Below are 576,716 nucleotides of genomic sequence, written 5' to 3' on the forward strand. Positions count from 1 at the left end.
AATGTAAAGGCCACACAAGTTCTAAGAAATGGCAAGATGGATGATAGAAATAACAGGTATAATTTTCTGGAAATAACCAAAGTCATTCTGGAGTCCCATGCTGCATATAAATTTTATAGTCATCTTAAACATACTGGAGGCTCAGAGCTACTAATTTTAACCTCAACTTACTTACTAACCTTAACCAAATAACCTCCAAATATAAAAATTTTCATTATACATACAGAGAAAAAATATTAGCTTGAGAATAACAATGACAAATAGTGATGAGGGTCGTATGAGAGGAGTGAAATGGAGAAGTGCTGCCAGCCTCAAGGAGAGAAGAGAAAAGAAACGTCACTACTGGACCAAATAGGACGACGTTTACCCCCAACTGTCCTCTGAGATTAAGCATGGGCTGGATACCAGTTGCCTACTGCAGGGAAATCAAGTGAGCATTAAGAACCCAAAAGAAGAGGCCCAGAGTAACTCTCTGGGAGGTGACTGAGAGAAAGACATTCAGCTGAGCTGGCAAGGTTGAGAGCAAGTGTATGAACATATTTGAACTCTGCAAGCAGCTCTCGGCTAAAGCCCTGGATGGATTGCCAAGACAGGAAGACCCCTTAGCTCTCCTTTCTCCTTCTTCTCTTGGCCTAAAGGCTTCAACATTGATTGGAGTTTAAAAACTGAGAGTTCCTGAAAGGGTTCTTAGTTTCCATATTCAGGGTTCAGGGATGGAGATTAGATATAGATATAGATATAGATATAGATATACACACACATAACACATATAAATAAATGTATATAAGTATGTATATTATGTATACATATATAAATAAATTTGTGATTTAAGAATATGTATATATATATTATTATATATATATATAATACACATACATACACCACACACACACACATACCACATATATAGCTATTTATGGGTCAGTTGATGGCTTTGATTTGCATTGAGGTAAAACCTACCGGGTAATGGATCAAATTACTATAGCTGATCAGCCAAAAATAGCCTGCCCTAGGCCTTGTTCCACATCCCCCAGAAATGCTCTACTGAGCAAAAAATGACCCCCAAGCAAACACCAGAAGGATCCTCAGTGTGAAGTCCAACTCCCCAAAATGTGACGCCACAAATGCATATATGTGGAACCTAGAAAAATGGTACAGATGAACCTGTTTGCAGGGCGGAAATAGAGACGCAGATGTAGAGAATGGATGTGTGGACACGGGGTGGGGAAGGGGAGGGTGGGATGAATTGGGAGATTGGGATTGACATATATACACTACCATGTGTAAAATAGATAGCTAGTGGGAACCTGCTGTATAGCACAGGGAGCTCAGCTCCATGCTCTGTGGTGGCCTAGATGGGTGGGATGGGGTAGGGAGGGAGGTCCAAGAGGGAAGGGATATATGTATACATAAAGCTGATTCACTTCGTTGTACAGCAGAAACTAACACAACATTGTAAAGCAACTATACCCCAATTTAAAAAAAAAGTGGCATTAGATTAACTAGTGGCATATATATATATATGTATAAATTTTTACTTATTAGTCTTGAGTATGTATAAGACTAAACACTTGCCACTAAATGGAACCAGGGCATCATGGAGTGATGGTTGGTTGATTATATTTCTGTAGCATGGAAATTTCAAGTTCTAGAATATCTTGTACCAGAAAGCAAGGAATTGCTCAAAAACTATGGGAATGTGTTAAAAGTACAGAGGAGGAGATTTGAAGTAGGTCACAATGCCCAAAACTTGGTAAAATTCAGGCATTCAAAAGAATAATAATAGTGATGGATTATAATAATATACTCAATAAAACAAAGAATCCCTGGGTCCAAAATATTGCTACAAAAAGGGGAGGTGGTTCTTCTAATAGAAGAATGCCAGCTGATAGATATAGGAGGAATGATAAAGTTATAGTATAGCCACTTTACAATCACCAAAATAAGTTAGGTCAGTATCATCAATGGATGATAAAACCACTGGAGGAATGTTATTGGAAAAGGATATTCACACAGTCTCAAAGTATCACCCCACCGATTATATATTAACTACAAATGAAAACATGTGACACTTCGCAATGGAGAAATCCAGAAGGCACCTCCTCAACCAACTGAAATACTTAGCATCACCGATAAAGGGACAGACTGACATTCCATGTCTCCCAATTTGATGTACTAAGAAGTCACAACATCACCTATGTATATTCTTGGCATAAATGTTTAATATAATCATGAGAAAACGATCACATAAATCTAAATTGTGGGACAATCTACAAAATAAATGACCTGAACTCTTTAAGATGTCAGTGTTATGAAAGATTTTTAACAAGGCAGGGGAATGTTCTTGATTAAAAGAGGTTATAGAGATAGATCAACTAAATACAACACGTGGTCTTTGATGGATTCTGGATCAAATGATGGAAAAAAGCCATGGGAGAATGGGAGAATTGACCAATTTAAGATGAGCTATAGATTAGAAAGCGTTCTTGTATCAGTGTTAACTTTTTTTCAGAATTAACGTAGTGCTCTTAGGAGGCATTTGTTAAAGTATTTGGGGGTAAATTTTAATTGTGATGTCTATGATTTACTTTCAGATGTTTTTCTGTTGGGGGACAGAGAGGGAGGATGGCAACATAGAGAAAGCAAACACACGTGGCAAAATGTTATTAACAACTGGTGACTCAGTGAAACGTAAGTGAACCTTCACTGTGATATTCTTTCAGTTATTTTGTAGGTTTGGAATTTTTCAGAAGAAAAAGTTGGGGGAAATTTGCTTGCGAGGCTATAGAGGAAATATGAGGACATACCATTTCAATATATTTTATGTTCTCTGCTGTACTGAATAAAATATGCTAGCAAAGAGATCGAACATGACTGTGTTGCCAAAAGGAAATGATTCCTTCTTAATATTCCTAAAATAATAATAGCTCACCCTGGGATATTTACACATGTGCCAACCATGGTGCTAAGTGCTTCAGCTGCTTTAGTCTTGAAGTCAAAAACCTTATGACATAGGCACTATACTGCAGATGAGGAAACCAGGACTCAGAGACGTTAAGTAACGCACCAATGTTAAACAGTAAGTAGACGAGAACCATCTGCCTGACTACAAAGCTTGGCTTTCCACCTCTCCTTCACACCGACTCTGTGGCCAGTCCTGAGGGCCCTGACCCTCTGTAGAAAATCAGGTGACATGAGTCTTATATGTATATTTGTATATAAATATTCTTAAAAATATACACAAACTTGTTAGAAATTGGGAAGAAGGTCACATAATTTTATGAAATTGTATTCTGAATACTGTTAATCTGGTAGCCATCAATTATGAAAGAAACTCTTAAGTTATTTAAAACTATCTGTTATTCAGGATGACCACTTAAATTTATTATGTTAATTCAATATTCTGGTCAACAGAGTTACCATATATACCATGGGTTGCCAGTTTTGAAACAAAAAAGATCAGTTTGAAGTTGCTTCTGTAAAACTCTACCAACTGTACAAAGTCGTTTATAATAGTAGCAGTATAAATAACAAGACCACCATTTACTGTTATGTCCCTTTTATCTTTTCAAAAAATGCCTTAATAATTATTATCCATTTTTCATCAGCTCAGGAATGTCCTTATTAACATGGACAGAGGCAGGTGTTGGTGCCGTAGAGATGGAGCTCTCTCGAAACTGTGTGATACCTCTCGAGATTTCCTCTAGAAAATACATCACTTGACTCGTGCCTTGTTTGCATAAATGTAGAGGAGAGAACGTGTGTCTCTGGCTTTGCTGGTGAGTAGAGAATTTCGTTTCCTTGAGTCCCTTCCCACCCCACAGGCTGGGCTGAAGGATCTCTCTGCTTGGTCAGCCCTGATAATGAAGGCTGAGGGCACTGTGACCGTACTTCTATCTGTTGATGTTCTAGAAAGCTAAGCATGGGTTCCTAATAGCTTGGCATTTTTCTCAGCTGTGGCCCGATGCACTTGGACTCCATTTGTGATGGGCCCCTCATTGAGCATGAAAGCCGGTTTCCTTTTTCCTGCCAGAAAACCTGGCTCTCTCATTTGCTATATTTTCTGGGTCTGTTGGACTCAGCTCAAAAACGCCCCAGCAGAGTCTGTCTCTAGGGAAAAGCAGCCCCCGAGAAAGGGTGATTAAAGGCAGTGTTTGTCTCTGATTCTTCCTGGCATCTGTGTGCAGGTGAAGATGTAGAAAAGGCCAAGGCCCACAGCCTACACACAACACAGTTGTGCAACTTAGCAACTTTCCACAAGCAGTCGCATTGGCAATAGGATCACTTAAAGGAGACTTCCTCATGGCACCAACTGGGGGAGGAGAATGTAGGCCATTTACCTACACAATGAGGCAAATGTCCTACTTGCTAAGTCTGGAAAGGTGGGTGGCAAGGATGGTGGCACGCATTTTTCTGAGAACACAGTTTGTCTCTTTGGCTCCATTTTCCCCCAGTATCATCCCTAGACAGGACTGTCCTGGAATTCAAGGTCATGGCTGAAGCCCTGTGCATCAAAGAGCATTCAACGGAAGGTAACCTGCAACACATTTGGTGCAGTTTTCCCAGAAAACAGCATCATTGACTTTTGTATAGCCTGGAAATTCTGATTTAGTTCAGAAATCTCAGGAAAACAAAAGGAATAGACATCAATCTCATAGCGTCATCTACTCTTGACTGTTCACTAAGCGTTAGATAGGGGTCATCATAGAAAATATTGCCTAGATGGCTTATGAACAGAATGGGTTTTGACATCTTTTCATTGCTGTTGTTTACCAGATGCTAAATAAGAGAGATTTGAACACCGCTCAGATTTCATATTTAATTTAGAAAAGACATTTAAAAAACCCCAACACCTCAAAATGTACGAGTCATTTATCCTGGGCTGACATAAACATTAATTGTAGGAGTGACATGATCTCCAGTATGAAGTGTAAAACCAAAATAAAGGTATCAGTGAACTTTCCAGCACTTCTTGAATTGGTCCCTCATGATTACTTTTATCAAGGTTACCCAGTCCCTAAAATATCAGATACTATTTATTAATTTAAACATAAATTTAAGAATATTAAATCCATATCATAATTATTGCATCCTTTCATTGAAGGTAATCAGGAGCTAAAGGTAGACGATTATTTCTGGGAAGGGTAATCTTTTTTTTCCCTTTGTAAGCCTATTTTTGATTATGACCTTCAGCACCCCAATTTATATTGTTCAGCTCCCCAGTGAAATTATGGAAAGAATATACAAAATAAATACTTTTCCAAGGGGGAGGGTCTCATGCTCTTGGTGCTATTGAGAAATACAGGGTATCTCAGGGCAGTTTTCATATATTCCTGTACTTAGTCCACAACTCTGCAACCAACACGTTCAAAAGCTTAACTCCAGCTGCCAGTACTCTTCCTCTTTAGTTCTACTAATATCCAACTGCTGTTGACCCCCTCTAGTGTTCCACAAATTCTTTCCTTCCTTTCCATGTTCTTTGCCACTAGTCTAGTCCGGGTCCTTATCACTCCCATCCTGGACGGTGGTGTCAGTCTCCTGACTTACGTCTCCTCTCCAAGGGGGCTAGACATCACTACTGCTCATCAGATTCATGTTCCTCTGGACTCGATGTCTCCTGGAAGTAATATGTAGATTCGCTGAAATCGGAGCAGAAATCAGAGCAGAAGTGGAGTGTCTTGTGCCCTCTCTCTTCTAGGATGGAGAGTTAGAGCATTCCAGAAAGTAAAGCCTGTGCCAGCAGGGTACCTGATGAGGAGGTGGTGGAGCAGAGCCCCTGCCAATGTGATGTAGACATGCATAGGGATGAGAAAGTGTGCTGTTTCAAGCCACTGAGATTTGAGTTTTGTTTGTTCGTTGTTGTTTAGCTTAACCTAATACACTTCTCCAAATCTCCTTGTACGCTCTTGCCAGGGTAGTCTTCTGAAAGCACAGGCCAGATTGTTCCTTAATTGGAAGCCATCAGAAGTTCACCACTATCCACAAATATAAAATCCCCCTTTCTGGCTTTCAGGAAACCACAAGCTCTGCCTTCAGTTTCCTTTTCCATCTTTCTGACCACATCCATGTTTCCAGCCCAATGGTTAAGACTCGCTGTGACCTTCGAATACTCTTCTCTTGACTTGGGATGTTACTTTCATCTGGGGGGGCCTTTGCCCTGATTACATCATGTTGAAATTCTACCATCCTTCAAGCACAGGTTCAAATGGTAAGACTTTCCTGACTCCCAGAAATGGATAATTACTCCTTTCTTCTGGGATTTCCTAGCAAATTGTATCTTGTCTACAGTATGTATCCCTTTCTATTGTGTAGTACAGTTATTTGAGTCAATATCTCACCCCTCCTATTAGACTATAAACCACATTAAGGCATATACCAGTATTGTTTATTTTTGCAATTCCCAACAACACCAAGCTGTGCCGTTGCTCAGTAAATAAATTATGAATTAAATATTAATCTTCAGGGGAGGACCATGGAGTCCTATTTTAAATCCCAAGTGATCATAGTTTAGTAAGTGACTAGGAATGCCACCTGTAGAATAGAAATGCATTTTCCTGGTGAGTCTCCTTCTTTGGTGGGAGATTCTGCAAGGCCACCTCTGTATGAGGCATCAAAGAGAGCCTGTTTCCCAGGACGCCTGATTAAACTTTAGCCCCACAGTAACATCTATCCTGCAAATAAGCTAAAAACTAGAGGAAATCCTAAGGCAATAAAAGAGAAGCATATTGAAAGAACCAAAAAAAGGTCATTGAGAAAAGAATTGGTAATTCTTGGATTCAGAGGAACCAGCTGTATTGAAGAAAGTTTCCCAAGGTAAGATAGCACTGGCCATTGAAGCCTTGCAGCTACTTTTTGGGATGAAGAGAAAGGAGCAAAGGGGAACAAGAGACTAAGTGGGGAAGGCGAGCTTGGAGCAACTGATGTTACTGAAGGAGAACAGCCCAAATAATCAGCTGGGGGAATTCTTCAGTCTAATGGCATAGGGTAGGGAATATACATCAAAAGCTAGCCTAGAGAGTTACAGGTAGGGAAGGGCGGGGCCTGTAAGGAGACATTTGTAACTTTGGTGCCATTGGGATGGAATTTTTGTAGTTATGGCTTGAATCGGGAAGGGCCTTCCCCAGCTAGAAGATCAGACACCAGCTCAAGACCCAAGAGGAGCAGGCAACTGTGGAGTAAAAATAAAGCCCTGAAACGGTGCAGAGAGAGAGGCAGAGAAACACAAGGGGCTTACTTGGTCTGGAAGCTGTGCAGTCCAAATCTACCTTGAGTTTGATTATTTTTACCATCTGGCCCAAACAAACCCCATAACACCAAGAAGCCCACAGGCTGTGCCAACGCAGCTCATGTGTTTTTAGATATTAGTTGAAACGAAAAAGTACCACACAATTATAGAAATTAAGAAATTTATATTAATTTACAAAGTTGGTGTTGCTTTGCAAGACAATAAAGAATTGTGGTCACTCTTCCAATATCAAACACTTACTCTCATATGTACGCCAGCCAGTGTATGTGCCCCTGTTCTATTTCTGTACCTCTCTGTGTATACAAAGTAAGTTTTTGTTTCAAAGCCAAAGCACAGAGAGTGTTCTGCTTATGTTTTTCCTGTAAGAGTTTTATAGTGTCGGGTCTCACATTTAGGTCTTTAATCAATTTGAGTTTACTTTTGTATATGGTGTTAAAGAATGTTCTAATTTCATTTTTTCAGGGGTGAAGTGGGGGAGGGATAGTTAGGGAGTTTGGGATTGACACAGTACACACTGCTGTATTTAAAATGGATAACCACCAAGGACCTCCTGTATTGCACAAGGAACTCTGCTGAATATTATGTAACAACTTAAATGGGAAAAGAATTTGAAAAAGAATAGATACATGTATATGAATAACTGAAAAAAAAGTATTACAATCCTAGGGGGAAAAAGTCACTGAATTGTGTACTTTAAAATGGGGGAATTTTATGATATGTGAATTATATCTCAGTAAAGCTGTTATTAAAACAACACCAACAAAGCCAAATCACAGTGTACTTTGTTCACAAAAAGTAACAACCTATCAAAGTAGCAATACAAATAGCTAAGAGGACTCTGTAAATGCACAGAGAATGATGTTTCATACGGGCTGCTAGCCCCCTACCCCCTGAGTTTGCAAGATACTTTGTTGGTGAGATGCAACCTGGTTTCAGATATCGTAAAATATGAAAAAAAAAAAATTGTTTTAGAGGGTCAACAAAATCCTCTCCTTGCCGTGCTTCAGAAGAGCCTGACACTTCCAGCTCAGACTGCCTTGAGGCCATGAGGTTGCACGTTTCGGGAGGTCTACCCAGGCATGTCCCTCACTGGCCTGCCTCATGCCTCCTGCAACCCGGCCTGAGCCCTGCAGGCCTGTGCTGGGTAGAAGCTTCTTCTATGTGGGCTGTGTGCAGTGAAGAGGGCAGGCTTCCCAGACCCTTTGCTGGACTCAGAACAGGATGGTCCCTGGTCCTCCGAGAAGAGCCAAGTTTTCTAGGTAGAGTTTTGAGCCCAATCTGAAATTGGACCTAAAAGTATTCTTCGAATTAATTGAAGAAGCTTAGAGTTTAATCTCTCCCTTTCTTGAATTCCCATTTCATCAAAGTAAGGATAGGGTTCCTGCAGGCACTAGACCATGGTCCTGGGGTTTCAGAAGTACTAGAAAGGAAACCAAGCTTTTAGCTTATATGGTCTTCCCACCCTAGTTTTACCCGGAATTACCAGAGGCTAAACGTAAAACTGGAAACCTAGTGGTGCATGGCCCCCGAGGGAACAGGCTTCCCTGGGGCATCTGGGCTGGAATTCAGGGCTCCAGGTTCAGAACCCCCTCTGCTAGCAGCGCACCATCGGCTGCTTCTCTTGGAAGGCAGGGTGCTGAGAGCGGCTGTGGGCCCAGGAATCTCAGCTGTGCAGTCACAGACAGCCTCAGGAGTTGGGTTGGGCCAGCAGCCCTCCACAAGCTCTCCACTCAGTGGCTGGGCTGTGATGAGCTTTCTCCAAGCCCACACAGCTTCAGCCGTGCTCTGCTTAGACACAGAATGCCTTGTGGGGAGGCGAGAAGCAGGGCGCTGAGCATGACAGGGAAAAGAGACAGAGGGATCCAGTAGCTCAGTGTCTTTCAGAAAGGAAAAAGGAGAGGCTAATGAGCCAAGGTTTAGAAGAACAGGGAGACAGTTCCTTCTCGCCTGCTCCCCCAACACGGAGGGCATGGCCTTTCTGTGTGGATGAGAGATGCTGGTACCCGTGGCTTTTGTGTCACCACTTAGGCGTTTGTGGTGATAGGGGTTATGGTTCTCTAGGGACCGTGTGTGTGCTTGCCAGGATCTTCAAGCAAGAAGACATGTGGGAAGATCTAAGATAGAGGCATCTGGAAAATTACAATATCAGTTTTGATAATATTAATCTGTTGAAGAGTAAGAAGAAGCAAATACTGAATGATTTTATTGCCAGTTTCTTCAATAATCCTGCGGCATTAGAGCCAAGGGACTATGTGTACCTAATACACTGCTAATCCGTAGCAGATGTAGATGCCCGATACCTGGCCGGCTGGTAGATGGAAAAACTCACACCATAGCAACAGATTCTGAACAGGATCCTTAATCTCCTTAATTCCTGACCAGAGCTATGTCAGCTGGCCACTCTGCAGTTAGAAGAGATGGGTAGAAGAGATGGGGCAGAGGGAGTTTGGGAGAGAAGTTAAGCAGAGGTCAAGGAAATGGAAGCTATGTGTGTGACAGGGGTCCAGCATGACTTCCACACCTGACCAGTGTTGCCCGGAATAGATGGCAAGGAAGAGATACTTAACAACAGGATCACACCTGATCTACTGTGCTGAATAGTGTCCCTCACAATTCACGTCCACATAAAACCCATCAGTGTGATCTTATTTGGCAATAGGGTCTTTGCAGATGTTACTGAATTAAGACAGGGTGGACCCTAAATACTATACGACAGGTGTCTTCATAAGAACAGGGATATTTGGACGGATGGACACAGAGACACAGACACAGGGGAGAATGCCATGCGAAGACAGCAGCAGAGACTGGATTGTAGGGATGCGTCCACAAGCCAAGGAGTGCCAAGGATTGCCAGCAACCACCAGAAGCTAGAAGAGTCAAGCAGGGGTTCTTCCCTAGAGCCTTTGCAGGGAGTATGGCCCTGCCAACTCCTTGATTTTGGACTTCTGGCCTCCAGAACTGTGCGAATACATTTCTGTTGTCTTAAGACACCTGGTGTGTGGTACTTTGTTACGGCAGCCCTAAGAAGAGACTACACCTGGATCAGGGCTGCATTTCAGACCCCAGGTCAGGGCTCTCTGCAAGGGTGCCAGTTTTTACTAAACTCTTCCTCTGGGTAGACTGAGCTCTGGGTGATCTTGATTGATCTTGACCGATTTCTCTGATTATGGCCCAGAAACCTTGCATCTGCTCCTGATGTCCTGATGCTTCAGCTTTGACTGAGGGACTCTGAAAGCCTTTCTCTAGATATCACAGAGGCCTCCCTTATCAAAGCTGGGCTATTCCTGAGACCCGCAGAGCTTCATGCCTCAATACCGAGCATTTTGCCAATAAGGGAAAACTGAGAGGCACCTGTAAAACTCACATGCCTTGGAGAGCTCGCCACCTCGCTCCCACCAGGCACATTTTATCTCACGCTTTCTCATAAATATTGATTTGCATACAACACACCAGCCCACCTTCATTCTTGATTGCAGGCTCACACAGACAAAAACTTCTAAGTGGTGAAAGCACACTTCTGCAATCAAATGCTTCTTTGCTTACTCAGATCATAGTGTCCCCCTTTTTTCCTCGAGTCTGTGTATTCCTATCCACTAGCCTCTGACACACACATGCTAATGTAGTCTTGTTCTTCACATCTTATGTATTAGTTATCCATTGCTGTGTAACAAATGATCCCAGAATTTAACAGTTTACAACAATAAATATTTATTATCTTACACAGTTTCTAAGGGTCAAGAATCTGGGAGTGGCTTAGCTGGGTTGTTCTGGTTAATCAAGCTGTCAGCCAGGCTGCAATGCTTTCAGGACTTGAATGGGGCTGGAGAATCTGCCTCCAAGCTCACTCATGTGGTTGTTGGCCTCTCTGACTATTGGCTAGAGAGTTCAGTTCCTTGCCACCATGCCAACCCCTCAGTCTCTTCTGAATGCCCTCATGAGGGGCTCTTCCCCCACAGAGTCCACGATCTGAGAGAGCACATACAACCAAGACAGAAGCCACATGCCTTTATAACCTACCTTGGAAGTACCATACCATGACTTCTGCCCTTTGCTATTGGTCACAGAGACCAACCCCAGCACGAGATGGCAGAGACTACACAGGATCTTTGGGGGTCACCTTAGAGGCTGGCGACCACACCCATGTGGAAATATTTCCTATATTTTCTGAGCCTGCAGCAGGAGACAGATTACTTATGGCCCCCAGAGTCTGGGAATATGTAGCCCCTCCTAGAGGATCCAAATGTCTCTATTTTTCAATCTGTCTTGATCTTTCCATAGGGCTAGAAAAACTGTGGTATTTTGTTCATTTCTCTTTGGTCAAACTGCCTGGATTCAAGTCTTGCCTCCTTCACTTGTTAGCTGTGTGATCGTGGGCAAGTTACTCAACTTCTCTGTGCCTTAGTTTCCTTGTATGTAAAATAGGGGCTAAAATAGTATATACTCCACAGATTACTGTATGGCTTTAATGCTGTAATACACAGAGCATGAGTAGCACAATCCTAAGTGCTCCTAACATTGTAACTATTATGATCGTTGTTGTAATATATCCTGTTTTAGGAATCAGAAAGGAAGGAGAAGGGTTTAAAGGGGGTGCTAAAACAATAAAACGTCAAGAATTCCCCCTCGAATGTTCTGCTGTGCTCTATGTAGCGTTGGACTTTTTGAGATAACTGTTATTCCGAGCAAAGTCTCTCATCCTCCCCTGCCCCTTCCTCTCATAAACACATTGCCATCAATTCCTGTACATTATATTGGCCGACTGAGAAGTCCTTCCCAGTTGCAGCCTGACCTATGTGTGTGTGTTTGGTGAGGGTGATCTGCCCCAACACAGAAAACCTTAACTCGGGCCTTTCAACTCAATGGAATTAACTTTAAAAGGAAACAAATTAAAAACCAATTAAGTTAATAAAAAATTAAATTAAATCTCCTTTATTAAATCCATTATTTTTTAAATTTCCCTTTGCTGAGTTCGGGGCAGTCCCATCTGCCAAATTTCAATGAGGTCAGCCCAAATGTTTTTATTTGTAACATAGTCATTAGTAAAACTACCTAGACCCCATGGTTCAGAAATGCTTGCCAAGTGAATCGGGCGCTGTCGGTTTAAGCTCCTTGTCATCAACATCGAGAGAGACTCTCGTTATTCGGATCAATGGCTTATAAACCAGACAGCATTAAAAGCTTGGTAGGACACTTCCTCATTCATATTTGTAAATAGAGAATTAGGAAGTGAGACCAACACAAATAAAAAGAGTAATAGGACTCTAGGCTTCACATTAGAAAACCAACCAAGGTTAATTTTAAAGGGGCCAAAAGAACAATGGTCAAGAGCCATTCATCTATTCTTCCCCCTATTGGTTGAGTATATTCACCAGGCTCCAACTAACGGTTTTCCTGGAAGAGCACCTGAGAAAAGCTTTGCCTACTGGTAAAGCGGGCCGCCATATTGCACCTTGAGTTGATATGTTTCCATCAACCTTTTAAGGCCAGCAACCACAGCCATTCCTTATTAAGCTGTTAGAACAAAGAACCCAGAGCTTCCCTTTATGTCTGATGCTTATTGATCAAGGCAGTTCCTACTGGTAAGAATCCTTAGGTTTCTTAACTTGTTAGTCTCTCAACATCTGACAACCTAGTGCAGAAAATAGTGGCTATTTCTCAGAAATGGAAGGTATGGGACAGGCGCCTCAGACTATTAATGGCCCAAAGATTCAGCAGTCAGGCCAGAGAAGCTCTGATAATAAACAGGATTCTTTTCCAACCTGTTGCCTGCATTCCTTACCCTTCTCCCGTCCAGAAGCCCTGCTGCCTGCCATAGAAAAATTCATAATGATGGTGAAAAATTGCCAAACCCAGGAAATTTCTCCAAGCAAATAACGATTGCAATTAAGAGTGTTCATGTTTGCAATAATCGTAATAATGAAAATGATCCTATTTTATACACCTAAAGCACTTCTCATCCCCTAGTCTACTATTTAATATGTGAGGTTTATGCATTTGCATATGCCTGTAGGAAGATGTGCACAGTGTACACTGAGTCCATAAAATGATTCAATGAAACATTGCCCTTTGATTAATTTCCAACGTTTATTCATCTTGCCTATTTCAAAATTTTAATACCAAATATTACATTAGCCTCCTCCCACTCTCATCAATTTCACCCATTTACATTTTTAGCATCAAAGTTGTTATCTATTAACATCCAATAGATGGCTAAGAAGTTGGGGGCCTCTTCCTGGGAGGATGTCATTTCATGCTCAGAAAACTGAAGCAGAAAGAACTTGAGAGACAGGAGCAAAAGAACCATTTTGACATCGGGGATTGTGCCTGATTTCTGTTATCCTTACTCATGCTCTCTGAGGTCAGAAACTCATGAACCAGAACACTCCAGCCTGGCTTTATTCAAGTTTAGAAATGAAACACTAGAAATACCAAATTCTGCAGAGCTGGAGAGTCTTGCAGCCACGGTGACTCATAAACACGGCAAAAGAAAGGTATTTAATTTGGGTTTTGGCCTCTCAAGGTGCCACATTCATCTCCTTTTGGCCTCTGCTCCCCTGGTGGGATTCCACTTAGGATGGCAGAGCCAGAGCTGTAGAACTCCCCAAGCTCTTTGAAGAGAAAGGCTCATTTTGTGCAAAGCGAATCCGTATTCTTATTAAGGATACACGAGAAAGTATCACTCGGCTTCCCAGACTGACTGGGAGAGGCCACTGTGCTGGGAAACGTAGCCATTATTGGCCCTTTCAGGATCTTTGATCTCTTCTGTGATGATCAAGGAGAAGAGGAGGACAGGGGCCATGAGAAGGAGAAGGGGAGAAGGAACTATAGGGAGGAAGTCAGTTCAGCACACATTCACTGACCTACGGGCTGGAGAAAAAACCCCATAAATAACCTCATCAGTTATTTGCTGGATGGGAAAAAAAAAAAGGGAAAAGGAGAATAAGGAGGCTTCTGGAACCATGGTCTTCAAAGTGTGACAGCCAGACCAGCAGCATCAGCATCACCCAGGATCTTGTAAGAAAGTGCAAATTTTGTGGCACGGGAGGGAGCACAAACGGAACATTTCAGTATCAGGTCCTACGGAACAGTGTGGAGATGTGCTAGGGAATGCTGGGAAAACAGCATGGGGTCACTGAGGCCACCTTGTGGGAGGTTGAAGAAGGGTTTCCTGAACAACTGAAGGCTGAGCTCAGAGCCCAATGCACAGGTGGAGGAGTGGTCTAGGAAACGTGCCAGCGTCCAAGAGGACACGGAAACGCAGAGTATGTGCTGGGGATTCCTAGCCCTTCAGTATCACAGGGAGTGATGGAAAAGGAGTGTGGCGAGGTAGACAGGTCCCTTGGGGCATTGCCAGCCATGCTAAAAAGCTAAACATTGTTCTGCTGGTAGAGTGGGAGCCACTGAAGATTTTTAACCTGAGACAAATGGGGTCTGACGGCTTTTAGATGGATCATTTCACTGGCCATACATATCGAAGGAGCAACATTGGAGGTGGAGGGCCCAGCTTGCAGGTCATTGGAATTGTTCACGAAAGAATGGCAGAAGTCCCAACTAGGACAGAGGTACCAGGGAGGAGACAGACTAATTTGTAGACAGAAACCAATGGAACCTGATCAGTTATTTGCTGGATGGGATCTTGTAAGAAAGTGCAAATTTTGTGGCCGGTCCCAGACCTTCAAATCACTGCATTTGAAGTTACTGCATCACTGACACTGAGGCTGGGGCCCCATAAATCTTCATGTTAACAAACCCTGCAGGGGATTCTGAGGCAAGTTCAAGTGTGAGAGCCAAACTCAATAGAATAACCTCCAGAATTTTGCCTTGGGTCCTTGGGTAAATGAAGTTGCTATATGCTGAGATAGGGAATACTCTAAAAGGAGCAGAGTGATTTGTTTCTGTTTTGTTTTCTTTTGTTTGAGGATGAGAAGAAGACCAGAAGTTAAAGAAAGGAAAAGAAGTAGGGTGACACACAGCAAAGAGAAACAGAAAAAGAATTAGAAAGAAAGGCAGGAAGAGAGGAAAGGTAGGAAGTAGTAACTTTCAGACGCCACTTGAGATTAGCAGTTGGCAGAGGGAAAATTCTGAAAGCTGATTTGCTGCTCCTGGAGTAGCGATGGAACGGAGAATGCAGCCTGAATGGTGAGTTAGCAATTTTTTCCCCCTGAATCATTAAAGAAATCTGAGTTGCCCACACTATTGATGGTAACATATCCTGCTTCTTATTCCAATGCACAGTAGCCATAATTTGGCAGGATTTGATTGAGGTCTTCCTCCTTTTGTTTGGCTGAAGAACTGGAAGGAATTTGCGAAAACACAGGACCCAGGTTCACAAGTACTTGGGCCCAGGTCTTTCTTGTGTCACGGGTGTGATTAACACCATGTTCAGGCAGCAGTGTAGACCATGGCAAGGCTTGGCCAACAGGTTGGAAGAGCCCTTCTCATGGGGACAAGACCTCAAGCAATTTGCCTCTGAAGTTGTCTGTCACTGTGCCAGGGTCAGAGCTCAATGTACAGCCCACTGTGACCCCAGTGCATGCTTCCGTTGACCTGGGGAAGATGGCGGGCATAGTGGAGGTTGATGTGCAGGGAGAGAAAGGGTGGTTCTGCTCTATGGAGCGCCCTGGATGGGGTCAGAGATGGATAAAGTGACTAAGGAGAGGCAAGGGCCAGCACAGGGGGAGGTGGTAAAAGAGAAGAGTTCTGCCTGGATCCAACCCTGCATAATATAAAGAGAGATGAAATAGCATCCTCATCCCTTTGAAATGGAGTGACTTGCTCGGGACTTTCAAGTCTGAAAATAGAAGATTTAAGGCAACGAGGAGGCCACTAGCTCAGTTATGACAGATGTATGGAAGCTTTCTCCTAATATGGTATCTGAAGATAAAAGCAGCTCAGGAGAGACATATATTTTAAGTGCCGTCCTCCTAATACAAATCCATCATCAGTTAGCTGTGCTTTTGACCGCGGTTCTAGCGGTGAAAATGGTTTGTGCTGATGAATCCATGTGTTCAGTGCCAACATTTCCAAGCCCTTGGCTTTGCGACATCATGCTCCAACCAACTGTTCCTTTGCCTGCTCCAATTTCTTCTACGTATCACTGCCAGATTGATTTTCAAAAGTAGGTCCCATGTTACTCTTCTGTTCAAAAACCTGCAAAAGCTCCCGCTTGCCAACACAATTGAATTCAAACTTTCCAACTTGGCCAAGGTACCTGAAATTCCCAACGTTCATGTCTGTCTTGCCTCCAAAGGCCACAGTCGTAATGGAAGTATGATGACACAGGGAAGGAGAGCACTTTCACTCATTAGCACCAGATGGAAAATTCAACAATGGGTACATTTAACAGACGGAAAGAAAGCGGGCTCCTTGTAGACACAGTATGGGCAATTTCCAGTGAAGTTTCCTTCATACATTTAGGGAATTTTTATAATAGAAGTTTCAGATGGTACATATTGATAGGGGGGTTGGAAGGAGGAAGGTCTAGCCTAGAGCATGGTGCACTGCTGGGGTTGAGGAGATTTGATGTGTATTATGAACAGCCTACTCTAAAGGCGTACGTGGACTCTCTACCCAGGATGGGGATGAACCCGGAAACAACGGGAGGGGCCTCACAAGAGCCTGGAATCTTTTGCAGTAAATTATGTGCAGCCCAGCTCCTCGGAGAGAGGTCAAGTTCAGAATTTCCCATTACAGAAATGCTTCTGCAAGGAGATGAGGGGACCCTGCCTCCGCCTCAACTGCACTCATACCGCTAGTCCACTGTCCGCTGTGGGCTCCCCATCGCCTTCATAAACAGGTTTCCAGGTTCTTCTTAAATAATGTGTGGTGTTGCCAAGAGGTTGTCAAGCATTTTCTTGGGACTAGCAAAACTATGGGTGCAGGTGCCTTATCTCCAGGAGGATAGCTGAAGTTGGGACCCCAAGAAGGCACACAGGATGCTCCAATGCCCCCCTCCCGGTAGAGAGCCCAGAGATCTTGGTGGAGTCCCTTAACCTGCTTGTGCTTCAGGGTCCTCACCTGTAACATGCACATGATGTAATACCCGTGCCCACACCACGAGATTGTTCTGATGATTAAGTGAGATTATATGTAAGATGCTTAGAACAGGGCCTTGTACTCAGTAACGCCCATGTAAGTGCTTGTTGCAGCTGCTGCTATTAGCGGTGGATAAGCCTGGGCTCTGGAGCCACATTTTCTGGGTTCAGATCCTGCCTTCACCTTGCTGACCTTGGGCAATTACTTTACCTTCTCTCTGTGTGTCTGATTCTTCATCTGTAAAATGGAGATGATAATATTTTTCTCATAGGACTGCAGGGAAGATAGTGCACTTTGAGCAGTGCCTCCTTGGCTAATACCTATTAGCTCTTATATATTTTAGCTATTAGTTTAATCATCCTAGTTTTCCTTCTCTCCCCATTATTTTTCTTTGCCACCCTCACCCCACACTCGTGTAGTTTCTTAAACTTTGGTACTTGATGTTCTAGGAAGGGTCAGGATTCTCTGAAGTCTTCCTTCCTGTAAGTCCATTCTGCTTCATTTCTTTATCACTGGGTCGTAGACTTACAAACCTGATGCTTGGGTTCCACCCCAGAGACTCTGATTCAGTCAACTGCACTGGGGCTCAGGCATTGCTAAGGTTTTTTGTTAAATATATTTATTTTATTTTATTTATTTATTATTTTTGGCTGCGTTGGGTCTTCGTTGATGCACGCGGGCTTTCTCTGGTTGCCGTGAGCGGGGTCTACTCTTCATTGTGGTGCGCGGGCTTCTCACTGTGGTGGCTTCTCTTGTTGCAGAGCATGGGCTCTAGGTGCACAGGCTTCAGTAGTTGTGCGGCACGCAGGCTTAGTTGCTCCGTGGCATGTGGGATCTTCCCAGACCAGGGCTCGAACCCATGTCCCCTGCATTGGCAGGCGGATTCTTAACCACTGCACCACCAGGGAAGCTCCTTGCTACGTTTTTTTAAAGTGTCCCATTTTATTCTAATGTGCAGTTAGCATAGACCTGCTGGTCCAGGCTGATTGGAATCAAAAGAATGGAAGGAGGAGAAGAAGCATGCTGGACCACTAGACAAATCCACCAATCCTTTTCTAAAGGAAGTGATCATGGAGCCTTGGTAAATACTCCAGGTGGACTTCGTGCTTTTGGAACACTTACATCATCTTGAAGTACTCTTGCCTTCAGCTCAGGTACCTGTGGTGAGACTACTGCAGAGCCCTGCTCAGATGTCCTGGGTTGGTGGGCAGAAGACGCTACTCGAGGGATATGTGGCATTGAATTTTCAGCCACACTGTTTGAGAAATCACTTGAGCTACAAAGGGGGAAATAATTCATCTCAGAGTGTTCCAGCTGCTGGACCGGAAACATTTAGCATTTCTTTCTATATCCAGAGGCAGCTTTCATAGTCACTGCAAAAGTTTCTTTGCCTCAGGTGAAGGATTTTGGACTTTCTTCTGTAAACCGTGGGAAACCTATGAAGATTTGGGGCAGGAAAGCAATATGGTGACAGCAGCATTGTAAGAGGATGGATGGTGGCATGTAGAATGGATTGGATCAGGGACTGTCAGAAGGCAGTTGAAACCACGTAGGTGAGGAGTATTGGGAGAGAAGAAAGGCTGTGTGATGGGATGAAAGGACTGGGGTTCTGTGACCATGGTCTGTCAGAGATCAGCCTGGGGTTTTGAAGAAGGAGAATGAGACCCCTTTCACCACATCACTGCCCCCCCATAGCCTAAATTATGAAGCCCCAAAGCCATTTTCTCATCTCTCATGCAGCAAGAAGTGTACTTAATCCCTAGACTATGGCCGTTGTAGGTCGTACAGTGAGTAGTGAATGGACAGCAGAGCGTGTATAGAGCCCACTGCCCAGTGGGGAGGAGAGGGAAGGGTAGACATTAAAAAATAAATACATTAGTGGGCATCACATGAAGGGAAATACGCCAGACAGAGAAAGGCAAATACTGATATCATTTATACATGGCACTTTTTTAAAAAAAAGCCAAACCCATAGAAACAGAGGGTAAAAAAGTGGTTGCCAGGGCTGGGGGTGGGGAAGTAGGGAGAGATTGGTAAAAGGGAACAAACTTTCAGCTCTAAAATGCATAAGGTCTGAGGAGCTAATGTAAAACATGGTGACAATAGTCGATAGCATTGTAGTATTGTAGACTTGAAATTTGCAAAAGAGAGTAGAATGTAAATGTTCTTACCCTCCACCCCCAAAGGCAAGCATGTGAGGTGATGGGTATTTTAATTAACTAGATGGGGGGGGCCCCTTTCACAATGTATACATCTATCAAATCATCATGATGTACACTTTTAACATCTTACAACTTGTCAATCATACCTCAATAAAACTTGAGTGAATGAATGAATGAATGAATGAGATAAATGCCATGCAGAGGCCTAAAATAAAATGAATGATAGAGTGACTAATGACTCTTTTAGGTGGTGGTCACCAGTGACCTCACTGAGGACGTGGCCTTTAAGCTGAGGTCTGAAGGACCAGGAGGAGCCCTGTGATACCTGCTGGAAAAACATTGCAGGCAGAGGGAACAGCAAGAAGGTGGCCATGAGCTTGAAAAATCTGAGGAACAAAAAGAAAGCTAGTGCCACTAGAGTATATGATCCAGGGGAAGAGTGGTCTCAGATGAGGCCATAGGGAAAGGCAGGGGCCGGGTCAGTTTGGGAATTGAAAGTCAGGCAAAGGAGTTAGTTTCTGTGTTATTCCAAGTATGATAAGAATGGGAAAAACAACTGGAGGAGTTTTGAAAAGGAGTGTAACGTGGTCTGATGTGTTTAGTTGCAAATTGTTTTGGCTGCTCTGTGAGAATAAAGTGTAGGCAGGGCAAAAATGGTAGGAATGAATTGCCCTACCAGGGTGGGAGTAGTAGAGATGGAGGGGGGGTGAATTGATCTGGAATATATTTTGATGATGGAACTGACAGGACTTGATGACTTAGGTGTGGTGGTGAAGGATAGGGTGCAATCAAGGACACTTTATAGATTTTGGGGTTGAACAACTAAATGCTATTTACTGAGATTGGGGGGAGTTTCAAGGAGTAGCAGGGTGACAGGGGTAGGTAATCTGAAGTTCTCTTTCTACCATCTTAGGTTTTAGGTAACTATTCGACTTTCCAGCAAAGAGGTGAAATAAATAAATATCAATATTTGACATGGGTATCTAGGTTTGGAAAGAGTAAAAGACTGAAATAATGTTTAGGATGAAGGGGGTACTCAATGTAGTAACACCATGAGGCTGGGTGAAGTTGCCAGGAAGAGTGTATGGATAGAACAGAGAAGGGGGCCTGGCGCCAGCTTTTCGGCATGTTAATAGTTGGAACTGAGCACAAGAGGAAGAGCTGATAAAGTTATCTGTGAAGGACGGACAGGCCAGTGAGGGAGGAGGAATAGCAGGAGAGTGAGGTATCATGGAAACCAAGAAAAGAAAGTGTCTGCAAATGGAGGGAGTGATCAGCTGTGTGGAGCGCTGAGAAGGAGAGTAAGGTGAAAACAAAGGCAACACGTGGTCTCAATGGAGTGGGAGGATTAGAAGGGTTAGGCTGAAGAAAGAACACGAGAACCGGAAATGGAACGATGGAAGTCCTTGAAGGTGAGAGCAGACGTTTCCAGAGCCCAGAAGAAGGCTTGATTCTGGATAAGAGCCAGGAGGGAGGGTGAAAGGCACGGATACTGATGCCAGAAGGATGGTGGACTTGGTGAAAGGGAGATAGAATCGCTGTCCAATTGCTTGTATGCCCAAATAAAGTCTGAGGTAAGGTCGTTAATTAAGAGTGAATAGGAAAGAGTATAAGGTCTTTAATGAGTGAGAAGAACAATAGTCATAGCAAATATTTCTACTGAGGTTACTACGTGCCAGACAGTATGTAAATGCTTTACATCTATTAACTCATTGAATTCTCATAACAATCCTCTATGGGGAATTCCATATTAACCCCATTTTACAGATGAGGACACTGAGGCATGCTGCGATTAAATCCGTACAACTAATAAGTGACAAAACAATTGTCTGCACTGGCTCTATGGATTAAGTGTGAAATAGTAGTTTGGGGGATTGCAAGAGTAGACATGCTGTGGAAGTGCTATAAGTTTGCCCATCATGGTGAGCGCCATTGGAAATTCACGCTCATGAATTTAAGGTGGGACAGCACAGTGTGTATTTTTTCTTCAGAGTTCATCAGTTAGGGAGCAGGCACAGAGTAGGTAGACAATTTGGTTTAACCAGCCTCGGGCTCTGCCTGGCAAGCTCCCTGGAGAGGGAAGAGGGCAAAGGAGTTAATGATGTCGGGGAGGGAATGAGTGTGATGATGAGATGCTCGGCCATAGATAGGACTGAGAAGACGCGTGGGAGTAATGAAGAGTGGGAGAAGTGGCAGGGTCAGTGGATTGCAGAAAACTCTAGGTCAAAGTCTTGCTGCAGGGGTTAGTAGAAGAAAAGAAGTTGAGCTGGGAGGATGGGAAGAGGTGCTTGGATGCTGGAAATGAAATCCGGAGAAGATGAAATTATCGGTGACAACAAAGTCAAAGGCATCAACCCAGTTCTCCCTCTGCTTCCATTCTTACCTCTTACCGTCCTCATGACAGATGCTGTGCTCCTTTAAATAAGCAACACAATCGCTCGTCTCCATACTTCTGAGTGTGTCCTTTCCTGGCTCAGGATAATTTTTCTTCTGTCTTCTCTCATTTAAATAGCAGTCATTCTTCCAGTCCTTTCTCAAAGTGATCCTCCTCTGTTCCTCCCCTTTTCCCACATGCTGATGCCTTTAGCCAGAAGTTATTTTCATTGCTCTCTTGTGGCACAATTTATACCATTAATATAGTATTTATTACATAGTGCCTTTTACTGAGACATTTGTTCTTGGGTCTCAGCTACTCCACTAGGCTTAAGGGCAAGGACCATCATTCCACAACTTGGTATTCTGGTCCAGGCTTGGCTTAGTGGTTTCCTGCCAGTAGAAGCAGTACAAATAAAGACTCCAATCTCCTAAGCACAGGGGCTGGGTAGTAGATGCTCAGTAAATGTCTGTCGAATTGAATTAACGACTCAACACAACGGGAGCATTGTTTTCTATTTCTCACACGGATTTGTACTCATAGACAACTATGAACCAGCGTTCCTGCATATCTATCCTCTCTTCTTTATGAGGTTAAATAGTTCAAGTCCAGTCCAGTTCTTCATGAGAGACGATAATAATAATAATAATAATGTTAAAAACCATATAATTCTTACTCTATGGCAAGCACTATTCTAAGTAGTTTCTTTACCTGTTTAACGCATTCAATCCTCATAATCACATCAGGAAGTGAGTGTTATTATTCTCATTTCATAGACGAGAAAACCATGATTTAGAGAAGTTAAACAATTGTCCAAGGTCACTCAGGGTGCTGGCAGCAGAGCTAATCAGCAACAATATTTAATTAAGCTCATGCTTTTGACCAGTGTTTTCTAGCTTTTGGACAACGGTCCAGAATAAGAAATATTACACTACCACCTAGGACAAACACACTCAACTCTGAAATGAAAGTTTTGTAAACGAATGCTTCTCTTTGCTACAAGCAACGTTCTTTGGTATTTTTGGTTACATTTTATCCTATTTTATTGCATTACAAATGTTAGAACTCCCTACATTGATTTCGCAACTTCCTAATAAGTTGAGACTCACAGGCTGAAAAACACCACTCTAACCAATGTGCTTTACGGCCTCCCTTGGCTGGAATAGTTGAATGACTCTCAGTCCTTCCCTGCTTCTCCCAAGTCACCGGTCCAAGCTTTATATCTCTAAAAAACAAGTGTCCTAACTGGAATGTGTGGGAAATAAGACACACCCAAGCTGCTGTTTAATTACACAGTGTCGAGCGTAAGTTAAATGACATATTCCCTTCTGAGTTACAAGTAACCCAGCTACAGGATTGCTGGAGGATTAGGTAAGACAATTCTAATTGAAAAAGAAATTTAATTACGTTCAGAGAGGTCAACTGCTCTGAGCCAAACTGCTCACCCATCCTGGGGTCTTTTCTCTTCCATATCACGCTGACTAAGCAACCTTCTGTAGATAGATCCCTGAATGCAGTTTTTCTCTTCATTCCTTCATTTAGTTACTAACGTACCAACTCTTTTATTTGGAAAAGAGTCGTTAAAAGTGGAAGCTAAGCGCCGTGATTTGTTTTCATGACGGCCCCTGGTAATACAAAGATGTCCAGTCCCTGCCTTCAGTTTAAAATTTAGTGTCATTGTGCGCCAAAGGAAAAATGTCCCTGCCACTGTGGGAGGACAGAGTGAGGTGGCCCTTAGTTGTGCGTGAGGCAAAGGGGGACAGGAAAGACATCCACAGAAAGGATGACATTGGGACCTTGGCCCCGAGGCCTGCTGAGTGATTTTCTGCGGAGGGAGGAGCTGGAGAAGATGGGGGTGGGGAGAAAGGGGAGAATGTCACACATGGAAGAAATCATGTGTGAAGGCAAGAGCATCGTACATTTAAGAAAATGCAACCACCGTAGAGTGTCTAGGGCTTGGGGGAGGTTGACGGGACATGGGGCAGGGAGAGTGGACAGGCCTTGATTATGAAGATTTGTGACATACAAGGAGTTTGTTCTTTATTCTGCAGGTGACGGGGGCTATTAAAGAGTGTTTGGCCATTGAATGGCACAGATGGTGTAATGTTTCAGGAAAGCAGCGATGGTGTGTGGAGTGGGGATGAAACAGGGGGAGCAGCACAGGAAGTGGGGTGAAGGCAGGGGTAGGAAGGCAGGGGTAGGTTGGAGAGCCATTTAGCAGGAGAGTGGACAGAGTGAGTGACAGTGCGGAGGGAGTGGGCAGAGGCTCCCAGATTCTGCTTTGGGTAGCCCAGGCAATAATAGTGCCATCTGCCGAGATAGGGGGTGCAGGAGAAGGAACAGGCATGGAGGACACATTAACAAGTTCTATTTTAGAGAGGATGAACTTGAAGCCAGCAAGAACCCCCCAGGTATGCATGTAACAGGCAGGCAGAAATGTTATTCTGGAGCTTGGACATAGGCCTGCTTACAGGTATAGATTTGGAAACTATAGGTTCTGGTTCCAGCCGAAGCCTTAGATGTAAATGAACGTGTGTGTGTGTGTGTGTGTTTGTGTGTGCACACGCACGTGCAGTAAAATTAAGAGGGCTAAAGGCAATATTTAAGAGGTGGGCTGGAGAGGAGGAAAATTAAAAAAAAAAAAAAAAATTCCTGAAAGTATCAGCCAGAAAGATGGGAAGAAGATTGCCAGGGATTATCATTATGGACACCACAAAGGAAAAAGACTTTCAATAAGAAATTTTCAACAGTGTCAAATAACGTAGAGGAGCCCAGAAAGCGGTCACTGGTTTGCTCAGGGCAAGTTCAAGGGTGAGGCCAAGGGTAGGGGGCTAGGGAGGGAGAGAGTCAGGTTGCAAGAAGGGGCAGCCCAGCATTGCAGTGGTGGGAAAGGCAGCAGTGGACAGCACACCATTGCCATTAAGGAGGAGACTCTGGTAACAGATTTGTTTATTCAACTGATATTGATCGAATGTCCACTCTGGGGCATTTACCTGAGACCTACGTGTGTTTCAGTGAACAACAGAATAAATATGAAAATCCCTTCTCTTCCAAAACTTACATCCTCAGATAACCTGAGTTTGACTCCTGACTCTGACACTTCTTCCTTGTGTGGCCTTGATAAGTTATTTTAACTGAGATTAGTCTTAGTTTACCAGTCCATGAAATGGGTATGAGAACAGTACTGTTAGGGAGAAAAAATTTTCCTCTACCTTTCTAGGTTTTTCTTAGGGCAGGGTGGGCTGGAATCTATGAATGAGATTGACATGAGACAGATTAACAAGAGAAAATCAGACAGAAGTTCAATAACGTATATACATGGGAGACCCAGGAAAACTAAGTAACTCACCAAAATGGCTAAAACCCTCACTTTAAATACCACCTCTGGCCAAAGACAGAAGAGGATGCTGGGGGTAGTGGTCTGGGACCTCAGAGGGGAGGAAGGCGATTCACATGAAGATGGAAAAGCAAATGTTTGGTAGACCACTGTGTGCCGGAGGCTGCAGAGACAATGGGGCACAGCTGGGACACAGCGTGACTCTGATCTCGAGGCCCTGCCGAGTTTCCCCACCTCATCCAGCCCATATTCTTTGCAGATGCCTCTGATGACAGCTTTCTTGGAGGAACAGGCCTTCTATCGAAATTCTTTTAGGCAGTTAGTGGGAAGGTCAAAGTTTCTTCTTGGGTCTTTTGGGCCTTGATTCTTTCCAGCTTGAAATAACCCGCACACTAAAGAGGCATTTTGGGACGGCAAATTTTGCTCCCCTACAGTTCCTGTCTCACTGGGTAGTTGCGAGAAACTGAGAAAAAAGGAAACGCAAGTCACTGGGCTCCATGAACGGAACCTCATCACCTGTCAATACCTGTGAGCCACGTTCCGCAGACACTTTTCCCGGGGACTTGTCTGGAAATAAGAGATCCGATTACAGCTGAGCGTGGACCTAGCCCCAGGGGCGCGCATTTCTCCACAAAGGAGAGGCCTGGCTGGTTTGTGTACCGGGAAGACTGAGTCAGGCTGAGGGGAAACGGAACGTGCAGGAGATCAGAGGTGGGGCTGTGGTTGCCTCTGGGAGAGCAGCTGCCCGTCAGGGCCACCTGAGCCTCAGTGAGATGAAACAGAATGACCCTGAGTTTTTGAGCGAATGACCTTGCCCCTGAACTCCCATGCTCCTTTGTCTTTCACTCTTATAATCTGTTTCTGGACCCAGAGCTGCCTTGCCCACCCCTGGAGTAACCCCCAGTAACCTCCAGGCTGGCACAGTCCACGGAAGCAGCCCGGTTGCCAGGGTGACCATTCACTCCAAAGTCCCAGCAGGATGTTTTTCATATAGACTTGGAATTTCAATGCTCCTCCACTGGGAGGTGTCTTCCTTCTCCAGATTCAGGAAGGGTAGGTGTTGCAGGAGCACATGAGCTGAGAAGTCAGACAGACCTGACCTCCATCTCTCTCATGCACTAGCTGTGTAGCTGTGGAAAAGCTCCTTAACCTCTCTGAGCTTTTGTTTCCTCCATGGCGAACATGAGAATAAGAATACCTACCTCATAGCGTTACTCTGTGATTCAACCTGAAAATGGAAAGTACCTAACCCTCAGCCTGGTACTCAGTAAGTGCTGAATAATTATATTTTTTTCTCATCTCAAAGAACCCCGAAGCATACAATCATTTAATAATAATGGAAATGATAAACACAAAGAACCGCAGAGTATTACATGGTCATTTACGTAGCAATTTCTCATCTATAAAATGGGAATAACAATAGCGACACCCTGCCCCCAGCACTTTGAGGATTATGCGTCACAAGGATGCGGTGTCACATCTTTATGGATAGTTTGACTATTGCTATTATGAAGGCAAACATGAAAATGCTCAAGGCTACTTTCCGTCAGGTGAGAAACCTTGGTGCTGCAATGAGGTGGAAAACTCAGGTGTGGGTCTCTGTTGAGGGCCAGATAGGAATCCTTAAACCTAAGAGACAGTGCGCACCATAAACTTCAAGCAGGGCTGTCCGCAGTCCAGCCAGCATTGCCAGGAGTGCCGACGTAGAGACCCTGCACAGACTGACCCAGTGACACGGAGCTCTGGGCCACCAGACCTTCCTAGACAGTGATGGTTTTGCACCAGAACCGTTGGTGTGAAAGAGGTTGGAAGTAAAGATACATCCAGGCAAGTCAAAGGTCAGGAGAAACATGGGGAGGGCAGGCCGCCAGTGAGATCTTCCCTTATAACGTAAAGAGGGAACCCAAGATTTGGCCCCCGGCAGATGTCAACATGGGAATCCAGCAGCAGCCTGTGTCCAAACAGCTGGTGTGGTCATCCCACCTCAGTCAGACACAACCACTGCATGTTCTCTGGAGTTTATGAATGTGCTCACTGCCCTTCACTAGCTGCAGGGCTTTCTGCCATTCCCTTTAATTTCTCTGTTCCCATCTGATTTCTCGTTGCATCCAGATACTCTGCACCTGGGAACTGGTCACAGGGATGGGCTGCGGAATTCCATAGCTAGAGAAAGCTAGGCAACCATCCAAATGCTACGTGAGCAATACAATTACCTGGTAAATGAGGACTTCTCAGAGAAAATAGGCCCTTTATCATATCACATAGCCAGGGCTGGCATGCCTTAGACTGACTGGGACGCAGGGAAAGGGTGCTAGGGTTCGACCAGTCTAAGTCATTGGCACTGATAATATTGATAATAATACTGCCATGACGGTGAACCTCTCTTAGAAGACAGTGAAGGTAGAAGGGAAAAAGAGAGACTATTACACAAACTCTTTCTCCTTGCCGTTCTTTTCACCCAGCCATTTCCCCAACACGCCACGCATATCCCATCCACTGAGCCTTTTCACTGGCCATTCCTTCTGCACGGAGTTGTGAAAACTCACAAAGGGAAAACTCACTAAAATGGAGTCGAGAGGTCAGAAGGGGGAGCGCTCACGTGCATGCCATAGGAAATCGATACAGATCCCAACGCATCTCTGGCAGGAAATGACTCTACTACTGCCAGCAGGAGGAAGAAAGATTTTCTCCTCCCCTGGCAACAGCACAGCCAATGAAAAGCCACACTACTTCAAACTCCCAGTTTACTCCAATGGAGTTTTTGTTTATAACAGCCCCTCCCAAATTCCCCTCCTCCTCTATAAAAGAGTTTCCTCTCCTTAGCTTTACCAGACTTGCCTGTGGGTCGCCATAGCTGCATGTCCTGAATTGCAATTCTTTGTTGCTCCTGAATAAACCCATTTTGCTGGTAAAATAACTGGCTGTTTTATTGTTTTAGGTTAACAGAATGCTCTTCCCTAAGATGCTTCATGCCTCACTTTCTCTCTGCTCATGTGGAACCATCTCTGGGAGGTCTTCCTGGCCACTCTCCCTGGACGCTCTCCCCCGTTTCCTGTTCTACTTTTCTTCACAGCACTAATTACCATTCAGCGAACTAAATATCTCACATGTTTGTTTATCTTTTGCCTCCCCTCATTAGAGCTTAAGCTCCGGCAGAGAAAGGATTTTTGTCAAGTCTAATCGTTGCTATAGCTTTAGCAACAAGCATTTACCTGGCATATAGTAGATGCTCAGATGTCTGTTGGAAGGAAGGAAAAGAGGAGATGAAACGGAAGATAAAGATATAAAAAAAAGGCAAAGTTGCATTTTTTGCCCCCAAACTTTCCATTCAATTTAACAAGCCGTGTTTCCACCTATACTTTGTGCTGAGCCCCTGCTCACACCCTGGAGTAGTGAGTGGTGGTCTCTCTCACTCAGGACCTTCCAAGCCAGCTGTGATTTTGAGAGCAGGTAGGAAACAAGTGGCGTTAAGTTGTGGGCATCTCAGGAAAGAGAGACTACATGGTCGGGGTGACTGGCAAAGGCTTTAAGAAAGAGGAGACATTTGAGGTGGCATGTTATGAGATAGAGGAAGTAGGATATTGTGATTTATAATAAGAAACATACTTGGTCTTCATCCCCATACCTGGCACAGAGCTTCTAAAATCCTTGGAATTTCCTAAGTGATAAGAGAGATAAAGGTGTCTTTCGTTATTCATAACAAGCCCCTTTCCACCACACCTGAGTTTATGTTAATGAGGTGCTTTTTGCAAAGCCCCTTGATAACCGCAGGATGGGAACCAGCTCTGTGACTAGAGGGTTGGAACTTTCAGACCAACCCCATCCTCACCTCCACCTCTGGGACGAGGAGAGGGGCTGGAGACTGACTTAATCAGCAATGGCCAATGAGTTTATCAGTCATGCGGACATAAAGCAGCCTCCATAAAAACCCTAAACGACGGTGCTTGGTGAACATGTGGAGGTGCTAGGAGAGTGGCCTCTTGCCCTGTGTATCTTTCCATCTGGCTATTCCTGAGTTGTATCCTTTTATAATAAGCTGGTAACCTGGTAAGTAAACTGTTCCTGAATTCTGTGAGCCACTCTAGCAAATTAACTGAATCAGAGGAGGGAACCTCTGATTTATAGCTGGTCAGTTAGAAGCATAAGTGACAACCTGGACTTAAAATTGGCATTTGAAGTGGAGGGAGGAGACAGTCTTCTGGGACTGAGCCCTTAGCCTGTGGGAGCCGATGCTGTCCCCAGGTCATAGCATCAGAACTGAGTGGAACTGTAGAGCACTCAGCTGGTATCACAAGATGGCTTGATGAATGGAGAAGCCACACGTCCGCTCACGGAAGTGTTCAGTGACAGAGTAGAGGAGAGGTGACACACAAGAAGGCTTTTTCCTAAACGGGGGTATACATAGGAATATCTGCACGAAAGCAGGCAGTACCGGGCGTGACTGACGAACAGTAAATAACCCACTGGGCTTCAGCTCGGACTGTGTACTGGAACGCTAGACAGGAGGCAAGAGAGGGAGGCCAGGCCATGATGTCAGGGGAGCGGTCCCACTTCACTGGCAGGCAGTGGGGAGCCGGGGTGGCTTCGGCTGGGAAGCGGCCTGGGTCGCACAGTTCTGGAAGGCAAGCCAGCAGGTTTGAAGCGGGGGTTGTCAGGAGGGGCTCTGAGTGGGGGGAGGAGCCCTCAGGACACCACTGCCATTGTCCCGGGGAGATCCGGAGGGCCAGACCCGGACGACAGAGGGCAGAGGAGGCTTTTAGGCACATTCCAGAAGCAGATTTGACAGAACATGGCAATTGACTCACGTCGGGGTGCGGACACAGGGAGAGTCAAAGATGACCCAGGCTTTAAGCCCGAATGCACAGGAGAATGGAAATGGAACACAAGGAGGGAGAACTCCCAGAAGTAGAGGGGGACTTTGTTCCCAAAGTTCCGGGCCGTTCAACCTTATTTTGAGTAGGAAGCCTTAGGACTGGGATACTCAGCCACGGGTCAGGTTCAGCCATCCGTCCCCTCCGCCATCACGAGGAGACCCTGAGATGTAGTTGCATAGAGCGGCCTGCCCCACAACGTACTGGGAAGAGAACATCTATTGTGAAGCGTAAGGACCGGATCACTGCTGCTGAGCCGAGCCACCTCGGCATGTCCCTGAACCAAGGATGCTTCCGTTTCTCCTTCTGTTGGAACTGGGTGATGCTGATTTGCACCAACTCACACTGCAGCATGAACGTCTAAAGACAACGTTTTGTGGTGTGCAATGAACTCCCGGCCTAACAGGGGCTGTGGTGGAAACACCGTTGGTCGATCCACACAAAGGGCTTGTCCTGTTGAAGGCGCTATTTATTGCGCGGGCGGGGGCGGAGGGATGTCAGGATCAGGCTTGATTCCAGCTCCCGTGGCCGCTGCTTCCGCTGTCCTGATTTCTTTGTGCCCAGCTCCTGGGCCCTCAGCTGCGGCTCTGTTCTGTTCCCATGCAGATGGTTCAGCCCCGCCAGGCTCCCCCCGGGGAAGGGGTTGCATTTGTGAGAGGAGAGAAAGGGCACTAAATATGTCTGAGAGACACAGGCTATTAAGCCCCAGGACACTGGAACACCCACCGCAGCGGCTAGGAGCAAAACAAGGTTGTTATTTTCCTTTCTCAACCATCCAAACAGGAAGCTACCTGTGGCATCTAAATTGCAAAGGCTAAGCGTGGAGTCTGCGTTGGGCCTACTGGTTTGGGGTAATTGGGAAAAGACCAGGGAGTTATTATAGGTTGAACGCCGTCTGCCGGGACCCAGTGATGCTGTAGTTGCTGTGATGAGAGCTCAGGACGCCTATTACTTTCCCACGTGATGGCAGGGAATAAGCTTCCGCCCTCTGTGATGGAGACGGCAGAAGACGGAAAGCATTGTATGAACTGGAGCCTGAAAACCAGGGCTCTCCTCCAACTGGCAGAGCCAATGAAGAAGGTAATGCAGATCGAAGGGAGCAGGGGTCCAGGATGCACAGGGAGAAGCCAGCGTGGGAGGCGCCCGGGGTCCTTGGTGGAGCATCGCAGCGGTCTATGCGCCTCCAGGCTCATGCTGCGGCTTCCTCTGCTTTTCGGAGACAAGACGCCAAGGGCGAGCAGTCGGAGGGGAGAGCTGCGTTGACCTCCTCGCGGGCAGGCAGGGTGACAGCCTGCGCTAACATGGAAAGCATTCCTTTCAGGTCTTGGGTCCGTCTGACCCTGCCACTGTGGAGAACGCCTGTCAACTTCCTTCCCGGGGATTCTCACTCCAGGGATGGAGTGAAGCCTAAGGCATGTTAGAGAAAAGAACTCAGAAGGAAGAGAGAGGTCGAAATCAAAAACAGCGGCCTGACCCACGTCTGCCATTCACCTTTGTGTGGAAAAGGAGAGGGGGATTTGGCTTTCCATGTTTCTGTTTTGCTCAGTTCTGCTCTGTTACTGGGAAGGGCACCTTAATCACAGGGAAGGGTGTTCGTCTGTGTCTACATGTGGTTTCCTTCTATCCTCCCTCTGCCACGACTCACATAATTGTGTAGTGAAGCATTCAGTCCTTTCCCCAAACTCTCTTGAGAGGGTCTCTCTCCCAAGTGAGTTGTTACCTTTGCTGTTCCCCTCCTGTCAATCATTTTTGCAAACCCTCCTTTGAATCCTGCTTCTCCGGTGTTTACCCTGGAAGGTCAAAGCCGCCATGGCTCAGAGCCTATGGAAGGCACAGCAGGGTGCAAGAGCAATGATGCTAGACAAAGCCCGGAGCTTCACCTTCTGATAATTAGAGCCCGTGTATGTTCTCGGTCCCCTTGGCCATCTGTGTGCCTTGAGAGCATCTCAGTGGCTGACATGAGTGGCTGCAGGCAGCCTAGAGGCCCCCTCGTTCATCTTTCTTTCCCACTTAGATAAGAGTGGCAGTGGGTTGCAGAACGATGTAGGAGAGAGGGGATCATCGCCCTACAGACACTACAGGATGCGGCGGAGATAGCTTAGAGCCTGACAGACCAGGAGGATATAGCGAGACAGTGCCTGAGCAGGAATCTGGCACATGTTTTTGCCCCTAGGACAACGTCTGTACTTGTTGACTCAGCAGGATGGTGGGGGAGTGACACTGGGCAACCAGGGGCTCTAGGACAGGCTCAGCTCTGGGGGCAATCAGGTTGTAGATAAGCAGAAACCTGGCTAAAATGCAGCCCTCACACTGGTATTTCCTCAGCGGCCTCTGTGCCGTTAGATGCCAGCACCACGATGCCATGCTGGCAAGTAAGAGCCAACGCAATTTCTGTGGGTTCATATGATTCTGTTCTTGCTGGTAAATGTTTAGAAAGGATCTGCCAAGTTGTTGTCTTCACGTGAAGGTTTTGCAACAGTGACTTAATCAAAGCCATAAGGAAGGGTGTGCATCTATCTCTATATTTGGTTCCATTTTACTTTCACTTCTGCCTCATCATCCTTCATCACCTTATGTTACACTAAAAAAAAAAATTCCTGCAATTATCCATGTCAATCATGAAAGTAGCCTGGTGCAATGGAGAGAACACTGGGCTTAGAAAACCTGGGACCCACTTTTTACTCACTGCATTACCTTGGAAAAGTCCCTTTCCCCCCAGTTTTCTCATCTATAGCATAATAATACTCTCTGCCTGTTTACCCCTCAGGGATGTTGTGAGACTCAGAAAGACAGCTGGATGGAAGCAATTTGTCTTCCTAAGTCGTTCGCCTCTTTCTATCTCTCCCCCACTCCACCCCTACCTCTGGTTCTAGAGTTCATTATACTCTTATTTATGACCGTGTCTATTTTTCACTTCAATTCAGGTATGGCTTTCATCATCTGTTGTGGAGGCATTCTGCAAAATGAGTCTGTGTGGAAGAGAACCCCTTCTCTGAAGAGGAGTTAAGGCATCCGTTCCAGACACAAAGGCTCTTGCATTGGAGCTGGTACCCCAGGCGCAGCGAGCACTTCCTGGGACCACTGACTGAATCTACCTCCTGAGTATGTGCTGGGCCAGATGCAGTGGGCACAAGTGTTGTCCTGCCTGGAAGTCAACCCCGAGGTTCGTTGGGGCCATGAATGATTTTCCAAGGCTCTGCCCAATTAAGTACTAGCATGGGAGTTCCTTGAGAGCAGAACTTTTTTCTGTTTTACAAGCTGCTGGATCTTTAACTTCCAGAACAACGTCTGGTGTAGAGTAGACAATAAATGGAGGAATGAATAAAATTAAGTGGAAGCAGTGGAAACCCTGCTCTTCCCCTAGAATCTTCACATAAGCCTTGCCTGGGAGTCCCCAGCCAAGTTTTGTGATCACTGTTGATTTGGAGCACACCAGCTTTATCAAAATTTTTCAATAAGTTTACCCTAATAAAAAGAGACACAGGGCTTCCCTGGTGGCGCAGTGGTTGAGAATCTGCTTGCTAATGTAGGGGACACGGGTTCGAGCCCTGGTCTGGGAAGATCCCACATGCCGCGGAGCAACTGGGCCCGTGAGCCACAATTACTGAGCCTGCGCATCTGGAGCCTGTGCTCCGCAACAAGAGAGGCCACGATAGTGAGAGGCCCGCACACGGCGAGGAAGAGTGGCCCCCGCTTGCCGCAACTAGAGAAAGCCCTCGTACAGAAACGAAGACCCAACACAGCCAAAAATAAATAAATAAATAAATAAAATTAAAAAACAAAAAAAGAAGAGACACAGAGAAAATGATTGACTTCCTTATCTCTCCCCTACTGCCACCAACAATCACCAGAATCAATATAAAACATAAACGCATAAGCATTTACTTATATAAATTATTATTAAGTCACATAGAAAATTAATTATAAATTATATATTAGGTAACTCATCTTATGTAAATATCATCTGTATGAAGTTGTCAGGAAATCATGTCTCCTAATTATGTGTAGCTTGCAAATTAATTCACTTGAATTCTCCTACCATTGTGATAAAGCAGTGGAAGCAAAGCAAAAATCCAGTGTTAACTGTCACAAAGAAGTCTGCAGCTCATGGAGTCTTTTGTTAACCAAAATCATCAATTGAGATAGATCCCCATAGTCCTACAACACCCATGAGATCTGTTTCCAGAAATACAACATCTGTCATTTGTATGAAAGGGACATGCTTATCCAGGCTTCACAGGGAAGCCTGTGCAAAGCTTTTCCTCCATCCCCGCTTTGTGATCTGGCAGCAGGGTTATAAAGAGAGCGATGGGTGCTGCACACAAGTTTTTGACGTAACCCAGTGCAGCCGTCAGGGTTCAGTAAGGAAAGAGAAACCACAGCCGTCATCTAAATGGGGAAAATTTAGCTTGAAGAATTGTTTCCTGGGTAATCGTTTACTGGAAGGGTGGAAGAGAACCCTGCAGAGAAAGGCTTCCATCCCTGGGACTGAGGGGAGGGTGAAAAGACAAGGGACTTTACTCTTAAAGGAGAACCTGCGAGGCTGAGACTTAACCACGGTGGCAAGAGGGAGCAGTGCCCTGGCCGCACGATGAGGAAACGGGCTGGAGGCTGTTCTGGAACCTTGGGAACTGCCCACCCCACCGGTGTGGTGTAGCCTTGGGGGCCAGCTGTGCAAGGATGTGCTGGCTCGCTGACTGAACAAAAGAACTCTTCTTCCTCCACCAGCCCTCCAGTGCCCCTCCGGCGCCCTCTACTGGCAAAGCCTAGCATGGCGTGGCTGGCAAAGGAGAAAGGAACGTCGCAGAGACCAGCTCCAGAATCACAAAGCAGCAAAGAAGGGTGTGCGTGGAACTTGGAGGCCAAACTTAATAACTGACACATCCCCGAGGACATATGGGGTAAAAAGTATTTCTGGGTTTTATATATTCTGGCCATGAACCCTCTTTGCATTCACTGGGCTGAAGAAGTTTGTTCCAGCCTCTCCCCCATCTTGTGACCCTGATTTATTTGCTGGCATTAAGTGAAACCACTCGTTCCCAACCCTTGCTACATGTCAGCATCATCCCATGAACTTTTACAAACTACTGAGTATTTAGCATCTGTATTTTCAAAATCTGGTGGGGTAACTCTAATATGCAGCCAGAGCTGAAAACCTCTGGCGAGAAGAAAGTGGCAAAAAGTAAGGTTGCCACCAAAATAATGTGCTTTAGGGGCACTGTAAACCTTCAAAGGCTCTGTAGTGGAAAGGTTCTGGGGTTAGATGAATCTGTTCCACCTGTGAAATTCCAGGCACACTAAGTAACCTCGCTGAGCTTCTGTTTCCTTCTCTGTAAAATGAGAGATGGAAAGAAAAATATGATTTGTCCCAACATTATTAGGAAGAGCAAATGAGATGATACATGTGAAATATTTAGCACAGTGCTGGTAAGAATTAAGTATTCAATAGATGGTATTTATAATGACAGAAGTAGTGGCTATTTTCACTTGCAAAGACCACTTCTGCATGACTTTCTCAGAATGGCTACCAAACGTGACACTTTGGACAAAGCAGAGTGTTACAGCGTCCAAAGGGACAAGATTTGCCAAGATTGGTGCCTAAGTGAGCAAAAGTAACTAATGGTTGAGTATCAGAAAGAGGCGAGCGAATACCAAGCCATGACTAGACAGGTTAACATGACCTTCCATTTATCTGGAGTACGCTTCTGTTCCCAGAATGGCTGCATGCGTAATGTGTACTCCTTTTAATAGATCGGTAAGACTTTCTGACTGAATGGTGAGAGTGGGGTGTTTGGGATCAGCTTTGCTGGTTTTGAACTGCTGATCTTTCACTCAATAGTGTGGATATACATTTCTAAGCTCAAGATGGAGTTGCTTCTGCCCAGGGTGCCATGTCAGCAAACCAGAACTTAGATAACGTTAGTGTCCCTGTAAATGCTCTGCTTGATAGCATATCCAGCCAGCCAATGTCCAAACACCAAGGCAACTCTGGGCTCTACACTTACTTCCTATTCTTTATTCTTTATCCCATAAAAATCTCCCTGCCTTCCGCCCCACTTTACAGTTCTCTGGACCCCTGGGGATAGAGACTGCCCATTTCGTGAAGTGTTAAGAAAGTTTGCTTGTATCATCTAAATTGTCTTCTTTACCCACAACAGCTGTGTGGCTTTGGGCAAGTTGATGAATCTCTCTGAACCTCAATAAGAATGTTTGTGAAATGGGAGTTATTAAGAGGATTATATAAGATGATGAATAAAGGGCCTGGAATATAATAGGAGCACATTAAATGACAGTTTCTTTTAGGTATCACTAAAAGGAAAAAAATATCCTCTCCTCTGATGTCTGGGAGGTTTCTTGGATAGGATAAAACTCACACTGCCATGTGCGCTGGGAATAAAGAAGGATCTATCCAAATATTAACTTTAATCTCAAAAAGAAGCAAAAGAGAGAGGAAAAAAAAAACTTGACATTTAAAGCTTTTGTGGGGGTGTGTACTTAAATGTTGTAGACGGTTGTGTAGTGGGTCATTTTATTAGTCATTGGTGGGACCTCAGTACACAGACTGAGGACGTGAGGAAAAACAAAACACTGTCACCGCTTTGCCCCGAAAGAAGAAATGCTATTTTCATGGCGTAATTACAACTTTGTTGAGTACCTTGCAGCAGTTAGGAGATTAGACTTGTATGTGTGTGTGTGTTGAGGGCAGGTGGCAGGGGAGGAGAGTGCTGCAGACTTAATTACCTGCTAAGATGAGACAGGTAATGGAAACTGAGAGGGGTTGTGCAAAACTCAAGAGCAGGTACTATCTAGAGGCGTTCAATCATTAGAAGATCATAGATCATTGCAAATTTCTGAATAAATCCAGGAATAATGGTATATCCATAAACCAACCTCTTGTAATAGGTTTAACTTTTTGACTTTCCTCCCGTGATCATGGGCATAGTCATATTTAACGTGCATCCCGAATTTAAAATGTATGTGTTGAATTTCCTTTAGGTAGAGTAACTTTTCAGTATATCTCTATCTGGCCATGGATTGTGGTGGTAGGCAAAATCAAAGAACTGGATTGTAACAGTAAATTGAGCCTGCCCTATGTTTATTCTGCAGCTCCAATAGAGGAGAAAAGAGGTCTAGGAGTTCCAGAGAGTGACCATCCATGACATGTGACACGAGTGGTGGTCCATAGTGAGGCTGAGAATGGGAACAGGCAACGGCTGCAGCACAGAGTTGAATTAGAAGCAAATATGAGACCTCCTTTGCCCCCAATACACTGCTGCATATTAAAATCACCTGGAGAGCTTCTAAAGTGCCCTATGCCCAAGCTGCACCCCAGAATAATTGAACAAGAATCTTTGGAAGATGAGACCAAGGCATCGGTGTTTTAAAAGCACCCCAGATGACACCACTATGCAACCAGAATAGAGAACCACTGATCCAGGTAACCTGTGTTGGAGGAGGGCAGAGAGGTGGATATCTGGGCTTAGAGGTAAGAAAACTGAAGTCCGCTGAAGTTCAGTGATTTGTTGAAGACCGCAAATGACAGCTTTGGCATAATTTTTTTGACAGGCTTCCAGACTCTGTATCAGAACCATCTTTCTGGTGGGCTTTCCCATTCTTTGATCATTCTAGAATTCTACAAGAAGTTGCTTCCTGAGAATAATTTATTTCAAAAGGATTATTTTGGGTTTGTGAAAGGACAAGGGAATAGAAATATTCAAGCCAAATGATCAGGGCAGGTGTTTGAGTGAAAAATGCAGAGAAAGGATGTCAGTCTGGGAAGCCCATCTTTCTGGGACAGTGGGCTGGTGGTGACATGACTGGCTGCCCTTCAGCCCATCATTAGACGGCTACTGCTGACAGCCCCTTACAGTGGAATGCAGGGTGGCACAGAGACGTGAAGAACACAGGTGCTCGGAGCTAATTAATTCAGGAGGTCCCAGGTGGTGGGTGAGGCAGGTGGTGTGAAGAATAGGCATCTGCCACAGTCTCGAGAATTCCTACAGGGTGACCTGGTCAGTTGAGTCTTTGGTTTTTTAAGGTGCTCTGGTCACGGTCAAAGCTTTAAGTATGTCCTTACCTGGGGCTCCCACCAGAATTCTGATACCTACTCTTAAGCTTTCATTATTTAAAACCACTTTAAAATGGGGTGGAAATCTTATCTCCCCCAACTTTTATTTAAATGAATGTCATATTTTCAAATCAAGCCTACTGTATAACTTTCAGATTATTTTTAAAGCAAGTTTATGGCCCAAGAACAATTTGGGCTTCAATGAAATACCTCCAGAAGTGAAGAGAGTAACTATATCTGGGAAGAACTCTGGCTTTATGTTAGAGCTCATCTACTTTCAGGAGTGATCAGGGAGGTAGGAGACCTTTTTGTTTCAGTACAGAGGAAAATACAGGAGAAACCCTCACAGAGAATCCCTCTGAGACAAAGAAACAATACATCACCCTGGAAGATGCTCAGAACCAAGGATCAGAAGTGCTGGTTTCTAGCCAGGACTTTGCCACCTATGTTAGCTCTCTGAGACTCCTGAGTCATAAGGTGGGTTTCTACTAACTATTCTCTCTATAGTATAATACTTTCTAGCACTAGGATTCTAGGAGAAGCACATGGCTCTTAATAAAGTGATGTTGGAATGTGCTTTATGATTTCCATCTGAAAAGCTAAATATATCTATGCTATTTTCTTTTATTATCAGAAATATCATTTCACTTGAATAATTTAGAAATTAAAGTATAGTAAGAGAAATCATCCAGTGTGTGTGTGTGTGTGTGTGTGTGTGTGTGTGTGTATACATATATATATATAAAATCAATGACAGAACTGGGGCTAGAGGAGAAAAAAGAAGACCTTTCAGGCAAATGTAATAGCTCAAAAGGACAGGTTGAAGAGCCAGACCAAGTACTGTTTCTTGTCTTGGCTGTGAGAGGAGCTTGGTCACCTTGTGACTAGACCCACATTACTGTTGACCACCTGGATGTATGTGAGTAGCTAATTCTTTTCAATGCACCACACATTGGTTAAAATGAGGTTTAGTTTGCTTTCCTGATAACTCTACACAACGGAAGAAAAATGCATTAAAGAGTAAGAAAGACAGTTAACAATTTAAAGAACACACAGAGGATAGAGGAATATGTTAATTGCGACCATGGGGAGGCCACCAGCAAAATCTAACTGTGGGAACATTTACAGGATAAAAGACTCCATGTCTTTAACAAACACATTTCAAAAAATAAGTTGAGAGGTGAAACTGTAGGTTCAAAAGAAATTTGAGAAATAGCCACCAATTGTGTGGACTTTATTTGGCTTGTGATAAAAAAAAAAACAACCCCAACTGTAAAACAGTATTATATTTGAGGCAAGAAATTTGAACAGTAACTAGATATTTGTTATCAAGGAATATTGGGAAATTTTGATGTCATAACGGTATTGTGGTTACTCTAAAGGAGAGTCCTTAATTATTAGAGATACGTTAGTGAAATATTTACAGATTAAATTATACCATTATGGACTTGGCTTCAAAATAATAGAGAAGAGGGAAATGGACAGTGATATGATTGAAACCAGACTGGCATCAGTTGATAATTATTGAAGCTGGATGATGGATAGGCGGAGGTTCATTATACCATTCTGTTTACTTTTGAATATGTTTAAAATTTTCCATGCTGAAATGAAAAGCAAAGCAGATGACAGGTATCGTGTAGTAAGAAAGAATGTTATGGACACTAAAAAGTTGCTTTAAGATCATAGTTATTTAGTCTCCTCCCAACCCCTTACCAACATCATTTTCAGTATTACCAACATTTTCAGTATCAGCTAGCAGAAAGTCTCCTAACTTAACTGGATTCACCAGTCCAGACTACCACTGACGGTTAGAAACCGATTGGGAAAGGAATTTTTTCCAAATAGCATCTTGTTATAACAAGCTTTTCCAAGCCACAGTAAACAGTAAAGAAAGCACAAAGACCAAAAAAAAAAAAAAAAAACCACACACACACACACAAAAAACCACTCTGATTTTGGATTTTTTACCCTGATAATTTATGGTAGGTTTCTTTATTTTTTGAATATAAAGTGACAGAAATAATTTGCCATTAGAAAAGAGAAAGAATCTTTGACTATTTACAGCTTTTATACATCACAAAGTTTTTCTTGTTTTTATGTTGTGTCTTTTTTTTTTTTTAATTCATTTTAATTTTTGTTCCTGCATCATTTGAACAAGTCCAAACTGGAAATCTATACAGCTCACAAAAAAGCCCTCCACCCAAAAGAACCCCCCCACCCAACCCCCATGAGAAACAAGATAAATCAAAAGAATATCAACTTATTTCTTTTTTTTAAAGGTAAGTCATTTGCTTATATATATACTTGTAATTATTTTTTTTTCAAGTTCAAACACCAAAATCCAAGAGAGAAATGAAAAAAATAAGAAGACCCGGTCATCCGCCCTCTCCCCCCACTCCAGAATCTCAGTTGATCCCTGCACGCCCAGAATAAGAAATATATATTTACAGAAAACAAAAACAAAACAAACAAACAAAAAAAGAACTTGGAGGTGGATGGGCTGGGGATCTGAGAGTCAAGAGGAAGGAGAGCCGGCCCCAGGGACGGGAATGGGATCTGGGCCTCATAGAGTCAAGGTGAGCCTGAGTCCTCTGTGTTTTCCCTGGGGAGGGTACCACACTGGGAAAGCTAGAAACGTGTCCCCTCTGCCATGGTGCCTCGGGAGAGGTGCGGCTCTGAGTTTGCAACCCAACCCTGCGGTGGATTTGTATTTTGTGGTTTCCACCATCACCCCCTCACGCTCACACACATATGCGTGCACACACACACTCACAGGCACACACACACATGCGCCAGTCATTGTGGCACAGTGTAATGATGACAGTGCTGGAGCTTTGGCTTCTGTCAAGTGGACGAAAGAGATTGGCCCTTCGGGACGAGAGCGCATTGCCCTATCTTGTCCCTTTTCTGATCTCCACTGTAACATGCCGTCTAGGGCCTTCAAATGTTTCCAGCTACACTGAAAGATTAATGCTGGGATGGTCATTGGGTAACAAAGCTCCTACGGAGATTTGCCCCCTGCCCCCTCTCCTGCAAATTCCCTTAACAAACAGGTACACCCACTTCACCAGGTGTGGGAAGCAACCTGAACTGGGAAAAAACCTGAGACTGAGGCAATGGAAGCCATATTGTTTCCTGCTCACCTTTGAAAGGTTCCGTTCCCAGGCATCAGAAAGCGAACAGAGGGCATGACAAACCCATCCCTGGCTTGCTTCCCTTGCTTCCTTCTTCCTTCCTAAGTGGGGTCCCTTAGTCTTTGGTGCAGAAAGCCCAGTATACCCCCTTGGGTTGGTCGCAATGTCCCTCCAATACAAGAACTCAGGACGTGGCATTAGACAAGCCAGGGTGAACACAAGAGAATCTTTTGGGGAAAATGCCAGGCAGGACGTGACTAAGCTCAGGGGTCCCTTTACTGGGGGACAGAGAAGCTGAACCAGTGGTAGCCGTGGTGTGATGAAATGCATGCCTCGTTCAAGATTCTGCAGCGGCTTGGAGAACTAGTGCACCAGAAATGGTTGAACAGCTTCTATCTCTTTTCAAATTATGAGAGTTTTTTTTTTTTTTTTTTTTTAAGGGCACAGGATATAAAATAGAATGAGCACGCCATCTGTGTCAGAAGCATGTGGACTATTCCTGGGGGCAGACTCTAGGTTGCTCTTGCTAAATCTCTAAATGTCGATGCAAGTGGATTTTTTTCCCCTGCCTCCCTTGGTCAAATTTCTGATTTTTTTCAGCCCTCCCTAAAAGCCCTCACTTGTCCCTTTTCCATGCAGCCCCACTCAAAGTCCTTTTCTTCCTAACCCTCTCCTGATCTTCCAAACCTCTCACCCAGGGCTTTTAAAGACTTCCGATCATTTCCTTACGTTCCTCTCTGTCACAAAAGAAAATACTAAATAAAAACGATCAGTCAGAGAAAACTTTCATATAGCAGAACTGGGCAGAAGCAAAGCTGCTTTCCAATCCTTTTACTTTGATTTTTTTTTAAAGATAAATGAGGAGAAAGGTGAACAAAGAGTTATGATTCCCCCAAGGAAACTGACTTCGTTGGGAGCCTTGAAAATAGAAAGGACAAGATTTACTGGGAAAATGTGTTCTTTCCAGGGCAACAGACAAAGTGTGGCCTCAAGCCACGATCACATTTGCTGACATCTATAAAAATAGGCTGTGGCCTACCACAGATGGCAATGGAGTTTCTAGCGAACATCAGAAAAACCCAAACATCAAGACTGAAGAAGAGGCACCAGAGTTCCGCTCAGTTCCTTGGCCTCCGCTCCATCAATAACCTTTTCCTCCACCTAACGGCAGTCCCACCCCACCCCAGACCCCAGATCAGTAACTCCAACCTCTGTGTAATCGAAGCCTCAAGCATCACACTCTCTGACCCAGCTCCTACTTCCCAGATTGCTCTTTCTGGCAACTGACTCAGTAATTCAGGGACCCCAGCCTGCATCTCAATCCCCTCCCCCTACCACACTTCATTATTCCTGATTCCCTAAAAAAGCCTTACTTTCCTCCTCACCCAGCTTAGATTCCAGGGCCAATCATAATCACCAGTTTGCAGTTGCCCTTGACTCTGTTTCTCGTGCTGCCCTCATTGCATTTACCTGGCTAACCCCCAACTCTGTTTAAATCTGACGCTCTGCTCTAGCTAAGCAGCTGAATGCAGCTGAAGAAGATTCTTAAATTACTTTTAAACTCACGCCTGGAAGCAACTCAAGTAGGTCCTTCGTGCCACCTAGGATGCCTCTTACATTTACTTTGTCTCCTGGCTCTTCTGCTGCACGACAGTATGAGTAATTCATGCCTTCTTTTCCTTCCAAACCTCCAGTACCCATTCCCCAATACTCACTATTGGCTGATGAACTCCCTTTGTAATTCACTAAAAAATGATCAGTCAGAAAAGACATACTCCCAGCATCACATCTACCAATCCCCTTGCATCTGTGCCCCACTCTCTCCCTTCTGTTACCATAACAACCTGCTTAGGCTCCTAAAGCCAGTCCCTCCACTTGTGCCCTGGATCCTATTGCGTCTCACTTCGTCGAAGACATCACTCCAGCAATTACCCCCTCTCCTTAAGAATCAGCAATTTCCCCTCTTTACTGGATCATTCTGGTCAGCATGAAACAGGCTGTTATTTCTTCCACCTTTGAAAAAAATAACCTCCTTGGGCCTCACATCCTTTACCATCTAACATTATTCTATGTTCCCTTTACTGCAAAAGAGTTGCCTTTTCATATTGTTTCCACTTCCTCTTCTCCAACTCTTTCTTGAACCCACCCTGACCATGCTATTGGCCCTCTCAGTTCACTGAATCAGCTGTTTTCCAGGTCATGAAAAGAATGACCTCCCTGTTGCCATGGAGGCCACTCCTGGCCCAGTGCTAGTTGCTCCTCATCTCCTGGGGTTTTGAACATCCCCCCCCAGGGCCGAGGGACTCTCTTCTGTCTGTACTCACTCCTAGATCTAGTCTCATGGCTTCAGATACCACCCAAATGCCTCTGAATTCCAAATTTATATCTTCAGGCTCTACCTCTTGCCTAAACTCCAGGTTCATATAGCCAACAGCCTAATCAGCATTTCCACTTGGATGTCTGAGGGACATCTTAGCCTTACGAGAAGGATATCTTTCCCAGTCTCCTTCACCTCCAGGATTCCCATCTTATTAATGGTGACTCCAAACTTACAGTAGCCAAGGCCAAAAATTCTAGGATCATTCTTGACTCTTCTCTTTCTCTGACTCAATATCTAATTCCTCAGCAAACCCTTCAGAGTATTTCCGGAATCCAACCACTTCTTACCACCTTCACTAACACCATGGCCCAAGCCGCTGCACCTCTTACCTGGATGGAGGCAACAGGCTCCTAAGTAGTCTTGCTGCTTCTTCCCTTGCCCACCCTCTCACAGTGTATTCCCGACACAGTGGCCACAGTGCTGCTTTTGAAATGAAAGTCGGCTCCTATCACTCTCTACTCAGACCCTTCTAGTGACTTCTCATCTTGCTCTTGGTAAGAAGGCCTTACAATGGCCTATAAGGCCCGTGGGCCAATGCCACCTCTCTGACCTCATCTGCCACACTCACCTCCTCACTCACTGGCCTCCTGGCTCTTCCTCAAGTACGTCCAACATGTAGTTTGACCTCAGGGCCTTTGTGATTGCTTTCTCTTCGCCCGAAAAACCCTTCACATAGACAACTCCTAGTCTCACTCCCTTGTTTCCTTTTAAGCCTTTGCTCAACTGCCACCTTTTCATAGAAACTTTTCCTGTCCACCCTATAAAAAGTAGCAGGCCCATGTCCACCGCATCACCCCCTACCCCCCTCAATCTGCCTCATTTTTCTCCACTGCACTTTGAAGTGTCTGACATGAAATATATTTATTGATTTTTTGCCGATTTCCTCTCATCAATATGTAAGCTTCACAAGGGCATGGATGTCGCATTCTTCTCTTTTGTATCCCTGGCCTGGGGGTTCCAGTCAATAAATATCAATGCATGAATAAACAATCACTCCAAAACATGCTCCTACACTGCAGGCCAAATATCCCCCAAAGAAGAGTAAATGACATCTTGTCATTTGTAAATGACAAGAGTAGAGCTTTCCTTTCTGATTTAAGAATTGTCCTTGGGTTTATTATGTTTTTTAATAATTAAGAAAAAAATTTCCTTGAGTCTCAAAGGCTCTCTTGCTGTTGCCTAACTCTTAAATCCCTTGTGGGTCCAGTAGAATTTATAGAGACTCAATATTTGGAAGGATAGTTAACATTTTTCTGCCTTTCTGGTTTGCTTAGAACATACGATCTACTGCCTTTCAATAATATTATAGCTTGAAAAATCATGTCTGAGTCAGTTAATTCCATGTTAATATGTGTAAGACTCGGGATTAAATCAATCTGTAAAAAATGCCTATTTGTAATCAAATCTACCAATTTCCTTCCTGAAGTAAATAGTAATCAGATTAGAAACCTGGTGGTTTTCTCAGGGGATGGGCAGATATAATTTTATTTAAAAGATTTTCTCTCTCAGAGGTGACTTAACTTTGTGATCCAAAATCATTCCAAAGTTGAAAAAAGCTCCAGCTAATTCTATTCCCCTGATATAATTTTTTCTCCACAGCACGCTTTGCCTTCCCAATTTAAGTAAATGTAATCATAACGGGGCTACAGTTCTACTCAGAACATTTTTGACTGGAGAATGGAAATCGTTTGAGAGGAGCTTCCCTAAAGATTTGTAGACACATTTTGGAAGAGTTAAGGTGCAGTGCTTACCAATGTCTACCTGGAAGCAAGCCTATGCCTCTTTCTCAAGTCAGCGTCACTGTTTTTCCTGAACAATCAATACCTGCCCAGTTTCCCCTGCTGCCCAAATCCCTTATGGAATAAACCAGAGCGTCTGGGTGTCGGTGTCACTGCCTCCTCACCCCCAAACCGTTCTACCCTGATTTCTCCTTTCCTTGCTTTTGAATTTTTCTCAGCTCAGTAAAGAGCATTTTTCAGAAGAAAGCTGTTTGTCCACTTGTCACCACGTCTGTCTCCTAGTTCACCTTCTCTCTCTCATCCCAATAGAGAGACAATGTTAACGATTAATAAAATCACGTACAACAGCTCATTGGGTGAGATATTTAGGAAGTCTGTGGCCGCCGGGCCGAGGAGAGCTAAGGAGAGGGTCATATCCCCAGCACGTTCAGACTGGAACGCAAGCATCCCCCGTCTCACAGGGCTTGTGCTTTGAGACAATAAAAAAGAGAGAAGATGATGACAAACACAAAATACCTCTGTGCACACAACAGGCACCTCAACCAAAGCCCTGGCGCACGCTCTCAAGGCGGTTGCCTGGTGTTCAGAGCACACCCCCTCTCCACTAGGTGAACCACAGGTTATCACCGCAACAGGCACACACTTTCCCAGCATTTGACCTTGAGTTGAAACATCTGGTAGTAGGCCCTTCTTGTTTGCTTATCATTCTCCTTTTAAAACTTCTCCATCTTCCCAAGTTAAAAAACAAACAAACAAGAAAACCCATGAGAAATTACCAGTGGTTTCTTTTAACGATCTAAGAGTTTAGATAATAACACGGCCTAAGGAATACATCCCTCCTTGAGGCGGGGGGGGGGAACCAAATCCATGAAGAGGAACCAGGAGAGACACCAAGAAGGCTAGGAGGTGAGGAAGAGTTTCCACGTAAGAACACTGGAAGGTTCAATGAGAAAAGCCACCTCACAACAGCTAAAAACATAGGTATTTTGGTCTATTTCCTATCATAGCCATCATTCTTCTTGTTCAGCGCCAACCACTGAAATTGGTTTGGGAATCATGGCTGCCAGGCAAGGAGCGAGAACAAGTGCCCCAAAGAAGAGATGACTCTGGAAGAGAGAACAAGATCCCCAAAACGATTGGGATTAAAGGAAATAACGCCGATTCTGTTCGTTCTTTGTGAATTTCCATACCAAACTCTGCCTGTAGGATGTTTGATGGGTGATGACCAAGTAGATTTCCCCACAATGTGGCAAAGAAAATGAAAACGAAACAAAGGAAACCGAAAAGTGATGACGACAGCCCAAGAAGATCACAGTTTTGTTCTTGGTCTCATTCATCTTTCCACTCACCGGACTTTACCCACTTACCTGAATTATCATGCGGGTAATTCTTTCATGTTGGCTACAGAAAGCAAGAGGCCAAGGAAAAGTGTGAGCTGCCCAGGTGCCGATGACCAAATGGACAAGCCTGGCTTGAGAAGAAATCAAAATCACGCTACCAGAGGAAATTACATCCTGTCCCCAGCCTCAGTGAGAAGGAGCTTAAACTCATGAGGAAGTTGCTGCCCAGCAGAGCCCTTGGCTCCGAAATGGACTCTCCGCTCCGCTGCTTTTCCACGGGACGCCTAGCACCCAGGCCCACTAAAATCTACTCCAAATGGGAAGCTACCCGCATTTTACCTGTGCTCTCGGCTTAGAACTCCAGTCTCGTGCACACGTGGATTTTCTTTGGACAACTTTGCCCCTGTAACGCTTCCTATCTTTCTCTAGGAGCTATCTTTTTGGCAGCTGTACTGAAGGGTTGGCTTTTTCATTTCTACCATAATCTTTAATACTAAGCACAAAAGCTCTGTAGTTTTGATTAAATAATTCTCTGGTATTTCTTGCCCTTAGGGTCCCCATGAATCCTTGTATTCCTCTCCCCGCTTCAATGAACAGAGCTGCAGTAGAGCACGGAATGGCCATCCCAGGCACTAAGATGTTCCAAATGCTCATCAGCTGTTGGCCCTGTTACTCCTCATGAAGCAGCATCAGGACCAAGTATCTGTAGTGACACTCCTGTGAAGGATGAAGTTCCCATGGACTCAAGATGGAATAGCCCCCATCCCTCTCTCTTAGCTTCTTGTTAATACCATCATGATTTCAGGTGGTGTATGGGGAACAGAAAGGAATGGATATTTGTCATTGGCTTGATTCTAAACTTTGAGCTTAGGGAGGGCTCTAGTACCTTCTTCTACACCAGCCCCGTACATGAGAATAAAACTCACCTCCTTCCTCTGCCCCTATTCTCTCTACGAGTGAGGGTCCTGAACCAGGCTCTGGGAATGACCACACTATGCGATCGATGATACAGAAGACCACCACCTTCCACTGCCCCAAGCAGCTATTACTTTTCCAACTTCCTATTTCTTCTCCTATCTTTCCCCTGGGGTAGGAGGGACCAATGAAATGAAAAAAAAAATTTCTACATTGACCTAGGACACTTAGAGCTCTTTCACTGCTCTTGGTATAAGCAGCGTGCTCTGTACGTGAACCAAAATCTGTTCTGTGACAGAAACTAAAGACTATCTTCTTTGGAAAGACTGATGGTTACTTCCTGATCTTAAATCATTCATCAGTGAACAGGTGGATTGCAAAAGAAGATGGTTGCAGGATTCCCTGGCCCTTGGGTGCTTAATGATTTTACCGTTATCATCTTGGGGCGAAATTAAGGTTTCGTAAGAATTCTCAGGAGACCTTTATTAGTCTTTGCAACGTCCATGCTGCCCTGGCTCTGGGCTTTAGGCAGCAATAATTATTACAGGGGATAATTCCTTCCTCCTGGAATTCCTTGCATACGTGAACTTCCTTATATTTCTACATAGGCTTCCAGAACTAACTCACGCCTTAAAACTGGCATCAAGCTTGCTGTGTTTGAACTTGACTAAGTTACCTAGAAGAAACTAAAAGTCTCTGTCTTGAGGTTGCCCGCTTCGCTGTGAGCTGATTAAAAGCACTGATACCTTCAGAGTATCATGACTTTCTCGCAGATTCTTAAGTCTCCCTTCCCCATGGAACACTCTGGAAGAGATCCTCTGTCTCAGTTTTCCTTGAGCTTTTTATTTGAGTGGGTTACATGCTACATACAAATTTTTTAATGATAAAAAATTATTCACAATGTGTCACCCCACAAAATTCAAAACCATTTTTTTAATTTAGCCTTCAACTCTTCTTCATTATAGAAACTCTTCTATACCTTTCTCGTTTTTAAGTTTTTTGTTCTTACCCCTTTGACTGGTCTCTGTAGACTCATGTGGACTGTGTGTGTGTGTGTGTGTGTGTGTGTGTGTGTGTGTGTGTGTGTCTGTGTATGGCTCTGTGAAGAAGACAGGTTCTCATGGGAAAGATTTGGGTAAACCATAAACTAGCTGCCTGGCTTTAAGGACTTTTATCCTCCATCAGATGCTGAACACAGGGTGGGGTGGACAATTCAGGCGGCACTGTTTTGTGAGCTAGGCTGACAGTTGGAAATTCAGACAAGTTTTGGTTCCGCCAAGAATCTCCTGTATAACCTTAGTTCTGACTGCTCATCTAATTTTGCTGTGCTTCAACATTTTCATCTTTAAAATTAAAAGACGATCGTATTTACATGCCAAAGGAAGCCATTCAGAGGGATGGTTGTGGCGGAGGTCTAAGTGGGCTGCTGGTGATCCTGGAAACTATCCTTCTCCAAGCACGGGTAGCAGAGTCAGGCTGAGAAACTGCCATAGCTCAGGGCCATTTTCCATGGGAATTAAGCTACGACTGCTCAAGAGTGACTCCTCAAATTTCTATGCACCCCATTTCTTGTGCCTGCTACCAAGACACAACCAACGTACTTGCCCTGATCACTGAAAGTGCCCAGGAGTCCCAGGAGGAATAACAGTAACAAGGTTGTTCTCTTTTCTGGGATCCTAAGTACACAGTTATGTGCAGCAGGATCTATCCTCCATCATTAAAATGCAGCGGGGCTGACTGTACGAGGCTTGTTGGGCTCTGGTTTGAAAACATTAAATACCACGCACATGTGCAAGCTCTGTGCTCTCTCAGCTTCTCATTCTAACAATGTGTGTGTGCATGGGTGCGGGTGTTTGGAGGGTGGGCTGCTCGGAGCTGACAGAACACAGAACACTTCGAGACCCTTCACCTGAGGATGGGAATGTAAGATGATAAGTGAAAGAGGGAAAACACGGCTGTAAGTGCCCTGGTTGTCTTCCAGTTGCGTTCGCATGAAAGAAAGGGTATTTTTGCTATTTTATGTCTGTCTCAATAAGAGTTCTGTCTGGATGCCTCTCTAGCCTCTTTGCTTCCTGCTGACGTGAAGTCTTGCTATTTTCCCTGCTCTTGACCCTGGGAGAAGAAAAATTATTGAATCTCCCAAGGTATGTTTGCTATTTCCGTCCCACTGAGGACAGACCTCTCCACCCCCGCTCACGGTGTTGTCAAGAGGAGACGTGGGTACCCATGGAGACGTAGTTATCTAAGCAGCAGGCCTGTCTATCCTTGGCGAGGCTGGCTTCTACGTCTCCATCCTCTTAGCACTGATCCACTAATGGGACATCAGAGGACCACGTGGATTCCACAGGGCTCAGTAGGGACGGGCAGTAGGACAACCACGTGGTTGTCCCATTACAAAGAAAAAACGCTCCCTTCATATAAAGCCTGGATGGTCTGTCAGACCTGGAGGTGTCAGCGATCCACAGGCTAGGAAGGGCAAAGCGAAAACACTGGCTTGAAAAACTGTAATTATGTCCATCCAGTTCCCAATGAACACTTCCATCTACCAAGAATGCACCCCTGCTCCTCCATAACATGACTGACAGTGGCACTGTGGGATCTGGTTGTTAGGAGTGTGAGTGTGTGTGTGAGTGTGTGTGTGTGTGTGTGTGTGTGAGATGTGTGTTGGGGAGGTGCACAAGCATGACAGACAGGCCAGATTAGGTGTAGTCACGCTGTTCGGGTGCATCTGTGGAAGCGTTAAGAGCACACCTCAGGCAGAGGCAGCGTCATGGTCTAGTCTCCGATTTTCAGAGGGTCCTACGTCACAGCCAAAGGGAACATGAAAATAGCCCTTGATTTCAAAAGAAAATGATCAATGACAATTAAAATGTGACAATGACATTGGGCGTTAACTACAAAGACTGTTCTGTATAAGACTGAGATTTCAGGCAGGCATGTTTTGGTTTTTCAAAAAAAAAAAAAATGTCCCCTCTGGAAACAGGTAACATCCTTACCTAAGAGCAGCCGGTAGCCAAGCAAACTCACATTCCTGGGGCTGCTTCCCCTGAAGCCTTGCTCCTGGCAGACCTCTGAGACTATGCACCTCTTAACACAAGGAGGGAGATGGAGCCACAGCCTGGGGGCTTAGAGCTCCTGTCACTCCCTCTCTGCCCGGGTGATGACCAGGGGCTCTCTGGGTGCTGTGGTCTGAAGGACACAGCCTGAGGATGGGCTCAGGGCTGACCTGTGGCCTGACTCCCTGAGGACATTCGGGACGTCACAGGTATGGTGGCCTCCAGGCTCCTCCCTCATCCTGGGGCGGGCACAGTTACCACTGAAGGCAGCCGTGATGTGGCTCTGGCTTTCCTGGCACTGCCCTGGACGGCTGTTACCTTCCCTGGTATTTCTGGCATTGCATCAAACAACTCCCAGTACACACGAGGGCAGGAAGGTGGCCCTCAGAAAGTGCTTTTGAACCTGCTGCATCTCAGGTTACAAGTGGAAATGGAAAATGAGAAGTGTAATTCTATCTTCAGTCCAATCATGCCCAGAAAACAAGCTCCAAGTTTGAGTGAATTTTCACGCCCTGCAAAGGACTAAAGGAACAGACACTTGAAAGGTCATCAGCTTTGGGTCCTGCTCTTTTCCAAAGCTACCATCAACACCAGTAGCCAGTGGGGGTCCCAGAGACGCAGGTGCAGCTCCTGGCTTTGTGACATGAAGGGCTGCTCTCCTCTAGACCCCCTGTACTTTCCCTTCCTCCTATGCTACCCTTCCTCTGCTTTTGTAAGTATTTATAGGCCAAAAATTGACATGAACACCTCATGGGTAAAGCTGCCTTCTGGATATATTCTGAGTTCCCTGGAAACTTCTTCATTCCACTCGTCCAAGAGGGATCCATGAATGTCCTTCTTCATGAGGATGGCACCTCTACACCCTTCCACCAGCTATTATCAGACTATTTGTTTCAACTGGTTAAAAAAAAAAGTGTCATAACATAATGAGCTGGATTTTGCTCGAAAACATTAACTATCCCTATTCCTTGGAGCAGGACTATCTAGATTTAATGGGATTTTTGAGAAGAACAATTCTCCCCCAGACTTACATTTTAATTTTCATTAGGGTGCTTCCCAAGTTGTCACAGTTTGCCCCATCTTGCCCTTAATAATTCCTCTACCCGCTCCTGTCTCAATGAAGAATGGACTTTGTTCACTTTTTTTGAAGAAGAGACTTGCCACTTCCTGTAACTTATTTGAGTTTGGTTCTCTATAGGATGCTTTAAATTAGCACACAGTGGCAGAAGATGCCTCCCACGGGAGAATAATTCACGTTCGATGACAAAATGAAAGTTATACAGAAGGCTGGCCAGGAGAAGGGAACATGATGGGTTACCAGAGCAGCGTAAGTGAAAGGACAGTACCAGCTCTAAGAGTGTGTTCAGGGGGACAAACAGCAACTGCCATTGACCAGAAGGAATAGGGCAGATTGCTTAGTAGACCACCAAGGAGGTGGGGGAAGGTGAACGCGGCTCAGAGACTACAGTGACAGGAGGGCCATGAGGTCAGAGGTGATGTTGTCTCTTCCAATGCTATGAATCCCTTCGCATTTAGAGAGAAAGGAGTCCTTCAGAAACTAGAATTGTCTCTGAGCCAGCTCATTCAAATCCTAAGCTACTTTCGTTTGTGATATCAAGATCAGAAATAAAGCACTTGATTACTTCAACTCCTGTCTACCCTTTGGGAGAAGTTGTCCTGTAGTCCAAGCCTCAGAAAGGGTGAGAATCACACAGAGTCCAGGAAATAAATATCATCAAGACACAGGTCGTGAGCTGCACAAACAGTTCCCCCAAGTCTGATCTAGCATAGATACAGAGGTGGAAAATACCAGGCGTGCAGCATAATACATTGGTCCTAGTGCACCACTGTTCGGGGCCCATAAGACTGTGTGATTAATGAGCCTGAACTGGGACAAGTTCTTTCTGGTATTGCAAGTGCTTAAAAAAGGGCTAGAGGTTACATCAAAGCCAGATGAATCCCAGCGTAGGTCAGGTTGTTAGAGACTCAGTCTGGACAGTGCAGTGTCTGGAGACAGGCTCCACTCAGAGCACCTGGAAAGCTCCTGATACCTAACATTTGATCAATATCCTCCACGGTCTCTCCCTCTGTGCCTTAACAATATGTATACATATTGTATGCCAAGGACACTCCACTAACCGTAAGATAGTCACAGCATAGCTTTGAAGGACAAAGCAAAACTTAGAAAAATCCAAATTCCCACCTGAAATGATAATTTACCTGGGAATGTACACATGTCCTGTGTTGCAGTGACTGTTGGTGGGTGCAGATGTACAGAGATAAATGGGAAGGGACTCGTCCTTAGGTTTTACTGCAGATTCAAGTATCCTGTGGGCAAAATAAAGTGACTCCTTTTCGATTACCATTTATAATAACATCAAATATTTTTCAGCACCTTCCATAAACAAGATGCACTGCTAGGTGCTACAGGAGATAAAAAGATGAATAAATGCATGACCCTTGACCTCAAGGAGTTTATAATTACCAGGGGAGATGGATGTATATTTAAATAACCATAAATAAGATGGTCCATGATGGCTGCATAATACCATGCATAATATATTATGCATAATATAATTCATAATATCTTTGACTCACACCCTGAAGCCAGAAAAAATTAAACCTGCAAGATCAGCTAAATAACCATAAATAAGATGGTCCATGATGGCTGCCACTAGACAGATTAAAGTGTTATGAGCATTCACAAAAGGCATATACATATATATGGGGTTTTTTGGGGGGGGGGGCGGGGGATGGCAGACAAAGACAGTGAACATGATGGACCAGATGTTCTGGTCTTTGAAGACTTGTATTGAGGAAGATGGCTATTATGCAAGAAGGGAATGAGATAAGAGATGGGGAGGAGAGAATTTGGGGCAAAGGGAGCAGTTTAAGGAAAGACAAAAGTGGGAGAACAAGTTGGTACAGGAAAGGAAAGGGACAAAAATGTGATCCCCCTGTTGTCTGGGCCCAGGTGCACACAGGCAAATAACAGGAAGTTATTCTTGCTGGTGGATTGTGGCAAATACAGCCCACTGAAGGGTCGTTTGTTTTGTTCCGAGTTGGAAAATGACATGATTTAACTTGTACTGAGCAAGTGATACTGATGAGAGTAGATTCAAATATAAATTCTTGGAACAGTGCTAAAAGACACAAATAATCCAGACTAGAGGGAAGGGCCTGAATGAAAAGACTTGGAAACTTTCAAGGTATGAATTAACGGCTTTCCAGATGACTAGACGTGCAGGATGAGGGAAATCAAGGAGGCAAAAGTGGCTGAAAATCTTTAGTTTGGTGACAGAAAGAATCGGGGTACCATTAGTCAAAGGGGGGGACTTGGTGATTATGTTGGTTTCCATTGGATATTTGACTCAGTATGAAGTTAGTTGTCCAGGAAGTGGCTGGAAATATGTGCATTAAGATGAAGTGAAAAGTTGGGTCTAGGAGTGAAGATTTGGAATTCATCCTCATGCAGAGAGTCGTTGAAGTTGTGGAAAATAGAAATATTGCTACAGAAGCACAGAGGAAAGAAGAAGAGCGTCAAGCTCAGAACATCATGGCAAGTCGATGCTGAGGGGGCAGGACGGACAGCAGGAACCTGTGAGGGAACACAGAGAGAGGACCAGATCAAAAACCAGAACGTGTTGCTACCCAGCGGTGAACTTAGGGTGGTATTCACGGTGCCGAAGAGCAGAATTTAAAAAAAAAATAAAAGATTACTGGATTTTGTAACAAGGAGTTCACTGGAATGTTGCCACTGAGTAGTTCAGTAGAGTGGCAGGATGTAGCCCAATTTTAAAGGGTAAGTCATGCGCATTAACTGAGGAAATGAAGAAAGAAAGACGACCCTTTTGAGAAATTTGGAAGTGAAAAGAAAAAAAATGGAGATAGGACAGGCATTCAAGAGTCTAACTGGACTGAGAGAAGACTGGGATTTAGGAGCTGTTGTAGGACTTGTTTTTGGAGATGGTGGAACACTGAGGACTGTTTTTAGAGATGGTTGTAGGCAGGTGTGTGGAAGGGATTAAAGATGCAACAGAATGAAGTGCTATTGGCTGGAGCGCCATAGAAGAGGTTGGTGGGGGTGGGTATCAGAGTACGGGGAAGAGGGGCACTGAGTTGGGAGGGAGGATGGCGAAGATGAGTGAAGGATGGGAGAAATTTAAAGGTAGAGAGGAGAGGTCATGTGAGAATTTGCAAAATCAGGTGTCTTTTCTTAGCAATTCAGTAGGAAAGAGATGAGATGAAATGAAAATAAAAAACAAATGAACAAACCTTTGGAGAATGTGACAGGGAGTCAACACTGGAGAATAAAAAAGATGTCTGAGCTGGGTAGGGTTTAGGTGAGATTAAATGGATCCATTCTGTGCTCTTTGGTATAGGTTTTGACCTTCTGTTCTTGGAGATGGAGTGGATGTTGGGAGAATGGGAGACAGAGTTAGAAAAGCAAGGTAGGTGGGGTGAGAAGGCAAGAGGAGGAAGAGATTGCTGGTGAGGGTGTAGTTGATATGGGTGATCACAGGGTGAGACCAAGGAGGGAAGTAAATGAAATCAGAGGGGTTTATGGACCAGAACAACAGAGGGACCCTGAAGGAAGGCACATGATAGGATATAGAAAATGCCAGGTTGTGGTCAGAGAGGGAATTTCAGTTTTAGCACTGGGAGGTGGAATAATTCCAAAAGAAGGATTCAGGCAAGGCCACGATGGGGAGAGGTGAATCTCTGTAGTGTTTTAAAAATAATATAATGCATAATATCTTTGACTCACACCCTGAAGCCAGAAAAAATTAAACCTGCATGTATAAATCTACCCATTTATGCACACCTATTTATACATACATAATACATCCATTTAAATATTGTATGCTTTTGCATTCGCATATTATATGTGAGTATAATATACTCCATTTTAAATTTTTTCATGTTCTTCACAGCACTAGCCCAGGGGCATGATATGTGTTCAGCAGACATTGGTTTAATTGAACTAACACATTTAACTAGAGCTTTTACTTTTTTCTCCTGCAGAGTACTGGAATCTGCTCTACCCCCTAAATCACAACGCTAAGGTAATTACGAAAAAGAGAGTTCAGGTTTAAACTGAGGAGACCAAACCTTTAAAATAACAGTTTTATAATGGGCTTAGTGTTGTGCTTTTTCATTGTACCCTGAATCCTTGCAGCGAGTTCCATTTCTCTCACCTTTGCCAAAACACGAATTCTACACACGAGTCCCGAGGCTATGGGGAATTCTACTCATCCGCTCTGCTTTCCACCCTTAGTTCTCATCAGGAGTCCTCACCCTCAGAATCACACCAGCAACTCTGCTGTAAAGCACAGAAGAGAGCCAGAAACTCACTGCGATGGGCTCGGAGATGGATGCAAATGGACACGTTGGCAGAGAAACATGGAAGATTTCTAACTCTGCCCACTTATTCCCAGTACTGCTATCCGAACCCATCACTCTCTGGGCAAAATTCCTTTTCCTTGCTTCAGCATTGTAAATTGGAAGCCCCAAACCTAATTAATCTCTCCAAGGCACAGAAAGAGCACTGATTTTCACTTAAGGTTTTTGGGGGCATTCTTTGTCATGAGAATAGATAGGTCTCTATGCTTTAAGTCAGAGGACCCATAGAACCCCTGCATGGTGATTGAGTCAATGTGGTTGGAATGGGATGGAGGGGGGATATATGAAGATATCTTGGGATTTTATATGATACTGGAACCCCCGAACTAGAATGGAATCCTAGATCTAAACTATGATTAGAAGTTCTCAGACTGCTGAATCTACATTTTAGCGTTGTCCCAAATACCTGGTAGGTCTAAAAAAGAACTGCCCACCAATTGTTGTACCCGGTAGTCCAGTAGCTTCCATTAGTGTGTGTTGGGATCACCCGAGACCCCCTATGGAGGTGGGGAAGTGGAGAACATAGAACGACCCAGCTACACTGGAAGATTAATTGAACTGGGACAGAGGCGAGACAATGACAGTAACTTTTTATTGTCATAATTTGATCTTTCCAGTTGTCTACTCAGTAACTTGTACCAGATGAGAAACATCAGTCTTCCATTTTCTACAGAAGGAGTCAAAGCCCTTAACCTGTCCTACAAGGTACAGATGTTAGAAATTCATAAACTACACATTCATGTGGCTGCTTATTGAAAATAATTCCCGGCTGGGAGTCCTATTGCTGTGTCACATGAGCCTTAAATAAAAGCAGGAGAAAGATGAGATGGTTTAAATGTCTTCATACTCTAGAACCTGTGTCTTTCCTCCCTACTCTGTGACTCTTAGCGTTCTTTGTGCTATGCCTCTTCTCTTATACCATTACTTTATTTCCAGGAAAAGAAATGAGAACCCTAATGCAAGCTAGGTGTTGCAATGTCTAAATTTCTAATATGGCTTAATACGGCACCCTTCCTGGGATGATTTTCATTTAAATGACAGATGAGCAGCTCAGGGCTAAAGGAATAATTCTGTGTGGGAAGCCAGTAGTTGGAGTGGGGTGGGGAATAAAAAGGAAAGGTCTTCTCAGGACCTCTGAAGCCACACCATGGACCATATGCCATTTGTAAGGCCAGACCCATTCCAGGGTAACTGTCTACCCTGAGCTGCTTCTCACCCATAAAGAGTTCCTTAGACAGGAAGGAGAATCTCTTGACACTCGAGTGAAGAATGAAACGCTCCACCAAAGTATCTGGCAGTCTACTGAGCACACATTCCTTATATGGCTTTGGGCTCAGACAGCACAGAAGGTATGGCCACAATACCTAGAAATGCCTAATGCGTTCATCCTATTAGCACTGCAGCTGCATCATTTATGCACACATCTGAATCATTCCTAACACACCAAACAGACACACACAGGGTGTCAAGCAGTGAGAGGGCTTTTTTAAAGAGATGGGAATTAAAAGAATAAAGTGAGTTCTGGAATAGCTTTTTCCAAAGGTTATTGCCCAAACAATCTGGTTATGCTGTCCCTAAATCTTGAACTAAGTAAAAACCAAACCAAAAAACAAACAACAAAAACAAACAAACAAAAACCCCCAAGAAACCCTAGTCCTTAAATGAGATGTGCAGGTGACCAGCGCGCTGCGTTTTGGTAACACAGTTTCTTCACCTCCCATGCAGAGAATTCACCCTTGGGCAACTTCTGACGGCCATGGAAGACTGGGCGGGTGATATTCCCTTAATTTTCTAGACGACTCCTATTTTATCACATTACACATGCGTTTTGGCACTACTGACACCACCGACATTTAATGGAATCATTTGGGATTTTTTCTCCCTCCGTCACAATATGGCTGTGGCCAGTAGAGGGGAATCCAGATCAAGGACGTTTCCCACGTTCTGGCTGAAGAAACACAGTGACATACTTTGAAATTACAAGATCCACTGTACATGCGTCACTCTGAAGGGTGTGCACACTCTTGACTCAGGCAAATTCAAGGGTCAGACTACCTAAAGTTGGCAGAAATGCTGAGATTTAAGCATGGCCACCGAAAGGAGTGATATAGGACCACACCCACCGACTCACTTCCACAGTGGAAGGGAATGATAGAGGACACGGAAGATAGAAAGCACGGACTCTGAAGAAAGTCGGAACAATCAGCGCTCCCGAGGGTGTCTGTGGAATCTCACAGTTTGGACAGACTGGGTCTTTGTCCAGACCCATCTGTGGAAGAGATGGGGCTGATAGCTGAATTCATCCTCATGCATTTTTCCTGGCTTCTTATTTTGCAATGAAGTTAACATCTAGAACTTGGCATGGCTCAGCCTTCCTTCCTTTAAGCTTTCTTGAGCAGGCCACGAATATCTTATTTGGTCTCAATTCATACATTCAGTTGAAGAGAAGTGACCAACGGGGGCCAAAGAGGGGTTTAGAGAAATGGAATTACCCAGCTGACAGCTTTTGATGATGGCAGGATAGGACAAAAATGTAATGTAATATCTCAGCTAAATGGATTTGGAAATTTCATACGGTGGTAAAGAGAGAGAGGCTGCCACCCTTCACAAAGCCAAGGGTCCAGTGAAAGAAATTCTACTTGTCTGGTTAACCCAAGGGCAGGTTCTGAATACCTGGCTCGAGGCAAATAGCACCTTCCTGATGGCAGAAGCAAGGACAAGGCAAATATAAAGTCACTACTGGCACTGTCCCTCCTGTGCTCACCCTTCTACCTCTAAACCCAACTTCTGAGACCTTTCTAAGAGAATCCTCTGGCCACTGAGCTTTGAGTAGAGCCGGTAATCTTTCCTGGAAAAGCATGCACATTTGTCAGACATGTATCCAGGGCTACCTCCCTGTAACCAGATAGCACATGCTTCAAGAAAGGAGACCTCGTGGGAATTTTCTGGGTGTGCTTGCAGCACTGATCTCTAAGGAGGAATGGAGGGGGCCGGGGAGAGGGCTGGAGCCCAGGTAGTAGGAAGAAAAGAGTCAGAGTGACTGAGGTGCTTGTTAAACATTAGAGGGGGCTGCGGGGAGATTTCTTAGGACTGAGCTTCCTGAAACCTCTCAGCCACATCAAGGATGAGGGGTTGATTTGACCTCAATTCTGGTTTAAGCCCTTTGGGGAATCTTTCCCACCCTCGGTGCCGACAGGGAAGCTATGGCGCCACCAGCTTGACTTTGCACGGATGCTGGTGATCTATGGTCTACCTGGAAGATAGGAGCTGGGCCTGGGGTTTGCCTGGAGCCAAACTGGACCTGACGTCAAGCCCAGGCCGACAGGCATGACTACTTCTCACAGGCCAATGAGAAGACTGGTGAGGTGGGAGGTGGGACACACAGCCCCTTCCCTGGCTTAGTCACCACGGTGGCCTCCATTCCCGTGCACTGTTCTCCGGACACCCTGAAGCGAAAGCCATACAAAACAATTCCCCCGAAATGGAAAATGAAACCCCGAAACAAAACACTTCTTCCCCCTTCATTCCCATCCCGACCCCGCTCCCTCCGGCCAACACCCTGAATACTCACGAGAGAACACTTTATCTATACAAAATTAATTAGAAAACAAAATATTTACATATGAAATAAACACCATCTTGATTTCTGTCACCAGTGGAGACGACAGAGCCCCCTTTGTTCTAGATTGCTGTTCGCTAGGTTAGTCGGTTTGGTTCTTTTATTTGAAAGGGATGAGGTAAGAGGAAGAGTGAGGGAGGAGCCCCTGACCTGGGACAGAGTCGGGGCGAAGAATGTTTGATGGCCCTTCGCTTTCCTCCTCCTGGAGATGTCTCACGCCCTGTGTCCTCTCTCTCCAAGTCCTTCCTTGAATCTAAGGTAAAGCACTCCGTGCTCCTCTCTCCAAATCTGCGAGAGGTTCAGCCCCTTGCCCCCAGGTTCGTTTTAGAAAGAAAACAAAGCTTTACAAGGCCTTCGGTTGGCTTGAAAATGAAAGATACTGAGGTAAAAATCAAGGGGGAGAGTGGGGGCAGCAGTCAAGGGCTGGGGGGTGAGGAAGGGAGGTGAGTTGGGGCGGGTGGGACTTGAAGAGACATGGCCGCTTCCTTCCAGAGGAGGACGAGCACCTTTCTGGTTTGTGTGTCCTGTGTGCAACATGGAGATCCTGCAGCCAAGCTTCCAAACTGACCTGGCTCTTTGGCTGCCACCCTGGGTAAGGGGAGGATGGCAGGACAGTGGAACTGACCCACGGAACACGCCTACCCCAAGTGTCAGGACTGGCATTGACAAGTATTCGTTTCCCTTCTCAAATTTCCAACTTTGAGTGAAGGGGGTATCACATCTGCCAGTGCCCTCATCCCTGGAGTTTTATATGTGTATATATATATATATATATATATATTTTTTTTTATTCTTGACTGGTACAATCTGGGAGGGGAAGGAGGTGCTGCAGGAAGGTGGAGGGGTTTCTACAGAGAGTGTCCGCACTGGGTTCAGCGTCACATCCGCAGGGAGCCAGACCCAATGGGGTAGCGGGGGAGTCCCTTCTCGCCTCCCGTCCCCACTTCCGAACCTCTTCCCTTCCCTCCACTGTTTCCCGAGCTGTACTCGTGCAGCAAGCTCATGCCTCTTCACTGGTGGTTCCCTATCGGCTGTGGCCAGTTCAGGGGGGTAACAAGCCTGCTCTCCCGGCTCCAGGTTAAGCAAGAAGGGATCAAAGCGTTGAAAACATCCCCCTCTCTCACTTACCCGACCATAAACGACCCCCCTGTCCTTCAACACCTTACTTAGCTCCTCCCCACAAACTGGCCAGCTGAGGGTCTAAAAAGCTCAGACGAGCTTTGTACAATCTTCTGCCCTCAGGTACAGGCCAAAAGAATCCTGGCTGCTTCTATTTCCCTTTAGCCTTCCTGGAAAGTTCTTGGCCAAAACTGGTGGAATGTATTGGCAACCACGGAGGAATTATTTTTGTACGATTGCTCACCCACGTTTTTGTCTAGACCACAGGAACTTCTCCGTCAAGAACTTCCATTCTCCTCATTCGGGAAGGGTGAAGGGGAGAGACAGCCCAAATTCAGGTAACATAGGACCATCTCTGTTTGTATATAAGCCAAAACAAGCCCGGTGCTTAGGGATATTGAAAGAAACAACATTATGAGTCAGGTTGCCTTCTCCGCATGAAAAGGCCTGATGGCAGGCGTGTACAGACAACACGTGTGCAAGTGTATATAGACACACATGCACACGCAGTCCCTCCTTCCTTGCCTCTAATGCACCACGAAACAGTGCTCTGATGTACTTTCCATCAGACGCCAATGACCTTTCATTCCAGTTCACCACCAGTAAGTCTCATGGAACTGAAGCAAACTTTTTTTTTTTTTTTTTTGGCTTATATAGAAACACACATGGCTTCCCACCCTCTGCTTGGCGCACGATCCCCAAACACACGCCATCTAAGCAACAAGAATTTAGCAAAAGCCTCTTTTCATTCACAGGCAGTATGCTAAAGGAGCTTATTGGGGCGCTTCTGCTTCCTCACCTAAACATAAAGATCAGTTCGGGGAGAGCTATCCTGTGCTCCCGTGGCCTCCTCCTGCTTCTCCTTGCTTCACTCGAAGTGGGTGGCAAAGAGTCCTTCCACGCTAGGAGCAAGCTCGCGTGTGGCCACTTCCTCCAACCACTCCGCCCTCGCCGGCTGAGCGAGCCCACCGTATCCTCTCGCGGGAACTGGGAACTGGAAGGATGGACAGACCGGGAAGGAGGAGGGGACTGGAAAGGGAGCAGAGATGCTTCTGGTCACCAGGGTCGCCCTCAGAAGGAATCGGAGCTCCAGGATCCCATAAATAAATGAAAACGACAAGAAAGGAGCAAATGGGAACCAAGTTCACCCCCGTCACCCTCTGTGACATGCGCACCACACGTCCACAGCCCCGACCCTCCCGTACCCACCTTCGCCTCTCTCTTCCCTCACTCAGACATCAGACTCAATGCTAGACAGTTTCTCATACACATGCCCATTGCTGGAGCCATTGAAAGCCCTGGGGTTTTTGTTGTTAGGCACACAGGGGTTGGACTGGTTCCCTATACAGATGTCTTTCTGGAAACGGCCTGGTACGGCCCCGTGCAGGGCCGACACCACCGGCTTGTTGGTGACAAGGGCACGGAAGTCCGGCCTGGCCTTCGGCACCCCTGCCACCGTGGGCTGCCTGAAGAAGTAGGATTTGCTGCCGTGGAGCAAGCACTGGTCGTCCCCGAAAGTGGGGATGAAAGGGTTCTGCGTGACCCGGTCGGGGTAGAGCGACTTGCTGAGCATGTAGCTGCCGCCGCCGCCGCCGCCGGGGTTGCCGTGGTTGCCATGGTTGCCGTGGTGGTGGTGTCCCGCGGCCGGCGCCGCCGCCTTGCCGTTGCCGAAAGCGCTCTCGCCGGCCGGCATCTCAAACATGTGCGCGTAGGGACTGCCGTCCAGGAAGCGGCCCTTGTCTTTCAGGCTCACGCTGCGCGGGGCCAGGGCGGCCTCCTCCTTCTGCAGGTCCACGAAGGTGTCGTAGGAGTGCTGGCGCCGCAGCTTGTTCCGGGTCTTCTTCTGCGCCTTGGAGTTGGTCGGGCTCTGGGGGTACTTGGCGGCGGACGCGCTGGACGTCACGGCCGCCGGGGCGGCCGGCTGGTCCAGCTCCTGCAGGGAGTTGTCCTCGCTGATGTCGTACAGGTTGCCGGCCTTCTTGCACGCCTCGCAGCGGATGCACGCCTGCCGGCCCGAGTTCTGCCCGGCCACGCTCGTCGAGTAGTTGTGCAGCTTGGACGGGCAGCTGCGGCAGAAGTTGCCCCCGGAGCGCTCTTCCCAGTCCACGTTGGCCAGGTTCTTCTCCCAGGGGGCCGGGACCCCGCCGACTCCGCCGTGCTTGTCACCCGGCGCGTGCTTGAGGTGCGCGCGGTTGGTGCAGGGCCCTCCCCCGCCGACCGAGTCGCGCTTGAAGTCCTCGCCGCGCTCCTTGTAGATGTCGGTCAGGTCCACGTGCTCCCAGTGCGGCGAGGTCTCCTTGGCGCGGAACTGGTCCAGGTAGAAGTCCCGCAGCCCCTCCTTGTCCCTGAAGTAGCGCTTGTGGTCGGGGGAGCGGGGCGGCCGGCGGCGGTAGGCCAGCTCGATCTCGTCGAACTCGCGGCGGGACTTGGCCGAGGCCGGCCGCTTCTTCAGGCTGTCCTTGTACTGCTGCTTCCGCCTCTTGGCCGCGTTGCCCTCGATGTTGCCGTAGGTGACCGTATGCGTGGAGATGTCCGACACGTCGGAGCGGATCAGGTCGTCGTGGCCGCCGTAGCGGTCGCTCTTGAACGAGAACTTGCCGTACAGGTCGCTGAGCTGGCTGTGCTTGGCGGAGGGGAGGCCGATGTCCAGGGGCTTCTTGCCGAGGGACCTGGGCTGCGTGGTGAAGGGCGGGTTGTCGCAGTCGTAGAGCCCGTCGATGGAGCTGGCGCTGCCGATGCTGTGCGGCCGGTGGTGGGGGTCCTGGTACGCGTTGCTGTCCTTCAGCTGCAGGTTGCCGAAAGTCCTCTCCACCTCGCTGATGTAGTCGCTGAAGAGGTTCTCCTCGCAGGGCGGGTTGTTGTAGGATTTGCAGTCAGAGTGTGTGAAGCTGCGGCGGTGCTCGGAGATGTCGTAGACGGACGACTCGCGGCGGATGAAGTCCAGGGCGCTCTGTGGGGAGCCGTTCACGCCGGACAGGTTGGCCATGTTCTTGGCCGTGCGGAGCAGACGCAGGATGTTGGAGTGTGTGTTGTTCATGGTCGCGGTGGGGGAATTCATCACGGATTGGCGCTCCTCGATGGCCACCCCGTGGATGCAGCTGTAGATACCCTGGAGGGAGGATGGGACCGGTTAGGTCTCCAGCGAGGCAGGAGGTGACTAGAAAGACCAGCCCCCAACCAACCCACCACTGACTGCCTAAGTGGATGCGAAAAGTCAGAGAAGACATGAAAGAGATGGTCTTACACACTCACAGAAACATACGGCTAGAAGCTTGCCTGCCTCATCCCCCTGCACTTAGCAAGTCGCATCACGAGCTGGTGGCCTGGCGATCCAGAGGGGACATGGCTACACCGAGTCACTTGAGCAAATGGATTCGAATTGCAAGACAGGACATTCTTGCCTCAACTCCACTACTGACTCGAATTGATTTTCCTTTCTGTGCTGAGGTTTCTGTGTCTCAAAAATGAGGCCGTGATATCAACTGATAGCAAAAAATATTGTCAGCCTTCTGGAAATCAGTAGCAATGCTCTACAGATGCTGGGGCTTTTCGGCCCTGCTGGTCACCCTTGGCTGGCAGTAAAGCTCGGCGGAGCCCAGGCGCTCACAACTGCCACTCTTTCCCGGCTCTGACAAACTTTGAGCAGCTTTTAGGATTTTGGTCACCAAGTCACAGCTGAGCAATTCTCTTCTTGAGCCAAGCGTGAACCAAATTCACAGAGACAATCAGGCAGCCCTGGGGTCAAAGAGGGATTTTTCTCCTGCTGTGCCCTATACTGGGGCAGGAAGGACCTGGGACAGATATCCCAGTACTAAATAGGAATAAAGAATCCCCTTGTTGGGGAGAGGGAGGTGGGGGAGGGATGGATTGGGAGTTTGGGGTTAGCAGATGCAAACTATTATATATAGGATGGATAAACAACAAGGTCCTGCTGTAGAGCACAGGGAACTACATTCAGTAGCCTGTGATAAACCATAATGGAAAAAAACTATGAAAAAGAACGTATATATATGTATAACTGAATCACTTTGCTGTGTAGCAGAAATTAACACAACATTGTAAATTAACTGTACTTCAGTAAAATAAATAAATAAAAGAATCTCCTTGTAGAGTCCTCTCCTTTATCCTCTCTTTAGCTGCTGGTTTCCTCCTTATAGTTTCTCACCCAGTTACTCTGATCATAAATAATTAATATCTTAACAAATTAGTATTGACTGAGAACTCCCTGTGTGCAGCTCCTTGTGCAGAGCCCTGAAGAGCACCGTCCAGGAGAGGGAAAGGCTCGGGCTCAAGTCTAAAGTCAGGCCGACCTCCTGCCAATCTCTTGTTCCCTGCCTTGAAAGGTGGACACATTTGGAACTTTTCTGCCTGGCAAGGGAAGGTCTTTGCAGAGGAGGTTGTTTGAACTGTATCTTTAAAACTAGGGGGATAAATTTGGAAAGGGGCTGTCCCGATGGAGGGGGATGAGAGGAGAGAAGATTATAAAGGAGAACCGCAGCTAAATGGGAAAGAAGGAAGATTTGCATATGATAAGCCTCAGTTTCCCCGAGGCGGCCGTGAGGTAAGAGATCTTTAAGAGAAGGTTCCTCTACTTTCCTTCTCAGGCCTCCTTTCTAACCCTTCTTGATTATGGCCAGGAGAAAATGCATTTTTCCTCTACAGAGCCATTGATTATGTCGAGGGGCTACGAATAGGATTTCTATTACAGGTTCCCCCCGCTGCCACCATCCCCCTCTCTGGAGAGGTCTTGGGAAGTGCCACGCAGTGCAACGACATGGCTCAGGGACCACAAGTCCCGACCGACCTCCAGCTCCCAGGTAACTGAATAGCCTGCAGCAACTCACAGCCGGAGAGGACACTTTCTGTATCAACTAAAATACTACAGGAAAATGATCAAAAGATGGAACAATTTAATGAGTACTCCATTTTCTTATATAATTCCATTAGAGACAAAGTTGGTAATTTATGTCTGAAGCCTAGACCTCTATTCGAAGAGGACATTTGAGTTCACCTCTCATGAATGAATCCCATAACTTTATTAACAAATTCAAAAGAAGTCTGTTTTGTTTTGTTTTGTTTTAGCTTTTCCCTGTGACCCTCTGTTCATATTCAAAACTGTGTTCAAAATCTCACTTTGGACTAGACACATAGAAGAGAACTAAATAAAGAACGACTTGAGTTATACTCTTGCTCCAATTAAGGAAGTTTCTGGAATGCAAATTTCTTACAGGTCAGGACTTATTTCTGAAGGTTCTGTTAAGCTCTTTAACTCCCCAAACTCACACATGGTTAAAACATAGAGTAGGACGGTGAAATTACCAACAATATACCTTTGGATGTCAGAATAAGAGAGATCTATTTCACGATTTAAATAGAAATGGGATTTTTTAAAAGGATTAAATGATTAATCCCACCTCTGCAGAATTAACTAACGGTGATGAAAGGCATCTGGGAAAAGGCCAAATGTTTCATTTTGATAGATCTGCCAGTTCTTATTGAGAACCAAATGCCCAAACTCCAGACAGAAATCTGTTTCTTGAAGGAAAAGCTGCATCACCTGTTTTTTGAGCCACTTGAAATTATGTCACCCCACCCCCCTGGGGAAATGTACATGATGCGGTTTCTCGCTTTAGCAGCCTCAGGCTGGAGTTAGTGCCCTCCTGGGTCTCTGTGCTCTGCACAGTGAGCTGTCTTTCCCAAGCTCCAAGCACCTAAATCAAAACACTTACTCTGCTGATGGAGAAGACCATGCCAGGCTTGCCAGAACACACACCCATAAAGCAGTGCCTGAACTGCCAATAGAAGAGGTGTTCGCAAATGAAGGTGATGAGGCTGAGAGCCATGGCGGCCCCCAGCATGTAGAAGACGCCCGCCATGTTGTCAATGTCCAGCTGGCTGCTCATGACCTCATTCTTCTCATTGTGGCAGATGCCCGTGAGCCACAGAGCTTCCAGCTCCTCCATCTCCCCTGGGGACGGGATGGGAAAGAGAACAGGCAGAGAGAGGAGAGAGGGGGTGAGAGGGGTGTTGGGGAAAGGAGAGGAAAACATGAGAGAGAAAGAGAGAAGGAGACATAAAGAAAGAAAACCAACAGAGAAAGTTAGTGATTTTATTAAATACCGTTATGTATTAACGTATCAATGTATTCAGGTATTCAATGAAAACATAACGTGGGTACCACCGGTGACACAAAGATAGGAGACGTTACCTCTGTGCCCCATTACCTACCCAGTGTAAATTGGTATATAAACAATCAGTATGACAAGCTATATGCAGGTCACAAGAGCTGCCTGAATTAGTGAGAGTAATTTTGCAGATGGGTGGCCAGTGGGTTTTCATGAGGAATGTAGGACTTGGAGGTGGGCATGGTGAATGGGTGACTTTTAATTTATATTGTACAAAAAGGCACTCCAGGCAGCAGAAATAGCATGATCAAGGGGAGGAAGGTAGAAAATCACAAGGCGTATTTGGGAAAGGCAGGCAGAACGAGTCAAACAGAGTAACAGTAGGCAAAGGAAGCTGAATACAAAAGGTTGATGCAAGATCGCTGAGGGCCTGAGTATCAGACTAAAGCACTTTGAGCTTTTCGTTGTTGTTGCTGTAGACAGTGAGGAACAACATAACCGAACAAGCGATTCAGAAAATTGCTCTCAAAAAATGTGCAAAGCAGATTGGGTGGGGGGGAGGAAAGACAGAGACATATCGGCAGAGAGATTGATTGACTCCCTAGAGGCCCTCAGGCTTCCTGATCTCTTGTTGAAAATATAAGTATTCACAGTAAAAGGGAGGAAGCTGCAGTAAAATGAGACCACCAAATTCGGACCTGCCTCCTTTTAACGCTGCTTAAGGCAGTTTTGATTAATTCAAGTCATGCCAGGTTACAATAACCTTGATCCACTTCAGTGGATACTAGGAATTAGAAAGGTAGAAGAAATCATAGACAAAAGGAAAATGACGGAAACCATATGCCCGAGAATGCATCTAATTCTAGAGAAGCGAAAATCTGAAAATCTCATGAAGAAAATTGCCTGTTCCAATAGTTCCAGTTTGGTTCAAAATGTGAACCTTGTCTGAATAATCTGACCGAAGCTCTGGCAACTTCTGCAAATCATCTCTACAGCTGCTCTTCCTCGTGCATAGAGGCCCCGTTATTGCCTTTAAGTGACAGCTGCATTACAATGACAGAAGCTCTTAGACCAAAATGGCTTGTAACACTCCACCTAGAACCCCCCTCCTCTTTCCAATGTTAATCAAATCACTTTTTACTCATTTCTTGGCTCAAACTATGATTTTCCTAACTAGGGAACAACTGACTTCACCCAGAGTCTGACAATCCCCCTATGCTCTTCTGCTTCTTCCCGTATCCCTAACAGCAAAGATTCTGCAGACGGAACTTAGGGAACCGCTTGGTTGATGGCCTGTGAGGCCAGGTAGAGTCGGGCTGCTCATCCGTAACTGGATTAGCTTCTGTGAGATGAACAGGAGGAGTAGGTGCCTTAGACAATAAAGCGAAGAGGGGTGCGGAAGGCGTGAGTGTAATGAAACAGGAGATGAGATTTTCTCAACGCAAGCTGTCTGCTCAGTCTGCCACGAGAGTCATGCTGGGGAGTGAGTGCCTTCCGGTGTCTGCCTCTGAGGGCCCTGGCCCTGCTTCCTACCTCTTCCAGAGGGAAAAGCAAGATGGGAGAGGGAAGGACGAGCAGATGGCCACGTGTGGATTGCTCTGGGTCCAGAGAGAGCAGAGACCTTTCCGAAACTCCATCCACTGCTCTGGCCACATGCGAGAAGGCTGTTTGGGGAACTTCTAATCCCAGCCCCTCTTACTTTATCCCTGAGGGTTGGATCATACCCTGCAATCCTGAAACACACCTCCTTGACTGACTAATCCTCTCCCCCAAATTTCACCCTGGGTTGGACTGTATAACCACGCCTCGCTGCCCCCCGCAGTTCCCTTTGTTGAAGTCCTAACTCCCAGTACCTTGAAATGTGACTTTATTTGGAAGTAGGGTAATTGCAGATGTAACTGGTTAAGATGAGGTCACCTGGATACGGTGGGCTCCTAATCCAATATAACTGGTATCCTCAAAAAGGGAGGGAATCAGACACAGACATGTACAGAGGGAAAACATGCACACAGGGAGAAAGCCATGTGAACATGAAGGCAGAGCAGGGGTGATGCGTCTACAAGCCAAGGAACGCTGTAGATTGCCAGCAAACCACCATGAGCTTAGGGGAGAGGCATGGAGCGGATTCTCCCTCGAGTCCCTCATTAGGAACCAAAGCCGACACTTTGATCTTAGGGTTCTGGCCTCCAGAACCTTGAGCCAAATGTCTGTTGTTTAAGTCACTCAGTTGGTGGTACTTTGTTACAAAGCGTTAGGAAACTAATAATATATACCCTCCAAATCTCCTAGTATACTGTGAAATGCTTTTCTGGAAATGCAGAGGTTAGAGGGATGGGGAAGGAAGAAGGGTTGATGTTTCGGACTGGCCATCGGAAGAGGCCAAATAGGCACTGTCCCTTTCTTTAACTCACCATCTCCGAAGAGCTGCAGGATAGCAAGGTCCACCTGGCGCTTCCATCCAGAATCCTTCTGGATGGCAATGCCATAACCAGTGGAAGCAAAGACCTTCCCGCTGCCAATGGTCACCAGCTTGCAGCCTTCGTCTCTGCCTGCCATGTAGTTCAGCACTGCTGCATCGTAGATGAAGGCATCCAGTTTCCTGCGGGAGAAAGAAACAAACAAAGCAAGTCCAGTGGAGGAATTTTAGTACAAAACTACCCATGGGGTCATTAATAGGAAGCGGTAGGGCTCCAGCAGACTGTGGGGAGAAGTGGTTCAAAGTAAGGCTCAAGGTGGAACTCAGCCAGAAACTAAAGCCTAAGTCCCAGGCTGTTCTTTGTGTGATTTCAGGTTGAAAGGAGGAGTTCTCTCCCTCCCACTGGGAATGATGAGAATGTAAGCTGGGCCTGAAGCCAACTCATAAGCTGTGTCTGAAAGGAGATGGAGTAAAAAGGAATCAATAAAAATAATAACAGAAATAATGAAAAGGAACCATCACAATGATAACAACAAATAGCATGGGTTAGACTTATATACCATTTTTCATTTCTCAGTTCATTACAGTCTGGAGTGGGGTAAGTGTAGGTAGACGTGCAGCAGTAGATGGGCAATGCTTTTTTTGCAGTCAGAAGGGTTTCAATATTCTGTTTTGCAGCGCAAGGAGAGAAGTGAGTCATTGGGGTGGTGGCAGCACAAGCTTGTGTCAAGAGCAAATGTGTGAAACCACAAGCCAGTGCAGCATACAGGAGAATTCAGAGGATTCAAATTCCAAAACGTATGAGAATCTCATTGTACATACTGTGCTTTTCAAGGAAAGAATATATAGGGAAGGGGGTAAAGCTAGGGGCAAGGTCAGGAAGGTACAGGTCAGTATTTAAACACATCAAAGGGAGAAGAAGAAATTGATATATTCATATAGGTAATAGGTCTGCAAGAAAGAAAGGCAGGCATCTTCCTCTTCACTTTTACAAGTTAAGTTAGCTTTACTCCTCCTTAAGAAAAAAGAAACCCTTTCTGGCGTGATAAGACACAGAACATTTTTTCAAAAGGCCTGTGAGTATCCTTTAGGAGGGTGTCCTTCTAAAAGCCAAAACTGTGATTGTACCAGGGACCAGATTGCCCAGAGTGGTCCATCCCAAACTCAAATCCCATCTTCTGAAATCTGCTGTGACTTCATAATGATAAGACAGAGTCTAACAGTATTTAAGTAAACATGCATCTGGCTGGTTCTTCCAGAACCAGAGCCACCAGGAGGTCTAAGTGTTGCTAGTTAACCTACAACACAGGAAATCAGCTATGAGGACCCAGGACCCTCAAATTCCAACAACTCTCATGATCAACTGTCTGTCTTATTCTGCAGCTGTGGCTTCTGAAGGCCAAATGAATGAAGGAACCCATGTGGCTGAGATTATGCAAGCAAACGTATTTGCAGTTCATGAGCTCCTTTTAGTGAACGAACTGAGATTATAGAGCTGGAGCAAAGAATGCCAATTTTGTTGGAATTGGAGATTGATTAACACATTCTTACTGTGTGTTATCTAAAAACGTTTACCCTTTCATTGTTTATTTCTCCCTGTCCATAAGACACCAAAATCATCATTTTCACCTTTTGGTCAACAGGTCTTTATTTCGTGTGTAATGCGTGAACTTTAGCCTTGACTCTCCCCTTCGACTTTTACCATCGATTACATTCTTGTTTCATGTTTACATTAATGCAAGTAGAATACAGTTTATTAAAAATACATAGAGGTGAATAATAGCATAGGAATCTCTGTGCACTGGCCTGAATTACACTGTCACTTTAGCTTGGAGATCCATAAGGAGCAAATGCTGCCTTCTTTGCTTTAACATGGTGTGGCACCAAGCATGGCACATCTGATTCCACGTATGTTTAATAAACGTGAGCAACATATCAAAGATTCTGAGCTTGGAAGCAGTTCTTACCCTGTTTTCAGGGAGAGCAATGCATCGTCCACACCCCTCTGGTTGAACTTCCCCATGTAGGCGTGCATTTCCGCATAGTTATTGCGAATATTCCTCTCCGTGCTGCCGTTGGGTACAGTACCAAAGCGGAAAGGGGGTGAGAAGTCATTAGGTCTCTGGAACTGGAGACAGAGAGAGAGAGAGAGACAGAGAGAGAGAGAGAGAGAGAGAGAATATGAGTGCTTCAGAAAATGTGAAGAGGTATTATGTTAGCATTAGTGGATTTATCATGGAAGGGACAAACAAGAGTTCACCAAATACATTAGCCCTCACTCAGGAGCAGCAATTGCTATCTGAAAGTGAACTTCAATTCAACTCAATTTATTCCACATTGTTGAGAGCTTTCTATCTGCCCACCCTTGACTTGAATCTGTAACACTTGTGTGCCTCATTTATGCACACCGCACAAAACCAGGGATGATGGAAATGTGCTATTAGCGTAACTGCAGTGGGCTGGTTACCTTTATTTCTGAAAATTGTGTGAAATCTGCTTCCAGGCCCCTTCATTGCACTATCAAGGCTACAGGACCTTAGTGAGGTAAGCTACATCATACTCCTGAAAATCACTTGTTGGATAGCAAATACGTTTTGCTAAGAAGTTTTCTCTTGACCTTGCTTGATGCTTTAAAAGCCCATATTTATCCTACATGAGTTGTAGGATAAATTGTAAAAGCAAATGCAATTTTAATTATGTTCCCTCTCGTGTTTAAGAACTGAGTGTGTATTATCAGGGCTTAGCATCACAAAGTGAAATCTCTTGGATTTTCACCCCTATGACATCAACTTTATTTCTGGCTATTGCCCTGCAATGAGCAAGTCTTTATGTTGCTTCCTGAACACACAATTCATTCATTTGTATCTTCACGGCCTCACAGAGTCTGTTCCCTCAGCCTGAACTCACCTTTCTCCCCGGGCCAATTCATGTCCTTCACCTCAACATGTAACTCAAAGCAATTTCTTCAGGACACTTTCTATGAGTTCTTCCTTCCATCAAGTCTACCCAACAGTGACCTATCAGTACTTTGTGTTCTTGGTTTAGATCATAATTAATACTAGAAATTCATTTACTTTCTAAATGAGCTGGCTAAGTTCTGAGAGCTAGTCTCTGACGTAGTCATGAAGCTCTAGATTGAGACAGATATGGACGGAAGAGGAGCTCTGCCACTTATTACTGTGTGACGTGGGGCAAGTAATAGGAGCTCTCTGTGCATAATTTCCTCATATGTAATAAGGAGACAATAATGTCTACTTTTCAAGACTGTTGTGTGTATTAAATGATACAACGTACAAGAAGTGCATGGCACAGCATCTTGCACACAGTAAGTGCTCAAGGAAGACTCCTTATATTATTTTAAATTCATGTCTATATTCTGCATTCCCTAGCAAACTTCATACTTTCTAAGTTTCTCACTCTATTAGAACAGCAATGATCAGATAGAATGTGACCAGAGTGTGTGGTCATATGTGCTGTGCCTTGGTATAGGAAAGACAATCTAGATATCTGAAGTCTACTTGGTTTCAATACTATACCATTTACTGTGGAGGTACATTTGAAAATCTAACTCAGGAGTACTCTGAAGCTTTGGAGCTGTCTGGGCTTCAAGCCATCCTCCTTTCTCCTTCCCTTGACCTGAGACACTCAAGAGCTTCTCAGAATATGGGGATTTCATGGACCACAAAATGTCACAGCACCAGGAACCGCAAATGCCATCTTCATTGCTTAAAGTTGGCCATAGTTAAAAGTAAGGTCACGCAGTGGTGTTTGTTAGGTAATCTGAAATGCATCAAAAGACCACTACTCTCTGACTTACCAAGGTGCTTTTTGCCATTAAGAGTTTCTGTTTAATTATTTTAAAACAGGTTGTGATTTTTAAGTGAATAAAGACACTATAAAAGAGTCAAAGAATTTTAGAGTTGGATGAGCCACTCAAGGTTAACTAGTCCAAACCTTTCATTTTACAGATGAAGACAGAGGCCCACAGAGGACAAGTAATTTGCTCAATGTCCCATAGTAGCAGTGATGGCTAACATTATCAGGAATCATGTTGGCTTAATTAATAGTATTCCTCATGGTCCCCAGCAGATAACAAGTTTAAAGTAAATAGGGATATGTTTTGTTGGAAGAGACAGAATGCTGTGCATAGAACTGTCAATTACAACACTTTAGATGTTTGAAAAAAGGTATCCCCCAATCAAAAGTAGAGTAGATACCATGGCAGGCAGCAGTATAACCAAATAAGCTCTCTTTAATCAGTAATTCCCCACTTTGCTAGGACAATGACAACTGATGCTCACAGTGTCCAAATACTAGGGCCCAAAGTATTTTCTGAAACATCAATGAATGTTGAAATCATGTCCAGTACAATTCTGGTATAAATTTTTATGTTCTAGTTTTTTTGAAAATCGGCAATCCATGTAAGGTAGATACAATAATTTTTTTTAAATTAAAAATTTTTTATTGAAGTATAATTGATTTATAGTGTTGTGTTAATTTCTGCTGTACAGCAAAGTGATTCAGTTATACAAATATATATTATTTTTCATATTCTTTTCCATTATGGTTTATAACAGGCCATTGAATATAGTTCCCTGCGCCATATAGTAGGACCTTGTTGTTTATCCATTCTATATATATAATAGTTTTCATCTGCTAATCCCAAACTCCCAATCCTTCCCCCTCCCACCGCCTCCGCCTTCCCCTTGGCAACCACAAATCTGTTCTCTATAGATACAACAATTTTTGATTAACCAAATGGAATGTGATACCCAGAGTGCCTCACGTCCTGATGAAGCTAGATTATGGGAAGTTTCCACTTTACTCTTAATTAACTTTAATTTCTAAGTTATCTTTAGATTTCTAGATGCTGTTTTATAACTATATCTTTGAATACATAAAAACTAAAGAAATAATAAAGGACCTAGAATAGCCAAGATGACCTTGAAGAAGAAGAACAAAGTTGAAAGACTTATACTACCTGACTTCAAGACTTATAAAGCTGTAGTAATCATGACAGTGGGATATTAGCATAGAGAGAGTAAAGACATCATAGGAACAGAATGGAGTGCCCCCAATAGACCAACACATGTATGGTGCAAAGGTGATTCAGGACAGATAGGACAGTCTTCAACCAGTGGTGTCAGAACAGCTAGCTATTCATATGCAAAAAACCTTCATTCCATACCTCTCAAGATATATAGAAATTAACACAAAGTAGATCATATATCTAAATACAAATCCTAAAATTATAACATTTCCAGGAGAAAATATAGGAGAAAGGTTTTGTCACCTTGAGTTAGACAAAGGTTTCTTAGATATGACACCAAAGTACAATCCACCACAAAAAAAAAAAGATAAATTGGACTTTGTTAAAATTAAGAACTCTTTGAAAGACACCGCTAAAATCATGGAAAGACAAGCCACTGGCAAGATAAAAATATTTGAAAACAATTTAAAGCTATTAAAGAGCTAAAGGAATTAAATAAGAAGATAGCAAGACTCTTGAATAGTTAAAGCATCTTCCATCAGAAAACAATCAGAGAAATCAGCCAACACTAGAAGAATGGAAGGCGTGGTCCTGTGGAAAGCATTGGTCTTGGAGGCAGACAATTTGGATTTGAATTCCAGATCTTTCTCTGACCGACTGCATGAACATGGGCAAGTTATTTAAATTCCTGGAGCTCCATTTTTCTGGAAGTATTATTTTTAATTAATATTGAGATAATATCTGGGATTACTTAACACAATATCTGGCACATGGTGGATTCTCAAAACTATTAACTGCTTCCATGAGGATGAAGTTCTAATATCTACAATTGTCTTATGTTAGATAATGTTCCCTAAGATGGAAAACTCTTGTTCCCTAATTTGTTCCTTAAACTCAGCCAGTCTGGGGACCAAAAGGGTGAGTGTATCACCCCACAATTAGCCGAAGCAGAAGCAGAAGTGAGCCTGCCTCTTCCTTTGAAGATTCTTGTCCCAGCTTGGTGAAATTTAAATAAAAACCTAGATTTTTTTAAAAACTGTCATTGGAACTTGAATTTTACTAAAATTCATGGCCATGGAGAACTGTATTTTTAGTGAGGAAGAAGGAAAAAAAGAATCCTCCAAATACCACCTTGATGCTTCCAATAAATGCCCTGTAATAAAACTTACCCCAAGCTGTGAGGCATTATATGGCACTTATTTAACCTGAATGGCAATCTGTGCTCTCTGGGGTTTGGGGAAGGAGTAAAATTTAGTACCGTCCAGAACCGGAAGTCTTAAAAATCCATAGAACAAGAAGGACTCTAAGAAACACATTTTTAAAACATTAAAAAACCCAATACACCAAGGAGACCAGCATTGAATTAAAAAGCTCAGTCTGATTTTCAAATAGGGAATTTTATATAGTATTCCTTATTAGTCGCCTTGGGCCATTATAGAGCTTTCTTGAACTTGGAATCTTTTCCCAGAGCTACCCAGGTCGGGATTCTAAAAACATAGAGAGGAAAATAACAACGCAGAAAGGAAGGAACCTGGGGGATGGATCCCATTTCACAGATGAGGAAACTGAAGCTCTGAAGAGACCAAGGAAGTTGTCCCAGGCCACGTGGTGAAACAGGAGGACCAGCTGATAGGGCTTGACCCCCGAGCTGAGCCGTCCCGCTGCGGCTCAACCAGCAGCCGCCTGGCTCTACTGCTCACGGGGGGGTGAAGCCACGCACTGTGGTGCCGCCCGGTGAGGGCGTCCTTCCCTTCCTGTCACATCAGATGCCAACACCTCCTTGGGATTCAACGCAGGGTGCCCAGCCATCACTGCAAGCACGCTCTCGCACAAGGGCAGAACAGTGCCAGCATGTTAAGAGACCTGTAATCTCACTTGATCCTCCTGGAGAGCTGCCGGCAATCAGAATTCAGCCCTCTGAGCTCCTCAGACCATCATCTCAGCCCCCATCTTAATGACCTCAGAGTGAGTTAGTCTTGGCAGTCAGGCAAGGAGAGAGGTGCGGAGGCCAGGAGCAAAGGCCCTTTCCCCACCCAGAGATGGTGGGATTAGGGGGCCCTGGGGCTGCCCCTTCCCAACAGAGAGGCTCTCCCGCAGCCTGCTGCAGAGGGAGAGGGAAAGGGAAAGGGGAAGAAGTCAAGGAAGTGGAGATCTGGTCCATTTTGTTTATTTATTAAATACATACATAAACCGATTTTACTACGTATAAGGCATTACTAGTTTGTTAATAGCAGCTACTCATATTCAACACCTATATATGTACTGGGAACACCTCACGTTGTCTCCTTTAATGATCATTAAAATGCGTCCATTCATTTGACAAATATATCCTGAGCATCTAATAGTGCAGAGGACTGTATTTATGAGGAAGCAAGAAGTTTACATACCAGAGAGTCAGAGATGTAAACATTCATTCAGTTTTTCATTCCTTTACTTTTTCATTCATTCATTTGTTCATTCACACAGACATTCAGCACATAGTTATAGCATCTGTCACGATCTTCTGGGTGCTGGGGATACAGTATGACAGGAGAGTAAGAACCTGCCTTCAAGGAGTTCACATTGTAAAGAAGTAGGGCAGATAATAAGTCGTTTGTTTTCTAACGTAATGGACTAATATAGAGCCACAGATTCTTTGCTAGTCCTTGTACGAGAGAGGAAGTATGTCCCCTGTCCTTGATTCTGGCCTGGCCTTGTGACTTGCTTGACCAATAGAATGTGCAGAAGTAACATTCTGGGACTTCTGAGGCTAGGTCCTAAAAGCCTTGCAGTTTCCTCCTGGGCCTCTTGGAACCTGGCTCCGAGGGGAGCGGTCACCTCTGTAAGAAGCCCTATGACCCTGCGGGCTCCACGCCGGAGCTGTCGTATCTAGGCGCTTCTGTCTGCAGGCCCGGCTGAGCCCAGCCTTCCAACCACTCCAGCGAGGGCAGCAGGCAGCCGCGCCCACACGTCTGACCCACACACTGGGGAAATGCACTGAAACGGCCCTTGCTTTAAGCCACCAGGTGCTGGGGTAAGGCGCCGTGCAGCCACAGGTAACGGGCACGCAGGTGACCTCCAATGGCGAGAACCAAGTGCTGGGAAGAAATGGACACAGCTATGATACAGGATAAAGAGCGACCGGCAGAGACTAAGTTTAGGCTGGCTGTCCTAAGAAGCCCCCTCTGGGAAGGTGGCTTCTGAACAAAGCGCTGGATGACGAGGAGGATCCAGGCACGTGGGGATCGGGGGAAGTGCAGCGGGTGTGGCTGGGGGACTGGGAGTGACACGCTGGGCGCCACGGAGCAGCGTGCCCGTGCCAGTGGAGGCCAGAGCAAACGGCGCTGTCCTGAACAGCCTTAAGGAGGCCGCAGAGCCGGGGCAAAGAGCTGAAGGGAGAGTTATCTAGTAGGACAAGAGGAGAGAAGGGGTTTTTAGATCGACACAGCAGTCTGTGCAGACGCAGGGCCCTGGGAGAGACCGGGCATGACTGGAGATCATGAGCGGTTTGTCATTGCCGGAGCCTAACAGATACGGCCCTGGTAACTGGAGGGCAACAGGGCTGAAGAGGCAGGGCCTGGCTCACAAGGGGAGTTGAATTCTGCACAAAGGAGTTCAGAGTCCATGCCCTAAGGGAAAAGAAACAGCAGAGCCTCTGGAGCCAGACTGCTTGAGTTCAAATCCCAGCTCTGCCGCTTAATAGCTGTGTGACCTGGAGCAACTCACTTAACTTCTCTGTGCCCCAGTTTCCCCATCTGTACAATGGGGCTAATAATGCTACCTACCTCATGAGGCTTCTTAGTGCTCAACAGGTTAATCTGGGCAACATGTTAGCACAGTGCCTGGCACGTGTTAAATACACTATATTAGCTATTATTACTGTCATCGTCATCATTATCAGAAGCAACTGAAGAATTCTGGCCGAGGGTCAAGACTGGGTTTTTGTGTTAGAAAGAGCCCGGAGGGTCAGCATGAAGAGCAGGTTGGAAGGAACAAAGCAGAGAGACAGGAGCTGAGGAGGATGTGCGCGCGGATGAGGGTCTGGGCCCCAGGGAGCACAAGGACGGTCAGATGCTTCCTGACCGTCCAAGAATGGGAAAGAGGCCGTACACACAGCTAGATGAAATCACGACCGCGGGCTGCGTGCCAGTGCCACCGAAATTCCACAGGAGAGAGGCTGCAAGCAGCCTGGTTTCCTGGATGGCTTCTTGGAAGAGGCTGCATTTAACTTGGTAGGGGGATGGGTTGGGCTTGGAAGGGTGGAGGTGGGGCGGGAATATCCCTTCACATTAGAAGAACCCTCTGCTGTAAGACACTCCTCGTCCAACTCTGTTCAGTTCCCACAGTGAGGAAGGAAACAGATCCTCGCGGAGTTTTTGAGGCCATGATGGCAGAAGAAAAGAAAACCAGAACCCTCCTCCATGTTGATGGCGCCCAGGCTTCTGTGCTGACGACCAGACACAGCCCAACAAGGTTCCTTAGTGTTAGATCTTGGGAATGACAGCAGGCGAAGGAAAGGGTCTCTACTCAAAGGAGGAGGGAGGCAAGGGGGAGCACCCCTTCTGGGGTGGCTGGCGACCCTGAAAAATGGCTCTTCTCCTTCAGTCGGGAGTCCGATTAGTATATGCAAATTAGGACAAACCAGCTCTGTGACCTTGCAGAGATGGATATTGTAATGTCCTGTTTGCAGGGTCCACCCGCGTGAGACACGGAATCTGGGGGCTTTTGTCTTCAAAGCTTGACAATCCCACACATCAATATTCATTCCATCACTCTGGCTTTTACATTTGAATCACACACAGAAAGTCAATGCCCAAATGCCACTCAGCCCTCTGAGGCACCCAGGAGAAAAGGTGGGAGTGCTTAGGTGACAAGGGCAGCTTTTGCCCGGGCTACTAATAATGAGGAGGTGGCAGAACAGCAGAATTCTTCGGGGACCACTTTACCTATGCAGCTCTCTCCTGTTTTCACTGCTATTAGCATCTGCACCCTCTGTTTTCACAGGGCTGTTTTATCATTGACTTTCATTATTTTTTATGTACAGTTCTAAGCATTTTGTTATTCTATTGATTCATTCATTCATTTAAATTGGGGTAAAATAGACATAAAATTGACCATTTTTTGTTATTGATATATCTTTTAATCCATTGTTTATAGTTTGGTTTTGCTTTGTGATCCAATCTGAGAACCCTTTGCCTTTAACACAGGAATTTGTGCTATTTTTATTTATTCATAGGAAAGGTATGTTTGGTACTCATTTTATCTTCTAAGAATGTCCTTCTGTTTTAGCAATAAAATTTACCATTTAACATATTTCTAAGTGTACAGTTCTGTGACCTTAAGTGCATTCACATTGCTGTGCGACCAGCACCACCATCCACCTCCAGAACTTTTTCATCTTCCCCAACTGCGATGCCATACCTGTTAAACAGTAACTCCCCGTTCATTCAATTAATTTTAACCACATAGAGAATCTTGTAACCAGCAGCACGATCAGGGCACAAAACAATTCCATCGCCCCAAGAATTCCCTTATGTTCCTTGTCTACAGTCCTCCCTCCACCTTTAACCTCTGGCGACCACTGATATCTGTCCTCTGTTCCCATAGTTTTGTCTTTTCCAGAATGTCCTACAAATGGAATCACACAGCATGTAGCCTTTTGAGACGGGCTTTTCGCTTCTCATAATGCCTCTGAGATTCATCCATGCTGCTGCTGTGTATCCGCAGGTCATTCCTTTTTATTGCCGGGTAGGATTCCACTGTATGGCTGTATTGGTTTGTTTATCCATTCACCCATGGAAGGACATTTTGGTTACTTTCAGCTTGGGATAACTATGAATAGAGCAGCTATAACACTGACATACAAATTTCTGTGCGAGCATAAATTCTCATTTCTTTAAGGTAAATAGGCCATGAGAGCTACCACACTGCCTGGGACCCCGTCCCCCCAAGTGCGTCTCTTTTTGCATCTCTCCTCTCTTTTGATCCTCCCAATTTTCCCATGAACTATAAAGTAAGTACATCAACTGTTATTATCTTATTATTCTGCCTGATACTCATTCTTCCCATAATATTATCCTACAGCCAAAGTAGGATGATGTGTGTATGTGCGTGTGGCTTCAGACTCTGAACAACACCTGAAGGCGGGACGGGGTGGCTGGGGAAAGTGGTCCCCGTCCTCTCCCACGGTGACACCTTGTTCGCCCAAAGAGGAGAGAAGGTCAGATGACAACACAGACCAGACTCCCTGAAGGTATGATCTTCACTGTTCCATGGCCCGTAAGTACTTGGGACGGATGGGGAAAGCAGGCAGAATGCGCTTACACTGAAAGGGCCATGTAATGACAGAACAGTTAAGTAAGGACATGGGTTATGGGCTCAGAAGATCTAAATTCAAAACCGAGCTCCACCGTTTATTAACTGAGCAACTAATAAACAAAACATTTAGCTTTGAAACTGAATTTCAACAATGTTCAGGAGGAGAAATAAGGAATAGCATCTCATTACAAATCTTCCATTTCAAACATGGGGCCCAGCGTAGCCACCTAGGACCCCACCATGGAACGAGCTGGCTGTGGATATAGTGATGGGTTAGAAAGTCAGACTCTTCACCTTCATGAGAGTTATAATCTGGGATGGAAGTGGGGGGAAAAATAATTGTTTTTACATTTCATTATACATTATTCGTCGGAGAGAATATTGTTCAAATTCATTTGGAATAGGTGACTGACTTGCGATAACAGTAACACAGAACGTAGTTAGAAGATACAGGTATATAATGAATGTGCCCAAATTAACTCAGTTCTCTTCCTGGGCACCAGGAGAAACTGATCCCATTTTGCTACCAGGAAGTGAGTCAGCATTTAGGAAGCACTTGACACCTTAGTTGTTTCTGCTCTTTTTTCTCTTGTTATTAATATTAGTACTGTGGTTGTCTACAGTGGCAAAAACATCTAAGTTTGCATGTGAAGAAACCTCTACTTGGATGCAAGAAGCCTAGTAAGTATTTCTTCACAACTCTGGGTGCTGTGCTTCTGCGGAAGGAGCCCCTTGCCTCTCTGAGCTGGGGCTCCGGTGGGTGACAGGCTGTAGAGGGGAGGGAGTGATGGAGGGAACGGAACTCGCTCTCCTCCTGTCACTTCCCTCCTGCTGTGGCCCAAACGAGAGCTTGTAGAAAAGAAAATACAAGTTCTTTGGATTCCTGGAATTTATAGTCAATGATCAGTATTCCTCATTGTAAAGCAGTCACTTCTTTTGTATTTTCCTAAATTTGCATATATAAGCCTTAATAAATATTTCCTGAAATATTTCATAAGATTAGATAGTGGCATCATAGTTCATGTCAGCTCGTTGAGGTTTGGTCCCTGAGCTAGTAGAGCAGAGCAGATGGGCTTACTCCTGCATTATGACACTTCACCATGTCATACTTGTACCCTGAAGTCTTAGGTGGGTAACCCTAAAGTATCAACATCAGCACACATTTAACGTGGATAATCCATGCATAAGTCACTGAGCTCTGAAATGAGTATCTGAGATGAAATGGGGCAACAGATACAATTCTTACATTGCAGTTCAGTTGGAAATAATAGTGATAGTATAATACAGACACAGCTAACACGTCTATGTTAACGTACCACACAATTTACATATAGTAACTCACTAATCTTCCCATCCACCCTATGAGGGAGGTATTATTATCCCCATGTAACCGACATGGAAACTGTTGCCCAGAGAGATAAGTAACTTTGAAGAAAGCCACACACCTAGGCTTCCAATCCAGGGTTCTCACACTTATCTGTAAAACACATCACAGAGCTCTAGATACACAGAGTAGATGTTCAGCAAACATGTAGAGTAGAATAATCCGATGACTAAATGAACAGGCCAAGTTCCAAAAGGGACGTAAGGAAAGTAAAGGCAATGGAGGTTTACAGGGAGTCGAGATCATCATAAGAGAATGGGGATGAGGAGGGTACAGGGAGGAAGCAGAGCTGGAGCTGACTTCTACAGATGGGCCAGGATTTATACAGGAAGATGTGTGGGGAGGGCACTCAGGACAAGAGGAAGGGCACCAGCAAAGATGCAGAGGGACCCGGGCACAGTGTGTCAACAGAAGTTAGAAGGAATGTTCATATGTGTGAAGATGGACCACCGAGTTGGTGTCCAGGCAGGAGCCGAGCGGCCGAGCACGTGTCGTGGTCGGGCAGGGGAAGGACGCAGCATTTAGTTATCATTACACAGCTAAAGCAACCGAATGAAGAACTGAGAGGCTGGGGCGGGGATGCTCACCGGGGGTCTGGCCTATTCCCAGGAGAAAATAACGGGAGGAATATATGGAAAAGACACCAAAGCGTAAGCCTTGACAGAATCCAAGTCTGCTCATACGTTCAGAAGAAGGAAGGAGAGGACGTGGCAGGGGGGCCTCATCCACACCACCTCCTCTCCCACTGCTCTCCTCGCCCGCCCCTCATAGCCACCCTGGCCTCCTGGAAGATCCTAAGAACACCGAAATCCCCAGATACCCATCGCTCCCTCACGAACTTCAGGTCAGACCTGATAGTCTCACTGAGACCTTCCCTGACCGCCAGATTTAAAGATGCAACTTCTCTGCCAACAGTATCTCCCTTCTCTGCTTTATGTTTCTCTGTGCAGTAAACACCTTCTTAGATTGCATATAATTGCCTTTTACTTTTCTCCCCTCTGCCAACCCCGCCTTTAGAATACAAGTGACATGAAGGACAAGATTTTTGTCTGTTTTGATCACTGCTGTCTCTCGGGTACCTAGAATAGGAAGTGGCACTTTGTAGGCTCTCAGTATGAATGAATGACTAAATGAGTGAATGAACTGAATAGCACAAATGTAGATCTATTTATTATATTTTAAAAAATCACTCAAAGTGCCCTCCTTACTGGTGAATGCATTATCAGGCAACACAGTTGAGAATGACTTGTTCAGAGCTTGTGCTCTTCTGGCATCCCTGGTGAATAAGGAGTTAATACGTCCTCAGGTTGGCTGGGGACACCTTTCCTGGCCCCGTCTCCATTTTTGCCTTCAAAAAATATATCCGAGCTGAGATCCCACAAGAGCTCGTCAAATTTAGGACTTGACAATGCGTATGGATATTTCTTTGGCACCAGAAACGTGACAGAGCTGGAGATGATTATGGTAACATGGGGATGAAGGAAACAAGAGGCGTAAGGACTGAGGCATTTGAATTTTATCCTTACGTCATCCTGTGCCTGACGGGTGGCCTTGATCGTGCCTTCTCAACCTCCCCTTAGGCGAGACTGTTACAAAAAGCCGTTACTGCCTTCTGTCTGCTCACACCACTGCGCGGACAGACCTGTGAGAGCGCAGGGACCGTGTAGGTATTTTATGAAAGTTGTGGGCGCTGGCAAAGAGACATGGCCTTTAAAGAAGATTTTAAGTAAATGGTACAGATGGATTCACCGTGGAAACTGGGACTCTAGAGCTTCACTAGAAGCCCCGGCAGCTCATCTACAGTTTGGAGGACACCGCTGAGGGTTACTACCAGGATTTCCATACGCAGGATGCCCCAGGAATTTAGGGGCGCTCCAGTTGTTAGCATGATGACCTGAGGTTCTTATCACAGTGGAAACAGCTCAAGGGTTGCGAAGTTGGGGTCAGGGGCGGGCAGCCAAAGGTCTGTGCCAGGCAGGGCTGAGGATCCAGGGAGAGGCGTGGCAGGGGGACGGGCACACCTCTGCTTTCCTGGCCACCAATCAGATCAGTCACTTCCAAACCAAGAGATGGAAACTCCAGCATGAGCGCACACGCTCGCATTGTGCCACATTTACGCAGACCAGAACTCCTTGCCTTGGTCAATAAAGTCAGCCCCCAAGCAGGGGACATTGCAGCCTGCAGAGTGTCGGCCCAGGGAGGGGGTCAGTGATCCCGCTGTACACACTGCATCCCCTTCTGGGTTCACAAGGGACCCGCACAGCAGAGGGCTCCAACAAGTCCTTTGGTAAAGGAACTTATTTAACCTTGTTACAGCATTTTCCCGAACACGTTCTGCTGTGGATCTTTTAAAAGAATACCCATTATGTGTCCCAGGACACTCGTGGGCTGTGAAACAAAGTTTGAGAAATGCCGACTGAGCGACGTCCTCATTGTGGAGAGCAGGAAGCAGAGGCCTGGGCAGTTCATGACCTAGCCAGGGCCAAAGGGCCATCCCCGGCCCCTGTCCCCTCCATCCCCTCCATCATCCAGACACCACGCGCGTACTGAGCATCTACTCAGCACCAGGCGCTGCTCGAGCGTCAGCATCGAGGGAAGGCAGAGGCTTCCACTCCCCGGGGCCTTTAGGGATAATGAGAGTCCAGTTGTGCTTCCCTTGTCCTTAATGGGCCTCCAATTACAATGCGAGTGTCATTATTATAAGGCGACTGCTACAAAAGTAAAAGACCAATAACCACATCAGGAGAGGAATGGATTTAACTTCTCCAGTTGACTGAGGGTTAAGTCAAAAGCCCTTTCACTTTCAATCCTTTTGTCGTAGATCATCCTAAACTACGGTAATTCACGCTCTTCTTTAGGGTTACCCTTCATCAGACGTACTCAATGAGCTCCGCTATGCATCACGATACTGGGGTGTGAACGCTGTGTAGGAATTTAGACCCAAAAGATCAAAGATGGTTTAAGAGATTGTGTTTAATATGTGTTTATTCTAGGAAAATCTTAGAAACTGTTTTTACTTTTAATAATTCCTTTATATAAAGCTGGTTTTATCATCATTTATCTCTTTTCCCTCTAAAAGTGGAAAGTGGCACTGTTACAGTTATTTCAGGGCTGGCTACCTCTTGTTAAACGAGTGATGGGAGAGCAGAAGGCACTTGCTGGACACCTGGCTGATTGAGAAGCTGAGGTCTCGCACTCAGAGAACAATCCGGACTTCGTGAGCACATGCGTTCACAGAGGGCCCACCATACCCTGCTCACACATGAGATGAGGAGCCATCAGGGGCTTGGAGAAATCAAATATCTTGCCAAATAAATCCTGAAATCACTTTATAATTTAAGATATGACTAGCCACAATAGTAGTATTATTTGGTATTCTTCTTATACACCTGCTTGATTTAGATGATTTGACAGTAGAAATCACAAGACGAGCAAATTCTGAGACTATAAATGTCCAATATTTCTCTACATTACCCTCTCTTCCCCACCATTATTGATGAAACTATCTCCTCCTGTTCTGCACATTCAAAGGGCTAATAAAGAAAAGGAAGTATTGGCTTATGCTATGAACGCTATATGAATTATATAACTGTCTTATTCATTCATTCATTCAACTAAATAGTTCATTAACTCATTCTTCAACAAATATTTGAGCACCTATATTTGCCAGACTCTATTATAGTTACTGTGGATACATCAGTAAATAAGGACAAAAAGTCTTGCCCTCATGGAGGTTACGTCTAGCAGGGAGAGACAAAAGCTGTAAATATGTTAAATATGAATATGTCACACCATATAATATAATTTCCATTAGTGGGGAAAAAAGAGAAACACAGATAGGGAGGGATAAACCTATTTTAGAACCTCTTTGAGATTTTAGATCAGTTGCTTAACTGGGGGCCTGCCCTACAGGATGTCCTGAGCTTAGACTGCCTTTTAGGGTCACTGCTCCCTGGAAACTCTTGTCTCTAATAACATACCTCCTGTCAGTGCCTTTCTCCTTGAGTCTAGCCCCGCTAGCTTGGTCTGATGTGAATTCTCAGAAGAACAACTTCAAGTTCGCATCAGATAAACATATTAAGATTAATTTTTCCACTTAAAACCCAAGGCGTGTTTTGTCTCAGGCTTGGAGAGAGACTTTTTCTAGAATAAGCAAATGAAGAGAGAGAATTACTGGCAGGGTAGCTTGCTTATGAATTGCAATATATATTTGGGAGAATAATCTAGATGAGTCCATTTCACACTTATATTTTATTAAATCCTTATCTGGGTGGATTTACCTTATCTGGTAATTAGAGGTAAATGTGTGCACTAATTGGGTTATTGTCTCAGCTACCTAGCAGGAAGTTATTCAAGCTTCCTTATCAAGCTCCATGATGATTCTTTCAAGATACCAGCCCACTGGGTCCTTTTAATGGTTCCAGGTGCATGTGTCATGTTCCCTTTGTCAATGGTTTACAGAGAACCTAGTCTACTTTAAAATTATTCTATAAATTTCAAATCAGGAGCCAATTAACAGAATGGGAAAAAGTCTCTACCCAATGCCAGAGTAAACTGTAAAGAAAAAAGTTTCTCTGTATCAAAAGGTAGATGGGACCCTTGGTGAAAGGGTAGATGTGATTGCTTGAGTTGGGAGGGTGAGGGTAACATTAAATACACAGGGAAAGGTGCCATTTTCTGCCATCACTTAGATGGTAGGATGGAAAACTTGCTCCTTGAATCTGCTATGACATTAAATTGGATTGGATGGCTGGCCATTTGGAAATAGAAGTAAACATCAAAGTAATAAGTCTGGCATGAGTAAAGAGGATATTAAAAGGATGAAGTTCAATTAGGGATCATACAAAGTAACTCTCACAGGATGTAAAACCACACGGTCCTAGAGTAAGAAGGGGCAGGAACTGGCTTTGTCAAAGCACGGTCAGAAAGGATCATGGAGCCCTAGAGGACCACAAGCTACACGAGCTGATAATGCAGTGCTGCTATTTAAATAGGGAGCCTATAATGGGAAGCTAAAGAGAAATGTGGCAGGTGGGAAGGACATGGTCAGGTCCTGAGATGCGCCAGTGGGAGGGCTTTATGGTCACTGCTCTCTCCTATAACTCACAAGTGAAATTTGAGAAGGTTCAGAAAACCATTAAAGGTAAGGGGAGCAAGTCTCCTGCTGAAAGGTTAAAAGACTGGGTTTATTTAACCTTGAAAGGAACACCCAAGGACATTCCTCTATCATGGTACTTGATCTAATGTTTTGAGTGTCTGCCCCCGTCACCGGACTATGAGACCAGGACTGTTTAAGCCCATCTCCAGCACCTCACAGGTAGGGTTCCATGAAATCTGGGGACACATTTATACTAAAATCATATTTGCTGTTTATCAGAAATTCAAATTTAAGTAGGTGCCCTGTATTTCTATTTGCTAAGTCTGGCAACCCTACTCACAGTGTAACTGTGGTAACCATCCAATAAATAACCTGTTGAATTCATTGCTATTATGTACTAGGTGTTATGCTAAGTGCAGAGAACAGAAAAACTTAAAAAGCCAGGCAGATGATACAACAGAGGCCTTAGTTAATCCAAGGAACTGTGGAAAGTGGCAGGATTCTGCTAGGAGGTAGAATCCAGGTTGAATCGGGGGCTTACGGAAGGTGGGAGGGGTTTCAGGAGAGATTTTTTTGAGAGAAAGAAGCACAGCTATTGGTCTTTCTTATCCCCAGGCCTCTAGGCCTTAACCATGGACAGCGTGGCAGCCGCTGGGATAGACAGGGACAGATGTGTGGTCAGTGGTGACAGGAAGGTGAGAGAGAGAGAGCGTGCTTGCACAGAGCTCTTCTGATCTTCCCACACCATATTCCGGGCAGTGGTTTATGTAGATATTTAGAGTCTATCTGCTGAATGAATCAATGAAGAGTAGATAGTGAGACTGAAAAACAACGCAACTGATTGTCTAGAGAACACCATTACACTAGGTTTGCATCACAGAGATACGCAAGATAAGGGGCACTAACACAGCATGTCCAAAGTGTGAACTGGCCAGTGGAGACACCTCAATGGTATAGAACATGGGAAGAGAGCTCCCTGGCTTAGCTACTGAGAAGAGGAGCTTCAGACACTGAAACCATTGGGTCTCAGGGTCTTCTCCCAAACCCACATCTAACTTGACTTTCTGGGAATTTTCCAAATGGCGAGGGGTCATTGGGGAGCATCAATCTTTCCTTCATTCGCGGACAAATTACGATAGAGTAGCAACTCTTTACGACAATAAGAACATGATTTATATTGCTAAATAAACTAGTCGAAATGGAAATTAATAATAAACGTAGGGATGTTATAAATTCTCTGGTTTCATCAATAATTCGCAGTGTAGCTAAAGCTGTTTTCTACGTCTTAAAGAGACCTTGAGGTAGAAGCAGTTAGGTTTACTTTTTCTGGGAGTCTGAAAGGACAGACAACTCTTGGGCAATACAGTTAGGGAAGGCTTTAAGGGGAACCCAGGTTTATAGTCTGTCCACTCCTGTGAGAAACTGTTTGGGGTAGGGCCCACTTGCCCAAGGAAATAATATTTGAAGTAGTTGTTTTCTATCACAGCGATGGGTGACTGACATAGATTTAGAAACGACCACTGAGCTCTTACTGTCCACCTAGGAGGATGCTCCGTGTTTTCTCTCAAAAGCCCCACAGGATGGCTGTAAAGAGGGCCCGGGCGCCTGCTGCCCGTGGCAGACACCCTCTTTCCAGGCACCCCTGGATCCAGAGCTATTTTCAGGGAGTCTAAGCACTTCAGAGTGCCACCCCCATCCTCCCCTGCACACATTTCCAGCCCTGGTCCTCCCCACCCCATCTCTGAACCTCACTGAAATAGACAAGTGCAGGGATCCAGGAGGTTAGAGGAAGGGTGGGTCCTAGAGTGGATTAGGAGCAGTTTGTCTATGGCTTTCCAAGCACATGTTAATCATCTACTGGAAACAGCACGAGCTTTGTGAGATGGATTCCGACACAAACCCTGGGTCTGCCATAGGATCTGAACCCTAACATTTACTGAGGGCTTAGTAGGCATGCAACACTATTCTAAGCATTTCACAGTATTATAAGTAGATACAGTATTATACATCTTTAATCAGCACAACAGCTATAATGTAGGTGACATTTTTATCCCCATTCTATAATTAGGAAACTGAGGCACCAGAGGGGCTTAGGAACCCAGCCATATCACATACTTTCCAGTAGCTGAGTCTTAGTTTTCCCTTCTGGAAAGCAGACGTAGCATCTGCCTAAAAGGTCTGGGAGGAGAAGTAAAGAAGACCAAGAATGTAGAGCATCTAGCCCAGGAAGGCAACCCCTGGTCAGGGGTGACTGGTCCACTCTGAGACCGTAACTACGGATGTGGTTTCCATAGTGACTACCATGGATGATGGTCATGGTTGCTCACACTGCAGAGGAACGCACAATACAAAGACTGATTTATTTTTGGCTTTGGAAATGCAATTTTTAATAGGCAGGCTCCAACCTATGAACACGCTGTCCTCAATAGTTCATTTATAAGTCAGCTGTTCAGAAACAGAAATACATTTCCCCAGAGAAAGAAGACTGTAAATGCTTAGCTCATTAAAGGCAATTTAATCCATAAGAAAGCAGAACTTCAGTGTTAATATTATTAGTTTCTGTTCTGGGAACATTCATTCACTTAACACCCTTCTATAATGTACCAGGCACTATCCCAGGAGCTGAACAGACAGAGTTATTGAAAGCATGTCTGTTGCCTCAAGGAGCGCACAGTGCAGTGAAGGAAATGGGCATTGATCAGTGATTCTAGTGGAGGGTGACAGAGGTGGGGTCTGGTGGTGCTAGGAGGATGGGGGCGGGGTAGCTGGGCTGGGGGAGAGGCAGGAGACGGTGATGAAGCGCTGGAGGAAGGGGAAGGGCTTGCCTTTGCTTGGGGTCAGGGCTGGCCCTCACACTTCTCTTTCTGTACTCATACCCCACTTCCTGGGCCCTGCTGCTTTTCTAAGCTCCCCTCCAGGGCTTCCAAAAAGTCCCTATTTTCCTACATGATCCATGTCCACAAAATCAAAAGCCCCATTTTTTCAGTCCAAAGGAATCACATCTAGGCGTCAAAAGGGAGACAATCTTAAAAACAAAAAAGTCTCTGAGGACACAGGGTGGGGGAAGGGTAAGCTGGGACGAAGTGAGAGAGTGGCATGGACTTATATACACTACCAAACGTAAAATAGATAGCTAGTGGGAAGCAGCTGCATAGCACAGGGAGATCAGCTCGGTGCTTTGTGACCACCTAGAGGGGTGGGATAGGGAGGGTGGGAGGGAGGGAGATGCAAGAGGGAGGGGATATGGGGATATATGTATATGTGTAGCTGATTCACTTTGTTATACAGCAGAAACTAACACACCATTGTAAAGCAATTATACTCCAATAACGATGTTAAAAAAAAAAGTCTCACTAACTTGTGATTAAACTATTACTGAATGTCCCCAAGATCTCTTCATTTTAAGTAGCAGATAGTTTAAAATTTTTTAGTTCTTTATATAAACGTTTCAACTAGAAAGCACGTGAAAATGTTCCAAAACAGCAGCGGTCACGCAGACCAATAAGCCCCACTTGCGGACTGCCCTGGGCACCATTTTCTTGCAGGGATTCTTCCTTCCTCGCTGAGCCACGCGTCCTTCAGATCCTGCAAGGACGTCGAGGACGCCGCGCTGTTCTTTTTATGTGCGCGCAGTAGCCCGCATGGGGTGCTGGTTCCAGCGAGGGAGGGGGAGTGGAGGTAGGCTGGCCGCTTGGCTGGGTCATCTGTAACCCGGAGGGACGCGTCCTGGGTGTAGTGGATGGTGTGTGATTTCACGACCCTTCAAACCGCAAACTGCGGGCACATCGTGAAGACTCTTCAGGAGGGGCTGGAGAACTGCCCAGCTTCCCAACAAGTCCTCCCTGCAACTCCCAGCCCCGCTCCTGTCACCGAGACCACGCCGCCAGGCAGAGGGGCCCGCCCTGCTGTGAGCTGTGTCTGGCCCGTGCCACCCCCAGCAGAGACGACCAGGGCGACAATTACGTGATTCCGTTAAAAGCCTCTTTTTGATGACTCGGGACTGAGAGGAGAGACTGTAATTCTAACTCAAGAGGAGGCTCTGAAGTGCTGCGGTGAGGAGAAAGGGTGAGGCGGTCAAGAGAGCAGTCAGTCCTCCCAGCTGTGATTACCAGGAAGACTCCTGCTCTGTGTACAGCAGCTCCTGGATGAACCCTGCAGGCCTCTTCCAAAGAAATGAATCTCACGATGTGAGATCGTCGTGTTCATTGATTTCTCCGTGCGTGCGTGCGTGCATGCATGTGTGTGTGTGTGTGTGTGTGTGTGTGTTGATCGTTTTGTGCCCTTTCCATGGTGGCTCATGCTTGCCCTTGACTGTAGGTATTCTGAGTATGGATACATTTATGGTTACACCTGACCCCCCAGCTTACGGATGTCCACATGTCCCGTGAACTGTTATTTATAGTTGTCAGACCACCGGGGAATTTAAAGAATCAAGCTCTTCCGTCTACACTGTTTGGACCCCAAGTCAGCCCAAATCTTGTCAGACCTAGTGGTGACTTCCCACGCCAGGGCCCGATTCTCGCCAGGGCAGTGGATGCTCGGGGAGCTGGCGTCGACTTGACTCTGCCTCCGTTCCCACTTGAAACCCCTCGTCCCCCTTCGTCGGCATCAGAGGATTAAAACGACCACACTGGCCGCCACCTCTTCTCATCGCAACCTGCAATCACTGCTGTGCTGAAGGCTGCTTGGCTCTTCGGCGCTGGAATATCAGTTTGCATAATGAAGCAGGTGAGACAGCCTCTTGCCTGTTCAGGCGGCCCCGACTAGCAGAGAGAAAGGGATTTGGCCGTAACTGGCTGGAATTAATCTGACGTGCTTTTATAAGGAGAAAAGGAAAAAAGCAGAAATTGCTCAGCACGTCCAGTCAAAGCCGCATTTGCACCCTCTGGTGCGTGCGCGCGTTTGCAGTGATGGGTGGGCGTGTCCCGTAAAGACACGTAAGTGGATGACCTTGTGGTTCAGGTGCATTTTTTCACCTGGGAGCATCACTCCCCAGTGGCACTTCTGCCCGGGAGGTATGCAGCCGCAGCGTGCTTCCTAACGCGATGCTGTTTGCCATCTTGTCTAGTTTGTACTTGAGGCCACCAGGGGACATCACTAGACGTCACAGCGTGCTCTCTTCAGTACCAGGATGACACCCAGCTCAACGGCTCTTTTGTACTCGGTCCAAAAAAGGCCAAGTCCCAGCTGTCTCACGGTCTGCTGGCAATCAGTTCTTGCAAGAAACGGAACTGCCTTATCCTTAACTCAGAACCCGCTGCCCTGCAAATGATGAGCTGGGAGATGGGTGAGGAAGTTTGAAGGAATTAAGCATTTAGCACATTTACTATCGAGGTGGTTTCTAGACTTAAGCCATTGATGGTCTCCTAGCCACAGGCACTTCAGAAGCAGTGAGTAAACCCTGTTTTTGCTTTAGTTCCCTCCTAAGAGGAGGATGGAGGTGGGGAGAAGGATACATTTCCCTCCTCTCCAATTCTTTCCTCTTTCTTGAGAGTAGGATCTTTTCTCTTCTGGCCAGATTAAGTAAGTATGTATATTGGTTACTTCCTGGAAGGGAGAAAACATGGTGCCCGACAACATTCTGTGTCTCTTTGATTCATTCATCCAGTCAACACTCATTAAGTAAGTGGCTCTTAAAGGTGCGAGGGGCTATGAGTTCAGAAACAAAGACAATAGAGCCTTTGGCTATTCCTAGATTGGAGTGAACAGAAGTCTCTTCCAGGTTCCTGTGCAACCACAGCTGGGTAGAGGGTCTACCCACTCTCAGTGGGTTGGTGGGGTTCCATCATCACCTCCTTGAGAATCCGAGAAGCCAGGTCAGACAGGGTCCCGTGACAGGGGCTTGACTGGATTCTGCTGCCCCAGGCCCGTGTCTCTAGAAGCGTGTCCCTCCTCCCCGTGTCCACACAGAGAGGACATGGGGCTACGGCAGTGCAGTAAGACAGGACGGTCGCAGGCTCTGGAGTCAGCTCTCCCTGGATCAAATCCGATGCCCTCACTTGCTAGTTGTGTGACTTCAGCGAATTGGCTTATCCCTTAAATGACTCTCCTCATCTATAGAAAGATGTCGATAATCTCTACCGCAAAGGGTGGGCAGGAGGATTAAAGGAGTCACAGATGTGAAGAGTCTGACAACAGGTACATAGTGTGTGTTCACTAAATAGTTCAATCATTGTTCATTAATAAGGGCCGAGGCGGCCGAGTGTCTGCAGGAACCCCAGGTGCTACCACCGGGCCAAGTGAAGCCAGCTCTTACGGGACCTGCCCCTGAGCTGTTCTCCCCCGTTCCCTGGGGGGCCTGGGGTGGAAAGCAGAGAGTAGGAGGAGCCAGAGGCGGGCAGCGCCCACCTCGTGGTGCCGTAGTGAGCCGGCATGGATGCCCTCTTGACAAGGCCGCTGTGCAAAGCAGACTCTTCTCCTGGTCAGGCAAGTTCACGGGTTCCCCGAGAGCCTCTCGGTGAGCACCTTGGTCTCGCTCCCTAAAGGCAGCTGCCTGTCTACATCAACCCCTCCGGCTCCCCCATTGGCTGCCGCCCCCTCCCATGTATCTGTGGATGGGCAGCTGCCTCATCCTGAGCAGGAAGCCCAGTGGGCAGGGACCTTTAAAATCACCTCCCTCCACTCCCGGCCCAGACTGGCCCCCTCCGGCCCGAGTGGCCGGATGTGGACTTGAGGGATGCAGACCTGACCTGCCGTGGGTGGGAGCCTGGCCCACCCACCGGGCCACTGGCCAAGACCTGTCACCTGGGTCTTCTCAGGTTTGGGGCAAATGCCAGCCCCTCCCCCATTCTAACCACAGGGGTGAATCCCAAGCTCTCCCAGTGACCCCCTCAAAGCCCCTTCAGTAGGTCTGAGGGGTGGGAGAAAAGTGGAGGGGGGCACAGGCCTCCAATAACTTCCCCCCAGAGTAGTTTCCTCGCTCAACCCTTTTCAGATGTCTGGTTTCCTGGCTGCGTCCTGGCAGGTCCTGCTCAGGCGGCAGCTTTTGCCACCTGGACTTTTATTTCCAGCTGGATGGACAGAGTCCTGTTTCATTTGAAAGGGTTCCCTGAGTGACTTTGGTATCAAGACTCGGCCCTAACTCACCCCTTCCTGGGTGTCCCCAACACAGACAGGTCTACATGGACAGACTAATCCTATAACGATTACAGAGAGGATTCAGAACCCCGATTTTCCTCCTCCCGACTCTGCCTCCTGAAAGTCTAAGCTGCCTGCACCTCGGGGACCCTCCATGCGGGCAACTCTCAGGACCACATTGGCCTGGAGCCATTGCCCTTGACGCTCTGAATCTGATCTGCCCAAATAGGGCAGAAGAAATGTCTGAGGCTATGGTGCCTGTAGAGCATGAGCCGTCTCTCCTTGGCTCTCTGTGACCCTCGCTGGCAAGGAAACCTTGATATGACTTGTAGAAGAAATGGTTGGGCTTCCCCAGCCTCAGGCTCTCTCAGCCACCACCCTCCCCCCACTCCGAACCTCCCCTTCCCTACCTTCCTGGCCCTAGCACGTGCCCAGCTAGCCCGGCTATGCAGAAGGGTTCCCAAAATACAACAGACTGCACACGGCCCACTGAGGCCCTCGCCCACTTCTCTTGCCACCATTATGGGGTGGAGGTGTACTGGAGGCGCCAAAAGACCAAAACAAAGGCCCAGAGCCAGCCCGGGCCACAGTTTGCACTGTGAATACGATTCTGACATCTGTAAAACTTGATTCATTTTAGGTCTGATGCCTTTGGCCACATATAAATTTTCATGGCTGCATTAATTTGTCTCAAAGGACTTGAACTTAGTTGCCCAGAAGTGAAACACTAATTCTTAATAAATCCTCAAAACACAAGCCAAGATTTCATCAGCCTGTAAAAGCCCCCTTTACGGAAACATTTATTTCTAATTTTTGATTTTAACCAGAGAGAAAAGGATGTTGAGGAACCCTCTTATTTTTCTTGGACATCTATAAACTTCGGAATAAAAAAACTGCTTTCAACAGTTAGCTAAATGCAACGGCTCCCTTCTCTCGGAACCAGAGACTTGACCATAAGTAGATTCGAACTTCTATGGGATTCCCCAGGGCCGCTTGCTCTTCCCAACCTGGAAGAGATGGCCTGACCAGAGAGGTCCCATATGGAAGCCACATAGATAAATTCAAGGACCTGACCTGTTCAGAGATGCGCTCACTATTTTCTCCCAGTCTCAGCGCACCCAAAGCTTGAGTACTGCACTTGGTGGTACATGCTTTGAGTTTTGTTAATAAAATTGTTTGCTGTCTATTGCTGGCTTTCACTTGGGGTCAATTCAGGTGGGGAAATTGTGAATTCATCCTCATGCTAATTTGTGTAGTAGCAATTTAAAACAATATCATGGCTTCAGGAAGGCATCTATCTCTCCAATACCTTGCACAGGACCACCTTTCTAAGAAGAGATATACAGAGCAGATCTAGCTTACAATTGGGTTCTGATGGGTTTTTTTTCTTTTTTTCTTTCCTTCTTTCTCTTTCCTTCCTTTTCTTTCTTTTCTTCTTCCTTCCTTCATTTCATTTTTGTTTCATTTCACAAAATGATGGTTCCACTAATATCAGCAGAATGAGACAAAACTTTCTTTTTTTTCCCGGTAAAGACGTCCTTTCTCAGATCAACTCTGTAAAATGGAAGTTCCTATGGACATGGGAAACTTGCATTCCTTATGCAGCTTTGTTAAGTGTCAAGTTCCTAATTACCCAGTTATCCTGTTATCTTTATGTAGTTTTGGAGGATGGAGGTATACATATCTATACACACATATGCACACACATACATGCATATGTGAGTGTGTACTCCTATGTAACAGGGAAGATACATTCATCTACATGAAGAGAGAGGACACCTGTTTGCCTCTGATGAGCAAAACATCACCTGTGCCTGATGATCAAATAATGTCCCTTGCAGTCCCGTGATATGAACAGCACAGTGAAATCCAGAATATAAGAGGGCTGCATTAATAATATTTTCCCCAGAAGAGTTGTGAAAATGATACATCTTACAAAAACATGTCCTCAGTCCCCTTTGACAATGACCTCCCTGCTCAGAGGTCTAGTAGAAGGCTGCGCGGGGAGTGTACACGCAGATAACACGCTACATCCTGGGAGAAACTAACAGTAATCAGGCTCAAGGACAGAGCAAAAGGGAGCACACAGTGACACGCGGGATTTTCATTGTCTCCTTAAAATTAACCAGCAGGGAGAAGACTCCCTCTGGGTGTAAACCATGTCTCTGCAAATCTTCAGGGCGACGTAGATCTGTTCTTCCAAGCAGAGGAGATTAGTGGGAAGAGGAACTGAACTGGATTCTGCTGTAGGAAATACCCACTTTGGAAGGACGGGGCGGGGTAGTTGACAAGAGCAGGTGAGTGGGAGGAGCACCAGGGTTTAGTGGGGGCCAAGCCCCTGAGAGTGCAGGTTACCGGAGGGGCACTGAGGCCCCGTGTTTGTTTCCGGTGGCTGCCGTAGCAAACCACTGGTGGCTTAGAACAATACAAATTTATTCTCACATGTTCTGGAGGCCAGGAGTCCAAAATCAAGGTGTCAGTGGGGCTGCGCTCCCTCCAGAAGCTCTAGGGGAGAATCCACTCCTTGCCTCTCCTAACCTCCGGTGGCTCCAGGTGTTTCTGCGGCTGCCACACTCCTGTCTCTGCCTCACTTCTCCTGGTCTGCTCTTCTGCGTCAGCTCTCTCTCTGCCTTTCTCTCGTAAGGACACTTGTCATCGGATTTAGCAGCAATCCAGGACGGTCATAACCTGAGATGCTCAACTTAACTACATCTGCAAAGATCTTTTTTTTCCAAATAAGGTCACCACTCACAGGTTCCAGGGATTAGGATGTGGACGTTATCTTTTGGGGGACCACCATTCAACCCCTAGAAGCCCCAGCAGTATAGCAGAGGTGGGAGGTGAGGTATCCTGTGTGGGAAGTCACAGAAGGTCAGGAAGCAGGTGGTCATTCAAGGAGAGAAGGGCAGAGTGAGGCCTGATGCTATAAAGGGGACACAAGAAGGAGAGAAAGGGGACCCTGGGGCTCCCTCGAGCTCAGCAATCAACACGGGGACACCTGTATCCCTGGACCGGGAGGGTGACCACTGCTAAGCCCTACTGGATGCCTCAGTCAAGGCAGCCGGTCAAGAATGGACTCGGGAATTAGAGTTCAAGGGGGCCAGCTGGGGGCCATAAGTAGTCCCGTTCTCAAATAAACCTAGAGAAGTGGTGAGAGCTGACCCTGAGCGACAGAGCTGGGCTGCTTAAGCCCCAGGGCTTTGTTCTGGATGCATTTGGATGGAGGCCGCCCTGGCAGGAATGAGTGGGTTCAGTACTTGGGGTGGTGGTCCATGCATGGTGTCAGATTGGTTCAGCTAATTAGGAGACAAAGGGGCACGTGTCCCTTCTCCCACCCATGTGTGTCCTGTACCCCGTACAGTCCCAGGGTTTGGGGAGTTTTCTTCTCTTGTCACTTCCTCCAGAACTGCTCCTGACCAGCTGTAACAAAAGGACCAGACTCCCGACAGGTCCAAGGGACTCCATGTAATAAATCACCCCCTTTTTTTGCTCAGCTACCTGGAGGCCCAGCCCAGCCCTCATTTCTAGGTCCCCGGCTAGTTGGTCATTCCTGTTGCTTTCCCTGGTGAGCTACTTTTAGCTCACTATTCCATGACCTGACCAAGATGGTCTGGGCCAGGACCAGGGTGTGACAGATGAGGCTTGAGGTCAGCTGTCTCCCACTGGCTTCTGGCCTAAAGTTAATAGGGCAAGGAAATACCATTTGTACAGTGGCAAGCAAGGCCCATTTCCTCACGCATGCTCAAATGCCATCTACGCATCACACATCAGTGTAGTTGTGGTGTAAATATGCTTATCCCCAGGCTGGTTTTCTTCCAGGATGCACACTGACACATTTGTTTGCGTGCTGATTTAAAAAGCCATACACTGCCTATCTGCCAAAAGGACATGAGACAGCTTCCAGACTCTATGGAACTTCTCAGAAACTCAGAATAATCATTATCTAGAAAAGCCACGGGGTTCTTACTTAAGTTTTTAGAAGGCTATCCTGATTGCACCTTCAATGTTGCAGGCGAAGAGGTCTGCCCTCATTAACCAGATAAACACCTTTTGACATTTAAAGTTCATAAAGTTCCTGTAGTTCCTTGAGGAAAAGAACAGCAAAATACAATGCGGGCCTATGTCACACTGGAGGCAGGAATGTGTAAGGTGGGACGCAGCCTCGGGAGCCCCCTGGCCTGACGGCAGCCCCTAGTGACCTTGACAGCCTCTGCCTCCCCGCAGGCTTCCTTCACCCCCTGAACCTATCACTGACCCTTCTCTGTCCTGCTGCCACCCCTCTGCCACCCTCCAACAGTGGCTTAAAGCTCACGGTCACAATAGGCCCAGGCTGAAGTCCATTTGTGGGCCATTAGCCTGCCCAGGTCCAGGAAAGCACCACCATTCTCTGTTCAAAGGAACGCCTCTGAAAGACTTATTAAATAAAGGGCAAGTGTTAAAATACTATCTACTTATTTTGGATCAGTTAATCAGATAGCTCCTCTTTAGTAGAGGAAAAGGATCTCACTCGTTAAGCTTCGGGAAGGTAGATGGGAAGGTTAAGAAGAAAGGGGATTAACTGGAAAGAGCGCTGGCATCTGAACACGGGGGCACACTGTTGCGGGGCTGCTAGCCAGCCAGGAACAGCAGAAGGGCAAATGACTTAACCTCTCCAAGCTTCAATTTCCTCATCTACAAATGAAGGTATTATTATAGAAGCACCATTACATAAGATAATCTATGTAATGTATTTGGCGTTACGCCTGGCTCCCGAGAGCTGAAAAAAATGTTTGCAGAGATATCAGTGTTGAAGTCATATTAATAATAATGATAATTGCTATTATTATTGTCAGTACTAGTAGTAGAAGTAGTAATAGCAGACTTGGCAGTGGTAGTTTACGGTGACCTGAGAAGGGTTAGGTTAAGTGGAACCAAAACTGAAGGTCACTGAATGAGAGGGTAGGAGATTCAATGAGGAAGTGGGTGGGGTGTAGGGGTGTCAATACCAATCCTTAGCTCTGTCATAACTTTGTCTGGGATTCACTACAAGGGAGACATCCTGGCAAAGTGATTTTTAAAGCCAGACACACAGGAACTCAAACCCTGGCTCTGTCACTTGATAATGTGTGACTTTAGGGAATCACGAAACTTCCCAGAGTCTCAGTGTCCTTATTTGTAAAATGGGAATAATCATACCTGATGAAGATTATTCATATAACATATATGTAAATACTTAATGTATCCAGTGCCCGGAAAATATGTCTCCTGTTCGCCTGGCCAAACTCTCTCCCCTCCATACTGTGGTTGGCCTACTGCGAAATGAGAAATCCATCTGGATAGCTGAGAATATGAGAATGAGCATTGTGGGCTCTTCGTTAAGAGAAGAAGATGTCACCAGCTTCCTTATACCCTCCTCCCACTGGGAGAGCTGATGGAATGTACAGTAGAGCTGCTAAATGTTAGAACTTTCACCCATTCTTAGTTATAGCAGGTAGTGGAATAATTCTGAATTCAATGATGTAATGTGCTATTCCAAGATGGAAGCCATCCAATAAAAAAGGAGCCCCCAAATAGGATTTCATGGAAATTTAACTCTGAACATTCTGACTTTGTACCTTAACATAAATGAGATCTGGGAACATTTTCCTGCCATAAAGTTGAAGATAATTTCTTAAAATATCTAAATCTAATGACTACAAATATCTCCCCATCATCACTCCAAAATATGTATCATTTGGTCTGAGTTACATAGAAGATATGTCATCTGCGATCGTCAAAACAAGTTTAGAAACCCTTCTCCACTTTAAATGTTACCTTCCTTGATGAAAATTTAATTACACTGAAAAGAGAGTCTTCAAAATCACCTCATTTCTGTTCTCAATGTTATCATTTTGAAGACTTTACTATTTCCTTTTGCTAAATTCACAGAATATACTTCCTCTCATGTAAAGTCATTCTCAAGACTTAGTTTTCTTTAGGTGTTTTGAAGTAAAACTAATAAGAATTTTGACATTTTAAGTGCACTTTCAGAAAACTCTCTGACTTACAATACTGTTCCTGACACTGACCTGCAGTTGTATGTCATTGGTTACTTAAATGTTTTCTATACTTCTGTGAATTATGTTGACACTTTCTGGTCAGATGCTTACAATTCACTATTTTGTCATTTGCAGAGTTCTGAAATGGGTCAGATAATCATTTTCAAACTGAACAGCTGTTAAAGGGTTCTTGCTCTCTTGCTGCTTTCTTTGCCTGTAATGCTTAGTCCATTGCTCTGTGCGAGAGACTCTGAAATTAGTATACCATCTCTCCCTCTCTCCCTATAGGCTTTTTGTAAAAATGATAACCAAGTTATGGTCACTGACCTTGTGAAGCTCATGGTCAAATAAGGGGAGATATGGACAGGTACACGTCTGTAGATTACAATGTGGGAGACAAGTGCTATAATAAAGGTATGAATGATTGCCATGACAGAAGAGACAATGGCTAACTTCCCAGATGAGCCCAGATGGGAAGGCTTTGCAAATAAAGGGATCTCTGATCTGTGTCTTGCAATTTCAGTAGGAGTTTGGGGAGTGAAGAAGTAAGGAGAAGAACACCCCAGGCAGATGCAGAGAGGCGTCGCTGGGAAGGATAAGGAGGCAAGAATGTCTACAACATAGGATGCAAGAGTCTACGCACTGGCCGATGAGACGGAATCGCTGGTGCACACTGGGAATCATTTGTAAAAGCTCTGAGCGCCACGTCTGAAAAAAGTCGTCTTTATTCTGTAGGCAATGGAGCCACTCAAGTTCTTTAAGCAAAGATGGGATCCAACTTTTCAGAACATAACCAACGTGGTGTGGAGGACAGACAGAGGCAGAGCCTCTCTGTTCAAGCAGCCCAGAACAATATGTTCTTTTGAAACCACAGAAGGGAAAACAGTCTCCCTCCATCTCAATTATGCTTAGTTCAAGTAGAAAATCATCCAGCTGTTGCCGGATGGCCCTAGAGAGGATCAGAAACATAAATACAGTGTCCTAACCAATTCTCAGAGGAAACGGAAGAAAACACCATGATAATTGTGGTGGATCCCTCACTTAACAGCCCAGAGTCCCCGGAAGGGCTGTGGCCCACCACCCTTCGACCATTTTATTTACTGCATGGTGACACGGTCCCACCACACTCTGCACGGGGACATAATCTGCCACACCCCTGCCGTTCCCTGATGTGAGGATACGGTCCTCCGTACCCCTGACAGATCCACATGTGGGGACATGGTCTGTCACGTTTCTGCCACATTCGTGTCTCAGGGTGGCCGTGGCCCACCTCAGCTCCGCCACATCCAAGTACGGAGGCCTGAGGAATCAGCTGTTCTCAGCACCACGACTGCCCAGGTCACAGAAATAGGCACAAAAAGTAGTTGTAGAAAGGGATGAAGGGAGAGGTCTAGCTCAAAGTTTCTGAGAGGATCAAAATGGTAAAGGAAGGATGCTGACAAAGGAACAAGGAGAGAAAGGTTTAAAGTGAATTAAGTAATAGATGGATGAATATCTGAAGAAATGCATAATAAATCATGTGTTAGAAGAAAAGAAGTAAAAAAAAAAAAAAAAAGCTTAAAAATAAGGGAGAAAGGGGCTTCCCTGGTGGCGCAGTGGTTGAAAATAAGGGAGAAGGAAATAGAAGAGAGGGAATGTTTTTAAAAGTAAGGAAGAAAAATAAAGTGAAAAGGAAGACAAACCAGAGAAAGAGCCAACCTAAAGAGGTAAACATCGTGAGTGATCCATGTATGCGTGTGTGTGTATATATATATATATTTATTTTTCATTCCCTTAAGAAGCTGTTTATCTTCCCTATGCTTTTGAATGTCCTTGGTGAGTAATGATGAGTAGATGGAGAAATCATAACTTGAGTCCCCAAAGAGAATATCTCCTCCTTTTCGTTCTTCTCAAACCATTTGCTAAGTGTTTAAGGTTTTGTCTTGGGGAAAGCTGACCCATGTGATAAAGCATTAACTACATATGACCTGTGTGGTCTAAACACACATCTGTCTATATCACATAGTTTCGTCCTGGGGGAAGGGGTGGGAAATCACATTTTCTAAATCTTAAGGAAACAGAGAAGAGGAGACATTGTAAGTGAAAGCCTCCGGAGTGATCTGGGGTATCCAGGGGCTCTCCTGGGCACTCCAGGATGGTAGCCGCTAGTACTGGGGTTGGACCAGAGCTCCCACGGAACCTGTGTTGCTTCCAGCAGACCTAGAGAGTCACATGTACTGAGCCTGGGTTTTACACATCCTCACCCAGAAAACATGGCAACCAGCAGACACTTACTTCCCTTCCTCTCCTCACGGCACAGGCCAGCAGGGAGGCCTGTGGTTGGTACGGGGACAACCCATTCGTCGGCACCCCCCGACCCAGTTAAATAGCAGCTACTTTTCTTCAGGACACAATGAGAACAATCCTTCATTCTCAACCCTGGGAACCCACGAGTGGGCAGAGGAACAAAGGGGGAGCGCGCAGGCGAACAGCCCTGGGAGGGAAATGAAGGCCGTGACGGGCCGGCACCCTCAGCGTGGGTGCGTGGGGCGGTCCTCTAATAACAGCCCAAACGCACAGCCCTGTGCTACTGACAGGCCACCTGAGCGTCCCAGACAAGAGGAACCCTGTACTCAGAGAACCGCTAACACACCAAGCCCCTCATTTGCAGCCCAGGGCGTGCTGGTGACAACCTTTCACAAATGAGAAGGCGAACGTGAAGTAATATTATTTCGGTGGGGAAACTGAATTCTGCTCCCGTGTCCCCATTTCAGGAGCCATAAGGAAGAACGGTCGATTCTAAAGATTTAGGAAATTAACCGGTCCGTGAGAGCTCTGAGTGTGGCTCAGAATGGGACTGGGGGAAAGACGGGAGGTTTCAAATGGTGCTCCTACCTTTTTGTCACTCAGGCCGGAAACCTGGTCCACATACTCCTCTTGGATCATGAAGGCAGCTAAGTTGGCAGTGTAGCTGGCCAGGAAGATGACAGCAAAGAAGGCCCACACCGACACCATGATCTTGGAGGTGGTCCCCTTTGGGTTCTGCACGGGGACGGAGTTGTTAAACACCAGACCCCACAGTAACCAAATAGCTTTGCCGATGGTGAAAGATGGGCCACCCGGCTCTGGCAGGACAAAAAGACAAGGACAGAAGGTTAAGACAGAGTCACTGGTTCTATTTAAACCTACAAGTACATAGAGCCGGTAAGTTCCTGCTCAGAGCAGGAAACCCGCCAGCGACGCCCCAGCCCTAAAGCTACCCTTAGGTAGCTTTTTCAGTTGAGAGCTGTGTCTCTCTTCTCCTGGGACCCACAGGAAGGTGGAAGAGAAAAACCAGAGGCCTGGGGTGTGTGCGGGCTCTTACTCCAACCAACGATCATGACTCAGCCAGGGCACCGCAGGAGCCAGCTTCCTGCCCTGATGGATGTAAGACCCTTAAGGGCCCATCAAGACTGAGTAACGAAGGCAACCATCCCACTATGGTCACACTTGCATCCTCATTACCATGTTCCCCAAATTTATATTTGTATCTCCCGAGAAAGCATTTCAATTTCAAAGAAGGTCAGCGAGAACCTTGTGGGGTCTTTTTCTCCCACTAGTCGTAGATCTCCTCCAATTTTAGTCACGGATGCCGCCTTGAATGCACTTGATCCTGATTCTTCCGTGGCTTCCAGCTCTTAGCACTCAATGTTTTGAAGGCAGCCTTGACCTCACTCCAGGGCCAACACCTCCCACCTGGTCCCCTCCAGGAGTGCCTGCCTTCCGTGTAAAAGAATACCAGGCGGCCCAGAGAGTCTGCCAGAGATCCCTGGCTTGGCCACATGTGTCTGAGGGCGGAAAGGTAGGCTGTCTTTGTCCTCCACCCAACCTTCACACAGATCACGCCGGGCTTCTGCCCACATATTTATTGTGACCTCTCTGCTTTCTCTGCTTGGCGATGGTGAAATCTTGCCTGCTGTCTGGGTCTGCACGCAGCCCCTCCTCTGCAGAAACGAACATCTGCCTGCACAGTTTTACAGCACATTAGCACAGGTGTTTCGATGCTATCTGTGATCCTGAGAGCATCTGCTCAGTCACCCAAATCATCAGTGACTACACGTGTCGAGCCTAAGATCTAACTGTGCACACACATCCAGGCGAGTGGACCTTATTTCATGGAACAGATGCATAACTAAAAAATTGTTTATAAATCAAAGTTTTGTGCGTTGTAAAATGCCCCAAGGAGACTTGATAGTTAAAGTGGCCCCATGTTGAATTCTTTGGCGAAGTCAAGCATCCTTTGGTAAAGTGAGTAATCATAAGCCCTTGCTCTGATTTTTGTGTCTGAATTTTTGCCTCTTTGATTTTCTTTGCGGGGTCGGGGAGGGTGAACACTAGCTTTGGTTCTTGACATTGTCAACATATGTGTGTACTCTTGTGCTTCTCGGATGTTTCACTTGTTACTAATGCTCATTGGGATGGGGAGTAGTCATGGCTTTTGGATGACCCTTTGGCACAGGCAGGAAGCCCCTGACTATTCCGTATTGTGGAGACATCCAAGTGTCCACCCCAGAAGGCACACCCCAAATGAGAAGGTAGGTCTGCACCTGGAAATACTTCAGTGCAGGGGTGGTTCATAGCTTGGACTGTGAATTCAACAGAAGCACAAGGGGAGCTTTGACAAAATACTGACACACCATCCCCAGAGATTCTTATTAAATTGGGATGGGGTGGGGTGGTTATTCTAACATGCAACCAAGGTAGAGAACCACTAGTTTGAAACATACAATGGTTCAAGTCCCGCTCTGGACTTAGTGAATCAGAATATTAGAATATGAGGTCTATGCATCTTTGTCTTTTAAGTGCCCCATAGGTAATTCTTATGTGTAGCAAGGGTTAAGAATCTTTCCTCTTTGAGGCGTAATTCCAGGGTAAAGCTCACATGGTGGATGGGAGAAGACTCAGAGAAGGCATAATATTTCCTAATCCTGGCGTTCTCAGGAAGTTTTAGAAGAGATATCTATAAGGACCCCTTGGCCCCCTTCAGAAATCTAGTAAACTTTTTGTGAAGTCTCACAAATGCCTCAAACACATGGGTAGCCCTCACATCTCTGGACCTTCCTAGCCAGGAAGATGGACCACCCCCAAGAGTAGCTGTGGGTGAGAATTGTTATCTCCCAGCCATTTTATTTCAAATACCCAACTCCTCTACCTCCTGGCAGAGAGATGTGAGCCGGGGACACATGCTTTGGGGATCTTGTACCTCAGAGGTTATCCTTTGGCTGTGGAGAGCTGTTTCAGCCACAACTACCCTGCATGTACCCTGGGGTAACCTGTTTTTTCTTACTCTTGATACATGTGTCTAATCTGCCTTGTTAGCGCATCTGATCAGACAGACGGCTCATAGGCTAAGGTTATCAAAAGAGTTTCCTCTGACATGTTTATGTTACACGTTTCTGCTGCTAGCTTTGATCTCACTTGCTTAGGGGTGGAACTGGGCTTGGGGTCAGGCTTGAGGCAGGGAGGGGACATACAGATTCAAACTAACATCTAAATTGGGGTCTTTGTGTGTGTGTGTGTGTGTGTGTGTGTGTGTGTGTGTGTGTTTGCTTCTTGTTGTTTATTTGCTTTAATAATGGGAAATGATCAGAAAGTTTTGGAATCTACACAAGTTTTTGTTAAGGGGTTCAGTCACACAGTCTAGAAGATAGGTAATAACAGAAGAAAGATAAAAGTTTTCACATTCATGCTCTACTAAGTTTGGGCTACTTAATAGAATGGCTACATGTGCATAAAACTTAAAAGACTAGAAGTATATATACCAATATATTAACAGATATTATTTCTTGCTGATAAACTTATGGGTGATTATTTTTAGTTTTATCTAGTGCGTTTGCAAATCTTTCATAAATTCCACAATAAACTTTAAAAGTCAGGATAAAGCTCCACTCTTTCCAAATGAACAGATGAGTAGAATGTTACGAGGGTGTCAGTCACTATTTTTAAGGTATATTACTTTCATATGAATTAGTCTTCTACCTACTTCTCAAGTTAAAGAACAATGGTAATCCCAATTGTCACTGTACATTTAGAAATTAATATTTTCTGAACACCAAGGTGAAATGAAAAACCATAGCACTGATTAGAACCCCTTAATTGGGGTCTTTCTAATGAGTCACCAAGGTGGTGACCTTGAAGACTGAGGGTTAGGGCGGAGGCAGGCAGCAGATGGGGGGCACAGAGATTCTGAGCTGAGAACGAGAGAAAGGCAGAAATGCAGCGGTTACAGCTGGCCTTACCCCTGCCATCGGCGAGGCACCTGTTGTAACCCACAGGGCTAAAGTACTCGAAGACAAAGACGGCCACGGCCGAGACGATGAGTAGCATCACGAACATCATAACCCACACGTCGGCGCTGAATGGCTCTGGGGAAGCAAAACATCAGCGCTCAGGGTTAACGCAGAGAACAAACCAGATTAATTCGCACATTCATTCACTCGCGCGACTCCTATCTTTGGGGAAACAAGCCACAGGTGTGTGCGTCCCTTCAGAAAGCCGGGGCCTGGCTTAGGGAGGAAGGAGTAAGAGGCTGTGTCTGAGCGTCTCCATCCCCCCGATGGGTGTGTCGAAGCTTGTTTTCTTTCAAACATATGAGAAGGGCGGCCTCTTGCCCGTCCTTTTTGAGACTGTACAGATAGTTTCTGCCATGACTGGACCGATATCTGGGTCTTTTGGAAAACAGTGGAACTAGAATAAGTACTAGACATGGATAAGTGAGTCGTGTTGGGCTGGGTCTTGGTTTACGCTCCCATCTATATGCCACACCCCACAGCTGGACCTGGAAAAGTTTTCACCAATGCTTCCGAGCCGTGAGGCCAAGTTCATTCTCGACAAACTTGGTTACTCTTTGTGGCTGGAATTGGTTCAGTAATAATTAGGCACAATGAATAACTCCCTTGCCCCCTTGCTTCACTTCTCTTAAACTTTCCAGCCTAGATTTGCTTTTTCAACCTGGTTTGACGTGGTATATTTTATTAGACATCATGAGTGTAGGAGAATACGTCAATGTTAAAAAAAAAAATCCATCCACATTAAATATCAGTGTCTACAACACTGGGAATTTAGCAAATGACAAGGGGACATGATAATGAACAAAACAACCTCAATCTAGTCCCTATTTCCAGGTGACAAGGTTGATGGGACAAGAACAGGCTAGAGAGTAAGAATGTTCTACATATGCTTTCTTTAACTTTTAAAAATCATTTTTGCTGACTCTCTTCCAGTTGATCTAAATCTCTCTGGCTCAGAGGTGTCCAGAAATTGAATACTGAATTCCAGGAGCCCTCTCTCTGGAGGCCTGTAAAAAGGGACAATCACTCTTCGGTCCCATAATACAATGCTACCTCAATTGTGCCTCAGAATAGTTCTGGCCTTTTTAGCTGTCACATCACACTGTAAATTCAGAACTAAGTGAACTAACATGCTGCTTCCTCCATCTTCCAAATCATTTATAAAGATGAAATTGAAAAGGGAGGGAAATGGGCTGAAAATTCGAAAATATTTCCTTATTTTGAAACCTACTTTACTTTTGAACTCCCAAGGGAATTATAAAAGCCTGGCCACTTAATTAATTTAAAAGGGACCTTGATAAGGCACACACCGACTGTAAAATGCAAAACCTTTCGGTGGCAACCAGAGATGCGAGGGTGGAAGGTACAACTCAAAGCCTCTGTACGGTGGAATAGAGACCCTCTCCTCCTTGGGTCTGATTGATTGAAATCCTACTCTGATCCCAGTTTGTCCAAGATTAGGAAATAACTGAGTAAAAGCACTGTCTCTATGCTTTCTTTCCCCCCATTAAGCCCAGAGCAACTTTCGGTACACAAAACACAAAAAATGTTTGTGTTGGTCTATATAATTTAGAAAGTACTTTCACCACATAGTTTCTACTATCCTTTAATGGCCCTTTCATTATGGATTATTATATCTATTTTACAGAGCAGTAAACTAAGACTTAAGAGGTCCCAGTCCTTTGTAAGTTCATACTCAGAAGGTGGCAGAGCCAGGTTATGAACAGAGGGCCTCTGAAGGCAAAAGTCTGTGCTTTTCCATTTTATATCACATCTTAGTCTCGGCCCACTGCACTGTTTCCTGATTTTAGGAGTCGAGCTCTGAAATGCCCCCATGTGTACTAAAACACAGGCTGCAAGGGCTGCCACATCTGGGCTTTAATCCTAGATCTGCTCCTTACTAGCTGAGAGATGGCTGGAAAATTGCATAACCTAGGATTCAGTTTCCTAAGCCATAAACTGGGTATTATAGTAGTGTCAATTAAGTAATATAATCAAAGTTTGTACAACAATGCCTGGGCCTTCACATAGCAAGTGTTCAATAAAAAAAAGTGCTGGTATCCTTTAGAGAGACTGTGACCGGTCCAAGGGCTTTCAGCTTGTTTATGACCAAACCAGCTTCCTATCTCCTAGCCCAGTGGTCTGGTTTTCAAGGTGACATTTTCTTTTCCAATCCCTTGCTCTCACAGCCCCTGCCAAAAATATGGGGTATGAGCTCACAAAAGACCTCATCTAATTGAAATCTTGGCCTCATCTCACCCAGTCTTACATCATATGGAAGGCTTTGACACATAAGTAATGCTGGAGAGTGAGGTACAGGTTCTATGGGGAAGGATGGGGTCGGTGGGTGGGAGAATCAGAGCAGCTTTATCTGGCAAAGCCTCCAAAAATTCATGTGAAAACAGAAAACCTTTTTTTTTTGGTAGCACTGAGCTCCACTCTTGAAGCTAATTTGAAACAAACAGGTATTTGAATGATATCCAGAATTAGACATTATTAAGGCAGGAAGCAGCTTCAGAGATCAGCTAGTCGAAATGCCTTATTCTATGGATGAGGAGACTGGGTCCCAGGATGGAGCAAGTTTGTTCAAGGTCAAATGCAGGAGTGAGACTCAAGTAGGACCCCTGGTTACCGGTCCTGTACTGTTTTCTTACCGGGTACCATGCCTTCCTATTTTTGAGGGTATTCTGCAGTTTTCATGTTGGAGAATGATCAATTCTGAGGTCCCCAAAATGAAATCCCTGGCTGAGGGAAGCTCCTGAAAAATCAGCTCCTGGCTGAGAGAGCCTGGCCACGAGCTCCTGCACCTGTTCCTCATTCCCTCTATCTGTCCCTGTGTCTATATCCTTCATGCCTGCAAGCCCATCACTCACCTAAGAAGGCAGAAGGTGAGACGGTCCCATTGCTGCGTGACACCATGACACTGATGCCAGTCTCTATGAAGGGCACGGAGAAGTCGACCACCTCCGACCGCTCCTCGTTGATGGTCAGCGACCCCACTGCCATGTAGGCCCTCTTCATGACCACCTGGGGAGAAAGACGCAAGGCTCCAGTTAGGGCATCCAGGAAGGCAAGGGGCCACCATGCAGAAAATATTTGGGGCCCTAAAGTGCTTTCCTTTTTATAGTGGGAACAGTACATTTCATTTATAGCCTTCCCTCGGTATCCACGGGGGATTGGTTCCTGGACCCGCCGTGGATACCAACTCCTGAGGACGCTTAAGTCCCAAAGTCAGCCCTTCTTATCCGCGGATTCCACCAACTGAAGATTGTAGACACAGTACAGGATCCGCGGTTGGCTGAATCCACAGATGCAAAACCCACAGGTAAGGAGGGCCGACCATATATTTATTGAGAAAAATCTGCTCATAAATGGACCACATAGTTCAAACCCATGTTGTTCAAGAGTCAGCTGTACTATTTTATATTTTCTAAAATTTATAAAATGAGCATTTTAAAAATATTTAAATGAAACAAAATAAATGAAAGACAAAAATGGCCCTTAATTCTTGACACTTACCTCTCCAATCATACCATTCCAGGTTCCATTGATTTTCTTCCCATGCTTGCCATTGGTAACCAGATAAAGATCATAGGTGAACTTCACAGATTTAGAAATTTTCTTAAGGATGTCAATACAGAACCCCTTGCAGCATTTTTTGATGTAACCTGGCTCCTCATCTGTTTTATTTCTAACCAGGTAAAGAAACAAAAAACAAAAACAAGGCTTTTATACAAGAGGCAAAATACTACCCTTGCCGACCACAAAGCAGGCCCTCCTTCACAGCTCAGCACAATTTATGTCAGGCCCGGGTGAGGACACAAATCAGACCACAGAACTGCAATAATCTCATTACCTCATCATATTGGACCATGTTTTCTCATAATTTTAAATGCTCCTTTGAGGTATAATATATATCAGGAAAGTGCACATATCCTAAGGGTTCAGCTGGATGAATTTTCATACACTGAACCCACCCATTTAGCCAGAAAACCCAAATTCAGATACAGAAGAGTTACCAGCACCTTAGAGGCCTCTTGTTCTCCCGTCCAGGCCCTTCCCACCCTCACCAAAAAGAACCATTATCCTGACTTCTATCAGCATAGATTAATTTTATCTATTTCCAAAAATGTTTCTAAAGACATGCTGGCCTCAGATAACATCTTTCAACACCAATGTAAACTTAAATCTCCACGAACTTGAGGTCCTGGTCACTGAGACCACGCGAGGCCCCAGAAACGATAACATAGTTAGCAGCAATTCTCCCGGGTCATGATCCGGACAGAACCAGATGCCAGACCACAGGGCTGCCAGAAACTCCACTGCTCAACAGTAACGAAATTCAGACATGGTGCCCAATTCATTCTGTGCCTCGGATCCCAGCCAGGTGCTGACAGCTGGGGCAAATCTGACTTTCCCAGGCCACGTACTCAGAGATGATGCGCTTTTGGCAGGGCACCGTGTTCCTCATGCAAGTTCCACTCAGAGGGTCCACGCTTTCCACAATGACGAACGGGGCCTCCTCCAGCGTTACGATGCTCAGATGGTCGTCCTCCTGCTCTTCCGTCTCAGGACACATTCGGGGCCACACGTAGTACTTCATCTGCAGGGACTTGTCTTTCCACTTCCCCACCTGCACAGGGATAAACAAGCACTCAGAAACCACTGGCGGAGACAGAGCCGCTTCTCCTGGCATCCCCTGGGAAGCTGTTAAACGAAGTCCAAAGATGCAGGCATTGTCCACAATAGAGACGAATCCTCCTTAGACCACATGCTCAGGATGAGACTACTGTGTCCAAATCTAAGAAAGGTAGGCTCTTCATCTACTCACCCACTTACCAAACATGTGCCCGGCACTCTGCTAAACCTCGTGGCTTAAAGAAGCATCTTTCTGCCCTTTTGTCAAGTTCACACTGAGTGAAGGAGTCAGAAATGTAAGCAAATGTTTACAGCACCGTGTGGTAAGTGCTAAAACTGAAGCCTGTCCCAGTGCTGGGAGGAGGCCAGAGCTTCCTGCCTTGAGTGCCTATTGGTGTTTTCTCCTTAACTGTAACAAGGAGCAGGACGGTGAGAGCAGCAAATAGCTTTGGAAAGGTCAACAGAGCGACTGGAGCAAATGAGCCAGAGGATGTGCTTTGGCTTCTGCCAGAGGTCTAGTGGGAAGCCACGTGGAGAACTGGGTGCATGTGAATTGGAATAAAATGGTGAGTCAGGATGAAAGAATAGAGCACAGCTGGGCTGGGGAAGGGAGTGTGGTCGAGGGGGTGATGAACGTCACAGGTCAGCGCGGATACGCACCTGCTGGGCTGGGTGGGCGCCCCGGGGGGGGATCAGAGTGGTCTCTCTGTGAGCTGCCACACGTGGCCACATGGGCTGTGTGCCTCCACTTCACGTACTCCAGTGTGAAAGGCGGGTGCCCCTGGCATCACGCACGTGGTGGCCCTGCTGCCAATCATCGCGAGAAATGTGTGGGTTCCATTCTTTTTTAAAAGAGCCATTCGTTCCTGTTTTTATAATAGAATCTGCACGCCTTGTTGGTAGGTTCTTGCTCTCACCCTGTCATTGAGTTTATTGAAGAAAGAGGGAACGCCTTTTAACTTTCTATAACCAAACATCTTCAGTTATCACCAGGAATTAGCGATGGCAAGTTCCTGCATTTTCTTTCCTCTATGCAGCGAAACAAATTAGTAGCACAGGTGAGGCACCAGGACTACGAAACGACTTAATTTATGAACTACGAAAACCAACAAGGAGCAACAAATGGGCAGTATGTCATAAATTTTCAAGCAAATGGCTTAGATTTCCGTATTAATACAAAACCAAAATTCACTCCTTTGCTACTGCTTTTGTCTACTCCTAAGTTTCTACCTAGTGCCTCCCTTGGTGTGGTTTATACCTCCCCCCAACCTGTTTGGTAGGTGTTGCCTACTTCCATGCCCAAATTAGGCCTGTACAGCCACTGCCTTTGTTCCCGTGCATCACTGTAACACGGGCAGGGGCTCGGTGGCCCGGGCTCTTTCGTTTGGCATTAACCCTGATGCTAGTTTTCTTCCAAGTGTGTAGCCATATGTCACTTCTGTGTTCGGAATTATGCACTGAAGCAGACATTTGCTTCCCTTTACATGTATAGTCTCTTCCGTACTGTTGGTCCTGATTTCGGTACAAGTCTATTTTTCTTCACATTACTAAGACTACTCATTTCTAAAACAAAAATGTCCAAATAGCTCCCCAGCCATGTGGAGATCTTAATGTCTTCTGCCTGTGATTTGGGGGAGGTGGGGCTTGGGGAAGGGAAGACCCAGCCGTGGGAGCCCATGACATTGGGTCATGTCCATCTCCAAGCGGCCCTAGTTACCCCAGTGGCCAAACTGATATTTTCTGCACGTTCCATTATGTGAAAAGGACTGGGAAGCCCTAAGGTACCTATTTTTATTTTTTTCACTGATATCATGTTCCCCCAGTGGTCTCTCTGAGTTTTTTTCTTTAATCCAAATGTATGCTCTTCCATCTTTACTGCTACTAGCTTAGCCCAGTGGTCCAGCAGCCCATCTTGGGGTTACTGCAGGCAACTTCAAACTTCACATAAGGTTTCCCCTAGAGTCCACTGTGGACACTGCTGCCAGATGGCTCTTCTCAAAACATCATTTCATCATATAATTTCTATTCAAAAATTTCAACAACTTCCTACCACCCTCAGGATTGTGTCCAAACTTCTCACCTAGATGGTCAAGATTTGTGCATTGAGCCTAATCTACCTTGATACAGTTAACTTCACTATTTTGAAACACGCATCCTTTATTAAAGTTGGAAAAGGAAGCTGTCAGTTTTGGAAGTCAACATAGGTTAATCAGGAACAGGTTTCAACAAGCTGGCTGTATTTTCTTCTCTGATAGTCTCACTATATCTGTGAAACAAAAATGCTGCAGACATAGCATGTTGGCAAAGTTTTTTCATGAAACTTGTGAACAAGAGGGAATATAATATAGATCCTTGTATACTTGATAGATTTGAAAGGAGTCTAAAATCCATATCCAAAAAAAAATAAAAAGATTGTTTAACGAATTAATGCCAACACAGAAAAAGGTCTCTAGTGACATGTCCGGGACTCTGTTTTTAGAAGTGGCCTGTGTAGTGTTTCAGAAAACAAAACAGAAGTCATGCTCACCAAACTGCAGATAACACAAACTAGAAAGGATAGACGACATACTGCAATGCAGAATCAAGGTTGGAAGCCATATGAATTCACTGGAATAATGGACTGAACGAAATGGAATAAAATTCAACAGTATTTATACTTAATGTCTAGCATTTAGATTTTTTAAAAGCAACTGCACAATACTGAAAAGGAGATATTTCAAGGAACAGCAGTCTACACAAGCTATTGCAATGACAAATGGTATATTTACAAACTTACGGCGTCTAGCTCACTGAGGGAGGGGAGGGTATGGATGATCCCACCCTGCTCTGTGTTCATCATACCACAGCTGGAAAGCTTGGTTCTGATCCTATAATCCTATGACCAACTGATTTTTATTTACTATCTCATCCTCATTTCCCCAGCAATAATCTGTTCATGAGGTCTCCTCCAGCACTCTTTATTAACTTCCTGTCAAGATAGCTGGATCACATTCTTGCTTCACTTCGACGAAATGCAACCAACATCAACTGCACATCAGTTCTGTGCCAGGCGCTGGGCTGTGTGCTAGAGAAAACAATACCAGGCAACATTTACTAAGGGCTTAGTATGTGCTAAGCACCAAACACATCCAGGAAGCTCACGCATCGTCAGAGTGAGGCTGTTATTTAATGTCTCATTTTGCAGGTGTGAACAGAGGGGTCTGATGACTTGCTCGTGGTCTCAAGGTAAGTGAGCACAGTGTCTGGATCTGAAGCTGACCAGTCTGGCTCCAGAGCATGGGCTCCCACCCACCATCCTGCACTGATTCTCGGATAATAATGAAGGAGTAAGACACGGTCCCTGTCCTCCAAGGACAGTCCCCTGGGGAAAGACACTGTCTATTGATCGACAGTAATATCAAGTCAGGCTTTGGTCATTACCCTAATAAAAGGTCTAAAGAGGGCTTCCCTGGTGGTGCAGTGGTTAAGAATCCACCTGCCAATGCAGGGGACACGGGTTTGATCCCTGGTCCGGGAAGATCCCACATGCCACGGAGCAACTAAGCCCATGAGCCACAACTACTGAGCCCACGTGCCGCAACTACTGAAGTCCCGCACCTAGAGCCTGTGCTCCGCAACAAGAGAAGCCACCGCAATGAGAAGCCCCTGCTCGCCGCAACTAGAGAAAGCCCGCGCGCAGCAACAAAGACCCAACACAGCTATAAATAAATAAATAAATAAATAAATAAATAGATAGATTTAAAAAAAAAAGGTCTAAAGAATTACTCGGATTCAGAGTAGAAGTGACTGTTTCTGAAAGGGTCAGGGAAAAGCTTGACTGGGACCCTTTTTTAAGCTGGGCCTTGAAATGGAAGTGATAGCTCAGGAGGTGAAGAGTGGTTTATCTGCTGAGGCAAGAGCAAAGTTGCAGAGTCCTGCAGCTGCTGCATGGGAAGACCAAGGATGGTCCTTCACGTGTGGGGAGAACCGGTCTAGCTTAGTTCTCTTCCTTAGAGACCTGCCCCCTCCAGCCAGAAGATCTCTGTTACTCTTGACAGCCAGCTAGATTGTATAAATCTGTTCCCAACTGCTTGTTCGACGGCTTCAGGTTGGTAGTTTGAAACTGGTCGTGGGCACCATGAAATCAGGGCTGCCTCTGCCCAGCCCTGCCCCCAGCAGTTAAACATTTACCAGATCACCACTGCCCAGAATAACCAAATCATTCATTATTTCATGCTCTTTACTCCCCTATTTCGTGACTTTTTAGATGTCTTGTCTCCTAAATGAAATTCTTTTTTTGATTCATTTTTTATCCTTTTAATATATGTGGGATAGTAAGTTGTTTTTTTTTTTTTTTCCTCACCCCAAGGCATGTGGGATCTTAGTTCCCCGACCAGGGATCGAACCCACGCCCCCTGCATTGGGACCACAGAATCTTAACCCCTGGATCGCCAGGGAAGTCCTTCCTAAACTAAATTCTGAATATGTCTCTAAGTATTTCTGTGACTGCAGACAAATATCTATAATTCTCTGAGCCTCAGTTTCCACATCTGTAAAATAGGGAGTGATTGCTAAGGTGTCTTCTACATAATTTCATGATCTTTAGGACACAGGCTCCCTACTACATTTCCATCTGATGAGAGCCCAGTAAAAAGGTGTTCTTAGTGGTTATTTCCTAAAGGGAGGGAAGTATCTGATCTGATTCTACAAAAGATTAGCTTGTCTTAAAGTCTTGATTCTTTTTTTTTTGAGGAATTTTTTTGAGGAAAGCCCTTAGTAGAGCCTCTTTGGGCATCAAAGGTTATTTTCCCCAAGTCAAATCATCCATCTTCAAGGATGATTACAGTGAGAAAGAAAGTTAACAAATTCCTTCAGGACTGAAAGGAGAAACAGGTTTGAAAAAACCCCAACACAACTCAGCTATGAATATCAGATTTGCAATGCCACTACACAGTGCTTATGTTAAAGAATGTGTTTAGTTACCACAAATTAATTACTTCAACTTCTTGTGAAGCAAGACAGTTAGAAATAAGTAAACAACTAAAATTAAATAAAATAGGGGCTATTTATGTGGAAGAACAAGGCATATTTCAAGCAATTCTTCTTTTAAGGGGGAAAAAGTATGGTGAAAGTATTAAAAATGGGAAAGTTTGTAAAGGTAAATAGAGAAAGAGAAGCCTGAGATTCCGAAAGGAAAAATCTTGAATTCTTTTCTAGGGTGTCTGAACTGGCGTTAGTATATCATATGGGATATGCAGAGTAGGAGGAAATGAGGTTAACAGGAAATATTTCAGAAAAAATTCAGTGAGAAAAACTGAATGAAAAATTTATAGTCGAGAGTAAAATATGTTCAGGAGGAAGAAAAAAACCTTAAGTAATAATGAAGAAAATGTCTGTAAAGCACTCTGAATTCCTCAGAGGAAAGCGCTAAACAAACATCTCCAGAAGCACATTTAACAACAACATCTGTCTGTAAAAAATGCAGTTCCCTGCCACACTAAGATTTCAGAAGATCTCTTGAGACCTGAAATCATCTTTCTCAAGAAAAAAAAAAAATCTCTGATTAGTTTTCTCAGGAAAACATGGAGTCATTTTGAGGGTTTCTGGTTGCTTCTCTCAGTACAAGCTGAACACCTGTTCAGCTGGGGATTTCTCCTCAGAAGGAAGTCTACCTCACAAACCTACAGCGTGTTACTCCGTAAGCTTTCCCTTAGGAAAATTCTAGAAGCAATCTGTGGTGATGGGAGACGTCAAAGTCTTCCTTCTGCTAACAGATTTCCTCCACCGCCGGCAGTGAAGCTGGCACCCAACAGCACGCTGGGACACACAGGGGTGGCACTCCTTCTGGAAGCCCCCGAATCTGTCCCCTTGGTGAGCGTGTCCTCGGGGAGAAGGAGAGGAGCCCAGGCAGGGCATGGCTTCTGTGAAGGCCACCGTAGTCCTTGCCCAGAGAGCAGAGGGCATTGCTCTCCCCGGGCAGCCTCTCTCATCTGCAGGCAAAGTCATCTCTCAAGATGCTGGAATGAAAGCCCTTAGTAGAGCCTCTTTAGGCGTCAAAGGTTATTTTCCCCAAGTCAAAGCATTGCTGTTTCTTGCTGGAGATGACATCTGGATCTAACACTAAACGCTTGCTGCTTATTTGACGCCTTCGTCTGACTGTTAGAATGCAAAATTGAAAACTACATGTAATTTCCCTGAGCAAGCCGAAGGGACCAGCAGTCTCTGCCAAGCAGCCCCGATCTGCAACCCATCCCGTCCCAAAGTGGCGTCAAGCAGGCAGCTGTCATGTGTGGGGCATGCCCTGGGGCAGGCCTGAGAGTCCTAATAGAACAGAAATCTGAGGAGAGCAGGGCACTCCTATTTCTCCTCCCCCAAAGCTACACATCTCAGCTCTGAGGATTTTCAAAGGTTAAGTGTCTGATAACACTTCATTTTGTTCAACCTTTATTTTTCTGCATCCATCCCTCCCCTCCATTCCTCATAAGCAAGTAAATATTCTGGTGTATGACCATCCATTCTCTATTCATACAAAATACATCTGTGAGTACGTATGTATGTATGTATGTATGTATGTATGTATGTATGTATGACACCAGGTCATAGTATGCATGTCTCTGCAAATGTGCTCTTCCCACTTAATTATACATCGTGGGCTTCCTTCCAACTCAATAGATGGCAGACTTGAGTCCTTTTAATAGCTGCATAGTACTTCCTAATAATGAATTCATCCTAATTTATTCAGTCATATCCCTATTGATAAACATTTAGGATGTTCCCCCCAAATTTAACAAAAATGCATACTATTGAATACATATCTTGGTATTTCCAAAGCATCAATTACCAATAATACAAAAGTAGAATGAAAGGATATTTGTGCTTTCAAATGTGCTTGATGTTGCCAGACTACTTTACCAAAGGTTTAGAGTAACTGAAATTCCCATCAGCAAAGCACAAGAATGCGCCTTACTCACATTCTCACCAGCACTAGGTTGTTACCCCTATTAAACGTTCGCCAATCTGAAGAATAAAAAATGGTATCTAATTGCTCTAATTTTCATCTCCTTGACTCACGGTAAACCAGAGCACCCTTGCACGTCTGTTAGCCATTTTGATTTCTTTCTTTTACCCTCTAGTCACACCCTTCACCCATTTTCTGTTGCGTTGTCGGTCTTTCCTATCTACTTGTAGGAAGTTCCTGGTATAGTATGATAGTAACCCTTTATCTGTCAGATGTGCTTGAAATATTTTTCTACTCTAAGATTTGTCTTCTGACTGTTTTTGGTATTTTTTTATGCACAAGATTTTACTTTTACTTCTTTCTGTCAAAGTAAAATATGTCTCTTTTTATACCGAACGCTTGATTTCCCACCCTTACTTGAAAAAAAAGATCTATCCCACTCTCATAGCATTCCTTATTTTAATGTTTGGCAGTGTTATTTACAATACTAATTTAAATGTAGAGCTAGAAATAAACACTAGAAAAACTAAGGTTATACAATGAAATGTGTGTTATAAACCTTGACAATGGAAAATAAAACAGCATATACTAAGAGTCAGGGAATGGGAAGAAGTATAAAAGTACTAAATTTGTTTTAGATGTGTCTCTAGAGTATATAGCATGTGGTTGGCTTTTGCTCTGTAAACCAACCTGAAAGTCTTTTTGTCTTAATACCTAAATTTTGCTCATTTATATTAATTGACGTGATGTATTTGGCTTTGTCTCTGTCATATTTTGGTCTTTACTATTATTTATTTATTTATTTTTAAGGATAGTTGATTTACAATATTGTGTCCATTTTCAAGTGTACAGCTAAGTAACTCAGTTGGTTTTTCTTAGATTATATTCCATTACAGGTTATTACAGGATGTTGAATATAACTCCCTGTGCTATACAGTGAATCCTTGTTGCTTATCTATTTTATGTAGAGTAGTCTGTATCTGTTCATCCCATACCCCTTATTTGTCCCTTCTTCCCTCCCTCTCCCCTTTGGTAACCATAAGTTTGTTTTCTATGTCTTCCCACAGAGTTCTTTGTTCTTACTCTTTGCACGGAGCTTTGTCTACGCTACATGCGGTCGACGTGCAGCTTCGTTTTCTGGGCTGCGCGGTCTTCTCTCCATCAGCCCCTCCCACGTTTCTCAAGTGCTCTGCGTCCTTCGCAGCCCTCCTCAGGCCTCAGCACCACCACGATGCCGTGCTTGTCCATCCCCAGCCAGAGAAGAAGCTCTGTTTGATCTTCCGTAATCATTTTGTGGGTCAACTGCTCCCTTGCGCTATTACATTAAAATCTCTGTCTCTGAATGTGACTTTAAGCACTCGAGGGCAGAGACTATATTATTTACCTCTTTCTGTCCCTGTACGGGCTTGAAACAAGTGTGTTCTCGGTAAATTATTGACTGATGTGTCACTGGGGGACAAATACTTCATACCCTCAGAAAGCCTCCAGTGCTAGATATCAGTCCAGTGCTCGTCCACGGAAAGGCTGTAGTAGGTAAGGGCTGCGTCACACACTGCCTCTCTCAATTCTGCCTCTAGATTATAGAGTGCCCTGGGCGGACTCAGTTCCACGTGGATGGCTGTACCTACAATGGCACATCTGCTGCGCTCCTTGCCCTAATCACGTGCACACTCGGTGATGTCTAGATTTGGAAAGCTAGTGTTTTGAAAAATGTGTTAGAAAATAATTTCCATATTCAAATTTGATCCGTGCTGCCTTGACCCTTTACTGCCTTGACACGTACTAAGCTGGGGACTGGTGGCTCTGGGCACACACGCCGAAGGGAGACCCATCCAGCCACTCTTGCCTGGCACCTGTGTGGGTCTCCCAGTGGCACTGAGATGTCAGTTGTCATCTCAGGCCTCATCTGCTATCCCTGGCTGACCCCTGCCCCTCCGAGAGAGCCTGGGGCTCCCTGGGGGTTGTGCAGACCCACTGCTGCCACTGCCCATCGCCCCCTGTGTGGTCCCTGTTCTCCACGGTTCCTCCCTCCATCTCTCCTGCTCTGGAGAGTGAAGGAATGGAGAAGTGGCGAGCTGGGGTAGAATCTGGGGCCGGGAATGGAAGGTGCTGATTCCCTCGGCACCAGAGAACAGCTGTGGTCATCGCAGATAACACCACGAGCAGAGATGCGATAATATTAGAGTAACCGTGTGTATTCTGGGTCAGGCCCTGTGCCAGGCACTTCACACAGAGTGATGGCATTCCATTGTCACTAGCTCCCAAATAGGCGGGTACTGTGATGCCCACAGTAGAGGCACAGAAACTGAGGCTCGTTGAGGGTCCAGGACATCATCCCTGATCTGTTTGACTCTGGAAGCCCGTGTTTCTTGCACTGTGCCATGTTGCCAAGAGAATATTTCTGACCTCTTTACTCCTCCCCTGCCGTGATCCGAGAGAAGAGGGTCTGCTGCAGCTCCACGGCCTCCCCGCAGTCACCTAAGCCTCCCAGAAGCTGGGACTGACGGCTGTGTCTAAAGACTTTACAGCAAGTGTCAACTGGAGTCCATGGAGGGTGGGGGGCACAGGCAGGATAGTAGCAGTAGGAGGCAGGGCACAGACAAGCTGTGTGACCTTTGGTGAGTTATTTCATCTCCGGGCCTGGCACGCAGTAGTTTTATGCAAGCAGTATTTGCTATTTTTTCTCCTCCTCCTTCCCCTCCTTGCTGTTACTGTTACTCCTACTACCAACAACAGCAACTCTCAGTGTGCCTACTTTCCTCCCAGAACCAACTCCAACTTCTCAAACTCTTAACGCGATCTGTTTCAAAATGTCAGACTAAACTCCATGCCATTCTTCCGGTTCCATGCAATATTTTCATTCAGGCGCAAATAAAAACAGAGATCACGAGAGTAAAATTGCTACGACCCTTCAAGATTTACCAAAGGCCTTGAACCCAACGAATGCCACCGAGCCAGGTGTTCCTCTCCCATAAACCCCTCCCTGGGGCAAGATGGCTAGTTTAGAAAGCGTAGTAATTCTTTTAGGTCAGAGCATATTGTAAATAGTTTGCTCAACAGGCTCAACTAAGCTGAAAGATTGAACATGTTTTCCTGGAGTATCTGATGCCTTCCTGGCCCGAGGGTTTGAAACCTCCCAAGCCATCTCCCCATCCTTGGACAGCAGTCCTCGGAGTCCATTCTGGGACTCAGAGGGGCTCAGTTACTGAGAGCGGAGCCCCATCTACCTTGTCCTCTGATCCAATTTTTTCCAAAAAAGGCCCTCTTCTTGAACATCAAGACTGAGACCTGGGCCATCTCCTCTGGGACATGTGGGACCAGGCAGAGACCTCTGGAACTAAACAGCACCAAGTCAGGTCCCACCTCCTCTGAGTCAACTTCCTCCTGTATCGTGGGGCTCTAGACATGTGTGCAACACGCCCAGGGCTTAGGTTGCTCCAGAACCCAGCTCAGCAGGGCTGGGATGCTGACTGACTGCCTGACTTGACTGATGGATGCGGGTGGTGTTACAACCTGCTTCGGGGCACCGGGCTACAGGCTTTAGTCACGGACATCGCTCCTCATCAAGTTCCCTTCTCATTGCTACCTTTATCCTCTGATTGCAAACTGGAAGGATAGAGCACAAGTGCACAATGCCTGAAGGTTCTGAATGTGACTTCCTGGATTTGAGCCCTGGCTTGGCAAGGTCTTCACTGGTATTTACATATGTATGCGTGACTGTACGCATGCATGCACGTATGGATGTGTGCATTCATACATTCACTCACTCCACTACTTCATTCTGATTTGTCATCTTAGTTAAATGCAGGGCTTTGAGTCAGAAAGGCCTAAACTGAGTCCTGGCTTTGGTTGCGTGTGACTCGGCAGGGGCTACCTAACCTTTTAAGTTCTGGGTTGTGGATAACTGCTATTCTGTCTACCAACCAGCCATCCTCTGCCTGACCCCCTAACTCACTCTCTCCCCCACCCCTCTTGCTTAGCTCGGTCTCTTCTTTTGTGAACTGCCCCTTCCTCGATTCCAACCACATGGTCCTCTGAGAATGACCATGTTATTAAATCTCCCAGTCCATCCTCTGACCCAGCTACAGCTGAGGGGAGGGCACCTGACCGATTGGGTCAAATCCTTGGGATTTTTGGCCTTAGGAACAAAGAGTGTTAAGTCAGTCTTTCCCCAGTAGCACAAGCTATCATATGTAAAAATCAGAAGCTCTTTCCGCCATCTTTCCGTGCCGCCATAGTGGTGCCCATGAATGTCCCGGCTGATGCTCTCAGGAGTATCAACAATGCCGAAAAGAGAGGCAAATGACAGGTTCTTATTAGGCCGTGCTCCAAAGTCACTGTCAGGTTTCTAACTGTGACGATGAAGCATGGTTACATTGGCGAATTTGAAATCATCGATGATCACAGGGTGGGGAAAATTGTTGTGAACCTCACAGGCAGGCTAAGTAAGTGTGGAGTGTTCAACTCTAGATTTGATATGCCACTCAAAGATCTAGAAAAATGGCAGAATAAACTGCTCCCATCCCATCAGTCTGGTTTCATTGTACTGATAACCTCATCTGGCATCATGGACCATGAAGAAGCAAGATGAAAACACACAGGAAGGAAAATCCTTGGATTCTTTTTCTAGCATGTATGTAATACATACATGCAAATAAAATGCCTCAGAGGGGAAAAAAAAAAAAATCCCAGAAGCTGTGGGCCACCATGTTTCACACCCTAGGAGAAAACTGGCCAAGGGAGAGAGAAGAACGAAGCCAGTGGCCAGAGGAAAGCACATCCCAGTGAGAGAGTGAGCAAGGTACCTGAGAGGATCAGTGTTCTGGAGGCTCAGCCATGTTCCCATCGTGGGTTCTGGAGAGACAATCCAGTATCCTTATAATAAATCTGCCTTTTGCTTAAGTTCATTCAAGTTGGATATTTATTCTTTATCATCAAAACAGTCCTCATAATGCACTGTTTATCTCATCTATAAAAGGCAATAGATAATAACTACAACTATCTTCATGAGGTTTTGATGAAAATTAAATGAAATAATGTATCTAAAATGCTTTTGCAAGATGCCCGGAACTTGGTGAGCCCTGAGTAAATGATGCTGCTGGTGGTTGGTGTTTATCACCAACTTTCTGTGAACATCTCAGGGGCCAGGAAGTAGGTTGCGTCACCAGTGACAGGCAGATCCCACCGCCATTCCTAAATAAGCACCCCCTGCATGGGATCAAGGAGAAGCAGGAGGCTTCCCCTCAAGTTCTCAGGTTCTGGGGTGTAGGCAGGGCCAATCAGCAGAGTTCCTGTTGTCAAGTCCCACAGTGACTTGTGGCTGCATCCCCTTCTGGCCCCCAGGCCTTGGGGAGGTGGGGAGGGGTTACTTGGACAATCACAGGGTCTCCACTTGTAACCAGTTTCACTTGGCAGGTCCAAAGTATACCAAAGTACCTTTTACCCACTGGCCCACATGCTAAACTCTGCTGCCAGGTCCCGTTATTTCCATTCCCTCCATCTCCTTTTCTACTCTCCATGGCCCCCTTCCACAAATCCTTTTCCAGGATTAAGAGCTTATAACAAGAAGGCTCTTATAAGATCCTTATATAGAGGTTTCAAAAGCCAAGCAAGTGGTAGGAACAACATCTGAATCCAGACATTCTAATACCAGAGTCTTTGCTTTTTGCCACTCCTCTATGTTGCCTCAAATATTGGATAAAAGACACATAAGAATCGTATCAGGCATGTAGTAATGATGCTCAGTAAATGGTACTGATCCAGAATAGCCCACCCGCCCTGTTCTCCTTAGGCAGCCCATGTGCCTCGGGCCCGCCATAGTATCAGATGTCCTAGAGGCCCAGAGCAGCAGCAGGACAAAAGACACTAAGTGGAAGCAGTGCCACCACCCTGAAAGCACCAGCTTGTTGTGCGAGACCTCTGGAAGCCAGAGGTGATTATACTGCTCTTCAAATAATGCTTTACTGAACCGCTCCCTCCCTGCTTGCTCTACCCTTGGCCTCCTGGTGAGTTTCATTACATCGTCCATCATGATCTTTCACTTAATTTTTAAAAATTTATTTATTTATTTTTGGCTGCGTTGGGTCTTCGTTGCTGTGCACGGGCTTTCTCTCATTGCAGAGAGCGGGGGCTACTCTTCGTTGTGGTGTGCGGGCTTCTCATTGCGGTGGCTTCTCCTGTTGCAGAGCACGGGCTCTAGGCACGCGGGCTTCAGTAGTCGCGTCGTGTGGGCTCAGAAGCTGTGGCTCGCGGGCTCTAGAGCATAGGCTCAGTAGTTGTGGTGCACGGGCTTAGTTGCTCCGCAGCATGGGGGATCTTCCCGGACCAGGGCTCGAACCCGTGTCCCCTGCATTGGCAGGTGGATTCTTAACCACTGCGCCACCAGGGAAGTCCCCTCTCTGAATTTTAAATGTATTTAATATTTAAAGACAAGGTTGTTTGAAAATATGCAAGAATCTACCCATAAATCTTAGATACATAAGGCTAGCACCTGTAACAAGTACATCTCAGGACAGTAAGAAAAATGAAGCAAATGTTGCACACTGAGTGAACCCACCAAACAAGCAAAATCGGGTTCTCGTGCAAATCTTCAGGAGCTAGAAAAAATGCCCAGGACTGAAGCAGGACCTTCTCAGGTGAGGTTGCGGAGAGCTGTTTTCAGCACTGTGGGGTGCTCGAACATGAGAGCCAAAAGGAAAGTAATGGGAGGGATTCTGGAAAAGGAACACATTGCATAAGTGTAACGACAATGTTTCCCAGACCACAAATCTGAATGTAAACTCTGATGATTATGAATGTGTTTTCAGGGACAATGAAGCAGCATAGTTGAGAGCGTGATCACCCAGGAAATCCAAGGCATAAGGTTGTGAATATATATGAAAAGAAACAAGGCATAAACATTGATAAGGCACATAAAAATAACTGAGGCAATAAGGGAACACAAATAGAAGAGATCAAAGTCATTGAAAACGCATTAAAGTTTAAAAAGACTAGACCACAGATAAAAGAAAAAAATCGTGAAGATGTGTGTCCAAGAAGGTCCCTTGTAGCATTCATGGAACAGAGTGGTCACACGTCACTAAGGCCACGCAAAAGAGAAATGAATTCCTACTAAGAACACTCTAAGACTGTCCAGGGTCTACCACCCCTCCTTAGCCAGAAAAGGTCCATTTTGTGGACAGGCATACACTTGTTAAGTATGTAGAAAATAGGTTTTTTCCAGAATATTCTGGACTATGCTATCCTAAACTAGAATATCTAAAGTCATTCCTTTTCTCACTGAAGTGCCTTCCCCCAGCCTTGCAGGGTGGAAATGGCAGGAAAGGATCTCAGTCTGGCCTCCATTCTCAGATATTCTAATGCCTGCCTGGATTTCTGGATTACTCCTAGCTGGTCCCTGGCCCCCTCCAGTCTTATCTTCCTCCAGTTCATCCTCTTCTTGGCCCCAGGTTTCTTAAAATACAGATCTGACCCCATCCCGACTCTTCTCAAAGGCTGTCAGTGCCTCCTCATTCACCTACAGAAAAGTACCCAACCTCCTTGGGAGAGGACACATTTGTTCCCCATACTTTCCCTTTATCTTTCCCGTTCCTACCCACCCTCCCTCCCTCTCCCTCTCTCTCTCTCTGTCTTTCTTGCCTTCCCGCTTTCTTTTTGGGTTATCGCTTCAGATTTCCTAGCCTTTCACTCTGATAATAGCACACTACTCTCTTTCTTACCTAATGCCTTCACTCATGCTGTAATTCTCTATTTTAAACGCCTGCTCTTCTGGATGAAACCCACTCAACCTTCAGGATTCAGCTCATATGGTATCAAGAAGCCTTTTCTCACCACACCCCCAGGCTGGGTTAAGGGGTTAGGTATCCCTCTTTGGTACTCCCCAAATACCCTGTGCAAATCTCCGTCACTGAACTTGCCATACGACGCTATATTTAATTGCTTGCGTGTCTGGTCTGCTCCAGTAGACTATGAGTTCCTCAATGGCAGAGACTAAATATTATTTCTTTTTTCCCAAATGCTCAGCATAGAGAATAGTACCACAATGGGCACTCAGTATTACTAGGTTAGTTGAATAAATGAACGAATGGGATTTCAAAAGGAGAATCTGCTCTTGGCAGCTAATAACGGCTAACTGTGATTCTACTACTAATACTAACTAATATTTATTGAGCATTTTACTATGTGTTAGGGATTGTGCTAAGCAATGAACGTGGATTATCAAATTTAATTCTCACTGTAGTCTTATAAGGTGGATATTATTTTTTACACCCATTTATGGTAGTTTATTATATTAGTGGTACCCAATGAATCACATGTCTCAGTAGCCATGCCCTTGTGACTCGCTTTGACCAAAAGGACAGCAAAAAATGTGACACATGTAGAGACCTGATGATTGACAGTGCAAAGGGCGTTGCCTTCTTGGCATATTGCTGACAACTCTGAAAAAACTTGGGCCAGCCTCCCTGAGGATGAGCAAACCTGCAGAATAAGGTCCAGCTGATAGCCAGTAGCAACAGTTAGACACACGAGTGAGGCCATTATGGATTACCCACCCTTGGTTGGGCCACCGGATGACTACATCAGGTGAGTGTTCCCATGTGAAACCAACCCAAGGACCACCCAGCTTATCCCAACTCAAACTGTCCCAAAGAATAACGAGTAATAAAATGGTAGTTGTTTCAGGTCACTAGGTTTTGGGGTTGTTGTTACATAGCAGAGGTTAATTGAAGTATGTCCACCTCAGGAAAAGGCTCTGTGTAGCTGGCAAAACCAATGAAGAAGATAGAAGCAAGAAGAAAGACACATGGAGATAGAATTAGAAGACAAAATAGCACAAAGTCCTTTAGAGTGCTTTAATATAAATAAGTACAGTGCTCACGTAAGTCCTTCTTAATTGTAGTACTGTTGAAATAGTGCTAAACCTAGAGATGGAAATCCTGGATTTCAGGCCCAGCCCTACTCCTGACAAGTCCTGGGAATGTGACAAATCGCTTAACCTCTTGGACTCTGTTTCTTTATCAGCAATATGGGAAGTTACGTATATATGTTTACAGGTATATTCTACTTCTGCTAATCTCACAGGGCTGGTAGAAGAATCCAATGTATATAACAAATTGTCCAAATGTAAGTATTAATGTTGTTGAATTAGTTAATAACTATGACTAGCAATTTACCCACGAACCAACAAAAGCCGGTGGGACAGTGAGGGAAATTCGGAAGTTAAACAGTCATCATGTTTCCATGTATCAAATAGTACTTCTCTAATAGGTATTTCAACACCTTTCATATCAGTGGTATCTTACTGTTTTCTTGTACAAGGTGCTCTTGGGATATCTCGTATAACTCTTTTCCTTTTCTCTCCAGTGTTTATAATCTAGTTTTACGTCATCCACTGAAGGCCAGGGGGATACCTGGTCTCAAAGCAAGAGCACTGGACCAGAAGTGTGGACACTTGCTCGGCCTCTGGCTCTAACCAGCTGTGGGAACTTGACCCTTACTTTCCTGAGCCTGAATCTCTATCTGTAAAATATGAGGGTGACAACATTTACCAAAACTCCCCCAAAGGGGTTCAAGAGCGACAAATGTGATAGTGTGTGTGGAAATGTCTTGAAACTGACTATTCCCTGCACAAAGTCAAGGTGGTATCAAGCAGAAAATACCCTTGATGTTTAAAGGTATTAATTTATTTAGAGGTATTTAAATTGAGGATATGCCAGACACTGGCCTAAGTGGTAGGTCTTGCAGGGGAAAAATGGGGAAACTGACCTTTTGAGATGCGAGGTCATTTGCCTGTGGTCACATAATAATTAATAAATGGCTGAACTGGATTCAAATCCTTGTCTGCCTCCCTCTAAAGCTTGGGCCTCTTGTATAGTTCTGGGCAGCCTCCAAATGAAAACTCCTCAGCCCCTAGGAAAGCAAAATTATTGGCCAGGTTGTTTACCATTAAATGGGGTCACCAGCTTGCGGCTAAAGAAACAGATGATGAAAAAAGTGCTGGGGGAGAAAAGGCCTGTTTACAAACACAGCTTAATTAATTAGTCAACTCAGACAAGGCAGAGGAGGCGGGTTTCCAGATGCCTGACACAGAGGATTAGTTAGCAGACAGGCACCAGTCCCTGGCCCTTGATTTCTGTCCAAAGCACATGGTGGGATTAAACGACTAAATTGCCTCAGTGCCCCTCACCGAACTCATCTAAAGCCACTTGACTGGGAAAAAAAATAAGCCACCTCACTGAGGATGACAACCGAATTGAAAAGGCTCCACCAACTAAAGCTTCAAGTGCAGTCCAGAAAAAAAAGTAGTTTCCAGTGTTTCTAATTCAAGTTACAAAGGATCAGAATAAAAGTAAAGTGATGTTAGGTTGTACCCCACTAGCATGTGGAAATTCCAAATCTGTACCTACTCAGGTAAATAAAATAGAAACCCTCTAATTCCTAGCAGGCAAAGCCACCAGCTTCACTGCCACTGTCTTCATGGTTGCAATGGAAGTGTGTTTGGGAAAAGCCAAAGCACGCAGACCACTGCTTCCATTTTCTAACTCATTTTGCTTCTTTAAAGGATAAAGGATTATTTAGGAAAGAGAGATTTACTGTACTCACCTGAGTTATGGTAAATATAAAGTACAACCATCCCTTGATCTCCACGGGGTATTGGTTCCAGGACTGTGCCCCCCGCCCCCAAGGTACCAAAATCCAGGAATGCTCAGATGCTCAAGTCCCTTATATAAAATAACATAGTACAGTCAGCACTCATATCCTCGGATACGGAAGGCCAACTGTATGTGTGAAATCTTTCGGGATCACGACAAAATGGGGTTGGACCAGCCTAAGGGAATAAATAATATGGAGTCAATATTAAATGAAATGTGTACTGTTCCAGCTCTAGTGTGACTTTACGAGTCAAAGTCACTTTCCAGGAATGGGTCCTTCTCTGCTTCCACAGTTAACATTTCCTAGGGGTTCTAAAAGCGCTCCTAATTCATTGTTTATGTTTTTGTCAGTGAATTTCCATGTATTCTGCAGTTGTTTGGGACTTGTCCTCTGCCCAATTAAGCAGAGGAAGTTAATGAGGTATGCAGTGACTTCGTGCCACCCAGCAAATAGAATACAAAGTGCACAGGGAGAAGTCAGTGAAGGGTCAGGGCAAAGAGTCAAGGGAGACTTGAGGGTTAGGTCTGCGCAGAGGCTGGAGGGACAGAGAGGCCAGGTGAGACTCCACATTTGTGGCGGGGGGGTGGGGGGAGCTAAACAAAGACTCCTAGATCTGGAAGTGGTCTAGACAGATTTCAGTCATTTTTCAACCACGCTGTATATTACAATCACCTGTAAAGCTATCAGAATGCTGATTCCTGGGTCCTGTCCCCACCCCCAGTCTTGGAATTGCAGGATGTAGTCTAAACAACAGTATTATAAAAAAAATCTCCCCAGGTGATTCTCCTGGGCAGCAGGATGGAGGACCACTCATCTATGGTGACCTCTTCATTTTACTAAAGGGGAAACGAGGGAAAAAATATGGGGAAGCAAGAGAGAGAGCCACTGGGGGCCAATGGTGGTAGGTGACATTTCACTGAGTTGCCCTGAGCAGCTTTGCTCTGGCTTTATGCGGAAGGAATTTCTCACGGCCCGGCATCCTAGGCCTTGTCAGGCTGTCGCACTTGGGCCCATTTGCAGATTCCTTTGTTAACGTGAAGTGAGGCTGAGGGGATTTAGACCAGTGGTGCTCAAAGTGTGGTCCCCACACCAGCCCCATCAGCATCACTTGGGAGCTTGTTAGAAATGCATGTTCCCAGGCTTTACTCCAGACCCTGTGAATCGGCAACTGTGGGAGTAGGACCCAGAAATCTGGGTTTTAACACACCTGAGGCACACTGAAGTTTGAGAACCACTGGTTTAGACCATCGTTTTTCAAACTTGGGTCTTTAGAGGCAGGAAGTAGAGTGGGTGGGGATGGTAGTAAGAGGTTCATGAGGACACTGGCCGCTGCAACTGAGGATGAAGGGTGGGGTTTTCTTCTAAGGAATCAAGGACCACAGGGTAAAACTCATGCCCGTCCACAATGAGGATTTTAATATTTACCATGTGTCACCTGCCTGGCTACAGCCAACTGGTGGAAATAAAGTGCCTTTTCTTCCCTCGAAGAGATGTGAGGCCAAACTGACACATTCCTGCTTTGATAAAGTTCCATCTTTGCTTACGATAGGGGTTATTTCAGAACCCTACCTGGTCTTAACTTTAATAGTTCTATTTCAACTCTTGATTATGTCTCATAATAGATAAGAAAATTCACATAATAGTAAAAAAAAAAAATCAACATTTTCCTTGCTTGCAGAACGTATTCACGACTCACACCCAGCGACACAAGCACCCACCCCCAAACCCTCCCCCACTTGTTTCTCATTTTCCCTTGGCTCTGGGCCCTTCTCATCGCCTACCACACAGCTGTTGACAAGAGGAATATGCTGAGATGATGGAAGAGCCGGGCCACAGCAGATAATCCATTTATGGATAACAAAAAATGTGTGTCACACTTCGCTGACCATGTCAGTTCTGAGCTGCTGTACATACAGGAGAGACCCTTCATTCCCAAGATGGATTTCAAAGCAAAATGAAAAACCCGTATGATTTGGCCATGTTCCTACTCATGTTTTAACTCGTCCTAGAATAAAAGGTAGAGAGAAGCTCTCTGACCAACAACTCTTTATTGATCACGTGGGCTGGGCTAGGCTCTGTGTGAGACTCCCTGCCGGGGACACAGAAGGCACCGACACAGACTCTGCTTTCCAGAAGCGTATAGTCGTGCCTCGGTATCCACTGGGAATTGGTTCCAGGACCAGCCAAGGATACCATATGTATGAATGCTCAAGTCCCAGAGTTGGTCCTCTGTATCTGTGGGTTCCACATCCACGGATTCAACCAACCCCAGTTGGTTGGATTCAATCCTGGTTGAATCTGAGGATGCAGAACCTGTAGACACAGAGGGCTGACTGTATAGTAAAATGGAGAGGAAAGAAATACACATACTGAAAACCGTCTTACAACATCTGGTGGATTGGCTATGGTGGGCCAACTGCTGTAACAAATAGCCTGTGAAATGTGTTGTAAGTCCAACACAATAGAATTTTATTTCAAGTTCATGTAACTGCACTGAGGTGGCCAGGGAAGCCTCCTCCATGTAGTTATGTGGGGACCCAGGCCAGCGGAGACTTGCACCTTGAACACGAGGCGTTCAAGGCCCCATGGAGGTGTTTCCATTCCAGCTGGAGAGAGACAGGAGGAGCGTAGGTGAGCTTGTGCGGGAGGATTTTACGGCACCCATCACTCCTGCTCACGTTGCATTGTCTAGCTGTCAGTCATATGGCCACGCCTAATTGTAAGAGAAGCTGGAAAACAGAGTCCAGCTGTAAACCCCAAGGTGAAGCACAAACACATTTTGGTAAAAAGCTACAGCGTCTGCCATACCAAGCATGGTTGGAGGGTGTGTGAGGCTCGGTGGGGAGGGAGATTGGTAATCGCTTTCTCTATATATGTTGGTCTTGTTTGGTTGTTTCCCATTATCAAGTTTTACTTTTGTAATTTTTGAAGATCCCATTATCTGTACTTACGGCTACTTCCTTGATCTTCCTAGAGCGCTAGGGAATACTAGACAGTACGGTCCACTCCAGGGATGAGTGTTATTGGGAGGAGAAACTGAGCAAGAGAGGGGTAGCAACATTCAAATGATGCTACTTTGACGTCTTTCTGTCCCGCCTTTTAGCCAGTAATTCACTGCTTAATGCCAATGCATGAAAACCACTTTAGTGTTGGCACTGACGAGGAAGTGATGGATTTCATTCAGATGCCTGGGCCAAGAGAGGTCCAGTAAGGCAGGACACCGAATGAATGTTTGTTCTGGGGTCTGATGGGATATGAATGCTGAAAGGAGATTTAAAAATACAGAGTATAGAGGAATATGAGAAAAAAAAATCTCTTCACATGGAGAAAAGCAGGATGGTGAAACAGTCTGCAGTACTAAAGAGGGACTGGAAAAGGAGAGAGGGCCATTTGCATTTTTTCCTGTCGTCTGCAAAGAAGGGAAATCAATAGACCCTCCTTAAGAGCTCCCTCTGGGCAAAGAACAGATACCTATCTCATCCCCCCCCCACCCCCAACCCACTACCCTGCCAGCACTTTCCCAGACACCATTTTATTAGTTCAGGGTACTGGGAGAAACAGAGGAAGATGGAAAAGCAGCACACATCTGGACTTACAGCCCCCCTGCTGCTTCTCTGCAAAGATAATTATCTAATTGGAATTAACAGACACTCAGCGTCTGTTGGAAACAACAGACGTAAGTAGTCATCAAAAGGTTGAGTGTGAGCACAGAAGGATTGGCAAATATGTGAACATGGCCTCTTTAACTCGGTGCCCTGAATCTAGCCGTCTGCTTGCTTTAAGTAAGACATTCTGCTTCACGTAGACAGCTAGTGGCAGGGAGGAAAGGAGTATGTGTTAGATGTCCCGTGCATTATGCTGGGAAAGGTATTTTACACCTCTGGCATTTGATGGTGGAAACATAAGCTCAGGAAAAACTTTCATATATTGATAGCTGTAATTAGAATACAGGTTTTTGTTCTTTAACCCATTCATTCATTCATTCATTCACTCAACAAATATATACCACTCAGGAGACAGGCGCTCTTCTAGCTGCTGGGGATAAAGGTGAACAATCCAGTCCCTGGCCTCCAGAAGTTTACATTTCAGTGAGGAAGAAAGACAGTTAGCAAATATATAATAAAATGTCAGCTGGAGAGAACTGCTATTAAGAAAATTAAATGTGGGAAAGAGGATGGCATGCGATGGGGCTTAGACAGGGTGGTCAGGGAGGTCTTCTCCAAAGAGGTGGCATTTGAGCAGAGACGTGAATGAAGTGAGGGTCCTGGGAATATCTGAAGGAGGAGGATTTCAGGCAGAAGAGTGCAAGGGCAAAGATCTTGCAATGGCACCTTCCTTGGAGTGTTTAAGGGACAGCAAGTCGGCCAGTATGGCAGGAGCTGGGGAATCCGAGGGAAGAGTGGCAGGAAATGAGTCTGGAGGGGTCGGGGGCAGATAGACCAGGTAATGAGGCTTTGTTGCAGGTTTGTGAGCAAATCACTGACACGAACTGATATGTTTTGAAAGTACTGCTTTGGCTGCTACGTAGAGAATTGACTATGGACAGCAAGAGAAGATACAGAAGTCAAGTAAGGAGATGATAGTGACTTTGACCATGGTGGTGGTAATAGAGGGAGTGTGAATTGGTTAGTTTCAGGAAGATAGATATGTTTGGAAGATAGAGATGACAGGAGTTGCTGACAAATTTGATATTGGATGGAGAGAAAGATAACTCTGAGGTTTGGGGCCTGGGCCATGGGTGAACGGTGATGCCATCTACTGAGACCCTGTACAGAAGCGTGATTAGGCTGCAGCCAATGCAGACGTGGACGCCAGGAGGACTGAGATTAATACCCAGTTCTGCTATATATGAGCCATGTGACCTCAGGAAGTTCTCTCTGTACCTCTCTCTGTATCTCAGTCTTTCCTCTGTGTAATGGGGATGCTAAAAATACTGACCACATAGGGTTGTTATACAGATGAAATAAGTTAATACCTGTAAAGCACCTAGAACAGAGTCTGGAGTATAGGAAGCTCTCAATAAATACTGGCTATGATGAGAAGCATGGAGAATGGGAAGCAGACTCATAGAAAAAAATCAAGAGCTTGATTTGGGACAGGTAAGTTTGAGTGCCCTCTCAGACATCCCAGTAGAAATGTCAGTGAGCAAGTAGGCATAAGAGTTTGAGTTCAGGTGAGAGTTCCAGACTGGAGATATACATTTGGGAGATATCCACACATAGAAGATTTTGCAGGTCAAGGGGTTGGAGAGTATAAGCTTGCCCTTCCCAAGCAAACACAGACCATGGACTGTAGCCACCAGGGAGAACAGTATGGAGGTTCCTTAAAAAACTAAAAACAGAGTTACCATATGATCCTGCAATCCCACTCCTGGGCATATATCTGCAGAAAACTTTAATTTGAAAAGATACATGCACCCTTATGTTCCTAGCAGCACTATTTACAATAGCCAAGACATGGAAGCCACCTAAATGTCCATCAACAGATGAATGGATAAAGATGATGTGGTGTGTATACACACACACACACACACACAATGGAATATTGCTCAGCCATAAAAAGGAATGAAATAATGCCATTTGCAGCAACATGCATGGACCCAGAGATTATCATATTAAGTGAAGTAAGTCAGACAAAGACAAACATCATACAATATCACTTATATGTGGAATCTAAAACATCATACAAATGAACTTATTTACAAAAGAGAAATATACTCACAGACATGAAAAACAAACGAATGGTTACCAAAGGGGATAGCGGAGGGTGGGGAGGGATAAGTTAGGAGTTTGGGGTTAACGTATGCACACGACTATATATAAAATAGGTAAACAACAAGGACCTACTGTACAGCACAGGGAACCATACTCAATATCTTGTAATAACCTATAATGAGAACGAATCTGAAAAAGAATACATACATACATATGCATATACACACACGTATATACATATATACGTATGTATGTATTCTTTTTCAGATTCCTTTTCATATACATGCATACATATATATGTGTATATATATGGTATACATATGTGTGTATATATACATATATGTATGTATAACTGAATCACTTTGCTGTACACTTGAAACTAACACAACATTGTTTGTTTTTTTGTTTTATTTATTTTTTATTTTTGGCTGCACTGGGTCTCTGTTGCTGCACCTGGGCTTTTCTCTAGTTGAGGCGAGAGGGGGCTACTCTTTGCTGCGGTGCACTGGCTTCTCACTGCGGTGGCCTCCCTTGTTGCGGAGCGCTGGCTCTAGAGCGCAGGCTCAGTAGTTGTGGCGCACGGCCTTAGTTGCTCCGTGGCATGTAGGATCTTCCCGGACCAGGGCTCAAACCCGTGTGCCCTGCATTGGCAGGTGGATTCTTAACCACTGTGCCACCAGGGAAGCCCAGAAACTACCACAACATTGTAAATTAACTATACTTCAATAAAAAAAAAAATACAGACCATGGCCAAGAAATTAATGTGTTCTGAAAGCTAACAAGGAAAGGCAGGACAGCAGAGTAATGCACAAGAAGAGGGGCTTACTTAGACTTGGGGGACAGGGACGGTTTCTCTGAGCAACTGAGGTTTAAGTTGAAACCCGGAGGGAGAATTTCCATTCATAACTATGCTCCCTGCTCTTCTTTGTCTGTTTTTGGTCAAAACACTCATGGCCCATATTGAGCAGATTAAGAAAGATACACGTAGAGAAAAGGACAATGACAAAATTAATTGTGCATCTATGTACATTTCCTTAGGAAAGACATCAGTTGGTCTTCTTCAAGGAGATGTTCTGTCTTCAGTAAAGTTTTGGCATTTACCAGTGAAAGGAAATGTCAGAATTTCCATACATTTTGCATTTGCAGCAAGAAATCGCTCACGGCTTAGTCAGCATTTTCTTAAAACGATAACGATAATCATGACACACAGCCTTACCTAAGCTAACAAACCATTATCCTTCATAACCTAAGCATAAACAGGACCCTGATGAAAAGGTTTACTAGTTTTCCTCCCTGTTTAGGACATTAGACCCTTAACATACACATAGAAGCCGTATATATTAAGATGCCTGTTCACACAGCCCACCAAATATTTAAATACTCTTTTCCCTTTCCCTTCTACTCTGGGTGCCAAATCACTAAAGTCCATGCTGCATCGGTAAACTGTTTAACTCAAACAGAGCTTGGTTAAGAGTCTAGGCCAAAATAATGTCACTGACCTGTAAATAAGTGTGCAGGCCTGACCGGCAAAGGGGATTTAAAAGACACAAGATTAGATTTCCCACTGAAGTGGAAAGGAAGGCTTCTACTCTTCAAAGAGACCTGCTGTCATTTTTCCACTGTCCCAGATGGTGAGAGTTATATACTCCTTGACCTGAGCCAAAGACGATGTAAGAGAAAACAAAGGGATAAACAATATCTGCTCAAAGAAGCTGAGCAAAAGCCTATCTCCAATGGCTTAAGTACATGACAAACTTTCCAGACAAGGAAGCCTCACCTGACCCTGTTTTCTACACTATGGTTTACAAGGTAACTGAAAAAAAATCTCATAAGAGACTAGTTCAAGGTATCCCACAATACCTGGAAATGACAACACTAGATTTAAAGGACTTTGAACGCAGTGATTTTTTTTTTTTTTTTTTTTTAGGTAAGGAGTAAACCAAGGCCAAGATATGTCCATATGCACACGTAGTACACGCTGAATGAACGTGGACGGACGGGTACTGGCAGAGGCAATCACTGGGCACGGGCCACTGATCAGAGAAAGTAACATCTTGGGGGAAAAACCATGCCTGCCAAAGAGAATCAGAGCTGGGGATCATAGTTTTCAATCTAGTCTTCTGTCAACAGCACAAGAAAGGGTCTCCTTAATTTGCAAGCTAAACACGTCTCCAGAGTGCAGGAGTCCATCTCTGTTTATGGAAAGGTGCTTGAGCTCTCATTTCAAAATGGTCTGTCTTAATAATGCAAGTAACAGAGCACAGATGTCAGCCTTTAACACTGAAGAAGCACTTGGCAAATGAGAGTGGAGGGAGTTTCTAGTAAGTCACATCACGTAGAGAACTGTGCACTCCCAGTGACCTCAGTGCGGCGAGCCCCATCCTACCCCTGTCTGTGGAAATGGGATGGGTCTGAATTTGCTGGGCATAGAACATGACTCCTCTTCTTACCCTACTCTTGGCTCCCCTGCATATGACAGCCTACGGTGAAGATGAGGCATTCGCTTCCCCTTTGTTTACCCCGTGGGAAGGAAACAGGAAATGAAAGATAACATGTATGGAATACCTCCAATCTCCCAGTCCCTGAGGAAGGTCTACATACCCAGCTAGGGAGGTTATATTTTCTCCTTGGTACTGAGGAGAGAACTGATGCTCAGGAACGCTGAGTAACTTGCCCAAGGTCATCGAGCCAAAAGCTGCAGTGTCAAGATTCAAACCCAGTGGTCTCTCCCAAAGCCACGTTCTTTCCAGGGGAGGCAGTCTGCTTCTGACCATGCCTATCCTACTCGAGGTCCCAGCAACACTTCAGGAATAATGCTTTTTGATTCATACACTGTGGCAACCAGTCAGCAACAGACCCTAGTGCCAGAGAGCGCCTTGCTCAGGTCATAAAAATAAAAAGGTTTTGTAGTGGCAGAGGCAGTAAAAGCTGTCACAGTGCTCACAGACAAGGAGGAGGTTGCCCTAATACCAGCTACATCCTGTGGCTTTTGGCAGTCACGGCGTTAATAGCTTTTGCATACCTGATGGCCACTAATAGGTCACTTCTCAATGTTCAATGTCCCATTTCCTTTCAAGTTCCCACACGTGTTCCATTTACTGTCCTTTTAAATCATTCTCTTATTTTCCAATAGACACTCACCAGGTTCTCTTAAATTCCTGTGGAGTCTGCAGTTTTCAACAGGATCCAGTCTTCCAGGAAGATTGGAAAAGTACAGTACGTCTTGGAAGAAAGATGTCTCGATCAACACTTAGAACGCGCTTGTCAGACACACGCCGCGTCCTCTGCTGGGGTTTCACACTTCCCCCCCGCCCCGCCTCATTTCACTGCGGCCTCCTTTCCCTTCATTTTTTACCTATTTCTCCCTTCCACTGCTCCTGCTATTTTTCCCTTTTCATTCTCCTCTCCTCATTTTCTCTTTCCATCGTTCTCCCTTTCACTTAAATTGCCCACGTTCTTTTCTTCACCCTTCTCTTCCTTTTATATTTTTAGAGGCCAATTAGTTCAGTTTGAAAAACACAGGTGTTGATGTCACACAAACCTCGTTCGAAAGCTGATGCTTACACTTAGTGTGCCCTCGGACGAGCAACCATCCTGCTCCTTCCTTCGGTCTTCCCATCTGCAAAGTATAATTATCAACTGCATTCATGGCTAGATCTGAATATGAAATGAGATCATCTGTGGAAATGCAGTTCAGGGCTTTGTATGGAAGTGGGACAATGCCCCGGACTTCTGCCCTGTCTCCTGTCCTGCTGCTGTGAATCCTGCCTTCTCTCCGTTCCTCTCCTGGCTGTCAGAGGTCTCTGGTCCTGGCTCAGCATTCAACTCAGCTCAGTCCCCCTCACCGTGATGTGGTTTCCCTTCGGCTGACTTCTCCTCATGATCCACACTCCTCTATTCTGGGTCCATCCTTGTGTGGAAATAATTAGACATCACAGAATATTGCACGTCGACAAAACATTCAGGCACCTCAGCGACAAGCTGATTTTAAAGAACAGTAAGAACAACGATATTAAATTATCTCTGGACCATTCTGAATTATCTATGAAGAATGAGGAGCTTTAGGACCAAAGAATGGCCAGGTTGGCCTGCACCTCCAGGAACCAGACGTGTGACTGAGAACGAGCCTACCTCACTGCACACTCATTACCTGCCCAGATAACGAAGGCGAGGACATTTTTTTTTTTTTTTTTTTTTTTTTTAAAGAGCACAACTGGAAGCAACCTTTATTTATTTATTTATGTATTATTTATTTGTTTATTTATTTATGGCTGTGTTGGGTCTTCGTTTCTGTGCGAGGGCTTTCTCTAGTTGCGGCAAGCGGGGGCCACTCTTCATCGCGGTGCGCGGGCCTCTCACTATCACGGCCTCTCTTGTTGCGGAGCACAGGCTCCAGACGCGCAGGCTCAGCAATTGTGGCTCACGGGCCTAGTTGCTCCGCGGCATGTGGGATCTTCCCAGACCAGGGCTCGAACCCATGTCCCCTGCATTGGCAGGCAGATTCTCAACCACTGCGCCACCAGGGAAGCCCCTGAGGATATTTTTTAAACTGAAAGTTTTCAAAATTTGTGAGTAATATTAACCTCTGGCTCTTAGCTTACTTTTTGGTGGACATAACTCTAATCTAAGGAGAACAATCTAGGAGGTAAACCTTCCATAGAAACTTCAGACTCATAGTTCTCCTTTCCATAAAACATAGGACCCCGCACAGAGACACTGACGTGCACTGTTGCATAGGGCGGCCTCTGCGACGTAACTGCATCGTGTTTATTTCCAGGCCTCTGTAGCCCATGCGTCTTTTGGTAGTTCTCAGCCTGACCTGCCATTTCCATGTCTCAGACTCTTCTTGTCTTTATTTTCTCTGAGTCCTCGATTTCCCTTTGCCCTTGTCTTAACTGAACTTCATCCTGTTAGTTTCTGATTACTTGTCCAATTTGTTGAGGTCATTTCCAATTCTAATCGCATCCCCCAAGGCTTTAGTCTCCACTTTAGATTCAGCCTCATCTGTGAACTTAATGAGTACGCTGTTGCTGCACCCAAGTCATTGATGACAGTCTTAACTAGAAGTGGATCCAGGACTGGGCCCTGTGCAACACCATTTTTTACGTGTTTACTTGTCAGAAGAAATGTACGTGCAGGCGCCTTAATGATATTTAGAGAACATAAGCTTCTCTTCTCTTCAGAATCTAGGGTTATCTGGGTAGAAGTTGTGACATTTTTGGCATTTCAAGTCTGTAGTTCCTTACAAGCCAAATTAAATAATCGAAGTCACTGCTCAAAACATAACTTTCTTTCTTTAAAAAGGTCTCAGTATTTTGAATATAAAAGTCAGTACCTATTTTCACTATTCTTCCCTGGGAATCACTCATATGCACCCTCAGCCTTGATAAGGGGGCACCGGGAGGGGAGGGCAAGGCCCTGGCTTTCAGTTCTATCTTTGCCACTCAGCGTATGACCTTGGGTGAGTCACATGACCTTTGTCAGCCTGGACCGTATCCTCATCGGTAAATGCCTTCCAGTCCGAGAGACTGTGATTCTCTCGTGATGAAGGGCCTAATTATTCTCAGTGACAAACTGCTACACACATTCTTTGATTATAAGCTTTTCCCATGACACTTATATATGATATTACAACTCTGAATACATTTAAGAAGTAAGAGTTAGATTAGCTCTACCCATCATCCGGAATTTATTTGCCAAAAATGCATGTTTATCTGCTTAGGTGTGCCTTCTCTGTGCATTCTCAAATACTTGAATGTTAGGTATGTGTGAGGTGCCCTGATGCTTGTCATTTCCTTGTGATATCACTAACAACCAATATTCTCTTGCAGAATTCTCACTTGAAAAATGAGGAAACTGAGGTCCAGACTGGTTTAGTGACTGTGTAGGGCAACAGAGCTTGCTTGTGGTGAAGTTCGGGCTTGAACTTGGGTTTCTGGGCACAGAGTTCTGTACTCTTTCCATATGGCATGCTCCCCTTCCACTTAAATTATTGTTCAAACTCAGTATAGTATATGCTCTAAAAGAAAATACCATCAATTATTTCAGCAATCAACTAAAATGCCTCCCCACGCTATGGAGGACCGTCTCTTTTTCAATGATGAATGATCATCAACTCAGCTGGTGGAGACAAAAGTAATTCTAAATTTCTTACACTAGGGATATGTCAATTATTTTCTTTAAGATATTTGGCTCTAAGTCTGGAAACAATCAATTTTTTAAAAGTCAAATTCTTGGTACTAATTTCTTCACAGAAATAAACAATTTCCTCCTTCTTCTCCCCAACTCCCTTTTCCTCCTCTTTCTCCTCCCTCCTCCTCTTTCTTTTAAGCCCAGGGCTTAAGTTTTCTTTTTTCTTTTCTTTTTTTTCCCCCCACTTAATACTAGATTCGGCCCCCAGGTAGGAGGAATGATGTCAACAGCCCCCTTTCCCGACCTTCCTTAACACTTCTACCCTCTGATTCATTGATTTCTCTGATTCACTTGAATTTTTCTGCAAGACAAGTGCTACACAAATAAATATTTAAACAGCAGGGAAAAAGGTGGGGGGCATCTAAAGACCTAGTTGTGGAGTCTGGGGAAGAGTAAAAAGAAAGACGTATATTTGAAAGGAATGATTAGAAGAAACTTGAAAGCATCATTTCGCCTCAGAAATTTGTATTCTTCTCGTCAGTCATCTTAAGACACTGGGAGTTGTTTTTTTAATCCCTCAAACAATTCTCACTAATAAACAAGGGAGCAGTGTGCAATGCTTGCTCCACGGAACAAAAAACAAGAACCTGAAACAGCAGTAAATCATAAGGGGTTAATGATTAAGTTCCTCTCCCTGAAATTACAAAAAAATAATCCAAAGAAATACTCGTAATGTTTCTAATGAGAGGCCTGTGAACAGAAGCGTCTGCCCTCTCCTTGCTGAGACCTTCCTTTATTACCCATTTTTCCTCCTCCAACTCTCTCCATTGTCTTTGTTTCTTCTTCTTTAAGATTCTCAGAACATCTGCCTCAGTGTGTCTCCCAGATAGGAAGAAAGGAGCTGATATTCTTTTCATATGTTTTACAGAGATTATTTCATTGAATCCTCATTGTAACTGAATGTGGGGGGGGATATTATTTCAGCAGATACTCCCTAAGGTGACTCCTACTGAGTTACTACCTTGTGTAATCTCCTCCCCTGGAGCTTGTTTCTAACCAACAGAATGTGGCAGAGGTGATAAGATGCTACCCCCTTGGTTAGGTTATGTTAATGGCAAAGGTGACGTGACTGTCACTTTCATGACTATGTTATGTTACGTAAGATTTCTTCTTCACAGACTAGGGGGAGAGACTCTCCCACTGGCCTTGAAGAAGCAAACAACGTGCTGTCAACTGCCTATGGAGAGGACCACAGGGCTGGGGCCTGTGTGTGGCCTCTAAAAGCTGAGGATCGCCTCTAGCCCACACCCAGCAAGAACCTCAGGCAAGTAGCCACAAGCAAATGAATTCTGCCAATAAAGCAGAGTAAGCTTGAAGTGGATTCTTCCTTACTCAAGCCTCCAGTTGAGAACACAGCACGGCCGACACTTTGACTGCAGCCTTGTAAGATCCTGAGTTCAAGACCCAGTTAAAGACATGCCTGGACTCCTGATCTCCAGAGAGAGAACAAGTGTGTGCTGCTAAAGTCACCAGGTTTGTGGGAATTTGTTACACAGCAATTGAAAACTACGACAGTTGCTCTCTCTGCTTCATGGAGGAGAAAAGCAAGCTTCGGAGAACCTAAGTGTGCAAGTTTTTGAGAACTTAACTAACTTTGTTCAAGATCACACAGCCAGTAAGCAGTAGAACTCATATGAAAACTTAAGTCTCCCTAAAGCTCAGAGGTCAAATGCTCCCCAATATAGCATGATGCCTTTCCACAAACCCCTTCTCATTAACTGGCACTGTTAATGGGATATCACCACCTATGGGCTATGATATCACTTCTGGCAGTTATGAACCTCTAACGTACATGGTCTTGAAGGTTAAAATGAAAGAACTGCATTAGTTAGTTCCTCACCCCATGCCCCCTTCCCTGGCCATCATGTAGAAGGACGCTGCCCACTCCTCACCCTTTAGAGAGAGAAGAGAGGAGGAGACCAAATGGGGAAGTGTAGAATGGAGGGGGCTGCCTGACTAGCACTGGACGGAGGTTCTCACCCACCCAAAAGGGGAACTAAATGAATGTTCTCCAAAAAAGAATTGCTCCACCTAGGAAGAAGCTCTGAGGGTCACAATAATGCACCTCCCACCAGGAATACCCCAGAGGCAGAAGCTCAGGGATGATGAATAAGGGTCCACACTTTGGGTCAATATTGGGTAATAATGAATCCCGCAGCTTCACTTCAATAACATTTGCTTTGGGTGGGATGAAAGAACGCTGGCGGCAGGCTAACTTTGAGCTTGACAAGTCAAGGAGCATTGGTTCAGATATCTTAGGGGCTGTTTGTTTGATGTGGATTATAAAGGCTCAAATTTCATTGGTTAGGCTTGGCTGGACCTGCCTGCCGTTGGGCAGAGTTGGACTGCACTTTATATGCACCTCGGTTAAATGACTGGAACAGTAATAAACTAGGTGTATCAAAATTTTGACATGCCAAATTACATGGGAGCAGAAAGGAACTAGTATAAATCTTAGCTCTCTCCAGTCCATCATAACTCTCAATTTCTACAGCACAGCTTCAGAAAGAGCTCAAGAGTTGAGAACCGATCCCATGCCAGACCCAGGGCTGAGTGCTATGAGGAGAACAGGGGTGAGACACAGCCCTCACCATGCCCCCCACTCCAGAGTCTAGAAACAAGTAAGATAGAGAAGGGTGTACATTAATAACTAAGCAACCCTCCTTACAGTTGGAATTTGCCATCTTTGGAGCAGGAAACAGTGAAGGGCACAGCCAGCCCCTACTTTAATGCAGTTGATTAGATGACACTAAGTCACTTGGAAGACCAGGTAGCAGGTGTGAAAGGCCTAAGGGACAGACTGTCATTTGCTGTAAGAATTCCTAGAATTTCGAATTCCCTTCCACTGCCGCAAACAGCTTCTTCTTTGTTGAAAGATCTTATTGCAAGTACCTCCTATGATAGCAGGCAGGGTCTAGTTGAAAAGGGGTGTGAGATCCATGAACACTTCTGGACTTTACCATCTTCACCTTCCAAGAAAAAGGCATGCATAGGCAGTGTGCAATGAGAACTTTAGGATATAGGTAACAAATCCTGGCCCTGGAGGAACTTGTTGATCGAGCTAAGGAAGACTAAATTACCTGCTAAATTTTAAATACCTAAGAGGCACAGGAGATGTGGGAGCCTTATGGTTGAATACCCTTGAGAGTCCAATATTCTCCTTTAACTCATTTAACATGGATGCTTTGTGTGGTTGACATTACAAGGGAGAGAAGAAAAAGAGAAGAACAAGAAGAAATAACCTGGGAAGAATAACATAACAGACAACAATGCTAGCTTTAATTAAACACTGGTTTGAATCTGGGCTCTGCCACTAAATTAATTGTATGATCTTGGGCAAGTGACCTACTGTCTCTGAGCTCAGTTTCCTCATTTGGAGGGGCCATTCCTGACCTTGCCAGGGGCTTACTAGGAACAAGCAAGATAATGTACGTAAAGCCTGTAGCATGAGGTTTTACATGTAGTGGACACTCAGAAGTTATTTTTGTAAGGAAGGAATGAAGGCAGGAAGGCAGGTGAGAAGAGAGAAGACAGAAGGAAGGAGGAGGTTTTTCCGTGATTATTTTCAGGCTTTCCTCTGAAGCTTCTCTGATTTATCTACCTTCCTCTTTCTCCATAGAGGCTCTGAAAGAGCCAACTGTTGCTGAGGACAGATGGCTCATGGTTCCCAGGAGCGGTTCCATAGGATCGTAAGTGCTTAGTGAAAAAAAAAAAAAAAAAATCAACATGGTGTGATATGTACGGAGACATGGTACAGAAAATTTAAACAATTTTCTTTACTATCACTAAAGAATCTTAGAGGTTATATTTTTCTACTGTGCATTATAACTCTTCAAGATGATGATATAGTAGATAGCATCTCCCAAGTGGACTTGACAGGGACCAGTTTTTCATTGTGGATCACATGAGGCTAGGGTTCCCTGGAATACCCATTTGAGGAACTCTGATTTATATCAAGACAGTGGGCAGTAGCGGGCACCAAACTGGGGGGAAAAGTCCCCAGAAGAGGCTGTTGGGAAAATATTCTGGAAGAAGAGTCCCACCTTTCTTATCAGCTAAGCTGCCCTAATCACTCAAACCTCTGGCCCTCTGTTTTCTCATTTGTAAAATAAGGGGTTGGAGACACATATTCGAAGTACCCTTCTAGCTCTAACAGTTGAACATTTCCATGGGGATGTGACCTATATGGTTAAGGATTCAAAAATTCTACACGTTACTACGTCCCTTCTTAGATAACCAGCAATTCCCTCCCAGGAGGCCTTCAATGGTATTCACCAAGCACCCACCATGAGCTGTGAGCTCTGATAAAAGCTCTATACTCCAGATTCTTCTAACTGATTGTTAATGCAAGAACTCCCCTTAAGAACAAAGTAGAAATGGAAAGAAGTCACTTTGGCCTGGCAGTCAAGGCCCTCAGGGTCTCTCCATTTTGTATTCTCCATCTCTCAGTAATCCTGTGCCCACCACGTTCCACCGGTCCAGGTAGAAGCTCCCCTCCTATTCCATTATTCTACTCATCTTCTCATTGGGCCCCAGCCACTTGCTTTCCTCTTTCTTTCACAGCATCATCTTGCCTGCCATCCCCTTCCTCCTCCTCTGTCAGCATAAACTCTGTTCTTCCTTCAGGACACCAGTCAGGTCACAAAAAGTCTTCCCTGATCCCATAGGAGGGACCCTCTTTTTTTCTCTCTCACTTGAAATTTAACAGACCTTATTCCTGTGTGTACTCTCACTAAGATGAGAAAAAATTCCCTTTGCATGTATGTCGATTTATCTTGCCAACAAAATCTTAAGGATTAGAGACTCGGGTCTACCAGCCACCCATTTTTCTCTCTGGAGTACTGAACAAGGAAGTACCTCTCATAACCATCAATTGGCAAATGGGGGAAAAATGCCACTTCATTTAGTTCAGTAACTCCCAACTCCCCCAACCCCCTTAATTCCCTGGGTGTGCCTCAGTCACCTTCTCAATGAGGTCTTCTTTGGCTACTCATCTAGAATTTCAACACCCTCCCTGTTACATTTCATTAATCCTTCCTTTCTTTATTTTATCTCTTTTGCGTTTATCTCTATCTAACATACTGTATAATTTACTTAGTTCCTATGTTTTCTGTCTCCCCAGCTAGAATGGATACTCCATAAGAGCAGAGAATTTTGTCTTTCGGGTTTGTGACTGAATCTCAGTGCTAGAGGACTACATAAGTGTCTGGTGCATAGTAGGTGCTCAATAAATTTTTTTGCATGAGTAAATTAATGCAGAGAATGCCGTTTAACCTAAAGGGTTTATATGGCCTTTTACTCTGCTCTTTTATCTACCAAATCTTTCCACGAAGATGGGATCTTTCCACTCAGTAAGGAAAGTCTGGCTTGAAGCACATCCACCAGTGCCAGAGGAAGGGAATGAAAGAGATAGTTGGAACATACTGCTTGTCTCCAAAACCTTGAGCTAAGCTGCTGTAGACCTCCTAACTCAAGGTAGGGACAGGACCCAGGCCAGGCTGGCATGTGGAAGAAAAGAGAGAGGATGACAAGACTGATTTCCTCATGCAAAGAGAAAGGGCGATGTGGACCCAGATGCGTGCAAAAGGAACCAGACAGCATTCAGGCAGAAGTACACACACGTCTTTGACAGTGACTGTGTCCTCCATTAAAACAGGGCGTGTGATCAATCAAATTAGTCATCAACCATGTGTAGACAGGTGGGCCTCCAACATCTTTCCCCCAACCTAGTGGGGGAAAAGAGCCTAAAAAGATGTTTAATTTCTTTTGAGAGAGAGACAGGAATGAGAGGAGAGGGGGAAGAAAGATATCTCAGTGCAGACTTTGACAAGAAGTGGCAATACTAGTTTTACATTCTCCAACAGGCCAAGCATATAATGGTGGTTCGGTGAATGCTAGTGAATTGGATGGCTGGTGCTGATTTTATAGGCATTAGGAGAAATTCTGGGACTAAAATAAAGGCCAGCATAAAGTCCATCCATTTCCCTGGGCTTCAGGAGCTATTGCTGATTTTCCTCACTCAGCCTAAGTATGACCCTAACTCCTTAATATGAACTCTTCCCTACCTATCTTCTAACCATGCTCAAAGCTGTTCTACATCAGAAGTTGCTTTGAGTGCCAGTAGATGGCCATTAGTCCCCTGGCCCATGCAAACTCTCCATGAGGTTCAGACAGACCCACACTCTTCTGTGATTTGATATTTGCATGATCCTGGGCCAGTTATTTATTTAACCTCTTCAGATCTCAGTTTCCTCATCTATTAAACTGGGATAATATTTACCCAGTGGGAAGTTGTGTGGATTAAATGAGATAATTTAGGATTTCATTTATTTAACTTTTACTGAGCCTTTACTATGTTCTGGGCTGCATTATGCACTAAGGATACAGAGATTAAGGATGCAGTTCCTGCTCTTCGGGAACTTGCAGTCGGGAGAAAGAGACACAAACACAAGCAAGTACAATATAGTGGGATAAGCATACGGATGAAGGTATGTGTCCGTTGGTTCTGGAACACACATACTCAGTTTCTAAACTAGCCTGCAGGGAGGTCAGGAAAAGCTCACCAGAGAGCTGAACTGAGCCGTGAAGGGTCATTAAGAGTTAGCCAAGTGGAAAAGGTCTGGGGCAGTTGACCCTTCTAGACAAAGCACATTAAGAGCACGGAGGTGAGTGTCTAGCAGATTCAGAAATCCACAATCAGTTTCTTATGGATAGAAAGTTGGGTTTAAGTTGAGGAATGATGGAAAATGAGAAGGAAGAGGATGGCAGGAATCTGGAGCCAGAACATGAGAATCAAAGCTTCTCAGCATGGCTTTGAGTTTTCATCCTGATGTCACTGGAGCGCTATTGCAGAGTTTGAGTCAGGCAACAGACATGAATACTTTTATGTTTTAGGAGGATCCCTCTGACACTGTGTGAAGGATAGATTAGAATAGGGTTAGATCAGAGTCAGGGAAAGGAGGCAGATGCAGTGATTCATGTGACAAATAACAAAGGCAAGAAGAGAGGAAAGAAAGAGATGAGGTGGATATAAGAGAGGGATAGATGAGAAAGAGAAATCACCTAGAATGATTCCCAGGTTTCTACCTTGATAATTGGGTAGACACTGGTGCCAAGGTTAATACAAGAAGAGAGGAGGAGATGAGAGTTTTGAGTTTGGTAGACTTGAGGTCTCTATGGGATATAAGAGTCAAGGAGGCTGAGCACCTAAGTCCAGGGCTCAGGATAAAAATCTGGGTATAGACGTTTTTAAGTCATCACTCGTAGGCATGGGTTGTCCATAAAGTCTATGTAGATGGGTCTGTGATGAGACCAGAACCCTGGAAGTACACCAGTGAATAAGGAGAGGCAAAGTGAGAACAAGGGTGAAAGGTAAGCCAGCAAAGGAAGGAGAGACAAGACAGAGAGGAAGTCTCAAGCAGGAAAGAGGGGTCACCAGTGTCAGCTCTCAAAGAGAGGTCAGAAAGGGAATAAGTCAATTTACTGGATTGAGAGCCAGGAAGCCACAGTGGCACTAGGAAGGGCCATTACAACGGAAGCACGTTATGTGGTGTTAACTCGAGACAACTTCCATTCTGCTCATCAAGTGTATACAGTGCCAACACTGTGACTTTATCATTGGAAATAAGTTTATCTCTTAAAATTTTTTTTAATTAAAAAAAATTATTCTATGGGGTTAAGAATACAACATGAGATCTACCCTCTTAACAAATTTTTAAATGCATAATACAGTACTGTTACTATAGGTACAGTGTTGCACAGAGGATCTCTAGAACTTACTCATCCAGCATAACAGAAACTTTATGCCATTGGTTAGCAACTCTTCATTTGCCCCTCCCCCTCAGCCCCTGGCACCCACCATCCCCCTCTCTGATTCTATGAATTTGGCTGTTCTAGAGACCTCACATTAAGTGGAATCATGCAACGACTGTCCTTCTGTGACAAAATATTCACATTGTTGAATATTGCAGAATTTCCTTCTCTTTTTTAAGGTTGAACAATATTCCATTGTTTCTAATAAGTATGTCTCCATCCAGTAGGCGAGTTTTGTCTAGAATCATTAATTGGTCACATGCATTGTCCATCTTTCCCCTTAATGCAGTAGGTCTCCGGTTCCTTTACCCTAGAATTTCTATTTGTTGAGCCAGACTCAGGACTAGGTATCTGCTTTTGTCAAAAATCACCAAGAAAAGAGTTGCGTAACCCTGCGACCTCCTTCCTGCACTCCCCACCCCCTGACTCTCAAAACACAAAGGGGCTGCACCTGCGTTTCCAGCTCTTCCCCTCTGTGACCCGGAAGCAGAGGAACGCTGCCCTGGTGGCCAGGCTGCTGAACAGTCCTCACTGCTTGAGCGGCTCCGTGGGAACCCGCAGATAAAAGGCGTGAGAGAAAAGGGAGATGTTATTTCTGGAATTATCATGATAAGAGGTGTAATGAGAAGCTCACGGCTGGGCTAGACAGAAAGAAGAAGGAGGAGGAGGCAGCAAGGGAAAGAAAGGCTTCCTTGGTTTCTTTGCAAAGAAGCTGTAGGAAAATATTTGAAAATGTGTGAATGTTGAGAGATAAGTAGGAAACTGAAGAATGAAAGGCTTCAGTGCTGGTTAACTAATCCCATTCGCTTGTTTGTATGTGAAAGACCAAAGAGAGAATCTTGACATAAGGGACACCTTTTAAGAAATCTGTTGCTAATACTTTACATCTGAGGGTCTCTGCTTAAACGTGCAGATAACAGCCTTGCAGGGTGACACCCACAAGAAGATGCACGGGGCAGCTTAGCACTGGCTTCCCTAAATGACTTGCTGCCAGTGAGTCAACTGGTTCTGTTTCTGACTGTTTCTGTTTCTGAGTTAATTTTCATTTTCGCTGAGTTCCTGTAGACAACAAGTGCTGACTGTGTTCTCCTTTGTAGCTGAGACTGCTAAAGGCTCGGGAGTCCAGTTTTGCCCATCCTGCTGGTGTGTTTTGCTTTTCTGGGCTGGAACTGTCCCCATAAATAAGGTCCCGGCATCCCTGTTCACTCATTACCATGGCAATTACAATGAAGTAAGGCTACGTTTGCATCCAGTTCTGGAAAGCCCAGTCCGAGGCTTAAGAACAGTTTTTAGGTTGAGGGTGACATTCTGGCCCGGGTTCTGGCTACTTCCTTCAAGGTCTGCAAATAAGAGAAACAGAGGCTTCTAACTGTCAGAGATGGGAGGAACAACATCTTGACTGAGGAAATGGGATTAGGAATGTCAGGCTCCCACAGCCTTCTCCCTATGAGTCAAAAAAATAAACAAGTAACTCCCCTAAGTTGGGTCAGTTGTTTTATGTGCTTAGTTGGAGCACACTCTTGAGAAACGTGGAGAGGCTAGAAATGAGTGTGGTGTCAGTTACATGAAACCACCAGGCACAAGATATCCAAGGTATTCAAAACCCACCCAATTCGCATCTCTCCTTCTCTGTACCAGCAAACCTGTGGGCCAAACGTCTCCTCTTTTCTCAGGCTTGTTCTCCTGAGAACAGAACCTGGCTCGGCCCAGAATAGAGCCGCACAGCCCAACCAGCGATGATTATACTCAATGCCTGAGGCCAAAGCGAATGTGCTGGGCGCCTTTGGCAAACATGGAGCATAAGGCTTGAATTTCAGAGCTACAAGGATTGATGGGGAAGGAAACAGGCATCAGGACACTTAGAAGCTAGAGCATTAATGCACACTGCCCCCCCCCGCCCCCCACCCCCATGGAACATGAGTGGGATCAGATCTTTTCTGTGCTGCATTCAGTGGTGTGTGGTAGTCAGTGCTGCCTCCGGAGTCTCACTGCACGGTCCAAATCCTGGCTCCTCCACCTCCTAGCTGTGTGACCTTCAGAAAGCCACTAAACCTCTCTGGGCCTCACGATTTTTTGGCTTGTGGTTTTGTCTTAAATAATGCTCCATAGGGATGTTGTGAGGGTTAACATGAGTTAATATAAGTAATCTGCTTAGAACAGTGCCAGGCCTATAATACTGACCTATTACAGAAGTGATAGCTATTACTAACACTGTTACCTGTCAGCCAGGGCTCCTGTCTCTTTAGAAGAATTGGCACAAACTAGGGTTTTGACTCCCCAAATCTTCTGATTTCTTCCCTTCACTTCCCCTGCTTTCTGCCCTGGGTGGGGTCTACACTATTCTTTACCCCTTTTGAGAAATGTTCGCCCTTTCTCGCTCCTCTTGTAGTGCCGACCCTTTTCTCAGTTCTCTCTTGCTTTCTCCGCCTGTCCGTCCATTTTCCCTCACACTCCTTTCTCGGAGAACAGAATCCAGCACGCTGCAGGCATTAATGAAAAATTCACTCAATGAATGGTAAACCGGAGCAGGAACATACAATATAGTCCCAGAATACAATAGTGACTTCAAAATATAAAAAGGAAAAAAAAAAAAAAAACCCTATAAATTATTTCTAATTTTGAAGGACGGGATCGCAGAGAAAGAGATAAGTGATCAGTTACAGGACAATATCCAGAAACACAGAATAAAAAATAAGAAGAGGCTGGTTTCCAGTGCGGTGGGGAGCCCTGGTGGTCTGCGTGTGGGCAACCGTGACCCTGATGTGTAGGTGACACTGCTTGACTCCAGCCACCCATGTCTCTTCCGTGAAAGAGACACAAAGAGTCAAACTGCATAAGGCAGTCAAGGCTTTTCCCTGAGTGCTCAGGAGCCAGGCCCCGAGGAAGCCTGCCCTCCACTGTTATTTTGTGAATTACTAGAAAGGCCAGAGAAGCAGGGCAGTGGGAAAATTCAACCTCCCTTTCCAGCCCCCATCCCAGAAGTTAGCTGTTAACAAAGCCCGTGGAGCCAATGACAGAGCCATCCCACCTAGGAAATGAAGTTCTAAAAATAAGCAATTCTTATAACTAGTTAACGAATAAATAGATGTCACTAAAGATATGCCACAGACAGAACACTGTGAAAAATCCAAAGGTGTACTTGAAACCACAGACTGTCTGAACTAGAAGATCTGGGGGATTTAATGCAACCCTCTTGCTTTATAGATATGGAAACTTGAAGCCCAGGGATCTTAAGTGACTTGTCCAAGGTCATCCAGCAGATTGATGTCAGAGCCAAGACTTGATAGGCCAAGGGGCATGGACTTGCCTATTTCTGGGAATTTAATGCCAACTGAGTCTGGATATCCTGCTTGAGGCAGGCAGCAGCGAGGAGCCAGAGCAGAGAAAGAAAACAGGGAAAGAGCTCGGGAACTTCCACGCCAGCAGACTGGCTTCAAAGATTCAGTGAAAGTTGAGGCCAGGACTGAAGAAGTAACTCGGGAAGGAAATGGAGCGACAAAACCCACCAGGCAAAGCATTTGCTGTCCTGGAGTGAATGGTTATTAAACAGTGTCCCGGGGAATTGGGGATGTTCCAAGACTCAGCTCTAAAGGGCCAAATAGCTTTTTCATGTTCTAAAAGCCGCTTGAGCTCTCCGAGAAGAACGGCCCAGGTGCTCATCTATTATTGAGCATGTTTAAAAAGGCATTTAGGAAAGAGCACCAAGAAACAGATTTGCAATACAACGTCAGTCCCAGGAGGGCTGTGCTTGCTTAGAGAAGGAGCAGGGTTCACGTTCAGCGATACGGGAAGAGCCACCATGGGCAGGTGTCCTGGCGTCCTTGGGAACACCTGTTGGTGTCCCCCCTCCAGCAGGTGCCCGGAAGTGAGTGATGCAGGGGGCGAACGCCAACAAGGGCAGCCTCCCTACTGTCAGCTTGCTCAGATCAGTGAGCTGTGGCCAAGATCTTGCACCTTGTGTGTCGGGGGGACCGCCTGGTGGGGGAGGGATTTTGTAACACATACGTCTACATACACAGTTTCTAAATAATGAAATAATATATAGCACTAAAAATTATGTGATAAGTAGACGAATGCAAATAGATAATAGATCAATTACTGGCTTGATAAATATTTAATGATATATTTTCTATCATATTTATATTTTTAATATTTTAATGATACGTATTTGTGGCATACCATTCACAACACGTTGTTAAAGGAAAGTGTAGGTTACAAAAATGGGAATGTATGCTACTATCCCGATTTTATAAAAATATGCACTTACATTTGTAAAACACATTTATAATCTAGAAGAGCACAGAGGAAAAAAGTGGAATGATAGAAACCAAAATGTACATAGAAATTACCTCTGGGGGGTAGAATTTGAGGTGAATTTTACTTTTTTCTTAACGCTCTATTAACTTTTTCTCAGTGAACAGCTACTATACTTTTGGATCAGACATAAATAACAAATATCATTACATAAAAGAGAGGTTTATTACTCAAGATGAAACTAGATTCCTCTGGTTCTGAAAAAGAGATCCTCACAACTTTGCGTGCAATACATTTAAAACCACAGTCCTTCCTCCTTAAGGAAGGCTTTTACTTAAGTATAGTCTTAAGTAGCCAAGAAGTCATCTGGAAAATAAAAATATAGGTGGGGATTTGGGGGTCTTCTTAGTGGTTGCCTACCACCATCACGTTCTTCCCGATATTATACCTGTGTGATATTCTCAACAGCATACATTTTTTCAGAACAGAGTGTCTTGTTTACCTCTATTTCCTCTTAGCGCCCAGCACAGGGTCCTTCATAGAGAAACCCTGCAGAATATGTTCGCTGAATTGAACTGAAGCTGCCTGATAAAAGAAGTGATAACTGGATACAGGAAGGAAAAGCAATGCCTTCTGGTGGACTTTGAGATTCTGCTTTCACGTGAAAAGAAGAAATGCCAATGGAGACCCAAGAAGAAAGGTTTATCTGAGTTTTGCAGAGTAGAAGAAAATGCTCGGTACTCATTGTCGTTCTTTGGATACAGGAAGTTCCATTCGGAGGTGGAGTGTTTCTCACTTCTGGGGTGGGATGGGGGGAATCTAAAATTCCACGTCTCCAGGGCAGAAAGAGACCAAGCACTCCCCTTACTTCCTTAGTTAGCGCTTGCACAAAGATCAAGATACCCCTGTCATTACTTTCATGATGAACTGGCCTTCCCTTACATCCTGAATGCTCAGAATCTCATCTGAGTGTGGCTCCTTTCCTGCCCGGACAACTTCAACCTCCTTGTTTCTTGTCTCTGCTTTTTCCCTTTCTCTCTGCATTAGTTTAACCAGACTAGCATAACTAGAGTCATCTCGCTCCTCTCTACACTCAGACTCTGTCGCTCCCTCTCTAATCGCTATCAGTTTTCTGTTCTTAAGACGTGGCATTTCCCCCACCTTCATTTCTAATTTCAGTTCTTCCTATTCCACACATCTCTTTCCTTTCATTTGCCCACCGCTTTCCTTCATTATCTTGGTCTCCTGGCTGAGATTTTCCCCTGCAAAAGCCTTCCTTTCTTTGCCAGGTACATGCTCTTGGATCACTCAAATTCCCCTTGAAAGCTCATGTCTATGAAGCCTTTCCAAGATATTCCTCCAGGTAGAATTATTTGTTACTTTGCCAAGAAAAAAGACAAATTCACACATGCCTAAAACTTTTAAAGACATTAGAAGTGTATATTTCTGTGTTTCACTGTCTGACAAATAGAAAGCCCTTTAGACAGGTAGTGTCTTTTGCCTTCTCCAATTCTAAGGTGAATTTGGGGATTCAGTACAATACAGAACCGTGGTTGTCCTGTGTGCTGATGCGTTTTTAAGACAGCGCTCAAAATTCTCATCTGCCCCCTAGGGACTACAAGGTGAACTGCAACAAGCGATCAAAAGGCTGTGTCCGCTCCATTTTTACCTGATTCCTTAATCCTGAATGTACCCATTTCCAAGGTATACATTTTTGTTTTTAAGCAGGGACTGAATCTCTTCTGAACTCATTCCTGTTCTAGGAGTTGCAAACTCCAATGGCTGTAAGAACTAGGTAGATCATTAATAAAAGGGACGGGACACCTGGAGGGTGTGTATTGAATCGAGAGCATGTATTCCGTCCAAAGGAGGCTCTACCCCTCGGCCCCGGCAGGATGTGAGCCCAGTGTGGCCACTCCAGATTTTTTCAGGAATCCACAAATCTGGAGCTTTAAGGTAATCTCTAAATTTGTAAGTGCTAAAGCCAATTTAATCTTAAATACACCACTCTTGGGCCACCTAGAACATGTCTATGACCCAAAGGCTGCCTGTGAGTTTTATGACCTTTCCTAAACATTCTCACCAGGTCCTCGTGTAGTGTCACATCGTGACCACGGGGTCAAATGGAGACAACTCAGGAAGTGAAATAATTTCCACAACAGCTGCAAAAGAATGTCATGCTCACTTGGAACAGTAGGTGAGGGTACGTGACTTACTAAATGCAGTTCTAATTAAACAAAGAGGGTTAATGCTTTTCGGTTCTTTGGAAAAATCAAGCATAAATAGTGAAATGTTCACAGCCCAATGTGTCAAATTATAAAAATTCACGTCCGTATTCTCTAAAACCTAGTAGTAATGGGAAAAATGGAAGATCAAATACTACCCATATTTGCCCTGCTGCTTGGAAGTGGGTCTGTAGTCTCAACACAGTATCTATGCCAAGTTTAAGCAGAGGACCTATGGGCATCATTTGAAAGGTTTTTACTTTAAGTTGCCAGTTAAATTTCTAACAGCTGTTGGACATACTCCTTAGAAATTTAACTGTCATCTTATTTAAAATAAGAAATTGTAAATAAGCCCCGCTGGGGGCTGGTATTTCTCAAAGCCCCTTGGGGGGCTGGCATCACGTGGGTGAGAGCCACCATACCCCATCTTACCACCTTAATGGCACTAGACGCCATTTGAAGTGATGATATTTACTTATTTGTTGATGTGTTTGTTGTCTGACCTCCTCACGAAGACAAAAATTCCTTGAGGGTGGGGAATTGGTTGGTCTTATTCAATACTGTTTCCCCAACACCTAGAATAGTGTCTGGTACTTAGTAGGGGCTCAGGAGATATTTCCTGAATGAACAACCCCAGACAATCAGCCTAATATCCTGGAGTTTCTGTAGCAGTGACTGAAGACCATAGATAATTCACAATCTCCTGGAGTGAGTGATATAGGCCTTAACTCTTTCTTGCTGGGCTTCTGGCTCTATCCTCAACTTTGTGGAGGGATAAAGATTCAGATTTATTTCAAAGTAAAAGGCTGGAAAATAAAATGAGAACAGAAAACGGTGACAAGGTGGCAGTCTTAAGTATCCATTAAACAGATACGTCTCTTCTTGTGAAAGGGAAATGTCTGTGGTCAACTATCCCTGCGTTTTATAGGTCAAAACTCAGATTTCTGGGCCTCGTCCCTGGAGCTTTGGCAGGAGGACCTGAGAATCTGCATTCCAAATAAGTTCCCAGGTGGGAACTTTATGTTGCTGGTCCAGGGACCACACTTTGAGAACCACTGCTGTAAACTATAAAATGCTACGTGTCAATTGCATTTTCTATTTCACTCCCCACTTCACCATCATCCCCCCCTTTATAGTCAACCCTGACTAGGACGTGTCTTTTGACATAAACCACCTTCCCTTGTGGGAGGAACTCCTTTAATGCTTGTGGACCAATCTACCCGCTGCACAATAAGGAAGCCATAAAGGGGAGACTGGCGGCGGTTTGTTACAGTGAAACAAAAGCCAAGGAGATCAAATGGCACAAGGACACACCATGAGGTTTCATGAACAGTCACTATCGCCTAATGTGGTTTGGTTGTTATGTAATGGTTACTGAGAACCCACAATGTCCTAAATCTAAGCTGGACATGTTTTTAATTCCCTGATTTGGGGGCAATGAGCCCAGCACGGGCCGCTGTGCTGTGTTGGGGACTTTACCATTCTTTTATTATTAATAAGACTCAATTTTTAAAAATCCCTGTGCAAAAAGTTGTTTAGGAATAAAGGAAGAAAGCGTGTTCTTTGCCAGTGTATCATCGGGCACGTCAAGGGTTCTATGTGTTGTTTCCTAGTTCCTTCCTTTCAGTGACTAAGGCCAAAATCCAACCTTGTTGTGTACTTGTGTATGCAGTTCATTTTTCTTCACTTTCTTGTTTTCCAGAACCCAATTTCAGTTAAGATTGGTTTAAAATATGTCCAATTATACTTCAAAAACAAACAAACAAACATAGAAAGAGAGATCAGATTTCTGGCTACCAAAGGCAGGGGGTGGGGGGAGGTGGAATCGGATGAAAGTGGTCAAAAGGTATAAACTTCTAGGTATAAGATAAATAAATATTAGGGATGTGATGTACAACATGATAAATATAATTAACACTGCTATATGATATATATGAAAATTGTTAAGAGAGTCAATCCTAAGAGTTCTTATTACCAGAAAGATACTTTCAAATTTCTTTAATGTTGTATCTATACCAGACGATGGATGTTCACTAAACTTATTGTGGTCATCATTTCATGATGTATGTAAGTCAAATCACCTTAAACTCATACAGTGCTGTCAATTATATCTCAATAAAACTGGAAGAAAAAAACATGTTCAAGTAAAGAACAGTGAATATTTGCACAGCACCTGCTACGCATCAGATACTGTGCTAAGAATTTTAAATGAATTAAAGCTTATTTGATCCGTATAGCCACAGTTTGAGGTAGGTGCTATCATTCTTTCCGTTTTATAGATAAGGAAAGGGAAACAAAGAAAGTTGAAGCAACTTCTATTTACACTGCTTTGGATGAATCACTGTATTAGGCAGAGGTGAGGAAGATATGATGCCTCTTGGCTTTTAAACTATGCCTCAAAGGGCAAGTTCAAGAGTCCAAGGTTGAGGGGAAAGCATAAGCCAAGGCATGTAGGCATAAAAGTACAAGAGGTTTGGAGAAGGGGTAGTTGCAGTTATGCTGGTGTGTAGACTAAACGCAGAGAGCAGAAGAGGAAAGAGGACAGGAAGGTAGATCAGTCCTGACTACTGTGATTTGGGAACTGGGGTCTGGAACACACTTTGCCCTCTGGAAGCATTTCTCAAATTTCAGTCATTTGAGCGCCACTGTACCAATTTTTGCCACATCTGTGCACCACCTACACTATTTTTAATTACATATGAAATAATCTTCTTCTAAAAAATATATTTATTTAAAAATTTCATATCATGACTGTAAATGTAAGACAAGTGTCACTAGTCAAAGACAGAAGATAACTATAAAGATAAACAGATTATTTAAATAAAAAATACTTATCCCTCTTAATTCATGTACCACAGTGAAACCCACGATCATACTTGGGGAAACACTGAAGTGACCATGATGAATCACAGAAGATCAGTGGTCTTAGCTACTGGAGTTTGCTTCTACTTTCTCTTTTATATATTTGTATGTATTCATCTCAATGAACCTTCAGCTAGTTTGATATGAAATCCCCAAACTCCTCTCTCTTAGCTAGTTGAGCTCATAAAATATTTAATTGATTGTGTTTTATGTAAAACAAAGTTAAAATTTCATGTCACTCTCTTGCTAAGATTTGAAGTCTGTTTTGTAGGTCAGCTATTTTAAATTCCTCTTGGTGTTTCGACATTTCTCTGCACCTCCCGCAGGTGTCTGATCAATGGGGCTGCATAGCTGCAGTATCACTGCCATGTGGCTGCACTTTAGAAGAGCTTTTAATGCAGAAGCAAACTATTTGCTAGAAAATCCCCTCTATGTAATCAGGACCTAGACAACTATTTCTGTAGGTAGCTGTGGCCTTTGCTATTGGGAGAAACGTGTTCTGTCCTCACAGTTTGAGGAGATACGTTCCTGTTCTAACTGAAAAAAAGAGGCAATGTATGCATGTATGTATTTTTAGGGATGTGTGCGTGTGTGAATGTGTGTTTAATAATAGATAGTGAAAAGGTATAAGGATGTAGGGATGCAGAAAAGCTTTTCTGTTGTTGTTCTTATCTTTCTTGCCTCTCTCCCTCCTTTGCTTACTTTTCCATTTTATAATCTTCTCAGGAAAATATTACACTGAAACAGCCAGTCACAGTTTAAGTTAACTCCCCCCCGCCCCTACCTGGTACAGGACCATTTCTGAACACTTTGTTTAAAAACTCTCATGTGATAGCGTTCACATATTTCCATGGTGTGATCTGTCCTCTGGTCTACAAAATTGTCCCCATTGGTAGTGCTACACTTTGATGCCATTAGTCTAGTTATACTGTTATACTCTGTGTATCAAGGCAAAACATATATTGGACTTAAATGGAGCCAGACGTAAATATCTACACTCAGCTCTGCCACTCCTTAAGTGTATGACTTTGGCAAATCATACAGCTTCTCTGAGCCTCAGTATACTTACCTGTGCAACAGGAAGTAAGTTTTAATAGGAATCAAAATTAGGTCATATACGCTAAAACTCTTCATAAACCACATTGTTAATGAAGGGCCCAATAAATGTCAGATGTGCTAGTGCCAAATCTTCCTAAGATCCCTTGATCTGAGGATAGAGTGTTCTAGAAATTGTACATCTTTCTCAGACCCTTTAGGGAGAATAGATGTTTTTTCACTGTTCTATAAAGAGAATGCTGAGGTGGCTTAAATATCCACCAGAAATTCTACCCAAGAGGTAGTATTCTATTCCTACGCCAGAAAGCTCCCCTCCTTATGGGATGAGTGAAAAAGATGGTACGCGTTATTATGAGAATAGCCAAAATTGACGATCTTAGAAGACACCACACACCAAACCTTCAGAGTAGAAAAACGTGAAAGGATATCTAGCAGAGTTTGGTGTAAACGGGGAATATTGTGCACTTTGAAAATACAGCTGTGGAGAATGGTCCTCTTTCCCTTGGGGTCTATCACTCTCTCCCAGATGTATACTTGTGTTCTTCTCCTCTTTTATTTGTCTCAAGACCACACTTTCATTCTCATCATTCCCCTGGCACAGATCTGTTTTAAGTTTAAACCTTCAGAACACGTAGCTGATGGAGCTAAGACCTGGAATGCCTGTAGAACTGGCAATGGGCAGCCTTTATGGGCAGCAGAGAATACCTGGGTCACATGACCACAGAGAGGGAGAGCTGGAAGAAAGTGCAAGAGCTTGTCTCTCTCTCAAAATGAACTGAAATGCTCACCAAATTATGGACAGAAATCATTCTGATAGAGAGAGAAAATAATAAAATCACACCAAATAATCTTGAGTGCTATGGCTGTTGTGGAATGCTTGTATTCATAGTTTTTTTATTAATAGCTTTCATTCTTAAAGGCAGTTTATTTTCTTAATTGGCCAACGCTTCCTTTCAACTCTTTGTACTGAGGGCCGATCAGCAGAGTTCACATGCCAAGGTCAGTGCTTCCCTCCCTGTGCGCACGAATCACTTTACCCTGGTCCCGGCCAGCTCTCGTAAGTAGGTACTGTGGAGAGAGAGAATGTGCGTGGACGTGTACAAACCTGTCATCGCTGTAGGAAAAACTCAAAGCAGAAGATCTCCTGGTGATAGGTCAACAGAGGCGTGCATGTAGATGAAGAACCTTCAGATATTATAGCTTTGATGTCACACCTCATACTTCAGGGCAAGTGTATATGCTACTAATGTATGCACGAAGTAGCTTGTTTGGTGGAAAATACACCAAGGTATGAAAAGAGTAGTCCCTGCCATGATGGCCCTGACAGTCTTGAGGCACATCAGCCTGTGGGTATGTGAGTCAGCCAGCCAGGTCCAGGTACTGCCCCACTGGTGAAAGAAGGGGATCACTCTCCCTTCTTCCTGGGTCACTTGGGGCACAGAGAAAGGAAACAGCACTAGAAAGGATGTCACACCAAGCATGAGCCCTACTAGCTCCTTAGGAACATGGGCCTGAATTTTACAAGCTTCCAACTCTCAAGAAAATGGTCCCAGGATGTTGAAAACTGCAGACACAGACCACATGAACAACCCCATTCTCTGTGTGCTATAACTGCCAAAGATAAGAAGTATTCTCATCAGCAAAGTTAGAGGATTAGAAGGTCAGAAAGAGAAAAACCCTCTGGGATCCCCAGCAGACCAGGAATCACAAAGGAGAGCCTTTCACACCCACTGCATGTGTGTCTACTCCTTGTTACTGAATGAATATAACCCAAGCTTCTTGAATTAAAGGATATCATTTTGAATGTTTAGGGACATAAAACAACAAAAAAAACGGTGACCAAACCTTGTCACCTCGGACATCAATCTTACACATCAAAGCTGGATTATCAAAAACTCTGAAATTATTCTCATATGAGTACCAGTTACACATATGAATGCCTAATCATGGGGGATCAGTTTAAAGAAGTATGATACGTCTTTACAATGGAATATGAGGCAGTCATTAAGTTTCATGCTTTTGGATAACATTAATAAAATAAGAAAATGGTCACAATATCATAGTGAGAGAAAGAAGAAGACCGCAAACTGTTCATACATTGCGTTTCCAGTTCTATTGTATCACACTGTATTGTGTTAAAACATACACATATACACACACAGGCACAGAAAAAAGCATCAGTAAGAAACAGAAGAAATGTAAACACTAATTCTTTGTAGGTATGTAAACGGGTAAATTTTATTTTGTCCCCCCAAATATCTTTAATAAGCACCAATTACCTTTATAATAATAAAATCATAAATGTTGTTTTTAACCTGTATATTAACATAAGAGTCTTGTAGCCTCTACACCACTATTTCACCTTCAATACCACTACTGGAAAAACATTATAACCTAGAATTAGAAAGGTAGTTCAGAGGACTCAGGAGCCAACCAAAGACAACTGTCATGAAATAAAAATCTCAATAAAATTTAAACAAGGTGGATGAAAGCTATCTTTTGGCTTTGGGGATCCTTTCCTCTTTACAGTGTATCCTTAAGTCAAGATTAAGCCAGCACTTCTGTCTCCAAGCTCCATCCTGCTTTTCTCCCCCATCAGCAGGTATAGGTTTCAAAAGCAAAGTCAACCAAGGTTATCTTGTTCTTTTATCCTTTTCATTCAGTGGCTGATGACACCACATGAAGACAACCAGCCTTTCTGAAATGACATTTCTGAAGTCCTTTCCCCCAATACAACCTGCTCTGCTCTTCGAATTATTTTATAAATGTACATGGGGGTAGCAGCTTGACACTGTGGACTGAGTCTACCAGGGATGGGTGTGGAGACCTTGGGGGTTAAGGGCACACCTCCCCACCCGGGGCTGGCCCCCAGTGGTCTCTTTCCGGGACCCTGGAAAAGGGTGTAGGCAAAGAGCATGGGCCACGGCTCTTGGAGCTGAGGGAACCAAAGAAGGGAACACTTGGATGTGAAAGTCTGTGATAATCACAACTTGGAAAGACAACCAAAAGCATGTAATCCAGAGGCCTTGTCTATAAACCATTGTCATATATATGCAGGGTCTTTACTAACCAAGCAAGATGAAAGAGCCACCCAACTGTTAGACCATATCCAATAGTCAGATTTAAAATCACCTTAGGTTATAGAAATTTTAAGTGTCACAATAAGCGCCCTTCTCCTTGCAATACTTCTTTCCCCAGCAACTAGGAAAACAATAATACTAACTTGGTGGAAGCAACACTAGGCTCATAGTAGGTGCTCAATCGTTATGTGCAGGAAGGAGGGAAGGGAGGGAGGGGAAGGGAAGAAGAACTCTCAAAGCCTGTAGTTCATGCATTGTTGTCTGGGCAGGACTGCATGTTACAGAGCCCTGAAGATATACCCAATTTTTAGTTCTTCCAAAGTCAGCCCCTGGTGGGGTTAACAGTTCTGGTACTCAACACTTCTCTCTAGGAAGAAATTCTCCTTATAGCTAATATAAATCCTCTCTGCTTGATCTTAAGCCCACTTACTCTGGTTCTGTCTTGGAGGAGAAAGTGAACAGCTGATCTCAACACTTGGTCCAATAATTCTTCATATATTTAAAGAGAGTAAGTCATCACCTTGCTGCCTCTTCTTCTTCCCCTCCGTGACCCCAATTCCCACAGCCTTTCTCCATGGATCCTGTTTCTTAATCCCTTAATCCAATGATGCATATTAGTATGCAGTTCAACGTCGGCAAAAAGAGCATGTTGCCAAGTGGTGGTATCGGGAGATGCAGAAAAAACACACCAACATGGGGAAGAGCTTCTGTTTCACTCCTCGGACGCCCTCTACAAGTCTGGAGAGAGCGCGTGGATAGCCCGTGGCCTCTTCCCCCGGGGCGGGAGGTGGAATTCAGTTGGGGCAGGTGTGTTCAGGCAACACCAAGTATTTCCGGCCTGCTTAGTACTGCCTCGCACTGTGCTGGGCACAGACGTCTGGCGGAAAACCAGCCACGTGTGGTTCCTGTGTTCGTGAGCAGACCGTCAGTCTGTCCGTGATGAGAGAGACAGTGTGTGCGCGCACGTGCGCACGTTCTCTGAAGGGACGGACGGGCTGTTTTATGTCATGAGTCAATGGCTTTCAAGCAGAATCTGCCACAGTAGCGATCAACCTCTGTCACATCATCACCCACTTGATCGTTCTGGGATAGGATCCCTCTAGTCCTCAGGTGTCGGAATCACAGAGCGGCCACAGCCTGGAGTCAGTGCTGTCTCCTGGATACGGGGCTACCGGAAGCATCCCTTAACCTGTTTCGTGCATCCCAGGCTCCAGATGCTGGTGGGACCTTCTGTTTTATAAGGTTGTTGCTGCTGAGGCAGCTCTCGGGAGTCTTCTCTCTACCAGTTTGGTTACCCTTCCTCTCTCTCACTGATCCATACGTTAATTCATAAACACGACTATGGACTCAGCACTTCCTACTGACCCCTTTCACCTTTAACCCTTCTTCCACAGGTGGATATGGCTGTAATCTCTCAGGATTGTCAGCCTAAGGTGATAACTGGCTTGGGGAGCCCAAAGAATGACCCAGACAAACGAAGAATGTTTTAATCTACACAAGGAGGGGTATTTTCTGGTAGGTGGAGGCAGGGAAGAGGGAGTGCGCTTCTAAAATACAGCTCTGGCGAGTGGGGGAAAGACGAGCGGAGAGGCAAACCGTATGTATTGTCCTGCAATTCTGACCCAGAGACAGTCCCTTTGGGGTCTGTTTACCTCTCACAACCTGAAAAATGCATCATCATCATTTCTTGAAGTCATTACTCAGAACACACCCCACCGCATTTCATTTTTACTATCCCCATTTTAGCAACGATTAAATGGAAGCAGGGAGCAGTGGCAATGAAGCAAATCATGAGAGGCTCTGATAAAGACAGAAGCCTGAACGCTTGCTGGAACTGCTTCTCTGTGCCAGACTATTTTTAATGCAAGTTGATGCATCTGTCCCCCCTCTTAGAGAGACTTACAAATGAAGCCACTCTGCAAACAAATATTTTTCACCATCCCCTACCCTTTCCAACTCACCATGCTGTGTGTGTGTGTGTGTGTGTGTGTTCCTCTTTATTTTTTTTGTACTTTATTTTATTGGAGTATAATTGCTTTACAATGTCATGTTAGTTTCTGCTGTACAACAAAGTGAATCGGCTATATGTATACATATATCCCCTCCCTCTGGAGCCTCCCTCCCAATGCCCCCACCCCCGTCCCACCCCTCTAGGTCATCACAGAGCACCGAGCTGAGCTCCTTGCACTATACAGCAGGTTCCCACTAGCTATCTATTTTACACATGGTAGCGTATATATGTCAATGCTACTCTCTCAATTCGTCCCACCCTCCCCTTCCACCCCTGGGTCCACAAGTCCATTCTCTACATCTGTGTCTGTGTGTTCCTCTTTAAATGTTCTTCACATTTCTACATACCAGAGATATGTACTTGGCTTTCTGTGAATATAATTCTGATCCAGAGATCTCTTTGCTATTCTAGCCCCCAGCCTCCATGCCTCCTTAGAGGCTACTAATATACGATCCCACTAAAGGTTCACAAAAGCATGTACTATTCGTTTAAAAGAAGAGGCTGAGTAAATGTAGAAAATTTGTATATGCTTGGCAGTATTTTCAGAGCAAATACATAAGACTTTGAGAACTATGGTTGCTCTGAGGAGGGACCTGGGGAACCAGGGATCATAGGTGATCAGAGGACATCCTTTTTACTGGATATTCTTTTGTATCATTTGACTTTTTCCCATGTGCAGATATTACCTTAAAAAATTACTCGAGGACGGTGGGGACTACCAATTGGTATTTGTTGAATACTGGCTATGTTTCAGCCACTATTAACTGGTTTTACTATAATATCTCCTTTATAGTTGGTTACTATAAAATCCCGTTTAATCTGTATGACAGCCTTATGTAAAGCCCCATCTTACAAAAGGGAAATAGACCCCGGTAATATCAGTCGCTCTGCATACACAGCTGATAAATGGCGATTGGGAAACTGAACTTGGCTCTCTCCGATTTCTAAAACCATGCTCAGTCCCACAGACTATCCTGCCTTCACTTGAAGTCTTTTGGAAGGAACCAAATTAATAAGACAGTAGCTTTGAGACTACTTTGTAAAAACCTGAAGGAATATGGTGAAATCCTACCACACGATTCACACTGACAACTTAATAAATCTTCCTCCTCCCGAGGCTGCCTGTTGAACACGGTTTGGGCGCGCCTGCCTGGAGACGAGCCCTCCCGAAGGTGCCCTGAGTCCCTTGCCGGTCCTCGGAGGGCTCAGTCCGTAGGGAGATGTACCTGCTCTCACGTGCTTTTCAGTAAACCACTCAGTCTACACGGGAGAGTCCCAGGTGGAAGCGAATGGTCGCTACCGGTCACGGCTCTAACCCTCCTGAGAGTACGGATTCCTCGTTTATCTAACAATGACCTTTTGAGCGGCCCCTCTGAGCCAGGCACTCTTCTCAAGTGTTAGAATTATTGAGGTGAACTAGGCCCTTGCGCCCACGCAGCATCCGACCTGGTGTGGGAACACAGGTGCTAAACAAAACAAACAAGCAGACAAATAAGCCAAACGTCAGATAATAAGTATCTTGAAGAAAATGAAAATAGACCTGACCGGGTGGCCACTTCAGCTTGGGTCATCAGGGAAGGTCTTCTGAAGAGATGACATTTACCTCAATGACAAGAATGACAAATACGTCCTGGGAGCTACTGTCCTTAAAAACAAAGTCTGGCTCCTTTTGTACGCTCCAGCTCTCACCAACTTCCACGCCACGCTCCTGTTTATTTACAGCGTGAATATGTAATCTCAGAGGTTAGAGCTGGAAAGGACCCATCACATGCCATGATTCCAGACATGAGGACAGAAAGATCCAGAAAAGTGAAAAGAGCAGGTCACACAGCCAGTTAGGGGCATCACTAGAAGCTAAAGGTCCCATCTCTCAGCCCACGCCTCCTCCACAAATTGAGACTCATTCTCTGCTTATCTCCCCCGTGACCATCTCTTCACTGTAGAATCCTCACCCTGAGGCCTGCCTCTCTGAAGTCTAAATCTGCCCTGGACCACTGGGGACCTTCTGGAATGCTATTAGGGGTCCTGAGAATGCAGAAGGGTTCTGGGGGTCAGGGTGACAGTGGAAGAAAAGGTACAACTTCCCACGGTTCGACTTCGCCACATCCCAGACATGCTCTAGACCTGTGCCTGGCATCCCCACCCGGCCCGCGAGGGCTTGCAGGTTTGGGAGCTGTGTGGCTCATGAACCTAAGGAATACTGAAGATCTCTCTTCAGCAATGCTCCCTGATGTAACCAAGTCAGTATGGAAATGTTCTATTCTAGGATCCCAATCCCCCCAAAAGACTTTATCAAAAGATTACCCACAGAATTTCTTTAAATAACAAGCTCCCTTAGCACACTTAAAGTACGATCTATGAAAACTCAATCTGCATAAAGATTTTATCTCCCCTCGCCCAAAAAAATGAGCTCTTGTATCAAGGGCAATAGCATAAACTTGGGTTCTTAATGATGGATTTTAGACTCTTGTATTGTGTAATGGTCCTCATTCATTCAACACATATTTATCGAGCTCTGCTACATACTCCTCCAGGTTGCCATGAGGACACGACAGTATAAAGACACAGCCTCTGTCCTCTGGAATCATCACACATGCAACTCGGACACAGGCAGATGTGACGAGTACTACAGCAGAGGTACGGACCAAGGCTACAGGGGACAAGGGAGCAAAAAATTATATCTTGGTCAAAGATCAGGGAAGGAGACTGCAACATTTTAATTGGGCTTCAAAGGATGATTATGATTTGTATAATTGGACCATTCATTCCAGGAAAAGAAAACATCATGACACACTGTACGGAGAGCAAGACATACACGGGCACATTCTCAGAACAGAGAGGAGCCCGGTGTAGCTTGATGGTGAGATGGGAAATGGTGAGGAAGAGAAGATGCGTGTTGGAAAAGAGACCAGAGCCTTGAATGCAAAAATAGATAGAGTGTGGGCCCAATCCACAAACTGCAGAAGCTCTGAGCAGGTTTTGGGCAGAGAAAGAACATAACTAGAATTGTGGGGAAGCTCTTTCTAGAAGCCATGTCCAGGGCTGATCTGAATGGTTCAATGTGGGCGTCAGAGAGAAGGAGGCCCATTTAAAAAGTTATCCACATGGTTCCTGGATCATATAGAAATAAGGAATAGATTCAAGAGTTACAGTAGAGGTAGATCTGTTAAGGAGGGGTGGGATCCAACCCCAGGAAGGAGGGTCTAGTTTTGGAAAGGGCTGGGGGTCCCAGGCCTCAGATTCCAGCCTAAGGAAGAGAAGGCAGCACAAATGACGGGAAGTGGTGTCTCTTTGAGACGGGATGGTTGTGAGAGGGCCCCTTACTGGAGACAGTAATCACGAGTCTACTGAATAAAAGCTACCCTAGCTGGATGTCTTCTGATCCACACATGAAGCCTCCGTTTTTAATAACTCCTCTTCTGGAGATATACAGAAGCGCCTGTTGTACGTGCCGGCCCAGACACTTCTTGAATGATTATGTCTCCAGAGCAGCAGTGAAAAGCAGCTTGACTGGGGTGAGGAGTGGGAGCCCAGGGAATAGGCATTTTGGAACAAATGACAACTCAGGGGAGGGGCGGCAGCTTCAGTCAAGAACCCCGGGCATAATGTCAGCCTTATAGCCAAGCCCTGATATGAGGAACCCATGACAGATCGAGGTCTTCGGTTTGAAAGGTAAAGCCCTGGGTCCCACCACCTGAGACACACATGCCTGATTTTACAGGTGAGCATTCTCATAACCACCTGCCCACGGCTCTCTGTGACAAGATGGTGAATTTCAAGAAGTTTATCTCTGGCTTCTTTTCCTGGCTACTCTCCTTGGAACTATATCACCTGGTTTCCATCCTAGTCAGAGTCATGCTGACATCCTGAAGTCTATTCTCAGCCAACTGGCCCACAGAGTCTGCAGAGTCTGTAAATCAATGTTTCCCAACGTGATTCACAGAATATGATTGCATGAGTAAAGGGATCTTGTGATAAATCATTTGGGGAAATGCCAGATTAAATAAAATGAAAGATGTTTCTTTCTGTAAGACACCTCTATTGGCAACAACATGGATGGACCTTGAGGGTGTTATTCTAAGTGAAGTAAGTCAGACAGAGAAAGACAAATACTGCATGATCTCACTTATAAGTGGACTCTGAAACAAAAGAAAAAGAAAAATACCTAGTGCACAGATACAGAGAACAGATTGGTGGTTCGTCAGAGGGTACAAACTTCCAGGAGTGAAATAAATAAGTCATGGTAGTGTAATGTACAGCATGCTGACTATGGTTAATAACACTGTGTTGCATATTGAAAGCTGCTAAGAGAGTAGATGTTAAAAGTTCTCATCACAAGAAAAAGAAATTTTGGAACTATGTATGGTGACGGATGTTAACTAGATTCTCTGTGGTGATCATTTCACAACATATACAAATATTGAACCATTACACTGTACACTTGAAACTAGTATAACGATGTATGTCAACTATCCCTCAGTAAAAGACACCTCTGAACTTTCAAATGCTAATGTGTTCTGAGAATCTCCCAGAGTGAGACAGAGTAGACAGCACCTCTCAGTCTTATTTATCTGCGAAACCATTTCTCAGCAAAGCGTCTCAAGGCACAAGTGCCCTGCCGAACATTCTCGGGAACACCAGTGATGAAATTACTCTCAGGAACATTTGCATTTAACTAGGAATCAGGGATAATAATAAAAGCCAATACCTAGTAAATGCTTACTATGTGCCAGGCACCCTTCTAAGTCCTTTATGTATATTAATATATTTAATCCTTATAACAACCCTGTGATATTGGTACTATTATTATTATCCCCATTTTTCAGATGAGGAAGTGGAGGCACAGAGAAGTTAAGAGATTTGCCCAAGGTCCTAAACAGACAATTTAGTGAGTAGAGGAGCTGGGGATTGAACCTAGGCAGTCTGGTGCCCACGTAAATTAACGCCTAATGGTAGAATTTCAGACACGGTGATCGACTGGCAGTGGGAGAGATCCTGAGAAGAGCCTTGCATGGCAAACCTCCAGTCACAGGAAATCCAGACTTGTGTGCTCATAAATTAGGCTTCTCAGGCCTCCCCAGTATACCGTGTAGGACACGACTTCTGAATTACACCATAATTCGGTTTCTCCACCTAATTGTGTTATATTGTGCATGCACACTCTTCCATTAAAACAAAGTTATGCTGCAGACAGCACCACTACCAATAAAACAGAAATACATAGGGACAATCATCTCTTGATTGACCAAAGTAGCAAGAAAATGAAGATGCAAGTTTGAGAAATGGCCTCCCCCGTGTTCTTAAAGTATTGATCTCTTGTTCTCCAGCTCAGAGAGCAAAACCAAGGTGCCATTTTCCTCCCATGTGTTGCAGACTTTCCGATCCCCACCCCCTCTACTTAGTATGAGAATTGCCAAAGACATGTCCTACCCTCTCCCACTTCCTCTCCTTGTTCAGAAGGATGATCACCAGTTTCGGGTGCATCTGGTAGCCGTCTTCACTGAAGGACAGATTTCTCCCTTCAAAAGTCACATTGATCAGATACCTGGAAAGATAAAATACAGAGAAGGTTGAAAGTATGAAGAAGGTACGCTAGAACAAGATGGTTAGGAACACGGAGAGAAAGGGCTGGAGGCAGACACGTGGATAGCTGTACAAATACCACGTAAAACTTGTACCCCTCGGGCTCCCATCTGATGATCCAGTACCGTCATCCAAGTTTTCACATAATAGGAATAATAAGAAAAGACAGAAATTTAAAACAAGGGCAGTGGGTTTGACTTTAGTCTGCAGCTATGACTGAGCAACTTATTTAGCCTTTTGAACATCAGTTTTTTCACGATCTGCCAAAAATGGGGTAATAAAGAACCTACTCTATTAGGTTTGTAAGGCTTAAATTAGATAGCTTACCACGGGGCCTGGTGCAGAGTAAACTCTTCATTAAGTGTTAACGATTAGTATTCAAAAAAGGAGCTGGATTAAAGGACAGAGGTGGTAGAGACAAGACACAGGGGCGTGGGCCAACACAACTTCCTGCTCAGAGAGGCTGGAGTTTAGGGTCTTTCCGCCTCCCAGAGATATGCCTACACTTTTGAACTCTTGCGATGTGCCTGCCCAGCCCATACTTCTAAGGGTTGCAAGATAAGTCCAGCAGTCAGGGATCTGGTTCCACGAGAGGCATCTGGAAACCAGGGCTATTGCACTTTGTAGAGTGAACAGAAAGTAGCAGGGGCGGGAGGTGGTGATGGGGGAGGAGGGAGAGACATTTCACAGACTGTTCTAGGTTTAGGCACTTAAACTAGCAGAAACTCTAATAATTAGAGTCAGACCAATGCCGTTGTCTCCCTCTCCAACACCTGTACCCCCCGCTCAGCCCATCCCCCTGCTGGCTGCTCTGACCTGATGACGTTCCCTCACCGGGAATTCCCACAGGCGTGCTCATTCCAACCGCATTAGTGCAACTGCGCTGATGGTAATTTAGGTCCCTTCGCCATCCTGGCTCAAGGCACCAACAATGATTAGCTCTGTGTTCACATGACATGCTACTCTGGAGCTTTGCTCCCGGTGCTGCTGTGAGATGTGTCTCTGCTAAGAAGCAAAACGGGAATCTTGTGATCATCCTGAGCATTCTAAAGGGCTTCAGACCTCTGACCAACAATGGTGTCCTACTACATTGGAAGGGCAGAAGAAGAACGTGCAGGAGGTAGCTTAAAGGCTCCTCTTTTAAGTCTTTTCATTCAACGGAACTGTGAGCCTCTTCTTTGATTCTTCCAGGTAACATTAGATTAAGCAACAAAGTTGCTAGGATGCCATGTCCTTCGAGCAATTCTAGAGATGACCAGGCATTGTGAACCAAATCCTCATGGACCACTTCTCACTTCTAGAGCTGCCTGGGATTTTTCAACCTGTCATTCCGGGGCAAATGCAATCAAGAATATGGACCTCAGGGCTTCCCTGGTGGCGCAGTGGTTAAGAATCCACCTGCCAATGCAGGGGACACGGGTTCAAGCCCTGGTCTGGGAAGATACCACATGCCCACATGCCGTGGAGCAACTAAGCCTGTGCACCACAACTACTGAGCCCACGTGCCACAACTACTGAGCCTGTGCACCACAACTACTGAAGCCCACGCGTCTAGAGCCCGTGCTCTGCAACAAAAGAAGCCACTGCAATGAGAAGCCCGCGCACCGCAGCAAAGAGTAGCCCCTGCTCGCTGGAACTAGAGAAAGCCCGCGCACAGCAGCGAAGACCCAACGCGGCCAAAAATAAATTAATTAAAAAAAAAAAAAAAAAAAGAATACGGACCTCAAAAGAGTAGAGATTCCTAGAATCTCAAAATCGGAAGAGACCTTCACAATCAATTAGCCACTTACTTCTTGTAGTTTATGCTTCCCTTCTACATCATAAAACCAGGGCTCTCAGCTCTTCTTGAATACTTCCACTGATGGGGAGCTTATCACTGTACACCCTACCCTCAAGGCAGCTATCTCACTGCTGGGCAGTTCTTTTTTACCTAAAGCTGAAACCTGCTCCCCTACCACCCCTAGATCCCGGTCTCCTCCTTAGATATCATACAGTCTTAGTCTAATGCTTCTTCCACATGGGAGCCCTTCAAGTATTTGAAGATATTTATCATGTATCCCTTACAAAATAAATTTTAGTCTTTGAAGAAACCATAAGCTCAATTAGTTCTATAATTTTAACTTGATAGATCAGGGAACTGAAGCACAGAGAGGTCAAATTATGTGCCCAATGTTCTCCAGCTAATTGGGAGCAGAAATAACAATTTAAGCGCCATTCTCAATCCCATGTCCTCTCTAGCACCCCACCCTGATTCTCGTATGCCACAGCAGCTTTAATATCCCTGGTTCCTTCATGTCGTCCTGCTATGCTACGGCTTCAGCTCCCTCCCTCTATCCCCTTGGCTGCACTCTCTGGACACTTGCAGTCGGTAAAAGTGTAGCATCCCTGATTCCGCTCAAGGCTCCACCTGGCGTCTTCGCCATCCCCTGTGCTGTTCCTCCTCTCAGCTCAGTGCTGCCTGCTCCAGCCCGTCACTACTGAGAAGGTGATATTCGGGTCTCCTGTAGTTAACAACAACTTCAACACTGCAACCAAAGTCCCATATGATTCACTTCACTGAGTATAATTACAAAAGCACAAAACACAATATTTTAAACTAACAGACCAGAATTTAAGCACCCAACATAACCAACTTGAAAAATATGTTCTTACTACAACAATATGGTATGGCTTAGAGTAATTTCTGGAAGTCTGCAGAGAAGGTGTACAAAACATGTAAAAAAAATTAGTCTTGCCTCTTTTTTGGAAGAATGCAAGAGAGGAGGGGGAGACGGAGAAGGAAGGGGGGGGAGGGAGGGAAGGAAGGAAATGGAAAGAAAGAGAGAAAGAAGTAGGAAGGGAGGGAGGGAGAGAGGGAAAGAGGGAGAGAAGGAGGGAGGGAAATAAATTATCTAGTTTAAGCACCCTCCTTTTCACTAGACAAGGCTCTGAATAATTCTGACTTTATCTAAAATGCCATTAAGAATATTTCAAAGAAAGTGTCCATTTCAGAAGGCAATTATAAAAGAGAAGTTCCAAAAATCATGTAAGTAATAAGCAGCACGAATGGAATAAGTATATAGCCTCTCAAGATGACTTCTTTGAAAGGGGACAGCACTGAATTAAGTGGATAAGTTGAGAAATTCGAACTCCGAGAAAATAAACCACATTCATGGGTAACTGCTCTGTAGTTAAATTTCTCTGATTGTTCCTGCCCCCGATCCTTTTGATTTTCCTTATATATTTCTCTCTCCCTGGGATGTTCACCCTCTTCCAGTTCTACATGTTCATTTTATTCCATGTTGACATTTCTCATATATTTTACTTATCAAAAATAGTAATAAAATGTTATGATGATACACAAAATACTCTTCTCCAAAGTATCCTTTAATCATTCCTATCCTTCAGCAGTATATAGATTAATCATTCACATTGTGTTTTTCTGAGTAATTCCCTGGGACGTGCCAACATTTAGCTATTAGTGAGGAGCTTGCAAACATATACTCGCCTTGAGCAAGGATGCCCTTTGAATAGCAGAAAAGACCAAACCATTCATTGGTAATGAAAAGTGTGAAAAAATAATTGGGAGTGTGGTCACTTTTAGACATGTGACCTTGGCCCTGAAACTGACTTTTTCCTCTTTAAAATGGAAACATCATTTTTTACCTCCAGCTTATCAGGTTGTGATGATCACATGAAATAGGGGGTAGAAAAATGATATAAAATATGACACAAATATAAGGTTATATAGAATAAAAAATATATATTAGCCTGATTTGAGTATCTAAAGGCAAGGAACTTGCCTTATCTTGGACCTCAGTGAGTAAAAGTGTGATGATTACATTGAATAAGACCAAATTGTCCACGGAACACATGGGCGGAATGGAAATTGTATGTCACACATGGAGGATAAACTAGGTCAAATGGTCATATTAATTTAATTTCCATAAGACCTGAAAATATCCAGCTACCTTTGGATCTGGCTGTACTTTGTCAATTTTGAATATTTATTAAATTAAAACCTCTAAACTTCCATGTATAAATTCTCAGCAAAGGATTAAACTACAAGATTCAGAGATGCCACAGCAATTCTGTTTTTCTCTAAAAATGCCATCCTCAAGTATGTAATCAGAAAACCTAGCTTCAAGTGGCAGCCATATTCAGAAGCTCTGTCCATCAAACTTTAGTCCCCTGGAAGGCCCATCAAGGTTTGGTACATAAAAATATTGCTTGATTTGTCCCCGGGATGTAGCAACCTGATGGCTTGTCTCATAAAGTTCTAATATTACACAAATCTCAGATTGCCAGGACCAGAAGAAAACTTAGGAACTATCCACTGAAAGCTCTCATTTTAGAAAGGAGGAAACGGGTCCCAAGACGCTACCTGACTTTCCCAGGTGACTTGCCTGTTCACGACTGCAGTTCAAGTCTTCCGATTTCAAGTTCAGTGTTCTTTTCCTTACATCACCAAGTAAAGTGAAATCAGCGTCGCTGAGCCCCAGATGTGCCCCTTAGCATTCTCACATCACGTGCCATGCCCTGGTCTATGCAGACCCCTCATACAGACTGCAGAAAATAAAACACATCTCATTTCCTGCCTGACCCTGGCTTGTGGAGAGTCTCAGAACCCTGATGGGCTCAGAGCCAATACATTTGCTGCGTGTGGCCAGAGTCATCTTCCACTGGGTTTAATGGGGTCAAGTTGAGGTAAAAAGCCCTTGTGCCTCTTTGACTTTGACCATGCCACTCAGAGCTCATCCGCTGCAATGATTTAGCAGTACGCCCAGTGTGGGAGGTGCCCGGAAGAGCTCTGCCAGAATTTTCCCAGCAAACCAAGAGTCCTGGCACCACTAATTGTGCCCTCCATATTTTCACAAGGCACTAGATTCTTTTTATGAATGTCTTTTAATATGGTAATAAGAGAGACAAGTCTCTCCTCTCAGGCGATCCTTTCAATTTTCAGATAAGCAGATGAAGTCCAGAGGGTTCTGTGGCTTTCCCAAGATCAGATGACAGGGCTGGAAAGAGGATCCAGGCGTCCTCACCCCCAGGCCAGTGATCTTTCCACTCAACACCATGCCTCAAAAATGGTGGAGTTTTTCATAGCTCTCAATTTCCATTCTCCGGTTATTCAGAGCAAAATAATAAAGGAGGAAACACAGCTCCAGGGAGGAGAGTTGAATTCTTGACCCCTTTGTGTACAATTTTCTAGCTCTGAAAATCTGTAACTCTGTCACTGTGTCTTTGGTGTGTCACTTACCATTTAAAGCCTGCAGCTCCCTCATCTATAAAATAGACTCGTTCAGACCATCTCACTTGCGTGATGCAGGAAGCACAGGGCTCCTTTGAGATGCTCTCTAGCTCTGCGTTTCAGCTGATTAATACTATGGCTATCATATTGCTAAACTCTACCATCTAAATGACAAAACCACAGATCTTTCAAAAAGCCTTTCTCTGGTCTCTTTTTAACAATCACTATTTCATATGCATGTCTTCTCTTGAAATAGTAGGAACAATTTCCCGTGGGATTAGAAATAGTGGACTTAAAAACATTTAAAAGCTACTTAGTTAGAGACCAGTACTGGGGGAAGAAAGCAAAATATTTAAAAATTAGATGTTCCTTGTGATGGTTTGGTAGACTAAATAGAAATTCATAATAATTAAAATGAATCCAAAATGACCAACCCAGTACAATGTGGTCAACATGGCAGGCCATGGCCTGGGAACAATTCTCTCCTGTACTTACCGATAGCTTCTTCTGGGATCAAACCCAGAAGAAATATCTCATTAGTGAGATATCCTGCACTCAAATGAATGACTTAGACAATGCCCCTAAATGCTGGTAGAAAGAAAACAAGGAGAAACTGGAAAAAAATAAGCTAATTGAAGGAGAAAGGAATGCAGTATGTACTACGCACACAGCTCCATCACCAGCACCAGGAGAAGCAGTAGGCAGTGTGCGTGGCGTTTAAGAGTACGGACGCTGCAGTCAGACCACTTCTGTGCAAATCCTAGATCCACCAGTTCCTAGGTTACATGACAATGCTTTCAAGGCAGCACACGCATTATTTTATTCTGGCCAACAATGGCTTTCTTTTTGAGGAAAAGGGACTTGAAGAAGCTTTAAAGGTTTCCTTTGGCACATAGGCATATATTTTCATATATAAAAACACTAAACCATGTTGTTGACCAAAATTAGAAATACCAGTTTCCTAAGCTGTCAAGTGTAGGCCTTTTCTCTTATTTTGCAAAATGAAACTTAGTAGAGAACGTCAGGAAAAACTAATTTGAAGAGTACATTGTAACATTAATTTATAATTACTTGAGGCAAATTAAAAATAGTTTGTCCTCCAGTGGATTAAACGTTTTCTCTGAAGTGGTGTTTATGCCATTCATTTATTTTACAAAGCATTCCTTACAAGTTATAAAAGCTTCAAGTTTGGGCTAGTCCATATCTCAGTTATTTAAATTCTAAATTCATACTGTTAAATTAATGAGATATTAAAGTAGCTTGAAGACTGTCTGATATAAATTTAATATACTTCCTCTCTCCTACTGGTGGTGAGGATTGGCCCCTTAGCAATCTGGCTGAGGGGTAAATGGTGATGTGTCAACTCACCAACTATTACAGTGAGAGAGTCTTCTCAGGCCCCTAGGCCTGACAATGAAATATTTCTGAGAGCTATTACCCGAATTCTGTTTCATGACTGAATGCCATGAATTAGATTTATCTGAAACGAAAGAAAACAGAGGGGCACTGCTGAGAGTCATCCGACAATCTCTGCTCAGATATAAGAAGGCTGAGAATATTTCATCTTCCTCCAGAAAGATGTTAAGTCAGTGAGCTCCGAGGGGCTCTGCCACCAGCTGCAGTGGCCTCCTGTCTACTCTTTCATCCTCGTATCTGTACCCTTTCACCAAGCGGGGTCAATGTGGCAGGCCATGGCCAGGCGACAATTCTCCTCTGGATCGTTCCATCTGGGATCAAACCCAGGAGCTTGTTCTCATTAGTAAGATACCCTACACTCGAATGAATGAAAAGGCCTGGAGAATGCCTCAAAATGCTTAGTGATGGGGAGTTAGTAGAAAGAAAATAAAAGGGAGAAACAGTACACCTGAAACTAACACAACACTGTAAGTCAACTATACTTCAATAAAAAAAAGAAAAATAGTGAAGATGGAAAAAAAGGGAGAAACAGAATATGTTAAGTGAAGAGTAAAGAAATGTAGTATGTATTAAACACACACATACACACACACACAACAGTACCACCAATATGCAGTTCAGCGTGGTATGGAAAAGCAAGAACACTGCGGTCAGATGACTTCTGCTCAAGTCCTTGCTCAGCCAGTTCTGAAGTTGTGTGACCTCATGAGTTATTTAACCTTCCTTTGCCTCGGTTTCTTCACTATAAAAATATGAATAATAATAGCACTTATAACACTGCTGTGAGGATACATAAAGGACTTAGAACTGTACTACTGCATCTATACATAATTAGCTTTAGGTTTTAGCTGCTGTTGTTGTTATTATGATGGTTGCCTTTTAAAAAACTACTGCGTGGATATCAGACAATGTTAAGAGTTTGTGGGGACTCCTGGATCACAGTCTGACCTTCCATATTTAAAGGAAGGCCTGGGAAGATGCCGCTCTTCGGCAAGGTAAGTTCGGAGTCCGGGTCTCCCAATTTCTGGATCTCTTCTTTTCCATAAAAGCACATTTCCTCCCATTCCCACAGTATCCGAACTGCTAAGGCTTCGGGACATTTGTTTCCTCCCCTATGGCTGGTTCCCCCTGTGAGGTACTGTGCAGTAGGGAATCACTTAATCGTACTACTTCCATGTATAGTTCACTTCCTGAGGAAGGCAAAAGGTGAGCTCATAGGCCCATAACTTTAGTCTAGAATAAATGACTCCTCAAAATGACCTCCATTCTGACCTCCTGGAACCCTGATTGGAACACTATGTAATTCTCTTTAAAATTCCTTTGGAGGGGGCACGCTCCTGCTTGTGGGTTCCTTAGGGAACTGGCGATGCCAATACAACAAGAGTGCTGGACACCAAAGCTGTTTCTCGCTGAGGGAACCGTGCACAGGGCTCGAGATGGGAAAGGAGTTCCTCCTGGTGCTCGTGCCCACAGCCCTGCGTCACCTCTGCTACGGGTGACACAGGCGAAGGTGCGATGGGAAACCCAGGGTTATCAGAGGCAGTTCGCAAGGTGACACTCCCAGTGGGAGGGAATCAAGTAACTCTTCTGGATAATGTTATCATCACTGGATTTTTTTTTTTTCATTTTAACTTCATGCTTTCATGTTGCATGTAAGTTAAAATCACTTCCTTTTTCAAAAGCACCGAATAAAACCCCTCTTCTCTTCCCTAGATTATGTGCTCAGTATACTGGAATATAGCCCAGTGTGGGCTACCAAAACTAAGCAGTTGGGACCTTCCCAGAGAAAATGCCAAGACAGGTCAAAGGCTAACTGATCGCTGAGTACATTGCTATTTCTTCTTTATGCCTACTAATAATTTGCAGGTGAAGGCTTGCCTTTCTGATATCCATTTTAGCTCAAGAGCTGGCAGCCCTGCTCAGGGGCTATACGCCAAAAGCAGCCAAACAGTGACTGGCACAGACTTCTCTAGGACATTCAACCCTGACGACCAGAAGTCTTTTCCTTCTTGTGAATGTTCAGACTTTATTGAAAGAAACCCTGGTCATATACGCCCTTGGTCAAGAATCCAAAGTGACCTGGGCATGACATCAAGGGAAAAGAATAAGGAGGCTTTTCTCTTCCTTTTGGCCTTTCTCCAGCTCCTCAATTTGTTCTTCCATAGGAGCCCATCTCTACCCTCTCCTCTACCTGAGGTGGCCAACAAAATGAACACACTGGCAATATCTCCATGCACATAGCACCTACCCACTCTGTAGCTACGATACGCTTAGTTTCACAACTGCCCCCAACAGCTCTACTGAAGGGTGGCAGAAGAGTTAAGCAAAGGAATTAGTGAGATGGCTTCAGTTACAGGGGCTGGGAGTGAAGGTTATGAGGAACTGTCGTCCATGGAAAAAGGGGGTTATGATTCAGTCTTCCAGTCTAACAGGTGGGAAAGAACTTCAGGTGGAGATTTCTAGAAGCAATTACATTGAACGGGAGGAAAAGAGGATCAAAAGAAGGAAGATATTCCAGGGGCAGGGGATGGTTTCCAACAGACAGAGGACTCAGGATGCCTGGGTGTAGATGATGTCGTTCGGGGAGATGGGCGCCTCATAATGACCTCATGCTATGGATGCGAGACAGAGGGTGGTGGGGGCTGTTGACTCATTCCAGCACACATCTCCGTCTTCAGAAGATGCAGTCATGAACCACCTGCCACAAGGATAATGCCTTTTCACATAGGAAGTAGAATGATTCATTGAGTCTAGGGTCCAAGGAAAGACCAGGGGCATGAAACATACATGTGGCCCAGATGTAACGTGGAACATAATATGGGCGTGAAGGAAGTGAACTGTCGGGAAAGTTAGTTAGCGACAAGGGGTTTGTTGATGTGGTTCCCGCAGCACAGTCTGCAGAAGAGCTTTCTGGGGCTTCAGTTCAGTGAGAGGACCCACTCCTTAAAGTCTGGTTGGGTTTGAAGGTGCAGGAAATGTAAATATATCTGTCAATAGTAAAAGGGATATCAGGGACCTGAAAACAGTGAGATGAAATGTATAATATACCTTTATCAAGAAGAAAACGCCAAGATGGAAACTACAATGCAAAAGTGTTGATCAAAGGTTATCAACCAAACACAGCCTATGTTTCTAGAGTTTCTGTAAGTGCTGCTCTAAATCACAGTACTTTAGAGCACGGTTTCTAGACCAGGTTAGAGTAGAGGGGCCAGGGGAAGATCAAACTTGTTTATTTCTTTAACTAATTTTAGTTAGTTACTTGGTTAAAGACACCCATCCAGCTGTTCCAATATTCTAACATGGCTTGACCCTTAAGTCAGAATTTGAAGCAAGGTGAGGGCAAGAGTTTATTCAAACCTAACTCCCTTTCCCTCTTTCCTGGTCCTCAAGAGGACAGCACCATGGACCCCAACTGCGTCTTCACAGGGAAGCTGAAAGAAACATGTAATCGTCTATCCCTGCTGTACTGTGCGGGGGCTAGAACTCTGCTGTTCCTTCTTTTCAGGGGATCCTAGCTCTTTCTCTCCCTCTGGAGGTTGATGTTTCCATGGAAACATGCTCTTTAATGCTTCTGAAATTACTGTGCATTTATACCATTAACTCTTTGTTGGCCAGGGGAGGTCACAGAGATTTATTTTCCAACTTCTGCAAAGTAATTCCATTTTCTACCTCTTTTTACTGCAAACTTAAAAAAAAAAAAAAAAAGTAATTCACACTTGATGCCCCGATGTCTCCACCAGCCCTCACTCCTTCACTCTTGCAGCCTTGGTTGTTGCCTCTATCATTCTATGGAAACTGTCCTTAGGAGGTCATCAATAATCAAAGCAAAGTCAACAAAACCAAATCAGCAGCCTTTGTTTCATCATCGTTCTCCTTGACATTATACAGCTTCTAACAGTTGATACTCCCACATTTTCAGTAACTCTCCTTTCCTTTGTTTATTTGTTGATTAAAAGTAGGATAATTTCTTGGTTCTCCCTGTATCTCCCAGACCAGTTCTCTCTTCTTTTCTGTCCATTTTTGCTTGGAAATCCCTAATTTGGGGGCACCCCAAGACTCACGTTTTCACCCCTGCTCTCTCCCTCTGAGACTCATTCGTAGCCAAGTATCAACCATCACCTCCGCACCAAGGCCTCCGAAATTGCCATCGGAGGTCCCATCTCCTTCTTGACCTTCAGTGTGATATTTCTGAGGGGACCGTTCTACCTGAATGTTCTGATATCAGTTCAAACGTAACATAGCCAAGGCCAGGCCAGTCTCCTCTGTCTTCTGGCAATGAGACCACCACTCTCAGGGTTTAACATCCTGCCACACCTCTGGCTTCTCCCTCTCTGTTATGCTTTCATCTTTACAACATGAATGCAAAGGAGAAAAGGCTGACTGCTCTTATGAGCTGCTTTCTCAGAACCAGGCAAATCAGTTAAATCGTCAGCCGTAGTTCAGCATTATGTACAAAATAAGTTGAGGGATATTTTTTTTTCCCCCTCTTTTCAGAATTTTGTCTCCCCAAGCTAAATGAATCTCATGGCTTTCTAGCCTATAAGTGAAATTGCTTAGAAGCCATATTTCTGCTCTGGTCACTCAATTAAAAAAACAAACAAAACAAACAAAACAAACAAAACCCTCTAGCAAATGCTACCATTTTTTGAGCACATACTAAGCTCTGTTCTGGGTGTTTTGCATTATTTGATATTGTCATAGCAATGCTATAAAATGATAGATCACGTTATAATGAAAGCCCAAGGTTGGTGACACTGGGAGTTGATCCCATTCGATTCTGAGTGGCTCTAAAACCCATGTTCCTCCCACTAAGGATAATGTTGTCAAGAGAAGCAATGATCAGGAGAGAGGAAAACAAAAAATCCCCAACTTCTAACATGGTAGAACCAAAATCTAAACCCAGTTCTGAATGGCTCCAAAGCCTAGGCTCTTAATCACTATTTACACCACCAAGCACCAATCCATCAGTTGCTTTTAATTGTCCCTCGTGCCAGCATCATAAGGGAAATCTTTAGGGAAGGGGGCGATAGACATGGAAAGACTGGAGGCGCGTTGCTGGTCAGGCGTTACGTTCATAGAATAACAAGAGAACTCCGGGTCTCTAGGGGCTGTCAATCTGTCATATTTCATAAGCACTAATCCAAAAAAAAAAAAAAAGTGCAGAAATGGAATTAATTCGCCTTATAAGAAAACAGGAGACAAACCACAAAGCAGTAGCTTGACTGAACTTATAGAGGAATTAATTCTCAGATCACACTCTGAGAGGAAGTCAGTTATGAAAGCCTAGGACTGCATTCTTGGAGCTCTTGTTAGTGGCAGACAACAAGAGCTAGAATATTTATTTGGCTCGGAGAAGATGGGAAAAAATTTTATCCTGCTTTGGCACAGAATACCTAAGTTCTCTCTGGACTTAAAAAATACAATATTAAAGTATTGCTTCGGAGCTACAATCAACTCTCAGTGATCCTCCATGAGGGAGGCAGAACCATACTTATGATCTGGACAATCAAATACAACGATTATTCTTGGTACTAATTCCGTTCCATCTCATCATGGGTTTAAGCTGCAGGACACGCCCCCTCCTTTGGAAATGCTTCTAGTCTAGGTCTCATCACACTGCATTGTCTTGGTTCTTCTCCTTCACCTGTGATTGTTCCTTCTTTCCCTTCTTTGCTGGCTGCTTTTATTTCTCTTTTCCCTTATTTGAGGTTTTGTAGGAAATTCACTACAGGGTCTCTGTTCATTTCAGCCATTCTCAGGGCACTAACTCTTCCTCTGAGTCCCAATTCTGTGCCTGCATCCTAACATCTTTTTCATGCCCCACTTTCACCCCTCGATGGCCATGCCTGCTCGCATTTCCCCGTTACAAACTCTTAGTGCTGGCAATGGATTTGCTTTATCTTTCTCCTCAAACGAGCTGATTTTCTAATTCCCCTCTCTGACTGAGTTGATATTCACCGAGCATTTGGGATGGTGCCTGGCACACAGCAGGCACTCAGTGAACATTATTAGCTGGCCTCATTCCTTTGGTCTTGAAACCTCCCAGGAGTCTCTGCCATCTTCCTTTTCCTAGTTTCCCACGACCAACGAGCCCCCCAAACAGTCCTGTTTTTACAAAATACTTCTTGCATCTGCCCCTTCCCTTCGAGTCCCACGACTTTCATCCTAGACGAGACCTTTATCACTTGACACCCAGACACCTGCAGCAGCCCTCTTCTGGGCCGTCTTCTCCCCAACATCAATCACCCCCACCTTCTAAATACCACCTGCACTTCATCTTACAACAAAACTTCTTAGGGGTATGTCACTGCTAACTCAGAAATCTCCAATGGTTCCCCACTACCTAGAGGAAAATTCTGCCCATGGTCAAGGTACTCTCCATCCTGGCCCCGTCTATCTGTTCTCTATATGAACTCTTGCTAAAGCCAAGTGGCTTCTTCACTGTCCCCTGAGCATTACCTGCATTTTCCTGGCCCCCTTCTATTTTCTCTCAACTGAGTACAACACAAATCTCACTCATGCTTGTGGTCTCAGATCCAATTTTACCCTCTCCCTATACTTTCCTGACCACGCCAGGCCCCTCTCTCCTCCTGCCCTTTCTAGTCTCCAGTCCACGTTTTCAGCATTTGATTTATTGTTGACCTGATGTCTTGCTCCTTTTTGTTACTCAGCATTTTATGCTTGTGGATCTTGTCTTCCATGACAGACAATACACTGTTGGAAGGTAAGTATCAAATCTTGTCCTTCTATTATCCTTTGCAGAATCCAAGTTAGTGCCTTGCTTGTGGTACATATTCAATAAATACTTACTGATTTGTTTTTGAACTTCTAGAAGACTAGTCTTGAAGACTTCTCCTCTGCTTTCTCACTTCCCACCCCTCACACCCACCTTTCTATGTCAAACCTCTCTCTCTCTCTCTCTCTCACACACACACACACACACACACACAGGGCTGGCACTGTGCATTGGTATCAGCATTGAGTATTGATTCCCTATAGAAAGTGACTCCTCCAATAATTGATTTAAAAAAGAATAACTTCTAAAAAATATACACCTACAATCTTTTTTTTCTAAAAACAATGAGACAAAAAGTGGGGCTGACTTCATTTCTGCACGAGCTCTTTTTAAACTTCTCCCCTTTGGATGTTCTTCCCGTTACATTGTCCATAAAACATATATCTGCCCATGAGAATCACCTAACTTACTCAAATCTTATTCCATAAGAAAGAAAAAGAAATAAAATTTCTTGATAACAGGGTTGCTGGCAGTGATTCTTTCTTTGAAACATAAAAGCACTGGGGGAATCTGAAATATATGTAAAAAATAATACTGGGGTGTTCTCTACCAATGTAAACTCACTTTGATAGTTTAGGAACAGAGAAAAATAGAACTCATTTTGTTTATAACATTGAAGTGAGAAGGTCTTTAAAAACAAAGAAACCACAAAAGCAAAAGAATTTATTTGTTATTTGTTTTCTAGTATTTTTCAGTTTTAAAATTAAATTAAAAAATTAAAATGTCCTCAGTGGGGGAGGGAGATAACTTTTCCCCAATGTTCACGTGGTTAGGCACACATTAAAACCCCTCCCTCACCCCTTCCCTCTCCCCAGCTCCCCACAACACCATAGCAAGAGCAGAAGAGAAAGAGAAGCCACCTAAGTGTCCATAGACAGAGGAATGGATAAAGAAGATGTGGCACATGTATACAATGGAATATTACTCAGCCATAAAAAGGAACGAAATTGAGTTATTTGTAGTGAGGTGGATGGACCTAGAATCTGTCCTACAGAGTGAAGTAAGTCAGAAAGAGAAAAACAAATACCGTATGCTAACACATATATATGGAATCTAAAAAAAAAAAAAGGGTTCTGAAGAACCTAGGGGCAGGACAGGAATAAAGATGCAGACGTAGAGAATGGACTTGAGGACACGGGGAGGGGGAAGGGTAAGCTGGGACGAAGTGAGACAGTGGCATTGACATATGTACACTACCAAACGTAAAACAGATAGCTAATGGGAAGCAGCCGCATAGCACAGGGAGATCAGCTCGGTGCTTTGTGACCACCTAGAGGTGTGGGATAGGGAGAGTGGGTGGGAGGGAGACGCAAGACGGAGGAGATATGGGGATATATGTATATGTATAACTGATTCACTTTGTTATACAGCAGAAACTAACACACCATTGTAAAGCAATTATACTCCAATAAAGATGTTAAAAAAAAAAAAAAGAGAAAGTGAGGGTGAATATTCAGATATTCACACTAAGATCTTTTCTACATTTGGCCCAACTCTTGATAACCCAGGATGTCAATATCTGCCGAGATGCCTGTGGGTCAGTGCAGAAAATGCACAAAGTGAATTACTTCATGGGTGGGAAATCAGGAGTTGAGATAGTTCAGGCTTTCTCCTTTGTAGATAACACCAGGACACGAAGAAGCAGTCCAGGTGGAAATCAGAAATATATTGTTAATAAGTCTCTCTGAACCTCCCGGTAAAAGCAGAGGAAAGTTAATTTGATTAACACTTGCCTGAATTCCCTCAAACTCTTGGTCATCCTAGCATAACATAAAGCAATTTAGCGTTTGAGTCAATTTCCTTCCCTCTCTTCCAGTCACTCCCAGGTTGCTTTGATTACAGGAAGTTAAAACACATTCAATGTGACTGGGGGCAGAGCGGCAAAACAGCCTGAAGAAATGCGGTGTTTGATGTCCTCAGTTATAAGGGGGTGAGGTTGGGTGTATAAGAGAGGATGGAGGGAGTGAGCACATGCTGGAGAGAAAGGAAGAGATGGAGAGGAGATGAAACAGCATGCAGTACGCTGGATAACATCTCCGTGGCAACCACGGTCCACGCACAGAGAACTGCCAAAATAAGTCAAGATCCAAGTAAGTAGGTGTTGGTGGAAAGAGGAGGTAAGAACTCAGCAATGGACAAAACCAGCTAGAGGAAATGAATTCTCTTTGTGAGCTTAACTTTTCTTCCTACTTCTTTCTCCAGCCACACTCAAAGCTCCCGTTTGGGTGAGAATGCAACTGAAGTTTGCCTGCTGTCAAATCTGCCATCTTGGGATGGCAGGAATGAGGCTTAAGAGGCCCCAGGAAAGCCAAGAGAGAGAGAAAAAAAATCCTAAGTGAGGTGAATTAGATCCCTGTAGCCATTAGCTCGTTTTCTCAACTCTTTCCAGCAATGGGCACAGAAGGAATAGATTTGTTTTCATTCTTCAGTTGGCCTAAAGAGGGGAAACAGCATGGATGGAGATACCGTTGGGTGTGTAAGACAGGTACAAAGCTCCTACGTTGGTGTTCTAGGCTGCCTGCCCAGTGGGGAATCTATCCGTGTAACATGGGAAGGAGCTTTGTCAAAAATAGAGTCAGGATGTCCCTGGAAAAATTAGGTGCTTGGAAAGATCATTTACTGAGGATTTGAAAATTACCCAGTAAATAATGTATAGTCCTTTCTGGATAACTTTAGGGCGTCACATATAAGAACCATCAAGAGCGCCAGGATTTTGGGGCGTTTGTGCCTCGTGGCGAGCCCTGGGCTAACGCCCGATGCATGCGGGGCTTCTCCACACAGTTTACACCTGAGTAGGGGCCCTGCTGGGTCTCTGACACTCACGTGGGCAGCCTGTTAAAAAACATGAATTCCTGAGCCACACCCCAGAGACTATGCCTGGGATGAGGCTGAGAATGTGCATTTTAAGGCTCCCTGGTGGCTCTGTTGTGTAGACAGGTAAGGAGACCATCCCACGAAGCAAAGTCCCTCCCCCACTCTCTGGTGACTCCCCTACCCTCTGCCTTGTGGGGAGGCGAGGCTTTCCTCACCCCTGAAGTGGCACAGTCCTCGTGCCTGGTGGAGAGTTACCCCTCGCACGTTCCCCAGGCCAGAAAAATGTCAATTCTGTGTTGAAAATGAGTGTGAGACCGGCGCTGGTCACCAACTACTCCTGTGAAGGAGAGTCTGGTCTTGGAATCACTCTTCTATAAATGTTGGAGGGAAAGGGGCAAACTAGGCAGAAAGGGAACATAGTTTACACTGAGGGCTTAGACAGTAAGTGAGAATAGTTAGGTTTTAAGGTAAAATAAATAGCTAAATTTTGAACGAGAAGTACAGCACTCTTAATTCTCCTCTGGACCCACAGAGGCACTCCCCTGCGTCCTTCCTTGCCCCAAAAAAAGGCATTCTTGATATCACTTATCTCAAAACTCAGTCCTCTTTCCTTTCAGTAACACCATGCTTCTGATCCCGATTTATACTACCAAACGTCTGAAGAATTGCTTCCGAAACTAACTAAATCATATCTATAAAAAGTAAAATTTACTAGGTGAGGCATCTGACAGGAGCAATGTCAAGTTTATGCACCATAAGATCATGGAGCCCTAGGATATGTCAAACACTAAATACAGAGATGAGTAAGAGAAGTTCCTGTCATCTCCTAAGCGCTTACTCTGTTACACGTGTTTTGCAGATGTTACCTTATGTGATCCCATGTTACAGATGAGGAAACTAAGGCTCAGAAAGGTAAATAATTTTTTTCAAAGTCATGGAGCTAGTAAATGACAGGTGGAATTAAAATTGAGGTTTGTCTGATTCCTAAATTATACTTTTAAAATCTATCACATGAGCTCTTTCCCACAGTTTTGGGTACAAACAGAAATGTATATACAAAATTAATATTGTTGATCACGTGTCCACGCTTCCCCTCTAGTTCAATCCCTGAACAGGTGCATGGAATTATCACGAGAAAAAAAACCAAACGCCCTCTTCTGAAAAGAGATGAGAGATGTCTCCCATTCCTTTGTCCAGGGCTAAGGAAAGAGAAGAAAGCCTTTCCATGAGTGGAGTAAAGGAATGTATACATACGTTGGTCTCTCTTTGCCTTTCCTTTTGTTCTTCCCCTTTCATAAGACTTGAGGCTACACCACGTACACCTGAGAGGTGACTGACTGACGCTGAAGAGTGAAGAGGATTGAAAGGGCTGTCAAAGAGGAGGAAGGAGGAGCCCAGCGCTTTGTGGAAAGCTGCAAAAAGATCCCTCCAGCAGCAACACTGCCCCCCTCCATTCACTGAAACAGACACGAAAGAAGCATCTACCAAGGAAACAAAAGCACCTGTATTTGGGGGTGTGTCCCAGCAGTGGTACACCGTCAGGACAGTAAAGCCTTGCAGGAAACGTGCATCACTCCACTCACCTGCCCCTTCCCTCCTCTCTGCCTTTCCTAGTGCTGGCCTGCCACTGTCCTGTCTCTCAGGAACACAGCAGAGCAATAAGGGACCTGGTAAGGGGCACTGCTGAGGAGAGGGAAGCCCCACAAACACAACGTGTTAGGTACTGTAACCACCTTACAAGGAAGGGAGGGCCCAGAGGACACAGGGAAGCTGGGTAGGGAAGGGGCTTACGGCTTCACAAGGGGGAGCTATTTTCGTGGCTCTCAAAGAATGAGTCGTTTATCTGTCAGAGCAGAGATGGATGGAGAGTCCAGGGACTGTGTCACATGCATAGGTAAGTGTCTGTAGGAATGTTGGCGCTGTGGCCGCAGGATAGGATGGAGGAAAGGGAATAAGGTCACTGGAGTGGAGAGAATCAATGACAACAGCTTTAAGCCTGGAAGGAGCGACTGAGGCCATGTGAAGGTCTTGAACATGAGGCTCTATCCCTATAAGTAAGTATCCAAGACAAGTCTTCAAACGGGGCAGATAAGTGATCCAATTAGTCTTTCTAATTAAGTTTTTTGTTGAGAACAATAATGCTTGGCGTGAAGACAAGTTAAGGGGCTCATAGTCTAGATAAGAGAAACCATGTGAATGTGAAGCATAGGAGTGGAAGTGGTGACTGAATGCAGGAGGACAATCTAAGGGACCCTGTGAATGGCATGGATGGATGTGGAATGCGAAATGTAGTGGGTTTAGCTGCATTACCTGCCCCCTCTCATTACAGGGAGAGAAAGTACAGCTCTGAGTTCTGCAGGCCACTCTCAAGGCACAGCATCTTGCATTTAGGACCTTCCTGATTACAACGACAACCTCCTTAGGACTTCAAGCTCAGAGGTAAACTGACTGGTTCTTATTAAAATTAGAAGAGGAAGAAGAAGGAAGACTGGGAGAGTCATGAAGGAAAGAGAGCTTGGAGCGTGAATAAAGACCAAGATGGGGTGCAGCAGAGTCATTTTGCACGTTGGAAGGTCATGCTGGCAGGAGTGGGGAGCCGGCAGCCCATAGGCAACCTGTGATATATCTGATGACACTTATTTAGGTACCTTAGGAGCTCCCCATCCTCAGGTTTGAGAATTCTTCTTTTTTAAATTGAAGTATAGCTGATTTACAATGTTGTGTCAATCTTTGCTGCACAGCAAAGTGACTCAGTTTTACACATATAGACATTCTTTTCTTTAATATTCTTTTGCATTATGGTTTATCCCAGGAGATTGAATATAGTTCCCTGTGCTATACAGTAGGACCTTGTTGTTTATCCATTTTAAATGTAATAGCTTGCATCTGCTAACCCCAAACTCCCAGTTCATCCCTCTCCCTCCCCGCCCCCCTTGGCGACCACCAGTCTGATCTCTACGTCTGAGTCAGTTTCTGTTTCATAGATAGGTTCATTTGTGTCATATTTTAGATTCCACATATAAGTGATATCATATGGTATTTGTCTTTCTCTTTCTGACTTGTGTCACTTAGTATGATAATCTCTAGTTGCATCTATGTTGCTGCAAATGGCATCATTCTGTTCTTTTTTATGGCTGAGTAGTATTCCATTCAGGTTTGAGAATTCTGATTCCTTTTACCTTTGTGGAGTCCCTTTAACTGTTTTCATTGTTCTTGCCCGGGTCCTCTCAAAACCACTGCCAGAATATAAGATGATATTTAATCCAAAGTCCACAGCCTGACCTGTCTCAAATGTTAGCATGCAGAGATATCAGTGCATTCAATTTGAGAAAGTTGCCCTGGGTGATTCTAGAATCTACCCCACCACACAGTCTCACCCCTGCTGAAAACTTCTACTTTACTGGGTGCCTGACCTGTGCTGGGTGAGGAGAAAGGCTGCACACCAAGTTGATACTTCAGTGAACGCATATGGATGCAGGCCCCCTCTCATCGTGAGGTCACATCACAGGACCACGTCTAGATCATGGCTCACTGCGGTTCTCAGCTGTATTTTGCAGCTGTTTTTCTGCACATCAGCTCTTCATCAGCAGCACTAATGGAGGACAGGGAAGGCACGCATCACCCAAATCACTAGGTAACTCAAACCTCATTGTTGGCAAAGGTTCACAGTGCTCCCTCACCGAGTCCTTTGTAGAGAGCTCTTATCAAGAAGCAAAACTTAATAATGCTTTGCCTGTTCTCTCTGCGCCTCCATACCTGCTGGTGGAAGTCCTAACGAGCAGCAAAATGACCAAAACCCAGCAGGAGGGGGCAGGGGGAAAAGCAAAAGACCTAGAAACTTCACAAAGTGGATAATAAGTGCCTGAATGATGGGCTCTTGGAAAATCGAGCCCTGGCGGATGAGGCTTCTTTCTTCCCCCCAAATACAATGAAGACAAATCATCAAGCACATTTGCTCTAAGATGTAAATTCGGAAGTACCATGAACTACCCCACACAACTCAGGAGTGAGGCAGAGAATGGGGAAGGCCTCAGTTTTCACTCCTTAAATGTGCAACCATAACCTTAAAATTCATCCAATTCAGGAAGCAGCTTGTCTCTAAATGTGATGAAAAAAAAGAAAAAAGAAAAAAGAAAAAACAGTCTATTGAGTCTATCGGGGCTTCTGACACACTCACAGATGGTGCAATTAACATCCAGCTCAGCCCATATCCCCATCGTGCCCTTTGCCCCCTTGTCACTCTACTGGCTTTGGGCAACACCTGACTTCATCTTTCCTTTCGTTCTATCTTTTGTTTTCTCTTCTGTGGGTTCTGTAGTCACTGGAGGGACTTCATTTCACTTGACAGTGACACTCTGAGAGCGGGAACTAGAGCGGAGAGGCTGGAAGGATTTCCTGGCCCCCAGTTCTCATGCCAAAAGTTTCTTTCCAAGATATTGTTTAGGGAGGATATACCCACCAATGAAATATTGTCTTTTAAAGAGATTGGAAGCAAATACGGCCAACGTTGACTTCCATTAAATCTGTGCAGTGGAAGCATGGTATCTGAGACAGTATTTTCTGTGCTTCCCTGTACACTTAAAGAATGTTACATCTTTAAAAATTAATTAATTAATTTTATTTTATTTAGTTTTGGCTGCACTGGGTCTTCGTTGCTGCATGCGGACTTTTCTCTAGTTGCGGTGAGCGGGGGCTACTCTTCGTTGCGGTGCGCGGGCTTCTCATTGCAGTGGCTTCTCTTGTTGCAGAGCACGGGCTCTGGCACGCGGGCTCAGTAGTTGTGGCTCACGCTCTAGAGCACAGGCTCAGTAGTTGTGGCGCATGGGCTTAGTTGCTCCACTGCATGTGGGATCTTCCCGGACCAGGACTCGAACCCGTGTCTCCTGCATTGGCAGGCGGATTCTTAACCACTGCGCCACCAGGGAAGCCCAAGAATGTCACATTTTAAAAATGTTTCACTGTATGGAACATAAAAGACAGGCGACTTGCACCAACTCTACTGTTTCAGAATGAATTAAAGCAGAGAATGTTGATCTTAAGAAATGCATTTTGCTATGCTGTACAGTATTTACTCCTATTGGACACTAAGCTTCCATATCCAATTTAACACAGGCCTCGGAAATATGCACCAAAGTAACAGATTGGCTTTCCCATCTCACAGGTAGGATGAGATGGACCCTGTCCACTCTCCTCCATTAGGTCTGTAGCATCCCTATGTGAGAGCCTGGGGCATTGTTCAGAGGTAACCACAGTTGCACAGAATAGCATCGTTTCGTCCACCTTCAGCGTTTAGCGGGAGGTCACCTCGCCACATCATTATCAGCCTTGCTCCATGGTTTATGAGGCAATGAATGCATAACATGCTCTGGTAAAGGAGGCATGTGTGTGCTGTTCTGCGCTGATGCAGCCCAATGTAATGTCACATTTAGGAACATCTCAAATTCCCAAGAAATTCCTACCTTGGGAAACAATGAAACACTCCAAAAGGAGAGTCCTTATAGAAAAACAAAGCATCAGGAAAAAAAAATTCTTTTGTGGAGACATGCAAACATTAGTTGAAGTTGTTGCTTTGACAGCATGATTCCACTTCTGCATACAATAAAATGACATATGTGTGTTTATATAAACAAAATATATTTATAACACATTTTTAAAGCCTGGAAGAAAATACTCCAAACTGTAACAGTATTATCTCTGAGCGTGATAAAAATCTTTGTATTCTTCTTATACTTATGTAGATTTTCAATTGTTTCTATAATGCACATGAATTGCTTTTATATACAGAAAAAATATTTTAAAAACCAAAAAAAATCAATCTACTTTGGTCATCTGCACAGACTATTACCTAGCAAATATAAATTATTATCGTAATATGTAGAAACTTGGGGGAGAGTCCATATATCAAAACATTTTCTGAAAAGCTTAATGAAAAATTGGGCATACACTTGTGATGGCAATTGTATAAAAATAGGCTGGCACAAGGTGAAAGGCTAAAACAAAATTAAAATACTTGTGTTATGGTAGTGGGAAAATAAGTATATTTTCCTTTGTTTCCAGTTTTCCTACTGTTGCTATCTATCTATCTATCTATCATCTATCTACATCATCTATCATCTATCTATCTATCTCACCTATCTTTTAAAAAAATGGACTCAGAATTACAACTTGTTAAGGCAGTTTATCAGGGGCTAGGACCAAGTGCCTCAAGAAATGGATATAGTTGGCTCTGAGAGCTAAACTAGTACAATTGGACCTATCATGGCTGATATAGGCTTCCATAAAACATCACGAAGGCAGTGGACTTCTTAGGAAAACCTGAGCTCACACCTGGTGGCAGCACTAACTAAGGACCTCCGGTGAGTTGGCCTCTCAGAGACCCCTTCTCCCCAGATACCCACTAGGGCATTGTGTAGTGCTGCCTGGGGACAGTGCAATGCATATATACTGCCTGGAACCAACAGGTCATTGATAAATGGTTGCTACTTGGGTCTCCTAAACTCAAATAGAGTAAGCAGAGCCTGGAATGCTTATCAAGGTGGGTCTAATGGTATGAGAAACCTGCAGAAGAATCATATACGAAATGAACATATACAACTTGTTTGGCAGGAAATCTCTGAAGAAAGATTGAATTGACAAAGGAAACTTGCTTGAAATCTCTAGAATAACCAATGTATATAAATTTGCTGATGAATTTTCTAGCGCTGGAGAGGGGAGAAAGTCACCTGAAGGACAGAGAAAACTCTGTTTTTGGTCTAAATACATTTGGCAAGTAACATGAGAGTTGAGATGGCTATATCATAACTTTGGTGACACCAGCCCCTCAGACCATGTAATTCACTCCCTTGGTCTATACATATCAGGGAATCTTCTTAAAACGGAGCCTTTTCAATAAAAGAGGAGCGCTGTGTGATTTGTGTGTGGGGAGGGCGGGGTAGGAGACGTTAGCAGACTGAGACTTCTCCTAAAAAGTCATCTGCATAATAACCTGGTTTCACTTAGATTGTACACTTATTTGCCAGGGTTTGGAAGGGCAACTGATAGGAATTTTAAGGAAGTCAAATACCATCCCCCTCCTTTGGCCTGGGTAATTTAGCTAACTGAAACTTCTCTGTAAGGAAGAGAATAGAATGAACAATTAACTTTAGTATCAAATCTTTAGAATAGCTGTTCTTCAGTGAACATTCGGAGTTTATTAAAAATGGCTACAAATTTTTATCACTTCCTCCACCAAGAGGTAGTGTATTTCTTATCCCCACACCCCCTGCCCTGGTAAACCTGGGCTGGGCCTGTGACTGCTTTGACCAAGAGAATATAGCAGAAGTGGCACTGTGCCAGGTGGAACCAGCCGCCATGCTGTGAGGAAGCCCAAGCAGCCAAGTGGAGAGGCGCCCATGGAGGAGAACTGAGTTCTGGTGACTCCCAGCTAATAGCCAGAACCAGTTGGCCAGCCGTCTGAGTGAACCATCTTGGAATTAGATCCTCCAGCTCTAGCCAAACACTAACTGAGGCTGCTTGGAGCTAAAATACACTGTTCCTGCTGAGTCCTTCGTAAACGCCAAAACTGTTAGCTTACTGGTTGTTTTTTTAAACCAGTAAGTTTAGAGATGATTTGTTATGGAACAACTGACAACAAAAACATCGTGACTAAGTGGCATCTGGCTTACACATCAGTCTCTTATGAGTTTGGTTGGGATAGGTTATTGCCCTGATTTTGACCAACTCAGAGGGAGCTATTACAATTGAGATTGGGAGCCTAAATATTCACAGGTCATCATAATCCTGTCAAAGCAATAACTTCTGTTCAAGTTCTGCTCAAGCACCCCACTGGCCTCTGTAGTATTTTTAATTCATTTAACTAATATCAAGCAACTGTTAGGCTCTGAGGATTCGGTGGCAAACAAAATAGACACAGTTCCTGCCGTCACAGGATTCTTGGTCTAGTAGGTGTCCAAGTTCATCTCTCTAACGATAACAGCAGTGTCTACTCTAACTAAATTTACTACAGCTCTACGACCGAGGCCAGATCGCAGTGGAGGGTCTGCTGTGGTGGTGAAGTCTGGCCCACCACAAGGAGTCCAGAACTGCACAGCTGAAATGCATGTTCAATTGCTGTCACCAGTTCCTGTGGCTTTTCCTCAAGCGGAGCACCCCAAGACACAGGCAAGAACTCTACCCATCCTCCTCGACACACTCTCAGTTCAGGGTTCTTTGGATGAAAGACAAATGCAAAGCAAAGCAGGGGGTTACAAGAGCTGTGAGAAGAATCCTTGGAGAACTCTCGAGAAATTCGCATGGAACTCCTCTACTAAGTGAGTTTAGAGTCTTTGCCATACAAACCAATACTGGTCAATTCAAACTCCAAGAAAGTTTTTTTTTAATTTGAATAAACTTAGCAATAACAGAACCTCAGCAATCTGCTAACAAATAATCACATTAATTAAGATTTGTATACTGAGCATCTTATAATTCATGGATCTCTTTCATGTGTATCCTAGTTCTTCCATTATCGGTCTCAGAAACTGCTTCCCACGAGACCTTGGCTTGATCCATCCTCAGATGCTACCATCACACCCAAAGTAACAGAACTATAATTGTTGAAATGTCTATCATTTTACTAGTTCAAAAATGTGTTCCCCAGGATCTTCCCCTTTAAAAGGGAATCTCAAGGTATCCACTTTTTATTTCATAACTTAATGATTGGTAACAATCAAAACTGCTTGGAGCCAAGGAGAGCTTTATCATATGACAAAACAGCCAGAGCACAGGCATGGTGTCTGCTCAGAGATCAGTCAGTTTCCTGGTCTGTTCTTAGGCTCTTGACTTCAGTGCATCGGGAATGACTCTGTATCAGTGATGAATGAAAAGATCTAGAATGGAAATTGTCATAAGTGGCTATAAACTAAACCAAGAAGCACAGCTGCAAAATAAGCATTATGATTTGAACACGGGAATAGATCACATTAATATGCCCTCCATAGGGATCCACACACCATTAGCACAACAAGTCTATCCATCCCTGGTAGGCAGCTCCATTATAAACCAGGGATTCGGCTCACTTCCAAAGTCCCATGAGGAGGGGTCCCACAAGAGTTCAAGGGCAGTGTCCCAAGCCCTCAGGAATGCAGGAGGCCATGGGTCAGCACCAAGAATCTGAAGGACAGCTTTTGGATGCCCATCTCTTTTCCTTTCTATTCTCTCAGACCCTGGCCACCCAGGTGCCTCCTTTTCCTTAGTTTAATGCCCTCTGTTGTTTCAGGCTATCCAGTTTCTGGATTCAGAGCTCCCTCAGACATCTTCTGCAAGGCGTTCCCAGTTCACTGCTCCTCCCATGGTGCCATGTATTCCTGTGCTCATGGAAACGCCCATCCTTTAGAGCTATGGTCTCAGCCAGACTAGGAGGAAAGCAATATCCACATCACTAACTCATGCAATGGTGAAGGAATGTTGCTTATGTGTGTGTAGGAAGGGCACTGCACAAACTCAGGAGGGTCGTCCTAACATGAATATTGTCGCTGAGTGTTTTCACTATGACAGTTCTCCAGCACACGGCAGTACAGTGTTTTAAGGAATGGACACCTTCTTCTAATTTGCACAAAAGTGACTTGTGGGCTAACATGTCCTGTGAATCACTGGTAAATCTTTGCCCTCCCAGGGGTGTTTATTACTTCAAATAAATTTCTAACTGGGTAGAACTTTTAGGAAGAGATTTTGGGCAGTAAGATGAGCTGGAGGAGGAGGGAAAGAAAGGCTCACAGGCCTCGTAACCCTCCCTTATTTGGCTGTAATAGTGACCTCTTCCTGTCGGCCCACTCTTTATATTTATGTTACTCCTAAAATACTGCTGTCATCTCACAACTTTATACTTTTTTTCTTATTCACATGCTACATGTTCACTATGGCAAATCAGAACATGCAGTTAAGAAAAATAATTTCACTTTCCAGGGGTAACCACATTATTATTTTAGCAATTTGCTCAGATGTTTTCTAAGCATAAATATGCAAATGCAATAAAAATATGTCACATATATCTAATCTTCTATTTTTAAAAATTTTTTATTGGGGTATAGTTGATTTACAATGTTGTGTTAGTTTCAGGTGTACAGCAAAGTGAATCAGTTATACATATACATATATTCACTCTTTTTCAGATTCTTTTCCCATATAGGTCATTACAGAGTACTGAGTAGAGTTCCCTGTGCTATACGGCAGGTTATTTATTATTAGTTATCTATTTTTCTAACCTTCTTTTTTCTTGTTCTTTTTTTTAAATTAATTTTTATTGGAATATAGTTGCTTTACGATGTTGTGTTAGCTTCTACTGCACAGCAAAATGAGTCAGCCATACATATACATAGATCCCCTCCCTTTTGGATTTCCCTCCCATTTAGGACACCACAGTGCATTAAGTAGAGTTCCCTGTGCTATACGGTATGTAACCTTCTATTTTCACTTTATGCCTTCATCTCTTTCTACACACATACACACATGTAAGCATATATATTTTTAAAAACTCGTATTTCATTGACTGATTAACCAAAATTTAATCAACTCTGTCACAGAAATGGAAACAGTAATAGAAATTTAGGATGTGTTCAGTTTACAAAAACTGGATAATTGCCCTCCTATGCATGTCTTTGTGCAGCTCACCTTCTCTTTATTTTAAGTAAGCTTGACCACAGGTTCCTTTCAATATCAATTTACTCCCAGCTGCTTCTTCCCACCCTGGGAACATAAATATACATATACAAACGGGCACAAATACACCCTTCATTCTGTACATACCCTTACTTGGGCACTTCCATTCATAATCACGTTCACATTCAAGCTTGAACCCATACAGAAACCCACCCCGCATGCAGGGTCACGTGTTCACTGTCTTTGGCACCCAGAGAGGGGGAGAGGCTGGGAGGGGGCTAGGGGTGAGTGAGGATGGGGACAAGGTAGGAGAGGGGCTCTGAAGGCTTGAGCAGAACGAAAGTCATCAGAGGGGTAAGAAAGTAATGACCGGGTCATGAGGGTGGCATCTGCAGTTACAGGAAGAGAAGAGGACGTCAGAGCCGTGGTCGGGAAGGGCTTGCTGCTGACACAGGCAGGCCAACAGTGATGCTCCAAGGGCACGATGACGTGAGGAGGATCTGAGCCAGACAGAGAGCCAGGCCACAGCCACGCAGAGCCCAGGCTGGGGCCACGAGAAAACGGCCTTTGAGGGGTCTCAGAGGAGCACAGAACAGTAGAAGAGAAAGGAGAAAGAAAGGAGGAGCAGAGCACGGGATGAGGAAGAGAGGAAGGACTTGATCTCTGTGAAACACACCGCGTGAATGGCCAATCCCTACACGGCAGTCCCCCAGCATCTCCGATGACTCAACCAGCAGAGAGCTCTCATTCTGCATTCATCTATTTTCAGGAGTATGCTGAAATAATGCCTGTGGCATTACAGTCTTTCTTGGTCATCACAACATCCCTCAGTGCCATCCCAAACCCCTAGAAGTAGCCACATACCCGCTCATTTAGCGCCCCATCTCTCTAAATCCTATTGGCATCGTCTCCAAGTGAACTCCCTCCCTGCTACTCAGACCCACCACTCCACGAATTTCCGTGAGATTTCTCCTCCCTATTCATTTCCAGGTCTGTGTCTCCATCCGACGGAGATAAAACAGTATGTGCCTCATAGCGCTGTTGTGAGGGTTAAATGAATTAATACCCATAGAAGGACTGAGAACTTTGCCTGGGATGCTGTGAAAGCTCAAAAATTTTTAACCGTTTACAAAGGGGGGAGGAAGGGTGGGATGAATTGGGAGATTGGGACTGACATATATACACTACTGTGTATAAAATAGATAACGAATGAGAACCTACTGTATAGCACAAGGAACTCTATTCGGTGCTCTGTGGTGACCGAAATGGGAAGGAAATCTAGAAAAGAGTGGATATTTGTATACGTATGACTGATCCACTTTGCTGTACAGCAGAAAGTAACACAACATTGTAAAGCAACTATACTCCAATAAAAATTAATTTAAAAAATTTTAGCCATTATTACAGTGATTTCCTCGTTTATAAGGAAAATGCATGTCACTGATACTTTCGTTCCTCATCTCTTAACCCCAAATTTTGAGGAGTCAGTTTCCTCCTGCCTGATGACTGATCTCAGTGGAATATCCCCACAACCCATACTTCCCTGGACGGCTTCTCCTCCAATGCCCAGGTGCCACAGTGCCACCACACAAACATACCCTAATTTGATCATCCCATCCATTCTTCATCCTTTCCCCTGAGGGTGATGTGTCGTTTCTGCCCATGTTTGTGTATCTACAGGACCTGGCGTAATGCTCACACATGGAAGATACCTGACGAGTGCTGAATCTCGCTCCCCTGCTTCCCACCTTCGCACATCCTGATTACCTATTAGCCCCTTAACCTCTCTGTGAACCCCAAAGTCATTTCATAAGGGAATAAATGTCATATACTCTTACAGTTATTTGTAGTAATTACTGTGTCTATTATTTCAGATTCTTTGGACAAGATACTCTAAAATACACTAGAGGAAACACTCCCAAACTGATCAGACCAAAAAAAAAGAAAAAAAAGAAAAAAAGGAATGTACAGTATAAGGCATAGTGCCTTGTCTTCTCTAGGTTTATAATTTAAAAGTAATTTCATGACAAGAAGGCACATGATCATCTCCACAAGGATTCCAGAGAAATGTAGGTGAACCACAATGAGATTAAACAATAAAAAAAAAAATTAAAAAATGCAACAGCCCTACCTAGAACTGGGCCCTAGCAGCAGTCATTTTAATTTTCACCAAAAAAGGCCCATGAGCTTTGTCATTTTGAAAAATCATCAACGAGGCTCCCAAACAGTTATTCTGCACTCAGTCTAAATTTCTGTTCACTATAGTAATTATTTTAAGACAATGTAGAAAAACTCAAGAGTTCAGAGAACTTTAATAAAGATAGCTAAAGACACAAAGAAAACCTCTGATGAACAGTATAAGAAACTGGAGTTGTTTAGTGTAGAGAAGAGGGGTAGAAAGGTGATGAGATTTTGTCTTTAAGTTCATAAAGAGTTGTTATTAGTGGTGTAGTGATCATTTGCTATCCTTGCCCAAGTAGACAAAACAGGAGCAAATAAATTAAATTACATCAGGAAAGACTTCAATCAGACACAAGGAAGAAACTTCCAGCTGATTAATTACTAGAATGAGCTACTTGTGGGAGGCTGCCAGTTTCCATTTCTGGAGTGCTAATAAACAACTCTATTTCAGTGGGCTTTGGAAATCATCTACCTATAGGCACAGTGACCTCCAGAGGTCCCTTGCAGCTATTTGATTTGATGACTCTCACAGTGTTTACTGGTGTCTCATTGATCACATACCTATATTGGAACTGGCAAAAGGCTGAGGAACAGTAAGGATTAGCGGTTGAATTAAGTACTGAATAGACATCAGACGTGCCATCCTCCAATACGATCATATTCTAGCACTGTCAAGATCCAAAGGAAAATGCATAAACTCATACTTTCCCAGTGGGAGACTAAATGGTTAGAAATGAAATAAAGTTTCTTCCAGTGACCTAAGCAGAACTCCATCAGTATAGACAATTAAAAGGTCAACATAGACTCATTATTTAACTGTATTTTCCAGTAAACCAACTTGCATCACAGATCCTAAGCCCCAGCTTTATGCTGTGCGGTTATATGGACAGCAGTATCCCCCAAAGAAGTCTTACCCACTTCTTCCTCTAGCCTGAGCTTGGAATGCCCAAACCCCCATGTCTGACCATCAAAGTCCTAACCACCCCTAAAATCCCAATTCATATGCCACCTTCTCTCTGAAGATTTACCAAATCCCCCTAAGCCAGAGTGCACCTCTTCTTCACCACATCACCACCTTTGGTTCTGGGTTAAGGCACACATCAGGGCTCTGTAATGTCTGCTTGACTGAGCTCCACAGAGCCACAGAGTCAAAAGAGTGGCAGTCCATGACAGCAGGAGAAATTTTGGTCTGTCTCATCCCAAAGCATCTTCCCAGGCCCAGAGAGCTCCCATGGCCCAGATGGCTGTCTTCTCTCCCTTTGATGCTAGCGCCCAGGACACAGTCTCCTTCCCCTTCTCTCAGGAACTTCCTCACATTCATGATCGCTTGTAAAAGCTCTTCGCTCAAGCTTGGCTATGCAGGGGAAATCAGTCTCTCTAACCCTTCATTTCTTGCTGCCCATGAAGGCCGACATATAAGCCCCTTTCCATTGAAAGTTGTTTTTTTTAAAAATCACTATGGGCTTATACATATGGGAACGAATTTTTAAAACACCAGATTATAAGAAATATTCTTATAGTCTGGTTTGGCTCCTTGGCCTTAATTCCCTTCTGAGACAGTAAATGGAAGTCTCATTTTGTTTTCATTCCTGAAGAACCTATCAACTGTCAATCCTATCACTTTTACCCTATTAATGAAGTCCTTGTAGTCCCTTTTTCATTCCAGAGAGATTTTTTTTTTTTTTTTTTTTTTTTTTTAACCGAAGGGGAAAGGGGTGGGGGAGGGATAAATTGGGAGTTTGGGATTAACATACACACACTACTATACATAAAATAGGTAACCAACAAGGACCTACTGTATAACACAGGGAACTCTACTCAATATTCTGTAATAACCTATATGGGAAAAGAATCTGAAAAAAATATATATATGTATAACGGAATCACTGTGCTGTACACCTGAAACTAACACAACTCTGGGAATGAACTATACTTCAATTTAATAAAAGGCAAACAGCAGATGTACCCTGGCATCAGGCGGCATCTCAGAAGATCTTCATCCTGGACAGTAGGAGGTCTCCTCACACGCTCTAAAGGATATACTTTAAACGACAGCCTGGGACTCTGGCTTCTGACCACCCCCCCTCCTTCCATATTTAATCCTTATATCCTCCCCCTGAATTCAGCAGCTATGATGCCGAACAGTAATAAACAGAGCTGAAGGTACTCGTAGAGATGTCCCTCTGCTACATGTTTATATAGTTCCCAAGACGGTAACAGCATCTTCCCATAGACTTTAGAATGCCGTGGGAGTCTAAAGAAAAGTTAAATGGTGTTGTGTCAACGGACAATTAAATCAAGGCTGTCAAGGCATATTTTTGAACACTTACCAGATCTCTTGCATAAAGTCTGAAACTTTCACTAAGCACCTCTCTGGTTCAGGGCACGGGCTAGGTGGAAAATGTGAGTTGGATAAAATATAAATGCTTGGTGGACAGCAGTGTGAAAAAATTTGACGACTTTAGCTGCTTGGAAATGCTATGGGGGATATTTCCATTCAATACCGGGGAAGAAGGAATGAAAGAGATAAAACTCTTTGGTTGAGAAACAGTGCACTGAGAATTTGTAACAGATGAAATACTGAGCCAGATTACTAGGAAACAATGGGTGAAAGGAACAGGTTTCTGGGTCTCTCCCAGAGCTCTGGTAGAGAGTTGCTTTGGTGTGGAACCAGGCTGAGTTTCCAAGCAAAGCTGGAAGCCTGATGGATGTGGTGTTTTGGTCTGCAGGCCCCAAGGAAGCCACAGGCTTCATGCAGTAGGGAGTAACACAGAGTAGGCTGTGACTCAGCAGGCAAAGTTGTGTCAAACTTAGTCCAGCTCTACTGGACCAAAAGGTCAACAGCAGCAAAACGAATAAGGCTGCCAGTTTACCACTGTCCATCAGAATTGGTTTTGGGATGAGCTGGCAATTAAAAGATTTTCTTTGACAGGCTAGGAAATGAGAAGAGCCTATGTTCTCCTGTCCCCCCCACCTGCCCCAAACCTCCATAATTTTCATCCCGTCACACTTAAAACAGCTCTGTGGGAGTAGATATTATTACTCTCACTTTAGAGAGATAATTTGGCTCAATCTGAGGGAGGTTAAAAAAAGTCACCTATGAAGCCATCTCACTTCAGAGGCCATGATATTATCCTTTTTCATTTGAAGATCATTTTCCTTAATAGAGAAGATGGAAGGAAAATAGGAGTGGAGCATTTCTGCTTTCATTTGCCATCTGTTTACACAAAACCAACGGCCCCACGGAATGAACCCATCTTTTGGTTATTCTCCTTGCTCCCAGTTTTAAAAGTTATCTTTATTGTCTCTTTATCTGAAGAGGAGTGAAAAGGGAATGTTGAATCTGTGTGTTTTTTTTGGTACCTACCATGTGCGAAATACTTTCCGTATTTTTCTACTATGAAATAAATATCATTTTCCCATTTTAGAAAAGAAGACACTGATACACACAGAGAAAGGTGATCAACTTGTACCAAGTCACAGGTATTGGTTATTCTAACTGTTTTCTTGTAATACTGCTCAGCGAACATTAATGTATTCTTCCTTGTTTACTAGCTTATTTTTCATTCATTCCAAAATGTTTATTGAATGCCTTTGATATTTATTTAGTTCTAGACAGTGCTCTGAGTAGTTGGGATACATTGGTAATATAACAATGATCCTTGCCCTTAACCAAACATAAATGAATACCTGGGTTTTCTTTCATCTTGTGAATATATGCTTTTGAAATTCAAGCTTACTGGTTCTGGTTCCAGGTAAAATGGAGAAAATACATGACAACTTTTCTCTCCCACTGAAAACAGCTATTAAACCCGGAGAGAATGCATAAAACAGCTATTTAAGATCTCTGAAAATCAAATATCAACATGCAGATTGGAAAACACCAGAATTCAAAGTACCATCAAACTAATGGCTCTAAACAAGGCTCAGAATCTCATAACACAGTACTCTAGATGTCCAAAATGCAACCCAAAGTTACTCATAATACACAAAGCCATGAAAATCTTGACTTGTATGGGGAAAGACAATCAACAGTTGCCAACAATGTGATGGCTCTGATGTCAGAATTATATGATGAAGCTTTTAAAGCAGCTACTATAAAAATACTCAAACAAGCAATCTCAAACACTCTTGAAACAAAAGTTAAAACAGAAAGCAAATGGAAGTTTTATAATTGCAAATACAATAGCCAAAATAAAAACTACCCACCTAACAGACTCAGCGACCAGAATGCTGATGGCAGAAGAGTCAGTGACTTAAAGGTAACAAAAGTCATTGGGCAGTACTTCCTCCTTGAAGCTCTAAGTACTGTACCAGATTCACATGGCACCAGGCATATATTCTCCTCTAAGCTTTTAAGTTCTAACCACAACCCTAGTGCTAGAAATAACAGGTGTTCCTGCAGGTATTATCTCTCAGGATTCACTTTTTGTTCTTTGAGCCCTCCAACTTCCTACAGTACATTCCCTCTTGTTGACTGAAATATTCATACAAATGTATGAATGGAATAAATATGGCAGAATGTAAAATGATATAACCACTTTGAAAAATGGTTTGTCCCTATCTTGCAAAGTTAAATATACACCTATCCTCTGACCCAACAGTTCTACTCCTAGATACTTACCCAGGAGACATGAAAACATTATGTCCACAAAATGACACAGAAAAAAATGTTCAGGGCATTTTTATTCATAATAGTCAAAAACTGGAAACTCAAATGATCACCAGCAGAAAATGACATATTCTAGTATATTCATACAATGGAATATTACTTAGAACAAGAAGTCACATGTATCAATATTTCATTCTACATTAAATGAAAATCCCGTAAATTCTGAAAATCAGAATCTGGTTGTAGCTTTTGCCTTTTTTTTGAAAATCAGTGTCACCAATGCTTAAGAAAGAAAAGTAAGGCAAGGATGGGACAAAAGTTGGTGGAAATCTGGGCTCAGAAGATCTTTCCTTCTTCGGAACAAAAGCCTGCCATCGGTATTAATCACACAGAGCTGTTAGGCTGCCCGGCTGGAGAAGGGTGCAGCGTGTTTAAGATGCTCTAACATCCGTGTTCTGTAAGGTTTTTTTCCCCCTTCCTCCTAAGGATTCATTCTTATTGCTCCTTTGTGACCTAAAGGGTATATAATTTTCAGCTTCTTTTTCGCATTGACAAAATGGGTATTGTTTCTGGCCTTATATTCCAAAAGCAAAATCCCCGAACTCCAACTCAGAAATTAAACAGATTTCTAAAAATGGACCCTCTATCATGCAACCAAAGTCTATCTCTCAGAAGGTGGGTGGGAATAGGATTCTCTCCTTCCTGTGGTCCCTCCCCCTCCATCACTGTTGACAGACAGGAGACGTCAGCTTGTCAAGTCTTATTGGGTGCTACCTGATGTAAGGCCACACTGAGGCAGTAAAAATCTGTTTGCAGTCAGCTCTTTTAATAAGTCCCAGCAAACAGGAGGAAAGCAGATCTATTCAGTTAGATGCTTCCTCTGATATGGTAGAAAAAAAGTAGTCCATGACAGAGGCTTGATATGAGGAGATTTTTAAACAAAGGACAGTTCTTTCTTTAGAGAAACTGGAGAGAAATAGCTTCCCTAGGGACTTTGGGATTCTAAGAAATATTATGTTGCTATGCTTATGATTTAAAGCTGACCTGGACTCCAAGCTCTTTGAAAAGGAGGTCATATCTTCTCTGTAAAATGCCCACATTCCACAGAGTCCTGCTGAGTCCTAAGCGTTCTGTGGGTTCTGAACTTCGATGAATAATATCGGTGCTGTCTCTTAATCTCAAGCCCAAAGGGAAACTCTGGTTGGGTATCCGGCCTTCCATCTACCCCCAAAAGGATAAGAAAGACTGAGAAGACCAAATGTTCTGAGAACAAATTTTATGACACAAAGGACCTAATTCTTGGGCGAACCAAAGTTAAAGGTTCAGCCAAGAGATTTCAGAATTCTAAGAAATATGTTCCTACGCACTATATACATATTATTAAGATCAAATTAGATGCCAACTTCCTGAAGACAGTGGTCCAGTCTCTTCAGTAAATATTCTCATTCATGGTGCCTAGTGCATTGCTGGTGGGCTATGGGTCTTATGGTGTTAATACTGATGGATGTTGCTGGTGGTGGAGGTTCCAGTGGTAACAATAATGAAGGAGACAAGGAGACTCACTAATGAGACTCAGCCAGGTTTTTAAAAAATGACCTGACAGGGTGAACTGAGAATTATTCTGAGAATGATTATCATGTATGTATTCATCCGTTCACTTTGCTGAAGCCTCTCAACTCTTTATCTTCCATGTCATACTCACTTCTCCTAGAATAATATAGATGTGGCAGAAAGTGAATTCTAGGAGTCGCGCTAACAGCATTCAAGTTAAACTTATTACATCATTAGACTGAGAAATATTTTTTTCTGGATGGAATTAATAAAATAAGAGCTACCAAAGTTTTAAATAATATCAAGCTCTTCAGAAATAGTCCTGCATAGAAGGTTAAAGAATTGCCTTTGCTCCTCACCTTCCAAGACAACTAACATGCAAGAAACACTTGGTAAATGTTCTGAATGAATGCATGCACGATTGTAAAATGAATGAATGAATACACGAGTGAGTGAGCAAATGAAGAATGGTTCCTTGAACTATATTTCTTTGCTAATTAAAATAGTTACTATTGTGTAGGTAAAAAAATGACATTTAAGAAATCTGGAGCTTATGCTCTGAAAGAATGATCTCAGGAAACCCGAACGCTGTTCCTTCAAATGAGCAATGCAAGACTGTATGAGCTTCAGAATTGCAATATATGACTCCCTGTTGACAAAGCAAAACAAACTGGTCATAATGATCTCATAAGAGCAAGTTCTTTTGTAAGCCATTATAATTTTTCATGTCAACTTTAACCAGAAGATTTGTGGAAGCAGAAGAATTTGATCCCTATGCAAAGTGGTGATGGAAGTCTGTTTCTACCAGTGTTCACTTACTTCCTCCACAATATCTATGCCCAAATCATTACCCTGTCCATAATGACCTGAGTCCAAAATAACTGAGCTAAGAGCCATAAAATCCTTTCTATAGGATTTTTTAAAAAATCTACAACTAAAGTTATCAATGGACCATTGGTGATCTAAACCATCATCTGGTTGAAAACTCTTCAGGGATAAGAATATATCTAACTTACCTCGGATTTCCTTAGTGGCGCGGTGCTTAAGAATCCGCCTGACAATGCAGGGGACACAGGTTCGAGCCCTGGTCCCGGAAGATCCCACATGCCATGGAGCAACTAAGCCCGTACACCACAACTACTGAGGCTGCACTCTAGAACCCACGAGCCACAACTACTGAGCCCGCATGCCACAACTACTGAAGCCCGCGCGCCTAGAGCCCGTGCTCCATGACAAGAGAAGCCACCGCAATGAGAAGCCCACACACCACAACAAAAGAGTAGCCCCCGCTCGCTGCCCCTAGAGAGAAGCCCGCGCACAGCAATGAAGACCCAATGCAGCCAAAAATAAATAAATAAATTAATTAATTAATTTTTAAAAAAAAGAATGTATCTAACTTACCTCTGTATCTACAGTAAACCTAATATCAAGTTTTGAACGAAACAATCTCTTAATAAACTGCCATTGATTAAATGCAGAAGTGGGACTAGGGTGATGCAACAGGCAATAAATACTGTGCAAGTTTAGAGACAGGAGAGCACAGCGTGGGGAGGTGAAGTCAGAGTGGACTTCACGGAGGACATGGGACTTAAATAATATATTGAAATAAATGGCTGTGTTATCAGCCAGTGCTAATCTAAGTGCCTAATATGAAAAAGCCATAAGCTCTCAGGGTCCATGGCAACCTCACAGTGGCGCCTTACCCAAGGCTTTTCTGATGTTCAGTATCTTACTCCTTTCAGAGGGACCCTGCTGGATAGAGATGTGTACCTTTATTGTCACAGTGGATCATGGCAGAGGACATATGAGATGCTTCGGAAGACAATGCAGTGAGAAGCATCACCATATAAGAGATCAACACTAAATTTTTCAAGAAAGATGAAAGACAGGGGTATGGGATGAAGGTGAAAAAGAAAGGCAGAAAGAAAGAAATGGTTTCAATTAAAGAAACTCTCCTTTCTCACAATTCAGGGAAAGAATTAATCTGTCTTCCAGGAATGAATGTCATGTAACATTCTTCAGGAAAACATAAAATAGAGGGGGTTTAGAACTACCAATTATTCTCACATACTAGTCCTGCTCTGTCCACACACGTAGTAACGTTAGTTCTTCAATCTTTGGTCTTTGTTACTGAGAAAGTCCTTCCTATTCATCACTTATGAGGACTGTGCCTACCCTGATGTGACTAAATATGCAAGGGCTTCGTTCTTTGAGCATAAGAATAAGAGCTATGGAAAACTATTAAATTTTATGCAACCACAGGAAATAAGAAGAGTGGGTTCTCATCAGAAGGGGGAATGAGGGAAAGAGCACTGGATATTTCCTATCTAATAAGTGTGTTATATATTATATTAGGTGATATACATATATACACACACACACACACACAAAATGATGTATGTACATGAGTGCACATATATCTTTATATGTGTGCATATGTGCATATTCACACAATCCTCACAGTAATCCTTAAAATAAGGAATTAATATCTCTTTTTTTACAGTTGGTAAAGCTGAGGTGCAGATAATTTTATACAAGTTAAAGAGTGGGTGGTTATAAATCCCAGATCTACTGGGATTCATAACCAGGTCTGGGTGACTCTAAAATACACTGCAGCTCAGTAAACAGGCAGAGCATGGCAATTCCTGGTAATAAAACAAAATTTTGATTTGAAATAAAAGCAACATGTGCAGAATAATGAAAAGATCATGAGAAACTCACAAAGCCATGCTTGGAATACAATCTCCGTCACCAACCCTTGGACAAATAGATTAGCCTTAGTTTTCTCTTCCATAAAAGGGTACAATAACTGCCCCAAAATATAGCATCACAATCTAAATACGGTACCTTTGTGAATGTGCCTAACTGTGTAGCTGGTACGGTAGGGCTTCTGGAACAGAATCTGCAAACAGTAGGCATTTGGTAAATATTTGTGGCATGGTAATGAAGTAGAAGTAAGAAATCCCATAAGAACCATCTCCTTTTTTCAAAACTTGACAGATGGTCAACTTATTCTTAAGAATTTCCGATCCCTCCACCACCCTCAGAAATCATTCTACCTATGTCTTCACTGTCATAAATCGAAAGTGAAAAATACAAAGGCACCAGAGGTGGAGGTAAAAGTACAGCCTGAGGGTGGCTGGGGGATCCAAAGTAGAAAACAGACTTGTCCTTGTTCTGCAAATCAGTCTCTTTTCCCCTTCGTGCCCTGAGGTAGCTTCCCCCCACCGCCCATGGCCAGGGTTTCTCTTAAAGGAAGAACCGGGAAAGCAAATCCCAGAGGGAGCACAGGGGCTGGAGGGCAGACTGGGGCTGAGCCCTCCACCAGGAAAGAAACTCCTCGAGGCACGTCCCTCCTATTCCTTCCTGGGACCTCTTTGCTCAGCTCTCTCCTCCATGACCTCCTTTGTCTCTGGAATCGAGAATGGTGATTCCCTGCTTCTCATTTTGGAAGGGAAGTCTCTCGCCTCTCATGGCCAGCCACTTTCTCCTTATGCTTGACGTGGTCACTCCAGCCTCCCATTCCGGGACACCCTCCAACCACACACGCGCACACACACCACACACGCGCACACACAGGCATGCACGCACCACCTCCCTCTCTCCCCATCCCCAGGCAGAGATCCAGCTCCTGTGCGATTCTCCAGAGGGGCGTGGGAGAACTGCAGTCCCCAGAACGGCATCTCTGCTGCCTGCAAGTCACACCCCCCCTGCTCTTCCTCCGCCTCTTCCCTCTTTTAAGGTGAGGAGACAAAGCCTCTCAGGCTGATCATTCAAGAAACTCAACTAAGAGTCTGTTAAGGAGAGATTCACAGCTGTGAAAGTCCACACGAGGCTTCAAGTGCAAGGCAGTGGTACGGAGGAGAAAAGGGCAAACACCTGGACCGAGGCGGTTGCAGAGGTGAACAACGGGTGGAGGGAAAGGGGGGCAGCGGGGAGCTGTTGCTGGCTTATTCCCAAGGGTAAATTGCTCGCTTTGCCCTACAGCATTTTACAGCATTGGGAAGTGTCTCTAGAAAACTCCTGTGGGACTGCAAAGGATACAAACGTAAATAAGAGAAACTATACTGCTGCCTCAGACAGCCACTTCTAAAGAGGATCTGGAAGCCCCTTTAGTCAATCACGTGACACCCCTGGTAGGCAAACTCTGTGACATGGGGTTGCGCTTAGGAGAGAGGAGAAAGTTCATGCCCTATGGGGCTACCACTGATGATGTGGCTTGGGTGTATTTAATTTTAAAAGGGGAACAGTCACTGGCTCTCTTCATGCCTAAGTGGAAACACAGAGGCGAAAACATGCTTCAACGAGCGTCTCTCTCCAACTCAGCCAAATGCATCATGACTAAAGATAGCCTCATCTCCCAAGCCTCCCACTCTGAAACAGGCAGCCGCACTGCCCCACCTACTTGGCCCAGACCTGCTAAGTCTCAACCACTCCCAGTGCTGGTTAAGGCTACCATCCACCTACTCGCACAACTGCTCTCACACAAATCCTCTCCAACAGCCCCTCACGCACTAGAACCACTTACACACGCTTGCTGTCACCCCTCATCACCCACGGTCTTCCGTTCCCAGAAGCCAGAAGCTGACCTACCCCCGCCGTCACCAAAGGAGACGGCCATTCCTGCTTACACCCCACCACTCCGGTCTCCCCCTGCACACTGAGTCTATCCCCTGTATAAATACGTACTCAGTGCATCCGGTCACTCACTTGTGCTGGCTTTTTCCCACCCAAATGAATACTCAAGTGTAAACCTACTCTTCCATTCACTCATCCACACGAACCAGACAAGCATCAATAAATCACCTCTGTACTTTGCCGTAAATTTCAAAGCATGGACATACTTCCTCGTCAGGAAAACATCTAAATTCTCCGATACATTTTACCAGATATTTGTTTTTGTATGCAAGTCCAGCCAGAAGAAGCCCCGCCTCACAGCCGAAATGATGGTGACACTTTGGTTTACTGCCGTGTCACCATGAGAAGCCACGCAGTGGCACCTGAATAGGAGGCCATGACAGTACGGTAAGTACCGTACAGAGTCTAGCAAAGCCACGCCAACATTTCTGTTCATCGTCCAAAGGGCTCTTTTCCATGCATAAAAACACGCGATAAGCTCAAAACACAGCTGTCAAATTCATATGGCTACTTTTGGCATATTGACCTAGCATCTGGTTCAGAAATCCATTCTCATGCTAACTTGTCCCTTTTGAAATGTAGCTGTCCCAGGGCCACAGGGTCAGAGGCAATTCTTCTGTTATTTCATAGAAATGGAAGGCAATTTGCTACGGCGATCACTCTCATTAATTGATGCTCCAGAGATTCTGGACCCTCTGCTTGCAAGTACCAAAACCGTCAATCCCAACACTACTGCGGGAACCGCGGAAGACGACCCTCTGCTTGCAAGTACCAAAACCGTCAATCCCAACACTACTGCGGGAACCGCGGAAGACTCCCAGTTCACTCCCTTGTGCACCTTTCAATGGACAAAAGGGACAATTAACCCAAACCAGGGTTCCTATGTGAAGCCGGGAAGGAGCTGCCCCCTGGGATGGTGTATTTCACTTATAGTATTGGGAGAGGGGAGAACTGACAGGGACAAAAAGATGAGCCTGAGCCTCAGTCCCTGGGGCTAATGGATACATAGGTAAATGTCAAGTCAGCCTGTTTTTATCTAATTCAAAAAAATAACCCCATTTATATCGCTTCCCAGGCACCCCTGTGTCCTGGCATCTGTCACAGGGAGTCTGGCTCCTTGGTTCTGGCATATTCAACCAAGCAGGCTTTCTTTTCTTACATCCCCAATTAAAAATGACACGGCCTTTCTAGCACCATGTCAGACTGTCTACACCAGCGCACAGGACTCCCCGTGATGTAAAGGGAGTGGTAGTAACGTCCCTGAGAAGTGAAAGTGACGAGGGCCAACAGTCCCCGTGAAGGTCTTAAGGAAGGCACTTAATTCAGTGGCAGGATTATTTCCATGTGAATGTTCACCAACAGGGCGTTGAGCTAAGGCTCACACTGTTATCAGAAAGCAACTTATTGAACAAACATGAACTGAAGCCTCTGATTTCCTTCCTCCCACCAGCGGATTTCTGAAGGGCTGCAAAAACCTAGGGTGAGCCCTTGATCTTAGGGCAATTCTATCATCACTCTTCAAAGACCCTTCATCCCCTGAAGTTTATTTTGGTCAAGTACTAAACAAACAAGCAAGCACCTTATTCACAGTCAGGGCTCCGAGAACCAGGAGTCTCCTGTAGTAACCCAGGGAAGGAATGCTGGTACCTTGGACAGGGTGACTGGTGGACAGGAGAGTAGGCTGATTTATATGATGAGAAGGCAGACTCCATAGCTGTTACTTATGTTTGGATGTAGAAGTGAGAAAAGCAATGGGGTGAATTTGGTTGCCCATTGACTGAGATGTGAAAGGGGAGGAATGTTCTATTTTGGCAATGTTCGGTTTTAGGTGCCTTCCAGACACTGTGAGGAAATGTCTGGTAGGTAACTATACAGTGTAGTATACGGTTCTGAGGGGTGGTCTGAGTTGAGGATAAATATTTGAAAATCATTGCATAAAGAGGATATATAAAGCCATCGACTAGATTAAACCACCTAGGAAACCTGTGTAAATTTAAAAATAATAACAATAATAATAAGGGATCCCAAAACAGGGCCCATCTTTAGAGATGGAGAGGGAAAAAAAATGAAGCTAGCAAAGAAGATTGAGAGGAACTGACCAATAGAATGGGAGGAAAATTGCAAGAGTGTGGCTTCATGAAAACCATGGATTTCAATGAGGAAGCTGTCACTTGCGTCAAATGCTGCAGAGGGGACAAGATGACAATGGAGTGACCACTGTATCTGGCAACATGGTGATCATTGGCAACTCTGGCAAGAACCACAAGAGCCATTCCATTACTGTGGTGTGAATGGAACCCCATGGAATGGGTGAGGAGAGCCTGGCAGGTGGGGAAGGAGAGAAAGAGATTATAGGCAACTCTTCCAAGAAGTTTTTCTATTACAAGGAACAGAAAAATGAGGAGATAATCAGGGGCAGACGTGGATTGTTGGTTTTATTTTTAATATAGGAGGTATTAGAACTTATCTGTGGCTGGTGAACATAGTGTAGTAGAGAGAGAGAGAAAAACACAAGGTCTTTGAGAAAGCAAAAAGGCTGGGATCCAGAATTTAAGAATTCAAGAGATCTGGACTCAAACTCGTGTTTTCTCACGGACTTTGCTCTTTGTAAAGGGTTGGTCTCTATGAGACAGGGGGACTTCATCCACAGAACCTGGAGTGAAGGCTGACGGCACTGGTGCTGAAGCAGGTATAGCTGGTAGACTTGGTGATATGAAAATGAGGAAGTTCCTGGCAGAATAATTCCATTTTCTCAATGAATTCTGAAGGCAGATTTACCAGCAGAGAGTGCTAGTCAGAGAGAGGAGAGATGTAACAGGTTTGAAGTGAGAAGAGAGAGTGAGAAGTTATTTTGGAGTGGGAGAAGGTTAATATAGTAGGAAATGCAGCAGGAGCTCTGGGCAGGACCAAGTCACAGTTTGAGAACTGTGGCTTTGTCATCATGATTGTGTTTCTCCAACTTGGAGGAGAAACTGGAGTCGTTCAAGTGCTTCAAGGCAGGCATGAAAGAGGCGGTTTACTCAGCCATAAAAACGAATGAAATAATGCCATTTGCAGCAACATGGATGGACCTAGAGATTATCATACTACGTGAAATAAGCCAGACAGACAAAGACAAATAGCATATGATATCACTTATGTGTGGAATATAAAATACGACACAAATGAACTTATCTACAAAACAGAAACAGGCTCACAGACGTAGAGAACAGACTTGTGGTTGCCAAGGGGGAGGGAAGAATTGGGAGTTTGGGATTAGCAGATGCAAACTAATATATAGGATGGATAAACAACAAGATCCTACTGTATAGCACGGGGAACTATATTCAATATCTTGTGATAAAACATAATGGAAAAGAATATGAAAAAGAATATACATATGTATAACTGAATCACTTTGCTGTACATCAGAAATCCCATTCACCACTGCAACAAAAAGAATAAAATACCTAGGAATAAACCCACCTAAGGAGGTAAAAGACCTGTCCTCAGAAAGTTATAAGATGCTGATGAAAGAAATCAAAGATGACACAAACAGATGGAGAGATATACCATGTTCTCGGATTGGAAGAATCAATACTGTGAAAATGACTATACTACCCAAAGCAATCTACAGATTCAACACAATCCCTATCAAATTACCAATGGCATTTTTTACAGAACTAGAACAAAAAAATCTTAAAATTTGTATGGAGACACAAAAGACCTCAAATAGCCAAAGCAATCTTGAGGGAAAAAAACGGAGCTGCAGGAATCAGACTCCCTGACTTCAGACTATACTACAAAGCTACAGTTATCAAGACAATATGGTACTGGCACAAAAACAGAAACATAGATCAATGGAACAGGATAGAAAGCCCAGAGATAAGACCACGCACCTACGGTCAACTAATCTATGACAAAGGAGGCAAGGATATACAATGGAGAAAAGACAGACTCTTCAATAAGTGGTGCTGGGAAAACTGGACAGCTACATGTAAAAGAATGAAATTAGAACAATCCCTAACACCATACACAAAAATAAACTCAAAATGGATTAAAGACCTAAATGTAAGACTGGACACTATAAAACTCTTAGAGGAAAAAATAGGAAGAACACTCTTTGATATAAATCACAGCAAGATCTTTTTTGACCCACCTCCTACAGTAATGGAAATAAAAACAAAAATAAACAAATGGGACCTAATGAAACTTAAAAGCTTTTGTACAGCAAAGGAAACTATAAATAAGATGAAAAGACAACCCTCAGAATGGGAGAAAATATTTGCAAATGAATCAACAGACAAAGGACTAATCTCCAAAATATACAAACAGCTCATGCAGCTCAATATTAAAAAAACAAACAACCCAATCCAAAAATGGGCAGAAGACCTAAATAGACATTTTTCCAAAGAAGACATACAGATGGCCAAGAGGAACATGAAACGCTGCTCAACATCACTAATTATTAGAGAAATGCAAATCAAAACTACCATGAGGTATCACCTCACACCAGTTAGAATGGGCATCATCAGAAAATCTACTAACAACAAATGCTGGAGAGGGTGTGGAGAAAAAGGAACCCTCTTGCACTGTTGGTGGGAATGTAAATTGACACAGCCACTATGGAGAACAGTATGGAGGTTCCTTAAAAATCTAAAAATAGAATTACCATATGACCCAGCAATCCCACTACTGGGCACATACCCAGAGAAAACCATAATTCAAAAAGACACATGCACCCCAATGTTCATTGCAGCACTATTTACAACAGCCAGGTCATGGAAGCAACCTAAATGCCCATCGACAGACGAATGGATAAAGATGTGGTACATATATACAATGGAGTATTACTCAGCCATAAAAAGGAATGAAATTGGGTCATTTGTAGAGACATGGATGGACCTAGAGACTGTCATACAGAGTGACGTCAGTCAGAAAGAGAAAAACAAATATTGTATATTAACGCATATATGTGGCATCTAGAAAAATGATACAGATGAATTGGTTTGCAAGGCAGAAATGGAGACACAGATGTAGAGAACAAACGGATGGACACCAAGGGGGGAAAATGGGGGTGGGGGGAGGGATGGGGGTGGTGGGATGAATTGGGAGATTGGGATTGACATGTATACACTGATGTGTATAAAATAGATAACTAATAAGAACCTGCTGTATAAAAAAATTTAATTTAATTTAATTTAAAAAAAGAAATTAACACAACATTGTAAATCAACTAAACTTCAATAAAATTAAAAAAAAAAAAAAAAAAAAAGAAATAGGTGGTTTACCCGGGTCTGTGTATCAGGCATGAGTTGGGTACCACTTCAAATCCTCTCACCTCCCCTGCTCTCCAGTCACGAAAGTGGTGACTATTTGCGCTTAGGCTCTGGCCAGCATCATGCAGCATTCTATCCTGGGCACATCCTGTCCAGCTCTGGCTTCTTGTCCCCAGGCTTCTCTGTTGCCATGACCTGGTACATTAGTGAAGGAACTGCTCTGTGCAACCCAGAAGTGGGAAAGTGCATGGGAGCCTATAAATAAGTTCTTCCCCTTTTGCCTTTCAGTACAGAGTTCTAAGACATATTTCTTAAGACTCCTTAGAGGATGCTGCCAGAATGAAGGACCACTTGCCCTCAGCAAAGCTCAGCCTAATCATGTATCCTTATACCAGCTTTTTCTCGTTCCTTGTCTCACTCTTCTGGTCCTCGACTCCTGCTCCTTAGAATTTCTTTTTAAAAAACCTACCTACATATTAGTCTTGGCCTAAGTCTCTGCCTTCAAGGGAACTCAGGGAAAGATCATTGGTACTAGAAAGAGCTACACAGATCAGAGCCTCAAGATGGGATTGTGGAGTTCAATGAAGACCCCACTGCTCAAGATGGGATTGTGGAGTTCAATGAAGACCCCACTGCTGGGGGTAAGTGGGGCAGTGGTAACTCCTGGCATGTACTAGCTTCACAAATGCTACCAGTCTCCCCTGTGGTAGACTGGGACAAGGTAGAGGTAGAGGGTGATGTATGAGGTTGTGTGGTGGCTCTGGTCTTTGAACATGTGGGCAGTTGGCTGACTCTGTCAATATATTTTGCAAGCCTTGAAAAAAGAAACTGAAAGGGCCAAGTCAGCCAACTATCAACTCAGGGCTTTCTGTGAAACCCAGAAAGCCTTCCATGCCATGTATAAGGAGACTCACACCTCGTAGCCACAGGCAGACTGTTGAAAATCAGACCCCAAGAACTAACTGTAGCAGTGACAACAATACAAAGGAGACTAAATGCACAACCTTGGACTATCTCCTATGTGACAATAATAGGAAAAGAATGGGACCCTGAGACCCACATGGGGACCTCTGGGTGGACAGGGAGGGAGGCTTTTCCTGAAACCTTGTGGAAGGCAAGAGAAGCTCCACCCCCAACCCCTTGCCAGAGGAAAGAAACCTGACCTTACTTAGAGACCCTGCAAGGACCTCATCTGAGGCAGGTGTCTTTCAGTATGACTCCGCTCCTCCAAGATATGTGCCCTGTCTGCCTTCATCCTGTCCTGGTCAATAACCAGAGCCTGGTCCCATGCAACTACAGCTGGACAGCACATCCCTAGACGGGGTGATGGCCAGCAGGAAACAGCTTCCACGCTGAAGGGATGGCCGTGGAAGGGCCTGGCTGCTGCAGACCTCAGAAAGCAGTGAGCAAAGGTGAGAGCGGATTCTGAGGGAGTCCAGGCGGGGTACAGCGATAGAGAATTTGTTGGCATGGGAGCACTCGCCTGTGAATTGAGGGCCGAGGTCCTGTCAAAGCCTCCTCGGGGCAATGCTAATACCCTCCTGGGTCGGTGGCCCAGGGAATGAGGCGGTGGATGATGGAGTGACTGTGGCAGAATCTTGGGGTCAGAAGACTAGTGAGGTGGGAACATCAGGCTGGAATCACCACGCGAGCCTGAGAACGATGACGTAACTCTGCGCTGAGATGATTTCCGAAGCCTCTTCTACGAAGTTCTGGCGGGATCAAGCACCAGTCACCCATGGGGCTTATCAGCTGCATACAGCTCCTTTCGCTGGCTTCCCTCCTCCCCTATCTCACTTTCCTAGTCCCTAATTTCTGCTCCCCAAGATGGTTCCCACACAAACTCCCTGTGCAGAAGCTAAGAGGCTGCTTCCGAGGAGCAAAGTTCTAGGCGAGGTAGAGGACCTGGAGGCTGCTCCTGGTCCCGCCACTGAGTCCAAACACGGACGCTTCCTACTGCAGTGTCCAGGACCCAGTGGGTCCTCAACGTGCAACAACTCCCTCCTTCCCTTCTTCGCTCTTCCCCTGAATCAGTAAATTTGGAGGGCGGTTAAGGGCAAACAACTCTTTGAGACAGAACATCCACCTCTTCTGCTCTGTGCCTACCCAAAGCCCCTCTGAACTCACGCTTCCTCGGCCCCGACTCTGCTTCTCCTGCCCCAGCACACAGTTTGCCTCCCTGGGCACTATGTAGCCTCAGGATAACTGTGTCCCCCAGAGGGATCGAGTCCCCTTCTGGGGAAATCAAAGAGCAGATCAGGAATGAGTCACCAGACTGTGTCGCTTTGAATACAAGGAAGAGAGAAAGGAAAGGAGGTGGAGGAGGATGGGCAGGGGAGCGGCCGGGAGAGGAGAGAGGCAGGAGGGTAGCAGCGCTGTGGTTGAGGAGTTCACACATTTGATTTTCTTTCGTCATCACCGTACATTTGCAAGGTGTTCTCCTGTCACACAGATGACGGAGCCAAGGCTCGGGGTCCCTGTCTTAAACACCTGATTCCTAAGCTAAACTGACAGCTAGGAGTTGCAGGTGGTGCCACCACAAGAGCCAGAGACAGGGCTTGATTAAGAATGAGGGAAACCGGGGCTTCCCTGGTGGCGCAGTGGTTAAGAATCTGCCTGCCAATTCAGGGGACACGGGTTCGAGCCCTGGTCCGGGAAGATCCCACATGCCGCGGAGCAACTAAGCCCGTGTGCCACAACTACTGAGCCTGCGCTCTAGAGCCCACGAGCCACAACTACTGAGCCCGCGTGCCGTAACTACTGAAGCCTGTGCTCCGCAACAAGAGAAGCCACCGCAGTGAGAAGCCCGCACACCGCAACAAAGGGCAGGCCCCCGCTCGCAGCAACTAGAGAAAGCCCGCGCGCAGCAACAAAGACCAACACAGCCAAAAATAAATAAATTAAGAAAAAGAAAAAAGAAAAAACGAGGGAAACCAAGCAGACCAGATACACAGATGCCTTAGGCCTCTGCCTCCTTCAAGCTTGGATTTATTTGGAAATACCAAGTTATAGGGGAACTTCATCAAACTGGAATGCAGGCAACCAGAATATTTTCATTATTCCCTCTGCTTAACAAGTAATGGTCACCAAAAAGTATAGATGGAGCAATTTCCAGGGGAAGAGGGCACAAAGGCTGTGAAGAGAAGCACCGGCTTCACTGGGCCCCGAGCTCTGAGCACCAGGATGAGGCAGCCCAGAGCCAGGGCAGAGGACCAAGCCAGCTGCTGTTGACAATACAATGAACTTAACCATGACACCCCAGGCAATGGGACCAGAACGCCTTCAATTGTTCTGCTTTGCTTCTGGAAGGTCCAGGGCATTACAACACCTCCCTTTGCTTCCCTGCTAAGATCTTTGCCCAGTTATTTCCACCTATACCAATGAAACAGCTTATTTCTTCCTATACTATATTGCTTTCTCAAGGTTCCTGCTGAAGTCCTCCTAACTCTTTGCCATTTCAGCATTCTTCTTTAATGTCAGGTCCTTTGTAAATTGTACATTCTTTCTCCACTTCCAGTAATAACTAAGCTTCAAAGACTCATAATACCCTAGAGCTGAAGGGACCAATTTTTTTAAATTCAAGAAACAATTATATAGCATTTACCCTAAGCCACACACACAGTTGAATCCCTTGAAATTATTAACCTGTTTAATACTCATAACAATTCTATGAGTAAGGTACGGCTATTATCCCCACTTTTTTTCAGATGAAGACCCTGAGGTTCAACAAGATTAAATAACTTACTTTGGGTCACACAACTAGAAAGTGGCAGAGCCAGGAAGTCTGGCTCCGAAGTCTGTGCCTTAAAAAAAGTCTTAACCTTAGGGGTCATTTCACCCATCCCCTTCATTTTACAGAGCAGGAGACTCAAACACAAAAAGCTAAGTGATTTGTGCAAAGATAAGGTCGACTGTGGGCTGGCATGCAGGTTTTCTGATTTCCGGTTCAATGTTTTTGTCCCCGTATCCCGTGGCTGGGCTCCAGACAGCAGTCTTCACCTCTAGGCTACGTTTCAACGATGGTTTCCCGTGATTTCAACTGACCCGTAGCTTTATAATATCATCATGGATCTTCGTTCTACCAAGGTTGTGTAGAAACACATGGGACGTTGTAAGGCTGTGCACCTAGTCCTTTGGGGCTTTAGAATCGGGTGATCCAGGTCCTAGGGCTTCCTGATCAGCTGTGAGACCCTGGCAGGTTCCTTTCCCTCTCTAGAAAGTCTAGTTGGTGTATGGGAGGGTGCCCTGCACACTGTAAGAAACCTATAAATCCTATAATTACAATAATGATGATTAGTACTGTTAAAAGCATCATGTTTTACCCTTGATTTCTGCAGAGTTTGTCAAGTGGTGATGAGGATATAGTCTCAGATGGTCATTGTTTCTCAAGGCAGGAGGACTTGGTGCTGAGCTGGCTGTTGGGGGGATACGGGAGGCTGGGGGCAAAAGCTGGAAACGCAACCGTGTTCCTGTCATTACCAGCTCTGGATAGTAGTGGTGTGGGGCAAAATGTAAGGCTGTTAATAACAGAGAAACTGGGGGTCACGGAGACATACGTCTGTATGGCCCCCGTCCCCCAGCCCTGCGGCGCGTGCTTTCACCTGCTCTCTCATATCCGCCCTTACTGTAGCATCGAATGCAAACCTCAGGTCAGACTGATGCATTTGGTATTTCTGCTGTTTTCTCAGCCACCTCTGTCACTGGACATCGGGAGCCCTTCAAGGACAGGAACCCCTGTCTTTTATCTCTGTATCTACAAAGCCAGCAGCGTGGTTGGCATTCAGGAAATGGTGGGTGAATAGGGAATGAATGAATGCTTTTTTGACTTCCCTGAATAGCAACCATTTTGCTTTTGCTCAGCAGCCCAGGACTCAGGGTGTTCTATAAGTAGCCCTCCCAGGGTCGTGGTCGGGCAGGACTAATATTGGGCTGCGGGAGTCAATGGAATTTTCAGGAAGTGTGGGAAGAGACAGTGAAGCCTGGAACTTTTGTAGATTCAGTTTCTGAGAAGCAATGTGTGGTAGTTCTCCAGTATTTCCTCATGCAACCACCAAGGGTGCCCGTAACTCCCTCTGCATCAGAATACTCTCCTATACATATTAAGAAACAAAAACTACATCAAGTTTTTAAAAAACTCAATCTAGCACTTTGTCTTGTGGGCACTTCAATCCCTAGGAGATACTCAGAGAGCTGCAGTTTTTGGCTTCAAAGACAATTTTAAGAAAGAAAGTGGGGATAAAGGCCCTGAGAGAGGCGAAGCCAATTCACACATTCTTTGTGTATACTTCAAAATTGAGACTATTGAGAACTCCTTAATGACAGGAAAAAGTATAAACTTGGTAGGGCTCCTACAGCACCTAGCACTGGCTATGCACACAGACAATGCTCAATAAAAACTGGATATATAGATGGATGGATGGATGGATAGATGGATGGATGGATGGATGGATAAATGGATGGTGGATGGATGGATGGATGGATGGATGGACAGAATACAACTTTCTATTGACACCACTACCAACAGTCACCTGTAACTAGTGTAACTCTAGTCAGAATAACCTAATAACCTACCATGTTCTTTCCCATTAATTCTCTCTGGACTTTTTTTGCACGGAACTGATATCTACTTCTTGTCTGTTCTTTATTCAATCATTCAAAAGAAAACTCTGTCTCCCTCATCATCAAATAGTAAAACCCTCTACATACACAAGTGCCTTCTCACACAAATCAAACAACATAATACAATGGTGTTTTCATTCACTGTATTGTGTCTCCATCTGAGTAAGAGATGAAATCAGAGATGTAGTTAAAGTCTAAGACAGATGTTTTCTTTTTTCTGTCATTCATCTGGCACTAGTTATCGTGTTTCAAAACAAAAAAAGCAAAACATGCCAACAATAACCTAGCATTCGCTCCTTACCTGGGGTAGGGGAGGGGCTAATGTAAATTAGTCTCTGCAAGTCCTTTCATCTGTCATAACTCTTTGTCCCAAATAACTCATTGCCATTCCTACAGCTGCATCTGGCTGCTCAGGTCATCTTCCCCCATGTCCAAACTCCTTCTCAGAGAACTTTATTCCTTCTGTCCCTCCCGCTTTTGTGTAATTCCCTGTCTGCCCCAGATTTTGAGTGATGAAGATTTCCAAGGCCAGATAATTCTTGGGTTGGGAATAGGTGATTCATGGAGAGACAGTCTTGGAAGAGAAGGGAAGGAAGAGCATTAGAGAGGAAGCTTGGGGAGGCTGCAGAGAGGATGGTGCCAAAGGAATGACCAGAGGGAAAAAACATGGGAGAAGTACAATAGAATCTGGAGAAAAAAACTGTTTCCCACATCTCTTGCTCATTCCAGAACTTTCAGAAAAGAGGTGAAGAGATGGAGAATGGGTTTGGGGAAAGTCATCCTCTGTTCTATGACAGGATTCACTTTGTTACTGAAGGGAAATAACCGACAAGAGAAGAGAGAGACAGAAAGAAACCAGGAGTAGGGTGGGCGAGACAAAGAGGAAGACATATGGGGAGGGGGTGGAGGAGAAGGGTGAGGAGGAGAGAACACGGAATGCAACGGGAACACTGTTGGAAACAGAAAAACCGCCCCCAGAGGAAAATGCCAGCATCTCTGGGCAAAAATCTAAACTGTCATCACATGCATCTTTGCTCTCAGAAATATACACATTTTTCCCTTTCAAGATGATTCCCCACTGCGACATCAGGAGAACACTTCAAACCGAGAGACTAAGATAATTTCATTCCTGCTATCATGTAGCACTTCCAGGCCCTCCCTTGGCATTCTTCATAAATGTGCCATCACCACCCTTTAGACAAATCAGTGCTGGGAGCCCAGGGCAGGGAAGATTCAGGGGCAAGTCCTTGTCTAGATTTCATATAGATTTACCTCTTACAAAACTGGAGTGGAAGAAATCTGTCCCTCTTGGAAAAAAATGAGGAAAAGGGAATGCAATCTTGAATGTTTACACATTCTAAATACAGTTCTTCATTCAATTCTCCGTTGTTAATGTCAATAGAGCAGGGACAGTCCAATAAAACGAGTAGAATAAGACAATAATAACAAAACCAATGGCTACGTTTTTCGAGCACTTGTATCAGGTCCTCTGTACACACTTTGCATACATTCTCATTTAACTAGTATGAAGACAATAGGAAGCCTTTAGTGCTACCCATGTTTTTACAGATGAAGAAGCAAGCTCAGAGAGGTTAGGTAACGTGGCCAAGGTTGCTCAGCTGATAAGTATGGGGCCCGGATGTTGAGAGACCCTTCTGGCTTCCTATATCGTGCAAGGGCCTAAATTTTATTTTACCAACGGTCAATATTAAGCTCCTTGCCCACCAACATTTTCCTATACCTGGTAATGGAGAGAAAATGGTTGAATCCTTCCCTTCCCTTTAATTTTTTCCCTATGCTATTTACAGAATAATAAAATGAGCTCAGGGTCCTTCTACTCCACCGTCTTGGCCAGTCGGATCACCCTTTATCAGAAATTAGGCAACCGACCTGAGTAATCAAAAAACCAAATAATCAATCCCTGATCAATGGTAGTTAATGGTAAAAAAGAGGAAATAAAAGCTATGTATGGACCACATGTGCCTGCCCTCTCTACCATATTGGACACTACTGATCCCTTTTGCTTTCTTAAAGGTCATTTCTTTCGGCTTCAGTAGCCTGCCCTCTACAGAGCTGGTCACCACAGCCTCCCTCCCTGTATCCACTGGCCTGAGGCCTTTGCTGAATATTCTGCCTCGTCCTCCCACCAACTGTACTGGGTGTTCAAGGCTCAGCCCGAATCTCACTTTCCCGTTCTCTACGTACTCTTCTCCTGAAAGAGCAGATCTTTTCTCAGCTGGCCACTGACAGTTGTATCAACACTATGCTGATGAATTTCAAATCTGTAACCTCACATTCCAGACTCTATTAGCTGCAGACACTGCAAGACATGCTCACTGACATGTCCTGCCCTCAGCTCAGAATTTAACATATTTTCTGTGAAAAACAGGTTTCTACTTCAACTTTTCCATTTCCATTGATTCATCACCAGCCTTTCAATCTCAAAACCTAAAAGCCAGCTTTGACTATTTCATCTCCTGTATTATCTCTATGTAGGACATTACTAGATCCTAAAATAGCATTCTTCAAAATTCTCTTGTGATTTCTGAGGCCACCAAAATCCTGGCTCTTGTCACCTTGCATTTGGAGTAGGTCTGACTTGTCTCCCACCCTTGGGTCACTCACTACTCTTCCCCCATCCTTTCATATAGTGGTACGGGATTAATCTTCTCAACGTAACCATTTCATCAAGTCTTTCCTACAGTGACCTCTCAGGATAAAGTTAAATGACATTAATCTAGCTTTCAGGGTTTTCCATAACCTACTGGTCAGCAGTCACACTCATTCAGCCCAAAGCAGGGATTCAAAAACTAAACAGGCTGTTTCTTAAAGAGAAGATTCTGAAGCAGAAAGATACCTCAGTGGTGTCTAATTCAACTCCTTTACAGAAATATAACATGTATTAGCTAAAAGTTGATGTAATCCTACTTTTTATTGATGCATGCTCCTTACCATGCTATTTTTTTAATGAGATTTGAACAGACTAAATGACTTGATTAAGTTCACACAATTAGATGCCAATTCCCAATATGGTAACTTTCCAACTCTAGCCTTTCCAAAAAAAACAACTCTGTCCCACAGTGACCCCACGCTTATTCCCACTAGTTGTCTACAAGTCCATTCAGATGAAGTTGATCCCAATATAACCCTCACATGAACATTCAGTGTCAAGTCCAAATCTTTGTTCATGCTATCATTCCCACTTGGAGAAAGGTCACCTTCCCTGGGGCCTCTACCTTCTACATTCTTTGAAGTCTAGGTCAAGTTCCATTGCCTCCAATTCCTCCACAATGTTTCAAGGCTGCAACTTCAAGCTATGTAGATAACACTCCTTGACTGTAGCATATGAACTGTATTACCCATCTGAGGCACTTAATCATATTCTGTCTTACACATTTTTTTTTTTAACATCTTTATTGGAGTATAATTGCTTTACAATGGTGTGTTAGTTTCTGCTGTATAACAAAGTGAATCAGCTATACGTATACATATATCCCCATATCTCCTCCCTCTTGCGTCTCCCTCCCACCCTCCCTATCCCACCCCTCTAGGTTGTCACAAAGCACCGAGCTGATCTCCCTGTGCTGTGCGCTGCTTCCCACTAGCTATCTATTTTACATTTGGTAGTGTATATATGTCCACGTGTCTTACACTCTTATTCAACAATTTTGTGAATGTAGCCTTTGCTTCTTCAACTAAACTCAAGTTCTGAAGAGACTTAGAACATGTCTTTTTTGTTGTGTTGTCCTTCACACCAACTATAGCTCCTTGCACAGAGTAGACACTGCACTATTTGTTAAAAACATAGACTCTAAGAATAGAACTGAAACAAAGTCTTAAATAGATAATCCAGAGGCCCGGAGGAAATCAAATCCATAGATAATACAAAGCTTAATTTTCCAATTAGCTTAAGTTAATTAACTGATTTTCAAATATTTAATAAGTGCCTGCTCTGAGCCAATTAACGTGTCTAGTATTAAAATGCGATGGTGAGTGGAACAGACAGGCACATTGCTGCCAACAAGGAGCTAACAGTCTAGTCAGAGAAAGACACAAACATTAAATGATCACATATGTGTGTGTGTGTCTAATTTAACTAGGACTGTAGGAAAAATGGGAAAAAGTGGACAGATTTGAAATATATTTTGCTATAGAACCAGTAAAATTAGAAAATTGATTAGATGAAGCGTCTGAGGGAGAGGAAAGAATCAAAGATGACTTGCAAATTTCTGACACATGCAACCAGAAAGATAACTGTGCCATTCCTCTAAGATGAAGAAAAGCAGTGGAGGGCAAGGTTGAAGGGATTGTATCATGAAAATCCAACCTTCGGCATGCTGAACAGTTCATTAGTAGAACACTATCAAATAAGAAAAGTCAAGAAGAAGCACTTGGAGGCCCAGGTCCTGACCTTTAACCTGTTCACCTTCAGATCGTGTTTCTTAAAAAGAAAACGCTCCACCCAAAATTGGGCCTGCGAAGAGGAAAGCAGAATCATGGAGCTCAGACGGCCCAGAAATGGGTAACTAGACTGTGAATAACTGCAGGTTACTGTTCGCTGAGGCTTGAAGAATACAAAATAAATCTTTTCAATCCGAGAAAATAAAATCTGGCCCATTTATTTTTCTTTATCAAGTGAGTCAAAAGCTTAGCTGAACGGAAAACTAAGAGTAATCTGAAAAAGGACAGCTTCAGGTGTGTATACTCATGCAAAAGGCAGGCTTAACACACAGGCCCTGACTCTTCATTCCCCGCCTGGTGCTTGGTCAGCTGCTGTATAATATGTGCTAGGAATGAAGCCACGGTTCTGGATTCCAAACCTATTCAAGCTTTGATCACAGGGTTGGAAGGGAGCACAGACGTTCAATACCTCATAAAATCAAAGAATCAAAGAACCTATAACCTAATCAGAAGGCACACAGGGCTCATTTTTTTCCGAATTCTTTTCAGGCAGGCATCTCCCCAAGACATTATTTTACAGATGAGGAAACCAAAGTCTGAAAAGGTAAAATGACTTGTAACACAGCTAATGGGTAAAAAGCTGGGAACAGAAGCATGCTCTCAGCACAGTGCCCCTTTCACTCTAGAGACCACATTGCAGCGTGGTAAAAAGAGGGACAGGCCTAGAAAAGAAGTCCCTTTTGGAAAGTAATTTGAGATCAGATTCTGAGAGCAGAAATTTGCTATCTAGGGAGGATGGCTGCTAAGTATCAATTTGGCTAAAAGAAGTCCCCATCAGTCCTTCATCACGTAAGCAAAATGATCCAAATGATATTTGAAAAATATAAACCTGACGGTGGGTAAGATGATTTTTGTGATATGAAAGAAAAGGGACTCAGAACAGCATGTTATGAGCATCTGGGCACAAGGGAATGAGGGCAGTGGCTATGGAAAAGAATGACAACTTCGGGGCGCCATGCAAGAATTATGGAGTCTGACTATTACATAAAAGAAGCGAAGGGCAGCGAGGAATCATTTCCAAGTCCACGTGACTGATTAGAAGGCAGAAGGCCATGTGAGCACTCTGCACGTAAAGCCAATGTTGAAAGCTAGTCGAAAACCTACATTTTACTGCCAATGAATCAGAAAAATCACCTTCACACGTGAAGGATAGCATATTGAATTTTTAAAAAGAATAATCACTTTTTCACTCCCCATGCATGAGCCCCACCTTTCATCTTTATTGATTCATTCACACTCTCATTCAACAGCAAAAAAAATGTGTGAGTCTTCTAGGCACTGAGTCCTGGAGTGGCTACGAAAAATGAATGAGACAGTCCCAGCCTCGGGCGCTCTCAGATCTACTTTTAATTTGAACCGCTGGCACATCTAAGTGTTTGTTATAATAGCGGTGTGAAAGCAGGGCTATGGGAACACAAAGAGAGGGATGACTAATTCTGCCTGGAACTGTTAGAGAAGGCTTCATGGAGGAGGTGACACTTGAGTTAGATCTTAAGGGACAGTCATGTATCCACCAAGGGAGTTGAAAGAGGACTATTAGAGAGTACAACCCACGTGATGCCAGGAGCAGTAAAAAACTGTCATATTTAGAGAATGGCCGGTCATGTCACTGGGTGTTGCTGGATCACAAGCAGGGTATGTTGGGGCCAGGCAGGGAGTTGGAAGAGGGAGGCAGTTGAATAACATAAGCCCAATCATGAAAGTTAGACTCAGATATTCAAGGTCTTTGATGGCTTGCTGAGAAACATATCACATCCAGCAGATAAAAGGGAGCCATCAGAGACTGGTGGAAAAATTAGCTTTCTGCTCTAGATATCCAATTCTTCATTATTTGCAGCATACTGAAATCTTACGTAAATCAATGAGTCTTGGGTTGCAAATTCTTCCTCACCCCCAACTTGATTGGAGAAAGACCACTTTAGCCACTTTGAGGTCTTCAGTGGCAACGGCTCCATCCAAAAAAGCACGGACGCCAAGGTGATGGGCTTTTCATCATCCAAAGCAGCCACCAGACCTCAACGTCCTGGCAGATGCTTGCTGGGGCCATTGTCATTCTGATCAGGCCTTGTGTCTTTCTTCTTTGTAAAGGAAAGCAGAATATGTTTGAGGGATTTTGAGCACGTACCCCCTTTCAGGAGCACACACCCCTTAACTGAATTCACAAAGGCAGGGTTTTCATTTTCTCAGCAAGGCATGATGCCGCTGCATTAAACATACTGCTCCCCTGCCGTAATGCTTCTCTCTACTCGATTAGGATGGGCCAGCGCAGGCCGGACCAACGGCGAGTTCTGCGGGCTCTGTGATCATGCTCTCAGCACCCAGGCATTACAGGATCATGCCCCAGTCTCATTTATTTCTGAAACGTCTCTTCTCCCTCAGATATATCCTGTTCCTTCTTTATATCTCCTGTCAATTCCTTTTTTTATAGACATATTTCCCTGCTGCTTACTAATAACCAGAGTGACTGATTCGACAGCTGGTATGACCAAGTGTGGAGAAGTAGGATCCTTTCCCAGTGCTCAGAAGGAATGGGAGAGACAGGCATTTTTCTTTTCTTTTGGAAAAAAAATAAGCTCACAATCTGAAGCACGTGTCACTGCCAGGGCTGACAGACTTAGCATGTGTGTCCTTTACACGGGACCCAAAAGATTTTGAAGCCTGAATCAATGCTGTACTTGCTTTCTTTTCCCACTTTCCAATTTTACCTTTTCAAAAGAAACATGTCTCAGTTTTCCTGACACTGAGACACATGAACTATCATCTCCCACAGAAAAGAGGAAAAAGCACCACTCAACTCCCGGTTGTACCCTCGGCTCCTCCAGGAGAGCATATGGAGTTTCTAGGTCACCCTTTTTTTTGAAAGTTCTCCAATTTACTATTTTTTTAAAATTTTGTTTTATTGAAGTATAGTTGATTTACAGTGTTGTGTTAGTCTCTGGTGTATAGCAAAGCGATTCAGTTATATGTATATATTTTCTTTTTCATATTCTTTTCCATTATGGTTTATCACAGGATACTGAATATAGTTGCCTATGCTACACAGTAGGACCTTGTTGTTTATCCATCCTATATATAATAGTTTGCATCTGCTAATCCCAAACTCCCAAACCATCCCTCCCCCACCCCCATCCCCCTTGGCAACCACAAGTCTGTTCTCTACGTCTGTGAGTCTGTTTCTGTTTCGTAGATAGGTTCATTGGTGTCATATTTTAGATTCCGCATACAAGTGCTATCATATGGTTTTTGTCTTTCTCTGTCTGACTTACTTCACTTAGTTTGATAATTTTTAGGTCACCCTTTTGACTCAACACATAAGACAGCACAGTGGGCTGCTCTGGGGAGATTAACTCTGGTTCCACCTTTTTCTCGCTGCCTGAAGGCAAGACCAAAGAGCCAGGAGGAAGTGAAGTTGACATGAGAACAATGGCAGCAAGGAAAAGGAAACCCCTGTGCAGCACAAGAAACATTAAGCATGGCCACGGGTTCTCGGCCACTAAGTGCCACGGGTTCATGATTGTTTGAGGTTCACAGCGCAGGACAGTAGCTACACCTCCTTTTCTCTGCCCTTTACCTCCAGTGCAGAACCCAAAATTGTCTTGTGCGTCCCTGCCAAGAAATCCAGGGGAAAAAAAAAAAAAAAAAAAACCAACCTCTAAATACTTAGAAACAAACAGCTAAACACATAATCCTACTTGTAGCACCAGTCACTGGGCGCATGCAAAATAAAGATTTGACCGCATCTGCACGAGACATTCTCAGTCCAACCTGGAGGAGCCAGCTCGATATTAGAACATGCCTGGTCGAGCCCAAAAGAGGTACACACGTTGTACAGCAATTAATAAATGCTTCTCCAGAGTGATTAGTTCCTCCCTCCTCTTATGCTCTTGGTGTAGAGACACCAGAAGGCTCCGTTTAATAGCCCAGATCTGAAACCCGGAGTTTGGGGGAGCACAAGTGTTCTGCATTCATCCCCTCCTGTTCATTCAACAAAGCCCAAGTCTGATGGCCCAGGTCTGATGCTGCAAAATGCCATGGGTTCAGCCAGGCACCTTTGTGATAAACATGGGAGAGATGGCAGGGCGGGTGGAAAACAGGGGTCAAGGCCAGTGATAACAAACACCTAATAATCACCTACTTGGTAAATGTGTCTGGAGACTGTCATGGTTCTCACTCACAAATCACTAAGAGCTTTAACAACAATAATGTAGCATTTCTTTCTCTTCTTCTTCTTATTCCTTTGGACAAACATATAGTTTATGCCATGCAGAGTCTTTAATAAGACGGATGGCATCACCCAATTCTGAAGACTTCTGTCCTTCCTTCATATAATACAATTCCAAAGCTATGCCTCAGCCTAACCTGCTTACTTGCTCACAGCAGACAGAACCACCAGAATGCCACACATTATGAAACCACCTGCAAACCCACACCAGAACATTCTCAAGCCCAACGCAGTGGGCTGCCCTGAAGGAGAGCTCCCCTAGCTTCCAGGGGGAGAGCTGTAAGATCAAGATAGCCCACCACTTTTTTCTTATCTTACCTCTCACACCGTGTCTTCCTCATTCTAAACTGTTTTTCCTTTCATTCTGTGGCACTTCAGGGAACAATTCCATTAAATGTAATAACAGTGTAGTAATACAAAGAACATCATTTTCTAGTGCTAATAACTTTCATTTTCAAAACCACTTGTGTGCTCCGAAATTTAGCAAAGCCTCAATTTCTCATCAAGGCCAGCAGACATCAAATTTGAAGCTTTAAAGTTCTGTTTCTTTTGCGTTTATAATCTAAGTACAGGGGAACTGAAATGCCATTTAAAGTCAGATTTGCTTTGATGCTCATGCTGCCAGCTTTACTGACGGAGACTCATTTCTGTGCATAAAATAAACACACGGAGTACCAGCAAAAGGACCAAAAACCATATTAGGAAAGCATGGCCACCTGCAAGAGGACCACCAATGTATGTACCTGTATGTACCCCTTCCAGAATTTCCTGTATTTACCTTTTCCAGAATTTAAATTTCATAGTGCTGATAAGGATCACAATTTTTAGACTGGTCATCAGGAGAGAATTAAAGGAAAGAATTCTCCCATTAACGCCAAGTTCAAATTTGTGCAAATGCTATCATTGCCTTTCACCCTATTCTGGTCACTGGGGCCACAAAAATGGCAGCAGAGTTGAACACAGCGATTTGCAACCCTGGCTGTCTTTTAGAATGAACTTGGCAGCTTTTAATATATGTCAGTTCTCAGGCCCTCACCCTCTCCTGTCCTCCTAAATCAGAATTTTGCAGGGTGGGACCCCAGGATCTGTACACAGTTTCTTAAACCTTCCTAGGAAATTCTAACACATAGTCAGGACTGAGAAACACTGACACAGGGAACTCCAAACACGGGGAACTGAAGACAGCATGGGAGCAAGTCAGCACATCAGTACTTCCCTGAGGCTGTTAAATCAGCATCAGGTGATACATTTTAGAAGCCTCCTTTATCTGGAAAAGAAAAATGTTAACTTCTGATGATCACAGCAAACATAGTTTAACATGAATTACCTCATTCTCTGTTACTACCTCTACCCCCAGCTGCCCTGCGGCTGCTCTCGAAATATTTGTGGGATGCAGGTCTCATTCCCCCAGCAAGACCCAAGCTTCTGGACTGTTCCCCATGGTTTTGAGCACACAGTAGGTACCGAATGGTTTGTTCCTCGCAGCTGAGAGTCTGCAAAAAGCCAATCACGTGGAGAATGGTTCAGAACACACAAGTGTTCAACTTGGCTAGTCTGGGTTAATTTTGGCATCCGGGAAGGAAGTGCTTCCCTAAGGATTGAGCCGCTAGAGGCCGCTCTGAGCCAGAGCCTTGGTCAACTGTGCACCGAAGTAAAATCACATCAAAGGGAGAAGAGGGTTGCTGAGTAGACTGGGAGTCATGGCAACACCGCGGCTCCTATTTTTAAACTTGTTGGTGAGTGAGCACACAAAGTGCATGTGTATTTGTGGGGGAGGGGATTCTGATCTCTTTCAAAAGAAAATTCTTTCATGAGGTTTTGAGTTTGCAGGTGGCTAATAATCCGTGACAATGAGATCAAAGAATTCAGCTGGAATCAGCGATATTAGAACAGTTCTTTTCTCTTCTTCCACTCCACTATCTTGTTCTCTATCGGAGGACATCCTTCATGCCTTGTGTCAGAAATATCAGGACATTCTTGATACTTTTAACAAACATATTCTGAAATTCTGATCTCGGTTTCTTAGGCTCATTCTGCTAGCCTCTTAAGCAATTCACTTTGTGTTACAAGAAAAGTAAGTTCAAACCAGCAAAGGGAAAGAACTTTCTGTGGATACCCCGCCCCTCGTGAGGACAAGCAAATGTACGGTGTGTCGTCTATATGCCCAGCACCCAGCACAGGGTGCGGGACATAAGAGGGAGTCAAAATACTAGCAGTGAATGTGATACTGGGAAGTACAGAAAAGCTACCCTCCCCATGTCACGTTTCTTTCACTCCCAACAGCACTGCTTTTTTCTCTAGTCTCTGGCCAAGTATTAGCCTTAAACAAATCCAAACTTATCTGACCTCTCAAAAATGAATAGTGGCCTTGGAGGACATTTGTAAATCATGACAGAGGCCAAGGTCTTGTTTTGTTTTATTACATGCCCCTGACAGTGTTTCTCATGTGTCTGTAACCTCCAGGAGCCTTGGCGGATCTTAAACAGAAAGTCTGCTCTCACTTCAGTTCAAAGGACTTTCAGGTCCACCAAGACTACAAGTTATTGCTTTTTTATATGTGGGCTTAAAGGATTTTGGAATATATAGGACTAAGATAAGAAACAAAAAAAAAAATCATCCTTTCTAATTGAAGAGGAAGGTGTAAGAAAGATCACAGCAAGGCTGGTAAATATAGATGTGACACACTTCAGGATGGAGAGAAAAAGAAACAGACTTTGGTCTGGAACGTCCCTAACACGTGTGCAAGGGACGACTCTGTTCCTGGGCTGTTTCCGGATTTATCATGGCTTCAGGACACGAATTCAGCAGAGTGCCCAATAAAGGAAACTATTACAAAACCACCCTGTACTGCAGGTTAATGATGTGTTCATCGACATCACATTGATGCCTAACTGACTCGGCCTCCTCAGCCACCGAAGGATGGACAACGTGGGGCAAAGTACACCTGGAATCCATCAAGACTTGGGTTTGAATCCCAGCTTTACCTGTATGGAAAGTAGGCAAGTGACTGAACCTTTCTGGATCTCAGTTTCTTTCTCTGAAAAATGGAAGTAATAATGCCTCTGAAATGTACTTTTAGGATTAAATAAGGCTATATAAAACACCTGGCACACGGCAGTCACTCAGTAACCTTTAAGTAAACTTTCTAAATTGCTGAAGCTTAGTATTTTTAGGTATCAAGCTTTTTCTTGATTACAAGAAGCATTTTTAAATGGAAAATTTCAGAAAGGTATTATAGAATTTGCTGACTTCTTAAACCAAAGATAATCAATATAATTTAAGCTCTTATTGATGACCTAAAAATGACTATGATATTTTGCTCTACAGGGATGCTTTAAAGGGGGTATATGCTTTCTGGGGAGTATAAGGCTGTTTGCCCCAAATGATCTTAGACAAATGTTCCTATCAAGGTCTTTCGGTGGGTTTTTCTAATACTTTCTGCACCTTACCATTACGTTTATTTCTTAATGCTGTCAGCTCACCTACCTGATTCCCATCACGTTTGTTATTTCTAAGCTGTTGTCATCTGGTAAATCAGATAAGCAAGTATCTCCAGACACTGCGGGTTGCTTACCAAACATATGGCCTTGACTTTCTCTCTCTAGTTAAGAGAACTTTGATTTTAACTGGGCCTATTACTGCCCAGGTCAAAAACTCAATTAAACTAAACTAAATGGAACTTGCCAGCTTCCCTTGCAGCTAGCTGTGGCCATTGACTGATTTCTGACCAATGGGCTATAAGCAAAGTATGGGACTTCACGGTAATCTCCGTGAAAGGGAAAGAGCCTGCCCTCCTTCCTTTCTACCTTCAATCTGCTGCTTGAAACTGGAGTTCTGCAGGCATCCTGGGCATGAGGATGAAGGCCATACCCTATAAACAGAAGAGTAGAAAGCTAGCAGGAGTCTGAGGCCTGATGATCAGGCAGCTACCATACCAGCTCTGGACAAACCACCTAAATATGCTCACATATCTTGTTTAAACTGGGTTACTGACACTCCATGCCACATCTAATCCAACTGTCCCACAAGTGTCTTAGACGTATGTATAATATTAGAGTAAATGAACTCTGAGATAAAATAAGCCACATTCATTTTAGGGCAAGAATTTTGTGTCAGTGATTTTAGCTCAAAGCCCTTTCCTACTTTCTTTGTGGTTCAACATCATACTGCTGAATATGTGACCCCTCCTCTCCCAGGTAAAAGCGGTAAGTCTATGTGTGAACACACGTAAGCTATGGAAACAGAGCAATGAGAGTAATGGCCCTGCGTAGCCTGTGGGGGACATACACACATACACACACACACCTGGCTTTTCTTCTACGTAGTCAAAATGAGAGAAATTTGACATATTATTAAAATCTATGTAATAATGGACTATATTATAATGACATTCTATCGTGTTATTTTTGCCTAAACAAAAGTTCCTGATAGATTTTTGTTCAAGGACCAAAAAAAAAGTAGGTAGGAGTGTCTGGAAATGCTGCTGGGAAAATGAAAAGAAAGTAAGTATCTGAGTTTTCTCTGTTGATCTCCACCGTCAATCTATGCAGTGAGTAGACAAAGCGCTCACAGGTTTGTTGTAATGATCTGGTGAGATGATGTGCATGAAGATTCCTTGTATGAAGATCGTCACTTTTATTGTCATCATTATTAGCCATGATCATGAATGACCTGAAGGTTCTGATCATCTGGTTTGATGTCAAACACTAAATGTACTTTGACACACAACCTCATGTGGACTCCATGTGTGATCTCTTTCAGGGAATGGTGAAAAGGACCACTTAGCACGAATATGATATTGTCACAGTGCGGCTTCCATGGCTATTTCTGCTGCTTTGTCAGGGAAGATCTTTCCTTCAGAAAAAGAAGACATTTATGGGTTTCTTAAAATTATATAGACCTACTTGCTTACTAAGTTTATCTCCTTTGCCCGAACAGTAAATGTGCTACGGTTACTTAGCAACCATCCTTACAGCCATAGAGATTTTAAAAACGAAATCAGAGTGGATGGAAAAGACCTTGTTGATATTCACCAGCGCTAACTGCAGGCAAACCATTTTAAAGGATTCTTCCCAGCTTCTGTCCCATCCGCAGCCCTTCGCATGCCATCAGCGAAATGGTCTCAGTGATAGGAAGAAGTGGGGAGATGTCCTATGTGAAAGTATTTTCACCCAGTTCTTTGAATAATTCTTTATCCACTTGACAGATGCCAATGCACATACAAATATCCGTGCTGTCTGGATGTCTAATACACGTGCACTTGGATGTGCGTGTGTGTGCACGCAAGAATTCCACACGGTCATGTATGACCACAGAAAGTGAAAGGCAGGAGCGCCTTTAAAGCTTGTACAGGAAAGCTGGTGAGGAGAAGAGAGGGGCAGCAAGAGATCAATGAAGAGAACACCCTACGGAGAAAGAGATAGGGAAGAACAAAGAAGGAAAGGTGAGGGGCGGTGTGAAGCGGCCATGAATGAGGGAAAGTAAAGCCAGAGCAGCGAGGGAGGCGGTCAGCAGCCCCCGGCCGCCTGCTGCTGCTGGCAGCCGAACAAGAGGGAACAGATTCTAGCAGCAGGGGCTCTAATCTGTCAGCAGCAGTCCCTTCATGTGTGACCAGCCGGCCCAGCTTGGGGACTGGTGCCAGTCTGCGCACGCTGACCCTGCCGGGCCCTCCCGGAAGAGAAAGAGCCGCTGATGAAACCCTGAAGGTCCAGGGAGGGCTCCCCGACCCCAGCTCCCGCCGCTGCCCTCCTCCTCCCCTCTGCGCGCCCCTGTCTGCAGCGCTGGGTCAGATCCCTCAGCAGCTCCTTCCGAAGGTCAGTCATGCGGAACACCCTGCTTCCTCCCTCTCCTTAATGGCCACATCAGGTCCTGGAGGGTTCTTTCCAGGAGATGACCATCTACCCATCCATGACAGCTCCATTGGAGAGGAAAGAGAGAAAGGCTCAAACCATCATTTATTTAAAATGTGCGAGGTCTTATATAGACGCAAAAGCCACAGAGCCATTTCTGCTCTCAAGAAGCTTGGGTTTGTTAAGCTGACCTTGGCCGGCTGTGGTCGAGCCTTCGCTCAGCCATCCAGCCCGTGTCTGTAACCATAAATGACAGCACTCGCGCTTTCTGGCAACTCGCCCCCATCCTTACCGCCACTCAGCCAGCCTTTATCCTCTGGTGGGAAGAGAGAGCAGATGGAGAAATAACTCCCACTCAATTCCTAAATAACACCAGCTTCAATTCCCATTAACTGTGAATTTGCACCCTCGTCTGGGTAAGAAGCAAGGGAGCACGGATCACGGGGACATTGCCAGACCGAGGCAGAGGTTAACAGGGGAGCCCTGGCCGCCTGGCAGCCCCTCTGAGGCCGTGGGCAGGCAGCGGGGAGGCGGCGTGCTCTCTGCAGAATGCTCCTCCTGCCGGCGGGACACCTGGCTTCTGCCCCCGCCCTGCCTCTGAGAGACGAGGGACCACTCTGAGATTCTGTTCTCACATATGCAAAATCCATTCACCATCCTACCTACCCTCTATCCCGTGAGAATACGTAACTTGAAAGGGTTGGATGAGATGAGCACCGAGGCCTCTCCCAGCAGCGGTGCTCTGATTTGAAGCCAAGGTTTCTTTAAAGCTTGATTACTATGCAGCAGGGTGAGGGGCTGAAATCCAGGTCCCCGAAGCAGATCCAGGCCAGATCCTGGCATCACACTGCCCGAGCGTGGGTCTCGGGTTTCTTAAAAACATATAAAATGGGGATAATGATTCCTGCCTTCATTCATGCTTTTATCGGACAAATATTTATCAAGTACCTACAATGTATCGGACACTGTGCTAGAAACACAGAGATTAAAAAAAAAATCCTGCTCTCCTGGAGCTTAAATTCAATGAGGAGAGTGAGACAACAGAATATTTTAAAAGAAAATATACACAGTATGTCCGATAAGTGCTACAGAGAGAAATAAAGCAGGAGATGAGGATAGGGAGCTTGGGAGGATGGGAAGGACAAACTGCCATTAAAAGGGTGATCAGAAAACGTCTCCTGAGGACATCTGCGTGGAACAGGATTTTTGTGAGGATCCAGTTAGATAACTGTACAATGCCGGGTGTGCAGGAAGTATTCAGAAAAGCAACCAACACTGGAGTTATTAACTTTGCCAGCCCGGCTGACAATGGGGCTGCTTTTGAGCATCTACCTATGACCCTCTTCTTAACCCTGACCATCGTCACCAACCCACATGCTTTCTGAGACAGAAAGTCTGCTCTCAGAATGAGCCTGTCTGCTTTCTCCGCGGAGAGCCACTGCCCTGCTCTGCTCTCATTTCCTTCCTCTTCAAGACCATCTTATTCCTTCCCATGGATACTGGACCACCTGTGTCTTCTTGCCCAGCACAGATGGGCATCCTGCCCCCGCTCAAAATTGTCCTCGGTGAAATGGAATTCTTTTCCCACTCACTCCCCCTCTGTATCTCCTGCCCTCTCCTCCAAATTGTAAATAGTTTTTAAAAGAAGGAGGAAAAAGAGTGGGGAGGAGGAAAATGAAAGAGAAGAAAGAAACACCAAATATGTCATTGGTAAGTTTTAAATTTTGCAAGTCAGCTCTAGAATTAAGTAGTGATTAAGGAAAGAATCATGTAGGGGTCTCAGTGTTAAACAGTGGAGAAGGCTCTTCACAGGTTTGCATTTAAGGGAAAGAAGCAAAATCACTTGCTGAAATGACCATCTATATATGTGACATGAGGAAGGTGAAAGACTACAAAAAAACAGAAGAGCTTGAATAATCCTCACATTCAGCCATTCCTCCATGAACAGTTAAAGCTTGCTTCGCCTGAATTACAATCAGCAGTGAATATACCTTTCAGGATAGTTATTAGATTCTTCAGTTATTTTCCCGAATTTATATTTCCTGCTACACCACTGAGCAGATAAAGCCTGTCTCTATATACGTAGGTTGTGTCTTGCTTTACTGAACATTTCACATGAAAAATGGGAATTTCCTTAGATTCTAGTAGATTTCTTTAATCAGGTAAAGGCCACCATGCTTAACACTCCACTTATAGCTAGCTATGCGTTCACGGAAACTTTTGACTGGTTCACATGTAAATTATATTAAGTCAACCTATAATACATGTTTGCCTTACCGTAAATCTACCTGTGCTTGGCACTCCACGAATATTTAACAACAGCTAAGAGATAGGTAATGACCAAGCCAATCTTGCCCATGGTGTCTAAAAAACTAATGGACTCAATTCCTCGTTTATCTCTTAACCTCTCAGCACTTTCCAGGCCAAGAGTCAAGGAGGCATCCCATGGGAACAATCCCGCTAATACAATGGTTTCAAGGATGTGGCATCTGCCTCAAGGTTAAAGGAAGACCGTGTTCATCACAGCTCTTTTAATAAGAACCTAACAAAGCACCTTTCTTCACGTCGGTTATCCCCATCTCTCAAAGGCTGGGCCAGAGGAGGATTCTGGCCTTTTGAGATGGTGACTTTCACGGGGAAGGAAGAATTGGGGGGTGGCAGGGGATAGTGCAAAGCAACTGTTGAGTAGGAAACCTGAGGACACCAGGGGAAAATAATTAGGCAAGATTCATAAGAGGTTTGCTATGTTGAGATCCAGCCATCTCAAAGAACAACTGCTCTTTCTACAAGTCCCCAAAGTTGCCATGTATGAAGAGTAGGACCACTGGGTCCCCAGGACAGAAAGAGAGTCCAGAGGTGAGTGGCAGGCATGCCACCAGCTACGTGAGAGAAACGCACTGGCCAAGTGCGGGAGGCACACTGAGAAGGAAACTCACCGTCAACTGCTCCTCCAGGGAAGTGATAAAGGAAAAATACAGACATGGGCCTATTAGCAGCTACCAATTCTTCTCTAGCTCAGAGGGATAAGGAAGAGTTTAGACAACTGGTCTGATCACTTTCTAAACACTTTCAGATCATCTGGTACCAAAAGATTTTCAGAATTTTCTCAGGAACTAAGAAGATCTTTCACTTCGAGAATGCATGGCATAAGAAATTCTCCAACTCTTTCAACCAAATAAAGTTCCCAGTTGGAATAAAATGCTCTCAGCACGTCTTGGTATAAGGGCTCTGTACTACATTTACTAATAAGGCATAAATGAATGCTAATGAATGCTAATAATGAAAATTAATTCTTATGGTACAAAGTAGAATGGTCATATTTAGCAAAAAAAAAAAAAAAAATTTCAGGAGCCCTGTAACATTTGAATTTCAGATAAACAACAAATCCTCTTTTAATATCAGTATGTCCCATGCAATATTTGGGGCACACTTATGCTAAAAAAAAATTTGTCATTTATCTGAAATTCAAATTTAACTGGGTTCCTGTATTTTTCTTGCAGCCCTGGTAAAAAGCCTTATCCAGCAGCCTATAGCCTATCTGGAGACAGTCGCCAAGTCTATAGTGGGCCAAGCTTCCAAGAGCTAAGAAGTTATCAGTAAGGAATCTGGATTGATACGTGATAAATAGCATTCATTTGACAGTGAACGAAATAGTTCATTTTAAGGATCCTCTCTGAGGATGTTGTTTTTCCTTCCATAACTAACAAGTAAATCACTTCAAATATGTGTCTCTCTTTAGGACTCAGGGATATCAATAGAATCTCCTGTCTGTGATCCCTAAATCTAGACTTAGGAACTTCCCTCACGTGGAAAGGAAGCCACAGTCTGGTCAGGTAGGAATGAGGGATTTCCCTCCCCTTGCAATGCTTCTGGGGACGGACGACAGGGCCTGTGAATGCTACTGGGTTTTCAGAAGGTGAGACCAGAAGACGTTTCCCGACTCTGTATTTCCGGCGCCATCCCTGGCTGGGTCACCCCCAGATACGTCCTGCGGAGCCTTCCTGGGGGTGCTGCCGGGAGATGAGCATCAGGCCAAAGGCAACAGTTAAGCGTTTGCAACAATTTTATCTGCAAGATTTCCTGCTGTGGCTAAATGCTGTGGCTGCTTGGTTTGTTATTTAAAAGAGTGACCCTAGTGAGACCAGAGCTCTGAAGGAGGGGCTGAATTCAGACCAGGGGAAGGAGGAGGAGCGCTGACTGAGGATGCCTAATTGAATCCCACTGATGAGTTGAATGCTGTGCTTCTTAGAGTCCCTGATAATCAACCCCAACCCTTCCTGGGTCCTGATAGAAAAACATATTAAAATACTAAGAGAGGCTAGGAATTGGATTCTAGAACCATGGGAAGCTGCGTTTGGGAGGAGGGGAAGGAAAAGACAATGGAGAAGAGTGAGGGATGCAGGTCCATGGACAAGGGGAGATAGCCCAGAGAAGATGTCCAGCAGGCAGTCAGATACAGAAGCCCGGAAGATTCAGGGAACTGGGGCAGAAGAGAAGGTTCATAGAGGAAATAGCTTGGTGGAGAAACGCGCTGGTAAGTCTGGTGAGACCTTTACACAGTGTACTTGGGAAACTGAGGGAAGGTGCACTCTCTCTCTGCTCTGCCCTGGTACTGGGGGAATGTATGAATAATCTGTGCTGCGCCATCCTGTTCCTTTTAGGACTGCTGCACTTGAGAAGATGGAGGGGTGGGCGTTTGCGGTTCTCTTGACAATAAGCTCTAAGCAAGGGGTACAGAGGACTGAGGAGAGCCACCCTCCTGAGGGGCCGCAAGAGACGGCGACCAAGGTTAAAACCAATTGTGGTTTCAAAGATACAGTGGTTAGAGACCAGGCTTCCGAGATAACATTTACAGTCTAATGTAAAGTAAGCCAAATGGGAGATACTATCTTCAGATAGCTGCTTACCCAGAGGAAGTTTTAAGGTAAAAGCAGCCATTCCTGAACCATATGTATGGACCCTAACGTAATACCCACTTGATTTCCTTGTGTTGCTCGGCAGATGTTTTCTGTTCGTTCATCTTGGTTTCAATGAACAAATATTTGGGAAAATAAACTGCATTAGGGAGAAAACATGAATGTACAGAACCGAATCTATAGTAAGTTTTTAAAGGAGGTGCCCCTTGTCTTGCAAAGAGGAGCAGAACAAAGACACTCCTGTAGAGCAGGAAGGCACCGGGCAGCTCAGCGACTCGGAGGACGTCATTCATTTGCTCCAGGTGTCTTCCCTGGTGCCGCAAGAATGAGGAAGACAGAAGGGTCCCTGCTTTCAGAGAACCTACAGGGAGGAGAGATAATAAAGCACAGAACGACGATCGTCTTTAGTGGAAAGGCACAGGAGGCAGGGAAGGTGTGTGACCGCGTGATATTCGGCCAGGGCTCAGCTTCCAGGGGAAGGGATGCCAAGACTGAACCTGAGGGATGAAGAGAAGGAGGCGGGGAAGGGGCACGTGCACCTGTGTGTGGCTGGGCAGGGGCGCCTGGGGGGCACATTCAAGGCAGCAGTAGGAGCTGGAAGGGAGAGAGGACACGGGAAGTTCAGTGTGGCAGGAAGGCGGTGTTGAAGGGACCAGTGGCAGGAAACAATTTTGGAAAGCTAGGAAGGCTCATGCCGTGGAAGACTCCATAAACCATATTAAGGAGATGGGACTTTATTATCGGAGCAATGAAAAGCCACTGAAAGGTATTAAGCAAGAAAGTGATGAAATCACATTTTCATTTTAGATCACTCCGGCTGCAAAGGAGATTGAAAAGAAGAACTGGAGGCCAGAAGAGATTTAAGAGGCCCTGCAGCAATGCGAGTAGGAAGAGGTGGACTCGGCGATGGCACAGGGATGAAAATAAGTGAAAGCTCTCCAGGGAAAATCCACAGACAAGGCCGTGATTGGCTATGAGGTGTCAGGGCTATGGCATCAAGGACACCTTGGACATTTGTACTTTAGGAAACTGGGTAACAGGATGTACCCTTTATAAGTGGTGCCAATTTGGCTAGAAGAGGGTGGGAGGGTTGATGGGAGAGGAGACAGCTGTGCAGCCTTGGATATGGTATGTTCTAGGGCCCATGGCATCCAAAGGAACAGATGTGGTCATACAGAGACAGACGTGGGGCTCAAGGGAGAAGTCTCAGCCAGCGATGTCACAGTTTGGGGGAACTTACAGACGTTGATTGTATTCTTGGCAATGGAGGAGAAAAGAAGAGAGTCTAGGGACTTCCCTGGTGGTCCAGTGGTTAGGGCTCTGAGCTTTCACTGCCGAGGGCACGGGTTCTATCCCTGGACGGGGAACTAAGATCCCACAAGCCGCAATGCACAGCCAAAAACAGAAAGAAAAAAGGCAAGAAGGTATAGGACAGACCCCCTGAGAAGCACCAATATTTAAGAGGTATGTAAAGGAAGAAGCATGCTGGGGAGGCTGAGACAGAATTGCCAGGGAGGCAAGAAGAAAACCAGGATGGTCTGTACCAACATGTAGGGATAACTAGGGACGGCAGAGAAAGCAGAGAGTTCAAGGTGGGGGAGTATCAGGACTGGACCACAGATGCAGCCACAGAAAAACGACTTGTAGTGTCAACTCTGAATTAGGAGCTTAGTCAAGAGGCTACAGAGTCCAAGTCCCTTCCAGAAGTTCAATAAGTATAAGTCAGCACACGTTCAACCTCCTCTAAATGTCTTTCAACCTCCCTGCAGTACACTTCCTAATATTTTATTTCTTAAGCTGGGTGGTGGGTACCTGAGCATGGATTAAGTTTTTCTGAATATCTTTCTATATGTCTGATATAGTTCATAATAAAGGTGAAATGGATACCCAAAATACATTATTGAGTGAAAGGAAGTCAGGTTATTGAACAGCACGTCTGGTTATGTTTCCATTTACGTAAAACTGTAGATTTATCTCCACACAGGTATACATGCACCGGGAGATAGCTAGAAAGACAGTCATTAATTATTTCAGTAATGACCGTTTTGGCTAGTCAGATTTAAGGTCATTTTTACTTTTTTTTTTTTTTTTTTGAGCTCTTCTATATTGTTTGAGTTTTTACAGTGTACGCATGTAGCGGTTTTATACAAATAACAAAACCACAAAAGCACAGTATAGAATTTTCTACCCCACTTGGTCACACAATGGCCCCTAAGAGGCTGTGCTGCCATCGTAGCTGGATTCTGAGGTGAGGTCAGGGGAGCAGGATTCCTCCCACACCTTCTTCCCATTCAATAAGCCAGACCAACAGCAACCAGAAAAGTTGCCTCCACACCAGCACTTAATCTCAAAGGCAGAGAAAGGAGAAGCAAAGGCAGATTAAAAACCAAGGGACAAATCCTCTTCATGTGCCTACAGACCCATGTACCCTATTCCCCATTCCCTCTCTGTACAGCAGTGTCCCAAAGGTAAGGGGGCTGGTCCTCCTTCATTTCTATGCCTGTCTCATCTTTCATAGTGATCAGGTGTGTAGTGATCAGAGAGACCTGGGTTCAACTCCAAACTGAACCTCTTACTTTCAGCGTGACTTCGGACAAGCCTATTCTCTTGTATTGTAAAATGAAACAATTTTTAAAAGCGGCCTAATAAGAGTTGTTGCCTTGAGGGTTAAATGAGGTCGAACACACAAAACGCTTAGAGTAAGACCTGGCACATGGGGAGTGGTCAAGAAGGGGGAGATGTTTTGCATTTCTTAGAACAAGAACACAGCACAGCGAGCTTTGGATCTGGATCTCCCACCGTCACGAACGATCACCATCCCAGTGACCCGTCTTCAACCTCAGACATCTTGAACTGCTCCTCCCACAGTTTCTGAACATCCAACCCAGTCTCGGAAGCTCTCCTCTGACCTCCCACACTCACCTGTTCAGCATATTGGACTGGTAGATTCTCTTCTCGTGGGTGTTGTAACAGCTGCTCTTGGGCTCAGGGATGAAGCTGTGTTCGGACAGCATGTCGGAAGCAGCGGTGGTGATGATGGCGATTCCATCCCTCACTCGGGCAGGGAGGCCATAGTCCCATTCATCATAGGACACAGAGATAAGCCCGGTGGGGAACTCCGAGGGCACTGTGTCTGTGTCCCCTGCCACCAGACTAGGCACAATCCACGTGTAGCCGTAGCCAGTCAGCCCTACTGAGTTAGCCACTTCAAAGATGTAGGTGGCTTCTTCCTTAGTACAATAAAGAAGAATGATGGGGCTTTGAAGTTTCTTGAGCTGGTTCTGGATCTTAGAATCTCCATCATCCAGGGACATGTCCAGCAGGAGGACTTCCTCTAACTCCCAGCCCACGAAGCTGTTCTCGATGGTGCTGCGAATCTTGTTTACAAAGTCCTGGTAGCCAGGGAAGTAGGTGGTGACGATAGAGAAGATGTACCAGTCATACTCTTCCATGATATTGAGCATCACGGAAGCTTGTTGTTCAATCGATGGGCCAAACTGGAAGAACATTGACGATTCATCCTAAAGTAGTAAACACAAAGAAAGAAAAAGAGAGAGAAAAATCAAAACGAAGATGGTGAGGGAGAGTCTGGACCATCTGGATACAAAGGTTTGTGTTCATTATTTACTTTTGCCACATAATGCCTTTAAAATTGGATATGTTTAAATTGCAAACATTTATAATACTTCCCTTCCTAAAACCCTCCTCTTGAGAAAATCGACATGGGTCTATACTCTTCTTGTCTGAAATCCTTGGGGCTACTGCAGAGCCTCAGGCAGCTTCCTAAAATCAAATATGTTAGTATTTCTAGAGCAAAACATGTGAAGAGTCACATAAAGTGGGATAAAGACGGTAAACGGCCTCATGTCAGTTCAGGTCAGGTTTTGCTGTCAAATGAGTTACATAAACACAAACACACACTTTCCATTTTTTGAGCCTTTCGGATTCATCAATTGGGGATATGTATTATTCAATCGGAGTGAATAATCCAAAATGCCATCAATCTGCCCTTAAATCTACCTCTAGTCGCCCAGCAGGTGGGTGGTACTCAGGTATGGCTAGCAGGGAAGCACGCTGTAATACAAGATTTTCTATAAAGACATAATTGTTAGGTGAAATGCACATGGAATTTTCTCTCTGTCTTCTACTCTGATAATGAGGTATGTAGGTGGAGTAATGCACAAGTAGTACGTGTCAGCTGCAAGTTAGAATGACTTGTCTTCAAGGTCATTTATGATTAAGCTTTATATGAGAACAACATAGAAAGGATTGTTCTTTCTCTTACCTATATAATGCCACGGGTCTCCGTCTGACCTGTGTATTACACACAGCCCTCTGTCAATTCTAAGCATCTTATGTTTTCTCCCACCTCTTGAGGGAGAAGCTATTTTAAATTTCTCCCATTTTAAGCTGTATTTCACCTGTTGTTTGGAGATGTCAGGCCCTGCATTTTATCTCGATCTTACAGCTAGAAGAATCTGAAACCACACAATGAAGACCCTCTCAGCCTTGGCCTTCTCTTTCAGTCCGTTTTCCCCTGACCTCCTCCTGGGTAATGACATCTCTTTTCTTGGTCAGTGGCCCCTATCTCCTATCTGATGGTTCATCTCCATTTTATAACAATCCAAGCTAACAAAATTGTGTCTTTAATTCAAAGGGGCAGTTCTTTTTTATCCCCCAAACTAGAGCTTCAAAGTACGGTTACAAGAGGTCAGGCTTTTAAACAAAATGATGCAGTGATTTCTTAGTTCAGGAACACATTGTTGTACAGCTGAGAAACGGCTGAGTATTTTTTGGGCACCCACTACTGAAAAAAAAAAGCAGGCTGGGAACTATCCAGCTGGTGTCCAGAGACCCTGATTCGGCAACGAAAGCTGCCAGCCCCTTGAGGCCCTGCCAGAGCTGTGTGTGCTTCACGTGGCTTGAACTCTTCACGTTCCCCGCAAGCGATCCAGAATGAAACAGTAGCTGCCTAGTCGTTTAGGGGCAATTCTTTCTGCTAAGGGTTAAATGGTGCGTATAATGGCTCCCTCCCCTGGCTTAAATATACAGTCAAGGAAGAGCCTGGTAGGACAATGGAATTCAGAGAAGTAGAGAGGGTGGGGCATCAAGAATGGGTGGGGAGGGAATGGAAATGAATGCAGGAGAGAACAATGATTTCGTATGTGGCCAGCCCCTGCTCCTGGTCTTCTACTTCAATGCCACTATGTACCGCTCTTCAGGTGAAGCTGACCTTGTCCTTCGGTCATAGGATATAGTGGGAATCCAGGACAACAAGGCTTAATTACGACAAGACTTGTCAGGGGCCCACAGAGAACCACCACAACAGGAAAGGAAGGCCCTGTGACAGAACAACTCACCCAGAATGGTTATCACTTTAAAGAGACAGCCATTTGTCTTCCTTGTTACTTCCAGCTAAGTTAGGGGATTTGGGGGATTCTCAAATGAGACGTATTATCACTTGAGTTTTCACCAGCCCAGTGGACATAACAAAGTGACAAAAGCTAAATGTACCTTAAAATGCACAGGCTTAGGATGAGAGGGATCCCCATTGCAAACAAAGTAAGACTACCCATTCTATGATAAATGAACATATCACAAGGAGGTCCTTGAATACCCACAAAGCTCCATCTACAGTGAAACCACAGCTGGTTCAAATACACAGCTAGAGATAGCCTTGAAAGAAAACCCATGGTGGGGTGTGGGGGGCGGGACGGTCCTTAGTAAATGAGCCCATGCTAATGAGATTGAATTTAAAAGAAAACCAATCTACTGTATACCAACCTGACCCTCTCCTCTCAGTCTTCTCTTAAAACTCTCTCACAATTATCAATGAGCTCTTAAAGAAACCGCCAGCTACTATGTGAAGAAAGCCAATATACGGTGAAAGTAAGAACAGAGAAAAATTAATATGGCTCCGTCTAACCCTCACCACATCCCCGTCTAACCTTCTAATTCTCGCTTCCTCCACAATCACCCTTTTTCTGGTTCCTCTGCTCCCATCAATGCCCAGTTCAACCATCTTATCTTGCCAATCCTGCATTAAATAAGGATGCCTTACACGGCCATTTTATCTGTGGCACCAAGAGGAGGTTAATGAAACCAAACAGGAATCAAGAGACAAAGTCATAGCTTGGGCAAATGTCTCCCGGTATAATGAGTGGTCCAGCGTTAGTAATTTAGCTGACACATCAGTCTGGTGTATGGTAATCGGGAATGGAACAGCTCTTTTTCAACAAAGCTTTGGGCTAACTGAAAGTTGTAAGCAGTGACAGGCTTTGCAAATTATGGTCACAGCCACAGATGAAAGAGCAATCTTCATGTGTGCGTGGAGTGGAAAGGACTGCTGGCCAAGCATCCATCTTTACAGACCCCCAGCATGCATGTGATCACCACAAGAAGTAGCATCTTCTAGGATGAAGGACAGGGACATAACTCAGCTCACTACGCTTCCACACTTACGTCTTTATTCTCCTAATGTCATTACAGAATGTTACGTGCAGGGGTCCTCGGAGGGTCCTCCTCCTCCTCGGGAAGATTCCCAGTCAAATTTATTGCGTGAATGTACTTCTCCAACTTGCCTTGAGAGCCCCTTACAGCAGTCATAGGTAAAGGGCTATCATGACTGATAGGTGCAGTTAGCACAGGGAAGACACGACTGTACACTAGACCCCATCAGTCTGGAACTGTCATGGTGGACCTCATCACGTTGATGTTCAGGGTGTTTGTTTGCTAATAAGAAGAAACAAAAACCGGTACTTTTTTCATTCTATTAACTGTCTCAGAAAATAGTTGCCTAAAGAATTAGCAGTACAGGAGATTCTTCTTCTGCATCACTGAAGATCCCTTACAGATCCACTTCAGACATAAGGGAGTAACTACCCCAGCTGCTGACGGTGGCCCTAGCAATTGGTTTCAGCTGCCATCCCACTTTGGGGACTGTGTCAGCTGAAGAGAACCACCTGGCCCAAAGTCACGTCCCCTTCCTGGGGTAGAATGCCTTGAAAGACTGGTGGTCAAGGCATCCAAAGACCTGGTCCTCTTGCCCTATTTCTAGGCAACTCTGAAGGATGATTCTATCTTCAGAACTTCCCACAAGTTTCCATTAATACTGCGTCTCACCTGTATCTCTCCCTCTGCCCACTCCTGCCCAATCTTCCCTTCCTTTCATGCTGCTGATCTCAAGAGCATTCCCTCCCGTCCACCAACTTAGTCTCAGATCAGTTTCTCAGGGAACGCAACTGGAGACTTTATCCATTTCCCTTTTTTCAACATGGAAAAGAGATGACTTGAAAGAGAATATGATATCTATTTTCAAATACAGAAATGACTTACATGGTAGAAAGATAAGTCTCTGCCCATTAGCTCCAGAGGAGAAAACCGGGACCAATGAGCAGAAATAGTAAAAGGCACTGCTTGGCTCAATGTGGAAAGTACATTTGCAACAATTACAGCTATTTAAAATGAAATGGGCCTCATAAGGTAGGGAGCTTTCTGTAGTTATAAACATTCAAAAAGGAGCTGGATTATTATCTGATAAAGGGATTCTCTTCAGCACTCCATCTGGAAAATGTCACACTCATCTTTCAGACCTAGTTCAAATGTCAGCTTTTTTATGCATATCATCTTTTCTAACGTCCCCAGGTCAAGTTAGTTCTCTTTCCCCTGTGCTTTCGCAATATTTTATACATGCCTCTATCATAATATTTATATATTTTTAAAAGTTTTTACTGAAGTATAGTTGATGTACAAAATTATTTAAGTTACAGATGTACAATACAGTGATTCACAACTTTTAAAGCTTATACTCCATTTATAGTTATTATAAAATATTGGCTATATTCCCCAGGATGTTGTAAAATATATCCTTGTGGCTTATTTTATACCTAATAGTTTGTACCTCTTAATCCGCTCCCCCATATTGCCCCTCCCCCATTCCTTTTCCCACTAGTAACCACTAGTTTGTTCTCTATACCTGTTGAGTCGGCTTCTTTGTTATATGCACTAGTTTGTTGTACTTTTTACATTCCATACGTAAGTGATATCATACAGTATTTGTCTTTGTCTGACTTATTTCACTTAACATAATACCCTCCAAGTCCATCTATGTTGCTGAAAATGACAAAACTTCATTTTTTTATGGCTGAGTAGTATTACGTTGTATATATGTACCACATCTTCTGAATCCATTCATCTGCTGATGGACACTTAGGTTGCTTCCATATATTGGCAATTGTAAATAATGCTGCTATGAACATTGGGGTGCGTGTATCTTTTGGTGAACCTTTTTAGTGATTTTGTTTTCTTCAGATATATACCCAGGAGTGGGATTGCTGGGTCATATGGTAGTTCTATTTTTAGTTTTTTGAGGAACCTCCATACTGTTTTCCATAGTGGCTACACCAATTTACACTCCTACCAAGAGTGTACGAAGAAGGTTCCCTTTTCTCTTGGGAAGCATATATGCCTGCCTCATCCCATTAAAAAAGGTATGTTTCTCAAGAGCAGGAACTGTGCCTTATTCATCTCTGGATCCCTAGGTGGCACATGAAAAAAATTTAAATGTTGGTTGTATTAATATTACAAAGAAGATTCCATTATCAGGTGGGAGATGAACTGAAATGACCTTGATGATCTCAACCGGTTCCAAATTTCTACGCTGATGGCACATAGCCACTCCACGGGAATAAGGTATGCCTGAAGAGTTGTGCACTTTTACAAAATGTGAGGGGAATCCACCTTGGAGCCAGCCAGAGAGGCAGGAAGTGTACCAGTCACTTCTTCACTCCTCTCTGCAGCAAATTCCATGACCGCATCATCTATACTTACTTCTTCCAACTCCTCTTCCCCACTTCTCTCTTGCACTAACTTCAGTCAGACTTTTGACCCCACTACTCCTCTAAAAATCCTCTTGTGAAAGGCAGTGGTGACCTTGGTATTGCCAACTCCAACATCCACCAGCAGCCTTTGACTTGGGTGATCACTTGCTCCAAGATATGCTTTCTTCCCTTGGTTTCCAGGGCTTCACATTCTCTTGATTTTCCTCCTGCCTTACTGGCTGCTGTTCCTCCATCTTCTTTGCTGGTTCCTCCTCTTCCTCCCGACCTTTCGAAGCTGGAGTGCCCCAGGGTCAATCCTTGGTGTTCATTTCGTTTGTATCGACATTCACCTCCTCGGAAATCTCACTCAGTCTCCTGCTTTAAATCCCTTTTCCGTGCTGACCACTCTCACACTTCTGTCTCCAAAACTTCCAACCTGTACATCAAACTGCCTATTTGACAGCTCCGCTTGGATATCTTTGAAACATCTCCAACATTTCCAAAACTGAACTCGGCCTTTCCCATTTCAGTTAAAGGCAACTCTATCCTTCCACTGCCAGCCGCTCTCTTTCTCTGGAATCCTACATCCAATCAGCCAGGACACCGTGACTGCCTGACCTTCGAAAGGGATCTAGAACACAACCTTTTTTTACCCACTTTGTTTGAGCCACCCTCATCCTTCACCCATCACTGAAAGGGCCTGCTGACTGGACCCCCTGCCTCTGCCCCAGTCTCATGCTCAACAAAGAAGCAGGATGATCCTTTTAAAGCTTAAATCATAAGATGTTACCTTCTGCCCCAAACCCTCAATAGCTTCCCAACTCCCTGAAAGGAAAAAGCCAACACCCTTGATTCGGACCCCGCTGCCCCTCAGATCCCACATCCTCTGACTCTCACTCTCTCTCTCCTCCAAGCACGCTGACCGCTCTTAAATATACTCATTCCTGCTCCAGACCTTTATTTCAAGCTGTTTCCTCTGCCTGAAACACTTCCTCCAGCTACCAAGGCACTCACTCACAGGGCTCACACACACACCAGGTTCAAGTCTTTGCTTAAACCTCACCTTCTCAACAAAGCCCAAACCTGACCCTGCAATGCGATGTGACAGCCGCCCTCTCCTGTCACAGGGAGGCCTGAGCCCCCTATCCTGCTCCACTTTTGCTTTTTGCCGTAGCATTTACCACCATCGAACAGATGACGTGATGTATGTATTCTGAATGTATGCCTCGTGCCAACTAGAGTGTAAACACCGTGAAGGCAGGGATCAATTTATTTGCTCATTGCTATAACTCAGCACCTAGAATGGGGCCTGGCCCAAAGTGGACTCCCAGTAAATATTTGTTGAATTTTAAAACGTGGTAATTTTCCATTATGCGTGTTTCTGTGTGTATTCACAACTTCTTTATCCATTCAACCATCAGTGGGCACTTAGGTTGGTTTCACATCTTGGCTACTGTAAATAGTACTGCAATGAACATGGGAGGGTTCATGTATTTTTTCTAGTTAGTATTTTCATTTTCTTCAGATAAATACCCAGAAGTAGAACTGCTGAATCATATGGTAGTTCTATTTTTAATTTTTTGAGGAACCGCCATACTGTTTTCCATAGTGGCTGAACCAGTTTATGTTCCCATCAACAGTGCACGAGGGTTCCCTTTTCTCCACGTCCTCACCAACACTTGTCATTTTTTATCTTTTTTATAATATCCATTCTAATAGGTGTGAGGTCATATCTCATTGTGGTTTTGATTTGCATTTCCCTGATGATTCGTGATGCCGAGCATCTTTTCACGTGCCCAATGGCCATCTGCGTGTCTTCTTTGGAAAAATGTCTATCCAAGTCCTCTGACCATTTTTTAATGATTGTTTCTATTTTTGCTATTGAGTTTTACGAGTTCTTTATACATATGATACATGATTATCAGATATATGATTTACAAATATTTCTCCCCTTCAGTAGACTGCCTTTTCATTTTGTTGATGATTTCCTTTGCTGTGCAGAGCTTTTTAGTTTGATGTAGTACCACTTGTTCATTTTTGCTTCTGTATTACTCAGCCATAAAAAAGAATGGAATCTTGCCATTTGTGACAACGTGGATGGACCTTGAGGGCATTATGCTAAGTGAAATAAATCAGGCAGAGAAAGACAAATACCATATGATTTCACTTGTATGTGGACTCTAAAAAACAAAACAAAACAAATGAATCAAATCAAGACAAAACAAAACAAACAAAAAAGCCAAGCTCATAGATACAGAGAACAGAACGGTGGTTGCCAGAGGTGGGGCATGACGGGGTGAGGGAAATGGGTGAAGGGGATCAAAGGTACAAACTTCTAGTTATAAAATAAATACCTCATTGGGATGCAATGTACAACCTGATGACTACAGTTAATAATACTGTATTGCATATTTGAAAATTGCTAAGAGAGTAAATCTTAAAAGTTCTCATCACAAGAAAAGAAAGTTTTGTAATATGTATGGTGACGAATGGTAACAAGACTTACTGTGATCATTTCACAGTATTTACAAATATGGAATCATTATATTGTACACTCGAAATTAATATAACATTACATGTCAATTACACCTCAATTAAAAAACGTGGCAATTGATGTTTCAACCAGATAATTCTCAAATCTAGTTTATTTTTGTTGGCTATCAAATTGATAATATATTTTTCTAGTATTTTAAAGTCTCCCACACTACTCAAATCTTGGTAATTTATAACATCATAGGGATTATGAGCCTGCTAGGACATTAAAGTAATTTCAGAGTAAACAAATCTGATTTTTCTCCGAGTCCTTCCTCCTAGTATATGAGTAAAAAAGTCCTGCTGTTTTCCTTCTAAATTCAGTTCTTAAGGAGGATCTGTGTTTGATAAAAGTCTAGAATCACTAGGCTTTTGCTGAAAACTTTCTCCACTACCATCAGATTTAGAAGGCAAGTGTAGAAATGATGGATTAAGAGGTCAGGTTCACTCCGGCTGGTTTAGTCCTGGGTATTTCTTCTTTACTTCTTCCATGCTGAGCACAAAGCAGAAGCAGAACATGGGGACAAAAATCTCTTTCCTCTCCCAACACGAGGGGGAGGATTTTCTCTCCCCGACCTAACTCCAAGAGACCCCCTCTTTGGTGACTATAAATTCTGATTCCAACCATCATTTTTTTTCAGGTGACTAAGGCTGGTGGTAGCTATTTAGGGTGGGTTTGGATAGTGTCAATTTTGTGAGCAATGCCCTGCAAGAAGGAAAAAAGGGCCCGATGTTCTCCAACCTCGCCATTAATCAGAAATATCATGACCGAAACACACAAAGGAAACTCACCAGTGGAGAATCAAGATCTTTCCTGCCAGATTCATTCTTTGTAAACCATGGCACACAAAGGAGGACACTCTGGGTTTTCAAAAGCCCATGAACAGATATTCAAGCAGATTGAGCTAGTCTAAGAGCCACTCTGGATAACTAAACAACTCCCCCAGAAGCCAGCAGTCTTTTTCTTATTTGTTCTTTCAGAAGATAATTTCACTTTCTCCTTGAATTTTGTCCCGTTTTCTTCCCTGAGTCTCTCTCTTGGCTGTGCTTCAGTCGCTGAATTTAAGCCACAGCTGAGAAACAAACTGAAAGTATTCACTTTGAGAACGTCTACAAGGTTCTTCCTATTCTAGGTCTCAGAGATGATTTTATAGCAAGAAGAAAGCTTACAAGCAACAGACAGGGCAATAAGAGGAGAAGAATAAAAAGGCCTATCCCTATTGCTAAGATACCCAAGAGAATTAAAGAATTAAGTCGGGGAGCAAAAGGCCTGGAGAATACCAAGAGAACTTTTGGAATGTGCTTGTCCTCCTCTGGAAGGTATCAAGATGCCAAAATCTTAACAAGGCTCTTACATTTCATCTTAAATTAAAATCCCTCTCTATGGCCTGTGCCATTATGCACATCAAAACAACTCTCAGATGGACTGACTTGTATTCTTATTAAGAGGTTCTTTTCTATAGAAGAGCGAGCTGACAAGTCCAGCAACAATCACATTCTGTGACTGACTCAATGTACTCTTAAGTAAACACAAGCGAAGAAGGTAGGGGAATGTGAAAAGTTGGGGAAAAAAATGAAACAGATAGAGAAAAAATAGTATAAATATTAAACTAACAGTATTCATTAGGATTATCGATATCAGACTAAATTTATTTAGACACGTTTACAAAATCAAGTGTGTTCAACACAAATACAGATCTGAGCATTTCGTAGATAGAAAGAAGGGCATTTCATAGATAAAAAGAAGGGCATCGTAAAACTAAACCATACAACCAAGGGAAAACAAAACTTTTTTTATGAGGTATGAAATACTAAATCCAAAATCCAATACTATCAAAATCTTTCCATTTAACTTAAGCTGAGAGGGTAGAGTTTACAGAAGAACTGTGATCATTATTAAAGAACAAGGTGAAGTACAGGCCAGTGATGGTACTTGACACACCAGCAGCATTTTTCAGAGGGAAGATGTTGACATTTCTTTCAAATACATAAACATTCCCATCTCTTTATATGTATTTGCTCAGAGCATCACATTCATATACCAATGGAAGCAGAGAATGGGGGGAGATGCCCTAGAGAGGGGGAGGGTAGAAAAGGCATTTTGTATTTGGTGAAGCTAAGAGGGCTGGTACCTTTTTTGTTGCTAAAAATAACGAAGCACTGGTTCTAAATACAGTGATTATGTTCATACACGTGGGTCTCTGCAAGAGATCCCTGGAAAACAAAAGGTGCTCTGTCCTCCTGCCCCTGCTCTATATAGAAAGATGAAGCATTGCTGAATTTATTATAGAGTTTGGACCAAACATGGTCGTTTGGCACAGGTTAACAAGCCATTGCCTCCAGTGGCAGAGAGAAGTTTCCTGAGAAAGATTTTCTCAACAGACATCACTGATCTGTTTCCCCAGGTCCCTGGATTGAGAAACCAATTGCTACTTCCTCACATAAAGCCAAGGACGGCTGTTCACAATTAACGCGGCTTCGAATTTATTCACTTGTCCCAAAGCAATTTGGTCCTCCGTCTAAAAGAGGCATCGCATTTTGAAGGGCTCCAGAAATGAAAATAAAATTGCATACAGGCAGATTAAAATATATATATACATCTTCAACAGCTTGTCAGCACCTGCCTGGCTCAGCCTCACTCGATTGTAGGACTTGGAATTTTAGCCACCAGGCATGCCTGCCAACCTTTAAACCAGGATTGGCCCTGTCCCATCCTCACCAACAACATCTTCTAAAGCTGACTGGGCTCCTCTAAGCCCAGTATTTGGAGCACCTGATGTGAGCCTGCTGGGTGCAGACGTGCCCGCCCAGAAGAAGTCTTCCTCCCTCACAGACTAACCATGTGACCGACCAAAGTCCTTCCACGTGTCCCGACTTTTATTCCAGTCTCTATTGGATGAGGGGCCCTACTCAGAACTTCCAACTCTTCTGCACAGTCCCTGACACCCTTGATGCCGGACCCTGCTGCCTCCATCTGCAGACGCCAGCAGAGGTTGGGCACCCCTTCCTACCCTTACCAGTGAGAAGTTTACGTGGCTTTGTCCTCTACTGTACCAAACCCCTGCATTCCCACACCAGTCTGAGTCACACCGAGTGGGTTATCTGGCCTAAAATAGGTTTCTTGGAGCTTGCTACCTGCGGCAGGCAGTGTACACGGTTAAGTCCAGTCCCACCAGCCCTCAGCCTCTCCCTAGACTGCTTGTTCGGATCCCAGTATGCCTGACCCGCAAAAGGGTACAAATGGTGTCCAGTGTTTGACTGGTTACATCTAAGTTTACTTGAGATTTTTCTCTGTTCACTTTATACTGAAAATTGCTCTCCTTTTCCGGAATTATTCAACTCTCACTTTTGCTATTCCTCATTTGTGCCTGCTGGGTAAAAGCACTAAAAAGGTTTCTTTAAGAGTTCAGAGTTCCTACCCACTCACCCTTCATTTTCTTCCCCTCAAGCTCTGGGAGGCGTGTGTATATGAAGTCTCGTTGAGTACGCAACACCATCGGCTGGAACCGACACCCAGAGCCTAACTTGACACAGGGAGAGCCACACGATCCTGTCCACGTTCCTAGAAAACACCTATTACTCTCTCTGTACACAGAAGGAATACTTGGCCAAGAAGGTACAGAATGCTGGGTCTGACTTCAAGAAGGTACCAAGAAGGTACAGAATTCTGTACCAAGAATTCTGTACCAATTCTGTACCAAGAAGCTACAGAAACTAGCTGGGTCTGACTTCAGAGTGGATTCAGCTTCCAACACAGTCCAGCATCACACTGTCTCTGGCCCAGCCCAACCCCCGCCCCGACGGAGCAGTAGCAGCCCTGCCAATAGCCCTGGCCATCTTGTCACTGCTGTAATGGGCACTGCAGCCCGGGCTGAGGTTTCTTCCTTCTTTGACTCTCTTTGCCCACAGGCCTAGTTCCACAGATAAAGACCCCATTGGAATGTCCTAACTGGCCTACACCTTTAGCCCAACGAGCGTTTCCATTCTCCCTTCTGGGGCCTTGGGTCGCTGAAATGCTGTCAGTATCTCAACTTGACTCTGGAAGATTGGCCAAGCAGGGATAAGCAGCAGCCATCACTCGAGGGAGGTATCAAAGTTGGCAAGATCTTTCCTGAAAATAAGCGCTGGACAAGTAAAGGAAGAGCCCATTTATACATTCTTATTTTGAAGTTTGTATATTTCTCGTTTTTAAACCACATTCAATGGTCTCCTACATTTCAATAGTTCATACATTTCACCTAAATACGCTTCCTCTGTTGGAAGCATGTGAGCAGAAAAAGAGCTCTTTAAAAGAAAATGCCAATTGGCAATTCAAACAAAGAAGTTCGAGCTTAGCCTTTTACGCGTCCTCATCAGACCCTCTGGAGTACAGAGCCATTGTTACAATCAGATGCCGGCGCATTTAATCTCTCATCTAGATTCTTCACAGTGGGGCCTCTGCCTATAGAGGAATCACCCCAGACAAGTATGATTCTTACATGGTCTCATTATCTTTAGACCTGGCAGTAAAGCCACTCACCTCGCAGGCGCACATCAGCTGGCTGTGAATTCTGGTCCATGCTAACAGAAAGAGAATGGCGGATCCTGATGGCTCAGCAATGACATTCTGATGCTAATTCGGTACTGCTTGGAAGGTGTCAGTACGTTAACCCTGTACAAGCACAGCTTAAAACTCTCTATTAAATAATGCCAGCCTGGGATCTCAAAGAAGACACATTAACCGGAGTGGCTTGAGAAGACACTAGTCCAGCTCAGAATAGGACCACGGTTAAACCAGTTTAGGAGAATGCGAGGTGGAACTAGATTATTTTCCAAGCCTTCAAAGAATATTCCACAATTTTCCTCAGATATACAGGCCAGTGAGTCCAGCAATCCTGACTTTCAGAAAATCTTCCCAATGTCTATCTCAATTCCATCATACTGCAGATGAAGCCCTTTGGCTCTCACATTTTCCTCGGCGAAAGGCCCTCAAAAATTTTATTGAACTAAATTAAGGTGATGTCAACTTAGACGATGGTCTGTGATTTGTTTTGTGTGTAAAGATTATAATTACACTTACTCTCAGCCTTTTCTTCCTTAGCCTAAACAACCCCCTTTATTTCTCCTCTATTATGTTTCTTATTACAATATTTATTGAGTTTACACTGTACTGGGTCATACATGCATTATGTCAATTAATACTCATATCCCTGTGAAGTAAGCCCTATTACTCTCTGTTTCATCAGTAGAGAAAGTGAGCTTTAGAGAAGTTAAGCAACTCACCCAAGGTCACTGCTGGTCTGAGAATCTAGCTGGGTCTGACTTCAGAGTGGACTTAACCACGCCCCACACATCCTCACGCTTCCGTGAATCAGCGCTGTGGCTCCCATCTGAACCATCTACACCTCCTGTTTTAATTGTGGACCACAGAATGACCACAGTTATCTAGTAGAAGCCTAACCCCCGCCTAGTATAGCACACAGACTATTTTCATGAGTTCTTAAGCTTCACCCCTATGCATCCACCTACTAGCACAGTGGCACTGCTAACTAGTGATGGATTTGGTCCATGTTATCACCCTACGGTGTTCTTTTACTGGACCTCATACAACCGGTTCTTTATGATCTTATGAGCTGTTTGCTAGTCAATCAAGGATTTATTAAATGCAGGTGCTGTGGGAAGTAGAGACAAAGTATAACTCATCATCCTCATCCTCAGAGTGAGCCGATTGGAAGATAGATCAAAATACACAGAATAATTGATGGCTTTCTTAAGTTAAGTGATAACATGAGGTTTCGAATATGTGTCATAAGAACGATGAGAACAGAGGTGCAGTGTGGCTGGACAGCTATATTTTTTAAGCTTCTTTTTACTTATCTCTTTCTTTGCCAATTCTCCCACCAGCTCTGTGCGGTGAGCAAATTAAATGCCCATGCATTTTAATCCAAATACCAGACTATGGACATTTCTATAAGTAACACTGGCCTTGAACTCAGCCTTAGATTTGTCCTCAGGTGGCCAACGAGCCCCTGATGTCCACTATCTCAGGCAGCGACGTAAGGGCTGATAGAAATACCATACAGTATCATATCCAGAGCATTCCACCGTCTAAATGAATTATATATAAATCTTTCTCCTTGATCTACCCAGTCTTTCATTTTCATCTCAGAAGATTAGATTAGTATGACAGGACTTGTCCTTTATGAAGTCAAGCTATCCAGTTAAAAAACCCTCTTCTCTTCAAATGATTGCAAATTGATTTTGTTAAGATTTCTTTTCAGTGTTCCTTCAGAAAAGCTAGGGGAGTGATACTTTCTAGTCTTTCCTTTCTCTCCATGTATTTTTTTTCTTTACTCTGGCCTTTTTCGTCTGATCCTCCAATAGTTTTCGATAATTGTGTGCATCAGTCGGGAGATCAATCAATTACCTCAGTGCTCCTTGCATAAAGATAACCTGCGATGGCAAAATTAAATCCAAGCAACTCACAAAAGTAGCCTGACACCAAATTTTCTTCAGTTCACTTTATTAGTCTCTATGCCCCATTCATTTAAAAATGCACAGACAACTACCCAAGAGCTATCAATTCTCAAAGCCCCCTCCACATCTCTTAAATTAACATAATGTTCTTTTTAATTTTATTTGCCTACTAATAAAGCAAGGGTATATTTCAAGATCTGCTTTTATTCTTGGCTCCATGAAATTAAATGAATACAGAGTAGCAATGGCATCCTAGAGAATTCACACAGTAACACAGTTTCTCACCTTTTGCAAAAAAAAAAAAAAAAAAAATGACACATCTGAACTAGTCCGGTGCTTCTTCCAGGTGTAAATGGAATGAGACACAATGTCCTTGTCTGTATGTTGAGGCTTATGTTGGTTACATATGGGACAACTTATTAACAAAGTTACTAGAACTAATCAGTTCAGTTTGCAAGTTATGTTTCACACAAAAAGGAAAGCTGTCTTGGCTCAAAGAAAATATCTCCTTGTATTTATATTCCTGAGTTCCACAATGATGCAAAGATTATCCAAATTATCTAGACAGAGTTCCCAAAAGACCTCCTACCAAGGACCTCTATGGAATCAGTCGCTTAGTTACAGTAAGTTCTTAATATTCAAATCTTTGGTGACAAAGAGTAAGTTCATCTCACTCAACTTCTTTTTTTTTTTGAATCTTTTTATTCTATAGCAACATCTTTCAAAGAACAGACATTTTAAATTTGAAGTCCAATTGCACTTTTAAAAGTGAATCATGCTTGTACTTCTCCACGTTCATCAGGAAAAGCAAGAGAGAGGTTCTTCTTTAGCAAGTAAAAAAAACCTCTGCCAGTTTACAGGCTACAGGGTAATCTGGGAATTCAACTTTCTCAGACATATTCACGAAAATATCCCCATTCCAAGTCTCAGCATTCCATTGTTTTTTATTAAGGTCCTTGACCGTAAAATAAGGGACTTACTAGAGATGTGTATCTGGTATCCTTTACACTTGTATTGTCTTTAAATTTTAAATTTTGGGCTTGATAGATAAACTAAGTTCTCCTCTCATCTCCTAGGATGTGGGACCATTCTCCTTGCATGGTCTCAAACCATCTTAATCTTGCTGCTTACATGTGGCCTTTTCCATCCCCACCACTACCACCCCCCGGACAGATAACTTCTCTTAGAACACTTGGCCTGAACTTGGTAAGCAACAGTGGGAACTGTCTCTCAGCTTCTTAATCTTTTCCTACCATAAGGGAGAATAACTCCCAGATTCCCCTCTCATCTCCTTCCCATAAAGGCAAACATCCTCCTGATCTGGTCACAGTAAAACTCCTTGAATACCTAATTGTGTTTTTTTTTAATTAAATATGTACTAGTAGAGGGTTGCCGTGTTGCTCAGTGAGTGACTTCTACAGTCAGACTCGGTTAAGCTTCCTCCTTTGATGTGTTTGGTGTTAACAAAACCACAGACCTTTCACAGGCATTGGAAGGGTCAACCTTAAGTTGCTTGCAAATATGCTCCCAAAAGAGAAAAAGCAAGCCAGCCGATGATGTAAGGTAACTCAGATTATTACACGCAGATTGTACACGTACAGTGAAAAATGAGGAGCAGAGCCACATAACTCACAGCGACAAGACAGCTGCTCTGCATGCGCCGAGGCCACTGGGACCCACACAAACCTCTGTGAGCCATTGAGGAAGGCTGGTCCTGCAATACCAGGTCAGGACCTCACAGTTCAGAAAGTAAGCCATTTATTTTACCTGGAGTTCTACTTTTTTTTTTTTTTTTTTAAATTTCTGCTACTCTGAACATGGCTCTTGTTTTCTAAAATTTTAATACATCCCATTCTCCACCATTACAGGAAATGAAATTTCTCCCATCTTGCCCTGCAAGCTCAAGAACTTTATCAATACGCCCTGGAAGCCAAATTCATGCCAGTCTTCGACTTTTACTCATTGCACATAAAGCTCGTGTGCACTCTGTTCACATCATTTCCTATATCCTTATAAATTTAGGAGGAGAGAAAGGTAGTGTTCTGTTTCTTCTGAATTATCGGGCATTTCACAGTGACCTATCTGTCCATGATCACTTCAAAAGAACTTAACGTTCATTGACTTTGACCAAATGTGGCTCATTCTGAGGGTATTACCCTCTGTGAAATGGTGCTGAGTAGCTGTCAAAAAGACTAGTTTCCAGAATATTTAATAGATTTCACTGAAATTTGGTAAGTGGGAGAAGGTTACGGAGATATTTGCTGGCATTGAGATTAAAGGTCAAACATTAATTTAGCCCCTGGCGTTAGCATCTCAACACCCCTAATGTACAAACTGCAAACTCCCTCCATTTTAACCACACTTACTTAAAGATAGATATGTGTTATTTATTCCTGAGAATAACAGTCTAAAGATATTCTGTGATGAATTCTGTCTGACAAGAATAAGGGGCCCTGACCTCTAGAGATTTCTACAAACTTTTACTCTCTGGGTTTCAACTCCAGATGCCTCATCCTTCTTTGTGATTTTGATAACTGGTTTCCCATAGCCACCACTTCATAATGAGCCCTAAGTGAAAATCTAAAATTTAGATTTTGCTCTTTATAAACTTACATGGTTTTAGAAGGAAGAAGCCAAGGTAACAAAGCAGTAAGTACAAAAAGAGAAAACGCATACTAGGGCTATGGAAAAAGAACTGGATTTGGAATCAGAAATTCAGATCCAAATCTGGATATCTCTTGTCTGTGTGATCTTAGACTGTAATTTAACTTATCCGACCGCTATTTTCCTCTAGACAATAACAGTGCTAATTCTTAATTTATAGAGTGGTAAAGAGGATCAAATGGGCGTGTGGGGGGGTGGGATGAATTGGGAGATTGGGATTGACATGTATACACTAATATGTATAAAATAGATGATTAATAAGAACCTGCTGTATAAAAAAATAAATAAATAAAATAAAATTCAAATTAAAAAAGGAGGATCAAATGAGATAATACCTGTGGAAGTGGCTACTACAATGCCTGGCACAGAGTAAATTCTCAGATTCAGTAAGTGTGAGGTTATTTACCACGTACGATGACCAACAATATAGGCAAGGAAAAGTTTTACTTCATAAATATTTACATATTTACAAGCAGGTTAAGTTGATATATTCATCATCATTTTTATTGTCCTTCTTGCCTAAGCATCAGTTATAATTTAGTAAACAGCTTTCAAGGTTGACGGGATATTCAATACAACCCAGAACAGCTGAGCTCCCAAGTTGTCCTTTTCTGAATGTGTGAGAACATTCTACCTTCTCAGGTCTTGGTGCGGGTCCCACTGATTCTTTCCATGACTTCGGTCATTCACTCAACTGGATGACTACTATGATTTCCAGCCCAAGAGACATACTCTTGCCTCTTTTTTGCTTCTCACTGTCCTATCAGAACAACATTCACCAGCCCACTGATGATACTCATTCTACTCTTTCATAGAAGTCATATTCTTCAGCCATTGCTCCCAGCTACTGTCGGGTCTCAGGTGGAAGAGCTTCTACTGGATCTGCTGGGCAGGTGCCATTTTGGTGGCTCTCTACCAAGAGGTTACCTTATTTTACCAGACACAGTTCCTCTCCATTATCTTAAGGAAAACCACCCCTTTCTTCCCACGTGAAAATCACAGGTTTCCTCTCAGCTTCCCCCAATCTGAGTTCTGCCACCAGTCTGAAGAATACCGTTAGCCTCTGGCTCATTTGCAGACTGGTTTGCTCTGAGCATAAAGAAAGACTAACACTCCCCACCTCTCACTCCAATTCGTGCCCATGGCTCAGGCCACTAGCCCCACCCAATTCCCTTGGTTCTCTTTCATGACTCATCAGCCAGCATGTGTACAGTGAAATATCTATCTAATGACCGCCAGTCAAAATTTTAGAATGTAAAACTCTCTAGGCGCACACATAAAGTATGCAAAATAACTCTTACTGAGAAAGAAGCAGTATTTAAATCATGTCTGCAGGGAGTAAATACCTAACTAAAAGCAAGAAGAGATAAGGCAGAAATAATAAATTGAAATTCTAAATATCTGAATCACTTAAGACATAGTACATTTCTATCACAGGCAACATAGCAGCCTTGTAACAGATTTTTTTTCTTTCACAGATCAACTAATTTCTAAATATCTTCACAAGTCTAAAAAATAATCACACTTTCCAACGCTGTTCCTCCTCATCAAAGCCACCCCCAGGTCTCTAACTAATGTATTCTCAGCAAAGTCTTAACCTTTATTCATACCCACATCCTCAGTGGTGAGATCAGCGCTTTAGGGTCCATTCTCTGGGAGGGTCCAGAGATGTCACTGATTACAGTTGTGGGTGAATTTCACACTGAAACACTAGCAGAGTAGGAACTCTTGAACAACTGCAGTCCGTCGGGGTGCTGGGTTAGAGAGGATGGTCAGAACTGCAGAAGTGACCGGTGTTACCATGTGCCCACCCAGTGACTCACAAACACAGGCTTGGTAAGTTCCCTCCCATCCAGTCATGCAGAAACTGCAAGGCTCTATGAAAGAGATACATTTTTCTCTACTCGAAGACCCACACTTTCCTTGTTTCTCCCAAATTCAATTTTTACATCATCTGACATAGCTAGTGTGCTCTCAGTTGTGAGCTTGTGCATGCACACACCTGCACAATATTGTGTGCACATGTGCAAAAAAGGAAGAAGGAAGTCGGCCCAGAAATATCTATATATAGAGAGAGTACATATCTGTTAAATACACACGAGGCAGGTCATGGTGAGACAGAACTTAACATTGTTTAGTAAAAGAAGCCATTGTCTGCTTCTTCGTTAAGATGGACCTGGAAAGAAGTCTGCATCCTCCCAAGAAGTTCCCCAAGGCAAACAAACACCTCCTTTCCTGGGGGAGAAATAAAAGAAGACTTTCGGGCATAACAAAAGTATCCCTCTTGGTATGGACAACACTGATCTCTAGAGAAGAGGTGGAGAGAGTAATACAGAGTCAAGGATTCTGTTGGGAGAAAACAGATTGATACCCCCAAACTCCTTCAAAATTACTAGACACACTTCTGTAGATTGATATAGGTCAGACTGAGACCACTGACAGGAAAGAAAAATGGTGGAACTCGCCATGAGGCAATGGGGAATGTACGATATGAACCCAGCTCAACTTATAAGGGGCTAGAGGTTCACGGAGAAGGAGCAGTTTCAACACAGCACAAGGCTGAAGCTGGAAGTCCTTCAGATATAGACCTCCCAGGACAATGACCCTGTCTTGGGAAGAGTGGATGAGCAAATGGATGTAACTTGAAGCATTGTCAGCCCAAGGCAAGCCAGATAACCAAACCAAACCAAACCAAACCAAACCAAAACAGGGTCTACTAAGTAGGCTGCTCAGACCATCCAGTTGTCTCTCCTTCTGAGGTCTAGAATGAGGCTGATCTATAGGCTGAGTAAACTCCTCGTGTTCTTGAACAATGTGGCATGGATATTAGCGAGACCTTCAGAGGGTGAATGTGCTTTTCCTGATAGTACGGGCAGGAGGGAGTTTTAACAGTAAATTTAAAAATAAAAGATGTGACCCTTCTTTTAACCCAAGCTGATGACTGGTACAAATGGGTACAAAACTAGTTACACATATTAGATAAAGATTGAACCCCTTTGGGTTCAACTTAGTTAATTTTGCTAGTGGGTTTTTAATCAAAATGTGAAAAAGGTGAAGTGTAATGAGGTGAAAGGTGAACATCATCCAGATGGCTAATTATAGCTCATTTGCCCAATACTCTGAAACCAATGTGGTTCCAAGCCAACTTTATCAGAGAATGCTCATCCCTGAGATAGAAAATGGAGTAATGAGAATGGGAATAGTGGAATCCTTGAGTCTAGAGCAGGTATTTAATGATTTACAGGCCTTCATTGGGGTACAGGGGCATCGAAGAAGGAGTTGACACCCACTGGGTTACTAACGTTGCCGAGCCTAACGCACAAAGTAAGAGTAAATATCATTTTTCAAAATGGTGCCACAATGTTACAGTGCTTTGCTAAGTCTTTTTATCAAGAGCTCTAGTTGGGGGATGTGTTTTATGTATAGTCTAGCCTTCTCTATTTACTGCTAAAGACATAATACGCATTTAATCATTCCTGAGCACACACGACATGAAAGGCCCTGTCCTAGGCACTAAGGAGGATGCAGTAAGTTATGGGAAATTATCCCTGACCAAAATTCTGACACCTGGAATGTACAAGTGACAGTAATGCAAAGTGTAATGTAATTATCACAGGGTGAATTAAAATAAATGTTATGGGACTTAGAAAGGGAAGGGATCACACATGATCAGGAATCAGGAAAATTTTCATGATGGAGAAGTAGGACGATGGTGGCAGTGGTGGTGGTGGTGATGATTATGACCAGGTACTAATAGGATTAGAAGCCGATTCTAGTGGTGGGAGCAGTTCAAGCATACGTGAGGATTTGGTTCTGAGGACAATAAAGGTTCAGTTAGGCTATTCCTTCAGCAGATATTCATCAAGTGCCTAATAAATGCCAAAGGCTGGGTTGGAGGCTGGGGACAGAGACAGGAGCTACTTGCCTAAGCTTTCATGGGGCCGAGCAGAGGAGCAAAAGGTAAACCAGAAAAATAACATATTAGGTAAGCACTATACTGCATTACACCGTGTGGGTTAAGTGCAGCAGCTCTGTGGTAAGACTGTCTCAGTGGGAACAGGACCATATCACCAACAGGCTGTTACCACAGGCAAGTTACTTAGCCTCTCTCGCCATGGTTTCCTCATCTGTAAAATGGGTCAGTAATGCACCTACCTCACAGGGTAAATGAGATAACGCCTCTGAAGCACCTGGTGTGGTGATGGACACAGAGTAAGTGCTTAGTGAATAGTACTATAAAGAATACATTTGTTTGTGTCCATCGACAGATGAATGGATAAAGAAGATGTGGTACACACACACACACACACACACACACACACACACACACACACACTGGAATACTACTCAGCCATAAAAAAAGAATAAAATAATGCCATTTGCAGTAACATGGATGGACCTAGAAATTATCATACTAAGTGAAGTAAGTCAGAAAGAGAAAGACAAGTACCATATGATATCACTTACATGTGAAATCTAAAATATGACACAAATGAACTTATCTACAAAACAGAAACAAACTTTCAGACATAGAGAGCACACTTGTGATTGCCAAGGGGGAGGGAGTGTGGGGGAGGGATGCACTGGGAGTTTGGGATTAGCAGATGCAAACTATTAATATATAGGATGGATAAACAACAAGGTCCTACTGTATAACACAGGGAACTATATTCAATATCCTGTGATAAACCATAATGGCAAAGAATACGAAAAAGAATGTATATATATATGTATAACTGAATCACTTTGCTGTAGTAGAAATTAACACATTGTAAATTAACTATACTTTAATGAAATAAAATTTTTAAAAAAGAATATGTTTGTACTTCTGTCTGAATATCTGATGTCATGAAGACAGTCTCTTTAGAAGTAGAATTAGGGAAGAGTCAGTCAAGGATACTAATTTTAAAAGTCATTAATGCATTTTTACACACTGTTTTCCAAAAACGTTGCATTATTTCACACTCTCATAAGCAGTGTAGGAAAGTGCTGATCTCACTATACTCCATAGTTAATATATTTTTTAAAATTTTGCCAATTTGGTAGGTGAAAAATATGTCATTACTTTTTTAATTTTCGTATCTTTCATCATGGTGAGGCTAAACATTTTTCATGTGTATGAGCCACACATATTTTTCTTCACATAAAATCGTATTCCCATTTTACAAGTGGGAAAAATGGGAATTTTGGTTGCAGACTTTGGACTTAAAAAGGTAGAAAATGGGAACTACTTGAAAATTACTGAGAGGGGAACAAATTGAAACGATCTTATGCTACAGTGCACATGTGCTAGTTCATTTCTTGTCATATTATTGGGAAAGAACAAAAATAAACTAAATTAATACTAAGGAAAGTTTAGGGGGGTCTTGGAGCAGGAATGGATTAGAAGAGAGCCAAGAGAATAAACTGAAAACATTAAGACAGAAAGAGGAATAGGGAGCAAAATAAAGAGAAAAAGACAGTGAGAGCAACACGATTACCAAAGGCAGGCAAGGAAAGGAAGGAGATGAGAGATAAGCCCCCCAATTAAAATTTACATCTAGGGGGAAGGGATAAATTGGAAGATTGGGATTGACACATACATATAAAATAGATAACTAAGGACCTACTGTACAGCACAGGGAACTCTACTCAATACTCTGTAATGGCCTATATGGGAAAAGAATCTAAAAAGGAGTGGATATATGTATATGTATAACTGATTCACTTTGCTGTACACCTGAAACTAACACAAGATTGTAAATCAACTAGACTCCAATAAAAATTAATTTAAAAAGTAAATAAATAAAATAAGATAAAATTTACATATAGTTTGTTTCTTTTCATCCCCCTGCCTCTGTACTTGAACAAATATGGCTTTAGCTCTATAGCTTGTGCAGCAAAGTGTACACTGATGTGGAGGGGAGGGTAAGCGTGGAAGGAGAGAGCAAGGGCACGCTAATGGGAGTCCCAAAGGTGCACCGTTCTCAAAGGCAAGGTAATCCTCAGCCCCATTCCATTAACCTGGTGGCCTCATCTCTGACCTGACCTGGAAGCAAAAAAAGAAGATCCGGAGTCAAAACAGCTTCTGGATGTGGATACTTCAGCCCAAGTCACCTTTGGAATGCCCCGTTTTGGTTCCAAGAACAGAAGGTCAATACAGAGAAAACAGAGTTAAAACTGAGGCCAAGAATAGGAGTGAATTGGAGCCAAAAGCGTATTCTCATCAACTTGCTTAAGGACACCCCTTCCGCTCAAGAGTGATCACTTAGCCAAACTCTTGTCTCCATCCTGACCACTCAAGAGTTCCCAGCCTCCTCTGGACCTCATCTCTTCCATGTCAATTTCAGCCCACCTCACCTGTGCCAGGAAACTGCAGGAAAGACGTGTCAGCTGGGAAAGGAAAGGCGGCAGAAGAAAGAGTTAAACAAAGTCCGTATCTCCACTGCCTGAGGTATTGTGCAATACCCCCCAGCCCTCAGCAAAACAAGAACAAGAGCAGCTGCAAGATCCACAGCGGCCGGGATAAAAGGCCCCTAAAGGAGAGAAGACGCGACATCATTTGGTGCCTTCCCATCACGGGAACCCGGAACGATTTCTCCTCCAAAGCCTCGTCATTCGTTAGCCTTTCTCCTTTGTTCTCCTTCCTCAAAGAACACTGACATTCAGAAGATATGCAACAGATATTTAAGGTGCGAAGTATGTGCTTAGAGCCCGCGGGTCAGGTGGTGCCTCCCTACTTTGGGGCAGTCTTGTTGATTTGGGTCCAAGTATCAGCTCTTAGGCTAGCACACTCAAGAACCTTTCCTGAACTTCTTACTGTTCCTGTGGCTGACCTTCTCTCAGTCTGTCTCGAGTTCCCACGTCCACCCTGTTTGTCCACTGTTGTTCCAGCCAGACCAACGGAAATCTGAAGTCCAGCCTTAACTGGTATCTACATAAAGGGGAAAAAAATCCACTTGTTTCATCCACCTTGTGAGCTTAGTAATTTTACATAAGATCTGGGTAACTAATTAGATGGTGTCCATCCTGGCCGAAACAGACCAAACATAACACAAAGTGAATTCAGCCAAGTACAGACACAGTGAGAAGTACATTTTTTATTTACCTGGTGTCTGAATCTTTATTCACCACTGAACTATTTTTTTAAACCAGTCTCCTCATTTATGTAAGCAACTTTTATCTCTACGCCTGAATTCTAGCCAGTATTTCATGAAGGCTCAGCCAGAGAAAAGCATTCACCGTGATTTACCCTCTCAAATATTACAGGATGTTATTTATGCGGCCTTTGAGCAGGTTTCATGTCCATCCCCAGCCATGACTGGGTAGACCTAGGGAAGGGCCACATTACTGCTGGAGCAGGCCAGTACCATTTCCACGGCTGGTCCACACCCTTGTGCCCCACTCTCTCCCCCTATCGTCTTCCTATTCTGGGAAATTACATATATATTTATATATATATAATTATGTACATATTCTACATATAAAATACATATATATACATGTTTTTATTTATACCTTACTCATGTAGTTGTTCATAGATCAAGCAGAACAGTTTCTCCCACTCTGAAGTCCCTCAAACTCAGCTTCTACCCCAGGCAGATTTTTCAAGTTGTTTATTCTGAAAAATATAGATTAGTCTCTCTAAAAGGTATTCTGGAGAACACAACTTTCTCTAGTCATATTATAACACAGGATGGTGCAAATTATAAAAAATTATAGAGAAGTTACAGGTTAGAGTTTCCCTTAAGCATGAATAATATTCAAGATATTTAGCAACTGACACCTTCGCCAGCCAATCAGAACTGAAGGTGGCCTCAGGGATGGAGTGGGGTCCTGGGCCCCTGCACCGCCGGGCATCAGCCCTTGCCGCTGACTTGTGGGAGAGCCTGGAAGAGGGACCAGGTGCGCTCACAGGCTTCAGAGCAGCTGCTCTTTACCGACTGGTTCAGAAGTGGTTCTACAGTTTAATGATGTACAACCACACTAGCGCTCACCAGCTGAACCCGGGCCACTCATCAGAAACAATCTTACTCGATCCCATTCCATCTGCTGAAAACAGTGCTCCATCTCTCCCCAGTCCTCCCTGTTTGTAAAATCAACCGGAACCCATTATTTTGGTCATCCTGCCCTTAACTTGATTGTTCACTTTCGGTTTTGATTTTGGCCAGTGATTTAGACCAGTGCCCTGGGATTTTTTGGTCTCCGGGAAACCAATTTACTCTTTTTTTTTTTTTTTTTTTTTTTAATGTCTGTGTTGGGTCTTCGTTTCTGTGCGAGGGCTCTCTCCAGTTGCGGCAAGAGGGGGCCACTCTTCATCGCGGTGCGCGGGCCCGCCACCATCGCGGCCTCTCTTGTTGCGGAGCACAGGCTCCAGACGCGCAGGCTCAGTAGTTGTGGCGCACGGGCCCAGCTGCTCCGCGGCATGCGGGATCTTCCCAGACCAGGGCTCGAACCCGTGTCCCCTGCATTGGCAGGCAGATTCTTAACCACTGCACCACCAGGGAAGCCCCCAGTTTACTCTTGATCGAATATTTTAGGGAGAAATCAATTCCTTCAAAGTTACCCCAAACCGACTCTGGGGCCTTTCCAGAGTCCAGGTATAACATATATTACCAGCAGCCTCCTTTCCTTACAGAACCCAACTCAACTAACCAAACCGCTCTGCTCTGTTACCCTCTTCATTCCTTTGTAACTTTACGGACATTACCAAAACTCAAGTGTGTTTGTTTATTTGTTTGTTGCTAAACAGCAGTCCTTGGGAGTTAAGCTCTAGAACAGCACTATCCAACGGAAATACACCGTGAGCTACCTAGGTAATCTGAAATTGACTAGTAGACACAGTAAAATAAGTAACAAGAAACAGGTGAACTTAATTTGTATATATTATTTAACTCAATGTATCCAGAATATTATTTTAATGTGTAATCAATATAAAAATTATTAATGGGGTAATTCACATTCTTTCGTTTTTTACAAAGTCTTCAATTCCCGGTACGTATTTTGTGTTTACAACACATCTCAGTTCCACATGGAAAGTGCTGATAGCCTCATGGGGCTATAGTGGCTGCAGGCTGGACAGCCAGACGGTGTCTACCTCAGCTACTTACAGCTCCACCAATTCTCAGCTGCTCAGTCTTGGGTAAATAATCTATCTGTGTCTCAATTTCTCATCTGCCAAAAAGTGATCATAATGGTACACACCTCATAAGACTGTTGTGAGAATTCAATGAGAAGGCACTATTCCTAAAACATAGTAAGATTTCAACCAACGTTAGCTACTGTTATCACCAGCATTATGCTGCTACTTCATCCCCCAATACTACTATCCGTTCTCCAACCTTTTATTCAACATCCAAAAGAACGGGGGTAGTAGCCACATCCATAAACTTCTCTCTCTAGGAACTTGTTGTCCCGCCTCTGCCCTTTCTTCGGGTGGAGAAATAATGACCTAGAACAGTCCCATATCTTTAATAACTAATTAGATGGTGTCCACCCTGGCCGAAACAGACCAAACATAACACAAAGTGAATTCAGCCAAGTACAGACACAGTGAGAAGTACATTTTTTATTTACCTGGTGTCTGAATCTTTATTCACCACTGAACTATTTTTTTAAACCAGTCTCCTCATTTATGTAAGCAACTTTTATCTCTACGCCTGAATTCTAGCCAGTATTTCATGAAGGCTCAGCCAGAGAAAAGCATTCACCATGATTTGCCCTCCCAAATATTACAGGATGTTATTTATGCGGCCTTTGAGCAGGTTTCATGTCCATCCCCAGCCATGACTTCATTTCAACCACAAGAAACAGCAGAGGCACCATGTTTCCCAAAACTCCTTTAAAAACAACCCTGCAGATGCCAGGAGAACTGGGAATATTAATGACTGAAAAGCTGGGAATTAAGGGATGTATGCAGAATGCTGGGAAGGGAATCTAAAGAACCCAGTTCTATCGAGCGTGAAATTGTTAACAGAGGGCAAACGTTTACAAAGCTTTGTGGCAGGAGAACTGATGATGGAGGAGAAAGTCAGAAGGCAAGAGTCTGAAATAATCTAGGGTCAAAAGTATTTGCAGAACCAGGTTGTACGATATTATTTATAGAGAAAAATAGATTTTTTTGGGACTCAGAAAAGGTGTTGTAAGAGTGGGTTTTGCCAAGAAACATACAAGATGCTTTGGCATATGTAAGTGGCATGATTTATGAAGCCTGAAAAAAAAGGAGGAAAAAAAAAAAGAGAGAAGCAATTTTGTTCACATAGTATGCACTTATATTTTATTTTTCTCAAGAAGGAATACGTTCTGATCACAGACGTGGCCAAATATTTCAGCAGGACACTCAACAAAGACCCTTATGAAATCCTGGTGGAAAGAAAAGGTGGAGAAACAAGCTAAAGGGAGGTCTCTGGGGGACAACCGAAGGATAGAATCCTGTTTTATTCAGCATTTTTATCAACAAAGTGGGGAAGAATAGTTCGGCAAATTTACAAACTACACACAAGACAAGAAAATGGAAAGGATACTGAGGTGACAGAGGGAAGAATCAAATTTCAAAAATACACGGGCAGGCTGGAAAGATGAGATCCACCTAAACAAACGATACGAACTGGGTTAAATTTAAAACCAGCTGCACAAAGGGAGCGTGGGGAAGGGGCTTGGCTTACTTTGGGTCTCAGATCACTGTAAACTTGGGTAACCAGGCTGCCAAGGCAGCTAATGCAATCTTAAGGTACTTTAATAGAAGGATAGCATACCAAACAAGGGATGTGATAATTTAATTGTAGTCGACAGTGAACGGAACACGGTGATAAACTGATCACTGGTATCTTGATCAAATGTCCGGCGTGAAATATCTGAAAATCACTGAATGTGGAAACCCGCTGAGGAAATTTAGGCTGCTTAGTGCGAAGGAGAAGACTCGGCAGCTGCCTGAGTATTGTGCTGATGTACCTGAAGGCAGTCATGTGGAAAAAGGTTAGAAATAATTCCAGAGGGTAGGATACGGCCCTCCAAATGGCAGTTACAGCATGGCAGACATTGTCTCAATATAAAGAAAGCCTTTCACAGGCTGAACGCAATAGACTCCCTTGGCCATCCAGGTAAGGTCCCTGCCACCAGAAATATTCCACCAGAAAGAGTCTCAGGGCCACCTCCCTCTCAGGGATTCCTGCTCTAAGTGAGATGCTGAACCGAATGACCTTTAGGGTTCCTTCTGAGGCTACGCTAATATGGTATTTATGCAGTAAAATGTGCACAAACTGAGTCAGCTCTTTCTGACACTGTAACGTAAGTGAGGTAATTACACATACATACCCCCATCACAGAGGACGTGTGTTATTACTAGAATCAAACCTCAGCTCTTCCATGTCTGTAGATCAATTATGTCAACAGAGTTACGTGCTGACCTTGAGCTAGTGAGGTTGAATGTAGAACAGGATCAGAATTTATCTGAGTTGATGAAATAGGCTTCACTTTTCCGTAACTAGAAAGCACAGGTCAGTCAGTAGGCCTGTTGAGGGAAGGAAACAGGCTACAGAGAAAAAGGAGTAGTTTTCAGTTCTCCTGCCTATGCTGGCAACACAGTGGAAAGGAAGGGAAGGGGCTGTTCCACACACACACACACACACACGCACACGCACACACACTCTCACTCTCATGGGAGCAGCCAGACACTAGGCTTCTGTGACTGTCAACATTTCTAAGCAGCTTGAGAGCAAACGTTCCTCTTCTATATCCAGATGATCTTTGCCATTGAGGTTAAGAATAGTACTATATTTCTCCTTCTCTCAAGGGATGAATTTGTCAGATTGTCAGATATCATTTTTGTCTTTGAGTTGAGGATACAGTACAATACAGAAAGAATTCTATATCATCTCTCAGCCATTCCGGTTTTAGAATTGATAATTCAATATGGCTCCCTTTTTGACAATAACATAATGAGGCTCATTTCTTGCAGATTTGAGAAAAGAACTCTCACTACGTTATAGTTCCACTTTGTACGTCATTCTTGAGCTATCTTTCACTTTGGTGAATGAAGCTCGGGAGGCTCTTTGCTCTAGACCCGAGTCCCTCATATATTTTTATCTCCCCATCACACTCCTGGTTTCACTTTAACTCCCCACTAAAGGTCAAAGTTGCAGCTCAGCAGCAGACCAGGAACTCAGAAGGTAGAGATGTGGAAGGAGTCCATCCCTTACTCTATGGAGATGGGAAAAATAGGTCTTTTCCTAGTCTTCACAGAAAGAGGCATATACTGTGTAAGCACCCGGAGCTCTCCCACATTTAGAGAGAACCAATGACTTGACACAAGTTTTCCGTCATTCCCAAAAGAAATCAAATTTTTCAAAGACTGAGTGGGAAATTTTTAAAATACTATTAGTATAAAAAACTCCATTTTGTATTCTCAATGTCATATTTAAATAATAGAAAGATCCAACAAGTATATGATTTGCTACAAAAAAAAAAAAAAAAATAGGAAAAGCTTCACTTTACTCAATGTCTTCACTGAAAATTCATTTAGGTCTCCTCCAGGTCAGCTCATCCTTCTCCCACCCCAATAATCAAAGGAGCAGGATACTGAAAAAATAGAAGGACTCATGCACTAGGGATAAAGAAGGGAGTAAGTTACTGATGCCATATACAATACCTACTTTTGGCTTATAAGCAACAGGATTCCCTACGTAATGAGCTATGGACGTTCTGTTGATGTCCAAAATATAAGACAAGAGAAATACTAACATGAATGGATTTTTAGAAAACCACAGATAGGCAGTAGGGGGAAATGCAGCCCTTTGTTCCAAGCAATAGGCAGAGTTAGGTGGGTATTAACAGAGAAATATTTCAAAGGCTAAAACACTATGATAATAAAGACACTATGATCTAGGCACAGAAATCTGGGGCATAAGAACAAAGGTAGCTGACTGAGGTCTGTGAATACCCGGCAAGACTGATGAAGGCCTTTGGGCTCTTTCACAGGACAAAATATGTTTCTTTGTCATGAAGCAAATGATGTGAGAAAAGAAGTGAAATAAATTTATTCTAAATAAACAAAGGAGCCCACTCCAAGCAGCAAAGCTCTAGAACCTGCTGGCCAGACTTGGTGTAGATTAGCTCAAGAACCAGGAGATGCTCAGTGGAGGCTAACACAACATTGTAAAGCAACCATACTCCAATAAAAATTAATAATATATATATATATATATATAAAAAGAACCAGGAAGTGCTGAGCCTCAGGGTTCAATGTCTTCAGAATTTGTGTAACTAATACAGAACATATCCCGCTGTGTCCTAGCTCAATAGGAAGCTTCCTGAAGGCAGGGGAGGCCTGCAGTAGTGACTAGAATATAGTAGGTGCTTAATAAATATTCGTTATGTGAATACAATAGCTCAATTCAAGTTGTCCCCATGTATCAATGGTGGACTGAACGTACTAATGGCTGCCATTGATGGCCTCCTCTGAAGTTCCTCCCATCGAGAGGTATAGTCTATTTCTTCACCCTTTGAAATGAACTTGCCCAATGACTCATTTTGGCCAATATGATGAGGGAGAAGTGTCACCGTGCGAGTTTCAAGTTTAGGCCTCAAGGGGCTTTGCACACTTTTGCTTTCTCTCTTGGGAGCCTGCCATGATTTGAGAATAAGCCTGGGCTAGCCTGATGGAGGATGAGAGACCACATGGTGAAGAGCCCAGCTGTCCCGACTGAGGTCATCCTAGACCAGCCTATAGCCAGCCAACACTCACACATGAGGGAACTCGGCCAAGATGTTCAGAGAGGCCAGCGCAACCCAAAGCCTACCACAGATGCACGCCTGAGTCCAGCTGAGACCAGAAGACCTGCCCAGTTGACTCCTAGGCTCATGAGAGAGAATAAATGGTTGCTGTTTCAAGCCACTATGTTTGGATGGTGGCTTTTAATCCAACAATAGCAAACTGACACACCTCAGTAAATGCTGCTTTTCTGTCCTTTATCACTGACCTTGTCTTTAAATGTTTGTGAAATACTTTCACTCCTAATAGTTTAATTCAAAAGGAAAAGCAAAAAGAATCCCTATCATTCATTCAATAATAACTTATGTCTGAATGTCCTTTCTCTTCCCCCTCTTCTTGCCTCTAACTTCTTGAAGTCCTCATTTCTGTCTCAGTTTTTCTATTAAAATCAGTGCCTAGCTGGTCTCCAGGCATCCATCTTTGTTCTAACCCCATCTGTAAAATGTGTAAGATTTATCATCCTAAAACATATGTGTAATCATGTCACTCCTCTCCTCGAAAAGTTTAAACCTTTCACATCACGCACAGAAGAAAGTGTGAACCACGCATATGGCCAGTCACATCCCTCACACTTTTGCTCCAACGTCTGTTCCCAGTGTGACCTCACACCAGAAGCCCCCCACGGCTCATGCCCCAGGACACCTGTCTGCCTCCGTACTCCCACCTTTCCCACCCTCATATCTCTGTCCAGCTTGTTTCATATGCTTGCAACTTCCCACCGGTGAAAATCCCACTAAAGCCACCACCCTAAGAAGCTACCCTAATCTTCCACTATATCTTTATGTAATAAAAACGATATAATAATAACAACAACAATGCCGATAATAATACTTAGTGAGCATGTACTATAAGCTAGCGCTGTGTTCAGCACTCCAAGTGCATTCTCTCTTAACCATCACGTCAATCCTAGGGCATAGCTATTCTGACCACTATCTGCATGCTATAGATGAGCAAACTGAGACTCAAAAGGTTAATCAGTCCAACGTCAAATATCTACTGAGTGGCAGAGCTAAAATGTGGACCTAGGATTCTAGGAGTAAAGACACTGAGCTACATCACGGTTTCATTTGAATTTCCCATATTTATTATAATAAAGTAAAGCACAGAGGAGTTAAATGACTTGCCAAGGCCGCAGAGTCATCAGCAGAACTAGATCATGAAGCAAATATTTTGAATCCTCCAATCTTATGCTGATTTTGTGCCACCAGGGAAAATATAACTGCTGCTTGGTCTCCCCAGCAAAGCACGAGCGTTTTTGCCTTTGCCCCTTTTGTTCAGTTAGAACGCCTCAGCTAAACTAAGCAGGTAAGTTTTAGTTTCTCCTGCTGCTGTAGTCATCCATAGTTCTTCAGCCAAGATTCCAAGGCTAGAGGAAGAAACTGAATCTAAAACCAAATTAAGTTTTAGCTTCCTTTGATTCACATGTCAGCAATAGTCCACCCAGTAACTCTGTTAACATACAAATGAACTAAATTTCCCATATTCCCAACTGTGTTTAATTCTGTTGGGACCACAAAGGTCGCACTGATGCCTTAAACATGCTAATCTCATTCTGTCCTACTTTAGGTACTGGTCTCCCAAAAAGCACCCCATACATAGCTGAATATACTTGCTTTTCAACAACTGTGCTCCCTTTGAATTATAGAAAATGTCAGCCAGGGTAGTCCCTGGTCCTGATGGAGACACGTGCACACTTAGGAGTGCAGGCCTGCGACTGGCCTGTAGCTACGAGTCTCCAGAGGTTAGGGCCAAAGAAAGGACTATTAACCAAGAATATAGCAGATTTTGCCCACAAGTATCAGGGTTGAAAAAAAAAAAAAAAGAAAGAAAGAAAAAAGCGCTGAATACAAGCCCAGGTGAACCATGTAAGTTTAGAAATAGCTCTTTCGCTAACTCAAAGGGGACGCAAGGGAAACTGACACAGCCTGTTTGGCCGCTGTGCCTCTTGTCCACTCCCTTTCTTGGTCCACGCAGCCGCGCAGCGGGTGCGAGCGGCCACCGCGAGTGGCAGGGGCTGCAGAGGCAGCGGGGGAAAGGGTCTATTCAGGAGCGCTTAGTCCTCCCAGTTTGAGACTCTCCACAAAAGAGAGACAACAAATGCAGGCTTCAAAGGAGAACAGAAAATGTTCCAGTGATCCACCTCCTCCGAGGAGCCTTTGATCGGCAGCTCTTCCTGCTGCTTTATGCCCATCCTCACCTCCCCCAGTTCTGGCTCATCTAAGAGGTTTCTTTATTCTTAAGGCCTATAAAGTAGGCATAACAAGTAACTGGATGAAACAGAGGGTCAGGCTTAACCTAGGCCTGGAAAAGTATCCACTCAATATCATTTGAAAACTTTCTGGAGTTTACGAGAAGCCCCTGTATTAAAGAAGAACTTCAGCTGAATTCCGGATGTCTTTGGTTATTCATTGCTTATCTCACGTGTACCGTAAGAAAAGATGAAGATTCGATTCTGTTCAGTCTGGGAGAGAGGGAGGTAATAGCAGATAAGATGGGTCTTTGCTGCTGGGAAGGCCCTTAGAAAAGAACCCTTCAGGTTCTAGGGCTGGGCATCTACCTGCCAGAAGCATGTGCACTATTTCGGACGTCCTTTCCTCAAAGTCTAACTTAGAACCACTGGTTCTCCCCCAATCCCTCCCACTCTGCAAGCTTATGAGCACCTCTGCCAAAGGCCGGGGACTACCAGTGAAATGATACACAAATAACAGCCAGCTCAGCTAGAAAAAGATCTCATGGGGGAAAAGAGCAAGAAATGGGAGCTTCCATAATGTCTGCGAATTATCTAAGGATTTCACGTACCCTATTACTCTCTCCTAAGGCCTATACTAACTCCATCGCACGCTGACAGATTCACCACCATGCTGGAAGACACAGTTTAGGCCAGCGGGAGCACGCTTTGGTAAATAAGGTGTCAAATCGCCTTTTATTCACTCTAGATATGGAAGAGAAAAGGGAAGGTGAAGAACAATTAGCATAAACATGTAACCTACACTTCTAAGAATAAAGAGCTCACCTTTTTTTTTTTAATTGAAGTATAGTCAATTTACAATGTTGTGTTAGTTTCAGGTGTACAGCAAAGTGATTCAGTTATACATAGACATACATATATTCATACATATATATATATACATATATATTCTTTTTTTTTAATAGATCTTTATTGGAGTATAATTGCTTCACAATACCAATACCATGTTAGTTTCTGTTGCACAACAAAGCGAATCAGCCATATGCATACACGTGTCCCCATATCCCCTCCCTCTCGAGCCTCCCTCCCACCCCCCCATCCCACCCCTCTAGGTCATTGCAAAGCACCGAGCTGATCTCCCTGTGCTATGCTGCTGCTTCCCACCAGCCAACTATTTTACATTCAGTAGTGTATATATGTCGATGCTACTCTCACTTCGCCCCAGCTTCCCCCTCCCACCCCGTGTCCTCAAGTCCATTCTCTATGTCTGCCTCTTTATTCCTGCCCTGCAACTAGGTTCATCAATACCTTTTTTTTTTTAAGATTCCATATATATGCGTTAGCATATTCAGATTCTTTTCCATCATAGGTTATTACAAGATATTGAATATAGTTCCCTGTGCTATACAGTAAGTCCTCGTTTATCTATTTTATACGTAATAGTGTGTATCTGCTAATTCCAAACTCCCAATTTATCCCTCCCCCCACCCTTTCCCCTTTGGTAACCGTAAGTTTGTTTTTTATGCCGGTGAGTCTGTTTTTGTTTTGTAAATAAGTTCATTTGCATCACTGTTTTTTAGATTCCACATATAAGTGATATCATATGATGTTTGCCTTTCTCTGTCTGACTTACTTCATTCAGTATGACAATCTCTTTGTCAGATCGCACATTTTTTATCTCACTAACTAGACTGGGTCAGTCCCCAAGATACAAATGCACCACCTTCCAAAAATTAACTCCAAAAAGTTATCACTTAGAAACCCAAAAGCATTCTCTCACTGAGCCAATATAATAGGTGGTGATTGCAATCTCAGGCCAGCTTGCAAACACCAATTTATCTCAAATACACCAGGAAGGGTCTTCCTAGGAGCCTCAGGCCTCTCTGAACCTAAGCCCATGGGGGCTGCTTGAATCTTAAAGTCCCTTTAGTACCAATATCCTGACATCTCAGAGCCAAGGCCGGTGGAGAGAAGGAAAACATATCAGGTTCCATCACTGTGGCAGCTGGACAGATGCTCCGGTGGGAGAGGTGGAAAGATATAATATTCCTCCTAAAGTCAGGGAACATGAGAGGAAGGGAGATGGTACGTGGTGAAACTTTCCACTTTAATCCTAAGAAAAGATGTTGAGTTTAGGGGATAGAACTAGACTTTCAGAACATTAGAGAGGCCACCATAGCCTTTTTAAAAAATATTTATTTATGTATTTATGTATTTGGCTGTGCAGGGCCTTAGCTGCGGCACACGGGATATTTGCTGCCACGTGCAGGATCTTTAGTTGCAGCATGCGGGATCTTAGTTGTGGCATGTGGGATCTAGTTCCCTGAACAGGAATTGAACCTGGGCCCCCTGCATTGGGAGCGCAAAATCTTAGCCACTGCAACACCAGGGAAGTCTCGAGAGGCCACCATAGCCTTTCAACAGAATGCTGACTGCAGACATAACTTTTTCAGCAAATATAACTAATAAAAAACCACATTTCTCTCATTTCTATTGATTATAACCATTATATACTAATTATAGAAAGATACAGTTTTAAAAATCTAGGTCGAATGATCTTATCAATACACTCAACTCTTGCCAAGAATGTGCTAGCACCATAGAATTTTTGCACTTAAGGGGGCACTGGAGGTCATCTACCCCAATACCTTCATTTTAAAAATGAGGTCACCAAAGGATAGAAAACTTGAGTGATTTCCAGAAGGTCCTCCAGTTCTTTAGATCCAGAAATCACCTGGTGTCCATTGGGGACACTATTTCATGTGCCTCTTATATAAACTTTGGTTTCCCTTCTTTGAGGAGCCTTTCATTTCTCTGCATTGATGCTCCCCCTGGGAGTTAAATCCCACTCCCAGCCACAGAGGTTGTTTATTTGAGGGAAGGTATTAATGGTCTCATCCCAGGCATCTCCCTTTGAACTCTGAGGACTCCGCTGGAACTCTCTTTGCAGCCGGGAGAGCCTATTTTCCCCTTTTCTCCAAGGAAGGCCAGCCTTGGCCCTGAGCATCAGGCCTTCTGCACTCGCTACCTCCAAGCAAGTGGAAGACGGCACTGGCGATAGAGCAATAAAACTGCGAATGTCAAACTCACTTAATTTGCTGACCAACTGATTAACGGCTCAACTCCACATTTCAAGTCAGCCCCACCTAAACCTCTGGAGCTTCTTGCCAAAGCCTTCTTAAACAGTCTTAATTTTTTTTTTTTTTCTACACACACTTAAAAACCTCACTAAGCAAGAGAGAATGTTTTTAAAACAGTCAAATAGTGTTTTCTCCATAGCCTTGCATGCCGAAGGTTATAAACTCTTATATTCAGCAACTGCCTCTACAGGATGCATGCCAGGGCAGCAAGATGATAAACCACTGACAACGGTGCAATAATGGTTTCCTGTCAACAGTGGAGATCTTAAGTGGCAATAACTGCAAAAGGATGTTACTATTAAGCTAAGTGTGTGTGCCTTCATATTCCTTCAACAGGTTTTAGAAGATGGCTGAGGTTGAAAGTAGCTGGAGGAGGGTAAAGGGTGCCCTGCTTCCTTGTGTCCCCTGGGCCAGTCCTTTTCAAACCTCAAGACACCCTAAAATGAAGAAGAATATTTTGGTGGTAAACACCTTGCTGTTAGACCTGAGTGTCAGTCCAAGGTCAGCTTGTTAGTGGCTCTGAATATTGCCTGACCACTATTAGCCTGAGTTTCCTCAGTTGCAAAGGTGATAATAATGGTCCCTTTTCCTTGTACAAGGACTGTTGGAAAGATGAAATGATCCGGGCTATGCATTAGAATTTGGCAAAGCAATGAGTACAAGAAGTAAGTGCTCAATAAATGTTAGCTGCCGTTGTTTTTTAAAAAAACAATACACATGAAAGGATGCTCAACATCACTAATCGTTAGAGAAACGCAAATCAAAACTACAATGAGGTATCACCTCACTCACACCGGTCAGAATGGCCATCATCAAAAAATCTACAAACAATAAATGCTGGAGAGGGTGTGGAGAAAAGGGAACCCTCTTGCACTGTTGGTGGGAATGTAAATTGATACAGCCACTATGGAGAACAGTAGGGAGGTTCCTCAAAAAACTAAAAATAGAATTACCATATGACCCAGCAATCCCACTCCTGGGCATGTATCTGGAGAAAAACACGGTTCAAAAGGATACATGGACCCCAATGTTCACTGCAGCGCTGTTTACAATAACCAAGACATGGAAGCAACCTAAATGTCCATCAACGGACGAACGGATAAAGAAAATGTCGTACATATATACAATGGAATATGACTCAGCCATAAAAAAAGAATAAAATAATTCCATTTGCAGCAACATGGGTGGACCTGGAGATCATCCTACTAAGTGAAGTAAGGCAGACAGAGAAAGACAAATATCATATGATATCACTTACATGCAGAATCTAAAAAATACAAACAATACAAATGAACTTATTCACAAAACAGAAACAGACTCACAGACTTAGAGAACAAACTTATGGCTACCGGGGGAGTGGGGGGAAGGGATAGACTGGGAGTTTGGGATTGACATGTACACACTATATTTAAAATAGACAACAAACAAGGACCTACTGCTCAATACTCTGTAACAACCTAAATGGGAAAAGAATTGGAAAAACAATAGATACATGTATACGTATAACTGAATCACTTTCCTGTACACTTGAAACTAACACAAGATTGTTGACCAACTATACTCCAATATAAAATAAAAAATAAATAGAAATGACACTTTGAAAAAAATCTGTTGAAATAAGATGCCTTTCAGCTTTCCCCATCACTGCTGGTCTCGAATGATCGTCACTTGCTATTACCATCACCCAGAAGTATAACTGGGGAGGGGGATCAGATCACAGTGGTAGCCGGAAGGCTGGGTGTGGGAGGAGCGATCATTCGCTTGTCTTGCACTGCTCCTTCCCTCTTCAGGCCACAGAGCTTCTGATGCCCTGCGGTGATTTTACACAACTGGCTTTCATTGAAAGGTGGAGAGGGCCCATGACCACAGAGGTGAGGCAAATCAGAAGTAGAGTTTCACGTCAGCTAGCTTGGCACGAGCTTAAGGCAGAAACACACCATCATCACTCTCTTTGCACAGCACCTGGTACGACACCTGATACTTGATGGATCATCTGGGGGCAGGTCCCCCTTCGAGATGTCTGCCCAGCTTTCAAACTTCTGAACTCCCATGGAACCGTGGGGTGCAAAGCACTACCTGTCCGGGTGTGAGTCTGTCCTCAGCTCTCCCAGCCTCCACCCGCCTGTCCATCACAGACAAGGTTCCTCTGCAGTGAATCTCTGTAAGCTCTGGCCTGCAGGGCCTTCGGTCCCTCGGGCAATATCCTTGCAGGGACCTGCCTCCTAGCCTCAGCCTCTCTTTCTGTCTCCTCTCTTCTGGGCTCCTCAGGCTTCCCTGGCCCACTCATCCCCCCAAGCCCTTCTGATCTGAATCATCTCTCTTTGAGCTCATTATCTCTGCTTTCCTTGAATAAATACATTTCACTTAAAAAGGAAAAAAAAAAAGCTTATTTTTTTATACTGTTCCCTAATCATACATCCACCTGACCCAGAAGAAAGTGTTTTTATTGCCCCTTTCGCGAGATGCAAATAGATATGGACAGTTGAAGACAGCACCAGCAGGCCCCCAGAGGTCTCTCTTCATGTTTTCCATAACTTTGGGAGTAGCTGCATTTTATACTAGTCATCTCCCATGAACGCTCTGTGGAGAATCATGTCTTTTCTATTCTATTTTTGGCAGGGGGAATAGTGGCAGGGCAGTGGGCAGTGATTTTATACAATACGTAGCAGGAACCTTGGGTCCAGAGAAGGCACACGCTCCTGTCGTTGAAGATGTTAAAGTGAAAATAAGCACCATTATTAGGACCCAAGCCAGGGCTGAAAGCAGGACCTAAGATGGGCAGTTTGGTTTGGGCAAGACTGAGGTTGCAGTAAGGACCCAGAGAGCGGGACCAGGAATGAAAAGGCAGAGCCAGGCCGGGGCTGCCCTCAGCGCAGGGGTGAGGAGGCTGGAGCTCCGCCCCAGAGACAGAACACGAGGCCTGAAGAACACGGGGGTCAGAGTCCAGGCCCCGCATCAGGCAAAGGAGAAGGTGCTCAGGGGAGCCCTCCGCGTGGTCCTTACTAATTTCAGCACTGGTCACCAATATAATAGCTACAGAAAAGAATGACAGTGCAGACAGAACACCACTCTCTATGAACTTTTTCATTTTCTCAATAGCCTTGTGAGGTAGGAATTTTTAACTCAAATGTGAAGATGGGGCAACTGAAGCTCAGAGATACTGAGGGACTTGCCCCAAGGCCGTGAAGTGGGTGGGTGTCAGAAGTGGGACTGGAGCATGCATTCTGACTCTGCGACCGGTGCTCTTTTCAATAAGCCTCAGCTGCCGGCCACCACCGAGGGCAGAGTCTCCCACTTCCTAAAGGGCAGTGGTTGGCCTGGGACCCGTGAAGGTCCTTGTTCCAGCGTGAGCCAGCAATGGACTTTTCAACGTTCGGGCATGTCTTGGAAACCGGAGGGGTGGGCTCTGCAGAAGACTATTTTCATTGTTTTATGGCTGAATGAAAATAGACGTCTGCAGAGCCCACCCATCCAGTTTCGAACTAATGCCATTTGCAGCAACATGGATGAACCTAGAGATTGTCATACTGAGCGAAGTAAGTCAGACAGAGACAAAGATCATATGACACCACTTATATGTGGAATCTAAAAAAAAAAAAATGGTACAAATGAACTTATTTACAGAACAGAAATAGAGTCACAAATGTAGAAAACAAACTTATGGTTACCAAGGGGGAAAGGGGGGGAGGAATAAATTGGGACACTGGGATTGACATGTACACACTACTATTTATAAAACAGATAACTAATAAGGACCTGCTGTATAGCACAGGGAACTCTTCTCAAAACTCTGTAATGACCTATATGGGAAAAGAATCTAAAAAAGAGTGGATATATGTATATGTATAGCTGATGCACTTTGCTGTACACTTGAAACTAACACAACATTGTAAATCAACTATACGCCAATAAAAATTTTTAAAAAAGAAAAAGAAAACTGTATCAAGAAAACATTTTGGGGCTGATGAAAATATTAAGACTGAATTGTGGTAATGGATGTATAATTCTACACATTTACTAAAGTCATGTAATTATGTACTTAGAATAAATGAATTTTATTATATGTAAAAAAAATAAAGAAGTCTATTTTCACGAGAAATGAAGGAGCAGGCTGGGGGAGAACTTATCTTAAGAAAAGGAGGAACCAAATAAATTCTACCCACTCACAGGGCTGTAGTCACAGGGTGGGAGGAGCAGTTTGGAAGCCACCGTAATGGCTGTTGCCTAACCTCACCCCAGCCCGACTTGTGGGTCCTCAGGGAATGAGGAAATAGGAGACGTAAGTAAATGCTGAAAACCCGTTTCATTAAAAACTTAGAAGAAATTATGTCACAAGCATGCCTGTGGCTTTGGTAATGGCATATAACAGAACGGGGGTTGGACCCAATTTCACCAGACACTCCACCACAAACCATGTTGAAGCTCTGGCATCAGGAAGGCCCCAGTGCACTCGAGGCAGGTGCTTAATGGGAAACCATAATATCCATAGGGAGTGGGGTTGCAAAGAGGCCGAGGTGCAAGGCAGATGCCACGGAACTCAATGAAAGCAGCAGGAAATGACAGTGGTACCATGGAAAAAAACCAGGAAACCCACAGAAAATGGCAGCCGTTCCCAGCAAATCTGGTACCAGAACCGTTTGTGAACCTGTGACATACCCTCCTGAGGGCTGCCCAAGCCACACCAGAAGATAATGAGTTTGTGGGGGACTGTGGTCTTAACTGAGTAGGAGGAAGTAAGAATGGATGGGATTTGAACTGTTACTAGTATACACACACAAAGTGGGGAGGGCTGGGGAAATCGGTGCTATGTATCGTATTCCTAACTGCATTTTTTTTCGGAAGTATAGATGATTTACAATGTTGTGTTAATTTTTGCTGCATTTGTGATGTCTGTCATTCAAACTAATCCCAAAGCGGACCTGAATCTTCTGGATAAAGTGATGAAACTCACAAATCTTTAGTCCTCAAGAAAATTTCAGGACATATTTGTCCTCCAATCAAAAATGTGTTCGGCATCCTCTTTCCTTTCCAAACAGAAGGAATTGAGCATCCAGGACCCTGCCAGATGTGGTTCTGTTTTTCTCCCACTCCTCTCTGGCCTGTGTTTCCTTATTTGAATCCATTTCCAATTCCCCAAAGGGCTCCAGTAACCTAGCCCCAGCACGTCACCTCACTGACAAGTGTGCGGTGGATAAGCCCCCTCTGGCCTTGGCTCTCTCCATGGTTTGGCCCCTTATTTGAATGGTGTGTTCCAATGGGGCTCTTCAAACCCCGTCTCAGCATCTGAGCACAATAGGTAATTTCCACCTCACCATGAGACTTTCGTGTGGGTAGAAACAGAGGGGGGCAAGTTTTAATTCCGTTGCCATCTATGTCTTCAACTCCTTAGTGAAAGTGGGAAAAATTAAAGCAAAGGAAAGGTGAGTAGTTTACTTATTTATATGTTCCTAAGGACCACCTCCGTTTCTATGGCAATGGGCCAGTAGATGCTTCTATAGCAGCAGGTCCACTTCAGTGCATCTGCAAAAGTTCCTCTCTACCAAATTAAACACTAAATGAGGATGAGCTATCATCAGAACGAACTATCATCCCTCAGTTAATTCCATTACCGTGACACCTCCCCTTCCCAAACCCAAGAGGTCATAGAGATTCGGTGACAACAGCAACATAAAATATTTCTACATCAGCACGGCTCCAGCAAGAAATTCCTCTACGATTGTCTGACAGAGACATCATTTTTTTTCTCACAAAGTTGTTCAAGACAATTGAGTAATCAGAAGAAATGAGGCTAAAAATAATGTTAGCCATGCAGTGGGAAGACGTAACTCAGCAAAATGCTGGCAAGCGCTTCTCTAACCGCCAAGCCTCAGAATACACAAATGCCCTTTTCTGTTCAGCCATGACAATCTAATTCAGGTTTTGTCCTCCCAGGAGGTGATCGGTGGGTCCAGATGGACACCGGGCCGTCTCATCTTCCCGGGCACAGAAGCCAGACTGCACCGCAGGTATGTGCTCCGTGTCCCCACTGCCAGCTAGCTTGGCCAGGAGAGGAGCTGCCGTGCCCAGAGCCAGCTCCCGGGAAGGCTGGGTAAGGCCACAAAGCCCAAGGATTCCTTAGGCCACTCTGATGTTTCAGCACCTAAGGGAGCAATCAGAACTCAGCTCAGCTCACCCACCAGAATTCGGAATGACTGTAGGACGAAATCGAGACATGATCAGAAGCGAGAGAGAAAAGTTAACAGGAACAAGTGCTGCTGAGTACGAAGAGGCTGAGTCAATCTGTACGAAGCGGAGAACAAAACAAGTCCAGGAACGTTTAGTGGACAATAAGCCAACTGAGTTAGTGATGCAACAAGGTTGGAACAAGTTAGATGAGGATATTTAAATTTCAGAGCGCAAGGCAGACATAAGAAGGCGCTTATCATTCATAAGTACGACAGGGTTAGATCTGTCGGGGAGAAAAAGATCTCCCTCAGCACTCCTAGGTTCTTCTGGCTGGTCTACGAATTAAATTGACATGAGACAGATTAACAGGAGAAAACCACACAAAAGTTTAATAACATACGTACATGAGAGAGACCCGGGAAAACTGAGTAACTCATCAAAATGGCTAAAACCCTCACGTTAAATACCATCTTCTGCTAGAGACAAAAGAGGATGTTGGGGATAGTGGTTTGGGCCCTCAAAGGGAAGGAAGGCGATTGACATGGAGGTGGAAAAGCAAACCTTTGCTGGGCCTTGCAGAGACCATGGGACACAGAGAGGACTCTTAACAGACTTTACTAGGTTCCTCCCTCTCTCCACACCTAGTTCATACTCTAGTGATCTAAGGTGACAGCTCCCCTTCCTGGAACAGGTCCTCTATCTACATTCTTTAGGCAGTTTGGGGGAAGGTCAAGGGTTCTTCCCAAGTCTTTTCAGCTCAAAGTAAAACACATGCCAAAGAGTCAGTTTGTAGTGGCAAATTTTGCTCCCTTACAGATCTTTTCCAGAGAAAGAAGTCACGCTGGGGCAGTGGCAAAAACAAAACAAAACAAACTATAAAAAATAGGTTTACACGTAGAAGAACTGGATTTGACCTTGCCGTGCACTCTCACTATGCCACCTGGATAAACTCTCTGAACCTGTTTTCTCACCTATAAGATGACATAATAACAATACATAACTAAAGAAAAGAAAACAGACAATACGTAATTCATTAGATTGTTGTAAGAATTCACGAGGTGGTGCACATAAAGCACTTTACAGTGCACGGCAAAGAGTAAGAGTTCAATAAATGTCAGCTCTTAATGGAACATCTATTTCTGATATTGCCAAAGGAAGACGAGAGGAAAGGTTCTTGGGGAACCCTACTGTAGAAGGTTCTTGGGGAACCCTGCATGCCTTAAATATCGTAAAATATGTTGTCTCCTGAAAATGTGACCAACCACGGACCTACAAAGCTAAGGACCAGACAGGTCGTCACACTTTGCGCCCCTACCCCGTTCTGCGAGGCTCAGCCTAAGGAATAAGCCAGACTCCTTGGTGATCTTTCCCTTTAACCTCACATTGTGAGTGGAGGGAAGAGGGCCAAAGGGGAGCGTAACTGTGACCACAGGGCACAGGCCTCGATCAACTGCAGTTGGGCTTGCAAATGACCAGCCAAGCCCTTCCCCAATTCTGAAATGCTTTTAGGACCATTTTAAATAGAAATGTCCATTAACCTTGAAAGCAGGCAATTAGTAATGCAAATATTAAGTCACCTTATAAAGAAAAAGGAACAAGATCAACGTATTTTAAAAACCTCTGTGAGAGAAACAGGCTTCCTGCCACAGTCTAGCCTCCTGCATCTGGGCAACCAATCCCTCCCACCCATCACTCTACCACTTGACCTGCCGTTTCCCCGCAGGCTTGGGAGCAGGAACAGGAAAAGACCTTAAAGCCCACCCAGTCCAAACTCCTCATGTTAACAGATGAGAAACTGAGACCGGGAGAAATTAAGGTGATTTCCAAGAACGCCAATTTAGCGGCAAAACTGGTACGAGACTCTAGTTTTCCTGATTACCCGTCATACCTGCGTTGTTCATTCTCACCTCAAAGATTTTATGAAACGGAATATCATGCCTTCACTTCTCTCTATTTAATAGACAGCAAGCTCCTTAAAGGAGGGTAAAGCATCCAGCTTTTGTATTTCTCATGCACAGCCATAAATAGATTAAAAATACGTATCAGTTGCACCTTTACGGAAATGACAGTGGAGAGGAGAGGAACCAGGACCCATGTGGGCAAGGATTGGTTTATTCTGCTTCACTCATATTAGACATAACTGTGCTAATAATTTTGAAAAATCCCTGAAGGTTCTCAGAATATGGATAGGACCAGCCTGCCATTTTCAAATAAGCCCAGCTTCATGCAAGTGGGCAGAAAGCTATTCATTTTGAGCAAAGTAACAACTGATTGTTCTCCATTTCCATATAGGATTAAAAGCTATCAAATAAACTGCAACAAGAGCTTCATGGTACATGAGACAGAGATAATGTCCTTATTCAATGGGCATAAAACTCTAAAAAAATTCCATGGTGTGATTTTTATTCTTACAAATCTTATAAAATAACGCTGTCCAGAAGACCTAAAGAGACATTTCTCCAAAGAAGCAAAACAGATGGTCGATAGGCACATGAAAAGGTGGTCAACATCACTAATTATTAGAGAAATGCAAATCAAAACTACAATGGTAGTTGTACAAACTACAAAACTACAACCTCACGCCGGTCAGAATGGCCATCATTAAAAAGTCTACAAATAACAAATGCTGGAGAAAGTGTGGAGAAAAGGGAACCTTCCTGCACTGTTGGTGGGAATGTAAATTGGTGCAGTCAGTGTGGAAAACAGTATGGAGGTTCCTCAGAAAGCTAAAAATAGAATTACCATATGATCCAGTAACCCCACTCCTGGGCATATATCCAGACAAAACCATAATTCAAAAGGATACATGCCCCCCTATGTTCATAGCAGCACTATTCGCAATAGCCAAGACATGGAAACAACCTAAATGTCCATTGACAGATGAATGGATAAAGAAGATGAGGTACATATATACAATGGAATATTTCTCAGCCATAAAAAAGAACAAAATAATGCCATTTGCAGCAACATGGATGCAACTAGAGATTACCACACCAAGTGAAGTAAGTCAGAAAGAGAAAGACAAATACTACATGATATCACTTCTATGTGGAATCTAAAATATGATACAAATGAACCTATCTATGAAAGAGAAACAGGATCAGGGACATAGAGAATAGACTGGTGGTTGCCAAGGGGGAGGGGAGTAGGAGAGGGATGGATTGGGAGTTTGGGATTAGCAGATGCAAACTGGTATATATAGAATGGATAAACAACAAGGTCCTACTGTATAGCACAGGGAACTATATTTAATATCTTGTGACAAACCATAAAGGAAAAGAATAAAAAAGAATATATATGTATTGGGTTGGCCAACAAAGTTCTTTCAGTTTTAAGTAAAAATAAAAGACACATTTTTCATTTTCACCAAGAACTTTACTGAACAACGTATTCATTAACCGAACGAACTTTGTTGGCCAACCCAATGTAACTGTGTCACTTTGCTGTACAGCAGTAATTAACACAACACTGTAATTCAATTATGCTTCAATTAAAAATAAATTTTAAAATGAATAAAATAATGCTGTCCAACTTGAATGGTTCAGCTACTCTCCCATATGAAGACAGAAGCTGGATATATGCCCTCCTGTGAGCCTTTCCATCCTCTCTTACTTTCTGCTCTTTTATGACAGTGATGTTCTAGCAATGCTTAATTCCTTACCACCATTATATCTCCTACCTCCAATAACTTTCATATTCCAACCCATCTTTTAAGTCACAATTGTGATTCAGAAGGTCTGGGGTGGAGCCCAAGTCTGCACTTCTAACAAGGTCCCTGAAAATATGGATGCTGCGATCAACTACCCAACCTTGACCTGGAATGTCTTCCTATTTTCCCAAGTGTGTCTACCCTGACCTGGATGTCTCCCTAAAACTCGGAGAGTGTCTACTCTGACCAGGGATGTTTCCCTAATTCCCCAGGTGTGACTACTATGACCTCAGATGTCTAATTACCAAGGTGTGTCTACTGTGACCTCAGATGTCTAATTCCCCAGGTGTGTCTCCTGTGACCAGGGATTTTCCTTAACGGCCCATATGTGGCAACTGTAACCTGCTCTGTCGGCCTAGTAACCCACGTTATTCCTGACTCATCCCCTTTCCTCAGTAACCTCTTTACTGAAGTGTTTAAGATGCTTTGTGTGTGTTTACTGTAAAATGAATATATGATTGCAGTGTTATGAAAATTAACCAATGGTGTCATTCATTCAGTTAAAAAAAAAATATCAATGTGCAATATGGCATGTATCATACCAGCCCCTAGGGATACAGAGATGAACAACACGTAGCCTTATTTGGAGATAGATGTCTTGGTTCCACAGGTTACTAGCTGACTGACCTTGGGAAAACTACCTAATCTGTTTGTGTTAGTTTTTTGTTTTATAAAATAAGGATAACAATGTCTACCTTACAGGGTAGCCTAAGTATAAAAGAGAAGTATGTATGAGAATTCACAATACACTCCAAAATGTACTATAAAAACGTTTGATGTGCTCATTCTTATCTGTTCAGGTTCCCTCTTATACTGTAAACTGCCTTAAGATAAGAAATACCACTTTTTCCCTTCTACCAAAACTAAGAGTTTAGCATGGTTCTTTACACTTTACGGAATTTAAATTCTCTCTCATGGATTGTCTTATCTCTTTTTTTCCCATCGTTGGGTAAACAGTACATCCTAGAACATCTCCACAAGAAAAAAACCTGAACCAGATGGATATTAGGACACATCCTCCAAAAATCTCGGTTCTGAACGATTTCTCATTCCACCATTAAGTTCCTCCTTGAATTTAACATGGCACTTCATTTCCCGGTGGCCCCTTTCTTCCATTGATCTCAGAACATTTCCCACAATTGCTGGCACTCAGTAAATATTCATCGAATGACTAAATTAATATTAGGGTTTGACATTCGTTAAATCCAAGAAAATACTGACAGGTTTGGGAACTGGAGCCAGAATCTGTAGCCCTTTTCCCTTCATGAACAATTTCATTGCCCTGGGTCAGGGCCGCCGCCCATCATATCCCCTGGAAGCTGTCGGAGACCTTGATACTGTGCCTTGGAAGCACTTATGATTTATACACCTGTTCCTTTAAGAATGGTGGCCACTCACGTAATTGACACCAATTAGCCCTTCTCACTCCAGGTCCCCACGCAGGGCCAAAGGCTAAATAAGACACAAGCACAGTCCGCCTCTCTCAGCGCGGTGGACGGTGAGTGACACAATGGCAGAGGGGGGAGAGGAATTTCAGGCTTTCGCCATTGTTCGCTGCATCTCTTTCGTTCTGGTATTAACACTGTGCTTCCATTTCTAGGGACTGTCAATCCGGCACCAAATCCACTTAAGCGGAGGCATAGCCACTGTGAGGCTGAGTCCAAAGGCTTTCAGAGCGCAGCACACCTGAGAGACGGCTGAGCCGCCATCTCAGGGTAGAACCTCAGGGCATCTCTTGCCCGTTGCCTTCTTCTCCAGGTGCTGTTCCTGCTGCCGCCACGGACAAGATTAACAAGAAGGTTATATTTAAACTTCCAAGAGGCGCTGCTGTGCCATTATGGGTCTATTTAAAATCCTCCGGGCAGCTGCAGTACATAATAACAAATCAGTGGGAGGGAGGAAGGAAAGGGAGGAGAAGGGAAGGAGGAGGGGAGGTGGTCAGGAGCATCATGGATTGTTTCTGTGAAAAACTGACTGTCAAAAGATGGCAGGGGGTTCAGGCAAGTTAAAGATGCCCCCGTGGTGAGAGCCAGGGAGAGAGAGGCATCAGGAGAATGTGCTAAGCAGGGGCTGGGAGGGCACCTAGGATCCTAATATGAAAATCTGCCACACCTGAAAACTTGCCGCCTGCCTGGGATATGGCATAGCTCCAGGACACTCTACTTCTCCCAGGGGACCGTGCTGAACAATACAAACCATACAAGCCATCGGTTCAATGCTGATGACAGATCAGCACCAGAATATAAAGAGCTCTGGTGTCCGGGGTACAAAGCGGCTCCCTCAGACCCAACGAAGGCGTGCCATTCTGCTCCTCGATTCAGCACCCAGCACTTCACCCAGTGCAGGGCCAAGTCAAGGTCCCTTACAGGACGTTCCCTACTGCAAGAGCTTTAGCACCAAACGACTCACCTGCAGCTGGGCTCAGTTTTGACCCTGAAGACCCACCCCACTTTCTGCTGCCTTTGCTAGGTTTGGTTGTAAGGCTTTTTTAGCTTCTCCTTGCCCTCTCCTATCCCGTGGGTACAGCTGGATATTTACAACGTTCACTGAAGTGTAGGCCACAGTCATGTTCATTTTCATTTCTCAGCCCTACCTTCATCCATGATATTTGTTAACCTTGGTGTGCCTCACATTACCCAAACTCTTGACCATTTTTATCACGCTTTGCTAAAGTTGCTTCAAAGTTATTAACATTTCTCATGATTTTTTTTCTTTTTTTGTGGGCAAGTTTACTTAAATCTCCACTAATTGTCCAAATGATCACTCTCTGCCCACCCCTGGGGCTCCCATGTGATAAAAAACTCTGGTCTCACAAGCACAGACATTACAAGATGAAACCAACAGGGCAGTCCTGGGCAGCACATGCTTAAAATGAGGAAAACAGTTATGACCTAATTGATTTTACTTCTGTGAATGACCAAGCTGGATGTCACAGGCTCAAAAATATATTTACTATGAACATAAGTCAGAAGACTTGGAAGTTCACAGTAATCCAATAAACCAAGTAAATATCAAAAATTCACTTTCTACTACAAAGACATATTTTAAATGTCGCATCATATTCTGATGTAAATATGTAAGTAAATGATGTAAGATGTAAGTTCTATATATGTTATTATCTCAAATACAATATTCTAGTAGATCAGCATATGTTAACAGTTTATACAGATTAAGAATGCATTCCTCAAGGAGCTTTATCTTCTTTTTCTTTTGTTTCTGGTTAAATGCCTAATAAGCAGGAGATTTATAAAACTATCTGTCCCTGCTAAAGCAACAACTGGCAAACAATACAGACAATTTGTTATAAGCCCAAATCTGCCATATCAACATATACTTACTGATAGTAACTATAGATTTAGAATTAAGTTCTATAGTAAGTATAGTAATTGCTTATTAAGCACATTATGTGGAATATATTGCGCAAATATTACCAACATACAGAGACTGTATAAAACACTCTGCCACGATATGTTCAGATTACACTCCATGACCCATGTGTCATAACTCTGTAAGATCCATAAATGATTCATTACCTAGTGTCAATGTCCTCCCTTCTTTTCATTCCTGTATCTTTTACTATAAGTATGGGGAGCTCAAAAGAGATAAGACCTCCAGAGAGAAAAAGCCAGAAGAATTCCTACAGGAGGTGCTACACCACCGGGTCCAACCTCTCCAATGACTGAGGGGACAGAGAACCTTGTGACAGCATCCCGGCCAGGCTCCACCATCCACTATGAAAGCAAATGGTCTTGGCCAAATGAAAATGACCTTTTCAATAATAAATGCAGCAAAGACCCATTATACTCCAAAGACTTCCTTCTGTGTGAGATGATCAATTGAGGAAATCGCATATAACGATTCCAAGGTGTCAGACGGGAAAAACATCGACAAAACAAAATAAATGCAGCCCTATGGACACGCTGTCCCTCATCAGGCCCCCAGCTGAACCTGTACCGACCACTCAGCTCATTCTCTGAATTCCTGGCCACTTGACTCACTCACTATCTTACATGTCATCCACCTCTGGTTGGAATGAGACTTTTGAGTCGGTCCCTGGGAACGGCTCTGAGCTCCGCTCACCAGCATGGCTTAGAGGAGACCCACCTACACTCGCTGACTGCGCTGAGTCTGGGGGAGCAGGCGGGGGGGCGCTCACCCCGGCTCAGCTTCATATACGTCCCCCATCCTTCCATTCGCTTGGGACCCATCTCTTCACACACCCACCAGAGGTTTACTGAGTCCTCATGCTGGTGGTCAGGATAGAAAAAAATAAGATATGATCTGCCCTGAAGGAACGTGAAGGGTCGCTGAAGTAATAAACATGTAAACAAAGAGTAATAATTTATTAAAGTGAAATCATGGAGACAGACCCAGGGGAAAACAGGCTGCCACTTTAAAGTCCCTACTGGAATAACAGACAATTCACAAGAGCAAAATAAAAATCAAGCGGCTAATAAGTATATTTTAAAACTTCAAGCTCACTGATAAATCAACTAAATAGAAATTTAAACATTTTTTCCAGTTTTATTGAGAAATAAGTGACCTACATGACTGTATAAGTTTAAGGCATATAGTAGGATGGTTTGATTTATACATATTGTGAAATGATTACCACAATAGGTTCAGCTAATATCCATCTTCTCATCTAGATATAATTTTTAAAAAGGAAAGAATAAAAGGAAAAATATTCTCCTTGTGATGGTAACTCTTAGGATTAACTCTCTTAACAACTTTCCTATATATCATTCAGCAGTGTTATAGTCATCATATTGTACATTACATCCCCATAATTATTTATCTTATAACTTCCGTTTATACCTTTTGACCACCTTCCTCCAATTTCCCCTCCCCCTGACCTTCATCTCTGGTAACCACAAGTCTGATCTCATTTTCTGAGTTTTAAACAGTAACATTTTACCTTCTTAAATATGCAAGGTTCTTTTCTTCATTGCAAAGGTCAGAGTAATGGATATTCTCATACGTACACACAAGCACAAGCACATATAATAGTTTTACATTTCTGGAGATCAATTTGGTAATATATACTCAAAGCCACAAAACGTTGATGCTATTTGACCAAGTAAATCCAGTTTTACAAACTTATACTAAAGAAATAATTAAGGACAGACAAAACGATTCATCTGCAAGGATGTGCATCATTAGCTTATTTGTAAAAGTCCTCATTTTGAAAGTAACGTAAAATGCTGAACCATGAAGAATTGGTTAAATTGCAGAATTCTATGCAGTCAGTAGAAATGATGTAGAAGGATGCTTTTGACAGGGGAGAACGATCACTGTATGTTGAGAAAAAGAAAAGGCTGGATACAAAACAATATGCATAGTATGACCTCATTTTTTATTTTGCATAACACACAGAGAGACGTTTACAGTGCTGCTATCTGGTGAGATGATGTCTGCTTTCATTTTCCCCTTCTCTTCCAATTTTTCTCTGATGTGCATGTATTGCTTTTGTAATAAGAAAAATAAAGTTACACTTAACTTTAGAAGAAAATAAAGTGCACTTCCTGGGCTAGGCACTGGGCTGGGGGGGCTCTGTGTGTACACCATCTCTAATTTTCACAATCCTGCAGACGATGAGTGAGACTAAGTGACTCACCTAGTCAGACAACTGGTAAACCAGCAGTCGAGATTAGAAACCACGTTTCCAAACTCCTGTCTCCCTCCCTGTTGGCTAGTTCATAATACTTGTTCCCTAAAATTAGACTTTCTTCATCGATTTCACTATGATGTTACAAAGAGTTTTTCATATAAGCCAACCCAAAACATTTTTTAAACCAACACAATACCTAAAATAAAATTTAGGGGACTGTGAACAGGCAGAAAAGTGCCTTTAAAAGGGTTCTTTCACTTTATATCTGAGCTCATAGCAAAGCCTCCTGAAGCCTGTGATGAGAGGGGGAGGGGGTAGGAACAGTAGGAAGTCAAAAAAAAAAAAAAAAAAAAAAAAACCAGAAGACCCTCATGTGTGAACAACAATTCACGCAGGGTTACCCACAGTCAAGTCTCAGCTGATGGAGAAAGTCAACCAGACGGGCATTTGCCTTTCTGCCTGTGAACCTGCAGTTATGTTTGTCCCAACCAGTCATTTTATGCCCCTCTGCCTCTGTGTAAAGTACAGTCCCTGGAATTATATTGTGCTCAGTATGGACTGTCACTTCACTGGGTGCTTTATTCATTACTTACCCATTTTCATCTTTCTCTGAACCTGCCAAATTACATCTTTGTGTTGGGATACACGTTTCTGGGTGATCAAGTATGAACCTGTCAAACTTCTGCCTCTTCTTTCTGATCTCACTGTGTCTTGTGGTTTCTACAGTCTTTTTGTTAGTGAGATATTGTATTGAGATAAGAAATCTTTTAAATGCTGCTTTAATCCTCTATTGTCTGTTTTGTCCAAACTACACTGTGCATTACTTAGATTTAATAAATTGATTTTCACTATCTTCTTACTGAAGATCAGAGCTTTCTTAACGTTTTAGGTTGTTATTCCTAAAATTTGTACATTCATCTATTCTTATGCCTTTTAGCACTCCGCAGTCATTTAGGCTTCTCCACATTCTACCCCAACCTATTTTTCAGTCCTTTCTCTTTAGTCCTTCAACACAAATCCAAAAGCAAGTCATCCAGACTCCTCATTTGTGAAAATTATTCCACTTTCATCCACATTTGGTCATGGTGGCCCCTCCACCTAGACTGCCCTCCTCTTTGTCCTTGGAAATCCATGGAATTCAAATACCACCGCCTTCTCTGATCACACTAATTAAAGCTTCCCTCTGCATTCATATGTTACACTTAGTTTTACAGCTCCGGCAGCATTTCTCATACAGATGTATATTATATACTCTTGGTTATGTCTTATTGCCTCCAATCAATTCTTAAACCCCATGAGGTCTGGAAGAGTGTCTTGAGGCAATAATGCCTTGCCCTTAATAGGTACTCAAATATTTTTTTAATGAATGAACCCAACAGTGTTTCTCCAAGATCCCGGTCCTGAGGGCAAGGGCCAATGTGCACAGTGTACCTGGAGTTCATGGGTTTCCTGGGCAGGATGTTGCCCCCTCTCTTGTCCCCAACACGCACACAGAGCCTTGCTGCTTGGCTATTAAGTTCAGTCTGGTCTGGCCTTGATTTCATTTTCCCTATCTACATTTTATTCAGCAGTCAATTTATTTCATCTTTTAGTATTTATTTAGTACTTCGTGTTTGGGAGGAGCTTTGCAATCATGTATTAGTTATTCTTCTGCGAGACAGACCAGTATTGTCATCCCTCTTTTACAGTCAAGAAACTGAAGCCCAGAAAGCTTCTATGACTCACGGAGGATCAAAGATAATGTCAGTGTTAAACGCTACAGCTCTAAAGCTTCTTGCCCACGGATTCCCCCATGTCACCACATCTCCCACCAGAAACCAGGGCTCAGGGATCAGCATAAAAGAACCTCACAACCCAAACAAGATTGGATTGAGAAAAAGCTGAAGCTCACAAATCCAAACAGTTATCCCAAACTGCAGGATTGGTGTTTTTTTTTTCCTTGAAAGTAATACTCTTCAATGCTAACTATAGCACCAGAGAAAGGAAGCTGCTTGCATCTCCACTGTAAGGTGTTTGCTTTTCTAAGAAACAACAAGCATGTAGGTTATTATCCTGTATGTTACTAAAAATCTAAAAATATTCAGTTCAAACTCTAATTTGAGCAATATAGCCTGCCACTTAAATGTTCTGAAAGTGCCTTGTAAATTATAATACTTTCTACAAATGTAGGGTCTATCACTATGTTATGTTTACTTTCCTGCAAATCCCATGAGATTGCGTAAGCATCTTTACTTTCTGTCCTAAAATCCAGCTTGGTATTAATAACAGGCACAAGTTCCTTAAGGTCTCTGGGGCTGTTTTATGGAAAGAGGCAGGTGGATTAGGAGATGTCTAAGATGTTCTCCTGCCCAAACAGGTTACAGCCGCGTGTATCTGCGTGGCTGCCGTCTGAAAGGATGGAAACATCTCAGGTAGGGGGGTGGTGGTCGTGTGGATAACCGCACCCATGGCTTCACACCGTGTCTAGTAATTAGGGGCCCTAGAAAAATTCCGGCCACTTCTCTGCATTTGTTCACATTTCACTCCCTGTGCTGCCCTCTCCTGCCTCTCACTTCCCATCTCCTCTCTGACCACAGTCACCTTGCCTTCCCTCTTCTCGCCCCAGGACGCAAGCTTTACTAAGCCAGGGGAGAATCTCACCACAGCGAAATCTGCCTCAATTTCAATCAGCAACAGAGAAGGGAAAGTGTCCAAATTAAGCTGCTTGATTGCGGAAATTAATCTTGTCATTTAGCGTCCTGTTCTGCAGAACAGGGCCTTTGATTAGCCTCCTTGTTTCAGAATATTACAAGCAGGAGTTTATTAGGCAGGAGGCATATTTTGTAGTCAGGCGAGTCGGAGGGAAAGCAAAAGTGCCAGGAGCTGCCGATAGAAGGACAGCCAGTCGAGGACCCTCGCCGGCTTCCACGCCCAGGTTCTCCCAGGGAAAGACGGTCACAGAGCCGGGGCGCAACCAGCCCGCCCAGCTGGGGACCACGCCTCTGATGGGGAATTCAAGAAGCAGTAAGATAATGCATAGTCCTTTATCCTTTAAGTAACAGAATGATGAGAGACATTCTGATGACTAGAGAGACAAAAGATGACTAGGGGTAACTTCATGCACTGTACAATTAAAATCCAACGTGTGGTGAACTTGCTTTCATAGGGCCATCCGCTGTAGCAGTTCTGAACTGTGTTAGTGTCTAGACTGAGAAAGCCGTAAAGACTGAATGTGTGTACTTTTATTGGGGGGGGAGGGGGGAGGGGCACAGAGGTCATTCTGTCTCTCCCATCAGTGTGCATCAGCATTTTTAAACTTTGAAGGTGTGCGCTCTCCAGTAGAAGGCAATTTGCTTACTGGACCGTGTTCTCAACCTCACAGCTGCTGGGGTCGCTTTGAATTTGGTAGCAGGAGGGAGTCAGGGTTGACCTGCTCCCAATTCACACAACTTTCTGGTGGAAGGGCTTTTTCCAGTGCTGATAGCCTGACCTGCACCACGCCAAGTGAAGCACAGCGTGGAGCAACGGGGCAGTTCAGTGCAGAAGCCCCAGGATTTCATTAGAGTGGCTCAGGGGCTCCTGAGCCCTAGAATCAGAGCCCAGGCCACCAGCAATAGATAAATGGTGCTGGGAGAAAACCACTCATCAACCAAAGTAAAACAAAAAGCAGCTTAACAGCAGAAGTCTTTCTTCTTTAGTTGCATCCCAATTTCTCCTTAGAACAATAGCAAAGAAACATAATCAGGGTGATGACGGATGCAGGAGATGGATGCTGATTAAAGTTACGGACAGATCAGGAATGCAGAAAAACAACTCTGGAACAGGATCTCCGAACCTTGGCTCTATTGACACCTTGGGCAAGATAATTCTTTCATGCGAGGCTGCCCCATGCCCCATAGGATGCTTTAGCAGTCTCCCTGGCCTCTACCCACAGGACGGCAGTAACACACCCTACCCCAACTTGGCACAACCAAAAATGTCACCAGATACTGTCAATGTCTCCGAGGGTCAAAAGTCCCCTCCCTTGAGGACCACTGCTCTCGAATAATAGCAATCTCAGAAAAACCAATTTCCTATGTTTTCCCAAATAAGCTCATCATGCCCTTCAACTCTAAGAGACAGGAAGACCGTGAGGTTTGGAGGCCAAGAGACCCACGATCAAGTCCCAGCCACCACGCGTTTGTGTGTGGCCACGGCTGAGGTACTTTATCTCTCTGAGCTTTAGTAGAATGAGAAGAAGAATTTCCTTGCACAGTTTTTATGAGGATTCAAGCATATACTACTATATGCCTGGCATCTGGTCATAGAGGAGACGTTGCAAACCAGTGGCAATCATTATTACTCAAAATCCTAAAATCCAAATCTGAGACAGAGAATGACACGCCAAAGATAAAGAGAGAACTTGTAAAGTGAAACATTAAGCACCTTAGCTGGTCACCGTCAAAGTTTGTTGTCAAAAGGGTTTAAGGAGGGAAAGGAAGAGAGAGATAAGCGAGGCCCCCTGGAGCTGGGCTCCTCAAGGCAGGGGCCAGCTGGGCCGCAGCCCTACACGGGGATGCTGAATCGGGAGAACCTCCACGTACGCCGGCCTCCGGGCCCACTTAGGTGTCCCCACCTCCAACAGCTCGTCTTCCACCAGCACCCAGAGCGCCCTTCTGCAGACGTAGCGCCCGCCCGGTCCTTCTCCGCACACTTAGCATAGCATCCAGGCATCTCAGCCGGGCCTGTGGGCCCAGTCTGCCCCGACCTCAGCTGCTGCCCCCTCCCCTGCTTGCTGTTCCAGCCAGGGGGGCTTCTAGCTCTTTCTCCAACTGCCAAACGCCTTCCTGCTTCCCGACTTCTCCACTTGCTGTTCTCTTAACCTAGAAAGCGCCTCCCTCCTCTCCCCCCTTCAAGCCTTCGCTCAGATGCCATCTCTTCTGAGGGAGCTCTCCCTCAGCCAGCTTCTCGAAGTCAACTCCTCCTCATCGTCCCATATTCTTTATCCCCTTACCTTGCTTTCCTTTCTTCACAGGACTTAATTCTGTCGTGAGTTAGATCTGGTGTTACCTGTTTTCTGTCTCCCTCAGGAAAGTGTAAGTTCAAAGCAGGGACTCCATCTCGCCCACTCAGTGGCCCCAGGGTCTAGGCACCTGCCTAGGTGCCCTGCCTTGGGCACTCAGTACGTATTTGTCGAATGATGCAGGTGAGTGCATCCATGGTCATTCTAAAGGATTTTCCTACTGCTGAGTGCAGCCCGGCCCGCATCCCTGAGCGCCAGCCCCTGAGAAGTGGAGTAAACCCTGTCACTCCTGAAGGGACAGTCACTGGGTCCTGCTTAATATTGCTTTTGTGCCTCTGCCTAATGCCTAGTACTGTGCCTGGTACAGACACCCCAAAACGCTGATGGCTTCTGCCGTCGCAGAGATGAGAGGAGCAGGGAATAATACACCTTCTTTGCTCTGTCCATACATCCAAATCCTGGGCCAGTTGTTCATACTGTATAAGAAGAGGGTCACAGAAAGGCTGTCTTCTCCTCCTTCCCAGCACCCCTAAAACATGCCCACAAATAACAGTCTACCACCTTGTAGGGAAGTCTGACTGTGTGAATTGGATTAATGCACCAGTGGGCAACAAAGCACTGGCTGCCTGTCACATAGAGTAGGGTTAATTTATCAGATCCAGCAGCAAGATTCATTTATCTAATCATTAGCCACTGCCACCTATGGTAACTAGTAGGAAACGGCGGCCTTGTTTCAGTAAATGAATGGTGGGCATGTGTAACTGGGGAAGGAGATAATGAGGAAGATGTCAAAGCAAACTAGAGTTGGCAATATGAGAACCAAACCCTCCCTGCGATCCCATTCCCATTCCGCGAGGGACGGGCCTTATTTACAGTTGTAAAATACGGTCAAACATCAAGAAGGGTCCTCACTATGCCTACACAATGACCTTCTGGACAATAGTACTTACAAATGCTAGAGCAGGCTTTTTCCTTCATCAAATAGAATAACTTGGGCTAGAGGAAGCTGCAAACTCTGGCAACTAACACAACTAGTCTGATTGGAGGGCAGAGAGTGGGTAATTACACTAAGACTTCTGGTTTGGAATTGGGCACAGAGGTCATCTTTCAGTGGAGATAAGGAAGAAGGAAGACATCCAGGGAAACCTATGAATAGGAAGCAGGGACGCTAAACCTGAGGTTCGTGAATTGGCCTCAAAGGATCCATAAATCCCCTGAAACCGCGTGCAGAACTGGGTTTGCGGATACTTCTCTGAAAAAGGGATCTACAGCTTCCTTTAGAGTCTTTAAAGGCTCCATAAGCCATGGCCACTGTTTTATACAAGTCTCCACAGAGAAAAAGGAAGTATGTCCGTGACTCTAAAGATATAGTGGTGTTCATAGGCAGGGTTCAATGTTTCAGTTAATCGATCTATCCAACCATAAAAATCAATTCAACAAATATTTGCTAAGACCCAGACTGTGCAAGATACTGTGTAGCACCATTTCCGGGGGTGTGCCTAACAGAAGAAATTTCGAGAAAATGTTAGCATTCTTTTTTTTTTTTTATGAGGGAATAAAATTCTTAACAAAATGTTGACTGAAATAACTTCTGGGATCAGGCATTTGGACTGAATTTTATTCACCTGTTACATTTGCATTTTTCACTATTGACTCTCCCCAACCTCTATTTTCATCTGTACGTAACATTTTTTTTTTCATTTTTCCTCTTCTCATCTGCTACTGAATCTATTTCAACTTTGAACATTTTCCACAAGCAAAATTCTGCCACAGTGCTTTGCATTCAATAAAGGAAGAACAGTGTAAAATCCAACAGATAAAAACTGCAAATGAAATAAAGAATTCTGTTTTACTCTATTAAATCTTGCAATGTCTATCAGACATTGCAAGAGATTAAATTGCAATGTCTGAAAGAAACGGAAGTGAGGAAGAGACATAAGAAAATTAATAGTAAGATAGAGATGTTGATCAGGGTGTCCAGCATACACATGCGATATTTAAAACCATGAAACCATTTGCATTGGGAGTGAAAAGATAAGGGACTCGCCTTTAGAGTGACCGCTGTAGAAATCAGTAAAGGCATTTCATGGTAAACTGGGATCCAGGCTACAATGAGGTAAGCAACTGAGAAGTTTAGGGAAATTTTATGTAAAACTGAATCAAGAAAAGACCAAGCAATAAAGCTATTTAAAGAGCCATCCATTTGAATACTGAATATCAGAATTATGACATAAGGCTAGAATAAGAGTGCGCAAAAATGAGAACCAGATGGCAAAGCAAGCATGTGAGAATGCTGTAGATCCCAAACACTCCACTTCCGGGACTCGGGGTACCGGAAGTTGGGAACAGGGTGAGGATAAAAAGTTGGGGGGTGGAGAGCAATTAACAACAGCAGCAGCAGCAAAATAAAAGTAATAATAATAATAGCTAAAAGTCATGAGCACCTACTATGTGCCAGTGCTTGACACACACTCTCATTTCATCCTAATGACCACTCTACAAGGTTCTGTGAAAAAATGAGGAAATGGAAGGAAGGTCGGAGAGATGAAGGCACTTGCCAGAGGTCATTTATGCAGGATTTAGACCCAAGCCTGCCTACCCTCTAAGTGCTAATTCATTCAATGAGGTATAGAGTAAAAGCAGTGAAGACTTGAGAACACATTCCTTTTTCGAAGTGAGTACATACAAGTCAATAAGGGTGTGGCCAAGCTCACAAAACAGGTAAAAAAGTTACCCTCCTCGAGATGTTTTCTATTTTTTTCTCGGCCTTGTTTTAATTAAGCTGTACAGTCCCACCTTTGGGGAAATTGGAAAATCTCAAGGCTGACAGCGTTTATGCCTCTGTGTACACGTGTTCTCATGCTCCATTGACTGAGTCTTCAGATCAACGTGGGCAATGACTCAAGAGGCAAAAACCACGGACGTGTCGCCACTTCAGGATTTCCCCAAATGGTTCCTTTTAGACTAAATAAGAAAGTGGCCATTGATTTTTTTTTAAAAAAAGTCATAAAGAAGGAGACAGCAGAGATTCAGAGCTGGGATCAAACACCTGGGCTTCCAGGTAACCTGGGAAGTGTCTGGATTTAGGAACTTAATGCCTAAAGTACAAAACGCTTTCAAAAGAGATGAAGGCTTGGTACTTCCCTGGTGGCACAGTGGATAAGACTCTGTGCTCCCAATGCAGGGGGCCCGGGTTCGATCCCAGGTCAGGGAACTAGATCCCACATGCCGCAACTAAGAGTTCGCATGCCACAACTAAGAGTTTGCATGCCGCAACTAAGGAGCCCACCTGCTGCAACTAAGGTCCGGCACAACCAAATAAATAAATAAATATATAAATAAAAGAGATTAAGGCAGGCAAATGAGAGCTTCCCTCTCCTGTGCATTCCTCAGTGTGCAGTCCCAGCCAGAGGGACCCAAGAGAGGAAAGAGCCAGGTCAGACTCCACAGGTCATGTTCTGCAATTAGGGTTGGCTGAGATGGCCCGCAAAGGAGAGAATCACTACAAGGCAAGTGTTTTTTGAATGTGATGCTTATTTTATATGTTCTAAGATTTGGGACCAGTTTCACTGGGGCCACTAAGAGTTACAAAACAGCCACAAAGCTTAGTACCCAAGGAGAGAACAAAAGAGTTTCAGTGAATAACCAGAGCCTCCTCCAAGTCACCAAACCTTTTCTCTGTCATTACAGATATTCTTAAGGAAGGTTCAGTTCTCTTAACCTGTAGTTTCTGCCACGATCAGTTCCCTCCCTAAGTTGCAGCACTGTTCAACAGAGCTTCTGGCGATGACAGGGACGTGCTCTACCTATGCGGTCCGATGTGAGAGCCATTAGCCAAATGTGACTATCGAGCACTTGAAATGTGGCTCATACCATTAAGAAATTGAATTTTTCATGTTATTTAGTTGTAACTAACTTAAATTGAAACTCAAACAGCCACAGGCGGCTAGCGACTACTGTATTGGTCACGGCAGAAACTTCAGAGCACTGAGCAGGCCTGGCTTCTTATTTCCTAGTTCTTCCTGTCTCTGAATGCTGTTTTCAACTCTTCCCTTAACTCTCATCTCTTGGATTTTTGAAAATCTATCTTTAAATGTCAATCTTGTTTTTCGAGGTCTTTTTATACTGCACCTTTATCTTTGGTTAAAGCACATAAAATTGCCCTTTCACAGGTCAAAAACAGTGGAATATCTGCAAGTCTCATATGGTTCAACTCTATATAATGTATCTTAGGCTTCTTTGGTATGACTAATACGTGACACAAAGCTATGCACACAGGAACCATCTGCGGTTGAATGAATGAATGAATGAACAAACAAATGGATACTGGCTGAATAAACGAGTGACAAAGTTAGTTGGCCAGCAAATATTTAAGCATTACTCAAGGTACCTTTCTTCGAATCAGTGGGCAAATATAATTGATACTGAGGTTAAGCCACAAGGCAAAAGCCTCTCAAATCAAAAACACATAACAGGAATATGTTTCAACTGAATCTAGTATTAGGCACCATTCAGAACAAACTTCTGACATTATGAGAGTAAAATAATCACTGAGTACCTTGGGATTCACGAATTCCTGGAGCAGAAAATGATTAAAAATCATTAAGGATGGGTTGTTCATTGAGGAGGGAAATGGAGTCGTTAGAAAAGGGAGATTTGGGGATATGTACCAGGGACATTTGAAGAAACTATGGAAAAGATGTGGTCACAGTCTAATAATGGGTCTTTGGGAATATTTCTGTGTAATATGAGAACTGGAGAAGTGAAAAAAGAAAAAAAGATCTTCAGTTTTAAAGTCTAACAAAATAAGCTCTCACTGCAAACAATCTGGCCTGGTGTTGTTCATGAAGGCCCACTGTGCCTATCTTTGAAGTGGAAAGGTGGGTTAAAATACACATGCATTTTCTGTCTCTCCTTCTGAAAATGTGCTTGTAGACTTTAGCCTTTCTTCTGCTACGTGTATTCATGGGCTTCTTTTGACGTCATTCCTTACACAATAATCTTACCATTAAAAGAACACAAGTAGGTGATAATTGCCAGTGTAAATCAATACCCTGAGTCGAGACCCAACACACACACACACACAGCTGTAGTTCTCCATGTATGAAATGATGCCACAAACCCACGGCCAGCAGTGCGTACATGGGAGAGGTGTTTGCAGAGAGAAGAAGAATCATCCATGGTCTGTCATATGGTTCCCATTCGTGAAAATCAGTTTAGACATACAAGTCATATGAAGGCTAAGACCACCATCTGTGGCCAGGGGTAAGAGATGACAGGTCCCTAAAGGATCAGATCCTGCACCCTAACTCCAAACAGATTATGAAAAAAATAGGTACACGGAGCTGACACCTGTAATACTACGGGTTTTGACAGTGCTATAAAATGGAACCCGGAAAAGTGGATGCATATGGATGTGACAACCGATACACGGTAAAACGAATTTTTCTCTCCGTCCTACTGGAAAATTCACAGAAGATTTAAGGTTTAGAGTTTCCACCAGTGGTTTGGACTAGGTTCCTATTTTTTTCCCCATTTTCCTCCACTTATAAGAGGCCAGAACGATAGGTTACAATGAGGTTACAAGGTTACAGCCACGGTTCAGGTAAGAGGCCGGCAGGCTTTTTTGGATCCCATGCTACATGAAGCACGGAAGTTCTACTCTGGCAAGGAGTGAGCGGCAGAGCCTGGTTTCCATAGCGCTGCCATGGAAACAGCTCTCGGTGACTCTGCCTCCAGGCCCTCTGAAACTGAAGCATCTCTCCCTTTTTTGCTCTAACATCCACCTCCGTATCACATGCCCCCAACCCCTCACAAATGATTAAGGGGTATTTAGAGAAAGCGGGGCCCTAACTGGGCTTTTGCCTGGTTATATTAATATACATTAATATCCTTGAAGGAAGAAAAAAAAAATCAGACGTTTCTTCCTCTTTCACTGGGGGTGGGAGGGAGGTGGTGGATCAAAAAGAGAAGAATAAAAACCGAAAGGCTCAAACCCCTAAACTTGAAATTGCAAAAGTAAAAATCTTGTCAAGTGGAGTATTAAAGATGGGCTTACTAATCTCATGCAGTGGGTTCTTTTATCCTCTTTTGTCTGCCTGGAATGCCAGTGTCCAAATATAAAGGATTTAATTAACTGTTAGGATGTACAAGAGCCTCTCCCCTCATCGTTATCATGGGTGAGCAATTGGAGGTTTGGTAGGATTTTTTTCTCAGTCTCCATCCCTTGGTCATGATTCGGAAAGTAGAATAAAAGTTCAGAAATGGCCTTCTAGAATCCGGTAGAAAATTCCAACAGAAGGAAGCATGGGTGACTGAACAAGCTTTGTATCCTTCGTGCCTCTCTCCCCAGTCCCTCTGAGGGTTGAGTGACAGCAGGCCAGCAGTGCACGGGGCTGGAATCTGGCTGGGTGACGTGCCCTCTAGCCGAGCTGGAGCGATGCCCATGGACCAGGAGCAGCTGGGAGCTCAGGAGGCCTGGTAGCCAGCAGATGCTCGGGAACTTGACAGAGCACGGCAGGATGGCTCCTGGCCCAGCCGGGGGACTGCACCTTGGACCCTCAGAATCCTCTTCCTGTTTGCAGTGCTTTCTCCACCTGATAAAATCAACTGGGGACCCTGACCTTTCCACACGTGTAATGCACAGATGCATAAAAACATTACACCTGAGAAGAGCCTGAAGCTACAGTTCCTAGTAAAATTGTTGAGAGGAAACATAAGTAAAGGAGGGCTTCAAAAATTGCTGATGGGGAAAGATGGGGCTGTGATTGTTTTTTAACCCCTTCAGCATCACCCGATCATGAGTAAAGAGTAGGAAGAGTGCACATATATATGCAGAGAGGATGGAAGTCGGGCCGTGAATTTCCAGCACCTCAGGAATGCTTCTTCGGGGCAAATAACTAAAATACTCCATGTCTTTATTTCTTCACCTGAAAAGTCTCCTCTGCCTGCCTTGCTGAGAACTGTGAGATGGAAAGCAAAGCCCGGATCAGTCAGAGTTAGACGAGGGGGAGTAAAATAACACAGGAGTTCTGAATTATTCATTTTTATTTGTGTATTGTAGTGATAATTGCTACAGTTTTTTTTTTTTGTTTCTCCTGGATGTTGAAAATTGTAAAAAGAAGACTGAATAATTCAGCATGACTCAAGAAAACATAAATGGAATACTGTCTGGGCAGTGAATGCCTATGAAAGAGATTCATTTTGCTGTTATTCTTAACATTTGTGTGATGCACTGGTTTATAATTTAATTAACAACCTACGATGGCTCTAATGAACGTGATAATATTTGTAAAGCATTTCAATGCTCTAAACGTGAAGGGGACTGAACAGTCGCAATCCCTTGGTTTTTACCAAAGGGTAGAAAGGAGCAAAGGACCCAGTGGGAAAGAACAGGGACGTTCTCGAACCAAAGGCCATTCCAGGAAGACATCAGCACCCACACATGCCAGAGGCGCATTTCTGGGCACTAATTCCTGCCCTGGCTTTTGAGCACTTGTGCCAAGCTCTACATGCAATCTTATTTCATACCACCGCAAGCCTAGAGGCAAGGCAGGATTTATTTTAAAAGGGGGGTGTTATTTCAGTCTAAGAGTCACAGGTGAGTTGGGGAAACATAGAAAGTGTCAATTTCTCATTATTCCTAGAGACTAAGGAGCCCAAACTCCAATCCAAACCTCATATACTTAAATCCATTTCCTCATGACATCTGCTTCACAGAGTCCAGAAATGCTGCCTGAGGGAACCAGCCAAAAAAGGGCGTGGAGAGGGGAGAGTGGACAGCAGTTTGAAGAAAAGAACATTCATCCCCTGAAGATTGCCAGACCTCAATTTCCCATCAAAGATGGGACCATCCTGACACACCCCATCCCAGGGGCAGGTCCAAGTCTTTCTTCGGCTCCTCCCTCTGTGTTCCACACCAGAGTGGTCGGCCTTCTGGGGGGCTCTCTTTCATATTACAGGCTGTTCAGCAGCCCTAGCCCCTCTCCCTTGTGACAGTAACACCCTACAGTCATGTAACCTCTGAAATGTACATCCACACATTTATTTCCAAACACCCCATGGGCAAGTTATGGGCTGAACTGTGTCCCTCTAAAGTTCATAGGCGGAAGCCCTAACCTCCCCTCCACCCGCTACTTCAGAATATGACTGTATTTGGAGACAGGGCCTCTCAAGAGCTGATGAAGTTAAAATGAGGCCGTTAGAGTGGGCCCTAATCCAATATGACCAGTGTCCTTATAAGAAGAAAAGATCTGGACACATAGAGACAACAGGGACATGCCCAAAAGAGGAAAGGCCATGTGAGGACACAGGAAGAAAGTGGCCATCTGCAAGGCAAGGAGGCCACAGGAGAAACCAAACCTGCTGACACTTTGATCCTGGACTTCCAGCCTCCAGAACTTTGATAAAGTAAATTTCCGTTGGTTAAGTCACCCGGTTTGTGGTGTTTATTATCGTAGCCCTAGCAAACCAATATAGGAGATAATACCACCTCCAGCTGAGAAGCAAAAAAAGGTTCTATGCATCTGCAAAACTCAACTCACACTCATTTTGTCCAAAAGCCTTTACTAATCTCTGAAAGGAAATATAAATCCACAATCCTTCATCTAAGCCTCTAGGAGCAGGATGTGCTTGATAATTTAAAATTTTTCAAATTTAAAAAGTAACATGGTGGTGCATTTCCTGAATATTACGTAACACCCTCCTAGGGGTGTCTAGGGTAAGACCCTGTAATCAAACACATAAATGCTTCCCCCACAAAACATAAAAACTGAACACTTTTAAGATTAAATTAAGACTATAAATGGATTCACATCACTTTAGGTCAGATTTTGCTGCCAAATGAATTTACATTAAATCAGGTTTAATAATTGAACTACAGAAAATGCTTTGTTCTTCAGCATATGTTGGATTTCTCCCCTGCAATTAAGAGATCATGACTCAATCCACCTCCCTTAATAAATGAAATCCAGAACTTCCAGAGTTGAGAATTAAATGGAGATTCTTCTGGTGAACAGGAGCAACCAACAAGCAACATTAACTTCCTGCCCTGAGGTTTCGCCTTCCTCACTGGATTCTCCTACTTTGGTTCCTGGCCCTGGGTGAATATTTCTCTCCTTAAATCTCTGGCCAACTTTGGACAAAGCCTTTCCTTTAGTTTCCCTTATTAGAACTTTAAAAAAAAACTTTATTAAATCCCAAGGGCTAACAAAGGGGAACAAACAGAGCTATTCTGACCCTACTTTGGGTAGCTAGCTCTCAGAGGCTTACAGCCCCCCAAATAATCCACATCCCAAGAGAAAAGAGGAAAGAAGGCCCATAGCCAACTACCTAGTGCTATCCTAAGTGCCACCACCTAGGGACACAAGCCTACATATTCTGACCCTTCCATTTTCAAAACCAAGAGAAAGGTCCCTTCTCTAGCCTACGACAAAGTAGAGAAGTTGTCATTCCCCTACCCATATACCCACCCACCCAAGCTCAAATATTTATTCAATAAACATTAAGCACCTAGTAGGTTCTTCAACTCAACCAAGTGCTAGGGATACAACCGTGAGTAAAACAGTAAATTTACCCTCATGGAACTTCTTAGAAACATTTTTGTTCTGTATACCAACAGCATACATTGCTTACTTCTGCTATAGTAGTCACCGTACTGCATTTTAATTCCTAAATGCCAAACTTTCTTACTAAATTTTGAGTTTGTTATGGGAAGAAGCCATGTCCTTTTTATTTCTCAAGTTTTTTACACAATGCTTGCCTACATTAGGGGGCCAGATAAATGTTGACTGGATTAATGAATAGACGAACAGGGATGAGGGAGAACTTGGCCACTAAATGCTTTTAATTATCTAAAAGGCAACCTTTCTTTCTTTTTCTCCAGATCTGTGCCTTTACTATCCCTTGGCTAATTACTGCAACAGTCTGATAACTGGTCTCCCTGCCCACAAAAATTTACACTTCACGTTGCTACCGAAGAGAGCTTTCTAAAAGAGAAATTTGATCATTCCACTACCTTTTGGTAAGGATCAAATTCCTTTGAATCATATACATGGCACTTCACAATCTAGTCCAAACTGGTTTTTGTTTTGTTTTGTTTGCTTTTTGTTTTTTCCACTCTTCTTGCACTTCCTACCGTGCAACATTTACCCTATTTACCCAAGATTACTCCATGTTCCTAAAATACACCCTGCTCTTTCGTCTCTGTATCTCTCCCCAGGCTGTTGTTCCATTTTCCTGTAATGCTTAATTATGGCTCCTCTTTCCCACCTCGCCCCCTACCCCCAAACACCTCCCCATTGAAAAAGCCCATTGTGCTTGTTCAGGGCCCAGCTCAAATATCTTTTCCTATATGGAGTCTCTTCAACTCTCAGGTAAAGTCATTCTTTTCCCCTGAAACCAAGCAATACAGTAAAGGAGGGTTCCAGAAGGAAGGGCTCTCTTCCTCTCTTATGCATACCATATACTTGGTGGAGGTCATTCCTGGCCCCAGACTTGAAGTGGGAAATGTACCCCTCTGCCTTTAAGAAGATGTTGTTAAAATGCTAATATCTGAAAGGTGTATCACACGCAAAGGCTAACCTAATGATCAGTTAATTGTTATCAGGGATTAGTTAATGGCCAGCTGAGCAAGAGAAAGGGACTGCTGCCCGGGAAGAAGGAGAAGTCAGAGAGGAAGAAAGGTGCTACATACAAAAAGAGGTAGGAAGGAACATAAAACAAACTTTCCCTCTTTTACCACTTGCCTGGGATCAACGCTGGCCCATGCAGTAACAGAGACCCTGATCATTTGGTCATTTAGGGAGAATTAAGTACCAGCCACTGTGAAACGTTCCTTTGGAGCCATATATGATTAAGATACAGCCACTATCCTCAGACAGCTTACAATCAAGTGAACTATAGAATTCACAAGAATCACAAGCCTACCATCCTACCCAGGGCCAGATTTTTTTCCACCAACTGAACGTAAAATGCAGCAAGTATATTCCTTGGTGTTTCTAAGACTTCAAACATTACTAACTTTCTCCATTCTACAGAACAAATATGGGAGGCAATGAAGCAGTAAGAAGCTGCCCATAAATATTCTCAATCCTAGCCATGAAATATGTCCTAACTTCAACATATATAACAAGTCGAGTGAAAATCACGGAATGAGATGCAAAGCAATTTAATTTGCTCTGTCTCTCTACTCTCTTTTCTGTACTGTATTTCCTAAAGGGCTGGACCTAAAGTCTTATGAATTATTAGCACAGGGGTTTCAGAAGGGAATTTGGATGTGCGAAAAGAGAGGGAGAGAAGTCTATGAAAAAATTATGGAACCACACTTGTAACATATTTGGTTAAAAATAATGGTACCACCCTTGTAATATATTTGGTCAAAAGCAGCCAAACAATCAAACAGATTCTGAAAAACATCTGTAAGGGGGTTCAACCTTCTCAGCCTGTAATGCAGTAGTCAAAGATCTAAATGTATCAGGCAAAGGGGGATGCTTGTAGGGGTTACAAATAAGTACACAGCCCATGAACTTACAACCTATTTGCTAAAATAAAGTGTGCCCATGGGGAAAAGTAACTAAAATATGACAGAATCAGATAAAGGTTAATGAGATGAATAGCAAAGAAAGTATGGGGTAACATCAAAACAAAACTTTATTTATTGGGAAGATTCTACATGTCAAGCAGTTTGCAACACCCCTGTTAAGTCTCATAACAACCATACAAAGTCACTACGGTAGAAGTCTTCTTATCTGACAAGATCAGTATAGACAGAAAACTTTGGTTGAAGCAAGTAATATTTATACCTTTTACGTCTTATTTTAAGCTAGAATATATAAATGAGCATCCATTTGCTAATCTCTTGATATAGAGACAAAGCCTTTTTGTTGATTTTGATTTGATGACTGGAGTTCCTATCTTTCTTACATAAATGACCCCCAAAGTCCATAGTCTATAATTCTTAGCTTTAATTCCTTTAAGACACCTGCAAAGGTTGAGAATCATTTCTTTTTCCACATGGTTATCCAATTGTTCCAGTACCTTTTGTTGAAAAGCCTCTTTCTCCATTGAATTACCCTGGCATCTTTAATGAAAATCAACTGCACATATAAGTCCATTTAAGGACCCCACTGATCTATACATCCATGCTTATGCCAACACCACACTTTATTACTCTAAGTATGGTTAAGTTTTGAAATCAAGAGGTCTAAATCCTCTAACCTTGTTCTTTTTCAGAATTTTATTGGGTATTATAGGTCCTTTGTAATTCCAAATTTCCATAAGCTTTTTATAATAACTTGTCAATTTCTACCAAAAAAATCCCCCTGGGATTTTGATTGAGATTTAGATGAGTCTAAAGGTTAGGGTGAAAAAACCTGAATCTTAAAATAAATATTGAATCTTTTGATCTATGAGCACAGTGTAACTTTCCATTTACTTAAGTCTTCAATTGTTCTGAGCAATGCTTCACAGTTTTCAACATAGAAGTCTTACCCATATTTTGTTACATTTTCTGTATTTCACGTTTTTAATGCTATTGTAAATAATATTTTATTTAAATTTCTTAAATTTCCAATTGTTCTCTGTTAATATATAAAAATACTATTGATTCTTACATATCAATTTTGATTCCTATAACCTTGCTAAATTCATTTGTTTCTTCTAGTGATTTTATTTATATCCCTTGGAATTTTCTACATAGAAGATCATGTCATGATACTTTTACTTCTTCCTTTCCCATCTGTATGGCTTTTATTTCTTTTTCATGACTTACTTAGTATGCTACAAAACTTAGTATAATGCAAAGTAGAAGCAGTAAGAGCAAACATCCTTGCCTTATTTCCAATCTTAGGATAAAAGTATTCACTCTTTCACCATTAAGCACAATGTTAACTGTAGGTTTTTCATAGATGTGTTTATCAGGTTGAGGAAGTTTCCTTCTATGCTCAGTTTGTTGAGAGTTTTTATCAGAAATAACTGTTGAATTTTGTCAAAATGTTTTTCTGCATCTATTGAGATGATCATATGGTTTTTCTCTTCTTTTTCTGTCAATATGGTGAATTACATTGGTTGATTCTCAAATGGTAAACCCATATAGCATTCCTGTGATAAACACCTCTTGGACATAACGTATTATCTTTTTTGTTTCTTGCTATATTTCCATATACTATTATTTTGTTGAAAATTGTTGCTTTTATGTTCATGAGGAATATTAGTATACAGTATTCCTATAAAATCTTATCTCATTTAGGTACCAAATGTAATACTTGTTATAAGTTTTTATACGTTCCTTCCTCTTCTATTTCCTAGAAGAGTTTGTGTAGAATTTATATTATTCTTTCCTCAAGTAATTTGGTGGAATTCAACAGTGAAGACACCTGGGCCCAGCATTATCCTTATGAGAGGATTTTACCTAGGAATTCTGTTTCTTTGATAGATATAGAGTTATTTAGATCATCTTCTCTTCTAGAGTGAACTTTGATGCTTTTATGTGTTTGGAGGAATTTGTCCACTTATCTAAGTTGTCAAATTTATTAGCATAAAATTGGTTATAATACTCCTTTATTATCTTTTAATTTCTACAGGATCTACAGTGGTGTCCTGGTTTCATGACTGATATTGGTAATTATATTTAATCTCTAATTCTTAGTCTTGCTAGAGGCTTACCAATCTTATTGATCTTTTTGAAGATATAGTTTTGAATTTCATTGGTTTTTTTCTTTCATTTGTCCATTTTCTATTTCATTGATTTCCCCTTACTTTATTATTTCATTTCTTGATAAATATTACTAGTGTACTAGAAAAGGATGTATATTCTCCTGTTGTTGAATAACGTTTTCTACAAAAGTAAATCAGGTCAAAGTGGTGGATAATGTTCTCCGAGTCATCTATATCCTTAATATGTTTTGGCATACTTGTTTTGTAAATGAATGAAAGAGAAGTGCTGAAACCTCAGACTACAAATGTATTTTTGTTTATTTCTCTTTTCCATCAGTGTTCCATCAGTGTTCACTTCATGTATTTTGAAGTGATTAGGTGAACATACATTTAAGATTGTTGCACCTTCTTGAAGAAAAAATGGACCCTTTTTCATTATGAAATGTCCCTTTTTATGCCTGGCTATATTCCTTGCCCTGAATTCTACTTTGTCTGATATTAGTATAGCCTATTCAGATTTCTTTGGATTAGCACTGGTATAGCATATCTTGTTGCACCTTTTTCCTTTTAACTTATCTATGTCTTTATATCTAAAGAGGACTTCTTACAGAGGCCTTGGTTTTTATCCAATCTGATAATCTATGCCTCTCAATGAAGTATTTAGGCCATTTTCATTTAGTATGATTATTAATACGTTTGGGTCTATATTTACCATTTTGCTCTTTGTTTTCTATTTTTTACGTCTATTCTTTGTTCCTTTTTTCTGTTTTTTGCCTTTTCTTGGACTGTCATTGTTCTGATGGTTTCTCTAGAATTTACAATATTCATCTTTAAATTATTATACTCTTTCTTCAAATAATATTATACCACTACACAGATATTCAATTTCCACAGATATTCCACAGATATTCCACTACACAGATATTCCATTCCATTTGTGAAATGGAATTTCACAGAAATTTCCATTTTCTTTCTCATCATGTTCACATCTTCCTTTACATCCTTGAACATATTTATAATAGCTCTTTTAGTATCCTTTACTGGTGTTTTGAACATCTTTGTTATTTCTGCCTCTCTTTCTAATGTTTTGTTGGGGTCTTTTCCCTGTTTACAGGTCATAGTCTCCTGTTGTGTGTGTGTGTGTGTGGTGGGGGGAGGTAAACTTTAAAATTCCTTTTAAAAATGTGGGATTTTTTTTTCTGGCAAGGAGTTACTTACAGGTTAATTTATTGCTTCTTATGGCAGTCTAGAATAACCCTTATTTTAACAGTAATTTAACCCACTTCTAAGACATTAGATCTGAGATCTCTATTGAACTCAGTGAAGTCTTTCCACTCTGGCTTAAGGGAACTAGAATGGTCCCTGGCCCTGTGGGAGTCATGGGATTGTTCTTCTTATAGCTCCATGATAATTGTTATTTCCTCAGAAATTGTTCCTATCCTATCTTGGGGAGTTTCACTTGAAATGTGCACAGATTGATATTTGGACAAAGACTCAAGAGGAGCCCTATGCATATTTCTGTAGCTCTTACTCATTTTGGGTGTTCTGTCCCACAAAAATCTTGCCCAGCCTCCCAAAAGTCTGACCTCTGTTTTCTTACCTGAGTGAGACTGCTCAACTCTACTCAGATCACCCCTCCCTGTGCCTCAGTCATGGAATTATCTCCAGGTAAACAGCATAGGATAACCTGATTTCCTTTTTCTCAGGAAGAACAGTCCTGTGCTGCCTATTTTCCAATGTCTAAAATTAGCCATTTCCTTTTTCCCTTTCAATTTTCTAGTTGTTTATGGTGGGGGGGGCCTAATTCTAGATTGTCTTACCCCCTCATGGCTGGAAGTTAAAGTCTCATACTTTTTATGTTTGATATTAAATTATATCATCTTGTCTCTGCTTAGACACCTTCAGTAGCTTCATATTACGTGTGGAATTATACCCAAAGTGTTTATCATGGCCTATAAGGATGTACATGATCTGATGCCTGTCTTTTTTTCTGACCTCAACTCCTACTAATCATCCTTTGCTCACTCCATTCCAGCTACATTCGCCTTCTTTATTCTCTATAATTCCTCATCAGAGCCCTTATCCTTGCTGCTAACTCTTCCTAGGGTGTGTCTACCATAGATCTTTACATAGGTGGCCTCTCGTCATCTAATCCCAGTCCAAACTTTACCTCCTCAGAATCTTCACTGAATACTCAATCTAAGCTAGCTACTCCCCCAGCCACTTTGCATTAAAAGATTCCCTTTTATTTTCTTTATAGAACTTACCACTACCTGAAATTATTGTGTTCATTGATGTGTTATCTGACCATCTCCAAGACTGGGACATGTAAACTCCATGAGCCCTGAGACAAGTCTCTTCATTCCTGAATATCCATCACCTATAAGAGTACATGCCTATACTGGGCATTCAATAAGTATCTGTTGAATAAATAATACTGTTCATTTTAAATTAGAATTTAGAACACGGAGAGCAGATTGTGGTCTAGAGAAAGAGAAAACACAGTGAGGGAACTAAGCCCTTGGAGATGCTGACACCCTTTCTTTTCATTTGCTCTTTCAACACACCCATTCCTGCTTCATTATCTGCAGTCCTGGCCTAACAGATAAATGTGAGACCTAAGGATGATGCAGATTTCACCAGGTCCTGGTTGAATATTTGAGACTGATCTTTACCTGAATTAAAATTAGAATCCTCTGAGATGCCAGTCTCTAAGAGGGAGATGTAGGAGGTAAGAGAACACCAGCCCTGCTAAGTCCACCTGCCAGGTTTCAGTAGCCTTTCTCTTTGTGTCTCAGATGAGACTATTCCTGAACTCAGGGCAGGAAAGGAGGAGTCCCTTTACCGAAGTAGTTTTTCCACGCTTACGCGGTGGCGGCTCTGTGATAGCACTCTGTCCGAAAGGGGTCACCTCAAAGAAGGTGTCCCCCCTCCCTCTTTCAAGATGCTGTGGGAAGGTACAGGCGTGAAGAAGGGATGTGGAGTGCTGGCGAGTGGGGGGGGGGGGGCAGTGAGGGAGGGGATGAGACAGGAGAGTGTGTGTGGTGGTTCTAACCTACTCTCAAAGCACCTGAGACCCACCCACTCTCTGGCAGACAGAGATGGCAAATCTGTCACCCTGTGATCAGAAAATGGTTGAGGTCTGTCAACAAGCCAGAGTCCCTTAAGACACCCACATAAAAGATACCTGACAAAAGCAAGGAACCTTATAGAAGGCATTACCTAAGGTAAGAGATTACAACTCAGCAAGAGGCCCAAACCAGAGCAGGACCAAGTCAGTCAGCTCATTCTTATGCCTTGGGTTATGACCCAATTCCATTATTTTTGTGACTTGGATTATAACTCATTAACACAGACTCAGATAAGAAAACTATCAGTCTTGCAAAAACTGAAACAAATTAGGCTAACCTAGGCTTCCACCTTGAGGAATACATTTTTTTGACATATGACTTCTAGCTTTATGATCCTGTACAAACACCCAAAGAGAGCATGTCTTTCATTTCCTAAGGAAATGAGCGTTGTAGAGAAACTACAGAGAATATAATTGGAGAAAAAACAAATGCCTTCACCTTCTTTGGAGCAAACACTAGCATTAGCTTATCTTTGTAACACCTTATCAAAGGAAGAAGGAAAAAATTTAAAAATTAAATTAAAATATATGTACATAGATTGGGGAGCTATATATACATAAATAGATAATATAGATAAATCTATAGATAGATAGATAAATCTATCTATATATATATTTCCCCAATCTAAGAAACTAAGCTACAGGACAGTATAAGCCATATAGACCAAAAGCCCTCTTCTCCACTGAGGAAGGCTTAAAACACAGGCAGCAGTCCTGCCCAGATATCCCTGCTTAAAGAATCCTTTTTCTGCAAGAAAAGAACAGAGCCCAGCAGGAAAGTCCCACTGTAAATACCATCATGCTCATCACCACCTCCCCACCCGCCCGTCACAGCTTTAAAGTGAAAACTGCAGGTGAGTGAGTTGATTTTCTGGTTCCCTATCAAAGTGCAAGTAAATTCAAAGTTGCCCCAAAAGACAGTGTCAGAGGTGAGAGAATTCCCAGAGTCTACCAATTGCTGGTGATCGTCTCTTCTAGAACAGGAGCCAAAAACACCCTTTCTGGCCACTGGAGATGCCAGCTCAGGCCTGAGGGACAAGAAAGCACAGGAGTGGCGGGTGAAGCCAAGGACAGAGGGAGGGAGAGGGCGGCATGACGCCCGGGCACGGCAACGCTGGGTAAACGTGATGGACTGAAAGGCGTTGAAATTGAGTAGGAGATCGGCAACGCACTGCGAACAGGCAAGGACGGGCGAAAGGAGCAGAGGGGTCCATGTGGAGGAACCCAGTGACCTCAGTGACTGCGCCTCACAACTTCCTCTACAACCAGTCAGCAGACCAAAGCTGCAGGCCCCTCTCTCTGCACCAGGCCAGGCCAGGCCGCCTTCTTAGTTAAATAGTTTTAGTCTCTCTTCCCTACTCAACCTTATAAAGAAAGACTGTGTACTGACACATCCAGAAACAAAAAGTGATCTGGGCTTAAGAGAAACAAGTCAGCAGGCCTAAAATAAATTCAATAGGCAGTACTCTGCTTTTCATTCGTTTTCTATAAGGTTTGGGGGGAATTTGCCTTTATAAGAGAAGGCTTGCATGTATTTGTTCCAAAGTATATGCTATATGCCGGGGGAAGGGGGAGGGGGGAGTGGTCCTGGTTGGGGGACGGGTTTGTGTTATTTTATTTTCGTTTATTGGTGCCAGCCATTAGCAGTAGGGGAACAAACTTAAAGAAAGGTGGTGTTCACAAATAAACATGGAGTCCAAGAAAATTTAGCAATTTTCCTGAGACCTGTTTCTTTTTTATAAGTATGTACCCTTATTGTAAGAGTATTATTATATCTTGTAATTGTGGGAAATTGGGGAATTATAAAGAACATACAGAAGAACACTGAAATCATCTCTGCTGTCTTCATTCAGAGATCATAACTTATCGCTTTTGGTGTCTGGAGATGAACATTTTTTCCATTGCTCACATCATTCATTGTTACAAACATGGGCTCCTCCTAAGTTCACTCTACACCGCAGCAAAATACACACCACAATGGACTTCGTCTTCCAGAGAGTACACGCCGCCACACCACTACGGAGTAAAACCTTCAGAGCGCACCCCCATCTCCACTGGATAGAACCTTCTAGGGTGTAGGGTCTGTCTCTTTTATTTACATGCCATCCCCTGCATATCATAATAAATACAGTGTCCTGAACACAGTAAGGAATCAACAAATATTTGTTGACTAATTATTACAACAGCTTTTTTCATGCATTTATTGAATATAACATTTTACCATTTCATTAATTTTTGTCTTCTATAATGCAATTTTTAATGGCTGTTTAGCCTCCATACCATAATTTAAGTAGCTCATCACTGAACATGTAAAATGTTTCAAATCACTATGATAAATAATGCTTTGATAACCATCTTTCAGATAAATATTTTTGCATTGTCATAGGGTCATTTTCTATAAGCTGAACAGCTGTAATGTATACACATATTTTTGAGGCATTTATTACCAAACTGTCTTCCAAAAAGGTCATTCTGGTTTACATTTTTACGATGAATTTATGCGAGTGTCTCTTTCCCCATACTCTCACCAACACTAAGTACTTTAATGCAGAAAAAATTGTCACTCTGATGGATAAAATATAGTATCTCATGATAGCTTGAATTTGAATTTTTTGATGTCAGTGAAATTGAGCTTCCTGTATTCAAAACTGTGTTACTTCCCAAAGAAAAAAGTCAATTCTCCACCTTTTACCATCCTTATCTTCTGTTATTCCTCCCATATCTACCTTACAAAAAAGCCATAGTGGGTATTTGCTGTTCCTCCCAGGCAGGCTGGGCTCTGTAGCCTCTCCTCCTTCTGCCTCCTTTCCCACCACGCCATCTCCACTTACAGGAAGCCTACCCTTCCTTCAAGGCCCTTGTCCAAAGACAATACTTCTATTCACCAGAGCAGCGTTCACGGAGTTCGTGAAGAGGTTCCTCGCTGTGCCCCACCAGGTGTGCTCTCTCCATCACAAAGCTCTGAAAGCTCTCTGTCTGCAGCAATCGTGTCCTGTCTTGTGTCGTAGTTATTTGCATCCCTGATTCCTTAGCTCTGGCCACACTGGTCTTCTTCAGACTCTCATACTTGGCCATGCAGCCTCCTCTGACACAGCCATTGCACGTGCTATTTCCTCTGCCTGGAATGCTCTTTCCTCCCCTCTATGCCCAGTTGGCACTACTCATCCCGATGCCGTCCTGACCTCTGCGACTAGGTCAAGTCCCCCTAACACTGTGTACCTCACATCCTAGTACTTACTACAGTTGGAGTTTTAAGTTTACTTGTGATTACTTAATGACCTGCTCAGCTGCAACCTGCATGAAGAAAGTATCTTTTTGTGTTCACCACTGTAACCCCAAGGCCTACAACGTCCATAACAGGTGCTCAGTGGATAATTATTGAATAAATAAATGAATGAATAAATGGTACGGAAAACAAATGGGATAATGTGACAAGGGCTTTGTATACAAATGGTCACTGTTAAAGTTGTAGTTATTACTGGGATTGCATGCTTCTTGAAAACAGTGCCTAGCATGGCATTTGGCATATGGTATGGTATTAAAAACGATTATCTCTTGAATTGAAAGTAGACAGGTGATGTGGATCTGTGTTGACCCAGGAACTTACCATAAATCTGACCTTGGAAGATGGCTCAGCACTAAGACATCCCACAATTTCAATCAATCCATTCAGAGGGTTGTAGGCACTCAAATGTAAGAATCGTTAGGCCCATTGTCCAGTCCTGGTCCTTACAAGGAGAATTAACACACTAGAACCTGCCTTAGGACAGCCTCCATGGGCCTCAGAACATTCTTCCTTTCTGTCTCCTCAGAACCTTGGCCTTTTTCCTGTTCTAATTTTACACTATGACTCTTCCCTGATTCCTAAATCCAGTTCATTAAACTAGCTGAGAATATTATAAACTATAAATTCCGTTATAAAACTGTTATAAATTCAGTTGTTTTCTTTTTTTATATATAAATTTACTTATTTTATTTATTTATTTTTGGCTGCGTTGGGTCTTTGTTGCTGCGCGCGGGCTTTCTCTAGTTACGGCGAGCGGGGGCCACTCTTCATTGCAGTGCGTGGGCTTCTCACTGCGGTGGCTTCTCTTGTTGTGGAGCACGGGCTCTAGGCACGCGGGGTTCAGTAGTTGTGGCATGCAGGCTCAGTAGTTGTGGCTCACGGGCTCTAGAGTGCAGGCTCAGTAGTTGTGGCGCATGGGCTTAGTTGCTCCACGGCATGTGGGATCTTCCCGGACCAGGGATCAAACCCGTGTCCCATGCACTGGCAGGCAGATTCTTAACCCCTGCGCCACCAGGGAAGCCCATAAATTCAGTTGTTTTCTGATTGGTTTTCCTGAATGACCCCTGAGCCCAAGATTCTCCAACTGTGGAATTTCTCTCTTCTAGCATATCTCTCATCCTGATCTAAGATGGGGGCTGTCACCATGTGGCCACCTGCTAGGTAACTTTGAGCAAACGGCAGGTGCTAAGGTGAGATTGACAGAAACAACATCCTCAGAACCGAAGAGGCTATAACGGCCCCATCTCACTCCCATTCCTACCTTCTTACAGATGAGGAAACGAGGTCCCCAGAGGATGAGGTACTGCCCCACAGCATCACAGCGCATGACGACAAAGAGGTATCGGGCCCCTCCTACAGCCCCATGAGTCCTTCCTCATGGAAGTCACAGAGGGAAAGAAAACTGATGGTCATTCTACTGACGCTTCCCGAATGTGATCAAAATTCTGTGAGTTGAAGGCTTGCTGCTTTTTCCTAACGTGTCCACTGCCCACAGGTAAAGGCAAGAAAAAAGAGCAAGGTGAAAACACACCTTTTCTATCTGACAGTGTCTCGAACTAGAAGAGACCCTCCATAGGAAGTTCCATCAGCAGCTTTAGGTCAAGTTCCAGACGCAAATCAAAACGCCAAGTCATGTTTGTTTCACGCGCACCACAAACAGCATTATCTTTCGACCTGAGTGACCACCGGAGTGCACGATTTCCCCCCGTGCCCCCTCGCATTAGGCCCCCCTGACTCTGCCTGGGTTCCCATCTTGTTATCCCCCATCAGCTGGCGGACCTTGACCCTGGGACAGCTCCCGCCTGTTTACCTGGCTAATTGCAGTGGTGTTCGCCCTTCACCCCTTTCACAGGTCAAAGAATGGTCATGTTTCACGAGGACCTTGCATTTTCTAAAGGTGATATGCAGAGAGGGAGAGGGAGGTTTGAACTAAATCTGAGAATTATGTGCCTTTTCCCCCCAAGGATTTCAGAGATGGCCACTTTACAGCCAAGTGTGCGGAAGCCATGATCACTGCCTTCGCCAAACAATCCCCAGCTAAGCCAGTAAATCTCAACCTGTTACACATAAGAATCACCTGGAGGGTTTAAAAAATTACATTTGTGTGCACCCCAAAATGATTACATCAGACTCTGCGGGTGGGACGCAGGCACCTGTATTTTTTTAAACTCTGCAGGTGATTCCCAAGTGCAGCCGAGTCTGTGCACCTCTGTTCCAAGCACAGGCCAAAGGAACCTTCTCTAACTGACCTTTATGTGCCAAGGACAGAGCACCAGGAATGGAAATGAGGAAAAGGAGAGTTAAATCGGTGTCCCTTCCCCTATTCTCTTTCTTTCCCCATTTGCATCACAGGCTGTAATTCAAGTGGCTCGAAGAGCTATCTACCATCTATGGAGCAGGAAAAAATCCTGAAGGAAAGGAATACCTCCCCCTGCCCCTTTTTTAAAGCACTGACCAACTTCTGTCCTTACTCTGTCCTTACTCTCAGTTATCGTGCTTTCTTGATTTGAAGCTCATATTTTCCCAGGATCCTAAAATGAGTTGTAAGGGAAGAGACAAGATGCCCGCACACTCGTTTATCTGGAATCCTGGTTACGTGAACATTCCCTCGAATAACTATGTGCCTAAGAAGACGTTTCTGAGAAAGAAGATTTAACGTCCTAGCTTCAGCTGTCTCTATCTTACCTCTTCCCATTCACAGAAGCTTTTATGTAAAACAGAAAAAAACTCATTTGCTATTAGCTCAGCCCAGATAGAACAGGAGCCGAGCCGGGAGTGAACCCAGCAGAAAGTACTCTGTGAAGGCCACTGAAATGACCTCCACAGACACAGTCCCTCATGGGGTTGGACAAGGGAGGGGTGAGGGTGAAACTCAGGACAATGCCCCCTTAGGCTGGGGACCCAGCCAGTTCTGGGGACAGGCACTTAAATTAGCATTTTGGGGGAGAAAGAGAGGGAAGGATTTAAGGAAGCCAAGGAGTTGTGTGAGAGAGAAAACATACCACATTAAAAAAAAAAAAAAAGAAAAGAAGGCAGCAGGAATATGTCCTAATTTGGAGAAACAGGCCACATTGCCATGGCAACTCTGAATCTCCATGAGGCAGCCAGGCATGCCTTTAAACACCGTGTTAAGTAGTTCAGTTATGAAGAAGAAGGAAGAAAGAGAAGAATGTAGGGGTCGGAGAGAGAAAGAACAGGTCTGAAGTCTGCTGTGGGCCAGAGAGAGGTGCCACCCAGGGCCCGGGCACTCTTCAAGGGAGGTCTGAAAAGTGAACCTGCAAGTTCTGAGCTGGATCTTTCCTCTCCCACTTGGGCAGGTTGGGGACCGTATTTGCAGAGAGTTAACCTGTATCTTAAGGAAGATTCTCCCAAGAGTTAACCCAGATGTTGACCCACACAGATGTTAACCCAGGATTCAACCTTTACCATCTGAACTGCCACCCCAACGTGGAAGGTGGCCTCTGCGCCCAGGTCTCCTCCCAGGACCCCCAAGGGGCCGGCGGTCTTGAGCCACAGGGCAAGGGAATCCGGCAGCCCTGAGGGCCGAGGAGAGCCTCACCTGAGCCACACCTGGAACCCATTCATGGCGCACTGGTCGGGAACTCTGGCCTAAGGGAAAGAACATTTCATGTATAAAAAAAAAAAAAAAATGTTTTTAAGCCACCTGGAAACCATGCCTAAATGAAGTGATGCCATGTGTGGTACTTTGGGATCCAGCCAGTGATGACAGGAATTCAGGAAACAGTTTACTGAGTGGCTCTGAACCTTTAGAAAATATGAGTCAGGATATAAAACTGTTCTCCCATCTGGAACATTAATTACTCAAATTATGCACGTAATGTTCAGCATTTATTTTACCTTGCAACTGATTCTCAACTATCTTGTCTTCCACATTACTTGGTATCCTTTCCTTTTAGAAAGTCCCTCTCCTGGTCCCTTCTGGCTTTGTCCACCTGCCTTTCCCCACTTCTCTGTTAGGGCTAAGGGCTGCCCGAGACAGAGCAGGAGAGCAGAGACGCTCCAGGGGATGCCCAAGGGTGGCGGGAGGAGCCTGCATCGCAGGTGACCTGATGGGAATTAACAACAGCAAGAATAATAAAAGCAGGTGTGTATTGTTTCCCCAGGCCTGGCCTCCCTCTCTTTTTGTTCATCTGCTTACATCAAATCATCTTCCCCATAGATCTATTCTTAGCACATGAAGCTGAAATTTCCACTTGCTCTGCTGTGCTCTCTCAGGAAGTTTCCTGTTCCGAGAACACCACACAGCCCAGCGGGGGTCCTGTCTTATCCCGCGTGGCTGGCTGTGTCTCCAGCTGGAGACGTCAAGGCCCGAGGGAGGCCACGCACGATCCCAAGCCAAAGAAAACCAGGCCTCTCCCCCATAAACACCCTCCCCCTCGCCCCGCCCCTCCACCTAGAATGTATCTTCCACTTCCTCTTCTGCCGCCATTGCACAGACTCAGACCACAATCTCCCAAGTCCTAAGTGTCTTCACTTGTACAATAGTCTCCATCCCCCCAGGACTGCTGGGAGGACTGAAGGAAGTATCTGTGGAAGAGTGAAGCTCATTTGCAGGCTGAAGTGAAAAGGGGTCCCTGTGTGCATATGTATATGTATATGTGTATGCCAAGTGCCATAAGGCATTTCCTTCTCTGTTGACCCCGCAAGGTATCGTGACCCTGCTTTAAAAGGAGAGCCTGAGGTTCTAAGAGGTTATATAATTGCCTATGTCCAAACAGCTAGGAGTGGGCAGAACCTGATTTTGGCTTTCACAGTCACAGCCCTTGACTGCCACCCTACTCTCAACGGTGACTCTCTCACCCTACTCTCACCCTGCTCCGCACAGAGGCGTTCGGAGCCGACGGTCCAGTTGGAAGGTAGGGCTTCAGGAGCTGTGCGGAGGCTGCACTGTGTAGCAGAGTCAGCGTTTAGCATGTGTCTCTATTTGGGGTGATTCATGTTGGGGCAGGGAGGTATAACTGATGGAAAGCTGTGAAGGGGCTGAAGGCACCTACCCCCCCAGCCTCTCTCGGTGCTGCCCTGAGCACACTGCCTTTCTGATAAATGCAAAGAAATATCTGTTTAAAAGAAAATGCCATACCATGTATTCCCTGGTTGCAATTCTGCTTTTTTTTTTTTTTTCCTAGCTGGAGCTCCACGAACTACCAAGGGATTTAAAGATTTAGGAGGGAGATAAAACAGGAAATGTGAAACCATTCATTTTTATAAAAATTAAACGAGCAGAGGCTGCACATCAGAGGGGTGAGAATAAGAAAGAATGAGATAGACGGTGAACGGGGAAAAGGAGAGAGGAAAGTAGTAAGTGTTTAACAAACTCACTACTTAAAATCCCACTTAGGACAAAGCCTGGAACACAGCCAGACGTGACCCAAAGTGCTCCATTTCCCACCCTTCAAGCCCCTGCTATTTCCTTGGATGCCTCATTCTCTGAGGAAAAAATTCCTACTCTAAGCCCATCTGATCCAGAGAAATTTCCATGCCCGGAGCACCCCAGGCCCCCAGAACTCAAAGACTCTGGCACTGTTTTTCTTGTCAATTTCTTATTCTTCCTATCTGACCTTCCTGTTTCTCTCTCCATTCCTCAGGTCAATTAACCTGCATTGAAAAACAACTGAATTATCCTTGCATTGTTTTGTCACATGACTTAAATGGCCTCTTGCGAGGCCACTGCCAGCCTTCTGGGTTCCACCTGCTGTAAGGTTCACGTCTGTCTCTCCTCCCTCTTACCTAGTCCATCTCCTGTCACCTCTTCAAGGACTTACAGGGTCAAACCACTCATTCACCCAGTAGTCACTGGTGATCAGGTGTGACACAGGAGAATTTCTAACATGGCCTCAGAGCTGTTTAATAGGCAAGACGTGGGGAGGGGGAGTGGTTGCAGAAACCAGATGTTTTGCTCAAGAGATGAGTATATTTCAGGGATGTCGTACAGAGGGACCTGGCAGCTTGCTCTTGGCACCCTGCTGATGCAAGATGGCATAAAACCCATCTCCCCGCTTCGAAGTTATCCCGGGCACGCCAGCACTCGCATGCCCACCCTCACTGACTACCTGACTCATTCACCCTTTCGGAAGCCCTCCTCTGGGAAGCCACCGAATCTGCAGTCATTGAGCAAGGCCCCCAATGCCTGAGCCACTTTTTGGTCAACCCTTTCACCCATCCACTCAGCCAACATGTGGCAGAAAGGGTGCCACCAAGGACCCTGATTATAACATGTGCCGATGACACTCGGTGGTCGGGTCAGCCCTGGCACCGTGAAGCCCACATGTGCAAAAAGATGAATGAGTCTAAAAGAAACAGCAAAGAATCCAGCGGTTTCCACGGCAGCCTGGCAGGCTGATTTCCCATCATTTACAATTAATTATTCACCATAATGTACACAGACAACCACAAAAGAAGGGAGTTTGGGTAAGGGCTAAGAAGCGACAGAGTGAGGGTGATGGGGCCCAGGAGGGACTTTACCATGATTTATCTACACAGAAGAAAGATGTGGGCTAGATCCTTTCCTGCATGATGGAAATTTTAAAGTGCTGAAATGTAACCACACATACAATCACCGTGGTGAAAATCCCCAAGTTCTTTTCACTTCCTTCTAACCAGAGTAATAATTACACCTAATGCTTGTAGAGTGCTTATAGCTTAACAAAGCACTCTCATGTATATTATCTCATTTTTAATCATTACATCATCCATTGTCACTTTATGGACAAAGAAACTTTGGCTCAGAGAGGTTCAGTGATCTGCCCAAGGTCATGCAGCCAGCAAGAAGCAGAGCCAAGTGGAAGACCCAGGTGTCAGACAAAGGTCTTGTGACTACACGCTTCAAATTTATTGCACTGTTGTCCCCAGTCCTGGGAGAAACAAGGGCAGGCACAAGAAAAGCCCAAGATCCAAGAATAACGTGCATACGAAAAGCCACTCAACAGCATCAATTAGCTATTGAAAAGGCACCTTCTTTAGTGAGGGATAACCGGGTCAAAGCTTTGATTTTATTGAATGGACCAGTACAGCTCATTCAGTGAACATAAAGCATCTCCATAATAGGAAATTCTGCATATGTGTGTATTTATATAGGAATCATGGAATATTCTTATACTTGAATCTTTCTGAATAAAATGTAACATTTCTCCCCTACCTCGCAGGAGGAAGGAGTTTATCCTGTAATGAAGGACCAAACCACTCATAACTCAAATGGTGAGGCGTGTTCCCATCATCTCTAGGAGGACATTATGTATGCTACCACAGTGCACGACGCGCTGCTCTATTTCATTCTGTGCCTCTCAGTTCTGCCCCATTGCACCTCTCCATATCACAGGGACCAGCTTTGCTCCCTCTGGAACCTGTTTATTCGGTAAGAATCCAGGCATTCTAGAAACACACAGCTGGAAAGGAACTCAAGGTCATCTCATTGGAAAGGAGAACAGCAGAACGAGATAGATAAACAGATTCCAGGGCTGAGGAAAATGCCCTGGACACTTACTCTGCAATAGGAAGGAGCAATGAATGACTGCATCTGTGCGGGGGCATCTTGCAATGTGGAGCCAAGAGGCCTGGTTTAAAATCTGGCAGCACCTCTTAGCTGATGTGCAACCTTGACAACCACCTCAAATCTCTTGGCCTCAGCTTTCTCCTATTCAAAATGGGGGTAATAATATCTACCTCACAGGATTATAGTGAAAACAAGATGATATCATTAAGGTAATAGGTTAAATAACATAAGTAAATAATATAATCAGATGTAATAAAATAAAATACATTTTGAACTGAACAGGTACTCAACAAAGTACCTGTTCAGTTCAAGTTAGATCCCTTTCCATCTTTTATATGTCCAAAATCACTGAGTATTTCTTTGGTGATTTAATTTTAAAATAATACTACATGACTGATTTTTATCTCTGATGTGCTACATCTTCTGGGTTTTTTTCCTTTCCTCTCTGAGCCTTGCATTGTTTGTCCTGTCATTTTTTACACATTTCTAAAAAGTAAATGTATGAATCTCTTCTTCAACTTGATTCTCCAGGGGCCAGAAGCAAGAAGTAAAGGCAGCTCATTCTTCACTATGGAGATGACATAACGCCCTATATCCATGTGTTTATTAAGTAATCATAGTTTTCTCCTTTTTATTAATAGGTATTGGAACACTATGAGGTAACCATATATCAATGAGCTGATATACTGGTAACTCAAAGCGAAGAAACATATCACTTGTTTAGCCTAAACAGCGTAGTTGTGGGTAAATGTAAAGTTCCTGTTGGGTTTTTTGAACACTGAAGATAACCCAGTGGGCCCCAGGGGATACAGTTCTCATCTTATAGATGAGGAAATTGAGACCGAAGAATGAAGTGACTTGTCCCAGGTCACACGGCTGGCCAGTACAGAGCCAGGACTCGAACCCAGGACGTGGAACTCTCAGACGAGCCTCCTACTCCTCTATACCACAATTGTGAAATAACCTTCCCACCAGCAAGTTGTGCCTAGATTTTATTTTCTCAGATTATGGATGAATATGTCATGCAGGACAGAAATAAAAGGCTCGCTAAAGTCAAGACTGAGTGCATAGATCACTCCCCCCCCCCCATCCCCCGTACCCGAGCCTCCTCTATCAGTCACTGAAGGAGATTGTGATGTACCCCGGAGAATCTCAGGGCAACACCTTTGTGATTTCTGGCAGAGAAACAGGATACGAGCAGAGCCCCTAACGTGTCAGGCTCCAGACCAACAGTTCAGCGGACGCATCTGGATCCACAGCTCTTAGAAGTAATTTACTCGGTAACGCCGCCTCTGGCAACAGTATCTACACCAGTGCTTCCCAAACACTGGTCCATGGATCAATGACAATCCAAGATAAACGTATCATTGGTGCCCAGAGAAATGAGAAATGTAAGAACAATGCAGTGGTTGTTGATACAGCTAAATGTATTCAATTTAAAGGACTCTCCTTTATGCGGAGATCATGTATTTCCTAGTTTTGTTTTGTTCTTAGTAAGTATCCAAAGACCTTTCTTTAAAAAAAAAAAAAGTGGTATAGAGTTTACAAAATATATCTTTAATTGGGAAAATAAAGACTCACCATGCTCTATCATGCCACCACTGCCATCATGATTATAAAATAATTAGTCTGCAGATCAAGTAACCAGGAAACCTCTCCTCTAAACAGCAGGCAGCAGAGGCTGTGTGTCAGGAAGCACTAAAGTCTCCACTGAGGCTGGGGCCATCCCAGCAGAAATGAGGCTCTGGGAAGGCCCTGCTACTGCCATGGTCAAGGGGCTTCCGGGAGCATCATAAAACCATACTCCAGCATGACACCCACCACTCAGTATCTTCTGAATTCAGTCACACAGGGTTTTTATTGTGTTATATTGGGATCTTTGTTTTAATTTCTTTGCTTCCGTTTTTTACATTCAACTAACATTGGTGGATAACCACCTACCAAGTGCCAACATCTGTATCAGCAGCTCTTACATGCATCATTTTTCTGAGCCTGTGAGGCAAGCCTTCAAAGTATTCAAGGTGGCCATGCCTGGTTTTTGTAGCTCACGGCTGCAAATTTTTCATGCTGGCCTCTCAGATCTTAGTTTCTCAAATTCGGTCCTCTTCATCTAATTTCTGTGCCCTTATCTCCTTTAGCGAGGCGTTCTGCACGTTACTATTGATTAAAATCCTATTTATGTCCAGCTATTTCTCCAACCTCACTACTGTGTTCTCAGTGACATGTACCAGGTATAACACATAATGGATGCTCAATTATATTTACTGAATGAGTAAATTAATCCTAGATCACTTTCCAAGAAGCTAATCATAATTCTATGAAATTATCAAAATGTTGACTTTTTTTGTGAAAATAGACCTGAAAAGAAAGCTAACTTCTATAGTTCATTATGGAAATAGGGTGAAAGTGAGGTCTAGGGAAGTGATGGGTTTTCACCAGCAAAAGTAATTAAGATAATTATAATAACACATATAAAGTTCTTACACATAGCAAGGGTTCCATGAACGTTAATCTTCTTCCCTTTCCAAGCCCTCTTCTGATTAGTTGCTTGTAGGAATGCTGGGGTGATTTATTTTTCTTTGTTTTAGGAAATTTGCTTTATTGCAGTCACAACACTGCTTTTAAAAAACTATAGTAGCAACACTGGGCCAAGGAAAAACACCTTAAAAACATGATTTCACCATTTGATATGTTCTCCAGAATACACACACACACACACACACACACACACACACACACACACACACACACTTCCAAAATTTTGGTTGACATCAGTTTGCCGATAATTATAAATATAATCTTCCAGCCACCTGAGTTCACATCAAATACTTCTAAGGGCATCACATTTGATCCAGTTTTTAAATTTTTCCAATTTTTCATGGATGATCAAATCTAAGTCTTCTTCAAAGTAAAGATTAAATATATTATTTTTCTCTTAAAATGTCTGCACCTTCAGGCTTTCACAGTTTATTAAGGCAGTGTGACAGGACTTATAGAAGCACCGGGAAAGCTTCTGCAAAGTGAGCGTTATTTAATTCTAAGAGCACCTGGTAGTTGATAAATATTAAATAGCCAGAAGAAATCGATTAGGGCTAGAAGCACCAACATCCCAAGAGTCACACAAGATTATTATCTCTGTTTTTGAAAGAAGCAATTTTTAAATAATAGGTACAAGCTGCAGATCTATCAAGATCCTATCGTTTTCTAAGTCCAACACGGCTCAGGTTTTTCTCATTTGTTTACAACAAATCACCAAACCTCTCTGAGGTGTGTCATGTTACACTGGCGTGCACACCTCTTTCTGCTTGTGCCTATGTATTCTATTTACACCGTCCAGTGTAAAATAGTTTTTAATATCCATTTTAAAGCCAATGTTATCAAAATATATTTCGGCCTACATTCAACAACTCTGGAGTACGCCAAAAACCTAGTACATTTTCTCCTCATTATCACCTCAGTAAGAGTCCCTTGCCAGGATCTGGCTAGGAGGCTTGTATCTGACAAAGCTGAATTAAGTGTTAATGAAGGGAAAATGTCCCAGCCCATTCTGAGCTTTGTTCAGAACAGGTTTAAGTGTACCCTGGCAAAAAGCTCTACTAGTGGCTCTTTTTTTTCCCCCAAGAGAGGACAGATAAAGGGAGAGGTTGTACACTTGGCTTTGCCACCTTTTGCTTGAATGGTGTGGTCTGTTGTTCACTAACACTGAGGTTTAATCCTTGTCCTTATTTTTAAATTCCTTGGTATGGGCTTTACCCATGAATTCCCCAACCTAGATACTGCCCGACCTTTCTGACGTGTCCATACAGATTTAATATATCCATGGCTTCTTTTTCTTCCCTCTAAGTAAATTCTTGATCTTCTCCAGTCCCATCTGAGCTCTTCATTCAACTTAAATCTCATCAGCCAGCGTCTACGAAGAATTCCTGTGGCCAAACCCTCTGGATTCCGTGTGACCCCCCCTGTACTGACCTGAAACCGCAGGTCATTCATGTCCCTCAACACTCCTCAGTATGGTTCACCTGATTCTCTCCTCTCATAGGCACTAGCTTTGGGGCCAGAAAACCTAGATTCCAGTCCTAGAGCCTATAATTTCTTGGTCTCCGCTATATCATTTAACTTCCCAGAGTCTTCGTTTCCTTAGCTGGAGAACAGGGATGATGGTGACTATTATCTTCATTCTTCAGAGAGACAACCTGAGGCTGTACTTCCCATCTTGCACAACTGTCATTATCAAATGAAGACAAAGTACTAAATACATAAATTCTCTTTGAAAGGTGTAGAGCATCATAAAATGTAAGATTTGGTTACTTTTTTTAAATCTCTAACCACATATACTGAGGAGTTTCTTTCTGATCTCTCTCCTGCTTTCCCTCTTTCTTTCTGGAAGCCTCCCTGCCCTTCCAGTATGAACCCCCAGTTGCAGACAAATGTCCATGCATACTTGAGTCCTGCTTTCCTAATTATCTCAGTTAGAGGAATAGCTCAAAATGAAAAGTAAGAGGGGTAATCTCAAGGCACCATTTTTGCAGAAAAGGGAAGACCGATCTGTAAGTAGTTGGAAGATACCAGCTTCTTTGATCATTGAAGAGTCTCAACCAGATGAAATTTACTTTATCCAAAGTTACTTTCCATCTGCCTACCTGTGATTATCATAAATTCATACAACCTCCCCTTGTATGGGTCTTTTACCATAAAGAGACCAAAAATTCATTCAATGATATTTACTTTTATCAATATCCGACAGATTAGTTAAAATACTTCTAATCAATTATCTCAGACCACATTGGTGCAAAAAATGGTAAAAAAAAAAAAAAAAAAGTCATCTCCCCGCCCCCACCCATCCTAATTCAATTTGCCCTTGTCCTTCACCTCTAGTCAGGAGAGAAGAGACTGCAATTCAGTATATCACATTATCTGCTAGAGCGTGAACTAGCAGGGTTGGTGTTTTGTGGAGGTAAAAGTCCTACCAGAGACTGACCTGGTAATCTGGAAAATTAGGCCAGCTCCAGGAGACAGCAGAGGTGTGGACTCAGGCAAGTCACTTAATCTTCCTTGGCCTCAGTGTCTTCTACCATGAAATAAGGGCACTGATCCAGTCTCTGAGATCCCTTCCGGGCCAAACGGTCTTGCACATGGGACAGCAAGATAAAACATGCATCCGGACTTCTGTGGAAGGGTGGGGACTAGGATGGGGTGAAGATGAAAACAGAAAGCTCCTTTTCCAAAATCCCCTTTCCCTTCTTCACTGCGTGAAGAGAGCTGCAACCTTCTCTTTGCAACCCTCTGCCTGTCAAACCTCAAAATCTGTCAGAAAGGATGCAGCTGGAAAACTGATAGTCGGACCGCACGTTTTCGTATTTTGCCACTGTCCCTCGTTTCCTTTATTTACTTTTATCTACACATGCTGACTCTTGTACCTTTTTCGTGGCTTCCCCCTATTCAATTACCCACTTCTCCTTCAGTCAACATCTGCTTCTCTTGGACATCGTATCAGAAACTTCTAGAATGGATTCTCTGCCTGGCCTTTGTAGCTCATTGCTGCAAAACTTTTCGTGAGGGCCTCCAAATCTTGGTTTATCAACTTTGGTCTTCCTCATCTAATTTCTGTGCCACCTTCTCCTTTAGTGAAGCATTCAGCATGTTATAAATCCCAATCCCTTCATTTTGCAGATGGACAAAATGTAAGACTAAGAGATATCAAGGGACATGATCGCTGTGGTTGGTTATAAAGGAAGGATGAGAACCAGGCCTCCTGATTCTGCAGTTCAGTCCAGGCTCTCCACCATAACCCCAGCCACCACTAAGTGAGTATTTCCACTCAACCCCAGGGAGCAGCTGGAAGAAGGATAAAGTCTCTCCCCAAAAATGGGCAGTGGTGTTCCATCTACTCTATGGCCTCTATGATCCGAAGTGGTTTTCAAAAAAATTAGCCCCAATCGCTCCCCCCCTCAATTCAGATATTGATGACAGGTATCTCACATTTTATAGTCCCAGCTGGGAATTAATTGCCTGTTGTGTTTTTGGTTTTTTTTTTTCCCAGCTCTTTGACAACTGTGATGAAGTCTGCTGTAGACTCTTTATAGCTGCATCCCCACCTCAAACCTACTCGAACCAACCCTTTTCCTCATGGCAAGTGTGCTTGCTGATACGCTCCAACTCCACCATCATCCAGCCCAGGATCTATGTGGAAAAGGTAACTCAGTCAGTTCTGTAATTATTCTCTCATGCTTATAAGTAAGTAAGTGCTGCACATTCTCCCGGAAGCCACGAAGGGCCCAGGAGCAGTGAATGACGGGGGGGAATGGGTCAGGACACGTGCTTTGCGAAGTATGTAAACATTCAGAGAGGGGTTGATGGAGGAGAGAGCAGGAAACGGAGGATGAGGAACAGGCTGAGAGTCAGGAAAATGGAAAGAGAAGCACAAAACAGGGAGAAGAGAGGGGCAGAATTTCTAGAGACATTGGACAAATGTCCAAAGAAAAGGACAAATAAGGAGGAAAACAGTGTAACTGAAGACCTAGTAACAAAAGAGGCAGGGGAAGGTGTGCAGGTAAAGGGAGGCTGAAGGAGGCCAAACGTGTGCCGTTGTCATCATGACCCTTGTCTCACAGCTAAGGAAACTGAGGCACAGAAAAGCTAAGTAACCAGGCTAAGGTCACAGAGAGCCAGAATCTGAGTCCAGGGCTGTCTGGGCCTGACTTCTGTCTATGACATTGAGCTCAAACCTTTTTTAGACCTTTAACATTATAAAATGTGAATCTACAGTGATCTCAAAATAAAAACTTAATTTGAAAACTCACATATATAATATTATTACCGATGTCCCTTATCAGTAAGTTAGCACTGATCCAGCCACAGCCCCTCAGCCACAGCCTCACTGTGACCAAGGGCGTGGACATGAAAGGGGGCAGCTCAAGGTTACCTTGGCCATGACTCGGAGGAGAGCAAGCGGGATCCTACAGAGATAGGACAGGTATCTTTGGTTGGCCTCCTTAAATGCCAGGTTCTACCCAACTGAACCCACTCGACACAGACTACAAAAGTACTGTTTGACAGCCACGAGCAGACCACCTGGGAACTTTTAACTATGCCAGGTTCAAAGGCGGGCCACTGAGGGACCCGGACACTGCCAGGATGAAGCATGAAGATGGCTGCGTGCACCACATAGAGTGTGAGTCACGTGGAAGAGTGTGAGTCACGTGGAAGAGTGTAAGTCACGTGGAAGAGTGGAAGTCACGTGCACCACACAGAGTGTAAGTCACGTGGAAGAGTGTAAGTCACGTGCACCACGCAGAGTGTAAGTCACGTGGAAGAGTGTAAGTCACGTGCACCACAGAGTGTAAGTCACGTGGAAGAGTGGAAGTCACGTGCACCACACAGAGTGTAAGTCACATGGAAGAGCGGGTCATAGGAGACAGGCGAGGGCAAGGGGAGAGAAGGACAGAGAAACACAAACCAGAACTGGGATGATGGGGGAGCAGGGAGCAGAGAAGAGAGGAGGGAAAGGAGGACAGAGAGAAGGAGAAATCAGAGAGTCTAATGGAGGGAGAAGCAAAGAAGGGCGCAGACACAGGTGAGGGGTGGAGCCCTGGCGGCAGGAGGAGGCAGCCCAGAGTTCTGAGCGCAAAACGTAGGATGTGAGCCTTCTCTACGGTGTGGAAAATTAGAACGTCTCGAACTAGAGTTCACTGATCAATCTAGGCTTCCCATTTCTACCGGATTCGCTTCCATTTCCCAGAATGAGCTCCAGAGGCCTCCTGCCTTAGCTGCCGTGACGCCCCCCAGGCTCCGGAGCAGGTTGTGTGCTCTCCCCTCTCCCTGGGGGTAACTGACACCCTTCTCGGTGGCCTCCCTTTAGCTTCTGTTTGCAGCCAGGTCCCCCAGCGGAGCCTCGGCTGACGCTAGCACTGACGAGGATCCTTACGAGTGGCAGGATTTGTGGGAGTCGGGAAAGGACCTTCGGTTTTAAATGTGTATTTCCCTTAAGGTCCAACAGGGTATCTGAAAGTCTACTAGGCCAAAGTTCTTCCTCTGAGTTAAAATATAAATGCCCGTGGAAAGGGTCACACATTAGCTGCTTTTGTCTATTTAAACCCTGGCAAGGACCTAGTTGTACAGGTTGTCTCCCAGACTGAAATGAAACAGGGACCTACGAGGAGGACATCCTTGGGGGCTCCATGGAGGACAGACCCAGGGCTGAATCACATCGTGCTTCTTGGGGAAGCCCTATCAGTGGGCAATGCAGGGAGTGGGGGGCAAGGGGAGGAGGGTCCTCCGGGCAGTCAAGAGGCAGAAAATGGACTCCGGATGGTTAAACAAGGTGGCAGTTGTCAAAAGAGGAGAGAGGAGCATGGGAAAAGGGAGTTAAAAAAAAGATTAAAAACACATTCTTTTCCAATTGTGTAATTTTCTCAGGGCTAACTGTCGAGGTCAGGATGACAAAGGTGGCCACGGTTGCTACTTGGAAGTCCCAGCAACACACAAAAAACCCCTATTCAAGCCCTACTGCTACCTCCCAGAGGACAGGAAGCCAGCTCCAGATGTTTGCAACTCTTAGAAGCAGCAGAAGCCCCTGCTGTAATGACAGGGGAGCCTCTCTATTGGATCAAAGAGCACAAGAGCAGAAAATGCCAAAGGAAGAGGAGGTGCACCTCGTCCAGAGCATGGAAACCTGTGTGCAGGTCCCCTCCTCTGCTGAACAGACTGATTTTCCTCATAATCGTGAAACTGATCTCCAAGAAGAACTGAAATGACACCAGTAACTATTCACGGTGTTATCAAGTCTTCCCTTCCACTGACCAGGGAGACTTCTCCTTGGCACAGAAACTTCGGGGACGAATCGGAGAACTTCCAGAACCCCAAAGGCCACATTACGTTCCTTGGTAAAATAAGCCACCAATTTAGTCTCGGCAACAGTGATCAGAGACCAAGGCATTCATACAAAAAGTACCCCAAACTCATGGATTCTTCTGGTACAGACAGGTTAGATGTCTCTGGGAAGAATGTTGGGCAGGCAGGCAGGATGAGGACTGGGACCCCGGCCACCAGCCTTCCTCTCCACCCCGCGGAGCAGTCTTGGGGTCCTGCTGCTTTGCCTGTGCCCCTCCTTGGCCTGAGAAAAGCTTCCAGGGCCCAAAGGAGTGCAACCGGAGTTGCCGCTGTTGACAACTTCAGCTGAAGCTCCCTGCTCCTCTCCTGCCTGGGTCTGGGAATTGTGCACTCACAGGTCCTGCCCCAATTCCTCTGTCCCTGGGCTCCAACCCCGGGATACAGGCCTTTCCTCCTTTCAGTATCAACTCCGCCTTCCAGAACCATCCATCCAGGGTAGGAGACCCTCTGTGATCTCCATTCAGAAGGGCTGGGGGGAGATGGCTCTGGCAGAGATTCCAGGCAAGTGGCCAGCCTGGGCCAAGGGGAAGTGCATTATTCACAGGATCACAGATGTTAGAGATGAAAAGAACTCACAGAACCACATCTCACTCATCCATCCCACCTCGCGATGTAGGCCCTTTTCCAAGAGCATATGGCCTGTTCCCGTCTGATTTCAAAGGCTCTTTCATTACCAATAAGGTATTACACGTACTGAGTGCACCTTGTGTGCTGCATGTGGCCCCAATCACAGGAGGAGGAGACAAATGGATTCCCCTCCTCAGGAAAGGGCTGCCACACTGCGAGATACATTTGCCTCTCCTGTGCGTTGCTTGAGCCCACCCTGCTATCTGTCCCTCCACCCCGGCACGGATACCGTTCACACACCTGAATACAACTCTTGCATGTAAACAGGCCTCTGATCATCAGAGAAACTAACAGGGAGAGTAGGTGGTGAAGACCCGGCAAAAAGAGAGGAACAGCGGGAAGGGGCCGAGGAGGGGGCTGGTTGAAGCAGCCTCTGGATACCACCCCCAGGAAGGTGGTACCTTCCTAGATTTTGATCCAAGGTAATAACAGTTACAGCTGATTTCCTAAGACTATTGAGAGAATAGCAAGAGACAGTTTTCTCCAAGACCTATAGCCATCCAGGACAGTGAAGCAAAAATATTACCCCTTCTTTGTCAACTTCTCATCTGCTGAGATGGAACCTCAGACGGATGTATATCTGATTTCACTTTCTCCGGACACACAGCAAGCTAGAAAAAAATATCTTTCCAATCCCAAAAATGTCAGTGAAGAGTTTGATTTGATCCAGGAGTCAAATCCTGGGCCATCCACTTGGAAGTGGGTGGGCTTGAGGGGGCAGTTCCCCTCTGGAGAACGGAGACCTGGGAAGGCGTGGGAGCTCCTGGGAGCCTCAGTTCTGGCCCAAGCAGACTGGGAATCGACCAGCAGTTTTGTCCACCCTCATGGACCTCTCTCTTTGACTTCTCTTTCCCTTTCTACTTCTTGTTTCTCATCTCACTCTCTTCTCTCCTTCAGAGCTGTTCTCTTGTTTGGAATGTTTAAGTCCTAATCAAGACCGACTGGGAGGGGGAGGAATCAACTTTCAAGGTCAAGTGCCAGTTGGCCGCTGTCTGGGCAATTGCGAGAGTCCCTTCCCAGGCTAAGCTGGATGTTCCAGGAAGACCGAGGACATGACAGTGACCCAGGGCAAGTGCAGCCCCCCGGTGAAGTCCCTGGGCGTTACTGTCATCAGATGAGGGTCCCCGTTGCCACACTGCCACTGCTAGTGTGTGACCGTGGCCAGTTACTTTCCTTTCTGACGCTCAGTTTCTTCATCTGGAAAAGAAGGAGAACAATCCTACTGCCTAAATCCTAGGGCTCCTTTGAGAGTTAAACTGGCTAAATGTAGCTAAAGCAGTATCTCATATTAACGTGTAGCCCTAACGTGTAGGAGGCACTTGGTATTTTTTAAACGGGGAAAGAGAATGAAGCTGACTTCTTCTGAAACTCCAGATCTAGTCCTCCCCAGTCTCTCAGTAACCAGGGAAAACACATCCAAAAGAGCATGATAATCACTTCTAGACCAGGACACAAGAGCCTGCACTCCAGCTGAAAGTCAGGGCCGAGGGCCGTAGAGCCTGACATATGATGGCTGATTGTCCCAATTCCACGGCCCCGCCTTATCATGTCCGCATTCACTGCTCCCTCCCTTCCAGCTTCCTTTCCTCTCCTCCTCACCCCCTTTAGCTTCTTCTCATCCTTCTCCAACCCCTCTTGCTCCTTCTTAAATGTTATTAAGCAGCCACATGAATACATTGCACTGGGGACCACATGAATACATTGTACAAAAAGAAAGCTCAACGGAGAGATCCTGACCCATCGCAATACTTTACAACCTAAAAACATGCCATGTTCTACTCACCAGTGGTTCCCAAACCTGGCTGTGTCTCCCAGTCCCTTGGGGGATGTTTGTGAAAACTGTGAAATTAGTGGGGCTTTACTCCAAACCTATTAAATCAGAATCACTGGGTATAGAATCAGAGAATCTGTATTCTAAAATCATAATAAAAACTTAAAATTCCTCTGTTGCTTCTAAGTTCCAGTCAGTTTAAGAACCACTATCATACACTGCACAACTGAACTACAAAAACAAGCTCCTTTCCCCTCTTTTTCTTGATGATTTTTGGTTCCTTCCTTCTCATGACCCTCTCCACTTATGATACGACACAGCTTTATTTTCTGAGAATTTACAATATTTGCTTTTACGTGAGCAATGAGAACCCTGGAATGGCAAGAGAACGAAAGGCAAAGGTGTTCGAGGGAGCTGGAAAAGACTATGCAGACATGGATCTATGAAGGCGGAAGGCACGAGAATGCAGGTGGAGGGCAGCAGGAATTAGGGCCGGCGGGGGGGCGGGGGGCGGCGGGAGGGGCGGGGGGCAGCAGCATGGAGAAACTACAGTGAAGCCTGGCTGTAGTTGTCTGTTGTCCTGGCAACGTGATGCTGAAAGACTGAAGGCTGCTGCTCTCTGTAACACTGGACAACATGTCGCCAAGGCAACAGAATGCATCCAAGACACATGGCGGCTGGCCATGTGGTCTTGGGGGCGTGCCAGGAACCCTCAGTTGAAGGCGGGCGACACTGGCTGCGCTGTTACACCACCTCCCACTCTCAATGCCCACACCCTTCACCCCCCCATCAAATCTTGCCCTGGCTGTTCCATTCCCTGTGGCACTGTTCCCAGTGCCATCAGCCCCCTTTGGAAAGAGTGGAAATTCTATCAGGCTGCAGTGATGTAGATGTAAGTCCAGGAACTGGCCATCGGACACTGGTGCATGCATGGGAACTCCATAAACTCAAAAGGAGAGGAAGCTCTTTAGCCAGTGACAATGGTTCTAACTTCCTCCGTTGCTTGGCTACTTTGCTCCCAAGTTTGTAAACAAACTTTGTAAAAACAACAAAACTGCATCATCCATAGACATATCAAAAGAAAATGATGCCCGATTCCAGAGGCATTTGTATTTCAATACTACGAGAAATGATAATAGCAGCGATTTTGTAAAACCAGGCATGTTCCTGGCAGAGTAATGAGTCCTGTAAAGGTTATTTCATTTCATTTCATAATAGCTCTTTGAAGTTAATGAGCATTAACCCTATCACAGAGGTGAGAGAAAACAGATCACAGAAGTCACACAACATGGCAAGAGGTCACTCAGCTTCTGAAAGATGGAGCCAAGACTCACACTGGCTCCAAGGTATATGTCCCATCTACCACACTCTACTGCTCCCATCTGAAAAGATGCTAAGTCAAGTTACATCACTCCCTTCTTACACCTTCTAGAATGAACTGAAAAATACCCAACTTTGTACCAAGGCTCTCAGGCCCTCCAAGATCTATCTCACAGTACCTTTCAACCTCAGCTCCTACCTTTGCCCCCATGCCCATCCCCCTCCAGCTCTACCGACCTTCCGGCCACTCATCAAACAACAAAAAACGTGCCCACCCTTCGAGGCTTTTGCACCTGCTGTTCTCTCTGCCAAAAGGCTGCTACTCAGATTTTCATCCTTCTGGATCCTTTTCACACAAATGCCAAGTGCCACATCCTCAGAGACCTTCCCTGACAATCCTAACATAGCCCACAATATCCCTCCCTGCTGTTTTCATTAAAACATTTACCACTGCCTAAAATAATACTGTTTACTTTATGTGTTTGTTTATTGTCAGTCATTGTACCATGAGGGCATGCCTCTCTTATGGACTAGATCTCCAAGACCTTGAACAGTTCCTGACACCTAGTAGATACTTAATAAATATTTTTTGAATGAATGAATAAATCGATGAGAAAGGCTGTTGTTTGCTAAAGGAAGTTTCAAAATCTCTTGCTAGTACCTTTGGAAACTTAATTGCATTGATTAAAAAGTTCATTGGTGCTACCTGGCTGATTAGCATGTCACATGAATTGCATATGTTTATCTTTCAAAACTTTTTAAAAAATGTTTATTTCTTTCTGCTTCCTCCTTTGAAAGAAGGCTAATAAAGTCAAGATTATCACCGGCACCCATCTGCTTTGCATGATAAAAGCTTTGCTCTGCTACCTCAGAATGCACCCCTAACCTGAGACTGCCCTCTTGCCATGACTGTCTGCTGGAAATTAAGTGGCTGTGAGTGCCAAGGTGTTGACTGCTGGTATCTGGCAGAGGTGAAGAAGGGAAGGGTGAGGGAGATAGCAGCCTGGAGAGAGATAAGGAAGGTACTCGCCAGTAACCAGAGATTAATCCTACCGTCCATTTTTACTTGGGTTTAAGATACTTTTCTCTTAATTGCTACTAACATCTGCTGCACTGAAGTAATAATCTACCCATATATTAAATAAGTATGCATTAAGGGCTTACTATGCGCCAAGCTATATGTTAGGTTCTGCAGACACAAAAATGCAAAAGACATAGCCCCTGCCCTCATGAAGCTTGTAGTCTAGCAGGACAGATGGCTAATAAAAAACGATTATAATTCATTACAATTGTGATAAGGACTATGAAAAGTATGACATGAAAGGGGATAAAGGGAAAAGAAACAGGAGCTTTTATTTGAGGGGAGGGAAAAAGAAAAATCTGAAAGCTTGACATTGGATTAGGAGGGCAGCCTTAGGTGAGATGCCCCATCCTGAGGACTGGACAAGAGAAAGATACAGGCAACTAACGGCAGCGGCAAACACACACACACACACACACACACACACATGCACACGCACAGGTACACAAAACAGAGAAGCAAAACCAAACCCAAGGAGAGAGGAGGACAGAAAGGGATGCTAAAAAACAAGCCTCACTGCCCTTAAGTTCCACCAAAGAACAGCTGACTAACTCTGACACCTCCCCTCTCAGCACTGTCCCAGGCTCCGGAGGTCCAGAATACGCAAGCCAGGAGCTAGGTGAGTTCAGATCCTGCCGTGGACGGCTTGCGCTTCTATTCACATCACTCCCTCACTCATTCATTTATTCAATGGAGACACTGAAAACCTCTCACAGACCCACTCTTACTGATTCCTGCTATTTGCCAGGCCTTTTCTAAGCACTTTTAATAACTTTACTTAATAACCTTAAGAAACAGGGTCTATTTTTACCACCATTGTATAGACGAGGAAACTAAGATTCAGAGAAGTCAGGTTATTTGCCAAAGGTCACACAGTAAACAGTGGAGCCAGGAAACAATCTAGGCACTGAGATTCCAGAGCGCCCCTCTTAACTGCCGTGTGAGTGTTGTTACTTCCCTAGGGCTGCTGTAACAGTTGTATCACATACTTGGCGGCTTAAAACAACAGAAATTTCTTTTCTCAGAGTTCTGGAGGCTGGAGCCTGAAATCGAGAGTCGGCAGGGTCATGTTCCCTCTAAAGGCTCCAGGGGAGAATCTTCCTTTGCCTCTTCCAGGTTTCTGGTGGCTTCCTTGGCTTGTGGCTAAATAACTCCAGCATCTGCCTCTTTCAAGGACTTCCCCTTTGTGTAGACGTCTTCTCCTCTTCTACCTCTTAGAAGGACATTTGTCACTGGATTTAGGGCCCACTTGGCTAATCCAAGATGATCTCATCATAAGATCCTTAACTACATCTGTAAAGATCCTTTTTTCAAATGAGGTCATATTCACAGGGTCCAGGAGTTAGGACACTGAAGTATCGTTTCGGGGCCACCATTCAACCCACTAGAGTGTGTATATAGAGTGTACATTTTAACAGTTGCTAATTGTGTAGTAACAGTTGACTGTTACTATGCACCCGACATTATGGCATGTGCTGGGAACACAAAAGTCAGTAAAGCATGGCCTGGCCCACAAGGAGCCCGCTGTACAGCAAATGAGATGGATAAGTAAACAGGATGGGTTATAATAAAAGCTTAAATAGAGCACAGGTGAAGTGCAAAAAAAAAAAAAAAAGAACTAGTAAATTCTGTGAAGATGGGAGTCAGAAAAGGGTTCACAGAAGTGCCACGATTTCTCTTGGAAAGTGAGTAGGTGCTTCTGGGTGGACAAAGGAGGAAGAGGCACTGACCAAGGCCCAGAGACGTAAAACAGTCAGGACCAGACCAGGAGCGGTGACTGATTTAGCGTGACCTCACATTGCTGTTCAAGGGCGGGGAGGTGAAGGGAAAATCCTGGAGAGGTGGCCTGGGACCACATCAGAGAGGATGTCCTAGTCTCAGCTGCGGGAAGCCGGTGTGGAGTTTTAAGTGAAAGTGTAACGATCAGATTTGCGTTCCTAAAGAACCACACAGGTAAGCTGCCACGTGGCGGGGAGGACAAGAGGGCAGAAGTGCCGCTGAGGTCACTGCAGTGCACGGAGGGGACGGGATCCGCAACAAGGCTTCTCTACCGTTGGCATAACTGTCCTGAGGGGAAGCGAGTGGCCGGGGTGGACCCCCAGACTGGGCAGCTGCTCCCTCCTGCTTTAGATAAGCCTCTCTTTCCTCCTCGTTCTTCTTCTCTTCTTATCTAAGAATTTCTTTAGCTCTTTCCCATCTCCCCCTCCTCTCACCCCTCAAGTGGGGGTTCTGTCCTGGACACACTTCTCTCCTCGTCCCCCTTGTTCGTTCTCAGCCTCTCCTCCACCCTCCTGGTTTCAACGACCCTCTCCATCCTAATGAGGCTCATCTCTTAACTTCCAGCCCAGACCACTCTCTTTACCTCCAGTCCCAGATCCAACTGCTTACCGGTCGTTTCCACTCCTGTGACCCACCCATGTTCCAAATTCTACTCATCCTCATTCCCACTGTCACCAAATCGGTGACAAACCTAATGACTCTTGTCATCATAATTTTTGTAATAGCACTAAAAGGGTCAACGGTGTTCAGTGCCACAGAAGGTCACGAACGACTTGAAAACCCCATTTGGATTTGGCATTTTGGATAAAGGGAAAGACGAGGAATTGAAAACAGCAATTTCTGACGAGCATTTAAGGAATTTAACTATGAAAACAAAGAGTGAGGGAGGAAAACCAGGGTCAAGGAAAGCTTTCAGGTTTGTTTATTTATGAATATGACAGTGATCTGAGCATGTTCGAAGAGGGCAAAATTGACATTTGGGGGAAGACAATTCTTGACTGGTGGGTACTATCATGTATACTGCAGGACACTTAACACGGCTGGCCTCTGCGTTCTAAGTGCCAGTAGTGGGTGCATGCAAACACACACACACACACACACACACACACACACACAGACAAGTCATTATCATCATCCAAAAAACTCCCCCCGTACATTTCCAAACATCTCCTGAGGACCACTAAGCTAGTAAGGCAGATGCCAGCAGGGAGGAATAAGTTGATAATTAAGGAGAAAAAGGACATAACTGGTGAGCCAAAGTCCTGGACGACATGTGAGGCGACTGGACCAAGGGCACAAAAGCAGAGTTTGGTGTAAAGCAGGAGAAATTTCACATGAGAGATGTTGAGCTTTAGAGTCACACAAACATTGGTTGAATTCCTAGGTCATCACTTCCTTCCTTTGAGAGACACTGCCTGTTGACTAACCTCAAAGTTGGTCCCAACGCTTGTCCCCTTGCCACCTCCACCAGAGAGCCTGCAACCCCCAAAGGGGTGGCCATGTGACATGATTTGGGGTCATGAGATCAAGGATATGGGGAAGACTTTTCCTGATCTAATCATACCCACCCCCTGGCTTTCCCTGCTTTGGGTATGGGGCAGGACAACAATTACCAAAATGTCAAGAAAACCCCAGAGGTCAGCCCTGACCTCACCGTGTCACTGCCCCAGCCCCAGCGGTCCCCAACTCCAGGAAGCTTGTGCTGAGACACCAATAAGCACCTATTGGTTTAAGCCATCGTGAGCAATCAATACCTAAACATCTTGGGCAAAACAGCCTCTCTGATCTACAGTTTCCTCATCTGTGAAATACAGACAAAATGCGTGCCTTATAAAGGCAAGGAAAGAATTAAATGAAGCAACATATAAATGAAGCTCATATTAAGGTGACCAGCTCAGAGCCTGACAAAAGTAAATGATCAGTGTTAGTTCTCTTTCTCATTGTAACCTCCTAACAACCCATAATAAACTCGGGTGTTCTTTGTCCCTGTGAAATAGAATAGTAGCAGTAAGGTATTTTGTCTTCAGAAAAATGGAATAAAACTAGCCTTGAACATTACTCTCATACATGGTGAACCCTTAAGCCACAGAATCAAAATATAACGTTGGGGAATATCAATTGATACAGCCACTATGGAAAACAGTATGGAGGTTCCTTAAAAAACTAAAAATAGAACTACCATATGACCCAGCAATCCCACTGCTGGGCATATACCCAGAGAAAATCATAATTCAAGAAGACACATGCACCCCAATGTTCACAGCAGCACTATGTACAATAGCCAGGACATGGAAGCAACCTAAATGTCCATCAACAGAGGAATGGATAAAGAAGATGTGGTACATATATATATAACAGAATATTACTCAGCCATAAAACGGAACAAAACTGGGTCGTTTGTAGAGACGTGGATGGACCTAGAGAGTATCATACAGAGTGAAGTAAGTCAGAAAGAGAAAAACAAATATCATATATTAACACATATATATTGGAATCTAGAATAATGGTATAGATGACCTTGTTTGCAAAGCAGAAATAGAGAACAGATGTAGAGAACAGATGTAGAGAACAAATGTATGGATACCAAGGGGGAAAGGGGTGGGGTGGGAGGAACTGGGAGATTGGGATTGACACATATACACTACTGACATTATGTATAAAATAGACAACTGAGGGGAACATACTGTATAGCACAGAGAACTCTACTTAATGCACTGTGGTGACCTAAATGGGAGAGAAATCCAAAAGGGAGGGGATATATGTATATGTATGGCTGATTCATTTTGCTGTGCAGTAGAAGCTAACACAATATTGTAAAGCAACTATACTCCAATAAAAATTAATTAAAATAGGTACATATATAAAATGTTGAATAAAATATAGATATAAAGCCTAAGAATGAGGCAAAAAGATGGAATCACAGAAGTCTCAGAAAGGGGAATGAAAATACATTCTTGGTGTATAAATCAGAATCCAAGGAGTTTTTCAGCAATATCAGTGTAATCTATTAAAAACTGGCTGGTGAGGGAATTCCCTGGCGGTCCAGTGGTTAGGACTCCACGCTCTCATTGCCGAGGGTGCGGGTTCAATCCCTGGTCGGGGAACTAAGATCCTGCAAGCCGCACGGTGAGGCCAAGAAAATTAAAAAGATTAAAAACTGGCTGATGACATTTAGTAAATTAAGTGCCTTCCTATGTCTATAACATATTACTACTTCCTACCTAGTACTTTTAATATTCCCCTCATCTCATTGCTCACTTTTTCTTTTATATCAACACTGACAAATCCATGAGTAACCCTGGATTCAAAGACTATTTAATTCTGCTCTGCTTTCTTTTCTAACGTTCTTGGCTTATCTTCATTGCTTACATCCTATGTGTATCAGTTTATTGAAATCACTGTATGTCTCTGCTTTGAAAATCGTGATATGTCCTGATCGGGGCACAGTCAGTAACTGCGTGGCCGCAGAGGTGGAACCCACGGAGCTGCAGCTGAGCCACCAGGCTTAAAACGAAGGGCACTGACATCCCAAGCTCCTCTCTTTGGGTTCATGGGAAAACAGTAGAATCCCATTTTCTTCAAATGATTTAGGTAAGGTCTGGTGTAGGAAAACACAAGGCAGACGTATACTGAGGCCCTACTGTTTACCAAGCACTGGGCACGCTGCTTCAGAAGGCTTGGTAAAACCCACTAAGAGCCAGGTGTTATTTCTGTCCCCATTTTACAAATGGAAAACCGGAGGCTAAGAGTGTTTAAGGAACACAGCTACAGTCACGTGACTGGGAATGCGCAGAGCCTGAGCCTCCGGGCGACACAGCCCGCCTTCCCTCCACGTGATGTCACCTCCTTCCTGCCACAGACACACCATCACCTCCTGCCAGCCGCGTGAGAAGTGATGGCTCACGCGTTACTTTCTAGCAACAAGCACCTTAATTTCTGTGAATGCCTAAAGCGATTTCTGGAGCCTCAGTTTTTCCAGGCATTAAAACTGCACCTGGACTTCAAGTGGCCGGTCTCTTGAAAGCAAATCCCAGCTCCAACTGGAAAAGAGCGGATGCGCTGGCCAACGAGACGCAGGTGGATAGTACTGGAATCCACACAGGCTTGAAGGCAGCACCACCGCAACGTCTATGGTGTCTCAGACAGAACTGCCTACTCGCCTTCCCCCAAAGTATAGTTCAAGGAAGTAGGAAAAACGGGAGAGGAGTAACGGACCCCCAGGTCCCCAGATGATTCTATCCTGGCTTTTTTCTGACTTCCTCAGTGTGGGGACTGGAAGTTTTAAAGTCAGCGGAAAAACTTAAAAAAAAAGACTCAGATCCCAGGCCCACTATGTTTCTAGCTATGCGACTTTGGCCACGATACGTAAACTCTCTCTGATTTATTTTCCCCATCAAATGAAATAATGCTACTCGTCTCACAGGACTGCTTAAGGATTAAAATGCTCACTAACATCATGCCTGGCACAGCGTTGGCATATGATAGCAGCTTTGTTACTGTCTTGCCTCTCCCACCTCTATGACTTAACTCTGCTCATCACCAAAAAATGTTCTAACACCACAGTTTGCTCTTGAAGTATGCTGTCCCAAGAAACACCATATCACAAACAACTAAGAAGCAAGGTTAAAAAAACCTCAAAGTCACCCCAAATTCGGGAAGAAGCATAGAATGGGGTATGAACAGCATGGCCATCTTGGTTTCAAGATTATGTTGGCTATGGAAACCCACATGAGCAGACGGAAGGCAGTTAGACTATTTACAGGGTCACACTCCACCGCTGGCTCAACTACTGTCTCCAAACATATTGCCATTAGGTGTCGGGGCGGCGGGCGGGGAGTAGGGGGCAGGGGGAGAGTGAGAGAAGATGGGGCCAAAGGAGTGTAAGGGCCATCCTGCTGGCCCCAGCTGGATTCCAAAACATGGCTTTCTGCACAGAAAATTAGAGTGCTAGTAAAAGTATTAATTCTCAACCAATAAATTTAGAAATGAAAGAATCATAGCAACAGATGCCAGAATAAGAATATTTTCACCTGTCCTTTAGGGAGGAACAAGATAAGGAGCACGACACATGTCTTAGCTGCTGTACTCCACTCCGATCAACAGAGTGAAGATCACTCTGATCTATTTCCAGACCCTGACCCTTTACTCAGCACACCTTCTCTCTTCCATTTTTGCAGCATTAAAGCTTGGGTCTTCCATCCTTTTGCCTGATCCTACTGTAACTTCCACTTTCTGTATTCCTTCCTACCACCTACCCAAGCCATTTTCATTGGCCCTAATGCTAGTGACAAGATAGTTTTCAATGACTGTCAATCCCTATCCCCACTTTTTAATTACCTCACCTAAAGTATCTGTTTGCCCAGCATTTTTCCAACTATTTTATTTTATTTTATCTTCAAAATGTTGTAAAGTGGGTAGGGCAGAAAACAAAATTTAACACTTATAAACTAGAAACCGAGTATCATGCAGCTGAAGTGATTTGTTTGCCTAAATTTCCAAAGCTCCTGAGAATGAAGACTGAAACACAGGACTTACAATTCTTAGAGCAGTGCTTTGTGGGGCAGAATTGCATAAATAGAAAGCACAGGCTTCAAAATAGGTACTTCTGGGATCTGAATCCAGTCCCATTGCTCGTAAGCTGTAATATCTTGGATTAGTTACTTAACCTCTCTGAGCTAAAATCTGAAAACCCAATAAAGATTTCAGCAAATCAGCAGAGAAACCTCCAGGAAAGAAATGAAAGTATGTCTCGTTTTAGTTCATCATTTGGATTCTGACGAGCATCCTAATCCAGGATCTCAGGAAGAATAAAAGCAATTATAACAAGGCAAAATAAAATAGACTCAATACTCGGTGGGGAACTGCCAAAAATCACCTCATACATTTTTCAATGGGCCCCGTTACTGTTCTAAACGGTCTTCTGCAACAAGCGCGAGCAGTTCTTTCCTTGTTCGAGTTCTTCCTTAACTGAATGTGCCCTTTTTTGGCCCTGGAGCGTCTATGCCACCAATGAGCCTCGGCCTCCCTGGTGGGACAAGACCAAAGCTCCCACCACAGTTCAGAGCCCTTCCCCTGGTTTTCACCTGAGCTCCCTTCTTGGTTGGTCTCCAGTTCTGAAGTGCCTCTATATTTGGCTGTGATTCTATTTCATTTCCATGCTTCTCCTGTATCATGAAGCCTTCTCCTTTTCTTCAAACTGCTCCATACAACCTTCAGCTCAGCCTACTGAAGGCTGTGCTGGACACTTAGTGAAGCACCTGCTCTGTATTACTTCATTTAATCTTCAACAACCCTATAATGGATATATGATTATCCCCATGGTACAGACAAGAAAACCAAGGTTTAGCATAAGTGGTTTGGTAAGTTGTCCAGATCCCCACATCTAGGAAATGATGGTTAAAACTGCTCTGAGTCCGAATTCTGAGCTTAGAACAGCTCTGCTCTATCAGCTCCCATGTTTCTTTCTGCCATGGCACAAGGTGCATTTCCTCAATGGGAAAGTGAAGACTAATTAATGTTTGTACTGATTAATTAGCATATGCAAAAAAAGTGAGCGTAATCTATTTGATCAGATGCTGAACTATGTCTCCCTACTTTTGCCAAAAAGTCTCTGCAACTAACTGTGCTACCTTTCTTCCATCACGAACTCCTTGAATCAGGAATTTCCTCCCTGTAAACCAATCCTCCACAAGGATACTTAATAAGTTTTATTTGAAACAAACAAACAAAAAACAATTGAGTCAAAACAGAGTGGCAATTACCTATCTCGTAGAAGGAGGAAGCAAAATGGAAGGTTTATTCACCATCCTTCAGGTGGCGACTATACCTTCAAGACTATGCCTTAAACACAGCAAAGCTGTATTTCTTAAGATTTTCTGCATTAGTTCTGCTTTCAAACGTGTTGTCCTATTGCCCCGTAGTTGATTCAGAGTTGTCACACTCTGTGTCCCCATTCTATGTTGGTAAAATACCGTCATGGTACTAAAAATAACTTCTATCAAAAAATAAAAAAGCTGGCCTTAGAATTTGAGGTGTTTTATTTTTGAAACTTGCCCCCAAAGCTTATTTCTCTGATTTCTGGGGGACTCTTTTCATTTGCCTTCCGGCTGGTCCTTCAGGCCTGTGAACGTCCCTCTGCACAGCTGCCCGGCACCTCAGTGCTGCTGCCCTCTGGACCCCGGAGGTCGGGAGGGCAGATCCTCCTGCTGCCCGACCCGGCCCCTGCAGCCGCCCCCCACCCATCCAGGCCTCCCACCCCGTGACTGAGCCTTCCACCCTCCCGCTTCTGTGGCACCAGGACCTCCTGCTTGCTTCATTCTTCTTTCTCCTCTTTCTACCTACCTTTCAGTAACTCTTCTTTTCAGGTCCAAAGTCAGTTAGATATTATTTAGGCCATTTTAGCAAAGTGCCTAACAATCATTGCCTACCTCCTTTTTTTGATGGAGAGAGAAAAAGATAAGATGGGACATTGGGGTGTGGTTGCAGTGGGGGGAGGGGGAAGGGGGAGGAGACCAGAGGGGGATCTCGTTACAATGACCCGGAAAAATCCCCCTCACTGGCTTCCATCCTCCATTTGACCCCTGGAACTGGCAGCCAAGGGGTCCCCTACAGAATTAGGCTACACCTAAGCCTCCACCATTTCACAGCTCATTAATCCTCTCCTCTAGTCAGATTCCGGTATTGCCATAATGAATCAAGTGATGCATCACTTTTAGGCAGATAACATTCACCACAGTGCTACGTAACAGAGGAGAAAGTAAAGAAGAGGAAGGTATGAGAGACCTTAACCCGCCTCTCCATTTGCTTGAGAGGCAATCAAGCACATGGTCTGCAGAGCCAACAACCGGTCCTGGACGCCACTTCCTAACAGCATAACTTGGGATGTTATTTCACCTTTCTGAGCCTCAGCTTCCCCATCTGCTAAATGGAGGTAAGTAATACCACTTAGCTCACTGGGCTGTTAAGAGTATTAACTAAGATAGTGCAGGCAAAGCAGGATGCTCCCAGCACATGGTAAACCCTCTGAAGCACCTAGGATACATCACTGAACAAAAGAGCCCAGTCTCTCCACGTGGTCTGCGTCATTCTTCATAGTATTATATTGTTATTATGCATTTGTAAGAGACACAACAGAGAAGCAACCAACCAGTTTAGCCAACAACCTTTTACACTGGCATGGGGGGAGGGGTGAGCCTGAAATAACAGGCTGCGCAGGAGTCCATAGACGCTATATCAATCAATCAATCAATCATTTTCACCTGACTTGCTCTCAAGGTAAGTTTGCACTTATTTATGATTCAAGAACTGGGCTCCTCCATCTTGGCATTCTTTCCATGCAAATTGTGCCCTCAAAATACCACTGCTAAAATATAATATACTTTGCTAAGGGCAATGATGTTTAAAAAAATCTATCTGAAGCAAAAACTCATTAGGTTTTGCCATAGTCCACCTATATTTTCCGTTCTATTCAAGTTTATCCCACTTCCCTTAGCATGGGCTCCTCGGGGCAGCATTTTTTTCTAACATCCTTACCTGTGCCTTTACCCATGCGAATGGGACAACAGCCTTCTCATATGCTGCTGAAAGCGTGAAGTTCCTCCACTTAGTACTCTCCACTTGACTTTTCCTAGACTGAACAAAGGAAGCTCCTGAACAGACATGAGTCATCTCTGCCTGCTGCCGACAGATGGCGATAGTGATCACGCCAGCTTATTTTACTCCGTTAAGCCCTGTGGCCTGGTGGTTCTCCACTGGCCAAGTAGCACGCTTGTGGCGTCTGTGCTAGGTTTTGAGGTGTTTGCAAACATCATTAAGCCCACAGCACGTCTTTTCAGTACAACACTGAAGGCGGTTTTGAAAGTGACATTAAGAAGTATAAGATGACAATGCAAAAGTAGAAACAATTTAAGAAACCCAAAGTGATGCAAAACAAATATTGCATTTGTGAAATGAATCATTCTAAGATATGAATGACTGCAAAGCCGATATGTATATGAAAAGTACTGCACTTAAGCAATAAGCAATAATCACTGTACAAAGCAAGGAAAAATAACCGAATAAGTGTAAAAACAAAACATAACTACAGACAAAACACTTTTTCCTGCAGTCAGAGAATAAGCATCGATGTCACATGATAATTACTTTGTCATGTGACAATCTAATATTAATGTAGGAGAGACTATGATTTATTTGGGGCCTTAAAGCAGTGGTTCTCAGCCTTAACTGCACACGAGAATCACCTGCGGAGCTTTTAAAACTCCTAAAGCCTAGGCTGTGCTCCAGAACTTCTGGGGGTGGGACCCAGGCATTGGTTGTGCTGAAAGCTCTTCAGGTGATTCCAATGTGCAGTCAAGGTTAAGAACCGCTGCCTTCAAATCTAAGCCTGGGGAAAACACAGCTGCAACTGGTTCTATGGATTAAAATCCGTTCACTTGTGCAGATGGGATGCGTGTTGAGCCTGGACACCTTAGCAAGAAGTACTTCTCTAGGACATCTGAATCTTCAAGGAGACAAATTACCTGCCTCAGGGAATCTTGCTTTTTATATTCTTGAAACTGGTATGGGGGGAGAACCTGTATTATCAAGGAAGAATAGAGCACACCTTTTCTAAAGTTTTGAAGGAGGTATTCATACACGTATTTGAAGAAAACGTTACCACCGAGCTACAACCTTCAACATCTCTTAGTCATTTCAGTGAATCCATTTACAAACAAATGGACACACAGACCTGTTCCAAACAAAAGGAGCTTCTAGATACCAGCATCTTCCCCTCCCTTTCAACTCCAAAGCATTAGGCTAGCTCCTGGTCTAGCCATTCACTCAGTGCATTCTGGTTACCTCTGGTTACCATCTGGTTACCTCCATCTTTCATAATCGAGTTTGGCATTCAAACAAATGCATCATTTAGTTCTCAGTACATACCACCCCCCAGGCTCTTCTCACCACGGCCCCCTTTTACCTTGTCTGCCATTATCATCGAGGAGCCCCCGTGGATACCCAGGATGGGGGTGAGAGTCTGGGCTGAAATGAAGTCAAGGATCTGGGCGATGGCTTCCTGGTCTGTGTCGTCAGCAAACACCACCCCCTGGACCTTCCGGTCAGACATGAGATCACAGATGCGGGTTATGATGCTCTTTGGGTCCGTCTCATTCATGGCTACCAGCTCCACACGGGGCACCACCGAGAGATGGTGGAAATCATCTTTCTCGTGGGCATCCTTGATGGCCACCTCGTCTGAAGTGCCCACGAGGATGACGGCAATGCCAATGCTGGGCGGGCTCTTCTGAGAACGAGCTCTGCTGCCTGACACGGCCAGGACAGCCAGCACCAGCCAGAACTTGGGGGAACAGCACTCCGCTCTGGGCTTCATCTTCAACTCGTCGACTCCCTGGAAACACAAAGAGAGAATGGTTACATTACAACCCACACTGCATGACTGTCTGGGAAGAGGCTGGATACTGCAAGTCAAGGAACTTATCTCCTTTTACTGATCATCAAACCCAGCTTCTATCTTCTAGCCTGGTTTCTTATCTCTTGTGTTTGCGTAGCAGAGTGAGGAGAAAAAACTTTCAGAAGCGTCAGAAATCCTTGAGCAAGACGCTAAAAGATGCTACTGCTATAGCCATCAGCAGCAAACAGACAGGGACAAACAACGGAAAGAGGATGTAAGTGGTCCAAGCAGTCACACCAAGCGCACGAACACAGGAGTCTCCAAGAGCGTGTCCAGCTGTTGCTGCGAGATCCCCGGTACTCCTGTCACAACCCATCCTTGAACTGCTCTGGGGCCAAGGGATGGCAAAGGCCAGGCAAAGTGAGCAGCAAAATGGGCTCAGCAGAGGTTACCTACAAAACGTGGTCTGGAAGAGCCGGATACAGGAAGTTACAGATACATGAGCCCCCATTCTTGCTGCCTTTACTTTGTATTCACCTCAAAGAGGACAAGAGCCTGAAAATTCTTCAGCAACCCATCCGGCTCTTACTACTAAATCAAAAACAACCCATATGTTGTTTGGGCAGTACTTTTAAAAACATCTCCGATCCTTACAGTAAACCAGCAGGGGGGAAATAAGAAAAGCATTATTACCACCATTTTATGGAGGTTGAAGGGAAGACTCAGAAAAGCTAAGAAGTCCGAGACCATGAGCCAATTAAGTGAAATGAACACGAGCCCAGAACTTCTGGCTTTCAGGCCAATCTGCCTGACATCACATTGCCTCTTACATCATCAGTTATTACGAGGACTAGTTTTATTCCCATTTGTTTATGCATAAAAGTATGGTGATTTGGACAAATGCTATTAAATTACTGACATAGTGACCTTTCTGAAATGACTGACTTCACGTTTGCATGCAGTTCACCACTTTCTACCTTTTACCACAAACTCCTGCCTCTTTACTTCCACATGTGCCCCTAAGTCTTATACTCTGCACCAGACTGAGGACACAACTCTCTACAAAGCTTGGTCATTTCTCTTTTCATGTCTCACCATTCTCCAAGAGCTCCCCTTACTGAAATAGAACTGGTCCTGCTTAGATTGTATTGATTTGTTTTAAATAATCATTTATTGTACATCTGGTATGTGTTAGGTACTGTACTAGGCATTTCCTCCTCTGCAATCTCTTTAGTCCTCCTAGAAACCCTATAAATTAGTCATTTTATCCCCATTTCTCAAATGGAGAAACTGAAGTTCAAAACAGTTACGTAATGTTGCCAAGGTCAATGATATTACAACACCAGCATGCTAATACATGCCAATACAAAATACACATAGCGTTTTTGGGACTTCCCTGGTGGCGCAGTGGTTAAGAATCCACCTGCCAATGCAGGGGACACAGGTTCCAGCCCTGGTCTGGGAAGATCCCACATGCCGCGGAGCAACTAAGCCCGTGCGCCACAACTACTGAAGCCCCACGTGCCCTAGAGCCCACGCACCGCAACTACTGGGCTCGCGTGCCACAACTACTGAAGCCCGCGCACCTAGAGCCCGTGCTCCGCAATAAGAGAAGCCACCGCAATGAGAAACCCGTGCACCGCCAACGAAGAGTAGCCCCAGCTCGCTGCAACAAGAGAGAAAGCCCACGCGCGGCAACGAAGACCCAACGCAGCCAAAACTAAATAAATTAAATTTTTTAAAAAATAAAATACACATAGCATTTTTATACTCCAAGGAAATAGTCTATAAACGGCACCCCAAACCAAAAACCAGGGATTTTCATTCTTCTCCAAAGGGAGAGAATGTAATCAAGGATGATAATGTTGCTTCCTATCTCCTGCTTGTCTGGGGAAAAAAAGGTAAGATATTAGGAATCAAAAGCTTTGAGAGTTTAGCTAACAAAAAGCAAACAATAATGATGAGGGTGGCGAGCAAAGAAAGATAAGAAAGTGTCCAGGTTGAGCAGACTGACGGCAAAGGGCACTGATGATTTGGGGCTAAGATGCTGGGGACATTTTGCGGCTGAGGAAGCAGAAATCCAATCCAGTTCTTGGCAGAAAACATTTTGGAAGCCCTGCTGTTGTAGTCATCCTTCCACACTGCCAAGAAGGAGCCCTGTGACAACGGCCTTGTCTCCCTCTCGCAAGTAAGACGAGCAGCTCAGTGGTTCACATCTGAACAAAGTTTACTCCTGACAGCTTCCTCGGCTTTGAGTCTCTGTGGAGACAGGGGATGACTACACAGCCCTGGCAACCCGTGTGATGAACTGTCCCCAGTCGAGCAGGGCAGCCGGAGCCCGAATTCCTCCTCCCAGAGCTCTAAGCCAGCAGCACTATACCGAGTCCAGCAGCGCTGGATACTGAGGAAGACGGATGGCTTCAGCACCTCAAAGAGCTATTGGCAAAATACTAACAAAAATAATCTGTTAAATTTCAAGGACCGGTTCTCAAGGAGAACCAAAAGATTTAGAATTTGGCAAAAGTAGCAGCTAACTTCATTCCAATGGGATTCGAATCGTACAGTCGTCAGTCACTAAATCAGGTTCCCTTCACATTGAAAAGTGGTCCACTCTGCCATGACTGTTTACTGACTTTAATGCAGTCTACACTCTCCCACTCTGATGTTTTATTGGGCCTCTTAAAATATCTCTTACATTCCTCTATTTCTTCTTACACAATATATTCTACTTTGTTATGCGATGGCTAGTTGTGACACTCGAAGAATAGACTCTGGTTTTACTGAGTGTCTCTTTTTAGACTCAGGATAGAGCAAAGCACTTTACGAAGCAATACATTATGGGAGATACCAGTAGCAGAGGGACTTTGAGACAAACAAAGAAGTGCTGTGAATACAAACTCAATTTCACACCTTAGAAGGGGGTTAGTCGAGAGAAAGCTTGTAGTCCAAGATAAGCTAATTGGTGGTGCTCCCTTCCACCCAACAGACCATGTCAGTCTTCAGGCACCTGTTTATGAAGCTGTGTCCCCTCCTGTGCACTGCAGTGCCCCCTCCCCCAGTAGAACTGAGCACCGTTTCCCTTGGGCTCTTGTCATGGCCTGTGTGTGTCTATCTAAATACCCATAACAGTTTATTAGAGCATATGATTATGTATCTGCCTGTCTTCACTGCTGGTCATCTCCTGGTGGGCAGGGACCTTTTCAGTTCAGAAAGCACCCACTTTTATTAAGCACCCACTCCCTAGCAGACATTGTTCTTGGTGTCAGGGATATGACGCAGACAGGTTCTACCCTCCAGGACCACAGTCTAGTAGAAGACACAGACACACAAGCAAACCTTGCCTCACTTGTATTTGCAATTCTTGGGGCCTAGCAGTGCCTTGGATACATACAATAAGGAAGGACTCAATAAATGGTAGCCGCTCAGTTTCTACCATAATAAAATTGTCGATGTTTGGCCATTTTTACCTACACTAGTAACCTATTTTATATATTATATATTTATAGTAACATTTTACCTATAACCTACCATATGCCAGACACTATTTTTCATGGATTGTTAAATCACATATAAACATGATATAATTTTCCCCATATTACAAATCAGGAAACTGATCTTCTGAGAGAGAGGCTAGCTAAGTGCACGACGAAGGTCACACAGCTAATAATTTGGCATCAAATTTCAAACCAAAGTTTGTCGCCGAAACCCTTGCTCTTTGCATTCTACTGCCTCTCAGTATGAGTGTGTGAGTTAATGAATGAATAAACAAATTCACTAACCAAAACCAAACTGTGTTCTAATACCAGTTCCACAGTAGCTAAGTACCTGAGGGTAGGCAAGTCCTCATCACTGTGTCTATTTCCTCATCGGTGAAATCCGGATAATATACCTAACCTAAATACCTGAGAGAGTTTTATGTGAGGATCAAATGATAATATGCAGCTGGAAGTGCTTTGAAGAATATAAAATCTCTAGAGATGCAAAGGATGTTACCTTTAAGCTTCTACAGAAGTTGTTCAAGGAGCCTAGCTATTTATGAACGCACCAGGTCAGCATGTGGGAGGTGGGCGGGGAGAGAATGGCAGACAGTCTGAGAGGAATGTTGAGAGGAACTTCACGGCAGGGGAGGGTGGAGGTGGAGGTGGAGGTGGGGATGGGGATTGGGGGGTGGGGCGGGTGGCAAGAGATATGAGTTCCCTGATGTTCTAACTCCCTGAAGAAGATGTTGCATAATGGCCTCAGGGGAGCAGCAAACTCCACTGACAGCTTACCAGTCAAGTGCAGCAGAATTCAAGAGTAATTCAGGCCAGGGGCAGTAATGGGGATCAGTGGAACTCGGCACCCCCAAATCATGCTGTAAATTCAGACACGAGGGTTCACAAGCAGAACCAAAAACAAAGCATCAGGATTAGAGCGTCAACTGTTCACCTCCTGATCCTCTGCCTCCTTGAGGCTTGAGTTGAGTGGCCCTTAGATTTACAGCAAGCAGAAGACCGCAGTAGCTTGTGTTCATGCCTACCACCGGTGCAGGGTAACTAACAGGAACCAGGAGACACTTTGCCCACAGAAGGCTCCAAGGGAAGACATATTTGAGTGAGAAGCTGGGCCAATCCTGTTCTCAGAGAAAACTGAATCCTGGGGCAACCCCAAAAAGAAGGATAAAATGTGATTTAATAGATGATTAAGTCAAATTTTCCAAGCACCATCCTTAATGGAGTCAGGACGCTGTTTCAAGTGACCTAATTAAGGCGACTGTGATTAGAATACGATAGGCAGTGAATAAAATGAAGATCAGAAGTGCCAGAGCTATGCATCAGGTCCAGTTTCCCAAGCTACTAATAAAGACAGAAAGTTAGGATGCACAGGCCTTAAAATTTGTCACACAGGAGAATGTGGGGGGAAAAGGAGTCTGTCTATACAGTATAAGTCAAGTGAAATACAAATGAGTATAACGTTTTTGGAGGGCAATGTGAGAATGTCTATCAAAATTTTAATATCAAGACAAAATAAAATTCAAGGTGAAAACATCAAAAGTGACAATGAGAGATGTCACATACCAGTTCCAAGAAGATACTATAATCATGAATATACATGAATCAAAAAATACAGGCTTGACCTGTATAAAGCAATAACTAAAATTACCCTGGGGAGTAACAGATAAATCCAACAGAGAAAATATAAACAATGACATAAATGATCAAAAAACAAACAAAACAAAACAAAGCATGAGTAATAAGCTTGAACTATTTCAAATATCTAGCAACATATACAACAGAGAATATATATTCTTTATAAGCACATGGAAAATATTAACTCTATGAAAGTGCTTCAACAACTTCCAAAGAATCATATGAAATGATTGCCATTTTTCTGTAATGTGATTAAATTTACAAATAAAATTTTAAAGGTAGCTAAACATATCACACATCCAAAACTTTTTAAAAACTTAATATTAAATAACACTAACGTTAAGGAGGAAATCATAACAGAAACTGAAAAATCCTTTGATTTAGAATGACAATGAAAATATTAAATACCAAAATTTCTAGAGCATAAATGAAATGGTTTAGAGAGAAACCTATACCTTTAAATTCACTTGTAAGAAAATAAGAAAATAAAAAAATGAATTGTAATTAAATTTTCACTTATTGAACAATTAACAGAGTCAACCCTAAGAAGGAATTGAATAATAAAGATAAGGGCAGGAATTAATGAAACAAAAAGCAAAGAAAAGAAAAAAACAAAACCAAAAGTTGAACCTTTGAAAGACTACACTAGACAAAATTCTGACAAGACCAATCGAGGAAACAAAAGAGAAAATGCAAATGAAACTGATGATGAAAAAGGGACAATAACAACATATACAGTAGAAATTTTAAAATAATTAAAGAATATTATGAAAGTTAGTTGCTTTTAAATTTAATGTATAAATATCTAATTTTAAAAAGCAAAAAGTTTCAAAAGAATATGGAAAATTTGAATATAATAATAACCATTAAAGAAAATAAAATGGTTATCAAAGGCCCCCAATCCTAATCCACCAAAACCACCCCATCACCCCACCCCATCTTTGCCAAAATAAAAGGAAGTAAAACAGGTACACGTGGAGGAAATGAGCCTTGTTCACACAAGTTGAACAAAACAGAAAAACAAGAAAAGTTTAATTCTAAATCCAGATAATTACAGTACAAGAAAAGATTATCATAGGTCCCTTTCACTTATGAACCTAAAGGCAAAAAAATCCTAAACAAAATACTAGCTAACCAAAACAAAGAGTATATTTTAATAATAATAATAATATTCAAGCGTGGTTTATATAAGGAATGCAAGGACGGTTTAATATCAGAATATAAATCAAAATAATTCACCACATTAATGGACCAAACAAGATATTTACATGAATATCTCAAAAAATAAAATAAAATAAAGAAAACACATTCGATTAAGGGCAACACCTATTTATGATATAAATGTTCGAATATTTTTTTAACTGTTTGATGACAGGAAATGAAGGAGATCACCAGTCTACCTGGTAAGAGTATGTACCAAACACTCTTAATCAGATTTTTTTTGACAGTGAGTTAGTGCTATCACTGCTCCTGGAGATTCTGGTAAATAAAATAAGGCAAGAAAACAAAAGTTTTAAGGATGGGAAGGAAAGAGAAAATAATAGCAGTATATGAAGATAATATGGTTATCTACACAGAAAGTCCAACAGAATTTTAAAACTATTAATATTAATATGGGTAGAATGAGATTGCTAGATAAATAATACTCTTATAAAAAATCAATAGCTCTTTTTAACCAACCAGAAAATATAATAGTCATAATAACAAAAACAACTATAAATTATTTAGGAATTGGCAAAAAATGCACAAGACCTCTGCAGAGAAAATTTGAAACTCTATTAAAGGATATGAAAGAAGTCCTGAACAATGTAATCATAGATCAATTCACGGAGGGGATGACATAATATTTTCGAAAGTTCTATTTTCTCCCAAATTAATCCATAACTTGAAGGCAATTCCTATCAAAATAACAGCAGGATTTTTTTTTTTTTTTAATTTACTTTTGGCTGTGTTGGGTCTTCGTTTCTGTGCGAGGGCTTTCTCCAGTTGCGGCAAGCGGGGGCCACTCTTCATCGCGGTGCGCGGGCCTCTCACTATCGCAGCCTCTCTTGTTGCAGAGCACAGGCTCCAGATGCACAGGCTCAGTAGTTGTGGCTCACGGGCCCAGCCGCTCCGCGGCATGTGGGATCCTCCCAGACCAGGGCTCGAACCCGTGTCCCTTGCATTGGCAGGCGGATTCTCAACCGCTGCGCCACCAGGGAAGCCCCTAACAGCAGGATTTTTAAAGGAATTTTATTATCTTACTCTAAAAGGTATATAGAAGAATAAAGGTACATGCAGAACAAGTTAATTAAACAAGACATCTTTATCTGAACCAGTAATGAAAGTGTGCCTTGAACAGAGAAGTATGAATAACTTAACTCTGCAGAACAGATCCAAAATAAAAAATTTTTAATTAACACATTTTTTAAAACGTTTAAGTTCCAAGTCAATTTCAGGTTTTAAGTCATACTTTCTAAATTCAAATTTATAGAGGCAGAGCAAATGTTGAACCAAAGAGGTGTTTTTTTGAGTCCGAATGCTTAGCTTAGGTAATAAATGTGTTCACCAATCATCTGAAGCAGGAAGTAGGAGTATACCAGATGTCAAACATCTACTATCCAATGCCATTCTGAAGTACAAGACTAATATCTATTTCTAGCAAAAGAAACACAATGCCATCTATGTATTCAGGGCATTTGGAAACCCAATTTCAATCCTCCAGAAGCATTTAGGGTCTGCTAAACACATCTAAACTTCATCTAAATCTGTAAGAATAACATATAAAAGGCACCTATCTTTAATATTAGTGGACTTAGAACCTAAAACTTCTCTCTGCATCGTTATTCTCCTCTTTTCATACTGTTATCATCATCCCAACTCTTTTAGAGCTTCTGAGCTCCCTTGCCCCTGCTCTTTCTTCAAAAGGAACAAGGTAAGAAAGCCTGGTAGTCTGGGGTTTGGGGTTTGGGGTCTGGGACTATGTGCCTATGAAACCAGTGACAAAAGAAAAGTCTACCTGGACATCCTATAAACATGCCGAATCCATTTTTAATGTAGTGACTGACATGGCAATAAACCGCTCTCCTTGGTCTTCTCGGGGGATTTAACTTATCTAAATATACTCCTGTGCAGAGCTAATCCCAAATCCATTTCAACATACCATAGCCACAACAAATAATGTAAATAGACAATCAAAGAACTCAGAGCCTTAGTTAAGTCATTTCTGGGAAAGTACTCGATCAGGGAAGAGCAGGATAGATGGGAGAGAGGGAAAAGATACGGGAAAAAATTACCTAAACCTTTGACCCAGCAGATGGTTCCATCAAGTCCTCCTACATAAAGCAAGTAAGGATGCCGTTCCAAAGACCACCAGTCCCCTAGACCCTATGAGAAGATGGCCTCATCACTGCAAAGGGCCAATGTGCCAGTGAATTCCTTGGCAGAGGAATTTGCTTTCCTAGGACTTCTGTTACCTAAGAGCCTTCTTGTTCTCACTCAGTCCAAGCAGACCTACCACCTGAGCCTTGTTCTACAACCTACCACCTTGTTCTGCACCACTTCCAGGAGTTAAATCCTGGCTTTTCTATCTGACCTATTTTTTCCCGCTGTATGCACAAAGCAGAAGTATCACTTCTACTGTCACCCAATTTCTTGACACAAGAGTTGAACAGATAACTAATAAAGGATCATAAATCACTTTACATGTATGCATTTTCACAGAAATCTGTAATACAAACGTAGATGATTATCTGTACTCTCATCAGCAACAGCCACTGATGGTTTTTTTTTTTCTTCAGTATTCTGCAAGAGCAGACACCAAAATTTCTCTTCTAACATCTGCACACGGTTCTTAATTATAATTAATTTATATGCCTCCAAGGACAGTGTAGGCAGCCCTGCTGAAATCCAAACCATTTGAAACCTGATTCTGATTATCACCATTTGGCAGCAGATTAGGGCAATTGCATGTATTGGTTTAACAGCAAAGTAGCATTTTCAAGTGTTAATAAAAATTATTGGCTTGTCACTGACTATTAAGAAGGGGAATGAGGAGTAAAAATGGGTGATGGATGATAAAAAGAGAATCGTGGGAACAGGGGAGCAGGAAAAATGTCACCTGGGAAGGAGGTCAAAGGACGATATTGGGAGGGTAACGGTGAGCCAGGGATGGGACAGGGACCACCAGACCATACGCATCCACCCAGAACACACTGGTGTTCTGAGTTGCACATAAACAGCCTGCGTTAAAACAGATTTAAAATTGGGGTGTTGAGGGGGGCCATTTCCAAGTCCCCCATATGATCTACTCTACTGCCTAAGTATATCGCAAGCCACTGCAACCCTCTACCAAGCCTGTTCTGCAACAGCAATAATAATCGTGCTGCGTTGTGGTGGAGATAGCAAAACTCTGGAGTTGAGAACATGTTTTACATTTACTCTTAACATGCTATGTGATCTTAGATCAGTTTCTTGACCTCTCTGACCCTCAGCCCCCTCATCTGTAAAACGTGAGACAGTAACAGCTTTCACAGGATAATTGTGAAGATTCACTCATTGGACAAACATTTGTTAAATGCTTTCCATGTGCCAGAGAATGTGCTAGGAGATGGGATCCAACACTGAATGGAATACAGTCCACAAGGAGCCTTTAGTCTAGTGTCCAAGACAACGAAATAAACAGGAAATGACGGTACGATGTGATGCGTTGGAAAAGAGCATGCCCAGTGCTCCACAGGAGGCCGCCTAACCCTGTCTGGGAGATCAGGAGATTAACAAGCTAAGCACTAACACAGAAGCAGGAATAGTAATGAGTATACTGAAACTGCAAAAATAACACAGTGTTACTTAGAAGGATATTATGATACAGGGGAGAAAGCAAGGAACTAGACGTCAAAAGATCTAGAATTGACACTTGGCTTTGACACTTACTCCCCCCCTTAGATGGAGGGGAGGCAGTAACTTAAATTACCTGGACCTCATTTTCTTCATTACAAAATGGGGGTGATTATCCTCACATCACATTGTTGTGAATATTAAACAATTTACTTGAAAGCATCTAGCAAATAGCATGTACCTGATATTTATTTACTGAATATGAATATACTGTGTTCAGAGACAGATAAGGAGCTTCTTTTGCCTTGAATTACTTAGAAAGAAGTCAAAGACTCCTTCCCTCCCACCCCTCTCTCCAGCTTTAGTACAATTTCTACCGACCTTAGACACAGGTTGTTTTTAAAAGCTAATCTACAAGTAACAACCTGATATCCAATATAAACAATATTTAAAATAGATTTTATTTTTTTTAAAGCTTTTAGTGTTTTGTTTCGTTTTTTTAAATATTTATCTATTTATTTGGCTGCACCGGGTCTTAGTTGCGGCATGTAGGATCTAGTTCCCTGACCAGGGATCGAACCCGGGCCCCCTGCATTGGGAGCACGGAATCTTAACCACTGGACCACCAGGGAAGTCCCTAAAATAGATTTTAAATCCTAGAACCACCCAGCAGTAAAACCTATTCCCCCATCTCCCACCAGCCACCAAAGAGCCACCAAATTTTGTGCAAAGTAACATGATAACTTCAACTACATAAAAACATTCATTTCTTATCTTTGGAACCCATATCTTCACTTACTAATAGTGATTCTCCCTGCACGGAATATAGGAAGGGAGAACCCAATTCTCACTAGCTTGGCTAATAAGATAGCTTTTCTAGCAAACCCTAATGAAGTGAAGTCAAGGATAACGTGTCTTCCTTATCTACGTCCAGTGCTTAGCAGAGTGTCTGGCATATGGTAGGTGCTCAATAAATGTCTGGTGATGACACTAATGAATGAACCAATAAATAAGTACCTAAGAATGTCAATAATAAGTTGATTCTCTCCATCTCCATTGACACATAAATGAAGGCACCGGTCTAGGTCCTTCACTCCCAAGGGTTACAACATGAGGGGAAATACCATAAACAGCAATACCATTCCCAACTTCTTGATATTCTACAGGGTCATTCTTAGGTCAGTGTTGTTAGCTGATAATTGTCTATGTATCTGAGTGTTCATTTGCACATGTACATATGTGGGTAAATCAATGCCTATACTGGTGATACACATATGTGTACAAATTAGACCTCTTTCCCCTGGTCTCTAAGTTGTAAGATGCTGAAGCATGGTACCCAAACATGATTCAGCCTTCACTCAAAGCCTAGGTTTAAAACAAGACCCTGAGGCCATAAAAGACCTCAAAGAGAGCATGGTAGCAAGGCCAGAACCAATAGGGAACAAAAGCCACACAATTTGAGCTGGCTGGTTATCAGGCCAACTTGAGATGCAGTCATATGTTTCTTAATGTAAAATGCCATCTTTATTTTTGCCATCAATATTCATATTTGTTTAAGCACGCAACCAATCATAACTGAATTCTGAGCTCACTTAAATCCCTTTAACCTCACATGTGGAATTGAGCACCTACTCAGAGAATTAATCGTAAGTGGAAACATACCTCTCTAATTTCACTTCTCACCCTCTCCCTCTCCAATTACTGTATGAGAAGAATGCGTAGTAGAAGGGACACAGATCTGAGGATTGGGAAACCCCAGGCCCTGTTACAACCCTGCTACTAACAAGCCAGGTGACTTAGAAAGAATTACTCAGCCTCTCTGTGGCTCTGGTTCTTTATCTGTGAAGTAAGAGAAATGGACTGGTTGCTCTCAAAGTCTCTTCCGGCTTTAAAACTCTGTGAATCTCTCTGTCTTCCATACCCCCCTCAAGTTCAACTCCCTACTCTTCTCTCCTCTTCTCTGAGCCCTGGGAGGCAGTCCTGTTTGGAGCACATCAATGGACGTCCTAGTCCTCTGGCTTCCGGTTGGGTTTGACCCAACAGACAGCCCAAGCAGGAGGAAAGAGGGAACAAGAAGGCCAAGACTGGGGGATTTCCCCTTCGTGCCTCCCTCCCTGTGGGTTCACGGTAGGTTGGCTGTATCACTTGACTGAAGGTCATGGCTTCCATGAAACATCCTTTTCCACACGGCTTTCTCTACCCAGTTCCCCCTCCAGATTCCAGATATCACTCCCAGCTTCCTCCTTCGGGACTAAAAATGGTGGTAACTACGCCAGGTCACTTCTAGCTCAGGACACTGTACCACCTCTTGCGGTTTCTGTGCATTGCCCACATCTTGGTAAACAGTCCTTCTTCTAAACTCTCTTCAAATTAAACCAGTTGAGGGTTGCTATCCGTTTCCTACTCTGACCATAAATGATACAGATTCCTCCTGCATTCCATAATGCCTAGGAGCCTCTCAGGTTCAAAACGGCAAAACCAGGACCTGAATTCCACCCCACCCACCACTGGATAAGGTGTGGCCTCTCCTGATACTGCTTCCTGCTTATCCTCAGGTCCAGGTTCGGTCAGCAGTATGATAAACAGTAACATTCCTGGGCGCCTGGCCCCCCTGCAAAGAATGGATAAACGTCTGTAGAATATTTCAAGAGAATAGCCTCCAGGAGCTAGCATTTCGAGAGTGAGGAATATAAAAGCATTGGAAATCAGAAAAATACACCAAGCAATTATCAGAACGACTCCAAAGCACAACCCAGAGAAAGGCCCAGCATTTTCATGAAGGAAGATGTGGTCATTAAATGGGACTTTATGTTGCTGAAGAAACAAACTGGGTAAGGAAGCCTTAACTTTCGTTCTTTCTCTTTGATTTGGTTGGAATCTGTTTCGTGAAAAAATGAATTTTAGAGTCAAATGTTCACTGTCAAATTATAAGCCAAAGTATAAACAAAGAAATACAGCAACACAAGAAACCATAAAGGTGATATTTCAAGGAAACGTGACAGTTAACTCTGTATTGTTTCTTAATATGTGGAAAAGAAATTAAAATAGTGAAAAAGAACAAAAAAAAAGGTTTGTGGCTCCCTTGCTGTAATGATAATAACATAGTTGTAATCTGGCCATCCTTCACATTTTACGTTGTTTTTAAAAAGTAGCTGTTCTCTCTGCCTGAGTCCAGCATTTTTACACTGTTAGAACAGCATGTACATCAGGCCTACATCACCATGTCCACTATCACCATAGAAGTGGCAGGGTGAGGCCAGCTGGCAACGCCTGCACCTCCCTTCCCAGGCCCCGCCCAGGCCAAATGAACCCCTCTCCCCTACAACTCAGTCGCAGGCAGCGCCACAATCCAGCTGCGGAGATCTGCTCATCCAATACAGGGAGTGCACTCAGGGCACATGCGACTTTCCCGTTAAAGTCAGATCTTGACATAGGAGATGATGAATGTTAACTAAACTTACGTGGTCATCATTTCACAATAATGTAAGTCAACTCATTATGCTGTACGCCTTAAACTCATACAGTGCTGTATGTCAACTATATCTCAACAAAACTGGGAAAAAATAGATTTCGAAAGCAAAAAACTCGACCTCACACACCAGCTCCTATCCCTTTCCCCTCAAAAGCCCAATGAATCAACACATCCTTACTGAAGACTCACTTTGCGAATCACACAGAAGTGTTCCAGGGAGTTAAGACTTTGCTTCTGCCCACGAGGACTACCCACTCCAGCAAGGAGACGACAGAGACTCCCCAACGCTGGACCGTCAGAGGGCATGAAGGATGTAAAGAACTACAGAGACGAGCAGGGGGAGACTGGCTCTGGGCTCGGTAGCGAGGACAACTTTGTCTGGAAGCAGCTCTGAGGGTATCTGAGGTGAGGAATCGAGCTTGAGCGCAGGAACAAAGTGAGGCAGGCAGCGCTAAGGCAGCAAAGCGGTGAGACACAAAGCTTATCAGGGATGGTACACGGCGTGCTTTGGCCAGAAGAAGAGTTCATGGAAAGAGTAGTCGTGAGATAAAGCTGAAAAGGGACACAGAGAAATCTGGGTGCTCAGCTAAGGTGCTTAACATACTGCTAGAGAGGTGGCAAGAAATGACAGAAGAGAGGGGAAAGAAAAGATCTCCGATCATGAAATTCAGTTTATTCTCAATTTCCAAGGTGAATGAAACTCCAGTGCTGTTTGGGAAATCAACCAGGCTGGCCTATTACAGCATGGCAAATCCTTCTAAGCCCAGGATAATAGCCGCCACTGTTGAAAAGATCCCAATTTTATGATGATTAAGAAACCGAAGTACTGATGAAATGCCATTCACTGAAGCGTTTTTGATTGAGATATTATTCATGGAAACGGTCCTCTTCTCAACATGAACATTTCCCTGCGGGTAACACGAACCTCGACACCACAGCCCTGGACCACTGCCTGCCCCTGGGCTCCGAAGCCTCTCTCCTCCTCTCATCTCCATCCTAAATCGAGTCCCTCAGCTCTTCCAGTTTAGGACTCTCACTTGCTCATTCAAAGGCTGTCTCACAGCCTCGTCGAAACCCTTCATCCTCAGGCGGCCTTTTCTCAGTTTGCAAATTCTCTCTGGCCTCACTGTGGCTGATGAATAGGTATAAGGTTTTGCATATGTGTGGATTAGACAGCAAGAGAGAATAACTCATTCTCACTCACCTGGCCTCTCCTCCATCCTTTTCATTCCATTCCTCACCTGTCTTTTCAAGTCTGTCTTCTCTTTTTCTTAGAATTTCCTCTTCCTGAGTTCTTTTTGAGTGTCTTCCCACTTTCATCCCCTCCATTTGACTAAAACTACCTTGACACAAGTCACTTACAATATATTCACGAACAACTCCGGGTGCCTCTTTGTTTCTGCTGTTCTAATTTTCCCTGGCTGTGCTTGACAGGATTCATCACTTGTTTCTGCCCCATCTCATCATCTCTCTGGAAGCCTAACCTCCTTGCTTTCCTCGGTCTGCTTGCATCTGAACGTCTCTAGGAGCCTCTGCCTCTACTCTCTTACTTTCTCTGGACCACTCTTTTTCTTTCCTCATCCTGTCTCTCCAGGGAGCTTCACTTCTACCCAGAATTTAACCTTATACTTTCCCCTCCCCCCAACTGAGCTGGTGACTCAAATCTTACTCATTCCTAACCTGTAAAGAATGGTCTTGTTTTACACTTTTATCCATCTGTTTAGTTGTCTGGCCTCACTTCAAGGTTGACATGTCTGAAATGCTTTCACAGCTCTTCATATGCCCTTGTCATTTTCCTTTGTCTAATTTATATTCAGGTCTAAGTCAGACCCTGCTACTCTCTCTATTTTCCCACCAAATTCTTTCCTCATCACCTGATGCAAGGTCCTAATGTTTTCATTCAACCATCTTTCTTCTTTCACTCCACATCAAAATATCCCCATCAGAATCATCTCCTCCTGGTTGCCAAACTACATTTTTCTTTCTTTAAAATCTGACATCTTGTTTCCTAGTCTCCTCTTCCCTTAAGAGTCTACAGACACTCAGCAATGTCGCTTGACAGAAACATAACTGATCCAGTCTGAACTCCACAGAGTTTAGTGAAAAGGCTGCTAAGCCTTTACCCCTGCACCTAATTAATCATTCAAGCCTTGACATTCACTGGTTCTTCTCCCAGCCGTGCGCTTGGTCATTCCCACACCAATTCTCCAAATTTCCATCTGTCTCCTCGTCCAGAGTCAACAGGCTCTTTCTTACACAAATCTCTCCCAAAGAGATGAAGAAATAACATAGAGATCAACTAGTTACATCCGACACGAACCATATGTGCTACGTTTGCCAAAGGAAGGGTGCACAGTGGGTGCCCAAGGTGACTCTGGGCTCATCAAGAGCACTTTCCCAGGAGATCTAAAATCTGGAGGAAATGGAAGAGCTCTGAGGGAGGGGAAGGGACTGAGTGAAGCACCAGGGAGCTCCCTGGACTTGGTCTGGACCAGAGAATAAGTGCAAGGCACCAAAGCAGGAATTCCCAGCTAGTCAAAGGGGATAAAGAACACCCAGGTAACCCATAATGAAAAACAGCTTTTGTTTTTCTTTTTTCATTTTTAAAGAGGCACTGAGAAATTGTGGGAAAAGGCTTGGATTTGAAAAAATTTTACCATGTGACATTAAGCACATCACCTAGGCTCTCTGAACCTCAGAGAGGTGGTCCTCTCTAAATGTGAACAATGATGTGAAAATAACCCTATTTCACAGGGTTATGAGACTTAAATGAGAAAATATGTATAAAGGTAGCATAGAAATTGAAAGGTACCATGTGAATGAGGAAGTCTGTTATTCTTAAATGGAACTGACAAATTATTCATTCATGCATACATCAGTATGTAAACTTTATCTAATTACAAAATTCTTTTTTCTTAGGTCTAGTTTACTGGAATATAATTTGCATACATTAAAATTCACCCTGTTAAGTGTACAGTTCTATAAGTTTTTAAAAACGTATACAGTATGTAACTAATCACCATCATAATCAAGATATGGAATATTTCTATCACCCAAAAACTTCCCTCTATGTACTCCTTTATAATCAATCCCTTCCCCCACTCCAACCCCTAGCAACCACTGATCTGATTTGGTCCCTATAACTTTGCCTTTTCCAGAACATCTTATAAATGGAATCATACTGTATGCAACCTTCTGTGTCTGACTTTTTTCACATGACACAGTGGCTTTTGAGATTTCCCAATATTGTTGCTTGTATTGGTACTCGGTCCTGTTTATTGACAAGTGATATTCCCCGTATGAATGTCCTACAAAGTATTTATCCATCCACTGTTGATGGACATTTGGGTGTTTCCACTTTTGGTGATTATGAATAAAGCTGCTATACCATTCACATAAAGTTCTTAGACATATGCTCTTATTTTTCTTAAGTACCTGCGAATGAAGATGCTTGGTTATATGATAAGCGTAATTTTAATTTTATAAGAAATTGCCAAACTTTTCCAAAGTGGCTATACCATTTTGCATTCCCACCAGCAGTTCTTCCACATTCTTACCAACACTTGATCTTGTGAGTTTTCTTTTTTTTTTCCTTCCTTCCTCTTTTTTTAATTAAAAAAAAAAAATCCATCCACCCTATTGGATGTTTAGTATTATCTCACTATGATTTTAATTTAAACTTCTTGCCAACTAATGCTGTTGAGGATCTTTTCAAGTGCTTATTTACCATCTGTATCTCTGTTTTGGTAAAGTATCTTTTACCCAATTTTTAATTGGGTTGTTTGTCATACTATTGAGTAGTAAAGGTTCTTTATATATTCTAGACACAAGTCCTTTATACGTATTTTCTCCCACTCTGTGGCTTATCTTATCATTTCCTTAACAATGACGTTCGAAGAACAAAAGTTTTTATTTTTAATGAAGTCCAGTTCATCACTTTTTCTTTTATGGTTCATGCTCTTTGTATAACTAGGAAATCTTTACCTAAACAAAAAAGATTTTTCTTCTGTTTTCTTCCAAAAGTGTTTTAGTTTCATAGTTAGTTCTACGATACATTTTAATTTTTTACATGACATAAGATATGGGTCAAGGTTCTTTTTTTGTCCAAAATCAATTGCCCACGTGTGTGAGTCTACTTCTGAACTATCTCTGCAGCCTGATTGACCTCTACATCTATTCTTATGCCATTCCCACACTAGCTTGACTACTGTTTCTTTATAGTAAATCTTATAATCAGTGTATGTCCTCCAATTTTATTCTTTCATTCCAAAGTTCTCTTGGCTTTTTTGCTTTTCCATATAAATATTAGAATCAACTGTCAATTTCTACCAAAAAAAAGTCTGCTGGGATTTCTATGGAGCTTGTGTTGAATCTACACAAAAATTTGAGAAAAACTGACATCTTAACAATACTAAGTCAGAAATTTTATAAAATTTACCCCTATGAATATCATGTTTTTGATATCATAAATTTGTTTCTAAATTACTATTTCTTTTTATTTTATTGAAGTATAGTTGATTTACAATGTTGTATTAATTTCTTCTGTACAGCAAAGTGACTCAAACATATATATATGTGTGTGTATATATATATATATATATATATATATATATATATATTCTTTTTCATATTTTTTCCATTATGGCTTGTCACACAATATTGAATGTAGTTCCCTGTGCTATACAGTAGGACCTTGCTCATCCATTCTACATATAATAGTTTGCATCTGCTAATCCCATTTGCAGCAACATGGATGGACCTAGAGATTATCATACTAAGCGAAGTAAGTCGGAAAGTGAAAGACAAATACCATATGATATCACTTATATGTGGAATCTAAAATATGATACAAATCAACATATCTACGAAACAAAAACAGGCTCACAGACATAGAGAACAGACTTGTGGTTGCCAAGGATGGGGTGGGGGGGTGGGTAGGGGAGGGAAGTAATGGGAGTTTGGGATTAGCAGAGGCAAACTATTAAATTTCCATTTCTAATTGTACATTGATATCATTTATGAACACAATTAATTTTTGTATATTGGCCTTGTGACCTTAACCAAACTTACTGGTTCATTTTCATAGCTTTTTTGGGTCTATTCTTTGCTACTCTCTACATAGACAATCATAAATTCAGTTTTATTTTTCCCTTTCCCTTCTTTTTCTATTTTTTGTTACACTGGCTGGGACCTCCTTCAATGCAATGGTTCAGAGGAGCGGTACAGGAAGCACCCTTGCCTTGTTCCTAATCTTAAGGGTAGAGCATTCAGCCTCTTGGCATTAAGCAGGATACTACCTGTAGGGTTTTCACAGATGCCCTTTGTCAGGTTGAGGAAGTTCCCGTCTAGTTCTAGTTTGATGAATTTTTTTAGTCGTGAATAGTTGAGAGGTTTTGTTTGTTTCCTTCACTGGAATTTTTTTTTTTTTTTTCTGCCTTTGCTTCAAGATTCTTTCTATGAGCTTGCCTGCTCACAAGGACTTGAAAAGAAATGAGTGGTGCATTTAAATTACACATGTAGTGTGTTATTCTGATTAGAGTTTATCAGATTGACTGAAGTATAACAAAAAGTAAGAAGCCCCGCCAAGGAGGTTGTAGCTAGTCAGGTAGAAGATAATCAGGCCATAAAAAAAAAAATTGCTGGAGAGGAGAAAATAGACCTGAAATTGATGAGGAGTAAAACACAGTAAGATGTGGAGAAGGTGGGAGACTAAAATTATATTAAAATTGTCCTCTACACCAATGTTTTGGGAAGGAGAAGCCAGTGATGGGAGACAATGTAGGGAATAACTTCTGTGTATTTTATATCCATTTCCAGGTGTCAGCAGTATACAGAGTTGTAGAAAATGTTGCAGATGATGAAAGATAAATACTAAACCACAGAGAAAGAGCAGTCAGAGCCAAAAACACTGGTCTAAGTGACAACTAAATGAAGATGAAATCTCTCTCTAAACTGAAAGCACAGGTATACATCCTTATGAGAAGAGCATCCTTTCTACCTGGATATGGTTAGAAACTCCCCCAAACGAACTTTTTCTTCCGATTAATGTAAGAATTTTCACTCTTTCTTCCTTCATGTCTACTTCAGTCTTTATATAAATGCTTTCCTACTATGGTAGGGGCCCCCCGTCTCTGCCCCTTGCCTATGACCTGTATCCGGATCCCCACTTGCCCCACACCAGTGCTGCCAGCTACAGGGTTTGGGAAGTGCTGGTAACAAACTCTGGAAAGCTTAACTAGGCTTTTATATGTTGGCTTAGGAATCTACCAACCTTCCCGAAAGACATGTATTCTTAAGCTTTATTTTTCTAAAATATTTATTTATTTATTTTTAATTATTTTATTTGGTTGCGCTGGGTGTTAGTTGTGGCAGGTGGGCTCCTTAGTTGTGGCTCATGGGCTCCTTAGTTGCAGCTCGCCGGCTCCTTAGTTGTGACATGCGGGCTTCTTAGTTGTGGCATGCGAACTCTCAGTTGCGGCATGCATGTGGGATCTAGTTCCCTGAGCAGGGATCGAACCCGGGCCCCCTGCATCGGGAGCGTGGAATCTTAACCACTGTGCCACCAGTTTTAAACGAGAGTCTCAGAAACTGACTTTCAGAATACAACTTGTTCATAAGATAGAGTACTCGTGCACAGAAAGGACAAAAGGAGGGCAAGGTATACGGTTTATTAAAGAACTGATATCCAATGCAGTGTTTCTCCAAAGATGATTTGCAAGCACCTTGCCTCAGAACCACTTGAGCACTTGGCAGAATCTGTAGATACCCAGGCCTGACTCCAGAAAAGGTGGTGCAGAGTCTCTGAGAATGAAATTTGGAAATCTGCATTTTTCATAAGTGCCCCAAGTGATTCTACTGTGCACTTATAGATAAAGGAGCCTCGATTGGAGGAGTGTGGAAAAGCCAAATAATTGCAAAAATAAGCTGAAATGCTTTTGAAAAAACTTCAGTGAGACAGAAGAAATGAAAACACAAAGAAGAAAACAGATTACAAAAATCTGAATAACCTAAGTAACTTTTTTTTTTTTTCCTAAGTAACTTTTGAAACACTTTTCTATTAACTGGTAACATTTACACAGGCAAGTACATACATTATAAGTATGCACACAGCTCAATGAATTTTTATAAAATAAACCACCACTGAAGATTTTAAATGTCTTCATAATTAAGTATAGAGAAATTTTCATGGGAAAAAAAAAGGGTGCTTGCTCTCTCTACCCCTGAAATTAAATTAAAAAAAAAACAAACTAATATATAGGGACAGGAGGAAAAGGCGGAGAATTCAATAGAACTCTTACAAAAAGATGAGCAAACGATGGCATGAATGGAAGCTGAAAAAAATAAAAGGAAATCACAACTCGTAAAAGAATAATTCAATTCTTAGTCAAAGTGACCTGCTTTCAGACACTTTGGGGATTTATTTCAGACTTACTTACACTTACCCACTCCTCCAGGACACGTAATAATTATGCCAAGTGAGTAATGAAGACTGGGGGTTTCTGGATCTCATGGATTTTATTTCTTTGGAGCAATCTTGAGAAGGAGAGAAGGCCAATAGCTCTTAGGTATTTACTTCTGCAGCCTGCTTTGGGGACAGGTACTACACTTATATAGCAGCTTCGCTCTGAAATATGAAGGAAACCATGTCATGTCCTCAAATGTATTGTGACAAGATCTCTGTCTTCGTAGCTGTGGACTGAGCCCTGGGACTAATGCAGTCTGCAGCCCACCTTCATCCACTTTTACAAGCCTGTTTGCTCCTTTGGGCCAATTCCAAGTCAGCTGAGCAAACAACGAAAAAGCTGAATTGGCATTGGAAAGAGAAGGCAAGGAGATGAGAGAGGAAGAGGGCATGAGGAGAATGAGTATAAAAGGGGACAGAGAGACAGTTGTATTTAACCCTGAAATTAATATATATAGATAGCATCTCTAGGCAAGGAAAACATCACCTATTAGCACAGGATAGGACATAAAAATGCTTTACTATCTGAGTCTGCTGAGGGGGTTTTAGGTAAGCACAATTACCCAACTTAATATTATTGAGTGCTTTATCTTCCAACTACTTTATAACCTTTACCTAATTAATTTTCACCAAACCTCCACAAGGTCTGTATGTATTAAACACCCATTGTAAACGGACAAACCAAGAGAAAGAGGTTACATGACTTAACCTAAAATTGAAGAGAGGCTGGCATGTGAAATCAGAATGTGAACAGCAGTAAAGTATTTCTGTTCCCCAAGACCATGCCAAACCCATATTTTTCCAAACTGCTTGTGTTTTCAACCTCCTAGCATTTATGGAATGGCACCAAGGATGGAGTTTTGCACTAGTAAAAGGTGCATACACCTGGCTTTCATTCAAATGACAAAAAGAGGTGCATTTCTCACAAGTAAATATGAGCCCAGAAAACTAAAATACCCAGTGGTAATAGGTACAGAGAAGTACAAGCAGGGGCACAAAGCTCACCATCAGTCACTGTCATTCTTCAGCCTTGCTCATCAGCAGATTTCATCTTTTTTTAGGCTTCTAAGCGAAGACTGGTCAAGGCAACAGTCTGGGTCCCTCCAATTAGTGAGGACTGAAATGGTCTTCCTATCCTAATTCTGTCCTCCCTGTGCCTAAGAGGAACTGAGACCCTGCTGCCCACCTGTGGTGCTGGCCCTGACCATAGGGCAGGCCCACCTTGCCTCCCTGATCGCTCAAAACTCCCCTATTACAGGTGGAGGCTTGCCCGGAACTCCAGCCACCAAATAGAGCCCTGACCCTCTGTTTGGCTCTCGACAGTTTCCTCCTTCTAAGGGAACACAAAGTTCTCCAGATTCCCAGTAAGGACCTGACTTCCTCATGCCTTTTCAGACCCTATTACTTGGTCCATCCTCCACCCCTCCTCCTCTTCTCCACCCCGCCCCCTCTCTCTCCAGTATTTTTTGAACCTATCACTACTGCTGGATCAGTCCTACTTTCCCTGATCTCACCCACCATTTTCATCCTCCCTTTTCCCCAATGACTACTGCTAGGATCCCATTACATCTTAAAGTCAAATCTTTGTGAACCGTGAACTTTAAACATTAAGGACACAGTTTCAATGGTAACATCCTCTGTCCTTATTACCAGCGCACTGATGCCACCTCCAATAATTTCCTCTTGCCCCATCTGTCTCTTATCTCAGACTCTTTTGGTTTTAACATTCTGTGAAATTTGCCCACCTATCTATCACTTCTAGAAAGCAAAATACATCAGGGACTTCCGTACTCTGAATCTCCTACAGATGACTCTCTAACTTCTGACAGCCACACTGGGGATTTGTAAACCACAACACCTCAGCTGGGTCTTGAAATCCATCTGCTGCTGACTGGGGGAGAAGGGAAGTGGAGCCACCACTACCAACACCCCATGCGGCCAGTGGCAGCACTAGAACGTCCATTTAAGAGAGGCTTAGGAGCACCAACCTGGTAGAAAAAGAAGCTGAGGGACTTGTCATAAGGCAGCAATTACATAGCAAGCACTATGTTTACTTGGTGTTTATGTTTACTGAGGAGAAGGGATGCTGTAGGAAGGCTTATAGATATTATGGGATGATGTTTCCCCATCACTCCTTACCTCATTGTTGTCATTTGAACCATTTTGACTATTTAGGTCTCTAAGACCAAACTGAAAGAGCCCGTGAAATCTAGTGGATGGTGGGTGTCTGGTCCACAGCTCACCCATACCCTGTGCATGGTGTGACTCCTGCCCAGCTCAGGTAGGATTTAAGGGAAAGCAGTGCTATTTGGGCACCATGCAGACTTTCCACTTCGGGAGAGAGGCAATACCCTGGGCACCCTGGTCGCCGAAGCTGCAAACTCCAGCGGGTCCAGGTCTCATCTGAGCCAGCTTCCTCTGCAGGTGAGGACACTCGAGGGCAGTGGCTTTCCCTCTCTCGCACTTTCGCCAAGCCAGACAATCTCTGCTCCCTGTCAGTATTACTGATGCACAGCCGCCTTTAGCTGATTGCCATCTTCCGTCTTCTGGAATGTGATTTTTAAATGCGTTATGTATCTCATTTGTGCAATGCCCTGGAAACTGGATTGGAACACAATTGCAGCAGATTACACTATTTATTTTACATTCTTGAAGATGGAGCCTCTTGAACTAGATATGCAAATACATGTGAATAATATGCAAATATGTGTCTTCTGCCAAGACTCTGGCATTTTTCTTTTAATGGGACTGTGATTCTTATTCAAGAGGGAAGAGCATCTTCCTTGCATCCCCCTGCATCAATGCTCTCCCCATCTTCCCTTCAAGGTCCTGACCAGCTTGTAACTTCACTAAGCTTCAAAGCCCTGAGAAAATTACAGGCTCCACTGAATTACACTGAAACCTATAATGGTCATTCCAAGACATTATTTAGTGCCTTCCACTAGGTGTGCTACAAATGCAATGAGGGTCACCCTCCTTCACTGCCAATTTGGGGTTTTATTCTCAACCTCATGGAATCTGACAGTCTCCTTAGTAATTCTAAATTTAAATGTTCTCACCTACTGTACAGATGCAGCCACTCAAGCTTTCTAAAGAAAAAATGCAGTTTACAAAGCTTTTTAAAGTGATATTTACAATGGGGCTGGTAAAAGGTGTCAGACTGGCACCTGCAAAATTGAACCCTCTAGCCTCAGAATAGTAAATTACATGTATCTTACACATGCTACCAGACCACCACCATCATCATCACCACAACCCACCATCAAAGCTACAAGGAGAAAAGGACTTGCTAGGACCCAAGAGAAGCAACTGAAGAAACTAATCACATCCAACAATTACTTGCCTACTATGTACAAGGCACCCTTCTAAGTTGTTAAAAACATAAAGGTAAGACCAGTCTTGCCATTTAGAAGTGTACAATCTAATAAAAATAATGACAAGAACCAATATTCACTCAGCACTTATTTTGCACCATGCTCAGCACTCAACACGGGCATATCATTGGTTGCTCATGACAACTATACTTGCCCAAGATCCTACAGTTAAAAAATGGTAGAAGCCAGATTCAAACCCAAAGAAACCATCCTAGTGACTCATGTATAAATAATTGTTAAATGAATTGAGTTAAAATTTCATTGGCTAAACACAACTGTCCCAAAAAACCAAGGTGAGATCCTTAAATTAACTCTCAGAAAAGGTTTTCATTCAGGGCTATAATAACACAGGGGAAGAAAGGAATCAGAAGTTCCATCTCCCAATGGCCCAGTTCTAATTTGTATTTAATGCTTATATGTCAAATTCAATAAAATAGCCTCATGGTTCTCTAGTCCTAGTTCCCTTATAAAGAATATTATTTTAAAAAAGATATTTCAAATTCCCATAATGAAATATCATACAGGCTAGATTTATCCTTCCTATGTTGGGAATAGAATAAATGAAATTCCCTAAGTGATCCAGGGGGCGATGAAGGCCCAAGATTCCCAGACACCATGAGCTGAAACATCACACAGGCCAGAATGAAGCTGTATCTCCCACTCTCTCTACTCCCCAACCATTTGTTTATTCCTCTTGGTTCTGCAGAGGTCAGAGAGGTAAGGCAGAAAAACTGCCACCTTGGATAAAGAAGCTTCTCCCTGTAAACACAAAACACTCTCAAAAGCCTTGCGGTCATGAGAATACAGTGGGGCACCAGAGCATCCAATGAGAGTCCCAAGGGCCAACTATGGCCCACATTAACTACACAGTTTTCTTGAGGACTTTAAGGGAGTGAAGGTTATCCCGTTAGCCCTCCAGGAAGACTTCCTATTTCTGAGGTTTTAGAGAATGAATCTTAAAGCTTGCTCCAAAAGAATTCACCTGACATCCTGAAAGTACTTTCTCTTTCAGGAAAGAGAACTAGTGGATTCCAAGCTCAGAGCAACAGCCATCAGGGATGAGCACCCGGAGTCAGAGACGAGCTGTGACCTGACCACAAAGGCCTCCATCCCTTGAGAACCATCCGGGTTGGTTCCGGGCTTTGTTCACGATGCAAATGACTTGATCGACATTGATCAAAGACTAGCACTTGCCCATATCTAAGTGCCTGTGTACAAATAAAGATGATTAAATTGTTTTCAACAGCTTTTGAATTACACCTGAGCAGCCATATTTTAAAATAGCGAACACACTCTATTTCACCACTGTTATCAATAAAATATTCATGGGGCTCATACATACATTGATTTCTAATCATACAGCCAACTACCGAAGAAATGTGCCTTCCGGTTTTTCCTGTGCTGGTAAAGACTGATGCAGAAGACAGATGGTGGGAGCTAGGGGTAGGTAACAGAAACCCTTGAAAATTATATTTCCCGAAGAGTTTTTTGGTAGTCATAAAAAAATCCTAAAATTGTGATGTCAAATGAAAAGTGCAACATGAAAAATTTGTGATTCCAAATCAATCGAATAATCCACAGAAATAGGAAGAAAAGGAAGAAATATACCAAAATATTAGGTGAAAAACATTCATTAAATTCTTTGTTTAATCATGATTAACTAACTAATACCAAACCTCAAAAACTTAAGAAGGTTTCAGACCCCACACATGAGCTACCTGGAAATCTGTGAAAAGATATACATGAGCACATCTCACTTTATTTAATAGATGTGTGTCTGAAAAGCTACACATAAAACTCAATTCTATAAGTTTATTCCACAGATATTTGAAAGCCGTGTACTCAGGAGCACATCATCACAGCTTGCTATTTAAAACTATGATTTTGAGAAAACTAATGACCCAAAGGAAAAAATAAATCATGAACAACAACAAAAAAAGCAACTTAATATGACATTTTTAAAGGAAGAGGAAGGTTTGCAGTCATCTGATTTATATACTGATGACACAAAATTATGTTCATAAATACAATAAAGAATTTTTAAAATACTGCAGATATGAGCAGAAATTTCACAAAAGAGAAACTACAGATGATTAACCAACATGCAAAATTGTTCAATATCACTGGTAATTACAGAAATAAAAATTAACCTAGCAGTGGAGTGTAATTTTTACCCACCAAATCATAAAGGTTTTTTTATTTAGTTTTTAGAGGGGAGTAGCCAAGGATATGGTAAAACAGCACTCTCACATATTTCTATAGGGAGTATAAACTGATAAAACCATTTTGGAAAAGGCATTTGGCATTATGGATCAAGAGCCTTAAAAATGTTCATACCTTTGACCCTATAATTCAATTTCTGGGAATCTATCCTAAAGAAATAATGTAAAATAGAGACAGAAAAGCTTCATACACCAAAATGTTCACTGTAACATCATTTATAATAGTGAAAAATTCAAATTAATTAAATGGGTGACAGTAAGAATGTGGTTAAGTAAATTATGCTATAGCTATATGACAGAATGCAAAATATCTTTAAAAATTATGTTTACCAAGAATTTTTAATAACATAGAAAATCCCTTATGGCTGTAATGTTAAATAAAAAACCAGCACACAAAAAAATAGTATGATTCCATCTATATAAAAATACATAGAAAATACTGGAAGGAAATATACCAAAATGTTAATAGCAATTACTTTGTTGGAATTTAAGTGATTTTTTTCTTCTTTCTGCCAACTTTTCCATTTTTCCCAAATATTCCACAGTGAGTAAACATTAATTTCATAATCAGAAAAAAATTGTATTAAAATTATATATTACATGTATTTCAAGTATGTACACCAGCCATTTAATTATAAAAAAAAAAAAAGATAAAGACAGGGAGAAGAATAAAACTGAAATAAGGCAGAGAAACAGATTAATGGAGCCTCTTCCTGTCTCCTTTTAGGTACTGCCACTAAATTTTTTAAGGCCATGTTGTGTTAGCAACTGTAAGCATATGAAATATTTACCCCATTAGCCAAATAAAATTAAGTTGAGTGCATAAATCTGTCTTGGGTCACATATTTCCTACTTCTGACCTAAAGGAATCACATAATGAATCATTTTGGAAGGAATCAATCACTTCTGTTAAATGAGAGTCATGATCTAATTCTTAGTATTCAAGTTTATTTAAAGGGCTGCGCCCTCCTTTGTGTGCCTATAAAGGCATGTGTACATTGTGTAAATATCGTGAATGTGCCTGCAACATGTAGACACGTACTAAAGAATGTAAGAGCAAATATGAGTTGTATCGGTTGATTTATTTCAACCCTCTCTCTTGCTAGATGAAGAAACTGAGACCCAACGAAATCATGAGGCTAAAAAATTTGCTCAGGGTCACTTGGCCAGCCAGTGACAAAGCCAGTGTCGCTGAACAACCAGTGTGGAGGTTTTCCAAGAAACCACAATGCCAGGTTTATACCCCAGGGCTGTGACTGCAAGAAACTGGAAAGTTGAAATGAAGTTGCAGTAACACCCACTCTTACCCTGCCCAGAAAACGAGTACTTTCACTTTAACCATTTTGTATACTGAAGGGACTTCAAAAGCTCTTGGGAGTGTGTGGCTGGGCACTTTGATCTGTATATATCGGTCCTAGGTGGTCACTAATGGCTCAATTAGCAGAATAAACTGAAAGCTGAGGCTAAAGCAGTATTTGTTTTATGGGTAGTGTAAGATCAAAACAGCTCTTTCCAAAATCTGAAAGGCCAAGAATTTGAGAAGTTCTTGAGGAAAGACAGAAAAGCGGGTTAATAATATAAACTGAACTCTGCAGATAATAAATATTTCACCACTCCTGTACAACATTAGGCTAGCTATCCCTGCCTTGTGATTCTTGGTGGCTGTGACTAGCATACGTAAAGTATTTCAAGGTGACTTATTAAGCTCATTATCTGAGGTTTTCAGAAAAAGTTTTTGAACGTGGATCTTTAGATCTTTTCATACTACGTCAGTTCCTCCAACTTTGCGGTCTAAGTAAGTGTCTTTTGGCTTAAGAGTCCTTGTGCATATTAATCAGGGTATCCTTATATGTAGCAGAGGTTGACTAAATCAGGACTTAAACCACTTTGGGAGAACACATCAACTCCCTTTATATCCAGTGGGCTTTTACCAAATGTCTGTGTGCATATTATAGTTGATGTATATGCCTTGTATTTCATCTATACTATTTAGGTAAATTCCATTTGCAAATATTTTCTACATTTAGAAACTCAGTATTGATAATAGAAAATAATGTGTGCAAACAGAGGATCATAGTGCGATTTCAGAGGAGAGGTGAAGTGTAACAGAGGGCTCTACCAATGTGGAGTCTCCTTTAACTGGCACTAAACTCAGAGCTGAGAACAGCAGTAGGGTGCCAAGGCAAATGAGTAACAGGGGGAAGATTGGGACAGGAGTGCAGAGCTGATGAAGCTAAGGTGCAGGATGAGCTTGGCTACGACAGTCCGTAGAGCCCTGTAATTAAAGATCAAGGCAGATACTTGGAATGGAATCCAGAAGGGGAGAGGGTGTCCAATGAAAAGAGCAAAGCGACAGGGTAGGTCCTTCAAAAGGTCTACAGCATCACCACTGGCCAGGGAGGGCACGCAAAGAATCCAAAGTCAAGAAAATACAGATGACTTAAGAAAGTTATCATTAAGGCCATAGTGGTGTTTGTAAATTTTAAAATACATCTCCAAAATGAGTGTAATGCACAACTACGTGGCAATGATTTCCGTAAGTCATACTAGAAAATCCATTTCAGTATTTTACCATCCTCACATGGTGATCTCATGGCTCTGTGGACAAGTGAAATCCTTGAAAAAGAAAAGTCCAGAATATAAAATGTCTTTGGGGGAGGCCTTTAGAAGTCCATATATATAAAGACTATTATCACTTTATGGGCAAGTTAAGTTTTATCTACATATTTTACTCTCTAGCAAGGACTATAAACAGAGTTGACCTAGCTTTGACATACACTAGCTGAGTGACCTTGAGTAAACTGTTTAAGCTATCTGAGCCAAGTTTTCTCATCTGTAAAGATAACAATAATTAAGATAATAATACCAACCTTGAAGAACTCTTGTGAGACTTAAATGAGATCATGTATGTAAAGTTCCGAGAAAGAAGTGTGGCACATCTGCCCCCCCCAAAACAGGTACTACTTGTGATAATAATTATGACAATGAGTTACGATAATAATGTTACTTACTTAAAATATTACAAACATTTAAATTTCTCCTTCCCTTGCTCTTTTCGATTGCCCTAAAAAGAAGAATCGTTCCACCGCATCCCATCCTCCCTACAACTCTCTGAGAAAAGCACAAGAAATAGGGAAAAGCTGATGCCTTAGGAAAGTTTCTCACTGACTGAGTATATTTCCTCAGAGCTTCTTAAGTTAGTCAGCCAAACTCATGCCTCTCTCATGCAGGGAAATCACAGCCCAGACCAGCTAAAGCCTTGCTGCCGAAACTATCCAAATCCACCACCTTCTCTGTTAGTATGTTCTAAATAAAAGACACCCTACCTCCAGCCCCACTGGCTTGCTAAAGCCAAAAGTTACAAAAGGAGCCAGGCACAGAGGAGAGAAACACCACTGTGTAATGAAGAGTACATCAGATGATCGGTAAGAGACTCCCAAATCTTTAATATTGGACAAGAAAACAAATTAAAACAGTAACCTCCTTAACCTACCATTTCTCAAGAAAGGTTTCCTGAATGCCTGCATTCTAACACTGTTTTCAGTCTATAGGGTACATAAGCTCCCCCAGTAAGCCAGGAGCTTTTAGACCTTCAGAAGTAACTGGCTATGGGATCTCATGCAAGACACTTATCTCTCTGGGCCTGGATTCTCCCTCTAGAAAATAAGAATGTTGTATTAGGTAATCGTAGCTGTCCATTTCAGAGGTAGACAGACAGACAGATAGATACAGTTGACTCAAGCAACATGGAGGTTAGGGGCACTGACCCCTGCAGAGTCAGAAATCCCTGTATAACTTTACAATTGTCCCTCAATATCCATGGTTCTGCACCCCCAAATTAAACCAACTGTTGACTGTATGGTACTGTAGTACATATTTATTGAAAAAAATCTGCATGCGAGTGGATCCGGCAAAGTTCTACGTTATATTCCAGGGTCAGCTGTATTTAGACAGATGATCAATAGATGATAGATATATAATGAGAGCACATTTTTACTGGGAAAATAAAAGTAATTGAGTATAGCTTAATTATTTAGTTCTACTGGAGAATTACATCCTGGGTCCAGACTATTTTAATAATTTGGTCCTTATTGAGAACAAAACCACAACACACCAAAACTTATGGGCTGCAATAAAAGTGGTACGAAGGGGGAAGTTTATTACATTAAAAAGGAAGGAAAATTTCAGATCAGCAACCTAACTTCACACCTCAGGGAACTAGAAAAAGAAAAGAAAACTAAACCCAAAGTTAGCAGATAGAGAGTAGAGCAGAGATAAACAAAATAGAGAATAGAAAAACAGAAAAATAATCAATGAAGCTAAGAGTTTGTTTTTTGAAAAGACCAATGAAACTGACAAATCTTTAGCTAGACAAAGGAAAAATGAGAGGACTCAACAAAACTTAGGAATGAAAGAGGAGACATTACACAACTGATGTCAAAGAAATAAAACTGATCATTAGAGACTACTATGAATAATTACACACCAATAAATAACATAATGTATAAGAAATGGACAAACTCCTCAGAACCTACAACTTACCAAGACTGAATCATGACGAAATTAAAAAATCTGAACAAACTTATAACTAGTAAGGAGACTGAATCAGTAGACAAAAACGTCTGAACATAGAAAAGCCAGATTGCTTCACTGGGGAATTCTACCAAACATTTAAAGAAGAATTAACACCAGTCCTCAAACTCTTCTAAAAAATTGAAGAAGGAACACTTCCAAACTCATTTGATGAGGCCAGCATCACCCTGATACCAAAACCAGATAAAGATACCACAAGAAAACTACAGGTCAATACCCTTGATGAATATTAATGCAAAACTCCTTAACAAAATACTAGCAAACCAAATTGACACATTAAAAGAATTATACACTGTTACAAAGTGAGATTTATTCCTGTAATGCAAGGATGGTTCAACATACGAAAATCAATCAGTGTAATACACCATATTAACAGAATGAAGGACAGAAACTACATGATCATCTCAATTGATGCAGAAAAGCATTTGAGAAAATTCAACATTCTTTCATTGATTAAAAACACTCAACAAACTAGAGATAGAAGAAAACTACTTGAACATAATAAAGACCATATATGAAAAACCTATAGCCAACATCATGCTCAATAGTGAAAAACTGAAAGCTTTTCCTCTAAGATCAGGATCAAGGCAAGGATGCCTACTCCTGCCACTTCTATTCAATACAGTACTGGAAGTTCTAGCCAGAGCAACTAGGCAAGAAAAATAAATAAAAGGCGTGATAATTGGAAAAGAAGAAATGAAATATCTGTGTTCACACATAACATAATCCTGTTTATAGAAAACCCTAAAGATTCCACAGAAAAACCATTATAACTAATAAGTGAATTCAGCAAAGTTGCAGGGTATAAAATCAACACACAAAATTCAGCTGTGTTTCTATACACTAACAATGAATAATCTGAAAAGGAAATTTAAAAAAACAATCCTATTTATAATATCATCAAAAATAATAAAGTACTTAGAAATAAACTTAACCAAGAAGGCAAATGACTCATACTCTGAAAGCTACAAAATAGTCCTTGAAGAAATTAAAGAAAAACACAAATAAATGAAAAGACATCCCACGTTCATGGATTGGAAGACTTAATATTGTTAAAATATTCATACTATCCAAGCAGTCTACAGACTCAAGCAATCCCTATCAAAATCCCAATGACTTTTTTTTTTTTTTTGCAGAAATAGAAAACCATCCTAAAATTCATATGGAATCTCAAAGGACTCTGAATAACCAAAAAAATCTTGAGACGGAAAAACAAAGCTGGAGGCCTCACATTTCCTGATTTTGAAACATATTACAAAGCTACAGTAACCAAAACAGTATGGTACTGGCATAAAGACAGACATACAGACCAATGGAACGTAACAGAGAGCCCAGAAGTAAATCCTCATATATATGGCCAAATGGTCTTTGACAAGAGTGCCAAGGCTACACAATGAGGAAAGGATAGTCTCTTTGACAAACAGTGCTGGAAAAACTGGATATCCACATACAAAGAAGGAAGCTGGACCCTTAACTTACACCACATACAAAAATTAACTCAAAATGGATTAAAGACCTAAATGTAAGTCATGAAACCATAAAAGTCCTAAAAGAAAAGATAGGGGGAAAGCTCCATGGCATTAGATTTGGTAATAATTTCTCGGATATGACACCAAAAGTAAAGGCAACAAAAGCAAAAGTAGACAAATGGGACTACATCTAACATAAAAACCTCTGTGCAGCAAAGGAAACAATCAGCAAAGTGAAAGCAACCTATGGAATGGGAGAAAATATTTGCAAATGCATATCTGATGAGAGGTAATATCCAGAATATATAAAGAATATAGAATGCAACAACAAAAATAAATAATCCAATAGAAATGGACAAAGGACTTGAATAGACATTTCTCCAAAGAAGATATACCAGGCTTCCCTGGTGGCGCAGTGGTTAAGAATCTGCCTGCCAATGCAGGGGACACGGGTTCGAGCCCTGGTCTGGGAAGATCCCACATGCCGCGGAGCAACTGGGCCCGTGAGCCACAATTACTGAGCCTGCACGTCTGGAGCCTGTGCTCCGCAACAAGAGAGGCCGCGATAGTGAGAGGCCCGCGCACCGCGATGAAGAGTGGCCCCCACTTGCCGAAACTAGAGAAAGCCCGTGCACAGAAACGAAGACCCAACGCAGCCAAAAATAAATAAATAAATTTATTAAAAAAAAAAAAAAAAAGAAGAAGATATACCGACAACGAGCATATGAAAAGATGCTCAACATCACTAATCATCAGGGAAATACAAATCAAAACCAAAATGAGATATCACCTCACACCCAACAGGATGACCATTATAAAAAATATAATAATAACTAGTGTTGACAAGGATGTGGCGAAAGTGGAGCTCTTGTGCACTGCTGTGCACTGTTAGTAAGAATGTAAAATGGCGCAGCCCCTATGGAAAACAGCATAGAAGTTCCTCAAAAAATTAAAGATGGACCCACCAAACTAAGGAAATCCTATCATATGGATGAATTATGAGAATATTATGCGAAGTGAAATAAGCCAGGTGCAAAAAGACAAATGTTGCATGATTACACATATATGAGGTATCTAAATGAGTCTAACTCTTAGAAACAGAAAATAGAATGGTAGTTGCCAGGGGCTGTGGGGAGTGAAGAAAGGAGAGTTGTTGTTCAATGGGTACAGAGTTTCGATTTACAAGATGAAAAAGTTCTGGAGATCATTTGCACAACTATGTGCAAGAAGTTAACACTATTGTACTGCACACTTGAAAAAGACTACGATGATACATTTTACACTATGTGTTTTTCACCGCCATGAAAATAAATAAATAACTTGGTCCTTATTGCCCATCCTCCTCCGTCCTCCTCCCACTGCCATCTTCTTCATAATATATAAACAGCTACCTTAAAACAGCACTGGCTCTGCCAACAAGGGTTTTAATGAGGAGACAAAGAGAGGTGGGAAGGAACAATGATAATAAATACCCGCAGGAGCTGCTTACGTTACTCTCCTTCTCTCCTTTCTGAGCTAACCAAGCCCACAGGCTGCAAATGAGACCCATCAGGGTCAGAGTCAGAGATGGAGGGATTTTTTTCCCAGTCATTATTTCTAGCTCCTTGTATTCTTGATTAATAGAACTAGTCTTAGAGATAATAATAATAAATATTTATTGAATAACTATGTGTTAGCCACTATGCTGTGCCATTTATGCACAGAATTGCATTTAATACTTAAAGCTTCTTAGAGATAGGTTTATGTTATTAGCCAAAAGTCACACGGCTAATAAATGGCAGGGTAAAGATATGAACCCAGGCCTGCCTGATTCCCAGGCTGGTGCTTTTCACCACAGGAGAGAACTCTGTTGTCACTGTATGGTCACTTTGTAGCCAGATCATCCTGCTTGCTGGATGTGGCGAGAAATCAAGAGGCAAAGCACAAATGTAGTTCTTCCTTGTCAGCTCACTGCGTTTCCTGGAATATTCTCTAGTGCAAATAATAACGACTACTACTATTACTACTACTTAGTATTACTACCATCACTTACTGAGAATTACATTTTGTCAGATACTGTCCTAGGCTTGTGTAAGGATTATTTTCCTCATTTTATAGATAAGAAAACTTAAAATTCAGAGAAGCCCATATTTTGCCTCTGGTCAAAACAGCTTATAAAGTGGAGATGAAATTAGAGCCCAACACTGTCTGACTCACCCCGAAATATACTATTAAAATTTGGATGTGGAATCAAGACCACATTAATTAATTTTTTAAAAGAGGGCCACATTAATTAAACTGACATATGACACTAACTTGTACAGGGCCCTTAACTCTTTGAAAGTAAAAAAATGTATATTATATATATATATATATATAAGATATATATTTATATACGTATATATATTTTATATATAAGAGATATATAGCTATATATGATATATATATATATATATACACACACACATATATCTTTAAAATGGAAAAACCATCCTTACAAAAAAAGACTGGATAACGTTCAGTAGAAATAAGACAAGACACTATGACCTGACAAAAGTAAATGGGTCAGTGCCAAGCTGAACAGAGTTTAGTCGCAGAGCAATTGGGCAGGTGCCTTACGTAAGCCATGTTCAATCCAAATGAAGATGAAAATAGGCAGGAATGTCCAGAGGGGTGTCTACTTTTGCCCCAAGCAGCTCTGCTACGCAACACAGCATAGTGGTTAGAAGTGCCAAACACACATTAGGAAATCTATAAATATTAGACATGATTACTTTCTACATCAAAATAATAAATTAAAGCAAATGATTCATCTGTAATTAAACAAATCAAATGGGGAAATTGCCAACTGTCCAGTTCCTGTTACGTGGTATAAACAAAGAATAGCATATTAAGATGTTGAATACTTGTCCTATTCTGTCTGATGCCAATGGGGCTATGACTATGGTCATGTTTTCTTTCAAGAAATCCACAGCTGTGCTTTGTAGAAGATGATGTTATCTATGAAGGGCTTTTTTTTTTTTTTAATTCAAGAATAATTTCAAAACAGTTTCAAGTCTAGGAGGATCTCCCATTATATATCACTAACCTATGTAACAGCCTTATTTCCCAACAATTTCCACCTTCCCCTAAAGGAAGCTGGCACTATTGACAGGATTCAAACAGGCATGGCTTCCCACCTCCATGCTGTTTTCATGATGTTCCAGTCCTAGAATGATCTTTCTCTGTCTCTATTGTTTAATCTAGTCATATCACTCTTAAATATCCTTCCTGTATAACTTCACAAGTATACTCAAGAAAACATAAGCAGCTTAGGGCTTCCTTTATTATTATGAAATATATATAACAAAAGTTCAAAAAATATTTACGTACACTCTTCCAAGTAATTCTAGATCAAATACTCCCATAACTACCACCCAGATCAAAGAATAGCATATTATAACTACCCCAAAAGGCCCCTCTGGGCCCTTCCCTTGTTATGACCTTCTCTCTCACCAGTGGAGAAAGCCACCAGCCTACTGAGTACTATACTAATCATTTTCTTCCTTCTCTTCAAATTTTCACTTAATGACAAATTCCTAAGTAGTATGATTTAGTTGTTTGTTTTATAACACTATATAAATAGAATCATACCGTGTGTATTATTTCACATTTTGCTTCTTTTACTCTGTATCACACCTGTGAGATTCAGCCACGGTGTCGGGTGCAGCTGTGATTCGTTACCTTAATTGCTATACACTGCTCCACTCAACATACTTATGTACATTAGAATACAGATAAGACCTCTGGGTCGATTGCAGCTTGGAGCTCTTCTGCTATGTCAACTCTTATCCAGGAACCCTGGTATGACAGTGTATGAAGTTCTCTTAAGGTTTTTACCTACATGTGGTATTCAGAGCAGGGATATACATGGGTATATATGTATACACACATATATTGTCCCTATGAATTTCAAACTTATTCTCTATATATTTTAGATTTAATAGGTAACACCAAATTATTTTTCAAAATTGGGCAATTACACTTCCACAAGCAGTGTAGATGTTTTCCTCTTAATCTACATTCTCACCAACACTTGGTGTTATTTAAAATATTTCAGTCAATCCACAGAGTATATAGGGGCAACTTATAATGTTTTTAATTTGTATTCCTTTGCTTCCTTATGAGGTTGACATCTTTTCATATGTTTACTGGCCATTTAGGTATCCTTTTCTAGGAAGGGTCTATTAAAGCCTTTTTACTACTCATTTTACTACTGAGTTGTCTTCCTTATTAGTTACAAGAATATTCATTTCTTTATGAATTATATAGGGAACTATCCTTTATATAATCTGGATATAGATTTCTTTATAAAATCTAAATCAGTGCTATCCAGTATGGTAACCAGTAGTCACATGGCTACTGAGCATTTGAAATGTGGCTAGTGCAAGTAAAGAACTGCTTGTTAAAATTAATTTAATTTAAATAGCCAGATGTGGCTACTGGCTACCATACTGAACAGTACAACCAATCATATGAGTCTTTTGTCAGCTATGTATCTTTAAATATGTTTTCCCACTCTGAAACCTGTCTTTTCATTATCTTTAGGGTGTAACTTGATAAAAAATTGTAAATTCAATGTATCGTAGTTGAACATATCAAACTGGCCCTTTATTATTAGATATATTTTGCTTTAAATAAAAAATATTTGCCTACTCCAAGTTGATGAAATATTCTTCTAGCTCCTATGAGGTTTATGGCTTTACTTTTTACAATTACATCTCAAATCCACCTGGAATTGATTTTTGTATATACTGCGAAGTGAGGAATGTATTTAATTTTTTTAATATAGTGCCCAATTTCCCCAGACCTAATTATTAAAAAGTCTATCTTTCCCCCACCCCCACCACCAATCTGCCATGTGCTTCTATCATTTATCAAGTATCTCTACCAGTGGGGCTCTGTTTCAGAAACTTTTTAGTCCATTCCACTGATATGTCTGTATATCCTTGTAAAAATATTACACCATTAAGCTTTAAAATAAGTCTTGCTATCTGGTAGAGCAGGTTCTCCCATTCTGATCATCCTCTTCAAGAGTGTCTTGACTATGCTTAGCTGTATGCAAGACAGTGAATTTTACAGTGTAAAATTTTACAGTGAATTTTTGAAGGCATTTTACAGTGAATTTTTGAATCCATTTGTTCAATTTCTCCAAAATAAAATCTGCTACATTTTGATTGGGAGTAAATTGAATCTCAAATCACTTTAAGGTGAGTTAATATCTTTTAAATGCAGAGTCTTCCAATATGTGAATATAGTCTATCTCTCCCTCAATTTAAGTTTATAATGTTTTATATTATTCTGTGTGGTCTTTGCAGATACATATTTTTTGTTAGATGTATTCCTAGGTCATATTTTTTATGGCATTATAAATGATATATTTTAAATTTTCATTTGTAATTATTGCTGGCTTAACAATGTAAATGATTTCATATATTTTATCGTACAACAAAGTTAAAGTCTCATCAGTTCCAACAAATATATTTGGATTATTTTTTATTTCTGCATATACAATCATATCATCTGAAAATAATGATAGGGGTTTTTTCCTCCTTTCTAATTTTTTAAATTCTTGTATTCTTTCCTTACGTCACAGGCTAAGACTACCAAAACAGTGCTGAGTAAAAGTGACAATACGGTGCATCCTTGTCTTGTTCTCGATCTTAAAGGTAATGCTTTCCATATTTCACAATTAATTATCTTGTGTGTTATAGGTTTTTTTAGATACCCTTTATCAGAGTGAGGACAATCTCTCCTATATTTGGTTTACTAAGAGTTTATCATTATCATTAATAAATGCTGAATATTTTCAAATGTTTATTGAAATGATAATGCCTTTCTCCTTTAATCTGTTAATATGATGAATTAAGCTAATTGCTATTATAATATTAAACCAACCTTGTTTTCCTGGGAAAATGCTTGGTCATGACATCAAAGTGACTTCAAAGACTGTTGGATTTGATTTGCTCTATTTTTTAAAAATTTCTGCATCTATGTTATGAGTGCAATAGGGTTGTAATTTGTCTTTCTCATAGAGCCCTTGTTGAATTTTGGTATTGAGACTATGTTAAGCCACATTTAAAAGACACACACACACACACACACACACACACACACACAACTAGGGATTGTCATTTATTTAAATTCTCTGAAAGTGTTTACATACGAGTGAAAGTTTTCTTCCTTTAATAGTTGACAAAACTTGCCAGTGAAGCCATCTAATCCTGGCATTTTCTTTTTGGAGGATTTCTTTAACTACCAATTAAACATTTCAAAGATTATCATAATCTTGGGTTTTCTACTTATTTGTGAATCAGTATTGGTGAGCTATATTTTCCAATAGTTTTTCTATTTTAACTAAATATTCTTATTTATTAGCACATAGTTTTTATAACTTATCTTTTTATTTTATGTAGCATTTATAGTTTATCCTTTTTTATTCCTTAGATTGATTACATGTTCCCTTTATCATTTTTTCAAGACCAGCCTTACCAGACATTTGTAACTGTGTAAGCTCTTTTTCACAAAAAATCTTTAGACTTTGTGAATACTTTATAGTATATGTTTATTATCAATTTCTTTCATTTATACTCTTGATTATTTACTTCCCGCTACACTCTTGTAGGTTATTTTATTTCCCTTTATCTAACTTCACAAGACAAATGTCTAGCTTATTAATTTGCAGTCTTTTTCTTTTTAAACACAAGCTGTAGAGACCATAAATTTCCTTCTAAGGACTGTTTTATCTGCATCCCACAGGTATTGATATGTAGCATTTTTGTTACTGTTTGACTCAAAATACTTTCTAAACTTCTATCATGATTTCTCCTTTAACACATGAGTTATTTATCCCAAAATATATGAGATTTTCTAGTTATCCTTTTGTTCTTGATTTCTAGTTTAACTGCACTGTAGTCAGAAAGAATAAGGTCTTTTTTAACCTTGATTTCAGTTCTTTGAAATTTATTGAGATGTGATTTAAGTTCTGGTAAACGATCAATCTCTTAAATGTTTTGTATGTGCTTGAAAAAAAAATTGTATGCTGCAGTGTTTTGCATATATCTGTTATGTCAAGTTTGCTAACCATATTGGTCAAATCTTCTATATCCATATTGATATTTTGTTGGCTTTTTCTATCAGCAACTGAGAGAAGTATGTTTTAATCTCCTATCATAATTCTGAATGTTTTTGTTTCTCCTTCTGCCAACTGTTAATCTTTATAACATATATTTTGAGGTTGTGTTACTAAGTTCCTATAATCTGAAAGTTTTATATCTTCCTAGTAAACCAAAATTTTAATCATTGAAGTGACCTATCTGCATAATATCATATTTGGTATGATATTAACATAGCAATATCAGCTTTCTTTTGGTTAATATTGCAAAGTACATATTTTTCTAACTTTTTATATTCACTCTTTCAGTATCCTTATGTTTTAGATATGTCACTTATAAAGAGCATACAGATTTTTTAATCAATCTGATAATTTTTTTTTAATTAGATCATTTTTAGTTTCTATAATTAATGGGCTTAAATTTATCATTTTATTTTGCTTGTTCTATTTGTTCCACCTCACATGTGTTTCTTTTTCTTATTTCCTCTTTCTTTCCCTTCCTTTGGCTGATTGAATATTTTTATCATTTTATTTCCCATCTGCTACTTGAAGTTATACACAGTTTTACTGTTTCAGTGATTATCCTAGAAATTAAAACATGTCTACTTAGTTTACTGGCGTAAAGTTAATAACTTTACCCCTCTCCCAGAAAATATAACAATCTTAAGACACTTTAACCCCATTGACCTCCCTACTTCATTTATACATTTTTGTTATCATTCCCTTTTCCCATTTTTAATTTTGTCATTTTTGGTCAATTTTATTATTATTGTATATGGTTAATATTCCTTTAGATTCACATATTCATTACTTGTTCTTCACTCCATCTTGCATTTCAGACCTTTCCTCTTGGGCTCATGTTCCTTCTGCTTAAAGTATAACCTTCAGAATGTTCTCTAGTGACTGAAATTCTAGTTTTTATTTTGCTTACTTCTTACAACTTTTTTCATTCTTTTTTTTTTTAATAAATTTATTTACTTATTTATTTATTTTATTTGGGCTGCATTGGGTCTCCATTGCTGCGCGTGGGCTTTCTCTAGTTGCAGCGAGCGGGGGCTACTCTTCGTTGCAGTGTGCAGGCTTCTCATTGTGGTGACTTCTCCCGTTGTGGAGCACGGGCTCTAGGCGCATGGGCTTCAGTAGCTGTGGCTCACTGGCTCTAGAGCACAGGCTCAGTAGTTGTGGCGCACGGGCCCAGTTGCTCCAAGGCATGTGGGATCTTCCCGGCCCAGGGCTCGAACCCATGTCCCCTGCACTGGCAGGTGGACTCTTAACCACTGCACCACCAGGGAAGCTCTTTCATTCTTTTTTTAATGAGAAAGTAAGCATGCAAGATCTTACTTCCCCAACCAGGGATCGAACCCGTGCCCCCTGCATTGGGAACGCAGAGTCGTAACCACTGGACTGCCAGGGAGGTCCCCAACTTTTTTCATTCTTAAAAGATATCTTCACTAGCATAAAATTCTAAGGTACCAGTTACTTTCTTTTAGCACATAAAGTTTCTACTGTCTTCTGGCTTCTGTTGTTGCCGTTGAGAAATCAGGAGTTAGTCTGCTGGTCATTTCTTTATAGTAATCTACCATTTTTCTATTTCTTTTAAAATATTCTTTATGTAGTTGATTTTCTGCTGTAATACTATGATTAAGTTTACTGCACAAACCATTTTGAAATATAAATTAAAGATACATTTACCTGTATTTGTGTTTCTTAGTATTCATTACACCTCTTGAATCTGTACATTTTATTTTTATAAATCTATTAACTTATAAATATAGACAGATCAAGATAGATAGTTTTGGCTATTTTAAGGTCATGGTTTTAAGTATATACAAGTTTTAAATTGTTACGCATTTCTGATAAACTAAACTTTTTATCGTTATGATGCAATCATGAGATCTATGTATGTGATATATGGAATTATTTCTTCAAATATATTGCTTCTACCTAGTTTCTCTCACCATTCCTAGAACTCTGATTACAAGCAGAAAAGGTCTTTACTTTCTCATTCTATCCTCCATTTATTTTAACCTCTCTTCTACATTTTCTTTTTTTCAAGGGGGACAACGGGGAGAGTTTCTCCATGTATTTTAACCTCTCTTCTACATTTTCTTTTTTTCAAGGGGGACAGCGGGGAGAGTTTCTCCATGTATTTTAACCGCTCTTCTACATTTTTTTTTCAAGGGGGACAGCGGGGAGAGTTTCTCCATGTATTTTAACCTCTCTTCTACATTTTCTTTTTTTCAAGAGGGACAGCGGGGAGAGTTTCTCCGTGTATTTTAACCTCTCTTCTACATTTTCTTTTTTTCAAGGGGGACAGCGGGGAAAGTTTCTCTGTGTATTTTAACCTCTCTTCTACATTTTCTTTTTTTCAAGGGGGACAGTGGGGAGAGTTTCTCCCTGCTGCCTCTGGATAATTCTTCTGATTACTCTTCCAGTCCACTAATTCTCTCTTCAGCTGTATGTAAACCTGCTAAATCAATCATATGAGTTTTCACTTTCAGGTTTTTTGTTTTTCTTTTTCTTCTAGAACTTCTGGCTGGTTCTCTTTCTTTTCAGCTAAAATAGTCTTCTTTTGTTAAAAAGCGGGTGGTTTAGCTCACAATTCAATCACCAAGTGCTTTTCTTCAAGATACCATGGTATCTTGTATCTAAAGCACAGATACAGAAGTGCTTTATGCATACTACCCATTTCATCACACAAACTGTTTTTTAAAAACACATAGTCAAAGGTAGAGAATTAACAAAATTAATAACATTTTAATATTTCATCACAGAAATTGAATATGACTAATATTTTTTATTGTGAATGCATGGTGGTGACTAATACAAAAACTACTAGTACAGCTTGGTACCACTGTCTTGATTTATACGAAGGCACCAGCAGTTTACCCATCACTGCCTTTGCATCATCCGTGCAAATGTCAACATAGTGAAAGAGGCAAGTAGTATCTATATATTATTATCACAATAGTGTTGACTCCCAAACCCATGAACTCCAGGGGACTAAAGACTACGCTTTGAAAACTGTTGCACTAAGGCAATGTTTCCATTTTTTTTAAGAGTATACATTTATACTCAACATATACGTATGCATGTATGCAGATACATATAAACTATGTGTTAGTCTGTATTGAAATCCCAGATCTATCATTTGCCAGCTATGTGACCTTGAGTGAATTATTTAATCTCTGTGAGCCTCAGTTTCCTCAACTGTAAAGCAAGAGTAATAATAGTGCTTACTTCGTAGGGACGTTTAAAGAATTAAATGAGATTAATTTATGCATAGCAATTAACAGAAAGCCTTATAAATATTATCAGATCAATAAATATTAACTATTACCATTAACTATTACTTTTTAAGAGTTTTTTTTTAAACGAACTAAACTATGAAGGTATATTTTCAGAATTAAAAGTTACAATAGCATCTCAACAATCTTCCCAATTAAGAGTTAAGAACACTTGGCCTAGTTTATAATCTTAAACAGTTTACCGTTATACAATATTCATTACTGATTATACTTTGATTCATGTTTTGATGGCACGGTTTTCAATTCTGTATCTATTTAATTTAAGCATATTACCTGATTTACAAACAGGATGGGTAGTTAGTTCCTGCTTGAGCTACCATAAAGATGGTGACATTTTCTGAGGCCGACTATGCTTCTACTGGATGACTACCCATAACAGTCCAGAATTTTAACTGCGTATTGCTGATATTGATAAATAGTATCCAGTGTATGCCAAAGCTGACTGCACAGTTTCAGAAACACTTCCAGGTTTAGACAAAGTCTGAACAATAACAGAACTACCTGAAGATCTAGATTCAGGATGAAAATTTACAGGCAGCCACTGGATTTGATGGTGACTTGTAGTCTTGAGAGCAGCAGTAATACACCGACTGAGTGCACCATTCTTTATTCCTCTGAATAGGAGCTGTGTTCAAAATATTTGAAATTGCTGGCTTTGAACTTGATACCTCTCCGACCAAGACTGACTCATCACCATCCTCACACTCTTTTGCATACTTTCTTCTGCCACCGTTCCAGCTCTTCTTCGCATGCCATAAAGACTTCTGCCATTTCTGAATTATTTTTTGGTGAAAAGCGGTGTCACCCATCAAGTGGCAGAGCTGACTTGCAGCAAATTGCTACCAAGTACACGTGAGTCCAGACAAGGCAGCAAGTTATATTTCAGTTGTCCTTCCTTTTCTCCTGTTAATCTGTCTTTTATCAGTTTAATTTGCAGGTCGCAGGAACTTCACCGCGAGCAGAGGGGATCCACCTGACTGAGGCCCGGAGGAAGCAGAGAGAGCGGAAGAGAAGGAGATGCACGTAAAACTACACGTGGGGCAGTGACGCCCTCGGCTCTCACTGCAAAGCCAGCCTGGGAGCCGTGGAGGGGACGCGGCTCTCGGGGAGCCGGCGGGCTGCATCTTGGGTAGGCTCAGGATCAGAGGATCCCGGCTCCCTTTGTTCTTGCGGGAAGCGAGCAGAGCCTGTGCTCCGTGATGCAGGCAATAGAAGGCTCCAGGCTCCGATGTCTCCCTGCACAGCTGTGGATGCCCGCCTGCTCAACGGCAGTAATTCACAGATCCCTAAATGGTTCTTTTACAAATCTTCTAGAACACGTTTGATACTTCATTGGTTCCTGGAGATACTTTTAAGCTTGCCTTTTACTTCTTTAAACACAGTAACTACCGTTTCACAAAGTGTGTCTGACGATTCCAAAGTCTGGAGATGTTTCTGGTCTGTCTCTGTGCGCTATTAGTTTCTTCTGGTTCGTGCTGGTTTTGTTGCATGCTAGTTTTCATTGAAAGTGGAGGGGAGGCATTCCCAGTAATCTTAGGATGAAGGTGTGTTCCCCGGAGATTTTGCATTTGCTTCTGCCAGATGCCTAAGAGCATTGGGAACCCGGAACCACCTCTAACTGAATTCCCTGCTGGAGGGTTCTTGACCATCCATTTATGCAAATATGGTTGCAAGTATGCTGCTGGGCTGGGAGCCCGATGTGGTTACAGCTTCTCAGCCACAGGTTTCTTTCACTTGCCCACCCCCAAGCCCCTTGTGCTCAGTCTCAAGGCAGCTCTCCATAGACTTGCCTGGGGATGTGATGCAGGTATTTCTGGTTCAGAGACTCCAGCTTAATACGGGAGGGTTTCCCCAGGGACCCCACTTGAGCTGAGTTCCAAGCTTTGTTTTGTGCCCTCTCCTGCCAGGCCATCAAAACTGCAGCTCCATTTCCTAGATCAGCAAATACCACTGGGTAAAAGGAGCTCCCAATGCTTTCCTCTCTCTTGGATTTCAGCCCCCTGATTCCTCATTTTCTTATAGCAATTTGATGCTCTTAGGACAACATCCGTTTTATCCAGTATTTTAATTTGTTTTTAGCCAGAGGGTTAGGCTGAATAGCCAGATTGCCATATCCCAGGAGATGAAATGGCATTTCTTTGTACTCCTGTCACTTAACGTGTTTTATCTTGTATCTGGTGTCCTAACTACAAACAAATCCACAGGCGCTCCGAGCCATACACCCTGTCCTCCCATTCTCAACCACCCTTCCATCTCCTCCCATCCCCTTACTATACAGTTTTGCTATATTCAGTCAATTCCAAGTATAACATTTTGAGTCTCAGAAACAATACTATTGGGGAGAGACAATTACGCACTTGATGACATAGAGATGAATGGTTACATCCCAGGAAATGTGTGGTTTTCACAGGGTCTACTGAAGTTGGTACATGTGCTTGTGAGTATGTGTGTTTGTGTGTGTTTACGTGAGTGCACACAAGAGAAAGTGAGAACGGGAGAGAGAGGATGTGTAGGTGAAGATTTACTCTGGCAAAATCAATCTCATTTTGTTGTACCTAGAACTTATGACTTGGTGAATGGACATAATGACAATGCGCCCACTGGACAATCAGAATAAGGCGCTCAAAAAACGTCATTGTCAAAATGTGCATTAGGACTCACAACCTAAGAAGACACTCCAATGCTGAAGAGGATTAATTTGTATCAAAGTAATTTGCAATTTTAAATAATTCAAATTTTCTATATAATTCAGACACTAGGTACATGATTCTCACTGAGAATAAAGTTTGCAAAAGATTTATATATGTGAAGATACAGCATACGACATCACTTGGTCATGAGTTAACTATGCAAGTTACTTAATGTCATTTATATATTCTTTAATATTTTATTTATTTATTTATTTATTCGGTTGTGCCGGGTCTTAGTTGCGGCTCGCCGGCTCCTTAGTTGTGGCATGCGAACTCTTAGTTGCGGCGTGCATGTGGGATCTAGTTCCCTGACCAGGGATCGAACCCGGGCCTCCTGCATTGGGAGCGTGGAATCTTAACCACTGTGCCACCAGGGAAGTCCCCTTAATGTCATTTAGTGTCAGATGCTTCATTTGTTAATCACAGGGCCTGGACATGAAATTGTGTAAGACTCCTTCTAGCCTCACATTTCTTCCAAACATTAATTTTTAATAACGGAAGGCCATTTAGAAATAAGCTTTTTGCATATTTTTTCACATGCAACGATAAGAATCTCAGAGACAAGATGTTAAGCAAAAGCCACTAGACACAAGAGTACATATTGCCTGATTTCCTTTACATGAAACTCAAGAACAGGGATAAATCTAAGACTTGACAGAGTCTGAATAGTGGTTTCATCACTACTGGGGGTGGTACTGACTGGACGGGGGCAGGAGGGAACTCCCTGGCTTGATGGTAATGTTTTATATCTTTATCTGTGATGGTTGTGTGGGTGTATACATATGTAAACATTCATTGAGCTTGATATGTGATATTTGTTCACTTAACTACGTGTATGTTTTACCTCAATTTTTTTAAGTGTATAAACAAGGACTCAAAAGTTATAGACTATATTATTTCAATGTTTCTAAAAAGATAAAACAATTTATCCTTTTCTTTTAAAAAATATGTGCATGAATAGTATTTTACTTATTACTGCCCATGAATGCCTTAGTTAGAAATGTGTATGATATTTTTAAATCCTAAAACTTCATTTCTCTATTTAAAAAAAAAAAATCTTCATTCAACTTTCACCAGGTCAGAATGGCATCCTCATCCATGCTACCCCAGGCTCCAGTTATTTTGAATTCAAGACACTGTATACTTTCCTTTTCCTAAGCATCACAGGAATATTTATGCCATTTAACTTTTTCTGGAAGCTAAGCCTTCTCAGTGCCCCACTGTAGGGGAGCAAAATTTGCCACCTCAAAATGTTTCTTTAGCATGCAGATTATTTCTAGCTGAAAACAATCAAGGCTCAAAAGACTCAGGAAGAAACTTTGACCTTCCCCTTAACTGCCTAAAAGAATTTAAATAGAGGGCCTGTTTCCCTGAATGGAGCTGTCATCAGAGGGATCTGCAAACAATCTGGGCTGGGTGTGGTGGGGAAAACTTCAGGAAGGACCTATAGATCAGAGCCCACTCTGTGTCTCATACTGTCTGCAAGGCCCAGCAAATATTTTTCTACCAAACAAACATTTGCTTTTCCATCTTCATGTGAATCGCCTTCCTCCCCTTTGAGGTCCCAAACCACTACCCCCAACATCCTCTTTTGTCTTTAGCTGGAGATGGTATTTAGGGTGAGGATTTCTACCATTTTGGCAAGTTACTCCATTTTCCTGGGTCTCTCCCATAATTACATGTTATTAAACATTTGTTTGATTTTCTCCTGTTAATCTGTCTCATGTTGATTTCATTCTTAGACCAGCCATAAGAATCCTAGAAGGGTGGAGGAAAATTTCTTCCTCCCTGACACCACCAACTTCCTTCACTGAAGAAAAAAATAAGAAAACCACACATACATATTCTAAATTTCAAATTTGAAAAGAAAAAATTATAATGCTCAATTGTAATAGGAAATGCTGGAAACTGTTATTAAACCCATGTACTATCTCGAGACAGTTCGGACTGTTAATAATTGCCAGCATTATCAAGCACTCACTATGCATCATGGTAAGAGCATTTAACTGGTATTATGTTACCAGATAACCACAGAAGTTCATGCGATAGATGCTAATATTAACCGCACCGAATGAATAAAGAAACTAAAGATTAGAAGAGTTAAAAAAAATGTACCCAAGTGTGGCTAGTAGCTGGCAGATGGTAGATTTAAACTCAAGAAGCTTGATTCCAATGCAAAAATTCTTAACTATCATACTCTAAAATCCTTCCTTACAGTGAACTGAACTCTGTCTCCCTTTATCTTGCACTAGTTCTGCTCCTTGGGGAAACGCAGAACAACTTTAATCCCCTTCCATATGACAACATTTCAAATGCTTGAAGAAAACTATCATGTTCTGCCCTGATCTTCTCTCCTGCAGATTAAATACCACCACTGCCTTCCACAGTTGTTTTGCTTGTTTGTTTGTGATATGACTTGTTTCAAGTCATGTCCCCCTGCTTAAGGCTTCTTACAAAATGCACCCCAGTGTATTCAGTGATTGCCTAGAATGGAAGAAAGGACATTCAAAGAGGCCTGAAAAGTACACAACACAAAGCACACTGCTAGACTGCTCCAGAAGAGAACGACCACCTTAACAGAGGCTAGAAATGCTTGGTACGTAGCGGAAGAAGTGGTCAGAAGAAGGAGCCCTGGGACTGTGTGTACACACACCGTGCTCAGTATAAATGGGTATGAGTTCATACCCTGCAATGAGGGCAGGCTCCCGGAAAGTGACATAATGATACTTCCTTCTCTCCTTCTACTTTCCTAAAGCCAGATCAGAGCCACTTATCCTTGGGCAGCACAAAGGGCAAAATTTTGGAGCTCCAAATTCCATGGCACAGGCAGGCCACGTTACACAGAGCTTCATTTAAAGTTGACTTAACTACTTCTTGTATGTGTAGAAATCCATGTGAAAACACACGACTGGCTGGGAGACAGCCCAAGTGGATAAACATGAGCGGTACTGACTTGTGCGAACTTATCTTTGATCAGGACGACCTGGGCTTAACACAGGGAGGTCAGAAGCCTGTTGCGATCGTTAGTAATAATACCCCTCAACAGGGCCAGTGGATACGTGCTGTGTGTCCTAGCGAGGGAGAGCCCAGACAGGAGCGGAGGGCAGGAAATAATGAGCTGTGTTCCTAAATCCAGCAAAACTTTCTGATCAGGCTTATCAAAGTCTCAGGGAAATATATGAACTGTATGCATCGCGACAGACACATGCAAGGCACATGTGAGGCACAGCGAGGTCTGGCGCCCAGCACTCATGTGCTGGGAAAATACACTGTATCCAGCGGCCTGATGGCTGACGCCTGCCTGACTGGTCCCTAAACTGGGACAGAGATGAGAAAGACCCAGGAAAAAAGATGCAGACAAGAGGGCTGTAAGGTTGGAGGAATACCCAGGAGTAATAAAGGTAAATGTGACAAGGAATAAATATGAGAGAGAGAAGGATGTTGCAACCAATGGTGAGACAAACTAATGGTGGCTTTTCTGATTTATATAAAACATCAGAGAAGAGAAAAGGGACCTGAATTAGAAGATATCAGCCATCTTTGTAAAAAGCTCTTCTTTCTAAAGACAGGTTGATTGACTGTCAGAGATTATAGAACAACAAAGAAATACCACCTCCTGCATTTTAAGAAACAATCTCCAATTAGGGCAACTAAACTATTTACCTAGGAAACCCAAGAGCAGAAGCCATTTATATTACATTTCAGGAATGGATTTTAATATGTTCAGAAGTTCAAATACTTGATATTCTTCTTATAAAGTTTAAACGTAGACAAAATGCTTCCAAACCTACTTATTCCTTCACTGACAAACACAATAATGCTCCTGGGGTTTAGATCTTATTATTATTAAATACTTATTAAGTCTCCCTGGCGTGCTGAATGCAGCACATAATAGATGGATAAATACATCGTGTGCCCTCTTTGAAGAGCTTAAGAGCTTATAAAACTGATAGGACACACAAATAAACACCCCCAAATTTCTGCCAGAGACTACTTACAAGAATCAATGTCACTACCACGTCTTGATGTTAGGTGCAGGCGTGAAAACTGAACTGGTCTCGTTTGATGCAAAGGAAGAAACGCTCGGACATAATTATTCCAGCAATATGCAGCCTGCTCTTTCCCTTCTCTCCGTCCCAGAGGAGGTGCACCCTCTCCTGTCCATAGCTAATCCCTCCATCCAAGTCCCCCCCCTCCATCTCATCTCCCTGCCGCTGCTCGGGCTCAGACCTTCATCTTTTCCGGCTGGGATCACTGGCCAGGCCTCACCGCTCTGAGCAATCCTCCTGCACACCGTCTCCCAAGGCATTTTTTTTTAATAAAATGTAAATTTCACTGTGTCACTCCTCTGTTTAAAGATTCTTCAGTGGCTTCCTGCAGCTCTCAGGATATAGTTTGAATTAATCCCCCCCGCATGACATAAAATGGTCTTTGCGGTTTGCATCTTTCAGAGATTTTCACTCTCATCTTACGGCACCTCAGGAACCCGTCTGCTCCAAACCTACTGCCCTTGACTTGAAGGCTCCTAAATTTGCTGTGCCTTTTCACATCTCCATGCCTCAACTCACGCTCAAGGGGCGCCTGAGCCGCCCTTCCCTTCTCTCCTTATGCAGCCAGTTCAAGCATCGCCTTCGGTTGAAAGGCACGTCCCACCCTTCCCACATTTCCCTGGCTGGCTCTGCTCCGGGCCCCTTTCTGTTCTCAGGTGAGACCCTACTGATGCCTCTCCTGTGACAGGTAGTACCGTGGCCAAGTCTTGACTGTCTCCTCAACTAGACCGGGAGCAACCCCAGAAAAGAGCTGGATCCCATTCCTTCTTATAGCTCTAGCATTGACACAGCGCTCCCAGCCTGGACACGAAGGCTCTGGGAGAAGCTGGAGGCGGGGAGGAGGGGAGAGAAGTGAGCGGCACGGGGGCCCCAGCCAGGAAAGCAAATTCCTCTCGGAAGTCTGCGCTGGCCTCACAGCCCGGGAAGCAGGAACCTACCCACAACCTCTGAGGAGTCTGGGTCAATATTTATTCTTCTTTACGCAGCTTTCCGTAGCTACCTGCTCGCTTGCTCACCGCAGGCCATACATCACACTCCTATCTGAGGGCTTTCTGGAAGGCCCCTGATCTGCAGGGGTTTGTGGGCAGATGGGCTCTTCTCTCTCCCTTGGTCGGGACCCCTGCTCTAGGCCTGAGGCTCCCCGGGCCCCCCCCCCCCGCCCCGCACACAGGCACCCTCACAAGCACAGGATGCTGGGGTCAGCGTCGTGGTCCCCGCCTTGCAGGAGGCAGAGCTGCCGGCACACAGAGGCAGCTACTCAGCCACCTGTTCACTTCAGCCTCTGTCACTCTCCTCCTTCTCTGGTTTTTTCCATCTCCTCCTGCAGAAAGCTTGTAGCAGGAAAACAGCAGGCTTGACCGCCCAAGGCATCAGGAGGGAGAAGCTCTGCCCCACCGTGCGTGCGGGGCCAGCAGGCAGAGATGGAAACAGCCCCCAGCATGACCCGCAGGGCCAGGGCACGGGCGACGAGAAGCCCCACTAACCGAGGCCCCTGTAACCTCCCCCTTCCACAGCGGGAGGGGGGCCCTGCCGGCGGCTCCTCAGTGCTTCCCACCCCGGGCAGCACAGGCTGGCCATTAGGATGGAGCTGATGCCATGGCCCTTCATCCCAGGCTGACGCTCACTCCGGTGCGATTCAACAACGGTACGCAGTGACTACTAACCAACCGGGGTCGCTTGCCACTCCCGGAGCAACAGGAGAAAGAGGAAAGCAAAAGAGAGGGGAGGCGATCAGAGGTCCGAGAAGAAGAAAGGAGGAAATGAGTGGGACATAAAGTGAGAGGGGAAAGTGAAAGACTTATGTGGATAGCATTTAAAGGAGATGCTTCTCAAACAACACCAGGCAGGAATGAGTGCTCCTGTCGAAGCTGCGTAGTTAATACGACTGGCAGGAAACCACCTTCAAGGGTTCAGAGAGCGTAGCACGTGCAGGAGAGGCGCAGGCTCACCTGAGCCTCCTGCTCACAGCTCTGTACTTACCTGTGGGCACAGGATAAGGGTGTGGCCGCAGGAAGGCAGCAGGGATTTCAGGTGGCGTCTGAACTTGCACCGCCCTCCGGAAGAGTCAAGGTGACCGCGGTGTAGAAGGAGCATGGCCTTAGGAATTGGGGGTGCTGGGTTCAAACTACTTTTTCTATATGACGGGCCTCGAAGAGTCTCGGTTTCCTCATCCGTAAGATGGAGCTGAATATAATACCCTTCCCAGATTTGTTGGAGAGGAGTCAATGCATGTGCATTTTGCAACGTGCAATCCAATTGTCAGCTCTGGGTGCCTCCCAACAGGGGGAAGCAATGGACTTCCCTAGTGGTCCAGTGGTTAAGACTCCGCGCTTCCACTTCAGGGGGCACGGGTTTGATCCCTGGTCGGGGAACTAAGATCATCCTGCATGCCACAAGGCACGGCCGAAAAAAAAAAAGAAAAAAACAGGGGGAAGCAAGAAGCAGAAGAGTAGGAGGGTCCAGGTGCACGTTACAAACCCCTGGGGCGCCTCCTCCTGGTCCCTGCTTAGAAGAGGAGCTAGGCAGGCTCCTGGTGCCGCGGGCTAGCGTCGCAGCCCTATGCCTCAGTGGGATGGATAACATCTCACCTCACTCCCCGAGCCTCCCATTGGAAAGAAATGACTGAGCCCTCCTCCTTACACCTGAGGTGAGAGTAACAGTGGCAGTGAGTTTCAAAGAGCCCGGGTAGAAAGGATGCAAATCCAGTACCCAGAGTCCACACCGCCTGGGTGGAGGACCCCATGTATATCTTTAGTCCTAGCAGAGCCATGTTCACCACATTTCCTTTTCTTTTGTGAAACAAAAATCTCATTAGAGCACAGGCAGAAATCAGTACTAAGACGTGGTTTTCGAGACTAGAATCTTCTATGCAACACCTCTGATGCCCTACTGATACCAGCCCTACTCAGCACAACACAAGACACACATGGAACGGCCGGAGTCAAATGGACGGGGGAAGACAGCTTTATACTCTGACGCACACAGAGAGCCTCCAGAAACTTCTCCGCAGCGTCCCCTTTGAGAACCGGCTTTCCCAAGAAGGGGTCAGAACTGGAGTACCAGAAGCAGGGAAAGGTTTATAAGGGGTCCTGGGCTGCCGGTGCTGCCACTTACTCTCTGGGACACTGGGTGAGTCATTTCAATCCTTTAGGCCTCTGCTTCCACACCTGAAAAATGGAGAGTCTGCGATGTGCCACCTGCAGGTGAGCTTCGGCGGGGCCTCACAGAGGTGCTGCAGATGCCGTGTAACGTGAATATGAAGCCCTGGGCTGGGCGTGCACTCCTGCCCCACTATTCCTTGCCCCAGGGCCATCTGAGATGCCACAAATGGAGATAATGGTTTCTAAGATGCCACCCCCTCCCTGTGCCATCGGACAACTGACTTTCTCTCTCCAAACCTTGGTTTCTTCATCTATAAAATAGGGGCAAAAACAGTGTCTACTTCATAGGGTAGCCATGGGGATTAAATCATTAACTTATGCAAAACGCTTAGAACAGTAGCTGGCACACTGAACAGTACCAACTACCTAATTATTATTACTGTCATGATTGGTGATGTATTTTCATCTTTGATTCTAAATGCAGCAGATCCTCATTCCATTCGCTAAGCTCCCCATGGAAGAAACGCCCACCTCGGCATCAGGCCATGAGCGAGAGCTTAAGCACTAACCAGGTTCCAAGGCACTAGTGGATGGAGCCACCAGACCAACGTATTCAAATTAATGTCGCCCGTATCGGTTCTTCGCCCAGCCGCACCCTCCTCCCTCGCCTCCTCCCTCGCCTTAGCCCTAAAGCCTGAACTTGAGTTAAAAGCACCAAGTTCCAACTTGGACCCTGCCACCATGTGCCCTTCTACACGTTACTTACTGCCTCTGAGCCTCGGTTTTCTCATCTGTACAAAGTAGGCAAGTAGCCACTATCTTAGAGGCAGAAATAAGGTAACGGAGGTGAAAGCACCCAGCGTAGGTCCTGGCGTGCATTAGTCACACAATAACTTAGGTAGATTTCAATTTGAATCTAAACCGCTCCATTGCCTCGCTCTCCACTAACTATGTTTCAGACCTGCTAGTGGTACCCAAGGGCGTCACCCAAACCCTGGCCACAGGCAAACCAACACCATTTGCTGTCCTCTCTCTCTATTTTCAGCTGTGCCTCCCGGGGCTGCTCCTAGCCATTCTGGAAAAGTCAGGCATCTTGCAGATGTAACGCTGTGGGCGCCCAGGTCCTTGGAGCAGCACTACCCAAGAGGACTGTCTGCAGTGACGGCCATTCTGTCTGCGGTGGCCAACACAGCAGCCTCATGTGGCCACTGAGCACTTGAAACGCAGCTCAGCAACTCAGAAACTGAATGGTTATTTCATTTAATTTTAATCTATTTACACGTAAAGATGATCCGTGGCTACCGCATCCTGTACTGGACAACACAGCCTTAGGACCACCCCAGTTGTGGCCAAAGTGCTAACTCCAGCTACTCTTCCGAACAAGACATCCGACCCTTCCAACCACCTGGCTGGTATCTGTATTTGGACTTTGCTACTTCCATCCAGGCCGGCTTGGGGGAGCAGGAAAATGAGGCCGCTCAACGGCTATTTCCAATGCCCCCCCCCCCCAATCACTAGGTGACCAGAAGACTTGTTTTTAACATGCAGGTAAAATCAACATTTCCCTGGTTTACTGTATTTGGGGGAATGTATGTGAATTTCAGCTATGCTTTTAATAGTCGCTGGGGGTTTTGCCTGCAGCGGGATTACTTTGTGGGGTACCTCACCAGAGGGCAGAGCTTTCAGGCCAGTGATTAATAGGCTGTACGCTGACGGAAGATGCTGGACAAAATGCTGGGGACCTTTTGAAAAATGAGATCCCTGGCATTTCAATTTCACTCGGTCAAAATCCCACAAGATTTACCTTACTTCAAAATATTTTTTACATTAATCTTGCCAAGATCAGATTCCAAGAAGCAATAAAGAATATTAAGTTAGCTTTCACTTTAAATCAGAAAGTTTGTTAGAGTTGATATCCTACACAAATGGTCATCTTTGCCAAACTGAGATTGGCCCTGAGGGGGTTGAGAGAGAGAAGATTCATCCTCTTGTTTATAACGCGTGAACCTTGCGTAGTTTCATGACCTTCATCCAAGGTATTAAACGTGTTGTGTGGATTGCCCTCAGTCACTTATCCTAGGCAAAACCAAAGCAAAATACAACACCCTGACCCAAGTAAGAGAAAGCGGGGGGTGGGAGGCAAAGCCCATCTGCTCATCTGATAAATATCTACTAAGTCTCTACCATCTGCCAGGAAGACACAGATGATGGGGCTCCAAGTTTAGTTAGAGACAAATCTATAAACAAGTAGTTACCACATAAAAGGTACACGGTCCACACAAGCTGCCTGAGAACACAGAGAATGGACATTCCACAGGGAAAGTTAAGGAACGCTTTCCCAAGAGGAAGCCTTGAGCTGGGACTGAAGACTGGAGAAAAGTATGCCAGGCAAGGACGGCAGGGGGAGGAGCTACGTTTCAGGAAGAGGACAGAAGCACGAGGGAGTGGCAGGGGCGAGCCTTCTATACCAGGGAGGAGCCCCAGAACTGGTCTGTTTTCGTTTTGAAGCCTCTCAGTCTTCCCAGGCTTTACCGACCCCCTTTAGCCCTCTTCCAGATCCAAGCGACCAGTCCAAGAACGTCCTGTTCCGCCAGGTCACGCCCCATTATGAGAAGCCTCCAGATTGGGTCCTGCTAACAAAATCACACAGTCCTACAAATCAAGGCTGCTGCTTCTTTATACAAAGCCCCAGCAACCTGCCATCCCTGTGCATGGTGTTTGCTGTTTCTGGGAACAGACCCTCCGCTGCCACCGCAGGTAGCTACCTCAGATGATGACCCAAAGATTTTAGAGGGAGCTGGAAACCACTGGGGTGGGCTGGCTGTGTTGGGAAGTGCTGTAGTACTTTAAAAAAAGAAAAGAGATGTTACATGATAGCTAATTTAATGAGAGGAATGTCAGGAGGCTAAAAGTGGCTGCAAAGTACAGTACAATAGAGTGATGCAGAAGAAGAAAAGGAGACAGCAATGACCAAGGCAAATGTGGGCTCGCTGGAAATTTTTCTGGCATGACATTCGATTCCTAAAATTGATCTTTTAAGTCACGCTTATTTAGGAGACCAGGTTTTAAGAAGGTACATTTACCCCACAGTGCAGAAGCAGCTAGAATATTCACAGGAAACTATACAATATTACAGATAAATATAAATTCAAAACTAGCCTATAATTGTTAGATGAAAAACATTTGTTACATTAGGTGACAATATCTCATTTTAAGTCACAACTTCAGAATATACAAAAATACTTCTTTCTGCTTTCTTATTATTCTTATTATTCCAGATGCTAGAAAAATGTCGGATTTTTTGGGTAGAGTTTTTTTTTTTTTTTGTATCTTCTTAAAATTAGGTCACCTCGCCAGGCTTTTTGGACATGCTGGGTGGATTTTCCCAAATAAAGACATCACAGTGGTCAGCTGGCAACATCAATGATAGAATTCAGGTCCCCAGAAACTGGAACCAAGTAGGGCGGCACTGTGACCACAGCTCTGGACCTGCTGTCAGACAGCCATCAGCTTTAGCTTTTGGTATGACAAGTCCACCCTTTTCTCCTTGTGTGTATTTAAAAAGACAAGTCTCGTAACTTCTCTGGACCTCAATTTTCTAATCTGTAAAAGGGGAATAGTAATACCTCACAGGATTGCTAGGAAGATTAAAGACAATGATATAAGTGAAAGCATAAAGAAAATAGTAGTCAGTAAATCTTCGTTCAATTGATTCTGATAAACACCATGCATTGATTGGTAATAGGAGTTTGATAGTCTGAAATCTGGATGTTAAATAAAATGTCCACATAGCTTTCAAAAATCCTGGTTTCTCATCCCTTGACTAATGATCAGTCACAAACTGAGAAAATGAATCCCAGTTCCCTTGCATTTTCTATTCATTTCCCATCCTGCAGTGGGGCATTGGTTAAGGGAAAATAAAATATACTAAAAGGGTGATTATTTGCTCCCTCCCCTAAAAGCCTGTGGATAACTGACTCACAGACTACCCATTATGAAGTTGGGGATCTCCTTTTTTATACAGGGTTTGTAGCTCCAAAATGAATGACTTTATCAAAATAAAGCTGGAAAAGGATTCCTTTAGTCCCCTCCTCCTGTGATCTCTTTTTGGAACTATCAGCTTGAAAGTCAGCTTTCTCTTTGTCCAGATCCTTCTCAATCTTTTCCAACCACTCGAAACTATTGACAGTCCAACTAACTTATTTTTATTTATTTCACTTATTTAATACCTCACTTGTTCTCAGAAGGAATAAAGACTTCTAACTCCAGCTAATACAGAGATTCACCTGCTTCCATATCTCTATTCTGGGGAATTCCCACCATGAGCTCCTTTTCCTCCACATGCAGAACCGAAAAGCTCAACATTTACCTGCCTGATTTCACTGTTTTAACCAAACCTCCCTACAAATAGGCATGCAGACCTTCAGTCTTCTAAGTCAGAGTGTCTATGTTCAGAGTTTCGTACTTGGTGACCTTCTAAATGTGGTTTACAGTTTATCGTTCTAGGAGTCCCAACATACAATCCATACAGAAGGCAAACAAAGCCAAGTTTAAGATTATAAACTACTATTCTTCATAGATTCTTTTCAAACTCTTCCCCTGAAACACTCACTTATAAATGAAATCATTTGTTTCTCTCACAACTTTTCTAAAATTCAACCTCTTCTCTAAACTAACATTCTCTAATACATAACGATCCATTCTCTTTTGGAATGGTCCCAACATTTTGGAAACAATGGCCCTGTCTGACATGAAAGATGCCAGGTAGAGGCCATATGGCTTCTTTTTCTAACAGGCTTAATGACAACTCTAACAATAATTTATTTTAAAAAACGTGACGCAGTCTTTTAAGACAGTCCATCAACTTAATTCATTTGAGTTAAAAAAAAAAAAAAATGGTGGTATCCATTTACAAAACAGTAGGGAAGCATCAAAATGAACCAATGAAAACTTTTGACCAAGATCTTGCTTGAAAGTTGAGAGGTGAAGAAGAGAAAATCTTCTTGGAAAAAGAATGGGAAGGCTCCGCATCCTGAGTGGCTGGGACCGCGGGGGCTACAGAAAACAGACCTTGTTCTTTAGGTTCATATCAGAAGCATCTTGAAAATGAGATCAGATGAGATCCGATCAGTTGCAGATGAACTAGCCAGAGCATTTACCTCCCTTTACCACAGGAGCAAATCACATTCCTACAGAGGAAAACCCTACAAACCCTTTCCATCAATTCAGCTTTTCACCCTGTGTCTTCCCTAAAGAGCTTATCTCTGAAGAGGCCTTGGATGATAACAGACCCCAGAGGAACTGACACACAATCCTGAGACTAACAGCCCTTCTCTTCCCTAAAAGAAGGGAATGGGAGAACCAAGATGGTGGAAAGTGGAAACATGAAACAAAAAAGGAAGAGAATCGGGGGCTTCCCTGGTGGCGCAGTGGTTGAGAATCTGCCTGCCAATGCAGGGGACACGGGTTCGAGCCCTGGTCTGGGAAGATCCCACATGTCACGGAGCGACTAGGCCCGTGAGCCACAATTGCTGAGCCTGTGCGTCTGGAGCCTGTGCTCCGTCCGCAACAAGAGAGGCCGCGATAGTGAGAGGCCCGCGCACCGCGATGAAGAGTGGCCCCCACTTGCCACAACTAGAGAGAGCCCTCGCACAGAAACGAAGACCCAACATAGCCATAAATAAATAAATAAATAAATAAATAAATAAATAAATAAATAAAAAAAAAAGGAAGAGAATCAATAAGACTAAATTTCCCCAACATGGTTATGCTTCTTACTCAAACCTCATTCCTTGGCACTTTAAGCTGTTCAAGGAGAAGGCTGAAAGGGAGAGGACTACAGTAGGGAAAATAAGGAATGGCTACTGCCTTATCCTAGGCCGCATGTCCCCTTTCATTGTGCAGTAGGGATATCGTTTGTTGATCCTCAGCACCATTCTCACCTCTCCAAGCTCTCCCTTGCATGCTAGGCTCTCTAGAGCCTAGAAACTGCCTTTCGTAGGTGCCCCAGCCAGCAAGTTTCCAGTTCGATTCCAACAGTGAGAGGTGAGAGTGAGATGGGGCAGCAGAAAAGAAAGGAAAGCCACCATGCTCCAGGTACACCTGGAGGCAAGTACCTGGGTGTTGGCACCCAGCAGGGGGGTCTGCCTGGGACATCAGGCATCTCCGGAGAGTCACCCACTACGTTCACTGCAGTCCCTGCACGTACCTTCTTCCTGAACAGGACTTTCCTGGCCTTCACTCCCCCAGCCTTTCAAAGGTTTCGTAAACCTCAAATTCCTGGTATTAAACCACTTCCCATTCAAGATATCTACGGAGGCAGGCTTCTGTGATACATTAGTCTCTTCCTCGCCTCTCAAATGAGAGTATACGGACCAACCCCTGGGGGCACTGGGGATATGGAAACTGCCCAGAAACACAGTACCTATCCTTGAGCCATAGTTCACTCCAGTATCTACTTATAGGAGTTTATTTTTATGTTAAAATAATCATTGAAATATTATGGGGAAAAGGGCATTTTAAAATGAACTTTTAATAGACTCATAGACATAGAAAACAAACTTATGGTTACCAAAGGGGAAAGGGGGGAAAGAGATAAATTAGGAGTTTGAAATTAACAGATACACACACATAAATGACAAGGACCTACTTACTGTACAGCACAGGGAACTATATTCAATATCTTGTAATAACCTATAATGGAAAAGAATCTAAAAAAGAATATATATATACACATATATTCTGTTTTATATATATATATATCTCTCTGAATCACTTTGCTGTATACCTGAAACTAACACAACATTGTAAATCAACTATACTTCAGTTAAAAAAAACAACTAAAATAAAAATTTAAGATAATATACAAAACTTAATAGAATGTAACTCTTGCAGAAGGCCACTCTACAGCACACTCTCAGAATCTGAAGGACATGTTTCCACTTTCTGCAATTATGTGTATCATGGTGGACAAGTTAGAGATACAATGCACATCTGTTTGTCTGTATATCTATCTATCTATCATCATTTATCTATCACCTATCTATCTACATCATCTATCATCTATCTATCTAATCTATATATTCTATCATCTATCTATATATCCATTCATCATTCTAGCTAGCTAGCTAGCTAGCTAGCTACCTACCTACCTAAGCTTCTCCCATGTTCCACTTTCAGAAGGGATTCTAGATGGCCTGGTAGCACTGGGGATACACTCTCTGTGAACAGCACAGTCAGGGCACGCAGCGTTCAAGTCACTGAGCTTCTGTACACACGTTAGCTCCTAGAAGGCAAGATCCCTCCTGGCAGGGAAGGCATCGTGTCTAATCAGCTGTACATTCTGCACCATGCACCTCCGACACTGCTGCCCCATCCTAAGCACTTGATACATATCTTATTCACTGAGTTGAGGAATCAGTGAAGAGATGGCTAGGTAGATAGCTATTTACCAAGCATGAGCGGCTGCACAGCATAGAGGTTATAGTATATACAATACGTATTAGTAAATGTGTAACCTTGAACAAGTTAGTTTGCCCCTAAGCCTTAGTTTCTGCACCAGGAAAACAAGGATAATAATTGTACCTACTTTATGGGGTCTTTAGGGTTGGGGTGAAGGTTCAAGAGAGATGATACAGGTGAAGTGCAAGGTGTCTGGTACGTAGTAAGCGCCCCATAAATATTAGCTATTATCATTACCAATTTCCCCTGGATTTGAATAGCCTCAAATATGCTTGGATTATACACCTATACTGAGTCTAATTCAATCTTTCCTCAATGGTTCAGAGAGCACTAAAGTGCTTCAGCAGGTCATCTGAAATAGAAATTGTGTCTCCAGTTCATTAGCCAGAATGGCAGATAGCAGGGTGCCCTGTTTGTCCTAGCTCGGGCCCTTGCTCACACAACGGAAGCTGGCTAGGAAAAGCTGATGTTCTGGCCACATGGCAGCCTTCCAAATTGAATTGTTATTTGGGGTAGGATTACAAGATTAGTAGAGAGGAGCACACAGGCAACGAAATAATACATTTTGACTTTAAAAAACTGATACAACAGCTCATGAAAGCTTACTCCTTACGTGAGGTTCAAACTGGCAGGAGTGTGAAGCCCATCACAGAGGCTAAAACCTGACCAAAAGCAAATGAACAATGATTAACGATAATGTACACAGTCAGAGGAATGCCTGGTGGGGAGCCTGTGGCACGCGTGATGAGTCCAGCTTTATTTAACGTCTCACTTAATGATCTGGCAGAGAGATAAACAGAAGACTAAAGAGAGATGCTGAAGTGGACATCTGTTGGCTTTGCCTGCCAGGCACCCGTTCTCCTGTTAGTGGTAACAACACCCAAGTTGTGCTTTGAGGAACAACCCCTTCCCCAGTGGATAAAATCTCCATGGGCCTGTCAAACAAGATGCCCCATGCTGGACCAAAAAAGATCCCCTCTCCCTGGAATTTGATTCTTAAGCAGAGTACTACAAAGACTTCAGAAACCATAGGGCCATCAAGCATCATTCGTTCCAGGAGTGTATCTCTGGGACAAAGAAAATATATTTATTAATTCCTGCTACCCAGATCCTTGGAAGCTCCATGACACTTTTCCTTTCCTTTCCCTTCAAATCTAATATACATCTTTTTTTTCCCCCTTAAATGAGTCAATGTCATTTCCTGTGGACCGCAACCTAAAAACCCCACTAATAGAGATGCAACTTCTACAGAATCTGAACTAACTGGAAATGTGTTGATATGACCCTTCAGCGATTCTCAAAATACTCTTTAGACATTAGCATAAGAAACAAAGCAAGTGATTTAAAAATCACAGTGTTTTGATTCGACTTGAAAAAAATTCACATTGACATTTTTCTGGGCAAAAGAAATGATTCTAATATTCACACAACAGTACAAATCACCTAACAAATCACCTTAGAACTAAGGTGAAAGCAGAGGACCAGACATGAGATCTCAGTGAGATGAGGCACTTCTAAATGCCATTAAAGTTCTCTATTGCATAAAGTACAACACATCAGACATTAGCCAAGTACAACATGGTAAGTGACCTCTATGGTACATTGTCTGAATTATTAGGTGCATACTTTCTTTAAAGAGAGAAAGTAAGAGGAGAATAAACCCAATGAGGTCTGGAGAAGCAGCATAATAAAAATGAATTAGGCTATCCAGGGTAAAGGGCTGAATGCTAAGGATACACCAGCTTTGTTTTCCAACAGCCCTGCTCTCCTGGGTGGAGAGCGTGTAAGGAGGCCACCATCTTTGCTTGAGGCTAAGAGCCACTCCAGGCTTAAGTGCCATCCATACTCGCTGATTATAAAAACCTCAGCCACCCAGGCTCAAAAGAGGAAGTGAAGACTAATGGTGAGGCCGGCCTAGCAGCCCAGCTGCCCAACTGGGTGTTCTCTGTCACCAACAAACCCTACTCTGCCTCCATGACAACTCGCCTACACTGCTTTGGGGCCAGAAGAAGCTGCCCTGCCAACAACGAAAAAGGCCACTCTTGCAGGGAGAATTTGGAAGAAAGGGAGGAATTTTCTTCTCAGTAATGGAGAGAGTCAAGACCCATTTCCTAGCCTACAGAGAACAGGGAATCCTACCCCTAATGTTCATTCCTCCCACAATCTCTGAGCAATGCCTCTGGGGGGACTCGCCAGTGCCACACCCTGGGTGGTGCTTTAGGAAGACCTGAGGTATACACTGCATAAATCATACAAAGGGGTACACAGTAGTAGGTAAATTGTATATAGGTATAAGATATCTAGTATTGTATCAATTAGGGTCCCAATAGGAAACAGATGATAACCCCAAATGGGGAGACTGAGGAGAGTTTAACAAAGAGACTATTTAAAACGGGGTGGGCAGAGTCAAGGGAAGCCAACAAGGGGTCCTGAAACACCCTGGGTCTGGCCACGGTGGGAGCTGTCACTAGCCCTGGATCCCTGAGGAGGCAAGAGGAGGGAGCTAATAATGGATCCCAGTGGAAGCTGGACCTGTGAGAGGCGCCACCCCAAGGGAACTGTGATCTCTGGGAGAAGAAGGCAGCCATTCTCAACCCACAGCGCAGGAGGGACGAAAGAAACTGGGGGCTGGTCATCCAACCTCACCCTCCTAGTGCTCTTCCTTGCATCCCATTGGCCGATCCTAAGCAGATTGGTGGGGAGCCCGCTGATCTGGTAAACCAGGTTCAGCCTCATAGTGGTCAAAGCAGAGTGGAAGGATGGGAAGTGGATCTGGAGGGGCAAACAGAGGAATAGCCATCTCTGTATCTATATCGGTTATCTGTTTCTAATCTCACATCTTGACAACTTCTCACGTCTTCCTCCAAAGTACATGATGCTCATTTCAACCCTTCTACTCTCTGTAAGCTCTTCTAACCCTCCCTAAATGCCAATCTACATTTTCCTTAATTTTCTCAGTTATAAAATTAGGGGATAGGGTGCAAAAGCGGTATTGGGTTGGCCAAAAAGTTCGTTCGGGTTTTCCGTAAGCTGTTACAGAAAAACTCGAACGAACTTTTTGGCCAGCCCAATATTTCCTCCTCCTCCATCATCTTTCCCCTGGCATAGACAGGGACAAAAGCTTCCTTAAGGCTCTAATCAGAGACTTCCCTGGGCGTCCAGTGGTTAAGACTCTGTGCTTCCAAGGCAGGAGGCGTGGGTTCGATCCCTGGTCAGGGAACTAAGACCCCACATGCCATGCGGTGCAGCCAAAAAATAAATTTAAAAAAAAAAAAAAAAAAAAAGAGATGAAGACTCTAATCATAAAGGAAAAATAAAGATGATGATAGAAATGCTAACGTCCTCCCTAACACCTCAAAGGAAACGGAAATCTTTGCTCTACCAACATATGAAGGGCAGAATCCAGGTATCCTCTAATGTACACCTGGAGCGAAAACCAGCCCTGTTTTTTGTTTTAGTGGCTGAAACAGCAGCACTGCCCTCCACCAGCCTTGCCCACGTTGTCCGTCCAGCTCTACCTTAGAAATAGCTCTCGGCACCTCCTCGCCTCTAACTATAGGCTAAGTCCCAGCCTCCTGTGTGACTTGACCCAACCAGGACTCCCGTTTCTACAAAATCCTCTTACACAGCACGTGACAGGGCAGGGATAACAGGAAGAAATTACGGGGTAATTTAGGAGCACCGTGTTAGAAGAGGCCCTCACAAGGTGAGCGGTGTTACGTCATGACGGGCTGCAAAAGAAAGTGGGGCAGCTGTCCTTTTTGATCTGTCTGCTGACAGAATCTTCAAAGCACGGCTTCCTTTTCTGATTTCCTCCACGTTGGAAAGGGGCGTGTGCGTAGCTCGGTAGGTCAGAGCTACTGGTACTTCGTCCACTTCATCTCTGCTCTGACAGTGGCATCATGAGATGCTTTATGAGCGAACTCATTCACTGCCCTCCACGACATTAGTCTCAGGCTTTGGGGAAGGACCCCAAACACCCTGATCTTCCCTTGGGACCTTAAAACCAAGGGAGCCCCAGAGTCATCTGCTCCACTTTTAATTCCTGACAGTTAAAATTCAAGCATTTGGAAACAGTTTTTAAAGATATTAAAGCTATTAAGAGTGAGATTTCGATGAGCTACTTCAAAGTCAGCATTAATGACCTGGTAATGATTTTTAATGGTTCTTGCACTAAGCACTGTGAATGACCTACTGTTAAAATACAGAATGACTGGCTTTGACATGAATCCATTAACTCTTCTTTTCTCATAATTCTATCCCAACAAAATATTTTCTTCCTTTCAATTTGAAGGGTTCGTGGATAAAGAAAACTGAGGTACACACAAAGAATACATTTTAGTGACTGGGGATCAGAGGAGGCAAAGGAAAAGAGGCAAGAATAAGCAAGGTTCTGAGCTCCTGTTTGCATGAAGCTGTGGTTTAGAGAGGAAATAAATCCAGCAGGGGCACAGCCAGACGGAGGAGGGGACAGAGGAGGAGTACAAATTCTGAAGGCAGAAATGAGAAGGTGATGGAGACAGAGATGGAATGGCAGGGGCAGGGACCCACTAGGGTCCAGCATCTTCAAAGAGCTGCACCTGCTTCAGCTGCGCACACTCAACTGCAAAGAGCACCGTCTCACCCTGGTGTGTACGTGTAACTAACAGGTTCATCTCTCATGTTCTGGACCTGGCTGAATGCCTGGGTTACTGCCCCTTGCCTGTTAATATGCTCCGAAGCCACCATCCACCCCTAAACAAGGTACCCAGTCCTTTCTTGCCAGGCAGCAGAAGCAGCTACTGTCCTGGCTAGTTTTGTCCTTCTCCAGTTGACAGCACCACGCAGAGACCACCTCGTACAATGACTACCTCGTACAATGACCCTGTGGCTCCAGCTTCTCCCCAGTACCATCCTGCTTGGTGGCTGGAAGCTGGGTGACAGCAGGGGAGTCTGTCCGACAATGGAAGCCTAAGGAGCAGAGTTAAGTCTGTGGCAAATGAACAAAGTCAAAGACTGCTCCCACCTGGCTCTGCCGGCATTTTAAAAAAGATGAACAGGTAGAGAAGGCATTTAAGGTGTTGTAGACTTGTATGGAAATTCACAAACCAGGACCCACGGCTGAGAGCACTTGGATCAAAGAGCAAACAAGACAGAAAATAACATCACAGTAAGAGTAGCCCACCAAGCATCTCAGCCTGACAGAGGATATTGAAAATATTTCCTGAAAGAGATCAGAAAACCGGCAGAAAGGCAAGATACTTTAGCCATACAAGATTTCAATTATTTAGACATGCTAGAAGTTTAATTCTGTTAAAACAGGGCATCTGATTTTTCCTTCTGACAGCAGTATTTCCCAGAAGGTTAGGAAATCTTTGAGAGACACTGCTGCGGGGGAGGAGTTTATTGTTTAGCCCCAGCTGTGGGCCAGCCAATTTTTTTCCCTGTAAAGTGACAGACAGTAAATATTTTACACTTTGTGGGCCATGTGGGCTCTGTCACAGCTATTCAGCTTGGCCTGTGTAGTGTAAAAGCAGCCACGGACAATATGTAAACAAGTGAACATGGCTGTGTTTCAATAAAACTTTATTTACAAAAACAAATAGCAGACCCGATTTGGCCTGCAGGCTGTAGTTCAAGGATCCTTGTCCTAGATGGTTATGTAGAATTAATGATATCCCTGTGAGAATATGACCACATCCTCCTGGAATTTATACTAGCTAAGAAAGAGGATGCTGTGAAGAGTAAGATGTGCCATTTAGTAAGATGATTTCTGAGGGAAAATTAAAAGTTGGAAATAATGAATTTGAGTCTACAGACATTTCTAGAAAAAAGGCAATGTGATTCAAAAGAGATGTAATGCACTGCTTTAAATGATTTGATTCTGGCTGTATAATAGCTAATGATCCCAATGCAGAAGATATTTAAGAGACAATATGGATACCCAGAAAGTTTGTGATTAAATCAGATTATATAAGAAAATGTACAGAAGATGTACTTCTAATGTATAAAAACAGGGCAGTTATAAAAACAGAAAGACAAACTTATAAGAAAAGTGGCTAAAGCTTAAGAAAAAAATAGTTAAAAGACTTGTTAAAGCTGTGTTCAAAAGAAAATGATCCAGGAAGTGATAGAAACAGCTTCGTATGATGATGGAAAGTTAGAAGATGACAGAGAGAAGGCAGAGGTACTCAACTTTAATCTTGCTTTTTATCTCTTCCACCAAGGAGAATGATCTTCAAACTGAAAAGGGTAAGGCAAAGGGGGCTAAGATGAAACTGAAACCTTATAGGGGAAAAGAAACAGTAAAGTAGAGCTGCATTAACTAAGTTAGTCCCCACTAACTATATATATTGTACAGGTGGGCCCTCAAAGATATCGCGGGTTCGGTTCCAGACCACTACAATAAAGCAAATATTGCAATAAAGTGAGTCACACAAATTTTTTTTTTTTTGGTTTTCCAGTGCATATAAGAGTTATGTTTACGGAGTTCCCTGGTGGCCTAGTGGTTAGGATTCTGAGCTTTCACTGCCGTGGCCCGGGTTCAATCCCTGGTCAGGGAACTGAGATCCGGCAAGCCGCTTGGCGTGGACAAAAAAAAAAAAAAAAAAAAGTTATGTTTACTATATACTGTAATCTATTAAGTGTGCAATAGCATTATATCTTTAAAAAATGTACATGACTTAATTAAAAAATACTTTATTGCTAAAAAATGCTAACAATCATCTGAGACTTCAGTAACATGGTAGTAACATCAAAGGTCACTGATCACAAATCACCATAACAAATATAACAATGAAAAGTTTGAAATGTTGTTGAGAATTACCAAAACATGACACAGAGACATGAAGTGAGAAATGCTGTTGAAATAAAATGGTGCTAATAGACACTTGCTCAATGCAGGGTTGCCATAAATCCTCAATTTGTAAAAAAAAAAAAAAAAAAAAAAATGGAATATCTGGGAAACACAATAAAGTGAGGCACAGTACAACAAGATATGCCTATATGTACTATCATTTTCCCCCATTTTACAAATGAATAAGTCAGAGTTTAAGAAACGTGTCCAGCAGAAACTAACACACCATTGTAAAGCAATTATACACCAATAAAGATGTTTAAAAAAAAAAGAAACGTGTCCAAGTTCCCTGTTAGTAAGTATAGACCTAGGTCTTGAACTCAAGTCTGACTAGTACCAAAGTCCTGCTTTTAACGACACTTCAATAATGTGAAGACTTGTTCAAGAATCACTATCATTAATCCTTTAGAGGACTGGACCTCCACACTGGAGACTGGCATACGACCAGCTCTAACTTGCACAGATTCACAGAAAAGCTCCAAAACAGACTGATAAACAAGCAGTGTGGTTGCTTCAAAACAAAGAAAGATGTGATCGTCAGGAGGGAGCACTGGTTCACCTTGAACCCATTTCTGCCCTGGCCCCATCCATCCACCAGGATAATAGCATCCTAACAACACAGTCTCTGCCCAACTCCACCCTGAGTCTGGGAAAGCCAGGCCCCAGGATGTGCCAAAGAAGAGCCTCCCCACGAGTGACGGATACCCGAGCTCCTGCCACATAACTGGTGCTAGGTCCTGGGTATCCATGGGAGCACCACGCTTCAGCTTTCCTCTCCTCTCATCACCTGTGAACAATAGTGGCCTCCATGGCCGGCGCAGGTTCCCATTCCCAGGCTCCCGCGTCAGCGGTTTGGATCCTAGTTTGGCCATTCATAAGCAGTCATGAGACCTAGGCTAAGCTACTTATCTTTTTTTTTTTTTTTTAAAGATTTATTATTTATTTATTTATTTTATTTATTTTTGGCCCGCATCAGGTCTTAGCTGCAGCACGCAGGATCTTCGTTGCAGTGCGCAAGCTTCTCTTTAGTTGTGGCGTGCGGGTTTCCTCTTCTCTACTTGTGGCACGCAGGCTCCAGGGCGCGTGGGCTCTGTAGTTTGAGGCACGCGGGCTCTCTGGTTGAGGCGCGCAAGCTTAGTAGTTGTGGTGCTGGGGGTTAGTTGCCCCGCGGCACGTGGGGTCTCAGTTCCCTGACCAGGGATCGAGCCCACATCCCCTGCATTGTAAGGCAGATTCTTTACCACTGGACCACCAGGGAAGTCCCTACTTAATCTTTGATGATCAATTTCTTCATCTGCAAAATGATGCATCCTGGGCCACACTAGGTTATTGTGATGGTTTAGTGTGACGGGTTAAGTGAGAAAACATAGATTAAAGTGCTCTGTAGCACACTACAATGTGCTAAACAAATATTAATAATTACAAGTTATTATTAACCTTATTTTTTAATTAGAACCTTATCGTAACTTTTGTTGATCAGATTGCTAGACTGGTGATTCAGAGAAATGTTAAGTATAAAGAATCTTGATTTCAGTGGGGCATTTAGCCAAGTTTCCCATGAGATCTTTGAGAATATGATGGAGAAAGGTGGGCAGGATAATGGTACAGCCAGGGAGGTTCACAGCTGGATGAGAAGAGGCCAATGCAGCTTGGAAAGAGCTTTGGGGAACTGGTCCAGGCACATCCAGGTGACAGAAGCATCTGCCTGGCTGTGATTTTGAGCAAGTAAGAACCAGACCCTCTGACTTTGTGGGGCCTTCCTCACTCTTTAGTTGTGTTTAAAAACAGCCTTTGGCCTGTCTACATTTACATGTATCTATCAGTAATTTATAATTTATATCCACCCCCTTTCATAAAATATGTGAAGCAATTAACATGTTTATTAATCACTAGGATGAAGGCATAGGAACCTGTTTATAAAAGGGTGTCCCTGAGTGACAGAATTTGGACCCAAAATAGACCTTGACAAGCCAAATCAAACAAACAAGATGAAGTACAACAGTGACAACCTTCAAGTTCTGTACTTGGATCCAAAAAAACAAACAAAAAAAAAACCCACCGTCTATTTAATAACAGGATGGAGAAATAGCTTTGAAATAGTGTGTTAAAGATTTAGAGCTCTTAGATGATAACTAAATATCAATCAAAAGTTCAATCTGGTTGTCAAAAAAAAAAAAAACAATGCCATCTATCTTAGGCTGCAACCATAGACGTACAATACTGAAAATGAAGGAAATCATTTTCCCGATATATTCTACATGGGACAGATCTCATGTGGAGTACTATATTCAGTTCTGGGCATAAACCAGAAACACCTGAGCTCATTTAGAGGTGGTTTGACCAGGAAAAAAATTAATAAAAATCTAAAAATCTAAAAATTATATATCATGTTAGGAACAGTTGAAAGAACCAGTATATACAGTGTGTACAAAACAAGAGGAGGACTGTGGCATTCATCTCCTAATAGCTGCAGAACTATTCACGTTCCATTCTCCTTTTAACCCTCTACTAAAACTGCTCATATAGAGGTCACCAATGATCCCCATATCACCAAATCCGATAGTCAATTTACCATCTCATCTTATCTCTCATGTGCATTCAACAGTGTTGACTATCCCCTGATTTGTGAAACACTTCTATTCTGGCCTCAGTAACACTGCAGCTACCTGGCTTCCTTCAGCACCCCTGACCTTCCCTGAGTTCCAAAGGGCAGATGCAAACAGGTGCTAATCAGGGAAGGGAGAGAATACAGAAACAAGGGAGAAGCAGTCAAGAAACAATAGTGCAGTGATGGGGCAGGGTCCTGGTTCCTTCTCAAGGAATATACGTAACAGTACTTTGAGTTCTTTTGCAGGAACTAAGGCCCCCACTCAGGTGGAGGATGGTAACTTCAGGCTGAGCACAAGATTCCTGTTACCTCATCACCAGCCAATCAGAAGAAAGCCTGCACACAGAGGAAGATAATGAAGACTCCAACCCCCTCCCCAAATGATTCTCCCTTTAAAAACTTTCATGGTCGAGCAGAATCTTTGGAGTTGGCTTTTGGACATGAGTCACCTTCTCCCCAGGTTGCAGGCCTCCTGAACAAAGCAACCTTCCCAGCCAACACTTGTCTCTGGAGAACTGGCTTTTGAGCAGCAAGCAGTCACACCTGAGCTCCGTAACAGAACGACTGCATTTAAAACTATTGACGTTTGTTTGCTGGTACTCCAAGATGATAGTTAAAGTGGTGTTTGCACTCAAAGGGACTTTGTGTGTCTGTGTCTGTGTGTGTAGCCACAGCTCCAGCTGGGCAGCCCCCCTCCCATAGCTACAGTTCTCACCAGGTTTCTTAAACATGCTTCCTTCCCCTTGTCCCCCAGCAAGACGTGATAACAGCTTCCAGCTGTTGCTAGTCTCTGAAATTGATCAGCTCATGGCGAGTCCCTCATTTCTTCCCATACCTCTGTAAACAGTCCCTTTATCAAGCTCTCTTCAGTTAAACCCTTTGAGTATTCCCTCACCTTCCTGTTGGTGTTCCTGAAAGCTCAGCCTCTCTGTACACCGGGGCCGAATCAAATCTCGGAGACAGAGCTTTGGGTGAAGGAGAAAAGGATAGCTTTATTACTCTGCCAGGCAAAGGGGGACACACCGGACTTCTGCCTTGAAAAACTGTGTGTTCTAACCCGGGAGGATTTGATGAGGGGTTTTATAGCAGTGGTTCAAAGGTGGGGTCTCTGACAAGATTAGGGTGTGAGCAGGGCTCGCTCTCCCTTAATCTCATCTCAGGTCTCCTAATCTTGATGAGCTTCTCTGGTCCCTTTAATCTCGCCTCAGGTGGTTTCCTGGCTGCTCCTCCCTAGATCAGCAACTGTTCGAATCTGCCCTTTGGAACTCAGGGAAGGTCATGGATGCCGGAGTCTTGCCTACAAGAAATGGGGGACGAGAGGGCCTCTGTGCCTGGAAGCCCCACAGGGCCTCACTTGGTTTCACCGGGACCCTGACCGAAGCACTAAGCCCGGCCTGAAAGATGGCTCCCTTCCCTGGGCAGCACCTTCTGGCCAGTCAACTTAATGTGACGGCCATTCCCCTCTTCTGTTGGTCACTACTTGAACTCCAAGACCAGCAGATTAATTTAACAACAATCTGTTTTTGTTTCCAGCTAATTACCCACTGAGTCACCACTTCCCCAGGCATCTACCTGATATAGCCCCACCGAAATAATCTTACATTTATAATTCTATCCTAATTTCACCCTCCACCTACCGTGGCTTCCCAAATGCAACCATATCCGTTCCCTGTCGTGGCTTAGGTGTTGCTGGTACTCTGCAGAGAGGGTCCAGCCTAGCCAATCAGCTACGGCTCAGAGATGGGCTCCTGCCCTGCCAAGGCACTGGAAAATAAATCAAGAAAGCAAAGTAGAAGCCCCGTGGTGGGACTGCACAGTAAGTGCTGAAGGGAAGACTGCAGGAAGGTTGCCCCAGTCTACTTGGTTTGCCAGACCCCGAGCCTGGAGTAGCCTAAGTTGCATCAAGATCCTACCAGCTGGAGGGTATAGAACTACCTGCCTTGGTAAAGTCCAGCTTGGGAGAGGAACTGGTCTAAGCTGACAGAATGAGGTTCACCCTGCCTGAAGGTGAACAGGGCTGGGAAAGGCAACAGTGGGTATTTGTCTCCTCCTCAGACCTTTCTCTTACCTCTCAACATCTCCCCGTCACCAACCTACTCAAACTGCTCCCCTTCTCCTGAAACATCTGTTCCCAGCATCCAGTCTTACTTCTCGGGGATACTACAGCCCAAAGAGGGCACGAACTCTGCCTTCTCTTCTGCTATATTCTCCACAGCCCCTAGCATAGTGCTGAGCACCAGAAGGACTTCAGAAAATGCCTGTTAATTCACCGCCTCATCTCAGCAGCCAACTTCAGTTACTCTCACAGACCCAGATGCTAATACTCCTTCCCTCTGTGAATGCCTAAATCTCCCCAGCCAACTGGTTCCATTTACATTTTTTTCTGAAAATCAAGAAGTGAACAATAACGAAATTGCCAGAAGTTGCATGCCATTGACTCTCTTTCTCTGGGTTAAGAGAAAACCATTTGGAAACTGGGTTAGATAAAATAGTTTTCATATACACGCTTTCATTTTCTCACATTTATCTTTAATACTGGATTCAACAGGCATTATGACTCCCATTTTAGAATTACTGAAACCAAGGCTCAGAAAGATTAAGTAATTTACCCAACACTACAGGGCTTGTAAGTGAGTTTAACTCCAATTAGAACCCAGGTCTCTGTCTGCTACCCCACACTGCTTCTCTATTAGCTCACCTCTCCCCCAACCCCAGGTTAATGCCCCTTCCTCCACAGGCTAGCAAACAAATATAAAATGATGGGGCGATATAACAGGGCATCTGGTCATAATTCATGGCTGCCTCAGTGGTGCAGAGCCAAGACCCCAATACACATGACCGAGTCCTAAATCTTGGCTGCCACTTACTGCTGCACACACTTGGGAGTGATACCTACCAGCACTTTATATGAAAGGCAAGGCTCTCAGTTCTGATATAAACAAAGCCCTGTGGGCTCACACAACCCCACCTCCTGGTCATGTGTCAAGGCTGCTGTGAATAGCAGCCAGAAAATAAAGTCTGCTCTGGTACTCTCCTATGTTTCCAGCTAATAAAACCCAACTGCAAGCAGCAGCTTGATGTCTTGTTCCTTCTGTTCTTGCCTCACCTAAATGGATGAAATGCTTATTCCCATTTGTGCTCTAAAAGAAAACCCAAGGTGTCTAAGGATGGGCAGCCAGAAACTCCTGGGACTTTAAGGCAGAGATGACACCAGGAACAGGTAGTCCATAGCTAAGAAAACGTTAAGATAAAGTTTGAGGTTTTCAAGAGCCATGGCTGAGTGAGTTTGCCTCTGCCTCAGCTATTCAAAGACCAGCATGTGTGACCAGTAAGAAATATAAGACCTCTGTATCACACAAATTTTGAATACAAGCAATAGTTAACTCACTAAATTACTTGACTACACACCAACTTCAGAATATAGCATGGCTGCACCTTCACTTGGGGGTTCCTATACAAATAATCATACTTGCACTTATGAAGCACTTCATCTCATCCTTAGGGAGGAAAGCATTTTCTGTGTGATAACCATGACACTGAGTGATATTCCCAGAGCACTGGCTATTGTCAAGCACTGGTTTAAAAGTATGGACTCTTAAGTCAAACTGTCTGGTTTGAATCGAGACTGTGTCACTTGCTAGTCGGATTTCTTGCCACAAGTTACTTAACCCTCTGCACATCAGTCTCCTTACTTATAAAACTGTAATAACAATAGTACCTATTTCATAGCACTATTGTGAGAATTAAAAGAGATAGTACATATAAAACAAATAGAAGAGTACCCTACATAAGGTACATATTGAATAAGTGCTAGTTATTATTAAAGATAAAAGTAAGTTGAGGGCTTCTGATTTTTGCAATGATGAAGTACCGGTATCGGACTAGCCTTCCTACTGGAAAAGAGTATATAAAACTGGACAAAATATATGAGGCAACTGTTTCCGGCAGTGGACAAAAAGCAGCATAAGATTTCAATTCCTGAGAAAAGGAAAACTCATGAGATCAGCCTGTGATTGCCCTGGCTCTTTGCCTAGACACAGTTTCCTGACTGGAGTAGAGAGAGCTGAAGTCCAAGCACAGCAGAGTGGTCACACTATGCTGAGGGGGCAGAGGTCAGAGTTCCTGGCAGCTAAAAAGGCTGGAATCTGCAGGGTAGAGTATCAGAGAGAAGTTTGCAGAGAGGGACCCCATAAGTTCATGGCTGAGGGCTGGGTATATAGCTCAGGGCAAGATACCCATGATTTTCTTGATAGCAGTTACTACAAAAGTGTAAGTAAAAGATAGATACCAGAGGTTGAGCACCAGTGTGGAAAGGGAAGTTGCGGAGTTTGCTGGAGTTCCAGCCCTTCCAGAGTGGAGATTTCCAGAAACATCACTCCTTAGGAACAAGGACCATACCCTTAAAATAAGACTTACTCTAGTCTCACCCTAATAAAGACTAATTCCAAACCCCGACAAGATCCACAAGGAGACAGAATTTAGAGACCAAGTTCCGATAAATTAGAGGGGCTTGGGAAATGCCATGGGCTTTGCATAGATATGCAGCAACAAAGCATAAAACCGAGCCTGCACAAACTCACAGCGATCAGCCAGTATTTAAGCTGTAAGATAAAATAAGAATTAATAATTTTCCAAAGAAAATAACAGAATCCAGAGTCTCTATAACATATTATCCACAATGTCCAGCATTCGATTTAAAAAATCACTTACAAGTGGCATGGACATATATACACTACCAAATGTAAAACAGATAGCTAGTGGGAAGCAGCCGCATAGCACAGGGAGATCAGCTCGGTGCTTTGTGTCCACCTAGAGGGGTGGGATAGGGAGGGTGGGTGGCAGACGCAAGAGGGAGGAAATATGGGGATGTATGTAGATGTACAGCTGATTCACTTTGTTATACAGCAGAAACTAACACACCATTGTAAAGCAATTATACTCTAATAAAGATGTTAAAAAAATAAATAAACAAATTTTTTTTAAAATAAAAAGTCACTTACACATACAAAAAAAATGGGAAATGTGATCCAGATTGTGGACTTGGCAAGCAAACACTTTAAGTAGCTATTAGTAGTTATTATAAATATTAAAAGCAGTGAAGAAAAATATGTTCAACTAATTAAAGGAAAATACAGTCTTAATGAATGAACGGATAGGGAATCGCAGTAGCAAAACAGAAATTACAAAAAGATGCAAATGCAGGTTCTAGAACTAAAAAGTATAATGGCTGAAACAAAAACAAAAATCACTCTTTGGGCTTAACAGAAGATTGGAGATGACAGAGAGTTAGTGAACTTGAAGACAGATTAATAATATCACTGATTTAGTCTTTTCTTTTTTTCACCCTGGCTCTCTGCCTAGAGACAATTTTCTGACCACGATAAAGAGAGCTGGAGTCCAAGCATAGCACAAAAATAAGAAAAAGCAGGGAAAAAGACTGAATAAAAAATGAAAGAGCTGCATATTGATATTTGGCACAATATCAAATGATCTAACGCACATATAATTGAAGTCTCAAATGATAAAGAGAACGAAATTGAAGCAGAAAAGATATCTGAAGGAATAACAGCCAAAAACTTCCCCAATACAATGAAAAACACTGACTTACAATTCCAAGAAGCTCAGCAAACTCCAAGCAAGATTAATATAAATGGAATCACAAAAGGTACATCATAACCAAACTCCTGAAGACCAAGCTGAAGAAACAGAAGATCTTGAAAGCAGCTAGCAAACAAAAGATGAACACAGAAACAACAGGGAAAATGATTGATGACCAGAAGACAATGGAACAGTATCTCTAAAGTGTTAAAAGGAAAAGGAAAAAAAAACCTGTCAAACCAGAATTCTATTACTAGCAAAAATATTCTTTAAGAATAAGGGTAGGGGCTTCCCTGGCGGCACAGTGGTTGAGAATCTGCCTGCCAATGCAGGGGACACGGGTTCGAGCCCTGGTCTGGGAAGATCCCACATGCCGCGGAGCAACTGGGCCCGTGAGCCACAATTACTGAGCCTGCATGTCTGGAGCCTGTGCTCCGCAACAAGAGAGGTCACGGCGGTGAGAGGCCCGCACACTGCGATGAAGAGTGGCCCCCACTTGCCACAGCTGGAGAGGGCCCTCGCACAGAAACGAAGATCCAACACAGCCATAAATAAATAAATTTAAAAAAAAAAAAAAAAAGAATAAGGGTAAAATAAAGACATTTTTAGAAAAAGAAAAGCTGGGTGAAAGGATGGTCTTCAGGCTGAAGGGTAATAATACCAGATGAAAAAACTCCGATCTACAGGAATGAGAACCACTAGAAGTAAAAAATAAATGAGCAAATAAAAAAGACTATGTTGTCATTCTTCTCATAAGTTACATGAAATAATACTGTTTATTAAAGCAACAATGATTATAGTATTAGGTAAGGTTTTACAGAATAGGTGAAAATAAGAGATAAGACAACAATCATGCAAAGGACAAAGTATGCAGTTAAATGAACTTTTGCTGTTGTGAGGTTATTACGTTTGTGAAGTGGGAAGTGTGAATCAGGAAACAGAAAGTGGGAACTGCAAAGTGACAGGTATGAAGTGAGAAGTGGAGAAGGGAAACTAGGAAGTATGCAATGTCATATGTGATGTGTGAACAGGTATAATATTGGCTCTAAATAGACTACCATAACTAAGAATGCATAGTTTTAGCCCTAGAGCAACAACTAAAATAAATAATAAGCAGAGGTACAAATAAGAAGTAAACATAGGAAATAAAATGGAAAACACTAAGCAATAGTCTGTTAACCTAAAAGAAGACGGGAAAGAAGCAACAGACAAACGAAGATAAGCAGAAGGGACAAATGGCACCCAAATAGCGTGATAGTGGACATAAACACAACTACATCAATAATCACATTAAATATAAATATACTAACTCTCTAGTTAAAGGGAAGAGATTGTCACACTGGATAAAAAGCAAACTCAACTATATGATGCTTATAAGGAATACATTTTAAATATAAAGGCATGTTCAGGTTGAAAAGTAAAAGAACAAAATAAACTAAATCATGCAACAATATGACCCAGCATTTCTATGACTTCTAGACATATGTCCATAAAAAGATTTTGACATGAATGTTCTTTGCAGATTTATTCACAATAGCCAAAAACTGGAAATAATCCGTATGTCCACAAATGGGTGAATAGATAAACAAATCATGGTATATTCATAAATAAAACACTACTCAATAAAAAGGAACGAACTACTGATTTGTGCAACAACATGGATGTATCTCACAGACATTTTGCTGAGTGAAAAGGCTAGATTCAAAAGATTACATAATGTGTAATTCCATTTATATGAAATTGTAGAATAGACAAGACTAATTTGTAGAGATTACAAGTCAGACTAATAATCCTTGGATGGGGGAGTTGGGGAGTAAAACGGACTGCAGTGGGGCACAGGGGAACTTTCTGAGATGATAGAAATGTTCTATTTCTTAATTACAGTGGTGATCATGTGGTTGCATATATTTGTCAAAGGTCATTGATCTATATGCCTAAAATATCTAAATTTTATTTTATGTAAATTCTACTTCAATAAAATTGATTTAAATTTAATAAAGGTAATTAAACATTTCTCTCCTCTTTTTGTCATCATCATCACCAACTTAACCAACTCACATCCATCCAGGAAAGAGAAATAGAGGATTAAAATAAAATAAAACCTCACCTCAAAACGATTGGACTATTCCCCACCCCCTGTCTATTCTGAATGCACTCTTGGAATTACCACCTAATATTATTATTAACAGTAGTACTGATCAACTTTATTGATCTGTAGTAGAGCTTAGTTGACTAAAATCTAATCGTTTTTAAAATTCTCTTGTGGAACCAGAGCAGTTTAAAAACACAAAGTGTTTTTAATCCAAGAAACACTGTCACCCCACATGAGGGCACAGAATACAAGGGCCCCTTTGTGTTAGCTCCAGCCTCAAGGTAGGAGCTGGGAAGCTACTACAGTGACCTGAAAACCCATGGACGAAGGTTCATGATCCAGTAGAACGTTAATCACAAGCTTATGAATATGTGAAAGAGTCAGAAATCCACAGATTGTATTACTAAATTTCACAGTCCCCTGAGATATTTACAGTTTCATCATTATAAATGAAGCCAAGACTTCTTTTGCAGGGGGTCCTGCCTTTCCGAGCTGCCACCCTGTTCCCCTCGCCCTCCTATGCCATTAGCACCCCCTGCATCTGCCGGGAGAGTGATACAGTCCCTCAGACCCACTGTGATGCGCTTCACCTCAGCCTGCTTTATGATTTATGGAAGAGCAGAGTGAGGAAACCTCCTCACCTTTAAAGAACTCCGTGAAGCACAGCCAGAAGGCATTTTTCCCCAGTGTTTTGGGGTTTTTTCTCACCTTCCCATTTGCCCTCAACCCATCACACATACACAGAAACAGACAAGGCTCCAAACTACAAAAAGATGAAGTGGGAGAAGAGACTGATTTATGAGGGTGGTACAGGGAGTATAACCGGCTGATAATGTGGCGAAATTGAGCAAAGGCAAGTGTAGGCTGAATATCAAGAAATATTTGAAACTCCACAGAGTGTGAAGCAAGCTAGCAGAAGCCAGGGAGGCCCTATGGCTGGAAATCATTGAACACTCAACAGTGGGAAATAGGAGCCTGGCTGGATGGCCATAAGGGAGCAGAGGTGACATTTACATTGCACTAATATCCCAGAACTGCTCTGCTAAATAAGTAAGTCGGTCTGTGCTGGGTCAATGTTTCTGTATTCATCCTCAGCTCTCCCTCTCCCACCTTCTCCCTCTCTCTCTCTCTCTCTCTCTCTCTCTCACACACACACACACACACACACACACACACACACACGCGCGTGCCCAGCCCACAAGCATCCATACTCTCCACACACCTGCCCACGTGATGAACGGAAGTAGGTGACTCACCGAGCGCTCACAGGGTCCCCCAGGCTCCAGTTCCAGAATATACCATAAAGCTGATCCTTTCTCTCCTAACCTTCTCCCACCTCATCAACCTCCTCATCTCCCACCACTCATCCCGTCCACAGTTTCCCTTCATTTCTCACGTTTTCTTTCATTAACCACTGTATTTACGCTGGTGCCCCCAGAGGCGGCCGGCATACCCACAAGCAGGCGGGGGAGGGGAGGGGAGGAGGTAGGAGACTCGCGCTCTTTGGGGCTCTTGGATAAAGCTAAGCCAATTACCAAGAACGATCAAAACAGTGTTGCTAGGTAATGAGGATTATTTTACATTCCAATGCCTCCTCCTATTTTTAGTACTTTGAGACTACATTATGTTCCCATATTGAGCCTGGTCAAAAGCCAAAAGTGCCTGCAACTAGCACACAACTCCCCACAGGGCCAAAAAGTTCTCCCAAAGAAAAGCTGACAACCCTAGTCATATGCATGGTAAGACTGGGGCAGGCCACCAAATCTTCCTGCAGTGAAGATGGACTAAGGGACAAGAGAAAATTGATGCTGCTCTCATTTCAGACCCTGTGTAAGGCACAGGATCGGGTGGGACCTCTTGTTTTTAAGTCTAAGGTACCCAGCTACGTGGTAGAATGGAGACTATAACCCTGGACAGAGTGATTTGCTAGTCTAGTAAAGTTGGGATTAGGATAGCCACCTCCACGGCTGACATACAGCAGCAAAATCTGCCCTTAAACTTGATCCACTGGGAAGTGGTAGCCGAGGCCTACAGCACTCCTGGTATTAAACACAGCAAAGCCCCGCTGCAGATTTCCAGTATGTTAGTATCCTATGAATGGTAGAAAATGTCACTCCCAGATCTATGTGCGTGCGGACCATGGGAACCAAAGGCTGAAAACAAACCTAAGACTGAACGTTGATCCGTTGAGAATGCAAATGAGGCTCACCTGTGCCTAACTCTATACGGGCTCTTGCAGTGCCTATTAAGGACCACTTGGAAAAGCTTCAATGTTAGCATGTTACTGCCCTCTCCTGGGCAAAAGGTCAAAGATGGTGCAGATGTGTGAGTCATATCTGGTGGACGTTTGTGTGCCCCAAGGCAGTCAATCTTTAATCCACTCTTTTACAAACCTCTGAAGAAGGCTGCCTTCCACCATCTTCCGCAGACAAAACTCTCCCTGGACTACCACCCTTTTCCCTTTCCCACTGGAAGCAAAGGCTCCTGAGAGCACAGTCTTCATTAGTGGGTGGTTGTGGGGAAGGGACTGCAATTGTCCACTGGAACAGCTCACATGATGGAGGCGGGAAAACAGCCCAGGACTTCAGAACATCCTACTGATGCACTTTTTAAGCAGCAACCCCCTTCCCGGTTTCTTGCCCTGGAAATGTTCACCTGGACCTGAGAAAAATTCTTCCAATCCGCACCCTGCCACGTACCCTCTCAAATCTTCCCTACACCCAAGCACTTACTCTGCTGGAACCTAACTTTTACAACGGAATAATGTAATTAAATCGAATTCATTTGCAATTTTCAAGGGCTAGAATCCTATCAAAATTAACGAAAACGCAAATCTTCTGGAAATAATTATCTTATGACTTTCAATGTCTGTACAAATAACAGTTTAAAGGAAGATACACAGAATACTAAATAAAAGAAAATGAGACGAATTAATTAACAATGCCCTGATCGGCCTAAATTAGGTAAGCATCTATTTTTTATAAAGTCCTGAGGTAAGTCACTTACTTTCAACTCTTCATTTTGCATGAAGCAGAAAAATCAGGTCTGACATCATACAAGTTAAAAGGTTCCAAATTAATGGGAATTTACAATACAATATCTTTCCATAAAGATGATAATCACATTAAAGGATTCTCATCCTCCACAAACATCTACCCCGGGCCTGCTGCGCACACAGCATTGCACCTGGAGATTGAGCCCAATTTCATCACCGCGTCTCCCCGGGAGGATGGATAACAGAGAATCCTGAGAGCCGCCGGTGGAGTCACCTGGCTTGCCTGGCACTTTGATCATGTCCCCCTATCCCTCGGTTCCCTGAAGAGAGCCTCCCATCACAGTCGGAGGAAAAGCGTCTTTTCAGTGGCAGGCAGGACGGGGTGTGGGTGAAGCAAGGGACACCCCAGGGACGAGGGCGCCCAACTCCCGGTCTCGGCGCTGCTCAATCTCCTCTCGGATGAGAAGAGAAATGGCCACCACCCGTGGAGCAACGTGCCAGCACTTCAGGGATATTTCATTTAATCCCTAAAACAGTCCTGCAAGTGGATCTTATTTTATTCCACCATTTTAAGGATGAGAAAATAGAAGGGTACCAAATTTAAGCATTTTGCCCAAAGGTACAAAAGCTTAGGAAGTAGATTCAAGATTCACGTGAAAATCTGTCTGAGGTTAAAGTTCAGGCCAGTAACCGCTGGCCTCTACTACACCCTTTGCGTGGGGAATGGAACCCTCCGATCAGGCTTGCAATGCAAATCAAATGATAATTTAAAGACGGCACTTTCCGGATGGTCATTTGCTTACATAAAGGATCATTAAGTCACGCCCGCCCGTGCTCAAAATTCCCCACTGGTTTCCCAATGAATTTAGACTAAAATCCCAAGTTTCTCGCTGTGACCCACAAAGCCCCACATGAACTGGCCCCTGACTACCTCCCCGGCCCACCTCCCCTATTTCTGCCCATTCGCTGCCCCCTCGGCACGGCCAACTCGCTTTTTCTTAAACAAAAATGCAGATTTCTGCTTCGGGGTCTTTGTGCGTCTCATTGCCTCTGTCTGAGACACTCTCAGCCCAGTTATCCACCTACATGATCCACCTCCTCATTTGGTTCATGTCTCTGCTCAATGTCACCTTCTCCAAAAGGCCTCTCCTGCCCAATCTCCCTAAAATAGAAATGTCCATCACTTCCCGTCCCCTCATCTGTCTTCAGTTTTATTGACTGTCCGTATCACCCTCTGATATCAGTATATTCACATCTGTTTGTTTATTGTCTCTCCCATTACAGTAAAAGCTTCATGAGGGCAGGAAGTTGGCCTTGCCTGATCACTGCCGTATCGCTGGCACTATGACAGTTCACGGCACGTGGTAGAAACTCAGTAAATATTTATTGAATGAATGAATAAATGAACTTAAATTCCTTTATCAATATATCCAGATTTGCCTAATTTTCTTTAATTTTCCTTTGTAAAAAAATCTAGGAAGGACAACCTCAATTTTATGCAGATGGGACTATTCATTACCCATTTAATCTAATTTTTTTCCATTCCCATCTAGGTCTTCTCTTATTTCATTCCTCAAATCCAAAATACTATGCTCTGTGCAGCTCAATATCAAAAAAAAAAAAAAAAAAACCAAACAACCCAATCAAAAAATGGGTGGAAGATCTAAATAGACATTTCTCCAAATAAGACATACAGATGGCCAAAAAGTACATGAAAAGATGCTCAACATCACTGATTATTAGAGAAATGCAAATCAAAACTACAATGAAGTATCACCTCACACCTGTCAGAATGGCCATCATCAAAAAATCTACAAACAATAAATGCTGGAGAGGGTGTGGAGAAAAGGGAAGCCTCCTACGCTATTGGTGGGAATGTAAACTGGTACAGCCACTATGGAGAACAGTATGGAGGTTCCTTAAAAAACGAAAAATAGACCTACTATATGACCCAGCAATCCCACTCCTAGGCATATACCAGGAGAAAACCAATATAATTCGAAAAGATACATGCACCTCAATGTTTATTGCAGCACTATTTACAATAGCGAAGACATGGAAGCAACCTAAATGTCCATCAGCAGAGGAATGGATAAAGAAGATGAGGTACATATATACAATGGAATATTACTCAGCCATAAAAAAGAATAAAATAATGCCACTTGCAGCAACATGGATGGACCTAGAGATTGTTACACTGAGTGAAGTTAAATCAGACAGAGAAAGACAAATACCATATGATATCACTTATATGTGGACTCTTAAAAAGGGTACAACTGAACTTATTTACAAAACGGAAGTAGAGTCACAGATGTAGAAAACAAACTTATGGTTACCAGGGGGTAACGGGGGAGGGATAAACTGGGAGATTGGGATGGATATATATACACTACTATATATCAAATAGATAACTAATAAGGACCTACTGTACAGCACAGGGAACTCTACTCAGTACTCTGTAATGGCCTATATGGAAAAAGAATCTTAAAAAAGAGTGGGTATACGTATATGTATAACTGATTCACTTTGCTGTATACCTGAAGCTAACACAACATTGTATATCAACTATACTCCAATAAAAACTAAAAAAATATATATATATAATGCTCTAAACTGCCACACACCCCTTCCCAGAAGTGCCTTCAATGATCTGCTAAAACCTTTCTCTAACCACATAGTGCAGTTGGAGGGGTGACAATTTCAAAGCCACTATCTCAGTCACACAACCCAACATTTCATAGCCTAAATAACCAAATGACTACCATGCGCTGTTACAGGCGGAACCCTTCACCTGCCCCGGTTATACTGCTTCCCAGTGGCAGAAGAACTGTGTAAGTCTCAGAACTGGGGGGCCTACTGTCCAGTTCTGTACACCAGGTTCCAGCTGAGCCCCGTGCACAGGGGAATCCTCATTCAGATGCCTTTGAGGTCCTAATCGCTCAGCACCTACTTTGCATTTCACACTCATTTTCTCTAGTCCTCTCAGAAGTACAAAGGCAGACTCTGTGCTCTTCATTTTACAAATGATAAAAGCGAGTAGTATCGGGAAAGTAAAACAACTGGCCCAAGGTCATGAAGTTAGTCAGGGCAATGAACGAACCCAGAGCTGACTTGAGTCCAAGGAAGAAACATGTCTTTCCGTTTTAACAGATAAATAATAAGGCTTTTGCCTAATCATTCAAGTATTTTTCATGCAGTTACTATGTGTCTCGGACCAGGATAGGTAATCTAGAACACAAAAGAAATGTATAGGTTCCCAGCTGAGAGGAAGAGTTGGGGCCTTCAGTTACTTGTTTATAACATGCTCATAGCTTTAATTTTCCCAAGAGCTGGACAATTGGGTGCATTCATTTGTATGGTTCCTGTAAACTGTGAGTTGTTTATCACACACCGCTTCACCTCTCAGATGACTATGGTTAGAAAAATAAACTGCTTTGCTAGTACTATGTGCTTTTCAAGAATAGAGTGATTCAACACAAATTCCTAAGTTCACACTAAGAATATGTAGGGGCTTAGAGGCTTGAGGTCTGACACAAACTGCCTGGGGCAGGCCAAAAAAAGAAAAAGAAAGCTACAGCACCATCCCCCCCCCACCCCCGCCCCAAAAAATGCAACTAAGTAGCTGCTACTCTCCTTGTTCCAGCTGCTTAATCCATTGGATGTATCATTGTGATGACATTAGAAAGAGTGAGAAGCCAGCAAGATAAGCATTTTTATGAGGTGTTACAATTTTGTAACTAACCTACACTTCCTTCCCGGAAACTATGTTTTCTGCATCACTACAGATTCTTGTTGCATTCCTGGGTGTTACTGCTGAAGCTGGCTCTGCCCCTGTGATCCTGGGGAAAGCTGCTTTCGGAACTAACTGCAGGGGCTAACACCTGAACCTTTGTCTTACCTGTTAGAACAGCGCTAAGTCCCTGTGAACACAATAGCAGTGGATTTTCTCTCTAACCCCCTTCCACCTTTCTCTCTCCAGAACTAGCCTTTCCACCAAGCACAATAGGTACACCAGGACCTACAAGTGTGGCAATCCTACAGCGAGATCGGCTGCCTGAGCCAATGAGGGGGATGGCTCGGACTCCCATGAATACAGTAGTCTATTTTGTCAAATCAAGACTATAAGGACAGTGGCAAAACAGGTCAGTCCAAACCCAGCTGAAGTCTCTGCAATGAGGTAACTTAAGCAACTGCTTCTTCACCTGACTTCGATTTCAGGCGCAAACTATGATGCATTCGGACTTGGAAGTAAACCATCTATTACCAGACTCAATTCCTGTGCAGACACCGAAGAGGAAGCCTCAGATGCCAAACCGCTGCCCGTATTACACAACTCGGTGATACCAGGAGGTAGATGAACAAGCCCGATTTGGGAGCGGAGGTGAGCAGCCCCGTGCGGCGGCGTTCCAGAGATGATGCAGACCGCTCCATGGAGACACAGAGTAAAAAGATTGGTGGGTCAAAGGTGGAAACAGGGAAAGTCAGGTTTTGAAGTCAGTATCAATATATAAAAACTGGAGTAGGGGGAGCAGCATGTGAATAGGGCTTTCAAATTTTTTGCTGTTACCCACAAAAAGGATTCTTAAAAATGATGTACCCTGGTGTCCGTTTTTAAACTGACTTTTAAGTTCTTTTCACCATAATCTAAACGGTTCCAAAGGATACAATTTCTGCCGCAGAGTAAACATAAACATTTTCAAATAAACTGTTCCATCACTCTTTTAAATGAATTCAATGGAATATATATACTAGAGTAACTTGATATCTACCACCATCCCCTTTCAAAATATAAGAAAGAGCTCTTCTTTAAGTGTCATAAATTTTATGTCATTTCCTTGGTTCCCTGACATGGTATTTCTGTCTCATTTCCCCCACAGGATTGTGTGGTAGTGTGATAGATATCATGCTCGAAAGTATTTTAATTATCACTCTCTATCATGCTTCTTTGCCACCAAAGTATGTATATACGTTGAAGTTTATGATTATTTTGTTACTGTTACCTGTTACCTGTAATCATGGGCTCTAAGTGTTTAGCTGTTCTTTTCTGGATTGAGATAATATTACAATTATTATTTGTAAACGTTCAGGGAAAATAACATAAATACATTATAAATTTTGACAGATGAGTATTCAACCTGAATAGTAAAATCTTATTAGTTTTTATGTTATGTGTATTTTACCACAATTGAAAAAACACAAATATAAAAAAAATCTTATTAGAAATATATCTCTTAGTAAGCTGGATACAGGGGTAGTTTATGGTGTTTTGAATAAAGGAAGTGTCCCCTAACACCAATATTTCTAATTATTCCTTTATGTGTACCCCCCGCTCCCAAAGAAGTTTTTTCAGCTTAGGGCAATGTATATAGTAAAATTCTAGGAAAACGAGAGATGCTTTTCTTTTGTGAAGTAGACAAGGGCAACCATGAAAGGGAGGGGTAGTACTTTCTCCAGCAGATCAATTTTAGGAAAGAATACACTAGCAAACTAGAAATTAAGCCCCTTAACATTATCCCTGTCTTCATACTCCTTGGAAAGTCTTCATGTGCTCACAAAAGCATCTGTTCTCCAGCTTGAAGGATGCTGTGTTTGAGAACTTCCGGAACACTGAAGACTTGTTGCTTTTCCCGCTGACTAAGGTGCGGCCAGTGTAGCTAGTAAATCCTGAAGTTGAGTGTACACATCCCCTCAGGGTAGGAAAAGGCTAAGGCTCGCCAAGTCCCTTAATGATCCTGGGATTACACCAACCTAGGCTGTGTGTTGCTTTCTTCTCCTCGTTATCTCCCAATAGGGGAGAGTCATCAGCTTGGCCCAGCAAGCAGCAGAGCCCGTGAACCATCCTTTGCCAGGGAAGTTGGAACACAGCGCAGAAATCATGCTTCCCCTCACTGGAGGCCTATGGTCAATGATGGGAGCAAAGAGAGCCACGGCTCCACACACATCCCCCCTGCTCCCATGTCCAGTAGCAACCCTACCCCACATCCTGCAGTGTGATAGTTCAACATCTGCACGGACATTCTCCACCCTGTATCTTATATTTTCAATAATCCACTCCATCCTCTCCTTTCCAACTTGAAACCCTAACATAAAAAGTGACCATGGATCCTGTAGGACCCCACCTGTGGCTGTGGCTCCTTTCCCAGTCCCTGCCCAAATCCTCTGCTGATGACACCAGAACATCACCATGGCAACCATTACCGACATACAGTGCTTGCGAAGCTGAGGATGAAGCATGACTTCGTCTCCAAATCGCTTCTACAGTGTTCATCTGATGTCATCTATCACCCTCTAGGCTTACTGGCCTGTCCCAGGACCAAGGAAGCAGCACATTTGTAAAATTCAGTGATGCTTTTTAATAACAGTTATTTTCATTTAAAAGTAATATAAACACTTTAAACATAGGAAAGAGAGAGGGAAAGCGTTACCGATAATCCCACTGTACTAAAATATCTAGTCTTAGCATTGTGGTCTTTGAAGCAGCACATTTTAAATCGAAATTGTTCTTTTCACCCTCCTCAGGACATCTCTACAAGAAAACTATGACAAAAGTTGCCATAGCTCCACCTAGACCCCAAAAGTATGGCACTTATTCATTCGAAAGCCAACTGTCTTTCAATTAAATACAGAAAAAAATGCTATTGGGGGAGGGAAAGATGGTACCCAAAACTAGCACACGGGTAAATACAATACAAAATGCCAAACTGTTGTTGAATGGAAACAAAAAAGAAGGTTCTGGGGCAAATATAGCCACAGTGCCTCATAGCAAAAGCCTAAAGAAAGTCCCTGCCAGGGGGTATCCTTCGGGTAAATGCTTTCTTTTCACAAGGATCAATCCAGCCCTGCCCCGTATGTTTAAATGCTAAATTCAAAAATGCACTGTGATGAAAGAACGGCAAACCTTTGTAAGCCCTCTGGGGGGACCAAAGATGCTGAAGTGTGTGCCTTGCTGAGACAGCACTGTAAATAGCAAGGAAGTCCTATTTTTCTTTGTTCACAGATAAAGCACAGTCCTACAGATTTGGGTCTTAGATTTCTTTTTTTATATCCTCTCAAATTCATTTTTGCCAGAGTCATCCGGTTCTGCTCTGATGCCAAAGATTGTAGCACAGTTGGTGGTGGCACAGCCAACGCTGGTGACTTAACAAAGTCTGTTCATTCAAAAGCCATGTTCCTGAAGGAGCTCAGACTTAAGAGACTCGGATTCTGCAAGGAGCAACTCTACCGCTGGTTAGAAAATTTGAAATTCTTCTGAATGCAGGTTACATCAATGCCATCAGCGTAACCAAAGATGGTGCGTCTTGATTCACAGTAAAGACTCAGGAGGTGTGGTCCCTAGGCAGCCCTCAATGTAAGGAAGCCAGTCAGTGAATAATGAGAATAATGGGAATTCTGTGGACACAGGGACCATTTGGAGTCGCGGGCACTTTGGCCCCTCTAAACTGAGGAGCAGCTACGCAGGCAACCCAGGGACCACAAACTTGCCATACCGCCGCAGACCACTTTTTCTTTGAAACGACTAAGTGCTTGGGAAAGCAGAGTTTAGCTGACTGAGCCTTTAGAGGGTGCTCCCAAAGATCTTACTACTTTCCCGATATCTCAGGTACCCAGCAGAGCAGGCCAATCCTCCCTGTAACAGGTGACAGCAGAAATATCTGTGTGCTTGCTAGATATCTGGGATCCTTGCTTCAGCCCCAAGAGCGCTCAGGGATCCAGGTCAGGGCTGAGTCCACAAGCTAAAGAACCCAGAGCTCCTGGAGAGAAATCAGGGGAGAAGGTAGGTGCTGACGCTCATTTCGGCCTGGACAGCAAGCAAACCTCAGCTCAGTGAAAGCCATTGCAGAAGCTCCTCGCCGCCACAGAGGAATCTCAAAAGAGTTCCCGACTGTTGCAATTCCAGAGTTCTCCCACATCCAGGCTCTCTGAGATGAAGGGCAGAAATTTTCCTCTCTGTTCCTCCTTTCCCAGGGCTGCCTCAGATTTCCAAGACCTTCAATCTGAACTACTCAACCAGAGGGACCATAGGACCTCCTGAAGTCTTTACAGGACTTATAGCATGAAAGCTGCAGGGGTGTCTGCAAGCAGCTCAGAGCCGCTGGCATAGGGGGGGCTTCAGCTGTGCAGAGTGCTACGCTCTTATGATCACGCCACATATGACATCTACACTGTCACTGGCCTCTATACCAGGGGGTCAGGCATCCCATGATGGACGCAGGATTATTAACCAACCCTTTAATTCGTGTACATGTTCAGGTATTGTTGAGTAAGATCACAAACCACAATATCAAGAAGAAGGTCCATTCAATGTTGTGCACATCGGCAGGCAGCAAAGCAAACAAGAGATGGACACAACTCAAAGGGAACCAGCAAAACAACACCCAACTTTTGATATGCACCAGGCTATGCTGTGCTTGCGGTACAGAATATGCAAGATCCAAGCCAATCAAATTCATATTTACTATGCACTTAATACATGTAATTGATGAGGAATTCAAAAGAGAGCAACAAAGCGTACTAAACATTAGGAAATAGGCACTTGAATCATCTTTGATCGTGATGTTGATTACAGAACCTAAGAGGAAAGACCAGAGGTGGCTGGAGGAAACAGAAGAGTTTCCACTTTATACAGAAATGCTGATCAGTCTGCTGCTTCCACTGATGCTGAGGAATGGTTTTTTGTTTTGTTTTTTGGGGGGGTTTTTTGGCCGCGCTGCGCAGCATGTGGGATCTTAGTTCCCCAGCCAGGGATCGAACCCACACCCCCTGCATTGGAAGTGTGGAGTCTTAACCACTGGACCGTCAGGGAAGCCCCAGGAATGGTTTTCTACTGTGGACAGAAAACCTCATATTTATATATGAAAGAGCTGCCTGAAAAAATGGGGCCTCCCACACCAGAAGAAGTCACTGAAGAGGGTGTAATGGGTCCCTCCTTGTTAAAAATCGTTAAAACAGGGCAAACAAATCAACCCACAAAGGTCTACTGAGACCCCCAGGCCAGGCCTAAGCATCATAGTTGGAAGTGGGAACCCAGGACTAACTGGGGTTCAGATCCTAGCTTGCCCACTTACTTGGAACCTTGGGCAAGTGATTCAACTGCTTTGAGCCTGTTGCCTCACTTGGAAAATGAAGGTGATAAGAGTACTTACCTCATTAAGTTAGTGTGAGGATCAAATGAGAACATGCATGAAAGCATTTAGCACGGTGTCTGGCATGAATAGCAAGCTCAATAAATTACTGGTGCTGCGTGGACTTGGCCCCTTGCCAATCCAGAAGCTACTTGCCCAATGAAGAAATAAACAAAAAGGATTTCTGATGTGTCAGATTAAGTGTCTCAGGTCCCTGCCTGACCGTGAATGCCCTTTGCTCCCTGAGCCTACACCCCTGGCTCTGACTCAGGCTTCAGACGCAATTCTTTATAAAGAGTTTCTACCTGAAGTCTGTGGGACAAAATAAGCTTTAGGTACAGTATCACTTGGGCAGAAGCGGTTCATCCAAAGGCCAGATTGTTAATAACACCAGGGTTCCTAGCAGGAGCAAGCTCAGCACAGCTGCTCTGACTGACAGGCCGAGCCACACACAGCATCGCAAAAAGCTAAACTGGACCAGGAAAGAGGAGAACAAAGGATGAAATCCCCACTCCAGAAGGGGTGCTTCTAGAGAGAAAAGTTGCAGACATTTCTCCCACTCCCTTGTGAACATTTCAAGAGTAAAGCCAAGGGAGAGTGGTGATACGGCTTTCCAGGCAAAATACAGCACACCCAATTAAATCTGAATTTCAACGATAAACAACAAATATTTTTAGTATAAGTATGCAAGTACTGCAATACTTGGAAAAGATTTACACACACAAAAAATTATTCTGTATCTGAAATTCAAACTGAACTGTTAGTGTGTTTTAATTCCCTAAATCTGGCACCCCTAGACACGGGACAAGAAACCTTCTGTATGCAAACCGGCCAAGGCCAGGAATGAACTGGAAATACTGAAAAACCAGAGTGAGTCCCAAACAGTGTCTCTGCTTGGTAGACTGGCCAGAGAGAATTCATGCCGGGGGGACGGGGGGGAGATGGGAACCCTGCAGGCAGAGTAAGAAAATCCAATGTGAAAAGCATTTAGCCTCAATGTAAGGGGTGAAGAGGTCCCCTTGGGCAAATCAGCTTGTCTCATTAACAGATATTCAAGTCAAATAATACAGTCTGTAGAAAGCTCACTGCATCCAAAAGCCAAGCATATGCAATTCATGGTTGACAGAGCTGCAAAACTGCCCCCATTTGTCAAAACTCTAGGAAGATTTCATGGAAACTAAGTGACCATCCCACGCTCCCGAGCACACTACACCCATTCCCATCACAGCACCCACCGCACAGAACATTCTTATCCATCATCTGTCCATCTCTCCCTCTAGACTGCGACGAGCTCCTCCAAGGCAGGGGACAGAGTCTCATTTATCTTTGAAACCACACCCTTAACAGTGCTGGCCACACAGTACATCTGGGTGACTGGCATGGTTCCTGAAAGGGAATTCATAGTAAGGCGGCGATAACTAGCCTCTATGCAGATTAAGTCAGAAGAGGGAGAAAAAAATCCATTTTCTTTATTAATTCCCCTCAACAGATTAGATATGTTTATTTGTACAGGTTTTCTAAATAAGTACATTTTTATGTTATCAGTAAGTCCATGTATGTATAGCAGTACGAACGGAAAACTCCAAAGACCTTTGTTAATTTTTTCCTTTCGGGAGGGGGGCGGAGGATGACATGTATACAATGATGTAAGGATTAAAATGTACATAAGCGCTTTAAGTATGTGTCTATATGTGCATATTGTGTGCACATACGGAATACACTAGAGGGATTCCCTTAAAGGGAATGAGAGGTACTAGAAAAAAGTTTCCACCCAAATCTCTTCCTAGAAATATTCAGATGTCTGAGGCACTCAACTCTAGAATCAGTTCTCAGTAATAGGTCCCTTTGCATTAGTGAGACGGTAACACAACATCTCTATACGCTAACTATTATACAGTATCCACAGGAATCCACACTGGGAGATGGTGATGGTCGAGAACGGCTTTGTAGAAATGAAACTCAACACTCTCGGAGGCTCACGCTGCTTCAGGACAAACCTCCAAATCTCCTGTCTGGCAGCCTTGCTTTCCATCTCATAGAATCTCTCCTTCACCGACATTTACCTGACCCTCTCCCTACTGCCTACCTTCCCTGGGCACCTCTGCATCACGTCCTTCCCCTAACACTGCCCTCCCCCCAATCTTTCTTCCTCACAGATTGCTCGAGTAGTCACTGGCTACTTAGAAGACCAGATATAATCAGAGTCTGTCCTCCCCTGGCCCCGTATCCAATGTATAGAATAATGTGTGCTCTCCCAAATCCCAGGATCTGGGCAAGATCATCCACTAGGCATGGGAAGAAAATGTGAGAACTTCTATTAACATTTAAGTTTATCTCACCCGTTTTTAATTTCTGGTTTTGTGTGTGCTTTATAATGGATGCCACATATTAGATAGTATACACATATAATTACGTACTAAGTAAACATCTTGGTCACTTGTGTTCCAGTTATAGGTGGCTGCATAAGAAACCACTCCAAAACTCAGTGGTATAAAGTAACAGTCCTTTTATTATGCTCACAAATTCTGAGAGTTAGGAGTCTGGATAGGGTACAGAGGGATTGCTTGTCTCAGACCCACAACGCTGGGGGCCTAGTAGGAAAGACTCAAGCAGCTGGGAGGTGATTCCGAGGGCTGGGTGCTGGTATCGTCTGGAACTTCTCGACGACACAGCTGGCACTGGGCTCAGCAGGGACCATGGCCTGGAGCACTGAAGTGGCCTCTGCAGGTAGCTTCTCACCACCCTGCACCTGGGAGGTCCAGAGAACAAGCAAACCTAGAAACGAAGTGGGAGCCACGTGGTCTTTTCCAACCTCGTCTCAGATGTCCCCTAGGGTCTCTCTCCAGACCCTATTGGCGGAAGCTGTCATAACGCTGCCCAGATACGGGGGAGGGCACTAGGCTCCACCCATAATGGGGAGTGGCCAGGTCACACTGCAGAAGACCATGGGCCGGTTTGGAAAGTAATCTACCTCCGTTTTCCTGTTGGCTCTGAGATCTGTCCCCCAGCCCTTCTCCTCCACTGCCCTGGATGGTAGAGGGCACACCCTGCAGACCACCTTTCCCAGGTTCTGCGGCCATAGACTCCTGCTAGCTTGCAGGATCTTAGTTCCCCGAACAGGGACCAAACCCATGTCCCCTGGAGTGGCAGCATGGAGTCTTAACCATTGGACCACCAGGGAAGTCCCGACTCCGGCTAGGTTTAAACAGTGAAGGTACGGCCCAGAGACGGAGGGGGTGCCGAAGAGAGGAGAAGCTAGGATATTCCATTCTGGTCAGCACATCCCAGGGGCTGTATCTCCTCCTTGGCTTCTGTTCTTGGCTAAGCAGCTCCAAGAACCATGCCTTCCAGCTCCCAATGGACAGCTTCCATCATGTTCCCTGTGACTCAAAGGTCGATACTGACTTCCTGCTTTGCTGATCTGGGGTTGATGTGCGGCCATGCCCCATTCATCACGTCAGCTCTTCCAATCCTTTGTAACTGATTTCCAATATTAAATTCTCCTGTTCTAACCACCTGATGCGGACTCTGTTTTCCTATGTAATAAATATACACATATTGGGGATAAACATTCCAAAATGTTTTACTCAGCAAAACGTGGGATCAAAAACACATGCCAATCATTGATGTAGTCTTTAAAGAGATGTGGAATGGGAGCCAGGTTGCCTGAGTTCTGGCCCTGGATCAGACACTAGCTTTATTCTTTGACATTTGCTTAGTGCATGGGTCTTGGTGTCCTCAACCACACGATGAGTGGTCCCTTTTAGCACTAGCATTCTATGATTTTATCTTTCAGATATAATCTGCCTACTAGGTTCAGACCTAACCCACATTGACCTTGATTATGAGTCTCACCTCAGCACTTAGAAAAAAAATGACCATCACAATCAAACATAATTTTGCTACATGATTCAACAAAGGGAACTAGCCAGGCTCAACAGTAGGAGCCTGTCCGCGGCATGCTCACCCCTGACGTTCTGCTGAGGGTGAGACGGAGGATGGATTCAGGCACCAGGGGAGTGTAAGAGCCCCGTTACCACACTCGGGTCAGCTCTGGCTTCTCAGCTCTACATAAAGGCATGACAGTGTTTGTCACTGGACCTGTACAAGGAAGCCAGGCCATCTGCAGACTGAGTGCCATCCACGATCAGAGGAACTATTCGGGCCATTCAAAACCAGAGGAAAATAAACTTTTTCTTCTTTTTTTTCCTTTAAATGGGGGGAAAAAAAATCTTATAACATAAAAGGAGCATAGTTTGTTCCAAAACTGAAAAAAAAAAAAAAAAAAAAACCTTGTGCAATGAGCCTGCCAAGTATCCCATCAAGAGGAAAGCTTCCACTTTAGAGAAATGCCTTCATGATGGAGCAGATAGAGAGAGGGAGAGGCAGGCTGGTGCTCTTTCCTTGCAGGTGCATATAAAGGCACCCTTATTTAATTGTGAGTCACAGACATTGCGTTTTTTACAAATTGAAGGTTTGTGACAACACTGCATTGTCAGATGATGGTGCCCATTTTTTAGCGATAAGTATTCTATAATTAAGGTTTGTACATTTTTTTAGACACAATGTTATTGCACACTTAATAGACTACAGTACAGTGTAAATGTAACTTTATATGCACTGGGAAACCAAAAATATCATGTGACTCGCTTTATTGCGATACTCACTTGATGGCAGTGGTCTGGAGCTAAACTCGCAATATCTCCGAGGTCTGCCTGTAAAATGATTCCTCCACCAACTCACCCATCCCCTTGTCTCCTTCCCATCCCAAGAGATTAACAAAATTGATTGTAGATTTAACACAGCATCTTTAAGATATTTAAAGGAAATGAAATACTGCAGTAAACTACAATTTGATCATAAATTTTAAGTCCCAAAATTCTATTCGATCAAATATTATTTGAGTCAAATGAGTTAACATCTTTAGACCTAGCATTCTTTGGTAGTAGAGAGGTTTTCATGTTCACGCTACTTCCTGTAACAGGATTTGACCTGTAAATCAATCTAAATACCATTCAGAAACATAGTTTAGGAAAATGCACATCCAAAACCAATACCCTGAAATAACATTAAAGATGCTTAAGGGCTAATCCCATCAAAAATGGGCAGAAGATCTAAATAGACATTTCTCTAAAGAAGACATACAGATGGCCAAAAAGCACATGAAAAGATGCTCAACATCACTAATTATCGGAGAAATGCAAATCAAAAGTACAATGAAGTATCACCTCACACCAGTCAGAATGGCCATCATTAAAAAGTCTACAAACAGTAAATGCTGCAGAGGGAGTGGAGAAAAGGAAAGCCTCCTACCCTGTTGGTGGGAATGTAAATTGATACAGCCACTATGGAGAACAGTATATGGAGGTTCCTTAAAAAGTAAACATAGAACTACCATATGATACAGCACTCTCACTCCTGGGCATATATCTGGAGAAAACCATAATCCGAAAAGATATATGCACCCCTATGTTCACTGCAGCACTACTTACAATAGCCAAGACAGGGAAGCAACTTAAATGTCCATCGTCAGAGGAATGGATAAAGAAGATGTGGTACATATATACAGTGGAATATTACTCAGCCATAAAAAAGAATGAAATAGTGTCATCTGCAGCAACATGCATGGACCTAGACATTATCATACTCAGTAAAGTAAGTCAGACACAGAAAGACAAATATCCATATGATATCACTCGTATGTAGAATCCAATTTAAAAAAATAAAGATACTTATTTACAAAACAGAAACAGACTTACAGATATCGAGAACAAACTTATGGTTACCAAAGGGGAAATGTGGCGGGGAGGGATAAATTAGGAGCTTGGGATGAACACACACACACTACTATGTATAAGACAGATAACCAACAAGGATCTACTGTATAGCAGAGGGAACTCTATTCAACATTCTGTGATAACCTATATGAGAAAAGAATCTAAAAAAGAATGAATATATGTATATGTATAACTGAATCACTTTGCTGTACACCTGAAACTAACACAACATTGTATATCAGCTATACTACAATAAAATTAAAAGAAAAAAAACTTTTTTAGTTAAAAAAAAAAGATGCTTAAAGGCTAACAACGAGAACTGATGCCTTACCACACATCTGCAGCAGACTTAGAATCTTGCCTAAATCGCTAACCTGGTTCTATCTGAACAGAGTACAGTCATCCCTGGGTATCCAAGGGGGGTTGGTTACAGGCCTCCCCCAACTCCCTGCCGCTGCAGACACCAAAGTTCCTCGATGCTCAAGTCCTTTGTATAAAATGACATGGCATTTGTATAAAACCTATACATATCTTCCTGTCTACTTTAAATCATCTCTAGATTACTTATAATACCTAATACAAAGGAAATGCTATGTTAATAGTTGTAAATACAATGTAAACGCCATGTAAGTAGTTGTCAGTGAGCGGTAGATTCAAGTTCTGCCTTTTGGAGCTTTCTGGAATTTTTCTTCCGGGGTATTTTCCATTCACAGTTGGTTGCATCCATGGATGCGGAACCCTAAGATACAAAGGGCCGACTGTATTCAAATGTGAAACTTTACTTTGATGATTTTAAAGAGCAGGAAACAAGTTCCAACTGGCGTAAAATGTATTTATTCTCCTTAGCTAAAATTAGTTCTGCATCTGAATGATTTTGAGATGAACTGGGCAGAATTCATCATAGACACAGGGGCCACTTTCTTCCCTTACCTGAATCCACAATGGGCCTGGATAGATTACACAATACTTACAAACAATGAATCAGGTATAAAAGGCAAATGAAGAGCTAAAAGTAGACGGGGGGCTTCCCTGGTGGCGCAGTGGTTGAGAATCTGCCTGCCAATGCAGGGGACACGGGTTCGAGCCCTGGTCTGGGAAGATCCCACATGCCACGGAGCAACTAGGCCTGTGAGCCACAACTACTGAGCCTGCGCGTCTGGAGCCTGTGCTCCGCAACAAGAGAGGCCGCGACAGTGAGAGGCCCGCACACCGGGATGAAGAGCGGCCCCCGCTTGCCGCAACTAGAGAAAGCCCTCGCACAGAAACGAAGACCCAACACACCCAAAAAAATAAATACATATTTAAAAAAAAAAAAAAATATATATATATATATATATATATATATATATATATATATATATATATATATATATAAAAAAGTAAGCGGTCAGCAGATTCATCTAGGAAACAAAGAACAACTCCATTTAATGTGCCTGCTTTATGCAATGCACCTTCCTGGATCCCGTGCGGAATATGAAGATGAACAGAGGCAGCCGGGCCGTCCAGGGGCCCACCGTCCAGCGGTGGCGTCAGACACATATATTAATAATCTGAAATCAGACTTGGCAGTGACGAGCACCATGGAGAGGACAGCGAGGGATACAAAAGACTGCAGACGGGAGAAAGTGTCGCCTTCAGTAGACCGGATGGCTTCTTAGGGCAGGTGGAATTCCAATGGGACCTTGAAGAATGGCTAGAATTCTGACAAAGTCAGGGGTAGGGGGGTTGGGAGGATGAACCCTTGGAGCAAAGGCAAGGAAGTCTGTTGAGGGCCTGTCAACGATGAGAGCAGAGGAGAGAGAAGGCGGTGCCCGGCCCGTGAGAGCCTAAGCCTGGTGCCTGCAGCACCAGCGGGGGGGCAGCGAGGACTTCAGTCTGCAGGCAAAAATGATCCAGGAAAGGTTTTGGAGAAGGCAGATGCAATTAGATCTCTGACTTAAAAGACAACTCATGGCAATTTGAGTTCCGTTCTTAAAATCCACATTCCTGGGAGAAAATTTTGCAAAAATCTCTTATCAAGGCAATAACTCTTGGTCACAGCTGCCCTGAATGCTCCCTCCCTGGTTCGGTTTGAAACGCCTCAGTCTGAAACCCAGCGCCTTGGTCTCCAAGTCACTGCCTCCAACTGTTCATTCCGTATGGAATGAATGAACCATTCCTGGATGCCCTGGGTGGCGTCACATCTGTCTGCCCAGCAACCAGCTGTGACAACATGGGCAAAACCCGGAGTGTCTCCTGAGGGTTCACCAGAAAGCCCACGAGCCGCAGAAGTACCAACTTCTACTTTCCTATAAACGTCCATGGCCATAAGGAGCAAAAGGAAACATTCTTACCTGGATGAGTAGCATCTATGTCCCTTAAACAGTTAATGTCAAGGTTATCTTGTTCTACAATTTCCCTGGACTCAGAAAATCAGAGCTCAGAATCCTCCCTCTGGTCCTGTAATTAAAGACTGAGTTTCTGAGGAAAGTTCTTTCTCCCTCTCCCCTCCATTTCCACGTGTAAACCGATTCCATTATGGAGGGTGAGAGCTCCCAATGCGTTCTGTCCCACCGGGTAAGAGAGTTCAGTATTTTTTTTCCTGGTAGGCATAAATAATGAATTAGATTAAAATTAAAGTTAAGCAGAATATGTGAACAAGAAAGGGGAAAAAAACAGGCAAAGAGAGGGTCAGGTCATACCAGGCCAGACCATCAAGCTATCACTTTCATTAGCTATTCTAATGGGGCGGGTGTCATTTTCTGATTCTTCCACTGGACTGGGCAGCAACAAGTCTGCCTCTGGGAGCCTCTTCTGGGGGTCCAGCCTCAGTAAATACTAGGACTTTTAAAGCAATGCAAGATATGGGAAGAAAGTATGTGTATTCCCACGCTGACACATACAAACACACGAGAAAGGCGGAGAGACGTAAAGAAAGGTTTCAACCAAAGGGACTCCTGAGGTGTGTCTCGGTAGAAATTAGAGACAGAAGCACCTAGTGAACTCATCTGCATCTCCTTAGTAACCAGTGGACCACGTGGAGGAGGCTGGCGAACTGCCGCATCGCCGCGTCAGAGCCCGCTTCACGCCAGCGCTGAGACACGGTCCAGCCCCCCTCGGCCTGACCCCCTCAGGAAGAGGCCAAGGCCCCCCAGGTGTGAGTGCTGAGCTGGCCTGGGGCTGCTGGCAGGGAGGGGACCCGGGACCTGGTGGTTCCTTCTCTGAAAATGCTTCCCACCCGACAGCAGGAAGCTCTGGGCCCTCTTCTCTCTGCTACAGGCTCTGACTATGCTGGCCCCCAGCAAGCTCCCACCTTTGGGTTCCTCATGGTTGACTGGGACCTCCCAGCAGGTAAAAAGGGAAGGCAGGTGAGGTAAAGGCCCAGATTAGGCAAATTACTAACTCTGACAAGCATAAGGAAATAGTGAACCTAGAGCTGTGACGTCCAATGTGGAACCACTGGCCACCTGTGACCATTTAAATTTAAATTCTCCAGTCACACTTGCCATGTGTGCACAGTGGCTACTGCATTGGACAGAAAGATACAGGACATTTCCATCACAGCAGAAGGTCCTACTGGACAGCACTGGTCTTAAGGTTGTCATGAAGAGGCCTATTGAATGCACCTTAATTAGGACTAAAATGTAGTGTTGGCGATACAGTGACAAGAGCACTAATTGGGAGTTAATTCAAGGCCCAGCTTTACTTATCATGGACTTCAATGCCATGAGGGAATCGCTTAGCAGCTCGACCTTTAAAGTAAGGGCACTGAACTGGATTAGGTGACCCCTAAAGCCTTACCTTACAGAGTAAGATGAAGCACCAGGCCCAATGGGGAGAACCCTGAGTTTACAACAGTCAGGAGACCCAGGGGCAAGTCCCTCATCTCTCCTGCCCTTAGTTTCCTCGACTGATGAATGGAATGTTTTCATCTGCCTCCTAAATCAAACTAACATCGCTTCATGATATATAAGAAAGTTAAGACAGTAAGTCCTGAAACTTCTCATCCCAAAGAGAATTTTTTTTTCCTTTATTCCTTTCTACTTCCTTTTCATTAGATCTATATGAGAAGATGGATGTTAGCTGAACCTATTGTGGTAATCATTTCACAGTATATGCAGATCAAACCATCATCCACCTAAAACTGACACAGTGATGTATGTCAAATATCTCTCAACAAAACTGGAAAAAAAATTGCTGTTTGCTGCAAAATGCTAAACAAGAGCTAGGTGTTACCCTCATAAGTTAAAAGATCTGTAGTGCACAGTGTTTTAGGATTCCTGCCTCTCCCCCTTATCCCCATGAAGCATCTCCATTATAAGTGCCCAGGCCGTGGCACTGGTATGCTTTTCTCACAGCTACATCCTTGCTCCTGCTGGCTGCCTCTTTAGCAGGGCCATTTTGTTGCCTATGTCTGGCAAACCCAGATTTCCCTCTCCTCCTTCCTCTTCCTCCTCTTCCTCCCAAAAACCAATAAAACCACAAAGAGAAGAGCAGGTATTTTAAAGTCACCCATAAAATATGCTCTTGGAGTTCCTCCTGGGCTTTGAGGGGAAAAAAAGGCAGTTACAGGACATCATTTATTGAAGTCCTGCTATATCTAGCGCACTTTATTTGGGCTGTGGGAATTAGCTTTGAAAAAAAGAGGTACAAACACACCATTGTAAAGCAATTATACTCCAATAAAGATGTTAAAAAAAAAGAGGTACTACCCAAAAAAGGTGGGGGGAATGAAACATGCACATTTGGAAAAGCTTCCAAAATACTTAGAGATTCTTTATACACACCAGCAGGTGTACATTAACGTAGGCCGAATCTCGTAAGTACTTAAGACCCAAATGAGATCTGGAGTAATAGGACAAGGAGAATCTGGTGGGTTATTCGGGAAGGTTCCTAGGGGAGTTCAAAATTGAGCCAGCTTTTGAAAGAGGTGTTGGACCTGACTGGGCAAAAAGGAGAGAAGAAGGCTTTCCAGGGAGGGAAATTATTACACGCCAAGGTGCAGAGACAGGACAGGAGGGGCTCAGACAGGTGAGCGCCCAGCGACCTTGGGGGGAGTAGTACAAAGGCTGGTGGCCGCTGGAATGGGGGCCCCAAGCGACGGGGAAGTCAGGCTGTAATGGGCTTCGTGGGGAATTTCCTTTTGCTAATAAGTGGTCATGGAGAGCCACTATGGACCCTTGAGCAGAGGAAAACAGTGTTTAATGAAGGCAATTCCAGCAGCTGCGTGGAGGGTGGAGGCGAGGAGGGGAGGTGGGGAAGCCAGCCGGAGTCCTGCGCTAGACAGTAGCCATGGAAATGGAAATGAGGATCAAAGGAAACAGTGCAGAGGAAGAACTGGCAGAAGGTGGCGTGGGCTGGAGTGGGTCTTTGGGAGAGACAGCCAGTGGGAACCAGTGCCAGGATGGTGTGCCACTGGCAACGGGGGATGTCGGGAGAGGGTGGCCATTTGAATGGAGAAGGGGCAGGAACACTGGGTCTTGTTTAAAGAAATGTTTTTCCTTGAACATTTTCCGATATTGGGAGGATGGGCCAGGGGAGATTTTTCTGAAAAACCACTGGAGACATAATCAGGATGCTGGAATACTAAGCCAGAGAAAGACAAATTTCATATGATATCGTTTATATGTGGAAGCTAAAAACAGAGTACAAATGAACTTACCTACAAAACAGAAATAGAGTCACAGATGTAGAAGACAAACATGGTTACCAAGGGGGAAAGGCAGGATGGGATAAATTGGGGTTGACATATACACATTACTATATATAAAATAGAGAACTAATAAGGACCTACTGTACAGCACAGGGAACTCTATTCAAACTCTGAAATGACCTATATGGGAATAGAATCTAAAAAAGAGTGGACATATGTATATGTATAACTGATTCACTTTGCTCTACACCTGAAACTAACACAACACTGTAAATCAACTATACTCCAATAAAAAAAAAATTTTTTTTAATGTTTTTCCCTGAACATTTTCCAATATTGGGAGGATGGGCCAGGGGAGGTTTTTTCTGAAAAACCACTGGAGACAGAATTAGGGTGCTGGACATGGAGACTGCAGAACCATCAGAACCAGTTTGCCACTGAAGCCAGGTGATACAATGAGTCTTCCAAAGACTTGAGGCTTGAGAAATACAACAGAAACGGACACTAGATTACCCCTTGAGAAAGTGGTGGCGGAGCCTGGAGCCAAGATGTAGAGCGGTGTTTCTCACCCGCGACACTACTGACTTCAGGGCTGGATTGTTGTTTCTGGATTGGTGTGTCCTGTGCGTTACAGGACGTTTGGCAGCAACCGGGGTCTCCACCCACTAAGTGACAGTAGCCTCCCTCTCTCCCAGCTGTGAAATTCAAAACTGGCCCCAGACGTGGCCCAGTGTCCCCCGAGAGGCTGCATGGTCCCTGATCGAGAACCACTGATGTGACGTCATAGTAACATCTAACATTTATTGGTTGAACGCACGCAGTGTGCCAGGCACTGTTTTAAGTACTTCACAGGTTATTTATTGATTTAAGGCCAAAACATTTTCAAGCAGCTATACTGTTATTACCCCCTTTATATAAGTAAGGAAACGGAGACTCAGAGAGGTTACGCAATTTTTCAAAGGTTCCACCGCTAGGAACTGGCAACGTCAGGCAGTTTGCTTGTTTCTTTGGCCGCGTGGCACGTGGGATCCTAGTTCCCCAACCAGGGATCAAACCGGTGCCCTCCGCAGTGGAAGCACGGAGTCTTAACCACTAGACCGCCAGGGAAGTCCCTGTCAGGCAGTTTGGCTCCGAGGTCCCTGATGTGTACCACAAGGCTTGCCTGCTTTTTTTGTGGAAAGGAGGAATCATACGCGAAAGCACTTTGTCTTAGACAGATTCCGTAGAGTCCATCAGGGCTGAAGAGAGGGTATAAGGGAGATGCACAAGCTCCCCGAAGTGCCAGGCCTGAGGCTCCGGGAGAACGAAATGGGGACCTCAGAAAGAGGCGTTGGGTTGGGGGAAAAATGAATTTTGCTTTGGATAAATTAAAGATTTAGGGCAACCACACTGAAAGCAGAAGTGAAGAAGAAGTGGGAAGACAGATTTTTGTGATTTCAGGAGAGTAGGAGCCTTGAGCGTGACAGCAAAAGTCCTAATGAAAAGATGGACTGGGCCAGAAACGAAGCCTGCTGAAGTTGTGAAAGATGGGACAGAGGCCCCTCTGCAGTTTCCAGCAAACAAAACATAGACATGACTGTCTGTGTTGAGAAGAGAAGGACTGTGGACAGGTACATCAGAGAGTGTTGACTTTTTCAGCCAAGTGTCAGGAGACCATCAGCTGGGAGCAGGGGCTTGGAGCGAATGCTCAGGGAGGTGATGTTTTCAGGACAAGGCAAGCGTGTGATTCTGGGACTCCAAGACAAAGGCTGGTCACCCCATCTTTCAGTGACGATGGTGTTTTGGAAGGAAGGACCCTGAGCATGATGGGTGAGATCACTTCTGGGACTTTTTCATCCGCGCTTAGTAGCATGAGTGACAGAAGAGAAAAAGCAGATACGACTGCAAGTTGATGGGTCAGTGATGGAGAAATTAACATAGAGAGTGATGAAACCTCGGTGGTAGAGTAGGGAGGGGAGGGGAGCAACAAGGTTTCCACGATGGCAAGTCAGATCGAAGTGAAATGGAGGAAGAAACGCTTGAAGGTCACAAGGAGGGTGAATTCGAGGTCTTTGGGGGAGTGGGTGAGAAAGACACGATAATTTGGGGCCGGAACGCTGCTGGAGATCTGGATGGAGGTGCAGTGTAGACGAAGTGGAGGACGCCTCTCATCTGGTACGGAGTTGACGCGCCACGCAAACGTGTACGAACCCATCAATCCAACACATTTCAAAGTTTCTTTAGTGTATATTTTGAAATATAGTAGAAAGAGGAACAAAAAGCAAAAACATTGACTATTTTAAGTGAAGAGCTAAATAAACACTTGTTCTATTAAAATTAGAGAAGGTTCTTTCCCTCTGAGCAGTCTGAACAATCCACTTACAATAACAGATCTAAGAACAGTTATTTGCGCAGCAAGAAGAGCCGTGTGCATAAAATTACAGGGTTAAGAGCATTTATTTAATCAAGCCACCACGTCTTCTAGAAACATGGGTCCACTGGACTGGCAGACAAGAATGGCCAGGAGTTTCCGGAAACCGGGCACTGGATCTCCTAGAGTAGATGCTGCAAGCAGCACTGGAGGAGGGGAAGCGGCACCTTGCACACGGGGGACAAAGGAGCAGGTGTGCGGGAGGAGCCAGGGAGGCGGCTCTGGAAGAGCAGTTCTCAAGCCCGGCTGTACCTTAGAACCACCTGGGGCCTGAGTAGGAAATCAGAATCGGTGCCCCAGGGAACATTCTCTAAGGCTCCTTGTACCCTGCGAAGGAATGATTTTTCATTCATATTCTCATCTTCTCTCCGTCTTTCTGTCTCTGTCCGTGTCTGTCTTACACGCCACGTGCGCGCGCACGCACACACACACACACACGCATGCGCGCACACACACGTGCACCGGGCTGGCTCTTGCACACAGAGAGCAGCAGGGAGCGCGGCTTTCCCTGGCAGCAGCTTTGTCCTCCAGCTGCATCTGGGCTGGAGCCCAGCGGCACCGAGGAACCAGGCGGGAGCACAGGGAGGGGGTCCTTGCCTCCACACCCACCTCATCCCCACCCCTGACTCCAGTACCAAAGGAGAATAGGACCCAGTGCCTTAAACAGATCCATCCCTTCTCCCATGGAAACGGGAGGGTTTCACAAAGACCAGTAACCCACCAGCCTGCAGGCGCTAAACTCAGATTTTCACACACGGCATTCATTTTGTAGAAAATTAACCCTGAATTGCCTACGTTACTGGCAGGCACCATGGTGCAAATTACCGAAAACCAAGAAAAAGGCCAAATTGATTTCTATTTGCCATCCGAATGCTTGACATTCTGTGAACTCGTAACGCTGAATTCCTTCCCAAAATGTCTGTTTGCCACCATTTAGAGGCAGGACTAAGACAGACATGTACACGGAGCAGGGTGCAGCCGGCACGTGTCTGCTGGACAGCGGGTTGGCCCATCGCCATGACTGTGACACCCAAGGAAGCCCGGGAGGGGCCGGCCCGCCGGCAGGCTGGCTGACCTCCACCAAGAAGTCTCCAAAACTCCCCGGAGTCCAGACAGAACTTCCCAGGGTGGAGAGCAGCTGTCGCTCTCCGGTTCTCCCCGGAAGTCTGCCAGAACTGTGGATGACTCCATCCTTGTCATCGGCCCGGCTGGGAAGGGGGGGCGGGCGGTGGGCGCCCCCCTCTCCGGGAACTACAGTCAGCCTGGCATTCTGTTTGCACAGGTCCCGTCCCCAGGGTCTGGGAAGGGGAAACCTCCTTACGGCCCTTTCCTTTCCTCCCTCCCTCTCCCACTTTCTCCCCCTCCCTGTATTTTTCCCCCTCAACACACAAAGGAGAAGAGAAGCCAGAGAACTTGACTGAAGTTGGGGTCCTGGATATGGCACTTTCCTCTTTTTCCTTCCATCACTCTCTTTTTTGTCTCTCTCCCTCTCTCCTGGCTGCTGCCATTGTCTCTAATAACGCAAGGATCCCGGCCCCAGGTCTCTCCGGATTGCCCCCCCTGGACCCACCTAACTTCAGGACCGATTTAGAAGCGCCCCCCACTCCCCGAGGGCATCCTGGGCCACTGGGTGTCACACAGTTCACTCTGTCTCCCTCCTTACGCAGACACAAACACACCCAGCTTCTACACCGTCCCTCCTCTGTGTGCTACAGACAGAGTGGAGCATTGCTGAGGAACAGGTGGGGGTAGGCATCTGTGTGGGACAAACGGACGATGGAGAAGGCCAGCGAGGAGCACCGCTTCTTCTCTTTCCTGCCCTACCGAGAGCCCCCGGGCACTGTTCCCAGGGTGTGGACGGCAGAGGTGAGGGAGCTAAGTTCCAGGCACTTTATGTACTTCGCCTCATCTAACCTTCACGTAACCTGCACTTCACACAAGAGTTCCGGAAGCCCAGGGCCAAAAAATAAAGGGCCTTATCCAATGTCACTCGATGGCAAGCAGCAAATTCAGGATTCTGAACCCAAGTCCCTTTGACGCCAAGGACCTGGCCCTTGATTCCTGTGGGCTGCCGATCTGGGCAGAGCTAATGGGGCTTCGGTCTTTCCCTCCGGAGGCACTATTCAAAATCCGGGTTGGCTTTGGTTTAAAAACCACAGCAGTTCCAGCCTAGAAATCCTAAAGATGCTGGCCCCAAGGCATCTTGGAAAGGCACTGCCTGACACTCAGTAGAAAATACAAAGCTCCCATCGGGAGGGAAGGGTAAGGAGGGAATCCGAAAAGGTTATCTCCACTGACTGTCCCTTCTGTTGGGAGGGGAGGGGGATCCTCTCAGAAATCTTAAGAAATCCTCACTCTGGGGTCCCAAAGGAGAATTCATCTCTGGCTAGAAATTGTCCTCAGGGCCTCAGACAAGAGTCAAGGAGTCAGCTGAGGTAGACTGGGAGAGGGCTGAGGTAGCAGCCTGAGTATTAAAGCTAGTGTTCCTTTATGCCCATTTCATCTGAATCGCGTCCACCGCTTCCAAAGCACTCGAATCCCCCCACTCCCAAGCGGCCGTGCTGGCTGGCTCAGCTCAAGTCTCAGCTCCTGGCTTGTCGGCTCTTGGAGACGCAGGCATGATGCCTGATTCCACAGCAAAGAGAGCTCGGAGCCCCGCACGTGACCTCAAGCCTTCATAAACATTCTGTAAATGAACCCATGAGGCTGGTGGATCCTGGAAGAACACGGGGTTGGGGTCTCAAGGAATTCTTCCCCACACCCCACCAGCTTCCAGAGACAAGTAAGTGGAGGAATACTTGCCAGGGTGTGCCCTGGACACGGGGTCTAGACAGGGGTTCTGAACCTGGCGTCCACGGCATCCGTCCTAATCCTCCCAGTGGAATGTGGGGAGTTTGCAGGAAAGTGGGTTTTTCTAGGAAGAGGGTCCAGAGCACACGTTTTAGGAGTCGCTGATCACGTGCATGTGTGGACCGGGAGTGGGAGGGGTGGTGACAAAGATGAAGCAGGGTGGCAGCAGGGCCTGCGGAGGCTGTACGGGGGGCTGTTCCGGGCACCACAGCTGCAGAGCCAAACCTGGAGGAACACCTCCCCACCCCTCAGCCACGAGCACGGCCCCCGAGAGGCAGGCAGAGCACTTCACTGTCCCCGCCCTGTCGAGGACGGAACACAGGCTGAGTTCAAGGCCCCCCAGGTAAGAGGTCATCACACTTCCAGGGGCATCGCCAGAGCCGGCAGCCACTGTCCGTCACTCCCTTTTGAGCACCGTCTATGCAACTCACCCCATTCTTCTGTTTAAAAGGTAGACTCTCTGGAGAAGTCAAATCTAAAGCTTTCATTACTTTTCCTTAATTACATATATCAGTCTCCCACAGCCTGCCAGGCCCATCCTTCTCAGAAAACCACAGCTCTAATAGGGTTTGCTCTTTAAAAAGCCATTTTGATGGTTACTTCAAGGTGTTGGGAACTGACTGTTAGGTTCAATATTTTTTCCAATGTAACATTTATGCTTATGAGGTTGTAATTTCCAGCCATCATCTTTTTTTTTTAAAGGTTTAGGAGCTGGCCCTCAGATGACTTTCCAGTCCTCTGTGATTTTCTCAAATGGCAGGCTTTGCCCTGCAGTGTCCACTTCCTTGTTAGAGGCAGCTTAGAATCAGTCTTTAAGACCTTGGGTTATTTACTATACTCTTCTTAATTAATGTTTCAAAATCCCCCTCAATTTTAACTCGGTTTTGTGTTCCCTAACCCATGCTAGAATCCAGATTATACACACCCATACACACACATACCCACAAACACCCACACGTGTGACTGTACGTGAGCAACCAGTTCCCAACTATATCCTAGGAAAGTAAGGATATACCTCTCGCCCTTATGGTGATGACGTTTACCCCTTTACCTTTATCTGATTCCTGATATAACTAAAATTCTCATTTTTTAATTTCCTACCTCGTCTTTTCTGAATATGACAATAATTCACTCTATTGTGGAAATTTTATAAAGTAAAGAAAAATATAAAGAAGTAAAACGATAATTCCCTTGTCCCATATTCTTCTATCTTTTGTATAATATGTTGACCTGACCTTTCCAGGTTTCACAACCTTCACTTTTTCTAAATAGGCTCCCCTGCCCACCAAAGTCATTTTTCTTCTTAGAGTAAATTCTGTTTATCCAATCAGGTTTCCTCCAGGCGTCCTCAACCAAGGTAACAAGCATCTCTCCTCGGCTCTCTCAAGGCAGAGGCAAAGTAGAAAGGGCTCTGGACTTGGGATTCAGAAAAGCTGAGATGGAGTTCCATCTCTTTTTTTCTTCTCGACTATACACTTTTGTATAATCACTAGAGCACTTTGTACCTCAATTTCTTCATCTGTAAAATGGGGATAAGAGTTCCTGCCCGGAATTCCTCCTACACTGGGACTATCAAAAAATGTGTTGGGGAAAAAAACATATGAGAAAGCCCTCGGTAAACTATAAAGCATTCCAGAAATGTAAGTGATTGTTACTATTAGAAACAACTTGGTTTGTCTTGGCCTCTGTTCCCTTCTTTCACTGAAAACTTCCCTTTCTTGCTCAAATTTTGTTCGTTTGTGTGCAGGTTTCCTTACAGCTTTTCATTTTTTCCTCTCTTTGATCAGTTCAAGGTCATTCTGCCCAAAGCTCACTTTAACATTTAAATCCTTGGTTAACTGGTGCTTATTTGTGGGTATCTTCTGCATTTTTTTTTTTTTTTTCACTTAGAATTCACATTCTCTCAATATTCTAGGAACATGTCAGCTCTTGGCCATACTTTCTTCTCTTGCCATCTATGATATGATGAGATATACAAAGAAGTCAATGCCAGTCTTGATCTGGAGGGCCCTAAGCCAGAAACGACTGCCCCATACATGGGACAACTATGCATTACACCCTCACCACCAAACTCGCTCTGACTCGGTTGGGCCCAGGGGCTGTCATAGTAGTTACTACTTATTGAATGCTTACTCTGTGACACGTACTGTTCAAAGTGAAATAACTCACTTAATTCTCACAATGACTGAAAGACCAGAATTATGACTACATCACCTTTTACGGAAGGAATCTGGGGGTACAGAGAAGTGAAGCATCTGCCCAGTAAACTAAAGGAGCTGAACAGAAACGCTGGCTGTCTGACTCCGGAGGGCTTGTTTTCAACTGCTGTTTTCTGGACCTGCCACCATGTTAGACTGCGGTAAGAAAGGATGAGGGGGAGTGCAGTCCAACAGGCCGCCAGGGACCCCTGAAGTGCCACTGGCAGAGATGGTGGCCAGGAAACCTTAAGGAACCAAAAGGGGACGACAGCAAGGAGTAGAGAAGCACACCCCACTCCGTCCACGGCAAAACTCAACAATGACGACACCAGCACATTCCCAGGCTTTCCTGGAAGCTGGTCCCGGGTGGGTCCTATATCTATGGAGCCCCTCGGGAGCATGGTCCTAACCACCCTGCAAAGTCTGCTGTGCACGCTCTTCTCTTCGCTCCACCATCCTTATTATGGAGAACCGGACACACCGTATGTTTCTTCTAAGTGTCTGACCGCTCAAGTCAACCATAAAAATTTACTACAAAGCTGTGGAGCGTAAAGCTTAAGAGCACGAGTGAGCTCCAGCCAGACGGCTGGGTTCAAATCCTGGCTCTGCCACTTGAGCTACGCAAGCTTTAACTTCTCCGTGGCCTCAGTATCCTCACCCATAAAATGTAGGTAATAACTATTCATACCTCTGAGGAGGTTGGGACCGTCAGGTTCATTCATGCGTGGAAGCACTGAACACAGAGCTTGCAGGTGCTCACGCCACGCCACCAGGTGTTTGGTACGTGCCCACCCCGTGCCAGCACTCTGCTAGGCGCACACCGGGTAGAGGGTAGAGGTGCTTTCTGCCCTTGAGAAGTTCGCATCAGGCGATGGATGGGATGGAGACACAGCAAGAGTCATTTCAAACCAGGGCACCATGGGAGCAGGAAGAGGGCGGTGATTCCAGCCTGGGGGGGACCAGGGAGCCCTGGAGCACAATCTTGAAGGCGGAATAGGAGGGAGGCAGGTGGGCGACGGTGGGGAGGGCACCGCAGACAGAGCGAGAGGCGAGAGCAAAGGCGAGGAGAGTGAGACCGCCTTTCACGTTAGCCTTCTCCTCCGCTTGCGTTGCCATCTCCATCTCTCCTCTTCTCGGCCCGTGTAACAAGAAAAGATAAGCCTGGAAAAATGGTTCTACACATAAAGCTAGAAAGATTAGTCTTGCTCTCCTTTCTGACAAGCATTTGTCTAGTTTTCTAGATAAATACTGTGAAAGAGAACCTGAGGAGGAGACAGAGACCAAAGATTAAAAACCACAGGTCTCAGTGCCTGGTGCAGCTCTGCATTCCAAATTCCGGGGCCTCGGCTGCCTGCTCCCACCCCAGTCAGATACCCCCTCTTCTCCTGCCCACGGGGAGTGCGTGGATGGCTCTGGAGGCCGTTGCAAGGCTGTTACGCTGAGCAGGATGGAGTTATTAACAACGATACTGTACGTGTGCGTGTGAAACTCATGGTTTGAGGGGATTCTTTACGTTTCCTCATTTGACCCACAACACAGCCACTGTCTCCCCCTAAAGACCTCATTTTACAGGTGAGGACGCAAGTTCAGCGAGGTTCGGTAACTTGCCCAAGTCACTCAGCACCCACAGCGCTGACCTGGCGCTGAGACGGGACCTGGTTTCCTGGCCCCTCGGCCAGTGTTCCTCCCTCAATACCACTTTGCTTCAAATTACTGAAAAGTAGTTTTACAATATGCATGTGATAAAGCTAAGTAAGGTACCAGAACCCCCTGTGGCACCAAGACACAACCTCTTTTCTTAAATAGAAAAATAAAGATATAGGAAATTGAACCTTTGTCTTGTATGTTTATTTTATTTTAAAAAAAAAAACAAACCTGCCTTCTGAGTCAATAGTTAATGCAGATATTTGAAACAAAACGAGTTCCCTTTTGGGAATGAAGCAAGTGTATCTCATAGAACAATAATAGTGGGTTCCCTTACTAATAAAAACACAACTACGAAGCAGGATTCTGGACCACCATTCTCTTACTTTAACCATTAGGCTCCACTCGAAGTGGTAGTTTACAAATGGGTTTGAGAAAGAAATAGGTAAGAGAAAATGGGTAATCATCAAAATGTCCAAGATTAAGTGAGCAGAGGACTATTTCCTCTTAAAGGAAGTAGAGTCTTCAAGGTGGAGGTGAAGTATATTTACAGAATGGTAGGAACAGGCTAAGAAGATGGTGCCCAAGCCTTAACCATCATGTGAAATCAAAGAGATGCTGATTGCCAGTGCCATGGCTTTCTCACCTTCTGCCCTCACTAAATTAAATTATGGTCCAGAAACTGGCTATTTTATAGGATGCGTTTTTCCACTTGAAAACAACTTTGCCTTTTGCAAAGAGCAAAGCCTAAAGAGAAGGGAGCTAGAAGGAAGTCACTTTAGCTGAACTTTCAGAGTACGTGCTGTTTCCGGGGTCCTCTACACATAAACCCTCACCTCCTTTAACACGGAGGCGGCTCTGTAGAATTTACAGAGCCAGGGGTTAGAACCAGAGCACCTAAGCTGGATTCCTGGCTTGCTGCTTACAGCCATGTGCCCTTGTCCTCTCGAATCCTCACTCTGTTCATCTGAGAAACAAAATAATGTCAGCCTTCTGGTTAGGACTGAATGAGATAACATATGTTAATGTAACCCAGAATATGATATATATATATATAATGGAACCATGCATATCTATTGCCAATTCAAGGCCCAATTTCAACAGGAAATTGAAATTGTCTTAAGCAAAAATGAGGCAATTCCTTTTAGATAATTATTATATTTAAACTAACAGCAATAATTCTTAGTATTTTCATTCCACCATTTATCTCCAAAATGATCTACAATTTCTGGCTACCTAATGCCAGGACCTTCTCACTCCCTTCCCTAACCTCCAACTGAGGTTACGTAAACCGAGGTACATAAACCCAGATTTATCGATAAATGAGATGCCCTGCTATGGTGGTGAAAAGACCATACATAATTTTCAGAGCCAACTCTGAATTTTATCTTGAAATCAAAGCATCTCTGTGAAGAGATACAGAATAAAAAGGAGAAGGTGAGTAACCATGATCCTATTTATTACAGAAAGCCCAGAACAGTGAAGGCAACTGGGGGACATGAGATGAAAAAGCCCTCCTAGGGATGTGCCCCAAAAGCCAGCATGAGAAAGGTACTACAAACAGAGGGAAAATAAAACCAGTACATAAACGAACGACTTGGGAGGGCTTATTTCTAGCTGGGAAGATCAAGCAAGACTTGGTGGAGGAGACAGTTTTTGAGGTGGACACTGAGGGATGGACAGTATTTACGTGGGATTTGAAGGGAAGGGGAAAAGCGTAATAAGTGATGAGTGGGAGCTTTTGGAAGAAATACCTTATTGAACACAACGTAAAATGAAGCTCAGAGAAGTAAGGCACTAAGAAACGGGTATATTTTCATTGTCGGCCTGCAGCTAGCACTAAAGACACTCTCAGCCACACAGCTTTCGTAAAGTTCACCCGGAGCATCAAGAGGTGCTTGTGTGGCAAGGAAATGGAAACATAAAAGGTATAAATATGTCAGCTTTATCCTCAGTGCACGTTCATTTCCGAATGTCATCTGTATCGGCAACCAGCGTTTCTGAGCAGTGCCCATGTGCAGAGAGCATTCTGCTAAGCTCGGAGGACATAAGGCGACATAAAGCAGGAAAAATGTTCTCATGGAAAATTGACAAATAAATCAACAAACAAAAGTGATTTCTCTTCTATATGGAGGCTCTATGAAAACCCATCCAGTAGTTTTTTCTCCAAAAAGCCAAGGGGTCTGCATGTTCCTACCAAGAAAGATCTTCCAAATCTGAGCACCTGTATTTGGTCAGGGTCAGATTTCTTCTACAGTGTCTCTTCCTCTGTGAGCTGAAGGAAAAACCAGGATACAGGCATAAACAGAAGCAGAACAGGACTGAAATGTGTTCTCCTTCCCATTAAGCCCAGAAACAATCCTGGAGTTTCTAACAAGGTGATCAAAAGGAGAGCCACAAACCCTGAAGACATCAATTCTGGCCCCATGGAATGCGTGGTCTGCATGGTGAGAAATGCAAGGGGAGAGGCTGCAGTATCTCAGTGATTTGGATGTTTTGCTTCCATAGGGCCAGCCAATAGATATGTGGAAATGCAGATCAGTGAGTGCACGGCTTAGGTTTCTCCTAGACGTTCAGCAGCTCACACTCCTGCGTATCCCACCAAACTCCACCGTGACTCCAAACCACGCTCACAACCTTGCACACGTCCACAACAGAACTAGTATTTTTACTTTCTTATGATTTGTCTTTCTAAAGGAACACAGATCCGTAAATCTGCTTTTTTCCCCTCGTCTCTGTACATTTGGGTTCATGTTTATTTTTAAATGGGGAAGGGAGGGAGTCAAAAAGGAAGGAGGTGAGAAAACGATTAACCCAGCCAGCCTAATAGTCAGTGATTAAAGTAACAGTCACAGAAGAACGAAGCTTACTGCCTCTCACCCTCTTCCTCCTCTTCATGCCTTTAATACTCGATTTCAGGCACTGAGAGGGAGGAGACCAGGGCTGGTGGATCCCAACTGGCACTAAGATAATTGCACCATTCACACCCCTCACCAGTCAATCAGGGTCTGCTTAGCCAGCCCCGTTTATTAATAGTTTTCCTACATTTACAGCGTTACAAAGGAGTGAAATGAGGCTTCCTCTCCAAAACAAGAAATGGGGCACCCTCAATAAAGACTAAGTGGAACAGAGGATGTTTGCCGAACCAAGGGCCGCTCGCCCTACTTCCCAGCCACACCTGTTTCAAGGGTGTCTGGGAAAGCAGCCCCGACTTCCCTAACTCTCCACCCCAGCCTGTGTCACTGGCGAGAGCGCTCAGGAGCAAGGTAAATATAGCTCTGCTCTTAACTGCACACCAGTTCCACCGTTGGTGTGCACTCCGTACGCTAAATCCCCTCCTATTCCAACCACTTCTTTTGACCTCTGACTCAGGGACCCTCATGCTACTCATGGGACAGTTTAACAGCGACAGGGTCTCACTCTACACATTCAAATGCTAGGACTGCACGATGCTGAGAGCTAATAGGGGCCTTGTCAATCATCTTGCCCAGTGGTTTTCAAACACGGCCGCACGTGAGAATCCCTGGGAAACGTTTTTAAATGACCACTGCCTGACTGCCTCCCTGAAAGATTTTGATTTAACTGTTTGGGGTACGGCCTGGGCATGGACATCCCATGTCCACGGGATGTTGCTGTTTAGTTGTTTGTATTTATTTTTGCCGAAGCTCTGCAGGCGATTGTGTTATTGACCTGGGGTTAAGAAGCACTGCTTTAGCCTGTCTTGCTGTTCCAGAAATGAGGAAATCAACAGCCAGTGGCCATGGCTTAAACCATGGTCCCAAAGTAAAATAACACAAGCAGAAACAAAAAGGAGCTTCCAACTCCCAAGACCACCACCTCCCCCATCATCATGCAGGCAGCTACCTGATACCCTGGGGAAACTTGACATTTTAAAGACCCATTGCACATCCAGGGAGTATGCGATACCCTGGGCTCAGAAGATGTGGGGATGAGCAAACGCTCACCACTGGCTGACTTAGGGGTCAGGCACCCCAAAGGGACGAGTGGGGCAGGGCAATGGAGGGAAAAGTACTGAAAAGAGATTCAGTGGACATGGCACTGCCACGTGTACACGACTTTAGACCACGTGGCTAACCTTAGACCTATTTTCACAGCTTCAAAATGGTGGTTGTGGAAGACAGATTATCTCCAAGGTGCTGTCAGCATTAATATTTTTTTTTTTAATTTTATTTATTTTTGGCTGCATTGGGTCTTCGTTGCTGCACGCGGGCTTTCTCTAGTTGTGGGAGCAGGGGCTTCTCTTCGTTGCAGCGCGTGAGCTTCTCAGGGCAGTGGCTTCTCTTGTTGCGGAGCACAGGCTCTAGGCGTGCGGGCTTCAGTAGTTGTGGCTCACAGGCTCAGTAGTTGTGGCTTGCAGGCTCTAGAGCTCAGGCTCAGTAGTTGTGGTGCAAAGGCTTAGTTGCTCCGCAGCCTGTGGGATCTTCCCGGACCAGGGCTCGAACCCGTGTCCCCTGCATTGGCAGGCGGATTCTTGACCACTGCGCCACCAGGGAAGTCCAGCATTAATACTCTTATTATCCCAGGTCTTCCACACACACACACACACACACACACACACACACACACACACGCATTACTTACCTAAACGCACAGACACATTTACTGTATTTAAGATTATTTTTGACTACTGTTTGGTAGGGAAGTCCCTGCACAAACATGCCCCTATGTACACAAGTCTAGTGGTGGTGTGTGTGCGTGTATTTGGATGCACACAAGAAACCCTGATCTCTAATCCAAAGACACCAGCTACTAGTGACCAGACTAAGGCCCCTTGAAGGTGGGAGGATTGATCCAGAACATCTGGGCATTCTCACAGAGTACAGTGGGCTTTGGGAAAAGGAGTAAAGACATCAGCTAAGCTTCAGGTTTCTCCCAAGCCTCTCTTCTCCCCTCCCTGAACAATGCAGCTTTCATCCCAGCCATTGTTTTGAAGTCCCGCCTCTCCAAAAGAAACAAGACCTGACTTCCTAAGAAATTCTAACCAGCTGAAGCTCTGAGAGGGTCTATACAAAGATTCATAAGAAATTTAGACTTGACATTTCTTTCTAAAGATGGAAATTTACAGTCTGAATGAGGCAATGAGCAAAGCCACAGAGGATGGCGTGTGTGAAGCACAGTTTGGCTGTCAGGAGTCGAGTGAGTTAACCTCGAAACCTTAAACTCTGCTGATCTAAGAAGCTCTCCACGACAGATGACAAACACCGCCCCCCGTCCCCCTTAAAAGGCTGGACCCCAGCAGGGCCAAAGCCTGGGCCTCTCTTTCCTTCCAGGCCTGCCACTCTCTCGGGTCTGGCCTCCTCCTCGCCCCCTCCCCATCCCTCTAAGCACAGCCTTGTCACTATGCCTCCACCGTTCTGCCCCTTAAGTCACCTTGAAATGAATGTCCCACCACCCAGTGATGGCATCTGCTCATCCACATACCTTCAGACTCAGGATACTCTCTTTACATGCAGGTGAGTCTTTAAAAAGTCTTCAGGCCAAGCTTAGGTTCCTTTTGCTAATGAAATGAATACAGACCACCATATACAGAGAAATGGTGAAAGTGGCGGAAAAAGGGTAGAAGGATGGGGAACAGAAAAAGGTGCAAATAAAATTTAGAGGAACATTCATTTCCAATCCATCTCCCCTTAGGCACCAATGCTACAGTTTAATGAAGTGGTAGCTAAAGGTGTCTTCCTAGCATCTCTACACCTGGGCATCCCCATGAAGAATACTCCTGAAACAAGAGGCCATCTAATAAGGCTACCAAAACATTTTGTGAATGCCCTGGGAGTCACTATGCCCCTTTTCTTCCATCACTCCCCTTCACCATGAAAGAAAGCAGCTAGCGTCCGGATGGCATGGCATCTCTCCGCCTCCCTACTCTAGAAACACACGGGGCTAGGCTGGGCCTTCATTCCCAGTAGCTTGACCTGGGCTAGGATCCAGCTCTCTCCTTGACTACAAACTGACTAACAGCTGTCCCTTTCTTTATAATGGCCATCAACAGAGTTAGTTGCAAGCCAGTGGCCTAAAATGAAAATTGTATCATTTGCTCCTTCCAGAGGCAAGCCTAATAAACAGGGCTAGCATTCATTAACTGTAGAACCACTAAAGCAGCAATGAGAGCCTCTTCCCTCTCCTTTCAACAAGACCCTGACTTCATCCTCTGGCCTCATCATTTGGAATCTGAAATTCCTAATCAGTGAACCAGCACATTCCTGTGTTGATCTTCTCCCCAAGTTTAGGGAGGTGAGGAAGAGCAGGAAGCGTGCCCCTTCACACCACTTGCCTCTCCACCTGCTCTCCATCCTCCTAAGATGGCCATTCTCTCCTTCTTCTATAAAACTCCTAATTATTTTTCAAGATGTAGTTTGAATGTCAACCCCTCCATGAAGCCCACCTCCTTCTCCCAGGCTGCTCTCTCTTACAGCTCTTACCTAAGGATATGGTTGGTGGTCTCTTTACACGTCTCCCCCATTAAATCATGAGTTACTGGAAGGTAAGGACCAGAGCTAATTCTTTTTCATAACTCAGTGCTTGACAAATATTGGTCCTTAACAAATGTTTGTTGAATAATTGAGGAGAGCAGAAGTCATAAAAATAAAAAAAGTTAAAAGAAGAGATAGTGTGAAAGAAAAGAGACCAAGAGATACTAATAAAGAAACACAGAAGCAGGAGTTCATAAAAAGAGGGAGAAGAATCAGTTATGAAAAGGAACAGCATAAGAAGGCATAGAGGATGGAAGGGGAAGAGGCAAACGATATACGTGGATGGAAGAGTGAGGGAAGAGAGAACACAGGTGAACTTAGATACAAAGGTTCCTTTCTGATTTTTCTTTTCTATTTTTAAGAACAAAGCAGAAATGCTGCAAGTCCTCAAAGCAGAAATATACGTGGAGCTGCCAATGTTAACCATGATATAGAATTAGGTTCAGGAATGACGTAGACCCATGATGCATGGTGCAGTAACTTTGGCACCACCTGGGAGATTGTTAGAAATGCGGAATCTTGGGTACCACCCCAGACCTGGCGATTCAGAATGGACATTTTAACTAGGTCCCCAGGTGATTCCTATTTACAATAAAGTTTGAGAAGCACTGATGTAGACGTCTGAAATCCACAAATAACCTCCACGTCTCACTCTATTCAATGGTGTGGTGCACAGAGACTTGGCACTAAGCAACTGCCCCAACCTTAACCAAATCACTTAATCTCCCTGGATCTCAGTTTCTTCATCTATTAAATGAGAAGGCCAGAGGAGATGCTTTCAAAAGTGCCACAGGGCTCTCATATTGTTGATCTCATCTAACAACGTAACTGCAAACCATTCCTGTACCCACCAGAACAAACAACAAATAGCATCGTTCACTAATCAATATTTCACTTCTCTCCATTCTCTCTATGGTAGCCACAGACATACCATTAACAGCCACAGGTGCATGGTAGAAACCCATCTCCTCTGAGTTACCCCTGCTCCTTCACATTCTGTTCTATTTTCTGCATCCTTCTGAAAGATAGTATCAATTCAACCACTAATCTACTCTCCCTGGAGACGTCTTCTTGTGGTTGCAAAGAAGAGATGCACTTTAATAAATGTGAACAATTCATTTAGACCAATAACTCTTTGGATGCATATTTATTTACAGAGAGAGACGACACCAGGATACGTGCACACCATGCAGGCACAGTAGCAGAGACGGCAAAGGTAGTTTACTGAAAGGAAGAAATTTCTAGAATTCTTAAGGAGGGTGCAGAACAGCAGTGAAGAAAAGGAGCTTATCCACTCCTGACCCCAACAAGTTACGCGAGATGAGCTCTTTTGTACTCTCCATCATTACGGAGAGAAGGTCATTGTTCGGAACAATAGTTTCCCAACCTTTAGAATGATGAGTTCCACCTGGCTCCTACAGGCTGCTTTTTTTGCTCTGGTTTCTTCACACATAACCTGTCCTTTCCCCCGCCTCCTTCTCTAGTTCATAGTCTATAAATATTAACTAAATTTCTCCTTTAGCCTGTCAGTACTAGTGGCTGTGTCGCCTCCATTTTCATATTCTTGAACAAGAAAATAGGAAAAAAGGAAAAAAAAAAAAAAGAGCCCTGCATCCTGGATTCCTCATATTCGTGGAGGTAACGGGAGAAGGTTTTACAAGGTGATGATGTGGCCAAGGGCTGCATCAGCTCAGTCCTGTTTCTCCATTCATCCCACCAACCAATTTTAGTGCACGTGTCCCCCTCCCAGGTACCCGCTGCCCCTCCCCACACAAGGCTGCATGTGTGGACGCGAAAGTCAAGGGAGACCGTCAAGGTTCTGAAGCCATCTTTCTGGAAGTGAAGCAGGAACACAAAATCAAGGTACCTGCTGTTCATCCCTTCACCAGAGGAAGTCTCTCTTCCAGCTCAGCCTAAAAGAAAGGCACTGGGTGTGCAAAGTAGTGACTAGAGGAATTTTTTCTCTTCCTCCTCCTCTTCTGTCATTTCGCCTTCTTACTTACTCTCTTTACCTCTATCTACCTCCCGATATATGATACATTTACAGTGGCAAAACAAGGCTCTTCAGATAGACAGGCTTCCCAGGGATGGAACCAATGGAGAGAAGGCACTAGACACCCCAGGGCACACCCTGCTCCTCTCCTTACTTTCAGCATCTGTCTCTAAGCTGCCATATCATCCTGTGTTCACAGATCCATCATGCTTCGCTACACCTGAAACACAGGCACAGAAGACACCATGTTGTTCAGCTTCTCTTGAAATCTCCAACCTAACATCTTCAACCGTGCTTTCCTGGGAAGTCTTTATTTCCTACTAATTTTTTTTTTTCTTAATTGCACATCATGGAGGCACCTCGATTGAAATTAAATGTGCTCTTCCTCCCACCAGCAGCCACATTTCTCTGCCATGTGAAGCCCACACCATCAGGGGGGTGGCAGGAGGGGAGAAGACAAAATAGAACCCGGTCAGCCCTGTATGCTGTGAGGGGAAAAAAGGGGAGAGAACAGTGGCCCTGAGGCTGCCCAGAGCACCACTGAGTCACAGCCGCGTGGCGTCCACTCCCAAGGACAGGGGCCAGCCGCCTCCTCCCAAGGTCTCCAAAACGGCTCTGGATGTGGAAAGACACGGACCACCTGTGGCGATTCCTCCTTGGATCCCAACAAGCACTTTCTGGATGGAGTCCATCCTTTCCTCTTTGTGGCTTTACCACCGCCTAGTCCTCTTCCTCCCCTTCCAATGTCTTGTCCTTTGCCCAGTCTTAGAGCCAGCTAACAATGGCCTGGAACCTGGCTTCACCCCATTAGCATTCAAGGCAAACGGGGCTGAGACTCTGTCGAAAGGCCTCCTGGCAACCTCGCCACCAATCAACATGATGACCGGTGTAGAGCACTGTCGTGGCCCCAGGAATGCAAACAGGGCGATGCCCTTGGAGACGCACCTCACCTTGCTCATCCTACCTATGCAATCATGGCACACAGAGCTGCTTTTTTCACCCACACCTCTGTTCTATTTTTAAGTAAAATTCAGAGTTCCTCCTCCCACTTGAAGGTGTAGAAGCAGATGGGGAAGGAGCTCAGGTGTCTCAGGTGAGCACACACTGGGTCACCTCAGCTGTTTGTAGACATGGCGAGCACGGCTCAAAGTGGGATCCCAACCCGCCACTCTGATGACACCATGGTTACAGATGAGTGCTGAAGCAAGAAACGCTCAAGAGAATGAAACCTGGGGGAGGGGAGTAGTGAATTGGATTCTATCCATCCTTTCTGGACAATGAAGAACTCTCTTCTACCAGGATGTTGAGTGACAAGGACCTTCAATGTCTTCCCCAATATCCCTTTAGTATTTTGGATTGTTTCAAAGTATTATCAAAAATACTGAAAAAAGATTTAGGGGGAGAATACTTTCAGGAAGATTATTGGTGCTAGTGATTCTGCTACGTTATTTTGAAGATCTTGATCTCAACCTGATTCCTGCCCTTGGGTGCCTTCGGAGTTTGGGGATATATGGTCAGTGGACCAAGGTGAGGAGTAACCAGCTTACCACCTTGGCCCTGCAGCCCGTGGGCGATCTGATTTCCTAGGAGTTGTCTTGGATTGCATGAGCGACTAGCTGAAGAGCCATTAGCTAAGTCTTTTCCATTTCTCCTGCTATTTCTCTTTTCAAGTGCATGAATATACCACCTAGCCACATTGCACATGCTGTAGAATTTGCTGAGAGGGAGAAAAATGTAAGTATTAATTCTCTTTGGAGGGTCCAAGGCTAACACATGCAAACGGCACATCTCTTTGTTTAACACAAAGACTCACGTGTCGAATTCTGCACCCCTGCCACACACACAGCATTTTAGAACTCTGCAAGATAGCCATTTTGCAAGAGTGTGGAAGTAACAGTTTGCTCGGAGGATGTGTGGGTATAAATAGATGTGCAGACAGAAGGAGAAATTTATAGCTCAAATACAATAGCACACAAAAAAATACAAATTAAAAAGCAGAATACTGACAGAATTCCTTCTTTCCAAGCTTAAGATTTAAGTCCTCTTAACCTGCAGCATCCTCCAATTCCAGGTGTTCTGAGGCCAGCCTGATTCCCCACCTAGACCTGTCCCTCTGCAGTAGGCCTCCCGGGATCTCTGGGCCCAGGGTCAGCATTTAGACAGCAAGTGGACTTCGGGGCAATAGCCACAGTAATCTCATTCATTATTTCGTTTTTTAAAAGGCATGAGAAGGATACCTAGGAAGGTAGAGACAGGAGCTAAAGAGACATGGAAGTGGCAAAGGGGAAAAACCAGCCTGAGAAAAAGAAAAAGCTTTCTCGATTCCCATAAAAAAAAATCAGAGCTTTAGCTTGGGGTGAATAAATGGCTATTTAACTCGAAAATCACACAGGTCTCCCAACCCTTATGCCATCCAACATCTGTCCCTACATACATCCACCCCCACTGCCTCCAAAAAACCCAAAACCTGTTAGATGAGGAAGGAAAAGAAATAACATGGGAGATTTCCCCCTTTGTAACAAGCCTTTTTCCCCAAACAGCATTATTTGAATATCTTGTTACCTTTTCTTCCCCGCAAAAAATCCACATGAGGGACTTGAAGAGAGATAAACACGGAATCCCTGCCCCAGGTGAGAAGAAAATGAAATAGAATTTGCCCTACCTTGGTTTGTAGAAGCCAAACCTCTAGACGGACAGATTAAGGGAGTGAGCATGTTGGGAATATCCAGTCGTGTCTTCTCGCTTGCATATCCACATAAGAAAGACAGACGATAAATAAAAGGAAGATCATTTAAAATCCAATTTAGCGTGAATTTTGTTTTAATCTTGTGTCTTGAAGAGATGCAAATTCAACGGAAAAAAAAAAAAAAAGATGGACTTCAAAGGTAATTCAGGGTATGGAGAGCAGCTCACAATGCAGAATCCAGAGTGATTATTCCGTTTGCATGTGAGGTTAGTGGCTGGACTTTTTTTTTTTTTTTAATGATTCTTCTGGCAATTACGGTTTTTGATTTTTGGAGCTTTAGTGGAGGAGGCTCTGTGTAGAGAAGCTGGGGGCCGGCTCTGTCCCTCCGTGGAGCATGGTCATTCCCAAAGCGTCCCCTTCCTAAGGGGGAAAAAGAGGCGGTCAAGGTTTGATTCGAGTGTCCCCCAGAGGGTGAGAAAAATGCATTCCGAAAAAGAGATCAATTCGTTTTAAGGAAAAGGGGGAGGAAACCCTGCATTTCCCACAGAGTGCACACGAGAGGAATTGCAAACAGCTGGCACCGGTCTATAAATAATTCAGAAAAGGTCTGGCTATACCATTCCTGGGACAGGCATGGATGCGAGGTGGGAAAGCCAACCTGAATGGAGGAGGAGAAAGGGAGGGAGGGAGAGAGGGAGGGAGGGAGGAAGGGAGGGAGGGAGGAAGGGAGCGAAGGAGGGAAGTGGGAAGCAGGGAGGAAGGGAGGGAGAAGCGGCTCCACGTAGCAACACACACTCACACACACGCAGAAACACAACCCCGACTTAACTCGCCAGCAAGTGCGGCCCCCAGCCCCATCTGCAGTGCTGCTGACATGTCTGTCTCGCTCTCCCCATCGTCTCCAACAGCAGCGCCTCCTCCCACCCCGGGCTCGCGCTGAATGGGTTCTGATTGTGCACCGAATGCACACTGGGCATTCCCTGGAAGGGGCACACTGACACGCGCGCACTCACACTCACCCCCGCGCACACTCACGCCGCCGCCGCCGCGCTGCTGTGCAGCTCACGGGGCTTCACCTGAAACGTGTCGATTGGACGGATGGTCGCGGCGCGTGGCTCCGGCCCGGGGCACCGATGCCCAGCCTCTCTGCTCGGTAAGGGGACTAACCCCCCCCAAAAAAGACCAGAGAGTGCCCTATCCCTTCACCCTGAAAAACCTTTTTTAAAAAGCCACGTCCAAATGAGCAAGTGCCGGGCTCTGCAGGCTTTAAGAGCTTTACTTAATGCCAGGTTGGTTAACGGCTCCACTGCTTCGACCCTTTATCTTCCTGACACCCCCATTCCCCCCCCCCCCAAAACTGAGACAAGAGACTCCAAGGCGAATATTTACGTACCGGCTCGGAGCGCCTGGGCGATAGCAGGGTCTCCGGAGAGGGGTGCCCGGTGGCCGAGGATGGAGGGTTTTCCTTTCCTGCAAAGCAGGATTAATAATCCGTCTCGGAGGGTTTTGAAGTTCACGACTCTTCTTTGCAAAGCAAAGGAAAATGCATCCGGACGCCAGCACTTCTGGAGGGTGGTGCTCAAAAATCACCCAGCCGAGCACTTTCGATAGAGCAAAGCCCCGAGATTTCCTAGAGGTGAAGAAGCCGAAGGAAGTGGTTTTTCAAAGGGGGTGGGGGACCTGCCTTTCTCCAAAAAGGTGGGGGGTGGAGAGGCAGGCGCCCAGATTCCAGCTGGTGATGATGGGAGCCGGGGGAGGGGAAGCGGGCGGGGGCAAGTCAACCGCGCCGCGGCGGGAGAGGAAGAGGAGGAGGAGGAGGGGAAAGTAAGAAACCGGGGGATTAATCACCGGGTACGGGGGCAGGGCGGGAGATCACAGGCTGCCTGGTCTGGATTTGGGTCTCACACTCAAAAACGTGCCCCACACACACACACACCCCTACCTCTCACACACTGCTCTGGTGGGAGGAGAAACCCGCGAAGCTAGGAAAGATGTTCCTGCTCCCAGGGTGTGTGTGCGCGCGTGTTCTCTTTCTCCACATCTCCCACCCCACCCCCAGACCCCTTCACCCCCTCACTCCTAATGCTAAGTCTCCGGCGGAGGCAGCTTCCCACGTCACGTGCTGGGGGAAGTGGGGTAGGAAGGGGGAGAATGCTTAACCCGAGTCCGTGGCGCCTCCTGCTGGCCGCAGTGGGGAACGGCAGCGAGGAAGGGCGGCCAAGGGGTGCGGGGAGCGAGACAGTGCCCGCGGCGGGCGGCCCCGTTCCGCTGCGGAAAGCGTCTCCAGGGCGGAGCTGCGGTTTGAGATTTAAGATCCTTGCTTGATTTTCCATAAATCAGCCTTTGCTTCGTAAGTACGTGGCGTGTGCTGGACGCAGTTTAAAGCCGGGTTCTTGCCTTCAAGGGGCTTAAGATCTATTTTGAGCACATGAGGCTGACGCGTAAAACCGTGGGAAACAAAGCAAGGTAAACGTAGTTAGGGGCTAAATTGTGTAGTACAGATTACGTGTGTGCTTTGCTGACTGCTAGTGAAGGTTTGAAGAATTTGGAATTTTTTATTAAAGTACATCCTGTTATTTAAAGACCTTGAGAAGAAGATGATGAGACAGGTGAATAATCCCTAAATAAAACTAGATTTCAGGGCATTTACAAACCCACCCTCTTGTAAAAAGCAAACATCTATTCATTTCTCTCCCTCTTAAGCTGCTTTCTATTTTATCACCACCTGTAGTATTGTTTAATTTTAATATTAATATCATTGTGTAGGCATTTTTATTCAGATCCATTGTCTCTTCAGAGATACAGAATATTACAGTGGTGGAGCATTTTCATTCTGGTTATATCATGAGCTTCTTACCCACATTCCTGAGAAGCAGCCATATAAACACACGGGTAACAATCCTGTGTGAAGTGTTCACACCTAGTAGCTGGGTGCTTTGATCTATATAAAATGGGGTCCTATAGACCAGACAGCACCCATAATACATCTGAACTAATTCTTTCATGTTTCCTGATTTTGATAGGCCGAATCTTTGAATGTAAGATTTTTAACACACACACAAACACATAAGCATTACAAGAAAACACAAACACAGTGTGTTCACATGTGAATTATTCTTTCTCAGTAATGGTAGAGCTATTTTTCTAAGTCAGGGTAAGGCTGATCTTCCACCTCTTTGGAGAACTGCAGAGGCGCCCTGAATTGCTGTGCCCCTTGACACACAATGGCCAACCCAGGCACTCCACGTGTAGATTTCCAATCGTTAGCCTGTGGATTCGAGGAGGGGTGTAGGATGAGGAGAGCAAGGGCCCTGTGGGGCTTTCCTGAAACACTCCTCCTGGAGTTTTCCAGGAATGCCCATCAACTTCACAATAGTATCCAATCTCACTCAAGGCTGACCTTTAATCTACTTTTTTTTTTTTTTAAACCTCAGAGCCCACCCTCCCCTTCCTATCCCTGATCCCCTTCACCAAAATTGGACCAATTCTCTTATTTTATTCCTTTCCTGGACCCAGCAATTCCGTTCCTGCCTGTTCATTTTTGTAAGTATAGAGAGAAGGATGAGCTCTCAGATCCCCTCTCCGTAATTAAGTCCACCCTCTCTTTCAGTTTCTAGCTCAAGTTCCAAGTCCACAGAGGATATTTTTCTGTCAACCAAGCCTGAATTGATTTCTGTAACAATTTCAAGGATTTTTAAATGAGGTCTGGCATCCCACCACCATCCCCCAACTCCGCCCTCTGCATTTGGAAATGTGTAGAGGAATTTGCACGAAATGACTGGGTGATGCCACTGGCATGTATGACCCAGGCACGAGATACTACACACACCAAATTGAACATTTGGTCCTGCATTATGAAGAACTGGCCCAAAAGGAGAACAATACTTCCATAAGCTATTTATCTTGAACCGTATGAAGCTACTGGTATTTAATCATATGAAATAACCATTAATTACTGACTTATAATAAAAAGGCAATTTCATAAGGTTAAACTTAAAAGTGTATCCTTATGTACAATATATCTCGTATCTTCCCAGTTAGTTGTTTAACTACTTAGGGAGACAGACCAGCATCTAGGTATCCATATATTCCCAGCACTAGGCTGTTGGTTGGCAACCTCAGAAGTTCCCCTGGGGCAGTTCAAAATGGCCCCGGTACAGAGAGAGCAAGGAGAGACCAAAGAAAGTGGCAGACCACTCCAGATTGGTAGGTGGCAGTTGTAATAAGCAAAGGAACTTACATACCAGGCTTGCTGTCTTGGGCGGCTGCAAGATGAGTAGATCTCTACACCTGCTGGACCTAGATAGCAGCCCTAACAGGGTTCAGTCACATATTCATTCCAGATGGTGTCAATAATACATCCTCTCAGGGTTGCATCCTTGAAGCGGCTCCTAGGGCAGGAACAGTGGGCGAAATGGACATTCCAAGGACAAGGGGAGGGTGTAAGGAGTCTTCATATTGCCTGGGTCCGACTTGTGGGTCAACTGCTGGTCACATCCTCTTAATGATCTCCTCCAATACTGGTGCAATTTCACACATGTGGGGTCTCAGTAAATATTAAGGATTTTTTATGACTGTTAGAAACCACCTTCCCAAGCAGTCTTGCCAACTCTGGAAGAGCTAATTCTAGGGACCATGCAGCCTGTGAGCAGAAGGCGGTATCTCTTCTCCATGGTGTCCAGTGCCCACTTAATGCGGGAGACCTCTCTCCTTATTTCTCAGACTTCCTGTCACTCACTTGCACTACTAATGAACAACCTTTGCCTCCAAGGACCACAAACCTTTCAACAAAACTGTTTTCAGAGATCACCCAGATTCATGAAATTTGGAACACCATTTCTCAATGTTGCAAATATGCACTTCCTAACTCCTAGTCAGACAGCAAAGAAAGAAATATTCTAACACAAGATGTTGGGTTATATTTCACAGCATTATTTATTGAGGTAAAAGCTCTCACCTGAGGCTGCTAATGACACTGTTGGAGGTATTCTGCCAGCTCACTTGACCCAAAGGATCCCAGGAGATGCAAACAGCCCATGGCCCCATCAGCAAATGCAAAGCCCATGCCTCGTCTGGAGAAAAAGGATAGAAGTATATTCATCTCACAGCATCTTTCAGATCAAACATGGAAACCAAAGGGTAGGGCCCGAAGCTTACAATTTGGAGTCCTTCTTTAAGGAAAAGTGTAGAAAATTGGATGCAAAAGTAAATACTTACATGAAATGAGAAAATACATCACAACAACTGAAGAATTCTGATACTTATAAATGCAACACTTCTTTAAATTAAATAACATTTTTTATTAGTTACTGCTTGACTCTTCTGTAATACTTGCTTTTCTACATTTTTTTACTTCATACTCTTTGAGTACCTCTTCACATTATGATTATTATATCATTTTCTATAGAAATAATAGAAAGAATCCAGTCTGACCTTTACCATGGTTGTTCAAAAATTGTTTTTTATTGTTGATCATTTGGGAAAATTTCTTACTTATTGGTAGTAGTACATTTTTCAGAATTGTTGAATTAGGGAAAACTTTTATCAAATTTTTTTTATATATAAATTGTAAGGCTTCAAGGGTTTCAAGTTTTCTTGTACAGTGACTAATTTTAAATATCCCTTGAATTGATGACACTCATTAACCAGTTTGCAATGTATTATAAAGTTTTACATTATCTTCATCAATGTCAGTATTTTGTCTCAAACTTACCAAAAATTTAAATCATTTCCCAATGTGTACATATGACTCACTCCTCTTCATTAACTGGATTATCAAACAATCCAGGAGCCTATTCATTACTTCTATTCAAAATTTCTCTTTTCTTCTTAGAGAATTATAGTTCTGGTATAATTTGAAAAAAAAATGTTGCAATTTGCTTCCCAACGTCAGACTGATTTCTATTGATGTCAGGGCTAATCTTTATCTTTTTTGTTTCATATTACATTAATTATTATCTAAGTTTTCTCTTGGTTCTTTAATAAATAAATATAGATAATAAAAGAAGGAACTCTTCAAATATGTCCCAAACAGCAGTCTGTAATTTCTCATTTGTTTTGTTAAAATGTCCCAAAATGTCTTTCCAAAGTGCAGGTTAAGTGGCACAATCAAGTTTTATCAACTCTTTTGAATAAACTTTTCTACATCTCTATGTTCGGGTTTCCCTTCCCAGCCTGTGAAAAATTTTAGAGCCTTAATATTGATGTACACATGTTACAAAGCTTGAGCAGCTTTCTAATGGGAAACATTGCACTTTGATTCTTTAAAGAAAATTCTAAGCTGTCACATAATCTATTGGGGAGAAAATCTAAAAGGAAAAAAAGCTGCGACAAAATGCAAAAGTGGTCAACGACTTCAGGTGAGGTGGGGGGCGGCTTTTTTTTCCAACTAGCACAAGGGGATGACCCATGGAGCACATGTTCTGTGACACTTTTATGTCAGGAGACTGGGTGAGTAGGTGCAAGGCGCAGGTGGAGTTTTCCTGGAAGTTTTCCTTGGGACAGCTGGCAATAACTTCACAGGAAACCGACGGCAAGCTGCACAAATACATCTCACTAAACCCAAATTAAATTCTTCCCTACTCAACCTCCTCTTAGCTTCATCTCAAAGATGCTCACCGCCAGTCCAAGGACACCCAGCGTGAAGGAAAATCAGAGAAAGTTGGAGTGGAAAGAGACGGCAATCTTAAGTTGTTTGCAATTAAAATATGCTACTTTTGCAAATTCTACTAAAACATTTGGACACATTATTAGGGCCTCTCCCACAGTCTTAGAAAGGGCCCCAGGTGAGTGGCTGGGAGTCTGAAGCTGCATTAGCTTCAAAGTGGGTCTGTCCCCGCCCGTTACCTCAAGTAAAACAGGCTTCCTGGTTTCCAGAGAAAATATTCGAATGTTTATCATCTCTGAAAAAATAATTCGTAAAGGCTTAGTTGACAACATGCATGTTAATGCCTTCTGCTGAATCCAATCCATCTTTCTTTTGCTTACTATTCCTGGAGTGTACAGGAAACACGGGCAGAGCATTCAATTTTAATCACTCTCACAAGCATACTAAGATCCTACCATCATTACTCTTTTAAAAGAATCTCTATTTTGTTCTTATCATAATGATATTAATTATTCAACTCGAACAGTCTTTTTTCAAAGGGATAAACAACCTTCATCCCCTTGTGTGAAGTCCGCCAACAATGAAAAAAAGTCTTCATTATCCACTGCAGTTTTTTGCGCCTGTTGTGTACACTGTGAACAATACACTTCTAGACATTTGCACTGTGTACTCAAGGGAACATTTCTTTAATACTTCCCCAAATGGGCCCTTTTCTTTTCCAAATTATACAATGGGGGCAGAAGGGAGGAGAGAAAAAAGGGAGGAATAAATAAGACTTTCAGAAAGAAGATTGAATCTAGAAAGCAGGAGATGTGATGAGATAGTAAGAGTTCTCTGTAACAGAGAAAGGGAAGAATCCACATGGTGTGATTTCTAGCGGCACTCAGCTCCTGCGAGAACACACCCCGAGTGGAAATAACCCCCTATTAAGCACAGTTAGAGTTGGCACTGCCTTATTAATTGTTTTTTCCCCTCCTCCAACATAGCGAAGATATGACAACACTGTATCTGACCCAGCTGTTTTGGTTTTTTTTTTTTAACAAATCCTTTAGAATCTTGCTTTTTTTCCACCTGGAAAGGTCTTCTTTTTCTTTTTCTTTTCTTTTTTCCATCTAAGCACTGGGGGGAAAAAACCCATCTCTAGTCTCACCATTATGGTGAAAAGAAGATGCACTCTTCTGATGTTTCAGTACCAGATTGTTCAAGCTTCTTGAGAAATGTGCCCCAATTTCTTTTACTACAATGTGGATGAGAGACTGTCTCTATCTGAAGGCATTTTGAAACATCTTATTACCAGAGGCAGTCAGATAATGATGCGAATGATAAAACAAAATGGAGATAAATTCTGTAATTCTCCTCTCACTAGTTCCCTTCTCTCTTGTCACTTCACGCTCTTCTCTGAAACTTTTTAACGTTTTTCTTTGTGAGCCATGTGCCAGTGCCCCCAATACTCTTTTTCCACTTTAGCATCTGCCTCCTTCCACGTGGATCTTTACTCCTGGAACCGGCGCTGTCCTCAGCCTCCAGGCAGATACCACCTCTTCTTCATGCCCCTTCAGAGAGTCCTTTTATCACGCAGAGGAGCTTTCACTGAGAGTGACTTCTGCCCACTTCTTCTGGCCCCTCTGCTCCCAACGCCCTGCACCCTTCCCATTCGCCACCAAGAAACCTTATGTGGAGCCCAGTTAAAGGAAATAATGACAAAGCAGCTTAGGGATCTCCTGCCGGAGTTGAGGGAAGGGAGAGGCCACAGGGAGACCTGGGCAGGCTGTTGAGAGAACACGGAGTCACAGGGGTGTGAGACGATCATGTGTGGAGTCAATGGTCCCACAAAATAAATGTGAAATTAATGTGAAATCGTGTGAATTAAGATGATTTCATTAGGGGTTGTGTGTGCACACACACACACACACACACACCCCCCAGCGCTTTGAGAGAATTCTGAGGCGCCAACCTGAGGCAAAGGGTGGTTATTCCTCACATGTCCCAAATCCGCATAATTAGCCTGAGAGGGATGGAGCATACGCTCCACGAGGGCAGGGCCCGGTCCATTTTGTTCATGGCCACATTCCCAACACCCAGGGCAGTGCCTGAATGAGTAAATAAATGAATGACTTCTAAGAGGACCTAAAAGATGAGTAAGTATTTAAAGAAGGATTTTCTCTGCCGCTGTAAGAGCTGCGTTAGGATGACCCTGCTTGCACTTCTCAACAGGCTCCCACTAATGGGATTTAGTTCAAACTCTCCCCTGACAGGTGGGCTCCTTCACAGCCTGGCTCCAACTTCTCTCTCCTCTGTATTTCTTCATAACATCCACTCATTTTCTTCATTTTGTTTTAAAATTGAGGTTTATTTTTTTTTTAAATTCAGATTTTAGTTTTCTCAAAGTTATATAAGCAAAGAGTTTAAGATACTCAAAATAGCTCAACAGCAGTCCCCTGACCTCCCACCACCATTTCCCACTCACTAAAGGCCACCACTTTTAGCTCATTTAATTGAAGCTGTTGGCACTAGCCCTCCCAGCTCAAAATGACACACTTACACTGCTACTTCTTAATTTTTTAAATTTATTCATTATCTATTGACATCCTACTATGGAAGATAAGGGTTTGCCTCTTTTTCAAAAACAAAAACTAATGTACCACATATACGCACACTTCCTATCTACCCTCATATTCTCCAATATATGCATATCATAATTATACTTAAATCAATATTCATTTGCAGTTGTCCTGTAAATGTCCTTTATCAGGTTTGGTTATCTTATCTCTTTAGTCTCCCTTAATTTAGAATAGTCCCTCCACCTTATTTTGTCTTTCATGACATTGACATTTTTGAAGAATCTGGGCCAGTTATCTTGCAAAATATTTCACAATCTGGAATTGTCTGACTTTTGTGCCCACGAATAGATTAAGGATAAACATTTTTGGCAAGGTGATATTGTGAACTTCTCCAATGCATGTATTAGGAGATACATGATGCCAGTGTGCCCCATTGTTGATGATGCCAAATTTAATCATTGATTTAGGGGGTATCTAACAGATCTCTCAATTATAAAGGTATATTTTCCTCTTTGTAATTACTAAGTAATATGTTGGGTGATAATTTGAGACTATGATCCCATGTTCCTGTTTCCTAATAACTTAAGGACAAAGAGTATTAAAAAGAAATCTTAAACTTCACATCTAGTGTTTATTGTTGGTAGTGGTATTAGTGCAGTAATTATGAACAGAAATAAAAAATTATATATATGTATATAGGCTCTGTCCACTAAAAAGGACTAAAAGCAAGCAGTGACACTCCAGTAACAATTAAGTACACCTAGCACCCAGATCCTGGCTTCTAAATACCATTCTCCACTCAAAGTAACCAGGGATCCTTGGCAAAATGGCTGATTTCAGGCTGAGTCAGGGAAAATGAAAGGTGAGCCCAGAGAATCTTGTTTGGTTTGAAAGCAGGATATGCTCTAAAACTAAAGAGGACATGTCCAAAGGACATAGAATCCAGCTTAAAGGGTCTCCAATTGACCAAATTTGGGACTATTTTAGCATAAAAAAAGAAAATGATCATTATTGATTATGACACATTGAATAAAAAAAGACTCCATTAGTCCATATTGATTATGACACATTGAATAAAAAAAGACTCCAAAGAGAATGGTGGTGGGTGGAGGGAAGAAAAGTTCTTCTTCACAAATATTCTAGCTAATAAATGCTGAAGGAATGATAGAGTTAGAGAATCATCATTTTTACAGTTTCCAGTGTAACAGCTGATCATCAGTGAATACTAATAAATGCTTTTTTGATGACGATATTTAGCAAGCCACAACTATATGGTGTACTTATTATTCTTAACCTGTAAAAATAAAGTCCTTTTTTAAAACTTTATAATGTATATTCTCCCACATCTTACAAATATCTCTTCCCCTTCATCCATGTTTACTAATATTGGGTTGGCCAAAAAGTTCATTCAGGTTTCTCCATAACAGCTTACGGAAAAATCCAAACAAATTTTTTGGCCAACCCAATACATTCATAAACCCTTCCAAATTTCCTTCTTTGCAAATTTTTTCTTTTATCCATTGGTAGATATCTGTGAGCACTGATTCATGTATAATTTAATGACTCTGTAGAGAAAAATGCTTTAGCCTCTATTTAGGAGCCATTTCTGAAATTCTTCTTTGAACAAAAACATTTCACAAGTTTCTTTTTACAAAATGATAACATACCTGTCTAAGTTAGCTACTTTACTCCAAATTTTAAAATGCCAATTCAAAAAACATTAACCAAACACTGACCATGTGTGAAGGAGAGTGCTAAGTATTGTTGGAAAAACTAGAATAAGTAAAACACATCCCCGCCTTCCAGAAGTTAATAGTCTAAATAAAGGAGAACAGTATGTAAGCAAAGAAACAATAAAATGCAGATCTATTTGACCCCTATGATAGAGATAAAAGTAAGATGCTAAGACCTCAGAAGTAAGACCTATTCATTCCAACAGAATGTGGAAGATTGCTTTAGCAGCCCCAATTCTTCATCTCTTCATATAAGCACAACCTCCGCCATGTAACTCTGCAGTGCCCCTTCCGTTATGGCAGGGACATCCTTGCTTACACCTTGGCAATGTGACTTGCTCTAACCAATAGAAAGAGGCAAAATTGATGGAGTGTCAGTTCCAGATGTAGGTCTCAGGGAGTCTACACATTCCTGCTTGAGCTCTCAAACCTCTGCCACTGCCACAAGAAGAGCATATCTAGGCTAACGTGCTTGTACTGGGAGGGAAGAAGACACATGCCGAGTAAACTGAGACACCACAACTGAGCCCAGCCTACTTCAGACAATCTTCAGCCAACCCACAGATCTGTGACAATCAATGCTTGGTGGTTTAAGCCACTGAGTTTTGGGGCGGCTTAGGGTACAGCAATTTTATGGCAATAGTTAACTGATATACAGAGGGATAAAGGAAATCTTGCACCTCAGAGGATGCGGTACTAGTTCTGAACTTAGAAGGAGTAGACTTTTTTTTATGGAGATATAATTGATATATAACATTATACTAGTTTCAGGTGTATAACATAATGATCTGATATTTGCATATATTGCAACAAAAGGATCACCACATTGTCTAGTTAATATCTATCACCATATATAGTTATTTTTTTTCTTGTGATAAGAACTTTTAAAATCTATTCTCTTAGCAACTTTCATATCCACAATACAGTATCATTAACTGTAGTCACCATGGGGTTAGACCATTCTAACCATTTCCTTCTGAGCTGAAGGAAAAGCACAGGCAGAATCTCAGAGACACATTCAAGTAATAGCAAGCAATGTAACACAAAGTCCAAGGAGGAATATAGTAAAAGTATCGAGGTAGGTTCTGGAGCCTATTGAATTCCATACTAAGGAATCTTCATCTTATTTTACACTCTATGAGAGGAATTTGATCTGGCCTAGACTTTTGGGAAATAATGTTGGCAATAATCTGGGCCAGGTGCAATGGAGGAGAAAAATATCAAGTTAAGAATGATTGATTCCCAACTACGTACTGAGTGCTCTACCTTAACAATCTCATATAATCTCTCAATAATCCTATGAAGTAAATATTGGTAAACCCTTATATAGATGAAGAAAAAAACATATTGAGATTAAGTAACTTTCCCCAAATCTCACAGCTAGCAAGAGGTAGAGCTGGGGTTCAAGGTCAGGTCATGTGGCAAAAAGGTCAGGTTGCATGCTCCTTCTACTGTGATAATTTTGCTTCCCAAATATTGGATGCAGGCAAATTAGGAGGCCATTGTTATACTGTAGGCAGTGGTAATGAATTACGACAGTGGCAATGAGAGAAGAGGGAATATATTTTTGAGAGATTATACAACTGTGTTTATTTATTTACGTTGCCAAAATTAAATTGCCAGAATATAGCAACTGGCAGACAGAGCATAAGAATATTCCACGTTTTTGAGCATGACTAACTGAAGTGTCGCAATGCCACTAAGATAGAGGATACAGGAAAAGCAGATTTGGTGGTAAGAAACCAAAGACACCAAATTTAGTCATCATCTTGGGGAACTTTCTGACTAGTAATAATGTTAATAATAACCCGTGCTGAGCACTGTTCTAAGGCACTGTTCTAAGTGTTTGTATTAATTAATTAACTTGCTCATCCACACAACAACCCTGTAGGTTGGTGCTATTATTATCCCATATTACTGATAAGAAAACCAAGGAACTAAGAAGTCAAGGAACTTGCACAAGTGGCAGTGATGCTTGGATATGAACACAGGCAATCTGGCTCTTAGGACTACACTTCTGAATCAGTCATTAAAGGCTCTTCAACGTGTTAGGCCCTAGTCCCAACTATGTTCGTCGAGGTAGTCAAGGTTATGCTGCAGTGAAGAGCCCCCAAACCACAGAGACTTAACACAACCAAAGATCACTTGCTGCACGCTCAAAATCCACTGCAGATTCAAGCAACCCTTCATGACATAGTTCTCCATGTGTTGACAAAACATTCCCTCTTGCCTCAATCTTAAGTCACTTCCAGTGCAACGTGTGCCACCAAGATAGCAGCCATAAGGAAGGAGAGGGATGGCATTTCTTGAGCTGGCTGTTAAATGTTTTGTCCTAAAAGAGCTGCATCTCATTTCTGTTCACAGCCCATCAGTCAGAACTAGCCTGTGGCCAAGCCCAGCTTTTCGGGGGCAAGGAAGTATAATCTTATCTAGAAGGAGTGGAGCCATAAATATTGTGAGCAGCAGTGATATCTACTTCCTCAACTATTTCCTCTCCTAACAACCAGTAATTAGACATTTGAGTCTTAAAACTCAAAGTCAAGGTGAAAGCACTAATTTAAAATGTCTTTGGATAAGCAGGTATACTTATATATCTTAATTTCTATCTCCTGTCTCAGAATCCAGAGTGTTCATGCTGTTCCCTGGCACCACTCTTATTCCTGCCCAGGAAGACTGAAAAGATCCAAGACCTAATCCATATGCTTTGCAAACTTTGAAGCACATGAGTAGTATCATTCTATCTGATATTAGGATCTTTATTTACCCTCAGTTATCTACTAGCCAGTCATTGAACAGTCATGGAACACCTAGACTAGGCACTGCAGAAGACACAAACAATTTTAATACCTGTCCCTGCCCTCAAGGAGTTACAGTTTCATTAAGAAACCAGGTTGTGTCCATGGAGTGTTAATAAACATAAGCCAAGCAGCAGAATGCATGTGACAATGAGCACCTCTGATAGGAAATACTATTCCAGAGATCACGGAAGAAAAAAACGTGGAATTTTTCAAAATGGTTTTATGGAAGAATCTTAACAGTTAAAGAAGTGAGAACCCAAATGTATGAAGTAGCCAGATGTAAGGATGGTGGGGGCTACGGTGCTCTATCTGAAGGCTTTCAAATTCTGGGAGGAGCACACACACACCATATAGATGAAACGAAACACAGCTTCTTGGAAGTATCTGGAGTGTAACTTCTGGGGTTCAGAGGACTGCCCCCAGGGATATCTTTGTGCTACTTGATAACAAAGCCTTACATTATAAGGGTAATTTCAGACAGACAAGATGTAAGGGAGACTGAAGGGGGTGGTCTTCAGAATATCTGCTCTCCCAGAGAATCTGGCCACAGGAAAGTTTGCCAGATCTAATAAAACTAGATGCTAATACATAGAGAACTGAAGCACATCTTGCCTAAATTAGCACAAATTTCAACTTAGTAAGGTCAAAATTAATGAGGTTTTCCTGTACTTTGAAATCGTATTTGATGGCATGATAAATGTTAGAGCTAAAAACTTAACTATCTAATAATGTCAACATCTAAAGGGAAAACAAGAGGAGCGATAGATTTTGTGAGTTTTTAAAAGAGAGTACATTTACCCTTGACGCCAAGATTCTTAGAATTTGGTTAAGCAGGACATCCAATTGTATGTCTTATCTTGACCCTTAAAAATGATGGACCATCCCATTTAATTTGAAAGGAACTTAAATTTTAAATTATTAATAAAGATTCAAAAATCTTTTCTTTTGTATTAGTATTTTTAATTACTTTTACATTAAAATAACTCTTTAGCTTATACCTTAATTTTAAAACACTAGCTGTTTATGTCACTTGTTTGGATTTTTATAGATATTTATGTATATATTTCATTTTTATGTAGTTGTAATATATGTGATTATGTAACCTCTATTCGTTTTTCATTTAAATCTACTTTTTATATCATTTTCTAGGTATCTACAGAAGTCATACATTTATCAAGATAAAGGTCATAAGTTGCTAATCCATTCCTTAAATTTTGTTTCCAGTTTTTCAATAGGATGAATAATTTGCTACTGATACAGCTAGATATAAAAAATACATTTTTTTCTCTTAGAAATATTTACTTGGGATGTATTCCCAGAAGTGGGATTACTGATCATTGAGCACTATCACATTTACTGCTTTCATTTCCAATTTTCTCAGGAAGGTTTTAGGAGTTTGCAAAATCTTACTTGCACCTCTTTCTCGACTGCCCTGCAAACTTGGTCTTTATTATTTTATTTATATTTGTTTATATAACATATAAGAAGGAGCATCTCCTATGAGCATCTCCTTTACTGTATTTTTCTGTAGCTCTCATCAAGCTTATTGATTTAATATTCATCCTGTGTGCAAACAGTTTGCTCCTCTTTTTTTGGCCAATCATTCTATGGAGAAGAAATATTAACTTTATCCATAATTATTCTCCTTACATTTGTATATTCAAATTATAGCCATCACATTTATTTAGCACATTTACCCTAGTATAAAATCTTAAATTTGAAGATTTTCCTATTAAACTATTTTAAAATATTTATCACAGAAGCACTTACAGAAATTTCTAACTACCATAAACTCCCAGAAAATTCACATTGCCCTAAGTTATTCGCAATTCGGTGAAATTTTGATCAAGTCCAACTTTCCTTGCAATGTGACCTTAGTATTTTGACTTTGAATTACCCAGGCTGACCACTGTTACAGAAGTTGAGTTAGGTTGGAGCTGGGTTTATGCTTTTGTAAAGTTAGCAAATATAGTGCAGAAAAGCCTTATCTGTGGCAGCTTTTCACGGAGCAGAGATCATATGCTTTATAGTACCACCTAACAGCCTAAATCCACACTGTTATTCCAGGAATACATTACTGGACAATACTTTCACCAGGCACGCTAGAAACATCCTGGCAAAGATTTCACTAGAAAGAGAAATAAATAAAAAATTCACAGTGATTGAGCACTGTTGAGGAAAGGGCCATGTTCCTTCTTGCCACAATGTTAACTATCTCTTTTGCCTGATGCAATAGTCATCCACCGCTTCAAAGTTAAGAAAAAATAGCCTCATCTTGAGAAATTCCCTGTGCTTTCTGAAGCTTCATTCTTATTATGGAAAAAATACTGCATTAGGAAATTCACTGAAGCAACACTATGACCTTTGCAGAATCACTTCCTGTTGATCTCATCTACTTCCATGGTTTCCAGCACTAACTGTACAACGATTTCTGAATCGGTATCCTAGGCCAAACCTTTCTTCTGGACTTGAGAGCCACATTTTCAAATGCACTGGAGATCGCTGCCTAGGAGACCGCTGTCTTTCAGACATTGCACACTCAACATTTCTACACTTATCCATATTCTTTCTTCTCTTGCCAAATCTGCTTCCACTACTATATTCCCTACTGTGGATAATATCAACATTTACCCAATTGTCCAAGCCAAAATTCTGAAGATGAATCTGACTTGTCCCTCTCTCACACCTCTCACTCTAATTCATCCCTCATAAATATCTCTTGAATCTATCTCATCCTTTGGTTCTCTACCCTCACGATTTCATTCCAAGCTCTCCATAGCTTAGCCCTGAACTGTTGCAATAGGCTAGTAATTGTTCTTCCAACTTCCAGACTCGACTCCCTCCCATGCACCCAGCACACTACATTAGAGGGATCTCTTAGGAATATACATTGATCAAGACACCTCCCGCTTTAAAATTCTTTAACTGTCTCTCATCACTTACAGGATAAAGTTTAAACTGCTTAGCATGGAACCAAGTTACGTAGGATGTTTGTTATTTGCAAAATCCCACCAAAGGGCAGATAAAGACTTGAATTGTTGACTCTACTCAGTGATAAATTATACTAATTCACTCATATTCTCATATGGGCTGCCCTATAGTTAATAACACAGATCTTATATGCCTAAGTGGAAATAGAAATGCAGTTAATGACTGCATCCCAAGTTTTTCATACTTTCACCTTAGAAAAAGATAGCTATATTATTTAATCCAATTTCTATAGTTTTTGGAGGCAAAGCTTATGTTATATAAATCATAATGGTTTATATTAACTCAATAGTGGATCAATATTTATCAACATTGGGCTTTAATTCTGTGGTCATTTAATATGTTATAGATGCTAATAATTGCATTTACTCTATCTCATGGTGACATATGGATTATAATGGAATCACACAACACAAAAATTCCACTAACTGCAATGACACAGCTAAATCAGTGGGTCTTTAGATCACTTTAGATCACTGAATTTAGTTTAAGCTCAGAAGAAAAAAGAAAAAAAAATCTTTAAAAAATTGATTGTTTTGTCAACTTCTTTGTACTTGAATAATCAGTCCTTCAAAATGTATTGCTAGTTACACATGTAAAATTTTTCTTTAAAAATATTGTTAATTTCTGAACAGCAAAACTCCCTCCATTCTCATGAAATTTTATTCCAAGATCACTTCCAACACTTAATCTCTTCCTCCCCTACTTGGAAAATTTTCCATTTTAGTATTTCTTTTCTTAAATTAAACATATGCAAAGAACCACCCCATTCAAGGACCAGAGTATGGTAAAGTTCTTCTTGTGCTTAAAATAAAAATTCAGATGTTGGGTATTCAGAGCATCTTTCAGAAGACTTGTCCCTATGCATGTGGCACAGAAAGACATGTATGGAAGCTTGTTCTATATTTTCTAGGGCTTTATTTATTCTCGCCACTTGACCTTTCTTTCCTTGTGCTCATTTTAAGAGAATCTGAAAGAGGTGAAAATTCAGGAAGAGATGGTTGACACTGAGAGTGATGTTCTCCCAGCTCACTCCCACTCTGTGTTCTCCTGTCCCTACTCTGTTTAAGGACTGTTTCCTCATTTATGTTGAAGAAGGAACTCTCTTCATTCCACCACTGAGAGCCCACACTTCTTCCCTCCCACTTGATGGAATCCTGTTTCATGAGAATTGTAAAAATTTGCAGCAAAAACTTTCTGCAATATTTTCTTCAACTCTTTTGTTAATCTCTATATGGTGACTTCAGGCTCAATTTTTTATAAAGATATAATATAAAATTGTATCCAAAGCTGGAGATATCTTTGAGGCCCAAGGTCATATATTCATTAAAAAGGGTGTAAATGTGCACATAGAGTGTTGGGACTATCCTTTGGTTCTGAACATCACTCTCTGTCACTTAAAAATTATTATCTCAGGTCTGAGGATATTATCTTCCTGGTAATTTATACTCACCACACAGATGTGATGTGAAGAATAACTAATAAAGAATGTTATAAAGTCTCCTACAAGCTTCGCATACTCTACGTATGCTTACTAATTTTAGCATAACTCCCGAATGAAAGAAGTGAAACCCACATGCTTTAATGCCATCCCAAAGTTCAAAAGCCAACTGTAACTTAATTACAACCAAGCCCAACAGAAATATTAATTCACACAATAAAGTTACAGATCTACTCATTATAACATGTCTCTTTTTTCATTTCTACATTTGAGAGTAAATATTGATTTGATATTTTAAAAAAGAACGAGAAAACACCCAAGTGACAAAAATAAAACAGTTGGCCAAAAGGACAGCTCTGGGCTTGTAAACTAAATTACAAGGTTTCAGCAGGGTGTCAAAAAGGCCACAAATTTAGGATTGTTAGTCATGATCAACTATTAAAGTCATGCTTGAGAAACAAACAAAAAATCATTTTTAACAATAGAACAGTGTATGCAATTTTTCCAAAAGGGTCGATAGAAAATCTGGTTCTGGCACTGTTTTAGTTAATGGATCGAGGAAAACTGTTTTGCCTACTTTTACTTTTAGGATGTTTTCAAATGAAGAATTGGACAGAACCACCCCAGTCTCTTTCCTCCTAGGAAAGTGGGGCACTGGCAGAATTCTTTCTTCCACTCTCTTGTGCTTTCTCTTGAGCCCCAAAGTTATTCAGACTCAAGGAAAAGAAGACAAAGAAGAAAGACTTTTTCACGTCAGCTTAAAGGTATTCCTCCCTTTGTGAACTAACCTCACTTCCATTCAGTCTAATAAATCCTCTCATTCACTTCTCTTTTATCCTTCCACCTTCAAAAAAAGTCCTGGATGTAAGCATACAGTGACCAAGAGAAACACCAGAAAGAAAAGAGGCAACAGCCCATGTTGTCTTACCTAGCCCTCTAGAAACAATAGGTTCTCTCTGTGCTTCTTGCTGTTTGAGAAAAGCAGGAAAACAGCTGCCAGGTTATCAGTTCCAGCTTTGAACTGGGAGCTTCAAATTCCTGCCCAATGCTGGACATGCCTTGCTAGCCCATGAAATCTCTCAGCATTCCTAACTGAAGACCTGAGAAGACTGGACCAGCTGTGTTCAGAGTCTGTCAGATCCAGAAGAAGAAACGAACTACTTTCAGCCAAATGAATGGTTCTCTAGTCTCTAGTCCTTCAGCCTAAGCCTCTGAGGCATTCACCCCACCTAGAAAACATGTCTACGGATTGCTTCCTCCCTATTCCTTAGAGAAGTGGAATTAACAACAATTTTAAAAAGAACTCTCAGGTTAAAAACACATAAAACACAATATTATCTTTCCTAAAATAGTCTTGCCTAATATCTTATATCTCCCTTTAGCAGAAGAAATAAAGGTTTTCGTTATATTTAATCCAGAAAGCTGTAAGGCAGGCTAGATTTTTTTTTCTCTCTGATTTATTTGTCCACGTCTTGCTTATATCAGTCAGGTCACATTAGGTTTGGGGAAGACAAAGGAGACATAGGATAGGGTAAGTCGGGCAAGTTCCTTGAAATAATTGATTGTTTTAAATATTATGTTTACCCAAAACACCCTATTCATTATGATGGAATATAAATAAAATTCTGATCTACAAATAAACACTTCACAAATATACTCATTGGATTTTTTTCTTTTTCTTTTAACTGAAGAAGCACCACTCTTGCTCAGGAGCATGGATTAAAAATTATGAGTTAAGAAAATTAGGGGATTTGATGGGTTGTTACCAGGCTCCAATGCGTGTAAGTTACTCCTCAGCCATTAAATAAATGCTCACTGAGAGGAAACTCACCAGCACTAGCCGCAAGCTGCTGGTTAAGAGTGGGCAGTACACGAACGGAAGCAGGAGAGAGGGCATTTTCATTTTAATATCATTTTACAAGAGCAAAAGGAAAGCTTCAATAGCTTTATGGTACCAAATATGTTCTAACCATCTTTTTGAACCAAGAAAAAGCTTGCAGAATATTCAAATGGGATGGGAAGGTTAAGACTAATCATAAGGCAGTTGAGAATAAGGTATTTAGTCATCCTGGGACGTAGATTTTGACACGGAGTTCCCCTTGCTTAACGTTTATTTCAACTTCCTCTCATCTTTTTAGGGAGGAAAGTGAATGCATCGATGTTCTTACAGCTGTTTATTAAACATGAGTCCTTACATCACTTCTTCCATATACATCCTTTCTTTTCAGCAAAGTCTCCGTGCAACTTATTGTGGACCCCTACACCAAGTTCACAGAAGCGGGGCTCATCCAGAAGTGGGAAAACACACAATTGTTCCTCCCTCTCTCATTCCTGCTCTCTCCATAGTCCTGCCCAGAGGCATCTCAGCCTTCCGGTGGGCATGAGTAGGGAAGGATAATACCTTCTCCTCCTTCCCAAGTGGGACCTGGGATCCAGGATATATGGCCAACGTAAAAATTAACATATTCCTCTTTCAGGCCACTTTGCCCTTGTTATATACACACAGAGAAGCACTCAAATGTATAAACCACAGACTAATTCTTGACAGTTCCCATCAGTATAGCTGATCCTTCTTTCCACTTTTTACTATGCAGTAATCTTGTAGAACTGAAGTTTCAGTCTGTTCATTTCCACACAGACTTAAGGGGACCTTATTGTTTGGAACAGTCTCCCTTTTTTGAGAAAGTACTACTAAAATCTTTCTGGAGAGTAAAGTATTCCTGATATTAAAACTAGTCAAAGATATAAAATCACACAAGTACAATTTGTATAACGAAAAATGTGCTTGAGCAGTAACTGGAATGTAATCTTACAGGAAAATAGGCCCTTCACTCTGGTTCGCTTATCAGTAAATGCCACATCCCGTACACTGTTGAAGCCAGGGACCACTTTTCGCTTTAGAAAAAATGCCAGGATTTTAAGAATCTTTAGTTTTCAGTTTTCTGAAGTGCACAGCAACCAGATTCCATTGTTCTGTTCAAAAATTTTAAGCGTTTTTAAATTTCTCAAATGACACCTAACATGCAAAGTGGTATCATTATTGCTGCAATCGTTCTAATATTTGAATAAATACAAGCATCTTCTAGAAGACGCCGGGGAAGAATAATCCTTCTCTATTCTACCTTCCAGTGCTATTTCCTGAAACAGAGTATCCCATTTTTGTACCCCTGAAGCCTGCCATGTATTTGACAGTATCCTCTAGAATGGAATTATTTCACATTTGGGAAATAGGATGAAGGCAAATGAAAGAACTAGATAATTTTTGCACAGTGAATAGGCCAAGAGATGGCTTAGTAACAGTATTCAAGGGTATAAATGTTTAGTCTAAGAAAGATGAGGACAAGCTTAACCTCATTCCACTCAGGACAGAGTAGGGGAAAAAAAGAACTTAAAATCACACTAGAAAAATGTGTTGTACATGCATAAATATTTACATGCACATACGCATACTGGACATGCACATATATACACATAAATACATTCGGAGCCTTCCTAAAGCCCTTGTGTATTCTATTTTTTTCCTCTGTGCATCTTGAAGTTTAATAACTTAGTTGGGATTTATGATAGAAATAACCTATGCAGAAGTCCAGAAGTGAATTTATCAAACTCTAGGACAACCATATTATGCAGTTATAACAATATATACTAATTGCAGGTCCCGTGACAAATAACCCAAATGGTGGTCATACACAAGAAGATGATGGAAAATTTTGGCTATGGAATTAAAGTCGGTATCACTTTTTAAAAGAAAAAATTTTTTGACTTTAATATACATACAGTGTTTCTGTCATACCTACAACCCAAGTTATTAACCTTTAAAAAGCTATATCAGGACTTTACGAAGCACCTGTATATATGTATGATACATTCTAATATAAAGGTCGAATCTAAAAGTAAATAAAAGTTTGCCAACTTCTTAGAATCCCAAGGAAATATTTTGTTTGGATGTTTTGTAATCTCAGTCTCTTTTGAGTAACAGTGTCATTTCCTAAACCTATTCAGGACACGGGACTTTTTTCACATATCTTCTCATGCGTAATTCTTCCTCAGCCTTCTTTGAAGACACTTCTTTTCCTCCACATCCTGTAGGTATTGAGTCTTAGAAGATAACTATGTGCCCTCCTATACGTATGAAGGCGGAGAAGCGCAGTAGGAAGAAGAGAGCATTCAAAACAGATGGAACCCTAAGGCACTGTGGTAACCTAAATGGGAGGGAAGTCCAAAAGGGAGGGGATATCTGTACGTGTATGGCTGATTCATTTTGTTGTGCAGTGGAGGCTAGCACAACAGTGTAAAGCAACCATACTCCATAAAAATTTTAAAAAAACAAAAAACAAAAAAACACAGATGTATGAGCCAGAGCAAAAATACAGGGATATGGAACAATGTAACATGTTTAGAGAAATGCAAGTACTTGGATGTGGCTGGAGCACCGATGCTTGTTTGGTGGGGGGAGGTGGTGAAGATGGCGACCTGAACAACTGGGTACAACAGTGATGCTGAATGACAGATAGGGCTTCGGATGCGACGCAGGTATACAGGCTTTGAGACCCTGTTTACCACACCCTGAGGTTTGGAGTTTCTGCAATGGGTAGCTAGTGATGGGTTTTAAGCAGAACATTTGGGTCGTTAGATTAGGACTTCAGAAAAATCATTCTTGCAGTGGTGTGGAGGATTCACTGGAGGGTCCAGAAAAGACTGTGGACACTGACCTAAAACAGCAGTGGAGGGAATGAAATGGAGGTAGTTAGTCTGAAAAAGAATTGAGAGGGGCTTCCCTGGTGGCGCAGTGGTTGAGAATCTGCCTGCCAATGCAGGGGACACGGGTTCGAGCCCTGGTCTGGGAAGATCCCACATGCCGCGGAGCAACTAGGCCCGTGAGCCACAACTACTGAGCCTGCGCGTCTGGAGCCTGTGCCCCGCAACAAGAGAGGCCACGACAGTGAAAGGCCCGCGCACCGCGATGAAGAGTGGCCCCCACTTGCCACAACTAGAGAAAGCCCTCGCACAGAAACGAAGACCCAACACAGCCAAAAATAAATAAATAAATTTATTTAAAAAAAAAAAAAAGAAGAAGAATTGAGAGGAAAGAATTTATAAAACTTAATAGTAATTAAATGAGAAATTAAGCAAGACAGTGGAATGTAGGATGATTCTGAGGATTCTGAATTAAGAAATTAGGTATTCGATGGTACCATGCATTGAGGCAGAGACTAGAACAGAAGCAAAAAGTAGAGAAAAAGAGGAGGCAGAGGGTAGAAGGGAGAATGAATTCTGTTTTTATATTTTATATTTGAGTTGGTTGTAGGATACCCATCAAGCTGGAGTTCAGGGAAAAGATGAATTTTAGGATACCACCTAAAAAATCTGATGTTAGTGAAACCAGAACCCTGATGCTGCACCTCAGAGCTGAGGCCCTTGACGACACTCTTGTAAAATGAGAAATGGAGAGCTTCCCCTTTTTAAATCCTCTTAGAGTTCAACACCAAGGAGTTCCAAAACATTGTGGATTTTACTATTATGTCTCATTTCGTACACATAGCCACTTGCTCTCAGAGTACACCCACCTTTCAAAGAACCTGCATGTGATAGTAAATCTGTCAATTTGTCTAGGCTATAGTTACCCAGTTGTTCAGTTAAATACTAATCTAGGCATTGCTGTGAAGGTATTTTGTAGATGTAGTTAACATCTATTATCAGTTGACTTTAAGTAAAGGAGATATCCTCAGTAATCTGGGTGACAGGTCATCCAATCAATTAAAAGGCCTTAAGAACAAAACTAAACCCACAGCAACATCATACTTAAAGGTGAAAGGTAAGATGCTTCAGGTCAGGAACAAGATAGGATGTCTGCTGTCACCGCTTCTATTCAACGTATTACTTGATCTTCTAGCTACGGCAATTTGGCAAGAAAAGGAAATAAATAGTATCCAAATTGGAAAGGAAGAAACAAAACTATCTCTATTCACAAATGACATGATCTTTTTTTCAATATATTTTTTCATTGACGTATAGTTGATTTACAATGTTGTGTTAAGATACGATCTATCGCAACTTCCCTGGTGGCGCAGTGGTTAAGACTCTGCCTTCCCAATGCAGGGGCCCCAGGTTTGATCCCAGGTCAGGGAACTAGATCCCACATACATGCCACAACTAAGAGTCCGCATGCCACAACTAAGGAGCCCACCTGCTGCAACTAAGACCCAGCCCAACCAAATAAATATTTAAAAAATAAATAAATATTTTTTTAAAAAGATACAGAACATTTTTATTAAAAAAAGATATGATCTATCATAACTTGTTATCTTTTCTATATTTCTATATCTAGAAAAATACTAAGGAGTCCACTTTAAAAAAAGTTAGAACTAATAAATGAGTTCAGCAAGATTATAAGATACAAGATCAATATACAAAAATGAATTGTAGTTCTATACACTTTCTTTTTTTTAATTTTTTTTTTTTTTTTTTTTGGCTGCGTCGGGTCTTAGTTGCAGCATGCAGGATCCTTCACTGCGGCACGGTCCTCTCTCTAGTTGTGGTGTGTGGGTTTTCTCTCTCTAGCTGTGGTGCAAGGGCTCTGTAGCTGTGGCACACAGGCCCAGTTGCCCTGTAGCATGTGGGATCCCAGCTCCCCAACCAGGGATCGAACCCACATCCCCTGCATTGGAAGGCGGACTCTTTACCACTGGACCACCAGGGAAGTCCCTCTTTTTTTTTTAACATCTTTATTGGAGTATAATTGCTTTAGAGTGGTGTGTTACTTTCTGCTTTATAAAAAAGTGAATCAGCTATACGTATACATATAACCCCATATCTCCTCCCTCTTGCGTCTTCCTCCCACCCTCCCTATCCTGCCCCTCTAGCACCGAGCTGATCTCCCTGTGCTATGCAGCTGCTATGATCAATCTGAAAATGAAATTAAGAAAAAAATTCCATTCACAATACCATCAAAAAATAAAATAAATTCCTTAGGAATAAATTTGACAAAAGTAGTGTAAAACATTCTGAAATCTACAAAAGATTGTGGAGAGTACCTAAAGATCTAAATAAATGGAATAACACCATGTTTATGGATTGGAAGATTTAAGATTGTTAAATGGAAATACTCTCCAAACTGAACTACAGATTCAATACAATCTCTGTCAAAATACCAGCTGACTTGGTACAGATTGACAAGCTGATTTTAAAATTGATACGCAATTGCAAAGGCCTCAGCAAAAAAGTAATCTTGAAAAAGAAGAACTCACACCTGCCAACTTCAAAATGTATTTACAAAGCAATGGTATACAAGACAGTGTCGACAAAGATAAACATATAGACCAACAAAATAGAAATGTGAGCCCAGAAATAAACTCATCTATCTATAGTAAACTGATTTTTGACAAGGGTGCCAAGACCATTCAGTGGGAAACAACAGTTTTGTCAATAAATGGTGCTGGGACAACTGGATAGTCTTGTGCAAAAAATGAAGTTGGAACTTCATCTTATACAATATACAAAATTTTACTCAAAATGAACCAAAAACCTAAATATAAGGGCAAAAACTATAACTCAGAAGAAAATGTAGGGGAAAAATCTTCATGACCTTGTGTTTATCAAAGGATTCTTAGGTAAGACAACAAAAACACAGGCAACAGAAGAAAAAGAAATTAGACTTAATCAAAATTTAAAACTTTAGTGATTCAAGGAACACCATCAAGAAAGTGAAAAGACAACCCACATAATGGGAGAAAATATTTGCAAGTTGTATATTTAATAAGATACTTTATATGCTATATAAAGGACGCTTGCAACTCACTAATAAGAGAACCCAATAAAAAATGGGCAAAGTATCCAAATAATCATCTCTCCAAAGAAGATATATAGTAGCCAATAAGCATGCAAAAGAATGCTCAACATAATTACTAAGTTAAAACCACAATGAGATACCACTTCACACCTACTAAGATGGCTAGAATCAAAAAGACAGATAGCCAACAAGTGATGAGAATATGGAGAAATTGGAAGTCTTATGCATTGCCGGTGAGAATATAAAATGGCCCAGCTATTTTGGACATAGTTCGGCAGCTCGTCAAATGATTAAACATGAGTTAGCATATGATCTAGTAATTCCACTCTTAGGTATAGACCCAAGAGAAATGAGAACCATATGCCCACATGGAAAATTATACACAAATGTTTATAGCAGCATGGTTCATACTAGCCCAAAGGTGGAAACACCCCAAGTGTCCATCAACGAATGGATAATTCATCTGAATCTAACAATCCATTAACTGGAATATTACTCAGCCATAAAAAGGAGTGAAGTATTGATACATGTTACAGCATAGAAGAACCTCAAAAATACTATGCTAAGTGAAAGAATCCAGTAACAAAAGACCACATACTATATAACTCCAAGTATATAAAATTCCAAAATAGGTTAAGTTTGTAGAGACAGAAAGTAGATTAGTGGCTCCTTAGGCTTGTACATCAGGGGAGTAGCTTTACGGAATGGGGAAATGGGAAGTGAAAGCTAAAGAATATGGAGTTTCTTTTTTGAGGTAATGAAAAAAATTGTAAAATTGACTGTGGCGATAGTTGCACATATCTGTGAATATACTAAAAACCACTGAATTGTACACTTTAAGTGAGTGAAGTTTATGGCATGTGAATTATATCCCAATAAGGCTGTTTTTTAAAAAGTGCAAAACTGATTTTCTCTGAAGAAGAGAATCTGCCCATGGATAGCAGTGTCAGCTCCTACCAGAGAGTTTCCAGTCTGCTGACATGCCCTACAGATTTTGGACTTGCCAAAATAAGCATAAGCCAACCAGCATAAGCCAATTTCTTGAAATAGATAGATGAATGATGGATACATAGTAGATGACAGATGACAGATCGATAGATACATAGATAGATAGATAGATAGATAGATAGATAGATAGATAGATAGAACAAGATTTCTGTATCTCCTACTGTTTCTGTTTCTCTGGTAGAACTCTAATACAAATTTTGGCATTGAGAAATGAGGTGCTGCTGTAACAAATACCTAAAAATGTGGCAGTGGCTTTGGGTTTGGGTTTGGGTTTTGGGCAGAGGCTGAAAGAATTTTGAGGTGCTCGACAGAAAAATACTAGGTTGCTTCACAGAGATAATTAGTGGAAATATGAATGTTAAAGGTATTTCTGGTGATATCTCAGAAGGAAATGAGAACATGTTACTGGAAACTGGAGGAAAGGCAATCTTTGTTAAAAGGTGGCAGAACTTGGGTGACCTGTGTTCTACTTTGGAAAAGCAGAACTTATAAGAAATGAACTTGAGTATTTAGATGAGGACATTTCCAAGCAAAGTGCCTGGTTTTTGGATTTTAGGGTTTGTTTCTTTGTTTGTTTTTGCTGCTTATGGTAAAATGCAAGAAGAAAAAAATAAATTGAGGGAGGAACTGTTAAGTAAAAAGAAACCAGTACTTGATGATTTGAGAGGTTTTCAGCCTATCCATATTGCAAAGGATGCTAAAATTAGGAAATTCACTGTAGAGAGAGCCTGCTCTGGAGAAAAAGCCGAGAGCGTAGCTGGACAACGTTTTGTGGAAGAGATTTTAGGTGTGTGACTCATTTTCCAATCAACCATCTCAACAGAAGCCAAGAATAGAGATTAGGTTATCCAGGAGGAATCAGTGAAGAACTCTCTTGTATGATGGTATGAACCCCCCTGACATATGTAGGAGGCCCACAAGGGTTTTGATAATATTATACCAGCACAAACATTGCCAACTTGGATCAACAGTGATGGAGACTGGACAAAATGTAAAAAGGTTGTCTGCTCCTGAAATTCTACAGGAAATAAATAGATTCATAGAGCCACTCAGGTGCAAACATGAGCTACTCTTAAGAAAAAAAAGAAATGAAGAATGACTAAGAAGGTGGGACTATCATGGGACCAGAGGTCAAAGACAATGGAGCCATTTCCAAGGGCATAGGGCACAAGTGGCCTGTAACTAAGGATGCAGAGGATGATGGTGGAGCCATAGGCAGAGAGGGAGGACCTTGAACCTCATAGTATTATTCTCAAGCCTTGAAATCTAATGCAGTTGGCCCTGCCAGATTTCGAAGTTGCTTGGTACTTGTGACCTCTTTATTTCTTCCAATTTCTCCCTTCTGTAGTGTAGATGTCTATACAATTCTTGTCCCACCATTCTATTTTGGAAGCAAATAACTTGTTTTCTAGGTTCACAGACCACATCTGCCCAACGATAAATGATACCCAGAGTACCACCCATACCTTATTTAGATGATTTAGATGATGAGATTTGGGGCCTTCGAACTGATGATATTTACATGAGATTTTGGACTGAGAGTTGGTGCTGTAATGGGTTGAGACTTTGGGGGATATTGGGATGGAATGAATGTATTTTGTATGTGAGATGGACATGAATTTGGGGGAGCCAGAAGGTTGACTTACTGTGTTGAATAGCAGCCCCCGCAAAGGTAAGTCACCCAGAACCTGTGTATGTGAACTTATTCAGGAAAAGGGGTCTTTGCAGATGTGCTTAAGTTGAGGATCTTGAGATAAGATAATCCTGGATTAGATGGACCTTAAATCCAATGACTAGTTCTTAGAGAAAAGAAAAGGAGAAATGACAGAGAAACATAGGGAAGAAGACCATGTGAAGACAGAGGCAGAGATTGGAGTTATACTGCCACCAGATGATGAATGAAGCAAGGGAGGATTCTCCCCTAGAGCCTTCAGAAGGAGCAGGGCCCTACCAACACCTTGATTTCAGAATCCTGGCCTCCTGAGCTGTGAAAGAATAAATTTCTCCTGTTTTAAGCCACCAAGTTTGTAGTGACTTGTTACAGCAGCCCTAGGAAACTAATACACTGGGCAAGGATGAACTTTATGCTTGTCCATACTCCTTAGCCAGAGCCATCACTCCCTTGTAATAATTTATATCTCGATATTGAACCCAGTTTTTATTGCAGACTCACCTCTACTTTGTGTAAAATTTATTCTCAGGAATCCCATTGTCCTATTCTGCAACCAGCTTCAACTGGAGCCACCCCCAATACAATAGGTATGATTTCATATATTCGAACCTCAGTTGGAGATGGAGTGGTCAGGGTACCAGCCCATCTTCTAAGAGAATCCTCCACTCTATGTAAATTTGGATGCAAAAGAAACCTGTTGGTTAGAATGCACCAGTTTAAGATGCCAGAGCACCCAAATTCAAATAAATGGAAGCACTACTCCAACCCCAACAATATCTGAATCCCAAAATGTCCTGTGGTATTATTATGAGGGTTTTCATTTTAATTGTATTTTATCTTTGGCATATTATGACTGTGATTATTATAGGCAAATGTCTTGGGGTACACACTTAAGATATAGCTCCTATCTTCTGTGAATTAATAATCTGGTTGGTTATTATTATAATAATAATTTTAAAATAAATAAATAGATAGACTAAAATATATCAGGCACTGTGGTAGGCACAAAAAAAATTTCTTTGAATAAGGTCTGAGGATCTAATATATAGCATGATAACTATAGTTGATGGCACTGTGTTGTATAACTGGAATTTACTAAGAAAAGAGAACTTGAATGTTCTCACCAGGAAAAAAAAAAAAAAGGTGGAGAGAGCTTGGCCAAGATGGTGGAGCAGGAAGAGCCTGAGCTCACCTGCTCCCGTGGGCACACCACAACTACAACAATTTACAGAGCAACTACTGATGAGAATGACCAGAATCCAGCAGAAAAGATCTTCTACAACTAAAGACATGAAGAAGGAACCACCACGAGATGGACAGGAGGGGCAGAGTTGCAGCTTAGTCCAGACCCAAGCGCCCCAGGTGGCTGACTTACAAATGGGAGAATAATTAGAATTGAAAAGGTTCTCCCTAAGGAGCAAGGGATTTGAGCCCCACATCAGGCTCCCCAGCCCCAAGGTCCTGCATCAGGAAGTCGAGCCTCCACAGCATTTGGCTTTGAAGGCCAACGGGTCTTATTTTGGGAGACCCTGAGGGCTGTGGGAAATAGAGATTCCACTCTTAAAGGGCACACACAATATTTCACACACTCTGGGAACTCAGGGGGAGAAGCAGTAGTTTGAAAGGAACCTGGGTCAGACCTACCTGCTGATCTGGGAGTCTCCTGGAGAGACGGGAGGCAACTGGAGCTCACGCTGAGGACATAGACGCTGGCAGCAGCAAGTGATACGACCAATAAGGGGCTAATATATATATATTATAAACAGCTCATGCAACTCAACATCAAAAAAACAAACAACCCAAATCAAAAATGGGCTTAAGACCTAAATAGACATTTTTCCAAAGAAGACATACATAAGGCCAACAGGCAAATGAAAAGATGCTCAGTATTGATAATCATCAGAGAAATGCAAATCCAAACCACAGTGAGGTATCACCTCACACATGTCAGAATGGCTATCATCAAAAAGAACACAAATAACAAATGTTGGTGAGGATGTGGAGAAAGGGAATCCTGGTACACTGCTGGAAATGTAAATTCGTGGAGTCACTGTGGAAAACAGTACGAGTTCCTCAAAAGACTAAAAGTAGAACTACCATATGATCCTGCAATTCTACTCCTGGGCATATATCCTGAAAAAAATGAAAACACTAAATTGAAAAGATACATGTACCACAATGTTCATAGCAGCACTATTTACAATAGCTAAGATATGGAAGCAACCTAAGTGTCCATCAACAGATGAATGGATAAAGAAAGATGTGGCATACACGCGCGCGCACACACACACACACACACACACACACACAGGTATACTACTCAGCCATAAAAAAAGAATGAAATTTTGCCTTTTGCAACAACATGGATGGACATGGAGGGTATTATGCTCAGTGAAATAAGTCAGACAGAGAAAGACAAATACTGTATATTATCACTTATATGTGAAATCTAAAATACAAACAAACAAATGAATACAACAAAACAGAAACAGACTCACAGATATAGAGGACAAACTAGTGGTTACCAGTGGGGAGAAGAAAAGGGGAAGGGGCAAGATAGGAGAAGGGGTTTAAGAGGTACAAACTAATATGTATAAAATAAATAAGCTCCAAGGATATATTGTACAGCACAGGGAATATAGCCAATATTTTATAATAACTTTAAATGATGTATAATTTATAAAAAGTTTGAATCACTATGCTGTATACTGAAAGTAATGTAATATTATAAATCTACTATATCTCAGAAAGAAAATAAAGAAAAAATAAATAAATAAAAATAAACATTAAAAAAATGTAAAGATGTGAGGCAAATACGTTAATTAACTCCATGGGGGGAATCCTTTCACAATGCAAATGTATATCAAATCATCATGTTGTATACTTTAAATATCTAACAATTTTATTTGTCAATTATACCTCAATAAAGCTGAAAAAAACTCTTAGTTAAGAATTTAAACTCCTCCATTTAATCTATGGAGCAATAAATGGAGGTTTTAGTGTTTAAGGATCCTTGTATCTTATTACTGTCTAAATTTCTTATATTATTGATGTATTATTTTTTAACAGATAAATAGCCCTCCCTTAGAGGCAGAAGAAGTAAGACAATTGACATACGGCAATATGAGATTCTTTTCATGGATTAGAAATGGGGTTTATTTAGCATTGTTCTTAACAAAGGCCCCAGGAGGCACAGCATGGGAAAGAGAATTATCCTCTCTAACTTCAATCTCAGAAGTTTGGTATTTAGCTCAGCATCATTTCAGAGCCATTTATGACTCCATGATTCATAAATGTAATCATTTATTTTTAACTAATATATGAAATGCTTCAGATAAACTGGATGCTGTAACAGCTGCCCTTTGAGATGTTGTTTCATAATGAACCATACCTGAATCAACAGATAATAGTCAGGTGCTTTATTCTTCTGATATCAGGTACAGTTCATCTTCCTCTTGTGTTTAACAGATGAATTCTTTAGCAATAACCCTTGGCTGTGTATTCCAGAAAAAACAAACAAACAAAGAGTGTCTTAAACAATATAGAACATTATTTCTCCCTTAACCCTAAAAGAAGGCATATGCAGGCAGACGAGAGTCACCATGGTGACTCCTCAAAGTCTTTAGAGGACCAGACTCATTGCATCTTTCTTCTCAATCTTCCTAACAAATGACTTCTAATTCCAGCTGTCACATCACCAGGAAGAAAGAAGAAAGAATGCTCATCCCCTTACCTTTAAGGGAGCTTCCTAAAGGTTTTCTTCCACTTATATCTCATTGGCCACACCAATCTGCAAGGGAGGCTGGGAAATAATGTTTTCACCTGGGCCCATTGCAAGGATTTGGTTACAAAGGGACAAACACATGATAGATTTGGGGAAGCAATTAACGGCCTGTGACACAGCAGAGGTTCAACATATGCCAGAGGCCGATTTCTGAAGAAGATCATGCTTAAAGTCCCAGTGATTATGCAACATATACTCCTCACTGTGACATTTACCATTTACGTTCTATTTATCATCTTGCTCAAGCAGCCATAATCCAGGAAAAGAGAAGAAATTCTTCCACTATCAAAATTGTAAATAATATGTTATCAACTAATTTTATAGTTTAGGCTTCTGGTATTTAAATAAAGACAATTTTAACAAGATTTTTTAAAAAGTAGGTCCAAGAGTTTTTTAAAATGTCCATTGTCCAAGGGGCTATACTAGGGACTTCTTAATAATAATGGTAAATTTCCAAATGTATCAATAGTAAAGCTCACTATTGAGCCATCATCCACTGCTGTGTTTTCAGGCATATCCGAATGTGTTCGTCAAGTTGAGGGAGTACCCTTGTCAGGGGATCCTAAAGAACAAGACTGACCCCTCAAGTCGGAGGAGAATAGGGATTCTGAGACCAGCATGATTCAGACTAAGCACACCTCTTCCCAAACCCCTCCTTTGGTGCAGGTTGGAATCCTAAGGAGAAAAAAGGCTATGAGTAAAACTAAAAATCTCTCTCTAAACTGTCTAACACTTTAGGGCTTAAACAGAACTGTCTCAGGACACTTCTAACACAATGCAACCCAAGAGGTAGGGAGGCATCTTCTCCAGTTCCACAGTAGGGGCACCCCAAAGCTTTGATGTGCTGAGAGCTCGGTGCAGCCTCCGGGGCATGACTGACATGGCCAACGCCCAGTGGTGGAGTAGCACAGACGGACACAGTCCTTCTCGTTACCACTCTGCTGGGCCCAGTGGTTTGATGATACAGCCTTGTGGTGCTTGCTCACAGTTAGGTCAGATGGCCAACTGAGATGAAGCAACATCCACCATACCTAGAAGAGTGAGAATAGCTGCAAGCAAGGAAACTACTCAGTCCAGAAGAGCAGTGAGAATAACAGGAGGGCAAACTGCACTTAAGCACACGTGAGATAGTCCCTGGGCTGCCAAGAGAAGCTGCAGGACTTCGTAAGAGTCTAAATAGTTAGTAGTCCATAGCTAGGATGATTTGAGTTACAGATGTGTTTTCCTTGGCAAGAGTACTAAAGTATTAAAACTTTTTTAAAAATTGACAATATTCTAAAATTACGATGCAACTAGATATTACTGAAAAATGGAGTGTGGTTTTTGCTGCACAGTAGATACTGAAAATTAGAGTTTCAAGACATCCTTTCTTCATATCATTCAAAAAATATTTATTAAGCACCTACTATATGCCCTGTGCTAATTGCCAGGGATGCAGTGGAGAACCACAAAGATGTGGATGTAAAGTGTGGTTGAAGACAATATTAAGTACGGGCTGTAGAAGTGAGCAATTCAAGTTTGCCCCAAGAAATGCACCAGTAAGTTTCTTTTATTTAAAAAAACGATGTGTGCTTACTGTGACAGATAGAATTATTATCCTTATTATATAATTATGTATTATGTATTTTTTGCCATGTGACTTTTAACAGGTTTATTGAAGTATAATTTATGTACCATAAAATTCACCCATTGTAAGTGTACAGTTCAATGATTTTTGGTAAATTTATACAATAATGGAATAGTCACCACAGTGTAGTTTTAGAACATGCCTCTTACCCCCAAAATTCCCTCATGCTGTGCACAATCAATCCCATCTCCCAGCCCTAGGCAACCATCTCTATAATTTTTCCTTTTTTAGAAATTTTATATAAATGGAATCACACAATATATAGTCTTTTGTGTCTGGTTTCTTTTACTTAATATAATAGTTTTGAGATTCATTCATGTTGCTTCTTGTATCAGACTTCATTCCTTTTTATTGCTAAGTGGTATACCACTGTATGGATATACCACAGTTTGCTTATCCATTTCCTAGTTGGTTAATATTTGGAGTGTTTCCGAATTTGTGTTATTAAAAATAATGCTGCTGTGAATGTTCACAAGTAAGTATTTGTCTGTCTTCATTTCTCCTGAGTAGACACAGAGGAGTGGAAATGCTGGACAGTATGGTAAGTATATAGTATAACTTGTCAAAAAACTGCCGAACTTTTTCTAAACTGGATGTAACATTTTACATTCTCATGAGTTTTGTAGAAGGATTTCAGTTGTCCATCTTCTTGCCAGCACTCAATATTGTCAGACTTTTGACAACAGCCAATCTAGTGGGTCTGTAGTGATATTTCACTGTAATTTTAATTTACCTTTCCCAAATATTTTCATCTTTTCATGTGCTTATTAGCCATTTGCGTGTCTTTGGTGAAACACCTATTCAAATCTGCCCATTTTTTAATTGAGTTGTCTTTTTATTACTGAGTTGTAAGAGTTATATATTCTGAATATGTCTTTTATCAGATATGTGATTTACAAGTATTTTCTCCTAGTCTATGGCTTGTCTTTTCATTTTCTTGATGGTGTCTTTTGAAGGGTAATGTATTTTAATCTTGATAAAGTTCAATTTATCTATTTTGTCATTTATAGATTGTTTTTATATCAGAATTAAACATATCTTTGCCTAACCTAAGATCACAAAGATTTTCTCCTATATTTTCTTCTAGAAACAGTATAGTTCTTACTCTTACATTCAGGCCCTTGATCCATTTTGAATTCATTTTTTTGTGTACAGTGTAAAGGATCTAAGTTCATTTACATTTTTTTGCATAGGGATATCCAATTGTCTCAACAAAATTTGTTTAAAAGAGTATTCTTTCCCTGATTGAATTGTGTTTGCATCTTTTTTGAAAATCAGCTCACCATAAATGTAAGAGATTATTTCTAGACTATATTCTGTTCCATTGATCTATATGTTTACCCTTATACCACACCGTATGATGACTGTAGCCTTATAGTAAGTTTGAAATCCGTTAGTGTAAATCTTCCGACTTTTCTTTTTCAAAATTGTTTTGCTGGGCTTCCCTGGTGGCGCAGTGGTTGAGAATCTGCCTGCTAATGCAGGGGACACGGGTTCAAGCCCTGGTCTGGGAAGATCCCACATGCCGTGGAGCAACTAGGCCCGTGAGCCACAACTACTGAGCCTGCGCGTCTGGAGCCTGTGCTCCGCAACAAGAGAGGCCACGATAGTGAGAGGCCCACACACCGCAATGAAGAGTGGCACCCGCTTGCCGCAACTAGAGGAAGCCCTCGCACAGAAACGAAGACCCAACACAGCCAAAAAAATAAATAAATAAATAAATAATAATTAAAAGGTGCTAATAATTTTTTTTAAAAAAAGTAAAGAAATCACCTTCCCCCAAAAGAATTCCTTAAAAAAAAAAAATTGTTTTGCTAATTTAAGTTGTTGGCATTTCCATATAAACTCTAGGATTGACCTGTCAAATTCTAAAAGAATAAAGCCTGCTGGAATTTTGATAGGGACTGTGTTAAATCTATAGATCATTTTGGGGATAACTGTTATCTTAATAACATTGTCTTATAATGCATGAATATGGTACATCTCTCCATAAATTTAGATATTCTATAATTTCTCACAGTAATGTTTTGTACTATTTTAGTATATATCCCCTTCACTTCTTTTGTTGTACCTACTCCTGAGATTTTTTTTCTTTTTAATACTTTTGTGAATGGAATTCCTTTCTTAAATTTATTTTCAGATAGTTCAATGTCAGTATACAGAAATAAAATTATTTTTTGTATATTGATTTTGTATCTTGCAACCTTGCAAAACTCATTTATTAGTTCTAGCACATATATGCATGCATACATACAAACAGGGTTATCCATACACAAAAGCATAAAGGCTTTTAATTTCTTTTCCTTGCCTTATCACATTGGCTGGAACATTCAATAAAAGGTGAATAAAAGTAGTAAGAGTGGACATTCTTGCCTTATACCCAATCTCAGTGGGAAAGTTTGTACTTATTCACAATTAAGTATAAGGTTAGCTGTAGATTTTTCATACATGCCCTTTTTCAGATAGAGGATATTTCTTTATATTCTTAATTTGATGAGAGTTTTTATCATAAATGGGTATTAGAATTTGTCAAAAGATTTATCCGTGTCTATGGAGAAAATTGTGTAGTTTTTGTCCTTCCTTCTATTAATATAAAATATTATATGCATTGATTTTCAGATGTAAAATCATTCTTGCATTCCAGGAGTAAATCCTATTTGGTCATGGTATACAATTTTTTATATATGTTGCTGGTTCCACTTTGCTAATATTTTGTTGAGGATTCCTGCATTTATGTTCATCAAAAATAATTACTTCATAGTTTTCTTTCTTGTGATATCTTTGTTTGGCTTTGGTATCAGTTTTGGTATCACACTAAATACTGGCCTCATAGAACAAATCGGGAGGTGTTCCCTCCTCCTTTTTATTCCTGAAAATATTTGTATAGGACTGGTTTGTGTCTTCCCTAACTGTTTAATAAAATTTACTAATGATCCATCTGGGCCTGGGCTTTTCTTTGAAAAAGATTTTAAATTACAGTAAGTCCCTTACATACGAACCTTCAAGTTGTGAACTTTCAAAGCTGCAAACGTGCATCTGGTTCCAGCAAGGAACCAGAACCTGTGCCATCAACATCAGGCGTGAGTGAAATTGCAGCTTGCCCTCCATCTCCTATTGCTGACCATCCTTCACCTCTACCATCTACCACCTCCTTTCCCTCCTGCAGTCAGTAACTCTTCTTGCCTGTTCACTCGATGCCAGCCCCTGTATGCCAGCTGTTGTACTGTAGTACTATACTTTTCAAGGTACTATAAGATTAAAAACATTTTCTTTATTTTTTGTGTTTGTTTTTTATGTATTATTTGTGTGAAAAGCATTACAAACCTATTATAGTACAGTACCATTAATATATAGCCAATTGTGTTAGTTGGGTACATAGGCTAACACTGGTGGACTTACGAACAAATTGGACTTAACGAACGCACTCATGGAACAGAAGTCGTTCGCATGCAGGGGACGTACTGTACTAATTCAATCGCTATGCATTTTAGGTCTATTGATATTTCTATTTTTTTCTTGAGAGAGTTTTGGTAATTTGTTTATTTTCAAGATATTAACCGTCTGTCAAACAGAGTGAAGTAAGTCAGAACGAGAAAAACAAATACTGTATGCTAACACATATATATGGAATCTAAGATAAAGAAAAAAAAAAGGTCATGAAGAACCTAGGGGCAAGACGGGAATAAAGACACAGACCTACTAGAGAATGGACTTGAGGATATGGGGAGGGGGAAGGGTAAGCTGTGACCAAGTGAGAGTAGTGGCATGTACATATATACACTACCAAACCTAAAATAGATAGCTAGTGGGAAGCAGCCGCATAGCACAGGGAGATCAGCTCGGTGCTTTGTGACCACCTAGAGGGGTGGGATAGGGAGGGTGGGAGGAAGGGAGGCGCAAGAGGGAAGCGATATGGGAACATATGTATACATATAACTGATTCACTTTGTTATAAAGCAGAAACTAACACACCACTGTAAAGCAATTATACTCCAATAAAGATGTTAAAATAAATAAATAAATAAAAAGGAAAAAAGATATTAACCATTTCGTCTAACTTCTCTAATTTGTTGGCATAAATTGGTTCATAATACTCCCGGAGAATCCTTTTGATTTCTGTAGCATCTGTAGTGATGTTTTCCTTCCTTTTCCTGATTTTGTTAATTTGCTTTTTCTTTCTTTTCTTTCGTTTTGTTTTTCTAGGTAAATGGTTATCTATTTTGTTGATTGTTTACATTTTGGTTTTCATGGATTTTCTGTATGGTTCTTCTGATTTTTATTTCACTTATTTCTTCTCTGGTCATTATTATTTCTTTCCTTCTATTTACTTGAGGTTTGACATGCTCATATTTATCTAGCTTCTTGAAGTGGATGCTTAGATTGTTGATTTTAGATCTCTTTCCTTTGTAATATAAGCATTTAAAGTGTTAAGTACCCCTCTAAGCATTGCTTTAGCTACAGCTCATACATTTTGATATGTTAGGTTTTCGTTCCCATTCAATTCAGCACATTTTCTAATTTACCTTGTGATTTCACCTTTGACTCACTGTTTTTCCAAAAGTATATTGTGAAATTCAAAATATTTGGGAAATCTCAAATTACCTTCTGTTGCTGGTTTCTTATTTAATTTTGTTGTAGTCAAAATAGTTTGATTCATTTTGTGGCCTATAATACAGTTAATATGGAGAGAGTTCCATGTGCACTTGAACAGAATGTATATTCTGCTGTTGTTGGATGGAGCATTCTATGTTATTTATGTCTAGCTGCTTGCTAATGTTGTTCAAGTCTTGAATATACTGTCTAGTTCTATCAATTACTGAGAGAGGAATGTTGAAATTTTCAACCACTACAATACTGAACTGTCTACCTATCTTTTAATTCTGTCAGTCTTTGATACATGTATTTTCGTGCTCTGGTGTTAGGTATTTATATATTAATAGTTGTTATTTCTTCCTGAGGTACTGAAAACTTTATCAGTATGAAATGCTTCCTTTTGTCTATAGTAATATTTCTTGTCTTAAAGCCTACATTTGTATATTAACAAAGTCACTCCAGTTTTTTAATGGTTACTACTTGCTTTTCCATCCTTTTACTTTGAAACTATTTGGCTCTTTGAATATAAAATATGTCTCTTATAGACAGCATTTAGTTGGATCTTGCTCTTTCCTCTATTAATGGTTTAGCTATATTTTAAAAATTATTTTCTTAATAGTTCATCTAAGGATTACAATATATATCCCTTTTTTACCATATTTATTGGAGTGTAATTGCTTTACAATGTCGTGTCAGTTTCTGCTGTACAACAAAGTGAATCAGCTATATGTATACATATGTCCCCATATCCCCCCCACTTGCGTCTCCTTCCCACCCTCCCTATCCCACCCCTCTAAGTGGTCACAACGCACAGAGCTGATCTCCCTGTGCGATGCAGCTGCTTTCCACTAGCTATATATATTACATTTTGTAGTGTATATATGTCCATGCTACTCTCTCACTTCACCCCAGCTTACCCTTTCCCCTGCCAGCATCCTCAAGTCCATTCTCTACGTCGGCCTCTTTATTCCTGTTCTGCCCTTAGGTTTGTCAAACCATTTTTTTTTTCTTTTTTAGATTCCATATATATGTGTTAGCGTTCGGTATTTCTTTTTCCCTTTCTGACTTGCTTCACACTGTATGACAGACTCTAGTTCTATACACCTCACTACAAATGACTAAATTTCGTTTCTTTTTATGGCTGAGTAATATTCCATTGTATATATGTTCCACACCTTCTTTATCCATTCATCTTTCGATGGACACTTAGGTTGCTTCCATGTCCTGGCTATTGTAAATAGTGCTGCAATGAATATTGTGGTACATGACTCTTTTTGAATGACGGTTTTCTCAGGGTATATGTCCAGTAGTGGGATTGCTGGGTCATACGGTAGTTCTAATTTTAGTTTTTTAAGGAACCTCCATACTGTTCTCCATAGTGGCTGTATCAATTTACATTCCCACCAACAGTGCAAGAGGGTTCCCTTTTTGCCACACCCTCTCCAGCACTTATTGTTTGTAGATTTTTTGATGATGGCCATTCTGAGTGGTGGGAGGTGATACCTCATTGTAGTTTTGATTTGCATTTCTCTAATGATTAGTGATGTTGAGCATCCTTTCGTGTGTTTGTTGGCAATCTGTATATCTTCTTTGGAGAAATGTCTATTTAGGTCTTCTGCCCATTTTTGGATTGGGTTGTTTGTTTTTCTGATATTGAGCTGCATGAGCTGCTTGTATATTTTGGAGATTAATCCTTTATCAGTTGCTTCATTTGCCAAATATTTTCTCCCATTCTGAAGGTTGTCTTTTCATCTTGTTTATGGTTTCCTTTGCTGCGCAAATGCTTTTAAGTTTCATTAGGTCCCATTTGTTTATTTTTGTTTCCATTTCTCTAGGAGGTGGGTCAGAAAGGATCTTGCTGTGATTTAAGTCATAGAGTGATGTGCGTATGTTTTCCTCTAAGAGTTTTAAAGTGTCTGGCCTGACATTTAGGTCTTTAATCCATTTTGGGTTTATTTTTGTGTATGGTGTTAGGGAGTGTTCTAATTCCATTCTTTTACATGTAGCTGTCCAGTTTTCCCAGCACCACTTATTGAAGAGGCTGTCTTTTCTCCATTGTATATTCTTGCCTCCTTTATCAAAAATAAGGTGACCGTATGTGCGTGGGTTTATCTCTGGGCTTTCTATCTTGTTCCATTGATCTATATATCTGTTTTTGTGCCAGTACCATACTGTCTTGATTACTGTAGCTTTGTAGTATAGTCTGAAGTCCAGGAGCCTGATTCCTCCAGCTCTGTTTTTCTTTCTCAAGGTTGCTTTGGCTATTCGGGGTCTTTTGTGTTTCCATACAAATTGTGAAATTTTTTGTTCTAGTTCTGTGAAGAATGCCATTGGTAGTTTGACAGGGATTGCACTGAATCTGTAGATTGCTGTGGGTAGTACAGTCATTTTCACAATGCTGATTCCTCCAATCCAAGAACATGGTATATCTCTCCATCTGTTTGTATCATCTTTAATTTCTTTCATCAGTGTCTTATAGTTTTCTGCATAAAAGTCTTTTGTCTCCTTAGGGAGGCTTATTCCTAGGTATTTTATTCTTTTTCTTGCCATGATAAATGGGAGTGTTTCCTTAATTTCTCTTTCAGATTTTTCATCATTAGTGTATAGGAATGCAAGAGATTTCTGTGCATTAATTTTGTATCCTGCTACTTTACCAAATTCATTGATTAGCTCCAGTAGCTTTCTGGTAGCATCTTTAGGATTCTCTGTGTATAGTATCGTGTCATCTGCAAACAGTGACAGCTTTACTTCTTCTTTTCTGATTTGATTCCTTTTATTTCTTTTTCTTCTCTGATTGCTATGCCTAAAACTTCCAAAACTATGTTGAATAATAGCAGTGAGAGTGGGCAACCTTGTCTTGTTCCTGATCTTAGAGGAAATGGTTTCAGCTTTTCACCATTGAGAACGATTTTGGCTGTGGGTTTGTCATATATGGCCTTTATTATGTTGAGGTAGGTTCCCTCTATGCCTACTTTCTGGAGAGTTTTTATCATAAATGGGTGTTGAATTTTGTTGAAAGCTTTTTCTGCATCTATTGAGATTATCATAAGGTTTTTATCCTTCAATTTGTTAATATGGTGTATCACATTGATTGATTTGCGTATATTGAAGAATCCTTGCATTCCTGGGATAAACCCCACTTGATCATGGTGTATGATCCTTTTAATCTGCTGTTGGATTCTGTTTGCTAGTAGTTTGTTGAGGATTTTTGCATCTATGGTCATCAGTGATATTGGCCTGTAGTTTTCTTTTTCTGTGACACCTTTGTATGGTTTTGGTATCAGGGTGATGGTGGCCTCGTAGAATGAGATTGGGAGTGCTCCCCCCTCTGCTATACTCTGTAAGAGTTTGAGAAGGATAGGTGTTAGCTCTTCTCTAAATGTTTCATAGGATTCGCCTCTGAAGCCATCTGGTCCAGGGCTTTTGTTTGTTGGAAGATTTTTAATCACATTGTCAATGTCACTGCTTGTGATTGGTCTGTTTATATTTTCTATTTCTTCCTGGTCCAGTCTCGGAAGGTTGTGCTTTTCTAAGAATTTGTCCATTTCTTCCAGGTTGTCCATTCTATTGGCATACAGTTCCTTGAAGTAGTCTCTCATGATCCTTTGTATTTCTGCAGTGTCAGTTCTTACTTCTCCTTTTTCATTTCTGATTCTGTGGTTTCAGTCTTCTCCCTTTTTTTCTCGATGAGTCTGGCTAATGGTTTATCAATTTTGTTTAACTTCTTGAAGAACCAGCTTTTAGTGTTATTGATCTTTGCTATTGTTTCCTTCATTTCTTTTTCATTTATTTCTGATTTGATCTTTATGATTTCTTTCCTCCTGCTAACTTTGGGGTTTTTTTGTTCTTCTTTCTCTAATTGCTTTAGGTGTAAGGTTAGATTGTTTATTTGAGATTTTTCTTGTTTCTTGAGGTAGATTTGTATTGTTACAAACTTCCCTGTTAGAACTGCTTGTGCTGCATCCCATAAGTTTTGGGTTGCTTGTTTTCACTGTCATTTGTTTCTAGGTATTTTTTGATTTCCTCTCTGATTTCTTCAGTGATCTCTTGGTTATTCAGTAGCGTATTGTTTAGCCTCCATGTGTTTGAATTTTTTATAGTTTTTTTTCCTGTAATTGATATCTAGTCTCATAGCGTTGTGGTTGGAAAAGATACTTGATACAATTTCAATTTTCTTAAATTTACCAAGGCTTGATTTGTGACCCAAGATATGCTCTATCCTGGAGAATACTCCATGAGCACTTGAGAAGAAAATGTACTCTGTTGTTTTTGGATGGAATGTCCTATAGATATCAATTAAGTCCATCCTGTTTAATATGTCATTTAAATCTTGTGTTTCCTTATTTATTTTCATTTTGGATGATCTGTCCATTTGTGAAAGTGGGGTGTTAATGTCCCATAATCTGACTGTGTTACTGTCGATTTCCACTTTTATGGCTGTTAGCATTTGCCTTATTTTTTTTTTTTTAATTTATTTATTTATGTATTTATTTTTGGCTGTGTTGGGTCTCCGTTTCCACGCGAGGGCTTTCTCTAGTTGTGGCAAGCGGGGACCACTCTTCATCGCGGTGCGTGGGCCTTTCACTGTCGTGGCCTCTCTTGTTGCGGAGCACAGGCTCCAGACACGCAGGCTCAGTAGTTGTGGCTCACGGGCGTAGCTGCTCCGTGGCATGTGGGATCCTCCCAGACCAGGGCTCGAACCCGTGTCCCCTGCATTGGCAGGCAGATTCTCAACCACTGCGCCACCAGGGAAGCCCTGCCTTATGTTTTGAGGTGCTCCTATGTTGGGTGCATAAATATTTACAATTGTTATATCTTTCTCTTGGATTGATCCCTTGATCATTATGTAATGTCCTTCTTTGTCTCTTGTAATAGTCTTTATTTTAAAGTCTATTTTGTCTGATATGAGAATTGCTACTGCAGCTTTCTTTTGATTTCCATTTGCATGGAATATCTTTTTCCATCCCCTCACTTTCAATCTGTATGTGTCCTTAGGTCTGAAGTGGGTCTCTTGTAGACAGCATACATACAGGTCTTGTTTTTGTATCCATTCAGCCAGTCTATGTCTTTTGGTTGGAGCATTTAATCCATTTACATTTAAGGTAATTATCGATATGTATGTTCCTATTACCATTTTCTTAATTGTTTTGGGTTTTTTTTTGAAGGTCTTTTCCTTCTCTTGTGTTTCCTGCCTAGAGAAGTTCCTTCAGCATTTGTTGTCAAGCTGGTTTGGTGGTGCTGAATTCTCTTAGCTTTTGCTTGTCTGTAAAGGTTTAAATTTCTCTGTTGAATACGAATGAGATCCTTGCTGGGTAGAGTAATCTTGGTTGTAGGTTTTTCCCTTTCATCACTTTAAATATGTCCTGCCACTCCCTTCTGGCATGCAGAGTTTCTGCTGAAAGATCAGCTGTTACCTTATGGGGACTCCCTTGTATGTTATTTGTTGTTTTTCCCTTGATGCTTTTAAGGTATTTTCTTTGTATTTAATTTTTGATAGTTTGATTAATATGTGTCTTGGCATGTTTCTCCTTGGATTTATCCTGTATGGGACTCTGCGCTTCCTGGACTTGATTAACTATTTCCTTTCCCATGTTAGGGATGTTTTCAACTATAATCTCTTCAAATATTTTCTCATACCCTTTCTTTTTCTCTTCTGCTTCTGGGACCCCTATAATTCGAATGTTGGTGTGTTTAATGTTGTCCCAGAGGTCTCTGAGACTGTCCTCAATTCTTTTCATTCTTTTTTGTTTATTCTGCTCTGTGGTAGTTATTTACACTATTTTACCTTCCAAGTCACTTATCCGTTCTTCTGCCTCAGTTATTCTGCTATTGATTCCTTCTAGAGAATTTTTAATTTCATTTATTGTGTCGTTCATCATTGTTTGTTTGCTCTTTAGTTCTTCTGGGTCCTTGTTAAATGTTTCTTGTATTTTCTCCATTCTATTTCCAAGATTTTGGATCATTTTTACTATCATTACTCTGAATTCTTTTTCAGGTAGGCTGCCTATTTCCTCTTCATTTGTTTGGTCTGGTGGGTTTTTACCTTGCTCCTTCATCTGCTGCATATTTCTCTATCTTCTCATTTTGTTTAACTTACTGTGTTTGGGGTCTCCTTTTCGCAGGCTGCAGGTTTGTAGTTCCCGTTGCTTTTGGTGTCTGTCCCAGTGGGTGAGGTTGGTTCAGTAGCTTGTGTAAGCTCCCTGGTGGAGGGGACTGGTGCCTATGCTCTGGTGGCGGGGGGGGGGGGGGAGGTGCTGTATCTTGTCTCTCTGGTGGGCAGGGCAGCGTCCGGTGGTGTGTTTTGGGGTGTCTGTGAACTTAGTATGATTTTAGGAAGCCTCTCTGCTAATGGGTGCGGTTGTGTTCCTGTCTTGCTAGTTGTTTGGCATGAGGTGTCCAGCACTGGAGCTTGCTGGCCATTGGGTGGAGCTGGGTCTTAGCGTTGAGACAGAGATCTCTGGGAGAGCTCTCACTGATTGATATTATGTGGCGCCAGGAAGTCTCTGGCGGTCCAATGTCCTGAACTCAGCTCTCCCACCTCAGAGGCTCAGGCCTGACACCAGGCTGGAGCACTAGACCCTGTCAGCCCCATGGCTCATAACAAAAGGGAGAAAAAAAGAAGGAAAAATAATAATAAATAGAAAAAAATATTAAAATAATAATTTTTAAAAAGGGGAAAAAAGAAAGAAGAGAGCAACCAAACCAATAAAGAAGTCCACCAATGATAACAAGTGCTAATATCTATACTCAGAGAAACATAAAAATCAGAAACAAATCAGTCACAGACAGCAAATCCCAAGTCTACAGTTGCTCCCAAAGTCCACTGCCTCAATTTTGGGATGATTCGTTTTCTATTCAGGTATTCCACAGATGCAGGGTACATCAATTTGATTGTGGGGATATAATCTGCTGCTTCTGAGGCTGCTGGGAGAGATTTCCCTTTCTCTTCTTTGTTCACACAGCTCCTGGAGTTCAGATTTGGTTTTGGCCCCACTTCTGCATGTAGGTCGCCTGAGGGCGTCTGTTGCCGCCCAGACAGGATGGGGTTAAAGCAGCGGCTGATTAGGGGGCTCTGGCTCACTCAGGCCAGGAGGAGGGAGGGGTACCGTAGTTATAATTGGAATGCAGGGTGAGCCTGAGGTGGCAGAGGCCAGCATGACGTTGCAACAGCCTGAGGCACGCCGTGTGTCCTCCCAGGGAACTTGTCCCTGGGTCACAGGGCCGTGGCAGTGGCAGGCTGCACAGGCTCCCAGGGGGGTATGGATAGTGACCTGTGCTTCCGCAGAGGATTCTTGGGGGCTGCAGCAGCAGCGTTTGCATTTCATGCCCGTCTTTGGGGTCTAAGCTGATAGCCATGGCTCGCGCCCGTCTCTGGAGCTCATTTAGGCTGTGCTCTGCCTTCTGTGGGCAGACAGAGGAGGAAACCCCTCTCCTCGTGCACCCTGAAACAATGGTCTCTTGACTCTCAGGCAGGTCCAGGCTTTTCCCCAGACTCCCTCCCGTCTAGCTGTGGCGCACTAGCCCCTTCAGGCTGTGTTCACAAAGCCAACCCCAGTCCTCTCCCTGGGATCCGACCTCTGAAGCCCGAGCCTCAGCTCCCAGCCCCCACCCACCCTGGCGGGTGAGCAGACAAGCCTCTGAGGCTGGTGAGTGCTGGTCAGCACTGATCCTCTGTGCGGGAATCTCTCCGCTTTGCCCTCTGCACCCCTGTGCTGCGCTCTCCTCCATGGCTCTGAAGCTTCCCCCCGCCCCGGCGTCCATCCCCATTCTCTGCCAGTGAAGGGGCTTCCTAGTGTGTGGAAACTTTTCCTCCTTCACAGCTCCCTCCCAGAGGTGCAGGTCCCATCCCTATTCTTCTGTCTCTGTTTTTTCTTTTTTCTTTTGCCCTACCCAGATACGTGGGGATTTTCTTGCCTTTAGGGACGTCTGAGGTGTTCTGCCAGGGTTCAGTAGGTGTTCTGTAGGAGTTGTTCCACATGTAGATGTATTTTTGATGCCTTTGTGGGGAGGAAGGTGATCTCCACGTCTTACTCCTCCACCATCTTGAAGGTCCCCCCTACAATATATATCTTTAACTCATCACAATCTGCTCCAGAATAATAACAGTAACAGTAATAGTAATAATAACACAGCAACTCTGCTCTGATATATTTTCATTATTCCCTCTCATTTTAGTGTTAGTATTGTCATACACATTACATCTATGCATCCCCCAAAATGTAGCATTATAATTGTGGCTTCACATAGTCTTTGTTTTTAAAGAAATTAAGAAAAAGCAATAAATATTCTTTTATGTTTACTCACATATTTAACATTTTCAGTGCTCTTCATTCCTTCCTGTTGAGTTGAGTCACATCTGCTATCAATCATCATTTCCTTTCAGCTTGAAGGACAGCCTTTAGAATTTCTTACAAGGCAGATCTGTGTTCATTTACCTGGGAAGATCTATATTCTGCCTTCATTTTGAAAGATGGTCTTACTAGATAGAAAATTCCTGGTAAATAGCCTTTGTTTTCATTTTTTCTATTAGCACTTTGGATATGTTCTTCCACTACTTTCTACACCCCATATTTTTGTGAGAAGTCAGCCATTGTTTGTATTGTTTTCCATATATGATGAGTCATTTTCCTCTTGCTGCTTCAAGACTTTGTCTTGGCTTTCTGGAGTTTTTATTATCATGGGTCTATGTGTGAATCTCTTCATGTTTATTTACTTGGTGGTCATTGAGCATCTTGGACCTATAGATTAAGGCTTTTCATCAAATTGGGGAGTTTATGGTCATCATTTCTTCAAAAACAAAAATTTACCTTTGTGCTCCTCCATTCCTCCTGGGACTACTATTAACAAGTACATTGATATGCTTGGCATTGTTCTACAGATCTTTGAGTCTCTGTTTATTTGTCTTCAATCTTGTTTTCTCTTTATTCTTTAGATTAGATAATTTCTATTGATCTATCTTCAAGTACACTGATTGTTTCTCCTGTCATTTCAAATCTTCTATTGACCCTTCTAGTGAACTTTTCACTTCAGTTACTGTATTTTTCAAATCTAGAATTTCTACTTGGTTCTTTTTTATAGATTTTAAATCTATTTAGATTTCCTATTTTTTGAGTCATAGTCACCATATTTTCCCACACGTGTGCAGCTCCTAATGTTTCTACTTAGGTTTTGGAATTGTATTTTTAAAATTATTTTTCAGCTTTTCTTATTAGGGTTCATCCCCGTGTCACTAATATTTTAGTGGTCAGCTAACAATTTATGCAGAGCACCTCAAGTCCAAAAGTACTTCCACCCTCTGGCAATCAATCTGTGTATAGATTGGGAAATGCATTCAACCCTCAGTTAGTTCTCAAGTATGCCTTGGCTTTTACTTTTCAGTACACTCTTTTTGGTCTCCTCTGGCATGAGCATAGCTCATAGTGCCAGTCAGCCAGGAATGTGTGGAAAGCTTATGGAGTCCTTTTAACGGCTCTCTCACTTCCAAGATCTCCCCATTAAGTTACCAGCTGGTCCATCACTTGCCCCAGATAGAACCAGAGCCTCAGGCCAGAAAAGCTGTAGGTTTTTCCCGTTTGATTCCTACTGAGTTTGCCACTTTTAGATGACAAAGCCATGGGATTTTTGTCTTCAGCCTCAAGTTGAGTCTGCCCACTCAGGAAGCAAAACTGCTGGTATTCACAGCCAGCACTACCCTGGTAAACTACAGCTTTCACCAACCAGTATGGGCTGGGGAAGCATCTCCAAGCAGAAAAGGTGCATATTCCCACAGCTCTTACCCAAAATTCTTGCAGATTTTTTCAGGAATAGATCCTTCTCAATTATTATCTCCTTTTGCTCAATTTCCATAGCCTTGAAATGGTTGTTATTGACAATTTTATCCAGTTTTATATTTGATTTTGTTTTGCAGAGAGGTCTCACTGTCCTCTTCATACAACAATAGCTGGAAATATCTGTATAATGTGGCTTTGTGGTGCCTCTCCCTAGAGTAGCAAGAGTATATTTCTTTGCCCCACTGATGTTGGGCTTGGCTGTGTGACTTACTTTATCCAGTGATACATTAGCAGGGGCTTTAAATGTATTCTCATGATCTGGCTTGGATCTTGTACCCTTGTGATCCATCATCAGAAGAGCATACCTTGGATGGTGATTGGTCCTAAAATAAAGAAGCATGAAGTAGATCTACATCCAGTCTTGAGCCTGAAGCCAAGCCCAGCTGAGCTCAACCATGTTCAGCCAGACCCCAGCTGAAACCCTACTGACCCACAGACACATGATTAAGAAAATAAATATTTGTTATTATGAGCAACTGGACATTTTGGCATTATTTTTTATGCAGCAGTGTTGACTTATGCAGTCACCTAATAATAGACAGTGTCCTATCTAACCTGTTCCATATCACCAATAAAAGAGAGTAGTGCCATGCTCTACTCTGTACAACCTTCTCAAAGTATCCAGATTGAAGGGTAATGTCTAGGTTACAGGCATCATCAAATGCCATGGAGAGGTAATGAAGCAATTGGCATGGATTTATCATGAAATTCTTTAGAGTCAAGAAAGAACAATGAGCTGGTGTAAGCCTAAAGAAGCCATTTACTGCTGAGTTATCGACTAAGAAGTAGAGAAGTACATGAAAAATGCCATTATGTCTTTTATGAACCTGATAGACCAAGCTTAGAGGTAACCCAGCATTACTCTCTTACTCTGCATTACAAACTGAGGGTCCATAAGCAAGAATGCATTCTGAACTTGTTTTGCTGAAAGCTCTGCATCGTTTGCACACACCTTACAGAGACTCTTGAGCAGTTTCATCAGTTCAGTTCAGTTCAGCAACAGGTACAACAAAACACCTACAATATTACAAGGGCAGCACAAGGCATCCTAGAATCCTTCACTCAAATGATAGAACTTACCAATAAATAGATGTTTATAATATGATGTTATATGGGTTATAAAAGATGTCTGTGCGTTAGGGAACAATACCGTCTCCCAGATCTAAGAATGTTAACTTAAAAATCAGATCTCTCACCAGCATCATAAGGAATACTGTCAGTCTTGGCACTGAAATAATCCTCATATTGATGTGCCCCTGGAATGTGTGTATGCAGAGAATAGAAGACAGCAGGAGACTCAAGGGGCTATTATATCTGAAAGCTGATGTCGGAAAAATCACAGGCAAGGAGAGCAGGATAAATGCTATCAGCACACATCGAAACACAGCATCAAGCAATGCAACAGAGCTTTGGACTACTGGGAAACAGCAGCAACACACAAAACAGCCCTAGCTGCACCTGTAAGGAATGTGGGGAAAGACTTCAGGTGAATAGCTAAACAACAATAGGCTACATTTGCTAACAGGTTGAAATTTCACATGAGCATAGTTCCTTCCACCTTTGCCTGCTTAGCCACACTTGAACATAGCAGCTGTGGCATGAACCCACAACACTGTCTTAAAAAAAAAACAAAAAAAAAAAAAACAGGAGTCAACAGAAAAATTCTAGCTATTGCCTATCAATCCCTTATATATTTTTATATACCTATCTCAACAATTGTATACATAAATTCTAATGTCATCTGAAAATGCCACACTTCAGGTAATAGATTAGTAGGAAGACTTCTGGCAGCCACAGATATCTCATCCATAACCTCTCATCCAGAAGCAAAAAAGATCTGTGCCTTGCAAGAAAACCAGCTGTAATAAAACCCATGGACCTTATCTACAGAAGAAGCAGAGCCTACCATGGGCCCTAAGACCTACAGTTCTGTAAAAGCTTACAGACTTCATAAGCTGCTTGCCTGCTTTTTCTAGAAAACTGTTAAGTTTTCTTAAATTATAAAGGACATACAGGTTGCATTAGAAAGGGCATAAAGGTATTCTTAAGAAGCAATAACAAACATTGGCGAAAATACAGCCAAACTCCTGACTATAATCGTACATGAACCAGGGGCCATATTAAGTGAGAGCAATAGCCCTATAAGGTTCACTCACTCATAGGGGCAACAATAAAACACAACATAAAAAAAATTAAGCTCCATAATGATGGTATTGACTCATGAAGAAAATGCTATATTAAGTTGCTTTTTCTAATTAAGATGATGCAGAAGTATAGTACATTTAAGAAGACTTTCACAAAAATAATTGACACAGTGAACATTTTAATGTTTAAATGTATCTGGAAAATATAAACATGTAAAATCCTTCTTTGCACAATGGCTCTAGATCACCACTGCTCAGCAGAAACAAAAATGTGAGCCAGCAGTGGAAGCACCCATGTAATTTTAAGTTCTCTAGCAGATACATTAAAAGAGTTTTTAAAAGAGTAAAATTAATTCCAATAATAAATATAATTTAACCCAACATATTCAAAACACTATATTAGCACTTCAATATATAATCAACATAAAATTATTAATGACATTTTATCACATTTCATTTGTACTAAGCCTATGAAATCTGGTATGTGTTACACTATGGCACATCTCAACTCATACCAGCCGCATTTCAAGTGCTCAATGGACACACTTGGCTGATGACTACCACACTGGATAGCACAGCTCTCAATAAATGAAGCTTTACTGAAGAACCAAAATTAATGCAAATGCAACCATACTATTCTAATCCAGTATTCAGAACTCCTAGAAAAAATGCCGATATCAAGCCACACACGTTCCCTGAGTTTCTCCAAAAGCTCTATAAACAAGGTTGAAAGAATTTAATATATGTCTCTGATAACCATCACCAAGGCAAAGAAAGGTTAGTACTAATTCCTGGTAAGAGGAAGGAAAGAGTTGTAGACTCAGAAATTTAGATTTAGGAAGAAATTTTCTCTGTAAGATTTTCTTGAGCCTTCCGAAATGAAGTGTAACCTTTGATGCCATAGTCCTTTTCTTATCTGGAAAGGAGGAAGGAGAATTGTAAACACTTAAAGCCATTTACATAGTCACTTCTAAGGTTAATAAGAGAAGTTCAATTTTCAAAGCTACAACTTTAAAATAACTGAATTTTCAAAGATTGCTTCAATGTATGTCTAGATCACAGTAAGAAAGGCTCTACTAAATAAATCTAATAAAAATATTTTAAAGTATGGCTTTTTTTGTACCACATGTCTGTTGGTATAGGGTCATTTGACTGTTTATATATTTTGAAATTTTGCAAAAACTTGATATTAATATTTAATAATTATATTATAATTTGGGGCTATTAAAATCACATGCAGATTTCCTTGTGTTTAATTGCACTTTCTGAAATAAAAATAAATGAAAAAAATCTTATTAATGCAACATTAAAATTCAACTTTTTTATGCCCAAATGACAACAAATGTAAAGAAAATATTTCTTAGGGAAGTGGTCTTTCTCTTTGATCTAATTCAGATCTTGTGTCCTTCCACTTTTTTCTACAACTCTTGGTCCACAGGACTACACCCTGTACAATTTCCTGCTCAAGCACCTCTCTCATGCCAAAAAGGTGGAGGTGACGTCTTTTTTTTCTCATTGGATGAGAGCTAGGGCAAAGTTTAGCCAAGAATTAGAGGAACTGTAAGCCTCTGACAGGATAGACCTGTGCGAAGGGAAATTCTTAAATGTCAGGTCCTAAGAAGCAGATGGAGACTAAATCTGCACTCTTTACCCCATGAGGAGCTACTTAAGAACCACTGGAAGATGCAGGGGTCTGGGGAGGCACAGTACATTGGTGTGGGAAACCATGCTTGAGTAAACTGAGGACACAAAGGAGGAAGGATGGCAAGAATAAAGCCTATAAGGCTATTACAAGGTTTTATTTACCATGAACTTTGTTGGTTTAAATGTATTAATTTTGAATGAATTATAGAAGTTTATTATATTTTTCTATGATAATTATGTTATCATTTTCTAAAAAGGCCAACTGATTCTCTATCTCTTCATCTTTCTTCATGATTCTCATAATCTGATACTTGAGTATCACTGATACTCAATCTGATACTTGAGTAATCACTCTTACATGAACTTTCTCAAAGCTTTCTTTCTCTTCTGAGCTATTGAGGATTTTAATACAAATCACAATACATATGACAGTCTAACTGCAGCTGAGTGCAATAAGAGGAAAACTCATGGTTCTAACATTAACTGGCTCTTATAAAAGATCTTTGTATCACAGGTTGATTTTTAAAATCAAACTACATGCTATTCTGGATCTGTCTTTGGCCCTCCTTGACGCCATATTCTCTCCTAGCTTTGGAGGACCCTTTTATGGTCAGGAGGATGAATACACTTTGTAGTAACCGTGTATAATAGATTGATACTACTATCCATCAGTTAGTTGATAGGAAAAAAATTGAAGTGATTGTTTATGGACAGAAGTATGTGGTAATCTTAGGCCTTCATTTTGATGCTTAGCTTCAAGATCCACCCGTCTCTCAAAGCAGTCCAGGCAATTCTCATGATGTCAGGCCACCAGGACAAGCACTTGGAGTCCAGAACTCATTACTATTTTCCACCCATCACTCTAACAGTAAAGTTCTGGTTTCCCTTTCTTTTGTAGATAGTGGTAAGTAGACAGGCATTTAAAAGTAAATGGAGGCCTTCTCTGGTGGCGCAGTGGTTAAGAATCCGCCTGCCAATGCAGGGGACAAGGGTTCAAGCCCTGGTCCGGGAAGTTCCCACATGCCGTGGAGCAACGAAGCCCACGCGCCACAACTACTGAACCTGCGCTCTAGAGTCCGCGAGCCACAACTACAGAAGCCCGCGTGCCTAGAGCCCGTGCTCCGCAACAAGAGAAGCCACCGCAATGAGAAGCCCGCGCACCGCAACAAAGAGTAGCCCCTGCTCGCCGCAACTAGAGAAAGCACGCACGCAGCAAGGAAGATCCAATGCAGCCAAAAATAAATAAATAAAATAAATAAATAAATAAAAAGTAAATGGAAGTTTGGGTGACAAAGAGATCAATTCACACTAAGTAACTAAAAGGCACATGAGACAAAAGTAAACATCAAAAGGCTGATGTGTTAATTTACAGTGAGAAATATAACACCACACGCTCAAGAAATATCATGATGGCTTGATCAAAACTTTTTTTTTTTTTTGCCTTGTGGTCCAACCACATGGAAATCAAAAGGAGGCTTCATGAGCATGGACTCAAAACAACAGGAGGTAGATAAATCAAGCCTTTAATGCATCCTTTCCCAAAATGTGCTGTGTGCTGTGAGACATTTTAATAGATCTTTCAACAACAACAGAAGGTTCAGTAATCAAGTGAAGTTGAGAAACGCTGGATTAAACCAAGGAAAACAGCTTTCATAACTGCACATTTCCTTTGATCTGCAGATGTACACTGTGGAGTTGTGAGCTCAGACAGGCAGTTTTCTAGAATAAATTTGGCTCCCGTCTTTATAGAACACGTCAATATCTCATGGAACGATATTATTCTACAGATACAGTTTAGGATTCACTGACCAAATTCCTTAGCCTGATATACAGTCTTACCACAGGGACAGACTTGTCAGTGGGCCTAGTGTACTTGGAATGCAAGGACTAAAGCCCTGTATCATTCACCCTTCAGGGACACGCTTACCATGAGAACTGAAATAATCAAATAACAGTATCTGAGTCTCCCTTTTCCTTTTTAGTGTTTGGGTGGGCACTGCCAATATATACTTATGTTATTGTCCTTTTTCTTTAATTTTATTTAATTCTATCAGTGATATTAAGACATTAAAGACGTTACAGCAAAGGCATGCTTGCCTACAAGTAATTTCATCTTCTTCAGATGATTTTCTCTACCTTTATTGTAAGTTATGTGTTGATTTTTAAATGTGACTCTAAATGACTCTATTTTCTTTATTTTCAATTTTTAGAGTCCTGCCACACTATAACCCCTAAATGCTTATAAAAGTACGCAATAAGAAAATAATATAACTATGGGAAACAGATTCATACCCCCACCACCCCAAAGTCTATATCCAATCTCCAGAACCTGTAAATATGTTAACCTTATATGACAGAAGGCACCTTGCAAAGGTGAGTAAGTTAAGGATCTTGAGATGGAGAGATTATTCTGGATTATCTGGGTGGGCCAGTGTAATCACAAAAGTTCTTGTAAGTGAAAGAGGGAGGCAGGAGAGTAAGTCAGAGGAGGAGATGTGACAGTGGAAGCAGATGTCAGAGTGACGCAATTGCTAACCGAAAGGGGGCCAAGAGCCAAGGAATGTGGGCAGCCTCTGGAAGGTGGAAAGGGCAAGAAAAGGAACTCTTCCCTCGAGGCTCTAGAAGGAATGGTGACTTGCTGACACCTTGATTTTAGATCCATGAGACTCATTTCAGGTTTCTGACCTTCAGAACTATAAGATAGTAAATTTGTGTTGTTCTAAACCACTAGCTCTGTGGTAATTTGTTAAAGCAACAATAGGAAAGGAATAGAATAACCAACACTTTGGAGACACCTGTCCCCTGTCCCCCTGGTCCTTGCTGCCCATATGCAACATGTAGCCTGCTGGGTTCAACCTTGACGAATAACTAATACCCTGAGCCACAGTGTCTATTTGTCCTTTAAAACTTATTTGGAGATTCATGTGAATGTCACCCTACAGTGCTATGGAAACTTAAATCTAAGAATCTTAAGAAGTTTCAATAAGCATTAAACAAATCACTGAATGTCTCAGAAAGAGATCAATGTAGTTAGAGAGCAAAAAACTGAAACTTTTAACTCAAGATGACAACTACTTGAGAAATGTGAGTTTTTAGAGGCTCGACAGTAGAATGAACTCAGGAGAACTGACCCATGTTAAACAAACTCACAAGACACTCTAAATAACTGTCAGGGTTCTCCAGAGGAACAAATCCAATAGGGTGTGTATATAAATAGAGATTTGTTTTAAGGAACTGGCTCACGTGATTATGGAGGCAATCTGAAGGGTGAACTGTCAGGCTGGAAACCCAGGAAGAGACCATGTCGAGTTCAAGTCCTAAGGCTGCCTGCTGGTGGAACTCCTTGCCTGGGGAAAGGTCAGTCTTCTGTTTTATTCAGACCTTCAGCTGATTAGATGAGTCCCACCCACATCATGAGGGCAGTCTGCTTCATTCAGAGTCCACCAATTTAAATGTAAATCTCATGGAAAAACACCTTCACAGAAACATCCAGAATAATGTTTGACCAAACATCTGGCACACAAAATTAACCATCACATAAACCAAAATGTCAATTTATTAATTTAAATTTCGGACATTTCTTCCCATTGATTACAGTATCTGTGTCCACTAACCAGAAAACCTTAGTGTCAGAACATCTGGCAGACTAAATTAATAAGCCTTAAACTGTTTGGTGAGTGTGAATCGGAACAAAGTTGGTAGGACAGTCGTGGGGAATAATTCACTATACTGGTCAGATTCTACCAGGTGCCTGTGATTTTACTACCCTTCAAAGAAGCCTCCAGGGGCTTCCCTGGTGGCACAGTGGCTGAGAGTCTGCCTGCTAATGCAGGGGACGCGGGTTCGAGCCCTGGTCTGGGAGGACCCCACATGCCGCAGAGCGGCTGGGCCCGTGAGCCACAACTACTGAGCCTGCGCGTCTGGAGCCTGTGCTCCGCAACAAGGGAGGCCGCGATAGTGAGAGGCCGGCGCACCGCGATGAAGAGAGGCCCCCGCTTGCCGCAACTAGAGAAAGCCCTCGCACAGAAACGAAGACCCAACACAGTTATAAATAATTAATTAATTAATTAATTAATTAAAAAAAAAAAAAAGAAGAAGCCTCCAAAGTCTTGCCTTTTGAAATTTTCCTTGTCAACAGATTTCCATCCTTTGTTCCATTTGATGGAACACCATCTAGAAGGGCCACCATCTAAAGGTCCACGAGTTGGCCTTACACTGATTGTATGGCAACTTAAGCTCATTTCTCCTTGAGATTTTCAATATGAAACATATGGACAGAGAGAGAGAATAAGTAAAAGCCTTAAAACATAAGAAACAATATTTTAGTAGAAGCAATATAGAAAAAAATGGAGACGAGTTAGTTCGGCAGAAAGGAACAAGTGCCAGTGGAAAAAGAAGTAAAGCCTGAAGTGCTAAATCACGCACCTGGAAGCTAAGTGGCGTGAAAGGCCTCCAGCCAGTGAGGGTTACCCAGGTGTCCTGACTGTACACCACCTACCAGTTCTCCCACATATCTTACAACAAATCCCATTTGTGCAGTCCGACACATTCACCCAGGCTCTAGGAAAGCCAGATAAACCTTTACTACCTTATCAGAGAGTGCACCTCTCCCAGAGACAAAAGTATTCCTATGCCTTAGGTCCGGTGCCTAGATCCCAGGTTCTTTGGACAGTGTTGGAGACTTAAGATCCCTCTGTAGGCTTCTGACCTCATCTCAGCACCATATAATTACAACGTACAAGATATATATGCCCGATGTATGGTCAGGTCAGTGCTCTGACCTTGTTATTACTGCAGAATATGATTCAGCTGTTCATCTGTTTCCAGGAATGGTGTGGGTTATACTTTCAAAAATCGTGGTACCATTTCATCTTCCTGAGACCATACCCTAGTCTTGCTCTATATACTACAGTGCTGTCCTCTAGGCACCAATTTCTTGATTATTCCTCAAGGTGTGTAAATTTTAAGGATGGCTGATCTCATCCACTCTGTGTGGCTTTTTGGAGGTTTACTGTCACAAGTTAACCTTATTTTCCAGGTCCCATGTGACACACCTCATTTCCCCTCTTTGCGCTGACGGCAGCATCATGCTTATTCAAATCCATCACTGAAAAATTAAGAGCTTTAAGATTAATTACACAGTAAACATTAGGCAGGGGCAGAATTATAATGCAAAAATCCAGGCTTATTCAATCAATTTTAGTGTATTCACATTCAAGGGAGGAACAAGGAATCTTAAAAGCTGATGTCGGGGAATTGTCTGACCTTCTTGAAAGTTCCTTGCGCTACAGATAGGTGAACAACCACAGAATCCGGCTGTCCAGATGAGGCCAGGATTGGGGTCTCTGAGTTGAGGCAATCTGGCAGCTGCTTCTGGCAAAGGCCAACAAGCCCTTAGGACCCAGTGTCAAGTCATAGAGGGAGGATTCGGCAGATGCTGTGTGCTCAGGCAGCGAAGAGGAATCTTGACTGAGAAGACAATGAGAGCCAGTGGCAGAATAAGACGATATGGCAGCTCCATCAGACAAGCAGGGGCCCCCTGGTCCCAGCACAGGGACCCTCTGTCTCCTGCCCTGCCTTAGGGCTGGCTCTGTAGGCTGCGGGACACTGAACTACTAGCGGTTGTTTCTAACTAGAAAGAAAGTGTTGGTCCGCAGATGAATCCTGGGCCTGGATGATGCCTGGGCACACAGGGTTCAGCTTGCCCCACTTTCTTGTCACAGGAAACAGGCTGCCCCAAAAATGCCTTAGAACAGTGATTCTTCTTCTAATGGGGAGCAAGAGAACCTTTTTTCAAGTGAAATTTTTCTGTGGGATGTCAAATATATAAAAATAGTTGAAAGCATATCAGCTCTGAACAGCCCAGAGCCCAAACACAAGGCCGCCCCACTGGGTCGCACCCCCATGGCAGCCTCTGCGGCCCCTCCATGGAGCTGTTGGCATCGGTGGGACACAGTGTGAAAGCTGCTGCTTCAGAATGCCAGGCGGTCTGCCTGTGAAAGCCTGAAAGCATAAATTCGGGCAAACGTGAACAATAAAAATCATGTATCAAGCTGACAACTTAAAAAACCTACCAAAGTTGAATCAACTGGTCCCTGGGAAACCCTAAGTGTCAAAGGCATCCTTGAATCCTACCACATCAGCAGTCTGCTGCTAGAAATACCCTTACTGGAAAGGCACCTGAAAGGCCATGCATTGCCATGGAACATGTCATTTAGGGTCCTAAACCCTGAATTTGAGTCACAACCCTGCGACTTACTAGCTGGGTGACCCTGAGAAAACGTCTTATCCCTCTGAGCCCTGACTCTCTCATCAACAAGAGGAAGATCACAGGTTTCTTACACACTTTACATCGTTATGAGGATCAAACGAAAGAACACATTAAAGAGGTATATCAACTGTTAAGCTCTGTGTTCATGAAAGTTGTTGACATTATAAAAATTTGCTGCCTGCTGTATCATTCATTAACTCTGCAAATTTCTATTGAATAATATTCCAGCTAGTGTAAGACTGTTAGATTGGGCTGATTTGGATGTAACTGCTCTGTGTCCCACTGCACAAGGCAACAGTCCCTCCCAGGAGCAGTGATGGGAGCTCCCTGTCTGAGAGAGCCCCTCCAGCCCCAGCCCCGCCTGAGCTCCCTGAAGCTAGTGAAGCTTCCTCATGGGAGAGTCTACTGCTCTCTGTCACTCACTGTCACCTCCTTCACAGCTGGGGCCCTGAGCTTTCCGGTCCCCGCCTCTATACAGAAAATTCAGAGCCAGCTGACCTAGTCATTCCATGACAGACAGACCTCACTTTCACCACCGCCAAGCTGCCGGCGGCATTGCCCAACAGAACTCTCTGCAGTGACGGAAATGTTCTCTATATGCACTGTGTGGTAGATAGCCACCAGCCCCATGAGGCTACTGACCCCCTGAAATGTGACTAGCATTCCTGAGGAATTAATGTCATTAATTTAAATAGCCACATGTGGATAGTAAACAGCACAGCACTAGAAGAATGGAACAGAGGTCAATCTTGATCTTTTCAATGAAATCCAGAAAAAAAAAACCACATAGTAGTTGCAACCGTATCATTTTCAAAAATAAAAACACTGTTAAATAAATAAATAATGGTGTTACCATGTTCATGCGCTCTTGCAAAAAGAGCAGATTGAGTTCCCTGTCCTAACGCAGTCTCCAGTAGTGCTTCTCCTAATTGTTGAAGGTGGTGAGCAGAGGCCAGTGTCAGGCAAGAAGACAGCACGCATCTATGGGACTTTGCACTTAGTGATCAAATGAAACCTACAATAACATTCATCTGACACCTATTAATGATGTGCATGATAGCTGTGGTGCGTGCGGTAATTAGTTATACAGGGTAAGTCAGTCTCATAAATTACTAAAATTAGCATAATTTTTACACCGTTTGTGCGCTGGTATTAACAAATTACACCAATATCCCCAGCTTTCCTGAATTTTCTGTAAATGTTCATACATGGCCCATCTCCAGCATCACTAAAAGATCAGTATCCTGGCTCTGAAGCTATTGCTACATGTTCTAATCTCAGCGCTCATTCCCTGCCCAAACAGTCCACAGTTGAGGTGTTGGGTGCTCCTGGCCGTATTGCCAAGTTCTCCCTGTCCCACCCTTGAGATCCTGGCAAACAGGGCAATTTTCACTCTTCCCTCCTTAAAGTTTTTGCCCTGGAGGGCCAGTAGCAGAAACTCTGAGGCAAATTGTGGATGGACAGCTCTACCCCGATCACCATGCATCAAAGAAAAGGGAGGGGAGGGGAGAAAGGAAAAAGGCCAGGAAAGAAGTCAGACACTGAGCAAGGGTGGCCATGTGGAGGAGCCAGAAGTGCTGAAGGTGGACTCTGGGTTAACAGACAGATGGCAGCTTGGGGGCAGAGGGGAAGAGCCCGGAGTGAAAGAAGACAGTGCAGCAGTTAGATGAGGGGACCTGCACTCTTGCAGATGTGATCCTGGTCCTGAAGGCACACCCAACAGAAGCCAAAGGGCACGCAGACCCAGGTGGCCCCTGAGCAGTCCCTGGGAATGTGCTTCTAGTGGCTCTAGCTGTGACACAGCTTCCACAATGAAGAACAAAAATAACTAACATCACTGCAGTCTTGACCTCTTGGAAGACTAGAGGCAGCACAGGGGCAACAGGGAGGCGGAGAGGATAGGGTGAGGGGAGAGGCTGCAAAGCCCAGGAAGAAGAAAGCTTGCGTTTCCTCTCGACTGGGAAAACTGCAGGAATCCCGCCACGTTCGCAGGAAATACTCATTTCCATGGCAAGTGTTGGGTTATAAATACCTCAAATCGACCCTGAGCAGACCCTGCCGGCAGACTACATGCTTTCTGGGTTAAGGAGGCGGCCAGGGCTTTGAGGGGAACTAAATGGTACAGCTTCCTCACCAAATTTTCTACACCAGGAGTCCCAACATTATCCTGCTTGATATGCTTTTTCTAAGGTAGAAGCTGTCAAGTACTGGTTTATTATTCCAAGGTCCAAAAAAACACAAAGGAGTAGGAGGAGTTTAGCAAGGCTTGTACTAAACACATCCTTTTCTCTCCAAGGACCCTCTCCATCTTCAGTTTTCAGTTGACTCTGAAACGAAATACCAGCAACAACTACAATGCAGTCACTGAAGGATTTGTATGAGCGGCACTCAGTGTTCCCACCTCAACCCAGCCTCTCTCTCTCTCTCTCTTTCTCTCAGCCTCCTGCATGACTACTCTACAGCTCTTGACATCTTCTCCATTCACGGAGCCAGCTCAGATAGAAACCAGCAATTTTTGTTCTCAATTTAAACTCACTGGGAGGAAGAATTACCTAGCCCTGCTTGAGTTAGAAATCTACCTTGGTTGAATCAATGGATACCAGAAGCTCAGATACTTATAGAACACAGGTAAAGAGTGGGGTCCCATCTTGAGAGAGTAGGAGGGTGACTGCCCTCAGAGAAGAGAGATGTGAGCTGGACAGACACTTGGGAACGTGTTTACTGCAGTGCAATACTTCAGTGCTGTTGGTACAGACTGTCTTTGACCTTTGGGAAGAGTTGTCATCACCAGAGATGGGGAAATTCTGAAATGCGGGATGGGGTAACCTCTAACTGCTGCACAGTTTACCTGAGACTATCTCAACTACCTCCAACTGACCAGATAAATAAAAGCTGTGTGCAAAGGAATCTGGCTCTGCCTGATTGCACGTACACAGGGAGGTGGGGTTGCGATCTCTTCTTTGATAAAGAGTTACTTTTAATGATTCTGAAGCCAAAAAATGCCTTGGAAGAGAAATGTTACTGATATTAAAGTCTTTGAGCTGAGAGATTATTGTGCTCCCTTCCTTTCAGGGAATCTGAGAAAACATGGTTGGGAGAAAGTGACTCAGGTGGCAGGGCGTGGGGCAACTGTTTGCGAGATCATACGGAGGGGGATGAGCTTCTGCTCTCCCAGTGGAGCTAATGTTAAAGGTTCCTGTGCTAGTGATAGATGACTAAGTAACTAAAATGTCGATTGCAGTCAGTATTATTAGTTATGTTTATTAGGCTCCAGGAGAGAAAATAAGGAGCAAAGACCAGACGATTAGGCTCACCTTTGGCAGCTGCTGATTGAAAGCAATTCTGAGCTGCGTCTCTGATGGTGAACTCCTTATGACTAAGAAGAAGATACCAATACAGAAATCTTTCTGTGGAAAAACTTTAAATAAAGAAGAGCCTTATCTCCTAGGAAACCAATTCACTCCTCCTCATTCTCTGTTCAGAAAGATGGCCAGCTTTCCCTTTTCCCTTCCCCAATCCCATCCCCACTTCCTTCTTCAAAAGCTCACAGTTTATCAAAGCAAGCAGGCATTCTAGATGAATATATATATATAATATATATATTATATATATATATATTTAAAGCTGAATTGTATCCAGCCAAGTTCCAACACCATTTCCAGATTCAGAATCCTTTTCAAAAGATATTTGGTATATAAACTTACAGGCAGATGCTGAATAATTGCTTAGATATCACAAGGAACATAGGCTGTGAATCAGAACACAGCTGGAACCTACCTATATAACCCTGTTTTCCATAGGGTAGAATTTAGCAAATAGTATCTCTATTACAAGGGGCCTGGTTCCTTATATCTCTTGTAAGCAATTTTACTGATGCTATGGCATCAAGGCACGGTACCTTATAGAAGCTTTTATTCACTCTTTTATTCCATGTGAATTGAGCACCTATTATAAGCCAAACACTAGGCAGGGCACTAGGGAGATAAGGCTAAGAAAAACAATTAAGGAACTCAAAGTGTAACAGAGGAGGCAGCACATAAGTGAATACTGCAGCTACTAAATAAAGAAGTGAGTGCAAGGCACAGCGCTGGTACAAGAGAGGGTCAACTCTATTAAGGATAATCAAGGAAATTTCACAGAAGAAGAAATCTTTGCATTGGGATCTTAAGAATAAATAGAATTTTGCCAAGAAGGCTACTGAGGGGGGGAAGGAAAACTTCCCGATCTGGTACGAGACATGAAATTCCAAGTTAAGTAATTCAAGAAGGTCGGCACCCAGTAAGAGAGGCGGAGGGAGGTGACTGGAGAAGGAGGAAGGCACTGGCTCATGCAGGATACGGTTTGTCATGGTTGAGTGGTTTGGATTTTATCTCACCCGTGATAGAGGGAGACTGTACCAGATAAACTATGGTCCTCAGAGCCATTCCCACTCCTTCTATGCTCTCTCTTGTCTCTCAGGAATTGGAAATCTGGGAATACATTTCCTGGATCTCTTGTTCAGCAGCATTCCAGTTTCAAGTCCACCAATTTAGAATCCTGCCTGATTTGGAATGTAGAAGAAAATCAAAGGCCACCATTACTCCTCCAATAGTTGCAGGCAAATGTGTGAGCTTCAGCAGACTTTAGGTTGTTCTCAATGTTCTGCTGCATGTTCAGTACCTACTTTGGTGCTACAAACAGCTATGAGCTTCAGCAGTGGTTTTCTGAAGTCCTTAACCAGGGCAAAAATAGCTGCTTCCTCATCCTCAAAAAGCTTACTGTCACATTGTAGACCTATTGGCAAACTTCAGAGCCATTGACAACCTTCTCTGACCTACAGTCCTACAATTTTTCCAATGTTTTATAAGCATCATTTAGCAGTATTAAATCCATCCCTGCTTAAAATACTTCACGTGGTTTCTGTTTCCCTGATCCAAACCCTGACTGGGGTATTTTAGAAGATGACCCTTGTGGCTTTGTAAAGAAAGAATTGAAAGAGTAAAGACTAGGGTCAGGGAGATCAATAGATGGATTATTTCAATAATACAAAGGAGAGATGATGAAACAAAATTAGGACAATGGCAATAGAAATAGAAGAGGAGAATAACTTTAAAAATATTTAGGACAGGGCTTCCCTGGTGGCGCCGTGGTTGAGAATCTGCCTGCTAGTGCAGGGGACATGGGTTTGAGCCCTGGTCTGGGAAGATCCCACATGCCGCGGAGCAACTGGGCCCGTGAGCCACAACTGCTGAGCCTGCGCGTCTGGAGCCTGTGCTCCGCGGTGAGAGAGGCCGCGATGGTGAGAGGCCCGCGCACCGCGATGAAGAGTGGCCCCCGCTTGCCGCAACTAGAGAAAGCCCTCGCAAAGAAACGAAGACCCAACACAGCCAAAAATAAATAAATAAATAAATAAATATTTAAAATATATATATATTTAGGACATATAACCACTTGGATGGAGGGGTTCAGGAAGGCTCTCAAACTTCTGGTCTAGGTGATTGCACTAATACTAGACAGGGAAGAGGGGAAGAAGGAGACTTGGCCAACATTACAGATGATGAGCTCAGTTAGAATATATTAAATCTGTGGTCTAGATATTTAGTAGGCAGTTGGCTAAATAAGCCTGGGGGTGAAGGGATTGAGGCTGAAGGTATTTATTTTGAAGACTAGGAGCACAGAAATGGTCATTAAACCATGAGAGTGGGTGAAATTGATTAAGGAAAATGTGTAGCATGAAAAAAAGTGGAAAGTTAAGAAATGATCCCTGGGGCTTCCCTGGTGGCGCAGTGATTGAGAGTCTGCCTGCCAATGCAGGGGACACGGGTTCGAGCCCTGGTCTGGGAAGATCCCACATGCCGCGGAGCAACTGGGCCCGTGAGCCACAATTACTGAGCCTGCACATCTGGAGCCTGTGCTCCGCAACAACAGAGGCCACGATAGTGAGAGGCCCGCGCACCGCGATGAGGAGTGGCCCCCGCTTGCCACAACTAGAGAAAGCCCTTGCACAGAAACGGAGACCCAACACAGCCATAAATAAATTAATTAATTAATTTAAAAAAAAAAAAAGAAATGATCCCTGAAAAACATCAATAGTTAAGAGCAAATATTAGAAGAGAATTCAGCAAAAGAGACCAAAAAGGAGTAATCAAGAGAGATAGAATAATCCAGACAGTATGGTATTAAGCAGGAAGAGGTCATCTGAAATCATGGGTAAAGACATGAAGATGACATAAATTATAACTGGTAGAAGACATCCATTTAAAAATACAGGAAGGCTAGTGGGAAGCAGCCGCATAGCACAGGGAGATCAGCTCGGTGCTTTGTGACCACCTAGAGGGGTGGGATAGGGAGGGTGGGAGGGAGGGAGACGCAAGAGGGAAGAGATATGGGAACATATGTATATGTATAACTGATTCACTTTATTATAAAGCAGAAACTAACACACCATTGTAAAGCAATTATACTCCAATAAAGATGTTTAAAAAAATAAAAAAATAAATGAAAAATAAAAATATAGGAAGGATTTCAACTGACTACCTAGATTCATTCAAATGTCATTATTTGTTCCTTTTCCACATGGGTGCAGTTTTATACAACATGAAAATGAAGGGATGTTCTTTGCAGCTTCACCTTTTCACTGGGTTTTTTCTCTTCCTCTATCTTCCTCCTTCATCCTAAAGGCAATTTTCCCTTTCTTCATTGCTTTATTCCCTCATTTCATTCCCTTTGTTCTTCTCAGGATGAAGCCAATGCATTTCTGCCTTTACAGATAAGAGTTCCTGCTCACATCTTCCAGATACCTAATCTGCTTTTCTTTAGCCAGGCAGTCTGGATCAAAGCCTTGTGGATCCAATGCCCATGCAAGTTTGGATGTGGCCACTCACAGACTTATGGGTTCAAAAACTGTAAACAGACCTCTAGGGCTGTGCTGAAGTCAGGTTAATTGGTCATGACCAGCCTAGTTTTTAAGTGAAATACAGGAGAGTAAAATGGAATAGAAAACACAAGCACATGTTACTGGCAGCAAAGATAAATATTATTTCATGGAACATTTGTTTCAGTGATAGGTTATGTGTGTATTTCAGTTTTATGCACAGTATGTGTGAAGAGTCACAAAGTCACATAATGGAGCAAAGTCTCATAAATATAAGATGAAAAGGAACTACCAAGGAGGATTGAGTTCTACCTTAGTTTACTTTTACAGACAAGATCCCAGGTGCAGGTAGTTAATTTGGAAACTGATCCTGGGAAACAAAAGGGAGGGAGTAGCGAAAGAGAGAGAAGGAAGGTCAAAGAGCCCATAAAGTGCGTGTAATGTGCTGGCTACCACTGTGGGCAACTGGTCTCCATCTAACTGGGGACACATGAAGGAACCGTGTAGAATGTGCCTCAGAACTGACCAACTAGAGAAGAGGTTGGCAAACATTTTCTGTAAAGGGTCCAATATTCAACATTTTCCTCTTCGCAGGCCGTGCGGTCTCTGGTAACTACTCAACTCTGCCACTGTAGCATGAAAGTAACCATTGACAATATGTAAATGAATGGGCATGACTGTGTTCCAATAAAACTTTATTTACAAAAACAGGCGGGCAGGATTTGGCCCATGGGCCAAAGTTTGTCAATCCCTACACTAGAGTGATAACCTTCTCTCCATTGCTGAGCGTGCACAGACAGTGAGAAACCAGTACAAATGGATGTTCAGCGTGTCTGATGTAGAACACTGGCCAGCAAGGATACATGGGAGTGTGCTGGAGTCAGATGGACTAAGGGGATGTGATGGATTGGATCACAGATGCTGCAAGGGACCAGCTGCGATTAGGAAATTCTGGAGAATATATTCACATACTCACACCTTTGCTGAAATGGCCTCACAAGGCTCTCCTAAGTCCTAATTCATTTTTCCATACCACCTTTTTCTCTGGAAATGCTAAAACTTGGTGTTTTTACATTCAGCATGACCCATTCCCTAAGGAAATTAGTAGTTGCATTTTAGAGAAGTTTTTTCTTTTACTTCTTTAAAGTTAACTGTGTGTTCAGCTCTCATACCTAGCTTGGCACAGACTCTACCATTTCAAATCATTTTCTCTTAAGACTGTCCACACAGAGGAATCTCACCTAATTATTCTTACACAGTCTAAAACACACAGTCTCTCTTATGCTTTTAAGCTCATTTTCTTTTCCACACGCTTTCCTTTTTTCCCCAAATGGATACATCCAATTACTCTCCTCTTGGGTGTTTTAATTTCACACATTTTTGTATACTTAGAAAGACCATAGATTGCACTACATTCACTGGCAAATCATCAAAAAGCATTTAGATGAAAGAAAATTTTTGTGAAAACGTATCTTTTGTAGCAACATAAGCATAAGATCATTCCTTGTTTTAAACCACATAACTAGAGAAGGAAATGAGATTTCATGATTTGAATTCTTTTTAATGACTTTTTCATGTATATAGCATTTTTACAGCTCACAGAACTCTTTCTCATTGAAGTCATGTGATTTATACATTTCCTTATTTGATCCATAGGGAAACTGAGACTCAGAGGTTAAGTGCTTTGTAAACTTTACACAGAAAATCAGTAACAAGACTGGGTCTACAATCCAAGCCCCCTTTATCTCAATATTTTGTATGTGAATTATTCACAACTTTCCTGTGAATTACAGAAATTTTAAGGGTTATTTTTATTTTATTTTATTTGGCTACTAACTTCTCACAGGGACTTTATAATACCAAGTCATTCAACTTTCTCCATGTCTAGATATTGGCTATAACTGCTTGAATGTTTTTTGTTTTTGTTTTCATGCAGGTAGGTCCCAAGCATGGTAGATTATTTGCAAAGATGGCTACAAAACCTTTTATCCCTGTACGCTCATGACTTTGTTATTCTTTCTAGCGAGACAGTCTATTTCCCCCACCCTTGAGTCTTGGCTGACCTTGTGATTTCCTTTGAACAGTAATATGCAGCAATGTAACATAGTGGAACTTCCAAGGCCAGGCCTCAAGATGCCTCTTGAAACATGGTGATGCCATGTGAGGGAGCCTGGCTCTCTTGCTTGAGGATGAAGGACCATGGGGAAAGGGTCCCAGCTGAAATTCGATACCGAACAGCAGGTGAGTGAAGCCACCTTGGACTATCCAGCACCATTCAAGCCACCAGGAGACTGAGCCGCATGAGTGATTCTAGATGACACCAGTAGAAGTGGGCAGTTAAGCTCATCCCAAATTGCTGACCCAGAGAAGGATGAGCAAATAAAAACAGTTGTTGTTTTAAGCCACTAAGTTTGGGGTTTATTTGTTATGCAGCATTTACATAACTGATAAACTAGGGATGAGAGATTTCATGGCCCATTATTTTGAGGAAATAGTGGAGATTCCCCAAAGATCTGAAGCCATCTTTAATGCCCCAGGGAATGATGAGTTTCCTCCATTTTTAAGGAATGCTCTCTCAATTCCCCAGGCTTATTGCAGAGTAGTAGGATGTTAATAGATAAACAGCATATGCTTATTATATTAACGTCTCACAGAACTGCTCGAGCTCACCATAGGAGTGATTTCTGGGAGTCAAATTTCTGTTGCTTGACTCTGCCCCAGCGGCCATAATTAATTAGTCCAAGAATGGATATCCAAGAATGGATATCCAAGAATGGATACTAGTACAAATTGGGCAAGTTTGTCTCTCAGTGGTGAATATGAAACATTGAATGGAAACCCAGAGACTGGAAATCTTTGAGAACTGAGTCTGTTTAACGGTATGGCTCTGGAAGAAAGGCTATGACTACTCTGAGGTCCCCAGAGACACACTGGTTCCCATCCTTCCTGAAGAGTGGGTGTTCAATTCCTCATTAGACTCTGTGACATAATTTAGTATTCATCCAATAAATCTTCTTTCCCACATAAGCTGCCTTGAGTTGGTTTTTGTTCCTGGCTCCTAAAAAAAAAGTCTAAATGCAGGTCCCAATCCCACCTTTGGCTAGGTAGGAGCCCAAGGCTGGCTCCTATGGGTTCCTCAGGGGGTCTCATTTTATAGTGAGATCAGAAAAGCTGGCATCTTACATTTCTTCATGGTTCCACCTACTGCCCAGATCAGTGCTAACATCAGATATAAGCAAGTCTCTGTCAATAATGATTTCACTGATGAAAGCTCTCCCTGTCCCTATCACCCCATGCTCTTAGCACATGGACATCAACCCTGTGCTGTCAGGATCAGCCTTAGTGGTGGCAGTAGGAGGAAGAAAGTGTAGATGATGATACCTGCAATTGGTTTCTTAGGAAACTGGGCATTTGATGGTCTGTGGCACCAGGTCTTTTCTCCACTGCCCACCAGGACAGCTCTGGCCATTCTATTTCCTTGTTCCCTGTGACATCAAAAATCTATACCCCTCTACAAACTACTATAATATACTAATTTTATATGAGAAATCTTAGTTAAAAGAGCTGGAATCTTACATAATTACCACAGTTCAGGGCCCAGAAAAAAGACTGCAGGTAACAAAATCATTTTCTATTATATATGTGCAGGGAAAGGTGAACGCTGCTGAACAGCTCCTGAGGGCACCTTGTTTTCAGTAACAGCTCACGCAGTCATGTGGCTAAATTTCACCTATTTCATTCAGGACAAGTCTGGGAATTGATTCGGTTTTGTTACTGGAAAGGGAAAATGATCTTAGTAAATGTCCAGGAAATAAGGGTTACCGAACTTTACAATGTCATGATAATTTCTGCAAAGGCTGAATCAAGGATTAAAGTTAGGTGTCCCATGGGCAGATGTCATTGTGCCTGAGTCTCTTTTTTGGTTCTCTGAAAAATACGAACAAGGCCTTTGAGTGAATTTAAATCTAAGGAAGTTGGTATCTTTTAGAAAATAGTTTCAGGTTGTGGCCTACAGATCGATAGTGAATATTCACATTTGGAGAAGAGCAAAATCCCTGGTTCTTGATCATATTCGAATCTCTTCCTCCATTTTCAGAAACCAAAGAGTTGAGTTTTCCACAAAAGTTATTGGTCTAAAGAAACAAATCAATTTATTCCAATTTCTTGTGAATTGTAAAAAGTAAAAAAGGGACAGAATTATACAAATGTAAAAATGGAGATGATCTCTTAATCCCACTCTATAAATAAAAACTTGCATAGGTTTTAGTTTTAGTAATCCTAAAGAAAACATACTGCATATGTAAATCTCTATTCAAGTTAAAAAACAAAATCAAACAAAAATCCCTAAACTAAAGCTCTCCCTTTAGCCACACTCATTAAAGTTAGAACCATTTCCTTAGAAAGGAGCAATTATCTACTGGTAGGACCTTGTTTTATTTAGTACGTAAATGTCTATGCTTGAGTGTCATGGGCAAAGATGACATAGATACCAAAAAGACTCCAAGAAAGGAGTGAATTTGGTCATTGGCAACTGCCATTTTTTCAACAACCTATGCTCATGACCTAGGAGTCATTTTTCTTTTTCTCGTTTATTCACTCACTCCCTTGTTCACTCATTCATTCAATAGCATTTACTGATGACTGCAGTGTACCAGGCAATGTACTAAGCACTGGGGATGAAGAGAATTAAAATACAGCTCCTGTCCTCAAGAAGCTTACACTCTGATCATGGAAACTTTCCAGTCTCATCCCTTACATCCAATTGTGAAAATCAATGTAAGTCTCTTTTCTTTCCATCTCTTCCTTGTCTCCACCATGATTAAGGTCATTAATTGATGGCTGAATGGTTAAAGTTGTTTTCTAGTGGAATTCCTACATCTAGCCTCTTCTCTCTCTGCAAATTCTTTATACCACTGCTTCATTCACCTTCCAAAAAGATTGCTTTGATCATGTCATATCCTTGTACACATATCGTTAGTGGCTTCTCATTTTCCCCAGAAAAAAATAGATAAATTCCACAACCCAACTGTTATTATCAGTATAACTAATAATTACTACTATTTATTGAAGGCTTACTATGTGCCAGGTACTGTGCTAAAGACTTTATACACATTATGTCATTTACTCTGCATGACAACCCACTCAAGGCAAGAATTATCTTCATTTTATAAAACAAACAAAAAATGATGCTAAGAGGTGATCACTAACTTTCCCAAGGTCACAGAGATAATAGGTAGCAGATTAACTCCAAAGCCCACGCTCTTAACCACTACACTGAACCACCATTCTGCTCTTGAGTCAGTCTCAACCCTGCGCAAGTGTGCTTCTGTACCTTTGTTCCCGCTGGGTCCCCCATATGATATGTCCTTCACTTTCTCCGTGCCTTTCAGGTTCTACTGACACTCATTCAAAGCCCAATTTAAGTCCCCTCTCCTCTGTGAACTCTTCCTAGACCACGCCAGTCTGCATGGATCTCCTCATCCTCTGAGCTCCTATAGGGCTTATTCTCTCTACCACTCATTTGGCATTAAGATGTCCCGTACCATATTTTTAGAGAAATATCTCGTATGTCTCAGGCCCAGCAATGAAAACCCCTTGGGAGCACATGGTCCTCAAGATACTTAACAAATACCTGTTGGCTTTGTGGTGCTATACATTTAACAGGCACACAATAAATTAATGCTGCATAAGAAATGAAGAGCTTGGACATTAAAACAATGAGGGAAGACTGTCACTAAGTATGAATGATTACAATGCACATACCATTCTCTTGCCATGACTGGTAGAAAAGGATCACATTGGAGATGCTATATTTCCCTGTCCCAGCATGCCATAAGGAACAGAAAGTTATAGGGCAGTTATAGGGGTTCCCCAAATCTTGCCTGAGTAGTCAGACAAAGGAGTATTATAAAAATCCCTGACCTGATCCTTAATTTGAATAAGATTTATGTGGAACTTAAGCCCCAGAGGCTTACCAAGCAAGCTCCAGGGCAGAAATGGTGGACTTCCCAAACATTTGGCAGCAACGTAGTTTGGCTAAGACTGAGCGGTATGGATGCTGACGATTCCCACCCTCTCCTCAAGCTACAGGAAATGGTTTTCATTACAGGTCTAATCTAAGCCACACGGAGGGACCACAGAGCTCCTCAGCCCACTAGCCATGTCCTTCCACACTGAGCCCCTCCCCACCCAGCACATGGCAGGACGTGACGACCACCTTCCACGTCATACCTGGAGGTTAGCCAGAGAGAGACGGCCAACTGGACAGTAATCTCCAGCGCGAAAGCCTGGCTGCAGGCTACGTGTGACCAATTGCTCCACGCCATCCTTACCCTTGTGAATGAGTGGCAGAACAGGATCCATGCCTTCACTTCTTTGCTAAGGATAAAATGCCAGCCAGTGACTTGACGATGGAAGATTCCAAGGAAAGCCTCAGATGCCTTCAAGTAAGCATTGTATTTTCTGAGAAAGAAAAGAAACAGAGGAACTTGTGGCATGTTGGAGGCACATTCTCTGGAAAAGAACTGATAACATGCTACACTTGATATTAACCTCTTCTGTTTTTAAAGGGGGGTTTCATAAATTCCCATATAATTTCAGCCTCTCATCAATCCTAGGAGATGTCTCGGGCAGGAGTAAGTGTCCTCCATTGTACGCACGTGGTAACAACAGCCCAGAGCCTAGCCGGAGATCCCACTGCTGGTGATGGGCAGCACCAGGGCTAGAACCTCTGTGCCTCTCACACTTGCTCTAGTGCCCGGCCAGTCTCAGCACACTGTTCTTTCCCAAGACTGAAGGAACTGGAATATGAAATGGCTTGGTTTGGTTTGGTTGGCTTCGCTTTTTTTTTGCTTCCATTCCTGTTCTGACTTTGTTCCCTTTCTGTCCCTTCCCTCCCACCTTCATACACTTCCCTCCCCCTCCCCACTGCCCCCCACCCTCTCAGATGCTGCTTCACTGGCAGCTTCGGCTGCAAACTTCCCAGCTTCACAGCCAACATTTGGAGCTCACAGATTACAGAGCCGTGGCCTCAGGATGCCTGTTGCGTCTTCTCACGGTTGGATGAATGATTTTTTTTTTTTTAAATGGAGAAGGGGTGTTTGTTAGAGAGGAAGAGGAAAGAACTGAATAATTACCAAATTAACATCAACTGGTGCTCACCTAACAACGCCATTGAGACCCCAAATCATCTCAGTCTAACTCTTCAGGTTTGTGATGGACAAAGAGACATTTTAGGGGTCAAAACCCCAGGGTAAAATGCTTCCGGTGTTACAGTGTTTTGATTTACCTGACTGGTCAACATCTTGGCATGTAATAATCAAAAAGACAGAGTTCTCGAGCGACTCCTCTCTTTTACTGCCAAGTTGTGAGGGAGAGACACCAGAGAGGGGGCGACATGTGCTGGGAGCTGTCAATCCGGCCTCTGCCTGGCACTAAATTCACACAAAGCACACAGCGCACAAATGAGCAGCAGAGAGAGAACAAGGAGAAATCTGAGGGCTACGCTGTCATTCTACTCAGAGGGAAAAGAGTTCTGAAATTGTCAAAGGGAAGGCCCTACTCTGGGCCTCTCTTTTTTTCCACAGCAACGGTGTTCAGGCGACTCTCACCATGATACACGCTTCCACTGAGCTTCTCGGGGTCGGGGGGGAAACAGCGACCCGGGCCTCCAGGGCTTCACCGGTAATAAAGATTTTACCAGCTGCACGGAGTGTTGCTGTGGAATCCAACTACGGCTGTCAGGCTAATAAGAGAAAAGATTCACTGTCGTGAATCAGATAAATAAACATGCCTGGGAAACACTATGGCAGCAGATAACACTGAGAGGAGACATGAGAATTGGTACTATTTTTAGTGCTAGCGTTCTGATTATAATTGTACTTGAAGAGCAACTGGCATGAACAATATAAAGGCAAAGTTAATTGCAGATCCTGAGCTTGCTGCACAGTTCTTGGATGATTTGAAATGCAATGTGATCTAGAGTCATTTTTCAACCGTGTGACAGGGGAACTTGGAGATGGTAAGCAGCTGCTGGGAGGCTCGTGGGCAAATGGAAGTTGAGGGAAGTTGAGTATAGAAAGATTTTTTTACTTTAGAAAAATCTCACATAGCATATATCCTGTTCACCCTTTTAAGCTGACATTTACTGAAGACTTATCTCGTGCCAGGTACTGTGCTAATTGCTCTCATGAGAATTATCTCCTTTAATTATCACAACAACCTGTGTGGTAGGTACTGTTATTGTTTCCATCATATAGAAGCCGTACAGTTTGCAAAAACTGACTTAGGATTTGAACCCAGAGACTTCCCTGGTGGTCCAGCAGTTAAGATCCTGTGCTCCCAATGCAGGGGGCCCAGGTTCGATCCCTGGTCAGGGAACTAGATCCTGCACGAAGCAACGAAGACCCCACACGCAGTAATGAAGATCCCACGTGCCGCAACTAAGACCCGGTGCAGCCAAATAAGTAAATAAATATATTTTTTAAAAATTCTCTTAATAAAAAGAAAGAATTTGAACCCAGTCCTCTTACTCTAGAGCCAAATCATTGCGCTATTGTAGATAACACACCCTTCCACTTTCTGTCGTTTGATGAGACAAGGAATCACGTCCCACTACCTGCACTGACCTACACATCCATCACTAATGACATCCATCACTAATGACTAATGACAGGGCCCATGGTTGCTGCCCCAGTGATCCAAAAAGAAAAGAGTGGCTACAGCTTCCCAGCACACCTGGAGCACCTCCCGCCCCCAACCGCCTGTATCCGCCCTGGTGGGGACCCTCTCCCCTGCTGAGTCCAGGCCTCGCAGCAGAGGTACTCTCAGCCTCCTTCCCAGATCGGAGCACTGAGAAGCAGGCGCTCAGGTCCAGCTTTGAACCACTACTCTTACCATCACCCAAGGAAGCAGAATGGCTCCGACAGTCACTTCCACGACTCTACGACACTCAGTGTCTCCTTCCTTCTCCTGCCCTCGAGATAAAAAGTGCCCAGGTTCAGATTCACTAAATGTGTGTATGAAAACAACCTTCATTCACATAAACTATACCAAAGGCTGAGCTTACAGGATCAACGAAGTGAGGAACAAATTTGTCCTACATTATGTGAAGCTCTGAGTGCTAACATACTAGGTGTACATGTACATGGCAATATGTACACATGGAGCTCACTGTTAACCACTGCAAGTCTTCAGATTAAAGAAAGATGAAAACCAAACCAAACTGCCAGCATAGGACTAAGAGGAGAAATCCCCATTAACTGCAAAACACAGCGTGCTTGCTGACTGACTACAGGGTCCTGTGATGCCGTGTTACTGATCTCATTTCCAAGCCGATGGAAATATTTCTTCTTTTTTTTTTTTTGGCTGCGTTGGGTCTTCGTTTCTGTGCGAGGGCTTTCTCTAGTTGTGGCAAGCGGGGGCCACTCTTCATCGCGGTGCGCGGGCCTCTCACTATCGCGGCCTCTCTTGTTGCAGAGCACAGGCTCCAGACGTGCAGGCTCAGTAGCTGTGGCTCACGGGCCCAGTTGCTCCGCGGCATGTGGGATCTTCCCAGACCAGGGCTCGAACCCGTGTCCCCTGCATTGGCAGGCAGATTCTCAACCACTGCGCCACCAGGGAAGCCCGGAAATATTTCTTAGAGAAAGCTTTATAGTGAGAGTTAATGGGACAATAGTCTTGCCGTTAAGGAAAAGTCTTACACACGTAACTTGACTAGAATACATTTGTATCAGTTTAAGAGCTTTTTGGTTCCAAATGACAGAAGATCCAACTCAAACTAGCTTGGGTAAAAAGGGCCCTTGCTGGCTATGTAACAGGCCTAGAGCTGGCTTCTGGCACAGACTAATCCAAGGGCTCAAACTCTGTCACCAGAGCCTGTTCTCTCTCCACACTGGCTTCCTCTCTCCTTCATGTTGCTTTCATTGTCGGTGTCCAGTTGGTGGCAGGAAAGATTGTCAGCAACTTCCTGCCCTACGCTCTCTGGAGTTGGAGGGGAGTTTGAAGCATAAATGCTCTGGGCTCCACTCTGATTGGCCTGACTTGTTTCAGGTGTTTATCCTTGATCACATCCCTGTGGCCGAGGGGTTTGAGTGTATTCTTTGGCCAAGTTGAATCACATGCCCACCTTCTGCAGGGGCTGTGAGACAAAGGGTGAGTCTCCAACAGAAATCTGAGGAAATTTTTCCAAAAGAAGGGGGAAAGGAGGCTCAAATCAACAGATATCCTCTACAGCCTCTCTTCATAAAACAGAAGTCCTTGTATTCTTTTATTAAAATTATTCAGTGCCAATGCATTAAACACTTGACTGTGAGTACACTTAAGCTCGCCCCCGCAATGTAACATTCTTAGATGGACCTAAAATATTGGCACATATTTTAAAGCTTTGGCTGCCCACTGGTATGAATATGATTGCAAAAATTATATAGGTCTAAAATTAAAAATTAAAATCAAAGACCAAGACCAAAGAATCTTGTATTTCTATCTCAGATTGGCTTCCAAGTCATGAAATGTTATCCTGATAAATTCAAGTAAACTTTCTGTACTATTTTTCCACTGGATGTTATGTGAGGGGATTAATTGGGGGGGAGGAGACTTGCAAAGACTTTATGGTTAAGCAATAACCAGAGAATAATTACCTGGAAGCATTTAGCCGACATCCCATTGGAAGCAAGGACCGCTGTCCGGTATGCTACTATGGACACACTCTTGGGGGTGCTGAGTTATCCATATTTGCCTGTTCTTTGCTAGATCAAGACATTTTCTGTTTATCAACAGGGGGAGTGATAGCCCATCTACAGTGGGCTGTCACTGTAGATGATATAGTGAACAACAAAAAATGGGGTGAAGCGGAAAAAACAGATTATTAGCCTTAAAACCCCCATCCCTTTCATTTGTATCAATTTTCCTATAGGTAGCTCACGCTCCTTTTGCTTCAGGCAGGGGAACTACTTAGAAAGTGGAATAGGTTATGCTCTCCCTGGTTTGCAAATCTCTGCTACTGCTGCTGCTTGTTTGTTTATTTTTTTGTTTCTAATTATTTTTTAAAGGCATTGGTAACAGAACCAAGGAATGAGAGAACATACTCATTTCTTCCTGGCTGTTGGCCTTTCTTAAGTCCATGATTTTTTTTTTTTTTTTAATTTGTTGCCCCCAGCCATGGTAGCTGCTTTCAGTTGCCCAATTGAGTCTGCATTTTAATGAAAAGCACGTTATCCTCTCCTATTCAGTTTAGGATAATTGTTGCCCAGACAAATCATTATAATTAAATTCAATTTAAAAGTGAGAAACCACCTGCAACCATATGTTAAATCTGCCTGTGGATAAGGAAGTTGGTATTTTCACTTTATATTTAATGCAAAGGTGGGTAATGGTAAGATTTTCAATGGTGATGGTTAAGGAGACTTGCTTCTTTTTTTTAAATGAGTAATTACAATTCACCTGCGTCTGAAAGGAAATTACTTGACTCTTAGAAAAACATTTTCATTAAACAGAACTGCCATTGAGCAGGCTTCTATCAAGCGGATTTGGTATTGATGCAGAGAAATAAAGTTATTGAGATGAGAAAAAATAAGGAGCTTTCAGTAGATACGTGAAATGAAATTGAAACATAGAAGGATCCTATAGAAAACATCTGGCATTGTTTGGCTGCCCAGCGTCCTTTCCATTTCCTAAAAGTGTTCTGAATTTCCTCTGAAAAAACTATTTCTCATTCTTATCCAGAGTTTGGAAGAATCAGACCCTCCCAAACCAAGGGCTGGTGTGACTTAAGCCAGTGAGATTAAGCCAATCAGCGTAACCCATTCCTCTGGCCAGACTAATTTGACTAGGAATCAGAGACAATGTTTGCTGGAACTTCTGAGAAGAAGAAAATTCCTCTCTCTTCTTCAGGAGTCACTTAAAGAGATGTTTTTCTCTAGAATGTACAGTTTAAAGATGCAAGATCTAGAACTGCGACAGCCATTTTGCCATCTGGAAGGAAAATCCAGAGTGGGAGGGGCCCCGTAGGCGTGAAGCTTTTACCTAGGAAGGCAGATCTATGTGATCACCTTGGTGACATCATCTGAGCCATTAGATCAAGCTAGTGCTACCTCTGGGTTTCTCAGCCATGTGTACCCACCTTTACACTTAAGCTAATTTAAGTTGAATTTTCTGTCACTTGCAACCATGGGAATCCTGGAGGAGTGAGTCCCCCACCTGGTTTGAGGCAAGGTCAGCTGACTCTCAGTCTCTGATAGGATAGAAAAAATGCCAATGCCTGCATTACTGGGACAGCGCATTAGGTCAGGAGTTCGTGGCTCTGGCTAATCATCTGAATCACCAGGAAACCTGGCAAAAACACATGTGAAAACTTGAAGATCAATGATTTTAGGAAATTAGTTTTTAAAAATAGGTGAATTGAGAAAAGAGAACTAAGATAAACATAAATAATGATCTATATCTAAAAGAGGAGGGAGGGACTTCCCTGGCTGTCCAGTGGTTAAGATACCATACTTCCAATGCAGGGGGAGCAGGTTCGAACCCCGGTAGGGGAAACTAAGATCCCACATGCCGCGTGGCCAAATAAATCAATAAATAAACAAACAAACAAACAAGGAGGGAGAGAATGTTAGAAGAAACGGGCAAATTTTCATTCTCTCATTCAACTAGCATTTATTTAAAGTCATTTAATGGCAAAGTACTGTGATAGAACTTGGTAGAGGTGATTTACAAAGCTGTGTCAGACAAAAATCCATCTGCACATGGAATTTTTTTAACTGGGTAGGAAAGCTAAACAGGTATGCTCGTAAGTCCATTGCAATTCAGTACAAGGCAAGTGCTGAGAAGTTATTTCTACAGTCTTTAACAGCTTACTAAGCATATTCACACTCATTATGTCATTTGATTCTCACAACAGCCCTTTGAGATAGGCAGTGGCAGTTCCCTTTTTGGCATAAAGAAACAGACTCAAAGTACACAAAGATAAATATAAATGAATGTCGCTGTGTCATTATTTGAAAGAGAAGAAAACTAGAAACTGAGTAAATAGCTATCGATAGTGGAGTGGCTAAATACATTATGTTTCTCCGTACAAGGGAACAGTAGGTAGCTGTTAAAAATCATAAGACGGAGTTCCTCTCTGGGAAAGATGGAGTAAGGACACTCTACCTAGTCTCCCAGTGAATTAGGATTGCCAAACTGAGCAAATAAAAGTACAGACCATCCATTTATATTTGATTTTCAGATAAACAGTTAATTTTTTTAGTGTGTGTCCCACACAATATTTGAGATAAACTTACACTAAAAAATTATGCTGGGGCTTCCCTGGTGGTGCAGTGGTTAAGAATCCGCCTGCCAATGCAGGGGACACGGGTTCGAGCCCTGGGCCGGGAAGATCCCACATGCCACGGAGCAACTAAGCCCGTGTGCCACAACTACTGAGCCCGTGCTCTAGAGCCTGCAAGCCACAACTGCTGAGCCCATGTGCCACAATTACTGAAGCCTGCACACCTAGAGCCCGTGCTCTGCAACAGGAGAAGCCACCGCAATGAGAAGCCTGCGCACCACAACGAAGAGTAGCCCTGGCTCTCCGCAACTAGAGAAAGCCTGCGCACAGCAACAAAGACCCAGTGCAGCCAAAAATAAATAAACTAAATAAATAAATAAGAAAACATTAAAAAAAAAATTATACTGGATGTCCTGTACTTTATCTGGCAAGCCTAGACTGAATGTAAATAAAAACCTGGACAAAATGCATGGAGAAATTATCTGAAGACTCTGAAAAGTGAATGGGAGCAGGAAGATTGAGGAAAGAGATCTTGAATTACGAATGATCTGGTGGTGAATTTCCTGGGTTGTTTGTCTGTTTCCTTCCTCATCTCCCAGCCTGGACTAAAAGCAACTCAAATCGCAGAGCTCTGGACGTGGCATAGAGAGCAAGAGTGCCAAGAGAAGCTCTCTCTTTCTGGTCTGAGGGCTGAGAAGTGGGGCCTCGTACAGTATGGAGAGAACAGGGGAGGTCCTCTGGTTTCCCCCCTCCCTCCCTCCCTCCCTCCCTCCCTTCCTCACTCCCTCCCTCCCTTCCTCCCTCTCTCCCTTCCTCCCTCTCTCCTTTCCTCCCTCCCTTCCTCCCTCCCTCCCTTCCTCCCTCCCTCCCTTCCTCCCCCCTTCCTCCCTTCCTTCCTCCCTCCCTTCCTCCCTCTCTTCCTCCCTTCCTTCCTCCCTTCCTCCCTTCCTTCCTCCCTCCCTCCCTTCCTCCCTTCCCTCCTCCCTTCCTCCCTTCCTCCCTTCCTCCCTTCCTCCCTTCCTCCCTTCCTTCCTCCCTCCCTTCCTTCCTCCCTCCCTTCCTTCCTCCCTCTCTTCCTCCCTTCCCTCCTCCCTTCCTCCCTCCCTCCCTTCCTCCCTTCCTTCCTCCCTCCCTTCCTCCCTTCCTTCCTCCCTCCCTCCCTTCCTCCCCCCTTCCTCCCTCCCTCCCTCCCTTCCTCCCCCCTTCCTTCCTTCCTCCCTCTCTTCCTCCCTTCCTCCCTCCCTTCCTTCCTCCCTCCCTTCCTCCCTCCCTCCCTTCCTCCCTTCCTTCCTCCCTCCCTCCCTTCCTCCCTTCCCTCCTCCCTTCCTCCCTTCCTTCCTCCCTCCCTTCCTCCCTTCCTCCCTTCCTTCCTCCCTCCCTTCCTTCCTCCCTCCCTTCCTTCCTCCCTCTCTTCCTCCCTTCCTCCCTCCCTTCCTTCCTCCCTCCCTTCCTCCGTTCCCTCCTCCCTCCCTCCCTTCCTCCCTCCCTCCCTTCCTCCCTTCCTTCCTCCCTCCCTTCCTCCGTTCCCTCCTCCCTTCCTCCCTTCCTTCCTCCCTCCCTTCCTCCCTTCCTTCCTCCCTCCCTTCCTCCCTCCTTTCCTTCCTCCCTCTCTTCCTCCCTTCCTCCCTCCCTTCCTTCCTCCCTCCCTTCCTCCCTTCCCTCCTCCCTCCCTCCCTTCCTCCCTTCCCTCCTCCCTTCCTACCTTCTCCCTCCCTCCCTACATCACCCCCCCCCCCCCATCACCTTCCCACCTTCTTTCTTTCTTTTCCCAATGAAGACCTCAAGCAAGCCACAGTCCCAAACCAGCTGGGCGGTGGCTAAGCAGGGACAGCGGCAGTGGCCAGGCTGGCATCTAAAGCTCTGAGGAGGAGCATTCCTTCTCTCTGGCAAGAGGAACAGCAATCTGTAGTGTGTAGGGGGAAACCCAATTGTTTTCTTCTCTCTATATATCTTCCCACTGCTTGAATGTGGAGGTGGACCCAGCTGTAGGAAATATGCGGCTGAGTGCAGAGATCAAATACTTGTTTTCTAGCCAAAGGACCAGAAAGAGGTCTTTGGGTGCCAGAGAGCGTTGGGAGATTGAGAAGAGAAAGATCAAAAAAGGGTCCCATACGGCGATGACGAAATCGTGGGCTCACCCTTGATATATGAAATGATCCTAAACGCTATATACCAAAGCTTGAGAACTGAGCTATGGGGCAGACCACCCCCCAGGACCCGGACTGCTCACTGGGTGGTGCACACATGTGACGGATGTGAATAGCATCGCAAAGGCTTTGAAAATTGAGCTGAGTTGGAAACACAGTCCATGGGAAGCAGGTAGGAACTTGCAGCCTAAACATAACTGGGTTGAAGGCCTAATACCGTAGCCAGTTTCCAAGATGCCCCCCATCACCCCACATCGTGGTATTCACACCCTTGTGTTGTTCCTTCCCACGCTGTACCAAGGTTGGTCTGTGGGCCCGATAGAATATGGCAGAAGTGATTATTTGCCACCTTGGAGGGTGTAAAGACTGTGGCTGCAGTCTTGGGTTCACTCTCTCTCGGATCACTCCATCTGAGGGAAGCCACGTCATGGGGAAGCCACGTCATGGGGAAGCCACATCATGGGGAAGCCACATCATGGGGAACCCCGTGGCGTGTGAAGGAGCTGAACTGTCCTGTCAGCATCCACGTAAGTGAGCTTGGAAGCGGATCCTCAAGACCCAGTCAAGCCGCCGCTGACCGCAGCCCAGGCAAACACTTTGCAGCGTCATGAGAGCCCCAGAGCCAGAACCACTCAGCTAAGTCACCCCCAGATTTCTGACCCCCAGAAATTGTGAGATAATAAATGTGTGCTGTTTTAAGCTACTGGGTTTGGGGTAACTTGTTATGTAGCAGTATATAACTAATATGCCTACCAAAACAAGCAAAAAAATCCACCTTCTCCATATGATTCAAACAAGATACAGATTCTCATAACATAGCAGTCAAATGATGCAATGTTAATGATGCAATCCAAATTACCTGACATATGAACAAATGAGAAAAATTTCATTACTAGTATATAAAAATATGATTGATTTTTTTAATGTTGAACTTGTATCCTGTAATTTTCCTAAATTCACATATTAGTGCTAGGAGCTATTTAGTAGATTCCTTAAGATTTTCTATGTAAATGCAATCATGCTGAGTGAAAGGACCCATTCTCAAAATGTCACATACTGTATAATTCCATTTACAGACACACCTGAGAGATCTTGTGGGTTCAGTTCCAGACCACTGAAATAAAGCGAATATCACAACAAAGCAAATCACACAAATTTTTTGGCTTCTCAAGGCATGTAAAAGTTATGTTACACTACACTGTAGTCTATTAAGTGTGCAAGAGCATTATGTCTCAAAAAATATTTACATACCTTAATTAAAAAATACTTTATTGCTAAAAAATGCTAACTATCATGTAAGCCTTCAGCAAGTCATAATCTTTTTGCTGATGGAGGGTTCAGATATTTCAAGAATTACCAAAATGTGACACAAAGACACAGAGTGAGTAAATGCTGTTGGAAAAATGGCACCAATAGACCTGCTCGAGGCAAGGTTGCCCTAAACCTTCAATTTGTAAAAAAAAACTCAATGTCTGCGAAGCGTAATAAAGCAAAATGCAATAAAATGAGGTGTGCTTGTACATGACAGTCTGGCAAAGACAAAATTATAAGAATAGTTGCCAAGGTTAAAGGGGAAGAAAGGGTTTAACTACAAAGGGGCAGCAAAAGGGAATTTTTGGAGTGATGCACATAAATGTTCTCTATTCTAAATATGGTTTTGGTTACACAAATCTATATATGTGTTAAAACTCACAGAACTGTACACCCCCAAAATTCAATGTGTGTAAATATTTTTAATTTAAAGTAATAAAAACTATTTTAAAATGAGAGATGTCTGTAATATATATTGCTTATTATAAGAAGTCACAAATGTGTGAACGTGTATGTGTGTATCATGTGTGTTTGTATGCATGTATTTTGTGAATATAGAAATATCTTTTTATAATTTTAATTTAAATGGGTATAGAAATACCTTTAAGGATCTGAAGCAAACTTTTTTGTCACAAGAAAATGTTTTAATCTTTTCATACACTCTGTTCACTTATTCAATAACTATTTATAACTTGGCAAGTATTCTGGAAGGAACCAAGGACACAGCAGTCAGTGATACAAACCATTGCTGACTAATAATATTAAAAATATACAACATGTGTCCAGTGTATATGCCAAGTGAGTTACATCTGGTTTTTTGCTTAAAGAGGTGATGAGAGCTGCCCGGACTATTACAGCTAAGAAGTGGAAGAGGCAACATTCAAACCAGGTTTGCTGTCTCTAGAGCCCAAGCTCTTAACCACAGTGCTATCAGGCTTTTCCGGCAGATAACGTTTGTTAAGTTACAAGTGTGACAAATGAAATAGAAAGTAAATCTAAGGCACCCAACCTTGCAGGGAGACAGAGAAGACCATCGTGGCCATGACATTTTAGCTGAATAAGAGTTACCTAAGGAAAGCTGGAGAAGTTGAGGAGATTGTGCAGCAAAGCGGAGGAAAAGTAGGGGCAAGGCGCAAAGAAACTAAAAAACAAGTAACAGTAACCAGAACCCCCCCCACCATCACACACACAGACAAAAACAAAAACAAAACAAAACTTGTAGGGCTAAAATCAAGTGGTGGGAGGAGTGAGAAAGGGCAAGTAGTAAGATGCAGGCTTACTGAGGAACCTTAATACCACGGAACTTTAAGCACAAAGGCACATAATCCTACCGCCGAAACATGGGTTTCTATATTTGAAGCAAACTCTTAACAGAAGCAGAACTGGGGAGGAGTGGAAAAACCTTACTTACAGAGAGTAAATTTTTAAATGATATTTGTTACAACAAACTTGTATAAAATTTGTAACATTGGTTAAGATTTGTATGATGAGAGAAACAGGCCCAGATAAATTGAGGTGTCTTGTTCAAAGTCATACTGTGACAGAATCAAAAGGATTCTTACATATGCCTAATGTTCTTTTCAATAAATGACAATGAATTCAAAAGAAAGTCAGAAAGGGGAGACTGGCGTTTGGGAAAGACTGTATTAAGGAAGAGGTATTTGGGGTCATACCTTAAAGGACAGAAAAAATTTAAAAGGTGGAGATAACAGGAAAGCATTTTTGGTAAAGAGACTATCTTGAGTATAACAGGAAAAAAATAAAGCTTGTTATTTTAGCCGTTCCAAATATTTATCTAAATAACCGTTCCAGGTTATTTAGATCGATTATATAGGCATACCTACAGCATTAGTAGAAGGTGATGCAGAGATGTTACAGGGCATGAGAGCTTTGAAAAGACTGTATGGGGTTTGGGAATTGGGAATAATTAGTAATACATTAACAGCCTTCAGAGAAGCCAGAAGAGATTAAGCCATCTTAGTCTGAGGACGGACAATGACAAGCTGTGCTTTCCAGAATAGGTAGTTACTTCCTAAAAATGTATTTCAAAATTTGGCTGGGTTTATTTGCAGGGAAACTTAGCTCAATTAAACAACGATGTTTCACACGTACGGGGTTTCAAAGAATTTTTGGCGCTCTGGAAACTGAGAAGGGTCCTGACATTATCCTTCTCATCAGTTATTTAGCAACAATCTCAGCTGTTCTGGGATGCTTATTTCCAGAGCTTCCTGGCACATAATAATAGTAACCTTTCGCCCACACTATGTAATATATTAAGGAAAGACAAATCGTGGGTCTGTGGTTGTTTGGGAGTAGGATGTGCCAGCCTATCAGCACTGTTTACTAATTGGATTTAGGATTTGTACTTGGTTTGGCGGAGCCAGGTAAGTTTGACAATTAAGTCTGATCACATAAATGTAATATGTCTAATATGACCAGCTCACTACAAGAGACCTGGACCAGGAGCAGCCTTTGGGCTTTCTGTTAATAGGTGCTTTGCACACACAGTAGCGGTGGTTTGAGACCTGGAGACAAAGCATGTCTTATCCAACCTAGCAGTGAGTAGACAAAGAAACCTGGACATGAAATCTTCAGGCACTTTAAATGCATATCCTTTTCCTGATATTGTTGTCCTGTATCCTTTGCTTGTAATAAAACTGTTCCATGAGTATAAATGATTTGAGTCCTGTGAGTCTTTTCAGCAATCCGTATCAGAACTCCTCAGGTAATTAATGAACAGAGCAGGGGGGATAGGAAGGCACAAAGAAGATCTCTGAAGGGCAAACATTTATTTTTTCAGCTTTTACTGAATGTTTATAGTTGCAAAAATCTCACTTAGCAATTGACAGACAAAAACGACTCAGGACTCTGTGATCCTGAAATCTAGGGAAGTCGTTTTTTCTTCTCTTTTCCTGGCTTTTCAAGAGCTTCCCCCCATCCCCCGGGGGATGGGAGTGTAGAGACAGAAGCCTCAGATGAACGCCCGGTTCGTGGACACACTGCTCATCATCTTTGTCTTCTTGTGCCTCCTATTCTCACCAAGGGAGTAACCGGGGTCCTGGTTTACAGGACAGACAAGTACAGGAGACTGAAGGCAGAAGTGGAAAAACAGGGTAAAAAACTGGAAAGAAGAAAGAAACAGTAAGAGTCAGCTGGTAGAAAGAAAGAAACAAAGAAAGGAAGGAAGGAAGGAAGGAAGGAAGGAAGGAAGGAAGGAAGGAAGGAAGGAAGGAAGAAAGGAAGGAAGGAAGGAAGAAAGGAAGAAAGGAAGAAAGGAAGGAAGGAAGAGAAAATGGGCAAGAAGAGAAACTGAAGAATAACAACGGAGATGGTCTGAATGAAATCCATGTTTGCAACTGGCGTTTGTTTTACTGCCCAAATGGGAATGTTCAGTTCCATATTTGATGGTAGAATGGTGACAAAGGTCCCCTTTCATCCTCCTTTCCCACATCCAAGGACTATCTCACGGAAGTCTGCTGGAGGATGACAACACAGACTGTTCCTTCATCTTCCTATGTATTCCCTCTACCATGTAATTGGACGGAACATCCAGAAGATTCTCAGCCTTGCCCCTTCACAAGCTGCCACCAAGCAGGCAGGTGGATTTCTTGGCCCTCCACCTCTTTCTGGTAAATTCTTTTGAAATCAAGAAGAACCCTATAATTCCTGTCATCAGACTGGCAACTACTTTGTAGCAAGAGCCATAGGCAGCCTTAACATTTGGGCCACTTTCTAGTTTTGAGTTATTTCTAGACTTTTTGGTATGATTCCAATGAGAATGGCACCTAAGAAATATGATAGTGCTTTTAGTCATAGATTATTTTTGTTTAAACAAGTGTGTTAACTAGATAAACTTGGGCGATGTTTATATAATGAGAAACAAAATCTTGTTTTGCTTATATGAATATTTCCTGTGGGACCGACTCTCAAGTATGTGCTGTGTGCTATGTATCATGGAAGTTGGCTCTCCATGAGCATTTAGAGATCTGGAAGAAAAATTGGGTTTCTGTAACTCTTAATTGGAACTGTTTATTGTATTTTTTTCAAGGCAAATGTATGACCTGAGATAAATAAAGAGGCCAAAATTTTAGCTATTTCATCTACAAGAAGACATCTGTTTTGATTTATTTCTGGGTACACATTTTTAGTAATCTGAGCATAAGGGTGAACACTGGCCACAAAGGGGCAATGTTTTAAATCTTTTGTCTTACCATACTTGCCTCATATGCTCAGTATATAGAATTGTCCTATTATAAGAATAGGAAAGTAGGAGAAGAAAGGAAAGTAATGACTCATGGGAGTATAAAAATGAGGGTCCTAAGCAGTTCCCTTCATACCCAAATACAATCTATTGGATCCTGGGGAGGCATTCTTTGTCCTCCCTGGAGGCAAGGTCATAGTTATATGTGGTTAATCTTGTGGAGCTTCCTTTTAGTCACAATGGCCTTCAGTTCCTGCCATGATCCTTTGTAAAGGATAAGAGGATGCTTATACCGTGATCTTCCCCTTCTAATCCATGGAATTGGAAATCCTATATGGAGTCATAATGCTAGTAATAAATATACACATTTATCAGTTAAAAAAAAACGACTCAGACATGAAATTATCCTTCAAGAATTCAGATGCTCGTTAATAACTCATTACTAACTACTCAGAAAGAGTAAAATGTAACCAAGCTAATAGAGGGGAAAAGGCAAAATAATAAAAGTGGTTCAATACAAAAGAAGTCAAGAAAGGAAAGAAAAAGGAGTACAGGATAAGTGAAATAAATAGAAAAGAAGTAGTGAGATAGAATAATAAAACTCAAAATATACCCATAATTAGATTAAATGTAAATGGTCTAAATGCTTTAATTTTTTTCAAAAATATGTTTTTAGGATGGATTCAAAGATAGCAACTATATACTACTTACAACTAACACATGTAAAATATAAGGTTACGTATATCCTCTCCCCAGTGATCCCACCTCCCAGTATTCATGGCTTTTTCTAGTCTCCCCTCCTTGAATCTAGGATGAATTTGTGGCTTGCTTTGAGCAATAAAATGTAATATAAGTGATGCTTTGTGACTTCCAAGGGTAGGTCAAAATAAGCCTTGTATCATGTACCTAATTTCTTAGAAAATATGATCTGGGGAAAGATAGTCACCATGTAAGAAGTATAAATACTCTAAAATTACCATGCTTTCAGAAATATAGATTGAAAGGAACTGTACCCAAGTAATATACCCAATAAGCCTCATCTGTACCTGGACGTAATTCAGATAATGAGATCCTGGACTTCAGGAAGGAACTTAATGCCACAGTGGAATGAGACTTTGGTGGCCTCGATGGATAGATTCATGTGGAAGGGACAGAAACCACTGCAGGCCAGAGAGCAACTGTGTGTGGTAACCAGCTTTTCAATAATAGCCCTTAGTGAATCCCACTTTCCAGTACTTGCACTCTTGTGCAGCCTCATCCTCCTTGATTCTGAGCCAACCCTCTAACTCACTTTGGACTAACAGAATACAGCAGAGTCAGTGCTACATGACTTCCATAGCCAGGTCACAGGAAGCCTGCAGCTTCTGCCTTAGTCTCTTGGAACATGCCCCTGGGAGAAGACAGCCACCATGCAAGAAATCCAACTACTCTGAGCTTGACATGCTGTGAGAAAGCCTGAGCTAGCCACATAGAGAGGTCCTATGAAGAAAGAGTGGTGACTGATCATCCCTCAGCTACTTCACCCACTCCAGCTGAGAGGTCAAACAAGTGAGGGAAGAAGATATTTTGGACGTCCAGCCAAATCAAGCCCACACATGATTCCAGCATCAGTCACCATATGACTGCAGCTGCATGAGGGGCCCCCCTCCAAATGAGAACTACTGAGCTGAGGCACGAGAGATAATAATACATTGTTGTTTTAAGACCCTAAGGTTTGGGGTTTGTTATACATCAATAAATAACTGAAACAGGACTAAACGGTTTAAAATAAAGGGATGCAAAATAAATATACTACACAAATACTAGCCAAAAGCGGGTTGTTGTAACTATATTAACATCAGACAAAGTAGACAAAATGTGAAAATATTTACTATACATTAAGAGGAAACTTTCACAATGATAAAAGATTTATTAATTCACTAGGAAGATAAAAATTTTATATGTGTACACCTGATAACACATCCTCGAAGTATATAAAGTTAAAAGTAATAGAACTTTAAGGAGAAACAGACAAATCCACAATCACCCTGGGCAACTTTAACAACCTCTCTCATTAGCTATAGATTAAGCAGAGGAAAACTATCATTAAGGATAGAAGATAACAGGATCATACACGATGATAAAGTGAGGTTTATCTCAGGAATGCAAGGATTCTCCAATATATGCAAATCAATCAATGTGATAAACCATATTAACAAGTGAAGGAGAAAAACCATATGATCATCTCAATAGATGCAGAAAAAGCTTTTGACAAAATTCAACACCCATTTATGATAAAAAAAAAACTCTCCAGAAAGCAGGCATAGAGGGAACCTACCTCAACATAATAAAGACCATGTATGACAAACCCACAGACAACATCATTCTCAATGGTGAAAAACTGAAACCATTTCCTCTAAGATCAGGAACAAGACAAGGTTGTCCACTCTCACCACTATTATTCAACATAATTTTGGAAGTTTTAGCCACAGCAATCAGAGAAGAAAAAGAAATAAAAGGAATCCAAATCAGAAAAGAAGAAGTAAGGCTGTCACTGTTTGCAGATGACATGATACTATACATAGAGAATCCTAAAGATGCTATCAGAAAACTACTGGAGCTAATCAATGAATTTGGTAAAGTAGCAGGATACAAAATTAATGCACAGAAAACTCCTGCATTCCTATACACTAATGATGAAAAATCTGAAAGAGAAATTAAGAAAATGCTCTCATTTACCATTGCAAAAAAAGGAATAAAATACCTAGGAATAAACCTCCTTAGGGAGACAAAAGACCTGTACGCAGAAAACTATAAGACACTGATGAAAGACATTAAAGATGATACCAACAGAGGGAGAGATATACCATATTCTTGGATTGGAAGAATCAACATTGTGAAAATGACTATAATACCCAAAGCAATCTACAGATTCAATGCAATCTCTATCAAATTACCAATGGCATTTTTCACAGAACTAGAACAAAAAATTTCACAATTTGTATGGAAACACAGAAGACTCCGAATAGCCAAAGCAATCTTGAGAAAGAAAAATGGAGCTGGAGGAATCAGGCTCCTGGACTTCAGACTATACTACAAAGCTACAGTAATCAAGACAGTATGGTACTGGCACAAAAAACAGAAATATAGATCAATGGAACAGGATAGAAAGCTCAGAGATAAACCCACGCACATACAGTCACCTTATTTTTGATAAAGGAGGCAAGAATTTACAATGGAGAAAAGACAGCCTCTTCAATAAGTGGTGCTGGGAAAACTGGACAGTTACATGTAAAAGAATGGAATTAGAACACTCCCTAACACCACACAAAAATAAACTCAAAATGGATTAAAGACCTAAATGTCAGGCCAGACACTATAAAATTCTTAGAGGAAAACATAGGCAGAACACTCTATGACATAAATCACAGCAAGATCCTTTTTGACACACCTCCTAGAGAAATGGAAATAAAAACAAAAATAAACAAATGGGACCTAATGAAACTTAAAAGTTAATGAAAACAAAAATAAACAAATGGGACCTAATGAAACTTAAAGTTTGCTGTGCAAAGTTCCTTTGCACAGCAAGGGAAGTCATAAACAAGACAATAAGACAACCCTCAGAATGGGAGAAAAGACTTGCAAATGAATCATCAGACAAAGGACTAATCTTCAAAATATATAAACAGCTCATTCAGCTCAATATTAAAAAAACAACCCAATCCAAAAATGGGCAGAAGACCTAAATAGACATTTCTCCAAAGAAGACATACACATGGCCAAGAAGCACATGAAAACCTGCTCAACATCACTAATTATTAGAGAAATGAACATCAAAACTACAATGAGGTATCACCTCACACCAGTTAGAATGGGCATCATCAGAAAATCTACAAACAACAAATGCTGGAGAGGGTGTGGAGAAAAGGGAACCCTCTTGCACTGTTGGTGGGAATATAAATTGATACAGCCACTATGGAGAACAGTATGGAGGTTCCTTAAAAAACTAAAAATAGAATTACCATATGACCCAGCAATCACACTACTGGGCATATACCCAGAGAAAAACATAATTCAAAAAGACACATGCACCCCAATGTTCATTGCAGCACTATTTACAATAGCCAGGTCACGGAAGCAACCTAAATGCCCATCGACAGATGAATGGATAAAGAAGTTGTGGTACATATATACAGTGGAATATTACTCAGCCATATAAAGGAACGAAATTGGGTCATTTGTAGAGACGTGGATGGACCTAGAGACTGTCATACAGAGTGAAGTAAGTCAGAAAGTGAAAAACAAGTATCGTATATTAATGCATATATGTGGAACCTAGGAAATGGTACAGATGAACCGTTTTGCAGAGTAGAAATCGAGACACAGAAGTAGAGAAAAAAACGTATGGACACCAAGGGGGGAAAGTGGCGGGGAGGTGGGGGTGGTGGTGGGATGAACTGGGAGATTGGGATTGACATGTATACACTGATGTGTATAAAATGGATGACTAAGAAGAAAAAAAATAAGTAAAAAATGAACATAAAAAAAACACAATCAAATACTAAATAAAAAAAAAAAGAAGATAACATAAGAAGACTTTGTGTCTTTGGAGTAGGAAAGATGTCTTTAACAGGACACATATAGTATTATTACTTAAAGAGAAATTTATTAGATTGGATTATATTAAAATTAAGGACTTTTATTCATCTAATAAACCATTAAGAAAGTGAAAAAGAAAGGCACAGAGTGAAAGAAAGTATTACATCATATGTAAGTGACAAAGGACTTGTATCCTGAATTTATAAGGACCCTCTACAAATTCAATAACAATAAAAAGACAATCAGGTAGAAAAGAGACTTGAAGAGGTTCTACATAGAAGAAGATATCCAAATATATGAAAATGTGCTCAAACTCATTCATCATCAGGAAAATGAAAATTAAATCCACAATGAAATGCTCTGACACCTCCACCAAAATGGCTAAAATGTAAGTCTGTTAATACCATAATGTTGCCATGGATATGGAGCAACTGGAACTCTCATACACTGCTAATGGGTTCTAAATTGGTACTACTACTTTTAAAAAGAGTTTGACATTGTCCACAAGATTTATAATAAACATAGTCTTTGAACCGGAAATGTCATCCTCAGGTATATTGCCAAGGAGAGAAAAAAATATATATATGTATATATACCAAAATACATGAGTGAGGATGTTAACAGCCACATTATCCAAATTGGCCAAATACTGTAAATTCATAGACATTCTACAAAAGAATTGGTTTATTATTTTTAAGTGCCAAGGTCAGAAAAATTGAGGAAAAACTGAACAGCTGTTGATTGAAAGACATTAATGCAAAGTGTGATCCTGGGTCAAATGAATGCCCTTATTAATATAGTACAGCCATTAACTTCCTTAACTTTTCCACTGCCATTGTTTTAGTTCAGACCCTCAAAATATTTCACTTGGAGCAGCCTTCTAACTATTCTCTCCACTTCACCTTCATATTTTACTCAGAGTGGGCTTTATAAATGCAAATCTAATGAAAACATTATTATTATTCCCAAACACAAAACTTTTCTCTGTCCCATTACCTATAAGATAAAGTCCGACCCCTCACTTGTTTCACCTAGTCCCCACCCTGCTAGCCAAGATCAGCAAAGCTGCCTACCTGACTCACAGTTAACCACAGGCAAATGCGAGAGCCCAGCTGTAACCAGAACAACTGCCCAGCTGAGCACAACCTTCACTGCTGACCCACAAAACTGTGAGCTAAATAAATGGGCGGTTTTTAGCTAAAAAGTTTTGGAGTAGTTGGAATGGAACAATACCTAACTGCTACAATTCCTTTTTAATCACCTGAGAAAGGATCCTGAGTCTCTCTGAAAAGCTACTTTGGTAGTGAGTACAAAATTCAACCTCATATTTTTTGGCCTTGTAAAACTGCCCAGGAACAGGTGGAGGGGTTATGTGAGTTAAGGCATCTGCCGGAGGTTCAAAATTTAGGGGGATGCCTAAGAGCTCAGTAACTGAGATAATATTTTGAGGCAACATCTTTAAATTAAAAATAATGAAAAAAATGCATACTAAACAAAACATCAAAATTCTAAATAAAATCTAGAGCAGACAACAACACAACTGCAATTTCTACTTAACATCTGATTGAAATATAGGAGTAAGAGTAGTCAAGAAATTTTTAAATGGGATTAAGGAGAAAATGGGAAGAACTGATTATTTCTCAGACTATTTAACATGAAACACTTGATTATAAACTGACATTCTCTGTAACATTAAACATGTTTCACTGAAAAATATGATTGACGGTAATAATACACAACCCTCCCCTCTGTTCCCCCTCCATCTGATTGATGGACTTCACATCATTTGAGGGACAGAAAGGACAGCTATTGAGACTCGCCACAGATGGAGTTTGCAATGCTAGTAAAAACCAACTTAAATTTAGACATTGCTTTAGGCTTCAACACAGACAAGAATACATTAAAGAACCTTTAAAAGAGGCTGATAAGATATGTTCGTCTTTAAGCTTTATAACCAAATGTTTTTAATGGTCTCGCTACACTTTTACTAACATTAAAATAAAAACTCGAAGAACTATCCCTGATTATTTTTCCTAAATGGATTTGAAGCAAGTGAATGGGGAAAATGTATTTACTTATTACGCAACACATTTGTTCTTAACGCAGCCTCTTACATGTTTGCGCAAGTAATGGAATTTAAATTTCTCTCATGATTAGTCTTGGGCCCTGTCTATCCCTTGAACTGGAAAGACTCTGACATCTGTGTTCTTAAGAGGGACCTTAAATAATGAATAAGAATCTCCACACAATTCAGCTGGAGTAAGCTATATTGAGATAGTAAAAATAAAGAAGAAATTTTAAATATATTTAATTGGAATGTAGAGAAATATCCAACTTAAATAGCGAAAAAGTGCACCATAATTACTGCTGCACTGAAGTCATTTCTGCATTTCCCATGTTTCTTAAATAACTCTCTTGTCTGATAACACACGATATAAAGAGCAATTATGAAAAACAGACATAAATACTGTGTTTCTTTGGGACTTGAAACAACTATAATAATGTTGGGTGCTCTAGGATACGAACTTATTACTGCTTCTGAACCATCCTTCACTCATCTGCAAATATGTGTATGCCTCAAATATTACAGATGACTGTGCCACCCATTTGATTAAAATGAGGAATATCTTCCTCTTATTAGTAAAAGGCAAAGGCAAAAGAGAAGTTCTGCCACTTGAATACATAAGAGAATAGCCAATCTTTGGCATAAGGAAAACATTTATTGAACTGATACCACACCAAGCGCTGTACGCGCTCTAATCATCAAATTTGATCTTCACAATGTTGTGCAAAAGATAATATTAACCCCTTTAACAGATGGGGTTTATGAAGCTGAAGTGGATTGACCAAGATCACAAAGATATGGAAGAATCTGGATTCCAACCCAGTCCTCTGGTTTCAGTCCTGTGATCTTCCTAGAGGACCAAGGAGAATGATTCCCATTCTCCCACAGTAGAGTCCAGCCGAGGTTCTGAGCCCCTTTTGTTTCTTCAGTGTGAGGGATGTGATAGTGACTGAGAGGAATTGAATAGATTAATCTCATTGATGGTCCCAGTTCTTTGCCTCCCCTGTATCAATGCCACTTTGCCAGATGAGTGTACATTTCTCATGGTTTTGCCATGTCACTTGCTTTGGCTAATGGGACGTTAGCAGATCTGACACATGTATAACCGTGAAAAAGGGTTCTGCTCTTATGCTTCTGCTGCTGGCACAAGAACATACCTGGGCTGGCCTGCTGGAGCATGAGAGCCTAGGGGGTCCAGTTGCCTCAGTTAACAGTCAGCTGAGGAACTTCCCTGGGGGCGCAGTGGTTAAGAATCTGCCTGCCAATGCAGGAGACACGGGTTCGATCCCTGGTCTGGGAAGATCCCACATGCGGTGGAGCAACTAAGCCCGTGCACCACAACTACTGAGCCTGCACTCTAGAGCCCGCGAGCCGCAACTACTGAGCCCACGTGCCACAACTACCGAAGCCCGCGCACCTAGAGCCCGTGCTCTGCAACAAGAGAAGCCACCACAATGAGAAGCCCGCGCACCGCAACGAAGGGTAGCCCCCACTCACCGCAACTAGAGAAAGCCCATGCACAGCAATGAAGACCCAATGCAGCCAAAAATGAATTAATTAATTGATTAATTTAAAGAAAAAAAAAGAAAAAGAAAACAGAAACAGGGTTACGTGCTAAAGAGTGACATGGAGAAGGGTTAACAGAGAGCGGCAGGTCAGGTGCACTGTCACTGAGGAAATAGCCGAGAAACAGACCAAATAGAGGACACACACACACACACACACACACACACACACTTATTTCAAGGAACTGACTTCTGTGGTTGTGAGTATTAGCAACTCCAAAATCTGTAGGGCAAAGCAGCATGCTGGGTCAATCGGCCAGGAGCTGATGCTGCAGTCTTGAGAAAGAAGTTCTTCTTCCACAGGGAAACCTCAATTTTGCTCCTAAGCCTTTTCAACTGATTGGCTGAGGACCACCCACATTATTCAGGAAAATTTCCTTTTATTAAAGTTAACTGTTGTAAATATTAACTACAGCTACAAAATACCTTCACAGCAACACCTATATTAGTGTTTGCTTGACTAACTGGGCACTCTAGCCTAGCCAAGTTGACCATAAACTAACCATCACACTGAGGAAGCACAAATTACACTGAGATCTGGATGCCAAGGCAGAGCCAACCATGTGAAGAACTGGGGAGGGACATTTTAGGCAGGAGGAAGAGCTAGTGTTAAGGCCCCAAGGCTGATATAATCTTACAACACTGTTGTGTACTGAATTTTTATGTGCCCCCCTCAAATTCATAGGTTGAAATCTAATCCACAATGTAATGGTATTTAGAGGTAGGGCCTTTCAGGGGTGAGTAGATCGTGAGGGTGGAGCCTTTATGAATGGAATTAGTGCCCTTAGAAGAGACCAGACAGCTAGCTCTCTCTCTCTCTGCTATGTGAAGATAAAATGAGAAGACAGCCATTGGTAAACCAGATAGAGGGCCTTCACCAAAACCTGACCATACCGCAGCCTGATCTCAGACTTCCAGCCTCCATAACTATGAGGAATAAATATGTGTTTTTTAAGTCACCCAGTCTATGGTCATTTTTACAGCAGCCCAAGCTGGTAAGACGCACATCAAGAAGCAAATGGGAGGTCTGTACTAGAGTGCAGTGGCTGAGGAGGTAGAGATAAGTTAAGAGAAGCAGGAAGGCTATATCAGGTAGGGCCTGTAGAACATTACTTGAAAATGCGTTTTATTCTAAGTACAATGGGAAGCCATTGGTAAGTTCTAAAAGGAAGTTACATCTGTTTAGTTTGTTTTCTTTTTTTTTAATTTTTGGCTGCATTGGGTCTTCATTGCTGTGCGCAGGCTTTCTCTAGTTGCAGCAAGCAGGAGGCCACTCCTCGCTGCAGCGCGTGGGCTTCTCATTGCGGTGCCTTCTCTTGTTGTGGAGCACGGGCTCTAGGCGCGCAGGCTTCAGTAGTTGCAGCACGTGGGCTTCAGCAGTGGCAGCACGTGGGCTCAGTAGTTGTGGCTCACAGGCTCTAGAGCGCAGGCTCAGCAGTTGTGGTGCATGGGCTCAGTTGCTCTACGGCACGTGGGATCCTCCCGGACCAGGGATCAAACCCGTGTTCCCTGCATTGGCAGGTGGATTCTCGACCACTGCGCCACCAGGGAAGTCCCTGGTTTTTGTTTTAAAGATTACTCACATTGCCAATGGAGAATTGATTATAGGCACACAAGAGTAGAACAGCCAAGTGATGATTTAGAAACCGGTTGAAGTTGTTCAAGCAAAAGATAATGTGAAATTGACTGTTCTGATTAGTTGAAGTGGGAGAGAAGTAGATGGAGTCAGCTGTGTATTGGTGGTAGAACCCACGAGACTTGCTGGTGGTTAGGACACGGGAGTGGTTGTGGTGGTGGGCATCAGCATACATGAGTTTGGAGTTCTGGTTTCCAGTCCAGCATGTAAGGGGCTTGGAAGTCATCATTCCATTCTAACAACAAAAAGCTGAACAAACTGAATGATCAACAGCTCTTCTTAGATCCAGCAGAGAAGTTAGGTCACAGAGCAAACTTCTGCCCCTCAGACTGGAGAGATAGACAAGTGAATATAGGCAATCACAACTTACCAGAGTAGAAACCCGTGAGCAGAAACTTCTATAAGAACCAGTGCTGGGGTATAAAATCTTAATTGTGATTGATCAGTTGAGGAGAGTCAGTGAGGACAAGTCTGAAAGTTAAAAACACCAAGGGAACCAGTCGTGAGGGGCCCCTCCACTTTTGAGTTTTACTGCCAGGAATTCTACCAGAGTGAATATTGGAAAAAAAATTCCCTTGTGCTTTTGGCAAAGGGATGGGGAAATAACCATTTTGAAATACTCAAGAAGATTCTATTCTTAACAAGGCCTTTTTCCAAGAGAAACTATTTAATCAGAGCCTAACCTGCTGGGGTTTTATCAGAGCCTAATTAACCTAGGAGAAGGGAAATAGCCAACTCTAGCCCGCTCTACCCATCCTGTCCCATTGTGGGGGCAGGGGGAGGGCTGAGAAGCACTGGGAAAGTTCCCAGTCCAGGGTACAGGATCAATAAAAGACGGAGACCTAATCACAGGACAAGAGAATGCTTCTCTGTCCCCAACAGCTTAGACCTGTTTACTGAAGTTCCATTTGCTCAGTACCTCATGTCCAGCTATGAAGAAAAAACTACAAAGCATACTAAAATGCAAAAACACAATTTGAAGAAACAGAACAAGCATCAGAACCAGACTGATATGGCAGCGATGTTGGAATTATCAGACAGGCGTTTTAAAACCTCTATGATAAATATAGTAAGGGTTGTAACAGGTAAAGCAGACAACATGCAAGAACTGGTTGACAATGTAATCAGAGGGATGGAAATTCTAAGAAAACATCAAAAAGAAATGTTAGAGATCAAAAACACCATACCAAAAATGAAGAATGCCTTTGATGGGCTTATTAGTAGACTGGACATGGCTTGCGGATACATCAATACAGACTTCTAAGATGGAAAAGCAAAGAGAAAAAATCCTGAAAAACACAGAATAGAATGGAATATCCAAGAACTGTGGGACAACTACAAAAGATGTAACATACACATAATGGGAATACCAGAGGAGAAGAAAGACAAAAAGGAATAAAAGAAACATTTGCAGCAATAATGACCGAATTTCTCCAAATTAATGTCAGACATCAAACACCGATCCAGGAAGCTCACAGAACACCAAGCTAGATAAACACCCCCCAAATAATAAAGAATTACATCCAGTGTCGCCTCAGAAACCATGCAAACGTGAAGAGAATGGAGTGAAATATTTAAAGTATTGAAATTAAAAAAAAACACCAATTTACCATTCTGTACTCTGTAAAATTATCCCTCAAAAGTGAAGGGGAAAAAAAGACTTTCTCAGACTAGCAAAAATTGAGAGAATTTGTTGCCAGTAAACCTGTCTTGTAAGATATGTTAAAAGAAGTTCTTCTGAGAAAAATGATACGCATCAGAAACTTGGATCTACATAAAGAAAGGAAGAGCACCAGAGAAGGAATAAACGAAAGTTTAAAAAAAAAAACTTTTATTTTTCTTATCCTTAACAGAACAGATAACAGTTTGTTTAATAATAGCAACAATGTATTTAATTGTGTGTGTGTGTGTGTGTGTGTGTGTGTGTATGTGTGTGTGTATGCTTGTATAAGTGAAATGAATGGCAGCAATGACACAAGATTTGGGAAAGAGAAGGAGCATTATTCTGTTACTGGAAGATACTTGCACTACCCATGAAGAGGCTTAGTGTTATTTGAAAGTGAACTTGGATTCATTATAAATGTATATTAAACTCTAGGGTAGCCACTAAAAAAGTAATTTAAAAAAGAAGAAAAAGAAGTGTAGCTGAAATGCAGAGAAAGGAAAGAAAATGGAATCATATAAAAGGCTCAGTTAAAACCAAAAAAGGCAGAAAGAGTGGAAGACAAAAATAAGCACAAAGAACAAGAGCAACAAATAGAAAACAGTTACAAATATGGTAGAGATTAATCCAACTCTATTTGAGTCTGAAGTTCAGAAAGAAATCAGGACTAGAGATATAAATAAGGGAGCCATCAGCATATAGATGTTATTTAAAACAATTAAATTAGATATGATTGCACAGAGAGGGAGGTAGGTAAAGGAAAGTCAAGAGCCTGGAACCAAGCTTGGGGTCACTCCAGCTTTTACACCTAAAGTTGAGTAACAGGGAACTGCTGTGGCAAGGGGAAGGCAAATAATCAAGGTAAGATATTTCTAAGTCAAGGAGGAAAACAGGATTGCTCAGGCCACCCAGCTGGGGCAGTCTCTCTCAGGGGGATATTTGTTCATAAAGTTCACTTACGAATCAAGCTGGTAATGGCCACTGTTAGATGCTGTTGTCAATATATTTTTAAAAAATCAATATGGGCCCTGCTCTTTATTTATTTATTTATTTAGCCATGCCACATGGCTTGCAGGACCTTAGTTCCCCAACCAGGGATTGAACCCAGGCCACCGTAGTGAAAGTGCCAAGTCCTAACCACTGGACATCCAAAGAACCCTGGACCCCGCTCTTAAGGAACAGATAAATTTTCTTCCAAGTTCAAGTGCCAGAAATATTTACACCAGCATTTACAGTTACAGGATAGACAATCCTATAGATGAGGTTCTCCCTGACTTAAAAAGAGTGAAAATACTGTTTCCTCCCTGAATAACCTGGCTCTGAAAATGCCCAAATCTTAAAGGTCTTATTATTCCCAAAGAAATCTACACCAAGATACATCATAGTCAAACTTGTGAAAACTAAAGACAAAGAAAAATCGTGAAAGTAGCTAAAGAAAAATGGCACCTTATCAATAGGAGAAAAGCAACTCAAAAGACACTGGATTCCTCATCAAAACTTTGGAGGCCCGAATAAAATGGCACAGCATTTCTCAAGTGCTAAAAGATAAATTTGTAAATCTAGACTCCTATATCCATGAAAAATATCTTTCAAGAGTAAGAGGAAATCACGACATTCTCAGATGAAGAGAAACTAAGAGAACTTGTTGCCAGCAGATCTATTCTTTTCCTTCAGCAGATTTATTCTAAAAGAAGTTATTTAAACAGAATGGAAATTATTAAAAATATAAACCTGGGAACATCAGGATGGAAAAAAGAACACAGTAAGAAAAACTGAGTAATACAATAGGTTTTCTCCTTTTGAGTTTCGTAAATTATGTTTGATGATCAAAACAAAAAATATAACGTGGCCTGATTTGGTTCTGAATATATACAGAGGAAATATTTAAGAGATTATATTATAAATGGGAATGGGTTAAAAACAAAAAAAAGGGAAGTAAGGTTTCTACACTTCACTCAAACTGATAATATGATGATAGAAGTAGACTGTAATAAGGTATGGATGCAGAATGTAATAATACTTAGGGAAACCACTTAAACTATGCAAAGAGATACACTTAAAAGCATTATAAATAAATCTAGCTGAAATTCTAAAAAATGTTCAAGTAACCCACGGAAACGCAGAAAAAAGAGAAACAGAGAAACAAAAAACAACAGAGAGAACAAACAGAAACAAAAACGTAAAATGGCAGACTTATGCCCTAATTCATCAACAATTATTTTAAATATAAGTGGTCTAAATACACCAATTAAAAGATAGAGATTAGCAGAGTAGATTAAAAAACATGATCTAACTCTACACTGTCTAAAAGAAACTAACTTCAAATAAAACAGTATACAGGCAGGTGGAAAGTAAAAGGATGGATAAAGATGTATCATGCCAACATTAATCAAAGGAAAGCCTCTATGAACATCAGGTAAAGTAGACTTTAAAGCAAAGACAATTAAAAGAGACAGAGAGGGATGTTATATATTGATAAAACGTCAATTGACCAAGAAGGCACAGAAATCCTAAATATATATGCACAAAACAAAAGAACAGGAAAATGCATGAAGGAAAAACTGATAAAACTGAAAAGATAAATAGACAAATCCAAATTATAGTTGGAGACTTCAACACCCCTCTCTCAATAATTAATAGAAAAACTATGTAGAAAATCAGCACGGACATAGAAGAACTCACTGACACCATCAACTAAGAGGATCAGTAAACATGTATAGAACACTCCACTCAACAACAGCACAATATATATTCTTTTCAAGTGTTCATGGAACATATATTAAGATAGAACAAATCCTGGGCCATAAAACAAACCTCAACAAGTTTAAAAGAATCTAAATCAGAGTGTGTTCTCTGACCACAATGGAATCAAACTAGAAATCAATAACAGAAAGATGAAAAGAAAATTTCCAAATGCTTATAACCCAAACAAGACATTTTTAGGTAATATATGGGTCAAAGAAGAAATCTCACGGTAAATTTTTAAAAATACATTGAACTAAAAGAAAATGAAAATAGAACATACCAAAATTTGTGGGACACAGCTAAAGCAGTGCTGAGAGAGAAATTTATAGCGTTAAATGCATATACTAGAAAAGAGGAAAGTCTCACATCAATAATTTAACCTTTCATCTTAAGAACTTAGAAAATGAAGAGCAAAATAAACTCCAAGTAAGTAGAAGAAAGGAGATAATAAAGATAAAAGCAGAAATAAATAAAATTGAAAACAGAAAGACAGTAGAGAAAATCAATGATAAAAGATTTCAGGTTTTGGGTTTCCCTGGTGGCGCAGCGGTTGAGGGTCTGCCTGCCAATGCAGGGCACATGGGTTCGAGCCCTGGCCTGGGAGGATCGGATCCCACATGCCGCGGAGCGGCTGGGCCCGTGAGCCACAACTGCTGGGCCTGCTCGTCTGGAGCTTGTGCTCCGCAACGAGAGAGGCCGCAGCGGTGAGAGGCCCACGCACCGCGATGGGGGGTGGCCCCCACTCGCCGCAGCTACAGGGGGCCCTCGCACGGAAACAAAGACCAAACACAGCCAAAAATAAATATAAATAAATAAACATTTAAAAAAAAAAAAAAAAAGATTTCAGGTTTTTTTCAAAAATCAGTAAAACTGACAAACCTCTAGCAAGACTTACAAAGAAAAAAAAGAGAGAAGACTGAATTACCAGGATCAGGAATGTAACTGGATATATTACTACAGGTTCTGCAGACCTCAAAAAGATAATAAGGCAAAACTACAAACAACTCTATACATACAGTTGACAACTTAGGTGAAATGAAACAATTCCTCAGAAAAAAAGCACAAACCATCATAGCTTATGCAGAATAAAGTAAATATGTGAATAGTCCTAGAATCATTAAGAAATTTGAGTTCATAATTTGAAAAACTTCCAAAAAATGAATCTCCAGGCCCAGATGTTTCCACAAATATTTAAAGGAGAAGTAACACGAATTCCACACAATTTCTTCCAGAATAATGCAGGACAAGGAAACACTTCCCAATTCACTTTATGAGGATAGTATTAGCCTCATACCAAAGCTAGAAAAAGACAGTAAAAAAAAAAAAAAACTAAAATCCAATGTCCATCATGAATACAGACACAAAAATACTTATCAAAGTGTTACCAAATAGAGCTGAAACTGAGCCGGACCCTGTGGAGCTCCAAAAGCCTTTCTGTGTCCCCCATTTCTTGATTAGAGGAAACAGGATTCATTCAGCCTCCATGACCTTCCCCGAGTTCCAATGAGCAATTTCAAACAGTTGCTAATTAGGGAAGTGAGGGGAGTGGATGCGATGTAGAGACAAGGGAGGAACAGACAAGAAACAATAGTGCAGCCTTCGGGCAGGGTTCTGGCTCCCCCTCAAGGGATACACATAACAATATCTTTGAGCTGTTTTGCAGATACCGAAACCCCCACCAGGTGGGAGAAGTTAACTGTGTGCTGCCCACAAGCATGTAGACCCCAGACAGGTTGGAACCAGAAGATTGATAATGCTCCCACTTACCTCACCACCAACCAATCAGAAGAATGTCCATGAGCTGATCACACCCTATT

At 43.0% G+C, this 576,716-nt stretch overlaps 1 protein-coding gene, 1 long non-coding RNA gene and 2 pseudogenes across 2 annotated transcripts; 2 read left to right on the forward strand and 2 right to left on the reverse strand.

Annotated features, from left to right (window-relative positions):
* Nucleotides 1–62,029: 62,029 nt before the first annotated feature.
* Nucleotides 62,030–474,514, reverse strand: GRIN2B (glutamate ionotropic receptor NMDA type subunit 2B). The gene is made up of 13 exons (XM_059934495.1): nt 474,358–474,514; nt 352,742–353,170; nt 242,648–243,246; nt 169,375–169,489; nt 110,941–111,143; nt 110,030–110,201; nt 109,384–109,537; nt 106,460–106,585; nt 103,077–103,306; nt 71,307–71,467; nt 69,335–69,522; nt 66,528–66,766; nt 62,030–63,907 (listed from the first exon to the last, which is right to left on the reverse strand). The coding sequence occupies exons 2-13, from the start codon at nt 353,150–353,152 to the stop codon at nt 62,030–62,032; spliced, it is 4,476 nt and encodes a 1,491-aa protein (XP_059790478.1). The 5' UTR covers nt 353,153–353,170; nt 474,358–474,514.
* LOC132372418 (small ribosomal subunit protein uS8-like) lies at nt 122,320–122,715 on the forward strand (annotated as a pseudogene).
* Nucleotides 474,515–474,646: 132 nt separating the features above from the next.
* LOC132372421 (uncharacterized) lies at nt 474,647–479,446 on the reverse strand. Its single transcript, XR_009505186.1, has 4 exons — nt 479,339–479,446; nt 478,626–478,772; nt 475,775–476,011; nt 474,647–474,801 (listed from the first exon to the last, which is right to left on the reverse strand). It is a non-coding gene; the product is annotated as an uncharacterized LOC132372421 (long non-coding RNA).
* Nucleotides 479,447–559,412: 79,966 nt separating this feature from the next.
* On the forward strand, nt 559,413–560,089 carry LOC132372836 (calcium load-activated calcium channel-like; annotated as a pseudogene).
* Nucleotides 560,090–576,716: the final 16,627 nt, after the last annotated feature.

The sequence above is a fragment of the Balaenoptera ricei genome, chromosome 10 (assembly GCF_028023285.1).
Source record: "Balaenoptera ricei isolate mBalRic1 chromosome 10, mBalRic1.hap2, whole genome shotgun sequence".
Taxonomy (NCBI): Eukaryota; Metazoa; Chordata; class Mammalia; order Artiodactyla; family Balaenopteridae; genus Balaenoptera; species Balaenoptera ricei.

Excerpts from the sequence above, each read along its gene's own strand:
- GRIN2B (XM_059934495.1), bottom strand. The coding sequence starts at position 353,152 with ATGAAGCCCAGAGCGGAGTGCTGTTCCCCCAAGTTCTGGCTGGTGCTG. Across the intron at positions 243,247-352,741 it reads CGATGATAATGGCAGACAAG|GATGAATCGTCAATGTTCTT; the intron begins GTAAAAGGGGGC and ends TTACTACTTTAG. Across the intron at positions 63,908-66,527 it reads TGGTCTTCTCCATCAGCAGA|GGTATCTACAGCTGCATCCA; the intron begins GTAAGTGTTTTG and ends TCCTCCCTCCAG.